This window comes from Bombina bombina, chromosome 3 (genome assembly GCF_027579735.1).
Source record: "Bombina bombina isolate aBomBom1 chromosome 3, aBomBom1.pri, whole genome shotgun sequence".
Taxonomy (NCBI): Eukaryota; Metazoa; Chordata; class Amphibia; order Anura; family Bombinatoridae; genus Bombina; species Bombina bombina.
The window spans coordinates 100,072,578-100,573,277 of NC_069501.1; the positions used below are offsets into that span (position 1 = coordinate 100,072,578).

General features: G+C 40.7%; 1 protein-coding gene and 1 long non-coding RNA gene across 2 annotated transcripts; both read right to left on the reverse strand.

Annotated features, from left to right (window-relative positions):
- Positions 1 to 17,734: 17,734 nt before the first annotated feature.
- On the reverse strand, positions 17,735 to 19,118 carry LOC128651504 (uncharacterized). The gene is made up of 3 exons (XR_008401101.1): positions 18,992 to 19,118; positions 18,202 to 18,273; positions 17,735 to 17,963 (listed from the first exon to the last, which is right to left on the reverse strand). It is a non-coding gene; the product is annotated as an uncharacterized LOC128651504 (long non-coding RNA).
- A 56,112-nt stretch (positions 19,119 to 75,230) lies between these two features.
- Positions 75,231 to 486,135, reverse strand: TTC3 (tetratricopeptide repeat domain 3). Its single transcript, XM_053705936.1, has 43 exons — positions 486,010 to 486,135; positions 484,919 to 485,006; positions 484,021 to 484,074; positions 469,864 to 470,005; positions 434,247 to 434,332; positions 413,370 to 413,464; positions 412,693 to 412,755; positions 398,345 to 398,399; positions 387,859 to 388,021; positions 387,715 to 387,760; positions 386,388 to 386,472; positions 360,395 to 360,452; positions 356,918 to 356,945; positions 352,700 to 352,766; positions 351,994 to 352,131; positions 337,914 to 337,994; positions 337,701 to 337,813; positions 334,896 to 335,022; positions 334,640 to 334,762; positions 333,689 to 333,790; positions 333,408 to 333,500; positions 332,076 to 332,140; positions 321,894 to 322,030; positions 285,421 to 285,744; positions 269,840 to 270,109; positions 238,150 to 238,196; positions 235,806 to 235,862; positions 234,640 to 234,713; positions 226,761 to 226,904; positions 225,426 to 226,146; positions 223,605 to 223,670; positions 205,795 to 205,944; positions 203,055 to 203,194; positions 173,491 to 173,559; positions 172,487 to 172,586; positions 167,341 to 167,444; positions 141,156 to 141,243; positions 110,576 to 110,677; positions 101,978 to 102,330; positions 99,812 to 99,953; positions 76,428 to 76,595; positions 76,181 to 76,273; positions 75,231 to 75,544 (listed from the first exon to the last, which is right to left on the reverse strand). The coding sequence occupies exons 1-43, from the start codon at positions 486,063 to 486,065 to the stop codon at positions 75,437 to 75,439; spliced, it is 5,385 nt and encodes a 1,794-aa protein (XP_053561911.1). The 5' UTR covers positions 486,066 to 486,135; the 3' UTR covers positions 75,231 to 75,436.
- Positions 486,136 to 500,700: the final 14,565 nt, after the last annotated feature.

Below are 500,700 nucleotides of genomic sequence, written 5' to 3' on the forward strand. Positions count from 1 at the left end.
GTTCAGATTTGCTCCTTTTACTTCCTCCTTTAATATGTTGCGCTCTTCTATAGGAGCGCAGGGGTTGGGGTTCTACCCCTTTGTTTTTCCCTGGTTTTCTCCCCTGGTCGATTTGTCTGCCAGGAGTTGTGAGGCTCCCATGTATTTTCCTGTGAGGTACAGGATTTCTGGGAAACTGATCCTGTGAGGATCTTTGAAGATATTTTCATCTTTTCATCCTATGGACTGGCTTGGTGTCTGTCCCTTGTACTCTGTGGTCTGTAGAGGGGGGTGTTCCCTTCGACTCTCTAACACATCTTACTCCGTGGATTTCAGCAAGGGGTCCGGGATCCGGTTACAATTTCGGGTGCTGGTTGCCCTCTTCCTTGACCTGTTAGGATGTCTCCTTAGACTCTTTGGTCTGTATCTCTTTCGAGAAGGCCATGATCCAGGGACATTGGGATACGAGAGTGCACTGCAGGGTGCTCTCCTCCATCTGAGATCACTGGACGGTCCTCATGGGGTTAGTACTTTGATCAATTTCGGGTCCTGGGAGTCTGGCTTATGGCCATGTCCTTTGTCTGAGATTTTGGAACCAGTTCTGGATCGGTCCTAGGGAAACCAGCTGCAGCTCTTTACACCTTGAATGTGTGTTCCTATGCTGTTTAAGGTCGGTTTCACGCTGGGGGTTTGCATCCTCCGCTTGTCCCTCCAGGGACAATTTGGTATCTGTCTGAGGGCTAGTTTTGCTATCTCTCAGCCGAGATCTTACGGTTGTTGTCAGGGGCAGCTATTGCACATTGATGTGGGCTCGTGGTTGTTGGTTTCACCTGAGCTGTCGGTATCTTATCTATGGTTTTTACTATTTTACTCTTCTCTTTGCCAAGCCTCTTTGTCCTCTATCGAGGCAGTCTTTGAAGTGCTACAGTTTCCTTGAGGTCTCATAGGTCCTTTCTTCTAATTTCCGAGGGTTTCTGCTCTCCTTTGCGTACAAGAGGTCCTGGGGCTGGATTCTGGTACTGGGACACTGTAGTTCAGTGTCCTATCTACCTTGTTTGGGAGTGGTCCTTCTTAGGAAGGGAGCTGTATAGGGGTTTTGGATCCCGAGCACTCTGTCTGTCCTGACAAGCTAATTTAAATACCGGCCAGAGTTGTTTTCCTGTGGGTTCGTTCCCTTCTGGGGTGTGGTTCAGAGAATTTTGTATTCTTTGTTTTCGGACGTTGCCAGTTCTTTGGACTGGGTCCGTTACCTCGGAGGGGGATCTGACTGCTCTGTTGAGTCTTGACCGTCTACTGCTTCCAGTTGCTGCAGGTCTAAGTGGCATATGGGTTATCTCCCAGTCTAATAGTTGAGGGTGAATCCTGCTGTGGCAGCTCTCTAACCTTGTTCCTGCCTTCGGTGGGGGATCACAGTATTCATCCCTCCACTGGTTGCATATGCTGCTGGTATGGAATGTTCTTCTAAGGTCTGGTGTCCTAGACGAGAGTTGTCATCAATTTTTTCTGGCATTCTCTGTGGGATGATCTCCCACGTTGGCTTAGGGTCAGTTTTGCTGGCTTGAGGCTGGAGTTTGCGAGTTCTTGTTCAGAGGGGGCTATGTATTTTCTTGTGATAGCCTTTTTCTGTGATCCTACCTATGTTTTTCTAGTTTAGCTTCTGTATTGCTAGACTAGGGTACAGTGGGAAGCTCGTGGCTTCCTTGTAGCACCATAAGTCATATGGTGTTGTGTCAGAGATCTAAGGATAGACCTTATACAGGTAAGTATAATTTAAGTTTTTTTTCCGACCTGACTTGGGACCCAGTCCCCCAGGCAACTTCCCTCCAAGAAGATTTAAGAAGACTCTGGGTGAATTAGGAATGACGATTACCTCTGTTATGTGCTTTCCATAACCCTAGTGGGTAATCTAACAGGTATAGCTGCCCTTTAGGCATTGTAGGGATCCATCCCTAGTCTCCCCCTGAGGGGTTGCAGGTATATCCACAGTATCCTCTGCAGTATAGTTACTTACACTGGATGGGCTCTCTAATGGGTCTGCAATCAGTGAGGTAGAAAGGGCTCAGCATGCTGGTAAAACAGTGAAGGGGTGCTTCAGTCCAGGTAAGTAACTCAGGCACTACACAGTCCAGGAGCTATCCAGTAGTACTCTCCTTACAGGTACTACATAGCTGGGGGTCCCAGCTTTACATATGAGGAGCTTTACCTATGTGTTTAACATAGGCATTTGGCGGAATGAGGCACAGGATAGTTCTAATCTAGCATCCTTAGGACTCCTTAGCAGCTCAATTTACCATTTTTTAGAAATACTGCATTTAATAGAGCGACTAACTGCCTTGTGCAGTTATCAGTTACATCTCTCAAAGTACAGTTGGGCAGAGATCTTAGGAGAGGTGTTTTTTTTTCACAATTTTACATTTTAAAAGTTTATTTAAAACTCGTGTACAAGTTTTGGGCCTGCATATCTGCCCCCTCTCCTTGGCAACCTTTTCCCCTTCTCTGCTTCAGCTGCTGTGAATTTGATCTGGTGGATTCTAATGCATTTTGCCATCTTAAATGATTGTTTCCTCTGTGTAGGACTTTGAGTGCTTAGCACAATATGGAGCCTGACTGCAGGGACAATTTTCTGGGGTAATATATGTTAGGTACGGAGGGGTGGTACTTCTGTTGGAAATCTTTTGAGACTGTCCTGCATGTTTCTGTTGCAACCATGTTTTAAAGGTTTGTATTTTACAGTCTTGGAGATGGTACGGTTTAATAAAGTGAGTTGGCTTGTTTGGAGAGGTATGATCCATTCGTGTTGGTAGTGGGACTTTAGTAGCTAGATGGGGTGTTTGTGCGGATAAATCATTATCCCCTTTTGCAGTGACATCTGGTGCTTGTGTATTGTTTCTTTGTACAGTGTCTATTTTACCCACAAATCTTGGCGCATTATTATACGGCTTGAATGCCAAGTTTGAGTCATCTATGTGAGGAGTATTCCCAGGGAGCTCTTGGGCTCGTTCAGCAAGTGGTGTTCCAGCCATTACCATGCTCGTTAAAGTCATCCATGGTGCATAAGAGGGGGCAACTTCTCTTTGATCTGTGGCCACTAGAGCCTAGGATCTTGTGAGGTAACTTGGTAAGTGTTGATTCCAGTCTCGTGTTGATTAACTGAAGTAATTTTTAGATATTGGGTCCTCTCTAGTTGACTGTGGGATTTGACTGAGATCGTATCTGCGCCATCAGTAATTAAGGGTATTATTTCTATAGATCCTGTGAATATGTTAAGCGTTGTATATTTGGCAGCATAAAAGCTTAGAAGGTTATCCAAAGGGGCTCTTTCCATCAGGTTTTGCGTGAGTTTCTCATGTTTCTCAAGATACCAATCCAAGTGCTCCTGCAAGTTAAATTCCCATGTGCTTTCCATTGTTAGACACCACAGCACAAAATCTATGATCTATTAATCTGGTTTGATGAAGTTAACAGCTTAGTCCAGTTAAAGGAAACCACAACACCTGGTTCAAATATTCTAAACTAACTTGTTCTAATAGTGCAAAATAAACTAACCAACAATTATGTATGCAGTCTTTATCTTTTTATTCTGTTGTAGAAAACCAGCTTCATAATTTAAACAGATTAATCTGCAGCCTAGCACTTGCTATGTAAGCTGCCATGTTCTAACGCCCGTTCTACATCAGTACTGTAGGTCACGTGACTCACACGGCACCTTCTATTTATAATGCTGAGGAAGCAGAGCACTGCAGTGTTTAAGACGAATGGCTTCAGACACTGCTATGATTTATAAATACCAAGAGCAGGGAAGGAAGGGGGAGGAGGGGAGGGAGACTCAAGACTCCTGAGACTGTGAGTAACTTAGATGAATGCAGATGTTTCTTTTTACATTTATATCTGCAGCAAGAGTTTGCGTTCTGTCTCCGGAGCCTTTCTTCCCCCTGTGCATTCCTCTCCCCCTCCCACTTCCTTCTCTGCTCTTGGTATTTATAATTATAGCAGTGCCTGATGCCGTTTTTCTCAGACACTGAACATGATCACTCTGCTTTCTCAATGTTAGTAATAGAAGGTGACGTTTTTGTCACATGACTCACTGTAGTGGAAAGTAATTCCCAATATGGCAGCATACATAGCATATTGTAGTCTGCAGCTTAACATTCAAATTATAAAGGTGTTTTCTGCAACAGAATGCAGTAAGATGATGACCACACACAGAATTGTAGTTAGTTTATTTTGCATAATCATAGAAAGTTAGTTAAAAACATTTCAAATCAGGTGTTATGGTTCCCTTTAAGGCTGAGTATCTCGGAATACCAAGGGGGAAAGCGTTGCCTATTATGAGCTGCCGCTCTAGGCTCTTATTGTCCATTTCTGGGCTACTGTGTCAAGAATACAGCACAAATGGTTGTGAATGTCTCTTCTCAATATAAAGCAGCACATGGTGTATAAATTAAGTGAATTTGCTGTAGGATGCCTCTAATAATCGGCGGATTACCTGTGATTCAGTTCAAGCTCATGAAAATGCGACCGCTGGACACGCCCCCAGAACAGGATACTTTTAAGCACAAATACCAATACATGTATGCTTTGTGGTCATGTTACTACTGAGCTCATTTATATATACTTAGACCAATCTCATTATTTTGAGCAGTATAGAGTCTGTTTTTGACAGACCATGTTTATTTCATTTATCTCTGATACTAAATGTTATGTTCAGCTACATGCAAACATGGATCTATGAAAATATTTTAGCACTTCCACCAACACGCATTGCTAGTCTAAATACACACTATGTAAAGCTTAGTGTTAACATACCTAGAATAAAAAATAAGGAATCTAGAGATTGATTAGACATGTGAACCCTGTTTTCCTCTATAGTTTTATTTGTGTGTTTTAACATATTTTTTATTATACAGAAAGTGTCTGATGCAAGTTTTTCCTCAGCCCTCCTGTGCTTCAAGGGCAAAGCAGAGTCTGCAAACCAGGAATTACAGACTCATTCTCAGGTACAGGTGTGATAAGGTGCTATGCTTTGTATTTCACTTAGATTTCATGAGTCTACCTAGGAAATGTGGAAGGTAAGCCCTAATGCTCAGGCAGCTTTTACACTGTCTTACCAGGTTCCTATTTTCCTTATGGCTCAAAGGTACTTTGTTTCCTCGCTCTATAGCGTTTATTCATCCTTTTTTGCTTTCCTTTCTTTGTTTTCAGTGCTCTCATCAGCACTCGCCTGGTCCGGAGAATACATCTGGAGGTCTTGAGGTCTGCAAGGAGTTTGGTTCCTTCTGGAGGCAAGGTTACCACTCAACATTCTGGAACTGTGAGTGTCCATTCTCAGTCAAGTCCCATCTACATTTATGGAAATTTACAGCAATTGCTTAAATCAACTACCAAGGAGAGGCTTGCATCTCCCTCACCATGCAAGAAATGTCTTTCTTACTGTTATGAATAAAGAAGGAAACAGCTGTTCTCTATCAACTTCTTATTTAAGGAGTGAACAGTTGGGACGCTGACTACTTTAATCTGTTGAGTAAGGAGAATTGGTTCTTTATCAAGACATATTCAACCAGTTTATTCTAAATTGGGTTTTACCATGTATATATCGAATGGTGTACAAGGTTGAATCAAAGCTTCAAGCAAATTGTGCAAGATATAGAGATTCCAAAGCTCTATGATAGATCCCTTAGTTTGTCCCTGAATATTTATTTAACGTTCCTGTTTTCCCAATTTGTACTTCTTTCAAGAGCCATTGCAAGAATAAAACAAGATTCAGCTTCAGTAATTCTCATAGCTTTGGTGTGGGCCTGCAGAACTTGGTATGTGGACCTAATTCAGATGTCTTCTATTCCTACATGGACTCTACCTCTAATAAGGATCTTCTGTCTCAAGGACCTCTGTTTTCCCCCCAGTTCTCAGTTTGCTGATTTTGATGGCGTGAAAGTTAAACGCTTAGACCTCAGTGGTTTCTCTGACTCAGAAATCTATACTTTGCTTCATGCAAGTAAGCCAGTTAAGCAAAAAATGTATCAGAACATCTGGAAAGCTTGCTTTCTTTGGTGTTCTGCTTGAGGTTTTTTCTTACAAAATTTCCACAATTCTTCAGTTTCTTCAGGATAGACTAGATAAGGGTCTATCAGATAGTTCTCTAAAGGGTCAGATATTGAATGAACTGTTTTGTTTCAGAAAAAGTTGGCTAAGTTGCCAGATGTTCAAACTTTTGTTCAAGCCTTGGTGAGAATTTGTCCTGTTGTTAGACCAATTTCTCCTCCTTGGAACTTGAATTTAGTTGTCTCTGTTTTGCAAGGTTCTCCTTTTGAACCTATGCATATTTTAGACTTTAAACTGTTGTCCTGGAAGGTTCTTTGTGGAACCAAATATGATTTTCTTCCGAAGGTGATATCTTCAGAGAATATTAATCAGGAAATAGTTGTTCCTTTTTTGTGACCAAAGCCTTCTAATCCAAAAGGAAAGATTACTTTGCAACCTTGATGTTGCCAGAGTTCTATATTCAGGCTACTAAAAAATTTAGACAAATTTCCAGTTTATTTGTCCACTACTCTGGTCCTAGGAAGGGTCCAAAAGCTACAGCGGTGGCCTTGGCATCCTGCCTCAAGCAGATTATTTGTAAAACGTACTCTGTAGCGGTAAATCTGCCACCAAAGAGAGTAACTGCTCACTCCACAAGATAAGTATCTACTTCTTGGGCTTTCAAGGATGATACCTCATTGAAACAGATTTGCAAGGGGGCAACTTGGTCTTCCCTTCACACTTTTTAAAAATATATAATTTTGGCAGGAAAATCCTTCAGGCCGCAGTGTCCGGCAAATAGACGCTGCCTACTTTTTATCCCAGCCGTTCTTAACATGGACTGTCAGCTTGGGTATTGTATCCCACATGTTATGAAGCTATGGACTCTCATCAGCATCAGAAGGAAAGCAGAATTTATACTTAATTTATTTCCTTGAGGCTGATTAGAGTCTATAGCCCCCTCCCTATTTTTGTATATGGGTGACAATACTAATTTGCACCTCGTAACCCTGCTTTCTGTCTCGCTCCTCTGCTCGGCTATACGTAAACTGGAGAGGGAGAGGCTCTGTGAGGGTTCTTGACCTCCTCCGAATAGGCTGAAATATATCCCATATGTTATAAAGCTATGGACGCTCATCATGTAGTGAGGAAAAAAACAAGCGATGAGTCCCAAAAAGTGTAAATCCGTACGTTTATTGGATTCGAGCCTTAGGGTACAGTAAGGTGCTCCCTATGTCTGATTGATAAATAAGCTCCAGTGGAGGAGAGGAACTACAGATAAAGATAGGAAATTGAGAAATAAACAATAAGCTAAAATATAATATGATAAAATAATATACATAAATAAAGAAACTTCTTCAATCTCATTTGGAAAAACATATACAGTATATATATCTGATGATGTAAGGAAATGATATAGAAAAAAATGAAATAAACATGAAGTTAAAAAGTAAAGAAAATTAAAAAATAAGGAAAATAAAAAGCAAAGGGTAAATATCAATAACATTTAGTAACCTTGGGTTGATAAAATGAATTAAAAAAAGTGTACTATCATCAAATAAAAGCAATATTAAACATCAAAGAAGGAGGTAGAGGAGAGGAGATGGAGACATATGTATTCTTATAAATAAAAAGGGAATATTCTTATAATATATTAGAATCCTTTACTTGTGTTAGTTGTGTAAATTTGCTTGCACAACAAGATTATTTTTTTCTTCTTTCCTAAGTTTACTCCTTATTGTGTTCCTCTTTTTTATCCTTCTTATGTAACTCTCTTAAGTGGAAGGGGATTAATGAATACCACTCTTTATCATATTGACCATTTATTTTCTCTATACGCAAGTTCATTTTTAGAGTTAATATTTATATATCTTTTGATATTGATCAAGGGTATATTATGATATAGTGGTTCTTGATGGAACAAATAGTTTTGAACTCATTGAAATATATTCTCTATTCTCTACTAGGATCAGATGTCAGAGTGTTAAAGTGTGGATATTGGTGCTATTCTAGTATAAGTTTACTACTACCTCGGATAAAAATAGAATATTTGTTATGTAACTTACTCTATAAATAGATTGACATCATATCTCCGATTAATACCTTTGGGGTTCTAGTTTCTAATGTGAAAATCCAGTATACTTCTCTTTTTAGCAGCTTTTTTTAATCGGTCACCTCCTAATGAATTTTTTTTTCTATTTGTTCAATAGCTGTGAAGGAGAAATTAGATATGCCTTGTTCATGTAAATTAAAGTGTTTGGCTACCAGTGTTCTAGGTATTTCTTCTTCGATTGAATTGAGGAGCTCTCTGATTCTGTCTTTTAGAGGGCGGGTTGTTATGTCTGTGTACTGTTGTAGGCAGTGTTTGCATGTAATCAGATATATTATGTATGTGGATGTACAATCTATTCTCTGTCTAATGTAATATGTTTTATTTCTTTGCATAGAAATTAATGTAAGACACTTCTTAGTCTTACATTAGTCATGTAGTAACTTCTACATGGGCCACATCTGTAGTTGGCTTTGATGGACGACAACCAATTTGTAGTAGCGTATACTTTTTTATGGAATCTTTTGGTGACCATGTCACGTATAGTCGATGCTCTTTTGGCCACATATTTTATGCCATTTTCAAACTTATTTCTTAGTGAAATATCTCCATTTAGTACTGGTAGGTATTTCCTAATAATGTTTGAGATGGCATAAAATTGGTTGCTATATTTCGTTGTGAAATATATATCTGTATTGGCAGTGTCTCTAATCTTGGTGTTCTTTGTTCTTGACTTTTTTGATGTTGTTATTAAGATGGATTTGTCTATCAAGTCTTGCTACTTGTTGTTTAATGTTGTGGAGTGTATTTTTTTTGTATCCTCTTGTTATTAATCTCTCTGTGAGCTCATCTGCTTGTTTCCTATATAGAGTTAAGGAGGTATAATTCCTCCGGATACAAAGGTATTGGCCCTTAGGGATACCTTTTCTCATGTGTGGGGCATGACAAGAGTCTGCCCTTAGAACGGTGTTCCTGGATAATGGTTTTCTATAGGTATTGCTGATAATGTTATACTCTAGATCGTGATCCAGTCTTAAGTCTCGAAAATCTATTGATGCATCGCTTGTCTTGAAAGTAAACATTAGACTAAGATCATTGTTGTTGTAATATTCTATCATGTCTTTTATAGACAATTCACAATTGTCTTTGTAAATAAGTATGAGATCGTTGATGAATCGACCGTATATAACCACTTTGTCTTCTAGGGCCAAACCATCACTGAATACATATTGGGTTTCAAAGTATTCCATGTATATGTTGGCATATGTGGCAACGTTGCCGTGCCACATTGTTGGAGATAGTAATAGCCCTCGAACACAAAGTAGTTATGGGTAAGCAAAAAACGTGTTAGTTGTACTAGAAAATCTATGAATTTGTCAGGAAAATTAGTATGTCGTTTTAACATGTATTTAATCCTTCCTCGTGGGGAATGTTAGAGTATAAAGAAGATACGTCTATGGTGAGCTATGTGTAATTGCTGTGCCATTTGACTTTGCTTAGTTGTTGAATAAGATGTGTACTGTCGCGTATGTATCCTGGTAAGGACTTGACTATGGGTTGGAGAACATATCCAGCCAATCTCCCACTCTTTCACATAGTGACCCTCTGCTGGCCACAGTGGGTCTGCCTGGTGGATTAACCAAGATCTTATGGATCTTGGGGACTATGCAAAAGGTGGAAATACAGGGAGTGCAGAATTATTAGGCAAATGAGTATTTTGACCACATCATCCTCTTTATGCATGTTGTCTTACTCCAAGCTGTATAGGCTCGAAAGCCTACTACCAATTAAGCATATTAGGTGATGTGCATCTCTGTAATGAGAAGGGGTGTGGTCTAATGACATCAACACCCTATATCAGGTATGCATAATTATTAGGCAACTTCCTTTCCTTTGGCAAAATGGGTCAAAAGAAGGACTTGACAGGCTCAGAAAAGTCAAAAATAGTGAGATATCTTGCAGAGGGATGCAGCACTCTTAAAATTGCAAAGCTTCTGATGCGTGATCATCGAACAATCAAGCGTTTCATTCAAAATAGTCAACAGGGTCGCAAGAAGCGTGTGGAAAAACCAAGGCGCAAAATAACTGCCCATGAACTGAGAAAAGTCAAGCGTGCAGCTGCCAATATGCCACTTGCCACCAGTTTGGCCATATTTCAGAGCTGCAACATCACTGGAGTGCCCAAAAGCACAAGGTGTGCAATACTCAGAGACATGGCCAAGGTAAGAAAGGCTGAAAGACGACCACCACTGAACAAGACACACAAGCTAAAACGTCAAGACTGGGCCAAGAAATATCTCAAGACTGATTTTTCTAAGGTTTTATGGACTGATGAAATGAGAGTGAGTCTTGATGGGCCCGATGGATGGGCCCGTGGCTGGATTGGTAAAGGGCAGAGAGCTCCAGTCCGACTCAGACGCCAGCAAGGTGGAGGTGGAGTACTGGTTTGGGCTGGTATCATCAAAGATGAGCTTGTGGGGCCTTTTCAGGTTGAGGATGGAGTCAAGCTCAACTCCCAGTCCTACTGCCAGTTTCTGGAAGACACCTTCTTCAAGCAGTGGTACAGGAAGAAGTCTGCATCCTTCAAGAAAAACATGATTTTCATGCAGGACAATGCTCCATCACACGCGTCCAAGTACTCCACAGCATGGCTGGCAAGAAAGGGTATAAAAGAAGAAAATCTAATGACATGGCCTCCTTGTTCACCTGATCTGAACCCCATTGAGAACCTGTGGTCCATCATCAAATGTGAGATTTACAAGGAGGGAAAACAGTACACCTCTCTGAACAGTGTCTGGGAGGCTGTGGTTGCTGCTGCACGCAATGTTGATGGTGAACAGATCAAAACACTGACAGAATCCATGGATGGCAGGTTTTTTAGTGTCCTTGCAAAGAAAGGTGGCTATATTGGTCACTGTTTTGTTTTTGAATGTCAGAAATGTATATTTGTGAATGTTGAGATGTTATATTGGTTTCACTGGTAAAAATAAATAATTGAAATGGGTATATATTTGTTTTTTGTTAAGTTGCCTAATAATTATTTTGTTCTCACGTATAGATGCTTTATACTGTTGGGTCATATAGTGATTCACATTGTTGAATGTTACAGGTCTTATAGCAATAAATAAAAACCATCCTGGAAGTTACCTGATTCAGGTGCAAGGGTAAATGAGTGGTAATTTAACCCCTTGTAAATTCCAAGATATGCAGCTTTAGACTTTATTTATTTAACAACTCTATATCGCACCTAAGATTAGTAAAAATATTTATAAATGTGGGTTCCCTTCAAGAAGATCTTTGAACATATATAAGTGTGGCAACATTTGAATCAAAACTCAACACATATTGCAACAATTATTGAGTTAAGATTGAGCTATATTTATACTTATGCGATTTGTTTGTGAAATTATCTGGACAAATCGATATTTATAATAGTATGATTATTTTTCATTTTTACTTGCTCACTTCAAGATAATTGTTGGGTTTTTGTTTGAGGCCAAAACTCAAATAAGACAAATTATAACGTTATTGTCTGCAGTATAAAGTTTATTGCTACCATCGGCTAATATTTTATTAAGAGATACACAATTCATGCCATGTATGGTCGTAATAACAAAGGATTAATTATGTGCATTTTGTACAAATAATTATTCACCTGAGTTTAAGCTAGTTTTAAACAGTGTGTGTGTGTGCATGAGTACTAGTCCAGCCGGACTTATTATTTTATTTTATTTTCTCCAATAAAGTTATTTAGTATAAGTCTGTATGCTTGGGACAATTTGTATCTTTTCACTGATCCTTCTGTTTGTCTCACTAAACAAATTTGAATGGGTTATTTGTTATTAACTGTTTCAGAGACAGGCAGTCTTTTTTCTCTGCGCTGCAAAGTTCTTTGCATCCTTTTGTACATTCATGTGTATATTACTGTCCTATGCTCTGGAATTTAAGGGTTAAATTAATAAGAAACAATGATATTTAAAAAATCCTAAATTCTGATTTACAGACCCAGAAGATTTTCCCTCACTTTTTCGTTGCTTTAAATCACTGAATACATATTGGGTTTCAAAGTATTCCATGTATATGTTGGCATATGTGGCAACGTCGCCGTGCCACATTGTTGGAGATAGTAATGGCCCTCGAACACAAAGTAGTTATGGGTAAGCAAAAAACGTGTTAGTTGTACTAGAAAATCTATGAATTTGTCAGGAAAATTAGTATGTCGTTTTTTTTTTTTTTAAATAATCTTTTATTGAGGTTTTGCAAAAGATAAAGTACATGTAACTTACAATAACAGGTGCATATAGTAAATAACAATAGACTGTCATAGGGCACAATACAATGCAAATTTTAAGCAAAAACAATTGACAGACATAAGAAGTATCACAACCTTAACTGAAACCTCCATTTTATATATACAGTATTTACTATAAATGACTAGTTATCCGGGAACTCATGGACCCTTTAATATAGGTAGTATAAATGCTAGAGTACGGTAGTCATATTGTTGACCCTATTGGGCCTAATGGCACTTTCAGAAAATGTTATTCAGCGGGTAAGCACCACTTGAAATGAAATGGTCACATATTGACCATGGGCGGACAACATCCTATATATGATAGTATAATATGAAATGGTAATATATAAAATGGGATGTGGGGGGGGGGGGAGGTTATCATCTGAGGCATAAAAGTTTACCTGCGATGGGGAGAGTAACCTTAGTGGAACTGGATTATGATACGACTAAAATAAATGGGCTAGCTTGGTTCAGACAAGCATGTAGGCTTATACTTAATGCCTTGGATTAAATAACTATGTGTAAGCAGTACAGGGTGTTCCCTACAAATAAACTTATTATCTTCCAAGTGCTGCATGAGGTAGCTCCATTGTAGTAGCAATATTATCAGAGTATACAATGCAACAATGGCTATCCATCTAAAACAAAAGAGAAACCTAAAGTCCAAGAGTTTACTCCAAAGGGGTAGCTCCTTAGGTAAGGTAGGAATGAGGGTTATCCAAGAGTTAACAGCCAGTCCAATTTTTGACACACAAATATAATATGACTGATTAAATGCAAATGGGAACAAGGAGCCAGGGTTAAGTAATCTCCATCTCCCCTGCCGGCACAGGGAGAGAGAGGACCCCCATTGGCCCTGGAAATGAGGCTAAAGTTCTCCCCATGTAGGGACGATACTCTTAAGGCTCTGTCCTGTTGAGCATGTGAATTTAAGAGGAGCCATAGTTAAAGGGAGATAGAAGCAATAAAAGTGGATGTAGGTCACTGTGCAAAGGTTTACTCTAGTCCCCAGAGAGCTATATGTTTAACAGGCTAATCTCAGTTACTATTAAAGCTGTGAGTTAGGTACTAGTGTAGGTTTTTAGCTTTTTGCATCAATATATATAAATATATTGCAACAGATCATCACAAGCCTTAATATAAGTCTAACATAGCCAATGGGATGTTAACTAATAAGAACAAACAAAGCCATTTTAACACATCAGTGTAAACAGTAAAAAGCTATACAGGTGGAAAGGAGCATGTGTTTCTTCCACATACAATATGTTTCTTACAAAAAGCAGAACTATCAAGTAGAGTAAGTCAATTACATAGTTTGGAGATTCCCCTAGGGGTTGTTGTAGGAGGTGGAGGGGAAAAAGGGAGGGGCTGCTTTAAATTGTCCTAAGTTTTTATGGGTTGTGGGATCAGACTCAGGCCTCGATGATTGAAAGCTGGTTTTTAAAATGATATGATGTAAAGATGTTCGCACCGGAGTGCGAATATAATATCGGAATGAATGAAAGTGTTCGAAATTGATTGCGTGTATGTATTCGAAATGGGCGTTTTTTCGTCATTCGACATACGCTGCGAATGGTTTTTTTGGTTTGCGTAATGTTAAATACCCACTTCGTATGTGTAATTCTGAATTCGTAATTTTGTTAAAAAGGGTCTATTGATCAATTGTATTATCAACTTTGAACTTAGAAATTCAGATTTGTATATTATAAATATTAAATGTCCAAAACTCATGTATTATTTCAGACTTCTGTTTATTTTGAAAAAAAAAGAAAATTAATACAATTGCATTCATAAGTAAAGCAATGCAATGCAATGTAATTATACAGTTTTAAATCAAAAATAATTATTAATCATGTGTTCCCTCACACTGGTGTTTACAGCAGGGTCCTGTGAAGAAAATTCATTTTGAATTATTCCATGTTCATCATCATAATCCACATCAATATCTAGATTATTTTCAATGGCTAAATTATGAAGCATACAACACAAAGTTATTATGTCTGCAGCCTTTGTCGGTTGATATTTTAATGCTCCTCCAGTTTTATCAATACAACGGAACCTACTCTTAAGAAGTCCAAATGTACGTTCAATAGCTGATCTTGCTTTTGAGTGTGCGTCATTGAACTTCATTTCTTTTCTGTTTGCTGGTTTGGAGACAGGTGTGATTAACCATTTGTAACATGGGTATCCTGCATCTCCTGTTGGATGTATGATTTATGGTTAGTATTACAAATAATTAATTTTATGTATTAGGCAATTAAACATCTTAGTACATAACTTACCAAGTATCAAACCATTTCCACAAATTCCTGCATTCATATCTTCATAAAGGAGTGATTGCTTTAGAATATACGAGTCATGTGCACTCCCTGGAAAAGCTGACAATAGAGAAATAATTTTGTATTTGTGGTCACATACAACTTGAGTGTTTAGAGAGTGCCACCCCTTTCTGTTAAAATATGTTTCTGGATGATCAATTGGTGCACAAATTTGTATGTGTGTGCAGTCAATACATCCTACAGTATTTGGTATTCCATAATGTTCATAGAAATATTCCTTAATTATATTTTTTTCATTTTCAGTCATTGGAAATTTTATAAATCTGTCAATATTTTTCTTGAAAACATTAATTACCTGGTTAAGAAACCTGGAAAAAGCACTTTGTGACACACCTGTAATAGAACTGGTGGTATGTTGGAAAGAACCCGTTCCCAAAAAATGAAGTGTGGTCAATAATTTAACAATTCCTGGTATTGCTCTATTTCTCCTTGTTCTAGGATCCAAATCATCTTTAAATAATTCATAAAGGGTAATTATAACTGATTTGTTAAATCGAAATCTTTGAAATACAATATCATCAGGCATGTCACTTAAAAATTGTCTTTCTCTGTATGTTCTGGGCCTGTATACCCTGTGTGTCCTCATGGTTGTTGTTTCTGAAATTAATCCTTGAGATTGTTCAACATCATTTTCATTCAAGATTTCTATCCTATTTGTATGATGTGTTATCAACCTCCTTCTTCTCCTTTGAAATCTTCTATGTTGAAATAATGTATAATATATATATTCTGCCATCTGTAATAATAAATATTAAATAGAATTGTAAATTAAATATTTTATTAAATTTAAAATCATATATTTCGAAATAATTTTCGTAAACTTACCTTCGTAAATATAATTTCGCGCACTTTTTTGAAAATTACGTCAAAATATTTATAGTCTCCCTAATTGCTTATTACGACGCTCTTTGATCACGTAATGTTTGATCATTGCACATTTTGTAATAAAGTTTTGCATTGAAAACATACGCAATCATCCTTCGCTATTTCAATATAAACTTCGTAAATGTGTTTGTGAATATTCGTAACTGCAATCGTTACGTAATTTGACATTATAAAAGTCCACTTTTTATGGCGCGAAATTCTCTATGCTACTTTCAGGAGTAAACTTAAAATTCGATTTTCATTTCCAATAGAAAAATAAGTGTATTTAAATTACGAAAATATTAACAATGGTAAGTACATATAATCCACCATATTATATATATTTATTGTATATGTTATTTTACATTTACTTTTATTTATTTAAAGAAATATGACATTTAATGGTAATGTTATTTTAATAAAAAGACATTTAAAATGTATTCATAGGTTCTACCAACTGGAGTATCATCACAAAATAGTGAGTCTGGTAGAAACCCTGCATTCACAGAAGATGAAAATCTGGTATTAGCACAGCAAATGCAAATGTATTATGATAAACTGTTTGGATCCATGGCTGCAAAAACTTCTAATTTTGAAAAGAATTCAATATGGGAAAAAATTTCAAAATCTGTATCAGCTGTAGGTGTTAGGCCCAGATCAGTGACCAAATGCAAAAAAAGATACTCTGATTTAAAAATTAAAGTTAAAGCAAAAATGGGAAAAGAAAAAACTGAAAGAATGAAAACAGGTGGTGGAACATATGTACCAATCACATACTCTGATTCTGAAAAAATAATTAGAGAATTAATCCCAGCTGCAATGGTTTCTGGAGTTCCTGGACTTACTAATATTGGTGTAAGAACAGGTAATTTTTATTTTGTTTCTGGATAATGTAATTTTAAATATGTATGTGAAATAATAAATATAAAATAAACCAAAAAACATTTTTTTTTTTTTAGTGGCAGAAGAACAAAATGAAAGCTCACAAGAAAATCTTGAGACACCATCATTGGATCTTAATGAATCTAATATTAATGAAAATGAAATGTTGGATAATTTAGAATGTAATATAACTAATAAAGAAATAAGTATTGAAAGTGAACTACCACCCAACAATATATCATCTCAAAATGAAATACCAATAAATGTAGTGTTGGATTTATCACAAGCCACATTTTCAAATAGTAACATAGAACAGGAGGAGGAAAACAACAATAGCAATGAAGCTGAACATACAATAATTTTTTTAAAAAATGAAAATAATTCATTACCATCAGAAAATGAGAACAATCCTGAGGACAATGAATTTTATAAGGATGTTGGTGAATTTAGTTATAAATTAATACAACATAATGATTTATTACGCGACAGACTTGAGATTATGAATAACACAATGCTTGAATTTAAGGAAGAAATAGTTAAACAAAATCATGCTATTAAAAATTTAAATGATTCTGTTGAAAAAAGTAATACACATTTGGAACACATTAGTGAGTCCTTAAAATCAATAGCTCAGTCAATGATTTTATTATGTCAAAAAATGATTGTACTAATACTCCTTTAAATTTAAATGTTAGGTCTTCAGAAAATCCTGAAAATTTAAATTCATTTGTAACCGAATCAACCAATTTAGGTAATTCAGATATTGATGGAATACATTCTGATGTTATAATTTCTGATGGAAAAAGAAAAGGACATCAGAATTCTGATGGTAATCTTCAAGCTAGTAAAAAACCAATAAGAAAATATAGAAAAAGAAAATAAATTTAATATGTGTATATTATTATTCTTTGAGTTAAACATAGTAATTTAAAATAAATGAAGATAAAAAACTTGTAAAATATTAGTAACTTTTATTTTTGAAAAATATTAAAGGGACAGTGCACACAAATATGCAGACACATGTGTATTATAAACTAATATAAGTAAGAACATGATTTGATAATGATATATACATCCATGTTCAATAATTATATATTCATACTTGTGAACACCCCACACTGAAATCATAAATCAAATGTACACGTCCCTTTAATACATGTGTGAAAATATGTAATGTGTTGTATGGTGTATAAATCTAACAAATAAAAAGACCAATTGTAAACATTCTTTTTATTAACTTTCTAAACAACAAACCAAAAAACAAACATAAGATATTAATGTGGATGATAAAATGGTCCACCACGTGTTTTAACCCCAGAATAAAATGCCCTTCCCTCCCACCTTCTTTCTCTGAACATTAGAGCACGCTGTTCTTTTTGATTTTCAATCACTCTGGTTAAAAGTCTTCTTACTTTTTGATTGTGAAGTCTTTTTTTTTTTAAATTGTGAAGCATAGAGTCTTTTAAAATGGTGAGATTGTTGTTTATATTCTCTATCAAAAGACACATTTTATCCCATTTATTCTCTTCCATTTTTCCTGTTAGACATAAAACAAATATCATATTAAACTACATTACAATTGAATTGCACTAAGCACATATTTAAAATATTGTTATGATAAAGAAAAAAATAAAAAAGGAATTGATAGTTCATGTGTTAAAAATAAAAACTGTGACAATTTTATTTTTACATTTAATATAAAAATGCACACACATATAAGTGACATTCTTTATTAACATACAAATTAACATGGTAAGGTGTAAATGAATACATACCTTGTTCATGTGGTTGAGAATCTTCTCCATTGGCAGCATCAACCACATTTGTACTAATTTCATTTTCATCATCTTATAAAAAAAATAAATGAAATTATTTAGAAACATATTTATATATTAATTTCTATATTACAAGTATTGAATATAAAATATTGTGCATCCATTAATGTATAACAAATCCCTTTTATGGAGGCATAATTAATAACCATCCATTACAAGTGCTTTTCACATTATTTACAAATCTGAAGCCGGTTTTTGGGGTTAAACTTAGCAGATGTAAGGAGATATCCTAACATGTTATAGATCAGGGGATTTACATATTGGTCTATAGGGAACTTTGTCATATAAAAAAATGAATATATATTAAAAAATATAACGCTTAAAGGGACACTGAACACACTCATAGAACATGCAATTTTAAGAAAATATCTAATTTACTCCGATTATCAAATTTTCATAATATTCTTGCTATCTTGATTTGAAAAAGAAGGCATGTAAGCTAAGGAGCCAGCAATTATTTTGGTCAGCAGTTGTTTATTTGTGTGTGAACTTATCCAACAATCAAGAAGAACAACCCAGGTTGATTGCCAAAAACCTACATTATAGCTTTTCGAATAAAGATAGCAAGAGAATGTATAACATTTGATAATAGGAGTAAACTAGAAAGTTGATTTTAATTGCATGCTGTATCTTATTCACAAATTAAAGAATGTGGGTTCATTGTCCCTTTAAATTGATGTTTAAATTTACATGCTAAATGATTATAAAATAAAAATATCCACATATATACCGGTAATGATGAATTCAATATTTTGAATTGCTGGATTTTCAAATTGTTCACTTCCACATGCTGCCTCAGTGCTTTCAGCAAGTAATGCTGGTGATGTAGTAACTTCTTGCACTAAATTAAAATAAACTTGATGTAATTTTTTATAAGGAACATGATATGTTAACTAAATAAATAAAAAAATTAAATATTACCTTCATCCACATCCTCAGAATTATTTTGCTGTGAAACATCACTTTCTGGGCCAACAGAGACATCTACATGTTCTTCACACAAGGGAGAAGTCTGGGAAGATGATGCTGAAGTCGACTGTTGCTCAATGTCCACATTAGGGTTTACAGACATTAAAAGTTTAATAAATATTCTTTCATATTTTAAAAATCGCCTCCTCCTCTTATTCTTTCTTTGAACTTTCCTTTTAATGTCTGCAACCCTTTTGCGACATTGAGCAACAGTCTTTATATGTGTGGCATTTAAATTAACCATTTCAGCAATATCTTCCCAGATTGCATCCCTTGTCTTTAAACTAGTGTCACGCCTCTGTGGTCCAAAAAGCATGTCATAGTTTGGCTCCAGAGCAGATACAAGGATTTCATTCTCCACAACTGTAAACCTCTCAGCAACCATTTTCAAATATCTCATCAACTGCCTCACAGAATAAAATATGATATCTATATAAATATACATGTAACCAGAGTAAAATGTAAAATACGCTGTGATTGGAGAATATTAAGGAAGTACTCATAAATATGCGTACATAAATGTATTGCAAGGTATTATGGTAACAGAAATAATATAACAATAAATATGATTGGTTAACAAATATTGCACATTGAACATTGTTTAAAACATATACGCAATTTCGTAATAAGACAAATGAGTGAAAATATCTAAATAAAGAGCGTAAAAATATTTATTGTACGATTTAAATAAAAAAGAATAACAAAATATAACCAGAACAGTAAAAGCAGAATTCATTGCGAAGGAGAGTTTCATTGCGAAGGAGAGGGCGTAAAATGGGCGTTCCATGGGCGTAACCTGAGTAAATCTCGCAAGTTTCACAGATATGTTACGATGATATAAAAACATACGCCATACGAATCGCACATTCAACTCACATACATATCTCGCCAGACATCCTTTGGCGAAATAACATGAATAACATTATTTACAATATTTATTTCATTTTAAAAATAATACGATATAACGTATTTAGACAATATACTATAACTGTAGTTTTACATTTTGAAATATGCAAACACAAACTGAAATAAAGTGATTCATTAAAATTACGAAGCGACGCAATGATATATGGAAACCCATTTCGAGGGTCGTGAAATGATATAAGGAGGCGAAGTCTATAGTTTACTATGGACAGCTTATCGCGTAACGTATTGTTTACAATGGACTGCCCACTTTATACGATCATTACGCAAGGCGTGAAATTTGCGAGAGTTGCGAGACAGAAATACACATTTCTCGCCGCAAATTACGAACTTTCAATCATCGAGGCCTCAGTCTTCTTCCCACTGTTATTCCATCAAGGTATATAGATATAGCTTGCTCCCTATCCCATATAGTGCAACATCAGTATTGAAATAGGGTATCTTTTTCCTCACGTAATTAAGTGATAAAAAACATTTGTCTGTATTATAATTATATTGCTAACTGGTAATTCTTACATATTCTCATAATTGAGCTATTGGTAAAGTTTAATATATTTAAAATATTCTTTTCCTTTTTATTTTTTAATGGGTGCAGAATCTTTGTTTAACAGTTATTAACATGAGTAATTACTAACAATGCATCACACTAGGGGTTAAGGATTTAGAGGGAGTGTCTTTGCCATCTGCTTGCATTTGCATAACTAATGGATAAACCAATCAGCTTTGCCCTTAGGGTATATACATGTTCAGTATTATATTGTATATAGGTCACAGATGAAGGCATGAGCCGAAACGCGTCTGACCGTTCCTCTCTACATGTAGTCTGTTTTATATATTTTTTTAATAGCTTTCCATGTTTTTGACCCCAATAAAGGTGTTTTTTTGTAACTTCCACTTCAGCTCTGCTTTTTTGTATTTTTTGCTCAATTACATAGCAATGTCTACATATAACAATATAAGACAGTGACAAAATAAAAGCAGGTAACGCCTGTTCATCTATAAATATAGGGGATCACTTTTAGGTTTCAAATGGTATATCTCTTTTCTATAGCAGTATTAGCTGTAAGTTATGAAGCACTATAAATGCCATGCTGTCTCAGCCGCTGACAGCACAGTAAAGCACAATGGTGGGTGTCAGTATGTCGTTTTAACATGTATTTGAGAGCATTTAATCCTTCCTCGTGGGGAATGCTAGAGTATAAAGAAAATACTATGGTGAGCAATGTGTAATAGCTGTGCCATTTGACTTTGCTTAGTTGTTGAATAAGATGTGTACTTTCGCGTATGTATCCTGGTAAGGACTGGACTATGGGTTGGATAACATTATCCAGCCAATCTCCCACTCTTTCACATAGTGACCCTCTGCTGGCCACAGTGGGTCTGCCTGGTGGATTAACCAAGATCTTATGGATCTTGGGGACTATGCGAAAGGTGGAAATAGTGGGATAGTCAATAAGGCAGAAATCTGCTAGTTCCTGTGTGAGTAGACCTTCTTCTGTTGGCGTATCTAGCAAGGTGTGTAGCTCTTTTTTGTATTTCTCTGTAGGATTATACGTTAATTTCAAATATGTTTTGTGTCAGTCAATTGGGAAAGTATCTCTTTTCTGTAGTCAGTTTTATTGAGTAAAACTATAGCTTCCCCTTTGTCAGCTGGGGTTGCAACTAAGTCCTGGTTGTCTATTAGTTGTTGATTAGAACAGGTGAGGGGAGCTATTATATGTCTAGAAATAAGTGTAGAGATAAGTAAATATATATATATTACTGGTGTCTGTAGAATAAAAGTGAATGTCTATATAGACTGACAGATATATATACTTTCGCTTAGTATAAAACAATACTATGGGGTAAGTTTAAATTAGAAGATGTGTTTGTAGTTAAAGGGACACTGAACCCAAATGTTTTCTTTTCTAATTCAGAAAGAGCATGCAATTTTAAGCAACTTTCTAATTTGCTCCTATTATCAATTTTTCTTCCTTCTCTTGCTATCATTATTTGAAAAAGAAGGCATCTAAGCTTTTTTTTTTGTTTCAGTACTCTGGACAGCACTTTTTTATTGGTGGATGAATTTTTCCACCAATCAGCAAGGACAACCCAGGTTGTTCACAAAAATGGGCCGGCATCTAAATGTACATTCTTGCATTTCAAATAAAGATACCAAGAGAATGGAGAAAATTTGATAAATTTTGATAATGATAGGAGTAAATTAGAAAGTTGCTTAAAATGTCATGCTCAATCTGAATCACAAAAGAAAATTTTTGGGTACAGTGTCCCTTTAAACGTAACTCAGTGAGATATGCAAGACTATGTAAGAAAATAACTTCAAAAAATGCAAGAATTAACCTAAAACAATGTAAAATTTAAATAAGTACGTTTTTAACCTCTTAAGGACATATGACGGAATTTTTCCGTCATAAAACAATTGAGCAAACTGAAAGCTGTGTCCTTAAAGGGTTAATACAATATTGCAAATAACAAGAATTAGCAAAAAATAAAAGTAAATATTCGATATTAAAACAAGGTTGTATAAGATATGATACAATAATGATTCATGTGAGCTCAAACGATGATTCATTTAAAAAGAGATTAATCTTTGTATAAAAGATTACTTTGTTATAAAATGTCTTTAATGCCTTAAAATTGGTGTATCACACTGCAGTGGATTATAACAAAAATAGATAATGTCACTTAATAGCCGTCTTATTTTTAGACACCACTATGGTAATGTAGGTAGATGATATCTTAGGTAAAAACAATGAATAAAAAGTACCTTTGGGTGTACTGTCTCACACTACTACTTTTAGCTTTTGTTGAGAAAGGACAGAGTTTTATGTCTGCCCTCCAGATTACTTGCGTGTTTTGAGATAAGCTTTATTGAAAGAAGGGATGATCCAAGGGGGTATATATAATACCAAATGATGTAGAGGTGCTATTAGTAATAGCTGTGGATCTGGAGTATTCATGTTGTCCGTTCTTAACGTTTCTTTAGAAGATCCAAAATGGAGAAATGATCCGAAGAGGTATATGCAATACCTATGGTGAAGAAGTGCTATTAGTTATAGCTGTGGATCCTGTGACAAGATGATGTCTGCAAAACCTTCTTAAGGTGACGAAGTCCCAGTGATTTGGTTCAATGTGGGATACGTTCTTTTGCAGGACTGTTGTTTTTGTAGTTCCCAAGTTGGAGTGATCTGTGTGGACTTGTTAGCAACTGACATCCGTTGCAAGGTTTATAGTTAGAAAGACGTTGCTAAAGTCTGTAGCTGGAAGCTGTGGCTGATGTGGGATGATCTGTGTATCTTAGTTCATAGACACTGCTTGTGACTTTGAGCCGTTATCAGCTTGCATATCTGGTTATGTTGCTGGCGGCAAGTAAATAATTAGAAGCGGCTATCTCAAAAACAGTCTGTGCCAGCTCGGGTAAATAAACTGTGTAATCCAAACACAGTATATAGTAAGAGTGTGGGCAGCTCTACGCGTTTCAGCCGTAGCCTTTATCAAGATGCCCAAAATGACTTTTAGTTACACTTATAAAGGGTAAAAGTGTGATCCTATTGGATGTTGGTAATTAAGTCTTAGCCAATGGGATAACTTTAAAATTCAAACTAGCGTGGAATGATAGTGGGTTAGGGATGGAAATGTTGATAAACAAAATTTGTTGATCATATTGTAGATACACCAGTTTTTCGAACAGTAAATACACCATAAATTATATATCACCTCATTTTCACATTGTATGAAAACCTTGATGATTAGATATAACAGCTGCATTCCACGCTAGTTTGAATTTTAAAGTTATCCCATTGGCTAAGACTTAATTACCAACATCCAATAGGATCACACTTTTACCCTTTATAAGTGTAACTAAAAGTCATTTTGGGCATCTTGATAAAGGCTACGGCCGAAACGCGTAGAGCTGCCCACACTCTTACTATATACTGTGTTTGGATTACACAGTTTATTTACCCGAGCTGGCACAGACTGTTTTTGAGAAAGCCGCTTCTAATTATTTACTTGCCGCCAGCAACATAACCAGATATGCAAGCTGGTAATGGCTCAAAGTCACAAGCAGTGTCTATGAACTAAGACACACAGATCATCCCACATCAGCCACAGCTTCCAGCTACAGACTTTAGCAACGTCTTTCTAACTATAAACCTTGCAACGGGTGTCAGTTGCTAACAAGTCCACACAGATCACTCCAACTTGGGAACTACAAAAACAACAGTCCTGCAAAAGAACGTATCCCACATTGAACCAAATCACTGGGACTTCGTCACCTTAAGAAGGTTTTGCAGACATCATCTTGTCACAGGATCCACAGCTATTACTAATAGCACTTCTTCATCATAGGTATTGCATATACCTCTTCGGATCATTTCTCCATTTTGGATCTTCTAAAGAAACGTTAAGAACGGACAACATGAATACTCCAGATCCACAGCTATTACTAATAGCACCTCAACATCATTTGGTATTATATATACCCCCTTGGATCATCCCTTCATTCAATAAAGCTTATCTCAAAACACGCAAGTAATCTGGAGGGCAGACATAAAACTCTGTCCTTTCTCAACAAAGTTTGCCACTCGCTAAAAGTAGTAGTGTGAGACACTACATCCAAAGGTACTTTTTATTCATTGTTTTTACCTAAGATATCATCTACCTACATTACCATAGTGGTGTCTAAAAATAAGACGGCTATTAAGTGACATTATCTATTTTTGTTATAATCCACTGCAGTGTGATACACCAATTTTAATGCATTAAAGACATTTTATAACAAAGTAGTCTTTTATACAAAGATTAATCTCTTTTTAAATTAATCATCGTTTGAGCTCACATGAATCATTATTGTATCAAATCTTATACAACCTTGTTTTAATATCGAATATTTACTTTTATTTTTGCTAATTCTTGTTATTTGCAATATTGTATTAAAAACGTACTTATTTAAATTTTACATTGTTTTAGGTTAATTCTTGCATTTTTTGAAGTTATTTTCTTACATAGTCTTGCATATCTCACTGAGTTACGTTTAACTACAAACACATCTTCTAATTTAAACTTACCCCATAGTATTGTTTTATACTAAGCGAAAGTATATATATCTGTCAGTCTATATAGACATTCACTTTTATTCTACAGACACCAGTAATATATATATATTTACTTATCTCTACACTTATTTCTAGACATATAATAGCTCCCCTCACCTGTTCTAATCACTTACCTCACTGACAACTGTTTGGAGGAACTTTTGTCTTAATGTTGGGTTTAGAGCTCTCTTAAAAATCACATATTTTATATTTTAAGGTGCACTCACTCCACCCTGTTTTGTAATAATGTCTATTAGTTGTTGTAATGCTTTCCTTTCACTGCTTTTTATTTTATTTTATTTTTTGTATAGATTTGTTTCTTTCATGTTTTTTTTTAAACATTTTTATTGAAAATTGTTGTTATACAATGGTGTAAAAGCAACTTACAGCAAAGGTTACATTATAATGTGGCAAGAAAAACACAACATAGACAATAACTCTACACTGATTTAAATAATCAGTCATTAACTCATAAATCAATTTGAAGAATATTGCATATCAGAGAGATAGTCCTTATTGTATAGTGATCCATAAGGGTCCTTGGAATGAGAAAAAGAAAACATTCTGTTGTGCCTTTATAAAGATACATTACTCAATTATCAGCAAAGTCATAACTGTCAGTTGTATCTTCCTTTGTGTCAGTCATGTGTTGTATGAAAAGTGAATTTAAAAGAGAGAAATAGCTGGGGAAGTGGACAAGGAAAGGTGGATAAGGGAAAGTGCCACTTTAATCCAATTTAATGTATATGTTTTAGGTCTGGTATTCGCTAAACTTGGAGTCTGCCCCACAGGTCCAAAAGCTCTTAATTATATTCCAGCTTGTTTATTTTTAGATAGTGGAAGCATTCAAGTTGTAATATATCTGTAGTTTGTTAGTGCCATTCGCAGAGCATATGTATTTTGCTGGATTTCCAGTGTTTAGGAATTAATTTCTTGGCGCTATTAATCATTATAAGAAAAATTGTCATGTTTTGGTTTCCTCTCATTGCACCTTTCAACAATTACAACCCATCTCTTCCCTCACATTTTCCTCATTCGAAACCCACACGATTCGCTTATTCTCTCCCCTCACTATACGTGTTGCAGTCATATACCGACCCCCTGGCTCATCAACTCAATTTCTAGATCACTTGACTGCCTGGCTACCATATTTCCTTTCCTCAGACACCCCTGCCGTCATTCTTGGCGACTTCAACATCCCTCTTGACAATCCCACTGCCTCTTCTGCAAAACAACTTCTGCAACTCACTTCCTCTTTGGTTTGTCACAATGGACTGATTCTCCCACTCACAAAGACGGTCACTCCCTTGACCTGATCTTTAGCTATCGATGCACTCTCTCAAACTTCACAAACTCCCCTTTTCCACTTTCTGACCACCATCTCCTCACTTGCAACATATCATCCCTCCCTACAACTCTCCCTCCTTCTACTCCTCATACCAAACTTCACAGAAGCATTATATCATTAGATCAGCAACAGCTTACTAATTTCCTTGAACCTCTCCTCTCATCCTTCTCCTCCTTTTCCTGCCCTGACCAATCTATCTGCCACTATAATTCCACCCTTACATCCGTCCTTGACAATTTGGCCCCTCTTACCATAGCTTGGAAATCACACACTCATCCTCAGCCCTGGCATACTCCTCTGACACTGTACCTACGCAGATGTTCCTGTACTGCTGAGTGGCACTGGAGAAAATCTTGATTTTCTTCATTACAAATTCATCTTGAACTCCTACTATTCTGCCCTTAATCTCTATAAGCAACATTACTTCTCAACTCTTATCTCTAATCTGTCTTCAAACCCAATACGTCTGTTCTCCACTTTCAATACTCTTCTTCGCCCACCCCCACCTCCTAATACAACTTCTCTGTCAGCTCAAGACTTTACCAGCCACTTCAATAACAAAATCCACTCTATCAGCAACTAAATCAGCTCTCAACATAATTCCATTCTCTCACCCCCTCAAACGCTTTTAATCAACCACAATTCACATAGCCATAAACTTAGCTCTTTCTCCCCTGTTATTGAGGAAGAGGTTTTGGCACTTATTCTGCGCTCTCACCTCACTACCTGTCCCCTTGACCCTATACCATCTCAGCTACTCCCCTCCCTCTCTTCTACCCTTACCCCTAAACTCACACATATTTTCAACCTCTCCTTCAACACCGGTATATTTCCCTCATCTCTGAAACATGCACTGGTCACACCTATCCTCAAAAAACCTTCCCTTGATCCAACCTCTCCATCCAACTTCCGCCCTATTTCCCTCCTCCCTCTTGCCTCAAAGCATTTCAAAAAACTTGTATATGCACGCCTATCCCATTTCTTTACATTAAACTCCCTCCTTGACCCACTGCAATCTGGATTTCGTCGCCATTACTCCACAGAGACAGCAATTGTTAATGTTACCAATGACCTACTTACAGCAAAATCAAAAGGCCACTTCTCTCTGCTTATCCTCCTTGATCTGTCCACAGCCTTTGATACTGTTGACCACCCTCTTTTGCTCCAAACTACCTGTCTGTCTTCCTACCTGTCAAACCGTACCTTTAGTGTAGCCTTCTCTGGGGCCTCCTCTGCCCCGTCACCACTTTCTGTCAGAGTACCGCAAGGCTCTGTCCTTGGTCCCCTTCTATTCTCAATTTACACGTCATCACTAGGTTCCCTAATAAAGTCCTACGGTTTCCAATATAATTTGTATGCCGACGACACCCAAATCTACATCTCTACACCAGACCTACCCAGTGTCACTAACTTTCTTTCTCACATCTCTAACTGGATGTCCTCTCACTACCCTCAAGCTAAATCTCTCTAAAACTGGGCTCCTTATTTTCCCCCCTTCTTCCAAAATCTCCACCCCAATCTCTCTATAACTGTCGACAACTCCATCATTACCCCTACCCCGCATGCCCGATGTCTCTGGGTCACATTTGACTCAGATCTTTCACTCCTCACATTCAGTCCTTGGCTAAAGTCTGCCGCTTCCACCTTAACAACATCGCTAAAATTAGACATTTCCTTACACAAGACACAACTAAGATTTTAATTCACTCTCTCATCCTTTCCCGCCTCGATTTCTGCAACTCTGTCCTCTCTCGTCTCCCCACCTGCTGCCTAGCTCCTTTACAATCCATAATGAATGCCTCTGCCAGGCTCATCTTCCTTACATGTCGCTCTTCATCTGCTGCACCTCTCTGCCAATCCCTTCAATGGCTTCCTCTTGCCTCTAGGATTAAACACAAAATGCTCACTCTGACATACAAAGCCCTCAACTGCACTGCTCCCCCCTATATCTCAGACCTTGTCTCCAGATACTCTCCCTCCCGTCCCCTTCGCTCTGCTCATGACCTCCTACTCTCCTCCTTTCTTGCTACCTCACCACACTCCCGTTTACAGGACTTCTCCAGACTGGCTCCCATCTTGTGGAACTCTCTGCCTTGCTCCAGAAGACTTTCCCCTAGTTTTGAAAGCTTCCATCGCTCTCTAAAAACTCTACTGTTCAGGGATGCATACAACCTACACTAACCTTTCTTTATACCAGTTCCTCTCCTCCATTGCTATCCCCTGAACCCCTTTAGCATGTATGCCTAAGAGTCCAGCTGTTCGTAGATCACCTTTTTAAGAGCTGACTACAACAGTGCAACTCTTGGCAGGGCCCTCTACCCATGTGATCCCTATAATTGTTTTGTTGTACTCTGCATTTGTTTATAGCGCTGCGTAATCTGTTGGCGCTCTATAAATAACCGATAATAATAAATAATAATGGTAACACCTATTACCGTGGAGATAGATTTAAAGACGCCTTTCCAAAATTTTGTGATGTGGGGACAAAACCACCAAATGTGTTGCATTGTGCCTGTGTGTCCGCATGCTCTCCAGCATTTGTTGCTAATGTGGGGGTTAGATTTATGTAATCTGGAGGGTGTTAAGTACCATCTGCTAACAAACTTGAAATGCATTTCCTTTATGGTGGCAGAAATTGAGGCTTTTATGGCTATTTAAAACGACTTATACCAGTATGTTCTGAGCTTTTATTTGTTTTAAATGTTCTAGGGGCATTTTTATGATTGACTTCCGAGGTTTATGACCGAGTATATTAGGCTTAAGGTGGATACTTGGATAGGCAGTAGCACTTGTTTTTGGGGATCAAAGCTAACGAAATTAAAGTATTATGATGTGGTAGAGAAGGGTGGAGAAGTAGGAGAGGGGGTTAAGGTGGAAATTTGTGTGGGAAAGGAAGAGTTGGAATATTAGAGTTAAGTATAGGAAAGAGAAAAAGGAAGGAAAGAAAAAAAAGACAAAATAATATTTAGGAATGGGGTTCTGGGGGAAAAAGGTGTAGTACTGGGGATGTGTCCCCGTGGCAAATGTGCAATAAAATAGTATTTAAAATAGTGAAATGGGAGTGAGGGATCTCCCCTCCTCTCCGTTCTGAGGAGAAAAGCAACCAATCCGGTTGTAATATATCATATAGATGGTTTTTAGAGTATTATGATTAACCTAGGGTTATTGATGTCTTACTTATCATAACGGATTTTATCCCAAAAACCTGGGGATACAAATTCTCTACGGAACGAGTGGTGAGCGAGGTTTCTTAAATTCAACACATCAGGCGGGTATGAGTTTTATTAATTGAGGGATGATGTAGTTCCCTGAGTAAAACCCCGCTAAGGAGACATTTCAGTAGAGTACAAGTGTTTAGTAAGAACTGTGACTATAGTGTGCGCAACCAAACATTCACAACATTTTTAAACAGTACAAGCATAGAAGAAAACGTGAATATAGATGACAAAACATTTTGTTCCTTACAATTTCTATTAACGTTTTTAGAATGCAAAATCAATTCTTCAGTATTTTCAGGTGTCACTACTCACAAGGGCGGTGTGTAGTATTTCCAAATTATGTTGCCTATCAGGTGTGAATAAGTTATTCTATTTTAAAGATGATATAGCTCCTTGAGGTAAGGCAAGTCGAGTAGATATTTTGGTTATGCCCAGATATTAGTAAAAGACTGTACCTGTAGTTTGTTTAACATAATGATAAATGTATAAAACAAAAAGTTTTGTTGTCTCTATTCATATTCTCTTGTGCAGTTAAAATGCTTGAAATTGATCTTTATTTTAAGTTTTTGAATACAAAATCAGCATGAAAAAATGTTGTCCTGCATTATTTCTAAATATGGAAACATTTTTATTTACATACTTTTCATGAAAAGAATCCACCCTTTTGGGGTACGATAAGTTGGGAGTGCATTGACAGAGGGAACATTTGTGAAACCAAATACCCTTTAGAGGTTGTCCTGATTGGATAACCGATCAGGGTGGCGTTAAGTATATAGGTCCCGAAAAGTTTCAAGTCCACTGATATGGGAGCGTGGTGGTGTTAAAAAAAAATGTAATGTAAGATCCAAGGGGAACTTAAACCCTGAGAATAAGTCAGTGGGGCTGGGATTCTGCTTTAAGCATAAAAGCTATTCTACTTAAAGGGTACTTGGCAGAGAAAAGGCAAAAGTCTTCTACAAGTGATATAGAGAGAAGAAGGGTATTTAGGCTTTACCTGATCTTGTCATGGTGCTTCTGCTCTGTTTCTTTTTTTTTTTTTTTCTTTTTTTTTTGTCTGGTTTCCATGATAGGGATTATATGTCAGGATATCTGCCAGCCGTGGCACCTTCTAGTTCTGTTCGTTGTGGCCTGACAGATGCTGCAGGCCCTGGAGTCGAGATAGCAGCTGAAACTTTGATGGAGAGTGACTGACAGAACTGTTCCAGGTCGTCTTCCGAGCGATAGATAACATGTTTGTTATCTTTGGTTGCGATGATTGATACTGGAAACCCACAGTGGTACGGTATCCTGTGGGCCTGCAGAGAAGACATGATGTGTGACAGAAAACATGAAGAAAAAGAAAATCCAGTGATTTATTTTCAGGTACACACACAATTAACAATATGTGGGGTAAAAAAATATATATAAAAAGATATAGATGAGCTATAGTGCTGTGATACAAAGCTTCCTGCCGGTCTTACGCGTTTCAGCTGTAAGAAAAGAAAAAAAAGCCTTAATCATAGACCATAATGCACCTTCCGGTGTTAACCCTTATATAGCAACCTCGGTTGCGTAAGGGTTAGCAGCTGTGTGTGACAGCGTGATGAGTACCACTGAAGTGATTTGACATACTAGTGATCACTGTTCTCATACAATTGTAAAAGGATCTGACATAATCACTTCGTTGAAGGGAAACAAAGTATTGCCTATAACATTAAGCATATGTTGTCTCAAAATAGAGATAAACAAATTATATCTACGACCCTTTTGTTTCTTATTTGACAAGTGATCACTATTCTCATATGATTGTACACGGATCTTAAAAGTTGACTTGAATAAAGGGATACAAATTAATGTCTACTCTAAGTATAATGTTAAACATGTATTGTTTCATAATAGAGATAAATTAATTATATAAGTTACTCTTTTAGTTTCTAAGTAGACTGAATTATATAAATGATTTATACTGTCTCGAGGTAGATTATTTTTTTTTTATATATATTGTATATGTGACCCTATTATTCCCTGTAGACTAAGCTGTGTACATAATTTATAGATCTTTGAGAATAAGATACTGAACTATGATCTATAGGTACCAGGTTTAGATAATATCAATTTCCTGGTTTCTTATATGTTTCAAGATCAACATTGACCAAAAAAGGACAATGAATATTAGGATTTTGTAAGCAATTAATGTCTTACATTTCATATAAACACAATCCTAATAGGGAAATAACCAATATCCTTTCCGGTCAATGTTGTCAATTTACCAGATTAAACCCTTAAATGAACTGGCTGGCTCTTTATAAAGTTAACAAAGCAATAATTAGGCTTTCCAGTGATTGATAATGTCGCCTGATGCATTGAAACCTTGAGGACGTCTAGTTCGCAAGGTAAAAATCCAAAAGGCCTCCCTATGGAAAAGTTTTACAGTTTTATCCCCTCCCCTAGGGGCATTCATAATATGTTCAATCACCTGCCATTTAAATGTGTTAACTGTTTTGTTATGCACTGTTATAAAGTGGTGTACCAAGTCAGAGACATCAATGTCTTTATCGATATTATTGAGGTGTTCTCAGATTCGTGTCCTCGTCTCACGTGTAGTACAACCTACATATTGTTTATGGCATTCTGTGCATTCTACCAGGTAGACTACACAGGTGGTTCTGCAATTAGTACAACTTGAGGAAAGAAAAACTCTCTGGGTGACCCTTGATTGAAACCTGTTAGTGACATTAGTATGACTGCACGTTATGCAGCCAGAAAAATGGCATCTAAAATGACCCTTAATTGTGAGCCAACTACTTCCTCCTGCAGTGGCCTTTTTCAACATACTGGGAGCCAGAATATTCCCCAAAGTGCGTCCTTTTCTGGAGACATAGTTACAACCTTCAGAAACCAAACTTTTTAAACTATCTTCTCCTGTCAACACAGGGAGATGTTTGTCCAAAATACTACAGATTTCTTTAAATTGAGGACTAAAAGTAGTTACAAAAGTGTGTTTCAAGTTGTCAAAGTTCCTATTAGGATAGACCTTATTTTGTTGGAGCATAGTTGATCTATTCAGTTTATTCACCTCAAAGTAAGCTCTCTTAATTGTTTTAGGATGGTAACCTCTCTCCTGGAGTTGTCTCTTAAGTATGTTGGCTTCAGTTTGGAAATCAGTATCTGAAGAACAGTTTCTCTTAAGTCTTACAAACTGACCTTGGGCCACCCCAAAACCTGTGTGTCTTGGGTGGTTTGATTTAGCATGCAAGATCGTGTTTGACGTAATCGGCTTCCTATAGAGTGTTGTCTCTACCTTGTGATCATTTGTGTTCCCTATTAAATAAATGTCCAAATATGGGACCCTATTTCTATCATAGCTAGATGTAAACTGGAGGTTCAGATCATTAAAGTTCAAGTAAGTTACGAACATTTCAGATTCTGCTTCTGTTCCAGTCCACACAAACAGCAAGTCATCTATATATATTTTATATGACTTAATCTTGTTCCTGTGTGGATTCCTGTCTCCAAAGACGTGGGACCTCTCCCACCAGCCCATGAAGAGGTTCGCATATGAGGGAGCAAATTTAGCACCCATAGCGGTCCCACGTCTTTGTAGAAAGAAATGTTCGCCAAATTTGAAATAGTTATGATTTAAAAGGAATTCCAAAACTCTCAACAGAAAAAGCTTTAATTTCTCGTCGTAGTTACTGTACATATCAAGTGAAGTCTTAATTGATTTCAAAGCATATTCGTGTGGGATGCACGAATAGAGCCCTACTACGTCAACAGTGATCCATGAACATTCTGCATCCCAGACAACATGATCTAAACTGTTTAAGAGATGTGTGGTATCCTTCAGATATGAAGGTAGTTGTAAGACCATGGGTTGCAGGAGGGACTCGACCCAACCAGATATTCTTTCAAAAAGAGAGCCTATGCCCGAAACAATGGGCCTCCCTTTCACCTCCTCCAAGGATTTATGTACCTTGGGGAGGTGATGAAAAAATGGAATAACTGGTGCGGTCACATTAAGATAATCAAAAGTATCTTGGTCCAAGATCCCCTCCTGCAATCCATCGTCTAATATATCTAGAAGCTGTAGTTTGTATACCAAGGTAGGATCCCTAGATAATGTCAGGTAGACCTCTGTATCAAAAATCTGTGTTTCTGCCTCTTTGACATAATCCGATTTGTCAAGCACCACAATGCTGCCCCCCTTATCTGCCTGGCGAATAACTATCTCTTCTTTCTTCTTTAATTCCTCCAGAGCAAGTCTCTGCAACTGAGTTAGATTTGGGGGGGCTGCATTGTGATATCTTGACAAAAGTATGAGGTCTTCTTCGACTCGTTTGTGAAACGCCTCCAGAAAAGGACCCCTCTCTTTTGTAGGGTAAAAAATTGATCTAGGTTTGTAACCAACATGGTTGGTTTTAATAAAGGGGTTATGTACATCTGACTCAAAGAATAGATCCTGGAGAAGATCAAAATCACATGCTTCTCCAAAATCTATGGTGTTCATTATCGGTGGGAGATCATTGAGAGTATCAGGGGGGTATGTAACATTATCAGAGATGTCATTAGTGTTCCCCCTTGTCCAAAATAATTTTTTAAGCGTGAGATCCCTCACCAGACGATTTACATCCGTGATTGTCTCAAATAGGTCAAAGGTTACACTAGGGACAAATCCAAGGCCCAAACTTAGGACTGATATTTCATCGTCACTGAGTATGGTGTTTGAAAGATTTAAGATTTTTATATTTTGTATTTGTTGTATCGCCCCCTTCCCCTTCGACCTCTGTGACCTCTTTCTATGCTTCATCCTTTTCCTCCTCCCCCTTCTGTTTCCATCCCTACCTGTCCTAAAGGGTGTTGACTGGAATGTTGTGTTTTTAAACATGATTTGGTTAGAACACAGTGTTGGAGAATCACTATCAATGTCACTAAAAAACTCCTTGCGTCTATTATCCAAACTTTGATGATTTTTATCTTTGTGGCTGGTGTTTCTAGTGATTATGGGTTCTACCCCGCTGTGTTTTTGCTCCTTGTTTGGGCCTTACAACTAATCCCTCCCCTTCTGATAGATCACTGGAACCACTCCTGCCGGAGGGGCCAGTTTGTTCTGTCACTAAACTCAGAATCTGAGAATGTCACTTTCTTGTCTAAACTAGTGGTTTTATTTTTATTGTTGGACCACCTTCTCTTTTGTCTATTTTTTCTGTTCGATGCTTGCGAGTTATACACTTTATTGTTTATGTAATCTTCGTTGTCACGATTAAATTTCCTAAATTTGAAATGATCTAATTCTACTCTAAAAAGATCCACACTTTCTTGCAACATTTTATCTAGTTCATTATACTTTGGATGCTCAATAAATTCATTTTGCTGTATCTGAACTCCTGCTAGTTCCTCTCTAGTTTTTATAAGTTGTCTAGCTTTATATTTAATAATCAAACCCATCAGAATTTTGGAGCAATCTGAGAGTGCCCCATTCCAATTCATTCACAAAATCAAAATCATCCACCTGAAAGGTGGGAAACTTTTTTTAATCTCAGTCCCCTGGGTATGAGTTCAAGTAAGAGATACTTTTTCAGAGCTCTCTTATGCCACCAAATCCGGTATTCTTTGATGAGATTTTTTCCATATGAAGAAATATATCACTAATGTCCAAAGTTTCCTGTTGTCTAATAAAGGTGTCTTCAAGAGTAAGTCTGTGATTGTCAATATCTGTCAGTAGTTGCTGAGAAAAAAAGCTCATATTAACCCCTCTATGTGTATACCTCTTTGTGAAAGACTGGTATGCAGCAAGCATACAAGTTCAATGATTAGAGACGGCGTCTTTTGTAGAGCATATGGCTGATCCCATGCAGGGAAAGACAAGACACAACTTAGTAACAATATTCAAAAAGGAGAATCCTCTGCTCGTGAGCTCTAAGCCTAAGTCCATAAACACTCTTAGTTGACTCGTAAGTCCAAAGTAAGGGCACTGATTAGCACGCTCTGCAACCTAATGGATCACACGATCCTGTACACATTTCAAATATGGCTTGTGAACATTACTTAAAACAGATTAATTCAAGTAAGGAGCAACAGCCTCACCAAGTCCTTTGGTAGCTTTTCCTGCAATCCGTTGGTTCACCGTTGAGCGCTTCTGTGTACAGTCGCCTCGATCAGCTGTATCCCTATCCTCTCCAGGGATGCCAACTTATGCGGCTCTGATCACGGTCTGTAGTGCTGTGCGTGATATCGGCCCGTGTCCACTCCTGATGATGTCAGACGCCGTCGGCAGCCTTCACTGACTGCCACCTCCTCCACAACGATACTCCAGCCGGAACTCAAGTACAATAAAACATGAAGAAAAAGAAAATCCAGCGCGCCGTCTTCAAAAAAAGGGGGAAAAAAACATTTATTTTCAGGTACACACACAATTAACAATATGCGGGGTAAAAAAATATATATAAAAAGATATAGATGAGCTATAGTGCTGTGATACAAAGCTTCCTGCCGGTCTTACATGTTTCGGCTGTAAGAAAAAAAAGCCTTAATCATAGACCATAATGCACCTTCGGGTGTTAACCCTTATATAGCAACCTCGGTTACGTAAGGGTTAGCAGCTGTGTGTGACAGCTTGATGAGTACCACTGAAGTGATTTGACATACTAGTGATCACTGTTCTCATACAATTGTAAAAGGATCTGACATAATCACTTTGTTGAAGGGAAACAAAGTATTGCCTATAACATTAAGCATATGTTGTCTCAAAATAGAGATAAACAAATAATATCTACAACCCTTTTGTTTCTTATTTGACAAGTGATCACTATTCTCATATGATTGTACACGGATCTTATAAGTTGACTTGAATAAAGGGATACAAATTAATGTCTACTCTAAGTATAATGTTAAACATGTATTGTCTCATAATAGAGATAAATGAATTATATAAGCTACCCTTTTAGTTTCTCAGTAGACTGAATTATATACATGATTTATACTGTCTCGAGGTAGATGATTTTTTTAATTTTTATATTGTATATGTGACCCTATTATTCCCTGTAGACTAAGCTGTGTACATAATTTATAGATCTTTGAGAATAAGATACTGAACTATGAAGGTATGATGTGTGACAGAGCTCTGCGCTTCTGCAGGGTGGTCGGTCTGATGTCACTAAAGATCTGTAGTGGGATTCCGGCATGTCGAAGCGGATGTTTAGCTCTGAAATTGTTTAAAATTTACTTTTTGTCCCGGAAGTTTAATAGTTTGAGGACAATATCTTGCGGAGGGCCTTGGGAGGAGGTCTAGCCCTCAGAGCCCTGTGTGCTCTTTTGATGGAGATTTTAGGGGAATTTGGCGTGCCTTTTATTGTCCAAAATAAATCCGTTAGATAGCCTCCCAATGCTGTAATGGTTTCTGGAGCTTCCCTTATGCGCAGGTTGTTGCGGCGGCGGCTGCGATTGTCCAGATCTTAAATTTTATCGTTTAGTGACTGTATAATGCCTTCTTGGGTATGTACTTTTGCGGTAAGATGAGTGATATTGGCGTTAGTTGTGGATTGCTCCTCTTCAACAACTGAAAATCTGTCAGATATAGGCAAAATGTCCTTATGCAGTTCTTTATAAAGTGTTCTGACCTCGTGCATAAATACTTTCATGTCCTCCTTTGAAGAGAGGTGGCTAAGGTCATCCTTTGTGACATAGGAGGTAAATTTTCGGTATTGTATGTACTAACTGTACCAGTTTGCTGCCTCCCATGGAGGGGGGGGGGGGGAGTTCTTGGTGGTGGATCCTACGAATCCATTGATTTCAAGTAGTGACCTAGCGTTATGTATCTAGTTCCTTTATCTCCTTTGGATGTTGTTCTGTTGGACATTACTATGTCCTGGCCTATCCAATGTGCAATGCTTGTGGCACTGATAGAGTGTGAATCTGGCTTGTTTGTTCTGAATTGTGGAGTTTCCTCAGGTATTTTCTGCATCCGAGGTGTCTGTGGTGCTTGGTGCTCTGCTGATGAGTAACCCCCCTGGGGTATTTGTGAAGGTGTGCCTACAGTAATAGGATGAGCTATGTCACAACTCTGCCCCTTTAGGTTAGTGCCTTCCAAGCATATATCTTTATTATAATGATAAGGAATCTCAGTGACAGGGACCTTCTGTTTTATATATGCGCACTTCGTGCTGTGCTGTAGTTATGGTATTCTGCGGCCTATTCCCTATCTAAAATGGCCGTTATGTTATTCCATTAATACTATTACTGGGATAGGGTGATGCTCACCGTTCAGCTTCTCCGGTGTTGTAGCTGGTTGTCAAGCGTTGTACTGAAGGGATGGATTACGTCCTCTTAATGTGGGGAATCAGGGCCTATGCCACCACTCCTGCCTGTGATATGCTCTGTCTGGACCCGCTCTGCCTGTTGTGATGCCGCTATCGCTGCGTCATTATCTTTTAGAACATCTGCTTCCCTACCAGCGGCTTTGCTTGGCACTTGTTAGGCTGAACGGGGTAAGTACCTGGTTATTTTCTTCAGGGGACCGGTCCCTAACGGAGGTTCCGCTGAAGAGCTGACAGTGCTGTGTTAACTGTGAGTTGCGGCCCTCTGCATGCCAATTAGCATGCTGGTTATACCTTTTTTTTGTCGGTGAACTCCGCGATTAACCTCCCCGCAGGCTAGGTATTATGTTTTAAGGTGGATTGGGAGACCTACATCCCGTTAGTTCGCACTTATTTTGCCACAGAGCCTAGGAGCTCTAGAATCCTGCTGCCATCGACCTGCATGGCTAAACTTTGCCCCCTTTCACTGCTTTTTAAATTGTCTTTGTACTCGTATGATGTGCCTTTTTCATTTAGTGAAGTGTGTAATGCTATTTGTTCTTGTTCTATTAAAGTTTGAAACATCACTATAGATTCCCTCCTACTATGTACTGGATAAAAGTGAGATTTAGAATGTAAAGTGGTTGTGAAAATAGGTATGGTGTTCGATTCACTTTCTGTTCTTAGTGTTGGAGTTTATAGTGAAAGTAAATTATTAAGGTCACATAGGTCCATAAAGCAGAGTCCTATGAAATTAGGTAATATGTTGGTGCACTCTACTAGTGAATCTGTATTTTTGTATTATCAGGTCTTGTGCTCTCTAATATACTGTAGTGCTTTTTAAGGTGATTTTTCTAACCAGTGCATTGATGTCTAAAATAGTGGAAAATAAATCAAAATTGGTGGTGGGTGCAAAAGATAAACCTTTATTAAACAGTGATATTTGTGAGTATGTTGATGTATTTGATAGATTAATGACTGATTCTATTTCTTTGGCGCTATCTTTTTTTTATTCTGCTTGGATAATGCAGTGGTTGGTCCTTTATTGGAGTACTGCTCACAATTGGTGTTTTGAGTAGTGTTGTCAGCCTAGTTCTCCCTTGTGAGGTGCTTGGACTATCGGCAACTTCACTGGGCTCAGAGGTTAGTGCATCAGTGTGGGTAAGGTAAAGCCTGTGTTGTCTGTGTCAATGCTCGAGAAAATTAATCGTTTAGAGTTGGATGTATGCTGAAATCTATCTTCTCTCTTGTTTTTATTTTTCTCATGCTTGTTTTCTTGTTTGTTAGCTTTACTTTGTCTTTTTGGTGTAGCCTTCTGCCAGGAATAAACTATGTCCAATTCATAGTCTTTTATATCTCTTTGGTATTTGCCAACCTTTCTCTCAGACAATGTTAAATCCAGATCTTGCATAGTTGAGTCTGATTGTGTCTTATAATCAATATATTTTTTTTGTGTGTTCAAAGGGCTTGAGGGTGGTTAGTATTGCATTGATTATGTTTTAATAATTGTTTCATAAGAATGATGGAACAGTTAGTGAGGTTGTCATTCCACTCTTCCATAAATTCAGGGATATGTAGTGAAAAGGATGGGTACTTCTTCATCCTCAGCCCTCTGGTGGGATATAGAGTTCTTAAATCTATATATTAATGAAAACAAGGTTCCCAAATATTGGTTTCCTTGCTCTCTAGATTAGAGAAGATAGTGGTTAAATCCCCTTCTGCTACATTATCTGTTGAAAGGGAATGGACTCTCATCAGCCCAAAGGAAATAAATTTATCAGTAAGTATAAATTCTGTTTTACTTTCATACAGATGGTAAGAGTCCACAATCCATTACTCCTGGGAAACTAATATCCAAGCAGTGAAGTCGATGAGTAATGAGGGCAGGACTTGCATGAACTTGCATGATATATCATAAAACATTTTTTTTTAAAGTTATTTATTTTTTAATATATATATATTTTTATGTAAACAACATAAAGAAAGAAAGAATTCCACATCAACCAGAAACAACAGCCTGAAGGAGATTCCTACCAAAGGCTGCTTCCGAAAAAAATTGTGGAATTTAGTTAAAGTATGCAAAGAAGACAAAGCTGCCTTGCGAATATGATCTACGGAGGCCTCATTCATAAAGGCCCAAGGCATGAAAACTGACCTAGTAGAATGGTCAGTAATTTGTTAAGGCCAGAATGCCAAGGAAACAGCCATAGCTTTCTGACATTTCCTAGAGCCAGAAAAAATTACAAACTAGAAGCTTACCTGAAATCCTTAGTAGCCTGCAAATAGTACTTCAAAGCTCTGACTACATCCAAATTATGGGGAAGCCTCTCCATAAAATTCTTTAGATTAGGACAAAAAGAAAGAATAATAATTTATCTACTCATATTGTCTGAAGACACCACTTTAAATAAAAATTCAAATTTAGTTAAAACCGCCTTATCTCGATGAAAAATAAGATGAGGATCACAAGAATGGGAAAAAACTCACCTTTAATGATAAAAGCTTGATATCCACCTTTTAAGGTTGCCACCTCAGCCATGTTTTTCTGGACACTTATGAGTTACACATGCTGCAGGGTGTGCAGGGAGGAACATGTATTATGTTTCTGGACAGCACTATTCATATTCCTCCCTGCACACCATGCAGCATGTGTAACTTATAAGTGTTCTGTATTTTAAGGGACGGGTGGCCACCTTATACATGGACATAAAAGGTGGAGCCTGCAAAACCTTTAGAAACAAATTAAGATTTTTTTTTATAACAGTTTTAATCCTGACTAAAGCCTGCACAAAACAGTGAATATCAGGAAGAGTAGCAATATTTGTATGAAACAAAACTTAAAGGGCAGAAATCTGACCTCTGAGAGAACAAGCAGATAAACCCTTATCCAAACCATCCTGCAGAAATGGCAAAATCCTTGGAATTCTAAAAGAATGCCAGGAAAAAAACATGATCCAAACACCATGAAATATCAGTTTCTACCACAGATTCTAAAAAAACCTTCTGCTTAAGACCTAAACATTCAATCTCCATGCCATCAAGTTTAGAGATTTGAGATCCTTATGAAAAAACAGAACTTGAGACAGAAGATCTTGTCGCAAAGAAAGTGGCCATGCAGGACATCTGGACATCTAAACTAGATCTGCAAACTAAGTTCTGCAAGACCAAGATGGAGCAATCAATATCACAGATCCCTCCTTCTACCCCGATTCTTGCAATTAACCTTGGTAGGAGAACCAGAGGAGGAAAAACATATGCTAGTTATAAAGACCAAAGAGCTACTAGAGGATCCACAAACTCTGCCTGAGGATCCTTTGACCTTGCAAAGTACCTGGGAAGTTTGTTGTTTAACCTGGAGGCCATTAGATCTATCTCTGGGAGACCCCAAAGATCCACAATCTAATAGACAGACCACTCTCCTGGATGCAGGGATTGATGACTCAGGAAGTCTGCTTCCCAATTAGTCACCCTTGGAATATGAACTGCAGATATTTAGCAATAATTGCCCTCTGCCTAAGAAAGACTTCAAGACAATTTCTTTAATGCTAAGGAACTGCGAGTATATGCTACTGCTTCAACATTGTCTGACAAAAATGCAGATGAGACTCCTTTTCCAACAGGGGCCAACTCTGGAGGGCCCTGTAAATTTTATGGAGTTTCAAAACATTTATTGGTAACCTCACCTTCTGAGGAAACCAAACTCCCTGTGCTCTGAGACCCCCAGACAGCACAAAACAGAAAGAGAAGCAGTCTGCCAGGAATGAACAGCAGCTCAATAGCTTGTTCTTTTGCCCGGTTGCCTCCTGGGAGTAACGTCTTTCTGCCCAATTGTGCTTTTCACAGAGGAAAACTTTCCTAATAAGAACAAAAAAGCATAATTTATGTAAGAATTTACAAGATAAATTAATTTCTTTCATATTGGCAAGAGTCCATTAACGTATGGGATATACAATCCTACCAGGAGGGGCAAAGTTTCCCAAACCTCAAAATGCCTATAAATACACCCCTCACCACACCCACAATTCAGTTTAACGAATAGCCAAGTAGTTGCGTGATAAAGAAAGGAGTAAAAAGCATCAACAAAGGAATTTGGAAATAATTGTGCTTTATACAAAAAAAATCATAACCACCCTAAAAAGGGTGGGCCTCATGGACTCTTGCCAATATGAAAGAAATTAATTTATCTTGTAAATTCTTACATAAATTATGTTTTCTTTCATGTAATTGGCAAGAGTCCATGAGCTAGTGACATATGGGACATCAATACCCAAGATGTGGAACTCCACGCAAGAGTCACTAGAGAGGGAGGGATAAAAATAAACAACAGCCATTTTCCGCTGAAAAAATAATCCACAACCCAAAATATAAGTTTATTCTTCAAATGACAAAAACAACTTAAAACATCAGCAGATGAATCAAACTGAAACAGCTGCCTGAAGAACTTTTCTACCAAAAACTGCTTCTGAAGAAGCAAATACAAAACGGTAGAATTTAGTAAGTGAATGTAAAGAAGACCAAGTTGCCGCTTACAAATTAGATCAGCCCACGAAGAGACTGATCTACTACAATGAGCTGTAATTCTCTGAGGCGGGGCCTGACCCGACTCCAACAAGCTTGAAGAATCAAAAGCTTTAACCAAGAAGCCAAGGAAATAGCAGAAGCCTTCTGACCTTTCCTAGGACCAGAAAATATAACAAATAGACTAGAAGTCTTCCTGAAATCTTAAGTAGCTTCAAAATAATATTTCAAAGCTCTCACCACATCCAAAGAATGTAAGGATCTTTCCAAAGAATTCTTAGGATTAGGACACACGAAAGGGACAACAATCTCTCTACTAATGTTGTTAGAATTCACAACTTCAGGAAAAAATGTAAATGAAGTCCACAAAACCGCCTTATCCTGATGAAAAATCAGAAAAGGAGATTCACAAGAAAGAGCAGATAGCTCAGAAACTCTTCTAGCAGAAGAGATGGTCAAAAGGAACAACACTTTCCAAGAAAGTAGTTAAATGTCCAAAGAATGCATAGGCTCAAAATGGAGGAACCTGTAAAAGGCCTCAAAACCAGCCTGTAAAGCTTTCAAAACCAAATTAAGACTCCAAGGAGGAGAGATTGATTTAATGACAGGCTTGATACAAACCAAAGCCTGTACAAAACAATGAATATCAGGAAGATTAGCAATTTTTCTGTGAAACAGAACAGAAAGAGCAGAGATTTGTCCTTTCAAAGAACTTGCAGACAAACCCTTATCTATGCCATCCTGAAGAAACTGTAAAATTCTAGGAATTCTAAAAGAATGCCAAGAGAATTTATGAGAAGAACACCATGAAATGTAAGTCTTCCAAACTCTGTAATAAATATTTCTAGACACAGATTTACGAGCCTGCAACATAGTATTAATTACTGAGTCAGAGAAACCTCTATGACTAAGCACTAAGTGTTCAATCTCCATACCTTCAAATTTAATGATTTGAGATCCGGATGGAAAAACAGACCTTGAGACAGAAGGTCCGGCCTTAACGGAAGTGGCCAAGGTTGGCAACTGGACATCCGAACAAGATCCGCATACCAAAACCTGTGTGGCCATGCTGGAGCCACCAGCAGTACAAACGAACGCTCCATTATGATTTTGGAAATCACTCTTGGAAGAAGAACTAAAGGCGGAAAGATATAAGCAGGTTGATAACTCCAAGGAAGTGTCAACACATCCACTGCTTCCGCCTGAGGATCCCTGGACCTGGAAAGATACCTGGGAAGTTTCCTGTTTAGATAAGAAGCCATCAGATCTATTTCTGGAAGCCCCCACATCTGAACAATCTGAAAAAACATCTGGGTGAAGAGACCACTCTCCCGGATGTAAAGTCTGGCGACTGAGATAATCCGCTTCCCAATTGTCTATACCTGGGATATGGACCGCAGAAATTAGACAGGAGCCGGATTCCGCCCAAGCAAGTATCCGAGATACTTCTTTCATAGCTTGAGGACTGCGAGTCCCACCTTGATGATTGACATATGCCACGGTTGTGACATTGTCTGTCTGAAAACAAATAAACGGTTCTCTCTTCAGAAGAGGCCAAAACTGAAGAGCTCTGAGAATTGCATGGAGTTCCAAAATATTGATTGGTAATCTCGCCTCTTGAGATTTCCAAACCCCCTGCGCTGTCAGAGTTCCCCAGACAGCTCCCCAACCTGAAAGACTTGCATCTGTTGTGATCACAGTCCAGGTTGGATGAACAAAAGAGGCCCCTTGAACCAAACGATGGTGATTTAACCACAAAGTCAGAGGTAGTCGAACATTGGGATTTAAGAATATTAATTGTGATATCCTTGTATAATCCCTGCACCAATGATTCAGCATACAAAGCTGAAGAGGTCTCACGTGAAAATGAGCAAAAGGGATCGCGTACGATGCTGCAGTCATGAGACCTAAAACCTCCATGCACATAGCTACTGAAGGGAATGATTGAAACTGAAGGTTCTGACAAGCTGCAACCAATTTCAGACGTCTCTTGTCTGTTAGAGACAAAGTCATGGATACTGAATCTATTTGGAAACCTAAAAAGGTTACCTTTGTCTGTGGAATCAAAGAACTTTTTGGTAAATTGATCCTCCAACCATGTTTTCGAAGAAACAACACTAGTTGATTCGTGTGAGATTCTGCAGAACGTAAAGACTGAGCAAGTACCAAGATATTGTCCAATTAAGGAAACACTGCAATACCCCGCGCTCTGATTACAGAGAGTAGGGCACCGATAACCTTTGAAAAGATCCTTGGAGCTGTCACTACGCCAAAAGGAAGAGCAACAAATTGGTAATGCTTGTCTAGAAAAGAGAATCTCAGGAACGGATGGTGATCTGGATGAATCGGAATAGGAAGATATGCATCCTGTAAGTCTATTGTGGACATATAATGCCCTTGCTGAACAAAAGGCAGAATAGTCCTTATAGTCACCATTTTGAATGTTGGTATTCTCACAACAATATTCTCCTTCTTTGGGACAATGAACAGATTTGAATAAAACCCCAGACCCCGTTCCTGAACAGGAACTGGAACAATTACCCCAGAAACCTCCAGGTCTGAAACACACTTCAGGAAAGCCTGAGCCTTTTCTGGGTTCACTGGAATGCGTGAGAGAAAGAAACTTCTCACAGGCGGTCTTACTTTGAAACCTATTCTGTACCCTTGAGAAACAATGTTCTGAATCCAATGATTTTGGATTGAATTGATCCAAACATCCTTGAAAAATTTTAGTCTGCCCCCTACCAGCTGAGCTGGAATGAGAGCTGCACCTTCATGCAGACTTGGGGGCTGATTTAGATCTTTTAAATGGCTTGGATTTATTCCAGACTGAAGAAGGCTTCCAATTGGAAACCATTCCCTTAGGGGAAGGATCAGGTTTCTGTTCCTTATTTTGTCGAAAGGAATGAAAACTGTTAGCAGCCTTAAATTTACCCTTAGATTTTTAATCCTGAGGCAAAAAAGCTCCCTTCCCCCCAGTGACAGTTGAAATAATTGAATCCAACTGAGAACCAAATAATTTATTACCTTGGAAAGAGAGAGATAGCAACGTTGATTTAGAAGTCATATCAGCATTCCAAGATTTAAGCCATAAAGCTCTTCTGGCTAATATAGCTAAAGACATATATCTGACATCAATTCTAATGTTATAAAAAATGGCATCACAAATGAAATTGTTACCATGTTGAATTAACTTAACAATGCTATACACATTATGATCTGATACTTGTTGGGCTAGGGTTTCCAACCAAAAAGTTGAACCAGATAGATCCTCATTAGAGATAGATAAATCAGAATGTTGTCGGTCATTTAAAAATTCATCAATTTTATGAGAAGTTTTAAAAGACCTTTTACGTTTATTAGAAGGTGGGATGACAGACAAAGCCTTCTGAATAGAATTAGAAACAAATTCTCTCACATTAACAGGAATATCCTGAGCATTAGATGTTGAAGGAATAACAGGTAATGGATTACTACTAATGGAAATATTGTCTGCATGTAAAAGTTTGTTATGACAACTATCACAAATTACAGCCGGAGGTACAGTTACCACAAGTTTACAACAAATGCACTTAGCTTTGGTAGAACCGACATCAGGCAGCAGGATTCCAATAGTGGATTCTGAAACAGGATCAGATTGAGACATCTTGCAATATGTAAGAGAAAATATAACATATAAAGCAAAATTATCAATTTCCTTATATGACAGTTTCAGGAATGGGAAAAAATGCAAACAAAATAAGCCTCTGGAAACCAGAAGCAAAAATAAATGAAGACTTAAATAATGTCAAAAGTCTGGCGCCAAGTATGATGCCCACAACTGACAAAATATTTTTGGCGCCAAAAACGTCTGCAGCAAAAACGAGCGTCATAGATGACGCAACTACGTGAAAATTCTCGGCACCAACTAAGACGCCGGAAATGACGAAAACAGAATTTATGTTTACCTGATAAATTTCTTTCTCCTACGGTGTGTCCGGTCCATGGCTTCATCCTTATTTGTGGGATATTCTCTTCCCCTACAGGAAATGGCAAAGAGAGCACACAGCAAGATCTGTCCATATAGTCCCCCCTCTGGCTCCGCCCCCCAGTCATTCGACCGACGGTTAGGAGAAAAAGGAGAAACTATAGGGTGCCGTGGTGACTGTAGTGTATGGAATAAAAATGTTCAAACCTGACTAAAAGCCAGGGCGGGCCGTGGACCGGACACACCGTAGGAGAAAGAAATTTATCAGGTAAACATAAATTCTGTTTTCTCCTACATTGGTGTGTCCGGTCCACGGCTTCATCCTTACTTGTGGGAACCAATACCAAAGCTTTAGGACACGGATGAAGGGAGGGAACAAGTCAGGTTACCTAAATGGAAGGCACCACGGCTTGCAAAACCTTTCTCCCAAAAACAGCCTCCGAAGAAGCATAAGTATCGAATTTGTAAAATTTGGCAAAAGTATGCAGAGAAGACCAAGTCGCTGCCTTACAGATCTGATCAACAGAAGCCTCGTTCTTGAAGGCCCATGTGGAAGCCACAGCTCTAGTAGAGTGAGCTGTAATTCGTTCAGGAGGCTGCCGTCCGGCAGTCTCATAAGCCAATCGGATGATGCTTTTCAGCCAAAAAGAAAGAGAGGTAGCAGTAGCTTTCTGCCCTCTCCTCTTACCAGAATAAACGACAAACAAAGATGATGTTTGTCTGAAATCCTTTGTTGCTTCTAAATAGAATTTTAAAGCACGGACCACATCTAGGTTGTGTAACAAACGTTCCTTCTTTGAAACTGGATTCGGACATAGGGAAGGAACAACTATTTCCTGGTTAATATTCCTGTTGGAAACTACTTTTGGAAGAAAACCAGGTTTGGTACGTAAAACTACCTTATCTGCATGAAATACCAGATAGGGAGAAGTACACTGCAAAGCAGATAATTCAGAAACTCTTCTAGCAGAAGAAATAGCAACTAAAAACAGAACTTTCCAAGATAGTAACTTAATATCTATGGAATGCAAAGGTTCAAACGGAACCCCTCGAAGAACTGAAAGAACTAAGTTTAGACTCCATGGAGGAGTCATAGGTCTGTAAACAGGCTTGATTCTGACTAACGCCTGTACAAACGCTTGTACATCTGGCACGGCTGCCAGACGTTTGTGCAACAAGACAGACAGAGCAGATATCTGTCCCTTTAGAGAACTAGCTGACAGACATTTCTCCAAACCCTCTTGGAGAAAGGAAAGAATCCTAGGAATTTTGATTTTACTCCAAGAAAAACCCTTGGATTCGCACCAACGGATATATTTGTGCCATATCTTATGGTAAATCTTCCTAGTCACAGGCTTTCTGGCTTGAACCAGAGTATCTATAACTGAATCTGAAAACCCAGATAGAATAAAGCGTTCAATTTCCAAGCAGTCAGTTGCAGAGAGACTAGATTTGGATGTTCGAATGGACCTTGTACTAGAAGATCCTGTCTCAAAGGTAGCTTCCATGGTGGAGCCGATGACATATTCACCAGGTCTGCATACCAAGTCCTGCGTGGCCACGCAGGAGCTATTAGGATCACTGAGGCCTTCTACTGCTTGATCCTGGCTACCAGCCTGGGAAGGAGAGGGAACGGTGGAAACACATAAGCTAGATTGAACGACCAAGGCGCCACTAATGCATCCACTAGTGTCGCCCTGGGATCCCTGGATCTGGACCCGTATCGAGGAACTTTGAAGTTCTGACGAGACGCCATCAGATCCATATCTGGAGTGCCCCATAGTTGAGTTAACTGGGCAAAGACCTCCGGGTGGAGTTCCCACTCCCCCGGATGGAAAGTCTGACGACTCAAATAATCCGCCTCCCAGTTGTCTACCCCTGGGATGTGGATTGCAGATAGGTGGCAGGAGTGATCCTCCGCCCATTTGATGATCTTGGATACCTCTGTCATCGCCAAGGAACTCTTTGTTCCCCCCTGATGATTGATGTACGCTACAGTCATCATGTTGTCCGACTGAAATCTTATGAATCTGGCCTTCGCTAGGTGAGGCAAGGCCAGGAGTGCATTGAATATCGCTCTCAGTTCCAAAATGTTTATCGGGAGAAGGGACTCTTCCCGAGACCATAGACCCTGAGCTTTCAGGGAGTCCCAGACCGCGCCCCAGCCTAAGAGGCTGGCGTCGGTCGTGACGATGACCCACTCTGGTCTGCGGAAACTCATTCCCTGAGACAGGTGATCCTGAGTCAACCAACAGCGGAGTGAGTCTCTGGTTACCTGGTCTACTTGAATCTGGGGAGACAAGTCTGCATAATCCCCATTCCACTGTTTGAGCATGCACAGTTGCAATGGTCTTAGATGAATTCGAGCAAAAGGAACCACGTCCATTGCTGCAACCATTAGTCCTATTACCTCCATGCACTGAGCTATGGAAGGCTGAGGAATAGATTGAAGAACTTGACAAGCGTTTAGAAGTTTTAATTTTCTGACCTCTGTCAGAAAAATCTTCATTTCTACAGAATCTATTATTGTTCCCAGAAAGGGAACCCTTGTAGACGGGGACAGGGAACTCTTTTCTACGTTCACCTTCCACCCGTGAGACCTGAGAAAGGCTAATACAATGTCTGTATGAGCCCTTGATCTGGAAAGGGACGACGCTTGGATTAGGATGTCGTCTAAGTAAGGTGCCACCGCAATGCCCCTCGGTCTTAGAACCGCTAGTAGGGACCCTAGCACCTTTGTGAAAATTCTGGGAGCAGTGGCTAAACCAAACGGAAGAGCCACAAACTGGTAATGTTTGTCCAGAAAGGCGAACCTTAGGAACTGATGATGATCTTTGTGGATAGGAATATGTAGGTACGCATCCTTTAAGTCCACGGTAGTCATGAATTGACCCTCCTGGATTGTTGGTAAAATCGTTCGAATGGTTTCCATTTTGAATGATGGAACTCTGAGGAATTTGTTTAGAATTTTTAAATCCAGAATTGGCCTGAAAGTTCCCTCTTTTTTGGGAACTACAAACAGGTTTGAGTAAAACCCCAGACCTTGTTCCGCTGTTGGAACTGGGTGTATCACTCCCATCTTTAATAGGTCTCCTACGCAATGTAAGAATGCCTGTCTCTTTATCTGGTCTGAAGATAAGCGAGACATGTGGAACCTTCCCCTTGGAGGAAGTTCCTTGAACTCTAGAAGATACCCCTGAGAGACTATTTCTAGTGCCCCGGGATCCGGAACATCTCTTGCCCAAGCCTGAGCAAAGAGAGAAAGTCTGCCCCCTACTAGATCCGGTCCCGAATCGGGGGCTACCCCTTCATGCTGTCTTGGTAGCAGCAGCAGGCTTCTTGGCCTGTTTACCCTTGTTCCAGCCTTGCATTGGTTTCCATGCTGGTTTAGGCTGGGAAGCGTTACCCTCTTGTCTAGAGGCTGAAATTGCGAAAGGAACGAAAATTAGTTTTGTTCTTAGCCTTGAAAGGCCTATCCTGTGGGAGGGCATGGCCCTTTCCCCCAGTGATGTCTGAAATAATCTCCTTCAATTCTGGCCCCAAAAGGGTCTTACCCTTGAAAGGAATATTAAGCAGTTTTGTCTTGGACGACACATCCGCCGACCAAGATTTTAGCCAAAGCGCTCTGCGCGCCACTATAGCAAAACCTGAATTTTTCGCTAATTTAGCCAATTGAAAAGCGGCATCTAAAATAAAGGAATTAGCCAACTTTAGTGCGTGAATTCTGTCCATGACTTCCTCATATGGAGTCTCCTTATGGAGCGAATTTTCTAGTTCCTCGAACCAAAAAGACGCCGCCGTGGTGACAGGAATAATGCACGAAATTGGTTGGAGAAGGAAACCTTGCTGAACAAATATCTTTTTAAGCAATCCTTCCATTTTTTTATCCATAGGATCTTTGAAAGCACAACTGTCCTCAATGGGAATAGTTGTGCGCTTGGCCAACGTAGAAACTGCCCCCTCAACCTTAGGGACTGTTTGCCATGCGTCCCTTCTGGGGTCGACAATGGGGAACATTTTCTTAAATATGGGAGGTGGGACAAAATGTATACCTGGCTTCTCCCACTCCTTGGTCACTATGTCCGCCACCCTCTTGGGTATCGGAAAGGCATCAGCGTGCACAGGGACCTCTAGGAATTTGTCCATTTTGCACAATTTCTCTGGAATCACCAAAGAGTCACAATCATCAAGAGTAGTTAGCACCTCCTTAAGCAGGGCGCGGAGATGTTCTAACTTAAATTTAAATGCCACGATATCAGGTTCTGCCTGCTGAGAAACTTTTCCTGAATCAGAAATTTCTCCCTCAGGCAAACCTTCCCTCACTGCCAATTCAGACTGGTGCGAGGGTATAACAGATAAATTATCGTCAGCGCCCACTTGCTCATCCTCTGTATTTAAAACTGAGCAATCACGCTTTCTGGGAAATGCTGGCAGTTTGGATAAAAGATTTGCTATAGAATTATCCATTACTGCAGTTAATTGCTGCATAGTAACAAGCATTGGCGCGCTAGATGTACTAGGTGTCGCCTGCGCGGGCAAAACTGGTGTTGACACAGAAGGAGAGGATGATGAACTATCCCCACTACCTTCATTTGAAGAATCATCTTGGGCAACCTTATTAAATGTGACAGTACTGTCCTTACTTTGGACGCCATGGCACAATTTGAACATACATTTAAAGGGGGAACCACCTTGGCCTCCATACACACAGAACATATGCTATCTGAAGGTATAGACATGTTAGACAGACTTTGGCAGGCTATTAATGCAATAAAACCGTTTTTAAACAAAACCGTTACTGTCTCTTTAAATAATAAAAAGAGCACACTTTATTTCTGAATGTTTGAAAAACTATGAAGGAAATATCCGATCTTTACAAAATTTGCACCCTAGTGTCTTAATGCTTTGAAAGTATTGCACACCAAATTTCAAGTCTCTAACCCCTTAAATGAGCAAACCGGAGCAAATTGTTCAGTTTACCAGTTTAAACCCACTACAGTCCCTGCCACAGCCTTTGCTGCAGCTTTTACTTTCCTTGGGGGTTATTCACCACAGAAATAAGCCTTCTTGAAATCGTTTTTATGGCCACAGGACCCTCTCACATGAAGCTGCATGCACTGCTTCCAAAAGTAATTGCGCAACTGAGGCGCGAAAATGAGGCCTCCTCCCTCTGCATACCAGAGTGAAGGGGCCTTCCTGACTAGATTAGGTGTCTAAACAACTGCCAGGCGTAATAAAAACGTTCCCAAAGGTGTTTCAAAGTCACAAAACACTCCAAAAGTCATATAAATAATATATAAATCAATCGATTTAGCCCACAATAGTGTAAACCAGTATAGAGCCCATTTATAAGCCTTCATTCTGTTATGAGTCTAAGAAAATGGCTTACCGATCCCATAAGGGAAAATGACAGTCTTCTAGCATTACTATGTCTTGTTAGAAAAGAGACTAGTCATACCTGGAGCAGAAAAGTCTGCAAACTGTTCCCCCCAACTGAAGTTCTCTTGTTTCAACAGTCCTGCGTGGGAACAGCAATGGATTTTAGTTACTGTTGCTAAAATCATACTCCTCTTTTAACAGAACTCTTCATCACTTTCTGTTGTAGAGTAAATAGTACAAACCGGCACTATTTTAAAATAAACTCTTGATAGAAGAAATAAAACTACAACTAACACCACATACTCTTTACCATCCCCGTGGAGATGCTACTTGTTCAGAGCAGGCAAAGAGAATGACTGGGGGGCGGAGCCAGAGGGGGGGACTATATGGACAGCTCTTGCTGTGTGCTCTCTTTGCCATTTCCTGTAGGGGAAGAGAATATCCCACAAGTAAGGATGAAGCCGTGGACCGGACACACCAATGTAGGAGAAATTACATTAACAAATGTAAATCACACGCCAAAAAAGTCTTGCGCCAAGAATGACGCAATAAATTATAGCATTTTGCACACCCGCAAGCCTAACAGCCCGCAATTTAGAAAAGAAAGTCAATTTGAAAATTTCAGGTAGAATTTTTTTAATTTTTTTTATGTGCATTTCCCAAAATGAAACTGACAGTCTGCAAAAAGGAAATATACTGATAAACCTGAATCATGGCAAATATAAGTACAAACATTATATTTAGAACTTTACATATAAAGTGCCAAACCATAGCTGAGAGTGTCTTAAATAAAGGAAAACATACTTACCAAAAGACACTCATCTACATAAAGTAGATAGCCAGACCAGTACTGAAACGAGAATCAGCAGAGGTAATGGTATATAAGAGTATATCGTCGATCTGAAAAGGGAAGTAGGAGATGAATCTCTACAACCGATAACAGAGAACCTATGAAATAGATCCCCGTTAGGATGACCATTGCATTCAATAGGTAATACTCCCTTCACATCCCTCTGTCATTCACTGTACTCAGAGGAACCGGGCTTCAGCATGCTGAGAAGCGCATATCAAAGTAGAAATCAAGCACAAACTTACTTCACCACCTCCATAGGAGGCAAGGTTTGTAAAACTGAATTGTGGGTGTGGTGGGGGGTGTATTTATAGGCATTTTGAGGTTTGGGAAATGTTGCCCCTCCTGGTAGGAATGTATATCCCATACGTCACTAGCTCATGGACTCTAGCCAATTACATGAAAGGAATGGTGTGTGGGTTAAGCAGGAGTAAGAAGGCTGTATACACTCTGACCACGGGTAATGGTGACCTCTCTAACCTACCTCTGGTAGTGATGATGTCTAACCCCTGGTGATAATACTAGCATGCCTTCAGTTTTATACAATGAGCAGTACTAATACTAGGGTAACGAACAGTGATAGCCGCAGACTGGCAGCTAATGTGCTTGCCAACTCCAGAACCCCATACAATGAATTACAGATACCCATATATGATGTAGTGTGTGTGTCTATCTGTATCCATAACTGTGTGTGTGTATCTGTATATATAAGTTTATGCTATGTAGTGTGTGTGTGTCTGCATGTATAAATGTAAGCTATGTAGTGTGTGTATGTGTATCTGCATGTATAAGTGTGTATCTGCATGTAAAGTGTATGCTATGTAGTGAGTGTGTCTGCATGTATAAGTGTATACTCTGTAGTGTCTGTGTATCTGCATGTATAAGTGTATGCTATGTAATGTGTGTATCTGCCTGTATAAGTGTATGCTATGTAGTGTGTGTGTATCTTCATATGTAAGTGTATGCTATGTAGTGTGTGTATCTTCATGTGTAAGTGTATGCTATGTAGTGTGTGTATCTTCATGTGTAAGTGTATGCTATGTAGTGTGTGTGTATCTGGATGTATAAGTGTATACTATGTAGTGTGTGTGTGTGTATCTGCATGTATAAGTGTATGCTATGTAGTTTGCTACTGTGCATTTTTGCTGACTTTAAAGGCCAGAATTTAGAATATTAATGGGGAATGCAGAGAGCAGTTTTAAAGAATTTATTATTAAATGTCCAATTAAGATAAAAATATTTAGCAATGTCTTTGCAAAGGATAATTAAATACATAACTCACATAGCCATACCAGTGGTTTGAGCTTGTGTTTGATTTGCTGCTTAACTGTATTAAAATGTATGACTTTATTTAGAATTTTAATTATATTACTTTGGTCTTATGATTTTTTAAGTCCCGCCCACCACATTTCAATTTTTTGGCTGCGGGGTGGAGGGGGGTGTCCCTCTTTTGAATTTTGAAATGTTGGGAGGTATGCAACATAACCGAAATTTTTTTGGCGCCAACAACATCCGGAAATGACACACTCGCGTCACTAACGACGCATCCCTGTCTAAGGAACTCAGCGTCAACTACGACGCCGGAAATTACCCTCCTGGTAGTATTGTATATCCCATACGTCATTAGCTCATGGACTCTTGCCAATTACATGAAAGAAATTAGGTTTAGTATCCCTTTAAGCAAAGTCCTTGATTTATGTTATCAAAAACATTAAAAAGGAAATTACAGATGCTAAATAAATTTTTTGAAAACTAATGATATACAGTAGTGGCTCCTCTCTGCGACAATGTCAGACTTACTATTGTAAGGGAGTAACTCTCTTAGCACTCTTACAAACTACATTAGGCATTTACCTGTATTCAAATTATTCTATTCAAAACCATGTGAAAAAAATACACAAGACACAGAAATGTGAAGATAAATTTAATATGCATATGGAATTTGCGCATATCACAAAGGCACCAACAAAGAAAATATGAAGCAATTGCAATCATGTTAAAATCTGTTCTTTTTTCATGAGCAATAAACTGCAATTTATTTTTTAAAACACAGGTAATATGAGATAGAGATTTACATTGTGGTTAATTTAAATACATAACGCAAAACAGAGAAAGAAATAGATGAAATGCAAATGTATAAAACCACCTTTCCCTTCTGTATAGAGTAGGCTTCCCCTCTAGCATTAATAGACTATACACTACCTCTCCATCCTCTATAGAGTAGACTTCTTCTCTAGCATTAATAGACTAGACACTACCTCTCCATCCTCTATAGAGTAGACTTCTTCTCTAGCATTAATAGACTAGACCCTACCTCTCACTTCTGTATAGAGTAACCTTCCTCTCTAGCATTAATAGACTAGACACTACCTCTCCATCCTCTATAGAGTAGGCTTCTTCTCTAGCATTAATAGACTAGACCCTACCTCTCACTTCTGTATAGAGTAACCTTCCTCTCTAGCATTAATAGACTAGACACTACCTTTCTCCTGTATAGAGTAACCTTCCTCTATAGCATTAATAGATTAGACCAGGGGTGGGTCTGCTGGCAAAGCATCATGGGAGATGTAGTCCATAACATCTGGAGGGCCGATAATTGCCCACCCCTGGACTAGACACTTCCTCTCCATTCTGTATAGAGTAGCCTTCCTTGCTAGCATTAATAGACTAGACACTACCTCTCAATTCTGTATAGAGAGTAGCCTTCTCCTCTCTAGCATTAATAGACTAGACACTACCTCCACCTTCTGTATAGAGAGTAGACTTCCTCCCTAGCATTAATAGACTAGACACTACCTCTCCATTCTTTATAGAGAGTAGCCTTCTCCTCTCTAGCATTAATAGACTAGACACTACCTCTCCATTCTTTATAGAGAGTAGCCTTCCTCTCTAGTATTAATAGACTAGACACTACCTCTCCATTCTTTATAGAGAGTAGCCTTCTCCTCTCTAGCATTAATAGACTAGACACTACCTCTCCATTCTTTAAAGAGAGTAGCCTTCTCCTCTCTAGCATTAATAGACTAGACACTACCTCTCCATTCTTTATAGAGAGTAGCCTTCTCCTCTCTAGCATTAATAGACTAGACACTATCTCTCCATTCTTTATAGAGAGTAGCCTTCTCCTCTCTAGCATTAATAGACTAGACACTACCTCTCCATTCTTTATAGAGAGTAGCCTTCTCCTCTCTAGCATTAATAGACTAGACACTACCTCTCCATTCTTTATAGAGAGTAGCCTTCTCCTCTCTAGCATTAATAGACTAGACACTACCTCTCCATTCTTTATAGAGAGTAGCCTTCTCCTCTCTAGCATTAATAGACTAGACACTACCTCTCCATTCTTTATAGAGAGTAGCCTTCCTCTCTAGCATTAATAGACTAGACACTATCTCCTGTATAGAGTAACCTTCCTCGCTAGCATTAATAGTCTAGACCCTACCTTTCATTTCTGTATAGAGAAATCTCCCTCTCTAGCATTAATAGATTAGACACTACCTTTCCCTTCTGTATAGAGTAGCCTTCCTCGCTAACATTAATAGCCTAGACAGGCGAAGTCCATTTATCCTTTTTGCACCTAATGCTGGTAACAGTTCTTATGAATTTACAGTAAAACTGAATTTATTATATGTGCTTATCCATATAAGCTTAAAAAAAACACACACAAAAGGGAATAATGTAAACATGTCAAAAAACGTCCTTTTCTATTTATTAAGATATTTTTATACAATGTAAAATGTAACTCTAGAGTATTAACCATAATTAATCATAATTAAGGCATAGCAAACCCACAAGGTACTAACAAATGGATATTGCAATAAACATTTTTGTTGGTATATAAACATTTGGGAGGGAAAATTCTCAAATGATACAATGTTCCTACTCTAAATAAATGAATGAGGATTAGTAGTAAGTACAAAGCCAATACTGCATTATTAGTTTAGATGTAACCCATTAAGGGCAGCTGCTGTATTTTGCGCAGAGGGCTTTAATAGCGCAGGTCTTGCCATCTTTTCTCTTGCAGTATTCAGAGACTTCATACATGTAAATGAAAATTAGACGTTTAGGAAAATCTAAGCTAATGTTATTGCTTCAAAACATGCAGTTCTTTTAAACTACCATAGGGTTAATAAGCAGAGACAACAAAAATATAAACTCTCTTTCTGATGCTCCGGTATAGATAAGCTATTTATATTAATGACAGTGAGCCAGAGTCTACAATTTACACACTCTATATTAAAAATAAAAATCTCTAAAATGATCCTATAGCAAGTTCTGCAATACATACACAAAAGGAATATGCATAAGGCTCTAAGGATTAAACATAACTAAATAGCCATCAAAAGAAAAAAAATTCAAACACACTACCGCTTTTGTAAAAAGGATGCATGTTTTATTGGCGCTTAAACGAAATATGGGCAGGCTAAAAAAGTTGTCATGCATTATCATAGAGAAAGCTGGACCATATGGGGAAAGACTATACTTCAGTCACAGTTTTTATCCCAGATCTCCAATGTATACTCTTCTACATATTACTTCTGAAGTCATCACTTAGAAGGGTACCAATATAATGAAACGCCTTCTTTGAGATATATATATATATATATATATATATATATATTTAATTCCAACCTATTAAAATGTAAATATTCATTTTAAATAATAATAAAAAAAAAGTTTAACAAATATTTTTTATTAAATTGACTGAGTGTTCTTTATTGGGGACATAAATGCTTGTGCACTTACGCTCCCAGTATGTTCTGGTGCATCATCTTCTCCTTGATAAACGAGGGAATATATTGAAAAAATAAAGATTAAATTGTACCATAAATAAGTGCAGAAGATGACAGTGCCAGAAAAAAAAGACCACCCAAGATGGATTTTTTAATGCTTCCAATTAGACAAAATGTAGGTAATTATAAATCTTGTTTTCTCCCATTTTTACACAACCTTTTTCTTGGGTGTTGGGTAAGCAAAAGCTAGATTACATAATGACAATGATTGTGGAGAAAAAGCAAAATGTAAGCTCTACCTGATAAATTCACTTCTTTGGTGAGAGTCCATGAGCCATTACACCTGAGATTCAACTCCAGGCCACTAGGAGGCGGCAAAAATATGCTAACATTCCAAGAGATTTTAATCCTTCCCACCTCTCTGATATGCAAGTCTAACGTATAGCTGAGAAAGGACAAAGCAGGGTAAATGAGGTGCAAACCAAACCTGCCACCAATTGAAAGTACAAATGTGGGCAGGTCTTGTGGACTTTCCCCACATGAAAGAAATTAATCCGATAAGTATACATTTTGTTTTCTTTCATAAGGTGGTGAGAGTCCACAAGCCATTGCTCCTGGGCTCTAATACCAAAGCTGTGGAGTCCATGAGTAAATGGGTGGGATAAAAAGGCAGGCACCAATTTACCAGACACTTTTGCCTATAGGCCTTTCCTGTCCAAGGCTGCCTCAAAAGAGGCAAAAAAATATAAAAATGGTAGAACTTGGTGAAAGTAAATAAAAACATAATTTATGTAAGAACTTACCTGATAAATTCATTTCTTTCATATTAACAAGAGTCCATGAGCTAGTGACGTATGGGAATATACATTCCTACCAGGAGGGGCAAAGTTTCCCAAACCTTAAAATGCCTATAAATACACCCCTCACCACACCCACAAATCAGTTTAACGAATAGCCAAGAAGTGGGGTGATAAGAAAAAAAGTGCGAAGCATATAAAATAAGGAATTGGAATAATTGTGCTTTATACAAAAAAATCATAACCACCACAAAAAAGGGTGGGCCTCATGGACTCTTGTTAATATGAAAGAAATGAATTTATCAGGTAAGTTCTTACATAAATTATGTTTTCTTTCATGTAATTAACAAGAGTCCATGAGCTAGTGACGTATGGGATAATGACTACCCAAGATGTGGATCTTTCCACACAAGAGTCACTAGAGAGGGAGGGATAAAATAAAGACAGCCAATTCCTGCTGAAAATAATCCACACCCAAAATAAAGTTTAACAAAAAACATAAGCAGAAGATTCAAACTGAAACCGCTGCCTGAAGAACTTTTCTACCAAAAACTGCTTCAGAAGAAGAAAATACATCAAAATGGTAGAATTTAGTAAAAGTATGCAAAGAGGACCAAGTTGCTGCTTTGCAGATCTGGTCAACCGAAGCTTCATTCCTAAACGCCCAGGAAGTAGAAACTGACCTAGTAGAATGAGCTGTAATTCTTTGAGGCGGAATTTTACCCGACTCAACATAGGCAAGATGAATTAAAGATTTCAACCAAGATGCCAAAGAAATGGCAGAAGCTTTCTGGCCTTTCCTAGAACCGGAAAAGATAACAAATAAACTAGAAGTCTTACGGAAAGATTTCGTAGCTTCAACATAATATTTCAAAGCTCTAACAACATCCAAAGAATGCAATGATTTCTCCTTAGAATTCTTAGGATTAGGACATAATGAAGGAACCACAATTTCTCTACTAATGTTGTTGGAATTCACAACTTTAGGTAAAAATTCAAAAGAAGTTCGCAACACCGCCTTATCCTGATGAAAAATCAGAAAAGGAGACTCACACGAAAGAGCAGATAATTCAGAAACTCTTCTAGCAGAAGAGATGGCCAAAAGGAACAAAACTTTCCAAGAAAGTAATTTAATGTCCAATGAATGCATAGGTTCAAACGGAGGAGCTTGAAGAGCTCCCAAAACCAAATTCAAACTCCATGGAGGAGAAATTGACTTAATAACAGGTTTTATACGAACCAAAGCTTGTACAAAACAATGAATATCAGGAAGAATAGCAATCTTTCTGTGAAAAAGAACAGAAAGAGCGGAGATTTGTCCTTTCAAAGAACTCGCGGACAAACCCTTATCTAAACCATCCTGAAGAAACTGTAAAATTCTCGGTATTCTAAAAGAATGCCAAGAAAAATGATGAGAAAGACACCAAGAAATATAAGTCTTCCAGACTCTATAATATATCTCTCGAGATACAGATTTACGAGCCTGTAACATAGTATTAATCACGGAGTCAGAGAAACCTCTATGACCAAGAATCAAGCGTTCAATCTCCATACCTTTAAATTTAAGGATTTCAGATCCGGATGGAAAAAAGGACCTTGAGACAGAAGGTCTGGTCTTAACGGAAGAGTCCATGGTTGGCAAGATGCCATCCGGACAAGATCCGCATACCAAAACCTGTGAGGCCAAATCTAGCACAAACTTACTTCACCACCTCCCTTGGAGGCAAAGTTTGTAAAACTGATTTGTGGGTGTGGTGAGGGGTGTATTTATAGGCATTTTAAGGTTTGGGAAACTTTGCCCCTCCTGGTAGGAATGTATATTCCCATACGTCACTAGCTCATGGACTCTTGTTAATTACATGAAAGAAATGACCAGCTGTATAGCACATATGATTAGCATAAGCCTTAATTAAATGCCCAAAATGGCAGAGGCTGAACTAGAAAAGGCAGAAATGCAGATAAAGACTTTCCTGCCACCAAAGAGCTTTACATATCAGCTGCATTCACCAGGACGCTAAAGTAACAGCTAAAACCATTTGACCTAAATGTGAACCAGAAAAATGAACAAATAAAGTAGAGGATTGACTAAAATCCTTTGTGACCTGTAAGTAAAATGAATGCTCTTTAGAAAACTTTGAATTAGAACAAAAGAAATGACTACAATTGTAGAATGATTGTTTCTGAAGAATCCATTATAGATAGAAAACCATATTGAGTTTGTAAAATCGTCTTATCATGGAGAAAAAAACAACCCTCACAAAAGTAGTAGGCAATTGCCTACAAAGAATTGCTAAAATAAACAATACCTTCCAAAAAAAAAGAAAAAGAAGCTGAATGTCGAGGCCACTGGTTTTCAAACCTGTCCTCAGGCCTCCCTAACAGGCCACATTTGAGGATATCTGAACTGGAGAACAGGTGAAATATTCAGCCGATTAGGAAACAGTTATTTTACCTGCTCTTATACATGGCATTCACGAAAACAAATTTGAAAACCAGTGGTGTAGGCCATGCATAAGTCCAAAGAAAAGCTTGCAAGCCTCTAAAAACTAATTTAGGTTCCAAAAATTAGATATTGGCATATTTAGTATCTGACTTAACCTGACTAAAGCTTGAACGAAATTATCTAAGACAGGAAAATCAGCAAACTCAATATAAATCGTAGAGCTGAGAAGAGACCAACTCTGCCAACTCTGAAGAGTCAAGATAAATCTTAAATATGAAAGAGGTCTCTGTTATGATCACTAATACAGTGTCTTCCACAGAAAATTTTAGTAGACGGGTGGGGCAGAGTAATATTTTTTAATATTATATCATTTTCTGCTATCCAAAGCACAAATTCATAATTTAACACTTTTTTTAATGAACATTTTTAACCCCTTAATGACCAGCGCCGTACCCTGTATGACGCTGGTCGTTATGCCTTTAAGGGGACACTGAACCCAAATGTTTTCTTTTGTGATTCAGATAGAGCATGCAGTTTTAAGCAACTTTCTAATTTACTCCTATTATCAAATTTTCTTCGTTCTCTTGCTATATTTGAAAAAGAAGGCAGCTAAGCTATTTTTTGGTTCAGACCCTGGAAAGCACTTGTTTATTGGTCGGTTAAATTAATTAACCAATCAGCAAGAACAACCCAGGTTGTTCACCTAAAATGGGCCGGCATCTAAACGTACATTCTTGCTTTTCAAATAAAGATACCAAGAGAATGAAGAAAATTTGATAAAAGGAGTAAATTAGAAAGTTGCTTAAAATTGCATGCTCTATCTGGGCTTCTCTCTGCCGCGATCTCGCTTAAAATAGCAAGATTGCGCTATTTCTGCATGCCCCACGAGTGGGGGACTGCAGAAATAGATTTGCAGAGATACTGTGGCCCTTTCTGCATTGGACAGCGGTGGTGCCGATCGTTGGTGGGTGGGAGGTTAAGGAGGGAGGTTAAGGAGGGAGGCGGGTGGGCGGCCCATCGCTGGAGGAGGCGGGAGTGGGTGGAACCGCTTAGCCACGCTACAGGGAATACAAAAAACTAAAAAAATAAAATAAAAAACTCAATGAGTGGGAAGGAGAGAGTAGGGGCAATGAGGGGGAAGGAGAGAGTAGGGGCAATGAGGGGGATCCCATGTGGGATCCCTTAACGGAAAGGGATTTGGGAGGGGGGGTAGGGTTTTGAGGGGGGGCAGCTACACTACAGAAAAAAATAGGTATTTTTTTTTAATGAAAATTAGCCAAATTTGCAGCAACTGGGTACTGGCAGACAGCTGCCAGTACCTAATATGGTGGCAAATAGGTAGGGGGGGGGAGGGTTAGAGAGCTTATTGGGGGGGGGGGGGATCAGGAAGGTTGGGGGGTTAGGGGGGAACCTTCACTGCAGCAAATATATTTAAAAAAAAAAAAGGCTTTCTGCCAGTACTTACACTGGGGGTGACAATTGTGAGGTGGGGGAGGAAAGAGAGCTGTTTGAGGGGGGGCAGGGAGGGATCGGGGGTGGGATGTGTCAGGTGGGAGGCTGATCTCTACACTAAAGTTAAAATTAACACTACAAGCTACCTATTTACCTAATTAACCCCTTCACTGCTGGACATAATAAAAGTGTGGTGCGCAGCGGCATTTAGCGGCCTTCTAATTACCAAAAAGCAGTGCCAAAGCCATATATGTCTGCTATTTCTGAACAAAAGGGATCCCAGAGAAGCATTTACAACCATTTGTGCCATGATTGCACAAGCTGTTTGTAAATAATTTCAGTGAGAAACCTAAAATTGTGAAAAAGTTTACGTTTTTTTTTTTATTTGATCTCATTTGGCGGTGAAATGGTGGTATGAAATATACCAAAATGGGCCTAGATCAATACCTTGGGTTGTCTAAAAAAAAAAAAAAGTTTTGATAGGTAAATATAAAAAAGGCCCTATTTCTGTTTAAATGTAGTGATGGCAAAAATGCTCTGGTCTTTTGGACAAGTTTTTGTCTGAAATGCCCGGTCCTTAATTGGTTAACATTAGCTAATTTTAGCGCAATATTGGCTACAATATTATATATATATTTATATATAAAGATAAAAAGAACAGTGTAAATTGTGGTTTTATGATTCAGGGCTTGTTGCCACTTGTAGTATAAATTTGGATAGTGAAAGAGAGCTGTAGCATGATTGTGTAACTATACCAGGATTAAAGAGGACAGAAAGTGAAGTAAATTGATAATTATCACTAAAGTGTAATATGATCGATGGTGATGATTGGAAGGAATAATTGGGAACATAATGAGAGGGAGCGGAGGTATTTGATGAAAGTACAGTGAGAAAAAAGTGCTAGTAGAGAATATCCCTATGCAGGGAATGATTTTTTTGGTGCCGAGCCTTTTTTTAGTTTGTTGAACCGATGTCTTTGTTTTCTGTTTACTCTTGGACACTGTACTCACCTGTGCTTTGAGGACACCAGGGTACATGTGAGCTGCTGGTGATGGGAACCTATAAATATAAGATATTTATGTATGTCTGAGGACCCCTTGTGTAACATACAGCATTAATTATGTATAATGTGATGCCAGCAAAACTGAGCTGGAGGGCATACAGAAAACAAGTGTGTGAAACACCCATTGTTTTCAGCAAATAAGATATCTGCAAATCTTCCTTCTAAAGTATCTAATTATGGAAAAGTTCTAGTATGCTCCATGGTAAACAAAAATCAATGCACAGATAAAAATAAAGTAACCACCTTACCATTCCTGTAAATAAAAGGAAAATTCAAATAAAAAAAATTGTATGCAACACAATAGGACAAGTCCAGAAAATGTTAAATATAGAAAGTTGTGCAAATATCTGAAATAAGAGAGCGCAGAAACACATTATGTAGCTTAAACAGAATAGCTGCTAAACAAAAGTGTGAGTAAAAAGCTCTGGTATAAACATTAAAAAAATAAATTAAAAAACACAGATAAAAAGGCCAAAAATTACACTTTAGGTGTGTGATAAAGGACTTACCCTGTTTGTAGGAGACTAGAAAAAAACACACAAAATGGCCACCATACAATATGTGCTAAGTATAAAATGAAGGCACGCTGCCTATGAATTGTGAATGCGGCACAGAACTGTGTCTGAGCTGTCAGTGAAAACCGCGCTATTAGAAAATACTGCGCGCTGTATAAAAGTAAAAACAAAATGTATGCTTACCTTATAAATTCCTTTCTTTCCGGGTATGGAGAGTCCACAACGTCATTCCAATTACTAGTGGGATATTCAACACCGGCCAGCAGGAGGAGGCAAAGAGCAACCCCAGCAAAGCTGTTAAGTGTAACTTCCCTTACCCATAATCCCCAGTCATTCAGCCGAAGGAAAATGAAAAAAGAAGAAACACAAGGGTGTAAAGGTGCCTGAGGTTTACTAAAAAAAAAACAACTGCCGAATCATATTAAAAAGAGGGAGGGGTCGTGGACTCTCCATGCCCGGAAAGAAAGAAATTTACCAGGTAAGCATAAATTTTGTTTTCTTTCCTATGGCACAGAGAGTCCACAACATCATCATTCCAATTACTAGTGAGAACCAATACCCAAGCTAAAGGACACAGAATGAACAGGGAGGGAGAACAAGGCAGGAGGACCTAAACAGAAGGCGCCACCACTTGAAGAACCTTTCTCCCAAAAGAGGCCTCAGCCGAGGCAAACATATTAAATTTGGAGATTTTGGAAAAAGTATGCAGAGAGGACCATGTAGCCGCCTTGCAAATCTGTTCCACAGAAGCGTATTTTTTTTGAAAGCCCAAGAAGAGGAGACAGCCCTAGTGGAATGAGCTGTAATTCTCTCAGGAGGCTGCTGTCCAGCAGTCTCATAAGCAAAACTATTCAAACTTCTCAACCAGAGAGAAAGAGTAGTAGATGTGGCCTTCTGACCCTTACGTTTTCCCAGAGAAAACAACAAGCAGGGCAGAAGATTGTCGAAAATCTCGTAAGTAAAAATTTAGAGCGCGCACCACATCCAAGTTATGCAAAAGACGTTCCTTATGAGAAGGAGGATTAGGACAAAAAGGAGGAACAACAATTTCTTGATTAATGTTACAATCCGAGGGGGATGTTGTCTGACTGGAATCTAATAAACCGGACTAAAGATAACTGAGGCCACGCTGTCAAGGCATTGAAGATTGCTCTCAACTCCAAGATGTTTATGGGAAGAGAAGACTCTTCCCGAGACCATAGGCCCTGAGCCTTCAGAGAACCCCAAACAGCTCCCCAGCCTGACAGGCTGGCATCCATAGTCACAATCACCCAGGAAGGTCTCAGGAAGCAAGTCCCCCGAGATCGATGATCCTGTGAAATCCACCAAGAGAGGGATTCTCTAGTTAGGGGGTCCAGATTTATTCTCTGCAATAAATCTTAATGGTCTCCGTTCCATTGACGGAACATGCAAAGCTGCAGCAGTTGCAGATGGAACCGAACAAAAGGAATGATGTCCATGGCAGCCACCATCAGACCAATCACCTCCATGCATTGAGCCACTGTTGGATGAAAGGCAGACTAGAGAGAAAGGCAAGCAGTAAGAAGTTTGTATTTTCTGACATCTGTCAGGAAAATCTTCATGAACAAGGAATCTATGATTGTTCCTAGGAAACACACTGTTGTAGATGGAACTAGAGAACTCTTTTCCAGATTCACCTTCCACCCAAAGGGAACGTAGAAAAGACAACATCTCTGTATGAGATTTTGCTAGTTGAAAAGAGGATGCCTGAACCAAGAGGTCGTCTAGATAAGGCGCCACTGCAATTCCCTGGGATCTGACCACTGCCAATAGTGCTCAGGACCTTTGTGAATATTCTGGGAGCCGTGGCAAGACCAAAAGGAAGGGCAATAAACTGGAAATGTTTGTCCAGAAAAGCAAACCTTAGAAACTGGTGATGATCCCTGTGAATGGGAACATGTAAGTACGCGTCCTTCAGGTCTATGGTTTTCATGAACGGACCTTCCTGGACCAATGGAATGAATAGTTTCCATCTTGAAGGACGGAATCCTGAAGAATGTGTTTAGACACTTTAAATCTAGGATGGGGCGAAAAGTGTCCTCCTTTTTGGGAACCACAAATAGATTTGAATAGAATCCTAGACCTTGTTCCTTTAGAGGGACTGGTACAATAACTCCCAGGGAGGATAGATCCCTTAAGCAATTTAAGAAGGCCTCCCTCTTTACCTGGTTTGAGGATAATCTTGAAAGGAGAAATCTGCCCCTTGGAGGGCAAGATTTGAATCCTATTCTGTAACCCTGGGATACTATGTCCCCAGCCCATGGATCTGGGACATCGCCTGTCAAAAAAGAAAAAGCCTCCCCCCACCTGATCCAAACTCGGATCTGGGGCAGACCCTTCATGCTGATTTAGAGTCAGCGGAAGGCTTCTTGTTCTGTTTTCCCTTGTTCCAGGGCTGGCTGGATTTCCAAGTGGACCTGGATTGGTTTGGAAGAGGAGGACTTCCCCTTTCCACCTATAATCTCTGAAATGATCTTCGCCAGACCAGGTCCAAACAGAGTTTTACCCTAATAAGGTAAAGCTAAAAGCTTGGCCTTTCAAGACACATCAGCCGACCAAGACTTTAACCAAAGAGCTCTGTGGGCTAGCACAGTGAAGCTAGACATCTTAGCTCCCAGTCTAATTATCTGCATGTTGGCCTCACAGAAAGGTATTGGCCAGTTTAAGGGCTTTGACCCTATCTTGGATCTCCTCTACCGTAGTTTCCTCTGAAATAAGATCAGATAAGGCATCACACCAATAAGTTACTGCTCCTGCAACCGTGGCAATACTTGCTGCAGGTTGCCACTGTAATCCTTGATGGATGTACATCTTTTAAGTAAGCTTCTAGCTTCTTATCCATTGTATCCGCAATAGGAATGGTAGTTCTCTTAGCAAGAGTAGAAATGGCTCCTTCTACATTAGGCACAGGGTGCCATGAGTCACGAATAGAGTCAGCAACAGGAAACATCTTTTTAAAAACAGGGGAAGGGGAAAAAGGAACCCCTGGGCTTATCCCATTCCTGAGCTCTAATTTCAGACATCTTCCTTGGAACAGGAAAAACCTCCTCTGAAGATGGAGAATCATAAACTCTATCCAGTTTAGAAGACTTTGTGGGGTTGACAGCAACTGGAGGTTCAGAGTCCTCCAAAGTAGCTAGAACCTCCTTCAGTAGTAACCAGATTTTTTAGCTAAAGTGTCAGAGTCTGAGATTTCACCTTCAGAAGCTACTGAAGTATTTTCCTCATCAGACAAATGAGAAAGGTTGATTAAAGCAGACTTAGAGGGGTCAGAAGCCTTACTAGCAGGCAAATGTTTAGACTTCCTCTTACGCTTACCTGAAGAAGAGAAAGCAGACAAAGCCGCCGATGTTGCAGTAATTTGAGCAGCAAAATCCCCAGGTAAATAAACACCCCCAGGAGGTTGTGAAGAAACAGAAGGCACAGAATGAGAAACAACTAAATCTTGGGACGTTTGAGGAAAAAGCTGAGGCATGTCATGCACAGCAGTATCCTGAGAGACACTTGGCTCAGAAGGGAGCAATTTGTCCTTAAATTTTAAAGTCTTATCTAAACACGAGGAACAAAATTGCATATGCAAAATAATTTGGTTCTCTAAACATAATAAATATTTATCCATAGAGGTGGACTGATCCTGTTCCGAATCCATAGCTATTGAAATTAATTCCCACTATAAAATAATTTAATGAGAATGCAAAGTAAATTTAAAGACCCTTAAAAATAAGAAAAAAGGCTTAGAACACGACTACCTTAAAGTGAATGTAAATTTTGATGCTAAAGTGCCCGGTTTTTAAAAATTTGATTAAAGGGACAGTCAACACCAGAATTTTTGTTGTTTAAAAAGATAGATAATCCCTTTATTACCCATTCCACAAGTTTTGCAAAACCAACACAGTTATATTAATACACTTTTTACTTCTGTGACTAGCTTGTATCTAAGCATCTCCTGACCGGCCCTAATCACATGACTTTTAGTTATTATCTATTGACTTGCATTTTAGCCAATTAGTGCAGTGTCTGGCACAACCCACGGGCGTGATCACAATGCTATCTATATGGTTTACCTGAACTACTCTCCCCTGCTGTGAAAAGCAAATACAAAGCATGTGATTAGAGGCGGCCTTCAAGGGCTTAGAAATTATCATATGAGCCTTCCTAGGTTTAGCTTTCAACTAAGAATACCAAAAGAGCAAAGCAAAATTGTTGATAAAAGTAAATTGGAAAGTTGTTTAAAATTACATGCCCTATTTGAAAAATAAAAGTTTTTTTTGGCCTTGACTGTCCCTTTAAAAACAGGGGCACTTTAATTCATCAAAATTTAGATTTCACTCGTGTTGTGAAAAAACAACAACTTACCTTTTAATCTTGACAGCAGCTCCAGCTTCCTCCACCCGTCGCAAAGCCTCTTCCTGGGTCCAAAATGAGGAATCCGGCTTCCTCCAATCACGGCATTGAATCAGACACTGATTCCCCCGGGGGGGAAAGCCATAATTGGAGGATGACCTATCCATCATTTCTGACATCAGAAATGGCATGTGACGACCGGAGGAAGCTGGAGCTGCTGTCAAGTTTAAAAGGTAAGTATTTTTTTCACAACACAAGTGAAATTTAAATTTTGATGAATTAAAGTGCCCCTGTTTTTAATCGAATTTTTTAAAACCGGGCACTTTAGCATAAAAAATTACATTTACTTTAAGGCAAAAATCATAAAAAGCTCTAATACCCAACCTCAGACAAGAAGCCAAGCGTCGGTCTGAGTCTCCTACCGTTACCGGAATTAGTATCCCACTAGTAAGAGGATTTAGATAAGCTGAGCAGCCTCTCCAGCAGATATCCGTACTTCTAAAGCACTCTGATCAGCAAAGTCTGTTGTCGGCACCTCACAGACACGACGCTCTGTATACAGGAGAAACCAGAAGTCACGTGACCGTCCGAAAATGAACTGCGCCACAATATGAAAGTGCGCATAAAGGAAAGAAACGGCTAAATAAAGTACCTCCTCTACCATATGCACAGTAACCACATTTGCACATGTAAATAAAGATAAGCCAAATATTTTAAAAAAAGGACCCCTTAGCCAAGTGATTAAGGGAAGTGTCTGCTAATGAAACACCCCCTTAAGTCTCTCACACAGCTTAAAAGTCTCAAAGTGCCTTCAAATTGACTGAGTTAGGAAGTCACTCACTCCTCTATAGTCAATAAAGTTGTCCCAAAATGTATCAGACTTACAAGGATAACTAAGTCCCAAAATATGTCCACTTGAGGTGTTAATCTCAAAAGTGCTGTCCTTCAGTACCTAGAGGGCAAAAGCACTTACCCTGTGGATCCAGCTGCAGGGCAGATGACAGCTACTAAGGTGTGACCAGTACTCCACTGTCTGTAGTAAAAGAAAGATCAGAGTAACCAACCCTGGCTTTCTGCAAAGGGGTAGCAAGATGTTAGAAGTAAAGCAAAGACCACCTTGCTGCCTTCTAACTGCTAAAAGCCACCACTACTCTTACTAAATAGATTGACATGGACACAGCTATACCCCAATCCTTGCTTGCAGGGAAAAGTACCCATAAAAAATTAAATATCTTCAGACACCGTTTTTCGCACATCCTCAATTGACAGAGGCAAAGAGAATGAGATTGGGGATTATGGATAAGGAAGTTACACTTTGCTGGGGTGCTCTTTGCCTCCTCCTGCTGGCCAGGAGTTGAATATCCCACTAGTAATTGAAATGACGTTGTGGACTCTCCATGTCATAGGACAGAAAAACACAATACAAAATAATTATATACAGAAGGCTTCACATAAATTTCCACACACACACATTGTCCCCAATGTATATAATACAATAGTTATGAGGTGGTATAATCTGTGTCATGTTAAATGTCCCCTAGCTATGATGTACAGTAAAGTGTCCCTGCTAACAGACTGTGGGATATGTGAGTGCTTGTGGTATTCACCTGCTGCGTACCCACTCTACCATGCTTTACAAAGACTGAATCCAGTAAAGAGCCCATCCAGTGCTGTGCAAGCAACAGCAGAGGATCTCATGTTGTAGTACAACAAACCAACACGAGAAGGCTAAGGGACAAGACCCCAGAAAACCTGTGGCAGGCTTGTGACTAACTCCCAGAGGGTGTTCTTGTGTCACTACCCAGTACTTCCCTCTTCTATTGAAGGCTTCGTTAGGGGGGTGGGGGGGTGGGTCTTAAGTCAATCTGAGAACCCCTTTCAACGAAGAATCTAGAGCACCTCAATTCCTAACCTACTCCTGTCGAGGCAAAGATTAGACTGAGATACCAGAGATGTGGGAAGGATTAAAAGTTCTTAGAATGTTAGGGTATCTTTGCCTCCATCAAGTGGCTAGGAGTTGAATCCCAGGAGTAATGGCCGGTGGACTTATGAAAGAAAAAGTACACAGCACTGTGACTGCAAGCCTTCCCTTACAAAGGTATAGCGTGCTCAAGCAAACACATTTAAAAACAGAATTTATGTTTACCTGATAAATTACTTTCTCCAACGGTGTGTCCGGTCCACGGCGTCATCCTTACTTGTGGGATATTCTCTTCCCCAACAGGAAATGGCAAAGAGCCCAGCAAAGCTGGTCACATGATCCCTCCTAGGCTCCGCCTACCCCAGTCATTCGACCGACGTTAAGGAGGAATATTTGCATAGGAGAAACCATATGATACCGTGGTGACTGTAGTTAAAGAAAATAAATTATCAGACCTGATTAAAAAACCAGGGCGGGCCGTGGACCGGACACACCGTTGGAGAAAGTAATTTATCAGGTAAACATAAATTCTGTTTTCTCCAACATAGGTGTGTCCGGTCCACGGCGTCATCCTTACTTGTGGGAACCAATACCAAAGCTTTAGGACACGGATGAAGGGAGGGAGCAAATCAGGTCACCTAAGTGGAAGGCACCACGGCTTGCAAACCTTTCTCCCAAAAAATAGCCTCAGAAGAAGCAAAAGTATCAAACTTGTAAAATTTGGTAAAAGTGTGCAGTGAAGACCAAGTCGCTGCCCTACATATCTGATCAACAGAAGCCTCGTTCTTGAAGGCCCATGTGGAAGCCACAGCCCTAGTGGAATGAGCTGTGATTCTTTCAGGAGGCTGCCGTCCGGCAGTCCCGTAAGCCAATCTGATGATGCTTTTAATCCAAAAAGAGAGAGAGGTAGAAGTTGCTTTTTGACCTCTCCTTTTACCAGAATAAACAACAAACAAGGAAGATGTTTGTCTAAAATCCTTTGTAGCATCTAAATAGAATTTTAGAGCGCGAACAACATCCAAATTGTGCAACAAACGTTCCTTCTTCGAAACTGGTTTCGGATACAAAGAAGGCACGACTATCTCCTGGTTAATGTTTTTGTTAGAAACAACTTTTGGAAGAAAACCAGGTTTAGTACGTAAAACCACCTTATCTGCATGGAACACCAGATAAGGAGGAGAACACTGCAGAGCAGATAATTCTGAAACTCTTCTAGCAGAAGAAATTGTATCAACGGAATGTAAGGGTTCAAACGGAACCCCCTGAAGAACTGAAAGAACTAAGTTGAGACTCCAAGGAGGAGTCAAAGGCTTGTAAACAGGCTTGATTCTAACCAGAGCCTGAACAAAGGCTTGAACATCTGGCACAGCTGCCAGCTTTTTGTGAAGTAACACAGACAAGGCAGAAATCTGTCCCTTCAAGGAACTTGCAGATAATCCTTTCTCCAATCCTTCTTGAAGAAAGGATAGAATCCTAGGAATCTTTACCTTGTCCCAAGGGAATCCTTTAGATTCACACCAACAGATATAATTTTTTCCATATTTTGTGGTAAATTTTTCTAGTTACAGGCTTTCTGGCCTGAACAAGAGTATCAATAACAGAATCTGAGAACCCTCGCTTTGATAAGATCAAGCGTTCAATCTCCAAGCAGTCAGCTGGAGTGGGACCAGATTCGGATGTTCGAACGGACCTTGAACAAGAAGGTCTCGTCTCAAAGGTAGCTTCCATGGTGGAGCCGATGACATATTCACCAGATCTGCATACCAAGTCCTGCGTGGCCACGCAGGAGCTATCAAGATCACCGACGCCCTCTCCTGATTGATCCTGGCTACCAGCCTGGGGATGAGAGGAAACGGCGGGAATACATAAGCTAGTTTGAAGGTCCAAGGTGCTACTAGTGCATCTACTAGAGTCGCCTTGGGATCCCTGGATCTGGACCCGTAGCAAGGAACCTTGAAGTTCTGACGAGAGGCCATCAGATCCATGTCTGGAATGCCCCACAGTTGAGTGATTTGGGCAAAGATTTCCGGATGGAGTTCCCACTCCCCCGGATGCAACGTCTGACGACTCAGAAAATCCGCTTCCCAATTTTCCACTCCTGGGATGTGGATTGCAGACAGGTGGCAGGAGCGAGTCTCCTCCCATTGAATGATTTTGGTCACTTCTTCCATCGCCAGGGAACTCCTTGTTCCCCCCTGATGGTTGATGTACGCAACAGTCGTCATGTTGTCTGATTGAAACCGTATGAACTTGGCCCTCGCTAGCTGAGGCCAAGCCTTGAGAGCATTGAATATCGCTCTCAGTTCCAGAATATTTATCGGTAGAAGAGATTCTTCCCGAGACCAAAGACCCTGAGCTTTCAGGGATCCCCAGACCGCGCCCCAGCCCATCAGACTGGCGTCGGTCGTGACAATGACCCACTCTGGTCTGCGGGAGGTCACCCCTTGTGACAGGTTGTCCAGGGACAGCCACCAACGGAGTGAGTCTCTGGTCCTCTGATTTACTTGTATCTTCGGAGACAAGTCTGTATAGTCCCCATTCCACTGACTGAGCATACACAGTTGTAATGGTCTTAGATGAATGCGCGCAAAAGGAACTATGTCCATTGCCGCTACCATGTTAAACAGGCATAAACTTGATAACAAAGCACAAAAAACGTTTTAAAATAAAACCGTTACTGTCACTTTAAATTTTAAACTGAACACACTTTATTACTGCAATTGCGAAAAAGTATGAAGGAATTGTTCAAAATTCACCAAAATTTCACCACAGTGTCTTAAAGCCTTAAAAGTATTGCACAAATTTGGAAGCTTTAACCCTTAAAATAACGGAACCGGAGCTGTTTTTATATTTAACCCCTTTACAGTCCCTGGAATCTGCTTTGCTGAGACCCAACCAAGCCCAAAGGGGAATACGATACCAAATGATGCCTTCAGAAAGACTTTTCTATGTATCAGAGCTCCACACACATGCAGCAGCATGTCATGCTGTTCTCAAAAACAAGTGCGCCATACCGGCGCGAAAATGAGGCTCTGACTATGATTAGGGAAAGCCCCTATAGAATAAGGTGTCTAAAACAGTGCCTGCCGATATTATTATACAAAAAATACCCAGATTAAATGATTCCTCAAGGCTAAATATGTGTAAATATGATCGATTTAGCCCAGAAAATGTCTACAGTCTTAATAAGCCCTTGTGAAGCCCTTATTTACTGTCTGAATAAAAATGGCTTACCGGATCCCATAGGGAAAATGACAGCTTCCAGCATTACATCGTCTTGTTAGAATGTGTCATACCTCAAGCAGCAAAAGACTGCTCACTGTTCCCCCAACTGAAGTTAATTCCTCTCAACAGTCCTGTGTGGAACAGCCATGGATTTTAGTAACGGTTGCTAAAATCATTTTCCTCATACAAACAGAAATCTTCATCTCTTTTCTGTTTCAGAGTAAATAGTACATACCAGCACTATTTTAAAATAACAAACTCTTGATTGAATAATAAAAACTACAGTTAAACACTAAAAAACTCTAAGCCATCTCCGTGGAGATGTTGCCTGTACAACGGCAAAGAGAATGACTGGGGTAGGCGGAGCCTAGGAGGGATCATGTGACCAGCTTTGCTGGGCTCTTTGCCATTTCCTGTTGGGGAAGAGAATATCCCACAAGTAAGGATGACGCCGTGGACCGGACACACCTATGTTGGAGAAAGGACACTGTACTGTAACATTTTCTCTGCTTTAAAATGTGATCCTATTTTACCTGCTGGAGTGTATTAAATGGTTTGTAAATATCTACTTTACCTTTGTCATTTGAAATAGCTGCTTTTTTCTGTTGAATCCACCACCTATACTAAAAATGTGAACACTGGAGTACTCACTATAGAAAAACTAAACAAGAAGCAGGAGGGAAAGCGACTTGTATCTGAAATAGTTGTTTTTCACATTTGAACCCCCACATATAATTAACATTTCAATACCTAATTATTGCCCTTTGTGTATAGAAATAACATGGGCAAGTCAGAGATTCAGTCCATTTACATGGGTATGTGCGTGAGTAGCAATGGGTGTCCAACTGTGTTCATTGAAACTATTTCAATTACAAAAATTGCTATAGAACAACATGCCAACCAAGTGTTAACATTTTGAAAACAATTATTATTATTAGCTGCAATTTTTTTTCAATAGCCAAACTCCAGCCACCATTTGCCTTATTTGGAAGAACAAGGTAGTCGTGGATATTATTTTAGTATAAAGGTTATTGGTTTGCAGCTATCAGCTAAATACAATTAGGGAAATGTGACAGGGTCAGTCCTGAGAACGAAACCTTTTTATATTGAAATTCCATGGTCTTTACTGTGGAATCCCATTTTACAGTACAACATCCCTTTAAACTTATAAATCTGTGCAAAGGAGATCATATATATGCACTGGGCAACCGCTCAACAAATGTAATTTCCACCTCCTCAAACAATATCTGAATCACGGAGGACTTCCCTTGCATTCTCACAGGCACAGCCTAGCATAGTAAACTGACAATAATCTGACTAGGATTTTACATTACTGCCCTGCCCTTATTTTAAATTCTATTAAAATCAACTTCAAAAATAAAAACAAAAGATTTTTAGTGGATCTATAAGCAAAACAAAATAAATTTAATACAGCCCAAAATATGGCACCCTGGCTAAAGTAGAATGGGCATTTCATATGAGCTCATAAGACATTAGATGAAGGAATACAAATGCTTATTGAGGTTTTAGAACATATATTTCTAAGACAAGAAAAAAAAAGTAAAACTCAGGAACCCTGATATTAGCGGCTTTCAAATAATAATTTTAGAATTTTATATACATGGAGCCTCTGCCTAGGTGTCAATCCTTCTAAATATTAAGCTATAAGGGACAGAACAATCTCAGAACTACGTTGCTTTGTAGTAATTTAAAAACAATGGCTCTTGAGTAAAGGGACATTACAGTAATTATTTTTTTTTCAGGGAGTTTATACCTTTACCAGATTGGTGCATAACCTCTTGACTTGAACAATTATAAATGTGGTAGAGTTAAACAGAATAAAAAAAAGTGAAAACCTTTGCTTCTTTGTCACATAAAATAATAAAAATGAAAATAAGAGAAGAAATAGGCCGTGGTGATCAGACATACAGCAATATAATTGGTATAGGCAGCAATGAGTTCCTGAAACACAATGAGGGAAGCAGAGAGAATAGTAGTGAGTGACTGCTACTGCCTCAGTAATACAACCAGTAAGGTAGCAGAATCTGTAGGAATATAGCTAATTGCATAATACACTGAAACCAATACACAATATCTATCGCGGTTACAATACTAAGCAATACTAAGCAGTTCTCATTCTTCCAGAAAGTGCAGGGAAGTCTTCTGGCAGAAGCGCATGATCTCGACATGTTGGACATGTGCTCTGTGTGTTCAGCCAGGTTTTTATACACTAAAAAAGCAAGAAGTTAAAATAGTCAATTTTATACATGCACAGTATATATCAGCAATTAAAAACAGCAACAAGAATATAAAATTGGTAGCACAACACACAGGGTTTTATTGTTTCAGAGCCAGTTAGTGAAAAGGCTGGTTGGTACAGATCCTGGTCCGATGTACCACTAAACCATGCAAATGTCAGCGCTGGACATGAGGCAGTAACAAAACAAACACACATGCACTGTTTACTTATATCAAAAACCAAATAATTAAAAAGGACCATTAAATACAGTAGAATGCCATAATAAAAATACAATGCAAAACAGTCTGAAATTTAAATCAGTAGATTTTTTTTTTATTTTCCCTGCCCCTGTATCATGTGACTGCCATCAGTCAATCACAAAATACATATATGTGGATACTGTTAACTCTTTGACATGCCCAACAGGAGCTAGGGCCTCAGAAAGTGTGCATTTAAAAATACTGTGCACAGTTTGATAATAGAAGTAAATTGGATTGTTATTATTTTTTAAATTGCACACTATTTGAGTCATTGAAGTGTCCCTTTAAACTATCACACAATATATAACCAGCCATCACACTGTGGTTATGTAGCTATCCAGGGCATTACAGCTAAATGCATACTTACATGTTTGTGGAAATGGTGTCCACAGTCTAACGTATGAACCTGATACAGGCTTAGCTCATCGTGACAGATAATACAGGGCTCATCATTATAGGTCTGCAAATGACAGAAAAACAAACTGATGTCTCACTTAAACATCCTCACACTCCCCAAAACAAAAAGTTTAAACCTACAAATGTAAATTAACACACAAACCCCTTATTAACATTACAAAAACATTTGAGGAAACATTTCACCACATGCATCTTGCCTCAGATTCATCCGACTTCTGCCATTTCTTTTTAGAAGCCCCTGTAACCACCCTCCAAGGCTTTTTGGTTTCGGCTAAAGTGGGGCTACTGTGAACATCGGGTTTTGGAGCTGTCGGTGCAGTAGCAGCCCCTGGCTGTGGTGTATATCCCCAGGCTGAATTTCGGTCCTAAAGAAAAATAAAAAATATTCTTAGAGAGCAAAACTACAAAACAGGACAGCAAGAAAACAATGTTTAGTTATGGATGGTTTTAAAGTGGGAGTAAAATAGATTTACTCTTCAACAAAGGATACCAAATGAATAAAGCAAATTTTATAATAAAAGTAAATTGGAAAGATGTTTAAAACTTCACTTTCTATGTGAATCAACATTTATAATTTTAATGTTACTGTCCCTTTAAGGCATTCCAACATCCCCTCTTCGAAGTATTTTACAAATTTCCTTCACTCATATGTGACAAGGATTTACACAATATAAATTACTTATGTTGAGAAACTACAAATTACTGCTTACTATAATTTCCACATTTCCCTAATGTCCCAAAACCACTTACTATAATTTGCACTATAATGTCCCTATTAACCATTCACCAAGGGGTCAGACAGAAAATACAAAACATTCTCAAGTGGGTAGAAATCTCTTCTTGTTAATTCTGATTATCATATACAGCAGGCATGGGAAGGGAGCTTGGACAAAACACACATAAATTACAAAAAGAAAATTTATGCTTACCTGATAAATTTGTTTCTTTTTAGACACGATGAGTCCACGGATTTCATCCTTACTTGTGGGATTACGCCTCCTGGTCAGCAGGAGGCGGCAAAGAGCACCACAGCAGAGCTGTATATATAGCTCCTCCCTTCCCTCCCACTCCAGTCATTCGACCGAAGTTAGGAAGAGAAATGAAAAGCCAAGGTGCAGAGGTGTCTGAAGTTTACAAAAATTAATAACCTGTCTCAAAGAACAGGACGGGCTGTGGACCCATCGTGCCTAAAAAGAAACAAATTTATCAGGTAAGCATAAATTTTCTTTTCTTTTTAAAGACACGATGAGTCCACAGATTTCATCCTTACTTGTGGGATACAATACCAAAGCTACAGTACACGGATGAAAAGGGAGGAACAAGACAGAGAACCTAAACGGAAGGCACCACTGCTTGAAGAACCTTTCTCCCAAAAAACAGCCTCAGACGAGGCAAAGGTATCAAATTTGTAAAATTTAGAAAAAGTGTGAAGAGAGGACCAAGTTGCAGCCTTGCAAATCTGTTCAACAGAAGCTTAATTTTTGAATGCCCATGAGGAAGCAACAGCCCTAGTGGAATGAGCCGTAATTCTTTCAGGAGGCTGCTGACCAGCAGTCACATATGCAAAATGGATGATACTCTTCAGCCAAAAAGAAAGAGGTAGCCGTAGATTTCTGACCCTTACGTTTTCCAGAAAAAATGACAAATAGAGAAGACGATTGACGAAAGTCCTTAGTCCCTTGTAAGTAAAATGTTAAAGCACGGACCACGTCCAAATGATGTAGCAGACGTTCCGTCCGAGAAGAAGGATTAGGACACAAGGAAGGAACAACAATTTCCTGATTAATGTTCTTGTCTGAAACAACTTTAGGAAGAAAACCAAGTTTAGTACGTAACACCACCTTATCCAAATGAAAAATAAGGTAAGGAGAATTATATTGTAATACCGAAAGCTCAGACACTCGTCGAGCAGAAGAAATGGCAACAAGAAACAAAACTTTCCAAGATAATAACTTAATATCTATGGAATGCATAGGTTCAAACGGAACCCCTTGAAGAACTTTAAGAACTAAATTCAAACTCCATGGAGGAGCAATTGGTTTAAACACAGGCCTGATTCTAATCAAAGCATGACAAAAAGATTGAATATCTGGAACATCTGCCAGACGCTTGTGCAACAAAATAGATAAGGCAGAGATCTGACCCTTTAAGGAACTTGCTGATAACCCCTTCTCCAATCCTTCTTGGAGAAAAGATATTCCTGGGAATCCTAACTCTACTCCATGAGTAGCCCTTGGATTCACACCAAAAAAGATATTTGCGCCATAACTTATGGTAAATCTTCCTAGTTACTGGCTTACGCGCCTGAATTAAGGTATCTATGACCGAATAAGAGAAACCTCGCTTGGATAAAATTAAGCGTTCAATCTCCAAGCAGTCAGCTGCAGAGAAACTAGATTCAGGTGACGGAAGGGACCCTGAATGAGAAGGTCCTTCCTCAATGGAAGCCTCCAAAGTGGCAGAGATGACATTTCCACCAGATGGGCATACCAAATCCTGCGAGGCCACGCAGGAACAATGAGGATCACTGATGCCCTCTCCTGTTTGATTCAAGCAATAACCCGGGGAAGGAGCGCAAACGGGGGAAATATATATGCTAGGCTGAAGGACCAAGGAACTGCCAAGGCATCTATCAGCTCGGCCTGGGGGTCCCTGGACCCGTATCTCGGAAGTTTGACATTCTGACGAGATGCCATGAGATCCAACTCCGGCCGACCCCATCTGAGAATCAGGTTGTAGAATATTTCCGGATGGAGTACCCACCCTCCTGGATGAAAAGTCTGCCTGCTAGGAAAATCTGCCTCCCAGTTGTCCACCCCTGGGATGTGGATCGTCGTCAGATGGCAAGAATGGGCCTCAGCCCACTGGATTATCTTGACTACTTCGGTCATCGCTTAGGAACTCCTTGTTCCTCCCTGATTGATGTAAGCCACCGTTGTTATGTTGTCCGACTGGAATCTGATGAATTGGGCCAAAGCCAACTGAGGCCAGGCCCGAAGCGCATTGAAGATCGCCCTCAGCTCTAGAATGTTGATGGGAAGGAGAGGCTCTGCCTGAGCCCATAAAGGGCCCCAGACTGCTCCCCATCCTAAAAGGCTGGCATCCGTTGTCACAATCACCCATGAAGGTCTGCGAAAGCATGTCCCCTGGGATAGACAATCCAGAGACAACCGCCATTGAAGAGAGTCCCTCGTCTCCTGATCTAGGGTTATTCGAGGAGACAAATCTGTATAATCTCCATTCCACTGCCTGAGCATGCTTAGCTGCAGAGGTCTGAGATGAAACTGAGCAAACAGTATGCTGTCCATTGCCACCACCATCAATCCGATTACCTCCATGCACTGAGACAATGACGGCCGAGGATTGAACTGAAGGACTCGACAAGTATTCAGAATCTTTGACTTTCTGACCTCTGTCAGAAAAATTCACATGGATATAGAGTCGATTAGTATGCCCAGGAAGGGTACCCTCGTCTGCGGAATTAAACTCTTTTCCAGATTTACCGTCCACCCGTGAGTTCTCAAGAAGGATAGCACAATGTCGGTATGGGACCTTGTTAGCTAATAAAATGACGCCTGGATTAGAATATCTTCCAGAAAAGGCGCCACCGTAAAATTCTGCGGTCTTCGAACCGCCAGCAGAAAATCCAGAACATTTGTGAAATTTCTGGGTGCAGTGGCCAGACCAAAAGGAAGAGCCACGAACTGAAGTGTTTGTCCAGAAAAACAAACCACAGGAACTAGTGATGATCACTGTGGATAGGAACATGAAGATATGCATCCCTTAGGACCACTGTCATCATAAATTGACCCTCCTGGATCAATGGAAGGATAGTGAGAATAGTATCCATCTTGAAGGATGGAACTCAGAGAAACTTGTTTAGACTCCTGAGGTCTAAAATAGGTCCGAGGGTTCCCTCCTTTTTGGGAATTTCCAACAGATTTGAATAAAAAACCCGCACCTGTTACTGTATTGGAACGGGATCAATTATTCTCATGTAAGAGAGGTCTCTTACACAAGGTAAGAACGCCTCTCATCTTATCAGGTCTGTAGACAATCTTGACAGAAGAAAGAATTACTGAACTCCAGTTTGTAACCCGAGACACTATTTCTATAGCTCAGGGATCCTGAACATCTCGCACCCACACCAAAATGAAGGAAAGTCTGTCGCCTACTAGATCCGGTCCTGGGCCAGGAGCAAACACTTCATGCTTACTTGGAATCAGCAGCATGCTTCTTGGATCGTTTACCCCTGTTCCAAGATTGGTTGGGACTCCAAGTGGACTTAGATAGTTTCCTTCCTGTTTAGAGAAAGAAGGGGAGTCAATCTTTCTGCTGGGTTCTTATATCCTGAAATAGCAACTACTGTGAAAGAAACCTTGCTCAATGAACGTTTAGTGGTCCCCTTGCGCTTTCTATGCAGCCAGGGAAAAACGGACAACGCTCCCAAAAGACCCAAAAAGGAAGCGATGTCTTACAGGGTAACTCCAAAAGAAGTTGTGGAAGAAGAGCAAGGCACCTGGTAAATGGATGCTAAGTCCTTAGGGCATAAGAGGAGCAAACCTGCGGATATTCTCCTTCCCAACAGGAAGTTGCAAGAGGATCACCCACAGCAGAGCTGCTATATAGCTCCTCCCCTCACTGCCATATCCAGTCATTCGACCGAAACAAGACGAGAAAGGAGAAACCATAGGGTGCAGTGGTGACTGTAGTTTAATTAAAATTTAGACCTGCCTTAAAAGGACAGGGCGGGCCGTGGACTGGATACACTACAAGAGAAATAAATTTATCAGGTAAGCATAAATTATGTTTTCTCTTGTTAAGTGTATCCAGTCCACGGATCATCCATTACTTGTGGGATACCAATACCAAAGCTAAAGTACATGGAGGATAGGAGGGACAAGGCAGAAACTTAAACGGAAGGAACCACTGCCTGTAGAACCTTTCTCCCAAAAACAGCCTCCGAAGAAGCAAAAGTGTCAAATTTGTAAAATTTTTAAAAGGTGTGAAGCGAAGACCAAGTCGCAGCCTTGCAAATCTGTTCAACAGAGGCCTCATTTTTAAAGGCCCAGGAGGAAGCCACAGCTCTAGTAGAATGAGCTGTAATCCTTTCAGGGGGCTGCTGTCCAGCAGTCTCATAGGCTAAGCATATTATGCTCCGAAGCCAAAAGGAGAGAGAGGTTGCCAAAGCTTTTTGACCTCTCCTCTGTCCAGAGTAAACGACAAACAGGGCAGATGTTTGACGAAAATCTTTAGTAGCCTGTAAGTAAAACTTCAAGGCACGGACTACGTCCAGATTATGCAAAAGACGTTCCTTCTTTGAAGAAGGATTAGGACACAATGATGGAACAACAATCTCTTGATTGATATTCCTGTTAGAAACCACCTTAGGTAAAAACCCAGGTTTGGTACGCAGAACTACCTTGTCTGAATGAAAAATCAGATAAGGAGAATCACAATTTAAGGCAGATAACTCAGAGACTCATCGAGCCGAGGAAATAGCCATCAAAAACAGAACTTTCCAAGATAAAAGTTTAATATCAATGGAATGAAGGGGTTCAAACGGAACTCCCTGAAGAACTTTAAGAACCAAGTTTAAGCTCCACGGGGGAGCAACAGTTTTAAACACAGGCTTAATCCTAACCAAAGCCTGACAAAATGCCTGGATGTCTGGAACTTCTGCCAGACGCTTGTGCAAAAGAATAGACAGAGCAGAGATCTGTCCTTTTAAAGAACTAGCTTATAAGCCTTTGTCCAAACCCTCTTGGAGAAAGGACAATATCCTAGGAATCCTAACCTTACTCCATGAGTAACTCTTGGATTCACACCAATAAAGATATTTACGTCATATCTTATGGTAGATTTTCCTGGTGACAGGCTTCCGAGCCTGTATTAAGGTATCAATGACTGACTCGGAGAAGCCACGCCTTGATAGAATCAAGCGTTCAATCTCCATGCAGTCAGTCTCAGAGAAATTAGATTTGGATAATTGAAAGGACCTTGTATTAGAAGGTCCTGCCTCAGAGGAAGAGTCCATGGTGGAAGAGATGACATGTCCACTAGGTCTGCATACCAGGTCCTGCGTGGCCACGCAGGCGCTATCAGAATCACCGATGCTCTCTCCTGTTTGATTTTGGCAATCAGTCGAGGGAGCAGAGGAAACGGTGGAAACACACAGGCCAGGTTGAAGAACCAAGGAGCTGCTAGAGCATCTATCAGCGTTGCTCCCGGGTCCCTGGACCTGGATCCGTAACAAGGAAGCTTGGCGTTCTGGCGAGACGCCATGAGATCCAGTTCTGGTTTGCCCCAACGATGGACCAGTTGAGCAAACACCTCCGGATGGAGTTCCCACTCCCCCAGATGAAAAGTCTGACGACTTAGAAAATCCGCCTCCCAGTTCTCTACGCCTGGGATGTGGATCGCTGACAGGTGGCAAGAGTGAGACTCTGCCCAGCGAATTATCTTTGAGACTTCTAACATCGCTAGGGAACTCCTGGTTCCCCCTTGATGGTTGATGTAAGCCACAGTCGTGATGTTGTCCGACTGAAATCTGATGAACCTCAGTGTTGCTAACTGAGGCCAAGCTAGAAGAGCATTGAATATTGCTCTTAACTCCAGAATATTTATTGGGAGGAGTTTCTCCTCCTGAGTCCACGATCCCTGAGCCTTCAGGGAGTTCCAGACTGCTCCCCAACCTAGAAGGCTGGCATCTGTTGTTACAATCGTCCAATCTGGCCTGCGAAAGGTCATACCCTTGAACAGATGGACCCGAGAAAGCCACCAGAGAAGAGAATCTATGGTCTCTTGATCCAGATTTAGTAGAGGGGACAAATCTGAGTAATCCCCATTCCACTGACTTAGCATGCATAATTGCAGCGGTCTGAGATGCAGGCGCGCAAATGGCACTATGTCCATTGCCGCTACCATTAAGCCGATTACTTCCATGCACTGAGCCACTGAGGGGCGTGGAATGGAATGAAGGACACGGCAAGCATTTAGAAGTTTTGATAACCTGGACTCCGTCAGGTAAATTATTTTTTTAGAATCTATAAGAGTCCCTAGGAAGGAGACTCTTGTGAGTGGTGATAGAGAACTCTTTTCCACGTTCACTTTCCACCCATGCGACCTCAGAAATGCCAGAACTATCTCTGTATGAGACTTGGCAATTTGAAAGCTTGACGCCTGTATCAGGATGTAGTCTAGATACGGAGCCACCGATATGCCTCGCGGTCTTAGAACCGCCAGAAGTGAGCCCAGAACCTTTGTAAAAATTCTCGGGGCAGTGGCCAACCCGAAGGGAAGAGCTACAAATTGGTAATGCCTGTCTAGAAAGGCAAACCTTAGGAACCGATGATGATCTTTGTGAATCGGTATGTGAAGGTAGGCATCCTTTAAGTCCACTGTGGTCATGTACTGACCCTCTTGGATCATGGGTAGGATGGTCCGAATAGTTTCCATTTTGAATGATGGAACTCTGAGGAATTTGTTTAAGATCTTTAGATCCAAGATTGGTCTGAAGGTTCCCTCTTTCTTGGGAACCACAAACAGATTTGAATAAAATCCCTGTCCTTGTTCCGTCCGCGGAACTGGATGGATCACTCCCATTACTAGGAGGTCTTGCACACAGCTTAGGAATGCCTCTTTCTTTATCTGGTTTGCTGATAACCTTGAAAGATAAAATCTCCCTTGTGGAGGAGAAGCTTTGAAGTCCAGAAGATATCCCTGAGATATGATCTCCAACGTCCAGGGATCCTGAAATCTCTTGCCCACGCCTGGGCGAAGAGAGAAAGTCTGCCCCCCACTAGATCCGTTTCCGGATAGGGGGCCGTTCCTTCATGCTGTCTTGGGGGCAGCAGCAGGCTTTCTGGCCTGCTTGCCCTTGTTCCAGGACTGGTTAGGTTTCCAGGCCTTTCTGGAATGAGCAACAGTTCCCTCTTGTTTTGAAGCGGAGGAAGTTGATGCTGCTCCTGCCTTGAAATTTCGAAAGGCACGAAAATTAGACTGTTTGGCCTTTGATTTGGCCCTGTCCTGAGGAAGGGTATGACCCTTGCCTCCAGTAATGTCAGCAATAATTTCCTTCAAGCCAGGCCCGAATAAGGTCTGCCCCTTGAAAGGAATGTTGAGTAATTTAGACTTTGAAGTCACGTCAGCTGACCAGGATTTAAGCCATAGCGCCCTACGCGCCTGGATGGCGAATCCGGAATTCTTAGCTGTTAGTTCAGTCAAATGAACAATGGCATCAGAAACAAATGAGTTAGCTAGCTTAAGCGTTCTAAGCTTGTCAATAATTTCATTCAATGGAGCTGTCTGGATGGCCTCTTCCAGGGCCTCAAACCAGAATGCCGCCGCAGCAGTGACAGGCGCAATGCATGCAAGGGGCTGTAAAATAAAACCTGGTTGAATAAACATTTTATTAAGGTAACCCTCCAATTTTTTATCCATTGGATCTGAAAAAGCACAACTGTCCTCAACCGGGATAGTGGTACGCTTTGCTAAAGTAGAAACTGCTCCCTCCACCTTAGGGACCGTCTGCCATAAGTCCCGTGTAGTAGCGTCTATTGGAAACATTTTTCTAAATATCGGAGGTGGGGAAAAGGGCACACCGGGTCTATCCCACTCCTTGCTAATAATTTCTGTAAGCCTTTTAGGTATAGGAAAAATGTCAGTACACACCGGCACCGCATAGTATCTATCCAGCCTATACAATTTCTCTGGAATTGCAACTGTGTTACAGTCATTCAGAGCAGCTAATACCTCCCCAAGCAATACACGGAGGTTCTCAAGCTTAAATTTAAAATTAGAAATCTCTGAATCAGGTTTCCCCGAGCCAGAGATGTCACCCACAGACTGAAGTTCTCCGTCCTCATGTTCTGCATACTGTGACGCAGTATCAGACATGGCTCTAACAGCATTTGCGCGCTCTGTATCTCTCCTAACCCCAGAGCTATCGCGCTTGCCTTTTAATTCAGGCAATCTAGATAATACCTCTGACAGGGTATTATTCATGATTGCAGCCATGTCCTGCAAGGTAATCGCTATGGGCGTCCCTGATGTAATTGGCGCCATATTAGCGTGCGTCCCCTGAGCGGGAGGCGAAGGGTCTGACACGTGGGGAGAGTTAGTCGGCATAACTTCCCCCTCGACAGAACCCTCTGGTGATAATTCTTTTATAGATAAAGACTGATCTTTACTGTTTAAGGTGAAATCAATACATTTAGTACACATTCTCCTATGGGGCTCCACCATAGCTTTCAAACATAATGAACAAGTAGGTTCCTCTGTGTCAGACATGTTTAAACAGACTAGCAAGCTTGGAAAACACTTTAAAACAAGTTTACAAGCAATATAAAAAACGTTACTGCGCCTTTAAGAAACACAAATTTTCCCAAATTTTGAAATAACAGTGAAAAAATGCAGTTACACTAACGAAATTTTTACAGTGTATGTAATAAGTTAGCAGAGCATTGCACCCACTTGCAAATGGATGATTAACCCCTTAATACCAAAAACGGAATAACAAATGACAAAAACGTTTTTTTAAACAGTCACAACAACTGCCACAGCTCTACTGTGGCTTTTTACCTCCCTCAATACGACTTTTGAAGCCTTTTGAGCCCTTCAGAGAAGTCCTGGATCATGAAGGAAGAAGCTGGATGTCTGTGTCTGTAATTTTTGCTGTGCAAAAAAACGCTAAAAACATAATTTATGTAAGAACTTACCTGATAAATTCATTTCTTTCATATTAGCAAGAGTCCATGAGCTAGTGACGTATGGGATATACATTCCTACCAGGAGGGGCAAAGTTTCCCAAACCTTAAAATGCCTATAAATACACCCCTCACCACACCCACAAATCAGTTTAACGAATAGCCAAGAAGTGGGGTGATAAGAAAAAAGTGCGAAAGCATAAAAAATAAGGAATTGGAATAATTGTGCTTTATACAAAAAAATCATAACCACCACAAAAAAAGGGTGGGCCTCATAGACTCTTGCTAATATGAAAGAAATGAATTTATCAGGTAAGTTCTTACATAAATTATGTTTTCTTTCATGTAATTAGCAAGAGTCCATGAGCTAGTGACGTATGGGATAATGACTACCCAAGATGTGGATCTTTCCACGCAAGAGTCACTAGAGAGGGAGGGATAAAATAAAGACAGCCAATTCCTGCTGAAAATAATCCGCACCCAAAATAAAGTTTAATGAAAACATAAGCAGAAGATTCAAACTGAAACCACTGCCTGAAGTACTTTTCTACCAAAAACTGCTTCAGAAGAAGAAAACACATCAAAAATGGTAGAATTTAGTAAAAGTATGCAAAGAGGACCAAGTTGCTGCTTTGCAAATCTGATCAACCGAAGCTTCATTCCTAAACGCCCAGGAAGTAGAAACTGACCTAGTAGAATGAGCTGTAATCCTTTGAGGCGGAGTTTTACCCGACTCGACATAGGCATGATGAAATAAAGATTTCAACCAAGATGCCAAAGAAATGGCAGAAGCTTTCTGGCCTTTTCTAGAACCGGAAAAGATGACAAATAGACTAGAAGTCTTTCGGAAAGACTTAGTAGCTTCAACATAATAATACAAAGCTCTGACAGCATCCAAAGAATGCAATGATTTCTCCTTAGAATTCATAGGATTAGGACATAATGAAGGAACCACAATTTCTCTACTAATGTTGTTAGAATTCACAACCTTAGGTAAAAAATTCAAAAGAAGTTTGCAGCACCGCCTTATCCTGATGAAAAATCAGAAAAGGAGACTCACAAGAAAGAGCAGATAATTCAGAGACTCTTCTGGCAGAAGAGATGGCCAAAAGAAACAAAACTTTCCAAAAAAGTAATTTAATGACCAAAGAATACATGGGTTCAAAAGGAGGAGCTTGAAGAGCCCCCAAAACCAAATTCAAACTCCAAGGAGGAGAAATTGACTTAATGACAGGTTTTATACGAACCAAAGCTTGTACAAAACAATGAATATCAGGAAGATTAGCAATCTTTCTGTGAAAAAGAACAGAAAGAGCAGAGATTTGTCCATTCAAGGAACTTGCGGACAAACCTTTATCTAAACCATCCTGAAGAAACTGTAAAATTCTCGGTATTTAAAAAGAATGCCAAGAAAAATGATGAGAAAGACACCAAGAAATATAAGTCTTCCAGACTCTATAATATATCTCTCTAGATACAGATTTACGAGCCTGTCACATAGTATTAATCACAGAGTCAGAGAAACCTCTTTGACCAAGAATCAAGCGTTCAAACTCCATACCTTAAAATTTAAGGATTTGAGATCCTGATGGAAGAAAGGACCTTGCGACAGAAAGTCTGGTCTTAACGGAAGAGTCCACAGCTGGCAAGAGGCCATCCGGACAAGATCCACATACCAAAACCTGTGAGGCCATGCTGGAGCTACCAGCAGGACAAACGAGCATTCCTTTAGAATCTTGGAGAATATTCTTGGAAGAAGAACTAGAGGCGGAAAGATATAGGCAGGATGATACTTCCAAGGAAGTGATAATGCATCCACTGCCTCCGCCCGAGGATCCCGGGATCTGGACAGATACCAGGGAAGTTTCTTGTTTAGATGAGAAGCCATCAGATCTATTTCTGGGAGTTCCCACATTTGAACAATCTGAAGAAATACCTCTGGGTGAAGAGACCATTCGCCCGGATGCAACGTTTGGCGACTGAGATAATCCGCTTCCCAATTGTCTATACCTGGGATATGAACCGCAGAGATTAGACAGGAGCTGGATTCCGGCCAAACCAAAATTCGAGATACTTCTTTCATAGCCAGAGGACTGTGAGTCCCTCCTTGATGATTGATGTATGCCACAGTTGTGACATTGTCTATCTGAAAACAAATGAACAACTCTCTCTTCAGTAGAGGCCAAGACTGAAGAGCTCTGAAAATTGCACGGAGTTCCAAAATATTGATCGGTAATCTCACCTCCTGAGATTCCCAAACCCCTTGTGCCGTCAAAGACCCCCACACAGCTCCCCAACCTGTAAGACTTGCATCTGTTGAGATTATAGTCCAGGTCGGAAGAACAAAGAAGCCCCCTGAACTAAACGATGGTGATCTGTCCACCACGTCAGAGAGTGTCGTATAATCGGTTTAAAGATATTAATTGAGATATCTTTGTGTAATCCCTGCACCATTGGTTCAGCATACAGAGCTGAAGAGGTCGCATGTGAAAACGAGCAAAGGAGATCGCATCCGATGCGGCAGTCCTAAGACCTAAAATTTCCATGCATAAGGCTACCAAAGGGAATGATTGTGACTGAAGGTTTTGACAAGCTGATATCAATGTTAAACTTCTCTTGTCTGACAAGGACAGAGTCATAGACACTGAATCTATCTGGAAACCTAAAAAGGTTACCCTTGTCTGAGGAATCAATGAACTTTTTGGTAAATTGATCCTCCAACCATGATCTTGAAGAAACAACACAAGTCGATTCGTATGAGATTCTGCGAAAATGTGAAGACTGAGCAAGTACCAAGATATCGTCCAAAATAAGGAAATACCAAAACCCTGTTCTCTGATTACAGACAGAAGGGCACCGAGAACCTTTGAAAAAATTCTTGGAGCTGATGCTAGGCCAAACGGTAGAGCCAATGCTTGTCTAAAAAGAGAATCTCAGAAACTAAAAGTGATCTGGATGAATCGGAATATGCAGATATGCATCCTGTAAATCTATTGTAGACATATAATGCCCTTGCTAAACAAAAGGCAGGATAGTCCTACAGTTACCATCTTGAATGTTGGTATCCTTACATAACGATTCAATATTGATAGATCCGGAACTGGTCTGAAGGAATTGACCTTCTTTGGTACAATGAAGAGATAGAATAAAACCCCAGCCCCTGTTCCAGAACTGGAACTGGCATAATTACTTCAGCCAACTCTAGATCTGAAACACATTTCAGAAATGCTGAGCCTTTGCTGGGTTTACTGGGACACGGGAAAGAAAAAAATCTCTTTGCAGGAGGCCTTAACTTGAAGCCAATTCTGTACCTTTCTGAAACAATGTTCTGAAACCAGCGATTGTGAACGGAATTGATCCAAATTTCTTTGAAGAAAACGTAATCTGCCCCATACCAGCTGAGCTGGAATGAGGGCCGCACCTTCATGGGTACTTAGGAGCTGGCTTTGGGTTTCTATAAGGCTTGGATATATTCCAAACTGGAAATGGTTTCCAAACTGATACCGCTCCTGAGGATGAAGGATCAGGCTTTTGTTCCTTGTTGTGAGGAAAGGAACGAAAACGATTAGACCTAAATTTACCTTAGATTTTTTATCCTTTGGTAAAAAAGTTCCCTTCCCTCCAGTAACAGTTGAGATAATAGAATCCAACTGAGAACCGAATAATTTATTACCCTGGAAAGAAAGGGATAGCAAAGTAGACTTAGAAGACATATCAGCATTCCAAGTTTTAAGCCATAAAGCTCTTCTAGCTAAAATAGCTAGAGACATATACCTGACATCAACTCTAATGATATCAAAAGATGGTATCACAAATAAAATTATTAGCATGTTATAGAATAATAATGCTATAAAATTATGATCTGTTACTTGTTGCGCTAAAGCTTCTAACCAAAAAGTTGAAGCTGCAGCAACATCCGCTAAAAATATAGCAGGAGTAGAGACAGCCCCATTAACCTTAGGGATTTTGTCCCAAAAACTAATCTGTCAGATGGCACAGGATATAATTGCTTAAAACGTTTAGAAGGAGTAAATGAATTACCCAAATTATTCCATTCCCTGGAAATTACTTCAGAAATAGCATCAGGGAGAGAAAACACTTCTGGAATAACTACAGGAGATTTAAAAACCTTATTTAAACGTTTAGATTTAGTATCAAGAGGACCAGAATCCTCTATTTCTAATGCAATTAATACTTCTTTAAGTAAAGAACGAATAAATTCCATCTTGAACAAATACGAAGATTTATCAGCATCAACCTCTGAGACAGAAACCTCTGAACCAGAAGAACCATTATCAGTATCAGAATGAAATCTGAAAAAAGAGAAGTTTTAAAAGACTTATGTATACTAGAAGGAGAAATAACAGACATAGCCTTCTTAATGGATTTAAAAATAAAATCTCTTATGTTATCAGGAACACTCTGAAAATTAGATCTTGACGGAACAGCAACAGGTAATGTAACAGTACTAAAGGAAATTTTATCTGCATTAATAAGTTTGTCATGACATGCAATACAAACAATAGCTGGAGAAACAGATACCAAAAGTTTATAGCAGATACACTTAGCTTGGTAGCTCCAGCACCGGGCAGCGATTTTCCTGAAGTATCTTCTGACTCAGTTGCAACGTGGAACATCTTGCAATATGTAATAGAAAAAACAACATATAAAGCAAAATTGATCAAATTCCTTAAATGACAGTTTCAGGAATGGGAAAAAAATGCCAGTGAACAAGCTTCTAGCAACCAGAAGCAATAAATAATGAGACTTAAATAATGTGGAGACAAAAATGACGCCCATATTTTTTAGCGCCAAATAAGACGCCCACATTATTTGGCGCCTAAATGCTTTTGGCGCCAAAAATGACGCCACATCCGGAACGCCGACACTTTTGACGCAAAAAAAACGTCAAAAAATGACGCAACTTCCGGCAACACGTATGACGCCGGAAACAGAAAAAAAATTTTGCGCCAAAAAAGTCCGCGCCAAGAATGACGCAATAAAATGAAGCATTTTCAGCCCCCGCGAGCCTAACAGCCCACAGGGAAAAAGTCAAATTTTTTAAGGTAAGAAAAAATGATTGATTCAAATGCATTATCCCAAATATGAAACTGACTGTCTGAAAATAAGGAATGTTGAACATCCTGAGTCAAGGCAAATAAATGTTTGAATACATATATTTAGAACTTTATAAAAAAGTGCCTAACCATAGCTTAGAGTGTCACAGAAAATAAGCTTACTTACTTACCCCAGGACACTCATCTACATGTTGTAGAAAGCCAAACCAGTACTGAAACGAAAATCAGCAGAGGTAATGGTATATATATAAGAGTATATCGTCGATCTGAAAAGGGAGGTAAGAGATGAATCTCTACGACCGATAACAGAGAACCTATGAAATAGACCCCGTAGAAGGAGATCATTGCATTCAAATAGGCAATACTCTCCTCACATCCCTCTGACATTCACTGCACGCTGAGAGGAAAACCGGGCTCCAACCTGCTGCGGAGCGCATATCAACGTAGAATCTAGCACAAACTTACTTCACCACCTCCATAGGAGGCAAAGTTTGTAAAACTGATTTGTGGGTGTGGTGAGGGGTGTATTTATAGGCATTTTAAGGTTTGGGAAACTTTGCCCCTCCTGGTAGGAATGTATATCCCATACGTCACTAGCTCATGGACTCTTGCTAATTACATGAAATAAATAGGCCCCTCCCACTCATATTACAACAGTGGGAAGCCTCAGGGAACTGTTTCTAGGCAAAATTCAAGCCAGCCATGTGGAAAAAACTAGGCCCCAATAAGTTTTATCACCAAACATATGTAAAAAACGATTAAACATGCCAGCAAACGTTTTAAAATACACTTTTATAATAGTATGTATCTCTATTAATAAGCCTGATACCAGTTGCTATCACTGCATTTAAGGCTTTACTTACATTACTTCGGTATCAGCAGCATTTTCTAGCAAATTCCATCCCTAGAAAAATATTTTAACTGCACATACCTTATTACAGGAAAACCTGCACACTATTCCCCCTCTGAAGTTACCTCACTCCTCAGAATATGTGAGAACAGCAAAGGATCTTAGTTACTTCTGCTAAGATCATAGAAAACACAGGCAGATTCTTCTTCTAAATACTGCCTGAGATAAACAGTACACTCCGGTACCATTTAAAAATAACAAACTTTTGATTGAAGAAATAAACTAAGTATAAAACACCACAGTCCTCTTACGACCTCCATCTTAGTTGAGAGTTACAAGAGAATGACTGGATATGGCAGTGAGGGGAGGAGCTATATAGCAGCTCTGCTGTGGGTGATCCTCTTGCAACTTGGGAAGGAGAATATCCCACAAGTAATGGATGATCCGTGGACTGGATACACTTAAGAGAAATAAACCTCCCTGTCGGCTACTAAATTTAGTATTGTAGGCCGTTGGGAGCAGGGACATGTATCAGTCATGCATAACACCTTCATACTGAAGAGAAATAAACCTCCCTGTCGGCTGTTAATTTAGTATTGTAAGCCGTTGGGAGCAGGGACATGCACCATTCATGCATCACATTCTCGTGCTGAACTAGCATAAACCTCCCTGTCGGCTGCTAATTTTAGTATTGTAAGCCGTTGGGATCAGGGACATGTATCACATTCTTATACTGAATAAAAATAGCCCTCCCTGTCGGCTGCTAATCTTAGTATTGTAAGCCGTTGGGAGCGGGGACATGTATCCATGTATCACATTCTTATACTGAATAAAAAACAGAATTTATGCTTACCTGATAAATTGCTTTCTCTTGTGATGTATCGAGTCCACGGATCCATCCTTTACTTGTGGGATATTCTCCTTCCCAACAGGAAGTGGCAAAGAGAGCACACAGCAGAGCTGTCCATATAGCTCCCCCTCTAGCTCCACCCCCCCAGTCATTCGACCAAAGGTTAGGAAGAAAAAGGAGAAACCATAGGGTGCAGTGTTGACTGTAGTTTAAACAAAAAAGCTACCTGACTTAATAGCCAGGGCGGGCCGTGGACTCGATACATCACAAGAGAAAGTAATTTATCAAGTAAGCATAAATTCTGTTTTCTCTTGTAAGATGTATCGAGTCCACGGATTCATCCTTTACTTGTGGGATACCAATACCAAAGCTTTAGGACAAGGATGAAGGGAGGGACAAGACAGGTACCTTAAACGGAAGGCACCACTGCATGTAGAACCTTTCTCCCAGAAATAGCCTCCGAAGAAGCAAAAGTATCAAATTTTTAAAATTTGGAAAAAGTATGAAGCGAAGACCAAGTCGCCGCCTTACAAATCTGTTCAACAGAAGCCACTGCTCTGGTAGAATGAGCAGTAATCGTTTCGGGAGACTGCTGGCCAGCAGTCTCATAGGCCAAACGGATGATGCTTTTCAGCCAAAAGGAAAGAGAGGTAGCAGTCGCCTTCTGACCTCTCCTCTACCAGAATAGATAACAAACAATGAAGGTGTTTGTCTGAAATCCTTAGTGGCTTGTAAATAGAACTTAAAAGCACGAACCACATCAAGATTGTGTAACAGATGTTCCTTCTTTGAAGAAGGATTAGAACACAGAGAAGGAACAACAATTTCCTGGTTAATATTCTTATTAGACACAACCTTAGGAAGAAAACCGGGTTTGGTACGCAAAACTACCTTATCTGCATGGAAAACCAGGTAAGGTGAATCACACTGTAAAGCAGATAACTCTGAAACTCTTCGAGCAGAAGAGATAGCTACCAAAAACAAAACTTTCCAAGAGAAAAGCTTAATATCTATGGAATGTAAAGGTTCCAACAGAACCCCTTGCAGAACTGAAAGAACTAAATTCAGACTCCATGGCGAAGCCACAGGTCTAACAGGCTTGATTCTGACTAAACGCTTGAAAGTCTGGTACCACTGCCAGACGTTTGTGTAAAAGAATAGACAAAGCAGATATCTGTCCTTTTAAGGAACTAGCTGATAATACTTTCTCAAATCCTACTTGGAGAAAGGACAATATCCTGTGAATCCTAATCTTACTCCATGAGTAACCCTTGGATTCACACCAAAAAAAGATATTTTCGCCAAATCTTATGGTAGATTTTTCCTTTCTAGCCTGAATCAGGGTATCAATAACCGACTCAGAGAAACCACGCTTTGATAGAATTAGGCGTTCAATCTCCAAGCAGTCGGACGCAGAGAAATTAGATTTTGATGCTTGAAAGGACCTTGTATTAGAAGGTCCTGCCTCATTGGTAGTGTCCATGGTGGGACATATGACATGTCCACTAGGTCTGCATACCAGGTCCTGCATGGCCACGCAGACGGTTACAGAATCACCGAAGCCCTCTCCTGCTTAATTCTGGCAACCAGACGAGGGAGGAGAGGAAACGGTGGAAAAACATAGACCAGATTGTGGTGTTCTGACGGGACGCCATCAGATCCAATTCTGGAGTGCCCCATAGCTGAGTCAGCTGGGCAAATACCTCCGGGTGGAGTTCCCACTCCCCCGGGTGAAAAGTCTGATGATTTAGAAAATCCGCCTCCCAGTTGTCTACTCCTGGGATGTGAATTGCTAAGAGATGGCAGGAGTGACCCTCCACCCACCTGAATATTTTGGTTACTACCGTCATTGCTAGGGAACTCCTTGTTCCCCATTGATGATTGACGTAAGCTACAGTCATGATGTTGTCCGACTGAAATATGATGAATTTGGCCGCAGCTAGCCGGCGCCATGCCTGAAGCGCGTTGAATATCGCCCTCCGTTCCAGAATGTTTATCGGGAGAAGAGCTTCTTCCCGAGACCATAAGCCCTGAGCTTTCAGGGAGTCCCAGACTGCACTCCAGTCCAACAGACTGGCGTTGGTCGTTACGATGATCCACTCTAGTCCGCGGAAACACATTCCCCGAGACAGGTGATCCTGAGGCAACCACCAGAGAAGAGAATCTCTGGTCCCCTAACCCAGCTGTATTTGAGGAGACAAATCTGCATAATCCCCGTTCCACTGTTTGAGCATGCATAGTTGCAGTGGTCTGAGGCGTATCCGTGCAAAAGGGACTATGTCCATTGCCGTTACCATTAGTCCGATTGTCTCCATACACTGAGCTACAGATGGCCGAGGAATGGAATGAAGGGCTCGGCAAGTGATTAAGAGTTTTAACTTTCTGACCTCCGTCAGAAATATTTTCATTTCTACCAAGTCTATTAGGGTTCCTAGGAAGGGATCTATTGTGAGGGGGGAGAGAGAACTCTTTTTGATGTTCACCTTCCACCCGTGAGACCTCAGAAAGGCCAATACAATTTCCGTGTGAGACTTGGCTTTTTGGAAAGTCGACGCCTGAATTAAGATGTCGTCAAGATAAGGCGCCACTGCTATGCCCTGCGGTCTTAGAACCGCCAGGAGGGACCCTAGCACCTTTGTGAAAATTCTGGGAGCAGTGGCCAACCCGAAAGGAAGAGCCACAAACTGGTAATGCTTGTCCAGAAAGGCGAACCTGAGAAACTGGTGATCTTTGTGGATAGGAATGTGCAGATACGCATCCTTTAAATCCACGGTGGTCATATATTGACCCTCCTGGATCATTGGTAAGATTGTCCGAATGGTCTCCATCTTGAATGATGGGACTCTGAGGAATTTGTTTAGAATCTTGAGATCCAGGATTTCTGAAAGTTCCCTCTTTCTTGGGAACCACAAACAGGTTTGAGTAAAAACCCAGCCCCTGTTCCGCAATTGGAACTGGGCGGATCACTCCCATTGTATGTAGGTCTTCTACACAGCGTAAGAACGCCTCTTTCTTTGTCTGGTCTGTAGACAGATGAGAAATGTGGAACCTTCCCCTTGGAGGGGAGTCCTTGAATTCTAGAAGATATCCCTGGGATACAATCTCTAAGGCCCAGGGATCGTGTACATCTCTTGCCCAGGCCTGAGCCAAGAGAGAGAGTCTGCCCCCTACTAGATCCGGTCCCGGATCTGGGGCTACCCCTACATGCTGTCTTGTAGGCAGCAGCAGGCTTCTTGGCCTGTTTACCCTTGTTCCAGCCCTGGTAAGGTTCCCAGGCTGACTTGGGTTGGGAAGCGGTACCCTCTTGCTTTGCAGCAGGGGAGGATGAAGCGAGACCGCTCCTGAAATTCCGAAAAGAACGAAAATTATCTTGTTTGTTCTTTATCTTGAAGGTCTGAAATAATCTCTTTCAATTCAGGCCCGAAGAGGGTCTTTCCTTTGAAAGGGATGTTCAAAAGTTTGGATTTTGACGACCCATCGGCCGACCAGGACTTTAGCCATAGCGCCCTGCGCGCTAAAATGGCGAAACCTGAATTCTTTGCCGCTAACTTAGCTAGTTGTAAAGCGGCATCTGTGATAAAAGAATTATCCAGCTTAAGAGCCTTAATTCTGTCCATAATATCCTCATATGAGGCCTCCGTCTGGAGCGCTTCTTCCAGCGCCTCGAACCAGAAAGCAGCTGCAGTAGTTGCAGGAACAATGCACGCAATGGGTTGGAGAAGAAAAACTTGTTGAACAAAAATTTTCTTAAGTAAACCCTCTAATTTTTTATCCATAGGGTCTTTGAAAGCACAACTTTCTTCAATTGGTATGGTTGTGCGTTTAGCAAGTGAAGAAATGGCCCCCTCCACCTTAGGGACCGTCTGTCACGAGTCCCGCATAGGGTCAGATATAGGGAACATTTTCTTAAAAACAGGAGGGGAAACAAAGGAAATACCTGGTCTATCCCACTCCCTAGTAACAACATCCGCAATCCTCTTAGGGACCGGAACACATCAGTGTAAACAGGAACTTCTAGGTACTTGTCCATTTTACACAATTTCTCTGGAACCACCACAGGGTCGCAGTCATCCAGAGTAACTAATACCTCCCTGAGCAATAAGCGGAGGTGTTCTAGTTTAAATTTAAAAGCCGACATATCTGAATCTGTCTGAGGAGAAACCTTTCCTGAATCGGAAATTTCTCCCTCAGACAGCACATCCCTCACCCCAACTTCAGAGCATTGTGAGGGTATATCGGATACGGCTACTAAAGCGTCAGAATGCTCAGTATCTGTTCTTAAAACAGAGCTATCACACTTTGCAGGTAACACGGGCAGTTTAGATAAGAACTCTGAGAGGGTATTCATAACTGCCGCCAAGTCTTGCAAGGTAAAAGAGGTAGACGCACTAGAGGTGCTAGGCGTCGCTTGAGCGGGCGTAACTGGTTGTGACACTTGGGGAGAGGTTGACGGCCTAACCTCGTTACCTTCTGTCTGAGAATCATCTTGGACCACATTTTTAAATGCAACAATATGTTCTTTAAATGTATAGACATATCAGTACAAGTGGGACACATTCTGAGAGGGGGTTCCACCATGGCTTCTAAACACTTTGAACAAGGATTTTCCTTGGTGTCAGACATGTTTAACAGACTAGTAGTAAAACAAGCAGGCTTGGAAATCCCTTTAATCAAGTAAAAACACACTTTGAAAAAAAAAAAAAACGTTACTGTGCCTTTAAGAGATAAAAACGGCACACAATTTTGCAAAACAGTGAAAAAATGCAGCAAACTTTTCGAAATTTTTACAGTATGTACCTAAAGCATTAGTAAGATTGCACCACTAGCAATAAAAACGATTAACCCCTTAATGCCCAAACCGGATCGACAGTAAGCCAAAAGACCGGTTAAAAACGTTCAGCACCTTGCCACAGCTTTCTGCTGTGGCACTACCTGCCCTTAGGAACCAGATTTGTGGGGAAAAAGCTTCTTATAGGCCCTCAAACTGCAGCCGGACCCTCCATGTGAAACAGCCTGAACTTCTAGTCAAATATAACTGCGCATCTGAGGCGCGAAATTAGGCCCCCCCCCCCCCGCCTCACTACGGTGCTTGTGAGGCCTAAAGAAACACTACCGAGTGTTTTAATAATAGCCATGTGGGTAACAACCCCTGAAAGAAAACCAAAGGAACCTTCAAAGTGTCTCAAAAACCCCCCGATATTTTCAATAAAAAACGTTTGCCAAGAAAGTAGTGTCAACCAGCATAAACCAGCCCTGTCATGTAAGCTTGAAATTCCATACTTAGTCTCTGAATACAGCTTACCCTTCCCTCATGGGGATATTATCAGTCTTTTCTAGCATTATCACAGTCTTGTCTAGAAATAAATGACTGAACATAACTTATTGCAGCCTAACCTGCAAACCGTTCCCCCCAACTGAAGTTTTCTTGCACTCCTCAGTCCTTTGTGGGAACAGCAGTGGATTTTAGTTACAACATGCTAAAATCATCTTCCTCCCTGCAGAAATCTTCATCTCCTTTCTGCTAGAGAGTAAATAGTACACACCGGTACCATTTAAAATAAACTCTTGCTTGTAGAAAATAAAACTACATTTTTTACACCACATTCACTTTACCCTTCCGATTGCTTAGAGCCGGCAAAGAGAATGACTGGGGGGTGGAGCTAGAGGGGGAGCTATATGAACAGCTCTGCTGTGTGCGCTCTTTGCCACTTCCTGTTGGGAAGGAGAATATCCCACAAGTAAAGGATGAATCCGTGGACTCGATACATCTTACAAGAGAAATAATAAAAATAACCCTCCCTGTCGGCTGCTAATCTTAGTATTGTAAGCCGTTGGGAGCGGGGACATGTACCATTCATACAGAACACCCTTATACTGAAGAGAAATAAACCTCCCTGTCGGCTGCTAATTTAGTAATGTAAGCCGTTGGGAGCAGGGACATGAACCATACATGCATAACACGTTCATGCTGAAAACGAATAAACCACCCTGTCAGCTGCCATTTTTTGTAATACAAGCCGTAGAGAGCATGGCGAAATTATCAAAAATAATAGAGCCACTCCTTCACGTCTTAGCAGCAACTGCCCAATAACTTACCCTCACTCTTAGGGATACATATATATATATAGTGCCAAATATTTCTGTGTACCTACTCCAGAAAACAAAATTCAGCACTTAACTGAGAACTCTGCCCGGCAGTAAGGCAGCCCACCCGGCTTGCGAGGCCCTCAATTTCTCCTCACATTGGCCTGTGGAAATAAAAAAGTACCGAGTCTCTCTCTTCCCTCAGACTTTTGCAGGTAGGGCAGCAAACCATGTATGGGAGGCGCAGTGAGAATTATGTCCCACCAGTTCCCATTGCTCTAAAGCCACCAAATGCTTTTCTGTAGAGACTGATATGTACTACAGCTACACCCTAAACAAAACAGCACAATCTGGCACTGTTTTTAAAATAAAAAACTCTTGATTGAAGAATCAAAAACTAACACCTCACTTTGCCATCTCCTATCACTAACGTAAGCAAAGAGAATGACTGGAGTGAGAGAGAAGGGAGGAGTTATATATACAGCTCTGCTGTTGTGCTCTTTGCCTCCTCCTGCTGACCAGGAGGCATAATCCCACAAGTAAGGATGAAATCCGTGGACTCATCGTGTCTTTAAAAAGAAATAATGGATTTTCTGGTTATCTTAGGTCGGCCTAGGACCACTAACCAATATAGATTTATAAAACAATACAATCTAGGGTTGGAAGTGAATTGTCCTAATATAATATATTTATAATCAGAGTAAGAAATAAAGAAAATGAAACTTCACCAGAACGAATACATAGCCCAATCTGGAATATCTTCAGATGAACTGAATAATTTGACTTTGTAAAGGTCCTTAAAAGGTATACGCCCCCTAAATTATAGGAACTATATTGACTTTTATAAAAAGGGCTTGCAACATGTGAAAGTTGAACCCTACGGACTCATAGCCTTATTTTAACCCACAGTCTGATCATCATGGCTGCATTAAAGTGGAAAAAAATCAATATGAAATGATAATGCAAACATAGTTTTAATGTTGTATGCAGCTAAAACTCCATAATTACTCACATGAGAAGCTGGTACCAAAGACTTAGTCTGCATATCCAGTATGTGCTCGATAACCCGGCTAATAATGTCTTCATGCTTCATACCAGCAAGAGTACCACCGGTTTTACTGCGCAGATCCTTAATAAACAGGGCAAGTTCTCCGCTATAAAAGAAATCCTAGTATTAAAATGATTTTAGAAAAAGAATTTCACAAGTTTATAAGCAAATTTTCTGTTACGTCAGGGACACACTAATACTTTTTACAGTCCTTGCCGTTCTATTCTGGGGAGCACATAAATCAATTCTTTATTCTACACTCCCAGATCTCTGTGTCAATTGATGTGAATAACCACAACAACAAAAAATGCTACTTGACACCAGACCAGACCTCTCACTTGGTCACATCATCTTCTATAGAACATCTACAAAATCTGCTCTTTTCCCACACAAGACACACCACTAGATTAAAACCAACACAGAAAACTGGAAATGAGTCTGTCTTTAGTTTAGCAGAACAGATATAGTTTAGCCCAGTGTTTTTCATTTCTAGACTTCAGGGCACCCCAATGGTCAACATTTTCATTATATTCAAACTAGATTCACAAAGATTAAATAATCAGATGATGGGTGAGAGCAGGTTAGTAACCATGGTTACTGATCATCCTATTTCACCTGTGCTCTTGTTCAGATATAAAAATCTGGATTGTTGTTGAAAAACACAACTGTAGCCAATCATGAATAGCCAATTATGGTCTTGAAAATAACATTAAAAACCCCTCTACAATACAAATATCTTTGTTTACTCTGTTATCTTCCTTGGTTCTAGTTCTCATTTCACAAATTTACACAACAACTAGTTAAAATGAAACCAACACACACAGCTAGCGACAAGCCCCTTGCTAAACATTTTGCTGTTCTGATTGTGGCTAAACTAGTAAATTATTTTCAGGGTGTTTTTTTTTTTGCCTGTTTCGTCAACCTAGCAGCTGACACTGCTTATCTCAGGAATGTTCTTACACCTAAATTAAACTCTTACCAATGACCACACCTCTGCTGTCCTCTGTTTTACATTCAAACCTCTCCATTACTCAAATCAATTTACTTATTGTCAACCTAGTCTGCTTTATCAATATGAGATTAAATATTCCTAATCTATATAAACATGAGAGAGATTTTGTGTAGAATTACGGAGTTAACTTACTACTTTATTTCAATAATGCAACTTTGTTTAACATTGTCTTGCCCCTATTTATTGCATAAAGTAACATAGTAAAAAGTGTCATGCTCTTATTTGTTACAGCATGTAATTTTGTCACTACCAGGGATTTATATAGTGGCAGAATTATGCTTTCCTACCTTGAATCAATGCCTCTTAATACATGCTAGTATCTTATTAGCCTTTGTAGCCGCTGCCCTGCATTGTGCACCCATCTTTAGCTTGTTATCTATTACTTCTCCCAAATCCCTTTCCCCCTCTGTTTGGCTAAATCTTGTACCATTTAAGTAATACGTTGCCTGATTATTTTTACTTCCAAAATGTAGAACCTTGCATTTTCCCGTATTAAATCTCATTTTCCATTTAACTGCCCATACTTCTAATTTTTGCAGATCCCTTCGTAACAAAAGTTCATCCTGCTCTGACCTTACTTAACTTAGTATCATCTGCAAAAATAGAGGTGTCGCTATTTAATCCTTCATTTATAAAAATATTAAAAAGAACAGGGCCCAGTACTGATCCCTGGGGGACTCCACTGATTACCTTTGTCCAATCTGAGTAGGATACATTCACTACTACTCATTGCTCCCTATCCTTTATCCAGTTATTTATCCATGAGCTAAAATTTTCAGCTATTCCCAGTCCCCTAATTTTGTGCATTAATCTCTCATGTGGCACTGTATCAAACGCCTTTGCAAAATCTAAGTATATCACATAAACCGCTTACCCTTTATCTATATTTTTACTCACTGCCTCATAGAAACTAATTAGATTAGTTTGACATGATCTATTTCTCATAAAACCATGCTGATTTGAACTCATAATCTTGTTTACACGAATGTGCTCATCAATATAATCCCTTATAATCCCTTCAAATATCTTCCACACTATTGATGTCAGACTAACTGGTCTATAGCTTCCTGGATCATCCCTGCTTTCCTTTTATTGTGACTGTAAAGACAATATTGTACCTTTTGTAATGAGGAAATATATCCTGCAGTTCTTCAATGATCCTATCAAACATTGTCTGTTTCGCAGGAGATGGCTGTCGTCCTTCTAACAGCATATTTTGTTTTCTTTCTTGTCCAATTGGTTTTTGTACCTTGGGCTGTACAGGTGCTGGTAGTTTTGCATCAACCACAGAAGGTATAGGTTTCCTATCAGACTCCATAGGGATGGCAGTTTTACTTGACACGGTTTTCTTTGTTGGAGATGAAACAGATAGTTGAGGCAAAGGATTAGAATGTATTGAAGGTGAATTAGGTTGGTATGATGTGAACATCTTGGATATGTGAGGTGCAGGCTGTGGCTGCAGTGGTAACAGCTGTAACAAATATAAAATGTTATATCTAGGAGGGAAAGAGAGACAAACTGGAGGAAATAGAACTAAAACCTTATTGTAACTTCTATCTACCAGATATCTATATACGGGGGATGACAAAGTGCACCTTGGCCATACTTGCAAATGTTGCCCATTATACATTTTATTTGTATTATACAAACTCAAACACAATTACACATTCGGCTGAATATTTTAGACACACTTAAAAGGGATATAAAACTAAAGTGTTCTTTTGTGATTCAGGTAGAGCATACTATTTTAAAAAAGTTTACAATTTAATTCTATTATGAAATTTGCTTCGTTCCCATGATATTCTATATTGAAGAGATACGTAGGTAGGCATCTGGTGCACTAAATGGCAGGAAATAGTGCTGCTATCTAGTGCTCTTGCAAATGGATAACATTCATACAAAACTGCTGCAATATAGTGCTCCAGAAATGGGAGGACCCCTAGCCATATGCCACTGCTTTACAACAAAAGATAACAAGAGTACGAAGTTGTTTAAAATCGTATGCTCTATCTGAATCATGAAATAAAAATTTGTGATTTCATATCCCATTAAAAAAACAAAATTTATGCTTACCTGATAAATTTATTTCTCTTGTGGTGTATCCAGTCCACGGGTTCATCCATTACTTGTGGGATATTCTCCTTCCCAACAGGAAGCTGCAAGAGGACACCCACAGCAGAGCTGTCTATATAGCTCCTCCCCTAACTGCCACTCCCAGTCATTGGACCGAAGACAAGCAAGAAAAAAAGGAGAAACTATAGGGTGCAGTGGTGACTGTAGTTTAAAAAATAAAAAACACCTGCCTTAAAATGACAGGGCGGGCCGTGGACTGGATACACCACAAGAGAAATAAATTTATCAGGTAAGCATAAATTTTGTTTTCTCTTGTAAAGGTGTATCCAGTCCACGGGTTCATCCATTACTTGTGGGATACCAATACCAAAGCTTTAGGACACGGATGAAGGGAGGGACAAGGCAGGAACTTAAACGGAAGGCACCACTGCCTGTAAGACCTTTCTCCCAAAAATGGCCTCCGAAGAAGCAAAAGTATAAAATTTATAGAATTTAGAAAAGGTATGAAGCGAAGAGCAAGTCGCCGCCTTACAAATCTGTTCAACAGAGGCCTCATGATTAAAAGCCCATGTGGAAGCTACTGCTCTAGTGGAATGAGCTGTAATTCTCTCAGGAGGCTGCTGGCCAGCAGTCTCATAAGCTAAGCGAATTATGCTTCTTAGCCAAAAGGAAAGAGAAGTTGCCGAAGCCTTTTGGCCTCTCCTCTGTCCAGAGTAGACAACAAACAAAGCAGATGTTTGACGAAAATCTTTCGTAGCTTGTAAATAAAACTTTAAAGCACGAACCACATCAAGATTGTGTAATAGACGTTCCTTCTTTGAAAAAGGATTAAGACATAAGGAAGGAACAACAATCTCCTGATTGAAATTCTTATTAGATACCACCTTAGGCAGAAACCCAGGTTTGGTACGCGAAACTACCTTATCTGCATGGAAAATCAGATAAGGGGAATCACACTGTAAAGCAGATAACTCCGAAACTCTTCGAGCCGAGGAGATAGCTACTAAAAATAGAACTTTCCAAGATAAAAGCTTAATATCTATGGAATGCAAAGGTTCAAACGGAACCCCTTGAAGAACTAAATTTAAACTCCATGGTGGAGCAACAGGTTTAAACACAGGCTTGATTCTAACCAGAGCCTGACAAAACGCCTGAACATCTGGAACCTCAGACAGACGTTTGTGCAAAAGGATAGACAGAGCAGAAATCTGTCCCTTTAAGGAACTAGCTGACAATCCCTTCTCCAATCCTTCTTGGAGAAAAGATAATAACCTAGGAATCCTGACCTTACTCCATGAGTAACCCTTGGATTCACACCAATGAAGATATTTACACCATATCTTATGATAGATTTTCCTGGTGACAGGCTTTCGAGCCTGAATTAAGGTATCAATGACTGATTCGGAAAAACCACGCTTTGATAGAATCAAGCGTTCAATCTTCAAGCAGTCAGACGTAGAGAAATTAGATTTGGATGTTTGAAGGAACCTTGAAGTAGAAGGTCCTGCCTTAGCGGCAGAATCCATGGTGGAAAGGATGACATGTCCACCAGATCTGCATACCAAGTCCTGCGTGGCCACGCAGGGGCTATCAAGATCACCAAAGCTCTCTCCTGCTTGATCTTGGCAATCAGACGAGGGAGCAGAGGAAACAGTGGAAACACATAAGCCAGGCTGAAGGACCAGGGCGCTGCTAGAGCATCTATCAGCGCTGCCTTGGGATCCCTGGACCTGGACCCGTAACAAGGAAGCTTGGCGTTCTGACGAGACGCCATGAGATCCAGTTCTGGTTTGCCCCAAAGTTGGATCAACTGGGCAAATACCTCCGGATGGAGCTCCCACTCCCCCGGATGAAAAAGTCTGCCGACTTAGAAAATCCGCCTCCAAGTTCTCTACTCCTGGGATATGGATAGCCGAGAGATGGCAAGAGTGAACCTCTGCCCATAGAATTATCTTTGAAACCTCCAACATTGCCAGGGGGCTCCTTGTTCCCCCCTGATGGTTGGTATAGGCTACAGTCGTGATGATGTCCGACTGAAATCTGATGAACCTGACCGCAGCTAGCTGAGGCCAAGCCTGAAGAGCATTGAATATCGCTCTTAGTTCCAGAATGTTTATCGGAAGGAGGGCCTCCTCCTGAGTCCACGAACCCTGAGCCTTCAGGGAGTTCCAGACTGCAGCCCAGCCCAGAAGGCTGGCATCTGTCGTTACTATAGTCCATTCTGGCCTGCGGAAACTCATTCCCTTGGACAGATGGACCCGAGATAGCCACCAGAGAAGAGAATCCCTGGTCTCTTGATCCAGATTTAGTAGAGGGGACAAATCTGTGTAATCCCCATTCCACTGATTGAGCATGCAAAGTTGCAGTGGTCTAAGATGTAGGCGGGCAAACGGAACTATGTCCATTGCCGCTACCATTAATCTGATTACCTCCATACACTGAGCCACTGACGGACGAGAAATGGAATAAAGAGCACGGCAGGAAGTTAGAAGTTTTGACAACCTGACCTCTGTCAGATAAATCTACATTTCTACTGAATCTATCAGAGTTCCTAGGAAGGAAACTCTTGTGAGAGGTGAGAGAGAACTCTTTCTTTCGTTCACCTTCCACCCGTGAGACCATAGGAATGCCAGAACAATGTCCGTATGGGACCTGGCGATATGAAAAGTTGACGCCTGTATCAGGATGTCGTCTAAGTAAGGGGCTACTGCTATACCCTGCTGTCTTAGAACCGCCAGAAGGGACCCTAGAACCTTCGTAAAGATTCTTGGTGCCGTGGCTAACCCGAAGGGAAGAGCCACAAACTGGTAATGCCTGTCTAGGAAGGTGAACCTGAGAAACTGATGATGATCCCTGTGTATCGGAATATGTAGATAAGCATCCTTTAAATCCACGGTAGTCATATATTGACCCTCCTGGATCATAGGTAGGATGGTTCGAATAGCCTCCATCTTGAAGGATGGGACCCTGAGAAATTTGTTTAGGATCTTGAGATCCAAGATTGGTCTGAAAGTTCCCTCTTTCTTGGGAACTATAAACAGATTTGAATAGAAGCCCTGCCCCTCCTTTGGAACTGGGTGGATCACTCCCATAACTAGTAGGTCTTGAACGCAATGTAAGAATGCCTCTCTCTTTATCTGGTTTGCAGATAATTGTGAGAGATGAAATCTCCCCTTTGGAGATGAAGCTTTGAAATCCAGAAGATATCCCTGGGAAACAATCTCCAAAGCCCAGGGATCCTGGACGTCTCTTGCCCAAGCCTGGGTGAAGAGAGAAAGTCTGCCCCCCCACTAGATCCGGTCCCGGATCGGGGGCTACTCCTTCATACTGTCTTAGAGGCAGCAGCAGGCTTTTTGGCCTGTTTCCCCTTGTTCCAAGCCTGGTTAGGTCTCCAGACTGGCTTGGACTGGGCAAAATTTCCCTCTTGTTTTGTAGAAGAGGAAGATGAAGCTGCGCCACTCTTGAAGTTTCGAAAGGAAAGAAAATGAGTCTGTTTGGTCCTTAACTTGTTGGACCTATCCTGGGGAAGGGCGTGGCCCTTTCCTACTGTAATATCAGAAATGATCTCCTTCAGTCCAGGCCCAAATAGGGTCTGCCTTTTGAAGGGGATCTTGAGAAGTTTAGACTTTGAAGTGACATCAGCTGACCAGGATTTAAGCCATAGCGTCCTACGTGCCTGAATGGCAAAACCTGAATTTTTAGCCGTTAGCTTGGTTAAATGAAAAACGGCGTCAGAAATAAATGAATTGGCTAACTTAAGAGCTTTAAGCCTGTCAAGGATATCATCCAACGGGGTCTCTACCTGTAAAGCCTCCTCCAGAGACTCGAACCAGAAAGCCGCTGCAGCAGTGACTGGGGCAATGCATGCAAGAGGCTGGAGAATAAAACCTTGTTGTATAAAGATTTTCTTAAGGAAACCCTCTAATTTCTTATCCATAGGATCTAGGAAAGCACAACTGTCCTTGACAGGAATAGTTGTACGCTTAGCTAGGGTAGAGACTGCTCCCTCCACCTTAGGGACCGTCTGCCACAAGTCCCGTGTAGCGGCATCTATAGGAAACATTTTCATAAAAGCAGGAGGGGGAGAGAACGGCACACCTGGTCTATCCCATTCCTTAGTAATAATTTCTGATAACCTCTTAGGGATTGGAAAAACATCAGTGTAAACAGGCACTGCAAAGTATTTGTCCATTTTACACAATTTCTCTGGGACTACAATGGTGTCATAGTCATCCAGAGTCGCTAAAACCTCCCTGAGCAACACCCGGAGGTGTTCAAGCTTAAATTTAAATGCTGTCATTTCAGAGTCAGACTGAAGTAACGCCTTCCCTGAATCAGAGAAGTCACCCACAGATAGAAGCTCTCCTGCTTCAACTTCTGCACATTGTGAGGGTATATCAGACATAGCTACTAAAGCTCTGTATTTGTTCTAGCCCCAGAGCTGTCCCGCTTTCCTTGTAACCCTGGCAGTTTGGACAATACCTCTGTGAGGGTATGATTCATAACTGCCGCCATGTCTTGTAAAGTAAACGCATTGGACGCGCTAGATGTACTTGGCGTCCCTTGAGCGGGAGTTATAGGTTCTGACACGTGGGGAGAGCTAGATGGCATAACCTCCCTTTTGTCAGTCTCAGAAACCTCAGGTGATAAATCTTTAAAAGCCATAATATGGTCTTTATAACTTATAGAAAGGTCAGTGCATTTGGTACACATTCTAAGAGGGGGTTCCACAATGGCTTCTAAACATAATGATCAAGGAGATTCCTCTATGTCAGACATGTTTAACAGACTAGTAATGAGACCAGCAAGCTTGGAAAACACTTTAATAAATGTGAAAAAAGCAATAATAAAAAACGGTACTGTGCCTTTAAGAGAAAAAAACTACCACATAAACTGCAAAACAGTGAAAAAAAGTAGTAAACTCTACGAAATTTTTACAGTGTGTATAAGGGACTAAAGCAGCATTGCACCCACTTGCAAATGGATGATTAACCCCTCAGGCCCAAAAACGAATTAACCTGTTAAACAGTCAAACACACTGCCGCTGTGGCTCCTACCTGCCCTTAAAAACGATTTTGCAGGAAAAACCCCCTCTATAGAGGTCCTATAAGCCAGAGGACTCCTTCAGGGAAGCTGGATGTCTCAGACTGAAAATGAAAATAGGCCCCTCCCACCATGCACTCAAAGTCAGAGGGCCTTAAAAAAGTACTCCTAGGAGTAATCTAACAAGCCATGTGGAAATTAGGCCCCAAATAAAGATTTATCACCCTCAGAGAAAAAACGTTTTTATTTATAAATCATGCAAACGTTTTTACACTAAGTAATATAGGTATTAACATGAATATTATCCCTTTTTGCAAGCATGATCCCAGTTGTTGTTAAATCACTGTATCAGGCTTACCTTAAATATACCAGGCACTGTCAGCATTTTCTAGACCTTATCTCTCTAGAAAAAAATATACTGAACATACCTCAAAGCAGGCAATCTGCAGACCGTCCCCCCAACTGAAGTTTTCTTTCCATACTCTTCAGTTATCTGTGAGAACAGCAATGGACCTTAGTAACAAACCGCTAAGATCATCAAACCTCCAGGCAGAAGTCTTCTTCCAATTTCTGCCTGAGAGTAAAAACAGTATAACGCCGGTACCGTTTAAAAATAACAAACTTTTGATTGAAGGTAAAAACTACACTAAGTCACCACATCTCTCTTGATACTTCCTTTCTTGTCGAGAGCTGCAAGAGAATGACTGGGAGTGGCAGTTAGGGGAGGAGCTATATAGACAGCTCTGCTGTGGGTGTCCTCTTGCAGCTTCCTGTTGGGAAGGAGAATATCCCACAAGTAATGGATGAACCCGTGGACTGGATACACCTTTACAAGAGAAATGTAACTGATAAAGCAAACCATATACATTTTACATGGAACCTTTAAATAATATACATCATGATCTTGCTTATTCAGTATAACGTTTCATTGAGTTTTTCCATTAAGAGTACAACAATATAAAACATCACAGAACTAAAAACATGAAATCATTCAGGGGTTCAAGAAAAAAAGTCAAGAGAGTCCAACGTTAGAGTATTAATGGGTTGATCCCCATAAAGGGAAGCTGGGAGCCCATATTAGTGTCAAAGGCAAATATAGATTTTAAACGGCAAATACAGAACATAGTAGTACAACAACAAACTATTAGCAGAACGAAATAAATAGCAAAAGCACCACTAAACACAGTAGATTAGTATAATCAATAAATGCATAATATAAAGACGATGCAAAAGCATTTTAAATTCAAACTGACAAATGTCAGTTACATTTTCCTTCCTAATGCATCATGTGACAGCCATCGGCCAATCATAAAACGCATATAGGTATAGCATGTGAATCTTGAACATGCTCAGTAGGAGTTGGTGCCACAGAAAGTGTGCATATAAAAATATTGTGCACATTTAGATAATGAAAGTGGATTGGAAAGTTGTTTAAAATTGTGTGCTCTATCTGAATCATGAAAATGTAATTTTGACTTGACTGTCCCTTTAAATCATATGCAAAATAAAGGTTCCAGTGTCCTCCACAGAAAATGTTATTGCTATAAAGTAGCTGGGTGGGGGCAAAGTAAGAGATTCTGATATTAAAAACAAATTCTGCAATCTAAAGCACAAATTAATTGCATAATTTAACATGTATTTAATGATAATTAAAATAAAGTCTATTTCCACTCCCCCTGAATCATGTGACAGCCATCAGCCAATCACAAATGTATACATGTTTATTCTTTGAATTCTTGCACATTGCTCAGTAGGAAGTGGTGACTCAAAAAGTATAAAAAGACTGTACATGTTTTGTTATTGGAATTAAAATCAGCTGGGTGGTTGTGAAGTTTAGCAGGAACCATGTGTCATCCGATGAGAAGTTTTAGAAAAATAATTTGTATAGTGTAGTGCAACAAATGGCAGACCTGGTATGCAAAATGGCTAAACCCCAATCCCTCTCTTTATATTCTCCCCCCCCCATCCATCTTCCACTCTCTATCAGTATAACATTTTATTATAACCATAAGCAAAACCATATACAAAAACTATATATTAAAGGGACAGTCAAGTCCAAAAAAATATTTCATGATTCAAATAGGGCATGCAATTTTAAACAACTTTCCAATTTACTTGTATCACCAATTTTGCTTTGTTCTCTTGGTATTCTTAGTTGAAAGCTAAACCTAGGAGGTTCATATGCTAAATTTCTTAGACCTTGATGGCCGCCTCTAATCTGAAAGCATTTTGACAGTTTTTTTAACAACTAGAGAGCATTAGTTCATGTGTTTCACATAGTAAATTCACATGTGTGAGCTCAATGTTATCTGAGGAGTGGGCACTGATTGGCTAAAATGCAAGTCTGTCAAATAAACTGAAATAAGGGGGCAGTCTGCAGAGGCTTAGATACAATACGTGTATTATAACTTTGTTGGTTATGCAAAACTGGGGAATGGGTGATAAAGGGATTATCTAGTTTTTTAAACAACAAAAATTCTGGTGTTGACAGTCCCTTTAAGGATATACTTATACTTATTAGATTATGTAATTTTGATAGGCAGCCGGCCAGATAGCTATAGATGATACATAATGATTTAGGATTTAAACATAGTACTTACAGGAGGAATATTCCGAATGTCCTGGAAATTAACTTGAATATCTCCCAGTGTACCCAACTTTGTGCCATTTTTCACCAATTTAATTTTCTCATCAAACTGGGCCTAGAAAAAAATAAAAATTAATAGGCAAACCAAATTAATAATAATAAAAAAATTTCATTATAGTGAGATGAGACATCACATGTGGGAATTACACTCCAGTCCACTAGGATGCAAAAACACCCCCAAAAACATACTAGAGCCTAAATCCCTCCCACTCACCCTAAATCTGCAGTCATATAAATTGTCAAGTAGATGGTGGAAAGAGAAAGGGAGGAAAGACACTAAATGACGAAAAAGAAAGGGAGGGACTTGAGATAAAACTTAGAAAATTTTGTAAAGAAGACCAAGTAGCTGCCTTAATGTTTTCTACAAAAGCCTCATTTCAGAAGGCTCACGTAGTGGAATGAGCAGTACTGTGCATAGGGGGAGTCTTCCCCCGCAAGCAGGTGTACGTTACATATTAAGGAATATGAAACTCACAAACTCAGATTGTGTAATTTTAAACAACTTTCTAATTTACTTCTATTATAAATGTGTCTTTACGTTCTTGGTATCTGTTAAAAAGCAAGGACATATGCTTTGGAACCGGACCATTTCCGGTGCACTATATGGCAACAGTTTTGCAAGAACACTAGATGGCAGCATTTAGTGCTCTGGATGCCTATCTAGGTATCTCTTCAACACAGACTATCATGGGAAAGAAGCAAATTTGATAACAAGTACATTGGAAACTTTTTTTTTTTTTTTAATTGTATGCTCTGTCTGAATCACAGAAGAAAATGTTTGGGTTTCATATTTCTTTAAACCAAGAAGTGAACTGTCATAGCGTCTGATGAACAGAGAAGAGGAAAGTCTAAAATGACCTCTATGACATAAACCTAGAATCGTAAGCTCCCACAACATGCAAGTTGTAAATCACCTGGCTGATAGTATCTGAAGACACCACCTAGGGAAGAAAGGGATAGGTAAAGCGAACAGCCAGGAGGTTGCAAGATAAAGCTGAGAGTTCAGAAACTCTTCTGACTGAAGAGATGGCTAAGAGAAAAAGAGCCTTCCAGTGAAAATAAAGGTAGAAGATCTAAACCATGAACACAAAGAAAGGGGCTTGAAAAATACCTCAAAACCAGATAAGATTTTATGGAGGAGAAACTGGGCTAATTCTGATCAGAGCCTGGATATCATGAATATTGGCAAAACTCTTAAAGTGACACTGAACCCAAAAATTTTCTTTCGTGATTCAGATGGAGTATGCCATTTTAAGCAACTTTCTAATTTACTCGTATTATCAATTTTTCTTCTCTTGCTATCTTTATTTGAAGCTAAGCTTTTTTTGGTTCAGTACTCTGGACAGCACTTTTTTTTTATTGGTGGATGAATTTATCCACCAATCAGCAAGGACAACTCAGGTTGTTCACAAAAATGGGCCGGTATCTAAACTTACATTCTTGCATTTCAAATAAAGATTCCAAGAGAATGAAGAAAATTTGATAATAGGAGTAAATTAGAAAGTTGCTTAAAATTGCATGCTCTATCTGAATCACAAAAGAAAAAATTTGGGTTCTGTGTCCCTTTAAGAAATATGGACAAAACCTGACCTTTAAGAAAACTAGCTGACAAGCCTTTCCACAAACCATCCCACAGGAATTTAAAACTAGGAATAAGAAAATAAATTTTAACGGTATCCCTAGTTAGCATAAACAATAAGCTATCAGTCAAAAAGCTTTGGGACAGCATTAGGTAAACAATCGCCAGGCCATCAAATTGAGGGATTTGAAATCCTGAGAAATCCTTGAAAAAGGAAGATCTTCTCTAAGAGGAAGTCATCAATGTGGGAAACATAAATTATCCTTACCTGATAATTTCCTTTCTTCTGTTAAGTGTGATCAGTCCACGGGTCATCATTACTTCTGGGATATTACTCCTCCCCAACAGGAAGTGCAAGAGGATTCACCCAGCAGAGCTGCATATAGCTCCTCCCCTCTACGTCACTCCCAGTCATTCTCTTGCACCCAACGACTAGATAGGATGTGTGAGAGGACTATGGTGATTATACTTAGTTTTATATCTTCAATCAAAAGTTTGTTATTTTAAAATAGCACCGGAGTGTGTTATTACCTCTCTGGCAGAGTTTGAAGAAGAATCTACCAGAGTTTTTCTATGATTTTAGCCGGAGTAGTTAAGATCATATTGCTGTTTCTCGGCCATCTGAGGAGAGGTAAACTTCAGATCAGGGGACAGCGGGCAGATGAATCTGCATAGAGGTATGTAGCAGCTTTTATTTTCTGACAATGGAATTGATGAGAAAATCCTGCCATACCGATATAATTTCATGTATGTATACTTTACACTTCAGTATTCTGGGGAATGGTACTTCACTGGAATTACACTGTAAGAAGTACATAAAACTTTTTAATAACTAAGAAATTATGTTTAACGTTTTTGCTGGAATGTAAAATCGTTTTCATTTGCTGAGGTACTGAGTGAATAAATGTTTGGGCACTATTTTTCCACTTGGCAGTTGCTTGATCTTTTTTCTGACAGTTTCTGTTCTCTCTCACTGCTGTGTGTGAGGGGGAGGGGCCGTTTTTTGGCGCTTTTGCTACGCATCAGAAATTTCAGTCAGCAGCTCATTGTATTTCCTGCATGATCCGGTTCATCTCTACAGAACTCAGGGGTCTTCAAAACTTGTTTTGAGGGAGGTAATTTCTCTCAGCAGAGCTGTGAGATTATAGTTGACTGAGATAAAAAACGTTTATTCTGTAATTTTTTTCTGCTTTCAGAATTAGTTGTCTTTTGCTAATGGGATCAAACCTTTGCTAAAGTTGTGTTGTTTACAAGGATTGAGGCTATAACTGTTTCAATTTATTAATTTTCAACTGTCATAAATCTTCTGTGCTTCTTAAAGGCACAGTACGTTTTTAATAATATTCTAATAGAATTGTATTCCAAGTTGCAAGTTTATTTGCTAGTGTGTTAAACATGTCTGATTCAGAGGAAGATACCTGCGTCATTTGTTGCAATGCCAAAGTGGAGCCCAATAGAAATTTATGTACTAACTGTATTGATGCTACTTTAAATAAAAGTCAATCTGTACAAATTGAACAAATTTCACCAAACAACGAGGGGAGAGTTATGCCGATTAACTCGCCTCACGTGTCAGTACCTGCATCTCCCGCTCGGGAGGTGCGTGATATGGTGGCGCCCAGTACAGCTGGGCGGCCATTACAGATAACTTTACAAGATATGGCCACTGTTATGACTGAAGTTTTGGCCAAATTACCAGAACTAAGAGGCAAACGTGATCACTCTGGGGTGAGAACAGAGTGCGCTGATAATATTAGGGCCATGTCAGACACTGCGTCACAGGTGGCAGAACATGAGGACGGAGAACTTCATTCTGTGGGTGACGGTTCTGATCCAAACAGACTGGATTCAGATATTTCAAATTTTAAATTTAAGCTGGAAAACCTCCGTGTATTACTAGGGGAGGTGTTAGCGGCTCTGAATGATTGTAACACAGTTGCAATACCAGAGAAAATGTGTAGGTTGGATAAATATTTTGCGGTACCGGCGAGTACTGATGTTTTTCCTATACCTAAGAGACTTACTGAAATTGTTACTAAGGAGTGGGATAGACCCGGTGTGCCGTTCTCACCCCCTCCGATATTTAGAAAAATGTTTCCAATAGACGCCACCACACGGGACTTATGGCAAACGGTCCCTAAGGTGGAGGGAGCAGTTTCTACTTTAGCTAAGCGTACCACTATCCCGGTGGAGGATAGCTGTGCTTTTTCAGATCCAATGGATAAAAAATTAGAGGGTTACCTTAAGAAAATGTTTGTTCAACAAGGTTTTATATTGCAACCCCTTGCATGCATTGCGCCGGTCACGGCTGCAGCGGCATTCTGGATTGAGTCTCTGGAAGAGAACATTAGTTCAGCTACTCTGGACGACATTACGGACAGGCTTAGAGTCCTTAAACTAGCCAATTCATTCATTTCGGAGGCCGTAGTACATTTAACTAAACTTACGGCTAAGAATTCAGGATTCGCCATTCAGGCACGCAGGGCGCTGTGGCTAAAATCCTGGTCAGCTGATGTTACTTCTAAGTCTAAATTGCTTAATATAGCTTTTAAAGGGCAGTCCTTATTTGGGCCTGGTTTGAAAGAAATTATCGCTGACATTACAGGAGGTAAAGGCCACGCCCTGCCTCAAGACAGGGCCAAACCTAAGGCCAAACAGTCTAATTTTCGTTCCTTTCGGAATTTCAAAGCAGGAGCAGCATCAACTTCCTCTGCCCCAAAGCAAGAAGGATCTGTTGCTCGCTACAGACAAAACTGGAGACCTAACCAGTCTTGGAACAAGGGCAAGCAGGCCAGGAAACCTGCTGCTGCCCCTAAAACAGCATGAATTGAGGGCCCCCGATCCGGGATCGGATCTAGTGGGGGGCAGACTTTCTCTCTTCGCCCAGGCTTGGGCAAGAGATGTCCAGGATCCCTGGGCGCTAGAGATAATATCTCAGGGATACCTTCTGGACTTCAAATACTCTCCTCCAAGAGAGAGATTTCATCTGTCAAGGTTGTCAACAATCCAGACAAAGAAAACAGAATTTATGTTTACCTGATAAATTACTTTCTCCAACGGTGTGTCCGGTCCACGGCGTCATCCTTACTTGTGGGATATTCTCTTCCCCAACAGGAAATGGCAAAGAGCCCAGCAAAGCTGGTCACATGATCCCTCCTAGGCTCCGCCTACCCCAGTCATTCGACCGACGTTAAGGAGGAATATTTGCATAGGAGAAACCATATGATACCGTGGTGACTGTAGTTAAAGAAAATAAATTATCAGACCTGATTAAAAAACCAGGGCGGGCCGTGGACCGGACACACCGTTGGAGAAAGTAATTTATCAGGTAAACATAAATTCTGTTTTCTCCAACATAGGTGTGTCCGGTCCACGGCGTCATCCTTACTTGTGGGAACCAATACCAAAGCTTTAGGACACGGATGATGGGAGGGAGCAAATCAGGTCACCTAGATGGAAGGCACCACGGCTTGCAAAACCTTTCTCCCAAAAATAGCCTCAGAAGAAGCAAAAGTATCAAACTTGTAAAATTTGGTAAAAGTGTGCAGTGAAGACCAAGTTGCTGCCCTACATATCTGATCAACAGAAGCCTCGTTCTTGAAGGCCCATGTGGAAGCCACAGCCCTAGTGGAATGAGCTGTGATTCTTTCGGGAGGCTGCCGTCCGGCAGTCTCGTAAGCCAATCTGATGATGCTTTTAATCCAAAAAGAGAGAGAGGTAGAAGTTGCTTTTTGACCTCTCCTTTTACCGGAATAAACAACAAACAAGGAAGATGTTTGTCTAAAATCCTTTGTAGCGTCTAAATAGAATTTTAGAGCGCGAACAACATCTAAATTGTGCAACAAACGTTCCTTCTTTGAAACTGGTTTCGGACACAGAGAAGGTACGATAATCTCCTGGTTAATGTTTTTGTTAGAAACAACTTTTGGAAGAAAACCAGGTTTAGTACGTAAAACCACCTTATCTGCATGGAACACCAGATAAGGAGGAGAACACTGCAGAGCAGATAATTCTGAAACTCTTCTAGCAGAAGAAATTGCAACCAAAAACAAAACTTTCCAAGATAATAACTTAATATCAACGGAATGTAAGGGTTCAAACGGAACCCCCTGAAGTACTGAAAGAACTAAGTTGAGACTCCAAGGAGGAGTCAAAGGTTTGTAAACAGGCTTGATTCTAACCAGAGCCTGAACAAAGGCTTGAACATCTGGCACAGCTGCCAGCTTTTTGTGAAGTAACACAGACAAGGCAGAAATCTGTCCCTTCAGGGAACTTGCAGATAATCCTTTTTCCAATCCTTCTTGAAGGAAGGATAGAATCTTAGGAATCTTAACCTTGTCCCAAGGGAATCCTTTAGATTCACACCAACAGATATATTTTTTCCAAATTTTGTGGTAAATCTTTCTAGTTACAGGCTTTCTGGCCTGAACAAGAGTATCGATAACAGAATCTGAGAACCCTCGCTTCGATAAGATCAAGCGTTCAATCTCCAAGCAGTCAGCTGGAGTGAGACCAGATTCGGATGTTCGAACGGACCTTGAACAAGAAGGTCTCGTCTCAAAGGTAGCTTCCATGGTGGAGCCGATGACATATTCACCAGATCTGCATACCAAGTCCTGCGTGGCCACGCAGGAGCTATCAAGATCACCGACGCCCTCTCCTGATTGATCCTGGCTACCAGCCTGGGGATGAGAGGAAACGGCGGGAATACATAAGCTAGTTTGAAGGTCCAAGGTGCTACTAGTGCATCCACTAGAGCCGCCTTGGGATCCCTGGATCTGGACCCGTAGCAAGGAACTTTGAAGTTCTGACGAGAGGCCATCAGATCCATGTCTGGAATGCCCCACAGTTGAGTGATTTGGGCAAAGATTTCCGGATGGAGTTCCCACTCCCCCGGATGCAATGTCTGACGACTCAGAAAATCCGCTTCCCAATTTTCCACTCCTGGGATGTGGATTGCAGACAGGTGGCAGGAGTGAGACTCCGCCCATTGAATGATTTTGGTCACTTCTTCCATCGCCAGGGAACTCCTTGTTCCCCCCTGATGGTTGATGTACGCAACAGTTGTCATGTTGTCTGATTGAAACCGTATGAACTTGGCCCTCGCTAGCTGAGGCCAAGCCTTGAGAGCATTGAATATCGCTCTCAGTTCCAGAATATTTATCGGTAGAAGAGATTCTTCCCGAGACCAAAGACCCTGAGCTTTCAGGGATCCCCAGACCGCGCCCCAGCCCATCAGACTGGCGTCGGTCGTGACAATGACCCACTCTGGTCTGCGGAAGGTCATCCCTTGTGACAGGTTGTCCAGGGACAGCCACCAACGGAGTGAGTCTCTGGTCCTCTGATTTACTTGTATCCTCGGAGACAAGTCTGTATAGTCCCCATTCCACTGACTGAGCATGCACAGTTGTAATGGTCTTAGATGAATGCGCGCAAAAGGAACTATGTCCATTGCCGCTACCATCAAACCTATCACTTCCATGCACTGCGCTATGGAAGGAAGAGGAACGGAATAAAGTATCCGACAAGAGTCTAGAAGTCTTGTTTTTCTGGCCTCTGTCAGAAAAATCCTCATTTCTAAGGAGTCTATTATTGTTCCCAAGAAGGGAACCCTTGTTGACGGAGATAGAGAACTCTTTTCCACGTTCACTTTCCATCCGTGAGATCTGAGAAAGGCCAGGACGATGTCCGTGTGAGCCTTTGCTTGAGGAAGGGACGACGCTTGAATCAGAATGTCGTCCAAGTAAGGTACTACAGCAATGCCCCTTGGTCTTAGCACAGCTAGAAGGGACCCTAGTACCTTTGTGAAAATCCTTGGAGCAGTGGCTAATCCGAAAGGAAGCGCCACGAACTGGTAATGCTTGTCCAGGAATGCGAACCTTAGGAACCGATGATGTTCCTTGTGGATAGGAATATGTAGATACGCATCCTTTAAATCCACCGTGGTCATGAATTGACCTTCCTGGATGGAAGGAAGAATTGTTCGAATGGTTTCCATCTTGAACGATGGAACCTTGAGAAACTTGTTTAAGATCTTGAGATCTAAGATTGGTCTGAACGTTCCCTCTTTTTTGGGAACTATGAACAGATTGGAGTAGAACCCCATCCCTTGTTCTCCTAATGGAACAGGATGAATCACTCCCATTGTTAACAGGTCTTCTACACAATGTAAGAATGCCTGTCTTTTTATGTGGTCTGAAGACAACCGAGACCTGTGGAACCTCCCCCTTGGGGGAAGCCCCTTGAATTCCAGAAGATAACCTTGGGAGACTATTTCTAGTGTCCAAGGATCCAGAACATCTCTTGCCCAAGCCTGAGCGAAGAGAGAGAGTCTGCCCCCCACCAGATCCGGTCCCGGATCGGGGGCCAACATTTCATGCTGTCTTGGTAGCAGTGGCAGGTTTCTTGGCCTGCTTTCCCTTGTTCCAGCCTTGCATTGGTCTCCAAGCTTGCTTGGCTTGAGAAGTATTACCCTCTTGCTTAGAGGACGTAGCACTTTGGGCTGGTCCGTTTCTACGAAAGGGACGAAAATTAGGTTTATTTTTGGCCTTGAAAGGCCGATCCTGAGGAAGGGCATGGCCCTTACCCCCAGTGATATCAGAGATAATCTCTTTCAAGTCAGGGCCAAACAGCGTTTTCCCCTTGAAAGGAATGTTAAGTAGCTTGTTCTTGGAAGACGCATCAGCTGACCAAGATTTCAACCAAAGCGCTCTGCGCGCCACAATAGCAAACCCAGAATTCTTAGCCGCTAACCTAGCCAATTGCAAAGTGGCGTCTAGGGTGAAAGAATTAGCCAATTTGAGAGCATTGATTCTGTCCATAATCTCCTCATAAGGAGGAGAATCACTATCGACCGCCTTTACCAGCTCATCGAACCAGAAACATGCGGCTGTAGCGACAGGGACAATGCATGAAATTGGTTGTAGAAGGAAACCCTGCTGAACAAACATCTTTTTAAGTAAACCTTCTAATTTTTTATCCATAGGATCTTTGAAAGCACAACTATCTTCTATGGGTATAGTGGTGCGTTTGTTTAAAGTGGAAACCGCTCCCTCGACCTTGGGGACTGTCTGCCATAAGTCCTTTCTGGGGTCGACCATAGGAAACAATTTTTTAAATATGGGGGGAGGGACGAAAGGAATACCGGGCCTTTCCCATTCTTTATTTACAATGTCCGCCACCCGCTTGGGTATAGGAAAAGCTTCTGGGAGCCCCGGGACCTCTAGGAACTTGTCCATTTTACATAGCTTCTCTGGGATGACCAAATTGTCACAATCATCCAGAGTGGATAATACCTCCTTAAGCAGAGCGCGGAGATGTTCCAACTTAAATTTAAACGTAATCACATCAGGTTCAGCTTGTTGAGAAATGTTCCCTGAATCTGTAATTTCTCCCTCAGACAAAACCTCCCTGGCCCCCTCAGACTGGTTTAGGGGCCCTTCAGAACCATTATTATCAGCGTCGTCATGCTCTTCAGTATCTAAAACAGAGCAGTCGCGCTTACGCTGATAAGTGTGCATTTTGGCTAAAATGTTTTTGACAGAATTATCCATTACAGCCGTTAATTGTTGCATAGTAAGGAGTATTGGCGCGCTAGATGTACTAGGGGCCTCCTGAGTGGGCAAGACTCGTGTAGACGAAGGAGGGAATGATGCAGTACCATGCTTACTCCCCTCACTTGAGGAATCATCTTGGGCATCATTGTCATTGTCACATAAATCACATTTATTTAAATGAGAAGGAACTCTGGCTTCCCCACATTCAGAACACAGTCTATCTGGTAGTTCAGACATGTTAAACAGGCATAAACTTGATAACAAAGTACAAAAAACGTTTTAAAATAAAACCGTTACTGTCACTTTAAATTTTAAACTGAACACACTTTATTACTGCAATTGCGAAAAAATATGAAGGAATTGTTCAAAATTCACCAAAATTTCACCACAGTGTCTTAAAGCCTTAAAAGTATTGCACACCAAATTTGGAAGCTTTAACCCTTAAAATAACGGAACCGGAGCCGTTTTTAACTTTAACCCCTTTACAGTCCCTGGTATCTGCTTTGCTGAGACCCAACCAAGCCCAAAGGGGAATACGATACCAAATGACGCCTTCAGAAAGTCTTTTCTATGTATCAGAGCTCCTCACACATGCCTCTCAAAAACAAGTGCGCAACACCGGCGCGAAAATGAGGCTCTGCCTATGATTTGGGAAAGCCCCTAAAGAATAAGGTGTCTAAAATAGTGCCTGCCGATATAATCTTATCAAAATACCCAGATTAAATGATTCCTCAAGGCTAAATATGTGTTAATAATGAATCGATTTAGCCCAGAAAAAGTCTACAGTCTTAATAAGCCCTTGTGAAGCCCTTATTTACTATCTTAATAAACATGGCTTACCGGATCCCATAGGGAAAATGACAGCTTCCAGCATTACATCGTCTTGTTAGAATGTGTCATACCTCAAGCAGCAAGAGACTGCTCACTGTTCCCCCAACTGAAGTTAATTCCTCTCAACAGTCCTGTGTGGAACAGCCATGGATTTTAGTAACGGTTGCTAAAATCATTTTCCTCATACAAACAGAAATCTTCATCTCTTTTCTGTTTCTGAGTAAATAGTACATACCAGCACTATTTTAAAATAACAAACTCTTGATTGAATAATAAAAACTACAGTTAAACACTAAAAAACTCTAAGCCATCTCCGTGGAGATGTTGCCTGTACAACGGCAAAGAGAATGACTGGGGTAGGCGGAGCCTAGGAGGGATCATGTGACCAGCTTTGCTGGGCTCTTTGCCATTTCCTGTTGGGGAAGAGAATATCCCACAAGTAAGGATGACGCCGTGGACCGGACACACCTATGTTGGAGAAAGAGGCGTTTCTACGCTGCGTACAAGAGCTCTTGTTAATGGGAGTAATCCATCCAGTTCCACGGTCGGAACAGGGACTAGGGTTTTACTCAAATCTGTTTGTGGTTCCCAAAAAAGAGGGAACTTTAAGACCAATCCTGGACTTAAAGATCCTAAACAAATTCCTAAGAGTTCCATCGTTCAAGATGGAGACTATTCGGACAATTTTACCTATGATCCAAGAGGGTCAGTACATGACCACTGTAGATTTAAAAGATGCTTACCTTCACATACCGATTCACAAAGATCATTACCGGTACCTAAGGTTTGCCTTCCTAGACAGGCATTACCAGTTTGTGGCTCTTCCTTTCGGATTGGCTACAGCTCCAAGAATCTTCACAAAGGTTCTGGGTGCTCTTCTGGCGGTACTAAGACCGCGGGGAATCTCGATAGCTCCATACCTAGACGACATTCTGATACAAGCTTCAAGCTTTCAAACTGCCAAGTTTCATACAGAGTTAGTACTGGCATTTCTAAGGTCACATGGATGGAAGGTGAACGAAAAGAAAAGTTCACTCGTTCCACTCACAAGAGTTCCCTTCCTGGGGACTCTTATAGATTCTGTAGAAATGAAGATTTACCTGACAGAGGACAGGCTAACAAGACTTCAAAGTGCTTGCCGCACCCTTCATTCCATTCAACACCCGTCAGTGGCTCAATGCATGGAGGTAATCGGCTTAATGGTAACGGCAATGGACATAGTACCCTTTGCACGCTTACACCTCAGACCACTGCAACTGTGCATGCTAAGTCAGTGGAATGGGGATTACTCAGACTTGTCCCCTTCTCTGAATCTGGATCAAGAGACCAGAAATTCTCTTCTATGGTGGCTTTCTCGGCCACATCTGTCCAGGGGGATGCCATTCAGCAGACCAGACTGGACAATTGTAACAACAGACGCCAGCCTTCTAGGTTGGGGTGCCGTCTGGAATTCTCTGAAGGCTCAGGGACAATGGAGTCAGGAGGAGAGTCTCCTGCCAATAAACATTCTGGAATTGAGAGCAGTTCTCAATGCACTCCTGGCTTGGCCCCAGTTGACAACTCGGGGGTTCATCAGGTTTCAGTCGGACAACATCACAACTGTAGCTTACATCAACCATCAGGGAGGGACAAGAAGCTCCCTAGCAATGATGGAAGTATCAAAGATAATTTGCTGGGCAGAGTCTCACTCTTGCCACCTGTCAGCAATCCACATCCCGGGAGTGGAGAACTGGGAGGCGGATTTCTTAAGTCGTCAGACTTTTCATCCGGGGGAGTGGGAACTTCATCCGGAGGTCTTTGCCCAAATACTTCGACGTTGGGGCAAACCAGAGATAGATCTCATGGCGTCTCGACAGAACGCCAAGCTCCCTCGTTACGGGTCCAGATCCAGGGATCCAGGAGCAGTCCTGATAGATGCCCTGACAGCACCTTGGGATTTCAGGATGGCTTACGTGTTTCCACCCTTCCCGATGCTTCCTCGATTGATTGCCAGAATCAAACAGGAGAGAGCATCAGTGATTCTAATAGCACCTGCATGGCCACGCAGGACTTGGTATGCAGACCTAGTGGACATGTCATCCTGTCCACCTTGGTCTCTACCTCTTAAACAGGACCTTCTGATACAGGGTCCTTTCAAACATCAAAATCTAACTTCTCTGAAGCTGACTGCTTGGAAATTGAACGCTTGATTTTATCAAGACGTGGGTTTTCTGAGTCAGTTATTGATACCTTAATACAGGCTAGGAAGCCTGTTACCAGAAGGATTTACCATAAGATATGGCGTAAATACCTATATTGGTGTGAATCCAAAGGTTACTCTTGGAGTAAGGTTAGGATTCCTAGGATATTGTCTTTTCTACAAGAAGGTTTAGAAAAGGGTTTATCTGCTAGTTCATTAAAGGGACAGATCTCTGCTCTGTCCATTCTGTTACACAAACGTCTGTCAGAAGTTCCTGACGTCCAGGCTTTTTGTCAGGCTTTGGCCAGGATTAAGCCTGTGTTTAAAACTGTTGCTCCACCATGGAGTTTAAACCTTGTTCTTAATGTTTTACAGGGCGTTCCGTTTGAACCCCTTCATTCCATTGATATAAAGTTGTTATCTTGGAAAGTTCTATTTTTAATGGCTATTTCCTCGGCTCGAAGAGTCTCTGAATTATCAGCCTTACATTGTGATTCTCCTTATTTGATTTTTCATTCGGATAAGGTAGTTCTGCGTACTAAACCTGGGTTCTTACCTAAGGTAGTCACTAACAGGAATATCAATCAAGAGATTGTTGTTCCTTCTTTGTGCCCAAATCCTTCTTCGAAGAAGGAACGTCTACTGCACAACCTGGACGTAGTCCGTGCTCTAAAATTTTACTTACAGGCAACTAAGGAATTTCGACAAACGTCTTCTCTGTTTGTCGTTTACTCTGGTCAGAGGAGAAGTCAAAAAGCTTCTGCTACCTCTCTTTCTTTTTGGCTTCGTAGCATAATTCGTTTAGCTTATGAGACTGCTGGACAGCAGCCTCCTGAAAGAATTACAGCTCATTCTACTAGAGCTGTGGCTTCCACTTGGGCCTTCAAGAATGAGGCCTCTGTTGAGCAGATTTGCAAGGCTGCAACTTGGTCTTCGCTTCATACTTTTTCCAAATTTTACAAATTTGACACTTTTGCTTCCTCGGAGGCTATTTTTGGGAGAAAGGTTCTTCAGGCAGTGGTTCCTTCTGTATAAAGAGCCTGCCTATCCCTCCCGTCATCCGTGTACTTTTGCTTTGGTATTGGTATCCCAGAAGTAATGATGACCCGTGGACTGATCACACTTAACAGAAGAAAACATAATTTATGCTTACCTGATAAATTCCTTTCTTCTGTAGTGTGATCAGTCCACGGCCCGCCCTGTTTTTAAGGCAGGTAAATATTTTTTAAGTTATACTCCAGTCACCTCTACACCCTTGGCTTCTCCTTTCTCGTTGGTCCTTGGTCGAATGACTGGGAGTGACGTAGAGGGGAGGAGCTATATGCAGCTCTGCTGGGTGAATCCTCTTGCACTTCCTGTTGGGGAGGAGTAATATCCCAGAAGTAATGATGACCCGTGGACTGATCACACTACAGAAGAAAGGAATTTATCAGGTAAGCATAAATTATGTTTTTCTTCTGATGGAGAGAGTCCACAGCTGCATTCATTGCTTTTGGGAAATAAGAACCTGGCCACCAGGAGGAGGAAAAGACAACCCAGCCAAAAGCTTAAATACCTACCCCACTTCCCTCATCCCCCAGTCATTCTGCCGAGGAACAAGGAACAGTAGAAGAAATATCAGGGTGAAGGGTGCCAGAAGAATAATAAGGACGCCCCACTTAAAATGACGGGTGGGGAGCTGTGGAGTCTTTCCATCAGAAGAAAAGGAAATTATTAGGTAAGCATAATTTATGTTTTTCTTCTTAAATGGAAAGAGTCCACAGCTGCATTAATTACTTTTGGGAAAACAATACCCAAGCTATAGAAGACACTGAATGCCAAGATGGGAGGGTACAATAGGCGACCCATATTGAGGGCACCAGGCCTGAACCTCTACCCAATAAAAAAAAATCCTGCTTCGCTAGAACTTAACTTCAAAGTCTTATCACGCTGGTACCTCACCCCTGTGAGATTACAATCTATTTACCTCGAATCTTCAGGGAAGTGCTGGCGAGGATGTGGGGCGAGAGGCACCTACCTCCACATGTGCTGGCATTGTCCAAATGTCCAATCTCTCTGGAGTTCAGTAGAGAATTATCTTAAGCCACTTCTGGGGGGGCGACATCTCTGTCACCCAGAATCGTGCTACTGAATGACTTGTCGAGACTACCGTGCAAACTGAGGCTCACCTTACTCCAAATGGGCTTGACAGGAGCCAAAGCTTTAATAGCATTACACTGGAAGACTCCATATTCACCGACACTGACAAATTGGATGGATAAAGTCCCAGACCTTCTAATGCTGGAGGAATATGGCTACACCAAGAGGGGGAAGTCACACATGCTAGCAGACATAACATTTCTTTGGGAGGGTGGCAGGCGAGAGGCTAGCTGAGTCCATCAAAATAGTTTCGAGACCCATATTACAGACAATATAGCAGAAATTTTTCTTAGGGGAACGGGGACTGAGAGGACAGATTTTCCTCCACACTTCAAATATTTCCTATAAAAGGACACTTTTAAATAATAGATACCTTAGGTGGCTGACAGGCACTATATCTTATCTTATTTTGTCTTATTTTATTTTTCTTTCCTTCTTTTTCTTTATTGTATGAGTATGTTTAATCGTTATTATGGTTTTTACTTTATTTTTCCTTCTTTTTGATTAAGATTAATATTGGTTAAGGTTTAAAAGTATTCTAGTATATATAAGATATCACTCCCCGGTGAAAAGCTTTGGACTTTGAGACTTTAACAATCGCCCAGGTTGAGGATAGATCAAAATTGTTATGTCAATGCTGTATCAATGTTTTATATTTACCATAGATAAGACCATCTTCGGTGATGCATTGTACAATCTTTCTTTAAATCAATAATATTGTTAATGAAAAAAAAAAAAAAACTTGCCTTCCTAAAGATAAATATAAACTGTTGTTGTATCACAATGGGGAAAGTTTTTATTGGACCCAACCACTTATCGATATATTTCTCCCTTTTTCCCTCTAAATTATTGTTAATATAATACTGTTCTGTAATTATTGTATTGGCAATCATAGCTTTAAAAGTTTGGAACGATAGTAAATCACTGGCTTTCTAATTCAACAAGATTAGGTTATGTCCAATAAAGATTATAGAATTGCCTTAAAAAAAAAATAAAAAAAAAATCCTGCTTCGTCCGAAGGAAAAGCCCCAGCGACACTGACTCGCAGCCAGTCCAGGGCCAAATTAGAGACCCCAAACGGACTCAACTGAGCCAACAGTCCACCAAGAGACACTGTCGCCCAACAGACGGTCCCCCACCACTCACCCCTCACAAATAAAGGGTAAACCAGCCGAAAACCCAAAGGAAACAATGCAAAGGAGGACCGAGGAAACTGAAAAGTCCCTCAATGCAAAAAACAGCACCTCCAAGAGTGGGCCCAGTAATCAGAAACCCAAATGAACCCAAACAGGGAAGGAGGCCACGCCTATACCAGGCGAAACCCAGATAATACCGGGCACGGAGACCAAAAAGCATGGAACGCAACTAAAGAGGCAAATTTCTCCCAGGGCGTGCCCATAGAATACCCAAGTATTCGACCATGAAAGAGCGTGTAATAGACCCAGGCGAAACCCCAAGTTTGAGGGAGCTAAAACATGAACGTTCTTGTAACGCGCGGCTAATCACCCTTAAGGGACTCAAGGAGCTGCCCATCTTATCAACCTCGAAAGGAGGAAGGCAGGGTAGACCTCGCCAGGAATTTAACTTGCAACCCTCTGTTTGCTACAGTGCAGAGTAGCCACGGTGCATTAGTACGCTGAGCTAGCTGTCCAGCTAGCTGCAAGGAAGAAGCAGCAGTCATCAAGAAACAGACCGCATAAAACAGCCCCCGACGGAGGGCATGCTCCAGGCAACCTAAGCCGTCAGACCTACTCACAGGTCACTAAAAAGGGGAACACAAAGCCTCCATCGAGGTCCCCCGAGAAGGAGAATTACCCTCAGAACCCAAAGGAAGAGGAAACCGTCTCCTGTCAAAGGAGCAAGGAGAAAGGAAAAACCCATCTCCTAACACACTGAGCTATCAGAATAGACACAGCAAGCTCACATATCCCAAAGGATACTGTGAACCATAGACCGCTCAGGCATCCTGACCTGCAGATCCAGCTGAACCACCAATACAAGGGAACAAAGATCCCGAAACTAGTACAGGAACGAGCATAAAGATGGCAAAGCCATCCCCCCAGAGTACAAACACAACCCAACTCTGAAAACAGACAAGGCCGTAGACCCAAGGATCTATCTAAACAAAGACTCACAGTCCGACATGGAACCAGCAAGATTCCAGGTGGAACCAAGTCCACCTTCCACTTCCTGACCAGGAGAAGCCCCTAGTAAGGACTCCGTCTTCCGAGAAGCGAATATCCCTTAAAGAAAAAGGGAAGAGTCCAGAAGGGCAATAACCGTCCTCATGGCACGAAACCAGCTGCTAAACGGGAAGAAAAGATCCCCCGCAAATGTCCTAGTAAGGACCCCCACACAAGAAGTTCGCCCAACAGAGGCACTGCCAACCCATTCGCCTGCAGAGCAGAAAATCCACGAGTACAATGGCAAACAGGGGAATGCAACCCTAAGCGCACCAGAAGACAGGAATCCAGCACCAGCAGCTTGGTAGGAACCCACCATTCTTGAGGCGCAAGCCACCAAGCTAACCCCAGATGACATGGGTTACTCTGTGGAAAGGAGTAATAAATACTCCGATAGACCGGGCCAACCCTGACCCGGTCAGGTAGATGGAGCAAGGACATAGCCCCAGTTCCCACCACCGTGGAACATCCCAACCAGCCCTGAGATCCAAACAACCCAAAACTGGGACAGGAGTGAAGCCCCCGAAAGAGGAAGACTCAGGAAGAAAAAACAGGTACCTAATTGTTCAGGCAACTATACCCTGGAACTAAACAGCCCGAATGGCCAAAAAGCCAGACAAAAGGAATGGGGCATATTCAGAAAATCCAGACAGCGCAGAGAACTCGAAAGATCCGACCAAATGAAGGAACCACCCCTAGATAAAGTCCAACTCTCCAAGGAGCAAGGCTAGAAGTCAAATGAAGAGACTTCACAAGGCCATGGGACGACAGAAGGGATACCTCGAAGTTCACAAAACCCTACTAGCAGGGCTAGTCTCTCATCACCTCCACACAGGCAGAGGACACAGGGGAGAGAAAAGGTGCTAAACCTTACCAGCTCCGGGAAAACCCAAGCTAAACAAGTCCCCACCGGGATCAACCAACGTCCAGAACACAGATCCCCAAAAGGAGATCTAACCCACCCAGGACAATGGAAGAAGACCCAAGGTCTCATAACTCAGAAAGAACTTACGCGGCCCAGAATAAAAGCCATATCTAGATACACTAGAAACAGCTGACACGCACCCCTTTAAAGGTGCCAAAAGCGGCAATAGGTTTTAAAATACAAAACCTTCCGCAAGCTGGACAGCTATCCACACAAGCTGTTGGATCAAGCCCCATAGGATTATCCAGGAGCCTAAAAACTGAAGGCCAAGCCACTCACCAGTGGCAATAGGGCACTACGCCCACTAGCCCCCCCCCCCCCATGTGGAGGAGGAACTCGAAAGAGGAGGAACTCTAGGTTCTGATGAAATCAGATGTCAGATAAAGTGACGCAGCGGAACACTCCCCAGCCCGGTCATCCATGACTGAAGGCTATAAGAACAATCCTTTCCCGCATTGTGAACCCACAGGATTGGGATGCGAAGGGTGGACCTCTGGGCTTAGTGAAACAGCCCCTTCTGCTTTGTTTTACAATAGCCATGGCATTCCCTAAGTAACATACAAGATACATAGCATTTCTCGTCCATGGTTTTTATCATGTGGCGCTTCATTAGTTTTTATAAAAATGTGACATGTTTCTTAAGCAATATAATACCACTCAGTTATTTAAAGGGACATGAAACCCACATTTTTTCTTTAATGATTTAGATAGAGCATGCCATTTTAAACAACTTTCTAATTTACTTCTATTATCTAATTTGCTTCATTTTCTTGATATCATTTGTTGAAAAGCATATCTAGATAGGCTCAGTAGATGCTGATTGGTTTCTGCACATAGATGCCTCGTGTGATTGGCTCACCCATGTGCATTGCTATTTTTTCAACAAAGTATATCTAAAGAATTAAGCAAAGTAGATAATAGAAGTAAATTGTAATGTTGTTTAAAATGTTATTCTCTATCTGAATCATAAAAGAAAAAAAATTGGGTTTAGTGTCCCTTTAAGTCAATATGACACCCCTCATTCATTTCTTAAGTCAGTGTGGCACCCCTCATTCATTTCTTAAGTCAGTTTGGAACCCCTAATTCAATTAATTCAGTATGGCACCCACTCATTTTTTTTTTAAACCAAGTATAATATAACACCCCTAATTAATGTATTAATTATGACACCCTTCCACTTTTTGCAACAAATATGACACTGCATTAATTTTTAAGGTAGTATGACACACTTCATTAATTTTTTTAAAACAATATTGACAACCTTCAATTTGTGCAATAAATACGACACTCCTCATTCATACTGACTTATTATTGCTTAAGAAAAATGTTGCATTTTTATAAAAAAGAATGAAGTGCCACTTGATAAAAACCATGGACAATGCCATGTATTTTGCATGTAAATTGGGGAATGCCATGGCTATTGTAAAACTAAGAAGGGGCCGTTTTACTAAGTCCAGAGGCCCACCCTTTGCATCCCAAATAGCAAAAAAAAAAAGTTGATTTCCAAGTGCCCCGGTGTAGCGGGGTGCGGTATAGAAATTGTTAAAAAAATAATAATAATAATTGCATGCATGCGTGTTAAACACAGCACAGGAATTTGATAATGAAGACCTTACGCATGCGGGCAGGAATGTATGACGCGGCACGCATGCGCATTAAGATGAGGGTTCGCTTTTACAAAGCAATTAATTTTTGCCGGGCGGCCACATGTTTTGGGAGCTATAATGGCTCCACACACTGTACACACGTTCCCTCCAAAGCCCATAGGAGATCATAGGCATTTTCTGCTTTTACTCGTGTGCATTTTCTGGGATTTCACTTGTGTGATAGCAGAACACAAAGATTAAAAAAAGATAAAATAAAAATAAACTTGTTACACAAATATCAAACCCGATACATTTAAACTACCCAACAACATAACCCTATATTAAAGACTCCAGTAAAACACAATTACTACACACAAAAATGCAGCTTACAAAGATGTGTTAAGTACTTACATCAGATAATTTCCTCTCAGTTTAAGGGTGAATATGTATGTATGTATATTATATATATATATATATATATATATATAAAAGGGGAATAAACAATGCAACTGATGCTTTCAAAACAATTCTGCACAGCAGTCATGATGTTCCGCCCTATGCAGTGGACAGCGGCAAGCATTACACATCAGACCTCAGCATAAGACATACTCTGCTCAGATTTCACCACCCTCTCTACAGAAGCCCGCACACAGGCTGTAAGCAGGCTTCTTTCCTGCTCATTGCCCTCAAGTTCTCACACCGCTGCACCCTCTGCTGGCCTATATTATAAAAAAAAAAATAATATCAGGTCTGCTTGCCCGCAGCAGGGCTGAATGTAAAAAACCCCCACATGCCCGGCACACAAAACTGCATGCCCCGGGCGATAGGAATTGCACATCCCTGAAGTATTAAAACACAAACTGCAACTGACACCCACAATGGCTGGGGCACTCACCACCTCCTATGACCAGACCCCTGCGGACTAGAATATCTCCGCCACACAGTCAGGAATGCGGAAATGGGGAGCGGAGCGTAACCACGTCCGAACACAAGGCCACGACACTTCCAAAGGCCTCAAAGTTCCAACCACGAGCCCATAATCACCACACATAAGCAGGTCGAATCACATAACAAACATGATTATAAACCCCCCTGTTCAATAACCCCCCTCAGGAGATATTAACTCTCGATCCCAAGATACTAACAGAGACTCATTGAGACCCGTATGTCATATAGTTAGACCCGCAAAGGTGTGGTAGCCTCTCGGGAAAACATTCACATTACAGTACATTGACAATAAAGTAAAATGAAAAAATCTTACCGGAATCTACGCCGTGGAACAGGAACACAGCCTTTCAAGTGTGACGAAAAGTGGCATCATCTCCGCCATGGACTTGAGAGAAGAAAGCAGGCAGTGGAGCGAAGTTCGACAACGCTGATTGCTTGAGGAGCTGTTAATATGAGTCTGGATGGTTTCGCAGAAAAAAACTCCCTGCATCTCCGGACTCTAACTTTCATCCAAGCCCTCACTGAGAGACTGACAGGACTACTTAAAACTCCTGTCCCATGACGAAGAGTACTACCCTCCATAAGAGACAAAAACAAAAAATTCTGACACTTCTCTGCCATCCTCCTGAGACGAAAGGCAAAGAATGATTGGGGGATGAGGGGAGTGGGAGGAGTATTTAAGCCTTTGGCTGGGTTGTCTTTGCCTCCTCCTGGTGGCCAGGTTCTTATTTCCCAAAAGTAATGAATGCAGCTGTGGACTTTTTCCATTTAAGAAGAAAAAGGATATTAAAATCCAGTCCATAAGCCAAAACTTGTGAGGCCATGCCGAAGCATTCAGAATAACTGAAGCTTGTTATGGTTTGAAATTACCCAGGATAGCAACACAAAAGTAGAAGAGATGAAAATCAGATTGAATGATCAGAGAGCCACTAAAAGGTATTTACTGGATCCCCTAAGGATCCAGAGAGCAGGCACAAAATTAGGACAGTTTATGATACAAGTGAGACCATGAAATCTATATGTGGCAAGCCGCAACATCTCACAATTTAGTCAAAAAATGTTCTGGTTCAGAGACAACTCCCCTGGGAAAAGACAATGGTGTCTGTATAACCAAGATACTGCCAAACGTCCTGACATCCTGCCCAACTGATAAAGGACACCATTACCAGGGAACCTCAAGTTCAGCTTTGGTGAGTGATTTAAACACTTCCACCTTCATTAAAATGGATAGAAAAGTCAAAATTATACTTGCATGGTTCAGATAGAGCATGTAATTTTAAGACACTTTTAAATTAACTTCTAGTTTCAAATGTGCTTTGTTTTCTTGGTATCCCTTGTTGAAAAAGAATACACAGATTTCCTACACTAGTGGGAGGTAGCTGGTGATTGGTGACTGCACACATTTGTCTCTTGTGATTGGCTAACTAGATGTGTTAAGCTAGCGGTCAGTAGTGCAATGCTGATCCTTCAACAAAGGATAACAAGAGAATGACGCTAATTTGATAACAGCAGTAAACATATTCCTTACATTTTGGAGATAATTCTAAAGAATCCCCCTAGGTGTAGCAGTGGTGGGCCATAAACCCTTGAACTGCACTGGACAATCCAATCTAGAATTAGATAAAGAAGGGCACACCTGAATATCCTTACAAAGGGTTAAACTATCAGTGGATCTCCCTTACAAAGGATCAAGCTGATAGTTCAGAGACTTGAGTTGCACCAATTTGCTCTTCAGTATAATTCAGAGAAATAAGGATGGATAGTAGCTTAAAGGGACAATGAACCCAAATTTTTTCTTTCGTGATTCAGATAAAGCATGCAATTTTAAGCAACTTTCTAATTGACTCCTATTAGCATTTTTTCTTCGTTCTCTTGCTATCTTTATTTGAAAAAGAAGGCATCTAAGCTTTTTTATTAGTTCAGACCTCTGAACAGCACTTTTTTAATGGTGGATGAATTTATCCACCAATCAGCAAGAACAACCCAGGTTGTTCATCAAGCGTGCGGGGGGGGGGGGGGGGGGGGAAGGCCTGCACGCGCAGCAACCACTGCCACCAGTGATCAATAAATTGCAGAGTGAGAGGGAGGGGGAAAAATATCAAAGAATCAGGGAGGGGGGGCTGCTACACTACAGAAAAAGTTATATTTTATAAAATAACAAAAAACTTTGTTTTTGGGGGCAAACTGGGTACTGGTAGACAGCTGCCAGTACCCAAGATGGCGGCAAATAGGTAGCGGGGGGAGGGTTAGAGAGCTGTTGGGGGGGGGGGGGGGAATCAGGGAGGTTGGGGGCTAAGGGGGGTCCATCACAGCTAAATAAATAATAAAAAACAAAAACAAACTTATTTTAGTACTGGCAGACTTTCTGCAATTATGGCACAAATGGTTGTAAATGCTTCTCTGGGATCCCCTGTTTTCAGAAATAGACTTATATGGCTTTAGGGTTGCATTTTGGTAATGAGAAGGCTTTCTGCCAGTACTTAAGATGGCAGGGACAATTGTGGGGTGGGAGAGGGAAGAAAGCTGTTTCGGAGGGATCAGGGGGTGGGATGTGTCAGGTGGGAGGCTGATCTCTACACTAAAGCTAAAATTAACCCTGCAAGCTCCCTACAAGCTACCTAAATAACCCCTTCAATGCTGGGCATAATACAAGTGTTGTGCGCAGTGACATTTAGTGGCCTTCTAACTGCCATAAAGCAACGCCAAAGCCATATATGTCTGCTATTTCTGAGCAAAGGGGATCCGAGAGAAGCATTTACAACTATTTATGCCATAATTGCACATGCTGTTTATAAATAATTTTAGCGAGAAACCTAAAGTTTGTGAAAAAATTAGTAAAAAAAAGTAAACAATTTTTTTTATTTGATCGCTATTGGCGGTGAAATGGTGGCATGAAATATACCAAAATAGGCCTAGATCAATACTTTGTAGTGTTAATTTTAGCTTTAGTGTAGTAGACAACCCAAACTCCCTACAAGCTTCCTAATTAACCCCTTCACTGCTGGGCATAACACATGTGTGGTGCGCAGCAGCATTTAGCGGCCTTCTAATTACCAAAATGCAACCCCAAAGCCATATAAGACTGCTATTTCTGAACAAAGGGGATTCCAGAGAAGCATTTAGAACAATTTGTGCCATAATTGCACAAGCTGTTTGTAAATAATTTCAGTGAGAAACCTAACGTTTGTGACAAAATGTGTGTAAAAAAAAAAAAAAAAGTGACCGATTTTTATTTTATTTTTATCGCATTTGGCGGTGAAATATTGGCATGAAATATACCAAAATGGGTCTAGATCAATACTTTGGGATGTCTACTAAAAATATATATGCATGTCAAGGGATATTCAGGGATTCAAGACAGATATCAGTGTTACAATGTAACTATCGCTAATTTTGGAAAAAAGTTGTTTAGAAATAAAGTGCTACTTGTATTTATTGCCCTATAACTTACAAAAAAAGCTAAGAACATGTAAACATTGGGTATTTCTAAACTAATGACAAAATTTAGAAACTATTTAGCATGGGTGTTTTTTGGTGGTTGTAGATGTGTAACAGATTTTGGGGGTCAAAGTTAGAAAAAGTGTGTTTTTTCCATTTTTCATCATATTTTATATATTTTTTTATAGTAAATTATAAGATATGATGAAAATAATGGTATCTTTAGAAAGCTAATTTAATGGCGAGAAAAACAGTGTATAATATGTGTGGGTACAGTAAATGAGTAAGAGGAAAATTTCATCTAAACACAAACACTGCAGAAATGTAAAAATAGCCATTGTCATTAAGGGTAAGAAAATTGAAAAATGGTCTGGTCATTAAGGAGTTAAGTTGTCCTTAATCGGTTTCCCCAGCTGAAGACAATTAGGCACAGATATAAAACATGCAATAAAAGAATATAAAAAATAAGCTGTGTGAAACATAGGATAATCTAAAATGGATTCCACACAGCTTTATTGGCACAGACAGAGATAAATAAAGAACTAATTTAAACATGCTGATCTTTATGCATCAACAAATGCATGATACAAATACAATAGCACTCTGTCTGAACTTCAAATGAGTATATGTTATTCAGATAAATGTCAGTTATGTCTTTTTCCACTCCTCCAGTATCACGTGACAGCCATCAGCCAATCGCAAATGCATATACGTATATTCTGTGAATTCCTGCACATGCTCAGTGGGAGCTGGTGACCCAAAAAGTGTAAATATAAAAAGACTGTGCACATTTTGTTAATGGAAGTTGGAAAGTTGTTAAAAATTGTATGGTCTATCTGAATCATTAAAAACAGAATTTATGTTTACCTGATAAATTACTTTCTCCAACGGTGTGTCCGGTCCACGGCGTCATCCTTACTTGTGGGATATTCTCTTCCCCAACAGGAAATGGCAAAGAGCCCAGCAAAGCTGGTCACATGATCCCTCCTAGGCTCCGCCTACCCCAGTCATTCGACCGACGTTAAGGAGGAATATTTGCATAGGAGAAACCATATGGTACCGTGGTGACTGTAGTTAAAGAAAATAAATTATCAGACCTGATTAAAAAAACCAGGGCGGGCCGTGGACCGGACACACCGTTGGAGAAATTAATTTATCAGGTAAACATAAATTCTGTTTTCTCCAACATAGGTGTGTTCCGGTCCACGGCGTCATCCTTACTTGTGGGAACCAATACCAAAGCTTTAGGACACGGATGAAGGGAGGGAGCAAATCAGGTCACCTAAATGGAAGGCACCACGGCTTGCAAAACCTTTCTCCCAAAAATAGCCTCAGAAGAAGCAAAAGTATCAAACTTGTAAAATTTGGTAAAAGTGTGCAGTGAAGACCAAGTCGCTGCCCTACATATCTGATCAACAGAAGCCTCGTTCTTGAAGGCCCATGTGGAAGCCACAGCCCTAGTGGAATGAGCTGTGATTCTTTCGGGAGGCTGCCGTCCGGCAGTCTCGTAAGCCAATCTGATGATGCTTTTAATCCAAAAAGAGAGAGAGGTAGAAGTTGCTTTTTGCCCTCTCCTTTTACCGGAATAAACAACAAACAAGGAAGATGTTTGTCTAAAATCCTTTGTAGCATCTAAATAGAATTTTAGAGCGCGAACAACATCCAAATTGTGCAACAAACGTTCCTTCTTTGAAACTGGTTTCGGACACAGAGAAGGTACGATAATCTCCTGGTTAATGTTTTTATTAGAAACAACTTTTGGAAGAAAACCAGGTTTAGTACGTAAAACCACCTTATCTGCATGGAACACCAGATAAGGAGGAGAACACTGCAGAGCAGATAATTCTGAAACTCTTCTAGCAGAAGAAATTGCAACTAAAAACAAAACTTTCCAAGATAATATCTTAATATCAACGGAATGCAAGGGTTCAAACGGAACCCCCTGAAGAACTGAAAGAACTAAATTGAGACTCCAAGGAGGAGTCAAAGGTTTGTAAACAGGCTTAATTCTAACCAGAGCCTGAACAAAGGCTTGAACATCTGGCACAGCGGCCAGCTTTTTGTGAAGTAACACAGACAAGGCAGAAATCTGTCCCTTCAGGGAACTTGCAGATAGTCCTTTGTCCAATCCTTCTTGAAGGAAGGATAGAATCCTAGGAATCTTAACCTTGTCCCAAGGGAATCCTTTAGATTCACACCAACAGATATATTTTTTCCAAATTTTGTGGTAAATCTTTCTAGTTACAGGCTTTCTGGCCTGAACAAGAGTATCGATAACAGAATCTGAGAACCCTCGCTTCGATAAGATCAAGCGTTCAATCTCCAAGCAGTCAGCTGGAGTGAAACCAGATTCGGATGTTCGAACGGACCCTGAAGAAGAAGGTCTCGTCTCAAAGGTAGCTTCCAAGGTGGAGCCGATGACATATTCACCAGATCTGCATACCAAGTCCTGCGTGGCCACGCAGGAGCTATCAAGATCACCGACGCCCTCTCCTGATTGATCCTGGCTACCAGCCTGGGGATGAGAGGAAACGGCGGGAACACATAAGCTAGTTTGAAGGTCCAAGGTGCTACTAGTGCATCCACTAGAGCCGCCTTGGGATCCCTGGATCTGGACCCGTAGCAAGGAACTTTGAAGTTCTGACGAGAGGCCATCAGATCCATGTCTGGAATGCCCCACAGCTGAGTGACTTGGGCAAAGATTTCCGGATGGAGTTCCCACTCCCCCGGATGCAATGTCTGACGACTCAGAAAATCCGCTTCCCAATTTTCCACTCCTGGGATGTGGATAGCAGACAGGTGGCAGGAGTGAGACTCCGCCCATAGAATGATTTTGGTCACTTCTTCCATCGCCTGGGAACTCCTTGTTCCCCCCTGATGGTTGATGTACGCAACAGTTGTCATGTTGTCTGATTGAAACCGTATGAACTTGGCCCTCGCTAGCTGAGGCCAAGCCTTGAGAGCATTGAATATCGCTCTCAGTTCCAGAATATTTATCGGTAACAGAGATTCTTCCCGAGACCAAAGACCCTGAGCTTTCAGGGATCCCCAGACCGCGCCCCAGCCCATCAGACTGGCGTCGGTCGTGACAATGACCCACTCTGGTCTGCGGAATGTCATCCCTCGTGACAGGTTGTCCAGGGACAGCCACCAACGGAGTGAGTCTCTGGTCCTCTGATTTACTTGTATCTTCGGAGACAAGTCTGTATAGTCCCCATTCCACTGACTGAGCATGCACAGTTGTAATGGTCTTAGATGAATGCGCGCAAAAGGAACTATGTCCATTGCCGCTACCATCAACCCGATCACTTCCATGCACTGAGCTATGGAAGGAAGAGGAACGGAATGAAGTATCCGACAAGAGTCTAGAAGCTTTGTTTTTCTGGCCTCTGTCAGAAAAATCCTCATTTCTAAGGAGTCTATTATTGTTCCCAAGAAGGGAACCCTTGTTGACGGAGATAGAGAACTCTTTTCCACGTTCACTTTCCATCCGTGAGATCTGAGAAAGGCCAGGACAATGTCCGTGTGAGCCTTTGCTTGAGGAAGGGACGACGCTTGAATTAGAATGTCGTCCAAGTAAGGTACTACAGCAATGCCCCTTGGTCTTAGCACAGCTAGAAGGGACCCTAGTACCTTTGTGAAAATCCTTGGAGCAGTGGCTAATCCGAAAGGAAGCGCCACGAACTGGTAATGTTTGTCCAGGAATGCGAACCTCAGGAACCGATGATGTTCCTTGTGGATAGGAATATGTAGATACGCATCCTTTAAATCCACCGTGGTCATGAATTGACCTTCCTGGATGGAAGGAAGAATAGTTCGAATGGTTTCCATCTTGAACGATGGAACCTTGAGAAACTTGTTTAAGATCTTGAGATCTAAGAGTGGTCTGAACGTTCCCTCTTTTTTGGGAACTATGAACAGATTGGAGTAGAACCCTATCCCTTGTTCTCTTAATGGAACAGGATGAATCACTCCCATTTTTAACAGGTCTTCTACACAATGTAAGAATGCCTGTCTTTTTATATGGTCTGAAGACAACTGAGACCTGTGGAACCTCCCCCTTGGGGGAAGTCCCTTGAATTCCAGAAGATAACCTTGGGAGACTATTTCTAGCGCCCAAGGATCCAGAACATCTCTTGCCCAAGCCTGAGCGAAGAGAGAGAGTCTGCCCCCCACCAGATCCGGTCCCGGATCGGGGGCCAACATTTCATGCTGTCTTGGTAGCAGTGGCAGGTTTCTTGGCCTGCTTACCCTTGTTCCAGCCTTGCATTGGTCTCCAAGCTGGCTTGGCTTGAGAAGTATTACCCTCTTGCTTAGAGGACGTAGCACTTTGGGCTGGTCCGTTTCTACGAAAGGGACGAAAATTAGGTTTATTTTTTGCCTTGAAAGGCCGATCCTGAGGAAGGGCGTGGCCCTTACCCCCAGTGATATCAGAGATAATCTCTTTCAAGTCAGGGCCAAACAGCGTTTTCCCCTTGAAAGGAATGTTAAGTAGCTTGTTCTTGGAAGACGCATCAGCCGACCAAGATTTCAACCAAAGCGCTCTGCGCGCCACAATAGCAAACCCAGAATTCTTAGCCGCTAACCTAGCCAATTGCAAAGTGGCGTCTAGGGTGAAAGAATTAGCCAATTTGAGAGCATTGATTCTGTCCATAATCTCCTCATAAGGAGGAGAATCACTATCGACCGCCTTTATCAGCTCATCGAACCAGAAACATGCGGCTGTAGCGACAGGGACAATGCATGAAATTGGTTGTAGAAGGTAACCCTGCTGAACAAACATCTTTTTAAGCAAACCTTCTAATTTTTTATCCATAGGATCTTTGAAAGCACAACTATCCTCTATGGGTATAGTGGTGCGTTTGTTTAAAGTGGAAACCGCTCCCTCGACCTTGGGGACTGTCTGCCATAAGTCCTTTCTGGGGTCGACCATAGGAAACAATTTTTTAAATATGGGGGGAGGGACGAAAGGAATACCGGGCCTTTCCCATTCTTTATTAACAATGTCCGCCACCCGCTTGGGTATAGGAAAAGCTTCTGGGAGCCCCGGCACCTCTAGGAACTTGTCCATTTTACATAGTTTCTCTGGGATGACCAACTTGTCACAATCATCCAGAGTGGATAATACCTCCTTAAGCAGAATGCGGAGATGTTCCAACTTAAATTTAAATGCAATCACATCAGGTTCAGCTTGTTGAGAAATGTTCCCTGAATCAGTAATTTCTCCCTCAGACAAAACCTCCCTGGCCCCGTCAGACTGGGTTGTGGGCCCTTCAGAAATATTGTTATCAGCGTCGTCATGCTCTTCAGTATCTAAAACAGAGCAGTCGCGCTTACGCTGATAAGGGTTCATTTTGGCTAAAATGTTTTTGACAGAATTATCCATTACAGCCGTTAATTGTTGCATAGTAAGGAGTATTGGCGCGCTAGATGTACTAGGGGCCTCCTGAGTGGGCAAGACTCGTGTAGACGAAGGAGGGAATGATGCAGTACCATGCTTACTCCCCTCACTTGAGGAATCATCTTGGGCATCATTGTCATTATCACATAAATCACATTTATTTAAATGAATAGGAATTCTGGCTTCCCCACATTCAGAACACAGTCTATCTGGTAGTTCAGACATGTTAAACAGGCATAAACTTGATAACAAAGTACAAAAAACGTTTTAAAATAAAACCGTTACTGTCACTTTAAATTTTAAACTGAACACACTTTATTACTGCAATTGCGAAAAAACATGAAGGAATTGTTCAAAATTCACCAAATTTTCACCACAGTGTCTTAAAGCCTTAAAAGTATTGCACACCAAATTTGGAAGCTTTAACCCTTAAAATAACGGAAACCGGAGCCGTTTTGAACTTTAACCCCTTTACAGTCCCTGGTATCTGCTTTGCTGAGACCCAACCAAGCCCCAAGGGGAATACGATACCAAATGACGCCTTCAGAAAGTCTTTTCTAAGTATCAGAGCTCCTCTCACATGCGACTGCATGCCATGCCTCTCAAAAACAAGTGCGCAACACCGGCGCGAAAATGAGGCTCTGCCTATGCTTTGGGAAAGCCCCTAAAGAATAAGGTGTCTAAAACAGTGCCTGCCGATATTATATCAAAATACCCAGATAAAATGATTCCTCAAGGCTAAATATGTGTTAATAATGAATCGATTTAGCCCAGAAAAAGTCCACAGTCTTAATAAGCCCTTTTTGAAGCCCTTATTTACGATCGTAATAAACAAGGCTTACCGGATCCCATAGGGAAAATGACAGCTTCCAGCATTACATCGTCTTGTTAGAATGTGTCATACCTCAAGCAGCAAAAGTCTGCACACTGTTCCCCCAACTGAAGTTAATTGCTCTCAACAGTCCTGTGTGGAACAGCCATGGATTTTAGTGACGGTTGCTAAAATCATTTTCCTCATACAAACAGAAATCTTCATCTCTTTTCTGTTTCTGAGTAAATAGTACATACCAGCACTATTTTAAAATAACAAACTCTTGATTGAATAATAAAAACTACAGTTAAACACTAAAAAACTCTAAGCCATCTCCGTGGAGATGTTGCCTGTACAACGGCAAAGAGAATGACTGGGGTAGGCGGAGCCTAGGAGGGATCATGTGACCAGCTTTGCTGGGCTCTTTGCCATTTCCTGTTGGGGAAGAGAATATCCCACAAGTAAGGATGACGCCGTGGACCGGACACACCTATGTTGGAGAAATTTAATTTTGATTTGTCGCTTTAATTTTTGCTGTGTAGGGGTGTTTTTGCCTCCACCTAGTGGACTGGAGTGTAATAACCACATGTGATATCATGGACATCTGAAGAAAGGAAAAACACATTTATAACAACACTAAAGGCGTAATTCAGTAAATGTTTTACTTTAATCACTCTTTAGAGACAAACACCAAATGTTTTCTTTATTGCATCTAAGAGGGGCACCTTCATATATATTCATTTTGTTTTAAATACAGAAAGCATCTACACTATTTTTTGTTAGCATTACAAGTTTATATTTCATTGGAGCTCTTTCATATGCACAACTGAACAATATTTTGAGTTAAACGTCCTTCATGTGCATTATAACAAATTGCTGACCCTTACCCTTATTAAATGATGTTAATTCAATTTTGGGGTGCATCAACTGTAAACAACAGTAGTGCTAAAAACTCACCTCTAATTTTTCTGTCTCCTTATTAAGAACTGAAAGGACAGACTCTAGATTTCTAACTTCTTGAAGGTCTTGTCCCTTGCTGGTACTGCTGTAAATAAGAAATAGAAAATGGTAGTTGAAGAGAAGTTTATATAACAATATCTGAAGTCTTCACTCTAAATCAGTGATGGCCAAGATCCTAACACATGGGGCCACAAATCAATATTTAGAAGCCTTAAGGGCAACATATACATTTATGGCTATTAAACACAAACAATATATTTCCTAAAAATGCCCAGTGGTGCAATGGGCAGACTTAGTGAAGATTGAAAAGTACCCTCTGTCTACTGTTCTCTCCAGTTTTTTTATTATTTTTTTTTTTTTGAGTTGCGACCTTGTTTGCTCACCTGAAATTTCTAAAGCACACATTTTTAGTTCCATGTTTCCTCTGGCTACAAAAACTATGGTGCTTATTCTTAATTCTAAATTTAACATGGGGCTGCAGAGGTTGGCCATCTCTGCAAGATCAGTTAAAATTTAAGCCAAAAATAAGGTAAAATTAGCTAATAAAAAAACAAAATTTATGCTTACCTGATAAATTTCTTTCTTTTGCGATGTACCGAGTCCACGGTTTCATCCTTACTTGTGGGATATTATCCCTCCTAACAGGAAGTGGCAAAAAGAGCACACACAGCAGAGCTGTCCATACAGCTCCCCCCTTAACTCCACCCCCCAGTCATTCGACCGAAGGCCAAGGAAGAAAAAGGAGAAATTATAAGGTGCAGAGGTGACTGAAGTTTTCAATAAAAAATACTATCTGTCTTGAATAGACATGGGGGGCCGTGGTACATCGCAAAAGAAAGAAATTTATCAGGTAAGCATAAATTTTGTTTGCTTTTGCAAGATGTACCGAGTCCACGGTTTCATCCTTACTTGTGGGATACCAATACCAAAGCTTTAGGACACGGATGAAGGGAGGGACAAAACAGGAACCTAAACGGAAGGCACCACTGCTTGCAAAACCTTTCTCGCAAAAATAGCCTCCAAAGAAGCAAAAGTATCAAATTTGGAAAATTTGGAAAAGGTATGAAGCGAAGACCAAGTCGCAGCCTTACAAATTTGTTCACAGTTTATCACCTCTTTCACTTTACCCTTCCTGCTTAGAGCCGGCAAAGAGAATGACTGTGGGGTGGAGTTAAGGGGGGAGCTGTATGGACAGCTCTGCTGTGGGTGCTCTCTTTGCCACTTCCTGTTAGGAGGGATAATATCCCACAAGTAAGGATGAAACCGTGGACTCGGTACATCTTGCAAAAGAAACATAATTTATGTAAGAACTTGATAAATTCATTTCTTTCATTTTGGCAAGAGTCCATGAGCTAGTGACGTATGGGATATACAATCCTACCAGGAGGGGCAAAGTTTCCCAAACCTCAAAATGCCTATAAATACACCCCTCACCACACCCACAATTCAGTTTAACGAATAGCCAAGCAGTGGGGTGATAAAGAAAGGAGTAAAAAGCGTCAACAAAGGAATTTGGAAATAATTGTGCTTTATACAAAAAAATCATAACCACCATAAAAAAGGGTGGGCCTTATGGACACTCTGAAAGAAATGAATTTATCAGGTAAGTTCTTACATAAATTATGTTTTCTTTCATGTAATTTGCAAGAGTCCATGAGCTAGTGACGTATGGGATAATTCCACGCAAGAGTCACTAAAGAGGGAGGGATAAAATAAAAACAGCCATTTCTCGCTGAAAAAATTAATCCACAACCCAAAATATAAGTTTATTCTCATAAATGAAAAGAAAAACTTAAAACATAAGCAGAAGAATCAAACTGAAACAGCTGCCTGAAGAACTTTTCTACCAAAAACTGCTTCCGAAGAAGCAAATACATAAAAACGGTAGAATTTAGTAAATGTATGCAAAGAAGACCAAGTTGATGCTTTGCAAATCTGATCAACTGAAGCTTCATCCTTAAAAGCCCATAAAGTGGAGACTGATCTAGTAGAATGAGCTGAAATTCTCTGAGGCGGGGCTTGACCCGACTCCAAATAAGCTTGATGAATCAAAAGCTTTAAACACGAAGTCAAGGAAACGGCAGAATCTTTCTGACCTTTCCTAAAACCAGAAAATATAACAACATAGCTTCAACATAATATTTCAAAGCTCTTACCACATCCAAAGAATTTAAGGATCTCTCCAAAGAATTCTTAGGATTAGGACACAAGGAAGGGACAACAATTTCTCTATTAAATGTTGTTAGAATTCACAACCTTAGGTAAGAATTTAAATGAAGTCTGCAAAACCGCCTTATCCTGATGAAAAATCAGAAAAGGAGACTGACAAGAAAGAGCAGATAGCTCAGAAACTCTTCTAGCAGAAGAGATGGCCAAAAGGAACAACACTTTCCAAGAAAGTAGTTTAATGTCCAAAGAATGCATAGGCTCAAACGGAGGAGCCTGTAAAGCCTTCAAAACTAAATTAAGACTCCAAGGAGAGATTGATTTAATGACAGGCTTGAAACGAACCAAAGCCTGCACAAAACAATGAATATCAGGAAGTTTAGCAATCTTTCTGTGAAATAAAACAGAAAGAACAGAGATTTGTCCTTCAAAAAACTTGCAGACAAACCTTTATCCAAACCATCCTGAAGAAACTGTAAAATTCTAGGAATTCTAAAAGAATGCCAAGAGAATTTATGAGAAGAACACCATGAAAAGTCTTCCAAACTCGATAATAAATCTTTCTAGAAACAGAATTACGAGCCTGCAACATAGTATTAATCACTGAGACAGATAAACCTCTATGACTAAGCACTAAGCATTCAATTACCATACCTTCAAATTTAATGATTTGAGATCCTGATGGAAAAACAGACCTTGGGATAGAAGGTCTGGCCTTAATGGAAGTGGCCAAGGTTGGCAACTGGACATCCGAACAAGACCCACATACCAAAACCTGTGAGGCCATGCTGGAACTACCAGCAGCACAAACGATTGCTCCATGATGATTTTGGAGATCATTCTTGGAAGAAGAACTAGAGGCGGGAAAATATAAGCAGATTGATAACACCAAGAAAGTGTCAATGCATCCACTGCTTCCGCCTGAGGATCCCTGGACCTGGACAGGTACCTGGGAAATTTTTTGTTCAGATGAGATGCCATCAGATCTATTTCTGGAAGCCCCCACATCTGAACAATTTGAGAAAACATATCTGGGTGGAGAGACCATTCTCCCGGATGTAAAGTCAGGAGCTGGAATCCGCCCAAACAAGTATCCGAGATCCGAGTATCCCTTTAAGTACATTATCATAAATAATTGAAATTGCAGGTTGCCTGTTTTTTTTCTCGTTTTTTTTCTCATGGGGTTCCATGCCCTATGTGTGCTAGAGAAATTATCTCCCTAAAGGAGGGGGGCTTTGTTTAGTATTTATAATTGAGACTAGTCAGTATGCTTTAAGGTAAACATTAGTATATTTCAAATATAACTATTGTTATAACATTGTGAGACTGTGTTGCTTGTTTAGTCTCTATATTGTTGAAAGGGTAAAAAAAAAAAGGGAGAAAAGGAAAAAAAAAGAGAAAAAAAAACATAATTTATGTAAGAACTTACCTGATGAATTCATTTCTTTCATATTGGCAACAGTCCATGAGCTAGTGACGTATGTGATATACAATCCTACCAGGAGGGGTAAAGTTTCCCAAACCTCAAAATGCCTATAAATACACCCCTCACCCCACCCATGATTCAGTTTAACGAATAGCCAAGCAGTGGGGTGATAAAGAAAGGAGTAGAAAGCATCAACAAAAGAAATTTGAAAATAATTGTGCTTTATACAAAAAATCATAACCACCATAAGAAGGGGTAGGCCTCATGGACTCTTAGGTAAGAATTTAAATGAAGTCCGCAAAACTGCCTTATCCTGATGAAAAATCAGAAAAGGAGACTCACAAGAAAGAGCAGATAGCTCAGAAACTCTTCTAGCAGAAGAGATGGCCAAAAGGAACAACACTTTCCAAGAAAGTAGTTTAATGTCCAAAGAATGCATAGGTTCAAACGGAGGAGCCTGTAAAGCCTTCAAAACTAAATTAAGACTCCAAGGAGAGATTGATTTAATGACAGGCTTGAAACGAACCAAAGCCTGCACAAAACAATGAATATCAGGAAGTTTAGCAATCTTTCTGTGAAATAAAACAGAAAGAACAGAGATTTGTCCTTCAAAAAACTTGCAGACAAACCTTTATCCAAACCATCCTGAAGAAACTGTAAAATTCTAGGAATTCTAAAAGAATGCCAAGAGAATTTATGAGAAGAACACCATAAAAAGTAAGTCTTCCAAACTCGATAATAAATCTTTCTAGAAACAGAATTACGAGCTTGCAACATAGTATTAATCACTGAGACAGATAAACCTCTATGACTAAGCACTAAGCATTCAATTTCCATACCTTCAAATTTAATGATTTGAGATCCTAATGGAAAAACAGACCTTGAGATAGAAGGTCTGGCCTTAATGGAAGTGGCCAAGGTTGGCAACTGGACATCCGAACAAGACCCACATACCAAAACCTGTGAGGCCATGCTGGAACTACCAGCAGCACAAACGATTGCTCCATGATGATTTTGGAGATCATTCTTGGAAGAAGAACTAGAGGCGGGAAAATATAAGCAGATTGATAACACCAAGAAAGTGTCAGCACATCCACTGCTTCCGCCTGAACATCCCTGGACCTGGACAGGTATCTGGGAAGTTTCTTGTTTAGATGAGAAGCCATCAGATCTATTTCTGGAAGACCCCACATCTGAACAATCTGAGAAAATACATCTGGAAGGAGAGACCACTCCCCTGGATGTAAAGTCTGGCGGCGGAGATAATCCGCCTCCCAATTGTCTACACCTGGGATATGCACCGCAGAGATTAGACAGGAGCTGGATTCCGCCCAAGCACTATCCAAGATACTTCTTTCATAACTTGGGGACTGTGAGTCCCACCCTGATGATTGACATATGCCACTGTTGTGATATTGTCTGTATGAAAACAAATGAACGGTCCTCTCTTTAACAGAGGCCAAAACTGAAGAGCTCTGAGAATTGCACGGAGTTCTAAAATATTTATTGATAATCTCGTCTCTTGAGATTTCCAACCTGAAAGACTTGCATTTGTTGTGATCACAGTCCAGGTTGGCCGAACAAAAGAAGCCCCTTGAACTAAACAATGGTGATCTATCCACCACGTCAGAGAATGTCGTACATTGGGATTTAAGGATATTAATTGTGATATATTTGTATAATCCCTGCACCGTTGGTTCAGCATACAAAGCTGTAGAGGTCTCATGTGAAAACTAGCAAAGGGGATCGCATCCGATGCTGCAGTCATGAGACCTAAAACTTCCATGCACATAGCCACTGAAGGGAATGACTGAGACTGAAGGTGCTGGCAAGCTGCAACCAATTTTAAACGACTCTTGTCTGTTAGAGACAGAGTCATGGACACTAAATCGATCTGGAAGCCTAAAAAGGTGACCCTTGTCTGAGGAATCAAGAAACTTTTTGGTAAATTGATCCTCAAACCATGTTTTTGAAGAAACAACACTAGTTGATTTGTGTGAGATTCTGCAGTACGTAAAGACTGAGCTAGTACCAAAATATCGTCCAAATAAGGAAACGCCGCAATACCCTGTTCTCTGATTACAGAGAGTAGGGCACCCAGAACCTTTGAAAAGATTCTTGGAGCTGTTGCTAGGCCAAATGGAAGAGCAACAAATTGGTGATGCTTGTTTAGAAAAGAGAATTTCAGAAACTGATAATGTTCTGGATGAATCGGAATATGAAGGTATGCATCCTGCAAGTCTATTGTGGACATATAATTTTCTCGCTGAACAAAAGGCAGAATAGTCCTTATAGTCACCATCTTGAAAGTTGGTACTCTTACATAACGATTCAAAATTTTCAGATCCAGAACTGGTCTGAATAAATTTTCCTTTTTTGGGACAATGAATTGGTTTGAATAAAACCCCAAACCTTGTTCCTGAAAAGGAACTGGCATGATTACCCCTGAAGACTCCAGGTCTGAAACACACTTCAGGAAAGCCTGAGCTTTAACTGGATTTGCTGGGATACGTGAGAGAAAAAAAATCTTCTCACAGGAGGTCTTACTCTGAATCCTATTCGATACCTTTGAGAGACAATGCTATGAATCCATTGATTTTGGACAGATTTTATCCAAATATCCTTGAAAAACCTTAATCTGACCCCTACCAGCTGAGCTGGAATGAGGGCCGCACCTTCATGCGGACTTAGGGGCTTACTTTGGTTTCCTAAATGGCTTGGATTTATTCCAATTTGAGGAAGGCTTCCAATTGGAAGCAGATTCCTTGGGGGGAGGATTGAGTTTTGTTCCTTATTCTGACGAAAGGAACGAAAACGGTTAGAAGCCTTAGATTTAACCTTAGGTTTTTTATCCTGATGCAGAAAAACTCCCTTTCCCCCAGTGACAGTTGAAATAATAGAATCCAACTGAGAACCAAATAAATTATTACCTTGGAAAGAAAGGGATAGTAATCTAGATTTAGATGTCATATCAGCATTCCAAGATTTAAGCCACAAAGCTCTTCTAGCTAATACAGCTAAAGACATGGATCTAACATCAATTTTGATAATATCAAAAATGGCATCACAAATAAAATGATTAGCATATTGCAGTAAGAGAATAATGCTAGATAAGTCAGAATCCAATTCCTGTTGCGCTAAATTATCCAACCAGAAGGTTGATGCAGCCGCAACATCAGCCAAAGAAATTGCAGGTCTGAGAAGATGACCTGAATATAAAAAGGCCTTCCTTAGATAAGATTCAAGCTTCCTATCTAAAGGATCCTTAAAGGAAGTACTATCTTCCATAGGAATAGTGGTACGTTTAGCAAGAGTAGAAATAGCCCCATCAACTCTGGGGATCTTTTCCCAAAACTCTATAGATTTTGCTGGTAAAGGATACAATTTTTTAAACCTTGAAGAAGGAATAAAAGAAGTACCTGGCTTATTCCATTCCTTAGAAATCATATCAGAAATAGCCTCAGGAATAGGAAAAACCCCTGGAGAAACCACAGGAGGTTTAAAAACAGCATTTAAACATTTATTAGACTGAACGTCAAGAGGACTGGTTACCTCAATATCCAAAGTAATTAACACTTCTTTTAATAAAGAACGCATATACTCTATTTTAAATAAATAAGTAGATTTGTCAGTGTCAATGTCTGAGGAAGGATCTTCTGTATCAGATAGATCCTCATCACAAGAGGATAAATTATTATGTTGTTGGTCATTTGAAATTTCATCAACTAAATGAGAAGTTTTAAAAGACCTTTTTTACGTTTATTAGAAGGTGGAAAAGCAGACAAAGCTTTCAGGATAGAATCAGAAACAAATTCTTTAAAATTCACAGGTATATCATGCACATTAGAAGTTGAAGGAACTGCAACTGGCAATGTACTATTACTGATGGATACACTATCTGCATGTAAAAGTTTATCATGACAACTATTACAAATGACATTCGGCGAAATAATTTCTACAATTTTACAACAAATGCACTTAGCTTTGGTAGAACCGATGTCAGGCAGCACTGTTCCAGCAGAAACTTCTGAGGCAGGATCAGATTGAGACATCTTGCAAAATTGAAGAGAAAAAACAACATATAAAGCAAAATTATCTATTTCCTTATATGACAGTTTCAGGAATGGGAAAAAAATGCAAATAGCATAGCCCTCTGATAGAGAAAAAGGCAAGAGGCAAAAAATTTGGCGCCAAGTATGACGCACAACGTAACAAACTTTTTTTCCGCCAAAAATAACCGGAAATGACGCAACCGTGTGAAAGGTCTCGGCGTCAAGTATGACGCCGGAAATGACGAAGTTGCGTCAGACGTATTTTTTCGCGCCAAAAATATTCTCGCGCCAAGAATGACGCAATAAAGTTTAGCATTTGACGCACCCGCGGGCCTAATACCGCCCGCAATTTGCAAGAAGTAGTCAATTGGAAAAAAGACTAAACCCCAGGTAAGAAATACATTTCTTAAAAAAATGTTTATATTCCCCAAATATGAAACTGACAGTCTGCAGAAGGAAATACATGAACCTGACTCATGGCAAATATAAGTACAATACATATATTTAGAACTTTATATAAATGCATAAAGTGCCAAACCATAGCTGAGGTGTCTTAAGTAATAAAAAACATACTTACCAAAAGACACCCATCCACAAATAGCAGATAGCCAAACCAGTACTAAAACAGTTATTAGTAGAGATAACGGTAAATTGAGAGTATATCGTCGATCTGAAAAGGGAGGTAGGAGATGAATCTCTACGACCGATAACAGAGAACCTATGAAATAGACCCCCGTTAGGGAAATCATCATATTCAATAAGTGAGATACTCCCTTCACGTCCCTCTGACATTCGCTGTACTCTGAGAGGAATCGGGCTTCAACAATGCTGAGAAGCGCATATCAACGTAGAAATCTTAGCACAAACTTACTTCACCACCTCCATAGGAGGCAAAGTTTGTAAAACTGAATTGTGAGTGTGGTGAGGGGTGTATTTATAGGCATTTTGAGGTTTGGCAAACTTTGCCCCTCCTGGTAGGATTGTATATCCCATACGTCACTAGCTCATGGACTCTTGCCAATTACATGAAAGAAAAATTGAGACTAGTCGTATGCTTTAAGGTAAACATAAGTACATTTCAAATGTAACTGTTATAACATTGTTGCTTGTTTTGTCTCTATATTTTTTTTTATTACTGTTTTTTTTTCTCTCTCTCTCCATAGCAAATAGGGCATATTCAAATTCTTGCCTTGCAGGCGCTCTAAATTCTAATTTTCACACACTATTAGGTTAACACATTCTCACATTTTTTCCCTGGTGATTATGTAGGAAAATACACAAGAAATCATCTCATCCATCTGGGGGTGATATTAACACACACACAAACAAAAAAAAAAAAGAGTGGCAGGAGTAAGCTCAGGAGTGTGATTAATTTTCTTTACTGCTATCCTCCCGCTCTTCCCCTTTATCACTAATTTTTTTTTTTTTATTTCACGGTCACATTTGAAGCTACTACAGTAGCTCATGGTTCACAAGAGATTTTTTGGCTTGTTTTGCCACACACAATAACACTTATTTTTATGGAAAGATTCATCACGCAAGTTAAATCCTCCTCACCTAGAATGCCTGTAAAAGGTAAAGAAAAAAAGCTAGGCTGTGCGAGTCTAGTTTAAATGCATCTAGTGATGTATTGCCCAATATATGTGATACCCAGATGTTGATTACACATTTAACAGATTTATTTACGCCCCAATTTAAGATTATTAAGACGGAACTAGGTTCAATCTGCAGAAATATCTAGTCTCTCTGCTGAAGTTAAACAATTTTCAAATGGAATGTTAGAGGTTGAAAAACAGAATTTATGCTTACCTGATAAATTACTTTCTCCAACGGTGTGTCCGGTCCATGGCGTCATCCTTACTTGTGGGATATTCTCTTCCCCAACAGGAAATGGCAAAGAGTCCCAGCAAAGCTGGTCACATGATCCCTCCTAGGCTCCGCCCACCCCAGTCATTCGACCGACGGACAGGAGGAAATATATATAGGAGAAACCATATGATACCGTGGTGACTGTAGTTAGAGAAAATAATTCATCAGACCTGATTAAAAAAACCAGGGCGGGCCGTGGACCGGACACACCGTTGGAGAAAGTAATTTATCAGGTAAGCATAAATTCTGTTTTCTCCAACATTGGTGTGTCCGGTCCACGGCGTCATCCTTACTTGTGGGAACCAATACCAAAGCTTTAGGACACGGATGAAGGGAGGGAGCAAATCAGGTCACCTAAATGGAAGGCACCACGGCTTGCAAAACCTTTCTCCCAAAAATAGCCTCCGAAGAAGCAAAAGTATCAAATATGTAAAATTTGGCAAAAGTGTGCAGTGAAGACCAAGTCGCTGCCTTACATATCTGGTCAACAGAAGCCTCGTTCTTGAAGGCCCATGTGGAAGCCACAGCCCTAGTGCAGTGAGCTGTGATTCTTTCAGGAGGCTGCCGTCCGGCAGTCTCATAAGCCAATCGGATAATGCTTTTAAGCCAAAAGGAAAGAGAGGTAGAAGTCGCTTTTTGACCTCTCCATTTACCAGAATAAACAACAAACAAGGAAGATGTTTGTCTGAAATCTTTAGTAGCCTCTAAATAGAATTTTAGAGCACGGACTACGTCCAAATTATGTAACAAACGTTCCTTCTTTGAAACTGGATTCGGACACAAAGAAGGTACAACTATCTCCTGGTTAATATTTTTGTTGGAAACAACTTTCGGAAGAAAACCAGGCTTAGTACGCAAAACCACCTTATCTGCATGGAACACCAGATAGGGCGGAGAACACTGCAGAGCAGATAACTCTGAAACTCTTCTAGCAGAAGAAATTGCAACTAAAAAGAAAACTTTCCAAGATAGTAACTTAATATCTATGGAATGTAAAGGTTCAAACGGAACCCCTTGAAGAACTGAAAGAACTAGATTTAGACTCCAGGGAGGAGTCAAAGGTCTGTAAACAGGCTTGATCCTAACCAGAGCCTGAACAAATGCTTGAACATCTGGCACGGCTGCCAGTCTTTTGTGAAGTAAAACAGATAAAGCAGAGATCTGTCCCTTTAGAGAACTTGCAGATAATCCTTTCTCCAAACCTTCTTGTAGAAAGGATAGAATCTTAGGAATTTTTATCTTGTTCCATGGGAATCCTTTAGATTCACACCAACAGATATATTTTTTCCATATTTTATGGAAATTTTTCTAGTTACAGGCTTTCTAGCCTGAATCAGAGTATCTATTACAGAATCTGAAAACCCACGCTTTGATAAAATCAAGCGTTCAATCTCCAAGCCGTCAGTTGGAGGGAAACCAGATTCGGATGTTCGAATGGACCCTGAACCAGAAGGTCCTGTCTCAAAGGTAGCTTCCATGGTGGAGCCGATGACACATTCACCAGGTCTGCATACCAAGTCCTGCGTGGCCACACAGGAACTATCAAGGTCACCGAAGCCCTCTCCAGATTGATCCTGGCTACCAGCCTGGGAATGAGAGGAAACGGTGGGAATACATAAGCTAGGTTGAAGATCCAAGGTGCTACTATTGTATCCAATAGAGTCGCCTTGGGATCCCTGGATTTGGACCCGTAACAAGGGACCATGAAGTTCTGACGAGAGGCCATCAGAACCATGTCTGGAATGCCCCATAATTGAGTTATTTGGGCAAAGATTTCCAGATGGAGTTCCCACTCCCCCGGATGCTCCTCCATCGCCAGGGAACTCCTTGTTACCCCCTGATGGTTGATATATGTAACAGTCGTCATGATGTCTGATTGAAACCTTATGAATTTGGCCTTTGCTAGTCGAGGCCAAGCCTTGAGAGCATTGAATATCGCTCTCAGTTCCATTATGTTTATCGGGAGAAAAGAGTCTTCCCGAAACCATAGACCCTGAGTTTTCAGGGGTTCCCAGACCGCGCCCCAGCCCACCAGACTGGCGTCGGTCGTGACAATGACCTATTCTGGTCTGCGGAAGCTCATTCCCTGTGACAGGTTGTCCAGGGTCAGCCACCAACGGAGTGAATCTCTGGTTATTTGATCTACTTGTATCGTCGGAGACAAGTCTGTATAATCCCCATTCCACTGTCTGAGCATGCCCAGGTGCAATGGTCTTAGATGAATTCGTGCAAAAGGAACTATGTCCATTGCCGCAACCATCAAACCTATTACTTCCATGGACTGCGCTATGGAATGAAGAAGAACAGAATGAAGTACCTGACAAGAGCTTAGAAGTTTTGATTTTCTGGCCTCTGTCAGAAAAACCTTCATTTCTAAGGAAACTATTATTGTTCCCAAGAAGGGAACTCTTGTTGACGGGGACAGAGAACTTTTTTCTATGTTCACTTTCCACCTGTGAGATCTGAGAAAGGCTAGGACAATGTCCGTATGAGCCCTTGCTTTTGACAGAGACGACACTTGAATCAGGATGTCGTCCAAGTAAGGTACTACTGCAATGCCCCTTGGTCTTAGCACCGCTAGAAGGGACCCTAGTACCCTTGTGAAAATCCTTGGAGCAGTGGCTAATCCGAATGGAAGTGCCACAGGTAATGCTTGTCCAGAAAGGCGAACCTTAGGAACCGAAAATGTTCCTTGTGGATAGGAATACGTAGGTACGCATCCTTTAAGTCCACCGTGGTCATGAATTGACCTTCCTGGATGGTAGGAAGGATCGTTCGAATGGTTTCCATTTCGAATGATGAAACCCTGAGAAACTTGTTTAGAATCTTGAGATCTAAAATAGGTCTGAATGTTCCCTCTTTTTTGGGAATTATGAACAGGTTGGAGTAAAAACCCATCCCTTGTTCTCCTAATGGAACAGGATGAATCACTCCCATGCGTAACAGGTCTTCTACACAGTGTAAGAATGCCTGTTCGAAGATAATTGAGACCCGTGGAACCTTCCCCTTGGGGGTAGTTCCCTGAATTCCAGGAGATAACCTTGAGAAACTATTTCTAGCGCCCAAGGATCCTGAACATCTCTTGCCCCAGCCTGAGCAAAGAGAGAAAGTCTGCCCCCCACCAGATCCTTCCCAGATCGGGGGCCAACACTTCATGCTGTTTTGGTAGCAGTGGCAGGTGACTTGGCCTGCTTACCCTTGTTCCAGCCTTGCATCGGCCTCCAGGCTGGCTTGGTTTGAGAAGTATTACCCTCTTGCTTAGAGGGTGTAGAATTTGAGGCTGGTCCGTTTCTGCGAAAGGGACGAAAATTTGGCTTCTTTTTAGCCTTAAAAGACCTATCCAGAGGAAGGGCGTGGCCCTTTCCCCCAGTGATGTCTGAAATAATCTCTTTCAAGTCAGGGCCAAACAGTGTTTTACCCTTGAAAGGGATGTTAAGCAAAAGCGCTCTGTGCGCCACGATAGCAAACCCTGAATTATTCGCCGCTAATCTAGCTAATTGCAAAGCGGCATCTAAAATAAAAAAGAGTTAGCCAATTTAAGAGCTTGAACTCTGTCCAAAACCTCCTCGTACGAAGATTCTGTATTGAGCGACTTTTCTAGTTCTTCGAACCAGAAACACGCAGCTGTAGTGACAGGAACAATGCATGAAATTGGTTGTAGAAGGTAACCTTGCTGAACAAACATCTTTTTAAGCAAACCCTCTAACCTTTAATCCATAGGATCTTGAAAGTACAACTATCTTCTATAGGAATAGAAGTGCGTTTGTTTAGAGTAGAAACCGCCCCCTCGACCTTGGGGACTGTATGCTATAAGTCCTTTCTGGGGTCGACTATAGGAACTAATTTCTTAAATATAGGGGGAGGCACAAAAGGTATGCCGGGCCTTTCCCACTCCTTATTTACTATGTCCGCCACCCGCTTGGGTATAGGAAAAACATCGGGGGGCACCGGAACCTCTAGGAACTTGTCCATCTTACCTAATTTCTCTGGAATGACCAAATTGTCACAATCATCCAGAGTAGATAATACCTCCTTAAGTAGTGCGTGGAGATGTTGAAATTTAAATTTAAAAGTTACAATATCAGGTTCTGCTTGTTGAGAAATTTTCCCTGAATCTGAAATTTCTCCCTCAGACAAAACCTCCCTCCTGGCCCCTTCAGATAGGTGTGAGGGTATGTCAGAACAGATATCATCAGCGTCCTCTTGCTCTTCAGTGTTTAAAACAGAGCAATCACGCTTTCTCTGATAAGTAGGCATTTTGGAAAAAATGCATGCAATAGAATTATCCATTACAGCCATTAATTGTTGTATGGTAATAAGTATTGGCGCACTAGATCTACTAGGGGCCTCTTGTGTGGGCAAAACTGGTGTAGACACAGAAGGGGATGATGCAGTACCATGCTTACTCCCCTCATTAGAGGAATCATCTTGGGCAATATCATATCTATGGCATTATTATCCCTACTTTGTTTGGACATTATGACACAAATATATCACATATATTTAAATGGGGAGACACATTGGCTTTCATACATATAGAACATCGTTATCTGATGGTTCAGACATGTTAAACAGGCTTAAACTTGTCAACAAAGCACAAAAAACGTTTTACAATAAAACCGTTACTGTCCCTTTAAATTTCAAACTGAACACACTTTATTACTGAATATGTGAAAAAGTATGAAGGAATTGTTCAAATTTCACCAAAATTTCACCACAGTAACTTAAAGCCTTAAAAGTATTGCACACCAAATTTGAAAGCTTTAACCCTTAAAATAACGGAACCGGAGCCGTTTTTACATTTAACCCCTATACAGTCCCAGGTATCTGCTTTGCTGAGACCCAACCAAGCCCAGAGGGGAATACGATACCAAATGATGCCTTCTATAAGCTTTTTCAGTGGTTCTTAGCTCCTCACACATGCATCTGCATGCCATGCTTTCCAAAAAACAACTGCGCATTAGAGGCGCGAAAATGAGGCTCTGTCTATGACTAGAAAAGGCCCCCAGTGAAAAAGGTGCCTGCCGTTTTTATTAAAACAATCCCCAAGATTTAACAACTATTAAAAGTAATAATCTGCCAAATATACTTAGTAAAGTAATCGTTTTAGCCCAGAAAAATGTCTACCAGTTTTTTAAGCCATAATGAAGCCCTTTATTCTTTTACTTAAACTAAGAAAATGGCTTACCGGTTCCCATAGGGAAAATGACAGCTTCCAGCATTACCGAGTCTTGTTAGAAATGTGTCATACCTCAAGCAGCAAAAGTCTGCTCACTGTTTCCCCCAACTGAAGTTAATTCCTCTCAACAGTCCTGTGTGGAAACAGCCATCGATTTTAGTAACGGTTGCTAAAATCATTTTCCTCTTACAAACAGAAATCTTCATCTCTTTCCTGTTTCAGAGTAAATAGTACATACCAGCACTATTTTAAAATAACAAACTCTTGATTGAAGAATAAAAACTACATTTAAACACCAAAAAACTCTAAGCCATCTCCGTGGAGATGTTGCCTGTACAACGGCAAAGAGAATGACTGGGGAAGGCGGAGCCTAGGAGGGATCATGTGACCAGCTTTGCTGGGCTCTTTGCCATTTCCTGTTGGGGAAGAGAATATCCCACAAGTAAGGATGACGCCGTGGACCGGACACACCTATGTTGGAGAAATTTGTTTAGGATCTTTAGATCCAAAATTGGTCTGAATGTTCCCTCTTTTTTGGGAACTATGAACAGATTGGAATAAAATCCCATTCCTTGTTCTCTTATTGGAACTGGATGTATCACTCCCATCTTTAACAGGTCTTCTACACAATGTAAGAATGCCTGTCTCTTTATTTGGTTTGAAGATAATTGAGACCTGTGGAACCTTCCCCTTGGGGGTAGTTCCTTGAATTCCAGGAGATAACCTTGAGAAACTATTTCTAGCGCCCAAGGATCCTGAACATCTCTTGCCCAAGCCTGAGCAAAGAGAGAAAGTCTGCCCCCCACTAGATCCGGTCCCGGATCGGGGGCTATCCCTTCATGCTGTTTTGGTAGCAGTGGTAGGCTTCTTGGCCTGCTTACCCTTGTTCCAGCCTTGCATTGGTTTCCAGGCTGGTTTGGGTTGTGAAGTATTACCCTCTTGCTTAGAGGATGCAGAATTAGAGGCTGGTCCGTTTCTGCGAAAGGGACGAAAATTAGGCTTATTTTTAGCCTTAAAAGACCTATCCTGTGGGAGGGCGTGGCCCTTTCCCCCAGTGATGTCTGAAATAATCCCTTTCAAATCAGGTCCAAATAATGTTTTACCTTTGAAAGGAATGTTAAGCAATTTTGTCTTGGAAGACACATCCGCTGACCAAGACTTTAGCCAAAGCGCTCTGCGCGCCACGATAGCAAACCCTGAATTTTTCGCCGCTAATCTAGCTAATTGCAAAGCGGCATCTAAAACAAAAGAGTTAGCCAATTTAAGTGCTTGAACTCTGTCCATAACCTCCTCATACGAAGATTCTTTACTGAGCGACTTTTCTAGTTCCTCGAACCAGAAACACGCTGCTGTAGTGACAGGAACAATGCATGAAATTGGTTGTAGAAGGTAACCTTGCTGTACAAAAATCTTTTTAAGCAAACCCTCTAATTTTTTATCCATAGGATCTTTGAAAGCACAACTATCTTCGATAGGAATAGCAGTGCGTTTGTTTAGAGTAGAAACCGCCCCCTCGACCTTGGGGACTGTCTGCCATAAGTCCTTTTTGGGGTCGACTATAGGAAATAATTTCTTAAATATAGGGGGGGGGGAACAAAAGGTATGCCGGGCCTTTCCCACTCTTTATTTACTATGTCCGCCACCCGCTTGGGTATAGGAAAAGCGTCGGGGGGCACCGGAACCTCTAGGAACTTGTCCATCTTACATAATTTCTCTGGAATGACCAAATTGTCACAATCATCCAGAGTAGATAACACCTCCTTAAGCAGTGCGTGGAGATGTTCTAATTTAAATTTAAATGTCACAACATCAGGTTCAGCTTGATGAGAAATTTTTCCTGAATCTGAGATTTCTCCATCAGACAAAACCTCCCTCATGGCCCCTTGAGATTGGTGTGAGGGTATGTCAGAACAGTTATCATCAGCGTCCTCTTGCTCTTCAGTGTTTAAAACAGAGCAATCGCGCTTTCTCTGATAAGTAGGCATTTTGGATAAAAGATTTGCTATGGAGTTATCCATTACAGCCGTTAATTGTTGCATGGTAATAAGTATTGGCGCACTAGATGTACTAGGGGCCTCTTGTGTGGGCATAACTGGTGAAGACACAGTAGGGGATGATGTAGTATCATGTTTACTCCCCTCATTTGAGGAATCATCTTGGGCAATATCATTATCTGTGGCATTACTGTCCTTACTTTGTTTGGACACTATGGCACAATTATCACATAAATTTAAATGGGGAGACACATTGGCTTTCATACATATAGAACATAGCTTATCTGATGGTACAGACATGTTAAACAGGCTTAAACTTGTCAACAAAGCACAAAAAACGTTTTAAAATAAAACCGTTACTGTCACTTTAAATTTCAAACTGAAAACACTTTATTACTGAATATGTGAAAAAGTATGAAGGAATTGTTCAAAAATCACCAAAGCATTAAAAGTATTGCACACCAAATTTCAGAGCTTTAACCCTTAAATTAACGGAACCGGAGCCGTTTTCAAATTTAACCCCTATACAGTCCCAGCTATATGCTTTGCTGAGACCCAACCAAGCCCAGAGGGGAATACGATAGCAAATGACGCCTTCTAGAAGCTTTATTAGTGATTCTTAGATCCTCACACATGCATCTGCATGCCTTGCTCTCCAAAAACAACTGTGCAGTAATGGCGCGAAAATGAGGCTCAGTCTATAACTAGAAAGGCCCCCAGACTAAAAAAGGTGTCCAACACAGTGCCTGCCGTTTTTTAAACTTTCCCCAAGATTATAATGCCAATTATTAGCTAGAATCTGCGTAATATGCCCCAATAAAGCAATCGTTTTAGCCCATAAAAATGTCTACCAGTTTTTAAGCCCTTATTTAAGCCCTTTATTCTTTTATGTTTGACTAAGAAAATGGCTTACCGGTCCCCATGAGGGGAAATGACAGCCTTCCAGCATTACATGGTCTTGTTAGAAATATGGCTAGTCATACCTTAAGCAGAAAAGTCTGCTAACTGTTTCCCCAACTGAAGTTACTTCATCTCAACAGTCCTGTGTGGAAACAGCAATCGATTTTAGTTACTGTCTGCTAAAATCATCTTCCTCTTACAAACAGAAATCTTCATCCTTTTCTGTTTCAGAGTAAATAGTACATACCAGCACTATTTTAAAATAACAAACACTTGATAGAAGAATAAAAACTACATTTAAACACCAAAAAACTCTTAACCATCTCCGTGGAGATGTTGCCTGTGCAACGGCAAAGAGAATGACTGGGGTGGGCGGAGCCTAGGAGGGATCATGTGACCAGCTTTGCTGGGACTCTCTGCCATTTCCTGTTGGGGAAGAGAATATCCCACAAGTAAGGATGACGCCGTGGACCGGACACACCAATGTTGGAGAAATAGAGTTTCTGAATTAGAAGACCAAGTTAATGTTCAAGGTGATATTATAGCCAAACAGGACTCTAAAATTGCTAAACTTCAACTGCGTCTGGACGATCTGGAGGATCGATCCAGACGCAATAATATTAGAATTATTGGCTTGCCCGAGACCTCTGAATTTGAGGATCTACTCAAGTTTACATCACGAGTATTGCCACAGGCTCTAGGTTTTTCCCAGCAGCAGCTCCCTATTGCTATAGAGAGAGCTCACAGAGCTGGTCTTAAGAAAACCTCGTCTGAGGGTTCTCCTCAAAACAGGATGTGCATTTTTAGAGTTCTGAATTTTCAGGACAAGATCGAATTGTTGAAGTTATTTAAAAAAAGAAGTGTCCCTCTTGTGTTTGGGAATAATAGAAATTTGTTATTCCAGGATTTTTTGGTGGAAACCTCCTTGATAAGGAAGACTATGGCACCGTAGTGTTCGCAACTTATAAATTAAGGGCTTTAATGCTTGGATGGTTTACCCTGCCAAAATAATTGTGGAACATAACGGTGCTAGAAGAACCTTTCTGGAGGTGGGAGAAGTCAAAAAATTCTTAAGTGACAAATAATATGGTGTCTAGCCTTTTTAGCTATCTTCTTGAGCTATTGTAATGTGCTGTTGGAGTGTATTGCAGGAGGAAATGTTTTATGTTTTCTATCTATTTTTAGTGGGTCTTTCTCCACTCTTTTCTGTTTCCTTCCCTGTTTTTTTTATTTTTTTATTATCGCAGTGTTGCCAGTGCAGGGTCCGTTGGACGATACATTTTTAATAGTATATGTATCTTAAAATTGTTTCCTGGAATGTGGGAGGGATTTCCTCACCTCTTAAACATAAATTAATTATTAAAAGACTGGCTAAAGATAATCCAGATATTGCCCTCTTGCAGGAGACGCACTTAAGTAGACATCAAGCCAATAAACTAAAGATTAAATGGGTGGGTGAGGTAATAGCCCCAGAATCAATAAGGAAATGTGGTGTAGACATTTTAATTAATAAATCCTTAGATTATAAAATTTTTCATACAGAGATGGAATCCGGACTCCAGATTTATCATCTTACAAATTTCCATCAACAATATTGAATTCATTCTTTGTAATATCTACGGTTCTAACAAATTTAAGAATCAATTCTGGGAGAATATTAAAATTAAATTATTCCCCTTTATCCAACAGAATTTCATACTGGGGGGTGATTTTAATATGACCATGTGCTCGGAGCTGGATCGCTTTCAAAAAAGAATGTCTCAGAGAACAGGAGAAGCTCTAAATATTTCTCCACCTTCTGTCGGAAACTGCAAATGTTGGATATTTGGCGGAATCTTAATACGGATAAACGGCGGTTTTCCTGTTAGTCTAAAGTTCATAGAACGTTCTCTCGGATAGATTTGTTTCTAATCTCGGAAGGTCGGTCTATTTGACAATCAGAGGCTGGAATTGGAGAGATTGTTATTACGGATCATGCTCTAATGTCTTTGGGGTTGAACTGTCAGGATAGGTCTAATTTGAAAGGCCCTATGTTTTTTTTATCCTCTTTATCTTTTTAATAATCCGAGGTTCGTATTATGGTTGAAGAAAAAATGGAAAGATTATTGCCAATTTAATATTGCTTACTCACATAAAATTGAAACCTTTTGGGAGGCATCCAAAGCCTTTTTCCGTGGTGCAATTAAGGCATATCTGGTTATACTCAATAAGAAGAAAAGGGCCCGGGAACGCCAATTAACTAATCAAGTCAAGAATGCAAATAAAAATTATTTTACGAGCTGTACAACCGATAATTGGTCTAAATACCTAGAAATGAGGAAAGAGAGAGATGCTTTTCTTCTACAAAAACATCAGGAAGAAGAAAATAAAATGAACTTACGGTTCAGGAGCTTCCATGGATGCTCGGCAAAAATTTTTGCTTGATTGGTTAAGACCAGGAAAAGGAAGAATTGTATTTCTGCCATACAGGTTGATACCCGTTACACTGATACTAATAATATATGTAAAGTCTTTTTTTTAGATACCATCAACATCTATATGCGGAGGTCCCGGCCAATTTATATTATCCAGAGATTTTTTGGTCAAAGACTAAGATACCCAGAATTCAACAAGAAGATTTGGAGTCCTTGAATGCTCCGATTAGATTCGAAGAGGTTGCTAAAGCTATTGATATATCCAAAATGAATAAAGCAGCAGGCCCGGATGGGCTTCCTGCAGAATACTACAAAATATTGGCTGAAGAGATTACTTCTATTCTACAAAATCTTTTTAATTATTATCTCTCTACAGAGCATCCTATCTCAAACCTCTTCGCCGCTGCAAACATCTCCTTAATTTTAAAAAAAGGTAAGGACCCGACTGATTTGGCATCCTATAGACCCATTTCAGTACTTAACGCGGACAATAAAATTTTGGCCTCAGTTATGTCTTCCAGACTTACCGGTTGTCTCGATAAACTTATTCACCCTGATCAGGCAGGGTTTATGACGTCACGGAATCCGTCTAAAAATATTCGAAAATTAATCACTTTGGTGGATTATATATGGAACTGTGATCAATTTAAAGAACACAGTGAGCTTAAGGATATAGCGGTGCTGACCTTGGACGCTGTTAAAGCATTCGACAGCATATCGTGGACCCATCTTTTAACATCACTTTCGAAATTCGGCTTTTCAGATAATTTTGTTAAATTTATCATGAAAATCTATCGGAACCCCATTTAATTTCTTTTGATTAATCAGACCTTGTCATCTCAAATTTGTTTACAGAGGGGTACGAGGCAGGTTTGTCCACTGTGCCCCCTTTTATTTAACATTGGTTTAGAGCCTCTGGCAGTTCGGTTAAGAGAGGTGTTAAAGGGGATTCCAGTCGGAACTCAAAGCTTGAACTTATTATTATATGCAGATGATATGCTAATATTTTTGCAGAATACTGCTTCTTCTATTCCACAAGTAGTTCAAGTCTTAGAAGAATTCAGTTCCTTTGGAGGTTATAAAATTAACATGGACAAGAGTGAAATTATGTAGCTTGGTAGAAAAGATTTGAAGCCCATTTCAACTAAGTTCCGAAAAGTGGAAAGTATTAGATATTTAGGTCTTGAAATAAATAAAAATCCGAAATATTGGTATCGGGACAATTTTCTATCTCTCTTTCAGAAGATTAAAGAAGATTTAGAACTTTGGGCGGCCTTTCCATTATCTATTACAGCATCTATTAATCTTATTAAAACCATAATCTTTCCACGTATTCTATATTTGCTTCAAAATTTGCTGTTATTTATATTAAATAAAGACTTATGTACGATGGCGTCCTGGTTCTCGAAATTTATTTGGAGAGCCAAAAAGCCACGATTATTGCTCAACAGATTGTACCATAAATTTCCAGCAGCTGGTCTGGCTTCCTAATATCAAACTTTATAATTGGGCTACTTTGTTGAAATTTGCTTTTGTTTGGATTGCAAAATCGAATATTGGTACTTCGTATAATATGGAGCAAAATCTTGTCGCCCCATGGTCGCTGATTGCTCTTTTGCACTGTCCACTTTAAAATCTCCCCTCAAATGTTATAATTCTATGCTTATTTAAAAAAAACATAATTTATGCTTACCTGATAAATTCCTTTCTCCTGTAGTGTAGTCAGTCCACGGGTCATCCATTACTTATGGGATTATATCTCCTCCCTAACAGGAAGTGCAAGAGGATCACCCAAGCAGAGCTGCTATATAGCTCCTCCCCTCTACGTCATACCCAGTCATTCGACCGAAACCAAACGAGAAAGGAGAAACTATAGGGTGCAGTGGTGACTGGAGTTTAAGATAATTTTTTTTTAGACCTGCCGTAAACAACAGGGCGGGCCGTGGACTGACTACACTACAGGAGAAAGGAATTTATCAGGTAAGCATAAATTATGTTTTCTCCTGTTAAGTGTAGTCAGTCCACGGGTCATCCATTACTTATGGGATACCAATACCAAAGCTAAAAGTACACGGATGACGGGAGGGAAAGGCAGGATCTTTACACGGAAGGAACCACTGCCTGTAGAACCTTTCTCCCAAAAACAGCCTCCGAAGAAGCAAAAGTGTCAAATTTGTAAAATTTTGAAAAAGTATGAAGTGAAGACCAAGTTGCAGCCTTGCAAATCTGTTCAACAGAGGCCTCATTCTTAAAGGCCCAAGTGGAAGACACAGCTCTAGTAGAATGAGCTGTAATCCTTTCAGGAGGCTGCTGTCCATATGCTAAACGTATTATGCTACGAAGCCAAAAAGAGAGAGAGGTAGCCGAAGCTTTTTGACCTCTCCTTTGTCCAGAATAAACGACAAACAGGGAAGAAGTTTGACGAAAATCCTTAGTTGCCTGCAAATAAAATTTCAGGGCACGGACGACGTCTAGATTGTGCAGAAGTCGTTCCTTCTTTGAAGAAGGGTTAGGGCACAATGATGGAACAACAATCTCTTGATTGATATTCCTGTTAGTGACTACCTTAGGTAAGAACCCAGGTTTAGTACGCAGAACTACCTTGTCTGAATGAAAAATCAGATAAGAAGAATCACAATGTAAGGCCGATAACTCAGAGACTCTTCGAGCCGAGGAAATAGCCATTAAAAACAGAACTTTCCAAGATAACAGCTTGATATCAATGGAATGAAGGGGTTCAAACGGAACACCTTGCAGAATGTTAAGAACTAAGTTTAAGCTCCACGGCGGAGCAACAGTCTTAAACACAGGCTTAATCCTAGCCAAAGCCTGACAAAAAGCCTGAACGTCTGGAACTTCTGACAGACGTTTGTGTAAAAGGATAGACAGAGCTGAGATCTGTCCCTTTAACGAACTAGCAGATAAACCCTTTTCTAAACCTTCTTGTAGAAAAGACAATATCCTAGGAATCCTAACCTTACTCCATGAGTAACTCTTGGATTCGCACCAATGTAAGTATTTACGCCATATTTTAAGGTAAATTTCCCTGTAACAGGTTTCCTAGCCTGTATTAAGGTATCAATCACTGACTCCGAGAATCCCCGCTTTGATAGAATCAAGCGTTCAATCTCCATGCAGTCAGCCTCAGAGAAATTAGATTTGGATGTTTGAAAGGACCCTGAATCAGAAGGTCCTGTCTCAGAGGCAGAGACCAAGGTGGACAGGACGACATGTCCACTAGATCTGCATACCAGGTCCTGCGTGGCCACGCAGGCGCTATTAGAATTATCGATGCTCTCTCCTGTTTGATCCTGGCAATCAATCGAGGAAGCATCGGGAAGGGTGGAAACACATAAGCAATATAAAAAACGTTACTGTGCCTTTAAGAAGCACAAAAAACTGTCACAGTTGAAATAACAATGAACCAAATTAGTTATAGCAACCAACTTTTCACAGTAAATGCATTAAGTTAGCAAAGGATTGCACCCACCAGCAAATGGATGATTAACCCCTTAGTACCCAAAAACGGATAACAATTTAATATAAACGTTTTTATCACAGTCAAAACACACTCTCACAGGTCTGCTGTGAGTGATTACCTCCCTCAAAACTAGTTTTGGAGACCCCTGGGCTCTGTAGAGACGTCCTGGATCATGGAGGAAGAAATAGGAAGACTGACTGAATTTTTACTGCGCAATAAAGCGCTAAAATAGGCCCCTCCCACTCATAATACAACAGTGGGGAAGCTCAGTAAACTGATTTTATTCAGAAACAAACGACAGCCATGTGGTAAAAATCATGCCCATAAAGTTTTATCACCAAGTACCTCAGAAAAAAAAACCATTAACATGCCAGTAAACGTTTTAAAAATAAAATTATGAAATGTTATTAATAAGCCTGCTGCTAGTCGCTTTCACTGCAGTGGAGGCTCAAATATAACTTAAATGTATACAGTATTTTCTTAGTGAAGTTCCATTCCCCAGAAATACCTCAGTGTAAACATACATACATATCAGCCTGATACCAGTCGCTACTACTGCATTTAAGGCTGCACTTACATTACATCGGTATTAGCAGTATTTTCTCAGTCAATTCCATTCCTTAGAAAATAATTTACTGCAACATACCTCCTTGCAGGTGAACCCTGCCTGCTGTCCCCTGTTCTGAAGTTACCTCACTCCTCAGAATGGCCGAGAACAGCAAGTGGATCTTAGTTACGACCGCTAAGATCATACACAAACTCAGGTAGATTCTTCTTCTAATGCTGCCTGAGAAAAAACAACACACTCCGGTGCTGTTTAAAATAAACTTTTGATTGAAGAAATAAAAACTAAGTTTAACAACCACAGTCCTCTCACACGTCCTATCTATTAGTTAGGTGCAAGAGAATGACTGGGTATGACGTAGAGGGGAGGAGCTATATAGCAGCTCTGCTTGGGTGATCCTCTTGCACTTCCTGTTAGGGAGGAGATATAATCCCATAAGTAATGGATGACCCGTGGACTGACTACACTTAACAGGAGAAAAATATAATATCTGCATGGCATAAATTGTGTCAAGTTTTAAAAATTGATTCTTTATTTTCCGAATTTCTACCTATTAGGGGTAATCCTCTTTTTACCCCAGGCATAGATCAGAAAACGTTTATAGAATGGCAGGACAGTGGACTTAGACATATATCAACTATTAAATGCAGATACGCAGATTCTTTCCTGGGCGACTATGTCAACTTCTTGCTCTTTCCCCTCGAAACCAATAGGCGTATTTTCGGATTCAACATATCTCCTCCCAGAAATGGTACACCTCCCCTCTGGCTGAATGGAGAGATATCAAGATTTGTATACAGAAATTCAGAGCAGGAGATGCGTCAATATCCCTCATCTAGGATATCATGCTTTCCAAACAAAGCATCTTAGTCATGGACAAACTTTGTAATTTCTGGAGGTCGATTATTCCGACAATTGATTTGGACAGGATTTCAGGTAGTCTGTCTTCGGTTTCTAAGTACCCCATATCAGTTAGTTGGAAAGAATCCCATCTGAAACTAATCAACAACTTTTATTTAACTCCGTCCAAGATAGCCAGATTCTATCCAGAACAAGTCGTAGTATGTGACAGGTGCTCCAGTTCCTGCGCGGATCTCTCACATATGCTTTGGTTTTGCCCAAAAATCCAGCAGTTGTGGCTCAAAGTCCAATTTTGGATAAATAAGGTTTTTAATGTGATGCTCTCCTTTTCTCTGGAAGACATTTTTTTAGTGTCTGACTTTAGACCCTCAGGCGAATTGTCAACACTATTATACTTATAGTTAGATCTAATATTCTTAAGAATTGGACGGCTAAAAATGCTCCAAGTCTGGCATCTATTTTAAAAGGAATCAAAGCACATATTATATTTGAATCTTTTCATTTACAGCAGGCTAAGGAGAACAGAATTAAAAATGTTTTGATGGGGTGGGCCCCTATAATTATGACCTATACGAGTTTAGTTCAGAAGCAGATTTTGTCCCCTTTCCTTTCCTCTATTAGTTTTGCAGAACTGGTAATACTAGAGATATTTCCCCATACTTGGATTAGGAACTTTAGAGATACTTAGAAGGATCAGTGGACCCTGCTCAGCTTTTTCCCTCTTTTTTTTTTTATTATTATTTTGTTTTTTTTTATGTCCGATCCAGGGTTCGATGCTTGAACCATGGGTTGGAATAAAAAAGAAAAGTAAGAAATATAGCTTATAATTTATGCATTATAAAGCTCTGTCAGGACCAAGACGGAAAATTCGTACTGTCTATATTTTTCTTTAGATGTTGTCATGTATCTGTGTTTATCGTGTCTCATCTCCCTTGGGTGTCTACACCAATATCGGAAGGTATTGTGTTTATATTGGTCCTGTGTGATGCAAGTTATCCTGATTTTGTAATGTTTTTCTGATTTTGCTCAATAAATATAATTTAAAAAAAACAAACAAAAACGGAACATCACTTAAAAGTCCACATTTGCTCTAAATTAATTTGCGGGGGGGGGGGGGGGGGAATATCTTGGGTGTGTTGTGGTAAAGGGGATCTGTGCTGTTCACTGCACCACTAAGTACCAGTTCTAAAGAGTTGCAAGTTTTAAACACTTTCAAAGATTTGTTCATCTAGCAACAATTTAAAAACGTAATCAATGCCAACATATTAATCTTACCGCAACACCACTTGCTTCAACACATTAACACTCTGTTCAGCCCGGGATGCTATTACTTTCAATTTCAATAATTCAGATTGTTTTTGATTTTCCAGAACATTGGCCTACAGTATGAAAAAAAAAAAAAAAAAGTTAATGTCAATCATCGATCATAATTTCTAAAAGACAAAATTTATGCTTACCTGATAAATATCTCTTTCCTGGCATGGAGAGTCCAGGATTCCATTCATTACTGTTGGGAATTTATCACCTGGCCACCAGGAGGAGGCAAAGACACCCCAGTCACCAAGCTTAAGATTCCTCCCACTTCCCATAATACTCCAGTCATTCGGCCGATGAAATAAGAAGTAAGAGAAACCTAGGGGAATAGAGGTGCCAGGAGGACAGGAAAAAAATGCTGATGTAGAAAAAGTAAACAAGGGCGGGTTTGTGGACTCTCCATGCCAGGAAAGAAAGAAATTTATCAGGTAAGCATACATTTTGTTTTCTTTCCAATGGCATGGAGAGTCCATGATTACATTCATTACTGTTGGGAATCCAATAACCAAGCTAAAGATAACGAAGAATGGATAGGAAGAAAAAATAAGGCAGGCAAACCTAAACTGAAGGCACCACCGCTTGAAGAACCTTTCTCCCAAAGGAAGCCTCAGCTGAGGAATAAACATCAAACTTGTAAAGTTATGAAAAAGTGTGTAAAGAGGACCAGGTAGCCATCTTACAGTTGTGTTCCATAGAAGCTTTGTTCTTAAAAGTCCAAGAAGAGGACACAACACGTAGGGTAGAGTGAGCCGTAACCCTCTCAGAAGGCTGCTGACCAGCTTTCTCATAAGCCAAATGAATGATACTCCTCAGCTAAAAGGAAAGAGTAGTTGCAGTGGCTTTTTGACCATTGCGCTTACCAGCGTACAAAACAAACGAGGAAGATTGTCTAAAGTCCTTGGTAGCATGGAGATTGAATTTTAAAGCACGAACCACATCTAGATTGAGCAACAAACGCTCCTTCTGAGAAGGAGGATTAGGACAAAAGGAAGGAACCACAATCTCCTGATTGATATTGCGGTCAGAGACCACCTTAGGAAGAAAACCCAACTTGATTTGAAGAACAGCCTTATCAGCATGAAAGACCAGAAAAGGAGGGTTACACTGTAAAGCAGATAATTCTGAAACCCTGTTGATCAGCACATGAAGGTACGCGTCCTTCAGGTCTATAGTGGTCATGAACCGACCCTCTTAGATCAACAGGAGAATGGTTTCTATCTTGAAGGACGGGACCTTGAGAAGCTTATTGAGACACTAAGTCTAGAATTGAACAGAAAGCCCCCTCCTTCTTTGGGACCATGAAAAGGTTTGAATAAAACCCTAGACCTTGTTCTAAAGGAGGGACGATCACTCCAAGGGAGGATAGGTCCTTTACGCAATTTAAAAAGGCTTCTCTCTTCACAGGATTTGAAGAGAGTCGAGACAGAAGGAATCTGTCTCTTGGAGGGCAAGACTTACATCCTATCCAGTACCCATGGGAGACCACGTCCACCACCCATGGGTCTGTAACGTTTCGAATCCAAGCATCCTGAAAAAAGGAATCCTTGAGGGGGATAGTAGTTCTCTTGGCCAAGGTGGAAATTACTCCATCCACCTTGGGAGTGGCACTCCATAACTCCAAGCTAGTGTCAGGAACCAGGAACATCTTTTTTAAAATTTCAGGAAGGAGAAAAAGAAATCCTAGGTTTTTCCCACTTCTTAGATTTTTAATATATTTTTAAACTATTTGTGTGTAAATATATTTATTATTAAATCATGTAACTGATTAAAAGTGTAAAATGAAACCCTTGCTTTAAGAATTCATAACATTATTGTCTATATCCATTCTGTCCTATCAAAAGGGCAAAGGATCCACGTCCAGTCAAGGGTTACTTTATTGAGAGGCCCCTTGCCAAGGTAGAAAACACTTAGCATTGGTGAAGAGCTAACAAAGATAAATATCCCCACTTTGGGGAAATTAGCAAAACCCTACTTATACACCTCAACAGCCTTTTCTCTGCTGCAGGAAATATACAGCTGCAAACAGAGAACCAGCCTTAGTCAGAAGCATGAGGACATGTTGAGATTTTTGCATTTCAATGCAAAGTTTCTGAAAGAGTGAATAACATTGATAGTCTAACTCTTTCTAGTTCTACCTCTTTTCAGTTTGTGGTTTTGTTTAATTATAAAACTGTGCTCTGTTGCTTAAAAATTGAAGAAACAGTTGTGTTAATGTAAAGTTTTAGTCTGAAGTTTATATTTGTAACACTCATTATGTGGATTTTATTTAAAACATAGAAAACTATTATTGATTCTGTTTTTATCCGATTAGTCTATTAATCGAAAAAATAATTGGCCGATTAATCGATTATGAAAATAATAGTTAGTTGCAGCCCTTATATATATATATATCTCTCAGCTGCCCATTAGCCCACTTGTAAACAGTATCCTCAACGGATCTGTCAGCCTTAAACAGTTGTATAGTGCCTGCAGTAACATCTGCCCAAAAACATATCCCTTGTGCTAGGGGGATTTTTATATGTGTGTGTAAGTCCCCAGACAGGAAATAGGTGTTTAACCCCTCATAGTGCTTTGTAGCATCCACCTGAGAAGGAAAGGACACTTACCTTTAGGAGCCTCTGCTGTGGGGCAGACACAGCACTAACCAGGTCTGAGAGCTTCAATCCAACTTCTGACAGGGACCTGAAGTAGAAAGGAAAGCAGTGTAAGATAACACTGGTTGCCTGGTGGGGGTGTTAGCACAGATTACTGGAGGAGGACAGAGAAAATCCCTGCGACATCCAGCAGCTAACAGCTACCTATACTCTTACTAAGAGATTGACATGGGCACAGCATTAACCCCAGTCCTAGCTCGAAGGGAAGTTGCCCAATAAAGGACTTAAATCCATTTTTCTTCTAGAGCACCATCTTCACCATCCTCCACACTACAGATGCAAAGAATGACTGGAGGAGTATGGGAACTGGGAGGAATCTCAAGCTTTGACTGGGGTGTCTTTGCCTCCTCCTGGTGGCCAGGTGATGAATTCTCAATAGTAATGAAGGGAATCGTGGACTCTCCATGCCATAGGAAAGAAAAGAACAGCAGGGCAGCTATAACTCAATTTTAACATGAAATAATATTGATTAGAAACGGTGCCTATTTAAAACACTAATAATGTATCAACTCCAAGAGAGCCTGTCACATCAAAACTGGGCATGTGAGGGAAAAGCAGTAGGTACCATGAGTGTGCACTGGTCCGTGCATCCCGAATGAGCACATATTCCAACACTGTCTAATAGAATCATGAGGAGGATTAATATTAAACAAAATAACCATTTAACCCCTCAAAATAAAAATTAAAAGTAAATTTATGCTTACCTGATAAATTAATTTCTTCTATGGTACGACAAGTCCACAGATTCATCCTTTACATGTGGGATATTATCCTCCTGCTAACAGGAAGTGGCAAAGAGCACCACAGCAGAGCTGTCTATATAGCTCCTCCCTTAGCTCCACCCCCCAGTCATTCGACCGAAGGTACAGGAAGAAAAAGGAGAAACTAAAAAGGTGCAGAGGTGACTGAAGTTTAAAATCAAAAAATATAATCTGTCTTAAAATGACAGGGCGGGCCGTGGACTCGTACCATAGAAGAAATTAATTTATCAGGTAAGCATAAATTTACTTTCTTCTATAAGGTACGAGTCCACGGATTCATCCTTTACTTGTGGGATACAATACCAAAGCTACAGGACACGGATCAACGGGAGGGACAAGACAGATGGCTAAACAGAAGGCACCACTGATTGAAAAACTTTTCTCCCAAAAATAGCCTCCGAAGAAGCAAAGGTATCAAATTTGTAAAAATTTGGAAAAGGTATGAAGCGAAGACCAAGTCGCAGCCTTACGAAAGGAACAAAATTATTTTGTTTGGTCCTCATCTTATGTGTCTAATCCTGAGGAAAGGCAAGGCCTTTTCCTCCAGTGATGTCTGAAATTATCTCTTTCAGTTCTGGCCCGAATAGGGTCTTACCTTTGAAAGGGATGGCTAAAAGCTTAGATTTTGATGACACATCAGCAGACCAGGACTTAAGCCATAACGCTCTACGCGCTAAAATGGCAAAACCTGAATTCTTTGCCGCTAATTTTGCCAGTTGAAAAGCGGCATCTGTAATGAAAGAATTAGCTAGCTTGAGAGCCCTAATTCTATCCAGAATATCATCCAATTGGGTCTCAACCTGAAGAGCCTCCTCCAGAGCCTCGAACCAAAAAGCAGCTGCAGTAGTTACAGGAACAATGCATGCTATAGGTTGCAGAAGAAAACCCTGATGAATAAATATTTTCTTTAAGAGACCCTCTAATTTTTTATCCATAGGATCTTTGAAAGCACAACTGTCCTCAATAGGTATAGTTGTACGCTTAGCCAGGGTAGAAATAGCTCCCTCCACCTTAGGGACCGTTTGCCACGAGTCCCGCATGGTGTCTGATATGGGAAATATTTTCTTAAAAGTAGGAGGGGGAGAAAACGGAATACCTGGTCTATCCCTAGTACTTAGAGTAGGCAAAGGGAATGACTGGGGGGTGGAGCTAAGGGAGGAGTTATATAGACAGCTCTGCTGTGGTGCTCTTTGTCACTTCCTGTTAGCAGGAGGATAATATCCCACAAGTAAAGGATGAATCCGTGGACTCGTCATACCTTATAGAAGAAATACAAATTACAATAAAGAAAAAAACAAAAAACAACAAAGGGCAACAGGTTACACAAAATATTAGTAAATACAATGAAAAACATAAATATTACCTGCTAGAATTTTATATACAATTTTATTTTTAAAGCTTTACATGAAATACATTGCTTCAGTGTTAACAGTTTAATGATAAACCAATAAGAACAAAAACTATATAAAAAAACATTGGTGGGTGAGATTCCCAAGCAGAGAAAAGGGCCAAAAGCGATCAATAATCACAATATTACTACTAGTATTTAGCACAATAAAGGGTACAATAAATAGGACTGATGCACAGTAAAGCAATGTAATAGTCCAAGTTGCCTATAAATAATAAATACAGATACTGAGCTTTTTTTAAAGAACTTTTGATAGTGATTCACATTGTTATTGGCTGTCTCACCTCTGCTGTAATTGCCCGTTTCATAACATACTGTAGATCATCTTGACATTTTTTAGTATGTTTTTCAATCTTTGCCTTCTCATTTTCAAACTTTGGGAAACTGAAAGTAAAGAATACACAACTGAAGAGAGAGAGGGCAACATTCATCAATTCACAGCTTGAAAAAATACTGTTACATGTCCGCTAGAAAGTGAGACCTGGTTTATAGTAAATTGTCCCATAAGGTCAGGATTCTTTTTTCATTCCTGTATTAGGCTTTCTTCTTGGCAGGGTCCAACATTCTCAAACAAATAACACTTTGATAGAGAGGATAGATAGAGAGCTAGAGAGAAAAAGAGATAGAGAGAGAGGGGGGGGGGGGGGGGAAGAGAGATGGAAGAGACAAAGGGAATAGAAAGCAACCTGGCCTGACTTTATCTCAAGGGAATAGAAAAAATGCAAAGAACCTGTGACAAGAGGTAGCTAGTGTTTTGCAGCCTAAAAAGAGCCACCCCCCCCAAACCAAGACCCACCCTAGTGGTGCAAGTGGCCTCATATATAAACGGTTTCCCAAGGTGTATTCCAGAGCAGGACTAAAACAGCTGGACAAGAACGAGGTACATTAGTCAACAAAGTAACCAGCAAACCGGAGGGCAAACAAAACTATCTGCTTCTGCAGGATGATGCAGCATGAGTGAATATGACAGACAGGGGTCTCTCAGTCAGCTGCAGATCATAAATCTAATATAGTTAATACCCAAGTGTGCAAAACTTTTATTGAATATTGGGACTCCTTGCCAAGTCCCAGGTACTAATACTAACAATTTTGTTAACTCGTGTGTATAATAGTGTGTGTGTGTGTTTATTACCTTTATATGGTGTATACAATCACAGAACTTATATTTCTAAGAAAACAACAGCAGTCAATGGAAGTACAGGATCAGAAACTATTGTTTTTGATATTTCTACATGAGCAAAAAATGAAAGTGGTACAGGATGAAAAACATATATGTATCTGTATATACCTAATTTGAAGAAAATCATCTAAATATCTCTTGTACTTCTTCTGCTTCTCTTCAATATTTCTTAAATACCTGCAGACAAAAGACAGAGCAATAAGTCATCTTTATCAAACAGCACTTATGAGAATACAGTAAGTTACTGACCAGTAGAAACATTGCCAAGGACCACCGAGCACTATAGGGGGTAAGACACAAATATCACACTTATGAAAGACCAGAAATGACTTTTTAGCATTAAAATGGATTTACGAAAATTTGTTAGAATTTAAACTGAATCTAAGCAGAAATCCATGTTTATGCACAAATGATGCTGTTGCATTAAAGATTATTTGGATAAAAATGTAACAGCTTTATCACTGGCAAAGGAAAAGTTTCTCCCAGTCTTAAAGCATAAAGTTTATCAAACACAAGGGGCTCCATGTACTAAAGCATCAATTTTCTCGCCGACAACGTGTCTGCTCGACTCGCTCTAACTCGCAGCTAGCGAGATGTTGCCCGCCCGCCATATGTACTAAAAACTATTCAAAAAAAGGCGCGTCTAATCCGCATCGAGCACTGGCGAATGATTCATACATATGACGCCTCGCTATTTGCGAATGTACTATTAATCGCTTACAACCTGTCAGTCATGTTTGTCCCACGTGACTGCAAGGTGTCAGAAACGTCAGCTTTGTCGCAGGAACATATTGCAGCACTATATAAACTCGATTTAATAAAGTTTTTCAGACTGCATATTTCAAGAACTTGAAGCTTTACTGACTTTTATTGTTATCGATAAATTAAGTATGGCTACTTCTCGATCTGATTCACAGTCCAAATCGAAGAATCCCCACTTCTCACATCAGCAGAACCTGGTTCTTGTCGATATGGTGCTAGACTCGTATGACTATTTATTTGGTTGTCGTGCGAAGCAAACGTCTAGTATCCGTAAAAAAAGTATATGGACCCGGATAAGTGATGCTGTCAGTGCTCAGGGACCTGGGAAAAAGGACGTTGACCAAATAAAAAAACGGTACAACGACATCAAACTATTTGCAAAAGCCAAATTGGCAAAAGAAAAAAATTCAAGTCGTGCTACCGGAGGTGGAACAGCTTATGTCGCTGATCTTAATGATTACGAGCAGAGACTGGTGCAGCGTCTAGGCCCAGAAGTAATCGTCGGGATCACAGATGATTGTGATAGCGACCTAAGAGGTAAAACATTTATCGAATTACTATTATTTAAATTGAATGTTGATCATATTGTAATTATCCATTAGAGTTGGTTTATACAAATATCTATCTTGTAAAGATATTTTGTCAAATAAATTTTTTGGTGCGTCAATTTTGATTAAGTTAAATCAATGCAGATTACTGCTAGATTTTTGTATAGCTTTTTTACTGCTAGATTTTTGTATAGCACGTAACCGTGGCGGTCGAACTGCAATATGGGTACAGTCTATTGCCCCAAGAACATTTGGCATTCCAGCCACACTGTAGAATTGCGACTTTATCGATTGTCACTCTTCTGTGGTAGATGGTAGACAAACATATTCGGGGAATATATGCATGAGTGCATCGATAACTTTGGAAAGATGACGAGAAAAGGCAGACTGACTGAAACCAATGATGACGCTGGACACTGCCTGAAATGATCCGGTGGCAAAAAAGTGCAAGGCAGCAAGAAACTTTAGTATTCCGGGAATGGCCCTTGAATGAGCCGTCACAGGCTCTAGAAAATGTGCTATTTGAGCATATAAAGACAATATTGAATGTCGATCCAGACGGAACCTTTGAATAACCTCTCGATCGGAAAGGGCATCTAAAGGAACCCGAGGAAGGAATACCCGCTGTACTCGTAATCGCCTTCTTCGAACCGGATTTGGGGCATCAGGTTGACGAATTTGCCTTCTACCCCTCATTTGCATCAAACGAACAATATAAAGTTGAAGAAGTGTCTCCATAATGGCTAACAGGATCAAAAGTGAGTAACCATTCAATTGTACACCTCTTTTAAATCAGTTGTAGGCGTTGATCTGATAGACCCTATTGTTTATTATGGTGCTCGCCACCTATTAGCTGGCGAGGGATTTTTAACGAGGTAGGTGCGGATAAATTCACAAGCGTATAAATAGATAGTTTAGTAATTCCTGTTTTGTGCGAGATTTATGTCGAGCGAGTATTTTCTAGCTACAAAAAAGACGAGAATTCACGATTTGCGGGCAAGTTCGCTCGACGTTTGTTAATATAAGGTTTTCAATGGATTCGTGGGATAGTACATACGGTTATTGATCCGCACGCAGAAATTTAGACGAAAATAGTGACGAAGACCTCGCAGACAGCTTAGTACATGGAGCCCAAGGACAATTCATTCTCAAAATGAAAATAAAAAAAATCTAAAATACGGCAGTTAAAGCTCTTTTAAAGGGCTACTAAAGTCAAAATGTCATGATTCAGATAAAACATGAGCTTTAAAACAAAAACTTAATATACTTCCATTATCAAAACGTGTATATTTTTACATGCACACTTTCTGAGGCTCCGGCTCCCACCAAGCATGTGCATGATACAGGGGGAACACTGGATTAAAGGGACATAAAATCCAAAACTTTTATTTAATGATTCAGATAGAGCATACAATTTTTAACTACTTTACAATTTACTTCTATTATCAAACTTTCTTGTTATCTTTTATCAAAAAGCAGGAAGGTAAGTTCAGGCGTGTGCACGCGTCCGGAGCACTATATGGCAGCAGATTTGCAACAATGTTACACATTAGAAAGAGCACTATTTCCTGTCATGTAGTGCCCCGGACATGTGCAAGCTACCTATCTAGATAACTCTTCAACAAAGAACAACTAAGTAAATTGGATTTTTTTTTAAATTGTACTCTCTGTCTTACTCATGAAAAAAACATAATTTATGCTTACCTGATAAATGTATTTCTCTTGTAGTGTATTCAGTCCACGGGTCATTCATTACTTATGGGATTATATCTCCTTCCCAACAGGAAGTTGCAAGAGGATCACCCAAGCAGAGCTGCTATATAGCTCCTCCCCTCACATGTCATATCCAGTCATTCGACCGAAACAAGACAAGAAAGGAGAAACCATAGGGTGCAGTGGTGACTGGAGTTTGAATTAAAATTTAGATCTGCCTTAAAAGACAGGGCGGGCCGTGGACTGAATACACTAAAAGAGAAATAAATTTATCAGGTAAGCATAAATTATGTTTTCTCTTGTTAAGTGTATTCAGTCCACGGGTCATCCATTACTTATGGGATACCAATACCAAAGCTAAAGTACACGGATGAAGGGAGGGACAAGGCAGGAACTTTAAACAGAAGGAACCACTGCCTGTAGAACCTGTCTCCCAAAAACAGCCTCCGAAGAAGCAAAAGTGTCAAATTTGTAAAATTTTGAAAAAGTGTGAAGTGAAGACCAAGTTGCAGCCTTGCAAATCTGTTCAACAGAGGCCTCATTCTTAAAGGCCCAGGTGGAAGCCACAGCTCTAGTGGAATGAGCTGTAATTCTTTCAGGAGGCTGCTGTCCAGCAGTCTCATAGGCTAAACGTATTATGCTACGAAGCCAAAAGGAGAGAGAGGTAGCCGAAGCTTTTTGACCTCTCCTCTGTCCAGAGTAAACGACAAACAGGGAAGAAGTTTGACGAAAATCTTTAGTTGCCTGCAAATAGAACTTCAGGGCACGGACTACGTCCAGATTATGCAAGAGTCGTTCCTTGTTTGAAGAAGGGTTAGGACACAGTGATGGAACAACAATCTCTTGATTGATATTCCTGTTAGAAACTACCTTAGGTAAGAACCCGGGTTTAGTACGCAGAACTACCTTGTCTGAATGGAAAATCAGATAAGGAGAATCACAATGTAAAGCAGATAACTCGGAGACTCTTCGAGCCGAGGAAATAGCCATCAAAAACAGAACTTTCCAAGATAACAGCTTAATATGAATGGAATGAAGGGGTTCAAACGGAACACCTTGAAGAACTTTAAGAACTAAGTTTAAGCTCCACGGCGGAGCAACAGTCTTAAACACAGGCTTAATCCTAGCCAAAGCCTGACAAAAAGCCTGAACGTCTGGAACTTCTGCCAGACGTTTGTGTAGAAGGACAGAGCAGAAATCTATCCCTTTAACGAACTAGCAGATAAGCCCTTTTCTAAACCCTCTTGTAGAAAAGACAATATCCTAGGAATCCTAACCTTACTCCATGAGTAACTCTTGGATTCGCACCAATATAAATATTTACGCCATATCTTATGGTAAATTTTTCTGGTCACAGGTTTCCGAGCCTGTATTAAGGTATCAATAACCGACTCCGAGAAGCCACGCTTTGATAGAATCAAGCGTTCAATCTCCATGCAGTCAGCCTCAGAGAAATTAGATTTGGATGATTGAAAGGACCCTGAATTAGAAGGTCCTGCCTCAGAGGCAGAGACCATGGTGGACAGGACGACACGTCCACTAGGTCTGCATACCAGGTCCTGCGTGGTCACGCAGGCGCTATCAGAATCACCGATGCTCTCTCCTGTTTGATCTTGGCAATAAGTCGAGGAAGCATCGGAAATGGTGGAAACACATAAGCCATGTTGAAGACCCAAGGAGCTGTCAGAGCATCTATCAGCACCGCTCCCGGGTCCCTGGACCTGGATCCATAACAAGGAAGCTTGGCGTTCTGGCGAGACGCCATTAGATCCAGATCTGGTTTGCCCCAACGATGAATCAGTTGAGTGAAGACCTCCGGGTGAAGTTCCCACTCCCCAGGATGAAAAGTCTGGCGACTTAAAAAATCCGCCTCCCAGTTCTCCACGCCTGGGATGTAGATCATTGACAGATGGCAAGAGTGAGACTCTGCCCAGCGAATTATCTTTGAGACTTCCAACATAGCTAGGGAACTCCTGGTTCCCCCTTGATGGTTGATGTAAGCCACAGTCGTGATGTTGTCCGACTGAAATCTGATGAACCTCAGTGTTGCTAACTGAGGCCAAGCTAGAAGAGCATTGAGTATTGCTCTCAACTCCAGAATATTTATTGGTAGGAGTTTCTCCTCCCGAGTCCATAATCCCTGAGCCTTCAGGGAGTTCCAGACTGCGCCCCAACCTAGAAGGCTGGCATCTGTTGTTACAATTGTCCAATCTGGCCTGCGAAAGGTCATACCCTTGGACAGATGGACCCGAGAAAGCCACCAGAGAAGAGAATCTCTGGTCTCTTGGTCCAGACTTAGCAGAGGGGACAAATCTGAATAATCCCCATTCCACTGACTTAGCATGCATAATTGCAGCGGTCTGAGATGCAGGCGCGCAAATGGCACTATGTCCATTGCCGCTACCATTAAGCCGATTACTTCCATGCACTGAGCCACTGAGGGGCGTGGAATGGAATGAAGGACACGGCAAGCATTTAGAAGTTTTGATAACCTGGACTCCCTCAGGTAAATTTTCATCTCTACAGAATCTATAAGAGTCCCTAGAAAGGAGACTCTTGTGAGTGGTGATAGAGAACTCTTTTCCACGTTCACTTTCCACCCATGCCACCTCAGAAATGCCAGAACTATCTCTGTATGAGACTTGGCCATTTGAAAGCTTGACGCCTGTATCAGGATGTCGTCTAGATAAGGAGCCAACGCTATGCCTCGCGGTCTTAGAACCGCCAGAAGTGAGCCCAGAACCTTTGTAAAGATTCTCGGGGCCGTAGCAAACCCGAAGGGAAGAGCTACAAACTGGTAATGCCCGTCTAGAAAGGCAAATCTTAGGTACCGATAATGATCTTTGTGAATCGGTATATGAAGGTAGGCATCCTTTAAGTCTACCGTGGTCATGTATTGACCCTCTTGGATCATGGGTAGGATGGTTCGAATAGTTTCCATTTTGAATGATGGAACTCTTAGGAATTTGTTTAAGATTTTTAGGTCCAAGATTGGTCTGAAGGTTCCCTCTTTCTTGGGTACCACAAACAGATTTGAGTAAACCCCTTGCCCTTGTTCCGTCCGCGGAACTGGGTGGATCACCCCCATTACTAAGAGGTCTTGCACACAGCGTAGAAATGCCTCTTTCTTTATTTGGTTTGCTGATAACCTTGAAAGATGAAATCTCCCTTGTGGAGGAGATGCTTTGAAGTCCAGAAGATATCCCTGAGATATGATCTCCAACGCCCAGGGATCCTGGACATCTCTTGCCCAAGCCTGGGCGAAGAGAGATAGTCTGCCCCCCACTAGATCCGTTTCCGGATAGGGAGCCCTCTCTTCATGCTGTCTTAGGGGCAGAAGTAGGCTTTCTGGCCTGCTTGCCCTTGTTCCAGGGCTGGTTAGTTTTCCAGCCCTGTCTGTAACGAGCAACAGGTCCTTCCTGTTTGGAGCGGAGGAAGTTGATGCTGCTCCTGCTTTGAAGTTACGAAAGGCACGAAAATTAGACTGTTTGGCCTTTGATTTGGCCCTGTCCTGAGGAAGAGTATGACCCTTACCCCCAGTAATGTCAGCAATAATTTCTTTCAAGCCGGGCCCGAATAAGGTCTGCCCTTTGAAAGGAATATTAAGCAATTTAGATTTAGAAGTCACGTCAGCTGACCAGGATTTAAGCCATAGCGCTCTGCGCGCCTGGATGGCGAATCCGGAGTTCTTAGCAGTTAGTTTGGTTAAATGTACAACGGCATCAGAAACAAATGCATTAGCTAGCTTAAGTGCTTTAAGCTTGGCCATAATCTCATCCAATGGAGCTGTGCGAATGGCCTCTTCCAGAGACTCAAACCAGAATGCCGCAGCAGCAGTGACAGGCGCAATGCATGCAAGGGGCTGTAAGATAATACCTTGTTGAACAAACATTTTCTTAAGGTAACCTAATTTTTTATCCATTGGATCCGAAAAAGCACAACTATCCTCCACCGGGATAGTGGTACGCTTAGCTAAAGTAGAAACTGCTCCCTCCACCTTAGGGACCGTCTGCCATAAGTCTCGTGTGGTGGCGTCTATTGGGAACATTTTTCTAAATATCGGAGGTGGAGAAAAGGGCACACCGGGTCTATCCCACTCCTTGCTAATAATTTCTGTAAGCCTTTTAGGTATAGGAAATACGTCAGTGCACACCGGTACCGCAAAGTATCTATCCAACCTACATACTTTCTCTGGAATTGCAACCGTGTTACAATCATTCAGAGCCGCTAATACCTCCCCTAGCAATACGCGGAGGTTCTCAAGCTTAAATTTAAAATTAGAAATCTCTGAATCCGGCCTCCCTGGATCAGATCCGTCACCCACAGAATGAAGCTCTCCGTCCTCCTGTTCTGCAAATTGTGACGCAGTATCAGACATGGCTCTCACATCATCAGCGCGCTCTGTCCTTAACCCAGAGCTATCGCGCTTACCTCTTAATTCAGGCAATTTAGATAATACCTCTGTCATAACAGCAGCCATGTCTTGCAAAGTGATTTGTATGGGCCTCTCTGATGCACTTGGCGTCACAATATCACGCGCCTCCTGAGCGGGAGGCGAAGGTACTGACACGTGAGGAGAGTTAGTCGGCATAACTTCCCCCTCATTGTCTGGTGATAATTTCTTTACAGATATAGATTGACTTTTATTCAAAGTGACATCAATACATTTAGTACACATATTTCAGTGGGGCTCCACATTGGCCTTCAAACATAGTGAACAAACAGATTCATCTGTGTCAGACATGTTTAAACAGACTCGCAATGAGACTAGCAAGCTTGGAAAATCCTTTCAAATAAATTTACAAGCAATATAAAAAATGCTACTGCGCCTTTAAGAAGCACAAAAAAAAGTCACAGTTGAAATAACAATGAACCAAATCAGTTATAGCAACCAAATTTTCACAGTAAATGTATTAAGTTAGCGAAGTATTGCACCCACTAGCAAATGGATGATTAACCCCTTAATACCCAAAAACGGATAATCAATTTAACAATTAACGTTTTTATCACAGTCAAACACACTGTCACAGGTCTGCTGTGACTGATTACCTCCCTCAAAATGACTTTTGAAGACCCCTGAGCTCTCTAGAGACGTCCTGGATCAAGGAGGAAGAAGCAGGAAGACTGAAACTGAATTTTTACTGCGCAAAAAAAGCGCTAAAATAGGCTCCTCCCACTCCTATTACAACAGTGGGAAACCTCAGTTAACCGTTTCTATATAGAAATAAACAACAGCCATGTGGAAAATCATGCCCCAAAAGATTTATCACCAAAGTACCTTACAAAAAACGAATAACATGCCAGTAAACGTTTTAAACATACACTTTAAAAGTTAGGTAGTGTTATTAATAAGCCTGCTACCAGTCGCTTCTACAATACTTCAGTATTAACAGTATTTTCTTAGTCAAATTCCATTCCTTAGAAAATTACTTATTGTACATACATTCATCAGCCTGATACCAGTCGCTGCTGCATTTAAGGCTGTACTTACATTACATCGGTATCAGCAGTATTTTCTTAGTCAATTCCATTCTTTAGAAAAATAATATACTGCACATACCTTGTTTGCAGGATTCCCCACATGCTATTCCCTTTCTGAAAGTTACCCCACTCCTCAGAATGTGCGAGAACAGCCAGTGGATCTTAGTTACTTCTGCTAAGATCATAGAAAACGCAGGCAGATTCTTCTTCTAAATACTGCCTGAGAACAAACAGCACACTCCGGTGCCATTTAAAATAACAAACTTTTGATTGAAGAAATAAACTAAGTATAAAAAACACCACAGACCTCTCACAACGACCTATCTAGTTGAGTTGCAAGAGAATGACTGGATATGACATGTGAGGGGAGGAGCTATATAGCAGCTCTGCTTGGGTGATCCTCTTGCAACTTCCTGTTGGGAAGGAGATATAATCCCATAAGTAATGGATGACCCGTGGACTGAATACACTTAACAAGAGAAAACAATCTTTCATGTCCCTTTAAACTTTTACAGAAATTATTCTTCTGTTCATTTCAAAGTGCTATTGCATTGTATTTTTTTGCGTATTTGTCAGCTATTCAATTCGACTGTATTTATATTTTCTTTTATACTAGAAAAGAAATTCAATAAACTAGAATGACAATTTTAGGCAATGTATACTCTTGCATTAATGGAGCTGGTAACAAAAACACCTTATTTAATGCAATTGTGTTTTCAATAGCCAAATCCCTACACCACTTTCCTTTATTTAGAGGAGCCAATCAGGACTTGTTATTGGAATATACCAGACTTGCCACAGTCATTGTTATCAAACCTTATTGTTTTGCAGTTCCTTATTGGATCCCTTTTGCTGAGGCCAGTTAGATACGGGGATTAGCAGGTTTAGGATTGGGAAGTCTGTACTGTGCATTTGCAATTCTCTGAATTAGAACATTTTCAGAGATAAATTACAGGAAGAAGGCAAAGGAGGTAACAATGAAACTATAATGCAACGTTGTTTTGTTTTTGCTGTGCAAGACCCTTCAATGTGCAAATATAAGGTTCTGTTTTCTGTAGATTATATTGTGAAGTCAAAAATTGCCCCACTTTTGCAACCTGGAAAAATACCATACGTTTGATATAAATATATACATACCATAAAACATATTCAACTAAAACAAGTAAAACAAATATAGCATTAAAATGCCTATAAACGTGTACAGCCATTAATAAAACTTGTTTTTACTTCATGGTAAAGTTATTTAAATTATTGTATAATGTATTGTAGTAATAAGTGTACCAAAGATAAAGGGACATTATACACTAGATTTTTCTAGTGTATAGGTTTTGCTTATTTTAAATAACATTGCCCTGATTTTCAGACTCCTAACCAAGCCCCAAAGTTTTAGAAGAATACTGATGTATACCTACTCCAGCTTGCTCCTGTTTGTGTAAAGAGTGTTTTCATATGCAGAGGAAGGGGGGGGGGTCTGCTTTTTTGCTATAGAACCAATATCGGAGGGTGTTCCAGCTACCTTTTCAACAGAGCTAAACTGGGAGCTTCTAAGTAAGTTTTTAAACTGCTTTATACTGGATTTTTAGATTAGTATCTGTGCATATTCTTCTTTATAGTAGTGTCTGTTTCATGCAATTAAATGAAAATTGGTGTATACTGTCCCTTTAAATGAAAAGTAAATAATAATTACATTAATTTACATATCTAGGCAGTTTTGGTTAATGCTACTAAGCAAAGTGGAGAAATTTAAGGGTGGTAAGAGGTAAGCACAACTTAGTCGGGCTCGCTCAGAAATTTTTAAGGTTTAATAAAACCAATTTTACAATAAAGTTTAAAACATCTGCTTTAGTCGCCCAGAAAGCATAAACTTCTCTTAGCGTCATTACATTACAAGCTGAATTGACACTCATAAAGTCCCTCTCTAACCTGTAGACTTTGATGGTACGCAGCCTTTACATCTCCACTCCTGTGTCTGTTTTATATGCAGAGACATAGAAACCAATCTAGAATATATAGGATGTGAATGTTCTTATTTATTGTTTTAAGGTTTTGTAAAGTATTACAAAATAAAGAGTTCAACTGAGTAAGGGTATGGCTTTGATACCTGTCGTGTGTTGGACTATGGGCAAGATTTATCAAAGTGAGAATAAGAAAATTCTCACATTTGTCGTAAAAAAAAAAAAAAAAAAAAAAAAACCCTCACAAATGATATCACCACATTTATGAAAGGATTTGAGCCAATAAAGTCGCAACTTTTCATATGTGCAAACAAATTGACTCATGACCATTCGCAAGTCTTAAATATATGCGAATAAGTTGTCTGGAAATGCCTAATTCTTGAATTAATCTCTATTGGCATTTTAAAATGCCCGTATATATTCGCAGTTCATATATTTATGAAAAGTGGTGCATGCAATATTCACTGTTTTTAATCTCGCCAATTTGTAGGTTGCGAGGAGTTTAAAATAAAGAGCAATATTGTTTTTTGTCTGGAGGGAAAATGGAAATATGTATTTTTCTTGCTGTATCTAGGGCTAGAAATTGCCCACAAGGCGCAGAACCTGAATAATATTAATAATTAAATAACAAAAAGGTATACACAAATTTATAAAAAAGTAAAAAATTTAAGTGCATTTGAAATAAATGTATTAAAAAGAACGAAGATAAGCTCCAAAAAACAGGCAACCTTCCTCAATAAAAGAGAACCAAAGGGGCAAAATAAAAATAACTTTAACATATAAGAAATAACATTCTTACAAACGATCACTTGATTAAAACAATAAACCATTTACTAAAATTAAGATTGATAAAGTGAAAATGAAATTTTCGCAAGAAAACTAGGATCAGCGATTCGCTTGACATCGCAAAAACGTTTTGCCCCAAAAATGTCTCTAGAATTTTGATAAATACTGGCGACATTTTTGACTTCACACATTGCAAACTATTGCGGAAATAATCACGACTTTTAGGCGCATTTTTTCATGGGCTTGATACATTTTGCCCTATGTGTATGCTCTTGGCAATGCTGAGGTAGCACTATTTAATCAGGTCACATATTTTTCTCATATACATTTTACCTTTGTATTGTGATTTTTTTTAAATATTTTTATTAAGGATCAGAGTTGATCAAACTGGTATCTTGCATGAATATACAAACAAAAAACAAAACAAAAAAAAAAACATTTAGCCCATTAAAGAATTGTCGCATAAATTGGTTATTGCAGCTAATACATCCGGAAAGAAAATACATCTTAGAATAACAGACTGACAGGGAAATACCTGATGTATATTGTACACATTTTCAAATGTCTATCCTCATGTTTTTCAGCTTCCTCCCAACAGATGGTCAATTTTGGACCTCCAAAACAAATACATTTGAATAGTAGGATGGTTAGCATGTATAATATTAACCCCTGTCAACTGTCATCATGGCTAATGAGTAGGTAATCCCTGTGCAGAACAAAATGGCTTCACGTGGACTATAAACTTTCAGTTCAACTAATAGGAAATTGTGCATATTATAAATGAAATTTATAAGGTCACTTTTGGACTCTTGTAACTATAGGTGTACTAAAAAGGAGAGATTTCCTGATATAAATTAGTGTTTTGAAATTATAGCATCGAGTGTTCATCTTTAACTAGGGGCATATAAACTACAATAGGTCTTGCATATTATGTTATAGGAGATGTAAGAATGTCTACACAATACACAGTCATGTTTTCTATCCCACTTAAACCTATTAGGACTTGATAAAGAGAATTATTACATTAACTAAAGGACCTGAATACCTTAGTTGCTTAGGAGATTTAACATATATGTACCCTCTGGGGAGTCTAGCAAGCTAGCGAGGCTACAATCCACTACATTATATATTAAGCATAGTACAAAGTTCGCCATATAACAGAAGCGTTATGCGGCACAAGCAGAATTAAACAAACGGCAGACCTTCCATCTACATAAGTCCCCCATCAGGGCAGCTACCTATATGTGTTTAACCCACACAAGTTCTATATATAGGCAGTGTTCAACAGTAACATACGTGAAAAACAAAAAAACATGAAAAAACACAGAGAAAAACAAGTAAAAGCGAGCCATAATGAATGCATATATGTCGCATTCAATCATATGAAATGAACTATAAGCTTCAGGCCGTTAAACTGTCATTGTCAAGCTGGTAGTCCTCCATTTTCATACTCCAATCTGCTTTGAAATTTTATTGTGCCCGGGGTACACATACAGCTAGATATCATTCCTTTGTGGTTTATTCGATCCCTCTTCTTTGAGGAGCTGTCCCTGATCTGACATAATTCTTGAGATTGAAGGCTCCCAGCAAAGATGTGGAGTCATTCATTGTCAAAGGTCCTGGGCATGTAACAGATATGGCCTGAAGCGGCCTCATACTCCTCCCAGCACGAGCCCCACTGAGCACCGGATTAATTTCGACAGGTCCGGACGATGAAGTTAAGTTTATGGACCAAATTCCTATCACAGCTTGATTCTTAAGCAGAGGTAAGGATTGCAGAGCAGCCATATGGTGAGCGTATTCACTGTCAGGAGCGCTACCTTTCACAACTGCTAGATTTTTTGCTAGGGCAAGAAACATTGCTCCTTCAGCAAGATCAGATGAACCGAACTGCTTCAGACCATTTAGATCAACCATCATAGCCTTCCGCTTTGGGTGAGTGACCTCACTTTTCTCAGGAAAATCTGGTAAGGCTGCCATAGAGGTTTGGGTACATTTTGTCCGTGAAAACTGTAATAGCTGTTTCTGTTTATCTCCTGGCTGTTTGATATAATTTCCAGGTTGGGTAGTAGCACTGTCAGTCTCTAGCGCTTGGAGCAGGTGCCATTCCAATTTCATTAAGCGGTCTTCCAAGATCCAAAGTGTTGCTGACATCAGATCACAGGCGCCATTTTGAGTGTTGTCGACAGTAGTTTAAACAAGTGTACTTTGTTGTGGAGGAACAGTACTAGTTTATGCAGCACTTTTCACTGCTGATAACCCAGCATCCACTGAATACTGGGAAGGGATTGTGCGGCAGCCCCAGCAGCCCGGGTAAGCAGACTCACAGCACAGGATCTCTGTCACGCGGTCGCCCCCCACGCTGCTTAGCTGAGGAACATAGGAAAGTCCATCTTCGCATTATGTACCCACAAACTCTTCTGGAGTATCTCAGGGCGCCTCACCAATAAACTTAGCTATGACAAACTAATTTTAAATAAGAAATAACCCCTAAAAGTCCAGCTAGAGCTTCTCACAAACAAGACCTTCCGCAACAGCTGTAGGCTCCGCCCCCCCTGTATTGTGATTTTATTGTATATTTATACGCAAACACATTTGTGAATTAAAGGGACAGTCTTCTCCCCTTTCATTCCCCCCCCTAATGATTCATTACCCTTATTTTGTTTATCACTATTTCTGTATTTGAAATAGCAGATAGAGCCTGTGGTATCCCCACCTATACTGAAAGTTTCTAGACTTATAGCAACAGTCAACACCAAAATTGTTGTTGTTTAAAAAGATAGATAAGACTTTACTACCCATTCCCCAGCTTTGCACAACCAACAATGTTATATTAATATACTTTATAATACCTCTACATTTCTGCCTGTTTCTAAGCCACTACAGACAGCCTCTTATTTCATGCTTTTTAATTTGATTTTCACAACAGGAGACTGCTAGGTCATGTGGGCCATATAAATAACAATATTGATAAACATTGTGCTTACACCCATGAAGTTATGCACAACACAGCACTAATTGGCTAAAATGAAAGTCAATAGATAATAAATAAAAAGTCGTGATCAGGGGGTCTGTCGGAAGAGGCTTAGCTACAAGGTAATCACAGAGGTAAAAAGAATATTAATATAACAATGTTGGCTGGGCTAGGGAATGGGTAATAACATGGATTATCTATCTTTTTAAAGCAATACAAATTTTGGAGTTGACTGTCCCTTTAACCCCTTAATGACTGAGGACGTACGCCATACGTCCTCAGAAAAAAGGCAGTTAACGCCTGAGGACGTATGGCGTACGTCCTCGGTTTGGAAAGCAGCTGGAAGCGATCCTCATCGCTTCCAGCTGCTTTCCGGTTATTGCAGGATGCCTCAATATCGAGGCATCCTGCAATAACAATCTGTACCCCTCCGGTGCAGAGAGAGCCACTCTGTGGCCCTCTCTACACCGGACATCGATGGCCGCAATCGTTGGTGGGTGGGAGCTGCAGTGGGAGGCGGGTGGGCGGGCAATCGATGGATTCAGAGTCACAGAGGGGGGCGGGATCGGGGGCGGGAGAGTCAGGGGCGCGCACAGACACGCGCGTGTGCACGGGGGATGGGCGGGCGCGTGCACGGGAGGGAGCGGGTGGGAACCGCTTACACTACAGAAATGATTATGTAATAAGTGGGAGGAAGAGGGGGAATAAATGCCCCCAAAAAGTAATCTAAGGGATCTGGGAGGGGGTGGGGGTTGGTCGTGGGGAAGCTACACTACAGAAAACTGTTAAAAAATTAAATAAAAAAGAGAAAAAAATATTGTTAACTGGGTACTGGCAGACAGCTGCCAGTACCCAAGATGGCCCCCAATAAGGCAGGGGGGGTTAGAGAGCTGTTTTGGGGGGGGGGGGGATCAGGGAGGTTGGGGGCTAAGGGGGATCCTACAAAGTAGCATATGTAAATATGCTAAAGATGTATTTTTTTTTTTTAAAAAAAACAAACTTATTTTAGTACTGGCAGACTTTCTGCCAGTACTTAAGATGGCGGGGACAATTGTGGGGTGGGGGAGGGAAGGGAGCTGTTTGGGAGATATCAGGGGGTCTGATGTGTCAGGTGGGAGGCTGATCTCTACACTAAAGCTAAAATTAACCCCGCAAGCTCCCTACAAACTACCTAATTAACCCCTTAACTGCTAGCCATAATACATGTGTGATGCGCAGCAGCATTTAGCGGCCTTCTAATTACCAAAAAGCAACCACAAAGTCATATATGTCTGCTATTTCTGAACAAAGGGGATCCCAGAGAAGCATTTACAACTATTTGTGCCATAATTGCACATGCTGTTTGTAAATAATTTCAGTGAGAAACCTAAAATTGTGAAAAATTTAGCGTTTTTTTTTTTATTTGATTGTATTTGGCGGTGAAATGGTGGCATGAAATATACCAAAATGGGCCTAGATCAATACTTGGGGTTGTCTACTACACTACACTGAAGCTAAAATTAACCCTAGAAGCTCCCTACATGCTCCCTAATTAACCCCTTCACTGCTGGGCATAATACATGTGTGGTGCGCAGTCTCATTTAGCAGCCTTCTAATTAGTAAAAAGCAAAACCAAAGCCACATATGTCTGCTATTTATGAACAAAGGGGATCCCAAAGAAGCATTTACAACCATGTATGCTATAATTGCATACGTTTTTTGTAAATAATTTCAGTGAGAAACCTAAAGTTTGTGAAAAAAATTGTGAAAAAGTGAACAATTTTTTTTATTTGATCGCATTTGGCGGTGAAATGGTGGCATGAAATATACCAAAATGGGCCTAGATCAATACTTTGGGATGTCTTCTAAAAAAAAATATATACATGTCAATGGATATTCAGGGATTCCTGAAAGATATCAGTGTCCCAACGTAACTAGCGCTAATTTTGAAAAAAAGTGGTTTGGAAATAGCAAAGTGCTACTTGTATTTATGGCCCTATAACTTGCAAAAAAAGCAAAGAACATGTAAACATTGGGTGTTTCTAAACTCAGGACAAAATTTAGAAACTATTTAGCATGGTTTTTGTTTGGTGGTTGTAGATGTATAACAGATTTTGGGGGTCAAAGTTAGAAAAAGTGTGTTTTTTTCCATTTTTTCCTCATATTTTATACTTTTTTTTTATAGTAAATAATAAGATATGATAAAAATAATGGTATCTTCAGAAAGTCCATTTAATGGCGAGAAAAACGGTATATAATATGTGTGGGTACATTAAATGAGTAAGGGGAAAATTACAGCTAAACACAAACACCGCAGAAATGTAAAAATAGCCCTGGTCCCAAACGGACAGAAAATGGAAAAGTGCTCTGGTCACTAAGGGGTTAAAGGGACATTCCAGTCAAAATGTAAATGCACATAGATGAATTACATCTTTGAATAGAAACATATTTGTAATATACATGTATTGCCAAAAATGCTTCTAGTAAAAGTTATCACTGTTTTAGTGTTGACATTTTTCTCTGCACGTGCATGTGAAGCAAAGCTAGATATTGTCAGTGCACCCACATTTTAAATATTGCAGCTGCTCAGATCATCACTGGGGCTTGTATCATGTCAGCAATTAACAAATTTAGTAATTAACAGGTGGTATAATCACCTTAGGCTCTCTGAGCAAGTGCTGTGTTTAAAATGCTGGTGCACGGTGCATACTTAAATACACTTTTGAAACAGCTATAGCTTTTATTAGAAGCATTTTAGCTAATGCATGTATATTCCAAAAATGCTTCTGTTCAATACCCAAATGCATCCATGTGGTTTCCAATTTTGGCTGGAATATCCCTTTAAGTCCAGGTAATTGACAGGCAGTGTAAGAAATTAGACTCCAGGTGGTGTGAAGAACATAGAACTAATAAAATGATAATTTTCCATGGTTCTCTCTAAGTATTGAGCTTTGGTTTACAGACAAATAAGATAAGTATGTGTGTACACAAAGTTATAACATCTGATTTTACCTGCAGGTGTTACAACAAGTCACTGGAAATACATTAAAGAAAAAATGTTTACAGTGTACTGTCCCTTTAATGCATAGTATGTGTGAAGTTTGAATGGGAGCCGTTTCATGTACGGTAGAGCAAAGTGAACAATAAATAACAAAATAAATAATTGATTTTACAATGGCAATTAGATTTAAATAAAAGATAGATGTTAAAAAAAACAGAATTTATGTTTACCTGATAAATTTCTTTCTCCAACGGTGTGTCCGGTCCACGGCGTCATCCTTACTTGTGGGATATTCTCCTCCCCAACAGGAAATGGCAAAGAGCCCAGCAAAGCTGGTCACATGATCCCTCCTAGGCTCCGCCTACCCCAGTCATTCGACCGACGTTAAGGAGGAATAATAGCATAGGAGAAACCATATGGTACCGTGGTGACTGTAGTTAAAGAAAATAAATTATCAGACCTGATTAAAAAACCAGGGCGGGCCGTGGACCGGACACACCGTTGGAGAAAGAAATTTATCAGGTAAACATAAATTCTGTTTTCTCCAACATAGGTGTGTCCGGTCCACGGCGTCATCCTTACTTGTGGGAACCAATACCAAAGCTTTAGGACACGGATGAAGGGAGGGAGCAAATCAGGTCACCTAAATGGAAGGCACCACGGCTTGCAAAACCTTTCTCCCAAAAATAGCCTCAGAAGAAGCAAAAGTATCAAACTTGTAAAATTTGGTAAAAGTGTGCAGTGAAGACCAAGTCGCTGCCCTACATATCTGATCAACAGAAGCCTCGTTCTTGAAGGCCCATGTGGAAGCCACAGCCCTAGTGGAATGAGCCGTGATTCTTTCGGGAGGCTGCCGTCCGGCAGTCTCGTAAGCCAATCTGATGATGCTTTTAATCCAAAAAGAGAGAGAGGTAGAAGTTGCTTTTTGACCTCTCCTTTTACCTGAATAAACAACAAACAGGGAAGATGTCTGTCTAAAATCCTTTGTAGCATCTAAATAGAATTTTAGAGCGCGAACAACATCCAAATTGTGCAACAAGCGTTCCTTCTTTGAAACTGGTTTCGGACACAGAGAAGGTACGATAATCTCCTGGTTAATGTTTTTGTTAGAAACAACTTTTGGAAGAAAACCAGGTTTAGTACGTAAAACCACCTTATCTGCATGGAACACCAGATAAGGAGGAGAACACTGCAGAGCAGATAATTCTGAAACTCTTCTAGCAGAAGAAATTGCAACTAAAAACAAAACTTTCCAAGATAATAACTTAATATCAACGGAATGTAAGGGTTCAAACGGAACCCCCTGAAGAACTGAAAGAACTAGATTGAGACTCCAAGGAGGAGTCAAAGGTTTGTAAACAGGCTTGATTCTAACCAGAGCCTGAACAAAGGCTTGAACATCTGGCACAGCTGCCAGTTTTTTGTGAAGTAACACCGACAAGGCAGAAATCTGGCCCTTCAGGGAACTTGCCGATAATCCTTTTTCCAATCCTTCTTGAAGGAAGGATAGAATCCTAGGAATCTTAACCTTGTCCCAAGGGAATCCTTTAGATTCACACCAACAGATATATTTTTTCCAAATTTTGTGGTAAATCTTTCTAGTTACAGGCTTTCTGGCCTGCACAAGAGTATCGATAACAGAATCTGAGAAACCTCGCTTCGATAAAATCAAGCGTTCAATCTCCAAGCAGTCAGCTGGAGTGAAACCAGATTCGGATGTTCGAACGGACCCTGAACAAGAAGGTCTTGTCTCAAAGGTAGCTTCCAAGGTGGAGCCGATGACATATTCACCAGATCTGCATACCAAGTCCTGCGTGGCCACGCAGGAGCTATCAAGATCACCGACGCCCTCTCCTGATTGATCCTGGCTACCAGCCTGGGGATGAGAGGAAACGGCGGGAACACATAAGCTAGTTTGAAGGTCCAAGGTGCTACTAGTGCATCCACTAGAGCCGCCTTGGGATCCCTGGATCTGGACCCGTAGCAAGGAACTTTGAAGTTCTGACGAGAGGCCATCAGATCCATGTCTGGAATGCCCCAAAGTTGAGTGACTTGGGCAAAGATTTCCGGATGGAGTTCCCACTCCCCCGGATGCAATGTCTGACGACTCAGAAAATCCGCTTCCCAATTTTCCACTCCCGGGATGTGGATAGCAGACAGGTGGCAGGAGTGAGACTCCGCCCATAGAATAATCTTGGTCACTTCTTCCATCGCTAGGGAACTCCTTGTTCCCCCCTGATGGTTGATGTACGCAACAGTCGTCATGTTGTCTGATTGAAACCGTATGAACTTGGTCCTCGCTAGCTGAGGCCAAGCCTTGAGAGCATTGAATATCGCTCTCAGTTCCAGAATATTTATCGGTAGAAGAGATTCTTCCCGAGACCAAAGACCCTGAGCTTTCAGGGATCCCCAGACCGCGCCCCAGCCCATCAGACTGGCGTCGGTCGTGACAATGACCCACTCTGGTCTGTGGAATGTCATCCCTCGTGACAGGTTGTCCAGGGACAGCCACCAACGGAGTGAGTCTCTGGTCCTCTGATTTACTTGTATCTTTGGAGACAAGTCTGTATAGTCCCCATTCCACTGACTGAGCATGCACAGTTGCAATGGTCTTAGATGAATGCGCGCAAAAGGAACTATGTCCATTGTCGCTACCATCAACCCGATCACTTCCATGCACTGAGCTACGGAAGGAAGAGGAACGGAATGAAGTATTCGACAAGAGTCCAGAAGCTTTGTCTTTCTGGCCTCTGTTAGAAAAATCCTCATTTCTGAGGAGTCTATAATTGTTCCCAAGAAGGGAACCCTTGTTGACGGGGATAGAGAACTCTTTTCCACGTTCACTTTCCAGCCGTGCGATCTGAGAAAGGCCAGGACGATGTCCGTGTGAGCCTTTGCTCGAGGGAGGGACGACGCTTGAATCAGAATGTCGTCCAGGTAAGGTACAACTGCAATGCCCCTTGGTCTTAGCACAGCTAGAAGGGACCCTAGTACCTTTGTGAAAATCCTTGGAGCAGTGGCTAATCCGAAAGGAAGCGCCACGAACTGGTAATGTTTGTCCAGGAATGCAAACCTTAGGAACCGATGATGTTCCTTGTGGATAGGAATATGTAGATACGCATCCTTTAAATCCACCGTGGTCATGAATTGACCTTCCTGGATGGAAGGAAGGATAGTTCGAATGGTTTCCATCTTGAAAGATGGGACCTTGAGAAATTTGTTTAAGATCTTGAGATCTAGGATTGGTCTGAACGTTCCCTCTTTTTTGGGAACTATGAACAGATTGGAGTAGAACCCCATCCCTTGTTCTCTCAATGGAACAGGATGAATCACTCCCATTTTTAACAGGTCTTCTACACAATGTAAGAACGCCTGTCTTTTTATGTGGTCTGAAGACAACTGAGACCTGTGGAACCTCCCCCTTGGGGGAAGTCCCTTGAATTCCAGAAGATAACCCTGGGAGACTATTTCTAGCGCCCAAGGATCCAGAACATCTCTTGCCCAAGCCTGAGCGAAGAGAGAGAGTCTGCCCCCCACCAGATCCGGTCCCGGATCGGGGGCCGATATTTCATGCTGTCTTGGTAGCAGTGGCAGGTTTCTTTGCCTGCTTTCCCTTGTTCCAGCCTTGCATTGGTCTCCAAGCTGGCTTGGCCTGAGAAGTATTACCCTCTTGCTTAGAGGACGTAGCACCTTGGGCTGGTCCGTTTTTACGAAAGGGACGAAAATTAGGTCTATTTTTTGCCTTGAAAGGCCGATCCTGAGGAAGGGCATGGCCCTTACCCCCAGTGATATCAGAGATAATCTCTTTCAAGTCAGGACCAAACAGCGTTTTCCCCTTGAAAGGAATGTTTAGTAGCTTGTTCTTGGAAGACGCATCAGCCGACCAAGATTTCAACCAAAGCGCTCTGCGCGCCACAATAGCAAACCCAGAATTCTTAGCCGCTAACTTAGCCAATTGCAAAGAGGCGTCTAGAGTGAAAGAATTAGCCAATTTGAGAGCATTGACTCTGTCCATAATCTCCTCATAAGGAGGAGAGTCACTATCGAGCACCTTAATCAGTTCATCAAACCAGAAATATGCGGCTGTAGTGACAGGGACAATGCATGAAATGGGTTGTAGAAGGTAACCTTGCTGAACAAACATCTTTTTAAGCAAACCTTCTAATTTTTTATCCATAGGATCTTTGAAAGCACAACTATCCTCTATGGGAATAGTGGTGCGTTTGTTTAAAGTAGAAACCGCTCCCTCGACCTTGGGGACTGACTGCCATAAGTCCTTTCTGGGGTCGACCATAGGAAACAATTTTTTAAATATGGGGGGAGGGACGAAAGGAATACCGGGCCTTTCCCATTCTTTATTAACAATGTCCGCCACCCGCTTGGGTATAGGAAAAGCTTCTGGGAGCCCCGGCACCTCTAAGAACTTGTCCATTTTACATAGTTTCTCTGGGATGACCAAATTTTCACAATCATCCAGAGTGGATAATACCTCCTTAAGCAAAATGCGGAGATGTTCCAATTTAAATTTAAAAGTAATCACATCAGATTCAGCCTGTTGAGAAATGTTCCCTAAATCAGTAATTTCTCCCTCAGACAAAACCTCCCTGGCTCCCTCAGATTGGGTTAGGGGCCCTTCAGAGATATTAATATCAGCGTCGTCATGCTCTTCAGTAACTAAAACAGAGCATCCACGCTTACGCTGACAAGGGTTCATTTTGGCTAAAATGTTTTTGACAGAATTATCCATTACAGCCGTTAATTGTTGCATAGTAAGGAGTATTGGCGCGCTAGATGTACTAGGGGCCTCCTGAGTGGGCAAGACTCGTGTAGACGAAGGAGGGAATGATGCAGTACCATGCTTACTCCCCTCACTTGAGGAATCATCTTGGGCATCATTGTCATTATCACATAAATCACATTTATTTAAATGAATAGGAATTCTGGCTTCCCCACATTCAGAACACAGTCTATCTGGTAGTTCAGACATGTTAAACAGGCATAAACTTGATAAGAAAGTACAAAAAACGTTTTGAAATAAAACCGTTACTGTCACTTTAAATTTTAAACTGAACACACTTTATTACTGCAATTGCGAAAAAACATGAAGGAATTGTTCAAAATTCACCAAACTTTCACCACAGTGTCTTAAAGCCTTGAAAATATTGCACACCAATTTTGGAAGCTTTAACCCTTAAAATAACGGAACCGGAGCCGTTTTAAGCTTTAACCCCTTTACAGTCCCTGGTATCTGCTTTGCTGAGACCCAACCAAACCCAAGGGGAATACGATACCAAATGATGCCTTCAGAAGTCTTTTATCAGTATCAGAGCTCCTCTCACATGCGACTGCATGCCATGCCTCTCAAAAAACAAGTGCGCAACACCGGCGCGAAAATGAGACTCTGCCTATGCTTTGGGAAAGCCCCTAAAGAATAAGGTGTCTAAAACAGTGCCTGCCGATATAAATATATCAAAATACCCAGAATAAATGATTCCTCAAGGCTAAATAAGTGTTAATATCAATCGATTTAGCCCAAAATATGTCTACAGTCTAAATAAGCCCTTGTGAAGCCCTTATTTACAATCGAAATAAACATGGCTTACCGGATCCCATAGGGAAAATGACAGCTTCCAGCATTACATCGTCTTGTTAGAATGTGTCATACCTCAAGCAGCAAAGGACTGCAAACTGTTCCCCCAACTGAAGTTAATGCTCTCAACAGTCCTGTGTGGAACAGCCATGGATTTTAGTTACGGTTGCTAAAATCATTTTCCTCATACAAACAGAATTCTTCATCTCTTTTCTGTTTCTGAGTAAATAGTACGTACCAGCACTATTTGAAAATAACAAACTCTTGATTGAATAATGAAAAACTACAGTTAAACACTAAAAAACTCTAAGCCATCTCCGTGGAGATGTTGCCTGTACAACGGCAAAGAGAATGACTGGGGTAGGCGGAGCCTAGGAGGGATCATGTGACCAGCTTTGCTGGGCTCTTTGCCATTTCCTGTTGGGGAGGAGAATATCCCACAAGTAAGGATGACGCCGTGGACCGGACACACCTATGTTGGAGAAAGGGTTATACATATTTGCGCGCTGGTACATTGGATGCAATACTGACAAGATATCAACTCCATTAAATCAAGTAGTGGTAAATAGTAAAATAAAGTTATAGTAAACAGGGTCTCCCCATAAATATACTAATTGTAGGTGAAAAAAAGATCGCTATAAACCAGAGGAAGACCGGCTTATCTGCTCGTTGATTAATTATTGAGATACGTAAAACTCTTTTTGAATTTGTTTCCAAAATAGCCCTAAAAGAAGTCAACAAATGACCTAGGGGCCTATTTATTAAGCTCTGCATGGAGCTTGATGCCCCTGTTTCTGCGCGAGCCTTCTAAAGACCGCTGCTCCATAACTTGTCCGCCTACTCTGAGGCTGTAGACAGAAATCAACCCGATCAAATACGATTGGGTTGATTGACACCCCCTGCTAGCAACGATTGGCCGCGAATCTGCAGGCGGCGACATTGCACCAGCAGTTCCGAAGAACTGGTGCAATGATAAATGCCGACAGCGTATGTCCACCCACAGTAAAAGCATCACTCAATCTTAACTTCTACTAGAATCATTTTTACTTGTTACTCGTGTATTGAAAAAATTAGGGATCTGCAATTATTCGTTATTGAAATGAATTTCTGAAAATGACATTGATTGTGTCATGTGGCTAATTTCTGAACCTGATCTATTACTGTAAAAAACATAATTTATGCTTACCTGATAAATTTATTTCTCTTGTAGTGTAGTCAGTCCACGGGTCATCCATTACTTATGGAATATATCTCTTCCTAACAGGAAGCTGCAAGAGGATCACCCAAAGCAGAGCTGCTATATAGCTCCTCCCCTCACATGTCATATTCAGTCATTCGACCAAAGCAGACGAGAAAGGAGAAACCATAGGGTGCAGTGGTGACTGGAGTTTAATTAAAATTTAGATCTGCCTTAAAGACAGGGCGGGCCGTGGACTGACTACACTACAAGAGAAATAAATTTATCAGGTAAGCATAAATTATGTTTTCTCTTGTTAAAGTGAAAGTAAAGTTACATGTTGCACTATTAATATTCGGATATAACATTAAAAATAAGGTGCAGTTTCATTCATCATTTTATAAGGTTCAATTTCAAAATACCTTCTTTCGTTTGATTACTGTGCATAAATTATTATGTGTTCCTCCACCCGCAAAAAAAAAAAATATTTCTGTTGCGGTGACAAAACTATCGGTATCTAACCGATTGGTTCCCCCATTGGCGTCTCGAGCGCTTGGTATAACGCCCATGTCTTCTATTGCGCATGCGGCTAACTGCAATGTCATTCTGGCTCTTCAAGCGCGTTCTCGTTAGACGCATGCGCATAGAGAAAGGTAATCCTGTCTTCATTATTTACAGGTACACGGAGCTTCAGATCATACTGCGCATGCGCCAAATTATCCGTGTCGGGTACGAGCGCGCATAGGGACATGAATGACGGCTATGTCAGTTCTTGAAGTGTAAAGCACACACTAACCCGGAAGAAGGCAAGGAGGCGGAGGAACACAGTAGAAAATGCGATCGGTAAATAGATAAATAATATAAAACATGCTACATTATATAAAAAAAAAAAACTTAGCGGCTTTAATATTTGATATGATTGCTCTCTATTGGTATCTTCCATGTAACCTAACTTTACTTTCACTTTAAGTGTAGTCAGTCCACAGGTCATCCATTACTTATGGAATACCAATACCAAAGCTAAAGTACACGGATGAAGGGAGGGACAAGGCAGGAACATTAAACAGAAGGAACCACTGCCTGAAGTACCTTTCTCCCAAAAATAGCCTCCGAAGAAGCAAAAGTGTCAAATTAGTAAAATTTTGAAAAAGTGTGAAGTGAAGACCAAGTTGCAGCCTGGCAAATCTGTTCAACAGAGGCCTCATTTTTAAAGGCCCAGGTGGAAGCCACAGCTCTAGTAGAATGAGCTGTAATCCTTTCAGGAGGCTGCTGTCCAGCAGTCTCATAAGCTAAACGTATTATGCTACGAAGCCAAAAAGAGAGAGACGTAGCCAAAGCCTTTTGACCTCTTCTCTGTCCAGAGTAAACGACAAACAGGGAAGAAGTTTGACGAAAATCTTTAGTTGCCTGCAAATAGAACTTCAGGGCACGGAATACGTCCAGATTATGCAAAAGTCGTTCCTTCTTTTAAGAAGGGTTAGGACACAGTGATGGAACAACAATCTCTTGATTGATATTCCTGTTAGTAACTACCTTAGGTAAGAACCCAGGTTTAGTACGCAGAACTACCTTGTCTGAATGAAAAATCAGATAAGGAGAATCACAATGTAAGGCAGATAACTCAGAGACTCTTCGAGCCGAGGAAATAGCCATCAAAAACAGAACCTTCCAGGATAACAGCTTGATATCAATGGAATGAAGGGGTTCAAATGGAACGCCTTGAAGAACGTTAAGAACTAAGTTTAAGCTCCACGGCGGAGCAACAGTCTTAAACACAGGCTTAATCCTAGCTAAAGCCTGACAAAAAGCCTGAACGTCTGGAACTTCAGCCAGACGTTTGTGTAGAAGAATAGACAGAGCAGAAATCTGTCCCTTTAACGAACTAGCAGATAAGCCCTTTTCTAAACCCTCTTGTAGAAAGGACAATATCTTAGGAATCTTAACCTTACTCCATGAGTAACTCTTGGATTCGCACCAATATAAATATTTACGCCATATCTTATGGTAAATTTTTCTGGTAACAGGCTTCCTAGCCTGTATTAAGGTATCAATAACCGACTCCGAGAAGCCACGCTTTGATAGAATCAAGCGTTCAATCTCCATGCAGTCAGCCTCAGAGAAATTAGATTTGGATGGTTGAAAGGACCCTGAATTAGAAGGTCCTGTCTCAGAGGCAGAGACCACGGTGGACAGGACGACATGTCCACTAGGTCTGCATACCAGGTCCTGCATGGCCATGCAGGCGCTATCAGAATCACCGAAGCTCTCTCCTGTTTGATCTTGGCAATCAAACGAGGAAGCATCGGGAATGGTGGAAACACATAAGCCATGTTGAAGACCCAAGGGGCTGTCAGAGCATCTATCAGCACCGCTCCCGGGTCCCTGGACCTGGATCCGTAACAAGGAAGCTTGGCGTTCTGGCGAGACGCCATGAGATCCAGATCTGGTTTGCCCCAACGATGAATCAGTTGAGCAAAGACCTCCGGATGAAGTTCCCACTCCCCCGGATGAAAAGTCTGGCGACTTAGAAAATCCACCTCCCAGTTCTCCACGCCTGGGATGTAAATCGCTGACAGGTGGCAAGAGTGAGACTCTGCCCAGCGAATTATCTTTGAGACTTCCAACATCGCTAGGGAACTTCTGGTTCCCCCTTGATGGTTGATGTAAGCCACAGTCGTGATGTTGTCCGACTGAAATCTGATGAACCTCAGAGTTGCTAACTGAGGCCAAGCTAGGAGAGCATTGAATATTGCTCTTAATTCCAGAATATTTATTGGGAGGAGTTTCTCCTCCTGAGTCCATAATCCCTGAGCCTTCAGGGAGTTCCAGACTGCGCCCCAGCCTAGAAGGCTGGCGTCTGTTGTTACAATCGTCCAAACTGGCCTGCGAACGGTCATCCCCTTGGACAGATGTGGCCGAGAAAGCCACCATAGAAGAGAATCTCTGGTCTCTTGATCCAGATTTAGTAGGGGGGACAAATCTGAGTAATCCCCGTTCCACTGACTTAGCATGCACAATTGCAGCGGTCTGAGATGCAGGAGCGCAAATGGTACTATGTCCATTGCCGCTACCATTAAGCCGATTACTTCCATGCACTGAGCTACTGACGGGTGTGGAATGGAATGAAGGACACGGCAAGCATTTAGAAGTTTTGATAACCTGGCCTCTGTCAGGTAAATTTTCATCTCTACAGAATCTATAAGAGTCCCTAGAAAGGGAACCCTTGTAAGTGGTAATAGAGAACTCTTTTCCACGTTCACCTTCCACCCATGCGACCTCAGAAATGCCAGAACTATCTCTGTATGAGACTTGGCAGTTTGAAAACTTGACGCTTGTATCAGAATGTCGTCTAGGTACGGAGTCACCGCTATGCCTCGCGGTCTTAGTACCGCCAGAAGTGAGCCCAGAACTTTTGTAAAGATTCTTGGAGCCGTAGCTAATCCGAAGGGAAGAGCTACAAACTGGTAATGCCTGTCTAGGAAAGCAAATCTTAGGTACCGATAATGATCCTTGTGAATCGGTGTGTGAAGGTAGGCATCCTTTAAGTCCACTGTGGTCATGTATTGACCCTCTTGGATCATGGGAAGGATGGTTCGAATAGTTTCCATTTTGAATGATGGGACTCTTAGGAATATGTTTAGGATTTTTAAGTCCAAGATTGGTCTGAAGGTTCCCTCTTTCTTGGGAACCACAAATAGATTTGAATAGAATCCTTGCCCGTGTTCCGTCCGCGGAACTGGGTGGATCACCCCCATTAGTAAGAGGTCTTGTACACAGCGTAGAAACGCCTCTTTCTTTATTTGGTTTGCTGATAACCTTGAAAGATGAAATCTCCCTCGTGGAGGAGAAGTTTTGAAGTCCAGGAGATATCCCTGAGATATGATCTCCAACGCCCAGGGATCCTTGACATCTCTTGCCCAAGCCTGGGAGAAGAGAGAAAGTCTGCCCCCCACTAGATCCGTTTCCGGATAGGGGGCCCTCTCTTCATGCTGTCTTAGGGGCAGCAGCAGGTTTCTTGGCCTGCTTGCCCTTGTTCCAGGACTGGTTAACTTTCCAGCCCTGCCTGTAACGATGCAACAGCTCCTTCCTGTTTTGGAGCGGAGGAAGTTGATGCTGCTCCTGCCTTGAAGTTACGAAAGGCACGAAAATTAGACTGTTAGGCCTTTGATTTGGCCCTGTCCTGAGGTAGAGCATGGCCCTTACCTCCCGTAATGTCAGCTATAATTTCTTTCAAGCCGGGCCCGAATAAGGTCTGCCCTTTGAAAGGAATATTAAGCAATTTAGATTTAGAAGTCACGTCAGCTGACCAGGATTTAAGCCATAGCGCTCTGCGCGCTTGGATGGCGAATCCGGAGTTCTTAGCCGTAAGTTTGGTTAAATGTACGACGGCATCAGAAACAAATGCGTTAGCTAGCTTAAGTGCTTTAAGCTTGTTCATAATTTCATCCAATGGAGCTGTGCGAATGGCCTCTTCCAGAGACTCAAACCAGAATGCCGCCGCAGCAGTGACAGGCGCAATGCATGCAAGGGGCTGTAAGATAAAACCTTGCTGAACAAACATTTTCTTAAGGTAACCCTCTAATTTCTTATCCATTGGATCTGAAAAGGCACAACTATCCTCCACCGGGATAGTGGTACGCTTAGCTAAAGTAGAAACTGCTCCCTCCACCTTAGGGACCGTCTGCCATAAGTCTCGTGTGGTGGCGTCTATAGGAAACATTTTCCTAAATATGGGAGGAGGGGAAAAAGGCACACCAGGTCTATCCCACTCCTTGCTAATAATCTCTGTAAGCCTTTTAGGTATAGGAAACACGTCAGTACACACCGGTACCGCATAGTATCTATCTAACCTACATAATTTTTCTGGAATTGCAACCGTGTTACAATCATTCAGAGCCGCTAATACCTCCCCTAGCAATATGCGGAGGTTCTCAAGCTTAAATTTAAAATTAGAAATCTCTGAATCCAGTCTCCCTGGATCCGATCCGTCACCCACAGAATGAAGCTCTCCGTCTTCATGTTCTGCAAATTGTGACGCAGTATCTGACATGGCTCTCACCTCATCCGCGCGCTCTGTCCTTAACCCAGAGCTATCGCGCTTGCCTCTTAATTCTGGCAATTTAGATAATACTTCTGTCATAACAGTAGCCATGTCTTGCAAAGTGATTTGTAAGGGCCTCCCTGATGTACTTGGCGCCACAAAATCACGCACCTCCTGAGCGGGAGGCGAAGGTACTGACACTTGAGGAGAGTTAGTCGGCATAACTTTCCCCTCGTTGTCTTTAGGCTGCAAGAGAATGACTGAATATGACATGTGAGGGGAGGAGCTATATAGCAGCTCTGCTTTGGGTGATCCTCTTGCAGCTTCCTGTTAGGAAGAGATATATTCCATAAGTAATGGATGACCCATGGACTGACTACACTTAACAAGAGAAATCCACACAAATATCTGCATATTTACGAATATTTGCGTGTTGCACTTTTACATTAGTAAATTCGGCACTGAATGGCTGCAGCCTGCGATAATTTTCAGCATTCAATAACAAATGCCAAAAAACAACGATTCGCACATCCCTAAATAATAAAAAAAAAAAAAACACAAAAAAACAAAACAAAACAGCTTCCTTTCAAAACTGAAATGCATTTAAGTTTATTCAATGTTTAGTTTTAAGCCCCTTTAATTATTGTGCACGCAAATGTACTTACCTCTCATTGGTGTTGGTCACAGACTTAATACTGCTTTTCAAAGCTTTAAGATTATCTTGTTTTTCTTTTTTCTCTTGCTGCCACTTCTTTGCTTCATTATCCAAATATTGACTAAGCCACTCAAATTCTTTTATTGCAATCTGCAAGTAAAAAAAAGTGATAAGCTTAAATGATTCATAATTGTTCTGTAAAAGATACAGGTCTCATATTTAAATGAAAAGCTTAAAAGTAAAAGGTGTTACTCCAGTTGTTCATTAAACGGTTGGTAAAAGACCACACACTATCTTATTTCAAATCTGAGTTTGCGTTCTTAAACCAGTACACTGATTTTGGTAATATTTACAGTCAATGGATGTAACGTTGGTCCCAGCAATCTGCAAGTGCACAGTTACACAGCTTTAAAAAGGGCCAGTAAAGCCATAATAAAAAAAAATTCTTAATTCAAATAGAACTTTCCAATTCACTTCCATTATGAAAATGTGTACAATCTATTTTAGATGCACACTTTAAAGCACTAGGTCTTACTGAGTGTGTGCAAGAACTCACAGTATTATACGTATATGCATTTTGTGATTGGCTGATGGCTGTCACATGATGCAGGAGGAAGGAAAGTTGAACTAAGTGAAATTTGTCAGAAAAAAATGCATTGTCTTTTTATTATGCACTTGTTGATTATGCAAGTACACTGTATTAAGTGTTCCTTTAAGCAAATTGGATCTTTCAGATTTAAATGGGAAATGTTCTCATTTATTCTCGATGCAAATGTGCGATATAAAATGTTTTATGATGTATACCTGGATTTTTCATAATTTAAAACTAAAATGAGATCACCAGAACAAATGCTCTGTTTAAGTTATCGTTCAGCTAATATTTTACTTTTATCTGCATGGTTTTAAGGCAATCAGCATCATAGGTGTTGACTTCACACTTTGCTTTACTCATGGAATGTCACCATAACCTTGCGGGATTTCACCATGATCTTGTGAGATTTTATGATAAAATTCTTTAGAGTGTGCACTGGTTTGTACCTTTTCCCCTTTATAATGCCTAAGAGAGGTTACTCTGAAATCTAAATTCCAGGCACCTACCTCTAATATTATATCTTATGAAAGATTTTCAGTATGATATATAAAAGAAAAAGGTGTGAGAAAAAAATAAAATATGTATTTTATTGTACAAATATGCAGTATTATATTACAAAACTAAAAAAAAATGCAATGAAAATGTAAAAATATGAATCCAACGTTGCAGAGTTACAATAGTTTAGTCATGCTTGCATATAAACATTATACCATACCAGGCAGTCTGACAGCATTTTAATTTCTGCCCCCTTATAATTACAGGGAAGGGGTATTTATACCCATTTAAACAATCCTTTGGCGTTGCATCATGAGTAATTAGCAGAAAACAAAAAAACAAACTAACAAAATCAATCCTATAACCTTGGGCTAAAAAACACAACATTGAGAGTGGTCATAAGACAAACTATTTTATAACCTTGAGCAGAAATATAAGAAGATAATTTCACAGTAGAATATCACTTTATTTCTTACTCATTTTATTTGAAACTATAATATTTATTAATGTATATCATAATTAAACATTACATTGAAATAAATGCATTCATTAAGATTTAGTAAAGCATTTTCTTTTTCATTTGGAATTACTACCTTTATTGATAAACTTCCTATAATAGCAAAACTATATAGCATTATAAACAGTAATAAATGATACGCCTGTAACAGGAACATAAGTCATTTTTCAGATGCAGTTTAAACAACTTTCCAATTTACTTCTATTATCTTGTTTCATTCACTTGGTATGTTAAAAAAACATACATATGTAGCCTCACAAGCTGCAATTAACTACTGGGAGCCGACTCCTGATTTGTGGCTGCACATATGGTTCGTCATTGGCTCCCCCGATGTGCTCAGCTAGCTCCCAGTAGTGCATTGGTGCTCTTAACAAAACGACACTAAGAGAATGAAGCATATTTGATAATGGTACATTTAAAAGTTGATTAGAATAGTATGCTGTATCTGAAAGAAAAATTGGGGTTCCATATCCTTTAACGACCACGACGTACCATGTCACTGGTCGTCAAGGGTTTTCTTGGTTATAATAGCGTGGGTCCCACTGCTCATGGCGGGACTGCACATTATTATACCCTCTCTCCTTCCTGCTGGCCAGAGGAAATAGCGCAGTCTCATCACCGGCAGCATCACTATCAATTGACTTTGAATATAGACAACAGCTCTCTCTAAAAAGCACTTGGCTTCAAAACTGACTAACATGACTGATCATAGCTTTACTTATAGGAGTAGTAAGAAAAGATTATTAGGTTTGCAGTAAGAATAAATGTCTTTTGTTAAAATGACCATTAAAACAGTAGAATTTAACAATTACCAAGTGCATAATAAAAAGACCATGCAATAACACTTAATTTCAAATGAGCAGTAGTTATTCTTACAAATCTTTTTTTTACCTCCACTTTCCGGCCCCTTGCATCATGTAAAAGCCTTCAGCCAATCACAGACTAGCATAAATGTCCACTGTGAACTTGTGCAAATGCTTATGCCTCAGAAAGTGTGTATATAAAAATACTGTGCACAATTTGATAAGGCAAGTAAATTGGAAAGTCTCTCAAAACTGCACACTCTATCTGAATAATGAAAGTTTAATTATAAATTTAGTGTTCCTTTAATAAACAAATGCATAATGAAAGGAAAAGATTTAGTACCTTATTTTTAGCAGAAATGTCATCAACTTGCTTTTTCAGACCATTGTACTCTTCATTGTAACGAGAGAGCATATGTTCATATTTCTCAGTGGCTTCTTTCAGTTGGTCATTAAGTACTTGGTGCTCTTTTTCCATTCTCAGGATATCCCCCTGAAATGGATACAATTAAAAAAAAAACTCAAACCAATACACATTATATAACAATCATTATCTAACTAGGTTGGCATTTGTTTCTTTAAACAAGCATACAAAACCGGGTAATCTGAAAACAAAAAACAAACCTTAGCCATAATATTGAGGATGCTACTATGGACTAAATGGTGACATTACCAAAAAACAGAGTCCTGGAACTACAGAAATAAATTAAAAGGAAAAAAAAAATTGTCTAATGTGTAGGGCTTAGAGGACATATATAAGAGGGAAGAACTGAGCAGAACCTTCTTAATAAAGGAATTTAATAAAGCCACGAATAAAAATATTTTCAGAATAACAGAATTTATATTTACTGATAAATTTCTTTCTTTCAGGATAAGGAGAGTCCATAGGTGTCCATAACATGTGGGATATATTTCTTGTCACTAGGAGGAGGTCAAGATCCCTCATAAGAGCTTTAATCCCTCCTACCACCTCTCCCAACTCAGTTTACATATAGCTGAGTAGAGATAGAAGAGGTAGGAAAGGCAGAAAGCAGGGTTAAGAGGTGCAAATAACTAATCGCCCATCTAGTAAAAATGCGGGCGGGTCCTATGGACACTCCTCATCCTGAAAGAAATTTATCAGTAACTTCTGAATAAATTCTGTTTTCTTTCGTAAGAGGAAGATTATCCATAGGTGTCCATAACATGTGGGGGATACAATACCCAAGCTGAGAGTCCATGTTAAGGACCGGTGGGACAAAAGGATGGCAGTTCCTATTTGCCGGACACTGCAGCCTAAAGAACTTTCCTGCCAAAAGCAGCTAGCATAAATATCAAAATGTTAAAATTTAGAAAAGGTATGAAGAGAAGAACAAGTTGCCGCCTTGCAAATCTGTTCCAATGGAGGAGTCATTTTTTGAAGGTCCAAGTAGTAGATATAGATCAAGAAGAATAAGCAGTTGCTCTTTTTGGAGGCGGTTTTCCTGCAACCAAGTAAGCATTATGAATAGTCTGTTTTAGCCATGATGCCAAGGCCACCACTTTAGCCTTTTGACCTTTTCTGTGACCTGAAAAGTGGATAAACAAGCTAGAAGTCTGTCTAAAGTCTTTAGTAGCGTTCCTTAAGGTTAGAAGGATTTGGGCACAGTGAAGGAACTATTTCCTGATTAATATTTTCTGAAGACACTACATTCGGGAGAAAATCAAATTTAGTCCGGAGGAACGCTTTGTCTTGATGAAAAATAAAAAAGGGGTGATCAGAAGACAAGGCAGATAATTCAGAAACTCTTATAGCAGAAAAAATGACTAGAAGAAAGAGAAGTTTCCGTGACAATAACTTTAGGTCCAAGGAGTGCATAGGTTCAAAGGGGGGACCTTGCAGTAGAGAAAGAACCAGATTCAAATTCCAATGGGGAGAACTGGGTCTAATAACAGAAACAATTCTCACCAAGGCTTTGACAAAAGCTTGAAAATCAGGTAATTTGGCCATTTTTTTGTGAAACAAAACAGACGAAATCTGACCCTTTAAAGAACAAGCCGATAATCCCTTATCTAGTCCATCTGGAAGGAACTTAAGAATTCTAGGGATTCTAAAAGATTTCCAAGAGAAACCTCTAGAAGAACACCAAAGTAAGCTTTCCAAATCTTATGATAAATTTTCTACGTGGCAGGTTTTCTGGCTTGCAGTAGAGATAACAGAATCTGAGAAACCTCTGTTCAACTGTTCAACCTCCACGCCATTAAATTCAGAGATTTGAGATCTGGATGATACAAGGATCTTTGAGAAAAATATAATAAATAAACTGGATGTTTGCAGTTAACTTTAGATGTCATGAGATCTATTTCTGGAAGACCCCACCTCAGGACTAATTGATCAAACATATCCTAATGAAGACTGAATGAGAGTTCGGTAATCTGCTTCCCATTTGTTCACTCCTGAAATGTGAATGGCCGATAGAGTACAGTCGTTTTCCTCTGCCCAAGACAGAATGTTGGATACCTCTCACATAGCTAAGGGACTTTAAGTCCCTCCCTGATGATTGATGTACGCCATAGCAGTCATGTCTGACTGGAATCTAATTTTTCTTTCTGTTTGAGAAGGGGCCAAAATTGAAGGGCCCGAAGAATAGCATGAAGTTCTAGGATGTTGATAGGTAACCTCGCCTCCATAGGGGACTATACACTCCCTGTGCCCTTCGAAACAGGTGCCCCAACCCATCAGACTTGCGTCCGAAGTGACTACGGTCCACAGAAGTCAAAGAAAAGAAGTTCCAAGGGTCAAATAGAGACTTTCCCTCCACCATGAGAGAGATTGACTGAAGAACTGAGCTCTATCTGTTGAAGAATGGACAATTGGAGAGAATGAACATGAAAGTGAGCAATAGGTACCGCGTATAAGGCACTATTTGCATACATTGTGCTACAGATGGAGAATGAGCCATCTGTAGGGAAAGAAAGGCAGTTTAGTTCTGCAAAGTTCCGTGAGAAATAAGCACATTTGAACAGAGTATTATCACACCCAGAAAAACCACCATTGTGGCTGGTGATAACGAACAATTGGGGACATTGATTTCTAATTTGTTCAGTTTTAAGCCCAGGATAGGATGATAAGTGCCTTCCTTCTTTGGGACAATGAAGAGGTTGGAGTAGAAACCCTGACCCTGTCGAGAGATAGGAACACATTGGATCACTCCCAATATCCTTAAAGTCTTGAACACAATGAACAAAGGCAGCCGCCTTTACAAGATCCTTTGGAACATGAGACAGATGAAACCATTCAAAGGGAGGTCTGGTGTGAAAGCCTATTTGATAACAATGGAATATGATATTGAGAGCCCAAGGATCCTAAACTGAGCGAGACCAGGCCTTTAGAAAATGAATTAATATGCCCCTTACCAGAAGATCTTCTGGACAGGGAGCTGTCCCTTCATGCAGATTTCCGATTTGGGCCTTTTGGTCTGTTTGTTTTAAGACCAATAAGATCCTGGCTTCTAAGCAGGTTTGGAGGATTCAGACTTCTGGTTGAAGGGGGGACTTTTGATCTCTAGAGGAGTGAAAGGAACAAAAAACAAAAATGTATGCTGCTTACCTGATAAATGTATTTCTTTCTTGACACAGTGAGTCCAAAAATTACAGTTGGGAATATCACTCCTGGCCAGCAGGAGGAGGCAAAGAGCACCACAGCAGATGTTAAACGGACACTGAACCCAAAAAATTTCTTTCGTGATTCAGATAGAGCATGCAATTTTAAGAAACTTTCTAATTTACTCTTATTATCAATTTTTCTTCGTTCTCTTGCTATCTTTATATGAAAAAGGCATCTAAGCTTTTTTTCTTGGTTCAGAACTCTGGACAGCAGTTTTTGATTGGTGGATGAATTTATCCACCAATCAGCAAGGACAACCTAGGTTGTTCACCAAAAATGGGCCGGCATCTAAACTTAAATTCTTGCATTTCAAATAAAGATACCAAGATAATAAAGAACATCTGATAATAGGAGCAAATTAGAAAGTTGCTTAAAATGTCATGCTCTATCTGAATCACAAAAGAAAAAATTTGGGTTCAGTGTCCCTTTAAGTATCACTTGCCTACCCACAATCCCCAGTCAGTTATTCGACTAAGGGAAATGAGAGAAAGGAAATAACACAAGGTGCAGAGGTGCCTGAGGTGTATATAACAAAGAAAAACTGTCTGTAAAAACACAGGGCGGGCCAGCCGTGGACTCACTGTGTCAAGAAAGAAAGAAATTTATCAGGTAAGCATACATTTTGTTTTCTTTCTAATGACACAGTGAGTCCACGGATCATCATCAATTACTATTGGGAATCAATACCCAAGCTAGAGGACACAGATTAGGGAGGGACAGGTAACCTAAACAGAAGGCACCACTGCTTGAAGAACCATTCACCCAAAAGAAGCCTCAGCCGAGGTAAACTATCAAATTTGAAACATTTGGAAATATTTAAGCAGAGGACACCAAGTTGCAGCCTTGCAAATCTTATCAACAGAAGCTTCATTCTTGAAAACCCAAGAAGCAGATACAGCCCTAGAGAAAAGAGCTGTAATTCTCTCAAGAGACTGCTGTCCAGCAGTCTCATAACCAAATGAATCCTATATTCAACCAAAGGGAAAGAGAAGTAGCTGTCCCAGAGAAAAAAACACCCAAACAGAAAACTGGCGAAAATCACTAGTCGCCTGTAGAAAGAAATTAAGAACATGCACAACATTCAAGTTGTGCCACCAACGTTCCTTATGGTAAGAAGGATTGGGACATAGACAAGGAACAACAATTTCCTACATAATATTCCCATCCGACAAGTTAGGAAAAAAACCTAACTTAAAAACCTAATACAAAGAACCACCTTATCTGCAAGAAAAATAAGGCGAAACACACTGCCAAGCTGAGAGTTCCGAGACTCTCTGAGCAGAAAAGATAGTCTTTTGAGATAACACTTAATATCTACAGAATGTACCACAAAACCCTAAGAACAAGGTTATTGCTCAAAGGGGGAGCAACCGACATTAAGGACAGGCCCGATTCTGACCAGGCCTGATAAGATTGCATATCTGGTAGGATCGCCAGATGCATAAGTAGCCAAATAGACAACACAGAATCTGACCCCTCAGGATACTGACTGTCTTCAGACATTCTAGAAACCGGACAAATTTCTAGGATCCTGACTCCACTACAAGAGAGCCCTTGGATGCACACTAATAAAGAAAAATACGCCATATTCTATGGCAATTTTTCTAGAAACAGGAAAGCAAGCCTAAGTCATGGTCTCAATGACTGACTCAGAATCCCATGCTAACACAAAACCAAGTGTTCAATCTTCAAGTAGGCAGCATCAGAGAAACTAGATGAAGAAAGGGACCCTGACTCAGAAGGGCCTTCCTCAGGTACAGTCGCCAAAGAGTATATACGACGGTACCCATAGGTCTGCATACCAGATCCATAGAAACCATAAGACCAATTCTCTCCTATATCGATTTACTTAAAAATTAAGTAAATGCAGCTGCAGTTAGATCATAACTCCCAACCTACTGGTTGTAAAAGGCTAAGCCATCTACCTAACTAGAGCTTGCTGTAGGCTGGGCATTATACTGCAGAGAGAGGAAAAGGAATAAATTCTTGACCTCTGTTAGAAAACTTCTTCTAAATACAGTCTAAAAAGTCCACCCATGAAGATGGAACGCGGGAAGAATTCTCCAGGTTCATTTCCCATCCATGGGAAAGTAGATTGGACAAAATATCTTGAAAAAGAGATAGCTCTTAGGAAGGATGACACCTGAACCATCTATAGTCCAGAAGAACACCTTTGTACTACCCCAGGACCTAAAAGTCTTTCTCGGCTGCTGAACCCATAAGCTAGCGAAGATCCCGAAACATGGGAACAATAAACACACATCCCTCCGATCTATGTTCTTATGAACAAACCCAGAAGAGAATTGATATTATTTTGAAGATCAGCACCAGAGATACTTGAGATAAAGACCCAGATCTCATTCCCAGACAGGGGCTGGAACTCTCACTCCCAGTAAAGAACGTCCTGAACCCTGTTCAAGGAAAGTTTCTCATCGTACCTGAATTGCAGATACTCTAGAAAGAGAAATCTGCCTCCAAAGGAAAAATTCTGAGACTGGTCTAAAAGACATGACCCCTGATGAAAGATGAAAAAGAAAAACATTCCTTTAGTCTTACCCACTTGACAAGTGATAGAAAAACGCTTTTCACCCGCAAGTCAGAGGATAATACCGTCAGACTAGGTCCAAACAAGGACTCATCCTTAAAAAGGAAACGCCAGAAGCGTGGATTTGGAGGAATCCTAAAAATGTAATCTGCCACTGTAGAACTATAAGGCCTAGACTGTACCACTAAGCCACAAGTAGGCTTCTCAGCTGAAACGCTATAATGCCCGGCAGGCTTGGACAGCACTTCCCCCTTACCCAATAACTGGGAATCCCAGAGGACTTGGACTGCTCTTGCTTGGAAGATAAAGGTGAAGACTCCTGCGCTACAAAAAAAGAGCAGCAACAGAAATTATTGGCTCAACAGCCTTTCTGACATTGATCTCCTCATGGAGTCCACCAAAATGGAATCCGACAAGACGTTGCACCAAAAGGATGCCAGACTTGTCCATAAAGAGTCGTAAATGTACAGCTATCCTAAATAAGAATTGAAGTTCTCTTAACCAGAATATCAATAGCCCCTACTACCTTAAGCACCATGATATTTAAAAGAGACAGGTTATTACAGACAGGAGAAGGGAAAAGGGAATCCCTGACTTCTACCATACCTGAGAAAATTCTCCTAGCACGGTTGAGAACAGGAAATGTTTTAACAAATGAATCAAAGTAAATATAAAATTCACTAGATTCTTGAGGATTGACGACGACAGGAGAGTCTAAGTTTTCCAAGTAGCCAACACTTCCTAAATAAAAGGGAGATTAGGCTTGAAACTGAAGAGAACTACTTCAGTACCAGAAGAAGGAATTACACTGCACAAATTTGAGGTTTAACCCTCAGATGCTACCGACTATCCTGTTTATAAAACTATGAGGAGGACAAAATGCATAGCAGCAAACGGAGCAGAACCCTTACTATCTGATTCCTTAAAGAACCTCTTGCGATTTCCCTTAACGACCAAGAACGTACCAGGTAGGTCCTGCAAAAACTGTCAGTGACAATGGACGTACCTGGTACGTCCTTGGTCTAAGTGAGCGCTGGAAGCGATAGCGATCGCTTCCAGCAGCTCTCAGGGTATTGCAGTGATGCCTCCATATTGAGGCATCCTGCAATACCCTTTTTCAAGCATCCGATGCAGAGAGAGACCCTCTGTGGCCCTCTCTGCACCGGTAGCAATGGTGCAGATCGTTGATGGGTGGGAGCTTAGCAGGGAGGTGAATGGGCGGGCCATCGCTACCCGGCATCCGGTTCTTGTTTGTGCAATGTGCACGCCTGGTGCCGGGAGCGTGCGGGGGGTGCGCGCGTGTGCGCAGCAACTACTGACACCAATGAATGTTCCTGAAGTGGATGGAGGGAGAGGAGTAAAAAATAAAGTTAAAAGTATCTGGGAGGGGGAGGGGGTATTGAGGGGGGGCAGCTACACTACAGAATGTATATTTTATAAAAAATAGGTAGCGGGGGAGGGTTAGAGAGCTGTTTAAGGGGGATCAGGGAGGTTGGGGGCCAAGGGGGGGGGGTTCATCACAGCTGAATAGATATTTAAAAATAAATAAAAAGAAAAGCCTTTTATTTTAGTACTGGCAGACTTTCTGCCATTACTTAAGATGGCGAGGACAATTGTGGGGTGGGGGAATAGAGATGTTTGGGAGGGATCAGGGGGTGGGATGTGTCAGGTGGGAGTCTGTTCTCTACACTAAAGCTAAAATTAACCCTGCCAGCTACCTAATTAACCCCTTCACTGCTGGGCATAATACAAGTGTGGAGCGCAGCGGCATTTAGCGGCCTTCTAATTACCAAAACGCAACGCCAAAGCCATAAAAGTCTGCTATTTCTGAACAAAGGGGATCCCAAAGAAGCATTTACAACCATTTGTGCCATAATTGCACAAGCTGTTTGCAAATATTTTCAGTGAGAAACCTAAAATTGTGAAAAATGGTGTCATCAACAAATACCAAAATGGGCCTAGATCAATACTTTGGGTTGTCTTCTAAAAAATATATATATACACATGTCAAGGGATCTACAGAGATTCCAGACAAATATCAGTGTTCCAATGTAAGTATCGCTAATTTTGAAATAAAGTGGTTTGGAAATAGCAAAGTGCTACTTGTATTTATTGCCCTATAACTTGCAAAAAAAGCAAAGAACATGTAAACATTGGGTATTTCTAAACTCAGGACAAAATTTAGAAACTATTTAGCATGGGTGTTTTTTGGTGGTTGTAGACGTGTAACAGATTTTGGGGGTCAAAGTTAGAAAAAGTGTGTTTTTTTCCTCATATTTTATCATTTGTTTTTTATAGTAAATTATAAGATATGATGAAAATAATGGTATCTTTAGAAAGTCAATTTAATGGCAAGAAAAAAACGGTATATAATATGTGTGGGTACAATAAATGAGTAAGAGGAAAATTACAGCTAAACACAAACACTGCAGAAATGTAAAAATAGCCTTGGTCCCAAACGGTCAGAAAATGGAAAAGTGCTGTGGTCCTTAAGAGGTTAAATAAAGGAAAGGACAAATAAAGCCACAGACGCCAAAAGCCACCTGGGCAGACAATTCTGCAAGCAAATAACTCCTCCAGTAGATTAAGAGGAACCGCAGGGAACTGCATGTGACGCCATAAAGGCTTCGGACGTTAAGGAGAAAACTGGCAATGCCTAGAAAGTATCATCCTGAGAGACATAGGGCTCAGAGAAAATTAAAAGGAAGATCCCTTTAAGATTTTATTAAAAACACTATAATGTAGTTCAGAGGAGACTGTGTCCGAAAGAGCAGACATTACGCTCCAAGAACAAACACAAGGAAACAAAATGTATGCTTACCTGATAAATTGATTTCTTTCTTGACACGGTGAGTCCACGGATCATCATCAATTACTGTTGGGAATATCACTCCTGGCCAGCAGGAGGCGGCAATGAGCACCACAGCAAAGCAGTCAAGTATCACTTCCCTTCCCACAACCACCAGTCATTCGACCGAAGGAAAAGGAGAGAAAGGAAATAACACAAGGTGCAGAGAGTGCCTGAGGTTTATATAACAAAGAAAAACTGTCTGTAAAAACACAGGGCGGGCCGTGGACTCACTGTGTCAAGAAATAAATAAATTTATCAGGTAAGCATGAATTTTGTTTTCTTTCTAATGACACGGTGAGTCCACGGATCATCATCAATTACTGTTGGGAATCAATATCCAAGCTAGAGGACACAGATGATAAGGGAGGGACAAGACATGTAACCTAAACAGAAGGCACCACTGCTTGAAGAACCTTTCTCCTAAAAGAATCCTCAGCCGAGGAAAAAGTATCACATTTATAACATTTTGAAAAAGTATGCGGACAGGACCAAGTTGCAGCCCTGCAAATCTGAACCCCAGAAGCTTCGTTCTTGAAAACCCAAGAAGCCGAACAGCCCTAATGGAATGAGCTGTAATTCTCTCCGGGGGCTGCTGTCCAGCAGTCTCCTAAGCCAAACTAATTATACTTCTCACCAAGGGAAAGAAACGTAGCTGTAGCTTTCTGAGCTTTACAAGTCCCAGAAAAAACAAACCAACAGAAGACTGGCAAAAACTCTCAGTCACCTGTAGATAGATTTTGTACTAAATTAGAACAAAAAAATTGCCTCATTGGCAAGAAAGATAAGATAAGGCGAATAATACTGCTAAGCTGAATTAGAACAAAAAAATTGCCTCATTGGCAAGAAAGATAAGGTAAGGCGAATAATATTGCTAAGCTGAGAATTCCGAGACTCTGAGCAGAAAAAATAGCCTTCCAAGATAACAAATTAATATCTATGGAAGGAAAAGGCTCAAACAGAGCCTGCCACAAACATTAAGAACAAAGTTAGGCTCCAAGGTGGAACCATTGATTTAAACACAGCCTAATTCCGACCAGGACCTGACAAAAAGATTGCACATACGGCAAGTCCGCCAGATGCCTATGTAGCAAAAATAGAAAATGCAAAAATCTGACCCTTCAGGGTACTTACAGACAAACCCTTCTCCAGATATCCTGGAGACAGGACAAAATTCTAGGAATACAGACTCCACTCCTTAAGGGTAGTTCTGTATTCTCACCAATAAGAAAAGTACAGCATAATCTATGATAAAACTTCTAAAAACTTGCTTGCAAGCCTGAGTCATGGTCCCAGTGGTCGACTCAGAAAACCCACGCTTAGACAAAACCAAGCGATTAATCTTCAAGCAGGCAGCATCAGAGTAATGAAAATTAGATGAAAAAAGGGACCCTGCTCAGAAGGTCCTTTCTTAGGGACATTCTCCAAAGTGGAGAAATGACATTACTACTAAGTCAGCATACCAGGTCCTGCGAGATCATGCAGAGGCTAATAGAAAACACCGCCGCTCTCTCCTGTTGAATACGAGTAATGACTCATGTAAGAAGAACAAACAGAGGATTAGGTATGCCAGACTGAACCGCCAGCATCTATCCGGGCGGTCAGTGGATCACTTTACCATGAACCATACCTTGGAAACTTGGCGTTCTGTCGAAACGCCCTCAGAAGCCAATTCCGTACCCCCCATTCGAGGGTTTACCTAGAAAACACCTCAGGAAGAGGATCCCACTCCCCGGAATTAAATATCTGTCTGTTCAGAAGCCAATTGTCCACCACGGAAAAAAGGGATGACAGACAGAAACTGTGAGCTTCTGCCCACTGAACAAACCAAATCTCCACCTACATTGGCTAAGGAACCCCTAGTTCCTTCCTGGTGGTTGAAATAAACCATTGAGGTGCTAAAATCCGACTGGAACCAAGTCAAGGACAACTCAGACCAAAAGGTCAAGCCATCAGAGCATTGCCAATCACTCTCTAGTCCAAGATGTTAAAAAAAAAAGGAAAAAAAAAGAAAAAAAAAGAAAAAAAAAAAAAAAAAAAAAAAAAAAGGAGAGCAGACACTTCAGAGTCCATAATCCTTAAACAAGACCCAGACCGCTTACTAGCCCAGCAGATTGGCAACGTGGTCACATCAACAAGGAATATCTCCAGAAGCATGCACCCCGAGATAGAAAAATACTACAGGAGATAGTCTCTAGACTGAACTAGAGCTATCCTTTGAGACAGATCTGAAAGTTCTCCATTCTATGTAAAATAGCAAAAGAAATGATGTCCATGGGAACCATTAGACTAATCCCCTCTTATAACGAATCACTGAAAAGCAAAGGAAAATCAGCTGCAGCTAGAATCGAACTCTAATGGGCATCAAGCGCCAGTAGCTGGATCTGAACCAACAACCTTTGATTTGCTAAGCCACAAGGCTAACCACTAGGCTACATTGGCTGCTTAGGCCCGCTGTTGGCCGGACAAAAGACTGCAGAGAGACCTTCACCTAGATAGAGAAACTATTAAGGACCAGGCATACCCGACTGTGTACCCAGGCAGTCTACCATTCAGGTACTGACCAGGCCTGACCCTGCATAACTTCCGAGATCAGACGGAATCGGTGCATTCAGGGTATAGAGGCGGTAGACCCAACTACAAAAACCTTGTGGATGGAACAAGGGAACACTTCTCCAGATTCATTTCCCTGTAAAGAAGATTTATCTCGTAATATTAAATGCTACACATTTAATTGACCTAGAAAGGCTGAAGGCTGGTTCGACCCTGTCGGATATGAACCTGAGACCTTTGAACAAGCTCATGTAGTCAGGGCACTTACCAATTGAGTACCTCACCGGCCTTGAGAAGGACCCGAATCAAGGGAACAAAAAATCCTTCTGGTCAATGTTCGTTATGAACAGGCCCTCTAGAACCAAAGGAAAAAGGATACTACTTTGAAGGACAGATCTGAGTTACCGGAGGTAAATACCTAGATCCCATTCCCAAACCGGGACAGGAACTATCACTCCCAGAGATGAAGATCCTGAACCCGGTTCAAGGAAAACTTATCATACCTGGATGCCGATACTCTAGAAAGAAAATCCGCCCCTGGGAAGAAAACTTAGATTTGACTCCAAAACGTATGCCCCCGCAGAAAGAGGAAAAAGAAACTTTCCTTTAGTCTTACTCTCTTGACCTGAGGTAGGAAAAACACTTTTCGTACCCTTAAAGTCCAAGGAATTTTCTGCTAGATCAAGTCCAAATAAGGTCTCATCCTTAAAGGGAGATGCCAGAAGTGTGGATTTGTAGGAAACAAACCTGCCACTGCAGAACTATAACTACACCTGTGAGAACTTCCATAGCACGTCCAGAAACCTTCCTCAAAGGAAGGAATATCATAGAAATGATCAAGTTCGCAGAACTTCTAAGGGTTGACAACGACAGGGATATCGAGGTCGTCCAAGTAGCTAAAACCTCCTATAACAGTACACGAGGTGTGCAAGCATAAAGCTGAAAAAAAATGACCTCAGCATCAGATATAAGAAGAAAATAAGAAAGGCACTCTCCGTATATTTAGTATAATAACTTTACTAAGATGAACGTTTTTGTGGTCACCCCCGTCCTCAGACCTGAGGACGGGGGTGACCCCGAAAACGTTCATCTTAGTAAAGTTATTATACTAAATATACGGAGAGTGCCTTTCTTATTTTCTTCTTATATCAATGGTTTAAAGTGCACCCCGGAAGCTGGATTAAAGCAGTGAGTATATTATATATATATATATATATATAAATATCAGACAGGATCCCACACTCACTGCTTTAATCCAGCTTCCGGGGTGCACTTTAAACCATTGATATAAGAAGAAAATAAGAAAGGCACTCTCCGTATATTTAGTATAATAACTTTACTAAGATGAACGTTTTCGGGGTCACCCCCGTCCTCAGGTCTGAGGACGGGGGTGACCACGAAAACGTTCATCTTAGTAAAGTTATTATACTAAATATACGGAGAGTGCCTTTCTTATTTTATATATATATATATATATATATATATATATATATATATATATATATATATATATATATATATATATATATATATATAAAATTGCATAGAGAAGGAGGGCACTCACAGGATTTGAGAATACAATAATTTATTATGAACATAGTGCATGAAAAGTCATAATCAATGTTTCGAGCCTTCTTTAAGACTGATTTTAAATCTAAAAAGACAGAAAAAACATAATTGTATAATATAAAATAAGTGACATCAAACAGCAAGTGCACCCACCACCACACTTAAAGAACAAAAACATGAAAATTTAAAATTAGACACAAACTAGCGTTCAGGCCCAGGTCAGAATAGCAATAGGAAACTAACCCAAAGTGAAATAACGCCCAGGTGGAGTGGGTGTTTGCACATTGGCAGCTTCTGATACAGCACCCTGGTTGCTGTTGCACATAGTTTTAAGAAGGTTGTTTAATTACTTTGATAGGTGTCATAAGTATACGTTATGCAGCTTATGGGAGGCGTCCGTGCACTAGTGTATTTCACTTTGGGTTAGTTTCCTATTGCTATTCTGACCTGGGCCTGAACGCTAGTTTATGTGTCTAATTTTAATTTAAAATGTTCATGTTTCTGTTCTTTAAGTGTTGTGTTGGGTACACTTGCTGTTTGATGTCACTTATTTTATACTATACAATTATGTTTTTTTTTTCTTTTTAGATTTAAAATCAGTCTTGAAGAAGGCTCAATGAGAGCCGAAACTGACTATGACTTTTCATGCACTATGTTCATAATAAATTATTGGGTTCTCAAATCCTGTGAGTACCCTCCTTCTCTACACAATTGTATGTGTGTTCATTGAGGACTGCACCCAGGTCACTATATGTGTACAGAGGTCAGAGCACCGGCTATCAGATATATATATATATATATATATATATATATATATATACACAATACACACACACACAAACACACACATATATATATATATATATATATATATATCCACATACACACACACACACATATATATATATATATACACATAAGTCTGCAGTTCGACCCACCAACCGTCACCTGCCTGGGTGCAATGAAATAATGCAATAACCACGGAAAAGATTGCACTCTCAGGACTTTTTCAATAAGTGATCAAAGGTACTTTAATGAAACGTTTTTGGGGATATTTCTAATTCTGCTAAGCCTCTAAAAAAAATAACCACAAAAAATAAAGGGTAAAAAAATTGTTTAAGGGTAAACAATGGAACTCTGAGCCCTCAAATAGAGAGTTAACCCTTCCATGTTGTGAAAGGAATCAACTCCTAAGTTTCCAAGTCACAGCAATATAGTGCCTGCCACTGTCTTAACATCCTAAGGATATATTGTTCCTTAACTGCAGAGGATCCTCAACCCTTTCAGTGCCAGTCTCCTAGCCCCAGAAGACAAAAAAGGCTATTCCTGTCGCCCGGCAGTTAGACGACATCACAAAGTATGAGAAAATGCCTCTCCTCACAGAGACCTGTGGAAAAAAGAAAGACAGAGTAAACTTACTCAGGCTTTCTATACCAGGGCAGCAACCTTTTAGGAAAACGCAGCAAAGCCCACTTTACAAGTTCCTAACTGCTTTAAAGCCACCACTGCCCTACTGAAGAGACTAACGTGGAGCACGGCTATACCCCCTCTTGAAAGGAAAGATCAGAGCAATCCTACTCTGTTTTCAAAATAAAGTCTTGATTGAAGAGAAATAATTCAGACACCAAAAACTTCACCTCCTCCTGTAACGCAGGCAAAGAGAATCACTGGGGGTTGTGGGAAGGGAAGTGATACTTAACAGCTTTGCTGTGGTGCTCTTTGTCTCCTCCTGCTGGCCAGGAGTGATATTCCCAACAGTAATTGATGATGATCCATAGACTCACTGTGTCATTAGAAAGAAATAATTTGCTTGTACTTCCCCTTAGATTTCTTGTCCTGAGGTAGGACAGTTGATAACAAAATCCAATTCTAATTCAAAAAGCATCTTCCCTTTAAAAGGAACTGAATAATAGCCTAATTCTTAGAAACCATGTCAGCTGACCAAGATTTAAGCCATAAAGCTATCCTTAAGAAAACAACAATGGACATATTATTGAACATCAATTTTGATTATGTCAAATACTGTATTACAAATGAAATCATTAGACATTTAAGGACTTTAATGCAGTTGGTAATATCCTCAGAAGATTGATCAGAAACCATCTGAGAAGGAGAATCACACCAGATGCATTAGAGGCGCTGATGCAACTGCAGGTCTAAGCTGAAGAGTCAATTGGGAGAATAATTTCCTATGCAAGGACTCAGATTTGGGATCCACTGGATCCCTAAACAAAGAACTATCATCCATAGGAATAGTAGTGCATCTAACTAAGGTGAAAATAGCTCTAACAACCTTAGGAACTACTTCCCAGGCTATTAAATTCTACTCTGAAAGTGGATACATTTTTTTAACCCGTTTGAAGGTGCAAAACATGTTAATATAGTCTGTAACAAAGTCTGGTGCTTCAAAAGCCTTAGGGCACTTTAGGCAGAGCTTTAAAAACTTTATTCAACTTATTTACAGGTTTGTGATCCTTTGGATTTCGGTTCTGATAGCTCCAAGGTTAACAAAACTTTCTGTAGTAGGAAGCGGATATGGTCCACTTTAAATCTAAACGGCTCAGGTATAGGATCAATGTCGTCAGAGGAGACGTCAAACAGAGATTAAGTTGAGTCAGAGTTTTGTAAGTTTGATGGAAACGGGTAGTTTGAGGTAAATCTCCTGATTTTCGCTTACGCTTACTTGGTGGCCGCTAAAATCTCTGTCATAGTCTTTTGAAGACTGGATGTAGCTAGAGAAAAGTAAGTGGAAACCCCCTGGGCCTCAAAAACAGACATGGGCAATAAATGTCTGCCAGGTGTAATACTGACAGGATTATGGCTTGCAAATTGGAGATGTGGGACACAATTAGTACATAACTGGTTAATTTGGTCCACTAGAACAGTTTTGAATAATAAACAGGGGAAATGAACTGTAGAAAGTTCTTGGGCTGCAGTATGATCCCTAGGGGTCCCTTCTAATGGGTCAGTCAAATCAAGTGGCGGTACAGACATAACTGCAAAAAAAATTAAGGTAATTGGAAATAAAGATTATTCCCAAACTTTATATTATCAGTGTATTTGCACAAAATAATACAGCCTATAATATACACCTTAGAATCGCAGAAGAAAGAGAAAAAAAAGCTAAAGAATTTTTCTCAGAAAAATCTTTATTACCCACCCCATCAGCAGCTCCTATGAGGGTACTTACCCATCTCCTCAGCATATAAAGGGTTAAAACTGGACCCAGATAATTTGTAAGTTCTGGAGACAGAGTACAATTTTAGCCACTTGGAGATCTAGTGAGGTAGAAAGAAAGGTTGCCAATGGGGGGTGGGGGGGCCTTAACCGCTAACTGCATTCGACAATAAGCAGTTTTCTTAAAGAGACAGTGAGGCTTTTTTCTGAGATGAAAAAGGAAACACAGATCTGAAACATACTGAGGACTGCGAAGGGGTAATAAAGCAATGAAAAAAGTGGGATTTTAACACTAAATGACATTTTTTTTTTTGGTGTTAAACACATGGGTAAAGCACTATGTGTAAAGGCTAAGAACCGCCAACTATGTAGTACCTTTAAAAGGAGAGTACTAGCAATAGTTCCTGGGCTGTGTTGAATGTCTGAGTCACTTACCTGGACTGCAACACTTCTACATTGTACCTTACCAGCTTGCTGAGGCCTTTATCCCTCACAGAATGCTGATCCAGTAGACAGCCCATCCAGTGCAAGCAAAAATACAACAAAGGATACTTGTGGATATACCAGCAACCCCTCAGGTGGAAGCTAAGGGACAGGGTCCCCCTGATGCCAGATGGCAAGAGAGATTTACCCGTGAGGGTACTGATATGCCATAATTGAAGTATTCCTTTACCCTCGCTTCACTCAGAATCTTGGAGAAATTATACTTTCGTCTTCCCTGAGTGAAGATGGAAGAGGGGTACTGGATCTCAAGTCAGGTCTGAGCTCCCAACAAATTATTAAAAAAGAAAATACAATCTTGCTTCCAGAGAACCTCTCTCCTCAGAGGCCAAGAACAAACTGAGTGGGGAGAGGAGGTGGGAGGGAGTGGCAGGAAATATATCCCACATGTTATGGACACCTATGGACTCTACTCATCTTACGAAAGAAAAAGTAACACAATATGTGATCATTTGAAACAGATGAGTAAAATAATGAAAATCTAGGAAAGTAGCTAGTAAAGATGATTCTAACAACCTGGTACAAGGACAATGTTACAATCTTCTTTTTAAAGGGATATAATTGTCAAAACTAAAATGTGTCTGAGTGTGTTTCATTTACGAAAAGAAATATTTTTGCCATATGCTTACACTAGCAAAAAAAAAATTCTAGTAAAAGTTATTACTGTTTCAACAGCATATGCACATATGAAGTGAGTGCAAAGTGCACAATCATTAAAGCACTATGACTTCTCAAAGAGAGGGTGATGTTGTGCATTGTCAGCAGAGACTTAATTTGTGTCATACAAACCACCCCTGATTCACTGAGCAGGTGTGGTGTACGAATGCTGGTGCACAGGGTACATAACAGAATACGTGCATATGCTGCTGAAACTGGGATCACATTTACTAGAATCATTTTTGCTAACAGAGGTATATTGCAAAAATGCTTCTATTCATGACAGAAATGCATCTGTGCACATTACAATGTTGACTATTATGTCCTTTTAAGTATATAGCATTTGGGGAGTCTGAAAGCTGGGCTAAGATATTATATATATATATATATATATATATATATATATATATATATATATATATATAAACACTTCTACAGCCACAAGCAGAAATACTTGGTCTAGCCAATAAGACAAGAACGCTCACTCCTTGTGATCAGGTGGTTAATTCGTGGCACAGATAGTTTAGTTGTACTAAAAGATTACATCTAGAAATCTCAACTTTTTGGTGAATTGCAATCTTTTCCCTAAATTTAAACACTTCTTTAAATATAATTCTGGCAATTCTTTATTTGAAAACAGAAGGGTCCGTACGTATTAACCATGCAAAAGCAACTCACCTGCTGTGTTTCAAACGGATGAAAGGGATTAGTATTAACTTCATGCGCCGAAAACTCTATATCTACCTAAAATAAAAAGGAATTCATTTCAATTAGTTTGTGCATATTTCATTCCTCCATTTAAACTAGATATGCATGCATCAGCACATTTTCTGTGACAATATATGTTGGCATACTACAGAAGCACTGTTGGTTTAGTTTTTCACTGTCATCAATTCACTGTCTTAATGTTCAATTTAGATATTTTATTTACATTTTAAAAATCAAGCACATAAAAGTAACAAGGCTTGATTTGAAATTCTTTGCAGTGCATTTCAAATTCAACTAAAAAATATTTTCTAAATATATTTTCTCTTGCAAAGATAATTCCTTTAAAAAATTAAAAAGTAATGCAATGTAACTGTGATAATGTGTACACAAACTGACATGGATATGGTTGCATGCAAGCACAGCCAACAGCAACACACCTGGTAATTAGTGCATAAGCAAATTAAGTATGTGCAGGTATGCAACTTACTGTTATATAGGCAACATGTTACATGCACTTTAATGTACAAAGAGTTCTCCAGCTAGTAACAAACAGTGACCTTTATTTGTGCATACAGGGTCCAAAAAACAGCAGCAACGTTTCGGGCAAACAATCAGCCCTTTGTCAAGCTTGACAAAGGGCTGATTGTTTGCCCGAAACGTTGCTGCTGTTTTATGGACCCTGCACAAATAAAGGTCAATGTTTGTTACTAGCTGGAGAACTCTTGGTACATTGATTCTACTGGGTTTGATTAACCCTCTCCGTGCTCAGTATTTTTTGGTGGGTGCTGTACTCAGTTTACCTGTTGAAACATGCACTTTAATGTTATAGCTGTTTCTACTATCAAATGCAGTGGAATTCCATAATTAACAAGTACAAAATAAAAAAAGACAATGCAAAACTTGTATTTATTTTTTTCTAATAAATTTAAAATTTCTTCCATTTGCCAGCCCCCCTTATTTTCTGACAGCCATCAGCAAATCCCAGACGCATACGTATACACTCTGAATTCTGGCAAAAAGGAAGCACAATTTGATAATATAAGAAAATTTGAAAGCAGTATTGGCTAAATAAAATATATGTAAACAAGAATTAACAGAAGAAATCACAGTCCTAGATGAGGGTGATAGAGATTAGTACTAAAATGTTAAAGGGACATTAAACCCAAAATTTTTCTTTCATTATTCAGACAGAGAATACAATTTTAAACATTCCAATTTACTTCTATTATCTAATTTTCTTCTTCTTTAGATATCCTTAGTTAAAGAAATAGCAATGCACATGGGTGAGCCAATCATATGAGGCATCTATGTGCAGCCACCAATCAGAAGCTACTGAGCCTATCTAGATATGCTTTTCAGCAAAGAATATCAAGAGAATGAAGCAAATTAGATAATAGAAGTAAATTAGAAAGTTGTTTAAAATTGTATTCTCTATCTGAATCATGAAATAAAAAAATTGGGGTTTAATGTCCCTTTAATTTTCAACTGCATTGGAGTTTGTGTATATAGATAAGAATAATTTGTTTATCTAGAGAGATACAATTAGAATATCTGCTCTACCTGCAAGTGCAGCCCTTTTAAATGAGTTGTGACTTTAACAAGCTATATCATATACAAAAATAAACATAAAGGATACATTTTCCATAAATGTATTCTTTGCAGGGGTTAAACAAATAGTTATATGCAAGTAATAGTGCAATAATAAAAGGGACATAAAGAAAAATACTCTAGTGTGTAATAAGCATTTTCTTTTTGCATTTTTATGCCCCATTAAAGATGACCAATCCTTACCTGCACAGATACAATAGCAGTCTGTACACTCTTTTTCATGGGTGCAGTTTGTGGTCTCTGAAATTCTGGGGAGATATCAGATGCTTTACATACGGAAGAACTTGACACATCGTCATCTGGCATTGAAGGACTCTCTGGACACTCCAGCTCATCCTGTTTATCAGCCGTACAAAAGTCAGACGCAGTGGCCTCATCTATACTGACGTTATACACTCCATGGTTAACAGTAGGAGGGTGCAAACCAATTCCAGGATTATGGGTAAACAACGGCCCTAATATTGCAGGATCAAAGCCCGGTGGATATGTTGGCAACAAGTAGGTGTTGTTAGGATTTCTACTAAGGAATAAAGATGATCCAGCTAACAAAGGAGCTGAACTAAATGAATAAGGCATGTTAGTAGTCTGTCTGTCATTTGAACATATTCCTAAACTATTTATTATGGGTGAATTAAAAGGTTTACTACAGCTAGGTTTAAATTCTTTAGCAGCTGGATTTAGCGTATACTTGTTTGTATCATCCTCAAGCAAAGGTAAATGCTTTATTAGTCCTAGCAGATTTCCCACCATGATAAATCGACCGGATTCTAGAAGGAAGTCTTTAAGACCGCCTGCTTCTTCTACAAGTCTGTGGGTTTCTTCAGGGAATCCTTTATATTCTCCTACAAGAATTTCATCATCTAGTGGTAAAGGTCCGTGCTCTTCCAGGATCTGAGAGAAATACCTAGGTGAAAAATAAAAAAAAAACAACATCATGTAAAGCAACAAAATCATGTCCCAGAAAAATCCCACATTTAACTATGAAAGGGATAAGAAAGGCAAGATTTTTCTTTTGTGACTCCAAAAAAAAAATAATCACATGCTTTATTTAAGTTTCAAATTTACTTTGAATATCAAATTAACTTCATTCTCTTTGTATTCTTTGTTGAAAAGCAAGTAGTAAGGCACAGAAAGCACTATAAAGAAGCAATGTCTAAAGAACTATATGGCACCAGAACAAAGCAAATTTGATAAGTAAATTGGTTTTTTTTTTTTACTTTTAAGTTCCGTCACAATCGAAACAAAAAAAAAAAAAAATCTGAAAATGTAAAGCTTGCAAATCTAAAACAATTCTTAACACTGGATTTGAGATACTGAGGGATAAAAAAAAAAGTTTACATTCATCAAAAGGGAGTATAAAAACCTAGTATCTGTAAGACATTTCAAACAACAACAGTCAATTCTAAAGATTTGTAAAACAGATTTAAAAAATAAATAAATTAATACTGATTTACAGAATTAAAAACCCTGAAACATAATGAATTGAAAACTCCACACAACGTCATGGCTAATCCTTACTCAAATAGAGTTTCCCGTATAGGATCTGCATTATTATCAGGTGGTCTCTGGAAACGGCTCCCCACTGGCAATGCTTCAAATTCTTCTACTTGATGACGTAAGTATTCCGGTATAATAAAAGGTTCATTAGGATCCAAGAAATCTCTAAGGTAAAAAAATAATAATAAAAAATTATTTATGCTTACCTGATAAATTATTTTCTTTCGGAATAAGGATGGTCCACAGTCCTCTTTAAACATATAGGATATTTTTCCCGCCACTAGGAGGAGGTCATGTACTCATATCAGAGCTTAAAATCTGGCCGACCTCCCTCTTAGTTTAACATATAGCCGAGTAGAAAATAGGAAACATATAGGTAGGAAAGACAAAGCAGGGTCTGTAGAGGTGTCATTAGAACTGCCGCCCAACAATTGAAACAGGTGGGGCCTGTGGACCATCATTCCGAAAGAAAATAAATTTATCAGGTAAGCATACATTTTTTCTTTAGGAAAATGATGATGGTCCAAAGTCATCCATAAGATATGGCATTAATACCCAAGCAGATGGTCTATGTTACAGAAAGGGTAGTGCAATTGTTCTGGCAGTTCCTATTTAGCCAACACTACAAACTAAAGAATTCTACTGCCAAAAGCTGGTAGCGAAGTAGCAAAAACATCAAAGCGATAACATTTGGAAAAAGTATGCAGAGAAGACCATATTGCAGCATTGCAAGTCTGCTCTAAAGATACATCATTTTTAAAAGCCCACAAAGTTGCAACTGCTCTTGTAGAATGAGCTGTGATACACTGCCACTTGTTTGAGATAAGAGGCTCCTGCTACCTTAGTAGCCTTCTGCCCCTTACGAGTCCTGGAGTAGTGAACAACCAAAGTAGAAAATTGTCTGAATTCTTTAGTAGTTTGAAGATAGAACTTCAAAACCCTGACTACTTCAAGAATGTGTAATAGCCGCTCCTACGGGTTTGCAGGATCTACACACAATGAAAGAACAACAATTTCCTGATTGATGTTTACCTCCGAATTAATCTTAGGAAGAAAGTAATATTTTGTATGTAAGTACAGCCTTATCTTTGTGAATAATAAAAAACAGAGAATCACAGGACAAGGTTGACAACTCAAACACTTCTAGCTGAAGAGATTGCAAATAGGAAAGGTACTTTCCAAGATACAAGTTTTATATCAATGGAAACTTTAAAAGACTGTGTAATACCGAAAGCACTAGATTAAAAAAAACCAGGGTGGAGAAATAGGACTGACAACTGGCATAACTCTTAACCAACACCTGGACAAAATTCTGACCAGAAAGATTAGCTAATTTCTGACCATCAGGAAAATTAGCTAACTTCCTATGAAAAAAAGATAAAGCAGAAACTTGACCTTTGAGAGCTAATAGGTAGACAAAGCCTCGTCAAGGCCAACCTGTAAAAACTGAAGGATTCTGGGAATCTTAAAGGAATACCAAGAAAACCTTCTGGAAGAGCACTACTCAAAATATTCTTCCAATTTTTTAGATAAATCTTCTGCGTCGCAGGCATTTTAGCCTGAGATACCTCTATATCTAAAAACTAGGCATTCAATCTCCATACCTTTAAACTTAAAGATTTGAGATCCTGATGGAAAGAGGCCCTTAAGACAACCAGTCTTATCTCAGAGGAAGGAGCATGGAGTAGATGAGGACATCTGCACCTGATCTGCATACCACGTTCTGCGGGGCCAAGCTGGAGCAAACAATATTACTGAAGCCAACTCCTGCTAGCACTAATCGATCTAAAATGTTCTGATAGAGGGACCACTCTCCTGGATGGACCGATTGATGGCCGAGGTAATCCTTGTCCCTGAATTGTGTGACAGGCTCTCTCGATGGGGAGCAATGATTCCTCTACCCAAAACAGAATCTGAGACATTTCCTGCATGGTCAGTGGACTTCAGGTACCCCCTTGATAATTTATGTAGAATGCCGCCGCAACCTTGTCCGACTGGAAATGTATAAGCTTTTTCATCTTCAAAAAAAGGGGTCAGCACTGAATAGTCTGAAGAATGTTAATTGGTAACCTTGTCTCTAGAGGAGACCAGACTCCATGCTCTCTTTGAGAATCACAAACTACCCCCCAGCTTGGGAGACTGGCGTCAGTCGGCACAATATCCCATGACTTACGAAGGAAGGATGCCCCAAGGGTCAAAAATACTTTTTGTCTACCAAGAGAGATTGTCTGATGGAGAAATCCAAAGCAATCTGTTCTAAGCGTAAATAATTCTTTGACCACTGAGGTAGCAGACAACTGAAGGGGACTAAAGTGAAGTCGGGCAAAAGGAACTGTGTGTGTGAAGAAGCGACCATAAGTCCCACTGCTTCCAAGCACTGAGCTACTGATGTAAATGGAGCCCTATGCAGTGAAAGACACGCCCTCTGAATCTTTATTTTGCGAGGATCCATCAGGAACAGATGCATAAGAACTGAGTCTATTATGACTCCTATAATTGCTATCTTTCTAGCAGGATGTAATGATGGTACATTTATTCAACTATGGTTTTGAAGAAAGACAGAAGCTTGTGAGTATGAACAATAGATAGTGATAGGGAAGGGGCTTGCACTATTATGTCATCCAAATATGGTTTAACTAAAAAGCCCTGAATTCTGATCACCGCCAACATTGTACGCAACACTTTTGAAGATGTGTGGAGTCTTAGCCAGACTAAACCGGAGAGTGACAAACTGGCAGCGTTTGTCCAGATAAGCAAACCTCAGGAACAGAAAGTGATCCTTGTGGATAGATATGTGCAGATATGCATCATTGAGGTCTATGATAGCCATAAACTGACCCTTTTGGATTAAGGGTAAAATTGTGCGGATTGTTCCCATCAAAAAAGTGGGATCCCAGACAACCGTATTTAGAGCTGATCGATGTAGGAAAGGCCTGTAAGTCTCTTTGGACATTGAACAGATCGGAGTAAAACCCTTGACTCTGAGGCAACACTGGTACTGGGATTAAATATTCCATATTCTCCAAATCCTTATATAAAGGTTGCAGCCTCTGAAGGATTTTTGGGAACATGAGATTGGACCTCTGGACCAGTGTTTTTCAACTAGTGTGCCGTGAGAGATCCTCAGGTGTGCCGCGGCAGACTGACAACAATGTGACATTTTTAAAATTTTGCTTGTTTTTTTATTCTGGGCCTTTTTTTTTATATTTTAAGTGAGATGACTGACTGATGGGGGGGACTTTTCCCAGTGCAGGGGTGTCCCTCTTTCAAATTTTGAAATATTGGGAGGTATGTGACAGGCTCATCAGGTATCATTTGCAACCATGACATTGACATTCATTCACAAACAATCATCATGATTGTTTGTGAATGAATGTCAATATGTCATGTATAGTTTGTAGGAGGCATGGCATGACAGCACAGTACAGTGTGTGTGTGTATGTATGTATGTTTGTGTGTATATATATATATATATATATATATATATATATATATATATATATATATATATATATATATATATATATATACACACACACACACTGTATTAAGCTACAATGTGTTATTTTGTAAAATTTTGGGATGGTGGTGTGCCACAGGATTTTTTTAATGTAAAAAAGTGTGCCACGGCAAAAAAAAGGTTGAAAAACACTGCTCTGGACAATGAGGACAAGACTGATTCAAAGAGAACAAAACTCCTGACATCTTGAAGGACAAAAGGAATCAGTCTGGATATCCGAATTATTTTTTTCCTGATGAATCCTAAAAATATATAATTTTATACATAAGTTAAAACAAAATGTATAAATCTATATAAAAATGTAGTATACATGCATACACTAAAGCATACCCACATATTTAGCCTGTGATGTAGCCTTACTAACAAGATAAGTTCCACATAGACCAACAAATTTACAGTAGATACTTGAATCCATGTCCAGAATAAACAGACTGCGTATAAAGTGATTACACGCTCATTGATAATGCAAATAGTTGTGATCCATGTTCAGTATCTGCATGATAAACGTATGTGTATACATAGAAATGACACATACAATAGGTATAAAAGAGATACCAATAGATCCTATCTCTAAAGGATCTCCACTGTTAATGAAAATAGTCATGATCAATGTTCAGTATCTGCATGATAGAACCTACTGTATGTGCATAGATATAAATTACACAAATATTAGGTATAAGATAGATACCAATAGGTTTTATGTCTAAAGGATCTCCACTGTTGTACTAAAACTCAGATAAATTATGCACAATTGTATTTGGATAAAACGTGCAGAATATGCATGAAAGGTATATAACTAGAGGAGCATATATAATAATATTTTGCACACTTATACCATATAACATATATCATGCATATCTACAGACAGAAAGGTATGCCTATGTAAAAATCATATGTGCTGATGAAGATGTAAATCAAACCGCTTCTAGAGATTTGCATATAATAATATTGTGCAACAGTATAGAAAATGCAGACTGACAAAACAAACAAAAAAAACTATATGTTTATATCCCTTGGTAATGATGGGAGTATAATGCTTTATGTGCTTATATACAAGAAGTTATAATAATAATGGCACCATATGTCATTAAGTTCAGTACAATTTATAATTGCACATATTACAGTAAATTGGGTACACTGAAGATCACATAAGAAAGTGCTGAGGTGTACAGCTGTCTAAAGGTCTTTGCAAAAACACTTACATAGAGGATGTTATCAAATCTAAACCCTTAAAAATAAGTGATTATGCCTCTGTGTATATACAGCATGTAGTGCTTTGTCAGCAAATTAATAAGAGTATAAAACAATTTCATTAAATATGCTGCCTTAGCCTGGCTAGCTATTCATACACTCAGGGGTAAAATGAGTAGGACCTGAGTAACATACACAGTACATCATTCCTTAGAGGAACTAAAAGGCTGCATCTGATTTGCATGCACTGAGGTAAATATCTCCCACAGAGTGTATTGACCTGACATATTGGAACAGACTTGCAAAACACACGTAATGTATGTACAGGGAGGGTTATCAGTAAATGACTCCTCTAATGTGTTAACATTGATATTAGTGGTGACATTTTCATGTTGTTCCATAGTGTGTAATAGAGTATGTAGAGACAGCAGACATACACAAACAATAAAATTGGTAGAGAATATTCTACACGAAGCTTAATACCTCCTTTGACACATTTGTTGAAAAACTGCATTGCATGTTTCCAGGCTCCTGACTGTAGCCCAAGTAACTCCCTAGTAGCTCCTGCAAGGGAAAGTGCTTAGAAAAGTGAATTACTCATTCAGCACTTTAGAAATTACTGCCCTATATTTTCCTGAGCTGTTTTCTGCCTAGTAACAGTTCCTGAGGGAATAGGAAGCTGAGGGGCGGGGCTGCCACACGGGAGAAAAGCCAGTACCTCAGAATAAGCTTAAAAGTAATTTTGAGTGTTAATAAAATTATACAACATGCACCAAGCATAATAAATAAATTTTCCCTGAGAAAAACATGCTCCCCTGCGAAACCAGAGTATCCTCTATTATCCAGCTTACTGCACTGAGCAGTCAGCGGCTGTCTTAAAGGGCCAGACACCTATTTTAAAAAAAGTGCCATAAATATTTCCCCAGAGGAGTCAGCGTGCTGTGTAGAGCCACAGTGTTAACTGGCTATGTGTCCATTATAAGAAAAAGGTAGTGCAGGGACCTGAAAAAAAGAAAAAAAAGTGTGTGTCATGAGGAGAGCAAGCAAAGTCCCCTAGCTATGCTGTACCTGTATCAGAGTATCTATAAATAGCCTCTGGAATGTATGTGTGCTGTGTAAAGTCACTTACCTTACCCAGCAGCACCCCTCTACTGGCTTAACAGACATGCTGAACCCTGGTCAATGCAGCTGCAGCAGTATCCAGTAGAGAGCCAATCCAGTGAAAGTATCTGGTACCGCAGGGGATTGAGGTAGGAAACACCTGTGTCCCTCAGGGGGAAGCCATTGACGAGTCCCTGTTACACCCGAGGGTAGTTATGGCTTAAAGGGACATAATACTCATATGCTAAATCACTTGAAACTGATGCAGTATAACTGTAAAAAGCTGACAGGAAAATATCACCTGAGCATCTCTATGTAAAAAAAGAAGATATTTTACCTCACAACTTCCTCAGCTCAGCAGAGTAAGTTCTGTGTAAAAAGTTATACTTTAGCTGCTGCCCAGCTGCAGGTAAAAAAAAAATAAAAAAAAAATGAAGAAATGAACAGCAGACAATCAGCATCAGCAGTGCTGAGGTTATGAATGAACTATTTTACTGTGATCTCATGAAATTTAACTTAACTCTCATGAGATTTCATAGTAAACTTCCTTAAACTGAATAGGGAAACAATATGAATGTGCACGAAAGCTCACTCCCTTAGCTGTCCCGGGACAGATATACTGATTTGCTGCTTAGAAGTCCTTTACAATGGGATGTGGCTACAGAGGAACTTTTGAGGTAAAATATCTTTCTTTTTACATAGAGATGTTCAGGTGATATTTTCTAGTCAGCTTTTTACAGCTATGCTCCATCACTTTCAACATTTGGGTATCATGGCCCTTTAAGTCCCATAGGGAAATACTGAGCACATAAAAGGGTGTTCCTATGTCCCTCTATTAATCAACTGCTGTGAAGTTTCTCCTCTGTCTTCTTTGTGAATGATAATTCCCAGGTACTCTGGGTCTCACATTGGTCTGAGCTCCCAATTTTAAATCCATAAGCAAGTAGCTGGAACACCTCTATTCCCAACCAATTCCTATGAGGCCAAGAACAAAAGTAAGAGAGAGATGGGAGGGATTTTAAGCTCTGATATAGGGTTGTTGACTTCCTCCTAGTGGCGGGAAATATATCCCATATAAAAAAAATTTGAGGCATTACTCACCCATATAATTTCAAATTGTTTTGAGAAACAGCAAACATTAGCTTTATATATGCATACTATTTAAATACTTTTATTAGCATTGCAAAATACCTGCATATAAAACACTTTTTATAAAGCAATAAAAAAAAAGAAAAGTTACAACAACTTGCATACATTCTATCAAATCCTCCTCTGCTATGGGCAATTTAAGGAATATAAAGGTCAAAACTAAAATCAGCATTAATGTATTTTAATTATAAATAATTTCTTGTAATATACGTCCATTAGAAAAACCACTTCAAGTAAAAGTTAATGTTTCTGCGGCATACTCACATATGTTAAGTGTAACAAGAGAATCAGGATTCCAACACCATGCTGGCTCAGAGAGCTGCTGATGGTGTGTAGTGAGTACTGTATCAAAGAAGACTTAATTTGTGTCATACAAGCCACTGCTGACTCTATGAGGTGTAAAGTGTGAACGCTGGAGCATGCAGTACTCACAGGATATGTGCATATGCAGCTAAAAAACAGTAATCACTTTTAAAATGTAAATGCACCCATGTAAATTGATCTTTCTGTTCCTTTAAGAACACATATAAAGGAGCTTCTACAATGATCAATGTGTAGAATGCAATATATTAACTATACTTAAAAAGGTATATTCTGGTTGAACAGTAGGTCACAAGTGCACCATTGTGGTATAGGCAAAATTTATTTTGTATATTTAATAATGGGCACAATATATTTAGAAGGATTCTAATGATCGGACCCCTCCTTTTGCCTATCCTTTATAGACTAAAGAAGAGAGTCCCGTTTATTTTTGGCGCATGGGGAGAGGTGTCACTGTTAAAGGGACAGTCTACTTGAAAATATTTATTGTTTTAACAGAACTGCCAGGTCAAATAGTATAAACTGAAAATTGTATGTTTGTTTGCCAACATCACAGCAGTAACATCAAATATAAAATAAGTATATATATTTTGCAGGTTAAAAACCCTGCATACTTACAAGGTATTCTCATCAGAAAGGAAGTCCTCATCTTGTGATCTGGTACTTACACCACCAGATAATTTGTACACAAGCTGAAAATAGAAGAAATCAACAGCACAAATCTATTAATGATTTACCGAGGATACCAATTCTACGTAGAGCAGTGGTGTTGAACAGACAAGCCCTCGTAAATATATCTTAAGACCTACATCACATGATCGTGGGGGAAATTAATCGCAGTTTCACGTTAAGAGCATAACCCTACAAAATACCTGAATTGGCCTCATCCACGTATTTTTGTAAGATTTTACACCTTAGAGAATTGCTTTCCAAACCTGTCCTCATGCCTTACAGGGCACATTTTGAGGATATCTGAACTAGAGTACAGGTGACAAATCAGCCGATTAGTAAACATGGTTATTTTTCCTGCTCTCATCTAAGCTATTCCTGAAAACCTTAATAGAAATCATTGCAATATGTATTATTCATAATTTCAAAATGATTTTACCTTTACGTTTGTTTAATTTCATGTGTGCAGGGTCCATTATTTCCTCACAGCCCCACAAGAGGGCTGATGTCTCTACAGGAAGGCATACAGTATATAGCTTGATGTCAAATCTTCTAGCACAACATGAGCTGGCTTTCTGTTCAGTGAATGCTAGAGAAACAGGGAGCCTGTTTCTTGCCCAAGCTCAGGAGAGGCAGTATGCAACTTAAGTTCTCAGCACATCAGGTCCTTGGGTAACTCTAGGTAGTGGCTACACTGAGAATTTCTAAGTGCTCATTTTACAGAAAAACAAGTAACTGTTTGAAGTTTTTAACACTGTTTATTTTTATGATTACTTTGATTACACACATACATATTTTATTTATATTATTTACTTTACAGTTTCAAATCCATTAAACATAATGTACTGTATGGAACTGGGCATAAATAGAACTTTGAGGACCTAACAAAGATTCATTGGTTAAACCAGTCCTATACAGTGACAGTTATTGTCAGATTGTCAAAAATGATAACACATTGAAATTACAAATTGCAAAAACAACTGTAAGTGACAGTTTCTGTACCTATCTTGAGAAATATATCAAACTTCCTTACAGAGATTGCACAATAGTAAATAGAAATCAGTACAGTTTTCAATGAACGTAGGAAATAAAAAAGACAAGGAAAATAAATGCACCTTTAGTGGATTCTGCTTCTTTTTCTTGTGTTTGTTTTTAACCTTCATACCTTTCGTCTGAAAAGACAAATAGAAAAATTGTCCTCGTCACTGATTTCTAATAGTAAAAATAAGGTTAAACGGCCAAAACCTGCTATTTTTCAGTACGTTATTAACAAAACGTAGGGACATGTAACATGCACAATATGGTGAAGAATCTGATTAAAGGACAATAAAAGTTAATGTATCCAAAGTATACATCAGCAACTAACCACATGATTGCAAAATATAGAGAGAGAATTTAAAGGCATATGAAACCCCAAAAATTATTTTGTGATTCAGAGGCCCCATATCACTGCTTCCGCTAGTTTCAAAAGCCCTGGAAAAACTAGTCTTCGATCACTTAAGCCACTTCTTGTCCTCCAACTCACTGCTCGACCCTTTGCAATCTGGCTTCCGTTCCTAACACTCAACTGAGACTGCCCTCACCAAGGTTACCAATGATCTTCTTTCTGCTAAAAAAAAAATGTCCACTACTCAATACTTATCTTACTTGATCTGTCCGCTGCCTTTGACACTGTTGACCATCCCCTTCTCCTACGGACTCTCAGCTCCCTTTGGCTCTCTGACACTGCCCTTTCCTGGATCCACTCTTATCTCTCTAATAGGTCCTTTTCTGTCTCCTTTGCTGGCGACTCCTCCTCTCCATTGCCTCTGTCTTTTGGAGTACCTCAAGGCTCTGTTCTGGGTCCTCTACTCTTCTCTATTTATACTTCCTCACTGGGTAAACTTATCAGTAGCTATGGCTTCAACTACGACCTCTATGCTGATGATACTCAGATCTACCTATCCACCCCTTCACTCTCTCCTTCTGTCCTTTCTCACATCAGTGTCTGCTGATCTGAAATTTCTTCTTGGATGGCCTCTTACCACCTAAAAATCAATATGTCCAAGACTGAGCTCCTTCTAATCCCCCCCCCTCTAGTTCTACCCCGGTTCCTAACTTTTCAATCACTGTTGGTGACACCACTATCTCCCCATCACCCCAAGTCCGCTGCCTATGAGTTACACTTGACTCCAATCTGTCCTTCATACCCCACATTCAATTGCTCTCTTCCTCCTGTCGCAACCACCTATGCAATATCTCCAAAATTCGTCCGTTTCTGAGTGCTGAAACTACTAAACAGCTAATCCACTCCCTGGTAATCTCCCAACTTGACTACTGTAATAACCTACTAACTGGCCTCCCTTTCTCCCGCCTCTCCCCTCTTCAATCCATCCTAAATGCCTCTGCTAGGCTAATCCACCTCTCCCGACGCTCTGTATCTGCTGCACCTCTCTGCGAGTCCCTTCACTGGCTACCCATCCACAGTAGAATTAAATTCAAAATTCTCATCCTGACCTACAAAGCCCTTACCAACGCAGCCCGCCCCCCACCTGTCCTCACTCATCAACAAATATACTCCAGCCCGCCCCCTAAGATCCAACAATGACCTGCTCCTTGCATTTTCTACTATCACCTCCTCCCATGCTAGGCTACAGGACTTCTCTTGTGCGGCACCAACCATCTGGAATGCACTTCCTAGAGCTGTCAGACTCTCCCCTAACCTTTCCTCCTTTAAACGCTCCCTAAAGACCTTCTTGTTCAGGGAAGCCTATCTCCAAATCAGTAACAAATGAATTCCACTTGCCTAATTGCTGCCCCCATCTAACTCCACACTAACATCATTCCCACCTTTGCAGTCCCCACCTCCTGTTTCTCACCCTCCTACCCATCTAGATTGTAAGTTCCCACGGAAACAGGGCCCTCAATTCCCCCTGTATTTGTTTGTTAAACTTTGTCTGGTGTTTTTTATATTGTAATGTACTTTTATTTTTGTACCCATGGACAGCGCTGCGGAATCTGTTGGCGCTTTATAAATAAAGAATAATAATAATAATGCATAGTATAACAGTAAGTGTATATATCTAAATACCCTTAATATTTTCGCGAAGAATAAGGTTTGTGTTTTATGTCTTTTTTGGGCCTCATTTATTAAGCTGCCAAATAGTAGTGCTTCTAGCTAGCCGACATCATTTAAATAACTTATAATATATTGTTTCGTCAATGGGGGTGAGCCAGCGGAAAAAAAGCTTCACTGCTAGCAGTGCTTTTCAATGTCTTTTCTTTAGAAACATGTCGTCATAAAAAATAAAACAGAACTAATTTTGCTTTATAACAAAGGTCATTTACACTGAGGGCTAGGGCTTCATATGGTAAATTAGAAGCCAGCAAATAAATGTATGTAAGGTCAAATTTAAAATGAAATCAAAACTCTCAACTACTTTAGAACAGATATGACATTAGCCACAAGTGCAGACTTACAGAACGGCCTTCCTTTGGTGACCTGCATACTAGGTTATATGGAATATCTGAAAGAGAACATAAATGCCAAGTTAGTGTTAGTCAAACTGTGCAAAACAGTGGTTTAAATTCACTGATAGTCCTTCTCACTCTCTCATTGCAACATTAATCTATTCAGCTGACTCACTAATTAAAGGGACATTAAACACTAAATAATTGTTAGATAGAATGAAGCATTCAAATAAAAAATTAGTCTGTGAATAACATGAAGATTTGTTTTTTAAAGTTTCATTAGCTATTTAAATAATGAATAAATAAGTGTAAAATTGTAGTGTCTATAAAACATTGGGAGCTGCCATATTGTAACTTAGGTTACCTTCTCTGCAGTGGCCAATTACGGACAGTTATAAATAGGTCACTAGAGTGTGCAGCCAATGGCTGTGTGGTATATAACAGTGTTCTGCACTTCAATTTCTAACAGGAACTGAAAAGCTCAGACTTTCAGAATGGAATTACAGGAAAAGGGGACAAAATAAATCATGAAAACATATTGCAGAGGTATATAAATACACACATATATACATATAACAAATTATGCTTACCTGATAATTTCATTTCCATCGTGGGGAGGAGAGTCCACGGCTTCATTCATTACTTGTGGGAATTAAGAACCTGGCCACCAGGAGGAGGCAAAGACACCCCAGTCAAAAGTTTAAATACCTCCCCCACTCCCCTTAACCCCCAGTCATTCAGCCGAGGGAACAAGGAACAGTAGGATAAATTAGGGTATAAATGGTGCCAGAAGAAAATTAAATTTAGGTCCCCCTACCGGAGAAACAGGCGGGAGCCGTGGACTCTCCTCCCCACGATGGAAATGAAATAATCAGGCAAGCATAATTTATAAAGTAATCGTATACTGCTGATTTAAAACAAAAAAACTTTATTCCAAAGTTTAAAAAATCCGGCACACGTGTAGTAAAAAAAGATAAAAGCATAAAACACACAGACATGTCAGGTCAGTCTTACACGTTTCGGCTGCTGACAGCCTTAATCATAGCCTTCATCTATTGTTAACACCTGTGGAGCTATATACACGCTCCCTCACAATCTCATTGGATACCTGTGTCTGTGTGTGCCCCTCCCATCTACCTATGTATACAGTATTACCCATCAAATTATAAACAACCTTAATTCATTTAGTTGTTAATTTCCTTATGCTATAATAAATGATGAACCCTCTTACTAGAGCTACAAAGCTAAATAGTGACGTTAAATGGTCAGTTATTAAAGAACCACATTATATCAGTGTGCAGTATGAATATTTCTATAGAGACAAGTATGATATAGATTCCCACTAGCCACTGTGACCACAAATTTCGCCGTTAGTCAGTGAGTGCCTAAATCACAAAGAGCCATTCCTCTTAGAACACATTGTACCACCGGTACCCCACCTGGGTCTATATAATACTAAAATAGAAAGAATGGATAAAAAACCTGCACAGTGCTATATCATTCAATGCTCCCCTCAATTTCTCATGTGACCTATTCAAAATGGTCATAATGTAATACCCAAGTAGCGTCTCTAGTGGTTATTAACATTGGCTGGCTAGGTACTCTTTATATATGTGATGATCTCATTCTTAGTTAACAGCATGATGTAAGGAATGGGGCCAAATATACCATTCAAATGATTGTATATACATAAGGCCATAGGCCCCTTTATATCCAGATTGTCACCAATTAAGTTGAACATACATAAAGACAGAAAATACTCATGTCCCAATCTATGTCTGACTTATTACTCTTTAATGTAGACCTAGGTTAGGCAGTTCTTAGTCAAATCCCTTATTATCTATTGAGTGGGTGCTTTTACAAACTAATAAAGAAAGATAACTATATATATAACGTTTGTTAACTCTGCACAATCGCTGTTATTGCCAGAAATTAATGATGTCACCCTCAATATTCATGCCTAAGGGTCTACGTGTTTTAAGGGTAAAGATCCAATACGCTTCTCTTCGAAACAGCTCTTGGACACTGTTTACAATAGTATACCCTCAGAGTACTTGTTAGCTGAAAAACCTTATTTATCATTGTAAAATCACAGGCCGTACAGCTCCGTGTGGCCCTTGCAACTCACCCAGCTACTCCGAGCAATTACACTTCACCCTGATAAGCTGACCTTTGCCACTCTGTAATGCATATTGCGTGGATGGCAACTTTCAGCGTGTAGTAAGGCATTAGCTGAAATGGGTTTAGTATATAGTGTAGATTTTACTCTACACGCTAAAAGTTGCCATCCACGCCATATGCATTACGGAGTGGCCAAAGGTCAGCTCATCAGGGCGAAGTATAATTGCTCGAAGGAAACAACTTTTCAAACGGAAAGCAAGGCATTACTGAAAAAACTGAGGGACAGAGGTTACCTAGAGGGCCCCATTATGAAAGCCTTCAAATAAGTGGCAGCAATACCAAGGTTTGAACTATTAAAACCTAAGGTGGCAGAACAATCAGAGAGTGGCAGAAAATATAACAGAGATAAGGGTGAAATTACCTTTGTGACGACATATACTAATCAGTACAGAAGCATTTGTAACATCATCAAGAAAAATCTACCTATTTTAAGGGGAGATGATGTATTAAAGGATATAGTAGACAAAGGGTGCAGATTTGCATCCAGAAGGAACGTCACAATAGGAAATAGGATTTACCCAAGCCCCCTTAAAAAAAAAAAAAAAGTGAGTAGCTGGCCGAGTTGCAAGGGCCACTTCAGATGTGGAACACGGAGCTGTACGGCCTGTGATTTTACAATGATAATTAAGGTTTTTCAGTCAACAAGTACTCAGAGGGTATACTCAATAGATAAGGGATTTGACTAAGAACTGCGTAACCTAGGTCTACATTAAAGAGTAATAAGTCAGACATAGATTGGGACATGAGTATTTTCTGTCTTTATGTATCTATGTTCAACTTAATTGGTGACAATCTGGATATAAAGGGGCCTATGGCCTTATGTATATACAATCATTTGAATGGCATATTTGGCCCCATTCCTTACATCATGCTGTTAACTAAGAATGAGATCATCACATATATAAAGAGTACCTAGTCAGCCAATGTTAATAACCACTAGAATTTGAATATGTCACATGAGAAATTGAGGGGAGCATTGAATGATATAGCACTGTGCAGGTTTTTTATCCATTCTTTCTATTCTAGTATTATATAGACCCAGGTGGGGTACCGGTGGTACAATGTGCTCTAAGAGGAATGGCTCTTTGTGATTTAGACACTCACTGACTAACAGCAAAATTTGTGGTCACAGTGGCTAGTGGGAATCTATATCATACTTGTCTCTATAGAAATATTCATACTGCACACGGATATAAAGTGGTTCTTTAATAACTGACCATTTAACGTCAATATTTAGCTTTGTAGCTCTAGTAAGAGGGCTCATCATTTATTATAGCATAAGGAAATTAACAACTAAATTAATTAAGGTTGTTTATAATTTGATGGGTAATACTCTATACACAGGTAGATGGGAGGGGCACACACAGACACAGGTATCCAATGAGATTGTGAGGGAGCGTATATAGCTCCACAGGTGTTAACAATAGATTAAGGCTATGATTAAGGCTGTCAGCAGCTGAAACGCGTCAGTCTGACCTGACATGTCTGTGTTTTTTGCTTTTATCTTTTTTACTACACATGTGCTGGATTTTTTAAACTTTGGAATAAAGTTTTTTTGTTTTAAATCAGCAGTATATGATTACTTTGTTTATTGCACAGCCGAGGAGTAGGCTGAGGTTTACTGCGGAAGGGCTGCCTTGCTCCCTACCCGTTGAGGCTCCGGGTAGGGTAATGCACCAACTGCTGCCAGGATCAGTGTTTTACCTGGGATGACATATCCAGCAAGGAACAGGAGTTAACCTCTCTCATTTGCCAAGCCGGAGTCACGTGAAGAAGACGTGACGTCAGACGCCAACAGCAGACCATCGAGCCACGGAACAGGTGGAAAGAGAATGGTTGTGAGCGGACGGCAGACGTTGCAGCTGGGGTAAGGAGGCAATCATAGATCGCGGATGTAGCAGAGTTACAGCCCGGCCCGGAGGAGGCGAGACATACTTATCCATGACACTGTTAGCAGCTAGGTTACTTTGAGCCGCGGTGCCACAACATTAACTTTGCAAAGCATAATTTATGTTTTCCATCTAAAGGGGAGGAGAGTCCACGGCTTTATTCATTACTTGTGGGAAACAAATACCCAAGCTCTAGAGGACACTGAATGAACAAACGGGAGGGCTAAAGGGAGGCAGACCCTATGCTGAGGGCACCACAGTCTGCAAAACCTCTCTCCCCAAAACTGCTTCTGACGAAGCAAAAACGTCAAATTTGTAAAACTTTGTAAAAGTATGTAAGGAGGACCAGGTAGCCGCCTTACAAATCTGCTCCATAGAGGCCTCGTTCTTGAAGGCCCAAGAAGAAGCAACAGCTCTATTTGTCCCACTGTCTCTTAAGCCAAGCGAATCATGCTCCTTAACCAAAAGGACAAAGAAGTAGAAGAGGATCTCTGCCCCTTGCGTTTCCCTGAATACACTACAAAATGAGATGTAGATTGTCTGAAATCCTTTGTGGCCTGAAGATAAAACATCAAGGCTCGAAAGACATAGAAATTATGAAGTAACCTCTCCTTAGGGGAAGAAGGGTTAGGACACAAAAAAGGAACAACTATTTCCTGATTGATGTTAAGGTCAGACACAACCTTGGGAAGAAATCCCAAACCAGTGCGAACAACAGCCTTATCAGCGTGAAAAAACAGATAAGGATGCTCACATTGCAAGACCGTCAACTCAGATACTCTGTGTGCCGATGCAATAGCCAACAGGAAGAGAACCTTCCAAGAAAGAATCTTAATGTCAATAGAGTGCATAGGTTCAAACGGAACGCTCTGTAGCACCTTAAGAACCAAGTTCAAGCTCTAGGGTGGAGCAGAATGTCTAAATATAGGCCTTATTCTAGACAGAGCCTGAACAAAAGACTGAATATCAGGAAGCTCCACGAGCCTCTTGTGCAACAAAATAGATAACACCGAAATCTGTACCTTTAAGGAACTTGTGGGAAGCCCCTTCTCCAACCTATCCTGGAGAAAGGACAGAATCCTAGATATCCATGTTTCTCCCACCAGGACAAGTCCTCCACACCTTATGATAGATGAGACGAGTGACCGGCTTCCTGGCTTGAACAAGAGTATCAATCACTCTCTGAGAGAATCCTCTCTTGGCAAATACTAAGCGTTCAATCTCCACGTAGTCAGCCTCAGAGAATCTAGATTTCAATGTTGGAAGGGACCAAGAACCAGCAGATCCCTGCGACAGGGTAACCTCCATGACGGAGATGACATCCCCACCAAATCCGCAAACCACGTCCTCCGCTGCCACGCTGGAGCATTCAGTATAGCCGAAGCTTGCTCCTGTTTGATGTGGGCCACTACCCGAGGTAGAAGTGGCAACGGTGGAAAAATGTAAACTAGGTTGAACCGCCAAGGAATCGACCAGCTCTGCCTGGGAATCCCTGGATAGCAACCTGTATTAGGGTAGCTTGCAAATGATTCTGGACACCATGAGATCTATCTCCGGTGTCCCCATCTGTGACAGATCTCTGCAAACACCTTGGGGTGGAGAGACCATTCCCCCAGATGGAAGGATTGTCTGCTGAGAAAAAACGCTTCCCAGTTGTCCACACCCGGAATGTAGATTGCTGATAGCGAGCAGTTGTGGGACTCTGCCCATACCAGGGATCCCCAGACAGAGCTGGTCGATACCTTGGCGGTTCAACCTAGTTTACATTTTTCTACCGCCCCTTCATGCCGATTTTGTCTCAGCGGGCTTCTTAGTAGATCCCTTAGGTTTAGGCTTCTTCCCTCCCGTGACCGTGGATATGATCGAGTCCAGTCCTGGACCAAATAGGATCTTTCCCTGAAAAGGAAGGGATAGAAACCTAGATTTAGAGGTCATGTCCGCAGATCACGACTTCAGCCATAGAGCCCTACGGGCTAGGATGGAAAAACCTGAAACCTTTGCATTCAGGCGAATAATCTGCATATTGGAGTCACAAATAAAAGAATTAGTTACCCTAAAGGCATTAATTCTATCCTGTATCTCATCAAGGGGAGTCTCCCTCTCGACCATTTCAGACAGGGATTCACACCAATATATCGCAGCTCCGGCTACCGCAGCTACCGCCGACGCCGGCTGAAAAACAAGACCCATGTGCTGAAACATCTTTTTCAACATGTTTTCTAACTTTTTATCCATCGGCTCCTTAAACGATAAACTATCCTCAAGAGTAATCGTTGTACTCTTCGTGAGGTGGAGATAGCAGCATCCACCTTAGGGACAGTCCCTCATTGCTCGAGCTGAGAGTCCGGAACAGGGAACAGTTTCTTAAAAGAAGAGGAAGGGGAAAAGGCAGAACCCAATGTTTGCCATCTTAACAGGAACTGGGAAGGTCTGATGTACCACGCTGTCCTCATACACCTTATCAAGTTTAGGAATCAAAGGTTCCTCCAGTAGTTTCGGTTCTGGAACCTCCAGCATAGCAAGCACGTTTCAATAAAAAGTGTAAATTTTCCATCTTAAACCTAAAGTCTGGTTCCTCCGCAGCCGGAGGTTTAGATGACACAGACTGCGACCCAGAAGGAACGTCCTCCGAAGAGTCAGAGTTATCCTCATCAGCGTATAATCTTTCCGAAATATCCATTGGAGTAGATGACCCCTGGGCCGGGCAGCAATGTTTTACCTTACGCTTGCGCTTAGCAGAACATGGTAAGGCACTAATCACCGCCAACACCGCCGTTTGCAGTTGATATGGCGGCCAGCGGCCCTCTCCCTCAGAAGGATTGGTCGTGCCCTGGGGCGCTGCATGTGTAATCTGAGATGAATGTAGGGAACGCACCTTACGGAACGGGGAGCCCTCAGAGGTGGACGGCTCAGTAGTACTAAACATCTTATTCTTTCTAGATGTAGTAATCTTGTCAAGGCATGTGGAACAGGGTTGGGCAGGCGGCTCTACTAGAACCTCCTCACAATAAACACAGGTATTAGACTTTGTTACAGAGGGAATACCCTCCAACGCATCAGAGTCCTCCACAGCTTACGCCTTTATTACCGTCATGATCCAGCCTAAAATTGAACCTAGGACCTGTTTCTATTTCTGCTGCTGTTCTTTCCCAGCCTGCTGACTTACCTTTTTGCCACCAGATGGCTTGGTCACAGGCTGAGAATATTGGTTTTCTGTTTGCTGCAACTTTGGCTCTCTGGCTTCACCTGCCTACCAGCTGTAACAAATCATATAATCAGCAGCCTGCTATATTAGGCCGGTTTGCTTTCAGTTCTGGGCCTTGACATTAAGTGTTGCACTCTGACAGAGACTCTGGTCCTGATTCCTGTTTGAATACAGATTTGTTGGACTTCCTGGTGCCTGATTTCTTCTTCATTTTGAGACTACTCTTCCGGATTTTCCCTTGGCACTGTGTTTAGTTTCTGGACTGATTTCCTGGCAATTGACCTTGGCTAATTCTCTGATAAGGACTGCCTCAGGTACTTTTGCTTGCTAATAGGTATAGGTCTCTGGTATTTCCCAGAGAGGAAATTTGCTATTTTACAAACTTAGCTCCATCATCTGAGTACCTTGATATTTATACAACTCACAGCGGTAACTAAAAGGTATAGGCCTCTGGTTTCCTCAGAACAAGAATATGTTGAGAATGTGTACAGATTATAATTCACAGTGGTAACTAATTGGTATAGATTTCTGGTATTCCCAGAGCAGAAACTTGCAGAGACCCTATTCTCCTTATCATACAGAAAAACCATTATACGCTTTTCTTCACTATTAGTGATAACTTAAAGGTATATATAATATTGGAACATATTTTATAGAGGTAACTAAAAGGTACATTAAATATTTGATCATCTAGCCCTGCTACCTGACGGTAACTAACTGGTATAGGTCTCTGGCATTTACAGAACAATCATTTGCAGTGAAGAACATTCTCTTTATGATATACAGGTGAGTTATTCTGATGGTAACTAACTGGTATAGGTCTCTGGCAGTCCCAGACCAATTACTTACAGTAACCAATATCCTTGATATATAGGAGAGTTATTGTGATAGGCTCCTCCTCACTAACAGTGAGAGTTATTCTAATGGTAACTAACTGGTATAGGTCTCTGGTAATCCCAGACCAATCACTTACAGTGACCAATATCCTTGATATATAGGAGAGTTAATGTGATAGGCTCCTCCTCACCAACAATGATAACTTCTAATGACCAATATCCTTGATATATAGGAGAGTGAATGTGATAGGCTCCTCCTCACCAACAGTGATAACTTCTAATGACCAATATCCTTGATATATAGGAAAGTTATTGTGATATGCTCCTCCTCACTAAAAGTGGTAAATAAAGGATATATTAAAGAATAGATCAGTTGGCTCCTCAATTCTGAGCATACTTATACTAACCATCTACTAAGATAACAATCTGGTATAGGTCTCTTCCATATCCAGGGCCAATATTATAATAATTTATAGCGGTAATAACACAGCACAGATCCCTGGCATGTCCAGAGAAACGATTTGTCCACATTCTAGTATATTTTTCGTCAGTGTATGTACATCCTTTTACTACACACATTACCTTTTTTTTTTACCATATTTTTAAAGTGTGATATTTTTCCTTTACCCCCCCCCCCCCTTTTTAGCTAATAAAATAAAAGTTAAGTTTTATTTATGTTTCTCTGCCTTCTGCCATAATATCTATCTAAATATAACGTTATGAGTGCTACATTTGTACTCTCAGTCATCTACTCATTTGTTTTTGAGTAAATTCCCAGTACAAGCACCATCCCCTCTTTTGTGACCAACAATTTATATTCACTTATATGGGAACGTTTATTTAATTGAGCAGTGCCATTGGTTATTTCCATTAGAATCATCCAGACACAACTGTCGATCCAGACACAAACTCCCTCACCAAAAAGGGAAGCATATTCTGCCCGTAAGGGAAAAGAGTCCAGGGAAAACAGTCCACTGAAAACACTGGGTCGTCCCGGACCAGTCCAACAGGATCATAAAATCTCCAGACCTTCCAAGAAGGATCCGAGACAAGAACACTCTCCTGAACAGTCCACAGGAACGTAAGTTTCCAGACATCCAAAGAAGGATCAGGACAAGAACCTGGACATAGGGCAGTTCTAAAACAAAACTATACCCCCCAGGGGAGCACAAGATACCCCATCTGAAGCAGAGCAGATATCACAGGGAATGTGAACCGGGCTAACCAAGAAAACGGGTACAGGACTCGCTCGTAAAATTCCAATCCCAAAAGGGAAGAGAACACCGCTAGGAGGAGGCAAACTCCCTACCAAAAAGGAGCAAGGCAATGACTAAGTCACGCAACCACTCTAGAGCCCCAGGCACAATGGACAACACCCCGGAAGTACAAGACTAAGGGAATATTTACGAGAACAAAGTCACTCAAAAAAGGAGTTCAGAAATAGACTAGTCTCCATAATCCTCTCAGATTATCTTTCCGTAGACCACACCCAAGAGAGAAGAATGCAGAGCATCCCAAGTCCTAGCAAAAGATCCGAAGCAAAAGCAAGCAGTGGAAATGAGATAACACAGTCTATTGTCTCTGATATGAAAACGACTAACTCCCGGAAGCGGAAAGAGCCGCAAGGCCCCCAACTTCCTAACTTAAACGGCCAAAAGCCGTCAAGGAAAACAGGACAAGGTCCAGATAGCCTCGACCCGAAGGAAGAGAAATATAAACAGGGAACAAATACTAAAAGGACAAACCCAAGGAAGCCTCGGAAGGCAAGTCCACCAGGAACTGGCGGAATTCCAGCCCAACAGGGATTCGATACTTCCAAGCTCAGAATTGGAAAAGGATACTCAAATAAAAGAAGACAATAAGAAGAATACTTCATCCCCTTATGTCTAATCGTGCATGCCATTTGAAGAGGAAGACTAAGAATCCACCAACCCGTTAAGAGTGGAATCCTCCAGCATCGCCAAAACGTGCCTCAGTAGAACACAAAGGTGCGCCAGTCTATAACGAAAGGAAAAACTTACCTCCACCGGGGCAAATGAAGACCCTGGCCCCGAAGGTTGCCTCCTGAAGCCTCAGGGGCGGTCGCTGCTCCAGAAGGCTGAACTGTACCAAGCGATCCCACGCTTGACGAGCCCTGGTTAACAAAACACGGACAATATCATAAACATAATCCTGGGATCTGTAAATGCACCAGCGCCAAGGATATGGCCATGAGGAACTGTGCTGTATCCTCCGGAGGAAACAATCCACCTTCCAGAGAAGGATAAGCAGCGTTTGGGTCACCTGCATAGTAAGGGACGGTTGTAGGGAACGCGCCTCTCGAGAAACAGAATCCCCAGAGGCGGATGGCTCAGTGGACCCCTGAATCCCCAATCCAGAGCAACGGAGCACTCTAAAACGGCATTTGGAACATAACTGGCCAATTCATATTCTTCGCAAGAAGTAGAATCTGAATCAGAGACATCTGTCTCCAAAAAATCAGAATCCTCCATAACTGGGATACTGAAAAAAATTAACCAATAAGAAAAATAAATGGCACCTTACACCCCCAATGGCTGGGGCACTCACCACCTTCTAGGACCCAGACACCAGCGAACCAGAAATGTTTCCGTCGCCACACAGTCAGGAACTGCGGAAATGGAGAGCAAAAACGTAACCGCACCCGGTCACAAGGTGTACTGTGCAGTCCAAGAAAAAACGCGCCAGACCTGAAAGGCCATGTCACTTGCCCTAGGCCGTTATGCTCAGGGCTTTTTCGGAACATAAGTGTCACTACACATTAGCAGACAGAATCACATAAACATGATTAAAGACCCCCCAGTTCAATAACCCCCCTCAGGAGATATTAACCCTTGATTCCAAGATACAAAGGAGCCTCACTGAGAACCTGTGCTAAAGTTATCTCCCCAGAAGCAGAACTTTTTTTCACTTTCTGCGATGAGATTTTTTGTAGTGAAAAATTTTCTGCAGGTCATTTTGAAATAAAATTCGGTTTTAAATCATTCATAAACAAACATTTATTTAAAACTTGGTAAACTTTCACATGTAATGTGGGTGTGTGTGTATATGTGTGGACTGACCCCATTCTATCATTACCAGCTCTGCTCAGCTGACAATCAAATATAAAGTCCCCTATCCCACCTTTTGTGCATATATGCTTAAAGAACCACAATATAGTTACCATTCATTTTTCCCCCCAAGAAAAATAAAAATAAAAACAGGGTGGTGATATACATTTTAAATGTTAATAGAATTTTTGTTCTGTTAACATTTAAAATGTATATCACTCACAACCCTGGTTTAATTTTTACTGTTCTTGAGGAAGCACTGCTATAGTAGGCAAACAAAAGTAGACTCTTTCATCAGAGAAACTAAGGCTAATAGTAATAAAATACTAGTCTACTAGTACTAATTATATTAGTATTATTGCTATTATTTACAATTTGCAAATAAAAAGGCTTTGGCTGTTCATTCATTGTTTAAAATCTGATTCCAATATTTAGTGAAGGAAGGTGATAATAAACAAATGTGTCGCTGATCTAAATTTGCTAGCATAACCCCTTGGTTGTAAAAGAGGAGTGTGCAAACTATTTAGCCCCTTCTGACAACAAACTGACCCACCACAATAACCAAAATACTGCCAACCTAACACTAACAGTGTCTTAGGGCGAGTTTTTAGAACATATTGGCATCATTTTTTTTTTTCTTTCAGAGAAGCATTTAAAAAAAAACAAAAAAACAAGCTTATTGCAGTAATGCTAAAAGAACCTGAAATGTACTGGAATGTATTCTTTACACTCACACAGCCAGTGAACAAACTTTAAAAAATAAATGAAAACTTTTTTTTTTTTTTTAAAGCAAGATAGTATACATAGACACACAAATGTATAGATTATATTAACACTGAGGGTGTGAGGACAGGAATAAAACATTTGTAAAGGAGAGGAGTTTTGGTAACACTGGACTGGAGAAATACTGGATTATAAGATAAAAATTACTGTAGAATTGAATTGTGGCCACAGGGCGGCTTTGGCTAGGGACATGGAAGGGCTCAGGAGGAGTAAATTAATTTAGCAATTTCCACCCAGTAAGTGCCATAGTACAAACAAAAAAATCTGCTTAAAGGGCCAGTATACACCGAGGACTATGATTTACATTCAGTGGGCTCATTACACAGACCTGCCCCTGCATTAATATTTCAATAGAGCCGAGCAGTGGTGCGGCGGTAGTGTGAGGAGAGGGCTGAGTGAGAACAGGAAAAGAGCGCACAACAAATGTTTACATTTGCGCAGATCTCCTACTGCAGCGCATCACATAATTCTGGGAGACCGCAGACCGGCAATGTGTGCTCTATGCCTCAACAGCGTATCACCTACAGCACGTCTTAGCTATGATCTACATTTACAGACCGGCCCCTGCATTAATATTTCAATAGAGCCAAGCGGTGGTGCGGTGGTTGTGTGAGAAGAGGGCTTAGTGAGAGCAGGAAAAGAGCGTATCACCTTAGCTATGATCTACATTCACAGACCGGCCCCTGCATTAATATTTCAATAGAGCCAAGCGGTGGTGCGGTGGTTGTGTGAGAAGAGGGCTTAGTGAGAGCAGGAAAAGAGCGTATCACCTACAGCACGTCTTAGCTATGATCTACATTTACAGACCTGCCCCTGCATTAATATTTCAATAGAGCCAAGTCAGTTCTCGGCACAGGGCATGTTTTTTTTTTTACTTTAGCCCTGCTGCGGGCAAGCAGAAGGATTAAAAGCTTTTTAAAAATGTTTTATTATTATTGTATTATTTCAATAGAGCCGAGCGGTGGTGCGGTGGTAGTGTGAGAAGAGGGCTTAGTGAGAGCAGGAAAAGAGCGCACAACAAATGTTTACATTTGCGCAGATCTCCTACTGCAGCACATCACATCATTCTGGGAGACCGCAGACCGGCAATGTGTGCTCTATGCCTCAACAGCGTATCACCTACAGCACGTCTACTATGATTTACATTCACAGACCTGCCCCTGCATTAGTGTACAGCATGTGTAACCTCATCACCCACTTGCACAGCATTTCTCCGGTATATGGGATCTTGCAGGTCACCATGCTGTACACTAATGCAGGGGCCGGTCTGTAAATGTAGATCATAGCTAAGGTGATACGCTCTTTTCCTGCTCACACTAAGCCCTCTTCTCACATTACCACCGCACCACCGCTCGGCTCTATTGAAATATTAATGCAGGGGCAGGTCTTTAAATGTAGATCATAGCTAAGACGTGCTGTAGGTGATCCGCTGTTGAGGCATAGAGCACACATTGCCGGTCTGCGGTCTTCCAGAATAATGTGATGCGCTGCAGTAGGAGATGTGCGCAAATGTAAACATTTGTTGTGCGCTCTTTTCCTGTTCTCACTCAGCCCTCTTCCCACACTACCGCCGCACCACCGCTCGGCTCTATTGAAATAATACAATAATAATAAAACATTTTTAAAAAGCTTTTAATCCTTCTGCTTGCCCGCAGCAGGGCTAAAGTAAAAAAAAAAAACATGCCCTGTGCCGAGAACTGACTTGCCTCACAGTCGCAGAAGCTGTTCTGGCGGGTAAAAGTATCAATAATGATATTGCATAAAAAAGTATCAATTTCAGGAGCGGAGCAGCCATTAGCCAATCATTTAAAAGTACTGTCTGCACTAAAAATGTGCCGGTTGTCCATTTGAAAGCACTGCACTGGCCAGAAAAAAAAAAAAAAAAAATTCTGTTGAAGAAAAAATTCTCTGTTTAACAGACCTGGCCGTTCTTTCTGCAGGCAGGCTCCACTTTCTGCGATAATATCGCAGATCGCACTATGTTCTGCCTTGGGGGTTATCTCCAAAAGGCTGTAGCCCCTCTCGAATAAACAGTTGTATTACAGTATGATGAAAGTAAAATGAAACGATCTTACTGGAATCCACGATGTGGAACAGGAACATGGCCCTTCAAGTGTGACAGATAGTAGCATCGTTTCTGCCATGGACTTGAGAGAAGAAATCAGGCAGCGAAACTCGTCAACGCTGATTGCTGGGTGAGCTGTTAACATGAGTCGGGATGGTTTCGCAGAAAGACTCTCCCCCTGCATCTCCGGATTCTAACTTTCATCCATGCTCTCACTGAGAGGCTGACAGGACTACTTAAAACTCCAGTCCCATTCCGAATAGTACTACCCTCCATAAGAGACTACTGAAACTTCTGACACTTCACTGCCAACCTCCTGGGACGAAAGGCAAAGAATGACTGGGGGATGGGGGACGTGGGAGGGGTATTTAAGCCTTTGGCTGGGGTGCCTTTGCCTCCTCCTGGTGGCCAGGTTTTGAAATTAAAAAAATAATGAATGCAGCTGTGGACACTAACACTTTGGGGGACTTCAAGAATGATTGGGATAAGCATAAGGTTATCCTACAAACTAGAGAAATTTAATCTTTTAGTAAATTCTTGGCAGACTTTTTGGGCCTATGGCTTTTATCTGCTGCCAAAATCTATAGTTCTATGTATAACTGAATGCACCAGTTAATTCAATGCAGCAATCCTGACGTTCTGATGACCACATTACTTTTAACTAAACTGCAATTGTTTTAGGTTTAAATAATTATTTGTAAATTATTTGAGTAATGTGCATAGGTGGGTACATGTGTATCCTACCACCAAGTTTTAAGCAGTTACCAGTGTTTAATGATATGCAATAAAATGCCTTAAAGGACCAGTAAATGCAATAGAATTGCATAATAAAATTCATGATAACAATACAATGCAATAACACAGTCTGAGCTTCAAATGAGTAGTAGACTATTTCCTGACAAATTACAAAGTTATGTCTATTTCCACTCCCCCTGTATAATGAGACAGCCGCCAATCACAAATGCATATATGTATATTATGTGAATTCTTGCCCATGCTAAGTAGGAGCTGGTGACTCAAAAAGTGTAAATATAAAAAGACACTAATATTTTGTTAATGGAAGTAAATTGGAAAGTTGTTAAAAATTGCTGCTCTATTTGAATCATGAACATTTAATTTTGACTTGAGAGTCCCTTTAACACATTTTATTATTAGATTAAAAGGCTCCTTTTAAGAGCATACAATAAATAAAATGTAAGATCTTGACTAATGAGAACATTAAAGGGACATGAAACCCAAAAATGATTCAGATAGAGGGTTTATATAAAACTAAGCCCACCTAAATGTAATCAAAAGCAACTGCTTATCAATTACAATAACCATTATGGTGGGGTGTGATAAGTACCAAAAATATAACCTAAAAAGAAGAAAAGATAAAGTAGCACAAACTTTTATTACTGTAGATAAAAAAAAAAAAAGGAAAAAACAGAATTTATGCTTACCTGATAAATTACTTTCTCCAACGGTGTGTCCGGTCCACGGCGTCATCCTTACTTGTGGGATATTCTCTTCCCCAACAGGAAATGGCAAAGAGCCCAGCAAAGCTGGTCACATGATCCCTCCTAGGCTCCGCCTACCCCAGTCATTCGACCGACGTACAGGAGGAAATATGCATAGGAGAAACCATATGATACCGTGGTGACTGTAGTTAGAAAAAATAATTCATCAGACCTGATTAAAAAAACCAGGGCGGGCCGTGGGCCGGACACACCGTTGGAGAAAGTAATTTATCAGGTAAGCATAAATTCTGTTTTCTCCAACATAGGTGTGTCCGGTCCACGGCGTCATCCTTACTTGTGGGAACCAATACCAAAGCTTTAGGACACGGATGAAGGGAGGGAGCAAATCAGGTCACCTAAATGGAAGGCACCACGGCTTGCAAAACCTTTCTTCCAAAAATAGCCTCCGAAGAAGCAAAAGTATCAAATTTGTAAAATTTGGCAAAAGTGTGCAGTGAAGACCAAGTCGCTGCCTTACATATCTGGTCAACAGAAGCCTCGTTCTTGAAGGCCCATGTGGAAGCCACAGCCCTAGTGGAATGAGCTGTGATTCTTTCAGGAGGCTGCCGTCCGGCAGTCTCATAAGCCAATCGGATAATGCTTTTAAGCCAAAAAGAAAGAGGTAGAAGTTGCTTTTTGACCTCTCCTTTTACCAGAATAAACAACAAACAAAGAAGATGTTTGTCTGAAATCTTTAGTGGCCTCTAAATAGAATTTTAGAGCACGGACTACGTCCAAATTGTGTAACAAACGTTCCTTCTTTGAAACTGGATTCGGACACAAAGAAGGTACAACTATCTCCTGGTTAATATTTTTGTTGGAAACAACTTTCGGAAGAAAACCAGGCTTAGTACGCAAAACCACCTTATCTGCATGGAACACCAGATAGGGCGGAGAACACTGCAGAGCAGATAACTCAGAAACTCTTCTAGCAGAAGAAATTGCAACCAAAAACAAAACTTTCCAAGATAATAACTTAATATCTACGGAATGTAAGGGTTCAAACGGAACCCCTTGAAGAACTGAAAGAACTAGATTAAGACTCCAGGGAGGAGTCAAAGGTCTGTAAACAGGCTTGATTCTAACCAGAGCCTGAACAAACGCTAGAACGTCTGGCACAGCTGCCAGCCTTTTGTGAAGTAAAACAGATAAAGCTTAGAAGTTTTGATTTTCTGACCTCTGTCAGAAAAATCCTCATTTCTAAGGAATCTATTATTGTTCCCAAGAAGGGAACTCTTGTTGACGGGAACAGAGAACTTTTTTCTATGTTCACTTTCCATCCGTGAGATCTGAGAAAGGCTAGGACGATGTCCGTATGAGCCTTTGCTTTTGACAGAGACGACGCTTGAATCAGGATGTCGTCCAAGTACGGTACTACTGCAATGCCCCTTGGTCTTAGAACCGCTAGAAGGGACCCGAGTACCTTTGTGAAAATTCTCGGAGCAGTGGCAAATCCGAATGGAAGTGCCACAAACTGGTAATGCTTGTCCAGAAAAGCGAACCTTAGGAACTGATGATGTTCCTTGTGGATAGGAATATGTAGGTACGCATCCTTTAAATCCACCGTGGTCATAAATTGACCTTCCTGGATGGTAGGAAGGATCGTTCGAATGGTTTCCATTTTGAACGATGGTACCCTGAGAAATTTGTTTAGGATCTTGAGATCTAAAATTGGTCTGAATGTTCCCTCTTTTTTGGGAACTATGAACAGGTTGGAGTAAAACCCCATCCCTTGTTCTCCTATTGGAACTGGATGAATTACTTCCATCTTTAACAGGTCTTCTACACAATGTAAGAATGCCTGTCTTTTTATTTGGTTTGAAGATAATTGAGACCTGTGGAACCTTCCCCTTGGGGGTAGTTCCTTGAATTCCAGGAGATAACCCTGAGAAACTATTTCTAGTGCCCAAGGATCCTGAACATCTCTTGCCCAAGCCTGAGCAAAGAGAGAAAGTCTGCCCCCCACCAGATCCGGTCCCGGATCGGGGGCCATCCCTTCATGCTGTTTTGGTAGCAGTGGCAGGCTTCTTGGCCTGCTTACCCTTGTTCCAGCCTTGCATCGGTCTCCAGACTGGTTTGGGTTGAGAAGTATTACCCTCTTGCTTAGAGGATGTAGAATTAGAGGCTGGTCCGTTTCTGCGAAAGGGACGAAAATTAGGCTTATTTTTAGCCTTAAAAGACCTATCCTGAGGAAGGGCGTGGCCCTTTCCCCCGGTGATGTCTGAAATAATCTCTTTCAAATCAGGACCAAACAGTGTTTTACCCTTGAAAGGGATGTTAAGCAATTTTGTCTTGGAAGACACATCCGCTGACCAAGACTTTAGCCAAAGCGCTCTGCGCGCCACGATAGCAAACCCTGAATTTTTCGCCGCTAATCTAGCTAATTGCAAAGCGGCATCTAAAATAAAAGAGTTAGCCAATTTAAGTGCTTGAACTCTGTCCATAACCTCCTCATACGAAGATTCTTTATTGAGCGACTTTTCTAGTTCTTCGAACCAGAAACACGCTGCCGTAGTGACAGGAACAATGCATGAAATTGGTTGTAGAAGGTAACCTTGCTGAACAAACATCTTTTTAAGCAAACCCTCTAATTTTTTATCCATAGGATCTTTGAAAGCACAACTATCTTCTATGGGAATAGTAGTGCGTTTGTTTAGAGTAGAGACCGCCCCCTCGACCTTGGGGACTGTCTGCCATAAGTCCTTTCTGGGGTCGACTATAGGAAATAATTTCTTAAATATAGGGGGAGGAACAAAAGGTATGCCGGGCCTATCCCACTCCTTATTTACTATGTCCGCCACCCGCTTGGGTATAGGAAAAGCATCGGGGGGCACCGGAACCTCTAGGAACTTGTCCATCTTACATAATTTCTCTGGAATGACCAAATTGTCACAATCATCCAGAGTAGATAATACCTCCTTAAGCAGTGCGCGGAGATGTTCTAATTTAAATTTAAATGTTACAACATCAGGTTCAGCTTGTTGAGAAATTTTTCCTGAATCTGAAATTTCTCCCTCAGACAAAACCTCCCTCCTGGCCCCTTCAGATTGGTGTGAGGGTATGTCAGAACCGTTATCATCAGCGTCCTCTTGCTCTTCAGTGTTTAAAACAGAGCAATCGCGCTTTCTCTGATAAGTAGGCATTTTAGATAAAATGTTTGCAATAGAATTATCCATAACAGCCGTTAATTGTTGCATGGTAATAAGTATTGGCGCACTAGATGTACTAGGGGCCTCTTGTGTGGGCAAAACTGGTGTAGACACAGAAGGGGATGATGCAGTACCATGCTTACTCCCCTCATTTGAGGAATCATCTTGGACAATATCATTATCTGTGGCATCATTGTCCCTACTTTGTTTGGACACTATGTCACAATCATCACATATATTTAAATGGGGAGAAACCTTGGCTTTCATACATATAGAACATCGCTTATCTGATGGTTCAGACATGTTAAACAGGCTTAAACTAGTCAACAAAGCACAAAAAACGTTTTAAAATAAAACCGTTACTGTCACTTTAAATTTTAAACAGAACACACTTTATTACTGAATATGTGAAAAAGCATGAAGGAATTGTTCAAAATTCACCAAAATTTCACCACAGTGTCATAAAGCCTTAAAAGTATTGCACACCAAATTTGAAAGCTTTAACCCTTAAAATAACGGAACCGGAGCCGTTTTTATATTTAACCCCTATACAGTCCCAGGTATCTGCTTTGCTGAGACCCAACCAAGCCCAGAGGGGAATACGATACCAAATGACGCCTTCTATAAGCTTTTTCAGTGGTTCTAGCTCCTCACACATGCATCTGCATGCCTTGCTTTCCAAAAACAACTGCGCATTAGTGGCGCGAAAATGAGGCTCTGCCTATGACTAGAAAAGGCCCCCATCTGAAAAAGGTGTCCAATACAGTGCCTGCCGTTTTTTAACAACAATCCCCAAGATTATAATAACTATTAAGAGTTATAATCTGCCAAATATGCTTAGCAAAGTAATCGTTTTAGCCCAGAAAAATGTCTACCAGATTTTTAAGCCCTTATAAAGCCCTTTATTCTTTTACTTAAACTAAGAAAATGGCTTACCGGTCCCCATAGGGGAAATGACAGCCTTCCAGCATTACAAAGTCTTGTTAGAAATGTGGCCAGTCATACCTCAAGCAGAAAAGTCTGCCAACTGTTTCCCCCAACTGAAGTTACTTCATCTCAACAGTCCTGTGTGGAAACAGCAATCGATCTTAGTAACGTTTGCTAAAATCATCTTCCTCTTACAAACAGAAATCTTCATCTCTTTTCTGTTTCAGAGTAAATAGTACATACCAGCACTATTTTAAAATAACAAACACTTGATTGAAGGATAAAAACTACATTTAAACACCAAAAAACTCTTAACCATCTCCGTGGAGATGTTGCCGGTGCAACGGCAAAGAGAATGACTGGGGTAGGCGGAGCCTAGGAGGGATCATGTGACCAGCTTTGCTGGGCTCTTTGCCATTTCCTGTTGGGGAAGAGAATATCCCACAAGTAAGGATGACGCCGTGGACCGGACACACCTATGTTGGAGAAAAAAACTTATAATATCCTCACTGGATAAGAATCTATGCAGTACAAGACTACTCCAATATTCAATTTAATAATACACCTATCTGAGTGCAGTTATGGAGTAATTTGCAACTGTTGTCCTATTGTACACACTGCCAAATAAAAAGATCCCTCAATAAGTTAAGAGGACACAGACCTCCAAATTATGCTCTCAGTAGTAAAACTGTTTGGATTCGTGCATCTAAACTCTGCAAAAATGTGTCAGTTATGAACTATTATCTACAATACGTACAACAATTAACAAGTACTGAATAGATTTTTAAAAAATAAAAAAAAAACACATAATTTATGTAAGAACTTACCTGATAAATTCATTTCTTTCATATTGGCAAGAGTCCATGAGCTAGTGACGTATGGGATATACAATCCTACCAGGAGGGGCAAAGTTTCCCAAACCTCAAAATGCCTATAAATACACCCCTCACCACCCCCACAATTCAGTTTAATGAATAGCTAAGAAGTGGGGTGATAAAGAAAGGAGTAAAAAGCATCAACAAAGGAATTTGGAAATAATTGTGCTTTATACAAAAAAATCATAACCACCATAAAAAAAGGGGGTGGGCCTCATGGACTCTTGCCAATATGAAAGAAATTAATTTATCAGATAAGTTCTTACATAAATTATGTTTTCTTTCATGTAATTGGCAAGAGTCCATGAGCTAGTGACGTATGGGATAGCAATACCCAAGATGTGTAACTCCACGCAAGAGTCACTAGAGGGAGGGATAAAAATAAAAACAGCCATTTTCCGCTGAAAAAAATAATACACAACCCAAAATATAAGTTAATTCTCATAAATGGGAGGAAAAAACTTAAATCAACAGCAGAAAAATGAAACTGAAGCCGCTGCCTGAAGAACTTTTCTACCAAAAACTGCTTCCGAAGAAGCAAATACATCAAAATGGTAGAATTTAGTAAATATATGCAAAGAAGACCAAGTAGCAGCTTTGCAAATCTGATCAACTGAAGCTCCATTCTTAAAAGCCCAGGAAGTGGAAACTGATCTAGTAGAATGAGCTGTAATTCTCTGAGGCGGGGCTTTACCCGACTCCAAATAGGCTTGATGAATCAAAAGTTTTAACATGAAGCCAAGGAAACAGCAGAAGCCTTCTGACCTTTCCTGGAACCAGAAAATATAACAAATAGACTAGAAGTCTTCCTGAAATCTTTAGTAGCTTCAACATAATATTTCAAAGCTCTCACCACATCCAAAGAATGTAAAAGGGGGATCGCGTCCGATGCTGCAGTCAAGCCTGTCATTAAATCAATCTCTCCTCCTTGGAGTCTTAATTTGGTTTTGAAGGCTTTACAGGCTTCTCCGTTTAATGTCTAAAGAATGCATAGGCTCAAACGGAGAAGCCTGTAGAGCCTTCAAAACCAAATTAAGACTCCAAGGAGGAGAGATTGATTTAATGACAGGCTTGATACGAACCAAAGCCTGCACTAAACAATGAATATCAGGAAGTTTAGCAATCTTTCTATGAAAAAAAAGAAAGAGCAGAGATTTGTCCTTTCAAGGAACTTGCAGACAAACCTTTATCCAAACCATCCTGAAGAAACTGTAAAATTCTAGGAATTCTAAAAGAATGCCAAGAGAATTTATAGAAGAACACCATGAAATGTAAGTCTTCCAAACTCGATAATAAATCTTTCTAGAAACAGATTTACGAGCCTGTAACATAGTATTAATCACTAAGTCAGAGAAACCTCTATGACTAAGCACTAAGCGTTCAATTTCCATAGCTTCAAATTTAATGATTTGAGATCCTGATGGAAAATACGGACCTTGAGATAGGTCTGGCCTTAATGGAAGTGGCCAAGGTTGGAAACTGGACATCCGAACAAGATCCGCATACCAAAACCTGTGAGGCCATGCTGGGGCCACCAGCAGCACAAACGATTGCTCCATGATTATTTTGGAGATGACTCTTGGAAGAAGAACTAGAGGCGGGAAAATATAAGCAGGTTGATAACACCAAGGAAGTGTCAATGCATCCACTGCTTCCGCCTGAGGATCCCTGGACCTGGACAGGTACCTGGGAAGTTTTTTGTTTAGATGAGATGCCATCAGATCTATTTCTGGAAGCCCCCACATCTGAACAATTTGAGAAAACACATCTGGGTGGAGAGACCATTCTCCCGGATGTAAAGTCTGACGACTGAGGTAATCCGCTTCCCAATTTTCTATACCTGGTATATGAACTGCAGAAATTAGACAGGAGCTGGATTCCGCCCAAACAAGTATCAGAGATACTTCTTTCATAGCTTGAGGACTGTGAGTACCACCCTGATGATTGACATATGCCACAGTTGTGATATTGTCTGTCTGAAAACAAATGAACGGTTCTCTCTTCAACAGAGGCCAAGACTGAAGGGCTCTGAAAATCGCACGGAGTTCCAAAATATTGATTGGTAATCTCGCCTCTTGAGATTTCCAAACTCCTTGTGCTGTCAGAGATCCCCAAACAGCTCCCCAACCTGAAAGACTCACATCTGTTGTGATCACAGTCCAGGTTGGACGAATGAAAGAGGCCCCTAAAATTATACGATGGTGATCTAACCACCAAGTCAGAGAAAGTCGAACATTGGGATTTAAGGATATTAATTGTGATATCCTTGTATAATCCCTGCACCGTTGGTTCAGCATACAAAGCTGGAGAGGTCTCATATGAAAACGAGAAAAACAGAATTTATGTTTACCTGATAAATTACTTTCTCCAACGGTGTGTCCGGTCCACGGCGTCATCCTTACTTGTGGGATATTCTCTTCCCCAACAGGAAATGGCAAAGAGCCCAGCAAAGCTGGTCACATGATCCCTCCTAGGCTCCGCCTACCCCAGTCATTCGACCGACGTTAAGGAGGAATATTTGCATAGGAGAAACCATATGATACCGTGGTGACTGTAGTTAAAGAAAATAAAACATCAGACCTGATTAAAAAACCAGGGCGGGCCGTGGACCGGACACACCGTTGGAGAAAGTAATTTATCAGGTAAACATAAATTCTGTTTTCTCCAACATAGGTGTGTCCGGTCCACGGCGTCATCCTTACTTGTGGGAACCAATACCAAAGCTTTAGGACACGGATGAAGGGAGGGAGCAAATCAGGTCACCTAAATGGAAGGCACCACGGCTTGCAAAACCTGTCTCCCAAAAAATAGCCTCAGAAGAAGCAAAAGTATCAAACTTGTAAAATTTGGTAAAAGTGTGCAGTGAAGACCAAGTCGCTGCCCTACATATCTGATCAACAGGAGCCTCGTTCTTGAAGGCCCATGTGGAAGCCACAGCCCTAGTGGAATGAGCTGTGATTCTTTCAGGAGGCTGCCGTCCGGCAGTCTCGTAAGCCAATCTGATGATGCTTTAAATCCAAAAAGAGAGAGAGGTAGAAGTTGCTTTTTGACCTCTCCTGTTACCAGAAGAAACAACAAACAAGGAAGATGTTTGTCTAAAATCCTTTGTAGCATCTAAATAGAATTTTAGAGCGCGAACAACATCCAAATTGTGCAACAAACGTTCCTTCTTCGAAACTGGTTTCGGACACAAAGAAGGCACGACTATCTCCTGGTTAATGTTTTTGTTAGAAACAACTTTTGGAAGAAAACCAGGTTTAGTACGTAAAACCACCTTATCTGCATGGAACACCAGATAAGGAGGAGAACACTGCAGAGCAGATAATTCTGAAACTCTTCTAGTGGAAGAAATTGCAGCCAAAAACAAAACTTTCCAAGATAGTAACTTAATATCAACGGAATGGAAGGGTTCAAACGGAACCCCCTGAAGAACTGAAAGAACTAAGTTGAGACTCCAAGGAGGAGTCAAAGGTTTGTAAACAGGCTTGATTCTAACCAGAGCCTGAACAAAGGCTTGAACATCTGGCACAGCTGCCAGCTCTTTGTGAAATAACACAGACAAGGCAGAAATCTGTCCCTTCAAGGAACTTGCAGATAATCCTTTCTCCAATCCTTCTTGAAGAAAGGATAGAATCCTAGGAATCTTTACCTTGTCCCAAGGGAATCCTTTAGATTCACACCAACAGATATATTTATTCCATATTTTGTGGTAAATTTTTCTAGTTACAGGCTTTCTGGCCTGAACAAGAGTATCAATAACAGAATCTGAGAACCCTCGCTTTGATAAGATCAAGCGTTCAATCTCCAAGCAGTCAGCTGGAGTAGGACCAGATTCGGATGTTCGAACGGACCTTGAACAAGAAGGTCTCGTCTCAAAGGTAGCTTCCATGGGGAAGCCGATGACATATTCACCAGATCTGCCTACCAAGTCCTGCGTGGTTACGCAGGAGCTAACAAGATCACCTACGCCCTCTCCTGATTGATCCTGGCTACCAGCCTGGGGATGAGAGGAAACGGCGGGAATACATAAGCTAGGTTGAAGGTCCAAGGTGCTACTAGTGCATCTACTAGAGTCGCCTTGGGATCCCTGGATCTGGACCCGTAGCAAGGAACCTTGAAGTTCTAACGAGAGGCCATCAGATCCATGTCTGGAATGCCCCACAGTTGAGTGATTTGGGCAAAGATTTCCGGATGGAGTTCCCACACCCCCGGATGCAATGTCTGACGAATCAGAAAATCCGCTTCCCAAGTTTCCACTCCTGGGATGTGGATTGCAGACAGGTGGCAGGAGCGAGTCTCCGCCCATTAAATGATTTTGGTCACTTCTTCCATCGCCAGGGAACTCCTTGTTCCCCCCTGATGGTTGATGTACGCAACAGTCGTCATGTTGTCTGATTGAAACCGTATGAACTTGGCCCTCGCTAGCTGAGGCCAAGCCTTGAGAGCATTGAATATCGCTCTCAGTTCCAGAATATTTATCGGTAGAAGAGATTCTTCCCGAGACCAAAGACCCTGAGCTTTCAGGGATCCCCAGACCGCGCCCCAGCCCATCAGACTGGCGTCGGTCGTGACAATGACCCACTCTGGTCTGCGGGAGGTCACCCCTTGCGACAGGTTGTCCAGGGACAGCCACCAACGGAGTGAGTCTCTGGTCCTCTGATTTACTTGTATCTTCGGAGACAAGTCTGTATAGTCCCCATTCCACTGACTGAGCATACACAATTGAAATGGTCTTAGATGAATGCGCGCAAAAGGAACTATGTCCATTGCCGCTACCATCAAACCTATCACTTCCATGCACTGTGCTATGGAAGGAAGAGGAACGGAAGGAAGTATCCGACAAGAGTTTAGAAGTTTTGTTTTTCTGGTCTCTGTCAGAAAAATCCTCATTTCTAAGGAGTCTATTATTGTTCCCAAGAAGGGAACTCTTGTCGACGGAGATAGAGAACTCTTTTCCACGTTCACTTACCATCCGTGAGATCTGAGAAAGGCCAGGACTATGTCCGTGTGAGCCTTTGCTTGAGGAAGGGACGACGCTTGAATCAGAATGTCGTCCAAGTAAGGTACTACAGCAATGCCCCTTGGTCTTAGCACCGCCAGAAGGGACCCTAGTACCTTTGTGAAAATCCTTGGAACAGTGGCTAATCCGAAAGGAAGCGCCACGAACTGGTAATGCTTGTCCAGGAATGCGAACCTTAGGAACCGATGATGTTCCTTGTGGACAGGAATATGTAGATACGCATCCTTTAAATCCACCGTGGTCAAGAATTGACCTTCCTGGATGGAAGGATTGTTCGAATGGTTTCCATTTTGGACGATGGAACCTAGAGAAACTTGTTTAGGATCTTGAGATCTAAGATTGGTCTGAACGTTCCCTCTTTTTTGGGAACTACGAACAGATTGGAGCAGAACCCCATCCCTCGTTCTTTTAATGGAACAGGATGAATCCAGAAGATAACCTTGGAAGACTATTTCTAGCGCCCAAGGATCCAGAACATCTCTTGCCCAAGCCTGAGTGAAGAGAGAGAGTCTGCCCCCCACCAAATCCGGTCCCGGATCGGGGGCCCGCATCTCATGCTGTCTTGGGAGCAGTGGCAGGTTTCTTGGCCTGCTTTCCTTTGTTCCAGCCTTGCCTTGGTCTCCAGGCTGGATTGGCTTGAGAAGTATTACCCTCTTGCTTAGAGGACGTAGCACTTGGGGCTGGTCCGTTTCTGCGAAAGGGACGAAAATTAGGTTTATTTTTGGCCTTGAAAGACCTATTCTGAGGAAGGGCGTGGCCCTTGCCCCCAGTGATATCAGAGATAAACTCTTTCAAGTCAGGGCCAAACAGTGTTTTCCCCTTGAAAGGAATGTCAAACAATTTGTTCTTGGAAGACGCATCCGCTGACCAAGATTTTAACCAAAGCGCTCTACGCGCCACAATAGCAAACCCAGAATTTTTCGCCGCTAATCTAGCCAATTGCAAGGTGGCGTCTAGGGTGAAAGAATTAGCCAATTTAAGAGCACGAATTCTGTCCATAATCTCCTCATAAGAAGAAGAATTACTAATAATCGCCTTTTCTAGCTCATCGCACCAGAAACACGCGGCTGTAGTGACAGGGACAATGCATGCAATTGGTTGTAGAAGGTAACCTTGCTGAACAAACATCTTTTTTAGCAAACCTTCTAATTTTTTATCCATAGGATCTTGGAAAGCACAACTATCTTCTATGGGTATAGTGGTGCGCTTGTTTAGAGTAGAAACCGCCCCCTCGACCTTGGGGACTGTCTGCCATAAGTCCTTTCTAGGGTCGACTATAGGAAACAATTTTTTAAATATGGGGGGAGGTACAAAAGGTACACCGGGCCTGTCCCATTCTTTATTAACCATGTACGCCACCCGCTTGAGTATAGGAAAAGCTTCGGGGGGCCCCGGGGCCTCTAGGAACTTGTCCATTTTACATAGTGTTTCTGGAATGACCAGATAATCACAATCATCCAAATTGGATAACACCTCCTTAAGCAGAGCGCGGAGATGTTCCAACTTAAATTTAAAAGTAATCACATCAGGTTCAGCTTGTTGAGAAATTTTTCCTGAATCTGAAATTTCTCCCTCAGACAAAACCTCCCTGGCCCCCTCAGACTGGTGTAGGGGCCCTTCAGAAACAATATCATCAGCGGCCTCATGCTCTTCAGTATTTTCTAAAACAGAGCAGTCGCGCTTTCGCTGATAAGTGGGCATATTGGCTAAAATGTTTTTGATAGAATTATCCATTACAGCCGTTAATTGTTGCATAGTAAGGAGTATTGGCACGCTAGATGTACTAGGGGCCTCCTGTATGGGCAAAACTGGTGTAGACGAAGGAGGGGATGATGCAGTACCATGCTTACTCCCCTCACTTGAGGAATCATCTTGGGCATCATTTTTACTAAATTTATTATGACATAAATCACATCTATTTAAATGAAAAGGAACCTTGGCTTCCCCACAGTCAGAACACAATCTATCTGGTAGTTCAGACATGTTAAACAGGCATAAACTTGATAACAAAGCACAAAAAACGTTTTAAAATAAAACCGTTACTGTCACTTTAAATTTTAAACTGAACACACTTTATTACTGCAATTGCGAAAAAGTATGAAGGAATTGTTCAAAATTCACCAAAATTTCACCACAGTGTCTTAAAGCCTTAAAAGTATTGCACACCAAATTTGGAAGCTTTAACCCTTAAAATAACGGAACCGGAGCCGTTTTTATATTTAACCCCTTTACAGTCCCTGGAATCTGCTTTGCTGAGACCCAACCAAGCCCAAAGGGGAATACGATACCAAATAATGCCTTCAGAAAGACTTTTCTATGTATCAGAGCTCCACACACATGCAGCTGCATGTCATGCTGTTCTCAAAAACAAGTGCGCCATACCGGCGCGAAAATGAGGCTCTGACTATGATTAGGGAAAGCCCCAATAGAATAAAGTGTCTAAAACAGTGCCTGCCGATATTATTTTACAAAAAAAACCCAGATTAAATGATTCCTCAAGGCTAAATATGTGTAAATATGATCGATTTAGCCCAGAAAATGTCTACAGTCTTAATAAGCCCTTGTGAAGCCCTTATTTACTGTGTGAATAAAAATGGCTTACCGGATCCCATAGGGAAAATGACAGCTTCCAGCATTACATCGTCTTGTTAGAATGTGTCATACCTCAAGCAGCAAAAGACTGCACACTGTTCCCCCAACTGAAGTTAATTCCTCTCAACAGTCCTGTGTGGAACAGCCATGGATTTTAGTAACGGTTGCTAAAATCATTTTCCTCATACAAACAGAAATCTTCATCTCTTTTCTGTTTCAGAGTAAATAGTACATACCAGCACTATTTTAAAATAACAAACTCTTGATTGAATAATAAAAACTACAGTTAAACACTAAAAAACTCTAAGCCATCTCCGTGGAGATGTTGCCTGTACAACGGCAAAGAGAATGACTGGGGTAGGCGGAGCCTAGGAGGGATCATGTGACCAGCTTTGCTGGGCTCTTTGCCATTTCCTGTTGGGGAAGAGAATATCCCACAAGTAAGGATGACGCCGTGGACCGGACACACCTATGTTGGAGAAAGGGGATTTCGTCCAATGCTGCAGTCATGAGACCTAAAACTTCCATGCACAAAGCTACTGAAGGGAACGACTGAGACTTAAGGTTCAGAAAGGCTGCAACCAATTTCAAATGTCTTGTCTGTTAGAGACAGAGTCATGGACACTGAATCTATCTGGAAACCTAAAAAGGTTACCTTTGTCTGAGGAATCAAGGAGCTCTTTGGTAAATTGATCCTCCAACCATGTCTTCGAACAAACAACACTAGTTGATTTGTGTGTGATTCTGCAGAACGCAAAGACTGAGCGAGTACCAAGATATCGTCCAAATAAGGAAATACTGCAATACCCAGCTCTCTGATTACAGAGAGTAGGGCACCTAGAACCTTTGAAAAGATTCTTGGAGCTGTCGCTAGGCCAAAAGGAAGAGCAACAAATTGGTAATGCTTGTCTAGAAAAGAGAATATCAGGAACTGATAGTGATCTGGATGAATCGGAATATGAAGATATGCATCCTGTAAGTCTATTGTGGACATATAATGCCCTTGCTGAACAAAAGGCAGAATAGTCTTTATAGTCACCATTTTGAAAGTTGGTACTCTTACATATCGATTCAAAATCTTTAGATCCAAAACTGGTCTGAATGAATTTTCTTTCTTTGGGACAATGAATAGATTTGAATAAAACCCCAGACCCTGTTCCTGAAACGGAACTGGCATGATTACCCCTGATAACTCCAGGACTGAAACACACTTCAGGAAAGCCTGAGCCTTTACTGGGTTTGCTGGAATGCGTGAGAGAAAAAAATCTTCTCACAGGCGGTCTTACTCTGAATCCTATTCTGTACCCCTGAGAGACAATACTCTGAATCCAATGATTTTTGGACCAAATTGATCCAAACATCTTTGAAAAATTTTAATCTGCCCCTACCAGCTGAGCTGGAATGAGGGCCGCACCTTCATGCGGACTTGGGGGCTGGTTTTGATCTCTTAAATGGCTTGGATTTATTCCAATCGGAAGCAGATTCCTTAGGGGAAGGATTAGGTTTCTGTTCCTTATTTTGTTGAAAGGAACGAAAACGGTTAGAAGCTTTAGATTTACCCTTAGGTCTTTTATCCTGAGGCAAAATAAACTCCCTTCTCCCCAGTGACAGTTGAAATGATTGAATCCAACTGAGAACCAAATAATTTATTACCTTGGAAAGAAAGAGATGTAATGTAATCAACACTTTTTTTTAACAAAGAACAAATATACTCCATTTTAAATAAATAAGAGGATTTGTCAGTGTCAATATCTGAGGCAGGATCTTCTGAATCAGATAGAGCCTAGTCAGAGAAGGAGAATTCATTATGTTGCTGATCATTTGAAATTTCATCAACCTTATGAGAAGTTTTAAAAGACCTTTTACATTTATTAGAAGGCGGAATGGCAGACAAAGCCTTCTGAATAGAATCAGCAATAAATTCTTTTAAATTCACAGGTATATCTTGTGCATTAGATGTTGAGGGAACAGCAACAGGTAATGAACTACTACTGATAGATACATTCTCTGCATGTAAAAGTTTATCATGACAACTATTACAAACCACAGCTGGAGGTATAACCCCCACAAGTTTACAACAAATGCACTTAGCTTTGGTAGAACTGTTATCAGGCCGCAGGGATCCATCAGTGATTTCTGAGACAGGATCAGATTGAGACATCTTGCAAATGTAAGAGAAAAAAACAACATATAAATCAAAATTATTAATTTCCTTATATGGCAGTTTCAGGAATGGGAAAAAATGCAAACAGCATAGCCCTCTGACATAGAAAAAAGGCAGGAGGCAAATAGAAATGGGGTCTTAAATAAAGAAAATATTTGGCGCCAAGTATGACGCACAACAGAAAAATATTTTTTGGCGCCAAAAACGACACACTCGCGTCATATATGACGCAAAGGACTCAGCGTCAACTAAGATGCCGGAAATGACGAATTTGCGTCAATGAACATAACTCAGCGTCAAAAAAATCTCGCGCCAAGAATGACGCAATAAACGCTGGCATTTTGCACCCTCGCGGGCTGCCCGCAAATTTAAAAGACAGTCAATTGGAAAAAGAGACTAAACCCCAGGTAAGAATTTTTATTTTTTTTTTCCATAAAAAAAGCATTTCCCAGATATGAAACAGACAGTCTGCAAAAGGAAATATACTGAAAACCTGAATCATGGAAAATAGAAATACAAAACATATATTTAGAACTTTATATAAATACATAAAGTGCCAAACCATAGCGGAGAGTGTCTTAAGTAATAAAAACATACTTACCAAAAAAGACATCCATCCACATATAGCAGATAGCCAAAATAGTACTGAAACGGTTATCAGTAGAGGTAATGGAACATGAGAGTATATCATCGATCTGAAAAGGGAGGTAGGAGAAGAATCTCTACGACCGATAACAGAGAACCTATGAAAAAGATCCCTGTGAAGAAAACCATTGCATTCAATAGGTGATACTCCCTTCACATCCCTCTGACATTCACTGTACTCTGAGGGGAATCGGACTTCAAAATGCTGAGAAGCGCATATCAACGTAGAAATCTTAGCACAAACTTACTTCACCACCTCCATAGGAGGCAAAGTTTGTAAAACTGAATTGTGGGTGTGGTGAGGGGTGTATTTATAGGCATTTTGAGGTTTGGGAAACTTTGCCCCTCCTGGTAGGATTGTATATCCTATACGTCACTAGCTCATGGACTCTTGCCAATTAGATGAAAGAAAAAGGAACGCCTGATACGCATTTCGCCGTTCAGCTTTCTCAGTTGGGTCTTGCAATAGTCTTATGTATTGCTATGTTTTGTTAAGTGAGTGCTCTGATGGTGCTACTTTCTCTTTTCTACTTTTGTATGATTCGGATAGAGCAGAGCAAGAGAATTTTAAACAATTTTCCAATTCACTTCTGAGTTCATCTAGCAAGGATACCAAGAGAACGTAACAAATTAGAAAATAGAAGTAAATTGGAAAGTTTTTTAAAACTGCATGCTCTATCTGAAATCATAAAATAATTTTGACTTTATTGTCCCTTTGTTTTTTGTTTACTTGTCCAATATGAATAAATATAACAAACCTGTACAGAAAAATTACAGCACATAATGTATATGTCTACTTACCCATACTTTCAAAATAAATAGCTAAGATAACGTCCAAATCGTCTGATGCTAATTTTTCTTTATTTTCATCAAGAAACCAAATAAAACAACGGATTATCTCTGGAGACGCTTCATTAAAACAATTAAGTATTTCCTGTGTTTGAACATCTGAGATGAAGAAGTTTAAATTATTTCCATAGGTCTCATTCCACAAACTCATCAGAGATTCTAAATTAATATTTGCTAAGTATTCCTGAGCACGATCATGAAAGTCTGTTGCGGCGTCCAACCCTAAAATAGAATATAAGCAGAAAGAAAAAAAGAAAAAAACATAATTTATGCTTACCTGATAAATTCCTTTCTCCTGTAGTGTGGTCAGTCCACGGGTCATCATTACTTCTGGGATATTAATTCCTCCCCAACAGGAAGTGCAAGAGGATCACCCAGCAGAGCTGCTATATAGCTCCTCCCCTCTACGTCACACCCAGTCATTCGACCGAGAACCAACGAGAAAGGAGAAGCCAAAGGGTGCAGTGGTGACTGGAGTATAATTTAAAAATTTAGACCTGCCATAAAAACAGGGCGGGCCGTGGACTGACCACACTACAGGAGAAAAGAATTTATCAGGTAAGCATAAATTATGTTTTCTCCTGTTAAGTGTGGTCAGTCCACGGGTCATCATTACTTCTGGGATACCAATACCAAAGCTAAAGTACACGGATGACGGGAGGGACAGGCAGGCTCTTTTATACGGAAGGAACCACTGCCTGAAGAACCTTTCTCCCAAAAACAGCCTCCGAAGAAGCAAAAGTGTCAAATTTGTAAAATTTGTAAAAAGTATGAAGAGAAGACCAAGTTGCAGCCTTGCAAATCTGTTCAACAGAAGCCTCATTCTTAAAGGCCCAAGTGGAAGCCACAGCTCTAGTAGAATGAGCTGTAATTCTTTCAGGAGGCTGCTGTCCAGCAGTCTCATAAGCTAAACGTATTATGCTACGAAGCCAAAAAGAGAGAGAGGTAGCAGAAGCTTTTTGACCTCTCCTCTGACCAGAATAAACGACAAACAGGGAAGACGTTTGTCGAAAATCCTTAGTTGCCTGTAGATAAAATTTCATGGCACGGACTACATCTAGATTGTGTAGAAGACGTTCCTTCTTCGAAGGAGGATTAGGACACAAAGATGGAACAACAATCTCTTGATTGATATTCCTGTTAGTGACCACCTTAGGTAAGAACCCAGGTTTAGTACGCAGAACTACCTTGTCTGAATGAAAAATCAGATAAGGAGAATCACAATGTAAGGCAGATAACTCAGAGACTCTTCGAGCCGAGGAAATAGCCATTAAAAACAGAACTTTCCAAGATAACAATTTGATATCAATGGAATGAAGGGGTTCAAACGGAACACCCTGTAAAACATTAAGAACTAAGTTCAAACTCCATGGTGGAGCAACAGTTTTAAACACAGGCTTAATCCTGGCCAAAGCCTGACAAAAAGCCTGAACGTCTGGAACCTCTGACAGACGTTTGTGTAAAAGAATGGACAGAGCTGAAATCTGTCCCTTTAAGGAACTAGCGGATAAACACTTTTCTAAACCTTCTTGTAGAAAAGACAATATCCTAGGAATCCTAACCTTACTCCATGAGTAACTTTTGGATTCGCACCAATATAAGTATTTACGCCATATTTTATGGTAAATCTTTCTGGTAACAGGCTTCCTAGCCTGTATTAAGGTATCAATTACTGACTCAGAAAAACCACGTTTTGATAAAATCAAGCGTTCAATTTCCAAGCAGTCAGCTTCAGAGAAATTAGATTTTGATGTTTGAAGGGACCCTGGATCAGGAGGTCCTGTCTCAGAGGCAGAGACCAAGGTGGACAGGATGACATGTCCACTAGATCTGCATACCAAGTCCTGCGTGGCCACGCAGGCGCTATTAGAATCACCGATGCTCTCTCCTGTTTGATTCTGGCAATCAATCGAGGAAGCATCGGGAAGGGTGGAAACACATAAGCCATCCCGAAGGTCCAAGGTGCTGTCAAGGCATCTATCAGGACCGCTCCCGGATCCCTGGATCTGGACCCGTAACAAGGAAGCTTGGCGTTCTGTCGAGACGCCATGAGATCTATCTCTGGTTTGCCCCAACGTCGAAGTATTTGGGCAAAGACCTCCCGATGAAGTTCCCACTCCCCCGGATGAAAAGTCTGACGACTTAGGAAATCCGCCTCCCAGTTCTCCACTCCCGGGATGTGGATTGCTGACAGGTGGCAAGAGTGAGACTCTGCCCAGCGAATTATCTTGATACTTCTATCATCGCTAGGGAGCTTCTTGTCCCTCCTTGATGGTTGATGTAAGCTACAGTCGTGATGTTGTCCGACTGAAACCTGATGAACCCCCGAGTTGTTAACTGGGGCCAAGCCAGAAGGGCATTGAGAACTGCTCTCAATTCCAGAATGTTTATTGGCAGGAGACTCTCCTCCTGAGTCCATGATCCCTGAGCCTTCAGAGAATTCCAGACAGCGCCCCAACCTAGTAGGCTGGCGTCTGTTGTTACAATTGTCCAATCTGGCCTGCTGAATGGCATCCCCCTGGACAGATGTGGCCGAGAAAGCCACCATAGAAGAGAATTTCTGGTCTCTTGATCCAGATTCAGAGTAGGGGACAAATCTGAGTAATCCCCATTCCACTGACTTAGCATGCACAATTGCAGCGGTCTGAGATGTAGGCGTGCAAAGGGTACTATGTCCATTGCCGCTACCATTAAGCCGATCACCTCCATGCATTGAGCCACTGACGGGTGTTGAATGGAATGAAGGACACGGCATGCATTTTGAAGCTTTGTTAACCTGTCTTCTGTCAGGTAGATCTTCCTTTCTACAGAATCTATAAGAGTCCCTAAGAAGGGAACTCTTGTGAGTGGAAAGAGAGAACTCTTCTTTTTGTTCACCTTCCATCCATGCGACCTTAGAAATGCCAGTACTAACTCTGTATGAGACTTGGCAGTTTGAAAGCTTGAAGCTTGTATCAGAATGTCGTCTAGGTACGGAGCTACCGAAATTCCTCGCGGTCTTAGTACCGCCAGAAGAGCACCCAGAACCTTTGTGAAGAATCTTGGAGCCGTAGCCAATCCGAATGGAAGAGCTACAAACTGGTAATGCCTGTCTAGGAAGGCAAACCTTAGATACCGGTAATGATCTTTGTGAATCGGTATGTGAAGGTAAGCATCCTTTAAATCCACTGTGGTCATGTACTGACCCTTTTGGATCATGGGTAGGATTGTCCGAATAGTTTCCATTTTGAACGATGGAACTCTTAGGAATTTGTTTAGTATCTTTAAATCCAAGATTGGCCTGAAGGTTCCCTCTTTTTTGGGAACCACAAACAGATTTGAGTAAAACCCCTGTCCGTGTTCCAACCGCGGAACCGGATGGATCACTCCCATTAGTAAAAGATCTTGTACACAGCGTAGAAACGCCTCTTTCTTAATTTGGTTTGTTGACAACCTTGACAGATGAAATCTCCCTTTTGGGGGAGAGGATTTGAAGTCCAGAAGATATCCCTGAGATATGATCTCTAACGCCCAGGGATCCTGGACATCTCTTGCCCAAGCCTGGGCGAAGAGAGAAAGTCTGCCCCCCACTAGATCCGTTCCCGGATCGGGGGCCCTCGATTCATGCTGTCTTAGGGGCAGCAGCAGGTTTTCTGGCCTGCTTGCCCTTGTTCCAGGACTGGTTAGGTCTCCAGCCTTGTCTGTAGCGAGCAACAGCTCCTTCTTGTTTTGGAGCAGAGGAAGTTGATGCTGCTCCTGTCTTGAAATTACGAAAGGAACGAAAATTAGACTGTCTAGCCTTAGGTTTGGCTCTGTCTTGAGGCAGGGCATGGCCTTTACCTCCTGTAATGTCAGCGATTTCTTTCAAACCGGGCCCGAATAAGGTCTGCCCTTTGAAAGGTATGTTAAGTAATTTAGATTTAGAAGTAACGTCAGCTGACCAGGATTTTAGCCACAGTGCTCTGCGTGCCTGAATGGCGAATCCGGAATTCTTAGCCGTAAGTTTTGTTAAATGTACTACGGCATCTGAAACAAATGAATTAGCTAGCTTAAGAGTTTTAAGCTTGCTTGAAATCTCATCTATAGTTATTGAGTCAAGAGTCTCTTCCAGGGACTCGGACCAAAAAGCGGCCGCGGCCGAGACAGACGCAATACATGCAAGGGGTTGCAATATAAAACCTTGTTGAACAAACATTTTCTTAAGGTAACCCTCTAATTTTTTATCCATTGGATCTGAAAAGGCACAGCTATCCTCCACCGGGATAGTGGTACGCTTAGCCAGAGTAGAAACCGCTCCCTCCACCTTAGGGACCGTCTGCCATAAGTCCCGTGTGGTGGCGTCTATTGGAAACATTTTTCTAAACACAGGAGGGGGGGGAAAGGGTACACCGGGCCTATCCCACTCCTTAGTAATTATCTCTGTAAGCCTCTTAGGTATAGGAAATACGTCAGTACTCGCCGGTACCGCATAGTATCTATCCAGCCTACATAATTTCTCTGGGATTGCAACGGTGTTACAATCATTCAGAGCTGCTAATACCTCCCCTAACAGTACACAGAGGTTTTCGAGTTTAAACTTAAAATTAGAAATGTCTGAATCCATTCTATTGGGATCAGAACCGTCACCTGCAGATTGAAGCTCTCCGTCCTCATGTTCTGCATACTGTGACGCAGTATCAGACATGGCCCTATTATTAACAGCGCACTCTGTTCTCACCCCAGAGTGATCACGCTTACCTCTAAGTTCTGGTAATTTAGACAAAACTTCAGTCATAACATTAGCCATATCCTGTAATGTGATTTGTAATGACCGCCCTGATGTACTCGGCGCTACAATATCACGCACCTCCCGAGCGGGAGATGCAGGTACTGACACGTGAGGCGAGTTAGTCGGCATAACTCTCCCCTCGTTGTTTGGTGAATGATGTTCAATTTGTACAGATTGACTTTTATTTAAAGTAGCATCAATGCAATTAGTACATAAATTTCTATTGGGCTCCACTTTGGCTTTAGCACATATAGCACAGAGATATTCCTCTGAGTCAGACATGTTTAACACACTAGCAATTAAACTAGCAACTTGGAAATACTTTTCAAAGCAATTTACAAATAATATGAAAAACGTACTGTGCCTTTAAGAAGCACAGAAAAAAAGTTATGACAGTTGAGTAATAATAAACCGGAGAAACTATAACATTAAATTCTTTCCGGTAAAACACAATTTTAGCAAAGGATTGCCCCCATTAGCAATGGATAACTAACCCTGAATAGCAGAAAAAAAGTACAGAATATAAACGTTTTTTATCACAGTCAAAGCACAATCTCACAGGTCTGCTGTGAGTGATTACCTCCCTCAAACTAACTTTTGAAGACCCCTGAGCTCTGTAGAGACTAACCGGATCATGCAGGGAAGAAAACAGACTTGTGACTGAATTTTCTGATGCGTAGCAAAAGCGCCAAAATAGGCCCCTCGCCCTCACACACAACAGTGAGGGAGATCAGTAAACTGTCTTAAATTAAATAAAACGACCGCCAAGTGGAAAAAAACAGTGCCCAAAAATTTTTTCACCCAGTACCTCAGATAATTAAACGATTTAACATGCCAGCAAAAACGTTTAACATCAAATAAATGAAATGTCATTAGAAGCCTGTTGCTAGTCGTTCCCACTGCAAGTTAGGCTAAAGTCTTATGCATACAGTATTATCCCAGTGAAGTGCCATTCCCCAGAATACTGAAGTGTAAATATACATACATGACAGCCTGATACCAGTTGCTACTACTGCATTTAAGGCTGAGCTTACATTATATCGGTATGGCAGTATTTTCTCAGTCAATTCCATTCTCAGAAAATAATATGCTGCTACATACCTCTTTGCAGGTTAACCTGCCCGCTGTCCCCTGATCTGAAGTTTACCTCACTCCTCAGATGGCCGAGAACAGCAAGATGATCTTAACTACGCCGGCTAAAATCATACAAAAACTTAGGTAGATTCTTCTTCAAATTCTACCTGAGAAGGAACACCACACTCCGGTGCTGTTTTAAAATAACAAACTTTTGATTGAAGGTATAAAACTAAGTATAATCACCACAGTCCTCTCACACATCCTATCTATTAGTTGGGTGCAAGAGAATGACTGGGTGTGACGTAGAGGGGAGGAGCTATATAGCAGCTCTGCTGGGTGATCCTCTTGCACTTCCTGTTGGGGAGGAGTTAATATCCCAGAAGTAATGATGACCCGTGGACTGACCACACTTAACAGGAGAAAAAGGTATCAATTTTATTGTGCAGTGAAAGGACAAATTAATTTATCAAGCATTTAAAAAGGGTATACTTGACATTACATGAAACATTAAAAAATAGGGGTGCAAGACTAATTATTATTATTAGGTCATGTAAACGACAATGTCCGATAGAGCATGTGAATTTAAACAACTTTCTAATTTACTTCTATTATTAATTTTTCTTCATTCTCCAAGTATCTTTTTCTGGAGCACTTTATTTCGTTAGTTTTGCAAGAATGTTATCTATTTGCAAGAGCACTATTTCCTGCTATGTAGCACTCCAGACACCTACCCAGGTATCTCTTCAACAAAGAATACCATGGAAATGAGGCAAATTTGATATCAGAAGTAAATTGGAAACTTTTTAAAATCGTATTCTCTGTCTGAATCACAAAAGAAAATGTGGGGGTTTTATATCTCTTTAATCCATATTCATTAAAGGCACATGGAACCCTTTGTGATCACAATTAAAAATGTTTAATTATTCATAAACAACTTACAAATATACTTTTATTTTTTATTTTGCCCCCTTTTCCTATAATATGGTGGGTTTTCCAAATCTGAGAACTAGAAGAGCACAACAGACTTTACAAGCCTAACCGTGCTACATATCTGTCCCTAATTCAGCAGAGGTGATATAAGACAGTACTGCAAACCAATGCACATTTTGCTAACAAAATGACAAAGTCAAGTCTTGTCTTATTTATTAAACAGGTTGAGATTGACTCCTCCAAATAAAGCAAGTGGTGAGTGAGTGAATCATTGAAAAAAACAGGTTCAGCAAACAAGAAATCAGAAGTAATATTAATCTATGCTTTATATATTGCCTGTCTGTACAACACAAAAATGTTACCACATCTTATTCTACCAGGAGAGATTTATTGAACTGCTTCTGTGTAGGTATGGTATACAACTAATTCTAACTTATATGGGCTTCTGCACAGCATATAGGTCTGCTTAAAGGGATACTAAACCCAAATTATTTATTTCATATTTGGATAGAGCATGTCATTTTAAGCAACTTTCTAATTTGCTCCTATTATCAATTTTTCTTCGTTCTATTGGTATCTTTATTTGAAAAAGTAGGAATGAAAGATATAGAGCCGTCCCGTTTTTTGGTTCAAACCCTGGACAGCACTTGCTGATTGGTGGCTACATTTAGCCATACAATCAGCAAGTACAACCCAGGTTCTGAACCTAAAATGGGCCGGCTCCAAAGCTTTCATTCCTGCTTTTTCAAATGAAGATACCAAGAGAACGAAGAAAAATTGATAATAGGAGCAAATTAGAAAGTTGATCTCTATCTCAATCATGAAAAAAAAGAAGGTTTTATTGTCCCTTTAAAGCTACAATGTCCTCGGATAAGCAGCTAATGAATAGTTTATCATATTGAAAGCAGTTGCAGGAGCAGCCTTTCAAAATTGCCTTGATTCTCTCCACCACCCTTCAATGTGAGGTTGGTTGTTGTTGCTGGCTCTTGTTTACATCACTTTTCTATCGCCAGTAGTGTAGGTTGTTGAAATTTCCAGTGTATGTATGTAAGTTTCAACAGGCAACAGCAGATATTTAAAATAATAAAATAAAGGTAAATTATCTATTTCTAAATATTTAAATAGTAAATTTAAAATTAAACTTTCTGGTTTCAGATAAAACATGCACATAAACATTTCTAATTTCTGTTATTAATGTGTTCACTTGGTTTCCTTTGTTGAAGAGTAAATCTAGGTAGGCTTATAGAAGTTTAGAAGTGTGCATGCATCTTTAAAACTCTATGGCAGCAGTGTTCTGCAATATCGTTTTTAGCAGTACAGGTGGCCCTCGGTTTACGACTGTTCAATTTGCGCCGTTTCAGAATAACGCCCTTTTTTTGCAATTGAAAGCATTAGCACATGCATACATTAAAATAGCCAGTAGGTGGAGCTGTCCGCTTGTGTTGCAGCAAACACATGCAAAGAAAAGCAAGCCAGACGTGATCAATGGATCAGCTTTCAAAGGAACAAGATCTAGCAGCCACTTCCCTTAGCTGCAGACTCAATGCAGAGAACTGTTTGCAGAAAAAACAGAATTTATGTTTACCTGATAAATTACTTTCTCCAACGGTGTGTCCGGTCCACGGCGTCATCCTTACTTGTGGGATATTCTCCTCCCCAACAGGAAATGGCAAAGAGCCCAGCAAAGCTGGTCACATGATCCCTCCTAGGCTCCGCCTTCCCCAGTCATTCGACCGACGTAAAGGAGGAATATTTGCATAGGAGAAATCATATGATACCGTGGTGACTGTAGTTAAAGAAAATAAATTATCAGACCTGATTAAAAAAACCAGGGCGGGCCGTGGACCGGACACACCGTTGGAGAAAGTAATTTATCAGGTAAACATAAATTCTGTTTTCTCCAACATAGGTGTGTCCGGTCCACGGCGTCATCCTTACTTGTGGGAACCAATACCAAAGCTTTAGGACACGGATGAAGGGAGGGAGCAAATCAGGTCACCTAGATGGAAGGCACCACGGCTTGCAAAACCTTTCTCCCAAAAAAAGCCTCAGAAGAAGCAAAAGTATCAAATTTGTAAAATTTAGTAAAAGTGTGCAGTGAAGACCAAGTCGCTGCCTTACATATCTGATCAACAGAAGCCTCGTTCTTGAAGGCCCATGTGGAAGCCACGGCCCTAGTGGAATGAGCTGTGATTCTTTCAGGAGGCTGCCGTCCGGCAGTCTCGTAAGCCAATCTGATGATGCTTTTAAGCCAAAAAGAGAGAGAGGTAGAAGTTGCTTTTTGACCTCTCCTTTTACCAGAATAAACAACAAACAAGGAAGATGTTTGTCTAAAATCCTTTGTAGCATCTAAATAGAATTTTAGAGCACGAACTACATCCAAATTGTGCAACAAACGTTCCTTCTTTGAAACTGGATTCGGACACAAAGAAGGCACGACTATCTCCTGGTTAATGTTTTTGTTAGAAACAACTTTCGGAAGAAAACCAGGTTTAGTACGCAAAACCACCTTATCTGCATGGAACACCAGATAAGGAGGAGAACACTGCAGAGCAGACAACTCTGAAACTCTTCTAGCAGAAGAAATTGCAACCAAAAACAAAACTTTCCAAGATAATAACTTAATATCAACGGAATGTAAGGGTTCAAACGGAACCCCCTGAAGAACTGAAAGAACTAAATTGAGACTCCAAGGAGGAGTCAAAGGTTTGTAAACAGGCTTGATTCTAACCAGAGCCTGAACAAAAGCTTGAACATCTGGCACAGCCGCCAGCTTATTGTGAAGTAAAACAGATAAAGCAGAAATCTGTCCCTTCAAAGAACTTGCAGATAATCCTTTCTCCAAACCCTCTTGTAGAAAGGATAGAATCTTAGGAATTTTTATCTTGTTCCATGGGAATCCTTTAGATTCACACCAACAGATATATTTTTTCCATATTTTATGGTAAATTTTTCTAGTTACAGGCTTTCTGGCCTGAACAAGAGTATCAATGACAGAATCTGAGAACCCTCGCTTTGATAAAATCAAGCGTTCAATCTCCAAGCAGTCAGTTGGAGTGAGACCAGATTCGGATGTTCGAACGGACCTTGAACAAGAAGGTCCCGTCTCAAAGGTAGCTTCCATGGTGGAGCCGATGACATATTCACCAGGTCTGCATACCAAGTCCTGCGTGGCCACGCAGGAGCTATCAAGATCACCGATGCCCTCTCCTGATAGATCCTGGCTACCAGCCTGGGGATGAGAGGAAACGGTGGGAATACATACGCTAGTTTGAAGGTCCAAGGTGCTACTAGTGCATCTACTAGAGTCGCCTTGGGATCCCTGGATCTGGACCCGTAGCAAGGAACCTTGAAGTTCTGACGAGAGGCCATCAGATCCATGTCTGGACTGCCCCACAACTGAGTAATTTGGGCAAAGATTTCCGGATGGAGTTCCCACTCCCCCGGATGAAATGACTGACGACTCAGAAAATCCGCTTCCCAATTTTCCACTCCTGGAATGTGGATTGCAGACAAGTGGCAGGAGTGAGACTCCGCCCAATGAATGATTTTGGTCACTTCTTCCATCGCCAGGGAACTCCTTGTTCCCCCCTGATGGTTGATGTACGCAACAGTCGTCATGTTGTCCGATTGAAACCGTATGAATTTGGCCTTTGCTAGCTGAGGCCAAGCCTTGAGAGCATTGAATATCGCTCTTAGTTCCAGAATATTTATCGGGAGAAGAGATTCTTCCCGAGACCAAAGACCCTGAGCTTTCAGGAGTCCCCAGACCGCGCCCCAGCCCACCAGACTGGCGTCGGTCGTGACAATGACCCACTCTGGTCTGCGGAAGCTCATCCCCTGTGACAGGTTGTCCAGGGACAGCCACCAACGGAGTGAATCTCTGGTCCTCTGATCTACTTGTATCGTCGGAGACAAGTCTGTATAATCCCCATTCCACTGACTGAGCATGCACAGTTGTAATGGTCTCAGATGAATTCGCGCAAAAGGAACTATGTCCATTGCCGCGACCATCAAACCTATTACTTCCATGCACTGCGCTATGGAAGGAAGAGGAACAGAATGAAGTACTTGACAAGAGTTTAGAAGTTTTGATTTTCTGGCCTCTGTCAGAAAAATCCTCATTTCTAAGGAGTCTATTATTGTTCCCAAGAAGGGAACTCTTGTTGACGGAGATAGAGAACTTTTTTCTACGTTCACTTTCCACCCGTGAGATCTGAGAAAGGCCAGGACGATGTCCGTGTGAGCCTTTGCTTGTGGAAGGGACGACGCTTGAATCAGAATGTCGTCCAAGTAAGATACTACTGCAATGCCCCTTGGTCTTAGCACCACTAGAAGGGACCCCAGTACCTTTGTGAAAATTCTTGGAGCAGTGGCTAATCCGAACGGAAGTGCCACAAACTGGTAATGCTTGTCCAGAAAGGCGAACCTTAGGAACCGATGATGTTCCTTGTGGATAGGAATATGTAGGTACGCATCCTTTAAATCCACCGTGGTCATGAATTGACCTTCCTGGATGGAAGGAAGAATTGTTCGAATGGTTTCCATTTTGAACGATGGAACCTTGAGGAACTTGTTTAGGATCTTGAGATCTAAGATTGGTCTGAATGTTCCCTCTTTTTTGGGAACTATGAACAGATTGGAGTAGAACCCCATCCCTTGTTCTCCTAATGGAACAGGATGAATCACTCCCATTTTTAACAGGTCTTCTACACAATGTAAGAATGCCTGTTTTTTTATGTGGTCTGAAGACAATTGAGACCTGTGGAACCTCCCCCTTGGGGGAAGCCCCTTGAATTCCAGAAGATAACCTTGGGAGACTATTTCCAGCGCCCAAGGATCCAGAACATCTCTTGCCCAAGCCTGAGCGAAGAGAGAGAGTCTGCCCCCCACCAGATCCGGTCCCGGATCGGGGGCCAACATCTCATGCTGTCTTGGTAGCAGTGGCAGGTTTCTTGGCCTGCTTACCTTTGTTCCAGCCTTGCATTGGCCTCCAGGCTGGTTTGGCTTGAGAAGTATTACCCTCTTGCTTAGAGGATGTAGCACTTGGGGCTGGTCCGTTTCTGCGAAAGGGACGAAAATTTGGTTTATTTTTAGCCTTGAAAGACCTATCCTGAGGAAGGGCGTGGCCCTTACCCCCAGTGATATCAGAAATAATCTCTTTCAAGTCAGGGCCAAACAGCGTTTTCCCCTTGAAAGGAATGTTAAGCAATTTATTCTTGGAAGACGCATCCGCTGACCAAGATTTCAGCCAAAGCGCTCTGCGCGCCACAATAGCAAACCCAGAATTTTTCGCCGCTAATCTAGCCAATTGCAAAGTGGCGTCTAAGGTGAAAGAGTTAGCCAATTTGAGAGCATGGATTCTGTCCAAAATCTCCTCATAAGAAGAATCTTTATTGAGCGCCTTTTCTAGTTCATCGAACCAGAAACACGCTGCTGTAGTGACAGGAACAATGCATGAAATTGGTTGTAGAAGGTAACCTTGCTGAACAAACATCTTTTTAAGCAAGCCCTCTAATTTTTTATCCATAGGATCTTTGAAAGCACAACTATCTTCTATGGGTATAGTGGTGCGTTTGTTTAGAGTAGAAACCGTCCCCTCGACCTTGGGGACTGTCTGCCATAAGTCCTTTCTGGGGTCGACCATAGGAAACAATTTCTTGAATATAGGGGGAGGGACGAAAGGTATGCCGGGCCTTTCCCATTCTTTGTTTACAATATCCGCCACCCGCTTGGGTATAGGAAAAGCTTCGGGGGGCCCCGGGACCTCTAGGAACTTGTCCATCTTACATAATTTCTCTGGAATGACCAAATTCTCACAATCATCCAGAGTAGATAACACCTCCTTAAGCAGAGCGCGGAGATGTTCCAATTTAAATTTGAATGTAATCACATCAGGTTCAGCTTGTTGAGAAATTTTCCCTGAATCTGAAATTTCTCCCTCAGACAAAACCTCCCTGGCCCCCTCAGACTGGTGTAGGGGCACTTCAGAACCAATATCATCAGCGTCCTCATGCTCTTCCGTATTTTCTAAAACAGAGCAGTCGCGCTTTCGCTGATAAGTGGGCATTTTGGCTAAAATGTTTTTGATAGAATTATCCATTACAGCCGTTAATTGTTGCATAGTAAGGAGTATTGGCGCACTAGATGTACTAGGGGCCTCCTGTGTGGGCAAGACTGGCGTAGACGAAGGAGGGGATGATGCAGTACCATGCTTACTCCCCTCACTTGAGGAATCATCTTGGGCATCATTTTCTCTAAATTTTGTGTCACATAAATCACATCTATTTAAATGAGAAGGAACCTTGGCTTCCCCACATACAGAACACAGTCTATCTGGTAGTTCAGACATGTTAAACAGGCATAAACTTGATAACAAAGTACAAAAAACGTTTTAAAATAAAACCGTTACTGTCACTTTAAATTTTAAACTGAACACACTTTATTACTGCAAATGAGAAAAAGTATGAAGGAATTGTTCAAAATTCACCAAAATTTCACCACAGTGTCTTAAAGCCTTAAAAGTATTGCACACCAAATTTGAAAGCTTTAACTCTTAAAATAACGGAACCGGAGCCGTTTTTATATTTAACCCCTATACAGTCCCTGGTATCTGCTTTGCTGAGACCCAACCAAGCCCAAAGGGGAATACGATACCAAATGAAGCCTTCAGAAAGCCTTTTCTATGTATCAGAGCTCCTCACACATGCATCTGCATGTCATGCTTCTCAAAAACAAGTGCGCAATAGAGGCGCGAAAATGAGGCTCTGCCTATGATTAGGGAAAGCCCCTAGAGAATAAGGTGTCCAATACAGTGCCTGCCGGTTATTTTACATAATTCCCAAGAATAAAATAATTCCTCAAAGCTATGAAGTATTAAAAATGCTTATATATCAATCGTTTTAGCCCAGAAAATGTCTACCAGTCTTAAAAGCCCTTGTGAAGCCCTTTATTCTTATGTAATAAAAAATGGCTTACCGGATCCCATAGGGAAAATGGCAGCTTCCAGCATTACATCGTCTTGTTAGAAATGTGTCATACCTCAAGCAGCAAAAGTCTGCTCACTGTTAACCCCAACTGAAGTTAATTCCTCTCAACAGTCCTGTGTGGAAACAGCCATCGATTTTAGTAACGGTTGCCAAAATCATTTTCCTCTTACAAACAGAAATCTTCATCACTTTTCTGTTTCAGAGTAAATAGTACATACCAGCACTATTTTAAAATAACAAACTCTTGATTGAAGAATAAAAACTACAGTTAAACACCAAAAAACTCTAAGCCATCTCCGTGGAGATGTTGCCTGTACAACGGCAAAGAGAATGACTGGGGAAGGCGGAGCCTAGGAGGGATCATGTGACCAGCTTTGCTGGGCTCTTTGCCATTTCCTGTTGGGGAGGAGAATATCCCACAAGTAAGGATGACGCCGTGGACCGGACACACCTATGTTGGAGAAAGGCAAGTAAAAAACGTTTTTGTTCATTAAACTTAGTTTGATGATGATACAGTCTGCTGTGTGATTAAACACAGGCAGGCTGAAATTAATCAGTGTATAATCAGACCTGAGCAATGGAGCCGTTTTTAAAGGAACAAGATCTAGCAGCCACTTCCCTTAGCCGCAGAAAAATGCAAGTAAAAAAACGTTTTTTTCTTTATTAAACTTAGTTTGATGATGATACAGTCTGTTGTGTGATTATTTTGTTTTTGTTCATTAAAATTAGATTGATGATGATACAGTCTGTTTGTGTGATAATTTTATTAGGTGCGGTTTAGCAAATGTTTTTGTTTATTAATCTTAGTTTGATGATGATACAATCTATTTTATTAGGTTAATAATGCTGTTTAGCATTTAAAGTCTTAATTTCAAAGCTTTAAAAATAATGTATTGGGTGTTACTTATGTCATTTTTGAGAGGGAACTGGAACCTAACTCCCTCACTTCCCATTAACTTACATTATAAACTGGGTTTCAATTTACAACGGTTTCAATTTACAACCATTCCTTCTGGAACCTAACCCCGGCGTAAACTGAGGGCTACCTGTATTATAAATTGTTGCAAACACTGCTGCCATAGAGTTCTAAAGACACATGCACGGTCCTGCGCTCCCTATGAGCCTACCTAGATTTACTCTTCAACAAAGTATATCAAAAGAACAAAGCAAATTTGATAACAAATTGTGAAGTTGTTTAAAATTGCATATTCTATGTGAAAAAACAAATTTTAATTTGGACTTTACTGACCCTTTATTACACTGCAGTAGATAAAGTGAATAAGTCATTTTTTTTATTGTATCCCAGAAGGTATTCTAAAATGTATTAAATTCATTAATAATTCTAATGTCCTGAATAAAACTATTCTTGTTTTCTTATAGGAGTAGGCGCGTGTGTCAGCTGTCATCAGCAAGATATCATCTAATCCTAAAAGAAAAACTGAGCACAAATACGCACTTCCTCTGATTCTCTATATCATTTAACACAGCTCTGGCAAACATAAATCCTCCTCCTTTTAGAATGTAATTTCTTCAAAACTACACTGTGGAATAACCTCATCCTGCTCTAGATGTGGATACAGCAAGAAATAGAAACATATGTACATATGCCTGCTTCACATTAGCTCACCTCATATGGAGTAGCACTGAATATGTATTTAATGCCTTTGCAGGGGTTAAATACATAGTAAAAGTAAGAAATGTCTTTAAAAGCAAAAATCCTTGAATAAAAAACATTTTACTTTCATACTCAAATCTCTATTTATAGAAGGGAAAATAAAGCAATAAATTACCTGTCTCATTAAATAAAATTATCCAGCCGAGAAGATCTAAAGCTACATTTGCACCACACAATTCCAACAGAAACAGGAATATCCTCGTTTTCACCCGATTCTTTAATTTGTACAAATGATTTAGTATCAGCTGCATCTCTTCACATGGGGATTTACAGGATTCAAAGTGTAACGCATCCTGTTCCTCCTGGCTCATAAATCTCCAGGAAACTATAGCGGCAAGGAATTCTTTGGTGTCAACCATTCCATGCTTGAATAAGTCTTCATTTTCTTTTATACATTTCAACATTATCTCACCATACGACATACAATAATTACTTTCATCTGGGGAAAGAAGAAGATGATTCAATTATATTATATCCATTACTTTAAAAATAATAATAATTTAAAGGTAAAAAAAAAACAAAAAAAAACATAAATTACTATTGGTAATATCACTCCTGGCCAGCAGGAGGAGGCAAAGAGCACCACAGCAAAGCTGCTAAAGGGACATTAAACCCCAAAAAATTATTTCATGATTTAAATAGGACACAATTTTTACAAAGTTTCCAATTTACTTCTATTATCAATTTTTTTTCATCCTCGTGTTATTCTTTGTTGAAGAGATACCTAGGTAGGTAGCGTGCACATGCCTGAAGCACTACACAACAGGAAATAGTGCTGCCATCTAGTGCTCCTTCTAATGTATTACATTGTTGCAAAACTGCTGCTATATAGTGCTGCAGACACATGCACACATTTCTGCGTTTCCACAAAGGAAAACAAGAAAACTAAGAAAATGTGATAATAGAAGAAAATTAGAAAGTTGTTTAAAATGTTATGTTCTATCTAAATCATGAAAGAAAAAAATTGGGTTTTATGTCCCTTTATGTATCACTCCCCTTCCCACAATCCCCAGTCATTCGACCGAAGGGAAATGGGAAAGAAGGAATAACACAAAAAGGTGTAGAGGTGCCTGAAGTTTAGTCAAAAAAATAACTGTCTTTAAGATAAGGGTGGGGTCGTGGACTCTCCATATCCGGAAAGAAGAACATTTATCAGATAAGCATATATTTTGTTTTCTTTCCTAAGACATGGAGAGTCCACGACGTCATCAATTACTAGTGGGAACCAATACCCAAGCTAGAGGACACAGATGACTAGGGAGGGAGAACAAGACAGGCAGACCTAAACAGAAGGCACCACCACTTGAACCTTTCTCCCAAAAGAAACCTTAGCCAAGGCAAAAGAATCAAAATTGTAAAACTTGGAAAAAGTATGCAGAGAGGACCTAGTTGCAACTGTCCGAATCCGAGGTCTCACCCTCAGAAGCTACCAACTTCTCCTCCTCCTCAGACTTATGAGGAAGAGCAACCAGTGTAGCAGAAGGATGGTGGGACAATATTGTGAACTCTATATACCCACCTCAGCCACCAACACATACAAAATTGTTATATATAAGTTGCTAATTCACACCTCCAACATTCCACTTGTGTAAATAAATGTTATTGTTTGTCCTTTGTTGTCATGATTTTATAGAATAATTACTAAAAGTTATATTTTAAGTTATTCCAGTCCTTACCCATACCAATATAGTAATTTTAGGCTCTCATTCTAAGTGTGCCACACAATACCTCCTTTTCTTTCCTTATTCTTTTGGATAAATATAAAATTTTTGGTATATAGGCACTGCCTTGTAGGGATACGTGGGCTTACCCTTAAGAGACCTAGCTCCTTCCCCCATTTACTCTATTTATAGAGGTTTTTTTTTTTTAATAAACAGTTGTGATATTGTCCATCTGAAAACAAATGAACGCTTCTCTCTTTAACAGAGGCCAAACCTGAAGAGCCCTGAAAACAGCACAGAGTTCTAAAATATTGATTGGTAACCTCGCCTCTTGAGGTTTCCAAACCCCTTGTGCTGTCAGAGATCCCCAGACAGCTGCCCAACCTGAAAGACTTGCATCTGTTGTGATCACAGTCCAGGTAGGACGAACAAAAGAAGCACCTTGAACTATACAATGATGGTCTAACCACCAAGTCAGAGAGAGTTGAATGTTGGGATTTAAGTATATCATTTGTGATATCCGAGTATAATCCCTGCACCATTGATTCAGCATACAAAGCTGTAGAGGTCTCATATGAAAACGAGCAAAGGGGATCGCGTCCGATGCTGCAGTCATGAGACCTAAAACTTCCATGCACATAGCCACTGAAGGGAATGATTGAGACTGAAGGTTTCGACAAGCTGAAACTAATTACATTCGTCTCTTGTCTGTTAAGGACAGAGTCCTGGACAATGAATCTATATGGAAACCTAAAAAGGTGACCCTTGTCTGAGGAATCAAGAAACTCTTTGGTAAATTGATCCTCCAACCATGTCTTTGAAGAAACAACACTAGTTGATCCGTGTGAGATTCGGCTAAATGTAAAGACTGAGCTAGTACCATGATATCGTCCAAATAAGGAAACACTGCAATACCCTGTTTTCTGATTACAGATAGGACACCGAGAACCTTCAAAAAGATCCTTGGAGCTGTTGCTAGGCCAAATGGAAGAGCGACAAATTGGTAATGCTTGTCTAGAAAAGAGAATCTCAGAAACCGATAGTGGTCTGGATGAATCGGAATGTGAAGATATGCATCGTGTAAGTCTATCGTGGACATATAATGACCTCATAGTTACCATCTTGAAAGTTGGGACTCTTACAAAACTATTCAAAAACTTCAGATCCAGAACTGGCCTGAATGAATTTTCTTTCTTTGGGACAATGAATATATTTGAATAAAACCCCAGACCCTGCTCCTGAAACAGAACTGGTATTATTACCCCTGAAAGCTCTAGATCTGAAACACTTCAGAGAAGCCTGAGCCTTCACCAAAAGAATCTTCTCACAGGAGGTCTTACTCTGAATCCTATTCGGGCTGGCTTTGGTTTCTTAAAAGGCATGGATTTATTCCAACTTGAAGAAGGTTTCCAATTGGAACCAGAGTGTTTAGGGGAAGGATTGGTTATCTGTTCCTTAGTTTGTTGAAAAGAACAAAAACGATTAGAAGCTTTAGATTTACCCTTATATCTTTTATCCTGAGGCAAAAAAAAAAAAAACTCCTTCCCCCCAGTGATAGTTATAATAATTGAATCCAACTGAGAACCAAATAAATTGTTACCTTGGAAAGAGATGGTAATCTAGACTTAGATACAATGTCAGCATTCCAAGATTTAAACCATAAAGCTCCTCTAGCTAAAATAGCTAAAGACATAGATTTAACATCAATTTTGATGATATCAAAAATGGCATCAAAGATAAAATGATTAGCATGTTGAAGCAAACGAACAATGCTAGACAAATCGGGATCCGTTTCCTGTTGCGTTAAACTATCCAACCAAAAGGTTGATGCAGCCGCAACATCAGCCATAGAAATGGCAGGCCTGAGAATATAGCCAGAATATAACCGAGCTTTCCTTAGATAAGATTCAAGTTTCCTATCTAAAGGATCTTTAAATGAAGTAGTGTCTTCCATAGGAATAGTAGTACTTTTGGCAAGAGTAGAAATAGCCCCATCAACTTTGGGGACTTTTCCCCAAAACTCTAATTTAGCCACTGGCAAAGGGTACAACCTTTTTAACCCAGAAGAAGAATGAAAGGAGTACCAGGCGTAATCCATTCCTTAGCAATCACATCAGAAATAGCATCAGGAACTATAAAAACCTCAGGAGTAACCACAGGAGGTTTCTAAACAGAATTTAAACATTTACTAGTTTTGATATCAAGAGGATAGACGCCTCAATATCCAAAGTAACCAACACTTCTTTGACACTGACAAATCTACTTATCTTTTCAAGATTGAGAATATTCGTTCCTTGTTAAATGTCTGAGGTAGGATCTTCTAAATCAGAGAGATCCTCATCAGAGGAGGATATTTCAGTATGTTGTTGGTCATTAGAAATTCCATCAATTTTATGAGAAGTTTTAAAAGACCTTTTACGTTTATTAGAAGGCGGAATAGCAGACAAAGCCTTCTGTATCACATCAGCAATATAATTTTTCATATCAACAGGGATATCATTTACATTAGATGTTGAAGGAACAACAGAAACTGTACTAGTACTGATGGAAACGTTTTCTGCGTGCAAAAGCTTATCATGACATTTGTTACATACTACAGCTGGAGATATAATCTCAGCTAACTTACAACAGATGCACTTAGCTTTGGTAGAACTGTGATCAGGCAGCAGGGTTCCAACAGTTGCTTCTGAGACAGGATCAGATTGAGACATCTTGCAAAATGTAAAAGAAAAAACATTAAAGCAAAATTTACAATTTCCTTTTATGGCAGTTTCAGGAATGAGAAAAAAAAAAAAAAAAAGTATGGTGAAATAATAAACTACATTTTTTGGCGCCAAGTATGACGCACGACGCAAAAGAAAGACGCAAAAGAAAGTTGAAAATATTTTTGGCGCCAACAACATCCGGAAATGACGCAACTCGCGTCATCACAGGCGCAACCTTGTGCAAGGAAACAGCATTTTGCGCCCTCGCAAGCCTAATTTTGCTTGCAAAATTAAAAGAATTAAAAGAAAAAAGTCAATTTGAAAAAAAAAGTGGACATATAATGACCTTGCTGAACCAAAGGCAGAATAGTCCTTATAGCCACCATCTTGAAAGTTGGGACCCTTACAAAGCGATTCAAAAATTTCAGATCCAGAACTGGTCTGAATAAATTTTCCTTCTTCGGGACAATGAATAGATTTGAATAAAAATCCAAACCCTGTTCCAGACGTGGAACTGCTACAATTACCACTGAAAGCTCCAGATCTGAAAAACACTTCAGAAAGGCCTGAGCTTTCACAGGATTTGTTGGAATGTGAGAGAAAAAAACCTTCTTACAGGTCGTCTTATTCTGAAACCTATTCGATACCCTTGAGAGACAATATTCTGAATCCAATGATTCTGAAAGGAACCTGCCCAAACCTCTTGAAATAATTTCAATCTGCCCCCCACCAGTAGAACTGGATTGAGGGCCGCACCTTCATGCAGTTTTGGGGGCTGGCTTTGGTTTTTTAAAAGGCTTTGATTTATTCCAACTCAAAGATGGCTTCTAATTGGAGCCAGAGTCTTTAGGGGAAGGAGTGGTTTTCTGTTCTCTATTCTGCTGAAAGGAACAATACCGATTAGAAGCTCTAGCTTTACCCTTAGATTTTTTTATCCTGGGGCAAAAAAACTCCCTTCTCCCCAGTAATAGTGGAAATAATAGAATCCAACTGAGAACCAAACACATTATTACATTGGAATGATAGAGATCGTAACCTAGATTTAGATACCATGTCAGCATTCCATGACTTGAGCCATAAAGCTCTTCTAGCTAAAATAGCCATATTTTTAACATCAATCTTAACGATATCAAAAATAGCATCCCAGAGAAAATGATTAGCATATTGAAGCAAACGAACAGTGTTAGACAAATCAGAATCTTTTTCCCGTTGTGCTAAGCTATCCAACCAAAAAGTTGATGCAGCCGCAACATCAGCCATAGAAATGGCAGGCCTGAGAATATAGCCAGAATGTAAATAAGCTTTCCTTAGATAAAATTCAATTTTCCTATCTAAATGGATCCTTAAAGGGACATTATACACTCATCTTTGCATAAATGTTTTGTAGATGATCTATTTATATAGTCCATAAAGTTTTTTTTTTAAATTAATGTATAGTTTTGCTTATTTTTAAATAACATTGCTCTGATTTTCAGACTCCTAACCAAGCCCCAAAGTTTTATGTGAATACGCTCAGCTACCTTCTCCAGCTTGCTCCTGTTTGTGTAAAGGGTCTTTTCATATGCAAAAGAAGGGGGAGGGGGGAGTGTCTTATTTGCCACTTGCAGTGGGATTTCCAGCTACATTTTCAACAGAGCCAAACTGACAGCTTCTAAGGAAGTTTTTAAACAGTTTTATACTGGATTTTTATATCAGTATCTGTGCATATTATTCTTTATAGTAGTGTCTATTACATGCAGTTATATGAAAATGAGTGTATACTGTCCCTTTAAAGAAAGTACTATCTTCTATAGGAATAGTAGTACGCTTGGCAAGAGTAGAAATAGCCCCATCAACCCAAAACTCTAAATTAGCCACTGGCAAAGGGTACAGCCTTTTAAACCTAGAAGAAGGAACAAAAGAAGTACCAGGCTTAGACCATTCCTTAGCAATCACATCAGAAATAGCATCAGGAACAGGAAAAACATCAGGAGTAATCACAAGAGGTTTATATTAAATTTAGAATTTAAACATTTACTGGATTTGTTATCAAGAGGACCAGACTCCTCAATATCCAAAGTAATCAATACTTCTTTCAACAAAGAACGAATATACTCAATCTTAAAAAGAAAAGTTGATTTATCAATGTCAAAAGCAGGATCTTCTGAGTCAGAGAGATCCTCATCAGAAATGGATATATCAGTATTTTGTCGGTCATTACAAAATTCATCAGTATCATGAGAAGATTTAAAAGACCTTTACAATTATTAGAAGGCGGAATAGCAGACAAAGCCTTCTGTATCGCATCAGCAATATAATTTTTAATATCAACAGGGATATCGTGTACAATAGATGTTGAAGGAACAACAGATACTGTACTAGTACTAATGGAAACATTTTCTCATGCAAAAGTTTATCATGACAACTGTTACATACTACAGCCGGAGATATAATCACAGCTAGCTTACAACAGATACACTTAGCTTTGATAGAACTGTGTTCATGCAGCAGGGATCCTACAGCAGCTTCTGAGACAGGATCTGATTGTGACATCTTGTAAAATGTAAAAGAAAAAAATAACATTTAACAACAAAATATCTTATTTACTCATATAGCAGTTTCAGGAATGGAAAAAAATGCAAATGCGAAAATAGGCAAAAAAGCAAATGGCATAGCCCTCTGAGCATAAAGAAGGCAAGGAGCATATAGGAAGTGGGGTAACAAACAAAGAAAATGTTGGCGCCAAGTATGATGCACGACGCAAAAGGAAGTATAAAAACATAATTTATGCTTACCTGATAAATTCCTTTCTTCTTTAGTGTGATCAGTCCACGGGTCATCATTACTTCTGGGATATTAACTGCTCCCCTACAGGAAGTGCAAGAGGATTCACCCAGCAGAGCTGCATATAGCTCCTCCCCTCTACGTCACTCCCAGTCATTCGACCAAGGACCAACGAGAAAGGAAAAGCCAAGGGTGAAGTGGTGACTGGAGTATAAATTAAAAAATATTTACCTGCCTTAAAAACAGGGCGGGCCGTGGACTGATCACACTACAGAAGAAAGGAATTTATCAGGTAAGCATAAATTATGTTTTCTTCTGTTAAGTGTGATCAGTCCACGGGTCATCATTACTTCTGGGATACCAATACCAAAGCAAAAGTACACGGATGACGGGAGGGATAGGCAGACTCTTTATACAGAAGGAACCACTGCCTGAAGAACCTTTCTCCCAAAAATAGCCTCCGATGAAGCAAAGGTGTCAAATTTGTAAAATTTGGAAAAAGTATGAAGCGAAGACCAAGTTGCAGCCTTGCAAATCTGTTCAACAGAGGCCTCATTCTTGAAGGCCCAAGTGGAAGCCACAGCTCTAGTAGAATGAGCTGTAATTCTTTCAGGAGGCTGCTGTCCAGCAGTCTCATAAGCTAAACGAATTATGCTACGAAGCCAAAAAGAAAGAGAGGTAGCGGAAGCTTTTTGACCTCTCCTCTGCCCAGAGTAAATGACAAACAGAGAAGACGTTTGTCGGAATTCCTTAGTTGCCTGCAAGTAAAATTTTAGAGCCCGGACTACATCCAGGTTGTGCAGTAGACGTTCCTTCTTTGAAGAAGGATTTGGGCATAAAGAAGGAACAACAATCTCTTGATTGATATTCCTGTTAGTAACTACCTTAGGTAAGAACCCAGGTTTAGTACGCAGGACTACCTTATCCGAATGAAAAATCAAATAAGGAGAATCACAATGTAAGGCTGATAATTCAGAGACTCTTCGAGCCGAGGAAATAGCCATTAAAAATAGAACTTTCCAAGATAACAACTTTATATCAATGGAATGAAGGGGTTCAAACGGAACGCCCTGTAAAACATTAAGAACAAGGTTTAAACTCCATGGTGGAGCAACAGTTTTAAACACAGGCTTAATCCTGGCCAAAGCCTGACAAAAAGCCTGGACGTCAGGAACTTCTGACAGACGTTTGTGTAACAGAATGGACAGAGCAGAGATCTGTCCCTTTAATGAACTAGCAGAAAAACCCTTTTCTAAACCTTCTTGTAGAAAAGACAATATCCTAGGAATCCTAACCTTACTCCAAGAGTAACCTTTGGATTCACACCAATGTAGGTATTTACGCCATATCTTATGGTAAATCTTTCTGGTAACAGGTTTCCTAGTCTGTATTAAGGTACTAATAACTGACTCAGAAAACCCACGTCTTGATAAAATTAAGCGTTCAATTTCCAAGCAGTCAGCTTCAGAGAAGTTAGATTTTGATGTTTGAAGGGACCCTGTATCAGAAGGTCCTGTTTCAGAGGTAGAGACCAAGGCGGACAGGATGACATGTCCACCAGGTCTGCATACCAAGTCCTGCGTGGCCACGCAGGTGCTATTAGAATCACTGATGCTCTCTCTTGTTTGATTCTGGCTATCAATCGAGGAAGCAACGGGAAGGGTGGAAACACGTAAGCCATCCTGAAGTCCCAAGGTGCTGTCAGAGCATCTATCAGGACTGCTCCTGGATCCCTGGATCTGGACCCGTAACGAGGAAGCTTGGCGTTCTGTCGAGACGCCATGAGATCTATCTCTGGTTTGCCCCAACGTCGAAGTATTTGGGCAAAGACCTCCGGATGAAGTTCCCACTCCCCCGGATGAAAAGTCTGACGACTTAAGAAATCCGCCTCCCAGTTCTCCACTCCCGGGATGTGGATTGCTGACAGGTGGCAAGAGTGAGACTCTGCCCAGCGAATTATCTTTGATACTTCCATCATAGCTAGGGAGCTTCTTGTCCCTCCCTGATGGTTGATGTAAGCTACAGTCGTGATGTTGTCCGACTGAAACCTGATGAACCCCCGAGTTGTCAACTGGGGCCAAGCCAGGAGGGCATTGAGAACTGCTCTCAATTCCAGAATGTTTATTGGCAGGAGACTCTCCTCCTGACTCCATAGTCCCTGAGCCTTCAGGGAATTCCAGACGGCACCCCAACCTAGAAGGCTGGCGTCTGTTGTTACAATTGTCCAGTCTGGTCTGCTGAATGGCATCCCCCTGGACAGGTGTGGCCGAGAAAGCCACCATAGAAGAGAATTTCTGGTCTCTTGATCCAGATTCAGAGAAGGGGATAAGTCTGAGTAATCCCCATTCCACTGACCTAGCATGCACAGTTGCAGTGGTCTGAGGTGTAAGCGTGCAAAGGGTACTATGTCCATTGCCGCTACCATTAAGCCGATTACCTCCATACATTGAGCCACTGACGGGTGTTGAAAGGAATGAAGAGTGCGGCAAGCACTTTGAAGTCTTGATAGCCTGTCCTCTGTCAGGTAAATCTTCATTTCTACAGAATCTATAAGAGTCCCCAGGAAGGGAACTCTTGTGAGTGGAACGAGTGAACTTTTCTTTTCGTTCACATTCCATCCATGTGACCTTAGAAATGCCAGCACTAACTCTGTATGAGATTTGGCAGTTTGAAAGCTTGAAGCTTGTATCAGAATGTCGTCTAGGTATGGAGCTACCGAGATTCCCCGCGGTCTTAGTACCGCCAGAAGAGCACCCAGAACCTTTGTGAAGATTCTTGGCGCTGTAGCCAATCCGAATGGAAGAGCCACAAACTGGTAATGCCTGTCTAGGAAGGCAAACCTTAGGTACCGGTAATGATCTTTGTGAATCGGTATGTGCAGGTAAGCATCTTTTAAATCTACAGTGGTCATGTACTGACCCTCTTGGATCATAGGTAAAATTGTCCGAATAGTCTCCATCTTGAACGATGGAACTCTTAGGAATTTGTTTAGGATCTTTAAGTCCAGGATTGGTCTGAAAGTTCCCTCTTTTTTGGGAACCACAAACAGATTTGAGTAAAACCCCTGTCCCTGTTCCGATCGTGGAACTGGATGGATTACTCCCATTAACAAGAGCTCTTGTACGCAGCGTAGAAAAGCCTCTTTCTTTGTCTGGATTGTTGACAATCTTGACAGATGAAATCTCTCTCTTGGAGGAGAGTATTTGAAGTCCAGAAGGTATCCCTGAGATATTATCTCTAGCGCCCAGGGATCCTGAACATCTCTTGCCCAAGCCTGGGCGAAGAGAGAAAGTCTGCCCCCCACTAGATCCGATCCCGGATCGGGGTCCCTCAATTCATGCTGTTTTGGGGGCAGCAGCAGGTTTCCTAGTCTGCTTGCCCTTGTTCCAGGACTGGTTAGGTTTCCAGCCTTGTCTGTAGCGAGCAACAGCTCCTTCCTGTTTTGGTGCAGAGGAAGTTGATGCTGCTCCTGCTTTGAAATTACGAAAGGAACGAAAACTAGACTGTCTAGTCTTGGCTTTGGCTTTGTCCTGAGGCAGGGCATGGCCTTTACCTCCTGTAATGTCAGCGATAATCTCTTTCAACCCGGGCCCGAATAAGGTCTGCCCTTTGAAAGGTATATTAAGCAATTTAGACTTAGAAGTAACATCAGCTGACCAGGATTTTAGCCACAGCGCCCTGCGTGCCTGAATGGCGAATCCTGAATTCTTCGCCGTAAGTTTAGTAAGATGTACTACGGCCTCCGAAATGAATGAATTAGCTAGTTTAAGGACTCTAAGCCTGTCCGTAATGTCGTCCAGAGTAGCTGAACCAATGTTCTCTTCCAGAGACTCAATCCAGAATGCCGCTGCAGCCGTGATCGGCGCAATGCATGCAAGGGGTTGCAATATAAAACCTTGTTGAACAAACATTTTCTTAAGGTAACCCTCTAACTTTTTATCCATTGGATCTGAAAAAGCACAGCTATCCTCCACCGGGATAGTGGTACGCTTAGCTAAAGTAGAAACTGCTCCCTCCACCTTAGGGACCGTTTGCCATAAGTCCCTTGTGGTGGCGTCTATTGGAAACATTTTTCTAAATATCGGAGGGGGTGAGAACGGCACACCGGGTCTATCCCACTCCTTAGTAACAATTTCAGTAAGTCTCTTAGGTATAGGAAAAACCTCAGTACTCGTCGGTACCGCAAAATATTTATCCAACCTACACATTTTCTCTGGTATTGCAACTGTGTTACAATCATTCAGAGCCGCTAACACCTCCCCTAGTAATACACGGAGGTTTTCCAGTTTAAATTTAAAATTTGAAATATCTGAATCCAGTCTGTTTGGATCAGAACCGTCACCCACAGAATGAAGTTCTCCGTCCTCATGTTCTGCCACCTGTGACGCAGTGTCTGACATGGCCCTAATATTATCAGCGCACTCTGTTCTCACCCCAGAGTGATCACGCTTACCTTTTAGTTCTGGTAATTTAGCCAAAACTTCAGTCATAACAGTAGCCATATCCTGTAATGTGATTTGTAATGGCCGCCCAGCTGTACTCGGCGCTACAATATCACGCACCTCCCTCTGAGCGGGAGATGTAGGTACTGACACGTGAGGCGAGTTAGTCGGCATAACTCTCCCCTCGTTGTTTGGTGAAATTTGTTCAATTTGTACAGATTGACTTTTATTTAAAGTAGCATCAATACAGTTAGTACATAAATTTCTATTGGGCTCCACTTTGGCATTGCAACAAATGACACAGGTATCATCTTCTGAATCAGACATGTTTAACACACTAGCAAATAAAATTGCAACTTGGAAATACAATTCAAATAGAATAATATTAAAACGTACTGTGCCTTTAAGAAGCACAGAAGATCTATGACAGTTAAAAATTAATAAATTGAAACAGTTATAGCCTCAATCCTTGTAAACAACACAACTTTAGCAAAGGTTTAATCCCATTAGCAAAGATAACAATTTCTGAAAGCAGGAAACAAATTACAGAATAAAAGTTTTTATTTCAGTCAAACTATAATTCTCACAGCTCTGCTGAGAGAAATTACCTCCCTCAAAATAAGTTTTGAAGACCCCTGAGCTCTGTAGAGATGAACCAGATCATGCAGGGAATACAATGAGTTGCTGACTGAAATATTTGATGCATAGTAAAAGCGCCCCTCCCCCACACACACAGCAGTGAGGGAGAACAGAAACTGACAGAAAAAACAGATTTAAGCAACTGCCAAGTGGAAAAATGGTGCCCAAACATTTATTCACTCAGTACCTCAGCAAATGAAAACGATTTTACATTCCAGCAAAAACGTTAAACATAATCTCTAGTTATTAAACAGCTTTATGTCTTTCTTACAGTGTAATTCTAGTGAAGTACCATTCTCCCAGAATACTGAAGTGTAAAGTATACATACATGACATTATATCGGTATGGCAGGATTTTCTCATCAATTCCATTGTCAGAAAATAAAAACTGCTACATACCTCTATGCAGATTCATCTGCCCGCTGTCCCCTGATCTGAAGTTTACCTCACTCCTCAGATGGCCGAGAACAGCAATATGATCTTAACTACTCCGGCTAAAATCATAGCAAAACTCTGGTAGATTCTTCCTCAAACTCTGCCAGAGAGGTAATAACACACTCCGGTGCTATTTTAAAATAACAAACTTTTGATTGAAGATATAAAACTAAGTATAATCACCATAGTCCTCTCACACGACCTATCTAGTTGCTGGGTGCAAGAGAATGACTGGGAGTGAGGTAGAGGGGAGGAGCTATATGCAGCTCTGCTGGGTGAATCCTCTTGCACTTCCTGTAGGGGAGCAGTTAATATCCCAGAAGTAATGATGACCCGTGGACTGATCACACTTAACAGAAGAAAAATGTTTGCCGCCAACAAACATCTGGAAATGACGCAACTTCACGCCAAACAACCTGGCATCAACTAAGACGCACAAAATTACGAACTTGCGTCATCACAGATGCACATTCGCACAAAAAAAATCTCACGTCAAGAATGACGCAATAAATAACAGCATTTTGGCCCTTGCGAGCCTAAATTTACCTGCAAATTTTAAAGAAACAAGTCAGATTGGAAAAAAAGACTAAACCCCAGGTAAGAAAATATTTAAAAAAATAACTTCCTAAAACATGATTCCCATACTGAAACTGCTAGACTGCAAAGGGAAATATACATAGACCTGACTCATGGCAAATATAAGTAAACACATATATTTAGAACTATATAAATACATAAAGCGCCGATAGCTGAGAGTGTCTTAAATAATGATACATACTTACCGAAAGACACCCATCCACATATAGCAGACCAGTACTGAAAACTATCAGCAGAGGTAATGGTATAAGAGTATATCGTCGATCTGAAAAGGGAGGTAGGAGATGAATCCCTATGACCAATAACAGAGAACCCTTGAAAAGCTTTTCCGCAAGAGAAATTATAAAAATCAATAGGCAATACTCTCTTCAAATCCCTCTGACAAACACTGTACTCTAAGAGAAACTGAGCTTCAGAATGCTTAGAAGCGCTTATCATAGAAGAAAAACAAAAAAAACAAGCACAAACAATTCACCACCTCCATGGGAGGCAAAGTTTGTAAAACTGAATTGTGGGTGTGGTGAGGGGTGTATTTATAGGCATTTTGAGGTTTGGGAAACTTTTCCCCTCCTGGTAGGATTGTATATCCCATACGTCACTAGCTCATGGACTCTTGCCAATTACATGAAAGAAAATTGTTAAATCAAAAAGAACAATAGCGTTTTCTTCACTTTGAAAAGAAAAAAATGCTATAAACTTAGACAGCAACACGGACTTGAAGCATTGAGAAAATTAGAAAATGGCGACTGCTCCGGTCTCAGCCGGAGAAGGAGGAGGAGTCACATGATCGGTAAAAAGGTGAAGTGAACATAACGTTAACAGCGTGCTTCATCTCAGGCAGTTGAATAAACTAACATGATGACCGATAGGGACAACAATTTCAGTGCAGAGAACTAACAACTCTTAGCACTGATAGAAAAACATAATTTATGCTTACCCGATACATTTATCCACGGAATCATCAATTACTAGTGGGAATATCACTCCTGGCCATCAGGAGGCGGCAAAGAGCACTACAGCAAAGCTGCTAAATATGTCACTTCCGTTACCCATAAACCCCAGTCATTTGACCGAAGGAAAGATGGAAAAATATTATGTCTATGAGTAAGCACCTGTAGGGGACGCGAAACGGGTCAGACACCTGCCTTTGTCTCACCTGCATGTCTGAGTTTCTTTTTTGTTATTTTATGTCCATGTACTTTTGTATTTATGTCGTTTTTCACAATAAATTCATGGATTTTTTGCAAAGCACCTGGCTGTAGTGCCTAATTCCTTCTACTTTGATATACTACATGCAGAGTGGTTCATCCGTTACTTTGTTACGGCACTCCAGGAAAGGTTGGATCTTTTGGGAGTCTTTTCATGCACTTCTGGATTTTACCGGTCAGGGCCTGATCGTGTGCTTGAGTTGCTGGGACTGACTTTCACTGTGATAACAAAAGTGTAGAGGTGCCTGAGGTTTTAGAAAAAATAACCGTCTTAAATAAAGGGTGGGCCGTAGACTCACCATATCCGGAAATAAATAAATTTATCAGGTAAGCATAAATTATGTTTTCTTTCCTAAGATATGGGTATTTATAAATGCCCAGGAAGAAGAAACAGCACTTGTGGAATGAGCAGTGATTCTCTCAGGAGGTTACTGTCCAGCAGTCTTATAGGCCAACCGAATAATACTCCTTAGCCCCAAGGCAGAACATGCAGTGATCTGAGATGTCATTGCAGAAAATGCAAATAATCAAGAAAATAGAGAGTGCATCTCTCTCTCTTTTTATATTTATGCAAATTGCTCTTGGGTCTCCCTAAGAGTAAAAGGGGAAACCAGACGTGGACTCCTTGCACACATGCCATTAGAGAGATGCGACTGCACCTCACTGACGAGGCCCACAGAAGTCCGAAACGATCGTCTGGGCTTGTTGTTTCTCTTGTTCAGAGAAGAATTGCCTGGTATTTCGGTGCTGGACTGTCATTGGGCAGGGTCAGACTGATATGCTACAGGATATTTTTTCTCTGTGAAGGGGCATTGTGTGCTAAAAGAGTATGCACCCTGAGTGACACCCTAAAATGAACAGGCACGGAAGTTTTTCTAGTTTTTGTTCTGTCTCAGCTGAGTGCATCTCTCTTTCTCTTTATATTTATGCAAATTGCTCTTGGGTCTCCCTAAGAGTAAAAGGGGAAACCAGACGTGGACTCCTTGCACACATGCCCTTAGAGATGCGACTGCACCTCACTGACGAGGCCCACAGAAGGCTGAAACGATCTGGTCTGAATAAATTTTCCTTCTTCGGGACAATGAATAGATTTGAATAAAAATCCAAACCCTGTTCCAGACGTGGAACTGCTACAATTACCACTGAAAGCTCCAGATCTGAAAAACACTTCAGAAAGGCCTGAGCTTTCACAGGATTTGTTGGAATGTGAGAGAAAAAAACCTTCTTACAGGTCGTCTTATTCTGAAACCTATTCGATACCCTTGAGAGACAATATTCTGAATCCAATGATTCTGAAAGGAACCTGCCCAAACCTCTTGAAATAATTTCAATCTGCCCCCCACCAGTAGAACTGGATTGAGGGCCGCACCTTCATGCAGTATTGGGGGCTGGCTTTGGTTTTTTAAAAGGCTTTGATTTATTCCAACTCAAAGATGGCTTCTAATTGGAGCCAGAGTCTTTAGGGGAAGGAGTGGTTTTCTGTTCTCTATTCTGCTGAAAGGAACAATACCGATTAGAAGCTCTAGCTTTACCCTTAGATTTTTTTATCCTGGGGCAAAAAAACTCCCTTCTCCCCAGTAATAGTGGAAATAATAGAATCCAACTGAGAACCAAACACATTATTACATTGGAATGATAGAGATCGTAACCTAGATTTAGATACCATGTCAGCATTCCATGACTTGAGCCATAAAGCTCTTCTAGCTAAAATAGCCATATTTTTAACATCAATCTTAACGATATCAAAAATAGCATCCCAGAGAAAATGATTAGCATATTGAAGCAAACGAACAGTGTTAGACAAATCAGAATCTTTTTCCCGTTGTGCTAAGCTATCCAACCAAAAAGTTGATGCAGCCGCAACATCAGCCATAGAAATGGCAGGCCTGAGAATATAGCCAGAATGTAAATAAGCTTTCCTTAGATAAAATTCAATTTTCCTATCTAAAAGGATCCTTAAAGGGACATTATACACTCATTTTTTCTTTGCATAAATGTTTTGTAGATGATCTATTTATATAGTCCATAAAGTTTTTTTTTTAAATTAATGTATAGTTTTGCTTATTTTTAAATAACATTGCTCTGATTTTCAGACTCCTAACCAAGCCCCAAAGTTTTATGTGAATACGCTCAGCTACCTTCTCCAGCTTGCTCCTGTTTGTGTAAAGGGTCTTTTCATATGCAAAAGAAGGGGGAGGGGGGAGTGTCTTATTTGCCACTTGCAGTGGGATTTCCAGCTACATTTTCAACAGAGCCAAACTGACAGCTTCTAAGGAAGTTTTTAAACAGTTTTATACTGGATTTTTATATCAGTATCTGTGCATATTATTCTTTATAGTAGTGTCTATTACATGCAGTTATATGAAAATGAGTGTATACTGTCCCTTTAAAGAAAGTACTATCTTCTATAGGAATAGTAGTACGCTTGGCAAGAGTAGAAATAGCCCCATCAACCCAAAACTCTAAATTAGCCACTGGCAAAGGGTACAGCCTTTTAAACCTAGAAGAAGGAACAAAAGAAGTACCAGGCTTAGACCATTCCTTAGCAATCACATCAGAAATAGCATCAGGAACAGGAAAAACATCAGGAGTAATCACAAGAGGTTTATATTAAATTTAGAATTTAAACATTTACTGGATTTGTTATCAAGAGGACCAGACTCCTCAATATCCAAAGTAATCAATACTTCTTTCAACAAAGAACGAATATACTCAATCTTAAAAAGAAAAGTTGATTTATCAATGTCAAAAGCAGGATCTTCTGAGTCAGAGAGATCCTCATCAGAAATGGATATATCAGTATTTTGTCGGTCATTACAAAATTCATCAGTATCATGAGAAGATTTAAAAGACCTTTACAATTATTAGAAGGCGGAATAGCAGACAAAGCCTTCTGTATCGCATCAGCAATATAATTTTTAATATCAACAGGGATATCATGTACAATAGATGTTGAAGGAACAACAGATACTGTACTAGTACTAATGGAAACATTTTCTCATGCAAAAGTTTATCATGACAACTGTTACATACTACAGCCGGAGATATAATCACAGCTAGCTTACAACAGATACACTTAGCTTTGATAGAACTGTGTTCATGCAGCAGGGATCCTACAGCAGCTTCTGAGACAGGATCTGATTGTGACATCTTGTAAAATGTAAAAGAAAAAAATAACATTTAACAACAAAATATCTTATTTACTCATATAGCAGTTTCAGGAATGGAAAAAAATGCAAATGCGAAAATAAGCAAAAAAGCAAATGGCATAGCCCTCTGAGCATAAAGAAGGCAAGGAGCATATAGGAAGTGGGGTAACAAACAAAGAAAATGTTGGCGCCAAGTATGATGCACGACGCAAAAGGAAGTACAAAAATGCTATAAACTTAGACAGCAACACGGACTTGAAGCATTGAGAAAATTAGAAAATGGCGACTGCTCCGGTCTCAGCCGGAGAAGGAGGAGGAGTCACATGATCGGTAAAAAGGTGAAGTGAACATAACGTTAACAGCGTGCTTCATCTCAGGCAGTTGAATAAACTAACATGATGACCGATAGGGACAACAATTTCAGTGCAGAGAACTAACAACTCTTAGCACTGATAGAAAAACATAATTTATGCTTACCCGATACATTTATCCACGGAATCATCAATTACTAGTGGGAATATCACTCCTGGCCATCAGGAGGCGGCAAAGAGCACTACAGCAAAGCTGCTAAATATGTCACTTCCGTTACCCATAAAGCCCAAATTTTCCTTCTTCGGGACAATGAATAGATTTGAATAAAAATCCAAACCCTGTTCCAGACGTGGAACTGCTACAATTACCACTGAAAGCTCCAGATCTGAAAAACACTTCAGAAAGGCCTGAGCTTTCACAGGATTTGTTGGAATGTGAGAGAAAAAAACCTTCTTACAGGTCGTCTTATTCTGAAACCTATTCGATACCCTTGAGAGACAATATTCTGAATCCAATGATTCTGAAAGGAACCTGCCCAAACCTCTTGAAATAATTTCAATCTGCCCCCCACCAGTAGAACTGGATTGAGGGCCGCCAACAAACATCTGGAAATGACGCAACTTCACGCCAAACAACCTGGCATCAACTAAGACGCACAAAATTACGAACTTGCGTCATCACAAATGCACATTCGCACAAAAAAAATCTCACGTCAAGAATGACGCAATAAATAACAGCATTTTGGCCCTTGCGAGCCTAAATTTACCTGCAAATTTTAAAGAAACAAGTCAGATTGGAAAAAAAGACTAAACCCCAGGTAAGAAAATATTTAAAAAAATAACTTCCTAAAACATGATTCCCATACTGAAACTGCTAGACTGCAAAGGGAAATATACATAGACCTGACTCATGGCAAATATAAGTAAACACATATATTTAGAACTATATAAATACATAAAGCGCCGATAGCTGAGAGTGTCTTAAATAATGATACATACTTACCGAAAGACACCCATCCACATATAGCATAGCAGACCAGTACTGAAAACTATCAGCAGAGGTAATGGTATAAGAGTATATCGTCGATCTGAAAAGGGAGGTAGGAGATGAATCCCTATGACCAATAACAGAGAACCCTTGAAAAGCTTTTCCGCAAGAGAAATTATAAAAATCAATAGGCAATACTCTCTTCAAATCCCTCTGACAAACACTGTACTCTAAGAGAAACTGAGCTTCAGAATGCTTAGAAGCGCTTATCATAGAAGAAAAACAAAAAAAAACAAGCACAAACAATTCACCACCTCCATGGGAGGCAAAGTTTGTAAAACTGAATTGTGGGTGTGGTGAGGGGTGTATTTATAGGCATTTTGAGGTTTGGGAAACTTTTCCCCTCCTGGTAGGATTGTATATCCCATACGTCACTAGCTCATGGACTCTTGCCAATTACATGAAAGAAAATTGTTAAATCAAAAAGAATAGCGTTTTCTTCACTTTGAAAAGAAAAAAATGCTATAAACTTAGACAGCAACACGGACTTGAAGCATTGAGAAAATTAGAAAATGGCGACTGCTCCGGTCTCAGCCGGAGAAGGAGGAGGAGTCACATGATCGGTAAAAAGGTGAAGTGAACATAACGTTAACAGCGTGCTTCATCTCAGGCAGTTGAATAAACTAACATGATGACCGATAGGGACAACAATTTCAGTGCAGAGAACTAACAACTCTTAGCACTGATAGAAAAACATAATTTATGCTTACCCGATACATTTATCCACGGAATCATCAATTACTAGTGGGAATATCACTCCTGGCCATCAGGAGGCGGCAAAGAGCACTACAGCAAAGCTGCTAAATATGTCACTTCCGTTACCCATAAACCCCAGTCATTTGACCGAAGGAAAGATGGAAAAATATTATGTCTATGAGTAAGCACCTGTAGGGGACGCGAAACGGGTCAGACACCTGCCTTTGTCTCACCTGCATGTCTGAGTTTCTTTTTTGTTATTTTATGTCCATGTACTTTTGTATTTATGTCGTTTTTCACAATAAATTCATGGATTTTTTGCAAAGCACCTGGCTGTAGTGCCTAATTCCTTCTACTTTGATATACTACATGCAGAGTGGTTCATCCGTTACTTTGTTACGGCACTCCAGGAAAGGTTGGATCTTTTGGGAGTCTTTTCATGCACTTCTGGATTTTACCGGTCAGGGCCTGATCGTGTGCTTGAGTTGCTGGGACTGACTTTCACTGTGATAACAAAAGTGTAGAGGTGCCTGAGGTTTTAGAAAAAATAACCGTCTTAAATAAAGGGTGGGCCGTAGACTCACCATATCCGGAAATAAATAAATTTATCAGGTAAGCATAAATTATGTTTTCTTTCCTAAGATATGGGTATTTATAAATGCCCAGGAAGAAGAAACAGCACTTGTGGAATGAGCAGTGATTCTCTCAGGAGGTTACTGTCCAGCAGTCTTATAGGCCAACCGAATAATACTCCTTAGCCCCAAGGCAGAACATGCAGTGATCTGAGATGTCATTGCAGAAAATGCAAATAATCAAGAAAATAGAGAGTGCATCTCTCTCTCTTTTTATATTTATGCAAATTGCTCTTGGGTCTCCCTAAGAGTAAAAGGGGAAACCAGACGTGGACTCCTTGCACACATGCCATTAGAGAGATGCGACTGCACCTCACTGACGAGGCCCACAGAAGTCCGAAACGATCGTCTGGGCTTGTTGTTTCTCTTGTTCAGAGAAGAATTGCCTGGTATTTCGGTGCTGGACTGTCATTGGGCAGGGTCAGACTGATATGCTACAGGATATTTTTTCTCTGTGAAGGGGCATTGTGTGCTAAAAGAGTATGCACCCTGAGTGACACCCTAAAATGAACAGGCACGGAAGTTTTTCTAGTTTTTGTTCTGTCTCAGCTGAGTGCATCTCTCTTTCTCTTTATATTTATGCAAATTGCTCTTGGGTCTCCCTAAGAGTAAAAGGGGAAACCAGACGTGGACTCCTTGCACACATGCCCTTAGAGATGCGACTGCACCTCACTGACGAGGCCCACAGAAGGCTGAAACGATCGTCTGGGGTTGTGTCTCTTGTTCAGAGAAGAATTGTCTGGTATTTCGGTGCTGGGCTGTCATTGGGCAGGGTCAGACTGATATGCTACAGGATATTTTTTCTCTGTGAAGAGGCATAGTGTGCTAAAAGAGTATGCACACTGAGTGGCACCCTAAAATGAACAGGCACGGACGTTTTTCTAGCTTTTGTTCTGTCTCAGCTGAGTGCATCTCTCTCTCTTTTTATATTATTGCAGAAAATGCATCATGTCTGCAGAAAGAACAGGGCACATCCAGGAACTGTATGCACTTTAACTTTGCAGCGCTGCTCTACATTAGACTGTTATCTTTAAACAGAGCTGTAATCTGGCTGCACTGTTTAAGTGCATCCAGAGCAAAGTGCTGTTTGAAGTGAGCAGTCCATTGATTGTTGACTATCTCTCAGATTTTTTTCAAACCTGCCTCTTAGCCTTTCCCAGTTTGTAAGACATTCGTATCAGCAATGCACCTTTTTTATTACTACATTTCTATGCTCGACCAAGAAAAAAAGGAGGTTTATTTACAATATATGTTTTTGTCTGCAGCTAATTTGCAATGCAATTTTCAACTACTGCACTACAGGTAGTGCAGAATTATTAGGCAAATGAGTATTTTGACCACATCATCCTCTTTATACATGTTGTCTTACTCCAAGCTGTATAGGCTCGAAAGCCTACTACCAATTAAGCATATTAGGTGATGTGCATCTCTGTAATGAGAAGGGGTGTGGTCTAATGACATCAACACCCTATATCAGGTGTGCATAATTATTAGGCAACTTCCTTTCCTTTGGCAAAATGGGTCAAAAGAAGGACTTGACAGGCTCAGAAAAGTCAAAAATAGTGAGATATATTGCAGAGGGATGCAGCACTCTTAAAATTGCAAAGCTTCTGAAGCGTGATCATCGAACAATTAAGCGTTTCATTCAAAATAGTCAACAGGGTCGCAAGAAGCGTGTGGAAAAACCAAGGCGCAAAATAACTGCCCATGAACTGAGAAAAGTCAAGCGTGCAGCTGCCAAGATGCCACTTGCCACCAGTTTGGCCATATTTCAGAGCTGCAACATCACTGGAGTGCCCAAAAGCACAAGGTGTGCAATACTCAGAGACATGGCCAAGGTAAGAAAGGCTGAAAGACGACCACCACTGAACAAGACACACAAGCTAAAACGTCAAGACTGGGCCAAGAAATATCTCAAGACTGATTTTTCTAAGGTTTTATGGACTGATGAAATGAGAGTGAGTCTTGATGGGCCAGATGGATGGGCCCGTGGCTGGATTGGTAAAGGGCAGAGAGCTCCAGTCCGACTCAGACGCCAGCAAGGTGGAGGTGTAGTACTGGTTTGGGCTGGTATCATCAAAGATGAGCTTGTGGGGCCTTTTCGGGTTGAGGATGGAGTCAAGCTCAACTCCCAGTCCTACTGCCAGTTTCTGGAAGACACCTTCTTCAAGCAGTGGTACAGGAAGAAGTCTGCATCCTTCAAGAAAAATATGATTTTCATGCAGGACAATGCTCGATCACACGCGTCCAAGTACTCCACAGCGTGGCTGGCAAGAAAGGGTATAAAAGAAGAAAATCTAATGACATGGCCTCCTTGTTCACCTGATCTGAACCCCATTGAGAACCTGTGGTCCATCATCAAATGTGAGATTTACAAGGAGGGAAAACAGTACACCTCTCTGAACAGTGTCTGGGAGGCTGTGGTTGCTGCTGCACGCAATGTTGATGGTAAACAGATCAAAACACTGACAGAATCCATGGATGGCAGGCTTTTGAGTGTCCTTGCAAAGAAAGGTGGCTATATTGGTCACTGATTTGTTTTTGTTTTGAATGTCAGAAATGTATATTTGTGAATGTTGAGATGTTATATTGGTTTCACTGGTAAAAATAAATAATTGAAATGGGTATATATTTGTTTTTTGTTAAGTTGCCTAATAATTATGCACAGTAATAGTCACCTGCACACACAGATATCCCCCTAAAATAGCTATAACTAAAAACAAACTAAAAACTACTTCCAAAACTATTCAGCTTTGATATTAATGAGTTTTTTGGGTTCATTGAGAACATGGTTGTTCAATAATAAAATGAATCCTCAAAAAGACAACTTGCCTAATAATTCTGCACTCCCTGTATATTATAACATTTAAAAAATTGCTTTATTCTCCAGTTAACCAACACATTGCAATTGAACTGGTGCTTTAGTGTAACTGTCTAATTTAAAATTGAATTGTATTTAAAGATGACCTGCAGAAATGTTTTTACTAAAAAAAGCTCATCGCAGCCAAAGAGAGGTCACTGTAGCTTTCTGACCGTTGCACTTCCCAGAAAAACAAACAAAGCAGAAGACTGACGAAAGTACTTAGTCGCCTGAAGATAAAACTTCAATGCACGCACAACATCTAGGTTGTGCAACAAACGCTCCTTAGGAGAAGAAGGATTAGGACACAAAGAAGGAACCACGATGATCTGATTAATATTCTGTTTGAAACAACCTTAGGTAGGAAACATAATTTAGTACGTAGAACCACCTTATCAGAATGAAAGATAAGATCAGGAGAATCAAACTGCAAAGCCAAGAGTTCCAAAACTCTCAGAGCTGAAGTAATAACAAGAAACAAAACCTTCCAATATAACATTAATATCTAAGGAATGCATAAATTCAAACGGAGCCAGCTGTAAAACTCTAAGAACAAGGTTAAGACTCCAGGGAGGAGTAACAGGCTTAAATACAGGCTTGATCCTTACCAAGGCCTGACAAAAAGATTGCACATCTGGTGCATCCGCTAAACGCTTATGCAACAAAATAGGCAACACAGAAATCTGACCTTTCATAGTACTAGCTGACAAACCCTTCTCCAGACCCTCCTGGAGAAAAGACAAAATCCTAGGAATCCTGACTCTACTCCAAGAGTAGCCTCTGGATTCACACCAATACAGATATTTATACCATACAGGTGAAACTCGAAAAATTAGAATATTGTGCAAAAGTTAATTTATTTCACTAATGCAACTTAAAAGGTAAAACTAATATATGAGATAGACTCATTACATGCAAAGCAAGATAGTTCAAACCGTGATTTGTCATAATTGTGATGATTATGGCTTACAACTCATGAAAACCCCAAATCCACAATCTCAGAAAATTAGAATATTGTGAAAAGGTGCAATATTCCAGGCTCAAAGTGTCCCACTCCAATCAGCTAATTAAGCCATAACACCGGCAAAGGATCCCTGAGCCATTAAATGGTCTCTCAGTCTGGTTAAGTAGGAATCACAATCATGGGAAAGACTGCCGACCTGACAGTTGTGCAGAAAACCATCATTGACACCCTCCATAAGGAGGGAAAGCCTCAAAAGGTAACTGCAAAAGAAGTTGGATGTTCCCAAAGTGCTGTATCAAAGCACATTAATAGAAAGTTATGTGGAAGGGAAAAGTGTGGAAGAAAAAAGGTGCACAAGCAGCAGAGATGACCGCAGCCTGGAGAGGATTGTAAGAAAAAGGCCATTCAAAAGTGTTGGGGACTTTCACAAGAAGTGGACTGAGGCTGGAGTCAGTGCATTTAGAGCCACCACACAGACGGATCCTGGACATGGGCTTCAAATGTCGTATTTCTCTTTTCAAGCCACTCCTGAACAACAAAACGTCAGAAGCGCCTTACCTGGGCTAAAGAAAAACTGACCTGGTCTGTTGCTCAGTGGTCCAAAGCCCTCTTTTCTGATGAGAGCAAATTTTGCATCTTATTTGGAAACCAAGGACCCATAGTATGGAGGAAGAATGCAGAGGCACACACTGCAAGATGCTTAAAGTCCAGTGTGAAGTTTCCACAGTCTGTGTTGATTTGGGGAGCCATGTCATCTGCTGGTGTTGGTCTACTGTGCTTTTTTAAGTCCAGAGTCAACGCAGCCGTCTACCAGGAGATTTTGGATGCACTTCATGCTTCCTTCTGCAGACGAGCTCTATGGGGATGCAGACTTCATTTTCCAGCAGGACTTAGCACCTACCCATACTGCCAAAAGCGCCAAAACCTGGTTCAATGACCGTGGGATTACTGTGCTTGATAGGCCAGCAAACTCGCCTGACCTGAACCCCATAGAGAATCTATGGGGCATTGCCAAGAGAAAGATGAGAGACATGAGACCGAACAATGCAGAAGAGCTGAAGGCCGCTATTGAAGCATCCTGTCTTCCATAACACCTCAGCAGTGCCACAGGCTGATAGCTTCCATGCCACGCCACATTGAGGCAGCAATTGCTGCAAAAGGTGGCCAAACCAAGTACTGAGTACATACAGGATGCATGCTTATACTTTTCAGAGGTCCGATATTGTTCTATGTACAATCCATGTTTTATTGATTGCATTTAATATTCTATTTTTCTGAGATTGTGGATTTGGGGTTTTCATGAGCTGTAAGCCATAATCATCACAATTATGACAAATCACGGCTTGAACTATCTTGCTTTGCATGTAATGAGTCTCTCATATATTAGTTTCACCTTTTAAGTTGCATTAGTGAAATAAATTAACTTTTGCACGATAGTCTAATTTTTCGAGATTCACCTGTATCTTATAGTAAATCTTTCTTGTCACAGGCTCACGAGCCTGAATTATGGTCTCAATGACTAATTCTGAAAACCCACGCTTAGATAAAATCAAGCGTTCAATCTCCAAGCAGTCAGCTTCAGAGAAACGTTATTTGGATAAAGAAAGGGACCCTGAAGTAGAAGGTCCTTCCTCAGAGGGAATCTCCAAGGAGGTAGAGATAATATTTCCACTAGATCTGCATACCAGATCCTGCGAGGCCAATCACTGATGCCCTCTCCAAGCAATGACTCTTGGCAGGAGAGCGAAAGGAGGAAATATGTATGCTAGACTGAAATTCCAAGGGACCGCCACAGCATCTATCAAGAAAGCCTGTGGATCCCTTGACCTTGAGCCGTACCTGAGAAGCTTGGCATTCTGCCGAGAAGCCATGTGATCTAGTTCTGGCTGCCCCCAATTGAGGATAAAACTTGAAAATACTTCCGTATGGACTTCCCACTCCCCCGGATGAAAGGTCTGTCGGCTCAGAAAATCCGCCTCCCAATTGTCAACTCCTAGGATGTGGATTGCAGAAAGACAACAGTTGTGAGACACTGCCCACTGGATTATCCGGGCCACCTCTGTCAAGGCCAAGGAAATCTGAGTTCCCCCCTAGAGGTTGATTTACGCCACCGATGTTAAGTTGTCCAACTGGAAAATGATAATCCGGGCTAAGGCTAACTGAGGCCAGGCCAGTAGAGCATTGAAAATCGCTCTCAGTTCTAGAATGTTTATAGGGAGAACTGACTCCTCCCGAGTCCAAAGACCCCGAGTCTTCAATGACCCCCAAATTGCTCCCCAACCTGGAAGGCTGTCATCTGTGGTCATGATCACCCAGGAAGGTCTGCGAAAGCAAGTTCCCTGGGAGAGGTGTTCTTGAGACAACCACCACAGAAGAGAGTCCCTTGTCGCCTGATCCAGAACTATTTGCGGAGACAGATCCGCATAGTGCCTGTTCCATTGCCTTAACATGCATAACTGCAGAGGTCTGAGATGGAACCGAGCAAACGGAATGATGTCCATGGAAGCTACCATCAGACCAATTACCTCCATACATAGAGCCACTGACGACTGAGGAGAGGACTGAAGGACAAGAAAAGAGTCGAAGATCTTCGTTTTTCTGACCTCTGTCAGAAATATCTTCATTAGTAGGAAGTCTATTATGGTCCCTAAAAACACTACTCTTGTGGCTGGAATCAGAGAACTCTTTCCCATATTCACCTTCCAACCGTGTATGAGAGTTAGCTTGTTGAAAGGACGGCGCCTAAACCAGAATGTCGTCCAGATATGGTGCCACTGCAATGCCCCGAGACCGGATTACCGCCAACAGAGCCGCCAGGACCTTTGAGAAAATTCTGGGAGCTGTGGCAAGGCCGAATGGAAGAGTCACAAACAAATTGCTTATTTAGAATAGCGAATCTCAGAAACTTGTGATGATCCCTGTGGATGGGAACATGAAGGTACGCATCCTTTAGGTCTATGGTAGTCATGAACTGACCCTCTTGAACCAAGGGAAGAATGGAACGTATAGTCTCCATCTTGAAGGGAGGTACTCTGAGGAACTTGTTTAAACACTTTAGGTCTAAAATAGGTATGAAAGTCCCCTCTTTCTTGGGAACTATAAATAGATTAGAATAAAAACCCAGACCCTGTTCCTGCGGAGGAACTGGAACTATAACTCCAAGGGCAAAAAGATCCTTGATAGAATTTAAGACCGCCTCTCTCTTTATCTGGTCTACAGATAATCCTGAAAGAGGAAACCTGCCACTGGGAGGAAAGTCTTGAATTCTATCTTGTACCCCTGAGATACAATTTCCACAGCCCACAGGTCTGGGACATCTCACATCCAAGCCTGAGCAAATTGAAAAAGCCTGCCACCTACTAGATCCGTTCCTGGATCGGGGGCCGACCCTTCATGCTGACTTGGAGTCAGCTGCAGGTTTCTTAGACTGTTTCCCCTTGTTCCAAGACTGACCAGACTTCCTGGAAGACTTGGATAGTTCCTGCTTGGAAGAGGAAGTGGAGGGTTTACCTCTAAAGTTACGAAAGGAACGAAAATTACTCTGACGCCCTTTCTGCTTATTCTTTTTATCCTGAGGAAGAAAAGATCCCTTTCCTCCTGTGATATCAAATAATTTCAGCCAAACCAAGCCCAAACAAGGTCTTACCCTTGTAGGGAATAGCTAATAACTTAGACTTAGAAGAAACATCTGCAGACCAGGATTTTAACCAAAGGGCTCTGCAAGCTAGAACTGCAAAACCAGACATTTTTGCTCACAGTTTAATGACCTGTAAGGATGCATCCATAATAAAGAAATTGACTAATTTAAGAGCCTTAATCCTGTCCTGGATCTCCTCAAGAGGAGTATCTGTCTGAATAGAATCAGACAAGGCAACAAACCAGTAAGCTGCAGCGCTGGTAACAGTAGCAATACACACCGCAGGCTGCCATTGAAGACCTTGGTGAACATACATTTTCTTTAATAATGCCTCCAATTTCTTATCCATTGGATCCTTAAAAACATCTATCCTCTATGGAAATAGTGGTCCTCTTAGCCAAAGTGGAAATAGCTCCTTCCACCTTAGGAACCATTTGACACGATTCCTTAATAGAGTAAGCTATAGGAAACATTTTCTTAAAAATAGCAGATTGAGAAAAAGGAATACCAGGTCTCTCCCACTCCCGTGTAATAATCTCAGAAGCACGGTCTGGAACAGGAAATACCTCCACCGCAGAGGGAACATCAAAATACTTGTTCAGCTTACTAGACTTCTTAGGGTTAACAACGATAGTAGAATCGGAGTCATCCAAGGTAGCCAAAACCTCCTTAAGTAACGAGCAGAGGTGTTCCAGCTTAAATCTGAAGGACACAACTTCAGCATCAGTAGAAGGAATTATATTGCCTGAATCCGAGATTTTACCCTCAGGTGCACCCCCAGAATCATCATCCTCTGATGTCAGAGGAAATACCTAGATTAGCCACTTCAGGATCAGAAAACTTACTTACTGTTTCTTTAAATTTCCTTTTGCGTTTTCCCTGCAGCATGGGAAAAGCAGACCGTGCCTCAGATACCGCAGAGGATACCTGGGCAGCAATATCTTGCAAAGTAAACCCAGACGAAGCATGAGAGGAAACGCAGGACACTGCATGTGCAGATGAATAAGATTGGGACGCTTGAGGAAACAGCTGAGGCACATCTGAAACAATGAGGCTCCTGAACAGCATATGTCTTAGCTAATGTTTGCTCAGGGTAAAAAAGTCTATTTCTATAAGCTAAAGTTCTTTCAATACATGAAGAACAAAAAGGTACAGGGGGTTCCACCTGGGCATCAAAACATAAGCAACAGGTAACATCCTGCACAGCCTCTAAAAGAAGCAAACAAACTTTTTTTTTTTTTTTTTTTAAATTATCTTTTAACAAAGTATATAATACAGAACAAAAAGTTCTTAAATAAATTTTCCCTTTAAATTTACCAAATCAAGAAAACATGCTCCAGGCAACACTCAGTCTGGATTCCAGAGAGGCAAAAACAGTAAGAAGCCTTCTAAACAGCAGAGCCATCGGAAATATGCTGTCAGGACAATAGTCTGGGAAAATTCACCATTTTGATATTGCATATTAATCACTTATGTTGTGCTATATAATATAGGGTTAAAATTGATCATGTATATTTACTTATAGATTCAGGTACACATACACATATATTATTTATCAGTATTAATATGTAGCTATTAGCTAGTGTTGCTTGTCAGTATATAATTGCTTACTGTGAAGTTTTGTACTTTATCAAAATAATCCATGTTTAGTTACTATGATATTCAAGGTCCCTGACATAACTGCATGATTCCTATCATTATATTATTGGTATAAATATCCACAAATATCCCCATGTTTTTCATACATGGTTCCAGTAAGTCTCTTTTTCTATAAACATTAGTGGGGTTCAACCTTGGTTAATGGTCAAATAGAGATACTGACTTGTTTTTCAGAATATATTTACAAAATACATATTTGTCTGTTATAGCTTAGTGACGAGTGCCATCTTCAGAGGGAAAAATATTCTAACTGCTAAATCTTAGCCTATTAACAAAAACACAATTTATGCTTACCTGATAAATTTATTTCTCTTGTGGTGTATCCAGTCCACGGATCATCCATTACTTGTGGAATATTCTCATTCCCAACAGGAAGTTGCAAGAGGACACCCACAGCAGAGCTGTTATATAGCTCCTCCCCTACCTGCCATATCCAGTCATTCGACCGAAAACACGCAGAGAAAGGAGAAACCATAGGGTGCAGTGGTGACTGTAGTTTAAATGAAAAAATTACCTGCCTTAAAATGACAGGGCGGGCCGTGGACTGGATACACCACAAGAGAAATAAATTTATCAGGTAAGCATAAATTGTGTTTCCTCTTGTAAGGTGTATCCAGTCCACGGATCATACATTACTTGTGGGATACCAATACCAAAGCTAAAGTACACGGGTGAAGGGAGGGACAAGGCAGGTACTTAAACGGAAGGTACCACTGCCTGTAGAACCTTTCTCCCAAAAATAGCCTCTGAAGAAGCAAAAGTATCAAATTTGTAGAATTTGGAAAAAGTATGAAGCGAAGACCAAGTCGCCGCCTTGCAAATCTGTTCAACAGAAGCCTCATTTTTAATGGCCCAAGTGGAAGCCACAGCTCTAGTAGAATGAGCTGTAATCCTTTCAGGAGGCTGCTGTCCAGCAGTCTCATAGGCTAAGCAGATTATGCTTCTTAGCCAAAAAGAAAGAGGTTGCCGAAGCCTTTTGACCTCTCCTCTGTCCAGAGTAGACAACAAACAAAGCAGATGTTTGACAAAAATCTTTAGTAGCTTGTAAGTAAAACTTTAAAGCACGAACCACGTCCAGATTGTGTAATAGACGTTCCTTCTTTGAAGAAGGATTAGGACACAAGGATGGAACAACAATCTCTTGATTGATATTCTTGTTAGATACCACCTTAGGTAAAAACCCAGGTTTGGTACGCAGGACTACCTTATCCGTATGGAAGATCAGATAAGGAGAATCACATTGTAAAGCAGATAACTCAGAGACTCTACGAGCCGAGGAAATAGCTACCAAAAAAAGAACTTTCCAAGATAAAAGTTTGATATCTATGGAATAAAGAGGTTCAAACGGAACTCCTTGAAGAACCTTAAGGACCAAATTTAAGCTCCATGGGGGAGCAACAGGTTTAAACACAGGCTTTATTCTAACCAAAGCCTGACAAAATGCCTGAACGTCTGGAACATCTGCCAGACGCTTGTGCAAAAGAATAGACAGCGCAGAAATCTGTCCTTTTAAGGAACTAGCTGACAATCCTTTTTCCAGACCATCTTGAAGAAAGGATAATATTCTGGGAATCCTGACCTTACTCCATGAGTAACCTTTGGATTCACACCAATAAAGATATTTATGCCATATCTTACGGTAAATTTTCCTGGTAACAGGCTTTCGTGCCTGTATTAAGGTATCAATGACTGACTCGGAGAAGCGACGCTTTGATAAACTCAAGCGTTCAATCTCCAGGCAGTCAGTCTCAGAGAAATTAGATTTCACCACTCTCTCTTACTACCTCCATGCGTGTTGAGAGTTGCAAGAGAATGACTGGATATGGCAGTTAGGGGAGGAGCTATATAACAGCTCTGCTGTAGGTGTCCTCTTGCAACCTACTGTTGGGAATGAGAATATCCCACAAGTAATGGATGATCCGTGGACTGGATACACCTTACAAGAGAAAATGTGCATTCATCTGTAATTAGTGTATCTATTGTATTCTTTTTGTATCCCCGTTGTATGAATTTGATGAAAAGAATACAATAGATACAATCCTACAGGAAGTACTACCGTACACACAGACAACCCTTATGAACAAAGAAAAAAACAAAGAACCATCTAACAGGCTCATAATGGCAACCACATTTTCACCAAATACCACTGAGGCTGGTAACATCCTAAGGAAACACTGGCCCGTGGTACAGTCGGATCCAAAACTAAGATTTGCTCATAACCTTACACCAATGATTGCATACAGGAGGGGCACAAATCTAAGAGATCTGCTGGTTAAAACAGACCCCAAAAAATGCTATCTAAAAAAAGAAAAGGTTAACATCAAAGGTTCATACAAATGCTTAGGCTGTACCACATGTAATGGCCTAATAGCCACTAAGACCTTCCACCATCCGCACACTAACAGAGTATCACATCAAACACTCTCTGTCGTGCAATACAACACATGTAATCTACCTACTCTTCTGCCCATGTGCCAGATTTTACATTGGTAAGACCAGTGGGACATTACGCGAAAGAATGGCCAACCATAGGCGGGCGATAAGGGTGGCACTTGATACAGGTAATTCAGATCAACCTGTAGCCAGACATTGCACCCAAAAACATCAAGTTTCCAGCATCAGATACATCTTAATTGATCACATCCCCCAGCTGGAGAGAGGAGGGGACCGCAATAAAGCCCTTCTCAGAAGAGAGGCAGAATGGATGTATAGACTGGGAACAATATATCCAGGGGGGCTCAATTCAGCACCTGACTTCAAGGCACTGGTATAGGTAGGAGACACAAACAAAGGTACGACGCCCGGATACTGTGCACCATATCAGGGATAGACTGAGACACAGACCCCAAGGGGGGCAGTGCCCTAGTCATAATCCTATGATTAGAGTAAGGGGAGACATGAAAGTGCCTTCCACTACTCCTGGGGTAAGACATAGTATAGGCATGTTACCAGTAAACAACTACTCCCATAACCTAGTTAGACAGTAGCCAACTACAACAAAGAGAAAACCACAGAACACGGATATCACCTAAAGTCATAAAAGATGGAAATAAATTACAAATCAAAAGAGGAATGGCAAAAAAAGAACACAGATCCGGCGCACAGGACTTTAGGAGAAAAGTGAACCATAGTGGGGACATTCCAAGATCTCCCATATAAGAGACAATCTTAGAAAAATAAACATGAAATATAACCATAGAGGAGAATACGATAAAAAACAAATATTAAGAGGATAAGTTACATCTTAAAGTACAAAATATGTAGATAGCAAAATTAGAATTGGGAAATTATATGTCAGAATCATGTGTGTAAATAATTTAAGTTGTATATAGGCACAATCTGGCTACTAATCTTTGGGCAGACATGATCAAAGATTTAAATGGGCCAATCACAAGAAACTAGATACTCACACTAATGGGAAAGATAAATAAACATGTAAAATGTAGATAAGACAATGTAAATAACACACAGTGGGGTAACAACTATACAACAAAGTATAAATACAATGAAAAAGCATACGGGATGCCTTATAAGTAATGCCACACAGATAGTGCAAGACACACAGAAAATACACAGCCAGCGCTACTGGGTAACCATGGCAACCGAGATAAACAAAAAAGGCAGATAACGTTAACAGAAGTAGATCGTAAATATGCACAAATATAAATACCCACAAATTGACACAAATACACCACATAGAACACACAATGAGAGTGGCTAATATAGAGACAAAGCCTGCACATATTAGTTCAAAACATTAATGCAAGGTTAGATATATAACAATGTAGTGGCGAAAAGCAAGTGAATCACAAGATCACAAGAATGACACAGGGACATACCGTTTATACACACTTAATAGATACAAAGTAGACATATATTGGATCATAATTAGATAATCATAAGTTGCACGGATAAGATATACTCTAAATAATAGAAACCAGAAGTCATATGACATTAGGCACTTCCGGTCACAAATCACTGGAACGCATAGTGCGTTCCAAACACGAGTGGTTGGCGGGTTTTCTGGGACACCAAGAGGTACACAGGTTGTTGGCATTAAAAATATTGGTTTGTTTGTATAAATATATGTTGTGTTTCACTAGTGTGTCATGCTGATGACGGGGACAAGCTCCTCGAAAACGTTTCATTAAAAAGAGACTTTTGCTGTTCTCACTTTGAAAAAAGACCTGAGAGTGCTGTCATTTGTATTGGAATTATTTAAAGCATCATAGCACCCAGGCAGACGACCTTTGGAGGGTATATCCTGTGTGGTATGGACGGTATTATATATATATATATTGAATTACATTATCAGAATGATATAGAGGTTCCATAATATTTATTGTGTCTAAACACATAATACACTTTGCGGATACACTAATAATAAAAATAAGGATAATATTCACAACAATGCGCACCTCACTCTACAGGAAGTGAAGAAAAGTGCCAAAAAAACTCTGACATCAAAGAATCAGAACCTCCCTAAAAGGGGCGAGCCTACAGCTGACAAAAAAAGCCATTTTTTTTTTTAAACAACTTTCTTGAAAATAGGCTTAAAAACAAACAATAAAATCCCCAATAAAAGTACATAATCCATTACTAAAAACTGATCCTCACTGAGCCATCAATAAAATAAATAACTCCTCACACTAACAGTGCCTGCAAAAACAGCCATAAAAACCTGCACCCTGATAGGAATATTGAAAAACTTCCCCCTGCATCGTTTCAGCTGAATAAGTACCAATTTTTTTCCTGCTCACATAGAAAAATAAAACTGGCACTTACCTTAATAATTTATCTGTCGGCAATAGGACAGCTCATTTGGTTTGAGAGGATGCCATTCCTCACATAGACCTGTGGAAATACAGAAAGACTGAGTAAACTTACTCAGGCTATTTAAATAGGGCAGCAAAATGTTTTGGGAAAACGCAGTGAGGATTGTACCCCTCAAGTTCCCAATTGCTTAAAAGTCACCACTGCCCTACTGAAGAGACTAAGGCTAAGGCTAGAAACTTTACATAAGGCTAGACACTTTACAAAGTTAAGAGCAAACCTACTCTGCTTCTAAAAAAAACAAAAAAAAAACAACTTGATTGTAGATCAGACACCCAAACTTCACCTCCTTTTTGTACCGCAGGCAAAGAGAATGACTGATGTTTATGGGTAAGGGAAGTGACATATATAGCAGCTTTGCTGTAGTGCTCTTTGCCTCCTCCTGCTGGCCAGGAGTGATATTCCCACTAGTAATTGATGATTCCGTGGACTCTCAATACCCGGAAATAATTACTTTTATCAGGTAAGCATAAATGATGTTTTAAATTACTTTATAAACTTTCCGATTTACTTCTATTATCAAATTTTTCTTCATTCTCTTTGTATCTTTATTTGAAAAAGGCATCTAAGCTAAGGAGCCATACAATTTTTGGTTCAAAACTCTGGCCAGCACTTGTTTATTGGTGGGTGAATTTATCCATCAATCAGCAAGAACAACCCAGGTTCCCTAAAAATGGGTCGGCATCTAAATTTACATTCTTGCTTTTCAAATAAAGATACCAAAAAAATGAAGAAAATTTGATAGCAGGAGTAAATTAGAAAGTTGCTTAAAATTGCATGCTCTATCTGAATCACGAAAGAAAAAAAAATTTGGGTTCAGTGTCCTTTTAAGGGCAAATCTGAGATTCATTCTCACGCAGCCGTAATCCAGCAGATGCAATCATTTTGCAGACTAACGATCTTGCCTTCATTAACAGTTACACAGCATGTAAAAACTACTGTAATAAAAAATGACAGCCTCTGGGGAAGATACCAACAATACAAGGAATTAACCCCTTAGTCTCACACATATCTAAAGGGCCCGCAACTGCCAAAGAAAACCCTTACCAAAGGATTCATTTGTCCCAAAATTAAAGGAAGGAAACTTTCGAAGTCTTTATAGTGCCAGTCTCCCAAACCTAGAAGACAAACAGCACTTACCTGTACCTAGCCGTCCGGCAGGACGACAGCTTACAAGGCATGAAAGGACACATACTCCTTACAGAGGCCTGTTAAAAAAAAAAGAAAAAAAAAAAGAGAGAACATAGTAAACCTACTCTGGCTTTCTATACTAGGGCAGCAAAATGTTAGGAAAATGCAGCAAGGCCCACCTTAAAAGTTCCCAACTGCTTTAAAGCCACCACGACCCTACTGAAGAGATTAACGTGGACTATGGCTAGACCCAAAAAATCTTGCTTGTAGTGAAAGAAATTTCCAAACTCCAGAACTTCACCTCTTCCATTGACAAAGGCAAAGAGAATGACTGGGGATTGTGGGAAGGGGAGTGATACTTAACAGCTTTGCTGTGGTGCTCTTTGCCTCCTCCTGCTGGCCAAGAGTGATATTCCCACTAGTAATTGATGACTTTGTGGACTCTCCATATCTTAGGAAAGAAAAATGAAAATGTAAATGTTCTTTTATGGCAAACATGTACATACAAAGGATCTACATTTTGCACTACAATGTCCCTTTAAAAAAGCATAAAGCTTTTTATTGAAGAAACACTCAAAGTCCCCTGTTAATCTTTATCTATCATCACTAGCATCACCACCTCCCACGACCCTCTTTAGGGCTTTTCCTAGGTCCCATCTATGATGTGGAACTCTTTTCCTTAGTCAGCCATTGCCCCAGCATTCAAATTATTAAATCCTGCCTCAAACATCCCGGTTGTCAAAGACGCCAATAATCCAACTTTATATCCTGCCTCAAACCTCCCGTTGACAGAGAAGCCAATCATCTAACTTTATATCCTGCCTCAAACCAATCGTTGTCAGATAAGCCAATCATCTAACTTTATATCCTGCCTCAAACCTCCCGTTGACAGAGAAGCCAATCATCTAACTTTATATCCTGCCTCAAACCTCCCGTTGTCAGAGAAGCCAATCATCTAACTTTATATCCTGCCTCAAACCAATCGTTGTCAGATAAGCCAATCATCTAACTTTATATCCTGCCTCAAACCTATCTTCTCAGAGAAGCCAATCACCTATCTCCTGCCTCAAATCTACCGTTGTCAGATAAGCCAATCATCTAACTTTATAGGTTTCAGGGAGGCCTAACACAAACAATGATAGACTACAGTGTATGTAAATACAAAGGGGATTCTGTTCAAAATAGTCCTCTGATCTAATTAAAGCAAAACATACTTACAGCTAAAAAAATCTATTTTCATAGACTTTATTTCTACATCTTCTGGATTCTCATTTTTGAGCCAATTTTTGCTTGCTTCTGGCGATAATTTCTTGCCCTCTAATTTACATTCCTGCTTGAATTTTGCTTTCTTGTTACTGAAGTAGAAAACAATATAGTTCATTAGTTTAAAGACAAAATAAAAGATTTTAAGTAAACATTTTATTAAACAGTAAAAGACAAAAGCTACTTGACAAAATTAGCGCTGTGGGTTCTGTTGGCGCCCTACAAAACATATATTATGCTTACCAGATAATTTCCTTTCCATCTGTATGAGGAGAGTCCACGGCTTTATTCCTTACTTGTGGTAAATACTGAACCTGACCACCAGGAGGAGGCAAAGACAGCCAAAGGCTTAAATAACTCCAGTAGGAGAAACATCAGGGTATAAATGGTGCCAGAAGAACAAACGGAGAAAACGGGCAGGGGCCATTGACTCTACTCATACAGATGGAAAGGAATTCATCTGGTAAGCATAATTTATGTTTTCCATCTTAATATGAGGAGAGTCTACGGCTTCATTCCTTACTTGTGTGAAACATATACCCAAGCTCTAGAGGACACTAAATGAAATGGGAGGGTAAAAAGAGAGACGGACCCTATTCTGAGGGCACGACAGCCTGTAAAACCTCCCAAAAGATGCTTTAGCCAAAGCAAAAACGTCAAACTTGTAAAATGTTTAAAAGGTATGTAAGGAAGACAAGGTAGCCGCCTTACAAATCTGCTCCATAGATGACTCATTCTTGAAGGCCCAAGAGGAAGCCACTGCTCTAGTATTATTATTATTATCATCAGGTATTTGTAGAGCGCCAACAGATTCTGCAGTGCTGTAAACAGTCGGTATACAGGATAGCTTTTGCAGGGATCAAGTGGGTAGAGGGCCCTGCCGAGAGTTTCACTGTTGTAGTCGGCTCTTATGAAGGCGATCTGCAAACAGCTGGGCTCATAGGCTTACATTCTAAGGGGTTCAAGGGGAAAGCAATGGAGTTACAAAAGGTTAGTGTTGGTTGTAAGCATCCCTGAAAAATAGAGTTTTTAGGGAGCGCTTGAAGCTGTTAAAAACTAGGGGAGAGTCTTATGGAGCGAGGCAGGGAGTTCCGCAAGATGGGGGCCAGTCTGGAGAAGTCCTGTAAACGGGAATGTGAGGAAGCAACAAGAGAGGAGGAGAGGAGGAGATCCCGAGCTGATCGAAGGGGACGGGAGGGAGAGTATCTGGAGACAAGATCTGAAATGTAGGGGGGAGCAGTGCAGTTGAGAGCTTTGTATGTCAGAGTGAGGATTTTGTGTTTAATCCTAGAGGCAAGAGGAAGCCAGTGAAGGTATTGGCAGAGAGGTGCAGCAGATGAAGATCGACGAGTAAGGAAGATGAGCCTGAAATCCAGATTGCAGTGGGTCAAGAAGAGAGTTTAGTGTAAGGTAATGGGATAGACGTGCGTATACTAGCTTTTCTAGGAGCTTTGAGGCAAGAGGGAGTAGTGAATAGGGCGGTAGTTGGATGGGGAGGTTGGATCGAGGGAAGGTTTTTTTTGAGGATAGGTGTGACCAGTGCATGTTTTAGAGATGAGGGAAATATACCAGTGCTGAGGGAGAGGTTGAAAATGTGAGTATGGGGGTGTGAGTAGAAGAGAGGGAGGGGAGTAGCTGTTAGGGGATGGGGTCGAGGGGACAGGTAGTGAGGTGGAAGGACAGTATAAGGGCAGAAACTTCATCCACGTTAACAGGGGCCAAAGAGCTGCATTTTTGGATATTTGGGTTTTGGATGATTGTGAGCTTTTGAGGGGGTGGGAGATTTGTAGTATGTTGAGAGCTGATTTCACTTCTGATGGAGTCAATTTTGTTTTTGAAGTGGCTGGCAAAATCATGAGCTGAGAGAGAGGTTGTATTAGGAGGTGGGGGTGGGCGGAGAAGAGTATTGAACGTGGAGAACAGACATATTGGGTTAGAGGAAAGAGTAGAGATGAGAGTAGTGAAGTATTGTTGCTTATAGAGATTAAGGGCAGAGTAGTAGGAGTTCAGGATGAACTTGTAGTGAAGAAAGTCAGCTAAACGCCGAGATTTCCTCCAGTGTCACCGAGAAGTACGGGAACATCTGCGTAGGTACCGTGTCAGGAGTATGCCAGGGCTGAGGATGAGAGTGTGGTTTCAGAGCTATGGTTGGAGGGGCCAGATTGTCAATGACCGATGTAAGGGTGGAGTTATAGTGGCAGATAGATTGGTCAGAGCAGGAAAAGGAGGTGATGGATGAGAGGAGAGGTTTGAGAGAGCTAGTGAGCTGTTGCAGATCTAATGACTTAGTGCTTCTGTGAAGTTTGGTGTGAGGGGTAGAGGGAGGGGGAGTTGTAGGTAGGGAAGTGATGTTGCAAGTTAGGAGATGTGGTCAGAGAGAGGAAAAGGGGAGTTTGTTAAATTTGAGAGAGTGCATCGATAGGTGAAAATCAGGTCAAGGGAATGACCATCTTTGTGAGTGGGAGAGTCAGTCAATTGTGACAGGCCGGAAGAGGAAGTGAGTTGAAGAAGTTGTTTTCCAGAGGAGGCAGAGGGATTGTCAAGCGGGATGTTGAAGTCGCCAAGAATGAGGGCAGGGGTGTCTGAGGAAAGGAAATAAGGAAGCCAGGCAGCAAAGTGATCTAAAAATTGAGTTGGGGAGCCAGGGGGGCGGTATATGACTGCAACACGTATAGAAAGGGGAGAGAATAACCGAATCATGTGTGCTTCAAATGAAGAAAATGTGAGTGAAGAGAAGGGCTGAAAGGTGCAACGAGAGGAAAGTAAAATACAAACACCACCAACGGAGGGACAGACAGGAATTTGTTTAAACACTTTACGTCCAGAATTGGACGAAAAGTACCCCTCCTTCTTTGGGACCACAAATAGGTTTGAGTAGTATCCCAAGACCTCTCTCTGCTGGAGGTACCGGTACAATGACCCCCAGGACGGAGAGATCCCTCACACACCCTAGAAAAGCCTCTCTTTTCTGGTCTTGAAGACAGGTTTGCTAAGAGGAATCTGCCCCTGGGAGGATGAGGCTTAAAACCTATCCTGTATCCCTGAGTGATGACCTCCAGAACCAACGGGTCTTGCACGTCCCCAAACCAAGCTTCTGAAAAGAGTGACAGTCTGCCCCCTACCAGATCCAAAGCAAGATCGGGGGCCGCCCCTTCATGCCAACTTTGACTCGGCAGGCTTCTTATTCTGCTTGATTTATTCCATCACTGAGGTGGTTTCCAAGAACCCTTGGACTGCTCCGGCTTTGCAGAGGGCTGCGGACGTTGGGATTTGTCCGAACGAAAGGAATGAAAATTAAAACCTTGCCCCTTAGGCTTGTTCTTATCCTGCGGTAAAAAGGCACCTTTGCCTTAAGTAACCGTTGATATGATAGAGTCCAGGCCTGGACCAAAAAAATTCTTTCCCTTGAATTGGAGGGAAAGAAGTCTAGACTTCGAAGTCATGTCCGCAGACCAAGATTTCAGCCAGAGTGCTCTACCGGCTAGCACAGAAAAACCTGAAGCCTTGGCGTTCAGGCGAATAATCTGCATCACAAATAAAAGAATTAGCTACCCTTAAGGCCCTAATTCTTTCCAGGATCGTGTCGAGGGGAACCTCCACCTCGATCAACTCAGATAATGAGTTGCACCAGTAGGTAGCCGCAACAGCCGCTGCAGGTTGGAACAAATATCCTGTATGCTGAAACATTTTTCCTAATAAGAGTTTCCAGCTTCTTATCCATGGGCTCTTTAAAACCAGGGGTCGCCAACCTTTTGGACCCCAGGGACCAATAAATTCACAATTTTGAACCATGAGGACCACTAACATGATTTTTAAAAAAATAAATAAATATATAAATATATATATATATATATATATATATATATATATATATATATATATACACACAGACACATACTGTACATAACTAGTATAACCATAGCTAAGTTTACATTATGTATATATTTACACATTTTTAAGAATATTTTTTTGGAATTAACTAACTGAATGACAGAACTGAGAGAATAATTCCAAATGACAGAGGAAGGTGGAGTGCCAACTTTTGAGCTGGAAACAGAAAGGCAGAAAGTGGGGAAAAAAGAATTAGGTTTAAAAGGACCACAAGACTTACAAGTTACCTCCCCAGTTAGGAGTTATTCAAAACTACTTATGATCATGGACAGACATTGGAGTCATAAATTAAGTTAAAATCAGAGAGCTCTTAATATGGATGTCAGCTAACCATGACTGATGTTACTGGCAATTACTCTAATACTGGATATGACTGATCTGCTGGATGGAAATTACTGGAAATCAGGTGGAATGGCTTTGTGTGCAGGAAAATTAGAATTAAAATAATTCATATTTAAAAAATAAATAATAAAAAAAAGGTGTAGGGGAGGAAGACAAAAAGTGATGTAAGTCCATCTGAAGAAATTAGTAAAACTACTACAATGAGACAGGTAAAGGGGAGAAAATAAATGAGAGATTTTTTTTTCTTTTTTTAAAGATTTTCTTTTTATACATACTTTAATCTCACTATTTCAAGCCAAGACTATAACAACCTCTGCTGGCTTTAGAAAGGAAGCATCTTCCTCTGTGCAGCGCGCCGGGCAAGAGGAGATAAAAATACAATCGAGCTACGCAAGTTGCGCAGTAGTAGACAACGTGAGTAGGGAGATTGTAATTAAACTCCTCCTCAGTCGGTTTTCACTGATGTCCAGCCAGGCAATGTAGGGAGTTGTGGCGCTATGGGGTGGACACCATCAGAGAAGATTAATTCCTGCTTGATGGCGTCACAGACCACCAACATATTCTCACGGACCACCGGTTGGCGACCGCTGCTTTAAACGACGAACTATCCTCAAGTGGAATAGTAGTGCGTTTAGCAAGCGTGGAGATAGCACCGTCTTGGTACAACCCTGTCCTCGTAGACCTTATCTAAATTAGGATTGCAAGGTTCCTCAGGTAATTTAGGTTCCAGAACCTCTGAAGTAGCCAACACCTCCTTTAGAAGAAAGCGTAAGTGTTCAATCCTAAATCTAAAGTCTCGTTCCTCCGTAGCTGTTGGCTTAGAGACAGCAGATTCCGACCCAGAAAGAGTATCCTCTGAAGTATCAGAGGTGTCTTCATCATCGGATAATCTTGTATCAGATAAATCCAATAACCTAGTAGATGAGCCCTGGGAAGGATAGCAATATTTAACCTTTCGCTTGCGCTTAGCAGTGCGAGGAAAAGCACTAAAGGACGCAGACACTGCCGTCTGTAACTGTTCAGTAAAGTCTGGTGGTAAAAGGGCCCCTCCAGATGGAGGAATAGGAGTGCTACGGGAAGCTGCATGTGTATTAGGAGATGAATGTAGGGTGCGCACCTCACGAGACGGAGACTCGTCAGAGGTAGAAGGCTCCGTAGTACTAAACATATTAACTTTCTTTGATAAGATTACTTTATCAAGGCATGTGGAACATAATTAAGCAGGCAGTTATACCGTGGCCTTAGCTTTAGGTAAAGAGGGAGTACCCTCAAACGAATCAGAGTCCCTTATAGCTTGCGCATATAAAAAGGACTAAAGACAAAGATAAATGGCACCTTTATACCCCCCAATAGCTGGGGCACTCACCACCTCCTATGACCCAGGCCCAAGAGAGAAACCGCTTCGTCTCCAGACATTGCACGTTCAGGAAGAAGAGAATCACTGTGACCACACCCGGTCACAAGGTGCACCATGCAGGACCGCCCCTGCACCACTAAAAAGCGCGCCAAGCCTAACTAGCTGCGCAGCGCTCCAAAGTAAAAGTAAAACCTGTACGTTCCAACATCTGCCTGAGCCACATGTCACACATGACATAGCATAAACACAATATTAAAAATATGTGATTAATCCCTCCTGTTCAATAATCCTCTTCCGGAGACATTAACCCTCAATTCCATTCAGATAAAAGGAGTCACACTGTGACCCTGTCTTCTTGCGTTATCAAAAGTGTAAAAAAAAAAGAAAAGATCTTACCGGAATCTATGCCATGGAACTGAAACACAGCCTCTCAAGTTTGACAGTCTTGTAGCATCGCTCCTTATATGGACTTTAATATTAGAAGCAGGCAGTGAAACTTGTCAACACTGATTGCTTAGGAGCTGTTAATACGGGACTGGATAGATTCGCAGAAAGACTCTCCTTGCATCTCCAGACTAACTTTCGTCAATGCTCTCACTGAGAGGCTGACAAGACTACTTAAAACTCCAGTCCCATTTCGAAGAGTACTACCCTCCATAAGGAACTACTTCATATCTTCTGACACTTCTCTGCCAGCCTCCTGTGACAAAAGGCAAAGAATGACTGGGGGATGAGGGGAGTGGGGGAGGTATTTAAGCCTTTGGCTGGGGTGTCTTTGCCTCCTCCTGGTGGCCAGGTTCAGTATTTCCCACAAGTAAGGAATGAAGCTGTGGACTCTCCTCATATTAAGATGGAAATTCCTGATAATAATAATAATAAAAATGTTACACATTTTCTTTTGTGATTCAGAAAGCATACAATTTTAAAAACATTTCCAATTTCCTTTTTTTTAATCAAAATTTGCTCTGTTGTCATGCTATTCGGTGTTGAAGAGATACCTAGGTAGTAGGGCTGGGCGATATGGGGGGATTCACGATTTTTAAAAATAAAATAAAAAAACGCATTTGTGATTTAATCGCGATTTTCTTATAAATTACTAGAACATCTTAATTTTGCACATGTGACGGGTCTCTCCCTCTGAGCAGTCAGCGTTCCTGGGATGGTCCTGGGGAGGAGGGGCAGGGATAGACTGGGAAGGAGGTTTGTAGTATGAGAGTGGCCCATCGGAATTTAGCACCGACACGTCACCAGCTTTTTCATTACAGGCGGTGCTGTGGGATCATGATACTTCCTGTTCTGTTACTACAGTTCCTGTGAGCCCCACGACTTCACATCTGAGGGAAAATATTAACTTGCTCTAATGTTTAAAATGCACTCAGGTCCCTGGGAGGCAGCTTAGAAAATACTATTTCAAATTAAAACACAGTGCATAATAAAGCTGCTAAGTGATTTATAAACAATGTATTACGTATGGCACTTGCGAACACTTCAATAAACACATGAGGTGCATTTTTATTTTCCATACGTATACTTTATTAGCATTTTAGCCTCTCAGCTGCCTCCCAGGGACCTGAGTGCATTTTAAACATTAGAACAAGTTAATATTTTCCCTCAGATGTGAAGACGTGGGGCTCACAGGAACTGTAGTGACAGAACAGGAAGTATCATGATCCATCCCACAGCACAGCCTGTAATGAAAAAAACGTATCAGTGCTAAATTCCGATCGGCCACGCTCACGCTACAAACCTCCTTCCCAGTCTATGTCCCGCCCGTCCTCCCCGGGACCATCCCAGGAACGCTGACTGCTCAGAGGGAGAGACCCATCACGTGTGCGCTCAGGATCTTCTCTTCAGTCGCCGCTAAGCCTGTTCACATGGGGCGAATGATGTCACTTCTGGGCGGGGGCGAATGATGTCACTTCTGGGCGGGGCTAAAAATCGCACACTCATGGTTTTTAAATTGCGGTGGTTAATCGCAGTTTAAAATCGCATATGCGGTTAATCGTGCAGCCCTAATAGGTAGTTGTCTGGAGCACAACATGGCAGGAAATAGTGCTGCCCTCTAGTGCTCTTGCAACATTGCTGCTATATAGTGCTCCAGACATGTGCTGGGTCTAAGTTTACATCCCTGCTTTTCAACAAAAGATACCAAAAGAGCGAAGAAAATTTGATAATAGAAGTAAATTAGATTTTTTTTATTATTGTTTGCTCTATCTGAATCACAAAAGAAAATATTTGGGTTTATTATCCCTTTAAAGGGACAGTAAAGTCAAAATTAAAGTTTCATGGTTTAGATAGAGCATGCAATTTTAAACAACTTTCCAATTTACTTCTTTTAGCAAATAACTTCTATTATCTAAGACTTAGGACTTCAAGAGCATGCACGTCTTTAGAACTCTATGGCAGCAGAGTTTGTATAATATTGCCACAAACCTTGTTGCAAAGTTGCAAACACTGCTACAGTAAAGTGCTAGACTTGTACATACCTCTTAAAGTGATAGTAAATCCTGGTGTCTGTAAAATGCTAGAATTTACCATTGCAACAAATAAAAGGGGACTTTCAATCATGAAGTATAAAATATTTCATCATGAAAGCTCCTTTGTTTGTTTGCAGCATTCCCCATGCTGAACGCCTCATGTTAACCATGGCAGAACGCTATTTTGCACTGAGGTACTCTTTGCCAATAGCCGTGCGGGCCAGCAGACATCAAGCCTAATAGCTAACACATTATTGGCTAAGAGTACCTCAGTGCAAATAACATTCTGCCGTGGGGGGCCTGAGGCGCTCAGCACGGCAAACATTGGAGTTTACTGCATGAAGTATTTTATAGTTCATGACTGAAAGTCCCCTGTATTTGTTGCACTTGTAAATCCTAGCGTTTCATGAATGCTAGGATTTTTTATCACTTTAAGTCCTATGAGTCCACCTAGGTTTTAACTTCATGTATACTAAGAGAACAGAGCAAATTTGATAATAGAAGTAAATTGGATGTTTAAAATGACATGCGTGTATAAAGGTTTCTCCATCAACTACAATACATGAGTTGTGGGATGGGTGTGCAGAATAGCTGCTGTCCCTGCAGTTTAAAGCAATCCCCCCAGCTGGATGGGCTATAATTGCCCAGAGCTGTAAGAGTGCAAAAACAACGATAAAAAAGAGATACTCCGCTGCATACGTAAAACATACATGAAGTTAAGACATTGATTTTGCTATTAGTCTGATACCGGCTTTTAGTTGAATTTACCCTCAGTAGTACTTCAATCCACCCCGGACCCCCCTTAGTTTGTATCACCATTAGTTTGCCAAACCCTTATTATCTTTTCAAATATTTAAAGTGAATGTAATTTGTGATGCTAAAGTGCCCGTTTTTTAAAAAATCTGATTAAAAACAGGGGCACTTTAATTCATCAAAATTTACATTTCACTTGTGTTGTGAAAATACTTATCTTTTAATCCTGACAGCCGCTGTATCGTTTCCTCTGCCCGTCGCAAGCCCCTTCGTGGGTCTAAAGTGAGGAATCCGGCTTCCTACAATCACCGCTTTGAATCAGACACTGGAGGATGACCGATCCGTCATTAATGACGTAGGAAAAGGCTTGCGACGACCGGGGGAAGCTGGAGCGGCTGTCAGAATTAAAAGTTAAGTATTTTCACAACACGAGTGAAATGTAAATTTTTATGAATTAACGTGCCCCTGTTTTTTATTTAAATTTTTTTTTAAAAAACAGCACTTTGTCATCACAATTTACATTCACTTTAAGCTTCCATTTCATGCATTAATATTTGTATGAAGCTGTGTCTGATTTTACTGGCAAAATGAATAGCCCAATAGTGAGAGGGCAAAATTAAAATGAGATTTCCATTAAAGGGACATAAAACAAGTTGAGGGGAAAAAAATAAGTTACAAAAAATAATATGTACTTTAATTACTTAAACTGCAAATTTATACTGCAGTGCCTCACCATTAACACTTATTTTTAAGTTTCGAATTGTACAGCTCTAACTACCCCCACACAACTACTCCTATAGCTGTATCTATATCCACCTTTGATTTGGTAGAATGCAGACTTTAACGCTCATCTTCTGGAGCATGCCTAGAAGCAAATAAGCTGCTGTGAACTCAGTTGAAATACAATGCCTGTGTTTCTAAATCTAAACACCGATAAGGGGGGTGGATCAGACTACTCTAGACAGCATGGCCATGTAACCAATTTTGCTTATTTTTGAAAATTTTAAAATACTTGCCAGCAATTTAAAAAAAAAAAAATAATGCAAATTATTTTTACTTAAATTATCCCTTTTAGGATACGCACAGATCTCAACATGTTTTATGGCACTTTAACTCCCCGCGACCCTCTATACACAACTAACTTGCAGCTCATGAGAGGTTTATTGCAATTAGGCCACTGAGATTTTAACCAGTACCCATCTCATTTTCCTATTTAAATATAGGCTCCCTTTATATGCCACACTACTAAGTCTTATAAGTGTGTCTAAGTCCCTTAAACAGTGAACAACATAAATAAACAAACACATAAAACCTCACCATGGCCCTTTCTGCTTAACTGGAGTTCTTTGTGGTTCTCTTTTTTTTATGGTTTTATCCACAAACTTCAAAAAAGAAAAAAAAAATCAAGTCACATAAATTGATAAAGCTTTGTCAATCTAACAAGTAATATGACATTTTCTTGCACAGGAAATTATGTGTTAGACAATCCATTCAAAGTATTGTACTTTAACTAAGCATGTTGTAACTAGGTGTGTACATGGTGCACAGATTAAAAGATGCTTTAACAGCCCATTTTGCAGTCTCAGAGGTAAGCGATGCATTGATATACAATATACTAGAAAACCAGCTGGCAGAAAATGTGCTTGTAATTTGTATTAACAGGAGCAAACATATGTCAAGTAACTTTCAAGTTCAAGATTGTCATATTTGTTGTAACAGGTCCTCGCTACATGTGTTCGTAACACAATGTGTTCATAGGACAGGGACCTTTTAGCACCAATACCCCGGCATGTTGCAGCACACGCTAGTTTAACCACTTGGCTGAAGACTAGAGGTATATTACAGCTTTAGCAACAGAAAATAATCTACCCTGTGTCACATGACCTCTATCTGAAGAGGGTTGGGACCAATTATGAGCAACTGGCTATAGCTATCAGTAGCAGCAGGACAAGCGAGATACTTATTATTTACCACATTTTGATAAAGCATGTAATACACTACTATAAAAAATCCAGTATAAAACCTTTAAAAACTTACTTAGAAGCTCCCAATTAAGCAATGTTGATGAGATTAGCCTGGGACACGCACTGAAAGGGGCTGATAGCAGAAACTCCACCTCCCCCCTCCCCTGCATATGAAAAGATCCATTACACAAACAGAAGCAGTCTGAAGTCTGTGTACATTAGTATACATCTACAACTTTGGGGCTTATTTAAAAAAAAAGAAAAGAAAAAAAAAAAGAACACTATAGATTTTTACAAAAACACTCCCAGATGGACTATATAAATGGATCATCTACAAAACATTTATGCAAAGAAAAATCTAGTGCATAATGTCCCTTAAAGTTTGCTAAGGGCCAGGGTGCTGGGGCCAACTGCTATGGCTTTGAGCACACAGATAGTATTAACTGTTGATTGGTTTTAACCATTACTAATAGACAACTTTAGTTTCAAATGAGCTGCCCTCCACATTACCTAATCGTGTTAAGTTTGTCTGTATCTATCTTTCAAATATACTGCTTAAGAAATACATAAAAATGCCCCTTACAATTATCATTAATGCTATTTAATGCATTGGTCTGTATAAACTAACATACAAACATACATGTAAAGACCACATAATAAATGGATTCACACGTCTAACACTTACCTCACATTTGACAAGTCCTGTGGAATCAAGAATAACAACAGAAGAAATATTTCCTTGGCAGTCGGGAGTAATACATGGACTTTTAAGAAAATCCTGTTTGAAGAAAAGACTAATTAGCATTAATAAAGCACACAAGACAAACATAACAATTTCCTACTCTACACATCAGTAGTTCCGCACTTATAGGCACTGCGAGTTTGGTCTTGTATCACAACTAGCACAATACCGTATAGAAAGCCAGCGATAAGCGTGCATTACCAATAGTAACATATGGTTCTTACCTTGTCATTTTTATCTGCATACATGTTGGCCTTGAGTTTTTTCCAGCACATAATGTGAAACTCTACTCTACAGAATTGGCAACACACTATACGAATGAAGCCCTGTAAAAGAAGTAGGTTAAAGGGAGATAAATGTTAAAATAAAAAAAGCATGCCATTCAAAGTGACTTTTCAACTTCCTTAAATTATCAAATTAATTTTGTTCTCCTGTTATTCTTTGTTGAAGAGCATACCTATGTAGGCTACGGAGAAGCAATGCATTACTGAAAGCTAGCTGCTAATTGGTGGCTAGATACAGGTCTTGTCATTGGCTAATCAGATGTGCTCAGCTAGCTCCCACTGGTACACTGATTTGCAAAGGTTAGAACAGTTATATTCAAGCAATAGTGCAATAATAAAGTGTTCTAACGGCAGAGTATTTCCTTTTTCCACTTTGGGCTATTTTTGATGCCAGCTATATCAGACTGAAAGTGCAACACACACACAGTTCTGGATTCACACAGATATTTGTATGTTGCACTAACTCACAAAGATCTGTGCAAATCCAGATCTTTGTTCATTGAACTTTCACACAGGTATACACAGTGCAGCAAATAGCCAAATGCCATACTTTTTATTCATTTAGTAACCAAATGCTGAATTCTGAAATTCCTCCCATGTCTGACAGATCTCATACTCAAAATACATTTGCATAGTTTTGTGAGACTAAGCACAGTCACGGCTAAACTATAGATACACATTGGATCTATGTTTTTATGATTCCGTTTCTCTGGTAGCACAAGTTATAAAATAGTTATGTGTGCCCACAGTTCTCTTCCATATAAAGATTACTCAAGCTCACAAATTAATCTTTTTTGCAGCAAAATAAGGAAATACTGGAATAATTAAAACAACAATATGCTATAGAAAGGAATAATTTAAAATGCATTGTAGCACATAATTGTGGCTTACTTTAAAATCAGGGTCTGTGAAATATATCTGTGTTTTTGGCAAGTTGAGACATTGCTCGTAGCGACAAAGAGCATCAGGTTTGGGCGGAAATTTGCATTCTTCTATACGATTTTCCAAAAGCAACTGCAAAGAACAACCAACGGATTTAGAAACAGAATTCTGTCTAAGTCAGATCACCTAAACCAGTGACACACAATCATTCTACACAATACACTAAAAAGGACATATAAAAAACAAAACCACCTTTAATTTGTACCTTTAAAGTTTCTGGTCTGGTCTCTTCAAGGACGACAGATGTTGTTGGCCATGATAAAATTCCTGACACTATTTTATGTTTTATCATGGTTTTCGACTTTACATACTGATTTAATGCATCGGAAAACCTGCAGAAGGCAAGATTTCACTGATATTTATAAAAGCACAATTGCATGAAACAAAGCAACCAACACACAAGAGACATATTTAGTATCTTTATAAGGTCTAAAACTTTTAAGATAGCTATATGCATTACATCAGTTACAATATTCAAGAATGAGGCACGATTACTACTATGGGGGGGTTTTACACTGTATCCCTTTATAACAGACAGCGTACTTTACAAAATAATTATTTTACAGAATATCATAATTTTTATTGGTAATATAAGAAATGAAATTGTCTGTGATAACCACAAACATATGTCAGAATATAAATCAGACTACAACAACAACGAAACAGTTTTAAAGGGACAGTTGAGTCCAAATTAACTTTCACAATTCAAATAGGGCATGACATTTTAAACAACTTTCCAATTTACTTTTATCACAAGTTTTGCTTTGTTCTCTTGGTATTCTTAGTTGAAAGCTAAACCTAGGTAGGCTCACATGCTAATTTCTAAGACCTTGAAGGCTGCCTCTAATGCATTTTGACAGTTTTTCACCAATAGAGGGCGTTAGTTCATGTGTGTCATACAGATAACATTGAGCTCACGCACGTGAAGTTACCTAGGAGTCAGCACTGATTGGCTAAAATGCAAGTGTCAAAAGTACTGAAATAATTTTATATGAATAATTTTATATACATATATATATTTTTTTTGGAACACTGTGATTTTCCAAAGAGACATTTTTTAAGAAACTATTTGAGAGACATAAATTCCTTCATTTTTTCAACAAATTTTATTTCCATTTTTACACAATTGGATTTCTCCTACACTTTTATTTATATTGTATTTCTATCACTTATACTTTTATACTGCATCTGTATTGTTAACATTGTACTACGCCAATTTTGGCCATTTACATCACATCTGCTGTTTGTAAATATCTGTGCTTAAACTGCACTTTATAGACCATAATACTATGGTCTTAGACTGTTGTCGGAGCTAACGTAATATTTGTTCCAACACCACAGATATAGGTAACACTATATCCTTAAGACTTATATCTCATGGATCCATAGAGATTTTAGGAAGAATTTTAGAAGCTTTTTAATTTGTATGTATTATATTGTATTTTCATTGTATATTAACTGTAATAAATACATTCCATTTTTAACATATCCATACCTCACAGTCCTTTTAAGCTTCCCAGTGCTCACTATATCACACAATCGTTAGTTCATGTGTGTCATACAGATAACATTGAGCTCACGCACGTGAAGTTACCTAGGAGTCAGCACTGATTGGCTAAAATGCAAGTGTCAAAAGTACTGAAATAATTTTATATGAATAATTTTATATATATATATATATATATATAGATATATATAGAGATAGATAGATAGATAGATAGATATACTTAAGCTAGAAAGCTTCACACTGTGTAGACATGACGTGCTGCAGTGTGGAAACTGGTTAGTGTAGGACCAGTCTAATATGGGACACCTTGTAAGTGGTGACTGGCTTAGCAGAATATGATCATATTGTGTGACTAAGATCCCATTTCATTTAAAGGCATTTTTTACAGCAAACATTTTTTTGCAGCATAAATATAAGTCAATATTGTTGCGAGATGTTAATCCCAATTTTATTTGAACTATGTAAGTATATTTAGCAGATAGAAGTATATTTGTTTTTGCAGCTCAAATATAATCTCATATTATTGTGAGATGTTTATCCCAATCTTATTAGAAGCTATGTAAGTATATTTGGCAGACAGAAGCATATACAAATATGCCATGAAAGAGTGGACTTAAAGGGACAGTCAACACCAGAATTTTTGTTGTTTAAAAAGAAAGATAATCCCTTTATTACCCATTCCCCAGTTTTGCACAACCAACACAGTTATATTAATATACTTTTTACCTATGTAATTATCTTGTATCTAAGCTTCTGCTGACTGCCCCCTTATTTCAGTTCTTTTGACAGACATGCAGTTTAGCCAATCAGTGCTCAGTCCTAGGTCAGTTTACGTGCATGAGCTCAATGTTATCTATATGTAACATTTGAACTAATGCCCTCTAGTGGTCAAAATGTATTCAGATTAGAGGCAGTCTTCAAGGTCTAAGAAATTAGCATATGAACCTCCTAGTTTTAGCTTTCAACTAAGAATATCAAGAGAACAAAGCAAAATTGGTGATAAAAGTAAATTGGGAAGTTGTTTAAAATTGCATACCCTATTTAAATCATGAAAGGTTTTTTGGGACTTGACTGTCCTTTTAAGTGGTTGGATGTGCACCATTACTTTTTGTTGTTTTTTTTTTTTTTTTAATTGTTTTGGTCACTTTGGTAGCATTCCCTCAATATGTGTGTTAAGAATAAACAGTCCTTTTGTGGTGTGCTTAACCAACAAAAAAAAAAAAACGTGTGTGTGTATATATATATATATATAAATTAATCTAAAGCACACCACTTGTTCTGCAAACAACTGTACATGCAAAATAGACTGATTCAGTGAAGGATCAGGTTATGCTAGAAACATATCTGTGAAACAGCAACACAAATTAATTTACAAACTATTCTATCAGTCTTTATCTATACATAGGCCAATGAAACAAAACGTGATAGTTCCGGTTTCTAAATCTATAGGATGTGTTTTGACAATATAACAAAAGAGTGAATAACTATAAAAATCAAACATACCTGTTTTGCCTATAATAAACATTTCCAATACCAAAAAAAGCCACACAATTGAATCTTTCCTTAGTGTAATGTTGAGTAATTTTCTTCAGTTCATTTTCAGCATACATTAGCTCCTTTAATAAACAGAAAAAATAAATAAGACTATGGCCTAAAAAAACTAAGTAGCATTATAGTGTGTTTAGCAGTATTATTGAAGCCACCTGCTTGCCTTACCTGACTTTGTCCAATGCCAAGCAGCGCGTTAGCGTGTCCGTATAGCAGAACTACATAGTCAATATTGGTGAGATTTATTCTCTTTTTAAAAAAAGAAAAGAAAGAAAATGAAAAAACAAACAAAAAAAAAAACGTAACAAATGAACAGATAATGTTGAATATATGCATTTAAAAACCTGAAATACAATTATACAAAAGCCTTTGAAAGGTATATTATTACTCTAAAAAACAAAACAAATGCAGAAATAAAAATGTGGTCGATCTTTATTAAAGGGACATAAAGCAAGTTGGGATAGAGACAAAATATAATATGCCTAACTCCCCCCCACACATTTCCTTCTATGGCTTTATCTATATCTATTGTTTTGGTAGAATACAAAAGTGAATAGGGATTATTCTGCTGGAGCATGCCTAGAAGCTGTGAACTCCGTTAAAATACAATGCCTGTGTCTAAACACGGATAAGGGGGGTGGAGCACAGTGCTCCAGACAGCATGGTTAAGTAAGTATTTTTGCTTATTTTTGAAAATTTCAAAATACTTGCCAGAAATTTGTAAAAATAAATTTATGCAAACTATTTTTAATTAGCCGTTTTAGAATATGCACAGATCTCAACCTGTTTTACGGCACTTTAATATTATAACAAATACTTAATCAGGAGCGTCTAACTTTCAAACAACGGGTTTACATGTAAGATTTTTTTTCAATCCTATGCCACAAGGATTCAAAAGTTGCGTTTGAAGATTTATAAATGGAGGTCAGTGTGTTGCAGTGGAAGAAACAACCACCAGAGAGCAGCACTGAGGCTACTGGGGTCTAGGCTTGACCTCTTTACTATTAGTTTTGAAGAGAAAGTTTGTTTTAGTAACATAAAATTAAGTATAGCATAGAAAGCATAGACACTGATTTTCATTGTCTAATAAACTAATAGTGAATTTCTCTTCGTTCTCTTGCTACCTTTATTTGAATGTAAGCTTAGAAGACGGTCCATTTTTGGTTCAGCACCTGGGTAGCGCTTGCTGATTGGTGGCTACATTTAGACACCAATCAGAAAGCACTACCCAGGTGCTGAACCAAAAAATGGTCTGTGCTACTAGGCTTACATTCTTTTTTTTTTTTTCAAAAAAAGATAAGACGACGAAAAATGAATAGGAGTCAAATTAGAAAGTTGCTTAAAATTGCCTGCTGAATCATGAAAGTTTATAATTTTAACTAGACAATCTCTAAGTTCTATTTTAAAATGTACTTTGTTCTCTTGGTATTTGTTGAAAATAAATAAGTACATAACCTACATTTCTGGAAGCTACACACATCTGTCTCTAGTCATTGGCTCACAAGATGTATTCTAGCTCACAGTAGTGCACTACTGCTCTAGAGCAGACTTTGCAGGGTTAGACACACAGCTATAGTGAAGAAACAGTGATATAAAATGCTCTGTTTTAGAGCATTTTTTTATCCATTTAAGGACATTATTCATTTTTGTGGTATCTAAGAGTATTTTAATAAGAATAATAATAATAAAATGTGCCTAAACATATGTATTTTAAATTCCCTCCCACATCCCCTGAAAGAGGTGCAAAACTAGTAATTGCATCACCTAAGCAACCAGGGAGGGGCGGGTCTCGGATTCTTACCATCATGAAAGAAATAATCAAGTAAGCAAAAAATGTTTTTCATCAGGTAGTGAGTCCTTAAGTCATCATGTGTGGGAATCTATACCAAAGCAGTGAAGTCCATGAGATCACCATGAAATAGGGGAGGAACAAACAGTGAAGGTAGGTAAGTTACTGATATGGCACTACAAACTTTCCCCCTCATTCCATCAAGAAGGCAAAAAGACTGAGGATTGAAGTGGAAAGGAATTTAAAGCTCTAGGACACTGATGGCGAACCTTGGCACTTAAAGGGACAGTTTAATAAAAAAATGTCTCCCCTTTAATTTGTTCCCAATGTGCCACTTTACCTGCTGGAGTGTATTAAATTGTTTACAAGTATTTCCATTACCCTTATATTGGCATTTGAAATAGTTTATTTAGCCTATGGTATCCCCACCCATCCTGAAAGTTTTTGGCCTCAAGGCCAAGCTATGTTAACACAGCCAGTAGAAGAAATTACACAGTGGGTTATAGAAGAGATAATTACACAGTGGGTTATAGAAGAGATAAGGTAATAAAGTGTTAATTTTCCATTGTTTTCTCCAAGTATCAGAGATTGGTTTATGGACAGATATAAGATAAAGAAGCATGTATATGTACACAATGTGATAAAGTAATTAAATCTGATTATACCTACAAGCTCAACCCATTTTATAAGGTTGTGGCTTTAAATCACAAAATCAGCTAATTCATATACACAAATAAGCCTTAAAAAAAGTAAATCTCACACATTTTATACTCTGCAGCTGGTAGAAAAAAGTAATTGGAAACACATCAAGGGAAAACAATTTTACAATATACTGTCCCTTTAAGGTGTTTCACAACTAAATTTCCGATGATGCTCAACTGGAATTTAGAAGGCCTAAGCACAATGGGAAATGTAGTTCTGAAACACCTGGAGTGCCTAGGTTCACCATCACTGCTCTAGGGTATCTTCTGCCTCCTCCTAGTGGTTGGGAGGGGAATTACCACACTTGATTGATTATTAACTCTCACCATCTGATGAACGAAAACACTTTTTGCGCTCATGTTTGTGGGGAGTTTCAATGACCACCAACAGAGTTGTTGGATTGATGCTCATCAGCAAGTGAACTTTGATCTCAGACCAGCTATGACATTCCAGTTAGCTTCAAAATTAAAAAAATATATATACAGATGTTTGTTTAAAGTGAACATAAACTTTGGTGAATGAAAGACCATTTTTTTTAAAATACTATTAAAAACAGGGGCACTTTCATTCATCAAAATAGCCTTCTGACCCTTACGCTTTCCAGTGAAAAACAACAAACAGGGAAAAAGATTGTCGAAAGTCTTTAGTAGCTTGTAAGTAAAATTTTAGAGCACTCACAACATCCAAGTTATGCAAAAGACGTTCCTTATGAGAAGAAGAATAAGGACAAAAATAAGGAACTACAATCTCCTGATTAATGTTTCGATCCAACACCACCTTAACCTTAGGGAGAAACCCTAATTTAGTACGAAGGACCGCCTTATTTGCATGAAAAATAAGGTACGGAGAATCACACTGCAGAGCAGAAAGCTCAGAAACTCTGCGAGCGGAAGAAATAGCAAGGAGAAATAAAACATTCCAAGATGATTTTATATCCACAACATGCATCGGCTCAAACGGAGCTTGCTGTAAAACTTTAAGAACTAGGTTAAAGCTCCAAGGAGGAGCAACAGGTCTTAAACACAGGCCTATTTCTTCCAGATGTTTGGACAGAGCAGAAATCTGACCATTCAGAGTACTGAATGACAAACCTTTCTCCGGGCCATACTTAAGAAAAGATAAAGAAAAATCTTTAGCTCCACACCAAGAAAAAAAAAAAAAAAAAAAAAAAAAAAAAAGATTTTTACGCCATATCTTATGGTAAATCTTACGAGTAACAGGTTTATGAGCCTGAAGCATAGTATCAATGACTGCCTCCGAAAAACCACATCTAGACAGGACTAGGCGTTCAATCTCCAAGCAGTCAGCTTCAGAGAATCTAGATTTGGATGGAGGAATGGACCCTGAAGTAGAAGGTCCTTCCCCAGAGGTAACCTCCAAGGTGGAAGAGATGACATATTCACCAGATCCGCAAATCAGATCCTTTGAGGTCAGGCAGGAGCCATTAGAATCACAGACACTGTCTCCTGCTTTATACAAACAATGACTCGTGGAAGGAGAGCAAACAGGTATGCTAGCTTGAAATCCCAAGGGAACGCCAGAGCATCTATCAGGGCGGCCTGAGGATCTCTTAATCTTGAACCGTACCTTGGAAGCTTGGCGTTTTGACGAGACGCCATCAGATCTAACTCCGGAACCCCCCACCTGAGGGCTACCCTGGAGAACACTTCCGGATGGAGAGCCCACTCCCCGGGATGAAAAGTCTGACTGCTCAGAAAATCCGCTTCCCAATTGTCATCTTCTGGAATGTGGATAGCCGAGAGGAGACAATTGTGAGCTTTTGCCAACTGCAGAATACGAGTCACCTCCTTCATGGCCAAGGAACTCAAGAGTTCCTCCCTGGTGGTTGATATAAACCACTGAGGTAATGGTGTCCGACTGGAATCTGATAAACCGGACTAAAGATAATTGAGGCTAAGCTGTCAAGGCATTGATTACTCCCAACTTCAAGATGTTTATGGGAAGAGAAGACTCTTCCCGAGACCACAGGCCCTTAGCTTTCAGAGAACCTCAAAAAGCTTCCCAGCCTGACAGGCTGGCGTCCATAGTCAGAATCACCCAGTAAGGTTTAAGGAAGCAAGTCCCCCGAGACAGGTTTTCCAGTGAAATTCATACGAGAGAGTCTCTTGTTAGGGGGTCCAGATTTATCCTCTGTGATAAATCTGAAAGCTCACCGATCCATTGATGGAGCATGCAAAGCTGCAACGATTGCAGATGGAACCGAGCAAAAGGAATGATGTCCATGGAAGCCACCAGACCAATTACCTCCATGCATTGAGCCACTAATGGACGAAAAGCAGACTGGAGGGAAAGGCATGAAGCAAGAAGTCTTGATTTTCTGACGTCCGTCAGGAAAATCTTCATGGACAGGGAATCAATGATTGTCCCAAGGAAACACACTCTTGTAGTTTGAACTTGAGAACCCTTTTCAAGATTCACCTTCCACCCGTGGGAATGTAGAAAAGACAACATCTCTGTATGAGATTTTGCTAGTTGAAAAGATGACGCCTGAACCAAGACGTTGTCTAGATAAGGCGCCACAGCAATTCCCTGGGATCTGATCATTGACAAAAGGGCTCCCCCAGAACCTTTGTGAATACTCTGGGAGCTGTGGCAAGACCAAACGGTAGAGCAATAAACTGGAAATGCTTGTCCAGAAAGGCAAACCTTAGAAACTGGTAATGATCGCTGTGAATGGGAATGTGTAAATCTATAGTCGCCATGAACTGACCCTCCTGAACCAATCGAAGAATGGAACGAATAGTTTCCATCTTGAAGGGCGGAACCATGAGGAACTTATTGAGACACTTTAAATCTAGGATGGGACGAAAAGTTCCCTCTTTTTTGGGAACCACAAATAGATTTGAATAAAATCCTAGACCTTGTTCCTCTAGAGGGACTGGTACAATAACTCCCAGGGAGGATAGGTCCCTTACTGAATTTAAGAAGGCCTCCCTCTTTACCTGTTTTAAAGATAGTCTTAACAGGAGAAATCTGCCCCTTGGAGGGCAAGACTTGAATCCTATTTTGTAACTCTGGGATACTATGTCCACAGCCCATGGATCTGAGACATTGTGAATCCAAGCCTGGCGAAAAAAAGAAAGCCTGTCCCCACCTGATTCAAGTTTGTATCGGGGGCGGACCCTTCATACTAATTTAGAATCAGCAGAAGGCTTCTTGTTTTGCTTTCCCTTATTCCAAGGCTAGCTGGATTTCCAAGTGGCCCTGGACTGGTCAGGTTTGGAAGAAGAGGAGGAAGACTTTTGTCCCTTAAAGTTGCAAAAGGAACGAAAATTAGAAGTCTGACGACCCCTAGGTCTATTCTTCTTGTCCTGAGGAAGGAAAGATGCCTTTCCTCCTGTAATCTCTGAAATGATTTCCACCAGACCAGGACCGAATAAGGTTTTACCCTTATAAGGTAAAGCTAAAAGCTTGGCTTTTGAAGAGACATCAGCCGACCAAGATTTTACCACAGAGGTCTACGAGCTAGGACAGTGAAGCTAGACATCTTAGCTCCCAGCCTAATTACCTGCATGTTGGCATCGCAGATAAAAGTATTGGCCAATTTAAGAGTCTTGATCCGATCTTGGATCTCCTCAATCAGAGAAGGATAATTCAGTATGTTGTTGGTCATCTGAAATTTCATCAACTTTATGAGAAGTTTTAAAAGACCTTTTACGTTTATTAGAAGGCGGAATAGCAGAAAAAGCCTTTTGTATAGAATCAGAAATACATTATTTTAAATTTACAGGTATATCATGTGCATTAGATGTTGAGGGACAAGCAACAGGTAATGAACTACTACTGATAGATACATTTTCTGCATGTAAAAGTTTATCATGACAGCTATTACAAACCACAGCTGGAGATATAACTTCCACAAGTTTACAACAAATGCACTTAGCTTTGGTAGAACCGTTATCCGGCAGCAGAGTTCCAACAGTGACTTCTGAGACAAGATCAGATTGAGACATCTTGCAAATGTAAGAGAAAAAAAAACATATAAAGCAAAATTATCAATTTCCTTATATGGCAGTTTCAGAAATGGGAAAAAAATGCAAACAGCATAGCCCTCTGACATAGAGAAAAGGCAAGAGGCATATAGAAATGGGGTCTTAAATAATGAAAAACGTCCGGAAATGACACACTCGCGTCACAGAAGATGCAACCTTGTGAATGACTCGGCGTCAACTAAGACACCGGAAATGCCGAAATTGCGTCAATGAATGTAACTTCGCGCCATAATAATCTTGCGCCAAGAATGACGCAATAAACTTTAGCATTTTGCGCCCTCGCGAGCCTAATTCTGCCCGCGAATTTAAAAGATAGTCCATTTGAAAAAAGACTACACCCCAGGTAAGAAATAATTTTTTTCTAAAAAAAACAGAATTTATGCTTACCTGATAAATTACTTTCTCCAACGGTGTGTCCGGTCCATGGCGTCATCCATAACTTGTGGGAATATCTCTTCCCCAACAGGAAATGGCAAAGAGTACAGCAAAAGCTGTCCATATAGTACCTCCTAGGCTCCGCCCACCCCAGTCATTCGACCGACGGACAGGAGAAAAAACAGGAGAAACTATAGGGTGCCGTGGTGACTGTAGTTAAATAAATAAATTTATCAAACCTGATTAAAAAACCAGGGCGGGCCGTGGACCGGACACACCGTTGGAGAAAGTAATTTATCAGGTAAGCATTAATTCTGTTTTTTTTAGAAAAAAATTATTTCTTACCTGGGGTGTAGTCTTTTTTCAAATTGACTATCTTTTAAATTCGCGGGCAGAATTAGGCTCGCGAGGGCGCAAAATGCTAAAGTTTATTGCGTCATTCTTTTCTCCAACATTGGTGTGTCCGGTCCACGGCGTCATCCATAACTTGTGGGAACCAATACCAAAGCTTTAGGACACTGATGAAGGGAGGGAGCCAATCAGGTTACCTAAACGGAAGGCACCACGGCTTGCAAAACCTTTCTCCCAAAAATAGCCTCCGAAGAAGCAAAAGTATCAAATTTGTAGAATTTGGCAAAAGTGTGCAGGGAAGACCAAGTCGCTGCCTTGCATATCTGATCAACAGAAGCCTCGTTCTTGAAGGCCCATGTGGAAGCCACAGCCCTAGTAGAGTGAGCTGTGACCCTTTCAGGAGGCTGCCGTCCGGCAGTCTCATAAGACAATCGGATGATGCTTTTCAGCCAAAAGGAAAGAGGTGTAGCAGTAGCTTTTTGACCTCTCCTTTTACCAGAATAGACAAACAGAGAAGATGTTTGTCTGAAATCCTTTGTTGCTTCTAGATAAAACTTTAAAGCACGGACTACATCTAAATTGTGTAACAAACGTTCCTTCTTTGAAACTGGATTCGGACACAAAGAAGGTACAACTATTTCCTGGTTAATATTCTTGTTGGAAACAACCTTTGGAAGAAAACCAGGTTTTGTACGCAAAACGACCTTATCTGTATGGAACACCAGATAGGGCGGAGTACACTGCAGAGCAGATAACTCAGAAACTCTTCTAGCAGAAGAAATAGCAACTAAAAACAAAACTTTCGAAGATAACAACTTAATATCTATGGAATGTAAAGGTTCAAACAGAACCCCTTGGAGAACTGAAAGAACTAAATTTAAACTCCAGGGAGGAGTCAACGGCCTGTAAACAGGCTTGATCCTGACCAAAGCCTGAACAAAGGCTTGAACATCTGGCACAGCCGCCAGTCGTTTGTGTAACAAGACAGATAAAGCAGAAATCTGTCCCTTTAGAGAACTCGCTGATAATCCCTTATCCAAACCCTCTTGAAGGAAGGAAAGGATCCTAGGAATTTTGATCTTACTCCATGAGAATCCCTTGGATTCACACCAACAGATATATCTTTTCCATATTTTATGGTAAATCTTTCTAGTTACAGGTTTTCTGGCTTGGACTAGAGTATCTATCACAGAATCCAAAAACCCACGCTTAGATAAAATCAAGCGTTCAATTTCCAAGCCGTCAGCTGGAGAGAGACTAGATTTGGATGTTCGAATGGACCCTGTACCAGAAGATCTTGTCTCAAAGGTAGCTTCCATGGTGGAGCCGATGACATATTCACCAGGTCTGCATACCAAGTCTGGGAATGAGAGGGAACGGTGGAAAAACGTAAGCTAGGTTGAAGGTCCAAGGCGCTACTAATGCATCCACTAGAGTCGCCCTGGGATCCCTGGATCTGGACCCGTAGCAAGGAACTTTGAAGTTCTGACGAGACGCCATCAGATCCATGTCTGGAATGCCCCATAATTGTGTCAACTGGGCAAATATCTCCGGGTGGAGTTCCCACTCCCCCGGGTGGAATGTTTGACGACTCAGATAATCCGCCTCCCAGTTTTCCACTCCTGGGATGTGGATCGCAGATAGGTGGCAGGAGTGATCCTCCGCCCATTTTATTATCTTGGTCACTTCTCTCATCGCCAGGGAACTCCTTGTTCCCCCCTGATGGTTGATGTAAGCAACTGTCGTCATGTTGTCTGATTGGAATCTTATGAATCTGGCCTTTGCTAGCTGAGGCCAAGCTTTGAGAGTATTGAATATCGCTCTCAGTTCCAGAATGTTTATCGGGAGAAGAGATTCTTCCCGAGACCATAGACCCTGAGCCTTCAGGGAGTCCCAGACCGCGCCCCAGCCCACTAGACTGGCGTCGGTCGTGACGATAACCCAACTCTGGTCTGCGGAAGCTCATTCCCTGGGACAGATGATTCTGGGTTAGCCACCAACGTAGTGAGTCTCTGGTCTCCTGATCTACTTGGATCACTGGAGACAAGTCTGTATAGTCCCCATTCCACTGTTTGAGCATGCACAGTTGTAATGGTCTTAGATGAATTCGCGCAAAAGGAACTATGTCCATTGCTGCAACCATCAATCCTACTACTTCCATGCACTGAGCTATGGAAGGTCGAGGAACAGAGTGAAGAACTTGACAAGCGTTTAGAAGCTTTGACTTTCTGACATCTGTCAGGAAAATCTTCATTTCTAACTAATCTATTATTGTCCCCAAGAAAGGGACTCTTGTCGACTGAGACAGGGAACTTTTTTCTATGTTCACCTTCCAGCCGTGAGATCTGAGAAAGGCCAGAACGATGTCTGTGTGAGCCTTTGTCCTTGAAAGAGACGACGCTTGTATCAGAATGTCGTCCAGGTAAGGTGCCACTGCAATGCCCCTTGGTCTTAGAACCGCTAGAAGGGCTCCGAGTACCTTTGTGAAAATCCTTGGAGCCGTGGCTAGCCCGAATGGGAGAGCCACAAACTGGTAATGTTTGTCCAGAAAGGCGAACCTTAGGAACTGGTGATGATCTTTGTGGATAGGAATATGTAGATACGCATCCTTTAAATCCACGGTAGTCATAAATTGACCCTCCTGGATTGAGGGTAAAATCGTTCGGATAGTTTCCATTTTGAACAATGGTACTTTGAGAAATATGTTTAGAATCTTTAAATCTAGAATTGGTCTGAAGGTTCCCTCTTTTTTGGGAACTGCAAACAGATTTGAGTAAAAACCCAGTCCTTGTTCCACAATTGGAACTGGGTGTATCACTCCCATTTTTAACAGGTCTTCTACGCAATGTAAGAATGCCTGTCTCTTTATTTGGTTTAAAGATAAGTGAGACATGTGGAACCTTCCCCTTGGGGGTAGTTCCTTGAATTCCAGAAGATAACCCTGAGAAACTATTTCTAGTGCCCAGGGATCCTGAACATCTCTTGCCCAAGCCTGAGCGAAGAGAGAGTCTGCCCCCTACTAGATCCGGTCCCGGATCGGGGGCTGCTCCTTCATGCTGTTTTGGTAGCAGCAGCAGGCTTCTTGGCCTGTTTACCCTTGTTCCAGCCTTGCATCGGTCTCCAAGCTGGTTTGGTCTGCGAAGCATTACCCTCTTGTCTAGAGGCTGCAGAGTTGGAGGTCGGTCCGTTCCGGAAATTGCGAAAGGAACGAAAATTAGACTTATTCTTGGCCTTGAAGGGCCTATCTTGTGGGAGGGCATGGCCCTTACCCCCAGTGATGTCTCTCGAACCAGAACCACGCTGCTGTAGTGACAGGAACAATGCACGAAATGGGTTGTAGGAGGTAACCTTGCTGAACAAAAATCTTTTTAAGCAAACCCTCCAATTTTTTATCCATAGGATCTTTGAAATCACAATTATCCTCGATAGGAATAGTAGTGCGCTTGTTTAATGTAGAAACTGCCCCCTCGACCTTAGGGACTGTCTGCCATAAGTCCTTTCTGGGGTCGACCATAGGAAATAATTTCCTAAATATAGGAAGGGGAACAAAAGGTATGCCGGGCTTCTCCCACTCCTTGTTCACTATGTTCGCCACCCGCTTGGGTATAGGAAAAGCGTTGGGGTGCACCGGAACCTCTAGGAACTTGTCCATCTTACACAATTTTTCTGGAATGACCAGGTTGTCACAATCATCCAGAGTAGATAACACCTCCTTAAGCAGTGCGCGGAGGTGCTCTAATTTAAATTTAAATGTCACAACATCAGGTTCTGCCTGTTGAGAAATTCTACCTGAAACTGAAATTTCCCCATCTGACAAAACCTCCCTCATGGCCCCTTCAGAGTGGTGTGAGGGAATGACAGAACAATTATCAGCGCCCTCCTGCTCTACAGTGTTTAAAACAGAGCAATCGTGCTTTCTCTGAAATTCAGGCATTTTGGATAAAAAATTAGCTATGGATTTATCCATTACTGTCGCCAATTGTTGCATAGTAACAAGCATTGGCGCGCTAGAAGTACTAGGCGTCTCCTGCGTGGGCAAAACTGGTGTAGACACAGAGTGAGATGAAGCAGAACTATCTTTACTCTCTTCATCTGATGAATCATCCTGGGCAACCTTACTATCTGTGGCAGTACTGTCCTTACTTTGTTTGGATGCTATGGCACAATTATCACACAATTTGGAAAGGGGAGACACATTGGCTTCCATACATACAGAACATAGCTTATCTGAAGGTACAGACATGTTAAAATGGCTTAAACTTGTCAATAAAGTACAAAAAACCGTTTTAATTAAAACCGTTACTGTCTCTTTAAATTTTAAACAGGGCACACTTTATTACTGAATATGTGAAAAACAATGAAGGAATTGTTCAAATTTTACCACAGTGTCTTAAAGCATTCAAAGTATTGCACCCAAATTTTCAGAGCTTTAACCCTTAAAATGAAGATACCGGAGCCGGTTACAGGTTTAACCCCTCTACAGTCCCAGCTACAGCCTTTGCTGCGACTTTACCAAACCCAGGGGGGAATACGATACCAAATGAAGCCTTCTAGGAACCTTTTCAACTACTTTCAGATCCACACACATGCAGCTGCATGTCCTGCTCTCAAAATTAACTGCGCAGTAATGGCGCGAAAATGAGGCTCAGCCTACTACAGTGAAGGCCCTTCCTGACTGAAAAGGTGTCTAAACCAGTGCCTGACGTTAAAAATCGTTCCCCAAAGTTTATAAGTGTGAAATTCAACCTCAATCTGTATAAAGTGCCCAAATAAAGCAATCGATCTTGCCCATAAAAATGTCTACCAGTTTTATAGCCCATATTAAGCCCTTTATTCTGTTTGAGACTAAGAAAATGGCTTACCGGTCCCCATGAAGGGAAATGACAGACTTCCAGCATTACACAGTCGTGTTAGAAATATGGCTAGTCATACCTTAAGCAGAAAAGTGTGCTAACTGTTTCCCCCAACTGAAGTTATTTCATCTCAACAGTCCTATGTGGAAACAGCAAACGATTTTAGTTACTGCTGCTAAAATCATATTCCTCTCAAAAACAGAACTCTTCATCTTTTTCTGTTTCAGAGTAAAAAGTACATACCAGCACTATTTTAAAATAACAAACTCTTGATAGTAGAATAAAAAACTACAACTAAACACCACATACGCTTAACCATCTCCGTGGAGATGTTGCCTGTGCAACGGCAAAGAGAATGACTGGGGTGGGCGGAGCCTAGGAGGGACTATATGGACAGCTTTTGCTGTACTCTTTGCCATTTCCTGTTGGGGAAGAGATATTCCCACAAGTTATGGATGACGCAGTGGACCGGACACACCAATGTTGGAGAAAAATATTTCCCAGATATGAAACTGACAGTCTGCAAAAGGAAATATACTGAAAACCTGAATCATGGCAAATATAAGTACAATACATATATTTAGAACTTTATAAAATACATAAAGTGCCAAACCATAGCTGAGAGTGTCTTAATTAATGAAAACATACTTACCAAAGACACCCATCCACATATAGCAGATAGCCAAACCAGTAATGAAACGGTTATCAGTAGAGGTAATGGAATATGAGAGTATATTGTCGATCTGAAAAGGGAGGTAGGAGATAAATCTCTACGGCCGATAACAGAGAACCTATGAAATAGATCTCCCGTGAGGAAAACCATTGCATTCAATACGTGATACTCCCTTCACATCACTCTGACATTCGCTGTACTCTGAGAGGAATCGTGCTTCAAAATGCAGGGAGGCTCATATCAACGTAGAAATCTTAGCACAAACTTACTTCACCACCTCCATAGGAGGCAAAGTTTGTAAAACTGAATTGTGGGTCTGGTGAGGGGTGTATTTATAGGCATTTTGAGGTTTGGGAAACTTTGCCCCTCCTGGTAGGATTGTATATCCCATACGTCACTAGCTCATGGACTCTTGCCAATTACATGAAAGAAATATTACAGTACACTCATTTTAAGCTCCCTAGCTAGGGTCATTTTCAAGCACTGCTCCCATTAATCATCCACTCACAGATGCAGAGAGACCAATAGCAAAGTCTTCAATTCCTCAAGAACTTCAGTAGCCCATATCTAGATCTTATATGCACAGTACACATCAGCAATTAAACAATACATTGCAAAAGATACACACAAAATTACCCTTTTTTACTGTATTTAAAACTAAAACTTGATTTTGTTAACAAAATTTACACGGTTTTAAAATCAAGGGCAATTTAGTGAAGCACCCTGAATATCCTGTGGAATTTGATCAGTAGCCATACGGAAGTGACCATGTACACTGCACTAAGCAGCGCCTCCAAATAGCACTGCCTCATCACAATATATATGTAGAAATGAAGGCAAAGTGCATTGTAGGGAGGAGGGTGGAGCTAAAGAAAAAGCACAGTTTGCCAAGGTGAATTACAGGAAAAGCAGGAAATATAAATAATGAGAAGGCATACATTACTTTATGTTTTAACAAAGAAACATTTTCTGGGGTATCTGAGTGTGTATATTCCTTAAAAGAATTTTAGACCCACCATTATAACCAGCTATGCAATCATCCTTGTTACAGATAATACTTAACACAGTGATCGACAGGTTTTACAAAGCCCAGTTGCCAGAACATAAAGAGCTATGGACTGATGCATAAATGCACACACTAGCCAGTTAGCTAGTTACTCACAAGTGCGCCCCAGTCAGTGGCTCCATGGATGCTGTGAGATTGACACCAGGGGTGGTTAAAAAGGTGCCAAAGAATGGGGATTTTATTTATTATTTTAACTCACATAACTGCAAACTTTCTTAAAACATAGAACCAATATATTATACACTATAATGTCCTTTTTTTTAAAATCTGGTTTCTAAGGGATACCTGATAAATGAATATGAGAAAAAGATCTCTCACTCAAGATGACTTTACTGGGTGCTGCCATATTCAAAATAACAAGCTAATGGAGACCCACATAAATGTGTTGTAATAAAAACATCACAACACATACATAAAAGTATTTACCTTGAGGTCCATTGGATCCAGCATTTCTAATAAACGTGAAAATGCCCCTTGAGCATTATGAAAACGCTGCTCTTTTAGGGCTGTATAACCATCATTAACCAGGGACTTCACCATTTCTTGAGTTACCATTAGATCCTTCTAAAATGGAATAAAATAATAAATCTGTTATATTGTAGGTTTTAGAAAACATTCACAAAAACACATATATACATACACACACATGCATACATACATATACACACACACAGATACACGGCAACAGAAAATCTGATCTACTGATAAGAATTAGGAACAAAGCTCAGTTAGGATTTCGGTTTCCGTGCTCTATAAATGACATTCTATATACTGTAATACCCACAAGACCTGTTAAAATACAATTCAGTAAAACTACTACGCTGTTATAACAGCATAATAAATTAATGATCCTTCTCCTGCACAAGTTTATGTGACCAGCCTTTTGAGACATAACAGGCACAATCTTTGTTGAATACATACGTAATAATAATGTGTTCATTGCAATGAGCAATTTTTATGTTTATGACATTCTTTCTGCGGTGGAGGCTCCTATATCAAATGGTACAAAAGCCATATACCCATATACTTATAAATGTAGTTTGTAAAGAGCAAATGAGCAGTCAATGTCTTTACACAAGGGCACTTACAAAAACAAAGTCCTTCCAAAGTTTTAATCACTGGCGATTCTTACCTTTGAAAAACCACATGATATATCCTTCTCATTTTCCTTGGGGTCAGTCCTTGAAACTTTGACAGCTCTACAGAACACAGTTTAAAACGAGCAATTTTACATGACGGAATGTACAAAACAGGGGGGGGGGGGGAATTAGCATTTACATCTTACTACTAGAGTTACTTACAAAAACAGAATTTATGTTTACCTGATAAATTACTTTCTCCAACGGTGTGTCCGGTCCACGGCGTCATCCTTACTTGTGGGATATTCTCTTCCCCAACAGGAAATGGCAAAGAGCCCAGCAAAGCTGGTCACATGATCCCTCCTAGGCTCCGCCTACCCCAGTCATTCGACCGACGTTAAGGAGGAATATTTGCATAGGAGAAACCATATGATACCGTGGTGACTGTAGTTAAAGAAAATAAATTATCAGACCTGATTAAAAAACCAGGGCGGGCCGTGGACCGGACACACCGTTGGAGAAAGTAATTTATCAGGTAAACATAAATTCTGTTTTCTCCAACATAGGTGTGTCCGGTCCACGGCGTCATCCTTACTTGTGGGAACCAATACCAAAGCTTTAGGACACGGATGAAGGGAGGGAGCAAATCAGGTCACCTAAATGGAAGGCACCACGGCTTGCAAAACCTTTCTCCCAAAAAATAGCCTCAGAAGAAGCAAAAGTATCAAACTTGTAAAATTTGGTAAAAGTGTGCAGTGAAGACCAAGTCGCTGCCCTACATATCTGATCAACAGAAGCCTCGTTCTTGAAGGCCCATGTGGAAGCCACAGCCCTAGTGGAATGAGCTGTGATTCTTTCAGGAGGCTGCCGTCCGGCAGTCTCGTAAGCCAATCTGATGATGCTTTTAATCCAAAAAGAGAGAGAGGTAGAAGTTGTTTTTTGACCTCTCCTGTTACCAGAATAAACAACAAACAAGGAAGATGTTCGTCTAAAATCCTTTGTAGCATCTAAATAGAATTTTAGAGCGCGAACAACATCCAAATTGTGCAACAAACGTTCCTTCTTCGAAACTGGTTTCGGACACAAAGAAGGCACGACTATCTCCTGGTTAATGTTTTTGTTAGAAACAACTTTTGGAAAAAAACCAGGTTTAGTACGTAAAACCACCTTATCTGCATGGAACACCAGATAAGGAGGAGAACACTGCAGAGCAGATAATTCTGAAACTCTTCTAGCAGAAGAAATTGCAGCCAAAAACAAAACTTTCCAAGATAATAACTTAATATCAACGGAATGTAAGGGTTCAAACGGAACCCCCTGAAGAACTGAAAGAACTAAGTTGAGACTCCAAGGAGGAGTCAAAGGTTTGTAAACAGGCTTGATTCTAACCAGAGCCTGAACAAAGGCTTGAACATCTGGCACAGCTGCCAGCTCTTTGTGAAGTAACACAGACAAGGCAGAAATCTGTCCCTTCAAGGAACTTGTAGATAATCCTTTCTCCAATCCTTCTTGAAGAAAGGATAGAATCCTAGGAATCTTTACCTTGTCCCAAGGGAATCCTTTAGATTCACACCAACAGATATATTTTTTCCATATTTTGTGGTAAATTTTTCTAGTTACAGGCTTTCTGGCCTGAACAAGAGTATCAAAAACAGAATCTGAGAACCCTCGCTTTGATAAGATCAAGCGTTCAATCTCCAAGCAGTCAGCTGGAGTAGGACCAGATTCGGATGTTCGAACGGACCTTGAACAAGAAGGTCTCGTCTCAAAGGTAGCTTCCATGGTGGAGCCGATGACATATTCACCAGATCTGCCTACCAAGTCCTGCGTGGTTACGCAGGAGCTATCAAGATCACCTACGCCCTCTCCTGATTGATCCTGGCTACCAGCCTGGGGATGAGAGGAAACGGCGGGAATACATAAGCTAGGTTGAAGGTCCAAGGTGCTACTAGTGCATCTACTAGAGTCGCCTTGGGATCCCTGGATCTGGACCCGTAGCAAGGAACCTTGAAGTTCTGACGAGAGGCCATCAGATCCATGTCTGGAATGCCCCACAGTTGAGTGATTTGGGCAAAGATTTCCGGATGGAGTTCCCACACCCCCGGATGCAATGTCTGACGAATCAGAAAATCCGCTTCCCAAGTTTCCACTCCTGGGATGTGGATTGCAGACAGGTGGCAGGAGCGAGTCTCCGCCCATTGAATGATTTTGGTCACTTCTTCCATCGCCAGGGAACTCCTTGTTCCCCCCTGATGGTTGATGTACGCAACAGTCGTCATGTTGTCTGATTGAAACCGTATGAACTTGGCCCTCGCTAGCTGAGGCCAAGCCTTGAGAGCATTGAATATCGCTCTCAGTTCCAGAATATTTATCGGTAGAAGAGATTCTTCCCGAGACCAAAGACCCTGAGCTTTCAGGGATCCCCAGACCGCGCCCCAGCCCATCAGACTGGCGTCGGTCGTGACAATGACCCACTCTGGTCTGCGGGAGGTCACCCCTTGCGACAGGTTGTCCAGGGACAGCCACCAACGGAGTGAGTCTCTGGTCCTCTGATTTACTTGTATCTTCGGAGACAAGTCTGTATAGTCCCCATTCCACTGACTGAGCATACACAATTGAAATGGTCTTAGATGAATGCGCGCAAAAGGAACTATGTCCATTGCCGCTACCATCAAACCTATCACTTCCATGCACTGCGCTATGGAAGGAAGAGGAACGGAAGGAAGTATCCGACAAGAGTTTAGAAGTTTTGTTTTTCTGGTCTCTGTCAGAAAAATCCTCATTTCTTAGGAGTCTATTATTGTTCCCAAGAAGGGAACTCTTGTCGACGGAGATAGAGAACTCTTTTCCACGTTCACTTACCATCCGTGAGATCCGAGAAAGGCCAGGACTATGTCCGTGTGAGCCTTTGCTTGAGGAAGGGACGACGCTTGAATCAGAATGTCGTCCAAGTAAGGTACTACAGCAATGCCCCTTGGTCTTAGCACCGCCAGAAGGGACCCTAGTACCTTTGTGAAAATCCTTGGAACAGTGGCTAATCCGAAAGGAAGCGCCACGAACTGGTCTGGTAGTTCAGACATGTTAAACAGGCATAAACTTGATAACAAAGCACAAAAAACGTTTTAAAATAAAACCGTTACTGTCACTTTAAATTTTAAACTGAACACACTTTATTACTGCAATTGCGAAAAAGTATGAAGGAATTGTTCAAAATTCACCAAAATTTCACCACAGTGTCTTAAAGCCTTAAAAGTATTGCACACCAAATTTGGAAGCTTTAACCCTTAAAATAACGGAACCGGAGCCGTTTTTATATTTAACCCCTTTACAGTCCCTGGAATCTGCTTTGCTGAGACCCAACCAAGCCCAAAGGGGAATACGATACCAAATAATGCCTTCAGAAAGACTTTTCTATGTATCAGAGCTCCACACACATGCAGCTGCATGTCATGCTGTTCTCAAAAACAAGTGCGCCATACCGGCGCGAAAATGAGGCTCTGACTATGATTAGGGAAAGCCCCCATAGAATAAGGTGTCTAAAACAGTGCCTGCCGATATTATTTTACAAAAAATACCCAGATTAAATGATTCCTCAAGGCTAAATATGTGTAAATATGATCGATTTAGCCCAGAAAATGTCTACAGTCTTAATAAGCCCTTGTGAAGCCCTTATTTACTGTGTGAATAAAAATGGCTTACCGGATCCCATAGGGAAAATGACAGCTTCCAGCATTACATCGTCTTGTTAGAATGTGTCATACCTCAAGCAGCAAAAGACTGCTCACTGTTCCCCCAACTGAAGTTAATTCCTCTCAACAGTCCTGTGTGGAACAGCCATGGATTTTAGTAACGGTTGCTAAAATCATTTTCCTCATACAAACAGAAATCTTCATCTCTTTTCTGTTTCAGAGTAAATAGTACATACCAGCACTATTTTAAAATAACAAACTCTTGATTGAATAATAAAAACTACAGTTAAACACTAAAAAACTCTAAGCCATCTCCGTGGAGATGTTGCCTGTACAACGGCAAAGAGAATGACTGGGGTAGGCGGAGCCTAGGAGGGATCATGTGACCAGCTTTGCTGGGCTCTTTGCCATTTCCTGTTGGGGAAGAGAATATCCCACAAGTAAGGATGACGCCGTGGACCGGACACACCTATGTTGGAGAAATAGCAACCAAAATATTCATATCACCACATTTATAAACTTGTAAGAGGAGGTATAAGAATACATATAAATGTGAAGAAGAAAAAAGGCAAAATGACATACTTTGATTTTGCTTTCTTCGGTTGGTGCCCTGAAGAAAGAAGAAAAACAACAGATGTTTCATGTGTCATACATATATAATAATGCTAACAGCTGTTGGTTTTGTTTTACTATTTCATACTAGGCACGCTGGTTCCTTTATGCATTAATTTAACCACCAGAAAGTTTTTTTCCAGCTTGGAAGTGTTAGCAAGTGAGTTGCAGATAAAGAACTTGTGGACCTGATGTGACCATTGACCATTTGAAAGCAGCTAAAAAAGGAGGGGATTGTTTGAAACTTGGCTATCAACTTTGTTTCACTCAACCTATTTTGGAGTAATGGTTCGGTTTGTGACCAGAGCAGAGAGAATTTAGGCAGACACATTTTATTTGGGCCCCAATCATCACAGTGAGGGGGGCGACAAGTGCTTTTTTTTTTATACATATACACATTTAGATATTTTGTGACACAGCCCTCTCATGGTTCTCTTCCTACCCGTCTAACCGTACCTTTAGTGTAGCCTTCTCTGGGGCTTCCCTTGCCTGTTACCACTTTCTGTTGGGGTACCTCAAGGGTCTGTCCTCGGTCCTCTTCTCTTTTGAATCTACATGTCATCACTAGGTTCCCTAATAAAGTCCCACGGTTTCCAATATCATTTGTATGCCGACGACACTCAAATCTACATCTCTGCTCCAGACCTATCTCCTTCCTTGCTAACCCGTGTCACTGTCTTTCTCACATCTCTTCCTGGATGTCATCTCACTACCTTAAAGGGACACTGAACCCACATTTTTTCTTTTGTGATCCAGATAGATCACATTTAAAGCAACTTTCTAATTTACTCCTATTATAAATGTTTCTTCGTTCTTTTGTGATCTTTATTTAAAAAGCAGGAATGTAATGCATAGGATCCGGTCCATTTTTGGTTGAGAACCTGGGTTATGCTTGCTTATTGGTGGGTAAATGTAAGCCTCCAATAAGCAAGGGTTATCCATGGTGCTGAACCTAAAATGGGCTGGCTGCTAAGATTTACATTCCTGCTTTTAAAATAAAGATAGCAAGAGAACAAAGAAAAAATGATAATAGGAGTAAATTAGAAAGTTGCTTAAAATTTCATGCTCTATCTGAATCCTGAAAGAAAAAAAAATTGGGTCCAGTGTGCCTTTAACCCTTTGAGTGCTAATGACGGCTCTGAGCCGTCACAGAGTTTCACACTCTGGTGCTAATATCGGCTCAGAGCCGTCACTAGCACTCTCCCACCTTGAGGGAGATCTGGGGGCTCCCACCTGCTCCTACCCCGGCGATCGTGCCTGTAGAGTGACAGGCATCACGTTTTGCGCGGCGACGTGATGACGTCACAGCGCAACTTTATTTATACTATGTTAAGTATATGAGCAGGGGGCATGCTGCTTAGAAACCTGTATCTCAGGCATCGAAGCAGTTACAGACCCCCAAGACCCACTGTTGGAAAGGTAATCGCCTAACCTTTCCAACAGTATAAGTCTTGAGGATCTGAAAGAAAGAAAAAAAAAAAAAAGTTAAAACATTTTTTTTAAAAAGCCTAAAAAAACAAAAACCTTATAGCTTAGCACCCAGGTGGGAAAATGCTTAGCACTGACGGGGTTAAGCTAAATCTCTCCAAAACTGAGCTTCTTATTTTCCCCCCTTCTTCTAAAATCTCCACCCCCTATCTCTCTATAACTGTCGACAACTCCATCATTACCCCTGCCCCGAGTGCCTAAGGTCTTGGAGTCACACTTGACTCAGATCTTTCTTTCACTCCTCACATTCAGGCCATGGCTAAATCCTGCCGCTTCCACCTTAAAAACATCTCTAAAATTAGATATTTCCTTACACAAAACACCACTAAGATTTTAATCCACTCTCATCCTTTTCCGCCTTGACTATTGTAAATTCATAATGAATGCCTCTGCCAGGCTCATCTTCCTTACACATCTCTCTTCTTCATCTGCTGCACCTCTCTGCCAATCCCTTCACTGGCTTCCTCTTGCCTACAGGATTAAACACCAATTTCTGACGCTGACATACAAAGCCCTCAACTGCACTGCTCCACTCTATATCTCCGACCTTGTCTCCAGATACTCTCCCTCCTGTCCCCTTCGCTCTGCTCACAACCTCCTACTCTCCTCCTCTCTTGTTACCTCCTCACAATCCCGTTTACAGGACTTCTCCAGACTGGCTACCATCTTGTGGAACCCTCTACCTCGCTCCACTAGACTCTCCCTTAGTTTTAAAAGCTTCAAGCACTCCCTAAAGACTCTTCTGTTCAGGGATGCATACAACCTACACTAACCTTTCCTAATACCAGTTCCTTTCCTCTATTGCTATCCGCCATGAATCTCCTTAGAATGTAAGCCCAACTGCTTGCAGATCACCTTCACAAGAGCGGACTACAACTCTAGGCAGGGCAATATACCCATTTGATCCCAATAATTGCTACCTTGCATACTGCCTATGTTTATAGCGCTACAGAATCTGTTGAGAGAGAGAGACAGACAGATACACACACACATATCTCTCTCTCATATATATATATATATATATATATATATATATATATATATATATATATATATCTATATCTCTATATCTCTATATCTCTATATCTCTATATCTCTATATATATATATCTCATCTGCTGTTATATTTTGCAGCCACAGTGTATATAATTTACTGCCAATTTTTATAGTATAGAGTTTGACACGTGAGCCTGTTGTGGTTGTTTACAAGTTTCTGGTCCAGCATTTTGTAGACTGTCAAGTCTCATTCTACTTCCACTAGGCTGACTTGGTCTGTTCCCAATGGTAAAGTGCTCATCTTATTGCATTTGGTCCTATCTAACTACAAGTTCATGACGTCTACCTCTGCATCAATTCTAGAAATATCCCATTGTAAAATAAGATTGAACTTTAAACTTAATTTTTCAGTTATAAAATTGTATGTATTGTTCATATTGATAACTAATTGTGCAAAGCGGTTCATTCCTCTGTACTGCAAGCTACATACAGTCCCATCACATGTAGAATGGCGTAACCTTGTCTATTATACTCTATAGAAAAAACTGATTATAAGTACAAATATATTGAATTGATGGAATAGTTTTGGGGGAAAATCAAATGACTGTCTCATCATAGTTTATGCTTTCCGTTATTACTCTTGTGCTTTAGCATGGGATACTATATCCTCAAATTTGGTTCACCATTTTGTTTTTATTTCCTTATATGATTATCTTTATTGTAGTATTTTTTATATGATATATCCTATTTTATAATGCCTGTTCAGCATAATCAGTTTATTTTGCTATGATTATTAAAATTTCAATACAAACAAGATAAAAACAAAACAAAGCAAACAAGATTTTGTTATGTTTATCAGTACATAGTTATTAAAAATTGCAATAAATAAGAATAAAGCAGTTACACCTTATAAGCACAATGATTTCACATTCATTTTTAACATATAATAAAAATCAATCTTACCAGGTACATTATTAGATGAAGATTCTTTTGTTTCTACATTTTTCCCATTCACAGGGTCCTAGGAAGACACATTTTTTAAAATAAGTTTATATATTTTAAAAAAAATATATAGAATAAATATCTTTAATAAAATTGACGTATTAAACCACAAGGTAAAAAACATAATTTATGTAAGAACTTACCTGATAAATTCATTTCTTTCATATTAGCAAGAGTCCATGAGCTAGTGACGTATGGGATATACATTCCTACCAGGAGGGGCAAAGTTTCCCAAACCTCAAAATGCCTATAAATACACCCCTCACCACACCCACAAACCAGTTTAATGAATAGCCAAGAAGTGGGGTGATAAGAAAAAAGTGTGAAAGCATAAAAAATAAGGAATTGGAGCCAATTCCTGCTGAAAATAATCCACACCCAAAATAAAGTTTAAATGAAAACATAAGCAGAAGATTCAAACTGAAACAGCTGCCTGAAGTACTTTTCTACCAAAAACTGCTTCAGAAGAAGAAAACACATCAAAATGGTAGAATTTAGTAAAAGTATGCAAAGAAGACCAAGTGGCTGCTTTGCAAATCTGATCAACCGAAGCTTCATTCCTAAACGCCCAGGAAGTAGAAACTGACCTAGTAGAATGAGCTGTAATCCTCTGAGGCGGAGTTTTACCCGACTCAACATAGGCATGATGAATTAAAGATTTCAACCAAGATGCCAAAGAAATGGCAGAAGCTTTCTGACCTTTTCTAGAACCGGAAAAGATGACAAATAGACTAGAAGTCTTTCGGAAAGTCTTAGTAGCTTCAACATAATATTTCAAAGCTCTAACAACATCCAAAGAATGCAATGATTTCTCCTTAGAATTCTTAGGATTAGGGCATAATGAAGGAACTACAATTTCTCTACTAATGTTGTTGGAATTCACAACCTTAGGTAAAAATTCAAAAGAAGTTCGCAACACTGCCTTATCCTGATGAAAAATCAGAAAAGGAGACTCACAAGAAAGAGCAGACAATTCAGAGACTCTTCTGGCAGAAGAGATGGCCAAAAGGAACAAAACTTTCCAAGAAAGTAATTTAAATGTCCAATGAATGCATAGGTTCAAACGGAGGAGCTTGAAGAGCCCCCAGAACCAAATTCAAACTCCAAGGAGGAGAAATTGACTTAATGACAGGTTTTATACGAACCAAGGCTTGTACAAAACAATGAATATCAGGAAGATTAGCAATCTTTCTGTGAAAAAGAACAGAAAGAGCAGAGATTTGACCTTTCAAGGAACTTGCGGACAAACCTTTATCTAAACCATCCTGAAGAAACTGTAAAATTCTCGGAATTCTAAAAGAATGCCAGGAAAAATGATGAGAAAGACACCAAGAAATATAAGTCTTCCAGACTCTATAATATATCTCTCTAGATACAGATTTACGAGCCTGTAACATAGTATTAATCACAGAGTCAGAGAAACCTCTTTGACCAAGAATCAAGCGTTCAATCTCCATACCTTTAAATTTAAGGATTTGAGATCCTGATGGAAAAAAGGACCTTGCGACAGAAGGTCTGGTCTTAACGGAAGAGTCCACGGATGGCAAGAGGCCATCCGGACAAGATCCGCATACCAAAACCTGTGAGGCCATGCTGGAGCTACCAGCAGAACAAACGAGCATTCCTTCAGAATCTTGGAGATTACTCTTGGAAGAAGAACTAGAGGCGGAAAGATATAGGCAGGATGATACTTCCAAGGAAGTGATAATGCATCCACTGCCTCCGCCTGAGGATCCCGGGATCTGGACAGATACCTGGGAAGTTTCTTGTTTAGATGAGAAGCCATCAGATCTATTTCTGGAAGTTCCCACATTTGAACAATCTGAAGAAATACCTCTGGGTGAAGAGACCATTCGCCCGGATGCAACGTTTGGCGACTGAGATAATCCGCTTCCCAATTGTCTATTCCTGGAATATGAACCGCAGAGATTAGACAGGAGCTGGATTCCGCCCAAACCAGAATTCGAGATACTGCTTTCATAGCCAGAGGACTGTGAGTCCCTCCTTGATGATTGATGTATGCCACAGTTGTGACATTGTCTGTCTGAAAACAAATGAACGATATCGTCCAAATAAGGAAATACCACAATACCCTGTTCTCTGATTACAGATAGAAGGGCACCGAGAACCTTTGTAAAAATTCTTGGAGCTGTTGCTAGGCCAAACGGCAGAGCCACAAACTGGTAATGCTTGTCTAGGAAAGAGAATCTCAGAAACTGATAGTGAGCTGGATGAATCGGAATATGCAGATCTGCATCCTGTAAATCTATTGTAGACATATAATGCCCTTGCTGAACAAAAGGCAGGATAGTCCTTACAGTTACCATTTTGAATGTTGGTATCCTTACATAACGATTCAATATTTTTAGATCCAGAACTGGTCTGAAGGAATTCTCCTTCTTTGGTACAATGAAGAGATTCGAATAAAACCCCAGCCCCTGTTCCAGAACTGGAACTGGCATAATTACTCCAGCCAACTCTAGATCTGAAACACATTTCAGAAATGCTTGAGCTTTCGCTGGGTTTACTGGGACACGGGAAAGAAAGAATCTCTTTGCAGGAGGTCTTATCTTGAAACCAATTCTGTACCCTTCAGAAATAATGTTCTGAATCCAAAGATTGTGAACAGAATTGATCCAAATTTCTTTGAAAAAACGTAATCTGCCCCCTACCAGCTGAGCTGGAATGAGGGCCGCACCTTCATGTAGACTTAGAAGCTGGCTTTGCTTTTCTAGAAGGCTTGGATTTATTCCAGACTGGAGATGGTTTCCAAACTGAAACTGCTCCTGAGGATGAAGGATCAGGCTTTTGTTCTTTGTTGAAACGAAAGGAACGAAAACGATTATTAGCCCTGTTTTTACCTTTAGATTTTTTATCCTGTGGTAAAAAAGTTCCTTTCCCACCAGTAACAGTTGAGATAATAGAATCCAACTGAGAACCAAATAATTTATTACCCTGGAAAGAAAGGGAAAGTAGAGTCGATTTAGAAGACATATCAGCATTCCAAGTTTTAAGCCATAAAGCTCTTCTAGCTAAAATAGCTAGAGACATAAACCTGACATCAACTCTGATAATATCAAAAATGGCATCACAGATAAAATTATTAGCATGTTGAAGAAGAATAATAATGTTATGAGAATCATGATCTGTTACTTGTTGCGCTAAAGTTTCCAACCAAAAAGTTGAAGCTGCAGCAACATCCGCCAAAGATATAGCAGGTCTAAGAAGATTACCTGAACACAGATAAGCTTTTCTTAGAAAGGATTCAATTTTCCTATCTAAAGGATCCTTAAAGGAAGTACCATCTGCCGTAGGAATAGTAGTACGTTTAGCAAGGGTAGAAATAGCCCCATCAACTTTAGGGATTTTGTCCCAAAACTCTAATCTGTCAGACGGCACAGGATATAATTGCTTAAAACGTTTAGAAGGAGTAAATGAATTACCCAATTTATTCCATTCCCTGGAAATTACTTCAGAAATAGCACCAGGAACAGGAAAAACTTCTGGAATAACTACAGGAGATTTAAAGACCTTGTCTAAACGCTTAGATTTAGTATCAAGAGGACCAGAATCCTCAATTTCTAATGCAATTAGGACTTCTTTAAGTAAGGAACGAATAAATTCCATTTTAAATAAATATGAAGATTTATCAGCATCAACCTCTGAAACAGAATCCTCTGAACCAGAAGAATCATTAGAATTAGAATGATGATGTTCATTTAAAAATTCATCTGGATAAAGAGAAGTTTTAAAAGACTTTTTATGTTTACTAGAAGGAGGAATAACAGACATAGCCTTCTTAATAGATTCAGCAACAAAATCTCTTATGTTATCAGGAACACTCTAAACATTAGATGTTGATGGAACTGCAACAGGTAATGGTATTTTACTAAAGGAAATATTTTCTGCATTAACAAGTTTGTCATGACATTTAATACAAACAACAGCTGGAGGAACAGCTACCAAAAGTGATACACTTAGCTTTGGTAGTTCCAGCACCAGGCAGCGATTTTCCTGAAGTATCTTCTGACTCAGATGCAACATGAGACATCTTGCAATATGTAAGAGAAAAAACAACATATAAAGCAAAATTGATCAAATTCCTTAAATGACAGTTTCAGGAATGGGAAAAAATGCCAAAGAACAAGCTTCTAGCAACCAGAAGCAATGAAAAATGAGACTTAAATAATGTGGAGACAAAAGCGACGCCCATATTTTTTTAGCGCCAAATAAGACGCCCACATTATTTGGCGCCTAAATGCTTTTGGCGCCAAAAATGACGCCACATCCGGAACGCCGACATTTTTGGCGCAAAAGAACGTAAAAAAATGACGCAACTTCCCGGCGACACATATGACGCTGGAAACAGAAAAGATTTTTTGCGCCAAAAAAGTCTGCGCCAAGAATGACGCAATAAAATGAAGCATTTTCAGCCCCCGCGAGCCTAACAGCCCACAGGGAAAAAGTCAAATTTTTTAAGGTAAGAAAAAATGATTGATTCAAATGCATTATCCCAAATATGAAACCGACTGTCTGAAAATAAGGAATGTTGAACATCCTGAGTCAAGGCAAATAAATGTTTGAATACATATATTTAGAACTTTATAAAAAAAGCGCCCAACCATAGCTTAGAGTGTCACAGAAAATAAGACTTACTTACCCCAAGACACTCGTCTACATGTTGTAGAAAGCCAAACCAGTACTGAAACGAAAATCAGCAGAGGTAATGGTATATATATATATATATATATATATATATATATATATAAAAGAGTATATCGTCGATCTGAAAAGGGAGGTAAGAGATGAATCTCTACGACCGAAAACAGAGAACCTATGAAATAGACCCCGTAGAAGGAGATCATTGCATTCAAATAGGCAATACTCTCCTCACATCCCTCTGACATTCACTGCACGCTGAGAGGAAAACCGGGCTCCAACCTGTTGCGGAGCGCATATCAACGTAGAATCTAGCAAAAACTTACTTCACCACCTCCATAGGAGGCAAAGTTTGTAAAACTGATTTGTGGGTGTGGTGAGGGGTGTATTCATAGGCATTTTGAGGTTTGGGAAACTTTGCCCCTCCTGGTAGGAATGTATATCCCATACGTCACTAGCTCATGGACTCTTGCTAATTACATGAAAGAAATAGGAAGTATTGAAGTCTTTAGTTACTTTTTTTTTTTTAAAACAGTAAATTATAAAAAGTACATTCAGGTGGAAAAATAAAAAAATGTTAGCAGCTAATGGGCTAAAAATATGTTGAGTTTTTGGATGTTTTTAGATGCTGTTCCTATTTATTGTCTATTGTAGGTCATCTTGTGAGAAGCCCACACAGTATATATACGCAAGTACTACATACCCCAAAAGCACACACTGAAAGAACAAGCAATTAAAAGGGACATAAAACCCAGAATTTTTCTCTTTCATGATTCAGACAGAGCATACAATTTTAAAGGGACAGTCTACAATAGAATTGTTATTGTTTTAAAAACAGAATTTATGCTTACCTGATAAATTACTTTCTCCAACGGTGTGTCCGGTCCACGGCGTCATCCTTACTTGTGGGATATCTCTTCCCCAACAGGAAATGGCAAAGAGTCCCAGCAAAGCTGGCCATATAGTCCCTCCTAGGCTCCGCCCACCCCAGTCATTCGACCGACGGACAGGAGGAAATATATATAGGAGAAACCATATGGTACCGTGGTGACTGTAGTTAGAGAAAATAATTCATCAGACCTGATTAAAAAACCAGGGCGGGTCGTGGACCGGACACACCGTTGGAGAAAGTAATTTATCAGGTAAGCATAAATTCTGTTTTCTCCAACATTGGTGTGTTCGGTACACAGCGTCATCCTTACTTGTGGGAACCAATACCAAAGCTTTAGGACACGGATGAAGGGAGGGAGCAAATCAGGTTACCTAAACGGAAGGCACCACAGCTTGCAAAACCTTTCTCCCAAAAATAGCCTCCGAAGAAGCAAAAGTATCAAATTTGTAAAATTTGGCAAAAGTGTGCAGTGAAGACCAAGTCGCTGCCTTACATATCTGATCAACAGAAGCCTTGTTCTTGAAGGCCCATGTGGAAGCCACAGCCCTAGTGGAGTGAGCTGTGATTCTTTCAGGAGGCTGCCGTCCGGCAGTCTCATAAGCCAATCGGATGATGCTTTTAAGCCAAAAGGAAAGAGGTAGAAGTCGCTTTTTGACCTCTCCTTTTACCAGAATAAACAACAAACAAGGAAGATGTTTGTCTGAAATCTTTTGTAGCCTCTAAATAGAATTAGAGCACGGACTACGTCCAAATTGTGTAACAAACGTTCCTTCTTTGAAACTGGATTCGGACATAAAGAAGGTACAACTATCTCCTGGTTAATATTTTTGTTAGAAACAACCTTAGGAAGAAAACCAGGCTTAGTACGCAAAACCACCTTATCTGCATGGAACACCAGATAGGGCGGAGAACACTGCAGAGCAGATAACTCTGAAACTCTTCTAGCAGAAGAAATTGCAACCAAAAACAAAAACTTTCCAAGATAGTAACTCAATATCTATGGAATGTAAAGGCTCAAACGGAACCCCTTGAAGAACTGAAAGAACTAGATTTAGACTCCATGGAGGAGTCAAAGGTCTGTAAACAGGCTTGATCCTAACCAGAGCCTGAACAAATGCTTGAACATCTGGCACAGCTGCCAGTCTTTTGTGTAGTAAGACAGATAAAGCAGAGATCTGTCCCTTTAGAGAACTTACAGATAATCCTTTCTCCAAACCTTCTTGTAGAAAGGAGAGAATCTTAGGAATTTTTATCTTATTCCATGGGAATCCTTTGGATTCACACCAACAGATATATCTTTTCCATATTTTATGGTAAATCTTTCTAGTTACCGGTTTTCTGGCCTGAACCAGAGTATCTATCACAGAATCTGAAAACCCACGCTTCGATAGAATCAAGCGTTCAATCTCCAAGCCGTCAGCTGGAGGGAGACCAGATTTGGATGTTCGAATGGACCCTGAACAAGAAGGTCCTGTCTCAAAGGTAGCTTCCATGGTGGAACCGATGACATATTCACCAGGTCTGCATACCAAGTCCTGCGTGGCCACGCAGGAGCTATCAAGATCACCGAGGCCATCTCCTGATTGATCCTGGCTACCAGCCTGGGAATGAGAGGAAACGGTGGAAATACATAAGCTAGGTTGAAGGTCCAAGGTGCTACTAGTGCATCCACTAGAGTCGCCTTGGGATCCCTGGATCTGGACCCGTAGCAAGGAACCTTGAAGTTCTGAAGAGACGCCATCAGATCCATGTCTGGAATGCCCCATAATTGAGTTATTTGGGCAAAGATCTCCGGATGGAGTTCCCACTCCCCCGGATGGAATGTCTGACGACTCTGAAAATCCGCCTCCCAGTTTTCCACACCTGGGATGTGGATCGCAGACAGGTGGCAGGAGTGATCCTCCGCCCATTGAATTATTTTGGTCACTTCTTTCATCGCCAGGGAACTCCTTGTTCCCCCCTGATGATTGATATACGCAACGGTCGTCATGTTGTCTGATTGGAACCTTATGAATCTGGCCTTTGCTAGTTGAGGCCAAGCCCTGAGAGCATTGAATATCGCTCTCAGTTCCAGAATGTTTATCGGGAGAAGAGACTCTTCCCGAGACCATAGACCCTGAGCTTTCAGGGATTCCCAGACCGCGCCCCAGCCCACTAGACTGGCGTCGGTCGTGACAATGACCCACTCTGGTCTGCGGAAGCTCATTCCCTGGGACAGATGGTCCAGGGTCAGCCACCAACGGAGTGAATCTCTGGTCTTCTGATCTACTTGAATCATTGGAGACAAGTCTGTATAGTCCCCATTCCACTGTTTGAGCATGCACAGTTGTAATGGTCTTAGATGAATTTGTGCAAAAGGAACTATGTCCATTGCTGCAACCATCAACCCTACTACTTCCATGCACTGCGCTATGGAAGGACGAGGAACAGAATGAAGAACTTGACAAGTGCTTAGAAGTTTTGACTTTCTGACCTCTGTCAGAAAAATCCTCATTTCTAAGGAATCTATTATTGTTCCCAAGAAGGGAACTCTTGTTGACGGAGACAGAGAACTTTTTTCTATGTTCACCTTCCATCCGTGTGATCTGAGAAAGGCCAGAACGATATCTGTATGAGCCTTTGCTTTTGACAGGGACAACGCTTGTATTAGAATGTCGTCCAAGTAAGGTACTACTGCAATGCCCCTCTGTCTTAGAACCGCTAGAAGGGACCCTAGTACCTTTGTGAAGATCCTTGGAGCAGTGGCTAACCCGAATGGGAGGGCCACAAACTGGTAATGCTTGTCCAGAAAAGCGAACCTTAGGAACTGATGATGTTCTTTGTTGATAGGAATATGTAGGTACGCATCCTTTAGATCCACGGTAGTCATAAATTGACTTTCCTGGATAGTGGGTAGAATCGTTCGAATGGTTTCCATCTTGAACGATGGTACCCTGAGAAATTTGTTTAGGATCTTCAAATCCAAAATTGGTCTGAAAGTTCCCTCTTTTTTGGGAACTACGAACAGATTGGAATAAAATCCCATTCCTTGTTCCTTTATTGGAACTGGGTGTATCACTCCCATCTTTAACAGGTCTTCTACACAATGTAAGAACGCCTGTCTCTTTATTTGGTTTGAGGATAAGTGAGACATGTGGAACCTTCCCCTTGGGGGTAGTTCCCTGAATTCCAGGAGATAACCCTGAGAAACTATTTCTAGCGCCCAGGGATCCTGAACATCTCTTGCCCAAGCCTGAGCAAAGAGAGAGAGTCTGCCCCCCACTAGATCCGGTCCCGGATCGGGGGCTACTCCTTCATGCTGTTTTGTTAGCAGCGGCAGGCTTCTTGGCCTGCTTACCCTTGTTCCAGCCTTGCATCGGTTTCCAGGCTGGTTTGGGTTGTGAGGCATTACCCTCTTGCTTAGAGGATGCAGAATTAGAGGCCGGTCCGTTCCTGAAATTGCGAAAGGAACGAAAAACAGAATTTATGTTTACCTGATAAATTACTTTCTCCAACGGTGTGTCCGGTCCACAGCGTCATCCTTACTTGTGGGATATTCTCTTCCCCAACAGGAAATGGCAAAGAGCCCAGCAAAGCTGGTCACATGATCCCTCCTAGGCTCCGCCTACCCCAGTCATTCGACCGACGTTAAGGAGGAATATTTGCATAGGAGAAACCATATGATACCGTGGTGACTGTAGTTAAAGAAAATAAAATATCAGACCTGATTAAAAAACCAGGGCGGGCCGTGGACCGGACACACCGTTGGAGAAAGTAATTTATCAGGTAAACATAAATTCTGTTTTCTCCAACATAGGTGTGTCCGGTCCACGGCGTCATCCTTACTTGTGGGAACCAATACCAAAGCTTTAGGACACGGATGAAGGGAGGGAGCAAATCAGGTCACCTAGATGGAAGGCACCACGGCTTGCAAAACCTTTCTCCCAAAAATAGCCTCAGAAGAAGCAAAAATATCAAACTTGTAAAATTTGGTAAAAGAGTGCAGTGAAGACCAAGTCGCTGCCCTACATATCTGATCAACAGAAGCCTCGTTCTTGAAGGCCCATGTGGAAGCCACAGCCCTAGTGGAATGAGCTGTGATTCTTTCAGGAGGCTGCCGTCCGGCAGTCTCGTAAGCCAATCTGATGATGCTTTGAATCCAAAAAGAGAGAGAGGTAGAAGTTGCTTTTTGACCTCTCCTTTTACCAGAATACACAACAAACAAGGAAGATGTTTGTCTAAAATCCTTTGTAGCATCTAAATAGAATTTTAGAGCGCGAACAACATCCAAATTGTGCAACAAACGTTCCTTCTTCGAAACTGGTTTCGGACACAGAGAAGGCACGACTATCTCCTGGTTAATGTTTTTGTTAGAAACAACTTTTGGAAGAAAACCAGGTTTAGTACGTAAAACCACCTTATCTGCATGGAACACCAGATAAGGAGGAGAACACTGCAGAGCAGATAATTCTGAAACTCTTCTAGCAGAAGAAATTGCAACGGAATGTAAGGGTTCAAACGGAACCCCCTGAAGAACTGAAAGAACTAAGTTGAGACTCCAAGGAGGAGTCAAATGTTTGTAGACAGGCTTGATTCTAACCAGAGCCTGAACAAAGGCTTGAACATCTGGCACAGCTGCCAGCTTTTTGTGAAGTAACACAGACAAGGCAGAAATCTGTCCCATCAAGGAACTTGCAGATAATCCTTTTTTCAATCCTTCTCGAAGGAAGGATAGAATCTTAGGAATCTTAACCTTGTCCCAAGGGAATCCTTTAGATTCACACCAACAGATATATTTTTTCCAAATTTAGTGGTAAATGTTTCTAGTTACAGGCTTTCTGGCCTGAACAAGAGTATCAATAACAGAATCTGAGAACCCTCGCTTTGATAAGATCAAGCGTTCAATCTCCAAGCAGTCAGCTGGAGTGGGACCAGATTCGGATGTTCGAACGGACCTTGAACAAGAAGGTCTCGTCTCAAAGGTAGCTTCCATGGTGGAGCCGATGACATTCACCAGATCTGCATACCAAGTCCAGCGTGGCCACGCAGGAGCTATCAAGATCACCGACGCCCTCTCCTGATTGATCCTGGCTACCAGCCTGGGGATGAGAGGAAACGGCGGGAATACATAAGCTAGTCTGAAGGTCCAAGGTGCTACTAGTGCATCTACTAGAGTCGCCTTGGGATCCCTGGATCTGGACCCGTAGCAAGGAACCTTGAAGTTCTGACGAGAGGCCATCAGATCCATGTCTGGAATGCCCCACAGTTGAGTGATTTGGGCAAAGATTTCCGGATGGAGTTCCCACTCCCCCGGATGCAATGTCTGACGACTCAGAAAATCCGCTTCCCAATTTTCCACTCCTGGGATGTGGATTGCAGACAGGTGGCAGGAGCGAGTCTCCGCCCATTGAATGATTTTGGTCACTACTTCCATCGCCAGGGAACTCCTTGTTCCCCCCTGATGGTTAATGTACGCAACAGTCGTCATGTTGTCTGATTGAAACCGTATGAACTTGGCCCTCGCTAGCTGAGGCCAAGCCTTGAGAGCATTGAATATCGCTCTCAGTTCCAGAATATTTATCGGTAGAAGAGATTCTTCCCGAGACCAAAGACCCTGAGCTTTCAGGGATCCCCAGACCGCGCCCCAGCCCATCAGACTGGCGTTGGTCGTGACAATGACCCACTCTGGTCTACGGGAGGTCACCCCTTGTGACATGTTGTCCAGGGACAGCCACCAACGGAGTGAGTCTCTGTATAGTCCCCATTCCACAGACTGAGCATACACAGTTGTAATGGTCTTAGATGAATGCGCGCAAAAGGAACTATGTCCATTGCCGCTACCATCAAACCTATCACTTCCATGCACTGCGCTATGGAAGGAAGAGGAACGGAATGAAGTATCCGACAAGAGTTTAGAAGTTTTGTTTTTCTGGTCTCTGCCAGAAAAATCCTCATTTCTAAGGAGTCTATTATTGTTCCCAAGAAGGGAACTCTTGTCGACGGAGATAGAGAACTCTTTTCCACGTTCACTTTCCTCCGTGAGATCTGAGAAAGGCCAGGACTATGTCCGTGTGAGCCTTTGCTTGAGGAAGGGACGACGCTTGAATCAGAATGTCGTCCAAGTAAGGTACTACAGCAATGCCCCTTGGTCTTAGCACCGCCAGAAGGGACCCTAGTACCTTTGTGAAAATCCTTGGAGCAGTGGCTAATCCGAAAGGAAGCGCCACGAACTGGTAATGCTTGTCCAGGAATGCGAACCTTAGGAACCGATGATGTTCCTTGTGGATAGGAATATGTAGATACGCATCCTTTAAATCCACCGTGGTCAAGAATTGACCTTCCTGGATGGAAGGATTGTTCGAATGGTTTCCATTTTGGACGATGGAACCTTGAGAAACTTGTTTAGGATCTTGAGATCTAAGATTGGTCTGAACGTTCCCTCTTTTTTGGGAACTACGAACAGATTGGGGTAGAACCCCATCCCTTGTTCTTTTAATGGAACAGGATGAATCACCTCCAGAAGATAACCTTGGGAGACTATTTCTAGCGCCCAAGGATCCAGAACATCTCTTGCCCAAGCCTGAGTGAAGAGAGAGAGTCTGCCCCCCACCAAATCCGGTCCCGGATCGGGGGCCCGCATCTCATGCTGTCTTGGGAGCAGTGGCAGGTTTCTTGGCCTGCTTTCCTTTGTTCCAGCCTTGCATTCTCCAGGCTGGATTGGCTTGAGAAGTATTACCCTCCTGCTTAGAGGACGTAGCACTTGGGGCTGGTCCGTTTCTGCGAAAGGGACGAAAATTAGGTTTATTTTTGGCCTTGAAAGACCTATCCTGAGGAAGGGCGTGGCCCTTGCCCCCAGTGATATCAGAGATAATCTCTTTCAAGTCAGGGCCAAACAGTGTTTTCCCCTTGAAAGGAATGTCAAGCAATTTGTTCTTGGAAGACGCATCCGCTGACCAAGATTTTAACCAAAGCGCTCTGCGCGCCACAATAGCAAACCCAGAATTTTTCGCCACTAACCTAGCCAATTGCAAGGTGGCGTCTAGGGTGAAAGAATTAGCCAATTTAAGAGCACGAATTCTGTCCATAATCTCCTCCTAAGAAGAAGAATTACTAATAATCGCCTTTTCTAGCTCATCGAGCCAGAAACACGCGGCTGTAGTGACAGGGACAATGCATGCAATTGGTTGTAGAAGGTAACCTTGCTGAGCAAACATCTTTTTTAGCAAACCTTCTAATTTTTTATCCATAGGATCTTGGAAAGTACAACTATCTTCTATGGGTATAGTGGTGCGCTTGTTTAGAGTAGAAACCGCCCCCTCGACCTTGGGGACTGTCTGCCATAAGTCCTTTCTGGGGTCGACTATAGGAAACAATTTTCTTTAAATATGGGGGGAGGTACGAAAGGTATACCGGGCCTGTCCCATTCTTTATTAACAATGTACGCCACCCGCTTGGGTATAGGAAAAGCTTCGGGGGGCCCCGGGGCCTCTAGGAACTAGTCCATTTTACATAGTGTTTCTGGAATGACCAGATAATCACAATCATCCAAATTGGATAACACCTCCTTAAGCAGAGCGCGGAGATGTTCCAACTTAATTTTAAAAGTAATCACATCAGGTTCAGCTTGTTGAGAAATTTTTCCTGAATCTGAAATTTCTCCCTCAGACAAAACCTCCCTGGCTCCCTCAGACTGGTGTAGGGGCCCTTCAGAAACAAAATCATCAGCGTTCTCATGCTCTTCAGTATTTTCTAAAACAGAGCAGTCGCGCTTTCGCTGATAAGTGGGCATATTGGCTAAAATGTTTTTGATAGAATTATCCATTACAGCCGTTAATTGTTGCATAGTAAGGAGTATTGGCGCGCTAGATGTACTAGGGGCCTCCTGTATGGGCAAGACTGGTGTAGACGAAGGAGGGGATGATGCAGTACCATGCTTACTCCCCTCACTTGAGGAATCATCTTGGGCATCATTTTTTCTAAATTTTTTATGACATAAATCACCTCTATTTAAATGAGAAGGAACCTTGGCTTCCCCACAGTCAGAACATAATCTATCTGGTAGTTCAGACATGTTAAACAGGCATAAACTTGATAACAAAGCACAAAAAACGTTTTAAAATAAAACCGTTACTGTCACTTTAAATTTTAAACTGAACACACTTTATTACTGCAATTGCGAAAAAATATGAAGGAATTGTCCAAAATTCACCAAAATTTCACCACAGTGTCTTAAAGCCTTAAAAGTATTGCACACCAAATTTGGAAGCTTTAACCCTTAAAATAACGGAACCGGAGCCGTTTTTATATTTAACCCCTTTACAGTCCCTGGAATCTGCTTTGCTGAGACCCAACCAAGCCCAAAAGGGAATACGATACCAAATAATGCCTTCAGAAAGACTTTTCTATGTATCAGAGCTCCACACACATGCAGCTGCATGTCATGCTGTTCTCAAAAACAAGTGCGCCATACCGGCGCGAAAATGAGGCTCTGACTATGATTAGGGAAAGCCCCTATAGAATAAGGTGTCTAAAACAGTGCCTGCCGATATTATTTTACAAAAAATACCCAGATTAAATGATTCCTCAAGGCTAAATATGTGTAAATATGATCGATTTAGCCCAGAAAATGTCTACAGTCTTAATAAGCCCTTGTGAAGCCCTTATTTACTATCTGAATAAAAATGGATTACCGGATCCCATAGGGAAAATGACAGCTTCCAGCATTACATCGTCTTGTTAGAATGTGTCATACCTCAAGCAGCAAAAGACTGCTCACTGTTCCCCCAACTGAAGTTAATTCCTCTCAACAGTCCTGTGTGGAACAGCCATGGATTTTAGTAACGGTTGCTAAAATCATTTTCCTCATACAAACAGAAATCTTCATCTCTTTTCTGTTTCAGAGTAAATAGTACATACCAGCACTATTTTAAAATAACAAACTCTTGATTGAATAATAAAAACTACAGTTAAACACTAAAAAACTCTAAGCCATCTCCGTGGAGATGTTGCCTGTACAACGGCAAAGAGAATGACTGGGGTAGGCGGAGCCTAGGAGGGATCATGTGACCAGCTTTGCTGGGCTCTTTGCCATTTCCTGTTGGGGAAGAGAATATCCCACAAGTAAGGATGACGCCGTGGACCGGACACACCTATGTTGGAGAAATTAGACTTATTTTTGGCTTTGAAAGGCCTATCTTGTGGAAGGGCGTGGCCCTTTCCCCCAGTGATGTCTGAAATAATCTCTTTCAATTCTGGTCCAAATAGAGTTTTACCTTTGAAAGGGATGTTAAGCAATTTTGTCTTGGATGACACATCTGCTGACCAAGACTTTAGCCAAAGCGCTCTGCGCGCCACGATAGCAAACCCTGAATTTTTTGCCGCTAATCTAGCTAATTGCAAAGCGGCATCTAAAATAAAAGAGTTAGCCAACTTAAGTGCGTGAACTCTGTCCATAACCTCCTCATATGGAGTCTCTCTACTAAGCGAGTTTTCTAGTTCCTCGAACCAGAACCACGCTGCTGTAGTGACAGGAACAATGCACAAAATGGGTTGTAGAAGGTAACCTTGCTGTACAAAAATCTTTTTAAGCAAACCTTCCAATTTTTTATCCATAGGATCTTTGAAAGCACAACTATCTTCGATAGGAATAGTAGTGCGTTTGTTTAGAGTAGAAACTGCCCCCTCGACCTTAGGGACTGTCTGTCATAAGTCCTTTCTGGGGTCGACCATAGGAAATAATTTCTTAAATATAGGGGGGGGGGGGGACAAAAGGTATGCCGGGCTTTTCCCACTCCTTATTTACTATGTCCGCCACCCGCTTGGGTATAGGAAAAGCGTTGGGGTGCACCGGAACCTCTAGGAACTTGTCCATCTTGCATAATTTCTCTGGAATGACCAAGTTGTCACAATCATCCAGAGTAGATAACACCTCCTTAAGCAGTGCGCGCAGATGTTCTAATTTAAATTTAAGTGTCACAACATCAGGTTCAGCTTGTTGAGAAATTTTTCCTGAATCTGAAATTTCCCCATCTGACAAAACCTCCCTCATGGCCCCTTCAGATTGGTGTGAGGGTATGACAGAACAATCATCATCAGCGCCCTCCTGCTCTTCAGTGTTTAAAACAGAGCAATCGCGCTTTCTCTGATAAGTAGGCATTTTGGATAAAATATTTGCTATGGAGTTATCCATTACAGCCGTTAATTGTTGCATGGTAATAAGCATTGGCGCACTAGATGTACTAGGGGCCTCCTGTGTGGGCAAAACTGGTGTAGACACAGTAGGAGATGATGTAGTATCATGTTTACTCCCCTCATCTGAGGAATCATCTTGGGCAATTTCATTATCTGTGGCAGTACTGTCCTTACTTTGTTTGGACGCTATGGCACAATTATCACATAAATTTAAATGGGGAGACACATTGGCTTTCATACATATAGAACATAGCTTATCCGAAGGCACAGACATGTTAAACAGGCTTAAACTTGTCAACAAAGCAAAAAAAAACGTTTTAAGACAAAACCGTTACTGTCTCTTTAAATTTTAAACATAAAACACTTTATTACTGAATATGTGAAAAAGTATGAAGGAATTGTTCAAAAATTACCAAAATGTCACCACAGTGTCTTAAAGCATTCAGAGTATTGCACACCAAATTTCAGAGCTTTAACCCTTAAAATAACGGAACCGGAGCCGTTTACAAATTTAACCCCTATACAGTCCCAGCTATAGCCTTTGCTGAGACCTAACCAAGCCCAGAGGGGAATACGATACCAATTGACGCCTTCTAGAAGCTTTTCCAGCAAATTTCAGATCCTCACACATGCATCTGCATGCCCTGCTCTCAAAAAACAACTGCGCAGTAATAGCGCGAAAATGAGGCTCAGTCTACAACTAGGAAGGCCCCCTGACTGGAAAAGGTGTCTAACATAGTGCCTGCCGTTTAATAAACGTTCCCCAAGTTTATAAATGCGAATTGTCAGCATAAATATGAATAAAATGCCAAAATAAAGCAATCGATTTAGCCCATAAAAATGTCTACCAGTTTTTTAGCGCATATTAAGCCCTTTATTCTGTTTGTTTGACTAAGAAAATGGCTTACCGGTCCCCATGAGGGGAAATGACAGCCTTCCAGCATTACATGGTCTTGTTAGAAATATGGCTAGTCATACCTTAAGCAGAAAAGTCTGCTAACTGTTTCCCCCAACTGAAGTTACTTCATCTCAACAGTCCTATGTGGAAACAGCAATCGATTTTAGTTACTGTCTGCTAAAATCATCTTCCTCTCACAAACAGAAATCTTCATCCTTTTCTGTTTCAGAGTAAATAGTACATACCAGCACTATTTTAAAATAACAAACACTTGATAGAAGAATAAAAACTACATTTAAACACCAAAAAACTCTTAACCATCTCCGTGGAGATGTTGCCTGTGCAACGGCAAAGAGAATGACTGGGGTGGGCGGAGCCTAGGAGGGACTATATGGCCAGCTTTGCTGGGACTCTTTGCCATTTCCTGTTGGGGAAGAGATATCCCACAAGTAAGGATGACGCCGTGGACCGGACACACCAATGTTGGAGAAAGATAGATAATCCCTTTATTACCCATTCCACAGTTTTGCATAACCAACACAGTTATCTTAATGTACGTTTTACCTCTGTGATTACCTTGTATCTAGGAACCTTCTTCCAGCCCCCTGATCACATGACTGTGACTGTTTATTATCTATTGTCTTAAATTTAGCATTGTTTTGTGCTAAATCTTAAATAACTCCCTGTGCCTGAACACAGTGTTATCTATATGGCCCACACGTACGTTCTGTCTCTGTGTTGAAAAGAGATTTAAAAAGCATGTGATAAGAGGCAGCCCTCAAAGGCTTAGAACTTAGCATATGTGCCTACCTATGTTTAGTTTAAACTAAGAATACCAAGAGAAAAAAGCAAATTTGATGATAAACGTAAATTGGAAAGTTGATTAAAATTACATGTCCTATCTGAATAATGAAAGTTTAATTTTGACTAGACTGTCCCTTTAAACAATGTTCCAATTTATTTCTATGATCTAATTTGTCTTATTCTCTTAGTATCTTTTGCTGAAGAAACTACAATGCACTATTGGGAGCTAGTTGAACGCATTGGGTATACATTATTAAAGGGACAGTCTACACAAAGTTTTATTGTTTTAAAAGATAGATAATCCCTTTATTGCCCATTCCCCAGTTATATTAATAGACTTTTTACTTCTGTGATTAACTTGTACCTAAGCGTCTTCTGACAGCCCCCTGATCACATGACTTTTAGTTATCTATTAACTTGCATTTTAGCAAATGAGTGCAGTGTCTACCACAAGCCACGCGCGTAATCACAATGTTTATCTATATGGCTCACATGAACTAGCACTCCCGTTGTGAAAAGCAAATACAAATTATGTTATAAGAGGCTGTCTTTAACGGCTTCGAAACAGACAGAAATTTAGAGGTTTCAATGTTATAAAGTATTTTAATATAACATTGTTGGTTGTGCAAAGCTGGGGGATGGGTAGTAAAGGCGTTATATATTTTTAAACAATAACAATTTTAGTTAAAAAGGGACACTCAAGTCAAAATTAAACTTTTATGATTCAGATAGAGCACACATTTTTAAACAACTTTCCAATTAATTTCCACTTTTTAAATGTGCACTATCTTATATATATATATATATATATATATATATATATATATATATATATATATATATATATATATATATATATATATATATATATACACACACAGCTACTGAGCAGGTGCAAGTTTCACAGAAAATATACGCATTATGAGATTGGCTGATGGCGGTCACATGATGCAGTGAGACTGAAAATAGAACTTACTTTAAATTTCTTAAAAAGAAATCTACTTACTCATATGAAACTCAAGCCAAGTGCTTTTGCATTGTATTTTTATTATGCATTTACTGATTATGCTATTCTGCTGTGTTTAGTGGTGCTTTAACCTTTTTCTATCACACTTGCATCAAGAATGCATTACATTTTATTTTGAGTAATTTCTAACTTTAAACCAAGAAAAGGTTTAACGCAAGAAGTATAAAATTACTAGAACCTAAAACAAAGAACCTTTTGAATTTTGGGAAGGATTGAAGACTATTTGTATCAATAGTCTATTAAAATTACATAAAGCCCAATATTTATTTCATGCTTCTGATGGAGGATACAGTTATAAATATACTTTCCAATTTACTTCTAATATAAAACTTGCTTCATTCTCTTAGTTATCCTTTGATGAAAGAGCAGAAATAAACTACTGGGAGTTAGCTGAATACAGGTGAGCCAATGACAACAGGCACATATGCGCAGTCACCAATCACCTGCTAGTTCAAATTAGTGCCTTGCTGCTCCTGAGCACTGCTCTATGAAACAATCTCAGCCAGGATATTTCACAGAGCAGTGTGTGAGAAGTTACATTTTCAGCTCTGGCGTGTGTAGAAGCTCACTATTACATTACTGCTGTGGTAAACGTAGTGAAATTGGGAAAAAGTACAGCAGTATTACCAAGCAGAGGTATGATTTTAGCTGCTAACTTTTACTATGTAAGGCGTCTATATCTGAAGTTCTATATTTGCTAATATCATCTCAGTTGTTCCCATTACATAGTTTAGAGTAAACAGACAGTCATGTCGGTCAGGGATTCCCTGACTGTATTCAGCTAGTTAGGGGTGTGGGAAAACCGCTAGCTCTGCTGTAAGTATTACATACGTAGAACATAAGCCCTGAAAAACACACCAAGGTCTTTCTCAGTTTTAGGAGCTTTAGCTGCAAAATAGGAAATTAATGTATATAGCAAAGTTTACTAACTTTCATGATTCAGAAAGAGCATGCAATTTTATACAACTTTCCAATGTATTTACTATAATTAACAAAATGCGTAGACAGTCTTGTTACCAGCTCCTACTGAGCATGTGCAAGGATTTACAGAATATACGTATATGCATGTGATTGGCATATAGGTCTCATTTCTTCAGCAGAGATGATTAGATAAGAACTGTAGAACAATAGAGTGTATGCAAACATAATGACCATGGGTAACTAAGTCCAGATTGGCTTTTGAAAATAAACTGTAGCAAACAACATAATTTATGTAAGAACTTACCTGATAAATTCATTTCTTTCATATTAGCAAGAGTCCATGAGCTAGTGACGTATGGGATATACATTCCTACCAGGAGGGGCAAAGTTTCCCAAACCTCAAAATGCCTATAAATACACCCCTCACCACACCCACAAATCAGTTTAACGTATAGCCAAGAAGTGGGGTGATAAGAAAAAAGTGTTAAAGCATAAAAAATAAGGAATTGGAATAATTGTGCTTTATACAAAAAAATCATAACCACCACAAAAGGGTGGGCCTCATGGACTCTTGCTAATATGAAAGAAATGAATTTATCGGGTAAGTTCTTACATAAATTATGTTTTCTTTCATGTAATTAGCAAGAGCCCATGAGCTAGTGACGTATGGGATAATGACTACCCAAGATGTGGATCTTCCACGCAAGAGTCACTAGAGAGGGAGGGATAAAATAAAGACGGCCAATTCCGCTGAAAATAATCCACACCCAAAATAAAGTTTAAATCTTATAATGAAAAAAACTGAAATTATAAGCAGAAGAATAAAACTGAAACAGCTGCCTGAAGTACTTTTCTACCAAAAACTGCTTCAGAAGAAGAAAACACATCAAAATGGTAGAATTTAGTAAAAGTATGCAAAGAAGACCAAGTGGCTGCTTTGCAAATCTGATCAACTGAAGCTTCATTCCTATACGCCCAGGAAGTAGAAACTGACCTAGTAGAATGAGCTGTAATCCTTTGAGGCGGAGTTTTACCCAACTCGACATAGGCATGATGAAACAAAGATTTTAACCAAGATGCCAAAGAAATGGCAGAAGCCTTCTGACCTTTCCTAGAACCGGAAAAGATAACAAATAGACTAGAAGTCTTTCGGAAATCCTTAGTAGCTTCAACATAATATTTCAAAGCTCTAACTACATCCAAAGAATGCAACGAGTTTTCCTTAGAATTCTTAGGATTAGGACACAATGAAGGAACCACAATTTCTCTACTAATGTTGTTAGAATTCACAACCTTAGGTAAAAATTTAAAAGAAGTTCTCAACACCGCCTTATCCTGATGAAAAATCAGAAAAGGAGACTCACAAGAAAGAGCAGATAATTCAGAAACTCTTCTAGCAGAAGAGATGGCCAAAAGAAACAAAATTTTCCAAGAAAGTAATTTAATGTCTAGCGAATGCATAGGTTCAAACGGAGGAGCTTGAAGAGCCCCCAGAACCAAATTCAAACTCCAAGGAGGAGAAATTGACTTAATAACAGGTTTCATACGAGCCAAAGCTTGTACAAAACAATGAATATCAGGAAGACTAGCAATCTTTCTGTGAAAAAAAGAACAGAAAGAACAGAGATTTGACCTTTCAAGGAACTTGCAGACAAACCTTATCCAAACCATCATGAAGAAACTGTAAAATTCTAGGAATTCTAAAAGAATGCCAAGAAAAAAGATGAGAAAAACACCAAGAAATGAAAATCTTCCAGACTCGATAATATATCTTCCTAGATACAGTTTTACGAGCCTGTAACATAGTATTAATCACAGAGTCAGAGAAACATCTATGATTGAGAATCAAGCGTTCAATCTCCATACCTTCAAATTGAAGGATTTGAGAACCTGATGGAAAAAAGGACCTTGTGATAGAAGGTCTGGTCTTAACGGAAGAGTCCACGGTTGGCAAGTGGCCATCCGGACAAGATCCGCATACCAAAACCTGTGAGGCCATGCTGGAGCCACCAGCAGAATAAACGAACGTTCCTTAGAATCTTGGAAAAAGAACTATAGGCGGAAAAATATAAGCAGGATGATACTTCCAAGGAAGTGACAATGCATCCACTACTTCCGCCTGAGGATCCCTGGATCTGGACAGATACCTGGGAAGCTTCTTGTTTAGATGAGAAGCCATCAGATCTATTTCTGGAAGTCCCCATATTTGAACAATCTGAAGAAATACCTCTGGGTGAAGAAACCATTCGCCCGGATGTAGTGTTTGGCGACTGAGATAATCTGCTTCCCAATTGTCTATACCTGGGATATGAAGCGCAGAAACTAGACAGGAGCCGGATTCCGCCCATACAAGTATTCGAGAGACTTCTTTCATAGCCAGAGGACTGTGAGTTCCTCCTTGATGATTGACATATGCCACTGTTGTGACATCGTCCGTCTAGAAACAAATGAACGACTCTCTCTTTAGAAGAGGCCACGACTGAAGAGCTCTGAAAATTGCACAGAGTTCCAAAAATGTTGATTGGTAATCTCACCTCCTGAGATTCCCAAACCCCTTGTGCTGTCAGAAACCCCCATATACAGCTCCCCAACCTGTCAGATTTGCATCTGTTGAGATCACAGTCTAGGTTGGAGGAACAAAAAGAAGCCCCCTGAACTAAACGATGGTGATCTGTACACCACGTCAGAGAGTGTCGAACAATCGGTTTTAAAGATATTAATTGAGATATCTTTGTATAATCCCTGCACCACTGGTTCAGCATACAGAGCTGAAGAGGTCGCATGTGAAAACGAGCAAAGGGAATCGCATCCAATGCAGCAGTCTTAAGACCTAGAATTTCCATGCATAAGGCTACCGAAGGGAATGATTGAGACTGAAGGTTTCGATAAGCTGTAACCAATTTCAGACGCCTCTTGTCCGTCAGAGACAGAATCAAGAACACTGAATCCATCAGGAAACCTAAAAAGGTTACCCTTGTCTGAGGAATCAAACGAACTTTTTGGTAAATTGATCCTCCAACCATGTTCTTGAAGAAACAACACTTATAAAAGACTGAAAAGGTTCTTTCTAGAGAAAATGAGCAAAGGGAATTGAATCCAATGCTGTGGCCATAAGACCTAAAACTTCTATGCATATATAGCAACTGAAGGAAATAATAGAGACTAAAGGTACCGATAGACGGAACCCAATAACATTATCCCTTGTCTGATAGAGACAAGGACAGTGATACAAACTATCTGGAAACCTAAAAAAGGTGACCCTTGTCTGAGGGATCAAGAGCTTTAGAAAAGAAGATCCTCTATGTCCTGAAGAGTAAGTGAATCATATGAGATTCCGCATCCTCAGAAAATAATCTGAATGAAAACAGAAAAATGAAAATATGCATTTATTGTATCTAATGAAAACAAATAATGCTATCAAAGACCATAAAAAGGCAAAATAGTTTGAATAAAAATCCAAAACCCGGTTCCTCAAAAGAAACTGGAAGAAATACCCCAGAAGATTCCAGGTCTGAGCAGCGCTTGAACCCCATGGGTGCCCAGCCATGCTTCAACAGTACCCAAAATATATAGGACAGAAACACAGTTAAAGAAAGTGTTAGCCTTGCTGGAATAAAATCAAAGAAATTTTGGACAAAATAAATTTCAAAGAAGCCTTAACCTGCCCCTTACCAGCCAAGCTGGAATACGGCACGTACATCGCAAAATTAGGAAGCTGATTTCGAACTCCAATTATAGACATGTTACTTGGGAAAGAACTCAGGAATTCGTTCCTTAATAAGAACAACCAAACTAGTATAAGCTTAAAGTTTTAGTCTTAGAACTCAACCTTGAAGCCCAGAGTAACAGTTAAGAATTGAATCCAATTATAAAACAAATAATTGATTATCTTGGAACAAAGGAAATATGGATTTTTTTTATTTATTTTTTAAAAATCACAAAATTCTTCTAGCTAAAAAAGCTAAATATTCAATAAAATGAAGACAAATGAAATTATTAGCATGATAGTCCAGTTTAAAGGACCAGCCAATACAGTGGACTTGCATAATCAATAAATGCAAAACAACAAGACAAATGCAACAGCACCTAGTCTAGTAAATGTTGTCCCTTTAACAATGCTAAAATAAATCATAATCTGATACTTGATCTTAAAGTAAACAGAGAAAATGAAGCAATTGCAATATCCAAATAAATCACAGGACCAAGAAAAGTACCTGAAACTAAATAATTTTCCATAAATAAGATACAACTATCTAAAGGAAAATAAATACTATTTTGCTATAGAAACAATAGCATAATTAGTAGAATTAGAGATAGCCCCAATAAATTGGAGAACCCTCCAAATTGAATTTAACTGCTGGCAAAGAATATAGTTTAAAACCTTTGAAGAAGGAATAAAAGAAAATTCTCAGCCTATTCCATTCCCTAGTATAGGGAATTGGAAAGAAAACCTCTAAAGAAATAAATAGGCAGAAATAATGTCAGCTAGTCTTAAAGAACTAGTTACCTTAATATCCAAAATAATCAGCACCTTTTCAACAAAGAACAAATGTACTTTAATAATTGAAAAATAATAAAAAAGTATATTTGTTAGTGTCAATATCTGATGAAGAAAATTTCTGAAAAAAACATCATCAGAGAAGGATAAATCAGTATGTTGTTGGTCATTTGAAACTTCAATAACTAAAAAAGAAGTGAAAAAGACCTAAAAATTTTATTAGAAGGCACGAAGTCAGACAAAGCCTTTAACATAGAATCAGAAAAATATTTCTTATAAGTCTTCTAAATATTTCTTGTAAGAAAAGAAAATATATAAAGCATAAATACTAATGGATTCCGCATGTAAAAGTATAACATAATATCTTATTACAAACCATAGCTAAAGATAAACATTTATAACATTTAAAATAAATGAACTTAGCTTTGGTAGAACTGAAACTCAGTTAAGCGTTTTTCCAAAAGTGGCTTCTGATTCAGAGTCCATTTGAGACATCTTGCAATATGTAATAGAAAAAACAACATATAAAGCAAAATTGATCAAATTCCTTAAATGACAGTTTCAGGAATGGGAAAAAAATGCCAATGAACAAGCTTCTAGCAACCAGAAGCAATAAATAATGAGACTTAAATATTGAGGAGACAACAATGACGCTCAATTTTTTTAGCGCCAAAAAAGCCGCCCACATTATTTGGCGCCTAAATGCTTTTGGCGCCAAAAATGGCGCCACATCCGGTAACGCCGACATTTTTTGTCGCAAAAAAATGTTTGCGCCAAGAAAGTCCGCGCCAAGAATGACGCAATAAAATGAAGCATTTTCAGCCCCCGCGAGCCTAACAGCCCACAGGAAAAAAAGTCAAATTTTAAGGTAAGAAAAAATTGAATTATTCATATGCATTATCCCAAATATGAAACAGACTGTCTGAAAATAAGGAACGTTGAACATCCTGAATCAAGGCAAATAAATGTTTAAACACAAATATTTAGAACTTTTATATAAAGTGCCCAACCATAGCTTAGAGTGTCACAGAAAATAAGACTTACTTACCCCAGGACACTCATATACATGTAGTAGAAAGCCAAACCAGTACTGAAACGAGAATCAGTAGAGGTAATGGTATATATAAGAGTATATCGTCGATCTGAAAAGGGAGGTAAGAGATGAATCTCTACGACCGATAACAGAGAACCTATGAAATAGACCCCGTAGAAGGAGATCATTGAATTCAAATAGGCAATACTCCCTTCACATCCCTCTGACATTCACTGCACGCTGAGAGGAAAACCGGGCTCCAACCTGCTGCGGAGCGAATATCAACGTAGAATCTAGCACCAACTTACTTCACCACCTCCACAGGAGGCAAAGTTTGTAAAACTGATTTGTAGGTGTGGTGAGGGGTGTATTTATAGGCATTTTGAGGTTTGGGAAACTTTGCCCCTCCTGGTAGGAATGTATATCCCATACGTCACTAGCTCATGGACTCTTGCTAATTACATGAAAGAAAAGGTGATAACGCATTCCAACCATTTTCAACTCATCCAGTATGCTGTTTTGCAAAACAATCTTGTAATTACAGAGTATTTTTATGCGTGAAGAAAGTGTCAGCACGTGAACAAGAAAAGTGCTGCAAATTTTTTACTTCATTAGTGCTTTTCTCTTGATGTTTCTTCTGGTAGTGAAGTTCAAAACCGCTTTCCCGAGAAGCCTTGTTTTTATCCCCTGCTATCCATAGTGGTGTTATTTTTGTACATCGCTCTGAGTTATGCGAGAGGGTGGCGCTTGTTAGCAGAGTCACTGAGCTAGCAGATGACATATTAGCAAGACCCGTATAGGCACACCGTAGTAGTGGCAGCTGGGGACTGAACGCCAGCTGCTAGTTTAGCACCATTCCTTTTGGTGCAATTGGAAACCATGAGAGTGCACTTGACTTATTACCCTGATTTTTTTTCTTTGCAATACAACATTACGCTATGTGGCGCCCCTTTTTCTTCTTCCATAATTTCAGGTATTTCCTCTCCCTTTTTCAGGATAGAAAACTGAATCCCCAGAAAATAAATACAAGTGTTGTAGTGCAAAACCTTTACCTTATGATGGACTTCCTCTTTAGCTCCAGAATTCACAGTGTTTTTTTCAGTGGAATCCGGAACAGAATTAAACTGGGCAGCGAGCCTACAAAGAGATGGCAAATAACAGAGGTCATGTATTTTCATATGCAATACATCAATGTCACGTCACAAACTGTTTTCATGGTTATGTCTTCTCATTCATAAAAAAAGTACAGCATTTCCTAGGACTAGTTTCACAACTGTGTGTTACTCTAAATGTCAATATACTGCTGGACATTGGTTGTCATTGTGATATACCACCATTAAAAACAATCTAGGTTAATGTTGACCAATTTCTTCTTTAGCCTGGAGGTCAAGAGTTGGATAGATGATCAGCTTTGTATTTTCACTCCGGCAGCATCTCAGATACATCAATGCAACTCTTATCATACTCCTGGCTAATAACCTACATCTATAAAGACCAGTGTTCTCCCCAGAAAATTCTACCAACAGGGCGGTAATCTCTTGACTAACATATATTGAGTGCATTATAGAAGTAGACTATATTAGTAAATAAAGCAATATGTACTCTGCAGGACTTCCACATATTTGTTTCTGTCCTGTACAACAGAATTAAATAGGGAGTGCTATATCCAGTAGAGAAAATAAATAAAACTAGCAAATAAAGTAGATTTGCATAATCAACAAATGTGTGATAAAAAGACAATGCAATAGGACTAAGTCTGAACTTCAAATGGAGTAGTAGATTTTTTTCTGACAAATTTAAAAGTTATGTCTATTTCCACTCCCCCTATATATCATGTGACAGACATCAGCCAATCACAAATGCAAATACGTATATGCGGTTCATTTTTGCACATGCTCAGTAGGCGTTGGTGACTCAAAAGTGTAAACATAAATAATTTTTGTTAGTTAATTGAAGTAAATAGGAAAGTTGTTTAAAATTTTGACTTGAGTGTCCCTTTAATTTAATATATAACAATTTAATAAAAGTAAAAAACAAATATAATGCAGCGAATAACTACCTCTACAAAACTGTGCTAAAGTATTAAAAGGTTATATTATAAACACCTGTAAGAGAGAGTACCAGATACAGAAGTTTATTTTATTGCAAAATTATTTGGGTGGAGAAAACAGTTTTAGTTTCTTTCCATTCGGATTCAACTTATTTTGAGACGGGGAAAACATTTCACTAATTTTAATAATGTTTGTTGTTTTTACTAGGGGCACAAAGTACTTTGCAATTGTCTGATATAAAACCAGTAATGTGGAGAGAGAGAGAGAAACTAAATAGATAAGATTCTTGACAAAATAAGATAATTCATATGGAGACAGTGGTACCTACTTTCCTTCACGTAGCTTCTTTGTGAAAGATTTCTTCGGCTTCTGTTCTGTAATAGAAAAAACAAAAATAAATCAACCACTTTGTACTTTATCTGTGATACAAATAAGTAAAGCATTCAGTATATAAAACCTTATATATAGTTACCTTTCATATCTTCCATATGCTTTTTGATTTTTGCGTGCTGCTGAAGCAGATCTTTTATTCCTTCAGGACTATCCTCGCACAGCTCCTGAGCCTTCTCATTAGACTCTACAGCTAGTACTGGATCTCCCAGCAGAAAGAGGGCTTCACAGAAGCGGTAATGACCCTAATGTACAAGAACAGGGTTTCAGAATAATTGTGGATTTAAACAAAGACAAGGACAGTTGCAAGAAGACTAAGGCTGTTCCAAACAAAACCAGAAAGGCATAGAATAAATAACAGGATCCGAAACGTGCACAAATGTAATCTCCAATAAAGAACCATTTAAAATGAGCGACCCAAAACATGCACAAATGTAATCTCCGATAAAGAACCATTTAAAATGAGCATATGCAACATATGGATACATTGCATTTCCATGACATAACAGAATTCTAGCAAACAGTTTAAACGTTGTATAATAAAATGCAATGTTATCTAAACAGTAATGCAGAACTAGAGAACAACTACTCAAGAAATCCTAAAAATCAGATCTACTTTCATAAGCTGATCTTTTATTCCACTAGAGATAAGCATTTCTCTGCATGCCCTTAGTTATGTGGTACTGCTGCTCAGTCTAATGACAAGGGCACCGGCATAAAAAATGACGAAATAGAACGTTTTCTACATTATACAATGAAGAAAGAAAACTACTTTAAAAATCTGTTAAAAGGCGGAATAGTGCTGCAGTTCACTTCATTCTCTTTATGCTTGGACGTGCTGCTTGTTTTGTCTAGAAGGGAAAAGCAAACACATGCAAGCAATGCTCAAAGAAACGAAACTACAGTGAGGGGGCTTGGTATTGTATGTCACTTACTCAGATACTTCCTGGCTCACAAGCCAGAGCCACTCCTTAAAGGGGTATTAAACATTTTTATTGTTGCATGCAAGAGAAGGCTTTTCAAAATGTGTTACAGGTTTAGTCTTTACAACAAGTATCACTGTCTGCTAATAAAGCTTATTAGCTGGTGATCAATTACTCTTTATACTTAAAGGGACACTGATCCCAATTTTTTTCTATCGTGATTCAGAGAGCATGCAATTTTAAGCAACTTTCTAATTTACTACTATTATCAAATTATTTTCATTCTCTTGGTATCTTTATTTGAAATGCAAGAATGTAAGTTTAGATGCCGGCCCATTTTTGGTGAACACACTGTGTTGCTCTTGCTGATTGGTGGGTAAATTCACCTACCAATAAACAAGTGCTTTCCATGGTTCTGAACCAAAAAAATAGCTTAGATGCCTTTTTCAAATAAAGAAAGCAAGAGAACGAAGAAAAAACAGAATTTATGCTTAACTGATAAATTACTTTCTCTTGCGGTGTATCCAGTCCACGGATTCATCCTTTACTTGTGGGATATTCTCATTCCCTACAGGAAGTGGCAAAGAGAGCACACAGCAAAGCTGTCCATATAGCTCCCCCTCTAGCTCCACCCCCCAGTCATTCGACCAAAGGTTAGGAAGAAAAAGGAGAAACCATAGGGTGCAGTGGTGACTGTAGTTTAAACAAAAACATTTTTTACCTGACTTAAATGCCAGGGCGGGCCGTGGACTGGATACACCGCAAGAGAAAACATAATTTATGCTTACCTGATAAATTTATTTCTCTTGTAGTGTATCCAGTCCACGGATCATCCATTACTTGTGGGATATTCTCCTTCCCAACAGGAAGTTGCAAGAGGATCACCCACAGCAGAGCTGCTATATAGCTCCTCCCCTCACTGCCATATCCAGTCATTCGACCGAAACAAGACGAGAAAGGAGAAACCATAGAGTGCAGTGGTGACTGTAGTTTAATTAAAATTTAGACCTGCCTTAAAAGGACAGGGCAGGCCGTGGACTGGATACATTACAAGAGAAATAAATTTATCAGGTAAGCATAAATTATGTTTTCTCTTGTTAAGTGTATCCAGTCCACGGATCATCCATTACTTGTGGGATACCAATACCAAAGCTAAAGTACACGGATGATGGGAGGGACAAGGCAGGAACTTAAACGGAAGGAACCACTGCCTGTAGAACCTTTCTCCCAAAAACAGCCTCCGAAGAAGCAAAATTGTCAAATTTGTAAAATTTTGAAAAGGTGAGAAGCGAAGACCAAGTTGCAGCCTTGCAAATCTGTTCAACAGAGGCCTCGTTTTTAAAGGCCCAGGTGGAAGCCACAGCTCTAGTAGAATGAGCTGTAATCCTTTCAGGGGGCTGCTGTCCAGCAGTCTCATAGGCTAAGCGTATTATGCTCCGAAGCCAAAAGGAGAGAGAGGTTGCCGAAGCTTTTTGACCTCTCCTCTGTCCAGAGTAAACGACAAACAGGGCAGATGTTTGACGAAAATCTTTAGTAGCCTGTAAGTAAAACTTCAAGGCACGGACTACGTCCAGATTATGCAAAAGATGTTCCTTCTTTGAAGAAGGATTAGGACACAATGATGGAACAACAATCTCTTGATTGATATTCCTGTTAGAAACCACCTTAGGTAAAAACCCAGGTTTGGTACGCAGAACTACCTTGTCTGAATGAAAAATCAGATAAGGAGAATCACAATGTAAGGCAGATAACTCAGAGACTCTTCGAGCCGAGGAAATAGCCATCAAAAACAGAACTTTCCAAGATAAAAGTTTAATATCAATGGAATGAAGGGGTTCAAACGGAACTCCCTGAAGAACTTTAAGAACCAAGTTTAAGCTTCACGGGGGAGCAACAGTTTTAAACACAGGCTTAATCCTAACCAAAGCCTGACAAAATGCCTGGACGTCTGGAACTTCTGCCAGACGCTTGTGCAAAAGGACAGAGCAGAGATCTGTCCTTTTAAAGAACTAGCTGATAAGCCTTTGTCCAAACCCTCTTGGAGAAAGGACAATATCCTAGGAATCCTAACCTTACTCCATGAGTAACTCTTGGATTCACACCAATAAAGATATTTATGCCATATCTTATGGTAGATTTTCCTGGTGACAGGCTTCCGAGCCTGTATTAAGGTATCAATGACTGACTCTGAGAAGCCACGCCTTGATAGAATCAAGCGTTCAATCTCCATGCAGTCAGTCTAAAAGAAATTAGATTTGGATGATTGAAAGGACCTTGTATTAGAAGGTCCTGCCTCAGAGGCAGAGTCCATGGTGGAAGAGATGACATGTCCACTAGGTCTGCATACCAGGTCCTGCGTGGCCACGCAGGCGCTCTATCAGAATAACTGATGCTCACTCCTGTTTGATTTTGGCAATCAGTCGAGGGAGCAGAGGAAACGGTGGAAACACATAGGCCAGGTTGAAGAACCAAGGAGCTGCTAGAGCATCTATCAGCGTTGCTCCCGGGTCCCTGCACCTGGATCCGTAACAAGGAAGCTTGGCGTTCTGGCGAGACGCCATGAGATACAGTTCTGGTTTGCCCCAACGATAGACCAGTTGAGCAAACACCTCCGGATGGAGTTCCCACTCCCCCGGATGAAAAGTCTGACGACTTAGAAAATCCGCCTCCCAGTTCTCTACGCCTGGGATGTGGATCGCTGACAGGTGGCAAAAGTGAGACTCTGCCCAGCTAATTATCTTTGAGACTTCTAACATCGCTAAGGAACTTCTGGTTCCCCTTGATGGTTGATGTAAGCCACAGTCGTGATGTTGTCCGACTGAAATCTGATGAACCTCAGTGTTGCTAACTGAGGCCAAGCTAGAAGAGCCTTGAATATTGCTCTTAACTCCAGAATATTTATTGGGAGGAGTTTCTCCTCCTGAGTCCACGATCCCTGAGCCTTCAGGGAGTTCCAGACTGCGCCCCAACCTAGAAGGCTGGCATCTGTTGTTACAATCGTCCAATCTGGCCTGAGAAAGGTCATACCCTTGGACAGATGGACCCGAGAAAGCCACCAGAGAAGAGAATCTCTGGTCTCTTGATCCAGATTTAGTAGAGGGGACAAATCTGAGTAATCCCCATTCCACTGACTTAGCATGCATAATTGCAGCGGTCTGAGATGCAGGCGCGCAAATGGCACTCTGTCCATTGCCGCTACCATTAAGCCGATTACTTCCATGCACTGAGCCACTGACGGGCGTGGAATGGAATGAAGGACACGGCAAGCATTTAGAAGTTTTGATAACCTGGACTCCGTCAGGTAAATTTTCATCTCTACAGAATCTATAAGAGTCCCTAGGAAGGAGACTCTTGTGAGTGGTGATAGAGAACTCTTTTCCACGTTCACTTTCCACCCATGCAACCTCAGAAATGCCAGAACTATCTCTGTATGAGACTTGGCAATTTGAAAGCTTGACGCCTGTATCAGGATGTCGTCTAGATACGGAGCCACCGATATGCCTCGCGGTCTTAGAACCGCCAGAAGTGAGCCCAGAACCTTTGTAAAAATTATCGGGGCAGTGGCCAACCCGAAGGGAAGAGCTACAAATTGGTAATGCCTGTCTAGAAAGGCAAACCTTAGGAACCGATGATGATCTTTGTGAATCGGTATGTGAAGGTAGGCATCCTTTAAGTCCACTGTGGTCATGTACTGACCCTCTTGGATCATGGGTAGGATTGTCCGAACAGTTTCCATTTTGAATGATGGAACTCTGAGGAATTTGTTTAAGATCTTTAGATCCAAGATTTTTCTGAAGGTTCCCTCTTTCTTGGGAACCACAAACAGATTTGAATAAAATCCCTGTCCTTGTTCCGTCCGCGGAACTGGATGGATCACTCCCATTACTAGGAGGTCTTGCACACAGCTTAGGAATGCCTCTTTCTTTATCTGGTTTGCTGATAACCTTGAAAGATGAAATCTCCCTTGTGGAGGAGAAGCTTTGAAGTCCAGAAGATATCCCTGAGATATGATCTCAACGCCCAGGGATCCTGAACATCTCTTGCCCACGCCTGGGCAAAGAGAGAAAGTCTGCCCCCCACTAGATCCGATTCCGGATAGGGGGCCGTTCCTTCATGCTGTCTTGGGGGCTGCAGCAGGCTTTCTGGCCTGCTTGCCCTTGTTCCAGGACTGGTTAGGTTTCCAGGCCTGTCTGGAATGAGCAACAGTTCCCTCTTGTTTTGAAGCGGAGGAAGTTGATGCTGCTCCTGCCTTGAAATTTCGAAAGGCACGAAAATTAGACTGTTTGGCCTTTGATTTGGCCCTGTCCTGAGGAAGGGTATGACCCTTGCCTCCAGTAATGTCAGCAATAATTTCCTTCAAGCCAGGCCCGAATAAGGTCTGCCCCTTGAAAGGAATGTTGAGTAATTTAGACTTTGAAGTCACGTCAGCTGACCAGGATTTAAGCCATAGCGCCCTACGCGCCTGGATGGCGAATCCGGAATTCTTAGCCGTTAGTTTAGTCAAATGAACAATGGCATCAGAAACAAATGAGTTAGCTAGCTTAAGCGTTCTAAGCTTGTCAATAATTTCATTCAATGGAGCTGTCTGGATGGCCTCTTCCAGGGCCTCAAACCAGAATGCCGCCGCAGCAGTGACAGACGCAATGCATGCAAGGGGCTGTAAAATAAAACCTTGTTGAATACACATTTTCTTAAGGTAACCCTCCAATTTTTTATCCATTGGATCTGAAAAAGCACAACTGTCCTCAACCGGGATAGTGGTACGCTTTGCTAAAGTAGAAACTGCTCCCTCCACCTTAGGGACCGTCTGTCATAAGTCCCGTGTAGTGGCGTCTATTGGAAACATTTTTCTAAATATAGGAGGTGGGGAAAAGGGCACACCGGGTCTATCCCACTCCTTGCTAATAATTTCTGTAAGCCTTTTAGGTATAGGAAAAACGTCAGTACACACCGGCACCGCATAGTATCTATCAAGCATACACAATTTCTCTGGAATTGCAACTGTGTTACAGTCATTCAGAGCAGCTAATACACTGAGGTTCTCAAGCTTAAATTTAAAATTAGAAATCTCTGAATCAGGTTTCCCGAGTCAGAAATGTCACCCACAGACTGAAGCTCTCCGTCCTCATGTTCTGCATACTGTGACGCAGTATCAGACATGGCTCTAACAGCATTTGCGCGCTCTGTATCTCTCCTAACCCCAGAGCTATCGCGCTTGCCTCTTAATTCAGGCAATCTAGATAATACCTCTGACAGGGTATTATTCATGATTGCAGCCATGTCCTGCAAGGTAATCGCTATGGGCGTCCCTGATGTAATTGGCGCCATATTAGCGTGCGTCCCCTGAGCGGGAGGCGAAGGGTCTGACACGTGGGGAGAGTTAGTCGGCATAACTTCCCCCTCGACAGAACCCTCTGGTGATAATTCTTTTATAGATAAAGACTGATCTTTACTGTTTAAGGTGAAATCAATACATTTAGTACACATTCTCCTATGGGGCTCCACCATGGCTTTCAAACATAATGAACAAGTAGGTTCCTCTGTGTCAGACATGTTTAAACAGACTAGCAATGAGACTAGCAAGCTTGGAAAACACTTTAAAACAAGTTTACAAGCAATATAAAAAACGTTACTGCGCCTTTAAGAAACACAAATTTTTCCAAATTTTGAAATAACAGTGAAAAAATGCAGTTACACTAACGAAATTTTTACAGTGTATGTAATAAGTTAGCAGAGCATTGCACCCACTTGCAAATGGATGATTAACCCCTTAATACCAAAAACGGAATAACAAATGACAAAAACGTTTTTTAAACAGTCACAACAACTGCCACAGCTCTACTGTGGCTTTTTACCTCCCTCAATACGACTTTTGAAGCGTTTTGAGCCCTTCAGAGAAGTCCTGGATCATGCAGGAAGAAGCTGGATGTCTGTGTCTGTAATTTTTGCTGTGCAAAAAACGCTAAAATAGGCCCCTCCCACTCATATTATAACAGTGGAAACATGCCAGCAAACGTTTTAAAATACACTTTTATAAGAGTATGTATCTCTATTAATAAGCCTGATACCAGTCGCTATCACTGCATTTAAGGCTTTACTTACATTACTTCAGTATCAGCATCATTTTCTAGCAAATTCCATCCCTAGAAAAATATTTTAACTGCACATACCTTATTACAGGAAAACCTGCACGCTATTCCCCCTCTGAAGTTACCTCACTCCTCAGAATATGTGAGAACAGCAAAGGATCTTAGTTACTTCTGCTAAGATCATAGAAAACGCGGCAGATTCTTCTTCTAAATACTGCCTGAGATAAACAGTACATTACGGTACCATTTAAAACAATAATTTATGTAAAAACTTACCTGATAAATTCATTTCTTTCATATTAGCAAGAGTCCATGAGCTAGTGACGTATGGGATATACATTCCTACCAGGAGGGGCAAAGTTTCCCAAACCTCAAAATGCCTATAAATACACCCCTCACCACACCCACAAATCAGTTTAAAGAATAGCCAAGAAGTGGGGTGATAAGAAAAAAGTGCGAAAGCATAAAAAATAAGGAATTGGAAATAATTGTGCTTTATACAAAAAAATCATAACCACCACAAAAAAAGGGGTGGGCCTCATGGACTCTTGCTAATATGAAAGAAATGAATTTATCAGGTAAGTTCTTACATAAATTATGTTTTCTTTCATGTAATTAGCAAGAGTCCATGAGCTAGTGACGTATGGGATAATGACTACCCAAGATGTGGATCTTTCCACGCAAGATTCACTAGAGAGGGAGGGATAAAATAAAGACAGCCAATTCCTGCTGAAAATAATCCAAACCCAAAATAAAGTTTAAATGAAAACATAAGCAGAAGATTCAAACTGAAATAGCTGCCTGAAGTACTTTTCTACCAAAAACTGCTTCAGAAGAAGAAAACACATCAAAATGGTAGAATTTAGTAAAAGTATGCAAAGAGGACCAAGTTGCTGCTTTGCAAATCTGATCAACCGAAGCTTCATTCCTAAACGCCCAGGAAGTAGAAACTGACCTAGTAGAATGAGCTGTAATCCTTTGAGGCGGAGATTTACCCGACTCGACATAAGCATGATGAATTAAAGATTTCAACCAAGATGCCTAAGAAATGGCAGAGGCCTTCTGACCTTTCCTAGAACCGGAAAAGATAACAAATAGACTAGAAGTCTTTCGGAAATTCTTAGTAGCTTCAACATAATATTTCAAAGCTCTAACCACATCCAAAGAATGCAATGATTTCTCCTTAGAATTCTTAGGAGTAGGACATAATGAAGGAACCACAATCTCTCTACTAATGTTGTTGGAATTCACAACCTTAGGTAAAAATTCAAAAGAAGTTCGCAACACCGCCTTATCCTGATGAAAAATCAAAAAAGGAGACTCACAAGAAATGTCCAATGAATGCATAGGTTCAAACGGAGTAGCTTGAAGAGCCCCCAGAACCAAATTCAAACTCCAAGGAGGAGAAATTGACTTAATGACAGGTTTTATACGCACCAAAGCTTGTACAAAACAATAAATATCAGGAAGATTAGCAATCTTTCTGTGAAAAAGAACAGAAAGAGCAGAGATTTGTCCTTTCAAGGAACTTGCAGACAAACCTTTATCCAAACCATCCTGAAGAAACTGTAAAATTCTCGGAATTCTAAAAGAATGCCAGGAAAAATGATGAGAAAGACACCAAGAAATATAAGTCTTCCAGACTCTATAATATATCTCCCTAGATACAGATTTACGAGCCTGTAACATAGTATTAATCACAAAGTCAGAGAAACCTCTTTGACTAAGAATCAAGCGTTCAATCTCCATACCTTTAAATTTAAGGATTTGAGATCCTGATGGAAAAAAGGACCTTGAGACAGAAGGTCTGGTCTTAACGGAAGAGTCCACGGTTGGCAAGAAGCCATCCGGACAAGACCCGCATACCAAAACCTGTGAGGCCATGCTGGAGCTACCAGCAGAACAAACGAGCATTCCTTCAGAATTTTGGAGATCACTCTTGGAAGAAGAACTAGAGGCGGAAAGATATAGGCAGGATGATACTTCCAAGGAAGTGACAATGCATCCACTACTTCCGCTTGAGGATCCCTGGATCTGGACAGATACCTGGGAAGTTTCTTGTTTAGATGAGAGGCCATCAGATCTATTTCTGGAAGCCCCCACATTTGAACAATCTGAAGAAATACCTCTGGGTGAAGAGACCATTCGCCCGGATGCAACGTTTGGCGACTGAGATAATCCGCTTCCCAATTGTCTATACCTGGGATATGAACCGCAGAAACTACACAGGAGCATGATTCCGCCCAAACCAGAATTCAAGATACTTCTTTCATAGCTAGAGGACTGTGAGTCCCTCTTTGATGATTGATGTATGCTACAGTTGTGACATTGTCTGTCTGAAAACAAATGAACGATTCTCTCTTCAGAAGAGGCCAAGACTGAAGAGCTCTGAAAATTGCACGGAGTTCCAAAATATTGATCGGTAATCTCACCTCCTGAGATTCCCAAACCCCTTGTGCCGTCAGAGACCCCCACACAGCTCCCCAACCTGTAAGACTTGCATCTGTTGAAATTACAGTCCAGGTCGGAAGAACAAAAGAAGCCCCCTGAATTAAACGATGGTGATCTAGATTAATCGGAATATGCAGATATGCATCCTGTAAATCTATTGTAGACATATAATGCCCTTGCTGACTTACTTACCCCAGGACACTCATCTACATGTTGTAGAAAGCCAAACCAGTACTGAAACGAAAATCAGCAGAGGTAATGGTATATATATATATAAGAGTATATCGTCGATCTGAAAAGGGAGGTAAGAGATGAATCTCTACGACCGATAACAGAGAACCTATGAAATAGACCCCGTAGAAGGAGATCATTGCATTCAAATAGGCAATACTCTCCTCACATCCCTCTGACATTCACTGCACGCTGAGAGGAAAACCGGGCTCCAACCTGCTGCGGAGCGCATATCAACGTAGAATCTAGCACAAACTTACTTCACCACCTCCATAGGAGGCAAAGTTTGTAAAACTGATTTGTGGGTGTGGTGAGGGGTGTATTTATAGGCATTTTGAGGTTTGGGAAACTTTGCCCCTCCTGGTAGGAATGTATATCCCATACGTCACTAGCTCATGGACTCTTGCTAATTACATGAAAGAAATAACAAACTTTTGATTGAAGAAATAAACTAAGTATAAAACACCACAGTCCTCTTACGACCTCCATCTTGGTTGAGAGTTGCAAGAGAATGACTGGGTATGGCAGTGAGGGGAGGAGGTATATAGCAGCTCTGCTGTGGGTGATCCTCTTGCAACTTCCTGTTGGGAAGGAGAATATCCCACAAGTAATAGATGATCCGTGGACTGGATACACTTAAGAGAAATAAAAATCTCTACAAATTTAGACAGGTTCACAGGAGGTGAAACCGTACTCTAACCTTTTTATCTGACCAAACGGAAAAGCACTATAATGGTATTAATGGAGATTTAAGCTGTAAAAAACCAATATATGCATGCTGTGAAAATAGGTAGCAAGTTGCTCAGATACCAGAAACATCAACAAAATGTGTTTTTCCATCAGTGCGTTACTAACAGCAACAGATCACACTCACCTTGGGCCAATTATTCTTTAGAACTATTGCCTTTTTGCCATCACTCAACGCTTTCCTGAAATCAAGATGATTTTATATTTTATTATCTTTAAGGAAAAAAGCTAAATTAAATAAACAACATATATTTACATGAGCATTAGAAGCTCTTTCAAATGAGAGCACGATTCTGGCAGACACTGTTTATTGCACTATATTTTTGTCCGTTTTCTTGAGGATCGTTTGTATGGGAGTTGTGAGCAAATAAAGACTTCTGGACATTTTTTGGGACTTCTTTATCTTCGCTTTAAGGACTGGCACTCTTACACAATTAGAATATATCACAAAAACAGAATTTATGCTTACCTGATAAATTTCTTTCTTTTGCGATGTACCGACTCCACGGATTCATCCTAACTTGTGGGATATTGTCCTTCCCGACAGGAAGTAGCAAAGAGAGCACCACAGCAGAGCTGTCTATATAGCTCCCCCCCTTAACTCCACCCCCCAGTCATTCGACCGAAGGCCAAGGAAGAAAAGGAGAAACTATAAGGTGCAGAGGTGACTGAAGTTTACATAAAAAAATACTGTCTTGAATAGACAGGGCGGGCCATGGACTCGGTACATCGCAAAAGAAAGACATTTATCAGGTAAGCATAAATTCTGTTTTCTTTTGCAAGATGTACCGAGTCCACGGATTCATCCTAACTTGAGGGATACTAATACCAAAGCTTTAGGACACGGATCAAAGGAAGGGACAAGACAGGAACCTAAACGGAAGGCACCACTGCTTGCAAAACCTCTCCCCCAAAAATAGCCTCCGAAGAAGCAAAAGTATCAAATTTGGAAAATTTGGAAAAGGTACGAAGCGAAGACCAAGTCGCAGCCTTACAAATCTGTTCAACAGAAGCATCATTTTTAAAAGCCCATGTGGAAGCCACCGCTCTAGTGGAGTGAGCTGTAATTCTTTCAGGAGGCTGCTGTCCAGCAGTCTCATAAGCCAAATGGATGATGCTTTTCAGCCAAAAGGAAAGAAAGAGAGGTAGCCGTAGCCTTTTGACCTCTACGCTTTCCAGCATAGACAACAAAGAAGATGATTGGCGAAAATCTTTGGTTGCCTGCAAATAAAACTTAAAGGCACGAACCACGTCCAAGTTGTGCAACAGACGGTCCTTCTTAGAAGAAGGATTAGGACACAGAGAAGGAACAACAATTTCCTGATTAATATTCCTGTTAGAAATAACCTTAGGGAGGAACCCAGGTTTGGTACGCAAAACCACCTTATCAGAATGGAAAACAAGATAAGGTGAGTCACATTGTAATGCAGATAGTTCAGAAACTCTTCAAGCTGAAGAGATAGCAACTAGAAACAGAACTTTCCAAGACAGAAGCTTAATATCTATGGAATGCATGGGTTCAAACGGAACCCCTTGAAAAACTTTAGGAAATAAATTGAGACTCCATGGCGGAGCAACAGGTTTAAACACAGGCTTAAAGGGACACTCAAGTTAAAATTAAACTTTCATTATTCAGATAGAGCATGCAGTTTTAAACAACTTTCTAATTTACTTCCATTAACAAAATATGCACAGTATTTTTATATTTAAACTTTTTGAGTCACCAGCTCCTACTGAGCATGTGCAAGAATAAGCGTGTATGCAATTGTGATTGGCTGATGGCTGTCACATGGTACGTGTATGCATTTGTGATAGACTGATGGCTGTCACATGGTACAGGGGGAGTGGAAATAGACATAACTTTTAAAATTGTCAGAAAAAAAATCTACTACTCATTTCAAGTTTAGACTAAGTGCTATTGCTTTGTCTTGTTATCTTGCATTTGTTGATTATTCAAATCTACTGTGTTGACTGGTCCTTTAATTATAACTAAAGCCTGACAAAAAGCCTGAACGTCTGGGACATCTGCCAGACGCTTGTGCAACAGAATAGACAAAGCAGATATCTGTCCCTTTAAGGAACTAGCGGACAATCCTTTCTCCAATCCTTCTTGGAGATAAGACAAAATCCTAGGAATCCTGATCTTACTCCATGAGTAGCCTTTGGATTCACACCAAAAAAGATATTTACGCCATATCTTATGATAGATCTTCCTGGTGACAGGCTTTAGAGTCTGAATCAAGGTATCTATGACCGACTCAGAGAAACCCCGCTTTGATAAAATCAAGCGGTCAATCTCCAAGCAGTCAGTTGCAGAGAAATTAGATTTGGATGCTTGAATGGACCTTGAATCAAAAGGTCCCGTCTCAGTGGCAGAGATGACATGTCCACCAGGTCTGCATACAAAGTCCTGCATGGCCACGCAGGCGCTATCAAAATCACTGAAGCTCTTTCCTGTTTGATTCTGGCAATCAGGCGCGGAAGGAGAGGGAATGGTGGAAACACATAAGCCAGGTTGAATGACCAGGGTACTGCTAGAGCATCTATCAGTACTGCCTGAGGATCCCTTGACCTGGATCCGTAACGAGGAATTTTGTCGTTTTGACGAGACGCCATCAGATCCAATTCTGGTGTGCCCCATAGCTGAACCAGTTGAGCAAACACCTCCGGATGGAGCTCCCACTCCCCCGGATGAAAAGTCTGACGACTTAGAAAATCTGCCTCCCAGTTCTCCACCCCTGGGATATAGATCGCTGATAGATGGCAAGAGTGAGTCTCTGCCCATCGGATTATCCTGGAAACTTCTATCATCGCCAAGGAACTCCTTGTTCCCCCCTGATGATTGATATAAGCTACAGTCGTGATGTTGTCCGACTGAAACCTGATGAATCCGGCAGAAGCCAGCTGAGGCCACGCCTGAAGAGCATTGAATATCGCTCTTAATTACAGAATATTTATCGGTAGGAGGCCTCCTCCTGAGTCCAAAAACCCTGTGCTTTCAGGGAATTCCAGACTGCATCCCAGCCCAGTAGGCTGGCGTCCGTCGTCACAATAACCCACGCTGGCCTGCGGAAACACATTCCCCTGGACAGGTGATCCAGTGACAACCACCAAAGAAGAGAGTCTCTGGATCCAGATTTATCTGAGGAGATAAATCTGCATAATCCCCATTCCACTGTTTGAGCATGCATAGTTGCAGTGGTCTGAGATGCAAGCGAGCAAACGGAACTATGTCCATTGCCGCTATCATAAGTCCGATTACCTCCATACACTGAGCCACTGACGGCCGAGGAATTGAATGAAGAGCTCGGCAGGTGCTTAAAATCTTTGATTTCCTGACCTCCGTCAGAAATATTTTCATGCCCACCAGGAATGGAACTCTTGTGAGAGGAATAAGAGAACTCTTTTTTACGTTCACCTTCCACCCATGAGTTCTTAGAAAGGCCAACACTAAAGTCCATGTGAGACTTGGCAAGTTGGAAAGTCGACGCTTGAATTAAGTTGTCGTCTAGATAAGGCACCACTGCTATGCTCCTCGGCCATAGGACCGCCAGAAGGGACCCTAGCACCTTTGTGAAGATTCTTGGTGCTGTGGCCAACCCGAAGGGAAGAGCCACAAACTGGTAATGCCTGTCCAGAAAGGCAAACCTGAGGAACTGGTGATGATCTTTGAAGATACGCATCCTTTACATCCACAGTAGTCATATATTGACCCTCCTGGATCATTGGTAAAATAGTCTGAATGTTCTCCATCTTGAAGGATGGAACTCTTAGGAATTGGTTTAGGATCTTGAGATCTAGAATTGGTCTGAAGGTTCCCTCTTTTTTGGGAACCACAAACAGATTGGAGTAGAAACCTTGCCCCTGTTCTGTTTTCTGACGAAGTGCTGCTACAGCACGAAACATGTTGGAGCGTTTGATATTGGGCTATTAGGCTGACTTGCTTAAGGCCGTGATATAGTTTTGATTTTCTGTGACCACTTGCAGGACTTTTAATGTATACCTAATAAAAGCATTTTTATACTCTACTACTCTCGGTCCATTCACTGCTGGACTTTTTCCACCTGTGTGGAAGTATTCTACCTGTTTTCGGAACTGGGCAGATCACTCCCGTAAGAACGCCTCTCTTTTTGTCTGGTTTACAGACAATTGAGAAAGATGGAACCTCCCCCTTGGAGGAGAATCTTTGAAATCTAGGAGATACCCCTGGGTTACAATTTCTACGGCCCAGGACTCCTGAACGTCTCTTGCCCAGGCCTGAGCAAAGAGAGAAAGTCTGCCCCCTACTTGATCTGGTCCCGGATCGGGGGCTACCCCTTCATGCTGTCTTAGTGGCAGCAGCAGGCTTTTTGGCCTGTTTACCCTTGTTACAAGCCTGGTTAGGTCTCCAGGTTGGCTTGGATTGAGCAAAGTTCCCCTCTTGCTTTGCAGCAGGTGAAGAGGAAGCAGGACCACCCAAGTTTCAAAAGAAAAAAAAACGAAAATTATTTTGTTTGGTCCTTGTCTTATTTGACTTATCTTGAGGTAGGGCATTACCCTTTCCTCCAGTGATGTCTGAAATTATCTCTTTCAGTGCAGGCCCGAATAGGGTCTTACCTTTGAAAGGGATGGTCAAAAGCTTAGATTTAGATGACACATCAGCTGACCAGGACTTAATCCATAACGCTATTTGCGCTAAAATGGCAAAACCTGAATTCTTTGCCGCTAACTTAGCAAGATGAAAAGCGGCGTCTGTAATAAAAGAATAAGTTAACTTAAGGGCCTTAATTCTGTCCAAAATATCAACTAATGGGGTCTCCATCTGAAGAGCCTCTTCTAGAGCCTCAAACCAAAAAGCAGCTGCAGTTGTTACCGGAACAATGCACGCTATAGGTTGAAGAAGAAAACCCTGATGAACAAAAATTTTCTTTTTATCCATAGGATCAATGAAAGCACAACTGTCTTCAATAGGTATAGATGTACGCTTAGCCAGAGTAGAAATAGCTCCCTCCACCTTAGGGACCGTCTGCCATGAGTCCTTTATGGTGTCAGAAATGGGGAACATTTTCTTAAAAACAGGAGGGGGAGCGAACGGAATACCTGGTCTATCCCACTCCTTAGTAACAATGTACGAAATCCTCTTAGGGACCGGAAAAACATCAGTGTAAACAGGAACCTCTAAATATTTGTCCATTTTACACAATTTCTCTTGAACGACAATAGGGTCACAATCATCCAAAGTAGCTAAAACCTCCCTGAGCAATAAACGGAGGTGCCCTAGCTTAAATTTAAATGCCGTCATATCTGAATCTGTCTGAGGGAACATCTTTCCTGAATCAGAAATCTCTCCCTCAGACAGCAAATCCCTCATCCCTACCTCAGAACATTGTAAGGGAATATCAGACACGGCTACTAAAGCGTCAGAAGGCTCAGCATTTGTTCTTAACCCAGAGCTACTGCGCTTCCCTGGCAGTTTAGATAAAACCTCTGTGAGGGTAGTATTCATAACTGAAGCCATATTTCGCAAGGTGAAAGAATTAGACGTACTAGAAGTATTTGGCGTCGCTTGTGCGGGCGTAACTGGTTGTGACACTTGGGGAGAACTAGATGGCGAAACCCGATTTACTTCTGTCTGAGAATCATTTAATGCCAAATTCTTAAAAGTCAAAATATGCTGTTTGCAATTTATAGACATATCAGTACAATTGGGACACATTCTAAGAGGGGGTTCCACAATGGCTTCTAAACAAATTGAACAATGAGTTTCCTCAGTGTCAGACATGTTTAGCAGGCTAGCAATGAAGCAAGCAAGCTTGGAAAACACTTTATTTAATGAAAAAGACACAATTTGCAAAAACGGTACTGTACCTTTAAGAGAAAAAAAGGCATACACAAACTGCAAAACAGGTTAAAATTGCTTCAAAAATTCTGAAATTTTAACAGTACACCCACTAAGCTTTAGAAGGATTGCACCACAAGTAACAAAGCAATAGACCCCCAAATGAAAAAAAACGGATTGATAAGTGTCTAAAACCGGTTAAAACCCCCTAAAGCACCTGGCCCTACCTGCCCTTAGGAAGCGATAATATGGGGTTTAAAGCTTCAATTAGTCCCTCAGAAGACTCTCAGGACCTGAGGAGAAGTTGCATGCTGCTTGTAAATGTAGGCCCCGCCCACCTCACTCGATGTTGCTGGGGCCTACACAAAACTAACAAACCCTGCCTGAAAGCCATGTGGGTTATAAACAACCCAAAAGAACCCTCAAGCAAATGTCCCATAAAACAGAAAACGTTACTCCCAGACACAAAAATGTTTGTCCCAAATTCACATAAACTGAGTGCCCACAAAAAATTAACCCTTTATGCAAGCTAGTAAAAACCTCTGATAATACTAGGATTACTGCTTACCCTTCCCCTAATGGGGACATTGTCAGCCTTTCTGAGTTAACACAGTGTCTGCAGAAAATATGACTGAACATACCTCATTGCTGTATAGCAAGAAACCGTTCCTCACACTGAAGTTTTCCTGTACTCCTTAGCTTCTGTGGGAACAGCAGTGGACCTTAGTTACAAATGCTAAGATCATCATCCTCCAGGCAGAAATCTTCATCTATGTCCTGCCTGAGAGTAAATGGTACAACACCGGTACCATTTAAAAATAACAAACACTTGATTGAAGATAAAATAAAACTAACAGTTTAACACCTCTTCTCTTTACCCTTCCTGCTTAGAGCCAGCAAAGAGAATGACTGGGGGGTGGAGTTAAGGGGGGAGCTATATAGACAGCTCTGCTGTGGTGCTCTCTTTGCTACTTCCTGTCAGGAAGGACAATATCCCACAAGTTAGGATGAATCCGTGGACTCGGTACATCTTGCAAAAGAAAAATAAATCGGCAATACAAGAAAAACAGAATTTATGTTTACCTGATAAATTTCTTTCTCCAACGGTGTGTCCGGTCCACGGCGTCATCCTTACTTGTGGGATATTCTTATTCTCTTCCCCAACAGGAAATGGCAAAGAGCCCAGCAAAGCTGGTCACATGATCCCTCCTAGGCTCCGCCTACCCCAGTCATTCGACCGACGTTAAGGAGGAATATTTGCATAGGAGAAACCATATGGTACCGTGGTGACTGTAGTTAAAGAAAATAAAATATCAGACCTGATTAAAAAAACCAGGGCGGGCCGTGGACCGGACACACCGTTGGAGAAAGAAATTTATCAGGTAAACATAAATTCTGTTTTCTCCAACATAGGTGTGTCCGGTCCACGGCGTCATCCTTACTTGTGGGAACCAATACCAAAGCTTTAGGACACGGATGAAGGGAGGGAGCAAATCAGGTCACCTAAATGGAAGGCACCACGGCTTGCAAAACCTTTCTCCCAAAAATAGCCTCAGAAGAAGCAAAAGTATCAAACTTGTAAAATTTGGTAAAAGTGTGCAGTGAAGACCAAGTCGCTGCCCTACATATCTGATCAACAGAAGCCTCGTTCTTGAAGGCCCATGTGGAAGCCACAGCCCTAGTGGAATGAGCTGTGATTCTTTCGGGAGGCTGCCGTCCGGCAGTCTCGTAAGCCAATCTGATGATGCTTTTAATCCAAAAAGAGAGAGAGGTAGAAGTTGCTTTTTGACCTCTCCTTTTACCTGAATAAACAACAAACAAGGAAGATGTTTGTCTAAAATCCTTTGTAGCATCTAAATAGAATTTTAGAGCGCGAACAACATCCAAATTGTGCAACAAACGTTCCTTCTTTGAAACTGGTTTTGGACACAGAGAAGGTACGATAATCTCCTGGTTAATGTTTTTGTTAGAAACAACTTTTGGAAGAAAACCAGGTTTAGTACGTAAAACCACCTTATCTGCATGGAACACCAGATAAGGAGGAGAACACTGCAGAGCAGATAATTCTGAGACTCTTCTAGCAGAAGAAATCGCAACTAAAAACAAAACTTTCCAAGATAATAACTTAATATCAACGGAATGTAAGGGTTCAAACGGAACCCCCTGAAGAACTGAAAGAACTAAATTGAGACTCCAAGGAGGAGTCAAAGGTTTGTAAACAGGCTTGATTCTAACCAGAGCCTGAACAAAGGCTTGAACATCTGGCACAGCTGCCAGCTTTTTGTGAAGTAATACCGACAAGGCAGAAATCTGTCCCTTCAGGGAACTTGCAGATAATCCTTTCTCCAATCCTTCTTGAAGGAAGGATAGAATCCTAGGAATCTTAACCTTGTCCCAAGGGAATCCTTTAGATTCACACCAACAGATATATTTTTTCCAAATTTTGTGGTAAATCTTTCTAGTCACAGGCTTTCTGGCCTGAACAAGAGTATCGATCACAGAATCTGAGAATCCTCGCTTCGATAAAATCAAGCGTTCAATCTCCAAGCAGTCAGCTGGAGTGAAACCAGATTCGGATGTTCGAACGGACCCTGAACAAGAAGGTCTCGTCTCAAAGGTAGCTTCCAAGGTGGAGCCGATGACATATTCACCAGATCTGCATACCAAGTCCTGCGTGGCCACGCAGGAGCTATCAAGATCACCGACGCCCTCTCCTGCTTGATCCTGGCTATCAGCCTGGGGATGAGAGGAAATGGCGGGAACACATAAGCTAGTTTGAAGGTCCAAGGTGCTACTAGTGCATCCACTAGAGCCGCCTTGGGATCCCTGGATCTGGCCCCGTAGCAAGGAACTTTGAAGTTCTGACGAGAGGCCATCAGATCCATGTCTGGAATGCCCCACAGGTGAGTGACTCGGGCAAAGATTTCCGGATGGAGTTCCCACTCCCCCGGATGCAATGTCTGACGACTCAGAAAATCCGCTTCCCAATTTTCCACTCCTGGGATGTGGATAGCAGACAGGTGGCAGGAGTGAGACTCCGCCCAAAGAATAATTTTGGTTACTTCTTCCATCGCTAGGGAACTCCTTGTTCCCCCCTGATGGTTGATGTACGCCACAGTCGTCATGTTGTCTGATTGAAACCGTATGAACCTGGTCCTCGCAAGCTGGGGCCAGGCCTGGAGCGCATTGAATATCGCTCTCAGTTCCAGAATATTTATCGGTAGAAGAGATTCTTCCCGAGACCAAAGACCCTGAGCTTTCAGGGATCCCCAGACCGCGCCCCAGCCTATCAGACTGGCGTCGGTCGTGACAATGACCCACTCTGGTCTGTGGAACATCATCCCTTGAGACAGATTGTCCAGGGACAGCCACCAACGGAGTGAGTCTCTGGTCCTCTGATTTACTTGTATCTTCGGAGACAAGTCTGTATAGTCCCCATTCCACTGACTGAGCATGCACAGTTGTAATGGTCTTAGATGAATGCGCGCAAAAGGAACTATGTCCATCGCCGCCACCATCAACCCGATCACTTCCATGCACTGAGCTATGGAAGGAAGAGGAACGGAATGAAGTATCCGACAAGAGTCCAGAAGCTTTGTTTTTCTGGCCTCTGTTAGAAAGATCCTCATTTCTAAGGAGTCTATAATTGTTCCCAAGAAGGGAACCCTTGTTGACGGGGATAGAGAACTCTTTTCCACGTTCACTTTCCAGCCGTGAGATCTGAGAAAGGCCAGGACAATGTCCGTGTGAGCCTTTGCTTGAGGAAGGGACGACGCTTGAATCAGAATGTCGTCCAGGTAAGGTACTACTGCAATGCCCCTTGGTCTTAGCACCGCTAGAAGGGACCCTAGTACCTTTGTGAAAATCCTTGGAGCAGTGGCTAATCCGAAAGGAAGCGCCACGAACTGGTAATGTTTGTCCAGGAATGCAAACCTTAGGAACCGATGATGTTCCTTGTGGATAGGAATATGTAGATACGCATCCTTTAAATCCACCGTGGTCATAAATTGACCTTCCTGGATGGAAGGAAGGATAGTTCGAATGGTTTCCATCTTGAACGATGGGACCTTGAGAAATTTGTTTAAGATCTTGAGATCTAGGATTGGTCTGAACGTTCCCTCTTTTTTGGGAACTATGAACAGATTGGAGTAGAACCCCATCCCTTGTTCTCTTAATGGAACAGGATGAATCACTCCCATTTTTAACAGGTCTTCTACACAATGTAAGAACGCCTGTCTTTTTATGTGGTCTGAAGACAACTGCGACCTGTGGAACCTCCCCCTTGGGGGAAGTCCCTTGAATTCCAGAAGATAACCCTGGGAGACTATTTCTAGCGCCCAAGGATCCAGAACATCTCTTGCCCAAGCCTGAGCGAAGAGAGAGAGTCTGCCCCCCACCAGATCCGGTCCCGGATCGGGGGCCAATATTTCATGCTGTCTTGGTAGCAGTGGCAGGTTTCTTGGCCTGCTTTCCCTTGTTCCAGCCTTGCATTGGTCTCCAAGCTGGCTTGGCCTGAGAAGTATTACCCTCTTGCTTAGAGGACGTAGCACCTTGGGTTGGTCCGTTTTTACGAAAGGGACGAAAATTAGGTCTATTTTTTGCCTTGAAGGGCCGATCCTGAGGAAGGGCGTGGCCCTTACCCCCAGTGATATCAGAGATAATCTCTTTCAAGTCAGGACCAAACAGCGTTTTCCCCTTGAAAGGAATGTTTAGTAGCTTGTTCTTGGAAGACGCATCAGCCGACCAAGATTTCAACCAAAGCGCTCTGCGCGCCACAATAGCAAACCCAGAGTTCTTAGCCGCTAACTTAGCCAATTGCAAAGAGGCGTCTAGAGTGAAAGAATTAGCCAATTTGAGAGCATTGATTCTGTCCATAATCTCCTCATAAGGAGGAGAGTCACTATCGAGCACCTTAAGCAGTTCATCAAACCAGAAATATGCGGCAGTAGTGACAGGGACAATGCATGAAATGGGTTATAGAAGGTAACCCTGCTGAACAAACATCTTTTTAAGCAAACCTTCTAATTTTTTATCCATAGGATCTTTGAAAGCACAACTATCCTCTATGGGAATAGTGGTGCGTTTGTTTAAAGTAGAAACCGCTCCCTCGACCTTGGGGACTGACTGCCATAAGTCCTTTCTGGGGTCGACCATAGGAAACAATTTTTTAAATATGGGGGGAGGGACGAAAGGAATACCGGGCCTTTCCCATTCTTTATTAACAATGTCCGCCACCCGCTTGGGTATAGGAAAAGCTTCTGGGAGCCCCGGCACCTCTAGGAACTTGTCCATTTTACATAGTTTCTCTGGGATGACTAAATTTTCACAATCATCCAGAGTGGATAATACCTCCTTAAGCAAAATGCGGAGATGTTCCAATTTAAATTTAAATGTAATCACATCAGATTCAGCCTGCTGAGAAATGTTCCCTAAATCAGTAATTTCTCCCTCAGACAAAACCTCCCTGGCCCCCTCAGATTGGGTTAGGGGCCCTTCAGAGATATTAATATCAGCGTCGTCATGCTCTTCAGTAACTAAAACAGAGCAGCCACGCTTACGCTGACAAGGGTTAACTTTGGCTAAAATGTTTTTGACAGAATTATCCATTACAGCCGTTAATTGTTGCATAGTAAGGAGTATTGGCGCGCTAGATGTACTAGGGGCCTCCTGAGTGGGCAAGACTCGTGTAGACGAAGGAGGGAATGATGCAGTACCATGCTTACTCCCCTCACTTGAGGAATCATCTTGGGCATCATTGTCATTATCACATAAATCACATTTATTTAAATGAATAGGAATTCTGGCTTCCCCACATTCAGAACACAGTCTATCTGGTAGTTCAGACATGTTAAACAGGCATAAACTTGATCAGAAAGTACAAAAAACGTTTTAAAATAAAACCGTTACTGTCACTTTAAATTTTAAACTGAACACACTTTATTACTGCAATTGCGAAAAAACATGAAGGAATTGTTCAAAATTCACCAAATTTTCACCACAGCGTCTTAAAGCCTTGAAAATATTGCACACCAATTTTGGAAGCTTTAACCCTTAAAATAACGGAACCGGAGCCGTTTTAAGCTTTAAACCCCTTTACAGTCCCTGGTATCTGCTTTGCTGAGACCCAACCAAACCCAAAGGGGAATACGATACCAAATGACGCCTTCAGAAGTCTTTTATAAGTATCAGAGCTCCTCTCACATGCGACTGCATGCCATGCCTCTCAAAAACAAGTGCGCAACACCGGCGCGAAAATGAGACTCTGCCTATGCTTTGGGAAAGCCCCTAAAGAATAAGGTGTCTAAAACAGTGCCTGCCGATATTATTATATCAAAATACCCAGATAAAATGATTCCTCAAGGCTAAATATGTGTTAATAATCAATCGATTTAGCCCAGAAAAAGTCTACAGTTTAAATAAGCCCTTGTGAAGCCCTTATTTACAATCGTAATAAACATGGCTTACCGGATCCCATAGGGAAAATGACAGCTTCCAGCATTACATCGTCTTGTTAGAATGTGTCATACCTCAAGCAGCAAGGGACTGCAAACTGTTCCCCCAACTGAAGTTAATTGCTCTCAACAGTCCTGTGTGGAACAGCCATGGATTTTAGTTACGGTTGCTAAAATCATTTTCCTCATACAAACAGAATTCTTCATCTCTTTTCTGTTTCTGAGTAAATAGTACGTACCAGCACTATTTGAAAATAACAAACTCTTGATTGAATAATGAAAAACTACAGTTAAACACTAAAAAACTCTAAGCCATCTCCGTGGAGATGTTGCCTGTACAACGGCAAAGAGAATGACTGGGGTAGGCGGAGCCTAGGAGGGATCATGTGACCAGCTTTGCTGGGCTCTTTGCCATTTCCTGTTGGGGAAGAGAATAAGAATATCCCACAAGTAAGGATGACGCCGTGGACCGGACACACCTATGTTGGAGAAACAAATACTATTAAAAGATCTGTGGATATAACAGATGACGCTGCACACAACATAATCTTACTTTAAACTAACATTGTAGTTTTAGTTTCGGTGTTTTAACGTCCAGGGTCTTATGTTTAATTTAAATGTGACATAAAAATGACACTATATCTAGGGGTTAAATGTATTCACTTCTTCCAAAATAAACCCTAGCTGGACTGTGTGATCTGAGGCAGACACAACGGGCTATGTGTAGGATGAAGGGGTGCAATGAAGACTTGTGGGAGATTTCTACCTACTCAAATAAGGCCAAAGGCAGCATCTAATCAGTGATTAAATAAACAACTAAAAACACAGATAAGCGAGGGACTATTTACATCTACATCTCTTTGCCCCTAAATAAAGTTTAACAACAGATTAGTAAATTGAATGAGGCAAGTCCAAATTAAACTTAAATTGATTTATAGAGCATGAACTTTTAAAATAACTTTCCAATTTACTTCTAATATACATTTTACTTCCTTCACTTTGTACCCTTTGTTAAAGAGTAATCCTAGATAAGCTCTTGAGTGTTTTTTGCTGTGAAAACCAATCACAAGACAAGGGCGCCTCCTAGTGTGATATAGTAGATACAAATCAAGATATGATGATACAAATTGGATACTCACAAATGGAGCAGAACCCAATAAGGCTAAGTTAGACAGACTGGAAGTTAGCAGTGTCCCAGCTCACTGACCCAGAAAGAGAACCGGTATCCCAGGTGTCCTCAATGGGTGATAGAAAGCTCAGACTCTCATATATGGTAAAGGTGTAAAATGTAATAAAAACCATTTAAAAACAGAGTTCAGACCACATAACACTGATAATATAACACAGAAAACAACGCGTCTCAAACCTCTGTCTGTTTCATCAGCTCTGGAGTGTGCACGTCTTTAGCTATGTGGTAGCAGTGTTTGCAACAGTGTTTATATCAATGTTATACATAGTTACAAACACTCCAGCCACAGACTGCTATAGGCACGTGCACGCTCATAAGCTCCAAACAGCCTACCCAGGTTTTGTCTTCCATAAAAGATACCAAGAAAACAAAGCAAATATGATAATAGAAGTAAATTGGAAAGTTTCATGTTATTTTTGAATCATGAAAGTTTAATTTTGACTTTAACCTTTAAAGGGACAGTCTACTCAAAAATTGTTATTATTTAAAAATATAGGAGATCGCCTTTACTACCTATTCTCCAGCTTTGCACAACCAACATTGTTAGATCAAAGGCTCTATTGACAGCCTCTTATCACATGATTTTTTATTAGCTTTTCACAACAGGAGACTGCTAGTTCATGTGGGCCATATAGATAACATTGTGTTCACGCCCGGGAAGTTGTTTAAGAGTTAGCACAACACAGCACAGCACTAAATGCAAGTGAATAGATTTTAAATAGTCACAGTCATGTGATCAGGGGGGCTGTTTGGTTGTACAAAACTGGGGGTAATGGGTAATAAAGGGATTATCTATCTCTTAAAACAATAAAAAATGCTATTGTAGACTGTCCCTTTAAATAACAGCAATGTTTAGGGTCCTCCATCTCTCTCAAGCTGATGACGGTCACATGCATATGGCTGACTTATAAACCAAATTGATTATATCAGTGTGAAGAAGCTGGGAAACATAAGATTGACTTTAATAAATTATTTCTGGCGTTATAAAAAAAATAATAATCAAAACAAACACTCACTTGTATTTGCCCATGCGAATAAAGCAGAGAGCGCGATTGCCAAACAGAAGGTGGTTATCAGGACTGTAAAAAACAAGAAGTACTTTGTAAAATCTAAGAAACTTAAAAAAGGTATAAGATCTGGGTTCTGAATTAAACTGTATGCGTCATCACAAATTTCAAAATCGTTTACAGCCTCACTATGTTGTTATATTGCATAATTGCTAATCTATGCACATCTATATGACATGCTAAACACAGAGCTAGATCCTTCCTTGTAGCCTATCATTCTAACTATGAGGTTCAAATCAGAAAAGGATGCATAAAGGACATCACACAGTATGGTTAGTTATACTGGTTTCTTCTTATACCTTTATTTTGGTATTTTAATTTTTTTAAAGAGTAAGTCAGTTTTTCAAAATTCCTTTAAAGCTAACTGGTGCACAGGTATTTCATGTGAGCACTGCTCATCTCAAGTAGTAAGAAGTCTGCTCACAGTTTATTATTGATAAATCTATATTACAGCAATCACCTGCAAAGGAATATGAAAAGCATGAGATTCTGTAAAAAGGAGACATAGTGTAGAGTAGAGCTCCCCCTGCTATTGCAGGTCATTTATGTTATACTGAACAATCTTTATTACTCAATGTCTTTCAGTCCACATAAAATGTATATGAAGAAAAGAGCAACATACTTACTAATATTCTATAGCTTTTGAGTACAGCTCACATGCCAAGCTATAATGTCCTTTAGAAAACTCTTCATTGCCACATTGCTTCATACACTCAGACTCCTGAAAACACCATTATGGGGGAAGATGTTAAAAAATAAAAAAATAAATGATCTATCAATTAACATTTTTTTAAACCACCTTTCTGAAATATACCAATGCAGTCAATACTACACAGGTATTATTCTTACAGTCTCTAAAGGGACATTAAACACTGAGATGGTAATATAAAATTATAGATATATATAGATATATATATATATATATATATATATATATATATATATATATATATATATAAATAAATGTCAGGTTTCTGTGATGTAAAAAATTAGACAAAGATAAATAATTTCAGAACTTTTTCCACCTTAAATGTGACCTATAAACTGTACAACTCAATTGAAAAACAAACATCTTTTAGGTGGAGGGAAGTAAAAATAAAAAAATAATATGGTTGCATAAGTGTAAACTAAATAATAAATAAACTAATACTTTGTTGAAGCACCTTTTGATTTTATTACAGCACTCAGTCTTTCTGGTAATGAGTCTATCAGCATGGTACATCTCGACTTGGCAAGATTTGCCCACTCTTCTTTGCAAAAACACTCCAAATCTGTCAGATTGTGAGGGCATCTCCTGCGCACAGCCCTCTTCAGACCACCCCACAGATTTTCAATCGGATGAAGGTCTGGGCTCTGGCTGGGCCATTACAAAACTTTAATCTTCCTCTGGTGAAGCCATTCCTTTGTCGATTTGGATGTATGCTTTGGGTCGTTGTCATGCTGAACGATGAAGTTCTTCTTCATGTTCAGGTTTCTAGCAGAAGCCTGAAGGATTTGTGCCAATGTTGACTGGTATTTGGAACTGTACATAATTCCCTCTACCTTGACTAAGGCTCCAGTTCCAGCTGAAGAAAAACAGCCCCAAAGCATGATGCTGCCACCACCATGCTTCACTGTGGGTATGGTGTTCTTTTGGTGATATGCAGTGTTTTTGAGCCAAACATATCTTTTGGAATTATGGCCAAAAAAGCTAAACCTTGGTTTCATCAGACCATAAAACCTTTTCACACAATGCTTTTGGGAGACTTCGGTTGTGTTTTTTGCAAAAAATAGCCGGGTTTGGATGTTTTTCTTCATAAGAAAAGGCTTCTGTCTTGCGACCCTACCCTATAGCCCAGACATATGAAGAATATGGGAAATTGTTGTCACATATACCACACAGCCAGTACTTGCCAGATATTCCTGCAGCTCCTTTAATGTTGCTGAAGGCCTCTTGGCAGCCTCCCAGACCAGTTTTCTTCTCGTCTTTTCACCAGTTTTGGAGGGACGTCCAATTCTTGGTAATGTCACTGCTGTGCCACATTTTCCTTACTTGATGATGACTGTCTTCACTGTGTTCCATGGTATATCTAATGCCTTGGAAATTCTTTAGTACCCTTCTCCTGACTGATACCTTTCAACAATAAGATCCCTATGATGCTTTGGAAGCTTTCTGCAGACCATGGCTTTTGCTGTAGGATGCGACTAAGTAAATGTCAGGATAGACCTACTAGAACAGCTGAACTTTATTTGGGGTTAATCAGAAGCACCTTAAATGATTGCAGGTGTGTACGGACTCGTATTTAACATGATTTTGAATGTGATTGCTTAATTCTGAACACAGCTACAACCCCTTCAACAAAGTATCAGTTTAAGGGTGTGCACACTTATGCAACCATGTTATTTTATTTTTTTTATTTTTACTTCTTTCCACCTAAAATATTTCAGTTTGTTTTTGAATTGAGTTGTACAGTTTATAAGTTACATTTAAGGTGGAAAAAGTTCTGAAAACAGAATTTATGCTTACCTGATAAATTACTTTCTCCAACGGTGTGTCCGGTCCACGGCGTCATCCTTACTTGTGGGATATTCTCTTCCCCAACAGGAAATGGCAAAGAGCCCAGCAAAGCTGGTCATATGATCCCTCCTAGGCTCCGCCTACCCCAGTCATTCGACCGACGTACAGGAGGAAATATGCATAGGAGAAACCATATGATACCGTGGTGACTGTAGTTAGAGAAAATAATACATCAGACCTGATTAAAAAAACCAGGGCGGGCCGTGGACCGGACACACCGTTGGAGAAAGTAATTTATCAGGTAAGCATAAATTCTGTTTTCTCCAACATAGGTGTGTCCGGTCCACGGCGTCATCCTTACTTGTGGGAACCAATACCAAAGCTTTAGGACACGGATGAAGGGAGGGAGCAAATCAGGTCACCTAAATGGAAGGCACCACGGCTTGCAAAACCTCTCTCCCAAAAATAGCCTCTGAAGAAGCAAAAGTATCAAATTTGTAAAATTTGGCAAAAGTGTGCAGTGAAGACCAAGTCGCTGCCCTACATATCTGGTCAACAGAAGCCTCGTTCTTGAAGGCCCATGTGGAAGCCACAGCCCTAGTGGAGTGAGCTGTGATTCTTTCAGGAGGCTGCCGTCCGGCAGTCTCATAAGCCAAACGGATAATGCTTTTAAGCCAAAAAGAAAGAGAGGTAGAAGTTGCTTTTTGACCTCTCCTTTTACCAGAAGAAACAACAAACAAAGAAGAAGTTTGTCTGAAATCTTTAGTGGCCTCTAAATAGAATTTTAGAGCACGGACTACGTCCAAATTGTGTAACAAACGTTCCTTCTTTGAAACTGGATTCGGGCACAAAGAAGGTAAACTATCTCCTGGTTAATATTCTTGTTGGAAACAACTTTCGGAAGAAAACCAGGCTTAGTATGCAAAACCACCTTATCTGCATGGAACACCAGATAGGGCGGAGAACACTGCAGAGCAGATAACTCAGAAACTCTTCTAGCAGAAGAAATTGCAACCAAAAACAAAACTTTCCAAGATAATAACTTAATATCTACGGAATGTAAGGGTTCAAACGGAACCCCTTGAAGAACTGAAAGAACTAGATTAAGACTCCAGGGAGGAGTCAAAGGTCTGTAAACAGGCTTGATTCTAACCAGAGCCTGAACAAACGCTTGAACGTCTGGCACAGCTGCCAGCCTTTTGTGAAGTAAAACAGATAACGCAGAAATCTGTCCCTTCAGAGAACTTGCAGATAATCCCTTCTCCAAACCCTCTTGTAGAAAGGATAAAATCCTAGGAATTTTTATCTTGTTCCATGGGAATCCTTTAGATTCACACCAATAGATATATTTTTTCCATATCTTATGGTAAATTTTTCTAGTTACAGGCTTTCTAGCCTGAATCAGAGTATCTATTACAGAATCTGAAAACCCACGCTTTGATCAAATCAAGCGTTCAATCTCCAAGCAGTCAGTTGGAGAGAAACCAGATTCGGATGTTCGAATGGACCTTGAACAAGAAGGTCCTGTCTCAAAGGTAGCTTCCATGGTGGAGCCGATGACATATTCACCAGGTCTGCATACCAAGTCCTGCGTGGCCACGCAGGAGCTATCAAGATCACCGAAGCCCTCTCCTGGTTGATCCTGGCTACCAGCCTGGGAATGAGAGGAAACGGTGGGAAAACATAATCTAGGTTGAAGGTCCAAGGTGCTACTAGTGCATCCACTAGAGTCGCCTTGGGATCCCTGGATCTGGACCCGTAACAAGGAACCTTGAAGTTCTGACGAGGCGCCATCAGATCCATGTCTGGAATGCCCCATAATTGAGTTATTTGGGCAAAGATTTCCGGGTGGAGTTCCCACTCCCCCGGATGGAATGTCTGACGACTCATAAAATCCGCTTCCCAATTTTCCACTCCTGGGATGTGGATTGCAGACAAGTGGCAGGAGTGATCCTCCGCCCATTGAATTATCTTGGTTACTTCCTCCATCGCCAGGGAACTCCTTGTTCCCCCCTGATGGTTGATATATGCAACTGTCGTTATGTTGTCTGATAGAAACCTTATGAATTTGGCCTTTGCTAGATGAGGCCAAGCCTTGAGAGCATTGAATATCGCTCTCAGTTCCAGAATGTTTATCGGGAGAAGAGATTCTTCCCGAAACCATAGACCCTGAGCTTTCAGGGGTTCCCAGACCGCTCCCCAGCCCACCAGACTGGCGTCGGTCGTGACAATGACCCACTCTGGTCTGCGGAAGCTCATTCCCTGTGACAGGTTGTCCAGGATTAGCCACCAACGGAGTGGATCTCTGGTCCTTTGATCTACTTGAATCGTCGGAGACAAGTCTGTATAATCCCCATTCCACTGTCTGAGCATGCACAGTTGTAATGGTCTTAGATGAATTCGTGCAAAAGGAACTATGTCCATTGCTGCAACCATCAATCCTATTACTTCCATGCACTGCGCTATGGAAGGACGAAGAACAGAATGAAGAACTTGACAAGAGCTTAGAAGTTTTGATTTTCTGACCTCTGTCAGAAAAATCCTCATTTCTAAGGATTCTATTATTGTTCCCAAGAAGGGAACTCTTGTTGACGGGGAAAGAGAACTTTTTTCTATGTTCACTTTCCATTCGTGAGATCTGAGAAAGGCTAGGACGATGTCCGTATGAGCCTTTGCTTTTGACAGAGATGACGCTTGAATCAGGATGTCGTCCAAGTACTGTATTACTGCAATGCCCCTTGGTCTTAGAACCGCTAGAAGGGACCCTAGTACCTTTGTGAAAATTCTCGGAGCAGTGGCTAATCCGAATGGAAGTGCCACAAACTGGTAATGCTTGTCTAGAAAAGCGAACCTTAGGAACTGATGATGTTCCTTGTGGATAGGAATATGGAGGTACGCATCCTTTAAATCCACCGTGGTCATAAGGATTTTGAGATCTAGAATTGGTCTGAATGTTCCCTCTTTTTTGGGAACTATGAACAGGTTGGAGTAAAACCCCATCCCTTGTTCTCTTATTGGAACTGGATGAATTACTCCCATCTTTAACAGGTCTTCTACACAATGTAAGAATGCCTGTCTTTTTATTTGGTTTGAAGATAATTGAGACCTGTGGAACCTTCCCCTTGGGGGTAGTTCCTTGAATTCCAGGAGATAACCTTGAGAAACTATTTCTAGTGCCCAAGGATCCTGAACATCTCTTGCCCAGGCCTGAGCAAAGAGAGAAAGTCTGCCCCCCACCAGATCCGGTCCCGGATCGGGGGCCATCCCTTCATGCTGTTTTGGTAGCAGTGGCAGGCTTCTTGGCCTGCTTACCCTTGTTCCAGCCTTGCATCGGTCTCCAGGCTGTTTTGGGTTGAGAAGTATTACCCTCTTGCTTAGAGGATGTAGAAGTAGAAGCTGGTCCGTTTCTGCGAAAGGGACGAAAAACAGAATATATGTTTACCTGATAAATTACTTTCTCCAACGGTGTGTCCGGTCCACGGCGTCATCCTTACTTGTGGGATATTCTCCTCCCCAACAGGAAATGGCAAAGAGCCCAGCAAAGCTGGTCACATGATCCCCCCTAGGCTCCGCCTTCCCCAGTCATTCGACCGACGTAAAGGAGGAATATTTGCATAGGAGAAACCATATGATACCGTGGTGACTGTAGTTAAAGAAAATAAATTATCAGACCTGATTAAAAAACCAGGGCGGGCCGTGGACCGGACACACCGTTGGAGAAAGTAATTTATCAGGTAAACATAAATTCTGTTTTCTCCAACATAGGTGTGTCCGGTCCACGGCGTCATCCTTACTTGTGGGAACCAATACCAAAGCTTTAGGACACGGATGAAGGGAGGGAGCAAATCAGGTCACCTAGATGGAAGGCACCACGGCTTGCAAAACCTTTCTCCCAAAAATAGCCTCAGAAGAAGCAAAAGTATCAAATTTGTAAAATTTAGTAAAAGTGTGCAGTGAAGACCAAGTCGCTGCCTTACATATCTGATCAACAGAAGCCTCGTTCTTGAAGGCCCATGTGGAAGCCACAGCCCTAGTGGAATGAGCTGTGATTCTTTCAGGAGGCTGCCGTCCGGCAGTCTCGTAAGCCAATCTGATGATGCTTTTAATCCAAAAAGAGAGAGAGGTAGAAGTTGCTTTTTGACCTCTCCTTTTACCAGAATAAACAACAAACACGGAAGATGTTTGTCTAAAATCCTTTGTAGCATCTAAATAGAATTTTAGAGCACGCACTACATCCAAATTGTGCAACAAACGTTCCTTCTTTGAAACTGGATTCGGACACAAAGAAGGCACGACTATCTCCTGGTTAATGTTTTTGTTAGAAACAACTTTCGGAAGAAAACCAGGTTTAGTACGTAAAACCACCTTATCTGCATGGAACACCAGATAAGGAGGAGAACACTGCAGAGCAGATAATTCTGAAACTCTTCTAGCAGAAGAAATTGCAACCAAAAACAAAAAACTTTCCAAGATAATAACTTGATATCAACGGAATGTAAGGGTTCAAACGGAACCCCCTGAAGAACTGAAAGAACTAAATTGAGACTCCAAGGAGGAGTCAAAGGTTTGTAAACAGGCTTGATTCTAACCAGAGCCTGAACAAAGGCTTGAACATCTGGCACAGCTGCCAGCTTTTTGTGAAGTAACACAGACAAGGCAGAAATCTGTCCCTTCAAGGAACTTGCAGATAATCCTTTCTCCAAACCTTCTTGAAGAAAGGATAGAATCTTAGGAATTTTTACCTTGTCCCAAGGGAATCCTTTAGATTCACACCAACAGATATATTTTTTCCATATTTTGTGGTAAATTTTTCTAGTTACAGGCTTTCTGGCCTGAACAAGAGTATCAATGACAGAATCTGAGAACCCTCGCTTTGATAAGATCAAGCGTTCAATCTCCAAGCAGTCAGTTGGAGTGAGACCAGATTCAGATGTTCGAACGGACCTTGAACAAGAAGGTCTCGTCTCAAAGGTAGCTTCCATGGTGGAGCCGATGACATATTCACCAGGTCTGCATACCAAGTCCTGCGTGGCCACGCAGGAGCTAACAAGATCACCGATGCCCTCTCCTGATTGATCCTGGCTACCAGCCTGGGGATGAGAGGAAACGGCGGGAATACATAAGCTAGTTTGAAGGTCCAAGGTGCTACTAGTGCATCTACTAGAGTCGCCTTGGGATCCCTGGATCTGGACCCGTAGCAAGGAACCTTGAAGTTCTGACGAGAGGCCATCAGATCCATGTCTGGAATGCCCCACAATTGAGTAATTTGGGCAAAGATTTCCGGATGGAGTTCCCACTCCCCCGGATGAAATGTCTGACGACTCAGAAAATCCGCTTCCCAATTTTCCACTCCTGGGATGTGGATTGCAGACAAGTGGCAGGAGTGAGTCTCCGCCCATTGAATGATTTTGGTCACTTCTTCCATCGCCAGGGAACTCCTTGTTCCCCCCTGATGGTTGATGTATGCAACAGTCGTCATGTTGTCTGATTGAAACCGTATGAACTTGGCCTTTGCTAGCTGAGGCCAAGCCTTGAGAGCATTGAATATTGCTCTCAGTTCCAGAATATTTATCGGGAGAAGAGATTCTTCCCGAGACCAAAGACCCTGAGCTTTCAGGGGTCCCCAGACCGCGCCCCAGCCCACCAGACTGGCGTCGGTCGTGACAATGACCCACTCTGGTCTGCGGAAGCTCATCCCCTGTGACAGGTTGTCCAGGGACAGCCACCAACGGAGTGAAACTCTGGTCCTCTGATCTACTTGTATCGTCGGAGACAAGTCTGTATAGTCCCCATTCCACTGACTGAGCATGCACAGTTGTAATGGTCTTAGATGAATTCGCGCAAAAGGAACTATGTCCATTGCCGCTACCATCAAACCTATTACTTCCATGCACTGCGCTATGGAAGGAAGAGGAACAGAATGAAGTATTTGACAAGAGTTTAGAAGTTTTGATTTTCTGGCCTCTGTCAGAAAAATCCTCATTTCTAAGGAGTCTATTATTGTTCCCAAGAAGGGAACCCTTGTTGACGGAGATAGAGAACTCTTTTCTACGTTCACTTTCCACCCGTGAGATCTGAGAAAGGCCAGGACAATGTCCGTGTGAGCCTTTGCTTGAGGAAGGGACGACGCTTGAATCAGAATGTCGTCTAAGTAAGGTACTACTGCAATGCCCCTTGGTCTTAGCACCGCTAGAAGGGACCCTAGTACCTTTGTGAAAATCCTTGGAGCAGTGGCTAATCCGAACGGAAGTGCCACAAACTGGTAATGCTTGTCCAGGAATGCGAACCTTAGGAACCGATGATGTTCCTTGTGGATAGGAATATGTAGATACGCATCCTTTAAATCCACCGTGGTCATGAATTGACCTTCCTGGATGGAAGGAAGAATTGTTCGAATGGTTTCCATTTTGAACGATGGAACCTTGAGAAACTTGTTTAGGATCTTGAGATCTAAGATTGGTCTGAATGTTCCCTCTTTTTTGGGAACTACGAACAGATTGGAGTAGAACCCCATCCCTTGTTCTCCTAATGGAACAGGATGAATCACTCCCATTTTTAACAGGTCTTCTACACAATGTAAGAATGCCTGTCTTTTTATGTGGTCTGAAGACAATTGAGACCTGTGGAACCTCCCCCTTGGGGGAAGCCCCTTGAATTCCAGAAGATAACCTTGGGAGACTATTTCTAGTGCCCAAGGATCCAGAACATCTCTTGCCCAAGCTTGAGCGAAGAGAGAGAGTCTGCCCCCCACCAGATCCGGTCCCGGATCGGGGGCCAACATCTCATGCTGTCTTGGTAGCAGTGGCAGGTTTCTTGGCCTGCTTTCCTTTGTTCCAGCCTTGCATTGGTCTCCAGGCTGGCTTGGCTTGAGAAGTATTACCCTCTTGCTTAGAGGACGTAGCACTTGGGGCTGGTCCGTTTCTGCGAAAGGGACGAAAATTAGGTTTATTTTTGGCCTTGAAAGACCTATCTTGAGGAAGGGCGTGGCCCTTGCCCCCAGTGATATCAGAGATAATCTCTTTCAAGTCAGGGCCAAACAGCGTTTTCCCCTTGAAAGGAATGTTAAGCAATTTGTTCTTGGAAGACGCATCCGCTGACCAAGATTTTAACCAAAGCGCTCTGCGCGCCACAATAGCAAAACCAGAATTTTTCGCCGCTAACCTAGCCAATTGCAAAGTGGCGTCTAGGGTGAAAGAATTAGCCAATTTGAGAGCATGAATTCTGTCCATAATCTCCTCATAAGAAGAATTATTATTGAGCGCCTTTTCTAGCTCATCGAACCAGAAACACGCTGCTGTAGTGACAGGAACAATGCATGAAATTGGTTGTAGAAGGTAACCTTGCTGAACAAACATCTTTTTAAGCAAACCTTCTAATTTTTTATCCATAGGATCTTTGAAAGCACAACTATCTTCTATGGGTATAGTGGTGCGTTTGTTTAGAGTAGAAACCGCCCCCTCGACCTTGGGGACTGTCTGCCATAAGTCCTTTCTGGGGTCGACCATAGGAAACAATTTTTTAAATATGGGGGGAGGGACGAAAGGTATACCGGGCCTTTCCCATTCTTTATTTACAATGTCAGACACCCGCTTGGGTATAGGAAAAGCTTCGGGGGGCCCCGGGACCTCTAGGAACTTGTCCATTTTACATAGTTTCTCTGGAATGACCAAATTCTCACAATCATCCAGAGTGGATAACACCTCCTTAAGCAGAGCGCGGAGATGTTCCAATTTAAATTTAAATGTAATCACATCAGGTTCAGCTTGTTGAGAAATTTTCCCTGAATCTGAAATTTCTCCCTCAGACAAAACCTCCCTGGCCCCCTCAGACTGGTGTAGGGGCCCTTCAGAACCAATATCATCAGCGTCCTCATGCTCTTCAGTATTTTCTAAAACGGAGCAGTCGCGCTTTCGCTGATAAGTGGGCATTTTGGCTAAAATGTTTTTGATAGACTTATCCATTACAGCCGTTAATTGTTGCATAGTAAGGAGTATTGGCGCACTAGATGTACTAGGGGCCTCCTGTGTGGGCAAGACTGGAGTAGACGAAGGAGGGGATGATGCAGTACCATGCTTACTCCCCTCACTTGAGGAATCATCTTGGGCATCATTTTCTCTAAATTTTGTGTCACATAAATCACATCTATTTAAATGAGAAGGAACCTTGGCTTCCCCACATTCAGAACACAGTCTATCTGGTAGTTCAGACATGTTAAACAGGCGAAAACTTGATAACAAAGTACAAAAAACGTTTTAAAATAAACCGTTACTGTCACTTTAAATTTTAAACTGAACACACTTTATTACTGCAATTGCGAAAAACTATGAAGGAATTGTTCAAAATTCACCAAAATTTCACCACAGTGTCTTAAAGCCTTAAAAGTATTGCACACCAAATTTGGAAGCTTTAACCCTTAAAATAACGGAACCGGAGCAGTTTTTATATTTAACCCCTTTACAGTCCCTGGTATCTGCTTTGCTGAGACCCAACCAAGCCCAAAGGGGAATACGATACCAAATGACGCCTTCAGAAAGTCTTTTCTATGTATCAGAGCTCCTCACACATGCATCTGCATGTCATGCTTCTCAAAAACAAGTGCGCAATAGAGGCGCGAAAATGAGGCTCTGCCTATGATTAGGGAAAGCCCCTAGAGAATAAGGTGTCCACTACAGTGCCTGCCGGTTATTTTACATAATTCCCAAGATTAAATTAATTCCTCAAGGCTATGGAGGATAAAATATATTTATATATAAATCGATTTAGCCCAGAAAATGTCTACAGTCTTAAAAAGCCCTTGTGAAGCCCTTTTTTTCTTTCTGTAATAAAAATGGCTTACCGGATCCCATAGGGAAAATGACAGCTTCCAGCATTACATCGTCTTGTTAGAATGTGTCATACCTCAAGCAGCAAAAGTCTGCTCACTGTTCCACCAACTGAAGTTAATTCCTCTCAACAGTCCTGTGTGGAACAGCCATCGATTTTAGTAACGGTTGCTAAAATCATTTTCCTCTTACAAACAGAAATCTTCATCTCTTTTCTGTTTCAGAGTAAATAGTACATACCAGCACTATTTTAAAATAACAAACTCTTGATTGAATAATAAAAACTACAGTTAAACACTAAAAAACTCTAAGCCATCTCCGTGGAGATGTTGCCTGTACAACGGCAAAGAGAATGACTGGGGAAGGCGGAGCCTAGGAGGGATCATATGACCAGCTTTGCTGGGCTCTTTGCCATTTCCTGTTGGGGAAGAGAATATCCCACAAGTAAGGATGACGCCGTGGACCGGACACACCTATGTTGGAGAAATTATTTATTTTTGTCTCATTTTTTTACATCACAGAAACCTGACATTTTAACAGGGGTGTGTAGACTTTATTTATATATATATATATATATATATATATATATATATATATATATATATATATATATATATATATATATATATATATATATTTAATTATTTTGCCCCCTTTTCCTGTAATTCCATTCTGAAATTGTGAGCATTTCAGGTCCTGTAAAAAAATGAAAGTGCAGAATATTATATTCCACACAGCCATTGGCTGCACACTATTTACAACTGTCCCAAAATTGGCCACAGTATAGAAGGTTACCTAAGTTACAATATTTTTTTTTATTTTTTTTTAAACTTGTACTATCTGAATCATGAAAGTTTGTGATTTCCATGTCCCTTTAATGGTTCTGATTATAAAGCAGATAAAATGTTCACATTGTATTAAATTCACTTTAACCTTCCATGTGAATAATTTCAGTGTAAGAAAATCCCAGTTTTCCTTGAGATATTATCAGCTCTCCAAATATTTGTGTAGTGTGAACTCTTCTAGACTTTTGTGATTTTTTTTTATTATTATTTTATTAACTTCTGATTAGCAAAATTTAAGCCAATATTAAAGGGACAGTCTACTCCAAAATTGTGATTGTTAATAAATATATATAATATATATATAATTCCTTTATTACCCATTTCCCAGTTTTGCATAACCAACACAGTTACATTAAAGGCACATTAAACACTTTGAGATGGTAATATACAAGGATAAATAAATGTGAAAATTTGGAGAATGTAAAATTTTTTAATTAAATTAGGATTCATTTTTGTCAAACTCTTTTATTGTTTTTTTTCTTCTTTTTTTTAAATATATTTATTGAACACCGAGTGAGTTTGGACAGGGGTAGGAACATGCATAAAATGTAAAAATGGGTTAATCCAACGCTGAGTAAATCAGAATATTGTGGAATTTTAAAATGTATCTAATATTTATAGGTTTAGATTTTTTTATACCTATTAATTTTCTGTATAAACTGCAAGATGGTTCATGGTGCCAAAAACAAATGTTATCTTCTGATTTTCAATTATCAATCGTTTAAAAAAATATATATAAAATACTAAAATTATATAGTGTTATAAGAAGGTGAACAGATAAATGTGGGCCAACAAAGTTTGGGTTTGAAATCATTTAAGAATAATGATTTCTGTGCTGCCATTTCATATGTAAACCATAGAAAATGACAAAAAAAATGTTTGCATTTCACATAGAGGCGTTTTCCTATATTATAATGATACAGGAATATACATTGTTTATTTCAGTTTCAGACAGGCCCACTTGTACCTAATCCAGAGCAAGAAGTAAATCAGACGCACATGTTTTGGAGCAAAATCTAGCTGAAGTTGCGATTTTAAAAATAGCAAGTGTCCAACTTAAAGAGAAACTAATGTCACACTTAATGAGGCACCAGCTCACGCTAAGCATGTGCAAGAGTTCAGTGTATACATATGAGTCTGTAATTGGCTGATGGCTGTCATATGATACAGGGGCCCAGCAAATGGAAGGAAATTTTAAAATGTTAGAAAAACCTATTGTCCATTTAAAATTCCCTAAGTGCTATTGCATTAGCTTCTTATTAAGCACACATTAACCCCTTAATGACCGCAGCACTTTTCCATTTTCTGTCCGTTTGGGACCAAGGCTATTTTTACATTTCTGCGGTGTTTGTGTTTAGCTGTAATTTTCCTCTTACTCATTTACTGTACCCACACATATTATATACCGTTTTTCTCGCCATTAAATGGACTTTCTAAAGATACCATTATTTTCATCATATCTTATAATTTACTATAAAAAAATTTATAAAATATGAGGAAAAAATTGAAAAAAACACACTTTTTTAACTTTGACCCTCAAAATCTCCTACACTTCAACAACTACCAAAAAACTCCCATGCTAAATAGTTTCTAAATTTTGTCCTGAGTTTAGAAATACTCAATGTTTACATGTTCTTTGCTTTTTTTTGCAAGTTATAGGGCAATAAGTACAAGTAGCACTTTGCTATTTCCAAAAATCTTTTAAAAAAATTAGCGATAGTTACATTGGAACACTGATATCTGTCAGGAATCCCTGATTAACCCTTCACATATATATATTTTTTAAAAGAACACAACCTAAGGTATTAAACATGGGGTATTTTGACTCTTTCCATGCAACTATTTTACCACCAATCTATGCCAAAGTTTGAAAAAAAAAAAAAAAAGTGGTGATTTTTTGACAAAATAGCAATTCAAGAATACATTTACTGAGAACGCTAAGGGTTACTGCCAAATAACACCCCAATATGTCTTCAGCAGCATCTCCTGAGTACAGTGATACCACCCATGTATAGGTCTGTTGGGTTCTCTGGGGGCTAAAAGGCCTTATTTTTAGGGGGCGCATTCCAGTTTTTTAATTTGGAATTTTCACATCTGTCGTCATGCACCCATGTCCTATTTGGGACATTTCTGAAGCCGGACAATGCAAATTACCCCCATCAAACCATATATTTTTAAAAAGTAGACACCCTAGGGTATTTCAAATGCTGGTATTTTAACACTTTGCATGCACTAATTCAACCACCAGTCTTTGTCAAACTTTTGGGTAGTCATTTTGGTGTGTTATTTTTCACACGCATTGTACTTTAGGCATGGATTCTCAGTTCCTGTTATATGTTACTGCCAAAAAAAACCTCAATATGTATTCAACAACATCTCCTGAGTACAGTGATACCCCCCATGTATAGGTGTGTCGGGTTCTCTGGGGGCTAAAAGGCCTTAATTTTAGGGGGGGCATTCCAGTTTTTCAACTTGGAATTTTCACATCTGTCATCATGCACCCATGTCCTATTTGGGACATTTCTGAAGCCGGCCAATGTAAATTACCCCCATCAAACCATATATTTTTGAAAAGTAGACACCCTAGGGTATTTCAAATGCTGGTATTTTAACACTTTCCATGCACTAATTCAACCACTAGTCTTTGTCAAACTTTTAGGTAGTCATTTTTTTGCATTATTTTTCACACACATTGTACTTTAGGCATATATTCTCAGTCCCTGTTATGTGTTACTGCCAAAAAAAACCTCAATATGTATTCAACAACATCTCCTGAGTACAGTGATACCCCCCATGTATAGGTGTGTCGGGTTCTCTGGGGGCTAAAAGGCCTTAATTTTAGGGGGCGCATTCCAGTTTTTCAACTTGGAATTTTCACATCTGTCATCATGCACCCATGTCCTATTTGGGACATTTCTGAAGCCGGCCAATGTAAATTACCCCCATCAAACCATATATTTTTGAAAAGTAGACACCCTAGGGTATTTCAAATGCTGGTATTTTAACACTTTCCATGCACTAATTCAGCCACTAGTCTTTGTCAAACTTTTAGGTAGTCATTTTTTTGCATTATTTTTCACACACATTGTACTTTAGGCATATATTCTCAGTCCCTGTTATGTGTTACTGCCAAAAAAAACCTCAATATGTATTCAACAACATCTCCTGAGTACAGTGATACCCCCCATGTATAGGTGTGTCGGGTTCTCTGGGGGCTAAAAGGCCTTAATTTTAGGGGGCGCATTCCAGTTTTTCAACTTGGAATTTTCATATCTGTCATCATGCACCCATGTCCTATTTGGGACATTTCTGAAGCCGGCCAATGTAAATTACCCCCATCAAACCATATATTTTTGAAAAGTAGACACCCTAGGGTATTTCAAATGCTGGTATTTTAACACTTTCCATGCACTAATTCAACCACTAGTCTTTGTCAAACTTTTAGGTAGTCATTTTTTTGCATTATTTTTCACACACATTGTACTTTAGGCATATATTCTCAGTCCCTGTTATGTGTTACTGCCAAAAAAAACCTCAATATGTATTCAACAACATCTCCTGAGTACAGTGATACCCCCCATGTATAGGTGTGTCGGGTTCTCTGGGGGCTAAAAGGCCTTAATTTTAGGGGGCGCATTCCAGTTTTTCAACTTGGAATTTTCACATCTGTCATCATGCACCCATGTCCTATTTGGGACATTTCTGAAGCCGGCCAATGTAAATTACCCCCATCAAACCATATATTTTTGAAAAGTAGACACCCTAGGGTATTTCAAATGCTGGTATTTTAACACTTTCCATGCACTAATTCAACCACTAGTCTTTGTCAAACTTTTAGGTAGTCATTTTTTTGCATTATTTTTCACACACATTGTACTTTAGGCATATATTCTCAGTCCCTGTTATGTGTTACTGCCAAAAAAAACCTCAATATGTATTCAACAACATCTCCTGAGTACAGTGATACCCCCCATGTATAGGTGTGTCGGGTTCTCTGGGGGCTAAAAGGCCTTAATTTTAGGGGGCGCATTCCAGTTTTTCAACTTGGAATTTTCACATCTGTCATCATGCACCCATGTCCTATTTGGGACATTTCTGAAGCCGGCCAATGTAAATTACCCCCATCAAACCATATATTTTTGAAAAGTAGACACCCTAGGGTATTTCAAATGCTGGTATTTTAACAATTTCCATGCACTATTTCAACCACTAGTCTTTGTCAAACTTTTGGGTAGTCATTTTTTTTGTGTTATTTTTCACACACGTTGTACTTTAGGCATATATTCTCAGTCCCTGTTATGTGTTACTGCCAAAAAAAACCTCAATATGTATTCAACAACATCTCCTGAGTACAGTGATACCACCCATGTATAGGTGTGTTGGGTTCTCTGGGGGCTAAAAGGCCTTATTTTTAGGGGGCGCATTCCAGTTTTTCAACTTGGAATTTTCACATCCCATGCACCCATGTCCTATGTAGGACATTTCTGAAGCCGGCCAATGTAATTTACCCCCATCAAACCATATATTTTTGAAAAGTAGACACCCTAGGGTATTTCAAATGCTGGTATTTTAACACTTTCCATGCACTAATTCTTTGTCAAACTATTAGGCAGTCATTTTTTGTGTGTTATTTTTCACACATATTGTACTTTAGACATGAATTCTCAGCTCCTGTTATGTGTTACTGCCAAAGAAGACCCCAATATGTGTTCACCAACATCTCCTGAGTACAGTGATACCACCTATGCATAAGTTTCTTGGCTTGTTCGGGGGGTGTAATGCCAAATGTCCAACATGCGTTTGTGATTTTTTTTTCACATTTAACATATTTTCTTTGCCTATTGTCTTTTTGGGGGTATTTTAACATACCCCAATTTATTTGTTTCCATGAATGTGCATATTTTTGAAATGTTGACACCCCAAGGTATTGTATATGGTGTGCTTTGATGCATTTGAAGTAACTGTTTTAGCTAAAAAAAATTGGAGAAAGTGTATGGTGGCATTTTTTCAATTTTCATTTTTACACACACATTGCTTTTTGACTATGATTTAGGAGAGACTGTTGTAAGTTAGTGCAAAAAAATACTTCAGGTTGTTTTCTGCTAGGCACCCTGAGTACACCTATGCCCCCCATGCATAGGTTTGCCAGGATTTTGGGAAGGTTATGTTACAATTTTATGACTTGTGATTTTAGTTATTAAGTGAGAGTATTTCTTCTGATAGGCCTATCTTTAGTTTGGGGCCTATTGTAAACCCCACTTTTATTTATTGCCATGAATGTGCATATTTTTGAAATGTTGACACCCCAAGGTATTGTATATGGTGTGCTTTGATGCATTTGAAGTAACTGTTTTAGCTAAAAAAATTGGAGAAAGTGTATGGTGGCATTTTTTCAATTTTCATTTTTACACACACATTGCTTTTTGACTATGATTTAGGAGAGACTGTTGTAAGTTAGTGCAAAAAAATACTACAGGTTGTTTTCTGCTAGGCACCCTGAGTACACCTATGTCCCCATGCATAGGTTTGACAGGGGTTTTTGTAAAAAAAAAAAAAAAAAGAACAGCCCCATTTTAGAAAAAAAAATATATTAGTGAAATGTAAAAATCTGGCACATTAAAAGTAAAAAAAATAACAAAAAATTTAACAGTAAACATAACAAAAAAAAATAACAGCAAATTTATTTATTTTTTAAAAATTGACCATTGTATGGTACCGCTTGAAGCAGTCCCCAATGCAGAGTCCAGGCTGTCCAGGGCAATCAGGACAGTGATATACAGTGTCCCTTCTCTGCCCCCTCTTGGTACAGACTCTGCATTTTTTTTGTGGTCTCTGCTTTGCGGCAGTAGGGGGGATTTTAAAAATAAAATGAGTAGCCCCAACTCTGCTCTCTCCCATCACCGCCCGGGGAGCAGGTGCATCATGGTACAAAATCCCCGAAATGATCTGGAGCTGAAATTGTAAAAAAGTCAGTTTCATTCCGGGGTTTGCTTTTTTGAACAACAAAAAAGCGTTGTGGGTTGCAATCTGCATTAGGTAAATTGCAACCTTTTTGTACCAGGCCCTTGTCTTCCGCATAATTAGGTAGGGCTGCAGCAGCTGATCTGCCAGATCAACCCCACCCATATGTCTGTTATAAGACTTGATGCACACTGGCTTCCTTATGATCTCAGCTCTGCCACGTACAGAGACCGCCACCGTCCTCTCTGTGTGGATGGTGGTAAGAAGGTATACATCCTTCTTGTCTCTGTACTTCAGTGCCAACAGCTCCTCTTGGCGCAGAGCAGAGGTCTCCCCCCTTCGTAGCCGGGTGCGTACAAGTTGTCCTGGGAAACCTTTGCGGTTCTTTTTAATAGTACCGCAAGCTACTGTATCAAAGCAATACAGTAGCTTGAACAAAAGGACACTTGTATAAAAATTGTCTAAGTACAAGTGATACCCTTTGTTCATTAGGGGTAATATCAGGTCCCAGACAATCTTGCCAGTGGTTCCCATATGTTCTGGGCAACCTGGAGGGTCAAGGTGGCTATCCTTTCCCTCATACACCCGGAAGGCCTGAGTATACCCAGTCTCGCTCTCACAGAGCTTATACACCTTTACCCCATACCTGGAGCGCTTGGAAGGAATATACTGCTTGAATCCCAGCCTTCCCTTATACTTCATCAGGGATTCATCAACGCATATATTCCTTCCAGGTGTATAAGCCTCTGCAAACCTGGCAGAAAAGTGGGTAATCAGGGGGCGGATTTTATACAGCCTGTCAAATTGGGGATGCTCCCTAGGGGGGCACAGGCTGTTGTCGCTGAAGTGCATGAAATGAAGAATCATTTCATATCTCTGCCTCGACATACTCTGGGAGAAAATGGGGGTAGAGCAGATGGGGCTACTGCTCCAGTAGGAGCGAACGGAGGGTTTCTTTATGATGCCCATCAGCATAGTCAATGCCCAGAATTTTTTAAATTCTGGCACATTGATGGGGGCCCATTGCTGCTTTGCCAAATATGTTTCAGGCTTTGCAGCACGGTACTGATGGGCATATAAATTAGTTTGGGCGACAATGTTCCCCAATACATCATCACCCAGAAACACCTCCAGAAACTGTTGGGGGCTAAAACCTGCCACATCTATATTTATGCCAGCATTTGCTGTGAAGGGTGGGATATCTGGCCTCTGGAGATGAGGCGTTACCCACTCTTCAGCGGCAATGGCAGCAACACGCCTCCTTCTAGCAGGGGGGCTGGCAGGGGGGCTAGCAGCCACAGATACATCACTATCAGTTGAGACTGCATCTAATGATGTATCTGAGCATATGGCAGGGTCAAAATTGGGGTCTGAGTCAGACATAGAGGCATCTGACTCTGACGCAAGGATGGCATACGCCTCCTCAACACTATATCTTTTCTGTGACATTTTTGTATCTGTCACAGAAAACCAAAATTAATTAATTAACTAAATGGCCTTTGTTTGTTTTTTTAAAAAGTACAGCTATGCTAATGCCAGTGATTTATAGCGATCACTGGCAAGCTAGGGGTTAAATACTCTTTAAATCAAATTAAATTAGCTAAATGGCTCTGAAAGGAGCCTTTGGGTTTTTAAAAAATGACAACAACAAAAATTAACCCCTAAAAAAATGCACAGACAGCAAAAATGTACAGCTATGCTAATGCCAGTGATTTATAGCGATCACTGGCAAGCTAGGGGTTAAATACTCTTTAAATTAAATTAGCTAAATGGCTCTGAAAGGAGCCTTTGGGTTTTTAAAAAATAACAACAACAAAAATTAACCCCTAAAAAAATTCACAGACAGCAAAAAAGTACAGCTATGCTAATGCCAGTGATGTATAGCGATCACTGGCAAGCTAGGGGTTAAATACTATTTAAATTAAATTAAATTAGCTAAATGGCTCTGAAAGGAGCGTTTAGGTTTTTAAAAAATTACAACAACAAAAATTAACCCCTAAAAAATGCACAGACAGCAAAAAAAGTACAGCTATGCTAATGCCAGTGATGTATAGCGATCACTGGCAAGCTAGGGGTTAAATAGTCTTTAAATTAAATTAAATTAGCTAAATGGCTCTGAAAGGAGCCTTTGAGTTTTTAAAAAAAAATACAACAACAAAAATTAACCCCTAAAAAAATGCACAGACAGCAAAAAAAAGTGCAGCTGTGCTACTGCCAGTGATTTATAGTGATCACTGGCAAGCTAGGGGTTAATGGCTCTGAAAAGAGCCTTTGGATTTTAAATTTTTTAACAAATAAAAGAAATAAATCTCTCTCTGCTAAAATACAGGTCTCTCTCTTTCTCCAACAAAATGGCAAGTGAGGAGAGGGAGGGAGATCCACACTGATCAGAGTCAATATTTACAAATATTGACATGATCAGACAAATGGGAGATTTTATTATTATTATTTTTTTTTTCTAAGAAGGCTCAGATTGGGTGACCCTAGCTTGCCCCTATGGTGAGACAGGCTAGGGACACCCCCAGATGCCCCATGATGCACCGGGCATCGCCATTTTGGAAGCCTCATGGGGGAGGGGGGGGGGGCGCTATATGTGGGCTTTATTATTTTATATATTATTTTTTTTTCACAAATTTATTTTTATTTATATACTAACTAACTTAGCACACTAGCAGAGCATCGGAAGCGTGTCCGATCGCTTCCGATGCTCTGCTGCACTGCCGGGCTCCACGTGGAGCAAAACCGGAAGTGATCACTCAAGGGGGAGTGATCGCTCCGGTCCCGGCACTCCGTAACAGCACTGCAGGGATGCCCAGACATCGAGGCATCCCTGCAGTACTGTAATAGTGCCTGGAAGCGATCTTGATCGCTTCCAGCACTCACTTTAGCCGAGGACGTGCAGGGTACGTCGTCAGGCGTTAACTGCCTTTTTTTTTCAGACGTACCCTGCACGTCCTCGGTCACTAAGGGGTTAATTAAGCAATTCTATTCTTTAAAAAGACAGATTTTTTTAAGCGTTTAACTGCATATAGACTAGAACAGTGATGGCGAACCTTGGCACTCAAGATGTTTCAAACTACATTACCCATGATGCTCAACTGGACTACACACTGCCAAAGCATCATTGGAAATGTAATATTGAAACATCTGGAATGCCAAGGTCCACTATCACTGGACTAGAATATCCCTCATAGGTGCTTAGTTTTAGAAACCCATCTAGCTACGCATGTTAAATCACCATTCCTGCATCTTAAAACTACTGGCATGCCTAAAAATATAAGTTGCATAGGAACCCTACAACTAGGGATGCAAGAGCAGAAGTAGTAGTAGAACATTTAAAATACAGAACAAAAAATAAATGTAAATTAACATTCCTACCCCAGCGCATGCGCTACACAAAGTGCTCCTGAACCACGAAACGATGGTGGTGCGCTCTTTTGCCATCCACATTATATAATGCGCATCTGGGGAGACAAAAAATATATACACACACAATACAGTTAATTTAGATATCATTAGAAGCTTTAAAAGTACTAACAAAAGTCTTGTACACTAGAGGGGGGGGCATCTAAAAAGGAAGATGATTCCTCTTTCAATTTGCAGATGCCAGTTTATGAATCACTACAGATATAATTGATTGCTAATATGTACACCATAAAAAAGGACATAAAACTGAATTCAGGATAAAATACTTACGAATAGAAAAACAGAATTTATGTTTACCTGATAAATTACTTTCTCCAACGGTGTGTCCGGTCCACGGCGTCATCCTTACTTGTGGGATATTCTCTTCCCCAACAGGAAATGGCAAAGAGCCCAGCAAAGCTGGTCACATGATCCCTCCTAGGCTCCGCCTACCCCAGTCATTCGACCGACGTTAAGGAGGAATATTTGCATAGGAGAAACCATATGGTACCGTGGTGACTGTAGTTAAAGAAAATAAAATATCAGACCTGATTAAAAAAACCAGGGCGGGCCGTGGACCGGACACACCGTTGGAGAAAGTAATTTATCAGGTAAACATAAATTCTGTTTTCTCCAACATAGGTGTGTCCGGTCCACGGCGTCATCCTTACTTGTGGGAACCAATACCAAAGCTGTAGGACACGGATGAAGGGAGGGAGCAAATCAGGTCACCTAAATGGAAGGCACCACGGCTTGCAAAACCTTTCTCCCAAAAATAGCCTCAGAAGAAGCAAAAGTATCAAACTTGTAAAATTTGGTAAAAGTGTGCAGTGAAGACCAAGTCGCTGCCCTACATATCTGATCAACAGAAGCCTCGTTCTTGAAGGCCCATGTGGAAGCCACAGCCCTAGTGGAATGAGCTGTGATTCTTTCGGGAGGCTGCCGTCCTGCAGTCTCGTAAGCCAATCTGATGATGCTTTTAATCCAAAAGGAGAGAGAGGTAGAAGTTGCTTTTTGACCTCTCCTTTTACCGGAGTAAACAACAAACAAGGAAGATGTTTGTCTAAAATCCTTTGTAGCATCTAAATAGAATTTTAGAGCGCGAACAACATCCAAATTGTGCAACAAACGTTCCTTCTTTGAAACTGGTTTCGGACACAGAGAAGGTACGATAATCTCCTGGCTAATGTTTTTGTTAGAAACAACTTTTGGAAGAAAACCAGGTTTAGTACGTAAAACCACCTTATCTGCATGGAACACCAGATAAGGAGGAGAACACTGCAGAGCAGATAATTCTGAAACTCTTCTAGCAGAAGAAATTGCAACTAAAAACAAAACTTTCCAAGATAATAACTTAATATCAACGGAATGTAAGGGTTCAAACGGAACCCCCTGAAGAACTGAAAGAACTAAATTGAGACTCCAAGGAGGAGTCAAAGGTTTGTAAACAGGCTTAATTCTAACCAGAGCCTGAACAAAAGCTTGAACATCTGGCACAGCTGCCAGCTTTTTGTGAAGTAACACAGACAAGGCAGAAATCTGTCCCTTCAGGGAACTTGCAGATAACCCTTTTTCTAATCCGTCTTGAAGGAAGGATAAAATCTTAGGAATCTTAACCTTGTCCCAAGGGAATCCTTTAGATTCACACCAACAGATATATTTTTTCCAAATCTTGTGGTAAATCTTTCTAGTTACAGGCTTTCTGGCCTGAACAAGAGTATCAATAACAGAATCTGAGAATCCTCGCTTCGATAGAATCAAGCGTTCAATCTCCAAGCAGTCAGCTGGAGTGAAACCAGATTCGGATGTTCGAACGGACCCTGAACAAGAAGGTCTCGTCTCAAAGGTAGCTTCCAAGGTGGAGCCGATGACATATTCACCAGATCTGCATACCAAGTCCTGCGTGGCCACGCAGGAGCTATCAAGATCACCGACGCCCTCTCCTGATTGATCCTGGCTACCAGCCTGGGGATGAGAGGAAACGGCGGGAACACATAAGCTAGTTTGAAGGTCCAAGGTGCTACTAGTGCATCCACTAGAGCCGCCTTGGGATCCCTGGATCTGGACCCGTAGCAAGGAACTTTGCAGTTCTGACGAGAGGCCATAAGATCCATGTCTGGAATGCCCCACCGCTGGGTGACTTGGGCAAAGATTTCCGGATGGAGTTCCCACTCCCCCGGATGCAATGTCTGACGACTCAGAAAATCCGCTTCCCAATTTTCCACTCCTGGGATGTGGATAGCAGACAGGTGGCAGGAGTGAGACTCCGCCCATAGAATGATTTTGGTCACTTCTTCCATCGCTAGGGAACTCCTTGTTCCCCCCTGATGGTTGATGTACGCAACAGTCGTCATGTTGTCTGATTGAAACCGTATGAACTTGGTCCTCGCTAGCTGAGGCCAAGCCTTGAGAGCATTGAATATCGCTCTCAGCTCCAGAATATTTATCGGTAGAAGAGATTCTTCCCGAGACCAAAGACCCTGAGCTTTCAGGGATCCCCAGACCGCGCCCCAGCCCATCAGACTGGCGTCGGTCGTGACAATGACCCACTCTGGTCTGCGGAACGTCATCCCTTGTGACAGATTGTCCAGGGACAGCCACCAACGGAGTGAGTCTCTGGTCCTCTGATTTACTTGTATCTTCGGAGACAAGTCTGTATAGTCCCCATTCCACTGACTGAGCATGCACAGTTGTAATGGTCTTAGATGAATGCGCGCAATAGGAACTATGTCCATTGCCGCTACCATCAACCCGATCACTTCCATGCACTGAGCTATGGAAGGAAGAGGAACGGAATGAAGTATCCGACAAGAGTCTAGAAGTTTTGTTTTTCTGGCCTCTGTGAGAAAGATCCTCATTTCTAAGGAGTCTATAATTGTTCCCAAGAAGGGAACCCTTGTTGACGGGGATAGAGAACTCTTTTCCACGTTCACTTTCCAGCCGTGAGATCTGAGAAAGGCCAGGACGATGTCCGTGTGAGCCTTTGCTTGAGGAAGGGACGACGCTTGAATCAGAATGTCGTCCAGGTAAGGTACTACTGCAATGCCCCTTGGTCTTAGCACCGCTAGAAGGGACCCTAGTACCTTTGTGAAAATCCTTGGAGCAGTGGCTAATCCGAAAGGAAGCGCCACGAACTGGTAATGTTTGTCCAGGAATGCGAACCTTAGGAACCGATGATGTTCCTTGTGGATAGGAATATGTAGATACGCATCCTTTAAATCCACCGTGGTCATGAATTGACCTTCCTGGATGGAAGGAAGAATAGTTCGAATGGTTTCCATCTTGAACGATGGAACCTTGAGAAACTTGTTTAAGATCTTGAGATCTAAGATTGGTCTGAACGTTCCCTCTTTTTTGGGAACTATGAACAGATTGGAGTAGAACCCTATCCCTTGTTCTCTTAGTGGAACAGGATGAATCACTCCCATTTTTAACAGGTCTTCTACACAATGTAAGAACGCCTGTCTTTTTATGTGGTCTGAAGACAACTGAGACCTGTGGAACCTCCCCCTTGGGGGAAGTCCCTTGAATTCCAGAAGATAATCCTGGGAGACTATTTCTAGCGCCCAAGGATCCAGAACATCTCTTGCCCAAGCCTGAGCGAAGAGAGAGAGTCTGCCCCCCACCAGATCCGGTCCCGGATCGGGGGCCAATATTTCATGCTGTCTTGGTAGCAGTGGCAGGTTTCTTGGCCTGCTTTCCCTTATTCCAGCCTTGCATTGGTCTCCAAGCTGGCTTGGCTTGAGAAGTATTACCCTCTTGCTTAGAGGACGTAGCACTTTGGGCTGGTCCGTTTTTACGAAAGGGACGAAAATTAGGTCTATTTTTCGCCTTGAAAGGCCGATCCTGAGGAAGGGCGTGGCCCTTACCCCCAGTGATATCAGAGATAATCTCTTTCAAGTCAGGGCCAAACAGCGTTTTCCCCTTGAAAGGAATGTTTAGTAGCTTGTTCTTGGAAGACGCATCAGCCGACCAAGATTTCAACCAAAGCGCTCTGCGCGCCACAATAGCAAACCCAGAATTCTTAGCCGCTAACCTAGCCAATTGCAAAGTGGCGTCTAGGGTGAAAGAATTAGCCAATTTGAGAGCATTGATTCTGTCCATAATCTCCTCATAAGGAGGAGAATCACTATCGAGCGCCTTTATCAGCTCATCAAACCAGAAACATGCGGCTGTAGTGACAGGGACAATGCATGAAATTGGTTGTAGAAGGTAACCCTGCTGAACAAACATCTTTTTAAGCAAACCTTCTAATTTTTTATCCATAGGATCTTTGAAAGCACAACTATCCTCTATGGGTATAGTGGTGCGTTTGTTTAAAGTAGAAACCGCTCCCTCGACCTTGGGGACTGTCTGCCATAAGTCCTTTCTGGGGTCGACCATAGGAAACAATTTTTTAAATATGGGGGGAGGGACGAAAGGAATACCGGGCCTTTCCCATTCTTTATTAACAATGTCCGCCACCCGCTTGGGTATAGGAAAAGCTTCTGGGAGCCCCGGCACCTCTAGGAACTTGTCCATTTTACATAGTTTCTCTGGGATGACCAACTTTTCACAATCATCCAGAGTGGATAATACCTCCTTAAGCAGAATGCGGAGATGTTCCAACTTAAATTTAAATGCAATTACATCAGGTTCAGCCTGTTGAGAAATGTTCCCTGAATCAGTAATTTCTCCCTCAGACAAAACCTCCCTGGCCCCCTCAGATTGGGTTAGGGGCCCTTCAGAGATATTAATATCAGCGTCGTCATGCTCTTCAGTAACTAAAACAGAGCAGCCACGCTTACGCTGACAAGGGTTCATTTTGGCTAAAATGTTTTTGACAGAATTATCCATTACAGCCGTTAATTGTTGCATAGTAAGGAGTATTGGCGCGCTAGATGTACTAGGGGCCTCCTGAGTGGGCAAGACTCGTGTAGACGAAGGAGGGAATGATGCAGTACCATGCTTACTCCCCTCACTTGAGGAATCATCTTGGGCATCATTGTCATTATCACATAAATCACATTTATTTAAATGAACAGGAATTCTGGCTTCCCCACATTCAGAACACAGTCTATCTGGTAGTTCAGACATGTTAAACAGGCATAAACTTGATAATAAAGTACAAAAAACGTTTTAAAATAAAACCGTTACTGTCACTTTAAATTTTAAACTGAACACACTTTATTACTGCAATTGCGAAAAAACATGAAGGAATTGTACAAAATTCACCAAATTTTCACCACAGTGTCTTAAAGCCTTAAAAGTATTGCACACCAAATTTGGAAGCTTTAACCCTTAAAATAACGGAACCGGAGCCGTTTTAACACTTTAACCCCTTTACAGTCCCTGGTATCTGCTTTGCTGAGACCCAACCAAACCCAAAGGGGAATACGATACCAAATGACGCCTTCAGAAAGTCTTTTCTAAGTATCAGAGCTCCTCTCACATGCGACTGCATGCCATGCTTCTCAAAAACAAGTGCGCCACACCGGCGCGAAAATGAGGCTCTGCTTATGCTTTGGGAAAGCCCCTAAGAAATAAGGTGTCTAATACAGTGCCTGCCGATATTATAATATCAATATACCCAGATAAAATGATTCCTCAAGGCTAAATATGTGTTAATAATGAATCGATTTAGCCCAGAAAAGTCTACAGTCTTAATAAGCCCTTGTGAAGCCCTTATTTACCATCGTAATAAACATGGCTTACCGGATCCCATAGGGAAAATGACAGCTTCCAGCATTACATCGTCTTGTTAGAATGTGTCATACCTCAAGCAGCAAGAGACTGCACACTGTTCCCCCAACTGAAGTTAATTGCTCTCAACAGTCCTGTGTGGAACAGCCATGGATTTTAGTTACGGTTGCTAAAATCATTTTCCTCATACAAACAGAAATCTTCATCTCTTTTCTGTTTCTGAGTAAATAGTACATACCAGCACTATTTCAAAATAACAAACTCTTGATTGAATAATAAAAACTACAGTTAAACACTAAAAAACTCTAAGCCATCTCCGTGGAGATGTTGCCTGTACAACGGCAAAGAGAATGACTGGGGTAGGCGGAGCCTAGGAGGGATCATGTGACCAGCTTTGCTGGGCTCTTTGCCATTTCCTGTTGGGGAAGAGAATATCCCACAAGTAAGGATGACGCCGTGGACCGGACACACCTATGTTGGAGAAATATACTTTATGATTTTCTTTCATTATTTCATCCCCACTGAATAAATTTAATTATAAAAATTGGGAGGGGGTTTAGACTCCAGTGAGAATTGGAAGCGTATATTTATTGGAGTCGCACACTGAAAAATAAAAACTTAATTTACATAATTAATTTACATATTTATTTAAATCCTACACATGTTACTGGAAATACTGAGCTTCTTTTCCCCTCTCTTGGTGTGCCTGACCCAGAAGTGTAATTCAATCTTAAAGGGACAGTCTAGTCCAAAAAAAACTTTCATGATTCAGATAGGGCATGTAATTTTAAACAATTTTCCAATTTACTTTTATCACCAATTTTTTTTTGTTCTCTTGGTATTCTTAGTTGAAAGCTTAACTTAGGAGGTTCATATGCTAATTTCTTAGACCTTGAAGGCCGCCTCTTAAGAATGCATTTTAACAGGTTTTTCACCACTACAGGGTGTTAGTTCCTGTTTTTCATATAGATAACACTGTGCTCGTGCACGTGAAGTTACCTGGGAGCCATCACTGATTGGCTAAACTGCAAGTCTGTCAAAAGAACAAATAAAGGGGCAGTCTGCAGAGGCTTAGATACAAGATAATCACAGAGGTAAAAAATAGATAAATATAACTGTGTTGGTTATGCAAAACTAGGGAATGGGTAAACAAGGGATTAAAACAATAACAATTCTGGTGTAGACTGTCCCTTTAAGCATGTCCAAGGCCACCAATTGGTTCTGCCCCTGTCATTTAAACTAGTTTTTTTTTTTTTTTTTTTTAGATAGACTGACTTTTCTTCTTCAATGCAAATTACTTACATTGGCGCGTACTGCAAATTTGTATGCAAATACTGCAATATTGTGAAGTATGAAATAAGTGTTTGCTGCTATGTTACTGTTCACAGATCTTTTAATACAATTTGGATGTCAAACTGTGCATTGCTTAAAGGGACATGAAACCCAAAAAAATTATTTCATGATTCAGATACATAATACATTTTTAAACAACTTTCCAGTTTACTTCTATTATTTTATTTGCTTCCTTCTCTTGTTATCCTTTGCTGACAGATTTATCTAGGAAAGCTCAGGAGCAGCAAAGAACCTAGGTTCTAGCTGCTGATTGGTGGCTGCATATAGATACCGATTGTCATTGGCTCACCCATGTGTTCCATTAGAAAGCAGTAGTGCATTGCTGCTCCTTCAACAAATACCAAGAGAATTAAACAAATTAGATAATAGAAGTAAATTAGAAAGCCGTTTAAAAATTGTATTTTCTATCTGAATCAAAGATATTTTTTGAGTTTCATGTCCCTTTAATCACAGATTAAGATGTGACTGTTTTCTCTCATATCTATACAATACCATCTGCATTACATGCCAACTATAGGCCCTAACGCTGCACAGATTGTAGGATGAGACTAGGAAACAACACCCTTGTGGCTTTGTATGGCTGCAATTTACCCCTTGGCTGCAGAAGAGCACTAAGAACTAGGAAAGAAAAACACTCAACGGGAAGGGACTTAATTGCCCTATGGGATTGCGCCCATCCAGGGTGCCGCCTTTTTTAGCCCATGTGTGCCTTTCACACAAGGGAACTTTCTTGCAGTATACAAAATATTTGAGAAGCTACATTTTGATTTATGCGGCCCTTGTCACAAAAGATGCAGCTATATCCCTCCCCAGTAGAGCAGGCTTTGGCTCACCATCTGTTTGACTCAGCACGGTTCATTACAAAAAAAATAGAAAATAAGAAGGTCAACTAAGTACCTTTCCTTGTTTGTTTAGCATCAGTGCTGTAAGACAACATCCCTGTAAACTAGAAATCCCACCATGACAAGTACTACTCTCCAGATCTAACAGCTAGCTCCTTAAAGCAGCAATGTCAGTGTACTTGAGATGTGCCCAGCAAAGTATGTTACAGGCACTGGCAGTAAGCCAGGACCAGAGGCAGTAAAAACAAGGGGGGGCATAAAGACCAAGACCTTAGGTTTTGGTAATAACATAAAATTGTGCTTACCTGATAATTTTATTTCCATCGAGGGGAAGAGAGTCCACGGCTTCATTCATTACTTTTTGGAATTAAGAACCTGGCCACCAGGAGGAGGCAAAGACACCCCAGCCAAAGGCTTAAAAACCTCCCCCACCCCCCTCATCCCCCAGTCATTCTGCCGAGGGAACAAGGAACAGTAGGAGAAATATCAGGGTATAAACGGTGCCAGAAGATAAATAAAATTTAGGTCCGCCCACCAGAGTTACGGGCGGGAGGTAAGCATAATTGATGTTTTCCATCTAAAGGGGAGGAGTGTCCCCGGATTCATTCATTACTTTTGGGAAACATATACCTAAGCTTTAGAGGACAAAATGAAACCGGGAGGGTAAAAGGCGGACCCTAAACTGAGGGCACCAAAGCCTGTAAAATCTTTCTCCCAAAAACAGCTTCAGCAGAAGCAAAAACGTAAAATTTGTAAAACTTTGTAAAAGTGTGTAAGGAGGACCAGGTAGCCACCTTACAAATCTGCTCCATAGAGGCCTCATTCTTGAAGGCCCAAGAGGAAGCCACAGCTCTAGTTGAATGAGCCGTGATCCTGAGGAGGCTTATGTCTCATAGGCCAAGCGAATCAAACTCCTCAACCAAAAAGACAAAGTAGTAGAAGAGGCCCTCTGCCCCTTGCGCTTCCCGGCATACACCACAAAAAGATGTAGATTGTCTAAAATCCTTTGTAGCCTGAAGATAGAACTTCAAGGCAAGAACCACATCCAGATTATGAAGTAAACTCTCCTTAGAAGACGAAGGGTTAGGACACAAAAAAACATAATTTATGCTTACCTGATAAATTCCTTTCTTCTGTTGTGTGATCAGTCCACGGGTCATCATTACTTCTGGGATATAACTCCTCCCCAACAGGAAATGCAAGAGGATTCACCCAGCAGAGCTGCATATAGCTCCTCCCCTCTACGTCAGTCCCAGTCATTCGACCAAGAATCAACGAGAAAGGAGTAACCAAGGGTGAAGTGGTGACTGGAGTATAATTTAAAAGATATTTACCTGCCTTAAAACAGGGCGGGCCGTGGACTGATCACACAACAGAAGAAAGGAATTTATCAGGTAAGCATAAATTATGTTTTCTTCTGTTATGTGTGATCAGTCCACGGGTCATCATTACTTCTGGGATACCAATACCAAAGCAAAAGTACACGGATGACGGGAGGGATAGGCAGGCTCATTATATAGAAGGAACCACTGCCTGAAGAACCTTTCTCCCAAAAATAGCCTCCGAAGAAGCAAAAGTGTCAAATTTGTAAAATTTGGAAAAAGTATGAAGCGAAGACCAAGTTGCAGCCTTGCAAATCTGTTCAACAGAGGCCTCATTCTTAAAGGCCCAAGTGGAAGCCACAGCTCTAGTGGAGTGAGCTGTAATTCTTTCAGGAGGCTGCTGACCAGCAGTCTCATAGGCTAAACGTATTATGCTACGAAGCCAAAAAGAGAGAGAGGTAGCAGAAGCTTTTTGACCTCTCCTCTGTCCAGAATAAACGACAAACAGGGAAGAAGTTTGGCGAAAATCTTTAGTTGCCTGCAAGTAGAACTTGAGGGCACGAACTACATCCAGATTGTGTAGAAGACGTTCCTTCTTTGAAGAAGGATTTGGACACAAGGATGGAACAACAATCTCTTGATTGATATTCCTGTTAGTGACCACCTTAGGTAAGAACCCAGGTTTAGTACGCAGAACTACCTTGTCTGAGTGAAAAATCAGATAAGGAGAATCACAATGTAAGGCTGATAACTCAGAGACTCTTCGAGCCGAGGAAATAGCCATTAAAAACAGAACTTTCCAAGATAACAATTTTATATCAATGGAATGAAGGGGTTCAAAAGGAACACCCTGTAAAACGTTAAGAACTAAGTTTAAACTCCATGGCGGAGCAACAGCTTTAAACACAGGCTTGATCCTAGCTAAAGCCTGACAAAAAGCCTGGACGTCTGGATTTTCTGACAGACGCCTGTGTAACAAGATGGACAGAGCTGAAATCTGTCCCTTTAATGAACTAGCTGATAAACCCTTTTCTAACCCTTCTTGTAGAAAAGACAATATCCTAGAGATCCTAACCTTACTCCAGGAGTAATGTTTGGATTCGCACCAGTATAGGTATTTACGCCATATTTTATGGTAAATCTTTCTGGTAACAGGCTTCCTAGCCTGTATCAGGGTATCAATAACCGACTCAGAAAAACCACGTTTTGATAAAATCAAACGTTCAATTTCCAAGCAGTCAGCTTCAGAGAAGTTAGATTTTGATGTTTGAATGGACCCTGTATCAGAAGGTCCTGTCTTAGAGGTAGAGACCAAGGCGGACAGGATGACATGTCCACTAGATCTGCATACCAAGTCCTGCGTGGCCATGCAGGCGCTATTAGAATCACTGATGCTCTCTCCTGTTTGATTTTGGCAATCAATCGAGGAAGCAGCGGAAAGGGTGGAAACACATAAGCCATCCCGAAGTTCCAAGGTGCTGTCAAAGCATCTATCAGAACCGCTCCCGGATCCCTGGATCTGGACCCGTAGCGAGGAAGTTTGGCGTTCTGGCGAAACGCCATGAGATCTATCTCTGGTTTGCCCCAACGTCGAAGTATTTGGGCAAAGACCTCCGGATGAAGTTCCCACTCCCCCGGATGAAAAGTCTGGCGACTCAAGAAATCCGCCTCCCAGTTCTCCACTCCCGGGATGTGGATTGCTGACAGGTGGCAAGAGTGAGACTCTGCCCAGCGAATTATCTTTGATACTTCCACCATTGCTAGGGAGCTTCTTGTCCCTCCCTGATGGTTGATGTAAGCTACAGTCGTGATGTTGTCCGACTGAAACCTGATGAACCCCCGAGTTGTTAATTGGGGCCAAGCTAGAAGGGCATTGAGAACTGCTCTCAATTCCAGAATGTTTATTGGAAGGAGACTCTCCTCCTGATTCCATAGTCCCTGAGCCTTCAGAGAATTCCAGACAGCGCCCCAACCTAGTAGGCTGGCGTCTGTTGTTACAATTGTCCAGTCTGGCCTGCTGAATGGCATCCCCCTGGACAGGTGTGGCCGATGAAGCCACCATAGAAGAGAATTTCTGGTCTCTTGATTCAGATTCAGAGTAGGGGACAAATCTGAGTAATCCCCATTCCACTGACTTAGCATGCCTAATTGCAGAGGTCTGAGGTGTAGGCGTGCAAAAGGTACTATGTCCATTGCCGCTACCATTAAGCCGATCACCTCCATGCATTGAGCTACTGACGGGTGTTGAATGGAATGAAGGACACGGCATGCATTTTGAAGCTTTGTTAACCTGTCCTCTGTCAGGTAAATCTTCATTTCTACAGAATCTATAAGAGTCCCCAAGAATGGAACTCTTGTGAGAGGAAAAGGAGAACTCTTCTTTTCGTTTACTTTCCATCCATGCGACCTTAGAAATGCCAGAACTAACTCTGTATGAGACTTGGCAGTTTGAAAGCTTGAAGCTTGTATTAGAATGTCGTCTAGGTATGGAGCTACCGAAATCCCTCGCGGTCTTAGTACCGCCAGAAGGGCACCCAGAACCTTTGTGAAGATTCTTGGAGCCGTAGCCAATCCGAATGGAAGAGCTACAAACTGGTAGTGCCTGTCTAAGAAGGCAAACCTTAGATACCGGTGATGATCTTTGTGGATCGGTATGTGAAGGTAAGCATCCTTTAAATCCACTGTGGTCATGTACTGACCCTCTTGGATCATGGGTAAGATTGTCCGAATAGTTTCCATTTTGAACGATGGAACTCTTAGGAATTTGTTTAGAATCTTTAAATCTAAGATTGGCCTGAAAGTTCCCTCTTTTTTGGGAACCACAAACAGGTTTGAGTAGAACCCTTGTCCTTGTTCCGACCGCGGAACCGGATGGATCACTCCCATTATTAACAGATCTTGTACGCAGCGTAGAAACGCTTCTTTCTTTATCTGGTTTGTTGACAACCTTGACAGATGAAATCTCCCTCTTGGGGGAGATAATTTGAAGTCTAGAAGGTATCCCTGAGATATGATCTCTAGTGCCCAGGGATCCTGAACATCTCTTGCCCAGGCCTGGGCGAAGAGAGAGAGTCTGCCCCCCACTAGATCCGGTCCCGGATCGGGGGCTCTCGGTTCATGCTGTCTTTGGGGCAGCAGCAGGTTTCCTGGCCTGCTTGCTCTTGTTCCAGGACTGGTTAGGCTTCCAGCCTTGCCTGTAACGAGCAACAGCTCCTTCCTGTTTTGGTGCAGTGGAGGTTGATGCTGCTCCTGTTTTGAAGTTCCGAAAGGGACGAAAATTAGACTGTCTAGCCTTAGCTTTGGCTTTGTCTTGAGGTAGGGCGTGGCCCTTACCTCCTGTAATGTCAGCGATAATCTCTTTCAAACCGGGCCCAAATAAAGACTGCCCCTTGAAAGGTATATTAAGTAATTTGGACTTAGAAGTAACATCAGCTGACCAGGATTTTAGCCACAGCGCCCTACGTGCCTGTATGGCGAATCCTGAGTTCTTAGCCGTAAGTTTGGTTAAATGTACTACGGCCTCCGAAATGAAGGAATTAGCTAGTTTAAGGACTCTAAGCCTGTCCGTAATGTCGTCTAGCGTAGATGAACTAAGGTTCTCTTCAAGCGACTCAATCCAAAATGCTGACGCAGCCGTAATCGGCGCGATACATGCAAGGGGTTGTAAAATAAAACCTTGTTGAACAAACATTTTCTTAAGGTAACCCTCTAATTTTTTATCCATTGGATCTGAGAAAGCACAGCTATCCTCCACCGGGATAGTGGTACGCTTAGCTAAAGTAGAAACTGCTCCCTCCACCTTGGGGACCGTTTGCCATAAGTCCCGAGTGGTGGCGTCTATTGGAAACATCTTTCTAAATATTGGAGGGGGTGAGAACGGCACACCGGGTCTATCCCACTCCTTAGTAACAATTTCAGTTAGTCTCTTAGGTATAGGAAAAACGTCAGTACTCGCCGGTACCGCAAAGTATTTATCCAACCTACACAGTTTCTCTGGTATTGCAACGGTGTTACAATCGTTGAGAGCTGCTAAGACCTCCCCTAGTAATACACGGAGGTTCTCCAATTTAAATTTAAAATTTGAAATATCTGAGTCCAATCTGTTTGGATCAGAACCGTCACCCACAGAATGAAGCTCTCCGTCCTCATGCTCTGCGAGCTGTGACGCAGTATCAGACATGGCCCTAGCATTGTCAGCGCACTCTGTTCTCACCCCAGAGTGATCACGCTTGCCTCTTAGTTCTGGTAATTTAGACAAAACTTCAGTCATAACAGTAGCCATATCTTGTAATGTTATCTGTAATGGCCGCCCAGATGTACTAGGCGCCAAAATATCACGCACCTCCCGGGCGGGAGATGCAGGTACTGCCGCGTGAGGCGAGTTAGTCGGCATAACTCTCCCCTCGCTGTTTGGTGAAATTTGTTCACATTGTACAGATTGACTTTTATTTAAAGTAGCATCAATACAGTTAGTACATAAATTTCTATTGGGCTCCACCTTGGCATTGGAACAAATGACACAGATATCTTCCTCTGAGTCAGACATGTTTAACACACTAGCAAAAAACTTACAACTTGGTTATAATCTTTTTTTAGCAAAAAACGTACTGTGCCTCAAAGAGGTACTAACGATTAAATGACAGTTGAAATAATGAACTGAAAAACAGTTATAGCATCAAACTTTAAAACAACAAAACTTTTAGCAAAGGTTTGTTCCCATTAGTAAAATAATAATAATTAAATTTGACATAAAAAATACAAAGCAACGTTTTTATTCACAGTCACTATAAGAATTCTCACAGCTCTGCTGAGAGAATTTACCTCCCTTCAAAGAAGTTTGAAGACCCCTGAGATCTATCAGAGATGAACCGGATCATGCAGGAAATATAAAAGTAACTGACTGGTATTTTTTGATGCGTAGCAAAGAGCGCCAAAAACGGCCCCTCCCTCTCCCACACAGCAGTGAAGAGAAACGAAACTGTCACAATTAAAGCAAAAAAACTGCCAAGTGGAAAATAATGCCCAAATATTTATTCACACAGTACCTCAGCAATGTAAACGATTCTACATTCCAGCAAAAACGTTTAACATGATAAATAGTTATTAAAAAGGATTAGTGACCTTTAACAGAGTAGTTCCGGTGAAATACCATCCCCAGAATACTGAAGTGTATACATACATGTCATTTTAACGGTATGGCAGGATTTTCTCATCAATTCCATTCAGAAAATAAAAACTGCTACATACCTCAATGCAGATTCATCTGCCCGCTGTCCCCTGATCTGAAGCCTTTACCTCCCTCAGATGGCCGAGAACAGCAATATGATCTTAACTACTCCGGTTAAAATCATAGTAAAAAACTCTGACAGATTCTTCCTCAAACTCTGCCAGAGAAGTAATAACACGCTCCGGTGCTATTTTAAAATAACAAACTTTTGATTGAAGTCATAAAAACTAAGTATAATCACCATAGTCCTCTCACACATCCTATCTAGTCGTTGGGTGCAAGAGAATGACTGGGACTGACGTAGAGGGGAGGAGCTATATGCAGCTCTGCTGGGTGAATCCTCTTGCATTTCCTGTTGGGGAGGAGTTATATCCCAGAAGTAATGATGACCCGTGGACTGATCACACATAACAGAAGAAAGGAACAATTATTTCCTGATTGATGTTCCGGTTAGACACCACCTTGGGAAGAAACCCCAAACTGGTGCGAAGAACTGCATTATCCGCATGAAAAAACAGGTAAGGAGGCTCGAATTGCCACGCAGCGAGCTCAGATACTCTACGTGCCGATGCAATAGCGAACAGAAAGAGAACCTTCCAGGACAGAATCTTAAATGTCAATGGAATGCATAGGCTCAAACGGAACCCTCTGCAATACCTTAAGGACCAAGCTTAAGCTCCATGGGGGAGCAGACTGTTTAAAGACAGGCCTGATTCTAGACAGAGCCTGATCGAAAGATTGAATGTCAGGAAGCTCAGCGAGTCTCCTGTGCAACACCGATAATGCAGAAATCTGTCCCTTTAAGGAACTAGCAGCAAGACCCCTCTCCAAACCGTCCTGGAGAAAGGACAGAATCCTGGATACCTTCACCTTGTGCCAAGGATATCCATGCTTCTCACACCAGGACAAGGAAGTCCTCCACACCTTATGGTAGATGAGACGAGTGACTGGCTTCCTTGCCTGAACTAGAGTGTCAAATACACTTTCAGAAAAACCTCTCTTGGCTAAGACTAAGCGTTCAATCTCCATGCAGTCAGCCTCAGAGAAACGAGATTTTGATGCTGAAAGGGAAACTGTTCCAGCAGATCCCTGCGACAGGGTAACCACCATGGTGGAGAAGAGGACATCCCAACCAAATCCGCAAACCACGTCCTCCACGGCCACGATGGAGCAATTAGGATGGCTGAAGCTAGCTCCTGTTTGATGCGTGCCACTACACGAGGTAGAAGTGGCAACGGTGGAAAAATGTAAGCTACACTGAATCCCCAAGGCACCACTAAGGCATCTATCAACTCTGCCTGGGGATCCCTCGATCTCGAACCATATCGGAGTAGCTTGCAATTGAGTCTGGACGCCATGAGATCTATCTCCGGCGTTCCCCATCTGAGACAAATCTCAGCAAACACTTCGGGGTAAAGAGACCATTACCCAGGATGAAAGGATTGCCTGCTTACAAAGTCCGCTTTCCAGTTGTCCACACCTGGAATGTGTATCGCTGAAAGTGAGCAGCTGTGGGACTCCGCCCCCTCCAAAATCCGAGACACCTGCCTCATTGCTAGGGAGCTCCTCGTACCCCCTGATGGTTGATGTAAGTCACTGAGGTAATGTTGTCGGTCTGGAATCTAATGAAGCCGAACGACCCCAGAGGAGGCCACGCCCTTAGAGCATTGTAAATTGCTCGAAGTTCCAGAATATTTATCGGAAGGAGAGACTTCCCCCCCGGGTCCGTCTTCTTTGTGCCATCCTGGCACCCCAAACAGCTCCCCATCCCGCGAGACTCCCGTCCGTGGTGACAATCTCCCTGGACGGTCTAAAGATGGATGTCCCCAGGGACAGATGCTACGGACGGATCCACCAAGAGTCCCTGGTCTGGGCATCAATGGATATCCGCTATGATAGATCTGAATTATCGCCATTCCACTGTCTCAACATGCACAATTAAAGAGGTCTGAGATGGAACCTGGTGAAAGGGATGACGTCTATGCTGGAGACCATGAGCCCGATCATCTCCATACACTAAGCCACTGAAGGGCTTGAGGAGGACTGAAGGGCAAGACAGGTGTACGCAATCTTCGTGCATCAATCTGGGAGAAATATTTTGATGGACAGAGTCTATTAACGTGCCCAGGAACTCCACCCTGTTGCTGGGAACCAGGGAACTCTTTCCTGAGTTGATCTTCCAACCGTGAGATTGGAGCAAGAAAAGAGCAGCCCTCAAATGATCCTCTGCGAGGCTGAACGACAGCACCTGGACTAGGATGTCGTCCAAATAGGGCCCCACGGCAACACCCCTGGATCTGGCTACTGCAAGTAGCGCCCCCAGAACCTTTGTGAACACTCTCAGGGCCATCGCCAGACCGAAAGGAAGGGCCACAAACTGTTAGTGTTGGTCCAGAGACGCAAATCTTAGGAACTTGAAGTGGTCCCTGTGAAATGGAACATGAAGGAAAGCATCCTTCAAGTCTATTGTTGTCAGGACTTAGATCTCAGGGCTCTTATTATTACAATTGTTGGTACTGTATCTTTAAATTACTCCACTTCACTATTCCACTTTCTTATAAGTCTCAGCTGCCCCTTGACTCATTCCTTGGTATTGTTTGCAGCAGCTTATGGACTAAGCCCCAATCAGTGTATCTGAACCACTCCCTCCTGGAGTTCTACCTGTGCCTTCACTTCGTTTCCTCAGGGTGTGTCTCTGCAACCCTGTTCAGCTGCTTCTGAGCTCTGCCCGGATCATCTGTGTGTGTTCAGCCGGAACTATCATATCAATCCGCGGTGACGTCACACGCCAGCTACACCGCAACCGGAGCTCCGTTCATCTATCTCTCTCCTCTCCGGATTTCAAGCCAGCTCTGCTGCGGTTCTTTCCTTCCCTTGACCGGTCAGTCTCCTCTCAGCTTAAACTATAAGGTACTTTCTGGGGATAACGTTATTCGTCTTTGTACAAACCTCAAGTTTACTTATTGCACTAGCTCCTACATATATACAATACATTCCGGTGCCATTACTGACTATAGTTTAAGCCTCACTGTTTGCTCTCCCCATTCTCTTGTATACTGTTATGTTAGTACTCTATTACAAAGTTGTGCTTATATCAGGTCAGTGAGTTTGAGACCCTGCTGCATCCATTCAGTGTATTCTCACATGTGGCAGCTATAGGGTCACTTCAGCTTACAGACCTCAGACCAAATATGCTTTCAGATTATTCAGACTCCAACATTACCTTGGTGGGTAATTTATGTTGAGCTCTATTTAATCAATTTGCTACACATATACTTAAGTTATATGACACATCTCAGCAGCTGTGGTTTAATACTAGCTTTATTTCCTTTAACACTTAGTGAGCCTGACAATCGACGTCATGAACTGCCCATCTTGAGCTAGGAGCAGAATTGATCTGATTGTTTCCATTTTGAACGATGGAACAGCCAGAAACTTGTTTAAACACTTTAGGTCCAGAATCGGGCGGAACGCGCCCTCCTTTGGAACCACAAAAAGATTTGAATAGTACTCTAGACCCCTTTTCTACTAGGGGTACTGGTACGATAACACCTAGAGAGGAGAGATCCCTCACACATTCTAGAAAGGCCTCTCTCTCTTTTCCGGTCTTGAAGACATGTTTGACAGGAGAAATCTGCCCCTGGGCGGATGGGACCTAAATCCTCTCCTGTAATCCTGGCCGACAACCTCCAAAAACCCAAGGGTCCTGAAAGTCCTGCAACCAGTCTTCGGAGAAGAGAGACAATCTGTCCCCCTACTTGGTCCGGAGACCGATTGGGGGCCTCCCCTTCATGCCAATTTTGTCTCGGCGGGCTCCTTGTTTTGCTTGGACTTGTTCCAAGACAGAGCAGGCTTCCAAGTTCCCTTGGACTGATCCACTTTCGCGGAGGGCTGCTGGCGCTGGGCCTTGTCCGCACGAAAGGGACGAAAAGTAGATCATTTAGGCTTAACCCTCTTATCCTACGGTAGGAAAGCTCCCTTGCATCCCGTAACCGTGGATATGATCGAATCCAATCCTGGACCGAAAAGAATCTTTCCTTGAAAAGGTAGACACAACAGCCTCGACTTAGAGGTCATGTCCGCAGACCAAGACTTTAGCCAGAGCTAAAATGGAGAATCCTAAAACCTTTGCGTTCAGGCGAATAATTTGCATATTGGCGTCACAAATGAAAGAATTGCTGACCCTCAACACCTTAATCTTATCCTGTATCTCGTCGATGGAAGTATCCCTCTCAACCATATCACACAGGGATTCACACCAATATGTTGCAGCTCCGAAAACCGCGGCCACTGCCACTGCCAGTTGAACAAACAAACCCTGTGTGCTGAAACATTTTCCTTAACGTGTTTTCCAACTTTTTATCCATTTTAAACGACGAACTATCCTCGAGAGGAATAGTTGTCCGCTTTGCGAGCGTGGAAATAGCACCATCCACCTTAGGGACAGTCCCCCAAAGCTCGAGCTGAGAGTCCGGGACGGGGAACAGTTTCTTAAAGGAAGAAGGGGAAAAGGAAGAACCTACTCGCCCCTATTCATTCTTAATAATATTAGCCATCTTAACAGGAACCGGGAAGGTCTGAGGCACCACCCTGTCCTCGTATACCTTATTAAGCTTAGGAATCGAAGGTTCCTCCGGAAGTTTCGGTTCCGGGACCTCCAGAGTAGCAAGCACTTGCTTCAGCAAAAAGCGCAAATTCTCTATCCTAAACCTAAAGTCACGCTCCTCTGCAGCCGGAGGATGAAATGACACGGACTCCGAGCCAGAAGAAGACTCCTCTGAAGAATCGGATTGGGCCTCATCGTATAACGCCTCTAATATTTCCATGAGCGCAGACAACCCCTGGGCAAGACCGCCATGATACGCCCCATGCTTGCGCTAAGCAGAACGTGGTAAGGCATGGATCACTTTCGATACTGCAGTTTGCAGTTGATCCGCAAAATCTGACGGCCAGCGAATCTCTCCCGTAGGAGTAATGGTTGGACCCTGGGGCGCTGCATGTGCACTCAGAGATAAAAGCAAGGAACGCACCTCACGGGGCGGGGAACCCACAGAGGTGGACGGCTCAGTAGTACTAGACATCCCTTTAATTTTAGAAGTCTCAACTTTATCAAGGCATGTGGAACATAGTTGAGCAGCCTGATCTACAAAAACCTCCTCACAATAAACACAGGAATGAGACTTTGTTAAAGAGGGAGTAACCTCTAACGCGTCAGAGTCCTCCATAGCTTGCGCTTTCATTATGGACGCGCAAACACTCCCGGAAGTCAACCTGAAAGTTCCACTATTGCCAGAGCCTCATCTCACACAACGCAGCAATCACACAAACATGAGCTAGTGACGTATGGGATATACATTCCTACCAGGAGGGGCAACGTTTCCCAAACCTCAAAATGCCTACAAATACACCCCTCACCACACCCACAAATCAGTTTAACGTATAGCCAAGAAGTGGGGTGATAAGAAAAAAGTGCGAAAGCATAAAAAATAAGGAATTGGAATAATTGTGCTTTATACAAAAAAATCATAACCACCATAAAAAAAAGGGTGGGCCTCATGGACTCTTGCTAATATGAAAGAAATGAATTTATCAGGTAAGTTCTTACATAAATTATGTTTTCTTTCATGTAATTAGCAAGAGTCCATGAGCTAGTGACGTATGGGATAATGACTACCCAAGATGTGGATCTTTCCACGCAAGAGTCACTAGAGAGGGAGGGATAAAATAAAGACAGCAAATTCCGCTGAAAATAATCCACACCCAAAACAAAGTTTAAATCTTATAATGAAAAAAACTGAAATTATAAGCAGAAGAATCAAACTGAAACAGCTGCCTGAAGTACTTTTCTACCAAAAACTGCTTCAGAAGAAGAAAACACATCAAAATGGTAGAATTTAGTAAAAGTATGCAAAGAAGACCAAGTGGCTGCTTTGCAAATCTGATCGGCTGAAGCTTCATTCCTAAACGCCCAGGAAGTAGAAACTGACCTAGTAGAATGAGCTGTAATCCTTTGAGGCGGAGTTTTACCCAACTCGACATAAGCATGATGAATCAAAGATTTTAACCAAGATGCCAAAGAAATGGCAGAAGCCTTCTGACCTTTCCTAGAACCGGAAAAGATAACAAATAAACTAGAAGTCTTTCAGAAATCCTTAGTAGCTTCAACATAATATTTCAAAGCTCTAACTACATCCAAAGAATGCAACGACTTTTCCTTAGAATTCTTAGGATTAGGACACAATGAAGGAACCACAATTTCCCTACTAATGTTGTTAGAATTCACAACCTTAGGTAAAAATTTAAAAGAAGTTCGCAACACCGCCTTATCCTGATGAAAAATCAGAAAAGGAGACTCACAAGAAAGAGCAGATAATTCAGAAACTCTTCTAGCAGAAGAGATAGCCAAAAGAAACAAAAATTTCCAAGAAAGTTATTTAATGTCCAGCGAATGCATAGGAGGAGCTTGAAGAGCCCCCAGAACCAAATTCAAACTCCAAGGAGGAGAAATTGACTTAACAGGTTTTGTACAAAACAATGAATATCAATGAATATCAGGAAGACTAGCAATCTTTCTGTGAAAAAGAACAGAAAGAGCAGAGATTTGTCCTTTCAAGGAACTTGCAGACAAACCTTTATCCAAACCATCCTGAAGAAACTGTAAAATTCTAGGAATTCTAAAAGAATGCCAAGAAAAAATATAAGAAAAACACCAAGAAATGTAAATCTTCCAGACTCGATAATATATCTTCCTAGATACAGTTTTACGAGCCTGTAACATAGTATTAATCACAGAGTCAGAGAAACCTCTATGACTGAGAATCAAGCGTTCAATCTCCATACCTTCAAATTTAAGGATTTGAGATCCTGATGGAAAAAAGGACCTTGCGATAGAAAGTCTGGTCTTAATGGAAGAGTCCACGGTTGGCAAGTAGCCATCCGGACAAGATCTGCATACCAAAACCTGTGAGGCCATGCTGGAGCCACCAGCAGAACAAACGAGCACTCCTTTAGAATCTTGGAAATCACTCTTGGAAGGAGAACTAGAGGCGGAAAGATATAGGCAGGATGATACATCCAAGGAAGTGACAATGCATCCACTGCCTAAGCCTGAGGATCCCTGGATCTGGACAGATACCTGGGAAGTTTCTTGTTTAGATGAGAAGCCATCAGATCTATTTCTGGAAGTCCCCACATTTGAACAATCTGAAGAAATACCTCTGGGTGAAGAGACCATTCGCCCGGATGTAACGTTTGACGACTGAGATAATCCGCTTCCCAATTGTCTATACCTGGGATATGAACCGCAGAAATTAGACAGGAGCAGGATTCCGCCCATACCAGTATTCAAGATACTTCTTTCATAGCCAGAGGACTGTGAGTCCCTCCTTGATGATAGACATATGCCACGGTTGTGACATTGTCCGTCTGAAAACAAATGAACGACTCTCTCTTTAGAAGAGGCCATGACTGAAGAGCTCTGAATATTGCACGGAGTTCCAAAATGTTGATTGGTAATCTCACCTCCTGAGAATCCCAAACCCCTTGTGCTGTCAGAGACCCCCAAACAGCTCCCCAACCTGTCAGACTTGCATCTGTTGAAATCACAGTCCAGGTCGGAAGAACAAAAGAAGCCCCCCGAACTAAACGATGGTGGTCTGTCCACCACGTCAGAGAGTGTCGTACAATCGGTTTCAAAGATATTAACTGAGATATCTTTGTATAATCCCTGCACCACTGGTTCAGCATACAGAGCTGAAGAGGTCGCATGTGAAAATGAGCAAAGGGGATCGCGTCCGATGCAGCAGTCATAAGACCTAGAATTTCCATGCATAAGGCTACCGAAGGGAATGATTGAGACTGAAGGTTTCGACAAGCTGAAACAAATTTTAGACGTCTCTTGTCTGTCAGAGACAGAGTCATGGACACTGAATCTATCTGGAAACCTAAAAAGGTTACCCTTGTCTGAGGAATCAATTAACTTTTTGGTAAATTGATCCTCCAACCATGTTCTTGAAGAAACAATACAAGTCGATTCGTATGAGATTCTGCTAAATGTGAAGACTGAGCAAGTACCAAGATATTGTCCAAATAAGGAAATACCACAATACCCTGTTCTCTGATTACAGACAGAAGGGCACCGAGAACCTTTGTAAAAATCCTTGGAGCTAGGCCAAACGGCAGAGCCACAAACTGGTAATGCTTGTCTAGGAAAGAGAATCTCAGAAACTGATAGTGATCTGGATGAATCGTAATATGCAGATATGCATCCTGTAAATCTATTGTGGACATATAATGCCCTTGCTGAACAAAAGGCAGAATAGTCCTTATAGTTACCATTTTGAATGTTGGTATCCTTACATAATGATTCAATATTTTTAAATCCAGAACTGGTCTGAAGGAAGTCTCCTTCTTTGGTACAATAAAGAGATTTGAGTAAAACCCCAGCCCCTGTTCCAAAACTGGAACTGGCACAATTACTCCAGCTAACTCTAGATCTGAAACACATTTCAGAAATGCTTGAGCCTTCACTGGATTTACTGGGACACAGGAAAGAAAAAATCTTCTTGCAGGAGGCCTTATCTTGAAGCCTATTCTGTACCCTTGTGAAACAATGTTCTGAATCCAAAGATTGTGAATCGAATTGATCCAAATTTCTTTGAAAAATCGTAATCTGCCCCCTACCAGCTGGGCTGGAATGAGGGCCGCAACTTCATGTCGACTTGGGAGCTGGCTTTGGCTTTCTAAAAGGCTTGGATTTATTCCAGACTGGAGATGGTTTCCAAACTGATACCGCTCCTGTAGGGGAAGGATCAGGCTTTTGTTCCTTATTGTGACGAAAGGAACGAAAACGATTAGTAGACCTAAATTTACCTTTAGATTTTTTATCCTGTGGTAAAAAAGTTCCTTTCCCCCCAGTAACAGTTGAAATAATAGAATCCAACTGTGAACCAAATAATTTATCACCCTGGAAAGAAAGGGAAAGCAAAGTTGACTTGGAAGACATATCAGCATTCCAAGTTTAAAGCCATAAAGCTCTTCTAGCTAAAATAGCTAGAGACATATACCTGACATCAACTCTAATGATATCAAAGATGGCATCACAAATAAAATTATTAGCATGTTGAAGAAGATTAACAATGCTATCAGAATTATGATCTGTTACTTGTTGCGCTAAAGCTTCCAACCAAAAAGTTGAGGCTGCAGCAACATCCGCTAAAGATATAGCAGGTCTAAGAAGATTACCTGAACATAAGTAAGCTTTTCTTAGAAAGGATTCAATTTTCCTATCTAAAGGATCCTTAAAGGAAGTACTATCTGCCGTAGGAATAGTAGTACATTTAGCAAGAGTAGAGATAGCCCCATCAACCTTAGGGATTTTGTCCCAAAACTCTAATCTGTCAGATGGCACAGGATATAATTGCTTAAAACGTTTAGAAGGAGTAAATGAATTACCCAAATTATTCCATTCCCTGGAAATTACTTCAGAAATAGCATCAGGGACAGGAAAAACTTCTGGAATAACTACAGGAGATTTAAAAACCTTATCTAAACGTTTAGATTTAGTATCAAGAGGACCAGAATCCTCTATTTCTAATGCAATTAAGACTTCTTTAAGTAAAGAACGAATAAATTCCATTTTGAATAAATATGAAGATTTATCAGCATCAACCTCTGAAACAGAATCCTCTGAACCAGAGGAATCATTATCAGAATCAGAATGATGTTCATTTAAAAATTCATCTGAAAAATGAGAAGTTTTAAAAGACCTTTTACGTTTACTAGAGAGGAATAACAGACATAGCCTTCTTAATGGATTTAGAAACAAAATCTCTTATGTTAACAGGAACACTCTGAGTATTAGATGTTGATGGAACAGCAACAGGTAATGTAACATTACTAAAGGAAATATTATCTGCATTAACAAGTTTGTCATGACATTGATTACAAACAACAGCTGGAGGAACAGATACCACAAGTTTACAGCAAATACACTTAACTTTGGTAGATCCAGCATCAGGCAGCGATTTTCCAGAAGTATCTTCTGATTCAGGAGCAATCTGAGACATCTTGCAATATGTAATAGAAAAAAACAACATATAAAGCAAAATTGATCAAATTCCTTAAATGACAGTTTCAGGAATGGGAAAAAATGCCAGTGAACAAGCTTCTAGCAACCAGAAGCAAATAAACAATGAGACTTAAATAATGTGGAGACAAAAAAGACGCCCACATTATTTGGCGCCTAAATGCTTTTAGCGCCAAAAATGACGCCACATCCGGTAACGCCAACATTTTTTGGCGCAAAAACGTCAAAAATGACGCAACTTCCGGCGACAAGTATGACGCCGGAAATAACAAACAGAATTTTTGCGCCAAAAAAGTCAGCGCCAAGAATGACGCAATAAAATGAAGCATTTTCTGCCCCCGCGAGCCTAACAGCCCACAGGGGAAAAAAGTCAAATTTTAAGGTAAGAAAAAAATTGATTATTCAAATGCATTATCCCAAATAATGAAACCGACTGTCTGAAATAAGGAATATTGTACATCCTGAATCAAGGCAAATTAATGTTTAAACACAAATATTTAGAACTTTATATAAAAGTGCCCAACCATAGCTTAGAGTGTCACAGAAAATAAGACTTACTTACCCCAGGACACTCATCTACATGTAGTAGAAAGCCAAACCAGTACTGAAATGAGAATCAGTAGAGGTAATGGTATATATAAGAGTATATCGTCGATCTGAAAAGGGAGGTAAGAGATGAATCTCTACGACCGATAACAGAGAACCTATGAAATAGACCCCGTAGAAGGAGATCATTGAATTCAAATAGGCAATACTCTCTTCACATCCCTCTGACATTCACTGCACGCTGAGAGGAAAACCGGGCTCCAACCTGCTGCGGAGCGCATATCAACGTAGAATCTAGCACAAACTTACTTCACCACCTCCACAGGAGGCAAAGTTTGTAAAACTGATTTGTGGGTGTGGTGAGGGGTGTATTTGTAGGCATTTTGAGGTTTGGGAAACTTTGCCCCTCCTGGTAGGAATGTATATCCCATACGTCACTAGCTCATGGACTCTTGCTAATTACATGAAAGAAATGAAGCCGTGGACTCCCCTTTAGATGGAAAGTTGTATATTTGCATCTGTTAAATTGGACAGCTTGGAGAGGGGACAGGACCAAGTGGTAACAACAATACAATATTGTTTAGGCAATATTTACATGTCATAATATATTTTATACCTGTATCCTAAAGTTAGTTTTTTTGTAACTTTTTACTTCCAGAAAGACAGTACAGAACTGTAATCAGAAAGGTAGGTTATTTTAACTATAGACTAGCATTTGCACACTACATACGCACATGCTTTAAAAAGGGACATAAACCCCAAAATGATCCTTTATAAAATTTCAGACAGAGCATGCAATTTTAAACATTACAATTTTCTTATGTTATCTAATTTGCATTGTTCTCTTGCTATCGTTTATTGAAACGAATACCTAGGTAGGCTCAGGAGCAGCAAAGCACCACTGGGAGGTAGCTGCACATGTATGCCTCTTGTAATTGGCTTACTGGACATATTAAGCTAGCTCCCAGTAGAGCATTGCTGCTTCTTCAACAAAGGAACAAAGCAAATTTGATAATAAAAGTAAAATGGAAAGTTGTTTAGCATTAGTGTAAAAGCATGTATTAAACACACACTAACTCAAATGGATGTCAATTTTGGGGTAGTTCCAAGATTTTGAATGAATTTGTCAAGCATGGTTAAAGTAGAACTGCATATTTATTAACATAATATATAGACAAATAATAAATAAATACTATTTATATTATAATATGATTATTATAATTGTGATTATGATTATTATTCAATATTATTATTGTTGTTATTAATAAATCAGTCATCTAAAAGACTGCTACAAAAAATATGTCCGGGATCTAGAAAACAATATCAATTATTGTGCTGGAGTTCAAGTAACTAACAATATTACAGATAACCGCTTTTTAGCCAGTTGGTGCACATTATAGGGATATCACTACAGTATAATTCATTTTTAAACCAGCAAAATATTCTGTATTTTTTCATATTAAAAGGGATAGGAAAGCAAAGTTAAACTTGCATGATTCCGACAGAGCTTGTCATTTTAACCCCTTAAGGACCACAGCACTTTTCCATTTTCTGACCGTTTGGGACCAAGGCTAATTGTTACATTTTTGCGGTGTTTGTGTTTAGCGGTAATTTTTCTCTTACTCATTTACTGTACCCACACATTATATACCGTTAAATGGACTTTCTAAAGATACCATTATTTTCATAACAGTTGCAACAACTAAACGGCCTAATCGATAATAATCGATTATGAAAATAGTTGTCAACGAATCTCATAATCGATTAGCTGGTTTGCAATTAGTTGGTCTGTGCACAGCACGAGCTGCTTCACTCCGATGAGCTCCTGCACATGGTATTGTGTTTTATGGTTAAGCCCTTAGCCTAAAGGACGTCTACAGAAATTTTACTTTTCACTTTTTCAGGACACTAAGTTTCTTTTTAAGTTTACAATTACTCCTGTCTTATGTGCAACCCAGAAATAAAATAGGAGTCATAATTTGTATGGTTTATATTAAATCAGGTTATTTGGGACTAGCTTTGCACGATATAGTGCCCAGCTTGTTATTTACACCTAGCCCTAGATTGATGGCATTTGTTTTATGAATTTATGCCACTATTAACTGTTTGCACAATTTTTAGCGGATTGCTTTCTATTGAATGAATGAAGAAAAATTGATAATAGGAGTAAATTAGAAAGTTGCTTAAAATTTCATGCTCTATCTGAATCACGAAAGACAAAATTTGGGTTTAGTGTCCCTTTAAGACACTTTTAAATTCACTTCTATTTTCAAATGTGCTTCGTTCTCTTAGTAACCCTTGTTAAAAAACGAAATTTATGCTTACCTGATAAATGTATTTCTTTCTTGACACGGTGAGTCCACGGACCATCTCTAATTACTATTGGGAATATCACTCCTGGCCAGCAGGAGGCGGCAAAGAGCACAACAGCGAAGCCGTTAAATATCACCTCCCTTCCCTCCAACGCCAGTCATTCGACCAAAGGAAAAAGAGAAAGGAAGTAACACAAAGTGCAGAGGTGCCTGAGGATTGAAACACAAAAACCTGTCTAAATAAACAGGGCGGGCTGTGGACTCACTGTGTCAAGAAAGAAATTTATCAGGCAAGCATAAATTTTGCCTTCTTTCTAATGACACAGTGAGTCCACAGATCATCTCTAATTACTATTAGGAATCAATACCCAAGCTAGAGGACACAGATGATAAGGGAGGGAAAAGAGAGGGTACCTAAACGGAAGGCACCACTGCTTGAAGAACCTTTCTCCCAAAAGAAGCCTTAGCCAAGGCAAAAGTATCACATTTATAGAATTTTGAAAAAGTGTGTAGAGGACCAAGTTGCAGCGTTACAAATCTGTTCCACAGAAGCTTCATTTTTAAACGCCCAGGAAGAAGAAAAAGCCCTCGTAAAATGAGCCGTGACTCTCTCAGGGGGCTGCTGTCCAGCAGTTTCATAGGTCAAACAAATTATACTCTTCAGTCACATAGAAAGAGAAGAAGCCGTAGCTTTCTGACCCTTGCGTTTCCCAGAGAAAACAAGAAACAGAGCAGAAGACTGGCGAAAATCCTTAGTCGCCTGTAAACAGTATTTCAACGCACGTACCATGTCTAGGTTGTGCAGCAGACACTCCTTATAAAAAGAAGGGTTAGGACATAAAGAAGGAACAATGATTTCTTGATTAATTTTCCTATCTGAAACCACTTTAGGGAGAAACCCTAACTTAGTACCCAGAAAATACTGCAACGCCAAGAGCTCAGACTCTACGAGCAGAAGAAAAAAAAAAAAACGTTCCAAGATAACATCTTTAATATCTAAGGAATGCATAGGCTCAAACAGAGCCTGCTGAAGAACGTTAACAAGGTTAAGACTCCAGGGAGGAGTAACAGGTTTGAACACAGGCCTGATTCTGACCAAGGCCTGACAGAAGGATTGCATGTCTGGTACATTCGCCAGACATTTATGCAACAAAATAGACAAGGCAGATATTTGACCCTTCAAAGTGCTTGCGGATAAACCCTTCTCCAGACCCTCTTGGAGAAAGGACACAATTCTAGGAATCCGAACTCTACTCCAAGAGTAGCTTCTGGATTCACACCAATACAGATATTTACACCATACCTTATGGTAAATCTTTCTAGTTACAAGCTTACGAGCCTGAATCAAGGTCTCAATAACCGACTCGAAAAACCGTGCTTAGATAGAATTAAGCTTTTAATCTCCAAGCAATCAGCTTCTGAGAAATGAGATTTGGATGAAGGAAGGGCCCTTGAAGTAGAAGGTCCTACCTCAGTGGAAGTCTCCAAGGTGGAAGAGAAGAATCTCCACTAGGTCTGCATACCAGATCCTGCGAGGCCGTGCCGGTGCAATGAGGATCACCAACGACTTCTCCTGTTTGATTCGAGCAATAACCCGAGGGAGGAGAGCTAACGGAGGAAATAGGTATGCTAGACTAAAATTCCAAGGAACCGTCAGAGCATCTATCAGTACAGCCTGGGGATCCCGGGACCTCGACCCATACCTCAGGAGCTTGGCATTCTGTCGAGATGCCGTGAGATCCAGCTCCCGCTGTCCCCATTTGAGAATCAAGTTGGAAAAAGCCTCTGGATGAAGTACCCACTCCCCCGGGTGAAAGGTCTGTCAGCTCAGAAAGTCCGCTTCCCAATAGTTTACTCCTGGAATGTGGATCTCAGATAGACAGCAGTTGTGGGTCTCCGCCCACTGAATAATCTTGGCTACCTCTGCCACGGCCAAGGAACTCCATGTTCCTCTCTGATGGTTGATGTAAGCCACCTGATAAACCGGGCTGAAGCTAATTGAGGCCAGGCCAGAAGAGTATTGAAGATTGCCCTCAGCTCTAGGATGTTTATGGGGCGAACAGACTCCTCTCGAGTCCATGTCCTCTGAGCCTTTAGTGAGCCCCAGACTGCTCCACCATCCCAGCAGGCTGGGATCCGTTGTCACAATCACCCAGGTGGGTGTGCGGAAGCAGGTTCCCTGGGAGAGATGATCCTGAGACAACCACCAAGGAAGAGAGTCTCTTGTTGCCTGATCCAGATGTATTCGCGGAGACAGATCCGCATAATCCCAGTTCCATTTCCTGAGATGGAACCGGGCAAACGGAATGATGTCCATGGCAGCTACCATCAGACCGATCACCTCCATACATTGAGCCACTGACAGCCAAGGAGAGGACTGAAAGGCCAGACAAGAGTCGAAGAGCTTTGATTTTCTGACCTCTGTCAGAAATATTTTCATTGATAGGGAATCTATTAGGGTTCCCAAGAACACTACCCTTGTAGCTGGAATCAAGGAACTTTTTCCAAAATTCACATTCCATCCGTGAGATCGCAAAAACGATAACATCCCAGGGTAGGAGTTCGCTTGTTGAAAGGATGGCGCCTGAACCAGAATGTCATCCAGATAAGGCGCCATTGCAAGGCCCCGTAATCGGAGCACCGCCAACAGGGATCCCAGGACCTGGGAAAATTCTGGGAGCTGTGGCAAGGCCAAATGGAAGAGCCACAAACTAGAAGTGTTTGTCTAGAAATGCGAACCTCAGAAACTTGTGATTATCCCTGTGTGTGGGAACATGCAGGTACGCATCCTTTAAATCTACTGTTGTCAAGACTTGACCCTCTTGAACCAAGGGAAGAATGGAATAAATAGTTTCCATCTTAAAGGATGGTACTCTGAGGAACTTGTTTAGACTTTTGAGGTCTAGAATTGGTCTGAAAGTTCCCTCTTTCTTGGGAACCACGAAAAGATTGGAGTAAAATCCCAGACCCTCTTCTTGCATTGGAACAGGAACTATCATTCCCAGGTCGGAGAGGTCCCGGACACAGTGTAAGAACGCCTCTCTTTATCTGGTCTACAGATAATCTTTAGAGCAAAAACCTGCCCCTGGGTGGAAAGTTCTAGTTTGTATCCCTGGGAAACTATATCCACCGCACAGGGGTCCGGCACATCCCGAACCCAGAAGGAAAGTCTGCCCCCCACAAAATCCGGTCCCTGATCGGGGCAAACCCTTCCTGCTGACTTTGAGTCGTTAACGGGCTTCTTAGATTGCTTTCCCTTGTTCCGAAGACTGGTTGGTCCTCCAGGAAGGTTTGGATTGTTCCTGCTCTGCAGAGGGAGAGGAAGGCTTGCCCTTGGAGTTTCAAAAGGAACGAAAATTACTCAGACGTCCTTTCTGCTTATTCCTCTTATCTTGAGAGAGGAAATGACCCTTTCCTCCCGTAATGTCTGAAATAATTTCCGCCAGGTCCGGCCCAAACAAGGTCTTACTCTTGTAGGGAATCGCCAAAAGCTTAGACGATACATTCGCAGACCAGGACTTTAACCATAAGGCTCTGCAGGTCAGTACAGCAAAACTAGAAATCTTTGCTCCCATCTGAATAACCTGTAGGGATGCATCCGTAATAAAAGAATTGGCCAATGTAAGAGCCTTGATCCTATCTTGGATCTCTTCAAGGGGAGTATCTGTTTGAATAGAATTAGACAACGCATCAAACCAGCATGTTGCCGCGCTGGTGACTGTAGCAATACACACCGCAGGTTGCCATTGTAAACCCTGGTGTACATACATCTTTTTAAGTAACCCCTTCAACTTCTTATCCATAGGATCCTTAAAGGAACAGCTATCCTCTATGGGAATAGTACTCTTGGCCAAAGTGGAAATTGCCCCTTCCACCTTGGGGACCGTCTGCCAAGACTCCTTGATAGAGTCAGCTATTGGAAACATTTTCTTAAAAATTGGGGATGGAGAAAAAGGGGATACCAGGCCTCTCCCATTCCCTAGCAATAATCTCTGTAGCCCGGTCTGGTACAAGGAAAACATCCACCATGGAAGGAACATCAAAGTACTTGTTTAGCTTACTAGACTTCTTAGGATTGACTACGACAGTAGTGTCGGAGTCGTCCAATGTAGCAAAAACCTCCTTAAGTAACAAACGGAGGTGTTCCAGCTTAAATCTGAAAGATATGACTTCAGCATCAGAAGAAGGAATTACAATGTATTGAGTCTGAGATTTTACACCCTCAGATACCACCGAATTTACTTCCTCCTCAGACTTCTGGGAAGGAACATTCGGAATATCCATGACCGTCAGAAACCTTACTCACCGATTCCGTAGATTTCCTCTTGCGCTTTCCCTGCAGCATGGGAAAAGCATTCAGCGCATCAGTTACCGCAGAAGATATGTGGGTAGTAATGTCTTGCAACTCCAACCGGAGTGTGAGAGGAAACGCAGGGCACTGCATGTGTAGACGATACAATTTCGGACACTTGAGGAGAAAGCTGCGGCATATCTTGAACAGGAGACCCCTGAACAGCATCCGCCTTAGACAATGATGGCTTGGTCCATCCTTACCCAATATTTGAACAAATAAAATACTTTAATTTTGAAATTATTACAAACATTTTTACACTGTCCCTTTAAATTTTTAACAATAACTTTTTATTTTTTAATGCAAAAATGTTGGTTCTAGAGCACCCCAGACAGCCTCTACACCTCAGCTAGCTCTGCTGAGGTGCCTACCTGTCCTGCTGGTTGCCGAAGTCAATAGATAGTGAAAATCCGAACTCAATTCAGAGCAGCTCCCACCGGTATCCGGCGACCGCTTCACTGAAAACTGCAGAGCCGCAATAAAGTAGGTCACCCTTTCAGCACTCAGGAAGTGAGAGAAAAAAAAGCATGCAAAAACTCTTTGCCGCTTTCAAGAAAGACCTGCCCATCGTGGGTGTATCAAGCTGAATCTCCCAGCCTGCATTAATCTTCACTCTGAAGGTAAAGCAGCCGAGAGCAAGTAAAAAATAAACACTACCACCCTGACCGGAATATTAAACAACTGAGCCTATGTCCTCCTCTCGTCCCCCAGTGCCTGCACAAACTGCCTCACATTATCCTATTAACCCATAATAGGATTAATGTATTTGGTGTCCAATACAGAGCTAACTGTGAAAGTGCCAATATTTTTCTTTATACTTGATTAGAAAAATAAAATTAGCTCTTACCTCTATGTAATCTGCCTGGCAGCAGGGCAGCTCACTAGGTTTGAGAGGCATTCTCCCTCACATGGACCTGTGGAAAAAAAGGAAAAGACTGAGTAATCTTACTCAGGCTTTTAAGTTAGGGCAGCAACAACTATTTGGGAGGCGTAGTAAGGATTATACCCAACAAGTTCCCAATTGCTTAAAAGCCACCACTGCTCTACTGAAGAGACTGACATGGGCTACGGCTAAATTCCAGGAAGAAGCAGGACAATCTTGCTCTGCTTTAAAATAATAAAATCTTGATTGAAGAATCTTCTTTCAGACACCTAAACTTTACCACCTCCTTGCTTTTAACGTAGGCGAAGAGAATGACTGGGGATGGAGGGAAGGGAGGTAATACTTAACAGCTTTGCTGTGGTGCTCTTTGCCTCCTCCTGCTGGCCAGGAGTGATATTCTCAATAGTAATTAGAGATTATCTGTGGACTCACCGTGTCATTAGAAAGAAAATGAATACGCACATATCATACACTAGTGGGAGCTGCTGCTAATTGGTGCCTGCACACATTTGTCTTAAGAAAATTTGATCATAGAATTAAATTGGAAAGTTGTTTAAAATTGTATGTTCTATCTAAATCATAAAAGAAAGTTTTGGGGTTTACTAACCTTTTAAAGGGACATTAAACTGTTGAGTACAACTGCAGTAGCACAGTTACAACTCACCATGCTATGGTTTTTCCCCTGCAGTTGCAGCTCTCTTCATTCTCTTACTTTACCCCTAACAAGTATTAGTTAGTGAAGCTTTGCATTTTCACACTGGGCAATGCCATCTTGGTGCTCATACTTGTCATGTAACATTTAAACTGTGCAAAAAAACTGCAAAACACTTTCACTCTGAAGTGCAAGGTACAGCTATCAAAATGCAGATTTGTGAAAGTGCACTGCTCCTATCACAGGATGTAGCATTACGTGTGCATTACGTCGCCTGGTATAAAATGCAGCTAGATTCTGTAATGAGCTAAAATAAGCTTTAAAGAGGTACACGAGGACAAACAATAGCATGGTAAGTAGTAGCACCCAGCTGTTTAATGTCCCTTTAAAATTGTCCTGGAACTATATCCTTTTTGCCATTTAGCACCACTTGCTCATAGGCGACAGTGTTTTTGCCAATGAGTTCAGTAGATTTATATAATTGTATGCAGCCATTAAAGAACATACGATCTAAAAGAAAATGAAAGCAGAAAACATGCACACTTAAAGGGACATAATACTCATATGCTAAATCACTTGAAACTGATGCAGTATAACTATAAACATCTGACATAAAAATATCACCTGAGCATCTCTATGTAAAAAAGGAAGATATTTTACCTCACAATCTCCTCAGCTCAGCAGAATAAGTTCTGTGTAAAAAGTTACACTCAACTGCTCCCAGCTGCAGGTAAAAAAATTAAAAGAAATGAAGAAATGAACAGCAGCCAATCAGCATCAGCAGTGCTGAGGTCATGAACTTTTACTGTGATCTCATGAGATTTGACTTAACTCTCATGAGATTTCATTGTAAACTTCCTTTACCTGATTGGTGAAATAATATGAGAGTGCACGATGCTCATCCCTTCAGATGTCCCAGGACAGACACACTAAAATGATGCTTAGAAATCCTTTACAATGGGAGGTGGCTACTGAGGAAGTTTTGAGGTAAAATATCTTTCTTTTTTACATAGAGATGTTCAGGTGATATTTTCTAGTCAGCTTTTTACAGCTATGCTGCATCACTTTCAAGAGTTTCAACATTTGGGTATAATGGCCCTTTAAAGCATTAGGCTTTTCTATCAATAATAAGCACACAGCAAAAATGATCTATTTTACAAAAAAGTAAAAAAAAAAAAAAAAAATGTAACTGCACACATTATTGTACTGTCTTACAAAACAGATTAAAAGCCAAGAACCAAATAAGGGAGGAATAGAAGCCTGCAACAGTGTAGCTGAACAAACAGTGAATTTACAAAGGAGCAGATAAAAGATTAACAGAAACACAAAAAAACAGAGGTGAAAAAAATAAAAAAATAAATTCTTTAAAAACATAGGCTCAATTTGAAGATGAAACAGTTTGCTTCCTAGTACAAGCAGGTAATATAGGGGAGTAGAAATATGGGATTAGCAATTGATATTATTGGTTATTTGAAGAGTGCGAACAAATTCTCTTCACGGTTTTGCCCCCAGTACGGATCATGTGCAGCAATTTCTGGCAACTGAATGTTTAATTATTTAAATTAACCCCTTCCCACCGTTAGGACATTCCATGCTGTCCTAACTGCGCTGGGCTTAAGCACTATTAGGTCGGTATGAAAAATCCTAGCCTTTAGCTGTCCTGAAGCCATACAGGCTTGGCAAATGGGATTGCGGGCTGGAGAGCATGCCTAACATCATAGGCCTGAACGATCGCGTGATTTCAATTTGTTTACATCGTAACTTTGTTCCGATGTAGACAAATTAGCTCCGTCAGTAAAGGGTTTAAAAAAAAAAAAAAAAAACACTATGCAAATATTATTAAAGGGACAGTCAACACCAGAATGTTTGTTTAAAAAGATAAATAATCCCTTTATTACCCATTCCCCAGTTTTGCAAAACCAACATGTTATAATAATACACTTTTTACTTCTGTGACTAACTTGTATCTAAGCATCTTCTGACCGCCCCTAATCACATGACTTTTAGTTATTATCTATTGACTTGCATTTTAGCCAATGAGTGCAGTGTCTGCCACTAGCCACGGGCGTGATCACAATGCTATCTATATGGCCTACATGAGCTTGCTCTCCCCTGCTGTGAAAAGTAAATAAAATAGAGGCGGCCTTCAAGGGCTTAGAAATTATCATATGCACCTTCCTAGGTTTGCTTTCAACTAGAATACCAAGAGAACACAGCAAAATTGTTGATAAAAGTACATTGGAAAGTTGTTTAAAATTACATGCCCCATTTGAAAAATGAAAGTTTTTTTGGACTAGACTGTACCTTTAATAGCCCCCTTAACACACACTTACAGTTGGTAAAGAAGGTCTGTAGTAAAATAATGCTATATTCTTGTAATTCTTCTATTTTTTTGTAAATCTTCACAACTCCTGTAGAGCGTATCCAGTTAAGGCCTTCAGACACACACACAGATAAGGCCTTGTTTTGGCTTGCCTAAAAAACAAAACAACAAGCTGAACACAGACATATCACTCTTACACAATACTGCAGAACATTTAGTAGTAATAATAATACATTTAATCAACAACAAGCCCGTAAGCCCATGTCAGATAAGAACTAATACTTGTTATATCAGCTGCAGAGTATCAAATGTATGGGAAATTGCTCCTTTAGTTTTGTATTTGCAAAATGTTTCTGCTCATTGAAACGTTAAACCATTATTTTCAAGAACATTTCCTTTTAAAGAGGTCCGTGCCTCCAGGAACTGCAGACTTCCTTATCTTATCTCTCAATACACAAAAGCCCCCTCCTTATCTTATAGTTCTCCCTATACACACACAGGTCAACAATTAGGTACTGAAATTTCAAATACATGTATCAATACATTTAAAGGGACAGCTTAGCCAAAAACTCTCTCTCCCTTAATTTGTTCCCAATTATCCATTTTACCTGCTGAAGTGTATTAAATTGTTTACGAATAGCTCCTTAGCCTTTATATTGGCATTTGAAATAGCAAATTTAGCCTGCAGTTTCCCTTCCTATACTGAAAGTTTCTATACCAAGGTCAAACTATAAGAAAGAGAAACTATAAACACAGCCAGCAGAAGACATTACACTCACAATGGGAGGTGAAAGAGATAAAGCTCTAAAATGTCATTGTACCGAGAAAGAGATAAGAAAGGCAATCATTTTAGTGATAAGATAATGAGATCTGATCGCACTGCAAGCTTAGCCTATTTTGATGGGCTGTGGTTTCAAAGAGCAAATCCAGCTATTACTTTTGCAAAAAAACGTCATACATTTTATATGCTGCAGCTGGTAAAATAAGTCATGGGGAAAACAAATTTTAAAGTGAACTGTCCCTTTAATATTATGTGGCTGGTATACAAAGTAATTTAAGGGACATTCTGGTCAAAATGTAAATGTGCATAGATGAATTACAGCTGAATAAAAACATATTTGCAATATATATGTATTGGCAAAAATGCTTCTAGTAAAAGTTTCATACTGATTTAGTGTTAGCATTTTTCTGTGCATGTGAAGTATAGCTAGATATTCCCCAGCATTTTAAAAACTGCAGCTGCTTGAGTGCCAGTGGGGCTTGTATCATGTCATCAATCAACAAATTGAGTTATTACCAGATGGTACAAGAGCCCAAGTCTCTAAGAGCAAGTGCAGTGGTGTATACATACTTAAAATGTAATTTATGTAAGAACTTAGCTGATAAATTGATTTCTTTCATAGTGGCAAGAGTACATGAGCTAGTGACGTATGGGATATACATTGCTACCAGGAGGGGGCAAAGTTTCCCAAACCTCAAAATGCCTATAAATACACATCCCACCACACACATACTGCAGTTTAAAGTATAGCCAAGTAGTGAGGTGTAAAAAAGCATACATAAAAAAGGAACTGGAAACAAATAATGTGCTTTTATACAAAAAAATCATAACCACCAAAAAATAAGGTGGGTCTCATGGACTCTTGCCACTATGAAAGAAATTAATTTATCAGTTAAAGGGACACTGTACCCAAAAAAATTCTTTCGTTATTCAGATAGAGCATGCAATTTTAAGCAACTTTCTAATTTACTCCTATTATCAATTTTTCTTCGTTCTCTTGCTATCTTTATATGAAAAAGGCATCTAAGCTTTTTTTTTCTTGGTTCAGCACTCTGGACAGCAGTTTTTGATTGGTGGATGAATTTATCCACAAATCAGCAAGGACAACCTAGGTTGTTCACCAAAAATGGGCCGGCATCTAAACTTACATTCTTGCATTTCAAATAAAGATACCAAGAGAATAAAGAACATTTGATAATAGGAGTATATTAGAAAGTTGCTTAAAATTGCATGCTCTATCTGAATCACGAAGACATTTTTTGGGTACAGTGTCCCTTTAAGTTCTTACATAAATTATGTTTTCTTTCATGTAAGTGGCAAGAGTCCAGCTAGTGACGTATGGGATACAATACCCAAGATGTGGAAATCCACTAGAGAGTCACTAGAGAGTTAGGGTTAAAATAACAGCTACTTCAGCTGAAAAAAATAAATCCAAATATATAAGTTTTCTTAAATTTCAAAAAACTCAAAACATAGGCAAAAGGAATCAGAGACAGCTGCTTAAAAAACTTTTCTACCAAAAACTGCTTCTGAAGAAGCAAATACATCAAAATGGTAACATTTAGTAAATGTATGCAAAGAAGACCAAGTTGCTGCTTTGCAAATCTGATTAACTGAAGCTCCATTCTTAAAAGCCCAAGAAGTGACAACTGATCTGGTAGAATGAACTGTAATTCTTTGAGGCGGAGACTGCCTCGCCTCCAAATAAGCCCTGTGAATTAAAAGTTTCAACCAAGATGCCAAAGAAATGGCAGAGGTTTTCTGACCTTTCCTGGAACCAGAGAAAATAAATGAACTAGAAGTCTTTCTGAAATGCTTAGTAGCTTCAACATAGTATTTCAAAGCTCTTACCACATCTCTCAAGAGAATTCTTAGGATTAGGATACAAAGAAGGAACAACAATTTCACAACTTTAGGCAAAAATTTAAATGTCCATAAAACCGCCTTATCTTGATGAAATATCAATCAGATAAGGAGACTCGCAAGAGAGAGCAGACAACTCAAACTCTTCTAGCAGAAGAGATAGCAAAAATAAATAACTTTCCAAGAAAGTAGTTTAATATCCAAAGAATGCATAGGCTCAAAAGGAGGAGCCTGCAAAATCCTTAAAACCAAAATAAGACTCCGAGGAGGAGAAATAGACTTAACAGGTTTGATATGAACCAAAGCCTGAACAAAACAGTGAATATCAGGAAGCTTAGCAATCTTTCTATGAAATAAGACATAAAGTGCAGAGATTTGTCTTATCCAAACCATCCTGAAGAAACTGTAAAATCCGATGTTTTGTAAAAGAATGCCAAGAAAAATGATGAGCACCATGAAATATAGGTTTTCCAAACCAGATAATAAATCTTCCTCAAAACAGACTTACGAGCCTGTAACATAGTGTTAATTACCGAGTCAGAGAAACCTCTATGACTAAGAACTAAGCGTTCAATTTCCATACCTTCAAATTTAGAGATTTGAGATCCGGATGGAAAAACGGCCCTTGAGACAGAAGGTCTGGCCTTAAAGGAAGCGGCCAAGGCTGGCAACTGGACATCGGACAAGATCTGCATACCAAAACCTGTGAGGACATGCAGGTGCTATCAGAAACACGTGATTGTTCCAATATGATCTTGGAGATCACCCTTGGGAGAAGAACTAGAAGTGGAAAAATGTAAGCAGGTTGGTAAAACCAAGGAACTGCCAAAGCATCCACCATCTCTGCCTGAGGATCCTTGGACCTGGAAAGATATCTGTGAAGTTTCTTGGTCAAACAAGAGGCCATCAGATCTATTTCTGGAAGATCCCACACATCTGAACAATCTGATGAAACACATCCGGATGGAGAGACCACTCCCTGGATGCAAAGTCTGACGACTTAGAAAATCCGCTTCCCAATTGTCTACACCTGGAATATGAATCACAGAAATTAGACAAGAGTTGGACTCTGCTCAAGAAAGTATTCAAGATACTTCCTTCATTTCTAAAGAACTGCAAGTCCCTCCCTGATGATTGACATATGCCACTGTTGTCACATTGTCTGAAAACGAATGAAAAATTCTCTCTTCAATAGAGGCCAAGCCTGAAGAGCTCTGAAGATAGCATGGAGTTCTAAAATGTTGATTGGTAACCTTGCCTCTTGAGGTTTCCAAACCTTTTGTGCTGTCAGAGACCCCCAGACAGCTCCCCAACCTGAGAGACTTGCATGTGTTGAGATCACAGTCCAGGAACGGCGAACAAAAAAGGCCCCTTGAATAATTCCGATGATAGTCTAACCACCAAGACATGGAGAGTTGAATGCAGTATATCAACTGTGATATCTGAGTATAATCCCTGCACCATTGATTCAGCATGCAAAGCTGCAGAGGGTTCGCGTACAATGCTGCAGTCATAAGACCTAAAACTTCCATGCACATAGCCACTGAAGGGAATGATCGAGACTGAAGGTTTAGAAAAGTTAAAACCAATTTCCTTTGCCTCTTGTCTGCTAAAGACAGAGTCATGGACACTGAATCTATCTGGAAACCTAAAAAGGTGACCTTTGTTTGAGGAATAAAGAAACTCTTTTGTAAATTGATCCTCTAACCAAGCCTTTGAAGAAACAACACTAGTTGTTTCGTGTGAGATTCTGCTAAATGAAAAGACTGAGCTAGTACCAAGATATCGTCCAAATAAGGAAACACTGCAATACCCTGCTCTCTGATTACAGATAGAAGGGCACAGAGAACCTTCAAAAAGATTCTTGGAGCTGTCGCTAGGTCAAATGGAAGAGCGACAAACTGGTAATGCTTGTCTAGAAAAGAGAATCTCAAAAACCGATAGTGGTCTGGATGAATTGGAACATGAAGATAAGCATTCTGTAAGTCTATTGTGGACATAAAATGCCCTTGCTAAACAAAAGGCAGAGTAGTCCTTATAGTCACCATCTTGAAAGTTGGGACTCTTACAAAACGATTTAAAAGTCTCAGATGTAAAACTGGTCTGAAAGAATTCTCTCTTTGGACAATTAATAGATTTAAATAAAACCCCCAAACCTTGTTCCTGTAGAGGAACTGGAACAATCACCCCTGAAAGCTCTAGATCTGAAACACATTTCAGAAAAGCCTGAGCTTTCACAGGATTTGTTGGAATATGAGAAAGAAATAATCTTCTCACAGGAGGCCTTATTCTGAATCCTATTCGATACCCTTGAGACACAAAATTCTGAATCCACTGATTCTGAACCGAACCTGACCAAATTTCCGGAAACAATTTCAATCTGCCCCCCACCAACTGAACTGGATTGAGGGCTGCACCTTCATGCAGACTAGGGGGCTGAATTTGTTTTTTTAAAAGGCTTGGTTTTATTCCAATTTGAGGATGGTTTCCAATTCGAACCGGAGGCCTTAGGGGAAGGAGTAGACTTTTGTTCCTTATTCTGATGAAAGGAACGAAAACGATTAGGAGCCTTAAATTTACCCTTAGATTTTTTTTATCTTGAGGTAAGAAAACTCCCTTCCCACCAGTAATAGTGGAAATAATAGAATCTAATTGAGAACCAAATAAATTCTTACCCTGGAAAGATAGAGATAGTAATCTAGATTTAGACACCATGTCAGCATTCCAAGATTTAAGCCATAAACATCTTCTGGCTAAAATAGCTAAAGACATAGATTTAACATCAATCTTAATGTCAAATATAGCATCACAAATGAAATGATTAGCATGTTGAAGCAAAAGAATAATGCTGGACAAATTATGATCTTCTACCTGCCATGCTAAACTATCCAACCAAAAAGTTGAAGCAGCAGCCACATCAGCCATTGAAATAGCAGGTCTAAGAATATAGCCAGAATGTAAATATGCTCTTCTAAGATAAGATTCAATCTTCCTATCCAAATGATCCTTAAAAGAAGTACAATCTGCCATAGGAATAGTAGTACGTTTGGCAAGAGTGGAAATAGCCCCATCAACCTTAGGAACTTTTTCCTAAAACTCTAAACTAGCCATAGGTAAAGGATACGACATCTTAAACCTAGAAGGAGGATTGAAAGAAGAACCAGGCTTAGTAATCATATCAGAAACAGCATCTGGAACAGGAAAAACCTCAGAAGCAACCTTAGGAGGTTTAAAAACAGTATTCAAACGTTTACTGGCTTTATTATCAAGAGGACTAGACTCTTCAATACCTAAAGTAACCAGAACTTCCTTCAATAAAGAACAAATATAATTGATCATAAACAGATAGGAAGATTTATTAAATTCAGAATCTAAATCCGGATCTTCTGAACCAGAAGAATCTTCATCAGCAGAGGATATTTCAGTATGCTGTCGGTCAACACAAATTTCATCAGATTTATGAGAAGTTTTAAAAGATCTTTTATGTTTATTTGAAGGCGGAATAGCAGACATATAATTCTTAACATCTGCAGGAATATCAGGTACTTCAGACATTGAAGGAACAACAGACTGTGTATTAGTACCAATAGAAACAATATCGGCAGATGCCACATAATTGGGCTGAAGAAATAACATCAGTCAATTTACAACAGACACACTTAGCTTTGGTAGAAAAAAATAAAATTTAAACAAAATATCCAATTTCCTCATATAGCAGTTTCAGGAATGGGAAAAAATGCTTATGCAAAAGTAGAATGAAAAAAAAATAAGCATCATAGTTCTTAACATGGAGAGAACCAGAAGCAAAATGAGGGGTTATATACAAAAAAGATTTCTGGCGCCAAGTATGACGCAAGACGCAAAAAGGAAAAAAATATTTTGGCGCCAAAGTTATCAGGAAATTACGCAACTTGCATCATAACAAGCGCGACTCCGCGTCTAAACAACGCGCATCAAAGACGCATGAAATTACAAAACTTACGTCACCTTAGACGCATCTTCGTGGCAAAAAAAATTTGTGCCAAGAATGACGCCATAAAAAAACTGCATTTTGCATCCCTGCGAGCCTAGTTTGCCCGCGAAAAATTTGGAAAACAAAGTCAAATTGAAAAAAATCTGAAACCCCAGGTAAGAGATAGAAATAAAAAATCTTCCCAAATAAAAATTCTATAATGAAACTGATTCCGCAGAAAAGGGAAAAATACATAGACCTGACTCTTGGCAAATATAAGCAAATACATATAATTTAAAACTTTATAACAAAGCACCAAACATAGCTAAGAGTGTCTTAAAATAATGATACACACTTACCGGAAGACACCCATCCACATATAGCAGAAAGCCAAACCAGTACTGAAAAATATCAGCAGAGGTAATGGTATAGGAGTAAAACGTCGATCTGAAAAGGGAGGCAGGGGATGAATCCTTGTGACCGATTACAGAAAACCTTTGAAAGGATTTCCATAGGTGAAACCACTTAATCAATAGGCAATACTCCCTTCACTTCCCTCTGACTTACACTGTACTCCTTGAGGAATTGTGCTTTAAAATGCTTAGAAGCGCCTTTCACAGAAGAAAATCAAGCACATCTTGCTTCACCACCTCCACAGGGAGGCAAAGTTTGTAAAACTAAGGTATGAGTGAGGTGGGAGGTGTATTTATAGGCATTTTGAGGTTTGGGAAACTTTGCCCCCTCCTGGTAGGAATGTATATCCCATACGTCACTAACTCATGGACTCTTGCCACTTATAATTAACAAATTGAGTAATTACCAGATGGTACAAGAGCCCAAGTCTCTCAGAGCAAGTGCAGTGGTGTATGCATACTTAAATACACTTTTGAAACAGCTATAGCTTTTATTAGAAGCATTTTTTGCCAATACATGTTTATTACACAAATGCATCTATTCAAAACTGTGGAATCTAATTTTGGCTGTAATGTCCCTTTAAGAAAATACTAAGGGACAATGTAGTCAGACAGTTGGCTGATATTGGTTTCATTGTATTCCAAGCATTGGGAACAACCTAACACTAGGAGGTTAATTTCTCCTGATGCCTGTTGTATGCATAGCTTTTCTAGAGAGAATACAGCAGCATGTATATTTTCAGTATAGGTGGTGGTTTCAACAGGTAAAATTCTGGAGTAAACTATCCATTTAAATAAAATAAATGGAAATTCGCTATTTGCAAGCAAAAAATTACACCCCAGCAGGTAAAATTGGTAATTGTGAACACATTAAAGGACAGAAAAAGTCAGAATAACAGAATTTATGTTTACCTGATAAATTACTTTCTCCAACGGTGTGTCCGGTCCACGGCGTCATCCTTACTTGTGGGATATTCTCTTCCCCAACAGGAAATGGCAAAGAGCCCAGCAAAGCTGGTCACATGATCCCTCCTAGGCTCCGCCTTCCCCAGTCATTCGACCGACGTAAAGGAGGAATATTTGCATAGGAGAAACCATATGATACCGTGGTGACTGTAGTTAAAGAAAATAAATTATCAGACCTGATTAAAAAACCAGGGCGGGCCGTGGACCGGACACACCGTTGGAGAAAGTAATTTATCAGGTAAACATAAATTCTGTTTTCTCCAACATAGGTGTGTCCGGTCCACGGCGTCATCCTTACTTGTGGGAACCAATACCAAAGCTTTAGGACACGGATGAAGGGAGGGAGCAAATCAGGTCACCTAGATGGAAGGCACCACGGCTTGCAAAACCTTTCTCCCAAAAATAGCCTCAGAAGAAGCAAAAGTATCAAACTTGTAAAATTTAGTAAAAGTGTGCAGTGAAGACCAAGTCGCTGCCTTACATATCTGATCAACAGAAGCCTCGTTCTTGAAGGCCCATGTGGAAGCCACAGCCCTAGTGGAATGAGCTGTGATTCTGTCAGGAGGCTGCCGTCCGGCAGTCTCGTAAGCCAATCTGATGATGCTTTTAATCCAAAAAGAGAGAGAGAGGTAGAAGTTGCTTTTTGACCTCTCCTTTTACCAGAATAAACAACAAACAAGGAAGATGTTTGTCTAAAATCCTTTGTAGCATCTAAATAGAATTTTAGAGCACGAACAACATCCAAATTGTGCAACAAGCGTTCCTTCTTTGAAACTGGATTCGGACACAAAGAAGGCACGACTATCTCCTGGTTAATGTTTTTGTTAGAAACAACTTTCGGAAGAAAACCAGGTTTAGTACGTAAAACCAAGATAATAACTTAATATCAACGGAATGTAAGGGTTCAAACGGAACCCCCTGAAGAACTGAAAGAACTAAATTGAGACTCCAAGGAGGAGTCAAAGGTTTGTAAACAGGCTTGATTCTAACCAGAGCCTGAACAAAGGCTTGAACATCTGGCACAGCTGCCAGCTTTATGTGAAGTAACACAGACAAGGCAGAAATCTGTCCCTTCAAGGAACTTGCAGATAATCCTTTCTCCAAACCTTCTTGAAGAAAGGATAGAATCTTAGGAATTTTTACCTTGTCCCAAGGGAATCCTTTAGATTCACACCAACAGATATATTTTTTCCATATTTTGTGGTAAATTTTTCTAGTTACAGGCTTTCTGGCCTGAACAAGAGAATCAATGACAGAATCTGAGAATCCTCGCTTTGATAAGATCAAGCGTTCAATCTCCAAGCAGTCAGTTGGAGTGAGACCAGATTCGGATGTTCGAACGGACCTTGAACAAGAAGGTCTCGTCTCAAAGGTAGCTTCCATGGTGGAGCCGATGACATATTCACCAGGTCTGCATACCAAGTCCTGCGTGGCCACGCAGGAGCTATCAAGATCACTGATGCCCTCTCCTGATTGATCCTGGCTACCAGCCTGGGGATGAGAGGAAACGGCGGGAATACATAAGCTAGTTTGAAGATCCAAGGTGCTACTAGTGCATCTACTAGAGTCGCCTTGGGATCCCTGGATCTGGACCCGTAGCAAGGAACCTTGAAGTTCTGACGAGAGGCCATCAGATCCATGTCTGGAATGCCCCACAGTTGTCATGTTGTCTGATTGAAACCGTATGAACTTGGCCTTTGCTAGCTGAGGCCAAGCCTTGAGAGCATTGAATATCGCTCTCAGTTCCAGAATATTTATCGGTAGAAGAGATTCTTCCCGAGACCAAAGACCCTGAGCTTTCAGGGGTCCCCAGACCACGCCCCAGCCCACCAGACTGGCGTCGGTCGTGACAATGACCCACTCTGGTCTGCGGAAGCTCATCCCCTGTGACAGGTTGTCCAGGGACAGCCACCAACGGAGTGAATCTCTGGTCCTCTGATTTACTTGTATCGTCGGAGACAAGTCTGTATAGTCCCCATTCCACTGACTGAGCATGCACAGTTGTAATGGTCTTAGATGAATGCGCGCAAAAGGAACTATGTCCATTGCCGCTACCATCAAACCTATTACTTCCATGCACTGCGCTATGGAAGGAAGAGGAACAGAATGAAGTATTTGACAAGAGTTCAGAAGTTTTGTTTTTCTGGCCTCTGTCAGAAAAATCCTCATTTCTAAGGAGTCTATTATTGTTCCCAAGAAGGGAACCCTTGTTGACGGAGATAGAGAACTCTTTTCTACGTTCACTTTCCATCCGTGAGATCTGAGAAAGGCCAGGACAATGTCCGTGTGAGCCTTTGCTTGAGGAAGGGACGACGCTTGAATTAGAATGTCGTCCAAGTAAGGTACTACTGCAATGCCCCTTGGTCTTAGCACCGCTAGAAGGGACCCTAGTACCTTTGTGAAAATCCTTGGAGCAGTGGCTAATCCGAACGGAAGTGCCACAAACTGGTAATGCTTGTCCAGGAATGCGAACCTTAGGAACCGATGATGTTCCTTGTGGATAGGAATATGTAGATACGCATCCTTTAAATCCACCGTGGTCATGAATTGACCTTCCTGGATGGAAGGAAGAATTGTTCGAATGGTTTCCATTTTGAACGATGGAACCTTGAGAAACTTGTTTAGGATCTTGAGATCTAAGATTGGTCTGAACGTTCCCTCTTTTTTGGGAACTACGAACAGATTGGAGTAGAACCCCATCCCTTGTTCTCCTAATGGAACAGAATGAATCACTCCCATTTTTAACAGGTCTTCTACACAATGCAAGAATGCCTGTTTTTTTATGTGGTCTGAAGACAATTGAGACCTGTGGAACCTCCCCCTTGGGGGAAGCCCCTTGAATTCCAGAAGATAACCTTGGGAGACTATTTCTAGCGCCCAAGGATCCAGAACATCTCTTGCCCAAGCCTGAGCGAAGAGAGAGAGTCTGCCCCCCACCAGATCCGGTCCCGGATCGGGGGCCAACATCTCATGCTGTCTTGGTAGCAGTGGCAGGTTTCTTGGCCTGCTTTCCTTTGTTCCAGCCTTGCATTGGTCTCCAGGCTGGTTTGGCTTGAGAAGTATTACCCTCCTGCTTAGAGGACGTAGCACTTGGGGCTGGTCCGTTTCTGCGAAAGGGACGAAAATTAGGTTTATTTTTGGCCTTGAAAGACCTATCCTGAGGAGGGGCGTGGCCCTTGCCCCCAGTGATATCAGAGATAATCTCTTTCAAGTCAGGGCCAAACAGCGTTTTCCCCTTGAAAGGAATGTTAAGCAATTTGTTCTTGGAAGACGCATCCGCTGACCAAGATTTTAACCAAAGCGCTCTGCGCGCCACAATAGCAAACCCAGAATTTTTCGCCGCTAACCTAGCCAATTGCAAAGTGGCGTCTAGGGTGAAAGAATTAGCCAATTTGAGAGCACGAATTCTGTCCATAATCTCCTCATAAGAAGAAGAATTATTATTGATCGCCTTTTCTAGCTCATCGAACCAGAAACACGCGGCTGTAGTGACAGGGACAATGCATGAAATTGGTTGTAGAAGGTAACCTTGCTGAACAAACATCTTTTTAAGCAAACCTTCTAATTTTTTATCCATAGGATCTGTGAAAGCACAACTATCTTCTATGGGTATAGTGGTGCGTTTGTTTAAAGTAGAAACCGCCCCCTCGACCTTGGGGACTGTCTGCCATAAGTCCTTTCTGGGGTCGACCATAGGAAACAATTTTTTAAATATGGGGGGAGGGACGAAAGGTATACCGGGCCTTTCCCATTCTTTATGTACAATGTCCGCCACCCGCTTGGGTATAGGAAAAGCTTCGGGGGGCCCCGGGACCTCTAGGAACTTGTCCATTTTACATAGTTTCTCTGGAATGACCAAATTCTAACAATCATCCAGAGTGGATAACACCTCCTTAAGCAGAGCGCGGAGATGTTCCAACTTAAATTTAAATGTAATCACATCAGGTTCAGCTTGTTGAGAAATTTTCCCTGAATCTGAAATTTCTCCCTCAGACAAAACCTCCCTGGCCCCCTCAGACTGGTGTAGGGGCCCTTCAGAACCAATATCATCAGCGTCCTCATGCTCTTCAGTATTTCCTAAAACAGAGCAGTCGCGCTTTCGCTGATAAGTGGGCATTTTGGCTAAAATGTTTTTGATAGAATTATCCATTACAGCCGTTAATTGTTGCATAGAAAGGAGTATTGGCGCGCTAGATGTACTAGGGGCCTCCTGTGTGGGCAAGACTGGTGTAGACGAAGGAGGGGATGATGCAGTACCATGCTTACTCCCCTCACTTGAGGAATCATCTTGGGCATCATTTTCTCTAAATTTTGTGTCACATAAATCACATCTATTTAAATGAGAAGGAACCTTGGCTTCCCCACATTCAGAACACAGTCTATCTGGTAGTTCAGACATGTTAAACAGGCATAAACTTGATAACAAAGTACAAAAAACGTTTTAAAATAAAACCGTTACTGTCACTTTAAATTTTAAACTGAACACACTTTATTACTGCAATTGCGAAAAAGTATGAAGGAATTGTTCAAAATTCACCAAAATTTCACCACAGTGTCTTAAAGCCTTAAAAGTATTGCACACCAAATTTGGAAGCTTTAACCCTTAAAATAACGGAACCGGAGCCGTTTTTATATTTAACCCCTTTACAGTCCCTGGTATCTGCTTTGCTGAGACCCAACCAAGCCCAAAGGGGAATACGATACCAAATGACGCCTTCAGAAGGTCTTTTCTATGTATCAGAGCTCCTCACACATGCATCTGCATGTCATGCTTCTCAAAAACAAGTGCGCAATACAGGCGCGAAAATGAGACTCTGCCTAAGATTAGGGAAAGCCCCTAGAGAATAAGGTGTCCAATACAGTGCCTGCCGGTTATTTTACAAAATTCCCAAGATTAAAATAATTCCTCAAGGCTATGGAGTATAAAATATGTTTATATATAAATCGATTTAGCCCAGAAAATGTCTACAGTCTTAAAAAGCCCTTGTGAAGCCCTTTTTTTCTGTCTGTAATAAAAATGGCTTACCGGATCCCATAGGGAAAATGACAGCTTCCAGCATTACATCGTCTTGTTAGAATGTGTCATACCTCAAGCAGCAAAAGTCTGCTCACTGTTCCCCCAACTGAAGTTAATTCCTCTCAACAGTCCTGTGTGGAAACAGCCATCGATTTTAGTAACGGTTGCTAAAATCATTTTCCTCTTACAAACAGAAATCTTCATCTCTTTTCTGTTTCAGAGTAAATAGTACATACCAGCACTATTTTAAAATAACAAACTCTTGATTGAATAATAAAAACTACAGTTAAACACTAAAAAACTCTAAGCCATCTCCGTGGAGATGTTGCCTGTACAACGGCAAAGAGAATGACTGGGGAAGGCGGAGCCTAGGAGGGATCATGTGACCAGCTTTGCTGGGCTCTTTGCCATTTCCTGTTGGGGAAGAGAATATCCCACAAGTAAGGATGACGCCGTGGACCGGACACACCTATGTTGGAGAAATAATGTCTCTTTAACACAGACAATATGATGCAATCATCTCATCTTTTATGAGGGGTTTAACAGCGTTATATACAAGCAGCTACAGCTTTATCAATTAGCACTTTTAAGTTCTTTTAACCCAAATTAAATCACAAATAATCTTTTGTTTCATCAGAGGTGGTAAGAATATAGTTTTATCTCTAAAATACTGCTATACTCATCACGTGTGCTACAGATTGTGCCTTGTGTACCAGCAGCAAAGCAAGCAGTTTTTAGGAACTGGGTATTAACGCATGGTAAAGTAGTTTAACCCTGTGCTGAGCTGTTTTGCAGTTTTTAGATGCTGCTCACATTTCATCTCTACTGTAGGCCATTGTTTAGTGAGAAAACCACACATATTATACAGATTCAAACTATATCAAAATGCAAACATAGGTTATTTCACTATAAAAACTGTCAGAAGTCAGAGGAGCTCGGAGCATAAGGTTAACTTCTGTAAATATTATACAAACACATACAGAAAATTAATAAAGTACTTGTTCTACTTTCATTTTACTTCTGGTTCCTTTGTAGGAGCCGAGGAACAAATTTATATGTAGCTTGATGTAGTTAGAATAAACAACAAAAAGATATAAATGGACACATGAGCTATACAGAGAGATAAAGGCAGAGGGAGACTAAGACAAAATGCACCTTTATTCAGAAAGCCTTACCCTTGCCATTTTATTCCCAATCTTCAGTATGCCTTCGATATAACTCCGCTGGTCCTGCAACATACAGAACAACATCATACACAACAGGCAGTACTTGATGGAAAAAACTAAATTTTTATTGTATTAGTACCTAGCAATTTATTGGTTACAAATATTTGGTCAACCAAGATTAATTTTACCCAGAATAACCTAGTATAACTAACACGATTTAAAAAGACAAAGGGGAACTTGGTGTGGTATGTTCTCCCTACAATAAATAAAATAAAGAACCATGTAAGAGATTTCCTTCACCAAAAAAGTAAAAACAATAAAAGTATAAAAGTCTATGAGTTAGTCTTAAAGGGACATAAAACCCACACTTTTTCTTTCATGGTTTAGAAAGAGCAGGCAATTTTAAACAACTTTCTAATTTAATTATATTATCTAATTTGCTTCATTCTCTTGATATACTTTGTTGAAAAGCAAATCTAGATAGGCTCAGTAGCTGCTGATTTGTGGCTGCACACAGATGCCTCCTGTGATTGGCTCACCCTGTGCATTGCTATTTCTTCAACAAAGGATATCTAAAGAATGAAGAAAATGTAAATAATAGAATTAAATTGGAAAGTTGTTTAAAATTGTATTCTCTACCTGAATCATGAAAGAAAGATTTGGGGTTTCATGTCCCTATAAGGCTACCTTCAGGCAAGCCAATCAGCTGTCATCATTTGTCAGGTCTAAAATGATATGTAAAGCCAACTTAATAAAAAAAACTACTTGTTTTTCATTGCCGGGATCAAATGAACGTGCACTTGACTTGCCAGCAGGCCATGTGCAAAACCGGAGAACTTTTCAAATAAGTACTTTTATAAATGGAAACATATATATAATATTGACAGTAGTTTAAGACGTAACTTACCGCCACTTTCCTTACAAAGTCCATAAGATCTTCTAGGGCCTCTATATATTTCAAATCTTTTATCCTCAAATCTGAGCACTCCAAGACCCTTAATTAAAGAGAAAAAAAAAAAATTTGTTTTAAAAAATGAACTCAATAGATTCTATTCAACAGAGTATATAAAATGATCTACCATAATTACACTATTTTTTTTTTTGTTCTCTTTGCAAACAGCGGTTAATTTTTTTTAAATTTAAGTAAAAACTAAACTTTCATAATTCATACAGAGCATGCAAGTTTAAAGAACTTTAAATGTACTATTATCTAATTTGCATTTTTTTCCTTGGCTTCCTTTGTTGAAAAGCATATCTTAGTAGGCTCATGAGCAGCAATGCAACCTCGGAAGATTGGTGTCTGACACTGGTTTTACCTGATGTGTTCAGCTAGCTCCCAGTAATGCATTGCTGCTCCTCCAACAAAAGGATACCAAGAGAATGAGGCAAATTTCATAATAGAAGTAAATTGTAAATTTGTTTAAAATTGTATGCTTTACTTGCATCGTGAAAGAAACTTTGGGTTTCATGTCCCTTTAAACTTTAAAAAAAAATCAGCAAGGTTGGGCTACCTGCAAGTTACTTAAAGGGACAGTACACACCAATTTTCATATCACTGCATGTAATACAAACTACTATAAAGACAGATTGTGATCTAAAACTCCAGTATAAAACCTTTTAAAAAATATACTTAGAAGTTCCCAGTTTAGTACTGTTGACAAGGTTAGGCTGGGACACCCAATGCAATTGGCTTAGAAATCAGGAAGAGCAGAACCTCCCCCTTCCTCTTCATATGAAAAAACAGATAACACAGACAGGAAGAAGCAGGAATCTGTAGATTTCAGTCTACATCTGATACTTTGGGGCTTGGTTAAGAGTCTGAAAATCATCACAATGTTATTAAAAAAATAAGTAAAACTATAGATGGTTACAAAAACACTCCCAGATGTGCTATATAAATGGATCAAGTACAAAAGATTAATGCAAAGAAAATTCTAGCGTACAATGTCCCTTTAATCAGAATTATAATGGGTTGTAACTAGAGGAAACGTAACTTACCATGGCGGCTCAGATTTTAGTTTGGGACAATCTTTTCTAAGGGTAGGCCACACCATAAATACTTTAATTAAATCACAGTTGTCTCTCAGCTCATCGATTGGAATAGAAAGCCAGTGACTAAGTGGATCAACTGTGCAGTAAGAGGGAAAAACAAAAGTTTAAGCAGTACAGAAACAGTAAACACTTTTCAAAACTAATAATTTTATTTGAAAATCTCACAGTAAAACAACTTTGCAATAAACTATTTTGACCTCTTCGTGTAATTTAGCTCTGAAATTGTGAATTTTCTCATTCTCAGAATTGGAAACGTACCCTGCTGACTTTTCAAGGCTAGCACTGCTACATACATTCCCCTAAAAGGTTTTAACAAATAACTGTAAACCACTTTATACTAACATACTGAGCATGGCTAGCCTTTTTAGCTGCATGCTCAAGTCCAATTTGGTTCCTCCAAAAAAAAACATAATTTATGCTTACCTGATAAATGTATTTCTCTTGTGGTGTATCCAGTCCACGGATCATCCATTACTTGTGGGATATTCTCCTTCCCAAAAGGAAGCTGCAAGAGGATCACCCACAGCAGAGCTGTCTATATAGCTCCTCCCCTAACTGCCACTACCAGTCATTCGACCGAAGACAAGCAAGAGAAAGGAGAAACCATAGGGTGCAGTGGTGACTGTAGTTGAAAAATAAAAAACACCTGGCCTTAAAATGACAGGGCAGGCCGTGGACTGGATACACCACAAGAGAAATAAATTTATCAGGTAAGCATAAATTATGTTTTCTCTTGTAAGGTGTATCCAGTCCACGGATCATCCATTGCTTGTGGGATACCAATACCAAAGCTATAGGACATTGATGAAGGGAGGGACAAGGCAGGCGCTTAAACGGAAGGCACCACTGCCTGCAAGACCTTTCTCCCAAAAATAGCCTCCGAAGAAGCAAAAGTATCAAATTTATAGAACTTTGAAAAAGTATGAAGCGAAGACCAAGTCGCCGCCTTACAAATCTGTTCAACAGAAGCCTCATTTTTAAAATCCCATGTGGAAGCTACCGCTCTAGTAGAATGAGCTGTAATCCTTTCAGGAGGCTGCTGGCCAGCAGTCTCATAAGCTAAGCGTATTATAATCCTTAGCCAAAAAGAAAAAGGTTGCCGAAGCCTTTTGGCCTCTCCTCTGTCCAGAGTAGACAACAAACAATGCAGATGTTTGACAAAAATCTTTAGTAGCTTGTAAATAAAACTTTAAAGCACGAACCACGTCAAGATTGTGTAAAAGACGTTCCTTCTTTGAAGAAGGATTAGGACACAGTGACGGTACAACAATCTCCTGATAGATATTTTTATTAGATACCACCTTAGGTAAAAAAAAAAAACAGGTTTGGTACGTAACACTACCTTATCTGCATGAAAAATGAGATAAGGGGAATCACATTGTAAAGCAGGTAACTCCGAAACTCTTCGAGCCGAGGAGATGGCTACTAAAAACAGAACCTTCCAGGATAAGAGCTTAATATCTATGGAATGCAAAGGTTCAAACGGAACCCCTTGAAGAACCTTAAGAACTAAATTTAAACTCCATGGCGGAGCAACAGGTTTAAACACAGGCTTGATTCTGACTAAAGCCTGACAAAACGCCTGCACGTCTGGAAACTCAGCCAGACGTTTGTGCAAAAGAATAGACAGAGCAGAAATCTGTCCTTTTAAGGAACTAGCTGACAAACCCTTCTCCAATCCTTCTTGGAGAAAAGATAATATCCTAGGAATCCTGACCTTACTCCATAAGTAACCCTTGGATTCACACCAATGAAGATATTTACACCATATCTTATGATAGATTTTCCTGGTGACAGGCTTTCGCGCCTGTATTAAGGTATCAATGACCGACTCGGAGAAACCACGCTTTGATAAAATCCAAGCACTCAGCCGCAGAGAAATTAGATTTGGATGGTTGAAAGGACCCTGAAGTAGAAGGTCCTGCCTCAGAGGCAGAGTTCATGGTGGAAAGGATGACATGTCCACCAGATCTGCATACCAAGTCCTGCGTGGCCACGCAGGTGCTATCAAAATTACAGATGCTCTCTCCTGTTTGATCTTGGCAATCAGACGAGGGAGCAGAGGAAACGGTGGAAACACATAAGCCAGGTTGAAGGACCAAGGCACTGCTAAAGCATCTATCAGCGCTGCCTTGGGATCCCTGGACCTGGATCCGTAACAAGGAAGCTTGGCGTTCTGGCGAGACGCCATGAGATCCAGTTCTGGTTTGCCCCAACGTTGAATCAACTGTGCAAACGCCTCCGGATGGAGCTCCCCCGGATGAAAAGTCTGACGACTTAGAAAATCTGCCTCCCAGTTCTCTACTCCTGGTATATGGAATAGCTGATAGATGGCAAGAGTGAATCTCTGCCCATTGAATTATCTTTGAAACCTCCAACATCGCTAGGGAACTCCTTGATGGTTGATGTAAGCTACAGTCGGGATGTTGTCAGACTGAAATCTGATGAACCTCACTGCCGCTAGCTGAGGACAAGCCTGAAGAGCATTGAATATCGCTCTTAGTTCCAGAATGTTTATTGGAAGGAGTGCCTCCTTTTGAGTCCACGACCCCTGAGCCTTCAGAGGAGTTCCAGACTGTACCCCAGTCCAGAAGACTGGCATCTGTTGTTACTATTGTCCAATCTGGCCTGCGAAAGGTCATACCTTTGGACAGATGGACCCGAGATAGCCACAAGAGAAGAGAATCCCTGGTCTCTTGATCCAGATTTAGTAGAGGGGACAAATCTGTGTAATCCCCATTCCACTGACTGAGCATGCAGAGTTGCAGCGGTCTGAGATGTAGGCTGGCAAACGGAACTATGTCCATAGCCGCTACCATTAAGCCGATTACTTCCATACACTGAGCCACCGAAGGGCGAGAAGTATAATAAAGAACACGGCAGGAATTTAGAAGTTTTGACAACCTGTCCTCTGTCAGGTAAATCCTCATTTCTACAGAATCTATCAGAGTTCCCAGGAAGGAAACTCTTGTGAGAGGGGATAGAGAACTCTTCTTTTCGTTCACTTTCCACCCATGAGACCTCAGGAATGCCAGAACAATGTCCGTATGGGACGGCAATTTGGAAATTAGACACCTGTATCAGAATGTCGTCTAAGTAAGGGGCTACTGCTATGCCCCATGGCCTTAGGACCGCCAGAAGTGACCCCAGAACCTTTGTAAAGATTTTTGGTGCCATAGCTAACCCAAAGGGAAGAGCCACAAACTGGTAATGCCTGTCTAGGAAGACGAACCTGAGAAACCGATGATGATCTTTGTGTATCGGAATGTGAAGATAAGCATCCTTTAAGTCCACGGTAGGCATGTATTGACCCTCCTGGATCATAGGTAGGATGGTTCGAATAGTCTCCATCTTGAAAGATGGGACCCTGAGAAATTTGTTTAGGATCTTGAGATCTAAGATTGGTCTGAAGGTTCCCTCTTTCTTGGGAACCACAAAGAGATTTGAACAGAAGCCTTGCCCCTGTTCCTCCTTTGGAACTGGGTGGATCACTCCCATAACTAGGAGGTCTTGAACACAATGTAAGAATGCCTCTCTCTTTATCTGGTCTGCAGATAATTGTGAGAGATGAAATCTTCCTTTTGGGGAAGAAGCTTTGAAGTCCAGAATATATCCCTGGGACACGATTTCCAACGCCCAGGGATCCTGGACATCTCTTGCCCAAGCCTGGGCGAAGAGAAAGTCTGCCCCCTACTAGATCCGTTACCGGATCGGGGGCTGATCTTTCATGCTGTCTTAGAGGCAGCAGCAGGCTTCTTGGCCTGCTTACCTTTGTTCCAGGCCTGGTTAGGTCTCCAGACCGGCTTGGACTGGGCAAAATTTCCCTCTTGTTTTGCATTAGAGGGAGTTGATGCCGCGCTCGTCTTAAAGTTTCGAAAGGCACGAAAATTAGTTTGTTTGGTCCTTAATTTATTAGACCTATCCTGAGGAAGGGCATGACATTTTCCTCCAGTAATATCAGAAATGATCTCCTTCAGTCCAGGCCCGAATAGGGTCTGCCCCTTGAAGGGAATGTTGAGAAACGTAGACTTTGAAGTAACGTCAGCTGACCAGGATTTAAGTCATAGCGCCCTACGCGCCTGTATAGCAAAACCTGAGTTCTTAGCCGTTAGTTTGGTTGAATGAACAACGGCGTCAGAAACAAATAAATTGGCTAGCTTAAGCGCTTTAAGCTTGTCAAGTATATCATCCAATGGAGTTTCTACCTGTAAGGACTCTTCCAGAGACTCAAACCAGAAGGCCGCAGCAGCAGTGACCGGGGCAATGCATGCAAGAGGCTGGAGAATAAAACCTTGTTGAATAAACATTTTCTTAAGGTAACCCTCTAACTTTTTATCCATTGGATCTAGGAAAGCACAACTGTTCTCGACGGGAATAGTTGTACACTTAGCTAGGGTAGAAACTGCTCCCTCCACCTTAGGGACCGTTTGCCATAAGTCCCGTGTAGCGGCATCTATTGGAAACATTTTCTTAAAAATAGGAGGGGGAGAGAACGGTACACCTGGTCTATCCCATTCCTTAGTAATAATTTCTGAAAACCTTTTAGGTATTGGAAAAACATCAGTTTAAACAGTCACTGCATAGTATTTATCCAATCTACACAATTTCTCTGGCACTATAAGGGTGTCACAGTCATCCAGAGTAGCTAAAACCTCCCTGAGCAACAAGCGGAGGTGTTCAAGCTTAAATTTAAATGTAGATATATCAGAATCAGGTTGAAGCATCTTCCCCGAGTCAGAAAAATCACCCACAGAAAGAAGCTCTCCTGCCTCAGCTTCTGCATATTGTGAGGGGATATCAGACATAGCTACTAAAGCGTCAGAGAGCTCTGTATTTTTTCTAGTCCCAGAGCTGTCTCGCTTTCCTGGTAACCCTGGTAGTTTGGACAATACCGCTGTAAGGGTATGATCCATAACTGCCGCCATGTCTTGTAAAGTAAACGTCATGGGCGCGCTAGATGTACTTGGCGCCACTTGAGCGGGAGTCAAAGGTTATGACACGTGGGGCGAGTTAGTCGGCATAACTTCCCCCTTGTCAATTTCCTCTGGTGATAAATCTTTTAAAGACAGAATATGATCTTTATAACAAAGTAAAATCAGTACATTTGGTACACATTCTAAGAGGGGGTTCCACAATGGCTTCTAAACATAATGAACAAGGAGTTTCCTCTATGTCAGACATGTTTAAACAGACTAGCAATGAGACCAGCAAGCTTGGAAAACACTTTGATAAATGTAAACAAGCAAAAAATAAAAACGGTACTGTGCCTTTAAGAGAAACAAATTTTGTCAGAAATTAAAAAATTAAAAAGTGATAAAAAGCAGTAAATCTTACGAAATTTTTACAGTGTGTATAATAGACTAACAGAGCATTGCACCCACTTGCAAATGGATGATTAACCCCTTCGTTTCAAAACCGGATAAAAAAAAAAACGTTTTTTAACAGTCACAACAAACTTCCACAGCTCTGCTGTGGCCCTACCTGCCCATACAACGACTTTTAAAGGCACAAAAACCCTTTGTAGAGGTCCTAAGTGTTCAGGGGACTCCTTCAGGGAAGCTGGAAGTCTCAAGCTGCAAAAACTACTGCACGATTTAGGCCTGAAATTAGGCCCCTCCCAACCTGTACTCACAGTGAGAGGGCCATAAAATACTATCCCTAGGCAAAATCTAGCCAGTCATGTGGAAAAAACTGGGCCCCAATAAAGTTTTATCACCAATATGTAGAAAAAAAATGTTTAAACACTTCCAGCAAACGTTATCTTATTTTCAGTAATGTGAGAAAGTAATAAGAATATTACCTTTTACAGAAAGCATGATACAAGTCGTTATTAAATCACTGTAATCAGGCTTACCTTAAATAAATCCGTATTAACAGCATTTTCTAGCATATTCATTTCTCTAGAAAAATTTAAACTGCACATACCTCATAGCAGGAGACCCTGCACGCCATTCCCCCAGCTGAAGTTACCTCATCTCTTCAGTTATGTGTGAGAACAGCAATGGATCTTAGTTACAACCTGCTAAGATCATCAAAAACCACAGGCAGACTCTTCTTCAATTTTCTGCCTGAGGCTAAAACAGTACAACTCCGGTACCATTTGAAAATAATAAACTTTTGATTGAAGATAAACTACATAAATTCACCACATCTCTCTAGCTACTTCCTATCTTGTCGAGAGCTGCAAGAGAATGACTGGTAGTGGCAGTTAGGGGAGGAGCTATATAGACAGCTCTGCTGTGGGTGATCCTCTTGCAGCTTCCTGTTGGGAAGGAGAATATCCCACAAGTAATGGATGATCCGTGGACTGAATACACCTTACAAGAGAAATACAAGAGGTGGGTAGAGTTCAGCTACTGGAAAATAATTGCAGCAAATAAGATTTTAATCTGTTTTAAAAATGTTTAGACTTAGTTGATGTTATTCTATGAAAAGACAACAAATACATTACCTTGGTTCAGTATCCTGAGTAGCTCTTGCTGATTGGTGGCTATATTTAAACACCAATTAGCAAGCGCTACCCAGGTGCTCAACCAAAAATGGGCCGGCTTATAAGCTTACATTCTTGCTTTACAAATACAGATACTAAGAATAAGACGAAAAATTTATTATAGGAGTAAATTAGAAAGTTGCTTAAAATTGCATGCTCTCTCTGAATCACGAAAGAAACAATTTGGGTTTCAGATCCCTCTAAAATAATGAGCTACAATGAAAAGTAAAGGGGACAGGCAAAATCAACTGGAGAATCACATTACAGTTGTTTTAACCCCTCAGATTGAAATATAAAATCTTTATTTGTAGTAAACAAAAACATTTATAATATGATTTGATTATTTAGTTTTTCCCATTGTTGAACCTTGCAAATTGTGGGATATCCAGTTCTGAGAATTGGAAACACACTACAGACTTCACAAGCATAACCATATCACATATGTACCAGAAACAAGGTTTGGTTACTGAAAAACCATTTCAGCAAACATGGTGCCAATACATGCAAATATCTTCACCTAGTAAAAGCCTTGACAAACCCAGGAGCCAGGGAGCTCCTGGCTCCTAACTTTTTGTGTTTTCTTCCCGAATGTTAAACATATTTGTCAACCCCTGACTTAGTATGCAAAAGTAATTATAGAAATTTTCTGCAGTTTTATAAATACAAGATTTTTATCGTCCCTTTAAGTTGGACAAGACCGTCTTAAAACAAAAGCCACAAGAACCTTAAAATGACACAAGATAGTAAGTCGGGCAATCAAATGAAAACAATTATGACAACTGTTTTCCCAAACTAGCCACATATCAAAAATTTAAGATTTAAAGGAATAGTCTAGTCAAAATTAAACTCACGATTCAGATAGAGAATGCAATTTTAAGCAACTTTCTAATTTACTCCTATTATACATTTTTCTTCATTCTCTTGCTACTTTTATTTGAAAAAGCAAGAATGTAAACATATGGGCCAGCACCTGGGTAAGCATTTTCTGATTGGTGTCTACATTTAGCCACCAATCAGCCAGCACTACCCAGGTGCTGAACCAAAAATGGGCTGGCTCCTATGCTTACATTCAAATAAAGATACCAAGAGAACAAAGTAAAATTGATAATAGGAGTAAATTATAAAGTTGATTAAAACTGCATGCTCTATCTGAATCATGAAAGTTTAGATTTTGACTAGACTATTCCTTTAACCTCTTAAGGACCAAGGACGCGCCAGGCACGTCCTACAAAAGGTCTCAGTTAATAACTGTTAGAAATGGGGTCTCCAGTTGGCAGTCGGTTTGCACCCTGTCCAAGTAGGATCCTCACTCTAGTTAGGATAAGGGAGATACCCACTCAGATAACCCCTGCTCACCCCCTTGGTAGCTTGGCACGAGCAGCAGGCTTATCTCAGAAGCAATGTGTAAAGCATTTGCACATACCACACAGTAGCACAGTGAAAACACTACAAATGGGCACCACACCAGTTTTAGAAAAAAAATAGCCAATATTTAACTATTTAAAACAAAACCTAATACGATAAAAATCCAGCATGCAGTAATAAAAATATGAATGCTGCAAGATGTATTCAAAAACACAGTTCCTTGCAGTCGATAGCTCCACCTGGGGCTGTCACGGCGTTGTGATACACAAAACCAACAGTTCAGGCGGCATCGCTTCCGGAGTTGGTGCAGGAGTCGTCGGGCCCTTGGGGTTCACACGCATTGCGGATCGAACTCCAGGCTGATGACGTCAGGTGCGCCAACGTCGGGGCTGCGGTGCAAAGCGGGACGATGCAATGATTACAGGGCTACTTATGTGGGTGGCACAACCAGTGCTGCAGGCCCACTAGTAGCATTTGATTTACAGGCCCTGGGCACCTCTAGTGACCTTTACTAGTGACTTACCAGTAAATCAAATATGCCAATCATGGATAAACCAATCAACAGTACAATTTACCTAGGGGGCACGGATTAGCAGTGGTAAAGTGCGCAGAGACAATAAACCAGCAAAAAACAGAATTTATGTTTACCTGATAAATTTCTTTCTCCAACGGTGTGTCCGGTCCACGGCGTCATCCTTACTTGTGGGATATTCTCTTCCCCAACAGGAAATGGCAAAGAGCCCAGCAAAGCTGGTCACATGATCCCTCCTAGGCTCCGCCTACCCCAGTCATTCGACCGACGTTAAGGAGGAATATTTGCATAGGAGAAACCATATGGTACCGTGGTGACTGTAGTTAAAGAAAATAAAATATCAGACCTGATTAAAAAAACCAGGGCGGGCCGTGGACCGGACACACCGTTGGAGAAAGAAATTTATCAGGTAAACATAAATTCTGTTTTCTCCAACATAGGTGTGTCCGGTCCACGGCGTCATCCTTACTTGTGGGAACCAATACCAAAGCTTTAGGACACGGATGAAGGGAGGGAGCAAATCAGGTCACCTAAATGGAAGGCACCACGGCTTGCAAAACCTTTCTCCCAAAAATAGCCTCAGAAGAAGCAAAAGTATCAAACTTGTAAAATTTGGTAAAAGTGTGCAGTGAAGACCAAGTCGCTGCCCTACATATCTGATCAACAGAAGCCTCGTTCTTGAAGGCCCATGTGGAAGCCACAGCCCTAGTGGAATGAGCTGTGATTCTTTCGGGAGGCTGCCGTCCGGCAGTCTCGTAAGCCAATCTGATGATGCTTTTAATCCAAAAAGAGAGAGAGGTAGAAGTTGCTTTTTGACCTCTCCTTTTACCTGAATAAACAACAAACAAGGAAGATGTTTGTCTAAAATCCTTTGTAGCATCTAAATAGAATTTTAGAGCGCGAACAACATCCAAATTGTGCAACAAACGTTCCTTCTTTGAAACTGGTTTTGGACACAGAGAAGGTACGATAATCTCCTGGTTAATGTTTTTGTTAGAAACAACTTTTGGAAGAAAACCAGGTTTAGTACGTAAAACCACCTTATCTGCATGGAACACCAGATAAGGAGGAGAACACTGCAGAGCAGATAATTCTGAGACTCTTCTAGCAGAAGAAATCGCAACTAAAAACAAAACTTTCCAAGATAATAACTTAATATCAACGGAATGTAAGGGTTCAAACGGAACCCCCTGAAGAACTGAAAGAACTAAATTGAGACTCCAAGGAGGAGTCAAAGGTTTGTAAACAGGCTTGATTCTAACCAGAGCCTGAACAAAGGCTTGAACATCTGGCACAGCTGCCAGCTTTTTGTGAAGTAATACCGACAAGGCAGAAATCTGTCCCTTCAGGGAACTTGCAGATAATCCTTTTTCCAATCCTTCTTGAAGGAAGGATAGAATCCTAGGAATCTTAACCTTGTCCCAAGGGAATCCTTTAGATTCACACCAACAGATATATTTTTTCCAAATTTTGTGGTAAATCTTTCTAGTCACAGGCTTTCTGGCCTGAACAAGAGTATCGATCACAGAATCTGAGAATCCTCGCTTCGATAAAATCAAGCGTTCAATCTCCAAGCAGTCAGCTGGAGTGAAACCAGATTCGGATGTTCGAACGGACCCTGAACAAGAAGGTCTCGTCTCAAAGGTAGCTTCCAAGGTGGAGCCGATGACATATTCACCAGATCTGCATACCAAGTCCTGCGTGGCCACGCAGGAGCTATCAAGATCACCGACGCCCTCTCCTGCTTGATCCTGGCTATCAGCCTGGGGATGAGAGGAAATGGCGGGAACACATAAGCTAGTTTGAAGGTCCAAGGTGCTACTAGTGCATCCACTAGAGCCGCCTTGGGATCCCTGGATCTGGCCCCGTAGCAAGGAACTTTGAAGTTCTGACGAGAGGCCATCAGATCCATGTCTGGAATGCCCCACAGGTGAGTGACTCGGGCAAAGATTTCCGGATGGAGTTCCCACTCCCCCGGATGCAATGTCTGACGACTCAGAAAATCCGCTTCCCAATTTTCCACTCCTGGGATGTGGATAGCAGACAGGTGGCAGGAGTGAGACTCCGCCCAAAGAATAATTTTGGTTACTTCTTCCATCGCTAGGGAACTCCTTGTTCCCCCCTGATGGTTGATGTACGCAACAGTCGTCATGTTGTCTGATTGAAACCGTATGAACCTGGTCCTCGCAAGCTGGGGCCAGGCCTGGAGCGCATTGAATATCGCTCTCAGTTCCAGAATATTTATCGGTAGAAGAGATTCTTCCCGAGACCAAAGACCCTGAGCTTTCAGGGATCCCCAGACCGCGCCCCAGCCTATCAGACTGGCGTCGGTCGTGACAATGACCCACTCTGGTCTGTGGAACATCATCCCTTGAGACAGATTGTCCAGGGACCCACCAACGGAGTGAGTCTCTGGTCCTCTGATTTACTTGTATCTTCGGAGACAAGTCTGTATAGTCCCCATTCCACTGACTGAGCATGCACAGTTGTAATGGTCTTAGATGAATGCGCGCAAAAGGAACTATGTCCATCGCCGCCACCATCAACCCGATCACTTCCATGCACTGAGCTATGGAAGGAAGAGGAACGGAATGAAGTATCCGACAAGAGTCCAGAAGCTTTGTTTTTCTGGCCTCTGTTAGAAAGATCCTCATTTCTAAGGAGTCTATAATTGTTCCCAAGAAGGGAACCCTTGTTGACGGGGATAGAGAACTCTTTTCCACGTTCACTTTCCAGCCGTGAGATCTGAGAAAGGCCAGGACAATGTCCGTGTGAGCCTTTGCTTGAGGAAGGGACGACGCTTGAATCAGAATGTCGTCCAGGTAAGGTACTACTGCAATGCCCCTTGGTCTTAGCACCGCTAGAAGGGACCCTAGTACCTTTGTGAAAATCCTTGGAGCAGTGGCTAATCCGAAAGGAAGCGCCACGAACTGGTAATGTTTGTCCAGGAATGCAAACCTTAGGAACCGATGATGTTCCTTGTGGATAGGAATATGTAGATACGCATCCTTTAAATCCACCGTGGTCATAAATTGACCTTCCTGGATGGAAGGAAGGATAGTTCGAATGGTTTCCATCTTGAACGATGGGACCTTGAGAAATTTGTTTAAGATCTTGAGATCTAGGATTGGTCTGAACGTTCCCTCTTTTTTGGGAACTATGAACAGATTGGAGTAGAACCCCATCCCTTGTTCTCTTAATGGAACAGGATGAATCACTCCCATTTTTAACAGGTCTTCTACACAATGTAAGAACGCCTGTCTTTTTATGTGGTCTGAAGACAACTGCGACTTGTGGAACCTCCCCCTTGGGGGAAGTCCCTTGAATTCCAGAAGATAACCCTGGGAGACTATTTCTAGCGCCCAAGGATCCAGAACATCTCTTGCCCAAGCCTGAGCGAAGAGAGAGAGTCTGCCCCCCACCAGATCCGGTCCCGGATCGGGGGCCAATATTTCATGCTGTCTTGGTAGCAGTGGCAGGTTTCTTGGCCTGCTTTCCCTTGTTCCAGCCTTGCATTGGACTCCAAGCTGGCTTGGCCTGAGAAGTATTACCCTCTTGCTTAGAGGACGTAGCACCTTGGGCTGGTCCGTTTTTACGAAAGGGACGAAAATTAGGTCTATTTTTTGCCTTGAAGGGCCGATCCTGAGGAAGGGCGTGGCCCTTACCCCCAGTGATATCAGATATAATCTCTTTCAAGTCAGGACCAAACAGCGTTTTCCCCTTGAAAGGAATGTTTAGTAGCTTGTTCTTGGAAGACGCATCAGCCGACCAAGATTTCAACCAAAGCGCTCTGCGCGCCACAATAGCAAACCCAGAGTTCTTAGCCGCTAACTTAGCCAATTGCAAAGAGGCGTCTAGAGTGAAAGAATTAGCCAATTTGAGAGCATTGATTCTGTCCATAATCTCCTCATAAGGAGGAGAGTCACTATCGAGCACCTTAAGCAGTTCATCAAACCAGAAATATGCGGCTGTAGTGACAGGGACAATGCATGAAATGGGTTGTAGAAGGTAACCCTGCTGAACAAACATCTTTTTAAGCAAACCTTCTAATTTTTTATCCATAGGATCTTTGAAAGCACAACTATCCTCTATGGGAATAGTGGTGCGTTTGTTTAAAGTAGAAACCGCTCCCTCGACCTTGGGGACTGACTGCCATAAGTCCTTTCTGGGGTCGACCATAGGAAACAATTTTTTAAATATGGGGGGAGGGACGAAAGGAATACCGGGCCTTTCCCATTCTTTATTAACAATGTCCGCCACCCGCTTGGGTATAGGAAAAGCTTCTGGGAGCCCCGGCACCTCTAGGAACTTGTCCATTTTACATAGTTTCTCTGGGATGACTAAATTTTCACAATCATCCAGAGTGGATAATACCTCCTTAAGCAAAATGCGGAGATGTTCCAATTTAAATTTAAATGTAATCACATCAGATTCAGCCTGCTGAGAAATGTTCCCTAAATCAGTAATTTCTCCCTCAGACAAAACCTCCCTGGCCCCCTCAAATTGGGTTAGGGGCCCTTCAGAGATATTAATATCAGCGTCGTCATGCTCTTCAGTAACTAAAACAGAGCATCCACGCTTACGCTGACAAGGGTTCATTTTGGCTAAAATGTTTTTGACAGAATTATCCATTACAGCCGTTAATTGTTGCATAGTAAGGAGTATTGGCGCGCTAGATGTACTAGGGGCCTCCTGAGTGGGCAAGACTCGTGTAGACGAAGGAGGGAATGATGCAGTACCATGCTTACACCCCTCACTTGAGGAATCATCTTGGGCATCATTGTCATTATCACATAAATCACATTTATTTAAATGAATAGGAATTCTGGCTTCCCCACATTCAGAACACAGTCTATCTGGTAGTTCAGACATGTTAAACAGGCATAAACTTGATCAGAAAGTACAAAAAAACGTTTTAAAATAAAACCGTTACTGTCACTTTAAATTTTAAACTGAACACACTTTATTACTGCAATTGCGAAAAAACATGAAGGAATTGTTCAAAATTCACCAAATTTTCACCACAGCGTCTTAAAGCCTTGAAAATATTGCACACCAATTTTGGAAGCTTTAACCCTTAAAATAACGGAACCGGAGCCGTTTTAAGCTTTAAACCCCTTTACAGTCCCTGGTATCTGCTTTGCTGAGACCCAACCAAACCCAAAGGGGAATACGATACCAAATGACGCCTTCAGAAGTCTTTTATGAGTATCAGAGCTCCTCTCACATGCGACTGCATGCCATGCCTCTCAAAAACAAGTGCGCAACACCGGCGCGAAAATGAGACTCTGCCTATGCTTTGGGAAAGCCCCTAAAGAATAAGGTGTCTAAAACAGTGCCTGCCGATATTATTAAATCAAAATACCCAGAATAAATGATTCCTCAAGGCTAAATAAGTGTTAATATCAATCGATTTAGCCCAAAAAAAGTCTACAGTTTAAATAAGCCCTTGTGAAGCCCTTATTTACAATCGTAATAAACATGGCTTACCGGATCCCATAGGGAAAATGACAGCTTCCAGCATTACATCGTCTTGTTAGAATGTGTCATACCTCAAGCAGCAAGAGACTGCAAACTGTTCCCCCAACTGAAGTTAATTGCTCTCAACAGTCCTGTGTGGAACAGCCATGGATTTTAGTTACGGTTGCTAAAATCATTTTCCTCATACAAACAGAATTCTTCATCTCTTTTCTGTTTCTGAGTAAATAGTACGTACCAGCACTATTTGAAAATAACAAACTCTTGATTGAATAATGAAAAACTACAGTTAAACACTAAAAAACTCTAAGCCATCTCCGTGGAGATGTTGCCTGTACAACGGCAAAGAGAATGACTGGGGTAGGCGGAGCCTAGGAGGGATCATGTGACCAGCTTTGCTGGGCTCTTTGCCATTTCCTGTTGGGGAAGAGAATATCCCACAAGTAAGGATGACGCCGTGGACCGGACACACCTATGTTGGAGAAACAGAGTCCAAAACCTGGAGGTCAGAAGGCAAAGAGACAATGACCAAGGACGTGCCTGGCACGTCCTCTGGGGTTTCAGACGCTGGAATCGATCCTGATCGCTTCCAGACACTTTCAGGGTATTGCAGTGATGCCTCGATATTTTTACTTTTTTTTAACCACCGATGCAGAGAGAGCCACTCTGTGACCCTCTCTGCATCGGCCAGCAATGTTGCTGATCATTGGCAGGTGGGAGCCATAGCAGGGTAGTGGGCGGGCGGGCGGCCCATCGCTGGAGTAGTTCTAGC

What these genes read in the sequence shown, in the direction of transcription:
- TTC3 (XM_053705936.1), bottom strand. Translation starts at nt 486,065, where the DNA reads ATGGTGTGGCCTACCCTTAGAAAAGATTGTCCCAAACTAAAATCTGAG. An exon ending in TGTGTAGCGCATGCGCTGGG is followed by an intron (nt 413,465 to 434,246) that starts GTAGGAATGTTA and finishes TGGTGTTTTCAG; the next exon opens with GAGTCTGAGTGTATGAAGCA. An exon ending in CAGGACTTGTCAAATGTGAG is followed by an intron (nt 332,141 to 333,407) that starts GTAAGTGTTAGA and finishes TCTTTTTTGAAG; the next exon opens with TTTGTGGATAAAACCATAAA.